This window comes from Lemur catta, chromosome 1 (assembly GCF_020740605.2).
Source record: "Lemur catta isolate mLemCat1 chromosome 1, mLemCat1.pri, whole genome shotgun sequence".
Lineage (NCBI taxonomy): Eukaryota > Metazoa > Chordata > Mammalia > Primates > Lemuridae > Lemur > Lemur catta.
Window position 1 is genome coordinate 230649175 of NC_059128.1, and position 549069 is coordinate 231198243.

General features: G+C 41.0%; 5 protein-coding genes, 1 long non-coding RNA gene, 2 other non-coding genes and 3 pseudogenes across 31 annotated transcripts; 4 read left to right on the forward strand and 7 right to left on the reverse strand.

Annotated features, from left to right (window-relative positions):
- Positions 1 to 5343: 5343 nt before the first annotated feature.
- Positions 5344 to 54729, forward strand: USF3 (upstream transcription factor family member 3). Of its 2 annotated transcripts, none has more exons than XM_045540256.1 (7): positions 5344 to 5608; positions 33189 to 33304; positions 34741 to 34805; positions 35968 to 35996; positions 38175 to 38257; positions 43539 to 43635; positions 46547 to 54729. In XM_045540256.1, exons 3-7 carry the CDS (start codon positions 34759 to 34761, stop codon positions 53011 to 53013), a joined length of 6723 nt encoding a protein of 2240 aa, XP_045396212.1. In that variant the 5' UTR covers positions 5344 to 5608; positions 33189 to 33304; positions 34741 to 34758; the 3' UTR covers positions 53014 to 54729. The 2 variants fall into 2 exon arrangements, with proteins under 2 accessions (XP_045396212.1, XP_045396211.1); XM_045540255.1 differs by having other exon boundaries at positions 5400 to 5608; positions 33189 to 33292.
- Positions 54730 to 59800: 5071 nt separating this feature from the next.
- LOC123631106 lies at positions 59801 to 59907 on the forward strand. Its single transcript, XR_006732981.1, has one exon. It is a non-coding gene; the product is annotated as a U6 spliceosomal RNA (small nuclear RNA).
- A 7401-nt stretch (positions 59908 to 67308) lies between these two features.
- On the reverse strand, positions 67309 to 68184 carry LOC123647679 (annotated as a pseudogene).
- Positions 67874 to 150728, reverse strand: SIDT1 (SID1 transmembrane family member 1). Of its 6 annotated transcripts, none has more exons than XM_045540257.1 (26): positions 150477 to 150728; positions 124305 to 124426; positions 123138 to 123308; positions 114766 to 114811; positions 111656 to 111757; positions 110951 to 111034; positions 109297 to 109384; positions 107762 to 107833; positions 106856 to 106949; positions 98439 to 98482; positions 90824 to 90895; positions 89336 to 89481; positions 88473 to 88546; positions 87581 to 87647; positions 86100 to 86173; positions 84999 to 85122; positions 84668 to 84785; positions 82108 to 82244; positions 81365 to 81473; positions 78904 to 78918; positions 77482 to 77558; positions 74805 to 74851; positions 72303 to 72408; positions 72095 to 72205; positions 70643 to 70756; positions 67874 to 68562 (listed from the first exon to the last, which is right to left on the reverse strand). In XM_045540257.1, exons 1-26 carry the CDS (start codon positions 150696 to 150698, stop codon positions 68500 to 68502), a joined length of 2499 nt encoding a protein of 832 aa, XP_045396213.1. In that variant the 5' UTR covers positions 150699 to 150728; the 3' UTR covers positions 67874 to 68499. The 6 variants fall into 6 exon arrangements, with proteins under 6 accessions (XP_045396213.1, XP_045396216.1, XP_045396217.1 ...); XM_045540260.1 differs by having other exon boundaries at positions 77482 to 77561; positions 150477 to 150698; XM_045540261.1 differs by lacking the exon at positions 110951 to 111034 and having other exon boundaries at positions 150477 to 150698.
- A 15284-nt stretch (positions 150729 to 166012) lies between these two features.
- On the forward strand, positions 166013 to 222672 carry SPICE1 (spindle and centriole associated protein 1). 7 transcript variants are annotated; one of them, XM_045540266.1, is made up of 18 exons: positions 166013 to 166118; positions 173596 to 173694; positions 176301 to 176348; positions 180993 to 181136; positions 184552 to 184654; positions 185484 to 185590; positions 188166 to 188281; positions 199793 to 199932; positions 200133 to 200270; positions 200632 to 200897; positions 202306 to 202437; positions 206471 to 206621; positions 207990 to 208214; positions 213462 to 213946; positions 216865 to 217045; positions 218688 to 218790; positions 219788 to 219875; positions 221436 to 222672. In XM_045540266.1, the coding sequence occupies exons 2-18, from the start codon at positions 173596 to 173598 to the stop codon at positions 221487 to 221489; spliced, it is 2580 nt and encodes an 859-aa protein (XP_045396222.1). In that variant the 5' UTR covers positions 166013 to 166118; the 3' UTR covers positions 221490 to 222672. The 7 variants fall into 7 exon arrangements, 6 of the variants coding, with proteins under 6 accessions (XP_045396222.1, XP_045396225.1, XP_045396223.1 ...); XM_045540267.1 differs by having other exon boundaries at positions 166061 to 166090; XM_045540265.1 differs by lacking the exon at positions 166013 to 166118 and adding an exon at positions 166151 to 166480.
- Positions 194940 to 196448, reverse strand: LOC123630536 (annotated as a pseudogene).
- A 3883-nt stretch (positions 222673 to 226555) lies between the features above and the next one.
- On the forward strand, positions 226556 to 321106 carry CFAP44 (cilia and flagella associated protein 44). Of its 5 annotated transcripts, none has more exons than XM_045540270.1 (35): positions 226556 to 226651; positions 232048 to 232152; positions 236779 to 236913; positions 237446 to 237599; positions 241543 to 241705; positions 245052 to 245154; positions 246019 to 246235; positions 248336 to 248450; positions 251657 to 251821; positions 253814 to 253969; positions 254279 to 254326; positions 254923 to 255022; positions 255565 to 255659; positions 265510 to 265719; positions 266352 to 266462; positions 273551 to 273709; positions 274765 to 275004; positions 278955 to 279100; positions 280033 to 280303; positions 282715 to 282770; positions 282937 to 283099; positions 284571 to 284701; positions 290807 to 291003; positions 292923 to 293097; positions 294639 to 294816; positions 297613 to 298113; positions 300372 to 300575; positions 301512 to 301707; positions 305748 to 305858; positions 307350 to 307480; positions 308552 to 308668; positions 309330 to 309531; positions 315574 to 315734; positions 316952 to 317086; positions 320187 to 321106. In XM_045540270.1, exons 2-35 carry the CDS (start codon positions 232053 to 232055, stop codon positions 320376 to 320378), a joined length of 5538 nt encoding a protein of 1845 aa, XP_045396226.1. In that variant the 5' UTR covers positions 226556 to 226651; positions 232048 to 232052; the 3' UTR covers positions 320379 to 321106. The 5 variants fall into 5 exon arrangements, with proteins under 5 accessions (XP_045396226.1, XP_045396227.1, XP_045396230.1 ...); XM_045540271.1 differs by having other exon boundaries at positions 309396 to 309531; XM_045540274.1 differs by lacking the exons at positions 226556 to 226651; positions 232048 to 232152; positions 236779 to 236913; positions 237446 to 237599 and adding exons at positions 238051 to 238110; positions 239404 to 239507 and having other exon boundaries at positions 241529 to 241705.
- Positions 321107 to 325235: 4129 nt separating this feature from the next.
- On the reverse strand, positions 325236 to 397369 carry BOC (BOC cell adhesion associated, oncogene regulated). Of its 8 annotated transcripts, none has more exons than XM_045540277.1 (20): positions 396863 to 397343; positions 392391 to 392475; positions 360587 to 360763; positions 359637 to 359915; positions 343180 to 343326; positions 341308 to 341451; positions 339563 to 339856; positions 338927 to 339199; positions 337545 to 337852; positions 333985 to 334147; positions 333473 to 333583; positions 332910 to 333116; positions 332372 to 332553; positions 331647 to 331752; positions 331193 to 331315; positions 328793 to 329014; positions 327920 to 328134; positions 327632 to 327708; positions 326950 to 327143; positions 325236 to 325990 (listed from the first exon to the last, which is right to left on the reverse strand). In XM_045540277.1, the coding sequence occupies exons 3-20, from the start codon at positions 360669 to 360671 to the stop codon at positions 325803 to 325805; spliced, it is 3318 nt and encodes a 1105-aa protein (XP_045396233.1). In that variant the 5' UTR covers positions 360672 to 360763; positions 392391 to 392475; positions 396863 to 397343; the 3' UTR covers positions 325236 to 325802. The 8 variants fall into 8 exon arrangements, with proteins under 8 accessions (XP_045396233.1, XP_045396237.1, XP_045396232.1 ...); XM_045540281.1 differs by having other exon boundaries at positions 333985 to 334144; positions 392387 to 392475; XM_045540276.1 differs by having other exon boundaries at positions 392387 to 392475.
- A 37467-nt stretch (positions 397370 to 434836) lies between these two features.
- On the reverse strand, positions 434837 to 434942 carry LOC123631181. Its single transcript, XR_006733048.1, has one exon. It is a non-coding gene; the product is annotated as a U6 spliceosomal RNA (small nuclear RNA).
- Positions 434943 to 472121: 37179 nt separating this feature from the next.
- Positions 472122 to 491524, reverse strand: LOC123642103. The gene is made up of 3 exons (XR_006736384.1): positions 491409 to 491524; positions 489740 to 489871; positions 472122 to 472146 (listed from the first exon to the last, which is right to left on the reverse strand). It is a non-coding gene; the product is annotated as an uncharacterized LOC123642103 (long non-coding RNA).
- A 55359-nt stretch (positions 491525 to 546883) lies between these two features.
- On the reverse strand, positions 546884 to 547574 carry LOC123642111 (annotated as a pseudogene).
- Between the last annotated feature and the right edge of the window lie 1495 nt (positions 547575 to 549069).

Here is a 549069-nt window from a genome sequence, read left to right on the forward strand (position 1 = left end):
GATGAACTTAATTGATTGATACATGTTGTGTGTGTTCTGACTCTACTCACCAGCCACTCTTCCATCTCTCTGTCTCCTCAAGCCTCCCTGAGACATAATAATATTGAAATTAGGATAAATAATAACCCTATGACAGCCTCTAAGTATTCAAGTGAAAGAGTCACGTACTTCTCATTTTAAATCAAAAGCTAGAAATGATTAAGTGTAGTGAAAAAGGCATGTCAAAAGCAAAAAGCTAGGTCTCTTGCAGTAAACAGTTAGCCAAGTTGTAAATGCAAAGTTCTAGAAGGAAATTGAAAGTGCTACTCCAACAAACATATGAATGATAAGAAAGAAAAATAGCCTTATTGCAGATATGGAGAAAGTTTTAGTGGTCTAGTTAGGAGATCAAACCAGCCACAACATTCCCTAAGCCAAAGCCTAATACAGAGCAAGGCACTCTCTTCAATTCTTTGAAGACTGAGAGAGGTGAGGAAGCTGCAGAAGTAAAGTTTGCAGCTAACGGGTTTGAGAAAAGCCATTTCCATAACATAAAAGCACAAGGTGAAGGAACAAGTGCTGATGTAGAAGCTGAGGCAAGTTATCCAGAAGATCTAACTAAGGTAATTGATGAAGGTAACTACACTAAACAACAGATTTTCCCTGTAGAGAAAACAGCCTTCTATTGGAAGATGCCATCTTAGGACTTTCATAGTTAGAGAGGATAAGTCAATACCTGGTTTCAAAGCTTCAAAAAACAGGCTGACTCCCTTGTTAGGGACTAATGTGACAGGTGACTTTAAGTTGAAGCCAATGCTCATTTACCATTCTGAAAAGGGCCCTTAAGAATTATGCTAAATCTACTTTACCTGTGTTGGATGACAACATCTGTTTACAGCATGGATTACTAAATATTTAAAGCCCACTTTTGAGACCTACTGCTCAAAAAAAAAATCCTTTCAAAATATTACTACTCATTTACAATGCATTTGGTCACCCAAGAGTTCTGATGAATATGTACAAGAGATTAATGTTGTTTCATGCCTACTACCACAACATCCCTTCTGCAGCCCATGGATCAAGGAGTAATTTCAACTCTTAAGTCTTATTATTTAAGAAATGCATTTTGTAAGGCCATGGCCACTATAGGTAATGATTCCTCTGATAGTTCTGGGCAAAGTCAATTGAAAACCTTTTGGAATGGATTTACCATTCTATATGCTATTAAGAATATTTGTGATTCATGGAGGAGGTCAAAATATCAATATTTGAAGAAGTTGATTTCAATCCTTATGTATGACTTTGAGGGGTTCAAGACTTCTGTGGAGGAAGTAACTGCAGATGTGGTGGATATAGCAAGAGAACTAGAATGAAAAGTGGAGCCTGAAAATGTGACTGAATTGATGCAATCTCATGATAAAACTTGAATGGAACAGGAGTTGCTTCTTATGCATGAGTCAAGAAAATGGTTTCTTGAGATAGAATCTATTTCTGGTGAAGATGCTGTAAACATTGTTGAAAAGATTTAGAATATTACATAAACTTAGTTGATAAACCAGTGGCAGAGTTTGAGAGGGTTGACTTCAATTTTAGAAGAAGTTCTACTGTGGGTAAAATGTTATTAAATAGCATCACATGCTGCAAAGAAATCTGTGAAAGGAAGAGTAAGTTGATGTGGCAGATTTCATTGTTGCCTTATTTTAAGAAATTGCAACAGCCACCCCAACCTCCAGCAACCACCACCCTGATTAGTCCACTGTGATCAGTCAGCAGCCATCAACATCCAGGCAAGAACCTCCACCAAGAAAAAGATTGAGACTGGCTGAAGCCTCAGATGATTGTCAGCATTTTTTTTTTTTTAGAGATGGTCTCTCCAACTCCTGAGCTCAAGCAATCCTCCCGCCTTGACCTCCCAGAGTGCTAGGATTACAGGCACATCACTCACCACACTGGCAGTCAGCATTTTTTAACGTTATTTTTAAACTAAATTTTTCATTGAGTTTAGACATAATGCTATTGTACACTTGCTACAGTATAGTGTAAACATACCTTTTATATGCACTTGGAAACCAAAAACAAATTCACTTTATTGCAGTGGTCTGAAAATCAATACACAATATTTCTAGGGTATGCCTGTATTTTTTTTTCCCATGACATTGTTAAGAAAATGAAAGCAAGCCACAGACTGGATCAAAGTATTTGCACAATATATATCTGAGAAAGGACTTTTATCCAGAACACATAAAGAACTTTTATAACTCAATAAGAACACAAGCATACTGATCTTGAAATGGGCTAATGATTTAACAATCACTTTACCGAAGAAGCTATGCACCTAGCCAAAAAAATTTACGAAAATACGCTCAACACCATTAGTAGAGAAATGGAAACTAAAATCGTAATGGGATGCCACTTTACACTCAATATGATGGTTAGAATTAAAAAGAGTGACAATATCGTGTTGGCAATGGTGTGGAATATCTGAAACCCGCAAATATTGCTATTGAGAATGTAGAAATAAATATTACAACCACTTTGGGAAACAGTAGGCAGTTTCTTCGGAAATTTGTTAGTAGATTTCAAGAGGTGACCATTCGCTTGTACTGCTTCTATTCAGAAAGCAAAAGAAAGACTTCTTAAAAAGAAAAGGCAAGCCCTTAACTCTTCGACTTGGGGCTGAGAGTTAAAAAGCAAGCCACATGAGTCTGACGAGCGGGTCCGAAAGAAATTCAGAGGCAAAGGCATGAGCGGGGCTGAAGGAAACAGGAAAAGGTGAAGGAGGCGGGCAAGGGCCATCCGGTGCGAACCTGGCCGCCCAGCTCTTTATGCACCCAGGGCAGCACGGGGCCTCTCTGGCTCTGCGCGCATCTGGGGGCCGGGGCGCAGGGCGAGCCCCCCGCGGGCTGGCAGCAGGGGGCGCGGGGAGGTCGGGGAGAAGAGGGGTGCGAGCACCGCCAGCGCTTGCACCACACCGGGTGCCGCTCGCAGGGGTCCCCGGGAAGGAGGCACACTTTGCGCAGCCCTCGCCTCCGGGAGCGGGGATGGGGTGGGTGGAGCTGAGCCCGGGGCCGCCCCCCGGAGCCGCCCCCGCAGCCCCGGCCCCCTCCCACAGTCACTCATCCTCAGCAGGAAAAAAAAAAAAAAAGAGGTCATGAAATGAAACAGGGGAAGCAAGCAAGCACTTGTAAATCATATAAGTAATCTTTTAGCGCCATAGAAGGGTCTCAAGAATGAGGGCGAAAATCAGATTTACTCTGTCCATGTGAAAAATGGACTTGGCCTGGAGGCACGTTGACCAGTTTCACTTGGCTATTATATAATATTTTTCTCACCAGTATAGGCACTACAAGTACATACCAGCTAGCCCGAAAATAGGCTGTTATTATGTGCCATCCTCTCATAGCCAGTGCAGTAAACCAATGTTGCATGAGTAAAGCCAATGAAAAGATCCCTGGTTGGGATTTGGGTTTCAGTTAGGAAATGAGGATTAAATTTAAAAGCTAATATTCTGACCTTTATCGAACAGAAATTGCTCTTAATTTCCACTTCTAAATCCTGCCAAAAAGGTCTTAATGTGTATTTCTAACGGTGGTCCTAAGAAACTCTTAATTTCTATTTTACAAATCAAGACTATTTTACTTTAGATTTTTTTTTTTTTTTTCTCAGAGACAGGGTCTCAATCTTGCTCAGATCTGGTCTTGAACTACTGAGCTCAAGTGATCCTTCAGCCTTGGCCTCCCAGAGTGCTAGGATTACAGGCGTGAGCCACCGCGCCTGGCCTTTAGAATTGAAGGTGGCTACGTTAAACAACAGATGTTAAATGTAGACGAAACAGCCTTTTATTGGAAGATGCCATCTAGGACAGACATTGCAGTTGTTTAGGAAATCATGCAGATCCTAGATATGATATTTGTAAACCAGAATATCTTATATACTGAATAGAATGGAAATTATTTTCTATGCCTGGACATGCTAATACTACACAATTTCATGATGGTGTTATTAGCATTACTATTATGGTTCTGAATTGTACGATCTTTCTTATCTGCAGGTTGGATTTGAATGTGCCAACTCCATTCAAAGGCTAATTAGAACTTCATGTGCCTACATAGATGAATTAAAGAAAATTTCCAGAGTGTTTATTAGTGCCAAAGTTTATAAGCAACATTAAAGACCTGTTTCATCATAGCTTTTCAAATTTCTGTACAAACATAAGATTCAGTTACTGTATACCTTTACCCTTTTTCTCAGTGTGAGGTCTGTTTCTGCATAGACGCTGAAGTAATTCCCATTATGCCATGACCTGTGTGCACCTTCTGGAAATTACCTGGTCTAGCACATAGATAGACATTTCCAAGTTTGGTTGTGGAAGGGCTTGGAAATCTTTCACCACCACTAGGTGGAGGACACCTGTGGTGGTGGTGAGGCGGTTATAAAATATGAAGGGAAAGTAGGAAAAGGGAACTATGATTACGGTTCCAGGGTTCCAAACCCCAAACCCATCTTGGAGTTAGGGAACACTCAGGTCACCATTCCAAGACCCACGCCCCTCCCCCTTCAGATGTAGGTCTCTAATAAGCCAAGCTTGAGGTTACAAATTCCATCCCCCAATGCCACACTCCCTTCTTCCATCTGCGAGGCCCCCGGGGCATTTCTAAACATGGCCTTCTCCAGCTTGCAGGAATCTGTGCGTTGCAAATAAAAGATGACAGGAGACTACAACCCATGAATTCGAGCAGCGACAGCTCAGCGACAACCTTCCAGTGAAAGGAAATTGGAGACGTCTAGATTCTCTCCTTTCTTCCCTACCTCTTACAGAGGCATCCTCCCACCTTCCTGCCCTCTAGGCTAAAATGAGCTCTCTAATCGTTCTGAAAACCTCCTGTGCCCTCATCCTCTTTAGTTTTTCCACTTCCAAACTCTCACTGAAAGACGTAGAGGCAGAACACAGAACAGGATACAAAGAAGTTTCTTAAAACACCTTCTTTTCTAGTTTCTCATGGCGTCCCCTTTAAGGAACCAGGCCCACCTCTTTCCCAGTCACCTACTGGCTTTCCTTCCTGCCTATCACTCTACCTTTAAGAATATTTCCTGTTCCTTCAACCCAACTTGCACACCTCCGCCCCCCGGCCCTCCTCATTGGGCCGCCAGAGGCCCGTTCACTCCTCGGTTTTCCCTCCACCTCCTCCTGCCATCCAGCCTGGCGCAACGGCGTTCCGGCTTCTGATTGGCTATTACAGCAGCCTCCCCGCGTCTGGATTGGTGAGTTCACTGACAGAGGCGGGCACGCGGCGCACCCAGGGTAGGCTGTCCGCGTGCCGAGCGGCGGCCGCGGGAGGGGCGGGGAGGGGCGGGGGGGAGGGGGGCTGGGAAAGTTGAGGCCGCGCTGCCGCCGGGTCTCCGGCCTTGAGGGCTTGGGCTCGCAGCGGCGGCGGTGGCCGCAAGAAGAGGCGGCGGGGGCGGGGGGAGAGGAGGGCCTGGGCCCGCGCTCCCCCAGCCCCGGAGGAGCAGGCGGCGGCCGCGGACGGAGAGATTCGCCCGGGCAGTCGGACGCCCCTGCCTTTGCTTGGGATCATGACCCAGGCGGGGGTCGCCGCCGCCACCGCGGCCGAGACCGCGCAGCCGGCGGGTGAGTGACTGCGGGAGGGGGCCGCTGACAGCCAGGGCGGGGGGCGGGGGCCGGGGCTGCGGGGGCGGCTCCGGGGGGCGGCCCCGGGCTCAGCTCCACCCACCCCATCCCCGCTCCCGGAGGCGAGGGCTGCGCAAAGTGTGCCTCCTTCCCGGGGACCCCTGCGAGCGGCACCCGGTGTGGTGCAAGCGCTGGCGGTGCTCGCACCCCTCTTCTCCCCGACCTCCCCGCGCCCCCTGCTGCCAGCCCGCGGGGGGCTCGCCCTGCGCCCCGGCCCCCAGATGCGCGCAGAGCCAGAGAGGCCCCGTGCTGCCCTGGGTGCATAAAGAGCTGGGCGGCCAGGTTCGCACCGGATGGCCCTTGCCCGCCTCCTTCACCTTTTCCTGTTTCCTTCAGCCCCGCTCATGCCTTTGCCTCTGAATTTCTTTCGGACCCGCTCGTCAGACTCATGTGGCTTGCTTTTTAACTCTCAGCCCCAAGTCGAAGAGTTAAGGGCTTGCCTTTTCTTTTTAAGAAGTCTTTCTTTTGCTTTCTGAATAGAAGCAGTACAAGCGAATGGTCACCTCTTGAAATCTGCTTTCATATTTCCTGAAGAAAGATAAGATTTCTGGGTTTTTGTTCACGTTTAACAGTTTGATTGTTGAATTCTCCGCTACACACTCTTCCAAACCTGTCCCCACTACCCTTACATTGAGATATGGTTCTTTGCGTTTAACTTTATCTGGAAATAAGAGACTCCATAAACCTAAGTGTGGAATTTCAACTTGTGTTCTCATGACATTTTTGCCATTAAATAGATATAGTCACTTAACACCACACAAAACAAGACAGTGACAGTTGTGGCTAACTTATCAGGTAAAGAAGACAGTTCCTTACTTATAAATGATGTACAGATTTCTTGAATAAACCCTAGGTGAGTAGCATATTCCCATATTAACTTTCTCTTAAAAACAAAACACAACAAAACAAAAACAAACCAAACACCAAATAGACTAAACTGCTTTTGAAGGATCAACAGGCTGTCATACTCTCCAATCACCTTGATGACTTTTCCTCCCACACAGGACGCTTGTTTAATGTGATACAGAGTTGCTGTGTGGGATACATGTACATGTATTGTTTGCCTTTATTTGTTAAATACTCTGAAAGTATTTGTTACAAAATAAGTAAAATACATTGTAATCATTGCACTTCTGAAACCAGGAGTAGTGTAATGTATCCAGGTACTACAAGAATTAACTTAATCTCACATTTTGCTCTAGTCTAAAAAGACTTTTGTGTACATGGATATTAGAGTCTCTCTGTATTTAATAGTTTTCTAAAATTTGGTCATGGATGCAGCCTGGGAGATTGTTAACAGCACTGCAATACAGGGTTGTAAGAGCAGCTTAGATTTGAAATAGTTATTTTCTAGGTTAGTTGTCTGTGGAACATCACGGAAGTGAAGTTCTAATGTTTCAGACTTTACAGTCAGTGTATGAGAAATTGATGGGTTATTTTCCTGTTTTTAGAGCTTAGCCTTGTCAACAAGGGAAAGGAAACACTGACAAAACTGAGATTGTTTAACTCAGATTAGAAGATAAGCTTCAGCAGGTAATCAGCTCAAATTTGTTTCTTATAAACAGGGTCTTAAATCAAGTTTGGGTCTTAACCATTTCTGTCATGATTTATCTTTCTATTCTCTAGTCCAGTGGTTCTCAATCTAGACTGTACGTTGGAATCACCTTGTGTGCCTTTAAATTTTGATGCCCAGGCCACTTCCTCCAGAGATTCTCTTACTTTTGATCTGGGGTAAAGCCATGGACATGTTTTTTAAAGATCTCCAGGTGATTTTATTCAGCAGCCAGGGCTGACAACTATGATGAGTCTAGATCTAGAACAATGTCCAAAAGCTAGGCTTGTTTTCCAGGCTTTTCTAAATCAGGCCTTCATTCATGTGTCCAACTTGCCCCCTCTGCTTCCCGGCATGAACCTTTGGGCCCTCTAATGTCCCACAAATACGCAGTTTAGATCCCTGCTTTTGTTAAAGATATTGGCCTTTCTCAGGATATGGACCCTCTCCATATGTTCCCCCTCCTCACCAATAATAGTTCTAATTATATTTTTATGAAGGTTTCCTGGGTAGCTTATTCTAGTTCTTAGTGATTGGCTCCCTTTGAAATTTTATACTACATATTGTTTAAAAGACTCCCTTTATCCTTATAGCCTGTGGCAGTTTAACTTCTTATGTATATGTGTTTCAAACTTAAGAACAAGGAGTATTTTATTTTTTGGCTCTTCTACCATGGTTTGCTTTAAGTTGGATTGGTTTGGCTTGCAACCGTCCTGACTCTGCTTGTATCAATAACCATAGTTTCAGGTTTGATTCCATCCCAGATGTTTCTGTCTTAGTAGCTTCCTCATACCTTAACTAGCATTGGATTCATGTATAGACATCAATTTTTTCCATATCTTTTCCTGTTTTCTTCAGTAGATTGATTATTTTCTCTTCTGGCCCCATAACAGCTTATATTTATTTCTATGTTGGCACTTACCACATTGCTATAAGTATGTGTTTATCTGCCTTTCCCACCATACCGCCAACCATGGCTTCCATGTTCACCAACTCCAAGGGGTACCATTCACATTATATTCTTAAATACCATTGCAACATGGCAGAAGTAGAAGCCCACCAACATAGGAACTGTGTTCTCTTTATCTTTGTATTCTTTAGACCTAACGTTACCTTTGTCATTACTAGGTACTTAATAATAAATGTTTGTTGAATGAGTAAATGACTGCCATGTTATATATTATACAAAGACAGTTATGTACATCTTGAGCAAAGGTTGATTGGCATTAAGTGGTTTTGCTATTAAATATTCTTATGTCCTGTACTCCTGTTATGGATTTGTTAAAGGTTAGTGGAACCTAATGATTGTAGTTGTGACAGACCCCTTAAATATGTAATCTTCCTTCTAATATGCACAGGCATATATACGTTAAGTCTTTTACTCTGAGCTATAAAGGTTTACCCTTGTTATCCATAAAATATTTGTGGAATTCTCGCCAAGAGGAAAGTTAACTGTCCGATTGAGTAATTTTTCTTTTTCTCATTAAAATTTCCATATGGGTATAATTGCACTACTTCAGAAGGCCAGATCTTTTAATTAGATCAGTAGGGCATGATAAGTTGCTCCTATTAATGTGTAATATTGTGTTTTTAATTCAGTTCTCTAAGTATTTATTGAGTACTTACCATGTACCCAGCACTGTTAGGTGCTCAAGAGAATACAGTTATAGTCAATGGTGGATTCAGCTGTGACAACTTTTTAGAATTTTTGGGAGGATTGGGAAACACCCATATGAAATAACTGATGGACTCAATGGCATCCTCATTAGATGCTAAATTAAACATAAGTACATAAAATCTATGATGTAATGATTTCCTAATACTAAAATATTAGGAAAGACCAGATATTCTTTCAACAGACATTTATTGCTACATTACTAAATACTAATTGTTGAGGATACAAATATGAGAGAGTGTGGTTTCTGCCACTTAGATGCTTATAGTCTAGTGGGAAAAACTAATAAGCATAGGGAGAGTATTTCATGTTAAGACACTGTGAGGTATTAGGTCAGGATGTTTGGGACTGTGAAGAAAGGTGTCTAGTCTAACCTCTAGGGGATCAGAGAAAGTTTTAAAGAGGATAATTAGGAATTTCCAGTTGGAAAGTTGATAAGGACATTTCATTCAGAGTAACAGGCACAAAACCATGGAAATGAGAGAGGGCATTCCTTGGTTAAGTAGCTGCAAGTAGCTTGATATCAGTAGAAAATGGGGTGTTAAAGAGCATGAACCTTGGAGTCATACAGTTACGATTCACCAACTTATTCCTGAGAGATCTGAGCCCTTGCAGAGCTTGCCTGTGTAGGGCAGCAGTAGTCTTCTGGTAACTTCACTGCTGGTCTTAGGGCAAACAGGTGCCCCAGGATTTACCCAATTTCCAGCTGTGCATTTTGTAATTGCTTTTTTGTCTGTTGCCTAGCTACATGAGAAGCCCCAGATAGCCTTATCTCCCAATTAATGAAGCCATTATTGGGTCTGCTGGTGAAAGCATTCTCACATTAGGTGTTATAATTCTTGTTTGTTTTGAGACAGAGTCTCACTCTATTGCCCGGGATAGAGTGCAGTGGTGTCATCATAGCTCACTACAACCTCAGACTTCTGGGTTCAAGTGATCGTACTGCCTCAGCCTCCTAAGAAGCTGGGACTACAGGCATGTGCCACCATGCCTGGCTAATTTTTCTATTTTCTGTAGAGACAAGGTATTGCTATGTTGCTCAGGCTGGCCTTGAATTCCTAACTCAAGCTATCCACCCACCTTGGCTTCCCAAAGTGCCAGGATTATAGGCATGAGGCACTGTGCCTGGCCTGTTATAATTTCTCAAGCAGCAGAAACCACAGTGAAGGGGAGAAGGAGAAGAAATTTGTGGTATTACCATGAGAGGTACCACTTCTACCTCTATGCCACTTACAGGACCACTTTCTCTTTGGTTATAAACAACAGAAATTGACTTTGGCTAACTTAAGCAAGAAATGGATACTGGGTAAGCTCTCAGAAGTGAAGGAAGAAGGAATAACAAAACCTTGAGAAGGCCAGGGAAACAGAAGCTCCCAGGATCACATGGATTCATGGGGCTAGCTCAGCCTCAGCCAGCTTTCCTCCTTATGTAGAGAGTCTTATTGGTCAATGCTTTGCCCACCCCAGAGGAGAGCCCATGTTTGATGGGCCCATCAGACCTTAGGAATGGGGCAGAGAAACTCTCCAAAGAGAGTTTATTGCCAAAAGGCCAAAACAACAGATATTTCCTACAAAGCTCATTGGATTTAACAGTATGGAAGTCTTTTGGTGAGCTTGGCATAAGCAATTTTAGGAATAAAAGTCAGATAACAGCTTGTTGATGAGTGAATGGGAAGTGAGGAAGAGGGGATAGTAAGTGTAAACCCCTTGTTCAAGAAGCCTTATGGTTAGGAGGAAGAAAGGATGGGAGCACCTAGAAGGAGTTGCAAGGTCAGGGAGAAAAATCATTTTAGCCTTTTAAATGGAAAAAATTGAATAAGGATATTTTTAATGGACAAACACTAATGGGAAAACAGAGATGAATAATAAATGAGAGAGAAAACATATTATGTAACAAATTTACTAAGCAACAGGAGTAATAGAGTCCAGGATATAGGTAGAGGGTTTAATTTTAGCTAGAAATATAAGGGAAGGTTTTATAGAGGAGGACAGACTTACATTGGACTTTAAAGTGTTGGTAGGATTTGGATAAGCAGAGCAAAGCAGAAAGGTCATTTCAGTAGGAAAATAGTGTGGATTTAGCAAACAGTGAACTAGCTGATAAGGAGCACAGAGAAGAAGCTGTCTGAGCCTGTCTGAACTGGAGAGGAGGGAAGAGCAGATGACATGATTAGCTCCATAATGCTGCTGCTTTGTGTGTTGTACTAGGTGAAAGTGGGCAGATGAGACTGGCCAATGAAGAAGGTAGAGTCATGAAGGCCAGGAAGGCCAGGACCCAGAGTTTGGATGGTGGGAAATTATACTGTGATTCTAGAGCAAGAGAGGAACATGATGATTATGGTGAACTGGAAAAATTGATGAGACATTTGGGTATAGAATCCTTTCAGTAGGAGAAAGGCTGGGAGTTTAAAAACAAACAAACAAACAAACAAAAAACTATTTAGAGCCAGACATGTGTAAAATGGGGCCTTGTCTAAGATGGCAGTAAGAAACAGGAAGAGATGAACATTGTAAAAAGGATTGATAGAATTTGGTGAGAAGATTTAAAGATTATTTTTGGGTTTAGAGCCAGGTTAACATTTTGGTGTCATTGATAAAAATTGAGAACTTGGAAGTAGATCTCTTAAGAGGCAAAGCAATTTAACACATTCCGAACAGACTTGTTAATTTTTTTTTTTTTTTTTTGAGACAGAGTCTCACTCTGTTGCCCGGGCTAGAGTGCCGTGGTGTCAGCATCGCTCACAGCAACCTCAAACTCCTGGGCTCAAGGGATCCTTCTGCCTCAGCCTCCCGAGTAGGTGGGACTACAGACGTGTGCCACCATGCCTGGCTAATTTTTTCTATATATTTTTAGTTGGCCTGCTAATTTCTTTCTATTTTTTTTAGTAGAGACAGGGTCTTCCTCTTGCTCAGGCCTGACCTCGAGTGATCCACCCACCTCAGCTTCCCAGAGTGCTGGGATTACAGGCGTGAGCTACCATACCGACCATTAATTTGTTTTGAAATGAAATGTTCTTTTTTTTTTTTTTTTTTGAGACCGAGTCTCAGTTTGTTGCCCTGGCTAGAGTGAGTGCCGTGGCATCAGCCTAGCTCACAGCAACCTCAAACTCCTGGGCTTAAGCGATCCTCCTGCCTCAGCCTCCCGAGTAGCTGGGACTACAGGCATGTGCCACCATGCCCGGCTAATTTTTTCTATATATATTTTAGTTGTCCAGATAATTTCTTTCTATTTTTAGTAGAGACGGGGTCTCGCTCTTGCTGGTCTCGAACTCCTGACCTCGAGCGATCCACCAGCCTGGGCCTCCCAGAGTGCTAGGATTACAGGCGTGAGCCACGGCGCCCGGCCTGAAATGAAATGTTCTGAAGAGACCTTTGCCCAACCAAAGATTTGTAGTGAGATCAGAGTTGAAAGTTAGCTTCATTATAAAAACATAATGGTTTTTATACAGAAACAGTTTGAAACTTTGTAGGAAGGAAGCAAACAGAAAAAAGAGAAGAGAGCGGTGAGCCTTGGAAGTCAAATGAGAAAGATAAGGATTCATGTTAGAGAAAGAGGATGTATAATTGGAGAAGAGGAAGGCAACCTAGGAGAGAGAATTTCAAGAAAAAGCGAGATCAGCAGCCTCAAATCCTGCCAAGAGGAGAATGATGACAGAGAAAAGACTGTTGATTTGGTGAAAAAGAGTCCCTGACCTCCAAGGAAGCAGTTTTGGTTGGAGCAATCAGAAGGTATACTGCCGTGGTATAGGAGGGATGGTTAGTGAAGGGGAAGTTTCACAGGAACAGGAGAGAGATGGAATGATAGGCTGAAAAGGCAGTAAATTCTTATTTAATATAAGGAAAATCCTGTGTTTTGAAAGGAGCGATGGTTAAGAGAGGAAATAAAGTGCTAAAAAGGAAAGAATCAAGTAGAGTCTCTCTTCACAGATCAAAGAGTTAGCTTTAGGAAGTCCTGGAGGGCTGAAAGGATAGAGGCACAGACTGGGGTCTGTTATGGTAAACTTAGGATCCAGCTAAGGAATTTGTACCAGATGACTTCCATTTTCTCAGTCAATTAGGGGGAAATGGAAGAAAGGCAACTTACATGCATTGAGCTCCTGCCATGTACCAGGCATTTTGCTAGATCTATGAAATATATTATCATGCAGACTCTTAGCAGTTCTCCAAGGGGTTGATGATACTTTCCTGATTATAAATGTGAGGATGGTGAGACTCTGAAGAGAACTTATTTCAAAACCAAATAGCTAGTACATGTCAGCTTTGAAATATGATCCTAAGTCTGACATCAAATACTACTTCCATCCACTGTATCATTTGTTGTTATGAGGTAAAGGATACATGGGGGCTTGATAGCATTTATATTAATGACAATAGTGGGTGTGCCTCAGAGTCATTTTAAGAGCTTTAAAAAATTTCTGTGCCCCACCTCAGTCATTCATTTTTTTCATTGAACAAATACTGATTACCCGCTATGTGCGTAGCATGGTTCTAGGCACTTGGAATACACCAGTCTCTGAAACACACTCAAATGCTTGCCCTCAAGGACACTGCATCCAAATCTACTGAACCAATCTCTTGAAGCAGATTCTGGTGATTCTGATGATTATTCGGGTTTCAGAACCATTGCTCTAGGAGTTACCACTGAGAAACGGACTAGGATTGCTGAGTTTGAATTCATAATGGGCCAGCTCTGCACAGATGGCACTCAGGGGCACTCAGCAGAGGGGAAATATTACTGGAGGGTGATCTTGCATCAAGGGACTAGCATAAGACCAAGGAGTTAAACTTTGGATTAGCTGACTCTAGAGTCACTTATATTACAAAGGAAGTTTATTAATGATCATAATAATATTTGACATTTGTATGGATTTAGCTATATTAGTTACAGAGGACCTTTGTTCATTTAGCAAACACTTGAGTAACACATTGTGTTAGGGGGCCCTTGGGATACAAGGACAAAATTGTCCCTGTCCTAAAGGAACTTAGACATATATGATATCAGTTGATCCCTAAAAAAACCCTGTGAGGGGGTGTGAGCTATTCTGGAACCACTTTCCATGGATATTTGGGTTGAACTGAATCAGTTAAAGTAATTATAGACATTGAGAGCCAGGTTTCTCACTGTCAGAGAAGGATATTACAAATAAGCAAGAGGGGAAGAGTATACTGAGCCTTGTGGTGCTGGATTAGAATCAAAGATATAGGTATAAGATCATGTCTTTGTAATATAAATACAGATACAGATATGAATATAGATATGTGCCTATACATGAGTTAGTAGACATACGTTTATATCTGTTTGCTAGCTCTGTCTGCTGAAAGGGCCTGGAAGCACTGACACACCTGTAGCAATGAGTACATGCAGCACCTAGATCTTGCTTTCTAAATTTCATTCACCAATAAAAAGAACAAAAGTTCCTTGGAGAAATAACTGATTCTAGGCGTAGGGCAGAGAAAACACAAGATGAGCCTGGAGTATCTTGTAGTGCCAGAAAGCAAGGAAGCACTGAAAAGGGGGGGCATGTGAAAAAGGCATTGCGGTCAGCCCTAAAGAGCACCCAACAGCCAAAGCTCAAACAATTTGAACAAATTAACTCTAGCATTGAATTGTGACCCAAAGAATAAAATAAATATCCGTGAGTCCATGCTGATATAAATAAATGATTGAATAAATAATCGAGGGAGAAGGGACAAATCTTCCTTTCAGAAGAATTCTAAAAATATATTTAAATCTCATATCCAAAAGGTAGAGATTAATTCTCCTCTCTTTGAATGTAGGCTAGGCTTGGTACTCACTTCCAAAGAACAGGATATGGAATGGGGAAAAGAGTAATATAACAATAATTACTTGAGTAGTATTAACAGGAAATCTGAGGAGGAAAATTGGTGGGGAGGAGTACTTCTCTTTACAACTGAAATCCTTCAATATGATTTGAGTAGTTTAAGCATGTTGTGTTTGTTTAATGGAAAAAAAAACTAGGTAAGTGACAAATAATAAGAAAATAGGGAAATAAGGATACATCCTACTTAGTGTTGAAAAGTTGGGAAGGGTGTTATGTACAGATCACAAACATTGAGTAATTTATGAAAAATGCAAAGCATATGGCTTCAGATTGATGGCAAAACCTTACTGTGTGGAAAAATCTGCAACCTAATACAGATTTAAAAGAAAAATACTAGTAAAGTGAGTTTTCCCAACACAATTCTGGAGAACCCCAGAGCTCAGAGACTTCGAAAGTCAGAGTGGGTTCAGGGTGGTCAAAAGATTATTAATTACCACACCTCAAAACAGCTGTAACAGGATGCACTAGAGTAGCTAATTACATTTAACCATAGGCTAGAACATAGCTACATAAATTGGGGATATTTCCAACATGAGCTTTAGAGACAGAGAGAAAATCAGGGTTATACCTTGGAGAACTTGTGGTTGTCACTGTGAATGTGGAGCTCCTTCCTTCAAACCCACCTGGCTGTTCACTGGTACTCACATGTGGTACTCTTCATAGCCAGAACTCCTAGGAGTGATTATCACATATGTTAAAACAGTGATTCTTAGTGGTAGATACACATTAAAGTCACCTTGGGAGCTTTTTTTTTTTTTTTTTTTTTTTTTTACAGTGTAGCCAGAGTTGACAACCACTATGCTGAGAAAACCAATGTTAGCCACCAATTTATTTAACCAAGAATCACTAAATAAGGAAAATCAACAGGATGAAAGAGGGACACCAAGCTGAACAGAGGAATCAATCTTTGAGAAAATAACTTGAATGTGTTAGACAAAGGGCCATATTTTTTGTTCAAAATATCCTCAAAGATTTGAGAGAATATCATTTCCACAAAATAACAGTGAGTTGTTATGAAAAAAGAAATGAGAAGAAGAAATTTTTTAGAAATTGAGAACATGTTTCTGAAATGAAATTTCAATACCAGGCAGAATAGCAACATGGATGTAATAGAAAACTAAATTAATGAGCTAGAAGATAGACCAAGGAAATCTTCTGAAATATGGTGCAAAAGCACAAAGATAAAAATGAGATATTGAGACATGGAATATAGATCTAGGAGAACAACTAATATTCTAGTACTAAGATTCTAGACAATTTCAATAAGTTCTTGGCAGAAGTGGATGGTGAGTGGTTGTTGGATAAGAAATGGAGTGTGTTAAAACTTGGAGGGGAGGAGACCATAAATACACTTTTTGATAGGAAAAATATTGAAATTTTAATATTAAGATATTTTAGTTGATTGATAAGCAACTCCTTTTCTCTGATGTCTTCTCCTTTGCTTTTCATTGTTTGTCAGTTTCGTACTCAGACTAGCTTCCCTCTTTGCAATATGCCTGCAAGTTCAGTATTTGGAATTATATACTTTCTGTTTAAATCAGGGAGAGAAATCACAGCTACTTGTACCTTCAAAAAAAAGTCCTGGCTTTGCTATAATTTAACCAACCTGAGACTAATCACTGTGGCTGGAGAAAAGTCATTTGCAAAGACCTGCCAAGAGCTGGTACTGAAAGGACAAAGGCTGGGTTGGTGAAGGGTACATACCAAAGTGAAAATTGGGAACTTTCATGAAATGGAGAGGAGAACATATCTAACACATGTCCACCGCAGTATGTTTCTTAAAATTGTTAAGGATGTTCACAAATAGAATAGAAATAAAAGGAAAAAAGATATTGAAGAAAATAAAGAGGAAATATTTATCAGACAAGTAAAAGTAAAAACGGGTGAGGAGGAGAGAGGGAACAGAATATGACCAAATATAACAACAGATATGACTGTAATAAATCCTCATTAAACAAAAAAAGGCTCTAAGATTGTAGAGAAATAAAACTCCAAATATGTGTTATTTCAGACAAATATAAAACAAACCAATGCAGAAAGGTTAAAAATAAAATACATGTATACACACTCGAAGCAAATGTTAAATAAAAGGCAATGCATGGTAATATCAGATGAAATTTAATTCCAGACAAATATCATTTAATTTCTAAAATAATTTAGTATAACTTTGTACTTAAGGAACTAATAATACACACTCATAGAACACTTAACAAAAATATATCATGTAAGATGGCTAAAGAAAATCTCAAATTCCAAAAAGTAGATAATTATTTCCAATTATAATGCAAAAAAACAGTTAACAGCAACAAGAAAATTAACAAAAGGAAACCAAAAAAGAAATATCACTACTTGGAAAGCTTTTAATTTCAACTCAGGTTGAAGAGGATATAAAAATTGAAATTACAAGGAAGAAAAAGTCACAGTAATAATAACAATCAAATCCCAGAAAAAGAAATATAAATGATTTATAATGTATAAAAGGGTATTCAGCCTCACTTGTCATCAAGGAGATTCAAATGAAGCAATAACAAGACACTTTTTTTTTTTTTTGGTTTTTGGAATGACAAAAATTTAAAAGATATTTTAATTTAATTTAATTTTTTAAGAGATGGAGTCTCTCTCTGTTATCTGGGCTGGAGTGCAGTGGCACTATCATAGCTTACTGTAGCCTCGAACTCCTGGGCTTAAGCAGTCCTCCTGCCTCAGCCTCCTAAGTGGCTGGGACTATAGGCACCAACCACCATGCCTGGCTTAAAAGACTTTTTCTTTTTCTATCTTTTCCTTTTCCTCTTCCCTTTCCCCTTCCCCTTCCCTTCAGACAAGATCTTGCTGTTTTGCCCAGGGTAGAGTACATGGTGTCATAGCTCACTGCAACCTCAAACTCCTTGGCTCAAGGAATCCTCCTGCCTCAGCCTCCCCAGTAGCTGGGACTACAGGCACACTCCACCACACCCAGCTAATTTTTTCTATTTTTGGTAGAGATGGGGTCTTGTTCTTGCTCAGGCTAGTCTCAAACTCCTGACCTCAAGCAGTCCTCCCACCTTGGCCTCCCAAAATGGTAGCATTGCAGGCATGAGCCACCACATCTAGCCTTAAAAGAGATTTATTATAGCATTTTTTAAAGCATTGTTTTCAATAGAAGAAAAAACAAGAGGGAATAAAGATATATTCATCAATGAGAACAGCTAAATAAATTAAGCTATAGTTCATCTATTCTATGTAATGCTATGGAGGCATTAGAAAGAATAAGGTAAATTGATATATTGATATGTACTTACCTGGAAAGATGTCCATAATATATTTCTTTTTTTTTTTCCTTTTTTTTTTTTATTTCAGCATATTGTGGGGGTATAAAAGTTTAGGTTACGTATATTGCCCTTGCCCCCCCAGACCCCCCCGCACCCCCCAGTCAGAGCTTCAAGCATGTCCTTTCCCTAGTGTCCATCCCCTAGACGGTGCACATCGCACTCATGTATGTATACACCCATCCCCTCACCCCCATCATAATATATTTCTATGTAAAAATAAAGCATGTTTCAAAGTGACATATATAACAATTTCATTTTTTTAATTTCATTTTTTTCAAACCACCTGCCTTTGAAATGATTTCATATTTATAATAAAATTCTGTGTATATGATAATATGTATGTATGGATAACCCTGTGGGAGGATCAGAAAAATTGATGCCAAATTGATTCTCAACTGGGAGAGAGTAGAATTGAATAGGTAGTAGTGGGTACTTTAATCCTTTTCCTCAAAAAAGGGGATGTTAGAGGTAACGTTTTTTGTTGTTCTGTACTTTAAAGTAATTTAAAATTTAACTTAAATTGCATACTATTTAGAAATCAATGACTATGGAAATATTGCATTAAAAAGTCTATGGGCTGTGGCCAAAATTATACCTTGAGAAAATATCATAGCCTTACATATTTTGGAATAGAAATATATGCATGTAACAAAAAATTAAACTCGTATATAGGAATATACAGTGAATCTTCCCTGTACCCTGTCCGCCATTTCCCTTCCTCAAAGGCAGTGCTTCCAGAGATAGTCTGTACATTTATTAACATAGACATATATATTTGCCCCATTCCCAAAGGGATTGGTATTATATACAATAGTTTGTAACTTTAAATAAAAAAAAAAATTGTATGTAATAGTATTAGTTTGCTAGGGCTACCGTAACAAAAATACCACAGACTGGGTGGCTTATTCAACAGAAATATATTTTCTTACAGTTCAGAGGCTAGCAGTCCAAGATCAAGGTTTTGGGGGGGTTGGTTTCTTATGAGGCCTCTCTGCTTGGCTTGCGGGCTTGGCTTCTAGCTGTATCCTTACATGGTTGTCTTTATCTATGTCTGAGTCATCTGTGTCCTGATTTCCTCTTATAAAGACACCAGTCATATTGGATTAGAGCCTACCCTAATGACCCCCTTTTAACTTAATTATCTCTTTAAATGCCATATCTCCAGATACAGTCACTTCTTGCTGTACTAGGGGTTAGGACTTCAACATATAAATTTTTGGGGGACACAGTGTAGCACATCCACACCTCTCTCTCTCTCTCTCCACACACACATACATACAAGTACATAATACAATGTATGAGTGGAGGTATTAAATTCAACCATCTGAAACTGCAGTTTCAAGAGACAGAAAAGGTTGAATATAGGCAATTTCAGATAGTTCAACACAATACCATGACATATAATCAGTCTCCTTTTGAAGAGCCTTTAGGGTGTTTTCTTTTGCTACTTCAAACAACTATTTCAATGAATATCCTTGAATAAATGTCTTTTTATACATATATGAATATGCCTGTAGGGTAAATTTCTAGGAGTCGCTGCATCAAAGAGGTGTGTGTTTCTGTGGACCAGATTTGGACCAGTCAAGGGAGCAGGTCTGGGCACCCTGCCACAGGCCTTCCTGACAGGGGCAAGGCTGCTTCAGCAGATAGATGGGAGCTGTAGGTGAGAGGCAGAAGTTGGGGGGTAGAGGGAGAGTATGAGATACTGGGTGGGAAGAGACATGATCCACTCAAGAGAACTGTATTGAGATATTCCCAATGGATTATTTTGTGACTAAAAAGGTCTAGAGGATTTTTATTATATAATTGTGATCAGCAAAATCATAGGATCTACCCTAAATTTTATCCAAGGAGAAGGAAAACTCTACAGAGAAGATTTGAATTGGCAGTGGAAAGTATTTTATACTATTTGAATTTTATGTGTTCTTTCAGTTACTAATGTGTACGTAGTAACATAGGACATAAGTAATTGCTTGGACATATGTAGGAAGATGTCTGGAATTGATACTACCAGACTGCTAAAAGTAGAGGGGCATTGGTACTTGATATACATCTTTGCTGTATAAAATTTTTACAAAGAGAAGGGGTTACTTTTCCAACTGATTTTTTTTTTTAAAGCTTTAAAGCATGAAGGTCTCTTTGAACTTAGTTATGATATAATTTCTGTGTCAGAGTGTTTGTACTTTGGTCAAGAACAAGACAAGGTCTAAAAAAAAAGTCAAGCTGTTTACAATGGTTATCCCTGAAGAGTAGGACTCTAGAGCAAAGAAGCCTTTTCATTTAACTTTATACATTTCTGTATTCTTCAAAAATAATTTTTTATGTAAACAGATTACTTGTGTAGTTTGAAAATAAAAGTTTAAAACTGTATCCAGCAAATTATGCCTTGGGTTATTTCTTTTTTTCAAGATGTAGTTTGGCTCAACTTCACAGTGAAAGCTCTAGTTGCAGGACTTCATTGTTTCACATTCTTATATGTGTCATAGTCTCTCAAGATTGACATTATGAACCTCTGCAACTGATAGTACCAAACATTATGGTCATGTGGTTGACAGAAAGGAGCCAAGAGACACTGTTGAAGGAGGTAAGATTTCTTTAATGGCACAGGAAATTAGAACTTCTTGTAGCAGTTACACAAAACAGAAGACAGCACAGCACACCCCACCCATAAATAGGTCCTGAAGTTCCCACTGACGTATAAAGCAGCTGCTGAAACCACATATACAGATGAAGGATTCTTCTGGGTGTGACAAGCACCCCTGTGCTGTTCCTGCACTATCGTACAGATATGTCCAAAGAGTTCAAGATTTAATGAGTTGAAGCAGGTAGACCAGTAATAGGACATTCCAGGTAGAAGATTTTTAACCTAAAAGATAACTGCAAATATTATAATAATAGCTCATATAGCAAAGTCCAGAGAGCAAAGATGCATAAAGCATTACATAAAATGATAGAAATTAGAGCATGTGTATCTGTGTGATATTATAAATGCTATAATCATGATTTTGAATATTTAATGAAATGGGGAAATGCTCATGCTAAGTAAAAAGCAGAGTACAAAAATTGTGTATGGTTCAACATTTGTGAAAAATCAGGTGTATATAGAAAAAAATCCAGAAGGAAATCCCTAAAAACCCACAGTGATTCTTCTGGATTCTTGTTGAGTGATGTGATTGAGAGCAGTTTTAATTTTTTTTTTATCTTGCTTTGCTTTGTTGGTATATGTTACTTTTACTACAAGGAAAAACTGTTAAAGCAAAGTGATCAAAATAAATAAAGCTCCTTTTGTTACAGAGTGTAAAATGAACTAGTAGTATAATGGCTGTGACCCAGACCAGGGATTTAGGCTTAGTTATATAATTTCAGTGGATCATATTCTAGGAGAAGTCATTTTGATTGGAGAGGACTGAGGGTTTACTGGAAATGTCAGATAAAGAAATAGAACACATTTATGGATATATCCATGTAGCCATTCCATAAAACATTTTATGTATAGTTGCTCTTCGATTTATGATGGGTTACATCCCAATAAACTCATCCTAAGTTGAAAATATTTTAAGTTTAAATACATTTAATATACCTAACTCACTGAACATCATAGCGTAGCCTAGTCTACCTTAAACATGCTCAAACCTTACATTAGCCTACAGTTGGCAAAATCATCTAACACAAAGCCAATTTTATAATAAAGCTGAAAATATTTTAAGTTTAAATACATTTAATATACCTAACTCACTGAACATCATAGCGTAGCCTAGTCTACCTTAAACATGCTCAAACCTTACATTAGCCTACAGTTGGCAAAATCATCTAACACAAAGCCAATTTTATAATAAAGTATTGAATATCTCATGTAATTTATTGAATACTGTATTGAAAGTGAAAACAGAGTGGTTGTATGGGTGCTCAGAGTATAGTTTCTACTGAATGTGTATCACTTTTGCACCACGGTAAAGTTGAAAGATCTTGTTGAACTATCATTAAGTCAGGGTCCTTCTATAATTGTAAAACATTTAGAAATGCATTAAACAACAGCAAAACAGAATTAAGTAAAGAGATTGAAAATATTGTCCTAAAACCATGAACAAATAAAGTTTAAGCAATGTACCATAAAATATTTTCAATTAAGAACTTCAATTCTAGGCCGGGCATGGTGGCTCACGCCTGTAATCCTAGCACTCTGGGAGGCCAAGGCTGGAGGATCCCTCAAGGTCAGGAGTTCAAGACCAGCCTGAGCAAGAGTGAGACCCGTCTCTACTAAAAAAAAAAAAAAAGAAAGAAAGAAAGAAATTAGCTGGACAACTAAAAATATATAGAAAAAATTAGCTGGGCATGGTGGCACATGCCTGTAATCTCAGCTATTTGGGAGGCTGAGGCAGAAGGATTGCTTGAGACCAGGACTTTGAGGTTGCTGTGAGCTAGGCTGACACCACAGCACTCTAGCCCAGGCAACAGAGAGAGACTGTCTCAAAAAAAAAAAAAAAACAACTTTAATTCTAACTTGAAAATTTTACGGTAAGAATTAGATTTTTATCTTTGTCATATCTAAAGACATAATGTAAATGAACCCTTTCCCACTAATTTGCTTCTTAGTAGGAGGAAGAAAAGGTTTGACACTGACCAGTTAGACTTAATTTTCTCCTAAATAAATGCTAGTACTTATTTTTGGTAACTTCATATTGTCTCCACATTGAGGGATGATTGGTAACTAAATAGAATTTTGGAATTATATACTGAAAGAAATCTGATATATAAACTGATAAAAAAAGATAAATGGGTGGAGAATTTCAAATTGTGCAAAGAGACTTTTATCAAAGTATTCCTTTTATTAAAAAAATAGTTGATTAAGAAATAAGTCACGTACCATAAAGTTCACCCAGTTAAAGTGTAATTCTTTGTCTTTTAGTGTATTTACAGAGTTGTGCAACCATTATCATAATCTGTCTTTAGAACATTTCATCATCCCCAAAAGAAATCTACACCCATTAGCAGTCATTCCCCATCCCCACCCCCCACCCCCAGCTTCTTGCAACCATTAGTCTACCTTTTATCCCTATAGATTTTCCTATTCTGGACACTTAATGTAAATGAGATCATACAATATATAGTCTTCTGTGACTGGCTTCTTTCCCGTTGCTTAATGTTTTTAAGGTTCATCCATGTTGTAGCATGTATCATTATTTCATCCCTTTTTCTTGCTGAATAATAGTTCACTGTGTGAATATATCACATTTTATTTATCCCTTCATCAATTTATATACATTTGGTTTGTTTCTACTTTTTGGTTGTTATAAATATTGCTACTGTAAACATTCAAGTACAAGTTTTTGTGTGAATATATGTTTTCAGTTCTTTGGATATATACCTGGGAGCATATGGGTCATATTGTAACCCTGTATTTAAATTTTGAGGAACTGCCAAACTGTTTTCCAAAGTAGCTGTGCCATTTTTCAGTCCCACAAGCAGTATTTGAGTGCTCTGATTTCTCTACATTCTCACCAGCACTTGTAATTGACTTTTTAAAAATTTTGGTCATCCTAGTGGGTATGAGGTCATATCTCACATGGTTGTTATTTACATTTTTCTAGTGGCTAATGATGTTGAACATCTTTTCTTGTGCTTGCTGGCCATTTGTATGACTTCTTTGGACTCATATAAATCCTTTGCCCGTTTAAGCATTCCTTTGTCTCTGCAACCATGGCAGCATCTGTTGTTTTTTGACTTTTTAATAATGGCCATTCTAACAAGGGTAAGGTGGTATTTCATTGTGGTTTTAATTGTATTTCCCTAATGATTAGCAATGTTGGGCATTTCTTCATATGTTCGTTGGCCGTCTATCTTCTTTTGAAAAACTTCTATTCATGTCTTTTGGCCACTTTTTAATGGAGTTGTTCATTTTTTTCTTGCTGATTTGTTTGAGTTCTTTTTAGATTCTGGTTATTAACCCTTTATTGGATGTATAGTTTGTGAATATTTTTTCTCATTCTGTAGATTCTCTGTTTACTCTGTTGATTATTTCCTTTGCTGTGCAGAAACTTTTTAATTTAAGTAAGTCCCATTTATTTATTTTTGTTGTTGTTGTGTTTGCCTTTGGGGTCTTAGTCATAAATTCTTTGCCTAGGCCAATGTCTACAAGAGATTTTCCTACATTTTCTTCTAGAATTTTTATGGTTTCATGCCTTACATTTAGGTCTTTTATCCATCTTGAATTAATTTTTGTATATGGTGAGAGATAGGAATTCTGCTTAATTCTTCTGCATGTGGCTGTCCAGTTTTTCTATAATAGTACCATGCTGTTTTGGTTACTGTAGCTTTGTAGTATAATATGAAGTCTGATCATGTGGTGCCTACAAATTTGTTCTTTTTGCTTAGGATTTCTTTAGCTATTTGGGTGTTTTTTGGTTCCAAATGAAGCTTAGGATTATTTTTCCTAGGTCTGTGAAATAAGATGTGGTGTTTTGACAGGAATCGCATTGACTTTGTAAATCACTTTGGGCAATATGGACATTTTAACAATGTTCATTCTGCCAATCTGTGAGCAAGGGATGTTTTTCCATTTGTTTGCGTCATCTGTGATTTCTTTCATCAGTGTTTTATAGTTCTCCTTGTAGAGATCTTTCGCCTCCTTGGTTGAGTATATTCCTAGGTATTTTATTTCTTTGTAGATGTTGTGAATGGTATTGAGTCCTTGATTTGACTCTCAGCTTGACTGTTATTAGTTTATAGAAATGCTACTGTTTGATGTACATTGATTTTGTAACCTGAGACTTTGCTGTATTTATTTAACAATTCTACGAGTCTTTTGGTGGAGTTTTTAGAATTTTCTAGGTACAAGATCATATCATCAGCAAACAGAGATAGTTTGATATCCTCTTTCCCAATGTAGATACCCTTTATTTCTTTCTGTTGCCTGATTGCTATGGCTGGGACTTCCAGTACTATGGCAAATAAAAGTGGTGACAGTGGACATCCTAGTCTTGTTCCAGTTCTTAGGGGGAATGCTTTCAACTTTTCCCCTTTCAATATGATGTTGGCTGTGGGTTTGTCATATATGGCTTTTGTTATTTTGAGGTATGTTCCTTCTATGCCTAGTTTGTTGAGAGTTTTTATCATGAAAGAGAGCTGGATTTTATGGAATGCTTTTTCTGCATTTGTTGAGATGATCATATCATCTTTGTTTTTGCTTCTATTTATGTGGTGAGTCACATTTATTGATTTGTGTATGTTAAACCATCCTTGCATCCCTGGGATGAAACCCACTTGATCATGGTGAGTTATCTTTTTGATGTGCTGTTGAATTTGGTTTGATAGTATTTTGTTGAGGATTTTTGCATCTATGTTTATAAGGGATGTTGGTCTATGGTTTTCTTTTTCTGTTGTGTCCTTTCGTGGCTTTGATATTAAGGTGATAACTGGCTTCATAGAATGAGTTAGGGAGGCTTCCCTTTTTCTTGATGTTATGGAATAATTTCTGTATGATAGGTACCAGTTCTTCTTTGTAGGTCTGGCAGGATTCAGAATCTGTCTGGTCTGCGGTGGTTTGTTTGTTTGGTTGTTGTTGTTTTTGGGATTTTTTTATTACTGCTTCAGCCTTGTTGCTCATTATTGGTCTGTTCAGGATTTCTATATCTTCCTGATTGAAACTTGGGAGGTTTTGTGTTTTCAGGAATTTATCCATTTCCTGTATGTTTTCTACTTTGTGAGAATAGAAGTTTTTGTAGTACTCATGGATGATATTTTGTATTTCGGTGGTATCAGTTGTAATGTCTCCTTTTTCATTTCTGATTGAGCTTATTGAAGTCCTTTCTCTTCTATTTCTGGTTAATTTGGCTAATGGTCTATCAATTTTGTTTATCTTTTCAAAGAACCAATTTTTTGTTTCATTGATCCTTTGTATTTTTTTGTTTGTTTGTTTTCATTTCATTTAGTCCTGCTCTAAATTTTGTTATTTCTTTTCTCCTGCTGGCTTTAGGTTTGGCTTGCTCTTTTTTTTCTAGTTCCTTAAAATGTGACATTAGGTTGTTAATTTGTGATCTTTGTGTCTTTTTGATGTAGGCATTTAAGGCTATAAATTTTCCCCTGAAGACAGCTTTTATTGTATCCTGCAGATTTCAATACCTTGTGTCTCCTCTGTCATTCAGTTTGAGGAATCTTTTAATTTCTATTTTCCTTTCCTTTCCTTTCCTTTCCTTTCCTTTCCTTTCCTTTCCTTTCCTTTCCTTTCCTTTCCTTTCCTTTCCTTTCCTTTCCTTCTTTCTTTCTTTCTTTCTTTTTTCTTTGTTTCTTTCTTTCTTTCTTTTCTCCTCCCTCCCTCCCTCCCTCCCTCCCTTCCTTCCTTCCTTCCTTCCTTCCTTCCTTCCTTCCTTCCTTCCTTCTTTCCGCCTTTCCTCTTTTCTTTCTCTTTCTTTGACTGGGTCTTCCTCTGTTGCCCAGGCTACAGTGCCGTGGCATCATGATAGCTTACTGCAACTTCAAACTCTTAAGCTCAAGCAATCCTCCTGCCTCACCCTCCCTAGTAGCTGGGACTACAGACATGTGCCACCATGCCTGGGTAATTTATTTATTTTATTTTATTTTCCTTCCTTCCTTCCTCCCTCCCTCCCTCCCTCCCTTCCTTCCTCTTTTCTTTTTTTCTTTCTTTCTCTCTTTTTTTCTTTCCTTCCTGCCTTCCGTTTCTTTCTTTCCTTCTTTCCTTCCTCTCTTCCTTTCTTTTCTTTTCTTTTCTTTTCTTTTCTTTTCTTTTCTTTTCTTTTCTTTTCTTTTCTTTTCTTTTCTTTTCTTTTCTTTTCTATCAACAGAATCTTGCTCTTGCTCAGGCTAGTCTTGAACTCCTGGGCTCAAGCAATCCTCCTGCCTCAGTCTCCCTAGTAGCTGGGACTACAGGCACACGCCACCATGCCTGGCTAATTTTTCTACTTTTTGGTGACAGGGTCTCGCTCTTGCTCAGGCTAGTCTCAAACTTCTGAGCTCAAGTGATCCTCCTGCCTTGGCCTCCCAGAGTGTTAGGATTACAGGTGTGAGCCACGGTACCCAGCCATGTTTTTAATAATTTTATGCAGGAAACAAAGTTTTGACTGTGGCCCGGCACATGAGATCAGGTATGGAATTTTCCATTTGTGGCATCATATTGGTGCTAAAAAAGTCTTGGATTTTGGAGCGTTTTCGATTTTGGATTTTCAGATTAGAGATACTCAACCTGTACCATCTATTACTATATATATATATATATATATATATATATATATATCCAGGACCATAAGATGTAAATTGAGAAAGAGGGAATATGATAGTTGGAGGAATAGTCTTGCTAAAATGTACAATACTATGTTTGTTCCCTTGGGAGAAGCACTGTGAAAAGCACTACAGCATAGTTAAGGACTTGGCTCTGGAGTCTGATAAAACTAAGTTAGAATCCTGTCTCTGCCATTATTAATTATGTGACTGTGGACAAATTACTTAATTATTTTAATACCACTTTATAAGTTAGTGAATATTAAATGAAACAATTGTATATGTCTATAAATAGTTATATAATGTTTGTAGTTATATAATTTTTTGTATTAATAAAATGAGTTTTAAAAAGTATATATCATTGGGTTGATTAAATCAGGAGATATCAAATATTTTGTGTTCATAGCATACTTTTTTGTTTTTTCCATTCATTATCTGTTAATGTTAATATATTTTTTATTAAAATACAATTCATGTGCCACAGTACTAACCCTTTTAAAGTGTACAATTCAGTGTTTTTTTAGCATATTCACAAAGTTATGCAACCATGTCCACCATCTAATTCAAGAGCACCATCCCCAAAATAAACCCCGTAGCCATTAGCAGTCACTCTCCATTCCCTCCTCCCACCCCTGGTAACCACTAATCTACCTCCTGTCCGTATAGATTTGCCTATTCTGGATATTTCATACAAATGGAATAATATAATATGTGACCTTCAGTTTCAGGCTTCTTTCACTTAGCATAATGTTTTCAAGGTTCATCTGTGCTGTAACATATATCAATACTTCATGTCTTTTTATTACTGGATAATATTCCATTGTATGAATATACCACGTTTTATTTCTCCATTCAGCATTTCATGGACATTTGGGTTGTTTTAACTCTTTGGCTATTGTGAATATTGCTACTACAAACATTTGTGTACAAGTTTTTGTGTGAACATACTCTCAGTTCTCTTGGGTATGTGCCTAGTAGTGGAATTGCTAGGTCATACAGTAACTCTGTGTATAACTGTTTGAGGAGCTGTGAAACTGTTTTCCATTTTCCATTCCTAAAAGCAGTGTATGAGATAATAGTTCATTTTTGAGTATATATTTTTAAAAGAAACTTCAAGGGATTAAGTGGCAGGGACCATGAGAAAGCCTTTTGAGATGCTAGTCATGTTCTATATCTTAATCTGAGTGATAGTTACATGGGTTGTATTCATATATAAAATTCATCAAGCTCAGTACTTGAGTTAGTGACTTATTGTATCTAAGTTGTATATCAATTAAAAAAAATCCTTACCTCATTGTCCTCTTTTTCATTTTACTATAGACCAGGGAGACTTTGTTTTGGACCAATGTTATGTTATGGATTGATATTTGGGAACCACTGATCTCAAGATAAAATCTGAACACATTCCTTAGGCATAGAAAATTCCTTCCTAGTCTGGTCCAAGTTCTCTTTCTACCCTCACCTCTTGCCTTTCTCCCTCCCTCCTATATTTCATACAGTCCTAGTGCAATCCTCACACTCACCAAGTTTCTTGGAATTTCATTGCTCTTGCAGTTGCTCTTCCTTCTACCTGATATCCTCCCATCTCTACATGGTAAAATCCTACTATTTTCTAAGACCTAGCTTTCTTTGAGTCCCACAGGAAACATGCTTGATTCTCTGTTCTCACATAGCATTTTATTAATAAATCTTTGAGGTAGCACTTAACCAATTTTTAAATTCACGTTTGAAAACTTTTTATTTTAAATAATTATAGACTCATAGGGAGTTACAAAAATAGCACGAATCTGCTTACTCTTCATCCAGCTTCCCCCAGTGGTGCTACCTTATATACAGTTGTAGGACAATGTGAAAACCTGGAAGTTGACATTCACTAATCAATTTCTGTTACTTATCTTTTTACTTATCTTTTCCTTTTCCTATGCTGTCCAATATGGTAGCTACTGGCCATGTGTAGCTATTTAAATTTAAACATAAATTACTTAAAATTATATACAATTAAAAATTTAGTTCCATGGTTTCACTAACCACTTTTCAAGCCACATTTCACTAGTGGTGACTATATTGAACGGTGCGGATATAGAATATTTCCATTATTGCATACAAAGTTATTTTGGATAGTTCTGATCTAGCCTGTGCTGTTGTTGAGGGCAGACATGCCTTATTCATCTTTATATCTATAATTCCTATGGATTAAGTGCTGAATGACTGAGTCTAGTGCTCTCTTCTTGTTTTACACATGAAGAAACATAGGCCCTGATAAATAAAATGATACCACTAGGTGTGGTGGCATGTCACTATAGTCCCAGCTATTCAGGGAGGTGAGGCGGGAGGATCGCTTGAGCCAGGAGTTCAAGACCAGCCTGGGCAACGTAGTGAGATCTTTGTTTCTAAATAAACAGATAAATACATACATACATACATAAAATGATATCTAGATATTGAGTAGCAAATCTAGAACTGGAACTCAGGTTTCCTAATTCCAAGGTCAGTGATCTTTCCATATGGGCCTTAATTTGTGAACTCCTCAGCTTGTGTAAGTTTCAGAGTAAGAAGTATTAAAATAATTTAATACTTCTCAAACTCTAGAGTGCATTAGAATCAACTGAGAAGCTTGTTAGAAGTGCATATTTCTGGACTCTCCTTCCCAAGATTCTGATTCATTAGGTCTGGGTGAGGCATAGGAATCTATATTTTAAACATGTGCTTAAAACTGTGTGGTAGTGGCATAAGGATAGATCAGAGTAGAGAGCAATGGAATAGACAGTCTAGAAATGGAACCACATTTATATCACACTTGATTTTCAACAAAGGTGCCAGAACAATCCATTGAGGAAATCTTTTTAACTAATGATATTGGAATAACTAAATATACATATTGGAAAAAAATGAATTTTGACCCCTACCTCTTGCCTTATGTAATATGGATCATTGACCTAAATGTAATAGTTAAAACTGTAAACCTTCTAGAGGTAATCATAAAACAATGTCTTGGAGATAGGTAAAGGTTTTTTGGATAGGACACACAAAAGAATAATTATAAAAGAAAAATTTGATAATTTATGCTTCATCAAGAACTTTTGCCCACCAACAGACACTACTAAGAAAATGAATAGGGCCGGGCGCGGTGGCTCACACCTGTAATCCTAGCACTCTGGGAGGCCGAGGCGGGTGGATCGCTTGAGGTCAGGAGTTCGAGACCAGCAAGAGCGAGACCCTGTCTCTACTAAAAATAGAAAGAAATTATCTGGACAACTAAAATATATAGAGAAAAAAATTAGCCAGGCATGGTGGCGCATGTCTGTAGTCCCAGCTACTTGGGAGGCTGAGGCAGTAGGATCGCTTGAGCCCAGGAGTTTGAGGTTGCTGTGAGCTAGGCTGATGCCACGGCACTCACTCTAGCCCTGGCAACAAAGCGGGACTCTGTCTTAAAAAAAAAAAAAAAGAAAGAAAGAAAATGAATAGGCAGGCCACATAATGAATAGGCAGGTTTTCACAATGTTTTGAAAACATTTACAAAATATATTTCAGATTACAGGTAAAGGACAGGTATCCAGAAAATACAAATAACTCAAAATACATAAAGACTTTCTATAAATCAATAATAAAAAGATAAACAGCCCAATTAAAAATTAGCAAAAGATATGAACAGACAAAAGAAGATCTACAAATGTGGCCTTAATATGCACATAAAAAAGTATCCAATATCATTAGTTATCCAGGAAATGTAAATTAAACTATGAGATGCAACTATATACCTACCAGAATGGCTAAAATTAATAGGCTGACAATACCACATGTCAGTGAGGATGTGGAGCAATCAGAATTCTCCTACATTGTGGGTCAGAGTGCCAAATGGTACTACCACTCTGGAAAAATTGAGATTAGCTTTTTTTTTGTTTCCCGAGACAGGATCTCATTTTGTTGCTGGGGCTAGAGTGCAGTGGTGTCACCATAACTCACTGCAACCTCCAACTTCTGGGCTTAAGTGATCCTCCTGCTTCAGCCTCCCGAGTAGCTGGGACCATAGGCACATGCCACCATGCCCAGCTAATTTTTTACTTTTTGTAGAGATAGGGGTCTCACTATTGCTCAGGCTGGTCTGGAACTCCTAGCTTCATGGGATCCTCCTGCCTCAGCCTCCCAAAGTGCTAGGATTACAGGTGTGAGCCGCTGGAGTCAGCCAGGATTAACATAGAGACATTTTTGTGGATATTATCTTTCATTTCTTTTTGGTGAAGACCAAGGTGTAGAATATCGGGGTATATAATATAATTAGCAATTCCACTCCTAGATATTTACCCAAGAGAAATGAAGGATGATATCCATAAAGGGACTTCTGCAAGAATGTTTATAGCAGCTTTATTTGTAATAGCCAAAACATGGAAACAGTCCAGGTGTCCATCAACAGAAAAATGGATAAACAAACTCTGTTATAAATTCATATGCAGTTACATATTTATACGCAGCAATAAAAAGGAACAAACTACCACATGAATTTCAAAACATTATGCTTGCGAAAGCTTGACACAAAATGATTTTCAATCAATACAATTAATACATTTATATAAAGTTTTATGGTGAAAAAAATTAGGGTACTGGTTGCCTCTGCAGTAGGGGAAGGGACTGACTAGGAAGAGTCATGAAAGAGCTTTTGATGATGTTCTGTTCCTTGGTGGGGGTCGGGTCACACAAGTGTGTGCATTTATCAAACTCACTGAATGTTATACTTAAGATATGTACAATTTATTATTTGTAAATTTTACCTCAAGGAGAAAAAAGTTTGAAAAGATGTGATTTTGATGCAGATGATCTGAGGACCACATTTTGAAAACCATTGAGTTTGACTAGTTTTAGAAATAATTCTTTCTTACCATAAAAACATAATTCATAGATTACTAATGTAATATTTTGGTGTTTTTTAAAACTCATGGCACTTTAAATATTTTAAAGGGTATATTTGTATTTAATTATGTAAATATTACATTAAAATGTCATTTCTTTATTAGTTGGTTAATTAATAAGTGGACAAGGATTTATGAAAATATAGTATAGTTCCTTATTCCAATACATTTTTTTTTGGAGACAGAGTCTTACTCTGTCGCCCCGGCTAGAGTGCAGTGGTGTCATCATAGCTCCATGGAACCTCAAACTCCTGGGTTCAAGCAATCCTTCTGCCTCAGCCTCCCAAGTAGCTGGAACTGCATCCTTTTGGTTAAATCTGGGATGAAGCCCTCAAATCTTCATTTTTTTAAGAGCAAATACAATGCACAGGTCTTACTGTCACTGCCTTAGTGGAAAGTTCCTGAGTAAGTTTTACTCATTCTTACAAGAGAGAAATGGGAGGTAGGAAATTGAAGGAAAGATAATTTTATTTTATTTACTTATTTTTTTATTTTTTTAAATTTCAGTAGATTTAGGGGGTACAAGTTGTTTTTTGATATATGGATGAATTGTATAGTGGTGAAGTTGGGGCTTTTAGTATACTTGTCACACAAACAGTGTACATTCTTCCCGATAAGTAATTTTTGATCCCTCACTTCCCTCCCATCGTTCTCCCTCCTAAGTCTCCAAAGTCTTTTAGACCAGGCATGACCAAAATTGAAGGAAAAATAATTTTAGAGTTGAGGACAGATGTAGGTGGACGACTTAGAGTAACCAATAGGCAATGAGGACCTAAGGAATGGTGAGCATGCAAAAGAGAAAGGGGGCAGGAGCATGGGTAACCAACTGGAAAGTGACTTTTGAGAGCAGCTGCATTTGTTTGTTTTCAAGAGGTGGGGAGAATTCAGGATCATCTTAGATGCCACTGAAAATCTGCCTATATGCCGTAGGTTGCCAGCCCTCATCCTATGTGCTACAAGTGGACATTGAGCGACTATAAACATTCATTGCTTTTTCTTTTGTGTAGTAAGAAGAAAACATAACCTATAGACCATCTTCTGGCAGAAGATGATAGATTTGGATCAGAAACGGGAGGTGTTGGAAGCCAGGAATCAAAAGTGAAGAAACTCTGTAAGCCCTTGGGTGAGAAAGGTGACAGGGATTAATTAATTAATTAATTAATTATGTATTTATGTATGTGTTTATGTATTTATTTAATGACATGTCCCACATCATCATTATATGAACATCTAACGTGAGTGCATTGCTTGTAGCCAATAGGTTCCTTCACAAATGGTAGTGAGAAAATGGAATAGGAATAAGCTGCTGGAAATGGGTCCCGATCACACATTTCTCCACAGGCTGCTTCAGTCAGTACTTTCTGTCATACCTCTGCCTGCATTCACTTCCGCTTATTTCCTAGGACACTTCCCTCTCCTTCCTGGGACTGAAGGTAACTTGAAATACCTCATAATATCCACAGCTAACATTTATTGAGTCCCTGTTACTGCTAGGCACCATGGTGTTGTGCTGTCCCTGCATAATTTCATTCCCTTCTCAAAATAACCCAATCTGTATTGTTAATATGATCCATGTTGTAGTGAGCCATCTGAGGTTCTGAGAGGTTATGTATCTTTCCTGAGGCCTGACAGCTAGGAAATGGCAGAACCAGACTTTAATGCTTTCTGACTTCAGATTCCATACGTGCCTTCTTTCTCTCTCAGAGAAAAAAATGGAAAACTACTCTTATGCTTCCTCCTCTATACCACAACAGGTATTCCAACTTGGTAGACCTCTTTTTGAAAGGTTGTGAATCCATGGGATTTAAAAGCATTAAAGTTTTCATTATGAAATTTTTGAATATCAGAGACAAGAAAGAAATCACCTATAATATTGCTGACCTTACATAACCATGATTAATATATTAATGTATTTGTTTTCAGGCTTCTTCCATATAATGTGTATATTTCCCAAAAGTACATATATTCTTTCATATCCTGATCTTTTAAATATAAATAGGATTTTAGTGCCCAGATTTTAATGATTCTCAAATGATAACGTGAGTTTTCTAGCAGTTTGAAGTTAATGAAAGCCCAATAAATGAATGCTCTTTTCCATGTATGGAATATTACATGTTTTGCACTTGTCACTTTTTTCCTCTGTGTTCAGAGAGTGGTGACTGTTGTTCTAATTGAACTTTTGTATAACACTACAGTATCATGGGCAAAGAACATACTTTCCCAACTCAAGTATGTTCTACCTGTCTTTCCAGGTCTTGTTCAAATTTATATCCTCTTTAAGCTTTTCTTGATTTCCAAGCCTGCAGTGATCTTTCTCTACTCCAATCTTCTCAAGGGCTTTCTGCTCACATTTGACATTCACCATGTTCTACATTTGCTAGTTATAATATTTTTGTCCTGTTTTCTTACACCTCTCTTTCTATCCCCAACACCTAATCCAGTGCTTTTTCAATGTCAATTTTTTTGCATTCTGGTATTCAAATCAAATTGCTATTGATCAACTTTTCCAAGATTCTAGAATAGCTACACTTTTTAGTGTGTCTTTCCATCTTTTTATAGGTTCCTATCACTGTAACCATGCCAGAAATGACAGAGAATGAGACTCCTACAAAAAAGCAGCACAGGTATGTATCCATAGTCCAAAATTAATATACTTTGGGCAAATAAGAAGCAGAATTAGTTCCTATTTTGCTAAGTAGGTAGTCCTTTGGGAACTTTTATGTGGATGCCTAGAAAATTATTACTTTTCAAAAATACATGTGGATAAATACTAATATAAATAGATTTACTGAAGGGGGTATATGGCTAAAATTTACCTCTCGTCCTCATTCTATTAGCAGTATGACAAGAAAGAATGACTATCAGTAGTTTAAATAGTATATTACCAAATCTATGCTAAATGTTTAGTTTCTAATGACATTTTAACTTGCATACAGTATTAGTTTTTGGATATCCTAAGTTCATTTAGGCTGTAGTCAGTTTGAGTAGACATTTCATGACATTACAATCCATTAATACCAATATGCATATCAGCACAATTTTAACTCCTGTTTTTTTGTATAACATAACCTCTCCTGAATTTCCAGCATTTTGGGTAATGTTTCTGCTTAGAATTGCGTGGTCAATGCTTTTACTAATATGAAAATCACTATCCTCTTTCCTTATCAAATAGCTATTAGAGAATGCTGATGTATTGGGCAATTATGCATAAAAGGGAAAATCAATGTTTTTAGTATATTGGCTTTCAAGAAAATTTAAGAGTTTATGCAATCTAAGGTACACAAATGTAAAAGACAGCTCAAATGTGAATTGTCAGTGCATGGGTGCTGTTGGCTGCCACATTTTCCTCCTTAGGGATTACAAAGCTACTTTCTACTGTTGCTTTTCTCTTGTACATACCCACACCCACTCCTGCCCAGGTGCCAGGACAAACATCAGAAGTCACCTACTTGGCACATCACTTTGCGAACTTACTAGCAGCTAAATTACATTTCCAAATAAAGTTTTCCATGATTGCTTTACTTCCTAACCTATGACTTCTGCGTATGGAAGAATAGAGAGTTGTAGTTACTTTCAGAAACTGTGGTTTCTAAATTTATATTGTGGTATCTGCTCTTAGGCTTTTATACCATAATATGTGTTAAGAAAATTTTTCTTTAGATGATTGCTTATTGATGCAACATATACAAATTCGTAAAATTTATTTTTATGATTCTAAAAATATAAAGTGGTGAGAATGCTTTCCCATTATTTCCATGTCACCTTTATCTATACTTTTTGTTTCAGAAAGAAAAACCGGGAGACACACAATGCAGGTAGAAACAACCATTTAAATTTTACTTGTTAGTATTTTTTAAATTCAAAATGAAATGATACTGCAGCTGATTATAGGTTTTTGTGTTATAAGTATAGAATCATTATTCATTATGCTTTAGGAAAATGTTCATTTATTGTTTTTGACAAAATATCCCCTGAAGTCTCTTGAAGATGGCTTGCTTGCTTTTCAACTTCTGATTTATAGCCTATTTAGATAATTTAAGAGATTTATATATTTCTGGAGCTAGTGTTTTAAGTGATTTCACCCATCAAATCCAGATATATTTATCCTAAATAGAATGAAGAGTATATGTCTTTGCAGAAATTCTAGAGGGGGCTGGCTGCATAGAGGTGTAGGTAAGAGATGAACAGCAGGCTGTAGATCTTAAATTGTGGAATTCTCGATTATAGGAAGAAATGTAGGAAATAAATACTTGATTTTATCTCCAATATTGAAATTATAAGCCAAAGCCAAATAAACATATATAGAAATAATATTGCATATGTTTGCAGTTTGACACATTGTTTAACACTTCATTTTCCATCAAGAAGTACATTCAGATCTAAAAAAAATTATTTTAGACATTAATTTCTATTACTCTATAAATGATATCTTCCTTTCCCTAAGGAAAGGGCACTTGGGAAAATTTTATCTATGGAAAGATGTGTTGAATGCTGGTGGGATATCGATGTTTCCCAGAATGAGGAGTTTATTGCCTTTGAAACCCCATTTATTACTAGGGGTAAAGAGCTGACGCTTTTTTTAAATCTCCACACATTAAAAAATCCACTCTTAGATAACACATACTGTTGTTAGAGAATTCAGAGGAAGGGTAAGCCAAAGTTTATTGCTTTGCTTTTTTTGGCTATATGAATTAAATCTAATCTTTTTTGGCCATATGAGCTAAATCTTTTTGATTAGAATCGCCTGTCACATGGTGCCATAGATATATCCTTACCATAACTCAATAAGAGAGAGTAGTTAGATGTCATTAAAAAGGTTGCCCTTACTGCTAGATCATGAAGTATATATTTTGCAAAACAAGTTCTACTCATGCTCTAATCTGAAAGATCATCTTTTTAGAAGCACTGGAATTGTTTGTTAAAAAGGAAGGTTTTAGAAAACTTTCTAACAGAAAGGAGACAAGACTAACATTTCTACTTACAATGTGTTACAGAAATTATTTATATAATCTCTTGTATTCTTTTGCCCCTTTCAAAGTTGTGGCACATAAAGCTGGAACATTTTGCAGTTGATTGAGAAGTTGTCGGTTTTCCAGTTTCTTAGATGGGAAAGATCCTGTGGGACCAAAGTGGAGATATCCCATAGAGAAAACCAAACCAATGCCTTTCTTGTATATTTTAAGTCATAACTAATAGCTGTTTCTATTCCAAAAAGACCCTCTGGTCATCCTAAAACTGTTTTAAGTTTCTTTAACCTGTCTAGGAAGGTCTCAGTTGTACATTTGCCATAAAGAGGCAGCTTTTTAATAGCTTGTTAGTAGGTTCTTTAAATCTGGTTCTCAGGCCAGGCACAGTGGCTCTCACCTGTAATCCTAGCACTCTGGGAAGCCGAGGCAGGAGGATCGCTTGAGCTCAGGAGTTCAAGACCAGCCTGAGCAAGAGCAAGACCCCGAGGTCTCTTCTAAAAATAGAAAAAATTAGCTGGGCATGGTGGTGTGCACCTGTAGTCCCAGCTACTTGGAAGGCTGAGGCAGGAGGATCACTTGAGGCCAGGAGTTTGAGGTTGCAGTGAGCTATGATCACATCACTGCACTCTAGCTGGCAACAGAGTGAGATTCTGTCTCAAAAAAAAAAAAAAAAAAGGTTATTAAAATCTCTAGTAATTACTTAAACTAAACTGTAATAGAATGATGGTCTAATAGTGATGGAATATTAGCAATTCCTGTTTGTTTATAATTTGAATTTAATTTTTATCAGTGATATTGTTTAAAATGCTAATAAATGTATTGCTTATGTCAATTTGTATAACACTAGACTTAAAATATGACATTTTTAGAAATCTTATTTACTTATTATAGTTATTTGTCTTTAGTAGATAATGTTTGATAAGCATTTTTTAGGGATTTCTTTACCTAAAATTTTTTACCCAGGGAGAATGGGGCACTTTGGCAGAGTAGTATAAGTTTTGATAAATGATTTTTCCCCCTATCTAGTGGAGAGGCATAGAAAGAAGAAAATCAATGCTGGGATAAACAGAATAGGAGAGCTGATCCCATGTTCTCCTGCCCTGAAGCAGGTAAGGAGTCCATTCATATTTTCATTCATTACTTGTGAACAAACACTTCCTAAGTTGTTTTGGTGCTTAGAATGATTTTTTTTTTTTGTTCCCTGCCACTTATGGTTTTTTTGAAGTTATTAATTGCCTCATTTTTCATTTGCTTTATTTTCTATATACCTGTTTTTAATTCTTCCCACATTTCCAACAATCTCTAGTACAGTTTCTACATGGTCAAATGTACCATATAATTTCTAGACTCTTAAATTGAGTTTTTTCTTCCATTACTAAATTAATCTGAGGATTATGTTTATATACATGCCACTCTATTTACCAGGCATTTCTTTTGTTTTTCTGCCAATGCATGTCCTTTACTCTCTTTAAATTCTTAACTAGAATCTTCCAAGGATATCTTCTTTATTTTATTCTCCATGCCCTATGAACCTCAACTATCACTTAAAATCTCATCTTCAGGTGTAACAGTTTTCTGTAATGAAGACACCTTTTAATTTTTTCCAATAAAAAAATTTTTTCCCAATAATGAGGATAAAGTATGCTCACTGAAAACAAAACAAAACAAAAAATTGAAACAATGTGGAAAGCATGACAAAGTTTAAAAAATAAATTTTTTAGTTATTTATAATTCCCAAGTTGCAACCACTATTACAGTGTTGTTACACATCTCTTCAGATATTGCTTTATGAATCTTTGTGTATATATATCCAGTGCTGTTTTATAACTTGCTGTCACTTTCACTCTGGTACACAGTGGACATTTGGTTGTAGATTCCTGTCCTCATATAAGCTCCTTTCATTTTAATTATTATATAATGTTCAAGTATAGTGGGATATCATAATTTGTAATAGTCTTTTTAAATAAATTTTTAATTAATATATGCAAAAATTAATGCCACACATAGCAAACAGCACTAAAAAGCTTAACAACAATTGTTAATTTCCTACCTGCTTCCCAACCCTAACACAGCTCCCCAGAGGCAACTATTCTGAACTGTTTCTTCTAGTTTTTACTGTTACATTTCTAAATAACATACTTATGTTGCTGTATCTTAATTTTTCCATTTTATTTTATATTTATTTATTTTTTTAGAGGCGGGGTCTCCCTCTGTCACCTAGGCTGGAGGAGTACAGTGGCATGATCATAGCTCACTGTAACCTTGAACTCCTGGGCTCAAGTGATCTACTGCAGCCTCTTGAGTAGCTAGGACTATAGGCATGCAGTATCACAACCGGCTAATTTTTATTATTTAAAAAAAATTTTTGGTAAAGACAGGGTCTTGCCATGTGGCTCAGGCTGGTCTCAAACTCCTGGCCTCAAGCGATTTTCCTGACTCAGCCTCCCGAAGTGCTGGGATTACAGGTGTGAGCCACCACGCCTGGCCAATTTTACCATTTTAGATATTATCTGTCAACTTCCTAGTATGCTTTTCCCGTGGCTTCCTCTTCTCTGATCCTCCCAATATAATTCTATCACAACTTTTGGTTAAAACTGGCATTCAGTTTTTATGTTATTAAGACCTTGTAAATACTGTTCATTTGTAACTTTTGGGTTTTTAGGGTAAATAATTGCCTCATAGTTTTTCATTTGCTTAATTTTCCATATGCTTATCTTTAATTCTTCCCACATTTTCAACATTCTCTTAGTACAGTTTTCTATGTGGTTAAATGTACCACATAATTTCCATTTTCCCTTTTTTTCCTTTGAGACTTTACTTCTGAAACCCTCTGTCCTCCTTTTCAATCTCAACCGGTTGGTCTCTTCCAACTCTTCTGTTTTTAATTTCAGCTCTCATATTTTTAGTTTCCAAGAGTCTTTTTTCTTATTCTCTTGTTTGTGACTTTTTATACCATATGTTTGTAGATAACAATCTTCTCATCTCTGAATGTTACTTAGGATTTTTTTCCTGAAGTTTTCTTTAATTTTCTGGTTTTGTTTCCCCTGATTTCCCTTTTTCACCTTTTGTTTTGATATTTTATCTTCCTTTTTTTTTTTTTTTTTTTTTTTGAGACAGAATCTCACTCTGTTGCCCGGGCTAGAGTGAGTGCCGTGGCATCAGCCTTGCTCACAGCAACCTCAAACTCCTGGGCTCCAGCGATCCTCCTGCCTCAGCCTCCCGAGTAGCTGGGACTACAGGCATGAGCCACCATGCCCGGCTAATTTTTTCTATACATATTTTTAGCTGTCCAAATCATTTCTTTCTATTTTTAGTAGAGACGGGGTCTCGCTCTTGCTTAGGCTGGTCTCGAACTCCTGAGCTCAAACGATCCGCCCACCTCAGCCTCCCATAGTGCTGGGATTACAGGCGTGAGCCACCGCGCCTGGCCCTTATCTTCCTTTTTGAAGACTTTTCTTAAATGTTTAGTGATATGTAGCTGTTTTTTCATACTTGAGAATGAGGCATTAAAAAGCTGATTGAATAGCCTTGTCATTTGGTGGCCCTAAGTGTTACATGATTAGATGGTGTGCTAGTTTTGTTGTGGAACTAAAAATTATCAGTATTTGTAGTTTCTTTCTTTTGTTGGACAAATATTAAAGTTTTTTTTTTTTCCCCCAGAGAGGAGTCCATCCGTCTCCTACCTGGGAGCGGGAATGGTGGGAAGAGGAGTATAAGCCTGGTTGCCGTTATTCTGGGGGCTGGGTGGGGGATAGGGGCTAGACAGTCTCATGCTTTAGTAGACAGAGTTTTACTCGACTCCCTGTTTTCACTTAGGAGCCTCATCTTGTCCACTTTTATGCCAAGTCTCCCTGATGTTGAAAGTCTCTGGTTCAAATTTCACAGAAAATAAATGTGTCTCCTGCAGTTGGGACAGGAAAGGACAGTCATCCAGCTGCATAGGGTGTGTGTATGTGTTGGGGAGTGTTTCTTTATTACTGTTTCATTAAGAGTCTTTCAACCAGTCCCCTCAATTGTAACCCTACCTCACCGCCCCTGCAGTAGTAGCTGGTGCTTCTCAGTGTTGAAGCTGCCTAGGATTTGGAAGGGCCACCTCAGCCTGCTTCTCGGCATTATCTCCCTTGGAAGGGACTTACACTTCAATTTCTTTTCACTCTTCCCTACAGAGTGGACTCAGACTTCCATAAATGTGTTTTTCAGTCTTTTAAAAATGTACTTTCTGTTTCCTTTACACAGTAGCACACTATGTCTTCTGATTTTTTTTTTTTCCACATCTCAGTGTGTTATGGTAGCTGCTCAGTAAATACTGGTGTTTGCCCAGTAAAATCTCATTTTCCTGCTCTTGGCTTTTGTTCCTCCAAGTTTCTCTGAAGAAAGAAAACCCTAACCATTTCACTTCCTCGATGTCCTAGAATGTGCGAAGGAAGTCAGTATTTGGCTCCCAGAAGCAGAGCAGCCTAAGATTCTCTTCCTATTTGTCCATGCTCTGCCCCATCTCCAGTAGAGGGGCGGGTGGCTGGGCATTATCAGCTTCTGCCTTTGTTCAAATTCTTGTTTTAGTAAAGGACAGTATTTTTTTCTCTTAAAAGTGAAGAGTTTCCTGGGATTATGTATTGGGTCTTTGTTGAGACTCAGTATAAGGAACCCAGAACTATAACTTGCCAAACAAGGAACTAAATCACAGTGAGTTCTACATGAAAAGAGCTATCTGTAAAGTACTGGAGATATTTAATAGTAAAGATGAGTAGAAATTAAATAGTCACTGCAATATTTTTAATAGCTGGAGAATAAAAACCAGAAATGACTATTAGATAGCTTCAATATTTATCAGTAATAGACTGGTAAATAAAATAAATACAGTCATTAGAAAGAATAAAATAGATATCTAAATGCTGTATGGAAGTGTTTCCAAGATATATTTTTAAATTTAAAAAATGCAACATATTGTTTATAATGTCCTATCTATTTTTTTAACAAGGTGTATATATATATATATATATATATATATGTATATATATATATATATATACACACACACACACATATACATATATATATATATATATGTACAGGCATATATTAGCATAAGGCATTTCTGGAAGGATATACAAGTAACTTTATGGTAGTTGCCTCTGGAACAGAGTCTGGAGAGCTAAAGCAAGAAGAATGGTACTTTTTGGTATATATCCCTTCATATAATTTACATTTTTTGCCATATGCATATTATTTTCAGTTTTAAAAATTACTGATTAGTACAATCATAAAATATAATCTTTTTGAAAAAGCTAAGGAATAGAATATACTGGGAGCATGATACCAAAACTTAATCAAGTAACATTTCTTTCTTGACTTATTATTTAGAAGAATTTGTAGTTGTGGTTAACAGAGTAAAGAATAACATTAAAATCCAAAATCTTTACATCGTCTTAAAGGCCCTCTCTGGCTTCTTCTACCATTCTTTGCCTATATACTTTGATTTAGCCCCACTCACGTCCTTTCTGTTCCTCAAACATGTCAGTCCCTGCCTGAGGGCCTTTGCTCTTCTCATCTTGCCACCTGGAGCCTCTTTCTTCAGATATCCATAGGGCATGCTTCCTTTTGTTTCTGAGTTTTTGCTTAAGGGCCTTTTTCACCTTCCATATAAAAACACATTGTAGCAGAGTGTCTAAGTTTAGGCTGCTATAATAGAAATACCATAAACTGGATGACTTAAACAACAGAAATTTACTTTTCACAGTTCTGGAGGCTTGGAAGTCTAAGATCAAGGCACCGGCCCTCAAATCCTAGTGAGGGCCTGCTTCCTGGTTATCTCCTCACATGTCGGAGAGAGAGATCATCCCTCTCTGTCTCTTCTTATAAGGGCGTGAATCCAATCATGAGTGCTCCACCGTCATGACCTAATTACCTCCTAAAGGACCTACCTCCAAATGCTATCACATTGGGGGTAAAGGTTTCAACTTATGAATTTTAGAGGGACACAAACATTCAGTCCACTGTACAGAGTAACCTTCACCATCACTCTAGCCTCCTCCTTACCCTGCTTTATTTTTCTTCATTCATGTGTGTGTGTGTGTAATCTTACCACCACCTAATTATTTTATGTGTGTGTGTGTGTGTGTGTGTGTGTGTGTGTATTCCTCAAGTGCAAAGACTTTGTCTGTTTTACTATTATATGTATCCCCAGTGTCTAGAACAGAGCCTGAAACATAGTAAATGCCCAATAAATATTTAACAAATGAAAAATGAACAGTAGAAGCTTTTGAATATGGTGTTTGTTTTAAATTTTGAAAAGATATATAACATATATATGATACAGACAGACATTTAAGTTTCTTCTGGCAAGTTCTTACCCTTCTGTGAAACTTTTAAATGGTTAATTTTTTTTGGCAGAGCAAGAATATGATCCTGGACCAAGCCTTTAAATATATAACAGAATTGAAAAGGCAAAATGATGAACTCCTGCTTAATGGAGGAAACAATGAACAAGGTAAAGATTTGAAGATTCTCACTTTTTGTTGTTTTTTTAAATGTTTAGGACTTTGAGTCACAGTGAAACTTATATTAAGATATAGAAGGCTTTTTTACCCCAAAACATTATTAAGACCCTGCATTTAAATGGTCCGGAAGAATAGTGTTGCAAATACATTCATTTTAGTTTAACTCTTTTCCTTCCTCTGTGAGCAACTCTAATCTTGTAGGCATCCATAATTTTGATTTTGTACTCTTCTGGGGAATTCATATTTGCCTAACTCATGATACTATTAATAATAATACTAAATCTTCTATATTTCAGTTTTATCCTGCAGCTAGGGGGAGTTCTGTTCAGTATAATTAAAAACAAGATTAGGATATGCCTGTGCCAAGATTTAGCTATGCATTAACTAAAAAGGCCAAAACATTCAGTTCACAATTGTTTATATTGCGTGTGATGTGTGCATCAAACTGCCTGATCATTTAATGATATTTGACTTTTAGATAGAGGTGACTTTTTTTATGCTGTCCAGTGAGTTCTGTTTTTCCACCAGTTTTGGAGAGAAGATTTCCTTATAGCAGCCGAAAAGAAAAACATCCCAGGCAAGTGTAAAGCTCAGGGTAGTAGGCCAGTTTGAATTGTCTTTTATTTATGGCTCTGACAAGAGCAGAGAGAGAATTTCCTGTGACAACTCAGTAGGCCACTTTAAAAGGAGGGGAAAAAAGGCAGAATTTGCTAAGGTAGGGAGAGTGCTGGGCTGTGTTTATTGTGATGGATGAGAAAGATGCCGGGAAACATATCCAGGAGGCCAGGATTCAGAATTCTCCTGTTTACTTTTAGTTAAATAGCCCCTCACCTAGGTCAGCTGTCTTTTATGGTCCAGGTCCTTTTTTGCAATGCTGTCAGATGGTTACATACGTAATACAAGTTTGGTAACCATTTTGCGGCACTCTGCAAAAGGGATGGATGGTAAGGCCAATAAGAGTAGATTTTTCTAAAGAAGGCTCCTTTGATTTCAAAGCACAGAGGCTGAGGCAATCAAGTTACCTTTGAGAAAGGGGAAACAATTGAAAAAATACATGTTGCATGGGGCTCATAAAAAACTGACCAGCCAGGTCAGGAGTTGGGGGTAGAACATGAGGCAGGTTAAATCTGGCTATTTATCATCTTAGCCGTGATCATCATTTCTGTGGTTCTTCTTCTGTGCATCTGCACTATCTGCTCTATCTTCTTTTTTCCTCCCAGCAGCTTTCTTCACATGCTCATTGTCCACATGCACAGTGTTCAAAGCAATGGCCCTGGCGTCAGGTCCACCTGGGCTTGAGTCTCAGCTTCCTTTACTCACTCAGTACTCTTTGGCCAGTTACTTAACCTCTTCAAGTCTCAGTTTCCCAATCTTATCCTTCCCTTTCCTTTCCCTTTCCTTTCTTTCCTTTTCTTTTCTTCTCACTCCATTGCCCAGGCTAGAGTGCTGTGGCATCAGCCTAACTCACAGCAACTTCAAACTCCTGGGCTCAAGTGATGCTCCTCCCTCAGTCTCCTGAGTAGCTCGGACTACAAGTGCACACCACCATGCCTGGCTAATTTTTTCGATTTTTAGTAGAGACCTGGGGGTCTTGCTCTTGTCAGGCTGGTCTCAAACTCCTGAGCTCAAGCGATCCTCGCACCTCGGCCTCCCAGAATGCTAGGATTACAGGCATGAGCCACTGTGCCTGGCTGAGTTTCCCAGTCTTAAAATGAGAATGATCATAGTGTATACCTGGCCAACTTTAGGAAAATTATGTAACTACTCTGAGCCCATCTCTCACATCTAAAAATGGTGATAATAATAGGTAGTTCCCATCTTAGGGTTCTTATGAGGATTAAAAGAGATAATACAAACAAAGCACTTAGATTAAAGCCTAGCACATAGTAAATGCTTGATAAATGGTAGTGTTATCATCATCGTTATTATTGTTGTTATTATTAAATGAGACAGTGAATGAAAAGTGTCAAGCAGTAAATGTGTAATAAATAAGAGCAGTGATCATTATTACTTGGTCCATAATGTCCGTGGAACACTGGCATCTTTCTTTTGCCTCTTAGTTCAAATATCTGAGAAAAATAACGTGTTAGTCTCAGCTTATCCTTGTTGGAAGGGAACTTTTTGTTTCAGGCTATCTCCTAGGGCTTTAGCGTTGAGGTTTGGTGGGGGATGGATTAGAATACTCACCACTATGCATGGCAGATGGGGACCTAAGAGGTCACAGAACACAATACCAGCAGCCCAGGCTGCCCCATTAGTAGGGCCTGTGGGTGAAACTGTCTCCCTTAGAAAGGAGTAGGGCTATGACAGACGCCTTAGCCGTTCAGTAGTGTACCCCCACTGTCCCTCCCACCGCAAATGCAGGTTCCATTGTAGATGCTTTCTTTGCTGCTCTACCACTTTGCTTCTTACATGTTCTTGTTCCGTTCGGTCTCCATAGTTTCAAAGGGTAATATAGAAACTGAAGCCATTTGTAAAAGAGACTATCTATTACAGCCACAGGTAATGTTAGCTGTTGCAGCATTTAAATGCTTTTCTACTGATATTCGGTGTTATTTTCCTAGCATGTTACCATGATATCAACATGTCTTTCCTTGCTTCAACTATGTAGCTGCCCTATTAGAAATTTTTCAATTAGGAATTTTGAAATTTCTATATTATGAGTAAATTTTCAGTTTTTGATCTTTAAAGGTTTACACTTTTAAAAGAAAGGGATAGGGGTTTGAGATACCATTCTAAAAAAGAAGAAAGAAGGTGTATTAGAAAAGAGCTGAAGATTCTCAGTTGAGGTATTCAGAATGCTAGAATTAGAATTCAGTAGTTTAGGGCACAGCTCTTTCCCAAGTTATTATAAATACTATCATTCACCAGTATTTTTAATTTTTACTTTTAATATTATAGCTGAAGAAATTAAAAAGCTACGGAAACAACTAGAAGAAATCCAAAAAGAAAATGGCCGATATATTGAATTACTGAAAGCAAATGACATATGCTTATATGATGACCCTACAATCCACTGGAAAGGAAATCTTAAAAACTCAAAGGTCTCTGTTGTTATTCCTAGTGACCAGGTTCAAAAAAATATCATTGTTTATTCCAATGGGAGTCAGCCTGGTGGAAACAGCCAGGGAACAGCTGTTCAGGGGATAACCTTTAATGTTGGTCATAATTTACAAAAGCAAACTGCCAATGTGGTGCCGGTACAGAGGACTTGCAATCTTGTGACTCCTGTGTCTATTTCTGGAGTTTACCCTCCTGAAAATAAGCCATGGCATCAGACCACGGTTTCTGCATTAGCTACCAACCAGCCTGTTCCTCTTTGTCTTCCTGCCACCATTTCTGCTCAAAATATTCTCGAGCTTTCCACCTCTGAAAGCGAATCGAGCGTGCTTGGTGCCACTGGTAGCTCACTGATTGCTGTTCCAGTGGGGCCTGAACCTCACCAACATCGTTCCTTGAACACATGTTTAGATGATCAAAATTCTTCTGAAAATAGGAATGGACAAGAGAGCCCCAAATTATTGAAGAAAACAGCCCCTTGTGCTACAAGCACTCCCCCCAGTTCCTCAGCAGCCGTTACTAAAGTGCACCATGGAAACAAGTCCTGCCTGAACGTACAGGACTTCAGAGGTGATTTTCAGAACACCTTTGTTGTTTCAGTTACCACCACAGTCTGCTCCCAGCCTCCTAGATCCGCAGGTGATTCTTCTCCAGTGAGCACTAGCAAGAGTGCAGGCTCGACAAGTACAACCACAGTGGTGGCACCATCTGCCCCTGGAGTAGGGAAGACCACCACTCTTGTAAGCACTCTTTCTGCAAACCCTTTGGACAATGGTTGGACTCTTTCTTGTTCTTTGCCTTCTTCAAGTGTTAGTGCTTCAGATTTGAAAAACATTAATAGCCTTACCCGAATTTCTTCAGCTGGAAACACACAGACAACGTGGACTACTTTGCAACTGGCAGGAAACACTATTCAGCCCTTAAGCCAGACACCATCTTCCACTGTGACTCCAGTATTAAATGAGTCTGGGACTAGCCCCACTACAAGCAACCACAATAGACATGTGGCTGCAGGCATTAACTTGAGTAATTCCTTTCCAGCAGATGGGCAGCCAGTTGAGCAAGTAGTTGTAACCTTGCCTTCATGTCCATCTCTACCTATGCAGCCACTAATTGCCCAGTCACAAGTTAAATCTCAGCCTCCAAAAAATATCCTTCCACTGAATTCAACAATGCAAGTGATTCATATGGCTCAACCAGTTGGCCCAGCTGTGAATGCAGGTCCAGCTAATCAAAACGTTATCATTCTTCAGCCGCCCAGCACCACCCCGTGCCCAACAGTGATGAGGGCAGAAGTTCCCAACCAAACAGTAGGTCAGCAGATAGTAATCATACAGGCAGCTAATCAGAATCCTTTGCCACTTCTCTCTGCTCCACCTGCTGGTTCTGTTCGACTGCCTGTCAATGGAGCCAATGCTATAATAGGGTCTAATAATTCAGTGCAAAATGTTTCAACCCCACAGACTTTTGGAGGAAAGCATCTTGTCCACATATTACCAAGACCTTCATCTTTATCACCATCTAATTCAACCCAAACCTTTTCTGTTACTATGTCAAACCAACAACAGCCTCAAACCATTTCTTTGAATGGGCAGCTCTTTGCTTTGCAGCCTGTGATGTCTTCATCAGGAACTACAAATCAAACCCCTATGCAAATTATTCAACCCACCACCAGCGAAGATCCAAATACCAACGTTGCCCTGAATACATTTGGTGCTTTGGCCAGCCTCAATCAAAGCATATCACAGATGGCTGGGCAAAGCTGTGTACAATTGTCGATTAACCAGCCTGCCAATCCTCCAACTACTGCAAATAGTCAGACCACCCCAGCTACCTGTGTTTCTTTAACAACTGTAGCACCTCTCATGACAACAGAGAATTCAGCCACACTACCCAGTACTTATAATCTAGTGACTGCTCCCTCAGTGAACACTGTTGCTTGTTTGCCACCTAACGTGAAGTCAAAAAGGTTGAATAAGAAGCCAGGGGCCAAGAAACACTTAGCAGCAAACAAGTCGGCCTGTCCCCCGAATCCAGTCAGAGATGTGAGCAAGTTGGACTGCCCCAGCACTGAGGGCTCAGCAGAGCCACCCTGTAGTGATGGACTGCTGGAAAGTCTGCCTGTTGTGTCACCATCTGTCCCTGCATCCCAGGCAAACAGTGTAAGTCTTTCTGCTTCACATTCGTTGGACATTCTCAATTCGGAATCAGTAATACCCGAGTCTGTGTCCAAATCTAAGTCATCAGAGGAGTCCAGCTCACCCTCCCAAGAATCTGTAACAAGTGAACATTTTGCAATGGTCCCAGCAAAATCCAAAGATTCTACCCCCAATTTGCAACGAGAGACATCTCAGGATAAACCACCAACTGGTTTAGCATTGTCAGATGCTGCCAAATCCTGCACTTCAGCCAATGCGTTGATTCCATCTCCAAATGATCCTCACATTTTGGTTTCTCAGGTTTCTGGTTTGTCATCTACCACAAGCACTACAAGTACTGACTGTGTTTCTGAGGTAGAAATCATTGCTGAACCTTGCAGAGTGGAGCAAGAGTCATCGGATACAATGCAAACCACTGGTCTCTTAAAGGGGCAAGGTTTAAATACATTGCTATCTGATCTTGCTAAAGAAAAAGACCCCCAGAAATCATCCCTTTCAGATCAGATGGATCATCCTGACTTTCCTTCAGAAAATTCTAAAATAGTTGACTCGAGTGTTAATTTACATCCCAAACAGGAACTGTTACTAATGAACAATGATGATAGAGACCCACCACAGCATCATTCCTGTCTGCCTGATCAGGAAGTTATTAATGGTTCTTTGCTCACCAGTAGGCAGGCTGACTCTCCCATGTCAACCAGCTCTGGCAGCAGTCGTAGTTTCTCAGTTGCATCCATGCTTCCTGAAACAACTAGAGAGGATGTGACCAGCAATGCAACAACTAATACGTGTGACAGCTGTACCTTTGCAGAGCAAACCGATATAGTAGCTCTTGCAGCAAGAGCTATTTTTGACCAGGAGAACCTTGAGAAGGGAAGAGTTGGCCTCCATGCTGATGTAAGAGAAGTTACTTCAAAGCCTTCTGAAACATCATCTTTAGAGGGAGACCCAGCTTTCAAATCACAGACACCTAAAGAGAATGGCACAGGACAGGCAGAGGCAACACCAAATGAATTCAATTCTCAGGATTCAATTGAAGCAACCGTGGATAGGCCCCTGGAGAAACCAAGTTGTTCTCTAGGAATTAAAACATCAAATGCCTCTTTACAGGCTTCACCGTCTCATCCACCAAGCATCACCAGTTTAAGTGTGAATAACCTTATTCATCAGAGCAGCATCAGCCATCCTTTGGTCAGCTGTGCAGGTTTAGCCCAAACTTCAGAGCAAACAACTGTTCCTGCAACGGTTAATCTGACTGTTTCATCTAGCTCTTATGGCAGTCAGCCCCCTGGACCATCTCTGATGACTGAATATTCCCAAGAACAGCTAAACACTATGACTAGTACCATACCAAATTCACAGATTCAAGAGCCACTCTTAAAGCCAAGTCATGAAAACCGTAAGGATTCTGCCAAGCGTGCTGTCCAAGATGACCTTTTACTGTCTTCAGCTAAACGTCAAAAGCATTGTCAGCCAGCCCCGCTCAGGCTTGAAAGTATGTCCCTGATGAGCAGAACTCCAGATAGCATTTCTGATCAAACTCAAATGATGGTTAGTCAGATTCCTCCCAACTCTTCAAACTCAGTTGTGCCTGTTAGCAACCCAGCACATGGAGATGGCCTTGCACGATTGTTTCCACCTGGTAACAACTTTGTGGCCCCTGCATTGAGGCAAACTGAAGTTCAGTGTAGTTCTCAGCCTTCAGTTGTTGAGCAGCAGCAAACCCAGGCAAGTCAACATCTACAGGCCCTGCAACAGCATGTTCCAGCTCAAGGGGTACCTCACCTTCATAGTAACCATCTGTACATAAAGCAGCAGCAGCAGCAGCAGCAACAGCAACAGCAAGCAGGGCAGTTAAGAGAGAGGCATCACTTATATCAACTGCAGCATCACGTACCTCATGCAGATAGCTCTGTCCACTCTCAGCCCCATAATGTCCACCAACAGAGGACTCTACAACAGGAAGTTCAGTTGCAGAAAAAGAGGAATCTCGTTCAGGGCAGTCAGGCCTCTCAGCTTTCCTTACAACCGAAGCACCATGGAACGGACCAGTCTCGACCCAAGAATGGTCAGCCACATCCCCACCACCAACAGATGCAGCAACAAATGCAGCAGCACTTTGGAAGTTCCCAGCCAGAGAAGAGCTGTGAAAACCCTTCGACTAGCCGGAACCACCATAACCATCCCCAGAACCATCTCAATCAAGATATTATGCACCAACAGCAGGATGTTGGAAGCAGACAGCAAGGCTCAGGAGTTTCTTCTGAACATGTATCTGGGCATAATCCAATGCAGAGGCTTTTGACATCAAGAGGCTTAGAGCAGCAAATGGTGTCCCAACCAAGTATTGTGACTAGACCTTCAGACATGACCTGTACTCCACATAGGCCGGAGAGAAATAGAGTTTCAAGTTACTCTGCTGAGGCACTCATTGGAAAGACATCTTCTAATTCAGAGCAGAGAATGGGTATATCAATTCAGGGTTCCAGAGTTCCAGATCAGCTTGAGATGAGAAGCTATCTTGATGTTCCTAGAAATAAGAGTTTGGCTATTCATAATATGCAGGGTCGTGTGGACCATACTGTAGCCTCAGATATCCGCCTTTCTGATTGTCAGACATTTAAACCAAGTGGAGCCAGTCAACAGCCCCAGAGTAATTTTGATGTACAATCTTCAAGAAATAATGAAATAGGTAACCCTGTATCCTCATTGAGGAGTATGCAGTCCCAGGCTTTTCGAATCAGTCAAAACACTGGCCCACCACCAATCGACCGTCAAAAGAGATTACCTTACCCACCAGTTCAGAGCATCCCAACAGGAAATGCTATTCCACCAAGGGACAGTGAAAATACATGTCACCAGAGTTTCATGCAGAGTCTGCTTGCCCCTCATCTTGGTGATCAGGTCATTGGGAGCCAGAGACCACTCTCAGAACATCAGAGGAATGCACAGTGTGGTCCATCCTCTGCAATTGAGTACAATTGTCCTCCAACTCATGAAAGTGTCCACATTAGAAGAGAGAGTGAGAGTCAGAACAGGGAAAGTTGTGACATGTCTTTAGGTGCAATTAACACCAGGAACAGCACCTTGAATATTCCCTTTTCAAGTTCCTCTTCCTCAGGAGATATTCAAGGTCGAAACACAAGTCCCAATGTTTCTGTACAGAAATCCAATCCCATGAGGATTACTGACAGTCATGGGACCAAGGGCCACATGAACCCTCCAGTCACAACTAACATGCATGGAGTTGCAAGGCCAGCTTTGCCACATCCGTCTGTGTCTCATGGAAATGCTGATCAAGGGCCTCCTGTACGCCAGGCTAATTCCTCAGTTCCCCAGAGATCAAGGCATCCCTTACAAGACAGTAGTGGTTCCAAAATTCGTCAGCCTGAAAGGAATCGTTCTGGAAACCAAAGACATAGTAATGTCTTTGATCCAAGTCTTCCCCATCTTCCTTTGTCTACCAGTGGCAGTATGATTCTTGGACGTCAACAACCTGCTGCAGAGAAGAGAGGAAGTATTGTTCGTTTCATGCCTGATAGCCCACAAGTACCTAATGATAATTCAGGTCCTGACCAGCATACGCTATCACAGAATTTTGGTTTTCCCTTTATTCCTGAGGGTGGCATGAATCCACCAATAAATGCTAATACTTCTTTCATTCCACAGGTTACTCAGCCTAGTGCCACTCGAGCGCCAGCCCTCATCCCAGTAGATCCCCAAAATACCCTGCCCTCTTTCTATCCCCCATACTCTCCTGCCCATCCTACACTGTCCAATGATATCTCGATCCCCTATTTTTCTAATCAAATGTTCTCAAATCCTAGCACAGAGAAGGTAAACAGTGGAAGTTTAAATAACCGATTTGGATCAATTTTGTCTCCTCCCAGACCTGTTGGCTTTGCCCAACCAAGTTTTCCTCTTCTTCCTGATATGCCACCAATGCACATGACTAACTCTCACTTATCCAATTTTAATATGACATCTTTGTTTCCAGAAATAGCTACAGCTCTTCCTGATGGTTCAGCAATGTCACCTTTGCTTACAATAGCAAACTCCTCTGCCTCTGACTCTTCTAAGCAGTCCTCAAACAGACCTGCCCACAACATAAGCCATATTTTGGGTCATGATTGTAGTTCAGCTGTTTAAATGCCAATAAACTAAATGTAAAGGTAACGGGTAAGATTACAAATGTATTTGTGTGTGCATGCACACATACATGTACATGAGCAAAGGGGATGTGTGTGTATGTGTCTTCATGTTTTGTTACCTTCTGAATGTAGGGAGGCTATGTCAGAGATGAAGCAAATATGGGATTGTCAAAAATAAGTTATCTTTCATTTTCAACTGCATGGCATGCTTTTTTATTTTCCAAGCACATTTGCATTTCCAAGTTTGATTTGTAATCTTATATTCCCTAAATACTAATCACCTGGAAGTTGGGGGAGATCATCTTGGCATGTGCTGGGTAGTAGGAAGGAGTCTAGATTTTAAACTTAATTGTTGATAAATCATAGAATAGATAGTTGAGATAGTTGAGTGGCCATCTAAACATATAGGCAACTTGATAAAACACAGTGGCTCATAACCAAATGCTGGCTAATGTCAACATCTAGAACAGTTTCTTACCCATGGCAGGTATTGAATTGATGTTGAATTGAAAGTCTGTAGTTAAAATCAAGCAGTTAACAGATAAATGAAATGTTTAATCAACCTTTATTCCCAAGGCTTGGTTTAGATTGAGGCTTCTTTCTTAATTATAACAATCCATAAATTATCTGAATTCCATGTCTTATTCTTTAAATTCTTTAATGTGCCAAGATCCTTTAAAGCAAAGGTCTTCCTTAGACAATGAGCCTTACAGAGAGAAAGCTAAAAGTACATAGATGTTCTCCATTTTGTACTTGCATTTGCATCAGGGCCGTAAGGATGAAAGCAGTTAGATTGTGGAATTTTGCATGAGTTCAGTTAGCGATTGGTGTTTCATCAGTTGAATTTTGATTTAATATTCTCTCTTCATTCTGCTTATTTGATCTTCAAATGAATTCTTTTGCATTCGTTTAAATATTAGGATCGATCAGTAAATAGTGTGTTTGGAATCTACATATTTGAGCCTTACTTTTAAAATATTTCTGAATAGAGAAATATTAACCTCTGTCACTATTTTAATTTACTGATGGTATTTATATTTTTAAATATGGCATTGTATATTGCATTGTTATTCGTTACAGAATTATAATGAGAAGATGAATTTGTTCATTATTTTTCTTGTTAGTAGATGTGAAATGGTGCTTCAAAAAATAGTCTTTATATATGTCCATGTGTGATTTGTGTGTGTGTGTGTGCACAGACAGATTTTTAGAATATAGACTCGCCCTTTAAAGATAGGCCTGCCATCTGAAAATGGAAAATTGACACCTGAGACTTGATAAAGTGTAGAGAAACTTCACGTAGGGAGGAGTTTTTAAAAGTCCCACTGAAGTTAAGAATAAATTTAAAAACGCATATATTCAATTTTCAACACTTTAAAAACCTAAGAAAATAACAATATACACTCATTTTCTTAAACCCATTAAGCCCATTACTTTTTGTTGTTATATTCTGCCAAAAAAACCAGGATGGTGTGGGAGAGATGCATATAAATTGTTCTGTCTACTCTATTAACAAAGTGAACACAAGGACCAGCATTTTTTTTTTTTTTCTTATCCTAAAAAAGCCTCCTAAGGCCTGGTCAGAGCAGTTAACTCCAGTGAATACCTCTTCTAAAGACTCAGCAAAAGGGTCAGTTGTGCCTCTTTAACTGTTCTTACCAAACTTTCCTGTCTTTTTCTGCTGCTAACTAAAGCAGCTTCCTGGAGGCAAAAAAAAAAAAAAAAAAAGTAAACAAGAAAAACTTGTATTTTCTTCCTTCAACATGGTCTTGGGGTAGAATAGGAGAGCCTCATGAATAAGTTACTTAAAAAAGACAACAGAGAAAACACGGTAGTCAAAACTTTTTATTGAGGAAATAGTGACATTTATGACTTGCTTTTTAATTCTCTTAACTGAATTTTAAGCTTTAATGTTCAAGTTTTTCTTTGTACTTGAAAAGTCTAATCTACCAATTTCAAGAGGGGCAGTTTTCTGTGTGTTTGGCATTCATGTTTTGTCCCTCTCTCTGCTCTCTCTCCCTCCTTCCCTCCCTCCCTTACCTTCCCTCCCCAGTGCCCACTCCCACCCCCACAGTGGCTGTTGAGTTCTGGAGGACTGGGGGCTCTAGATATAATTGGAATTAAGGTAACAGGCTAAGGAGAAGGTCAGTTTCAACATTGCAATACAAAGGCCTGAAAGCCTGCTACTTTCAGATATTTCTGTTGCGTTGACTATATTTTCCTGCTCAGCTGCATTCAGAGATAGCATTTCCATTTCTCAGAGCTTTCATTCCAACAATATAACATTTTGATCTTGATTGAGTCTCAGAAGGCTTATTTGATCATCTGAAGAAAGATGTGACCACCTGCAAATAATTGGGCCCCTGCTTATTTGTAGCTGTAATTATTTTACACAGGTCCATGTATATGTAAGAGTTCATTTCATATATGGGCTCAATTCTGAAAGTGTTCAGACTACAGTACTTATTTGATTTAAAAGCATGAGTATATGAGATTTACTAGCAGTATTAAGTATTTGATAATTAGATCTACATAATTTCTGGGAGGAAATTTGTTATATAATATCTGGTGGTATCTGGATATAATTTTGGTAAAGGAATGGCAGAAAACATAGTCAATTTTGGTTATAATGAATGTAAGGTTATTCTTGGCTTACTATATATGACTATAGAAAGTAAAACCAGTTCCACAAATAATTTTGTAACTTCTGGAAATACACAAAGTTATGTCTGAGTCATAAGTGAGAATCATTGATTGAATCATTTCTCTTTGTCTTTTTTAGCATTATTGATCACATGTAATCAGTTTTAGAAACTGGTTTATTCCTCTCAACATTAATGGTAACTTCTAATGAAGTGAAAAATTTCAGATCTCATGTATAAGCTTTTTTTTTTTGAGACCAGGTCTTACTTTGTCACCCAGGCTAGAGTGCAGAGAGGGGTCATGATAGCTCACTGCAACTTCAAACTCCTGGGCTCACTTGATCCTCCTGCCTCAGCCTCCCAAGTACCTAGGACTACAGACATAGCACACCTGGTTAATTTTTCTTATTTTTTGTAGTGACAGGGATCTCTCTATTGCCCAGACTGGTCTCAATTTTTCTTATTTTTTGTAGAGACAGGGGTCTCTCTATTGCCCAGACTGGTCTTGAAATCTTGGCTTCAAGCATCCTCCCGCCTTGGCCTCCCAAAGTGCTAGGAGTACTGGCATGGAGCCACCAAACCCGGTCTATGTATATGCTTTTAATGCGTCAATCATAGATGAAAGAAATCCAGTTTGGTGTCATTTATTTTTGGGTGTGGAAAATACAAGTTGTTTTGAGATGGCTTATATATTTTATACCACTTCAGTAAATTTGTTTTTGTTTTTATTGTAAGACCTCTTGGGGTACCAGAGATGGCACTTTTTTCTAAGTAAGTCGTGGGAATTCCACAGTGATCATGTTTCATAAAGTTTAACATATCAGAACTGTGAAGGAAAGGGAGGAATTGTTCTTTTGCAGCAATTTCCAGTCACATATCAGGGTTATGTTGAACTGCAACAAAGATCAAGTTTTAAAAATTTCATAAAATACAAAATTATTTAAGCATTTGAAAGATAATTCATTTGCCTTTTTCTTGCCTTCTAACATTAGCAATTTCATGGAGAGGCTAAAACTTATACTCCAGAAAATGTGGAAACACATTTTAATGGGAGTAAAATTTTAAAAATTTGAGTAAGAGTACAATATTATTAATATACATCTTCTTAGTTTTATCTTCCCTACATAGCTACTTAGGCTCTTATTATCTTCCCTCTCCTCCATTTCAAATAGCAGGGAGGAAGCCTGGTCATTTCCTTAGGATGATTACTCCTTTGCCTTGAAACGTTTATGGGGCCCACTGTCTCTTAGAACAGCGTGTGGTAGCGAATCCTACTCCCAAATCAGTGATTTCCGATTCCTGGCTTTGGGAACCACTATGCTGCCTATTCTCTTAAAGGGCAACAACAATTTCTCAGAAAAAAAAACAAGTTCAAAATTGATTTAAAATATTTCAGCGTGCCACATAGCTCTGTCTCTTGGTTTGGGGGACTTGCTTTTTCCCATGGAGGAATGAAGAAAGGGCAAAGGTGGTACCAAAATGAACCTACTTGGTTGTAACTCTATTATCTGCATAAATGCTGTCTTTGCCTGGAGGTAACGTGCCATGGCTGTGTACATCCAGAGGGCAACAGTAATAGCCAACAGGCAGATAGTCTAGTGTGAAGTTAATCTGTGAGGGATGATTTTATGACACCTATAAGCAAATGAAAGGCAGAAGTTAGTTTCTCCCCAAGATGCCTTTTTTGGCTGAATGTTGTCATTTTTCCTTCCCCAGAGTTTAACAGAAAAGGGTCCTTTTTTGGATTTAACTTTATTCTACTCTTCTGTGTATGTTTCTACTAGAGTGAAACCTAGAGAGTGTTTCCACTAGAGTCTGTGGGGGGACACAAAGTTTAGATTGAGATAGTTCAGATACGCTGGTGAGAAGTCCGAGGAGCTTGTTGGACACAGAGCTTCTACTTTTGTCCACATGCCTCTACTCTGGTACTGCACTTTATCTGAAACTGTGCCTCCGGTCCTTAGACCAGCTATTGGAACATATCACTCCGCCACTCCTCTGTTACAGCACAGGATCAGCTGAGATGGTACATGCTGTGTAATCAAACACCTCCTAGAAGACAAGTACAGCCGATGTTTCTCACTGTTGCCTTATCATTCTCCGAGCCATCTTTGATGCTGATCTTGTAAAAAAGAAAACACTTTACTAGTTAGTAGCAAAACTCCTTTTAAACTCAGAGCTTGTGTGTGGTAGTCAACATCCTTATTTCTAGATTTACACAAATTGTATCAACTGTAATCTTTGGCACATGTATGTGGTCAGATGCTTCATAAACATGAACCAACTTGGGTTGCAAATATTGGGCAGAATATCCAAATTGGTGTTATATAGGATGACTGCATAATCTGTCACTAGAGATTTCATGAAACATAGGAGGTAACTCTTCATTTGTAATTTAACACATTTTTAAAAAAAGATGATCTTTAATTTTTTTTTTTTTTTTTGCCTAATTGTGTGTACAGCTATACACCATACTATGCCATAGGCGCTTAAAGTTTGATCCATCCAAATCTCTTTTTCACTTTTCTGAGACTTCTCTGTCCTCCCACTCCTGAAGTCTTAAAATCATTTTTCACCTGTGAGGTCACTGAGGCACTGGACTTGACTATGGTGGTAACCTTTAAGGGGCGTTGAACTGTTGATCTTCCAAGAAGAAAGGGACCAGACAGTGTTGCTTAAGATGCTGCAGTTGTGTTACTGTGAAGAAAAGATTCACTTACACTTTCAGCAGGCCATATATATGTATATACACACATACATATATATTTTCACTTTGGCAAAAAAATGTTGAAAAATCTGAGAACATCATTACCTTCACAAATTATTTATGGATACACTGGGCGAGAAGCTTACTGTAGGGCAGTCACCAGAAAAAAACTAATTTTAGTGCTTTCAATAGTGTAAAATTTGTATCTATTACCATGGCAGCAGTGTCTGCTGTGCACTGTGTCCTATTACTGTAAATCATCTGGTTTATAATTCTAATGGAAGCTAATTTGTTTTGTAATGGAATCCAGAGCAGATATGTATAATATGATCAGGATTGTCCTACAGTTGTAAATAAGAATAGGTCCTGTTTATTTTGACATCTTTTTACAAATGCATTGTATTAGGGTGTGAATATTCTGAACCATGCTCTTGTTTAAAGTTTTGAAATTTTTATTGTTAAATGTAACATTTTAATGGTTGTAATAATTATTTGTATGGATATGAATATAGTATTTTATTTAAGAAAATAAACTTTGCATTTTTGCATTGTGAATTCTGTCTTTTCTGATCATTGCCACTTCAGACCTGCTATTAAATGACTTGCCTTGAATGCTGAAGTATTATATTCAAATAATCTTTAAATTTTGCCAACATGTCTGAAAATAATGCCATGACACATTTGGCGTAGGGATTGTGTCCCTGATCAATCAACCTCAACTCATAATTATGACCAGAACTGTATTGTTGGAACAAACTATGTATCTCTGTATTCATTATAAAAAGTAAAATTAGGATTTCAGATCAGACTAAATTTTCTTCATATAAAGTCATGCACTACTAAGGACGTTTTGGTCAACAATGGACTGCATAGCCACAATGGTGGTCCCATAAGATTATAATGGAGCTGAAAAATTCCTATTGCCTGGTGACCTAGCGTAACTGTTGTAATGTCCTAGCTCAACTCATTAGTGACATGTTCGTGGTGTAAACAAACCTACTGCACTGCCAGTTGTATAAAAGTATAGCACATGCAATTATGCACAGTACATAATACTTGATTATGTTACTGGTTTATATATTTACCAAACCATACTTTTTATCATTTTATTTTATTTTTATTATGCCCTTATTGATGAGATATCGTTATTTTAGAGTATATTCTTTCTACTTATGTAAAAGAAAGTTAACTGTAAAACAGGCTCAGGCAGGTCCTTCAGGAGAGAGATATTCCAGAGGAAGGCATGGTTGTCATAAGAGGGGACAGCTCCATGTGTATTGCTGTCCCTGAAGACCTTCCAGTGGGACAAGATGTGGAGGTGGAAGACAGTGATATTGATGATCCTACCCTGTGTAGGCCTAGGCTAATGTGTGTGTTTGTGTCTTAGTTTTTAACAAAATGGGTTAAAAAGTAAAAATAAAAATAAAAATTTTTTAGTGCTCACTTCGGCAGCACATATACTAAAATTGGAACGACACAGAGAAGATTGGCATGGCCACTGCGCAAGGATGACATGCAAATTCGTGAAGCGTTCTATATTTAAAAAAAAAATAAATAAAAATTTTTTAGATAGAAAAAAGCTTATAGAATAAGGATATAAAGAAAGAAAATATTTTTTGTACAGCTATACAATATGTGTTTTAAGCTGTGTTATTACATGAGTCGAAAAGTTTAAAAAATTAAATTTATAGAGTAAAATAGTTACTGTAGGCTAAAGTTAATTTATTATTGAAGAAAGACAATTTTTAAAATAAATTCAGTGTAGCCTAAGTGTACAGTGTTTGTAAAATCTACCTAGTGTACAGTAATGTCCTAGGCCTTCACATTCACTCACCACTCACTCACTGACTCACTCAGAGCAACTTCCAGTCCTGCAAACTCCATTCATGGTAAGTGCCCTATACAGGTGTACCATTTTTATATTTTATACCATACTTTTACCGTACCTTTTCTGTTTAGATATGTTTAAATACACAAATACTTGCTATCATGCTACATTTGCCTACAGTATTCAGTACAGTAACATGCTGTACCGGTTTATAGTCTATACCAGATAGCCTAGGTATGCAGTAGGATATACCATCTAGATTTGCATAAGTACACCCTATGATATTCTTACAATGACAAAATTGCCTAATGACCCATTTCTCAGACCATGTCCCAATTGTTAAACATGACTCTACTTCAAGTAAAACATATACTACAGCAGAGTAAATACAGAATCCCATGGGAGAATCCAGCTATTGTATATGTCAGACAGTAAATAGATTACAAAAATGTTAAATAATACTACTCTTCTCACAGTTTTTGTTTGTTTTGGAAAATATAGTTATTTTTCATAAAACGTTATTTGTGTTATGTAATGAGTTTATTATCTTTGAATGAATTCATAAATATTTGTAAATCTTTGATTTTTTTCTAATATGGTAAATACTGGCAGGTATAACCCACATAAACAAAAACTTTTTGGAGTCCTCAATAATTTTTAAGAGTGTAAATAGGTCCTGGGACCAAAAAATTTGAGAACTAGTATTTTAGAAGAAACCATAGGAAATATCTGACTATAACTATAAAAGAAAAAATTGTTAGATTGAGCTCCATTAAAATTAAGAATTTCTCTTCATCAAGTCACAGAGTGTCAAAGATTTTATATATCAAAAGGAAAAATACTCATGAGCCAATTTTTAAAATGGGCAAAGAACTTGAAAAAATCCTTCACACAAATGGCCAAGAAGTCTATGAAAAGTTGCTCAACATCATTAATAATCAGAGAAATGCAAAATAAAATACAATGAGATACCACTTCATTCTCACCTAGAGAGGCTAAACTTGAAAGAACTGACAAATGCCAAAGATGTGAAATAATTGGAACTTTCATACACTGCTGATGGGAGTGTAAATTGGTCCAACCACACAACTCAGCGATTCCATAGTACACTGAGTATATACCTTTGAAAAAAGATCACAAAAAGACACATATCAGATTGTTCATAGCAGCTTTCTTTACAGTAGACAAAAACTGGAAACAGCTCAAATGTCCACCAATAGGAGAAAAGATAAATAAAATGGCATATAGTTACAAAACAAAGCTACTTATAGACACGGATAAATCTCACAGACATCATATAATATTAAGTGAAGAAGCCGGACAAAAAGGAGTACATCCTGTGTGATTCCATTTACACAAAGTTCAAGACTAGGCAAAATTAATCAATGGTGAGAAAAGTCAGAATAGTGGTTATGTTGGGGGCAGGGATTGACTTGAAACAGGCATGAGAATGCCAGAAATGTTTTGCATCTTAATGGTGGTTACATTGGTGAATGTGCATGTGTGCACATACATATGTATATACATGTAAAACTTCAATTTATATACACTTAAGGTTAGTGTACATTTTATCCATTACCAAATATATTTTATACCTAAACAAAAATGTTAAGAAAAAATTATCTATGGAAGTTTGAACAGATGTTGGTTTTCTCTTGATAAATTCCCCTTGACTAAATAATATCCAAGAGTTATTTTACTATCATTCTTTAGAAAAAGAAAAGGCCATGGCACTATTTTGTATCTGGCTCATCTGTTATACAATGAGACTGAAATGCAGCCTCTGCTAGAATATACTCAGTTGGTCAATGTCAACGGCTCCTTGGCCCTTTTCTTCGTCCTGTGAGAAATGAAGGAGATGATGCTAATTTGCTTCTTAGATAAACTCAAAAGTCAGGAGGTTGGTTGACTAGTACCGGTGTGCCACTTAATTTTTCACATGATCAAGTAAGCTACAGAGTTTGGGGGAGGTATGAAAATCCAGCTTGTAGCAAAGTTTGTGCAGTGCAGGTCTGGTTGGTGGTGGTGTTTTCTGACATTGCCTAATCACATTCAGATCGTGGTTTGGAAGGAGGCTGCAGCCAAATTGTAGTGGTGGAGAACTTACTGTTTTGCAAAGTTTTCTGGGAATTCATGATTCAATTAGGTTAAATCCCATTTTTTTGAATGCTGCCATGGGGCGAATGTACAAATTCATGTTAAATATTTAAAAAGAAAAAAAAAAAAAGGCCAACAGCTGAGTACAGAAGATGAGAATTGGTTAGAATGTCAATGTTCCAAACCAAGTCATACTGCTTTTTTTTGGCTTATTTCTGGACAAATTTAGAAACATTCATCACTATTATCATTGTATCCCAAATGAAGAAATATGATTTTCCAGTTCTATGCAGCTAGTTCCTCTGCCTAAATTTGGCTGGGATGAAACTACTGCCTTATAGGAGGAGAGAGCTGGGCCCAGCGACCAAGAACGAAAAGACGGTTCAACTGTTGTGAGAATTGTGGATTCTGATCCATTGGGCCAGCACAGATGAGTGTTAGAGGCAGTGTTGGAGAACTTTTTGGCTCTTGACAACTTTTTGAGTCTCTGAATGCTTTTTAGAAAATAAAAAAACACACTACATTCCTGTGCTTTCTCTTCCTTTTAAATTTTGTTTTTGAACCAATAGGCTCCCAGTGGTAACCTGATACCTTACGCTGTCTGTATTTTGATCTAAAATGAATCTCCAGGTCTACGGCCCTTTGCCAAATGCAGTCATTGAATTTTGAAAAAGAACTTTGGTTCTTAGCTTTACAAGCTTAGAAACTGAAGCAACGCATATGAATGCAGCTGTTCCAGTTTAGAGAGCCAAGATGATACAAAGCCATGGTTTTATTGGATGGCTTTCCTAAAGCACAGTGGGTTTCACTGTTACTCAGAATTATATATCAGGCACATATCTTCTGAATTTCGAAAAACCTTTTCTTGTCAATATGTACAATAGTTATATAATTCTAGGCTGTGTGTTTTGCACATATAGATGCATCCCCACATAAAAGTTGAGCCTTCATTATAGCACAAACTGTTTATCCTTTCTGTGATCTTGTTACCTGTACTACTTATTTCTGGTCCAGGTTCACCTAGACTAGTGACTTCTCTAAGTTTCAGTTTCTCCATCTGGGAAACGGACATGATAGGAATGACTTCTTAGGGGGTCTTCAGTATTATTAATTAATTATTAATATTAATATTACTGTATAAGGTAATGTATACAAAACCCTTGGCAAAGTGCCTGATGATGGATGTTGGCTGTTTTAATGATCAGTTCCAACAACTTTAATGTTCTAGAGGTTGGAGATGGAAATTGAAGACATACGTTTCTAAGATCCCACCGAAAGGGTAGCCTGAGAACCTCGTCCCATACTTGGCTCGTAGCAGAGGGAGCTTGTTGTCACCTAGAAAGCATTAGAGGGATGGAGCTGTTTTTGTTCCCTCTCCAACCATCCCTCTCTCTAGATCTCTGTTCTCTGCTGGGATTAAAACTGGGACTTTCATTTTTCTTATGAAAAAAACTGAGGTGGTCAGTTAAAGCATCTCTTTTATTTTTCTGATTTCTCCACCTTTATCTGGAAAGGATAGTTATTCTTCTGCTCTGGGCACGACAGGCCAGGCTGTAAAAGTCCAACAGAATGTAAGCTTCTCTATTAATCTAAATAGAATATTCAAAATACTGCCTATAGAGGTAGTGGTAGTCTCTGTGCTCTCAGCTCAGTGGACCCCAGGGCTCTCTTTCTTTTTGCTTTCAGTACACCTGAAAACAAACAAACAGAACCAAACCCACAAACCCACCACATCAAAAGTTTGTCCCTCCTCCTTTGGTCCAGTCCTCCTTCCCCAACCATTTTTATAGAGTTCTCACTAAAATAACATCCTGTAGGCTCTATCATCTGTGCCACCAACCCTACTGCCCAACACTTTCTGTGAAGTTAAACACTTTTCTTTTCCTTCTAGCTTCCCCTTTAACTTCTATTACCCAGAGAAGCAACTATCTTTCCTCTATGTCCCAGTCCAATCTCATTTACCCTCTTGTTTAAAGCCGCCGTCCACATTTACAGTTTTTAGGGATAATTCAGGCTGGATTCTCATCTGTTCTCTTCCCCCTTAGGCTCTCAGGAAACACTGCTGCTTGAAGCTGACCTTAAGCTGAGTCTCCTTTTGGTCTTCCAGGTTTACAGTTATTATTCTTGCCTCATCTCAGTTTTCCTTTTCCTTAATGCTCCATCCACTTCGTTATTACATTGTTCTGGCACTTGAAAGTTAACTGGAAATTCTCAGATATGTTTGAAGCAATTGCTGCAAGCCTATTTCTTCAGAGAACTAGCACCCTTCTCTGACACCAGATGCCCAGCAGGGTCTCCCCAAATTATTTCTTTGTTTGGTTTTGCAATAGAACCGGGAACTGCAGATGGAGAAAGCGTCTCTCTCTGAGGAGGTCTCTTATAGAGACCTATGGAACCAAACATCCTTTCCAGGAATGTGGTGGTGAGAGATGCTAAGTTGTATCAGCAATTAGAGCTTTATGTCTGGGGATAAAAATTGCTCAGTTGTAATAGCTACTGGAGAGGAGAAACTCTAGGTTTTCTTTCCTTTGAGATTCCCAGGGCAGAGACAGCAGTAATGAGGTGAGACCCTATGCACGGCTAGGCTTTCCACTTGGTCCTAGCTTCGGTGCCATTTTTCCATCTGAGATGGAAGCAGCATATAAAGGGCCAGAGTTGGTGACATGCAGCAATCAAAGACATGGAGGGGCTGGGGAGAGAGGGCTGGATGGATCTCAGCGGTGTCCCTGAAGGTGAAGAGGCCTCCCCAGCCCTCAGGGCCTCCTGGAACTGAGGACAGGAGACAGGAGAGCCCATGGATGAGAACCCCCAGCAGCAGCAAACCTGTTCTTGCTCCTTGTGGGATTGAAGAGGTGTGAGCTGAGGATCCTGTCTGTGCTCACACTGCCCCTGGGCCCTACATGTCCTCACCTTGTCCCCCTTGTGTGGTGTCATGGAGCTGTGCCAGTTGAGGATCAGAGAGCTTCAGCAATTTACCCAAGGTCACACAGCAAGTAGGTGGACATATTTGGACTAAAGTCTGACTCCAGAATCTTTCTCAGCTTCTACTCTTCCTTCTATGAAGGATGTTTGTCTTTGTTCCTCCCTTTCCCCCAAGTTATAGACAGAGAAATTGTCACCCAGAATGAGAAATATTTGGGTATTACTTGATTTACCGACACGTATTTTGTGACCCCACAGAACATTCTGGCAAGTGCTTGGAGTTACAAAGGAAGCAGCTGCCACTTTCTTTGCCCCAAGGAGCTGGCTCGGTGATCTCCTTCAGTCATGGAAAGTCCCTTCCCCAGATAGACTCTGGTTTTCCACTGGCTTCTCCTGCTGCTAAAATAAAACCCAGCTAATCCCTCAGTGAACCATCCAGCATCAACAGGTGGAGTTGCCTCTCCAGCGTTTGTCAGAAGTGTGGAGAAGTCATTTTTTTATGTGCAGTTTTGCCCCTCTCGGCTGCCACGTCTCTGTCCTGCTCCAGCTAAACTGCTCTTGTCACTTCTGACCTTGCCCTGCCAGGAGCCTCTTCAGAGTGACTGCTTTTCTCCAGTTACCCTCCAGTTGAACTTGGCTTTCTGAGTTACCCTTCCTTTCTCCTTTAAAGGGTGATGTCCATGAACACAGGCAGGAGTCGGCAGGGACACGATGCACCGTTCAGCACAGGCATTGTCTTGCACAAGGCACCGTTTAGCTCTCTGTGACTCTCCTCGTTCCCCTCCACCCCAGCGCTCGTGTTAACCCCACGCTTGCAGCCGAGTGACTTTCTTATGTCCTCCAACCATGAGGTCGCTGCTGCAGAAAGAATTAGCAACACGTACATTTAGAATTGATATTTATAAGAGCAGCTTGGTCTCGGTTTTCAGTCCTGCCACAGAGAAAAAAGCTGACCACAATGTGGGACGTTGTAGCACAAGACAGACATGATCAGAAAACAGTCAAGAATACAAAACAATCCATCCTTTTCTGCCGGGCCCTCTCCTCATTTCCACTGACATTTCCCCAAACAAGCTACCAAAAAGGTAATGTATCTTTGCATTTACTCACTTCAGGCCATAGGGCTACTTGAATGGACTTAGTGGTTTACATTTCCTCAGTGGGTCTTTTTTGGATTAGAAACAATGAGTACGTTAAAATAAAAGAATTAGGTCAAATCAGCCATAGATAAAACAGGTTCAAAAATTTTTTAGGCCGGGTGCAGTGGCTCATGCCTGTAATCCTAGCACTCTGGGAGGCCGAGGCGGGTGGATAGCTCAAGGTCAGGAGTTCCAGACCAGCCTGAGCAAGAGTGAGACCCCGTCTCTACTAAAAAATAGAAAGAAATTATCTGGACAACTATAAATATATATATAGAAAAAAAATTAGCCGGGCGTGATGGCACATGCCTGTAGTCCCAGCTACTCGGGAGGCTGAGGCAGGAGGATCGCTTGAGCCCAGGAGTCTGAGGTTGCTGTGAGCTAGGCTGACGCCACGGCCCTCACTCTAGCCCGCGCAACAGAGCGAGACTCTGTCTCAAAAAAAAAAAAAAAATTTTTAGATATTAGATTAACACAACCATTTAATTGATGGCCTTCATATGGCCTATGGAAACCAACAATTTTTAAGGAGTAAAGAATAACAGAAGATCACACATAAAATTTGGGGGCATTTACAAAATCATCACTTTTTTTACGGAAAGCATCTTTGTGTTTTTAAAATCTGGAAAACTTGCTTTTCAAACTTCTAAAATGTGTTTTTGAATACTATGCAAATATTTTAGATAAAGAATCATATTTTTTTTCAAAAAAAAAAAATGATCCATTTCTCTAGTGAATGATCAGGAAAGCAGAGGCGAGAGGTGACTTCAATTTCACAAGCAAATATATAGGTACGCGCATGTTCGTATGTCTATTTTCCGATTACATCATACTCCAGGCAACAAGGGAGCCTGGTCACAGTGGGACTTCTCAGAGGCAGAGCTGCCAGGCTGTGTGTGAGTGGAACTGGGACACTGAGCTTTTCAACACCTTAAAAGGGGAGAGAATGGGAGTCAGAGGCCACCAGGAGACAACACTAAATTAGCTGTGCTCTTTGCAGTGAGAGGGGAAGAGGAAAATGTGTTCATCCTGAAGAGTTAATAATACTTCTGAGAACTTCAGGGAGACAGCGTGGAACCCTGACGTGCATCAAATGACAGACGAGGGGCTCTGTCGAGGAGGACCCTTCGGGCGGTGCCCCTGGTTGGAACACTTATTTCTTCCCCAAGGGTGATGTGGGCATAGCACTGGGCTGTGTGAATCGGAGGGACAACTGAGTGCTGCTCCCTTTGCTGAATCTGTCCTTACGGTGATGCCTGTCTGCCCGCTGGTGCTGTTACCAGTCTCTTGACGCTGTCGATCATTCACCTTGCTCCTCCTGCTGCTAGAAGAGTTTTGCCCGTTTCCCCTTCCACCTTGGAGCCGACCGGGAGTCTGTGGAGTAACAGGCCTTTCCAACAAGGGGCGGCCAGAGTGATGGGGTCCACACACAGCAGTGAGATGAAGACACCAAGGAATAAGTAAGCGCCCAGGCCTTGGTGCCAGTGACAAAGCCCAATCCTGAGTCCCTCCAGTGGTGTCAGGAACCTGGGGGAAACATCCCGAGTTCCTTCTGAGGAGGCGACTAGCTGGTGCTACCAGAACATCTATCGCAGTTGGGTGGGGCTTGGGTCCACCTCTCCACCATCCTCTGAGGAATCACATCCTCCTCCCAGGACCTTGGAGGAGTGGGCTGGTGCTTTGTGACGTCTAGAGCAGTGGGAGTCACAAAGGTGTGGAGGGAGCCAAGCCAAAATTTGTGGGTGGGGAATCCAAGCGGCTGGCCTTTCTAGGCAGGGTGGCAGCGGGAGGGGAGGGTGCAGCAGCATTTGCCATTGCTGGCCAGTGTCAGGTGAGGGTGGCAGGGGTCCCAAGGTAGCGAATCCACTTGGATGCAGCTTCTGTGCTTGTGTCACTCACAGAGCTGCAAACGGAAGGAAGGGGCAAGTGTTTGCTCCTCACTCGGGTTTGCCTCTGTCTGCAGCGTGTCTCCCCTGCTGCCTCCTTCTTGCAGGTTTAGGTCTCTCCCCTCCTTCCTGTGTGAAGGCGGGGTTGACCCCACAGAGGGTGGGTGAGAGTTTGGCAGTGGTTGCTTTGCTGGGGTCACTGTGTTTTTCTCGAAACAGCACCAGGATTGATGGCTCCCTCTCCCCCTGTATGTGTTGGAGGCTCAGAAGACAGGGATCTGGTCTCTCCGAACCACATCCAGGTCATCATCCAAAGTTAACAAAACCTGAAAAGAGAGGAACAGAGAGATGAAAGGATTATACAGTCACTGTCAAATGAACAAGTCCCTACTTTCTCTCTGAGACTCCCACAGACCGGAAATTGAATTTCCTTGCTCATTCTCATGTCTTCTGCAGCTCTCTGCAATGCCTTGCTCTTAATAGGCATTTATTATAATTGTACAGTTCATTTGTAAGTTAAATCAAATATTGCTCAGGGCTAATTATGTGCTATTCTAGATGCTGGATATATCTTGGAACGAAAAAGACGAAAATCCCAACTTGCAGCCAGGCATGGTGACTCACACCTGTAATCCTAGCATTGTGCGAGGCCAAGGTGGGAGGATTGCTTGAGCTCATGAGTTCGAGATCAGCCTGAGCGAGAGTGAGAGCAAAATCTCATCTCTAAAAAAAATAGAAAAATTAGCTGGGTGTGGTGGCACACACCTGTAGTCCCAGCTACTTGGGAGGCTGAGGCAGGAGGATCACTTGAGCCCAGGAGTTTGAGGCTGCAATGAGCTGTGATGATGCCATTGCACTCTATTCATGGTGACAAAGTGCGACTGTGTCTCAAAAAAAAAAAAAAAACAAAATAAAACCTCCCAACTCACAGTGGAGCTTAGATTCAAGAGAAGGCATTACACATAAAACAAATACATGAATGAAATAGAATTTGTTAGATAGTATTATGTGCTAAGGATAAAAACTAAACTAGGGCCAGGCGCGGTGGTTCATGCCTGTAATCCTAGCACTCTGGGAGGCCGAGGCAGGAGGATTGCTCAAGGTCAGGAGTTCCAGACCAGCCTGAGCAAGAGTGAGATCCCCATCTCTACTGAAAAAATAGAAAGTATCTGGACAACTAAAAATATATATAGAAAAAAATTAGCCGGGCATGGTGGCGCATGCCCGTAGTCCCAGCTACCTGAGAGGCTGAGGCAGGAAGATCACTTGAGCCCAGGAGTCTGAGGTTGCTGTGAGCTAGGCTGATGCCATGGCACTCTAGCCTGGGCAACAGAGCAAGACTCTGTCTCAAAAAAAAAAAAAAATTAAACTAGGAAGGAATATAGGAAGTATGGGATGTGGCGAGGTAAAAAATTTTGATAGGGTGGCCTGGGAAGTCATTACTTAGAAGGGGACATTTAGGTCAAGACCTAAAGGAAATGAAGCCTTGTTGCATAGAGCATTCCTATGTAAGGAATGTACCCTCCTCCCCACATGGAACCGTTAGCTCCACTTTTGTTGTCTCTGTCTCTAATGAAGGTGACTATCAAAAGTAAAAGCCATAAGGAATGTTTCTACAGATTGGCTAAACTTCCCAAACTGGCCACTGGGGGGTAGCCCTGCTCCACTCCTGAGGTTACATGGCAGGCCTGAGCCCGCGTAGAGTGGCCCGTGTCGGGAGCCCAGGAGTCAAGTAGGGTTGGTTGTTAATTGTCAGTTGAACGCCTGTACAGACATCACAGACTTTTAATTTGGAAAAGTCAAAATTACAATTAAAGGGTGCCAGGGGCTGTCATCCAGGGTTGACATAAACGCACATGGCTTCTGAAAAGGGGCTGTACAAAAAATAAAGGGAATACAAGAGAGATTTGGGGCAGACCGGTTGGAAGGCAACAGAGGCCCGGCTGCTGTCCTGAGCCGCTCCAGGAATCTTTGAAATATTTGTAAACTATTCAGGGAGACTGGAGGAGGAGGAGGAATGAGAGCATGGCATGAGAAGGAATAACCCAATGTTACGGGAATTTTAGTGAAGGCCAAAAGTGGTTCCTGGGGGAATTCTGGACATGTGGGTCTAATAATCAATTTAGTCCAAACGTGCTGTGCAACTTAGGGGAAATAATTTTGTCACTCTGTGTCTAAAAATACTGAAGAGTAAAAGAAAAAGAAAAAGAAAAAGAAAGAGCTACCCAAAGGATATAACATTTAAAAAAGAAATAAGATGGTCTAGACGTTGAATTACAATGAGGAGTTGGAAAGGGAAATTAGACAGGAATATGAAAGAGGATGTCAGGAGGAGAAGAAGAGAGAAAAATGAGAGAACAAGATGTAAAGGGAGGAGAAAGTAACAAAGAGACATGGTAAACTCACCAGGAACGAGAAAAACAGGGCAGTAGCAGAGAGGAAGTGCCAGATGTCATGGTCATCGAAGAAATCCAGCAGGACACATTCGCGGTTCTTCTCCCGGGATTCGGCTGGGGTTCCCTGGAGGAAGGTGAGGAGGACATCGGCAGGATTTCCAGAATTCAATTGTTTAGGGCATTGAACATCCCGAAAGCTACAACAACGCTGATAGATGGCTGGTTCAAAAAGTTAGCTTCCAAGAAAATATACGTCCACACAAAAACTTGCACACAAATGTTCACAGCAGCATCATTCATTATGGCCAAAGAGTGGAAACAACCCAAATGTCCATCAACTGATGAATGGATTGATAAAGTGTGGTATTACTATATCCACACATTGGAATATTGTTCAGCAATAGAGGGACATGAAGTACTGACACGTGCTACAACATAGTTGAACCTAGGAAACATTATGCTAAATGAAAAAAGCCAGACTCAAAGGCCACATATTGTGTGCTTCCATTTATATTAAATGTCCAGAATAGGCAAATCTATAGAGATAAAATGTAGATTAGTAGTTGAGTAGGGATAAAGGGTTAGGGAGAAATGAGGAGTGACTGCTAATGTGTAGGAGGTTTCTTTCTGGGGTGACAAAAGTGTTCTAAAATCTATTGTGGTGATTGTCATGATGAAGAACTAAGAATTCTTCCCCGTTGTGCCTCAGATATATTCCTATTAGCACTCGGTTTTGCTATCTATGAAATGAAATGAATGTAATAATACCCACACCTGGGTCTTTGTTGATAGATGGTGATTACGAGAAAGGCAGAGAAGATACACACTAATCAGGGATTTCGCACAAGTTAACCATCCACTGGGACCAGGGTCATAATACAACACGTAATGAAGATCAAATCTGCAACATATATAGGGCTCACAATTTTTTTTTTTTTTTTTTTAGGTAGAATCTCACCCAGGCTAGAGTGCAGTGACATCATCATAGCTCACTGCAACCTCCAACTCCTGGGCTCAAATGATCCTCCTGCCTCAGCTTCCTGAGTACCTGGGACAACAGGAGTGCACCACCATGTCTGGCTAATTTTTCTATTTTTTTTTTTTTATTTTTATTTTTTGTAGAGATGGGGTCTTGCTCTTGCTTAGGCTAGTCTGGACCTCCTGACCTCAAGCAATCCTCCCACCTGGGCCTCCCAAAGTGCTAGGATTACAGGCGTGAGCCATCGTGCCCAGCCTGGGCTTATAAATTTATGAAGTGCTACCCTGGGGGTGACAACCACATGCCAGTTATTATGGATTTATATGTGGCTATTCAAAACCATCCCTTTTAGAGAAAGCTTTCACTTTAGAGAAAGTAAAAAGGATAACAAGAAGAAAGGCACACATTAAGAGAGGGAAGTAGAAAGTTAAAAAAGGCAAGGCGGAGAAAGCTGCTTTTTGGACAAGAAAACTGTCCTCTTACCTCCCAGCTGCTGAGATTCTGGAAGAAAAAATACAGGGCAGCAGCCCACACCACAGCGGTGGCCACGATGCAGAAGAGCGGGACCGGGAGGACCTTCTCGGAGCTGCGAAGCTGTCGGGTGAGAAGCAGATGCTGCCAAGCTGGCCCCGCCACCTGCGGGAGGGTTGGGAGGGCCGAGGCACAGTGGGCTCCCCGCGCCCAGGCTTACCTTCATGATGATGTAAAAGGCCAGGTACAGCAGCAGGTTGCAGATGAAGATGCCCAGCATGTAGGAAGCAAAGTCCCTGGGGCGGTATATCAATCCGAAGAGGGCGCTGGGGACACAGGGGGAACGTTGGCAGCCGTGAAGGTGGATTTGTAACCTTGTTGGCTTTTTTACTCCCCTATCCCCATTTGCAGGAGGGAGAAGGATCATTAAACAAAACCACTTTAACATATAAGTAACTTTCAATTTATCACAAGAACATTCATGCCTAAAGACTATGGAAAATTCTCCTAAGTGAATGTACTGTAAACAATCATCTTTGCTCTGGTTGAAAAGGAGGGTTTTCCCCACATCCTTCAGTTTTTCATTATTCTAAGGAACACTGCAATGAATAAATGAATGCCTTTAGACATATTGGGCTTATTTTTTTCATTTACTATTAGTTCCTTATGATTACTAGAAGTAGAATTATGTCCATACTTGGCTTGATACATATTACCAAATTTTTGCTAGCTGTCCATAGTTTTAAAATTAATACTGAAGTTTATTTTCGTTGGGGTTTAACTTAATTTTGTTCCAATTTCTATTCAGTTGTAACAAACCCTTTATTACATAACTCTTCCTTATCTTCTTGTTTTGAAACTGTTTTTAACAAATATATTAATACATCCACACATGTATTAAGAAATATCTCTGTCTACCTCTATAGCTCATTGGGTCTCTGTCCTTTCCAGTCTGACTCACTGATTTATATTTCCAATTTGTAGTTTTGGATCAGTGCCTCACTGTTTTATTATTGTTTTATAATATGTTAGGTTATCTGGTTAGGCTAGCCTGTAATATCCCATATGGTAGTCACATGTAGCTATTTAAGTTTAAATTAATTAAAAATTTAAAAACCTGAAATTCTAGTTTCCCAGTCACACTAGCCACATTTCAAGTTCTCAATATCCATGTGATAATGGTTATTGCATTAGACAGTGGAGTGTGGAACATTTACATCATTCTGGAAAGTTCTATTGGTTAATGCTGGGCTAGTCACTATACCCCTCTGTCCTTCCTTCCTTCCATTGCTCTTCTTTTTCAGAGATCTTTGAAAATTTTGTCTAACAAGGCAAATAAATTTTAGAACGACATCCTACTAACTTAATTACAATTCTAATTTTAAATTTATATATTAACTTGAGAAAGGATGTCTTTGCCATAGTTAATCTTCCCACCCAGGGCCTGACATCTCTCTTCATTTGGTTTTCCTTTGTGTCTCCTAATAAGGTAATCAAGTTTTCTACAGAAAGATTCTGCACATCTCTCAAAATTTTTTTTTCTTTTTTTTTTTTCCACTGCCACAGCCCCAGATGTCTCAAAATTTATCCCTAAGTATTTTAAGTGTAAAGCTGTTATTAATGGACCTTCTTTTTGTTCATTTTGAACTCTAACCGACTTTGTTCTGTGCAATATAACAAATTTTCTCCTCTTAGATTCTGAAATCTTCAGTTTACCAAATACTCTTGTAGAACTTTCACTCAGATTCACCAATTATTAGCATTTTGCCACATTTGCTTTAGCTTTATCTCTCTCTCTCTCTACGCACACATGAATACATGTATACATACATCTCCGTATGTGTCTATATGGTATACACATATATATGGTATATACACATTTTTCTTCTTTAGGACCATCTCAATAACATTCATATTAAATCACTCCATGTCTTTATGGAGCAACTGAGAGGGAGGTGACGCTCTATGGGATAGACACAGTGTGTCATTGCACCTCCTTCATTCCTGTAGGCCCTGGTGTCCCCCAGAGCTGTCGAGGAGGAGAAAGGCCATTTGCCTTGTCTTATGAACAGATTGTGGGTTTGGTTTTGATCATGTGAGAGGCAGATACAAGCCAGGTGATTCAGAGCCCCTGGGGTCATAGTCATCGGTTTTCATTACCAAGAAGTTGGTCCCTTTTCTCCTGCCAGCGCCCTGAGTCACCAGACAGTGCATTCTGCTCCTGGAAGGTTAGTTGAGAGGGAAGGAAAAAACCAGGAAAAAGACTTGCTCTCTCTCACACACATACACATTTAGTAAGAAAGAAATCTCTACAGAATAGAATGCCTACTGGGTAACCTTTATGGATAGTTCTACAAAAGAGTTTAAAACCTTGCGTTTTTGGAACAATTGGTATAACACCTATCTATCTATCTATCTCCCTATCCATCCATCCTTCCATCTATCTGATTTATCCACATAGATTTAACAAGTTTTGATGTTTTGCTTGTTAAGCAAATGAACTCTATGCATCAGTTTTTTAAGAGAGGCTGCAATTGATACACAAGAGTGTCCTACTGCCTTCCTTGCAAGAAGAAAAATACCTTTTTTCAAGTCTCTAGTGCAAGCAGTCCTACCTTCTCCTTAATTTCAGATTTCTTCATAACAATGACAGTCAAGGAAAGCTGAACCATGGTGCTACAGACATTAACAAAGATAAATGTGTTTTTGTAAGTCTACTTACAAGGACCAGTTAACCAGATTCCCCACAATGAGCAACACCATTCTATCCTGGAAAAGAGGAAAGAAAACATCACGAGATGCTATACATACGACTTTTCTTTTAACCTACTGTGGTGAACGCATCAACTATGGGAAAACAATTGTCTTCGTGAAAAAACTTTTCTATGGTTCTAAGAGGGCCTTGGCTACGTCCTGACACTACTCCTCTACCAGGACTAAACAGCCAGGCTTCTGACTGCAGACAGACCTGACCCGTTCCCTGTGACAGAAAATGTGGTCAGCAAAGCAGGACTCTGGCTGTTTCTCCCTAGTGTCTAGTGGGCACCCGGACCCACTTCTCAGTGGGGAGGTTGGTGCTGAGTGCTCGTTACTCAGTAGTTAAAGGAATTCTGCCACTGGTGCTATGTAATCGAGGACTGTTTCTCTAGGTTGTCCTACTTGGTAGTCTGTATTGCAACTCTTAGGACTCAGCTGTAGGAAGTTAGTTTTGTACGCATTACTCGGGCTCCAAGGAGGTCCTGCAACTCTCTGTGTCTCTACAAAACACAGTCTTAACACAAAAGTTACTGGGTAGAAGAGAAAATAGAGAGGAAAAGACCATCTTAAATGACAATTATTCTGAAAGAGATTTATTTGCAATCTGTTCCTGTTCGTTTGCATAGTACTTAAAACTTTTAGGTGAGATTTGATCAGACTTTAATTCGCAAAGATACTCATTTACTATTTAAAAGCAGTGGTTCTTTGTCTTTGCAGGTGATCCATCCAATTTGGAGGAAATATTTTCTTTTAAAGAAACATTAATTCACCTATTAGAATGGCCAAAATCCAAAACACTGACAATACCAAATGCTGGCAAGGATGTGGAGCAATAGGAACTCTCATTTATTGCCCGTGGGAAGGCAAAATGATACAGCCACTGTGGAAGACAGTTTGGCAGTTTCTTATAAAATCAGCTATGTGTTTACCATACCATTTAGCACTAGCTCTCCTTAGTATTTGCCCAAATGAGTTGAAAATTTATATCCACACAAAAACCTGCACATGAATCTTATAGCAGCCTTATTCATATCGATAATTACCAAAAGTTGGGAACAACCAGGATGTACCTCAGTAGGTGAATGGGTAAACTGTGGCACATCCAGACAATAGAATATTATTCAGTGCTAAAAAGAAATGAGCTATCAAGCCATGGAAGGAACTCAAATGCATATTACTAAATGAAAGAAGCCAGTCTGTAAAGGCTACGTACTGTATGGTTCCAGTTACATGACATTTAGGAAAAGGCAAAACTGTGGAGACAACAAGATCAGTGGTTGCCAGGGGTTAGGAGGGAAGGAGGGATGAATACGCAGAGCGCACAGAGGATTTTTAGGGCAGTGATACTGTATGATACTATGATGGTGGGTACATATCATTAGATATTCCTCAAAACCCATAGCATGTACAACATCAAGAGTGAACCCTGATGTGCTGTACATTATGGATTGGGTGACAGTGACTTATCAGTGTAGGTTCATCAGGTGTAACCAATGCACCACTCTAGTGTAGAACGTCAATAGTGGGGGAGGCTGTGTGTTGGGGGGGGATGGGGCAGAGGCTATATGGGAAATCTCTGCACCTTCTGCTCAACTTTGCTAGAGAACCTAAAGCTGCTCTAAAATATAAAGTCTATTAAAAAAAAGAAGAAGAAGAAAGCCTGCATCAATTAATGTAAAAAAACAAACGGAAACATGACTCGTCCCTGCTGGTTCACAGAGAAAGCATGCCTAACTCAAAATACTCATACATCATAATGGGCTTTTTAATTCTCCCCTGAATAAAACCCTCCAGCCTCAGCTCCCTCAAGTTTTTAGTGCCTATAGTTCCTGCCCAACCTCTAGAGGGCTAAAAGATTCCCATATTCCTTTATGTAAAAATCCTTCTGATTATAAAGGCTCAGTAGTACTTACTAAATCCCTGTGTACCAGGCCATACTAATAATATCACTGGTTCTGACCAGGGCACTGTGCAAAGGCTGGGGCAGTGGGCTCAGAGGAGGTAAGTAGCCTTCCCAGGTAGCCAGGGAGCTAAGACAGAGCTGGGACCAGGGCCCTGATCTCTGGGCTCAGTGTAGAAGTGTATAATATACTGAAAACTATAAGGGCAAACTTGTAAAAGTATTTTTCAACCATCAAGCAATAACCACAGTTTTAAAAAATATTCTTGCTCATTGTAAAAGTCAAACGATACAGAGATGCATAATGCAGAAGTGTAAGCTCCTAATGAAAGTGACTGCAGTGACCATGTGTCCCAGTTCGCTGGGGATGATCCTGGCTTACTCCGGCTGTCTTGGTGTAATTTTTAATAGTGTGCCCTTTCATTTTCACAAGGGCACTTCTTTGGATGAGTATTTATGGGGATACTCTGTCTCGATCCTCCCCATAGCAATTATCACTATTTAACAGTTGGGTACATATATTTTCTTCTTTATATACCAGCAAATATTTCATTAACAGAAATGGCACCATCCTAGCTTGTGTTTTATGAAAAAGAGAGAGCAACATGCTTCTTCCCCTGCTAACTGGACCTCAGCCACCCTCAGCCATCTGGCCCTCTTGACTTCAGGAGCCTTGAGTGACTGCCCTAAGCCTGCCCCACCTGCAGTTTCCCTACCAAGGAACACAGGAGCACGCACATACCATGTACAGAGGCCGGCTACACTGCTGGACACAGTCCGTGTAGAACACCATAGCTGCCCGCCGGAAAATCCCCAAATCTGCTGATGACACAATCACGTGGTAAGAAGGCTTAGTAAGAAAAAACACAAATACTCTGAAGTGGCCCAAGCTTCTGGCCCAAGTGGGGCCAGGATGATGCCATCTTCACTTCATTAAAATGCATTAGAATGCTTTGCACCTAATAGGCAAGCGATAAATGTTTGCTTTAAAAAATGATATTGTCATGGAAGGGGTGCCATATCCATGCATCACACAGAAGGACAAGCAAGACGGATGCTCCCGATAAGCACTTGCAAGTAACGTGGGGGGTGGTTGGCCCTTATTCTGCCTCCTTCAGCTAAGCTTCCCTGTGTTTACTTTACTCTGATGGGGTTTCCTTTATAGCAGAGATGTTACAGGACCCCTCAAACCCACCTTAAAACATCTGCTCTCCCCAGAGGATGGGACATCTTATCATGTAAAGGTTCAAATCTATATATATATATATTTTTTTGAGACAGAGTCTCACTCTGTTGTCCTGGCTAGAGTGAGTGCCGTGGCGTCAGCCTAGCTCACAGCAACCTCAAACTCCTGGGCTTAAGCGATCCTACTGCCTCAGCCTCCCAAGTAGCTGGGACTACAGGCATGCGCCACCATGCCTGGCTAATTTTTTCTATATATATATATTTTTTAGTTGTCCAGATAATTTTTTTTTATTTCTATTTTTAGTAGAGAAGGGGTCTCACTCAGGCTGGGCTCAAACTCCTGACCTCGAGCGATCCACCCGCCTCGGCCTCCCAGAGGGCTAGGATTACAGGCGTGAGCCACCGCACCCGGCCCAAATCTGTATTTCTTAATGTGGTTTAAATTAGTAAGAATTGAACCAAGGAATCCTGGACTTTACCAAGCATGCTCAGAAAGCCCATCTGTACTAAAACAATAATCAAAGCAATAGAAGTTAAGATGGGGAGAAAAAGACAGGAAAGGTTTTTTAAAATGCAATTTTCAAAAGGACAGTATGAAACGCAATGAGTGTGCATGTTATAAGTTACATGAATGGTGTCAGGGTCAAAGGCGGGGCTGTCCCGTGAGCACATCACATGCAAGTCGGGGTCTGCCCAAGGCAAGCTTTTCAGAGAGTGTGGATCCCAGCTCTGTGAATGCTACTTCTTCTCAAGGTGACCCCTGCGGCTAGTTTAACCAGGAGGGAGAGGCCTGTCCCTCAGCAGCCCAGCAGGCTGGGTTGGAGTGCAGCCTCCCCCTCAGCCTCTCTCCGCTACCCCCTCCCACGGAGGCTTCCCGACCTGCAGAGGGGTGTTTAGGGAGCAGAGCTGGCAGGACAGCCAGGTGGGTCGCTTTGATAAGGAAACGATCTAGAACCCTGAGAAGGTGGCTGAACGTTACCTGGGTCAGACACATCTGAATCAATGGGAAGCAGAGAAGAAATGAGAAAAAAAAAAGATTTGTAACAAAGTAGCCAAAACAGGTAAACTACTGCTCATTTTATTTTTTCTCAAAATGGATGACTGTAATTTTGTTTTCTGATTAGTAAAGCAATGTTTTCTCATCAAAAAGAACACAGAATCTTTTCTGCCTGTCTCAAATATTCAGAAGTTTACTGCTTCTCAAAGAGGAGGCCAGATTACCATGCTGCCCCTTTCGCTGTCTACCCCAGCTACAACTTGGGAATAGTTCCTTTGTGAATAAATCCCCCTCAATCTTTGTGTGTGACATCTCTTCTCTGTTGGGACCCTGAACAAATTATCACACAGTCATAATATACTATGTTAAATTCCTCTTCTTTTAGAAGTTAAAGTAATTTAGTATTGCAAAATTGCATGAGGCAGAGGTGGCATAAATCTAGTAAAAGCTTCTTTCTGTATTTGTGGTCATTACCATTACATGTATCTGCATTCAAGTTTATTTTTCCAACTCTGAGAGAAACCAGAACAACAATGCTCCAAATTATTTTCTTTTTGAAAGTTTAGTTTGACTAACTAAACTTCACTCACCTTCTGTCTGGAGGAGGGGGCATGACCAGAGCAGCACACCAAATGTTCTACCCAATTGGCTAACGTAACCGGGGCATTTGGAGCTCCACTGGCTATGTTCATGCCAGAGGTAAATCTACTGACTGTGCCAAAAGGGAAAACTAGACTGCAAAAATGAACTCTTGTTTTATTCAGTCTTCTAGTCTTAAAGCTACTTGTTTATATAGAATTGCTCTTGGACCTGAGCAAGAGGGGTCCTATATTTTAGAGGGCTCTTATTCCCTCATGAAGGAGGAATCTGCAGGGCAAGGGGACTATTCTTTTGCCTTCTGGACCACATTCAGAATTCCTGGACTCCAGAATTTCCTTCCCAGATGGCTCTGAGCCTGCTCTCAGGCCCTGCATCCTCCTGCCCCCGAACCCCCGGTCTATCTTCCTGAGGGTGGATGGACCACTAGTGCGCACCTCTGGGGCAAGGAAAGTTGTGGCTATTTGTGGGGGATGTGGCTGGACGTTGGATGTTGGGCAAGGATGTCCATTTGCACAACTGTGAGACCTTTTAAAACACAGGACAGAACCAGATGTAGGAAAAAAAGGCAGGGGCTGGGACCAGCTCTCCTGCACAGCTATGTTCTGGAGTATTCTTTTGAGGGACCAAGAATTCTAAATTTGAACCTAGACCTTCTAGGTATATGAATGTATATTATATTTTCATTTTGTTAGTCTGTCTCCTTCCTTCCTTTTCTTTCTTCTTTTGTATATTTAATAGCTTTTTAGTCTGCTTTATAACTTTGAAATTCTTACACATATGGTATGCAGGATTTTATTTGCACTCTTGTTCTGGGCTCTGTAAATATTAGGGGTGGACCTATGTTTACATATAATAATTTGTCTTGAAATATACAAAAGAATATTTAAGTCTGACTTCCTGGGACTTAAAATGATTTGATAAATTTAAATGCTCTAAAACAACTTGAATTTGTTTCCGTGTATGATGAACTGACCAAGAGCAGGTCACGAGCTGATTTTTTTCTTTCTTTTGTTTTTTTGAGACAGGATCTCACTCTGTCACCTGGGCTACAGTGCAGTGACATCATCATAGCTCACTACAACCTCAAATTCCTGGGCTCAATCAATACTCCTGCCTCAGGCTCCCGAGTAGCTGAGACTACAGGTGCACACCACTACACCCAGCTAATATTTTCTATTTTTCAGTAGGGACAGTGTCTCACTCTTGTTCAGGTTGGTCTTGAACCCCCGGCCTCAAGTAATCCTCCCTCCTCAGCCTCTCAGAATGCTAGGATTACAGGTGTGAGCCACCGTGCTGAGCCCACAAGTTGATTTCTGTGGAACACTCAATGCCCCCTGGTAAGTTCACATCGTTAGAGGGAGTTCAGCAGGTGCCCTGCTCTTAAGATTGGCAAGTTGGCCTCAAAAAGTTTCAGCCCTAGAATCTGAAAATATATAATTCATTCTTGACAATCATTTAGGATGGTTAGAAAAATGTTCCTTTTAAGTGCTGCAAACATAAAAATGTTCCTCTAGGTGGAAGTAGTGTTATGATGATCATACCATTCTCCAAATGCACTTTCAAAGTGGTGGATTGTAAAGTGTTTGCAACTAGGAGCTGGAGGTAGGCCTCAGCTGGGAGGTGTGGCAAGCTTAGTTTCTCACCTGAAAATAGAACTTGTGATAATAGCCTTTTGCAATCCTGTAAGGGAGAGGAAGCTCCTGGAGAGAATATATGTAATTAAACAGCACAGGATTCAGAGCACACGACCAGTAACACTTTCATTTAGGATGAGTGAAGGCAAGATCTGGTTTTTCACAGTGTGGTAATCCATGTGTTTAGTATACGGTAACAGGTGACTCACCTATCTTGAAACGACCCATGTAGTAGATCTGCGTGCTGAGGGCCAGAGAGGCCAGAATGTGGATTGCAGAGAAGATGACCCAGAACCACACGTCATTTTTTCCAAACACCTGAGAGTAAAGATGGAAGTTACCTTAATCTGGTGTTTTCCCCAGAGAACTCACTAAAATCGTTCTCTCTCTTATGTAAGGATTCAAAAACTGAGCTGTGTGTGCATTCTGTTCTTTCCCCTTTCTCGGGCGGAACTCACAGGGATCCTACTGCACAGTGGGCAGGACAAAGAATGGGTAACTGGCCAAGTGGAAATGGAGAAGGGAAGAAATAGGGGAGGCAGCTGAACAACGGCAATAGGCCTACAGTTGGGGCTGACGCACTTCAAATAACTGAAAACAGCCCACACTAGTTGCCGTGCACATTTAGAAAGTGGTTTCTGTTCTTTCAAGTCAGTCTCTCCAATCAGGGTATATATCTCTGTTCCAATTTCCCATGAGTCAGGCCCCAGCTTTACATTAAAACTATTCAGGGGTACTTTTATGGGTGCCTAGTACATTATTAAAAACAACCAACACAATAACTAAGTAAAAGTGTGCCATGAATGGATCAATGATGAGAGTGTGTCACAAACGGAGGATTATGGTTAATCCAAACCTGTTCCACCTGAGCTCCAACAAACAAACAAACAACAGACCTCCCAAGGGGGCACTTTTTGAGCACCAGACTGAAGGCAGGGGGAGAGGGACGCACCACTCCGAGGACGGTGAGCATGATGACCACAGCGAAGGAGGCGTAGGCCGAGTAGGCGCTGGCATTGATGTCCGGGTGGCGGGTCTGGTAGAGCTTCAGCATGCAGAGGCCGGCGATCATATACATGAAGGAGGTGTCTGAGGACCCAGAGGAGGAGCCGAGACTGTCAGGACTCAGTAAGCAACAGACAGATGACACTTTCTAGATTTTTCTTCAGCCTCTGATTAGCCCTTCATTCTGTCTATGGACTATGGATTGCTGCTCTCAGGCTGTGTGGAGACCTCCAACATGTAGCCCCTCTACATACATTCTCCAGGCAGAACCCACACACTCCAGTTCCAAACACCCCCAAGGCTATTCCAAATTCACAGAAGGAAAGCATCTGAGTTAACAAGTAACTCCTATGTCACAGAAGAAAAGTATTTTGATATGATAAGGAATTGACTATCCTCACCTTCAGGGTTATTTGCATTTTAAACGCTGGTGTTCAACAATAACAAAAGAATCCCTAATGGTGATAGTTTAGGAAGTGTGACAATAAAATGAGTCCCAGGTGGGTGTAGGAGGTCATTCTCAGCATTCTGGAATATAACCACATTGATCTCTGCACGTACAGAGCTTTATAGCCTAGTGATAGAAAATAGCTAGAAATTAAATGTAGCTTAGCTGCATTAGAACTATGAAAATGCAAATTAAGACAACAATGCAGTGTCCCATATTACTCAACAATTTAAAAAAAATGTAAATGCTTGACAATAACAAATTGTTAGTGATTATGTGGGGAAATGGGAACTCTCATACAGCTAATGAGAGTGGGAATTAATGCTCTGGAGAGAAATTTGTCAATTTTTGGTAAAATGGAAGCTGCACAAACAAGGTGACTCAAAATTCTATGTCTTAGTATCACAGGAGCCTCTCTCACATGTGCACAGAGACATACACAAGGATGCTCGTTGTGGCATTGTCTGTAAAAAATAGCAAAATGTCGGCAACATCTAAACATTGTTCAATGGAAGAACCGATAAATGTGATCTGTTTTTATTATAGAATATGACAACCCTTAAAAATGAATGAACTACCTGTCCTTGATTCATTTTTTTTAAACCGCTGTTCTGGCTTCTCAATAGTGTCCTTGATTCAATATAGATAAACCTTGAAAACATATTGTGAATTGAAAAAAGAAGGTTGCAGAACACTTTGTGATTAATTAATATCAATTTGCTACAAATGTAACAAAATTATAAGAAGCAGCTGGAAGGATAAATACCAAATTAATCACAGTTGTTGTCTCTGGGGAGAGAGGGAGGACATTAAGCTTTGGAAGTGCTTCAAAACAGGACCTCAACTTTATCACAGTGTTTTCTTTCTTAAAAAGCAGATCTATGGCAAATACTGCAAAATGTTGACATTTGTTCATTCTGCATGGTGAATGATATTCTCTGTAGTTTTCTCTATGAAAAATGTTATCTAATTAAAAAGATCAAATGTGGCAGAGGAGTTCTGTGGTGCGCTCAGTTAACAGCCAGAAGCCAGAGCACAAACATAAAATGACCATTTTAAAAATCCTTATCCTTGAGCGGGGAGGTCATTGTTACTTGCCTACTACCTTCAGCTCTTCCCTTTTTTCCTTCTTAACAGCATCTCAGTGCTAACTCAGTATCTACCCCCTTTTCAATTCAGAAGTGCACCCAGCCCCAGCCCCTTTGCTTCAGGAAAGCTAATCCCACTCTTGGCTCCAGGGATGGGTCTGATTGGTCTGAAGGTAATCCCACCTGTTTTGCTGATTGGTGTAGCAATCCAGGCCCAAGCCAACCAGCACTTAGGGAATGATTCAAAAATAGACTCATGACTGTTTAAGCCACTGAGATGTGAGGGGATGTTATCTGGGAGTTTCTCAAAAAGAAGCTTCCTTGCTCTTAAATGAAGACTCCTGGGAAGCCAGCTTGCTGCCTCCTCAGGAATTGTGGGGGGAACTATTAATATAAAGCCAGGACTTTCTGTAGCTACGTTTGCTACCATGAGAGAAGATAGCCCGAGGAAAAAACTAACATACAGGCTGGGCACAAGCAAAGGAATCACAGAGAAATGGGGCCAGAGCCATGAGGTAGATCAACCACAAACTCTTTCTACCTCTGGACTTTCAGATGGTGAGATGATAAATGTCCTTACTATTCAATCCAATCTGAATTGGGTTTTCTATTACTTTCATCCCAAAGCAGTCTAACTGCTCAGTGAGGCCACGTTACACCAGGGGACCTTTCTAGAAGTCTGTTTGTGGATTCTATCTGACTTGTTGCCTAAAGCTTAGCCCATTGCCTGGTTTCAAATCTAGCCATGGGATCATCTTCCAGCATTGAGCATTTTGTAGTCTAAAAGGTGGTCAGAGAGAAAAAGTGGTACAACATGTGGAAACCAAGCTCTGTGGTGAGGTGCTCTCAGATCACTTCAGCTCACATAAAATGCCATTTAATTCTTGCAAGCATGACTTTGGCACTTTGGGGAGGGTCCCAGGATAAGACTCATAACTCAAACCTGTGTAGTAGATGTAAGTTCTAATTACCGAACTGGAAGTTGGAGTAATTGGGGCAGACGTGGTAACAAGCACTGAGCACTCCTTCCATCATCAATGCGATGCCCATAGCATAGAAGAGCCCAAAGTGTTTGGGAATCCCGTACTCCTGAAAAAAGGAGAAAGGTGGTCAATAGAAAGATACTAATTGGGGAATTATCCAGCATGTCACTAATCTGGAAGCCCATGCTTCTGGCCCCATATGGTTCATTGCACATAACATATTATCACACCATCAAGCCAGATGTCCCTCCCCTTTGCAGATCCTGTTTGGAACTACAATCCTTCCTAGTTCTCTCTTCTGATTTACCCACTTTCTCACCATGGCAAAGATGTCCTTGGCTTCCAGGGCTCTTCGATGGAGGATGTCCCGGCGCAAGACTATCAACAGGAAGAGGAAGCCCAGAAGCACGTGGCCAAGGTTACTGAGAATGTTGTTGAAGGCACTACAGGGACGAGTGAGAAGCCATGAGAGAAGCAAGGCAATCCCAGGGATTCAGAGAATGAATGAATGCATGAAGGAGCGAGTGAACTCAGCATTCAGTGTTTTCTACCACTAAATGGTTCCATAAGGCTTCAGGATCAGAAAATCATTAGAAATACTCTTTAACCTAACTCCTTCATTTTATGATGGTTACTTAGCCTGTGATAATTTATCTGTTTCCTCTCAGGGATGCCTGCTCAGCTTCCTACCACCTGCCCAATGCTCTCTTGTCCCAGTGGCACTGGCATGGCATGAATCTTGGGAAAGACAGCTGCTCCAAAGATAGGCGAGTGTTTCAGCTACACAGTGAGAGGGAATTCTCATAGGCGGACCCATGTTAAGTGTCAATATTCAGCTCTCTAATTGTGAATTTCAGGATAAGTGTCAGCCAATCACAGCTAGCAGCTTTATTTCAGGAAACTGAGGCTGGTTCAATTCTGGAACAGTAAGCCAGGCTCCCACCCAGTCAAATGCTCTTTCCACTTTACCAAGTTCTGGTGGTGGGCATGGTCTTGGGGGGGGTCCAGTCCTGACATCACTAGCAGCTGAGGGACCTTCAGCAAATCCTCATCTGTCCTCATCTATCCTGAGACAGACAGGGTAACAGCATCTCTCTCATGAGATTGTTTAATGGATTGAATGAGACAACAGGCTGCCAGCTCATGCCTGTGAACAAATGCCATCACAGCTGGGTCCCTGACATTTTCAGAAACATCACTACTCACTTCTCAGAAGCTTATCCTTAGGCATGTTTCTCGAGGCCCTCCTACGGGAATGAGAGAAGCATACCTGGACTCAACTTCTTGGTTTAATTCCTCTTTACCCTTGGCTGTGGTCATTTTCCACAGTTATTTTTAACATTTAAAAAAACTGAAATCACAACATTAGACAGAAAGGCATCTTTAAATGCCTCACGGGTAACCAGAGGACTGGGTTTACCTCAGGACGCCCAAGGGGTGTGCACAGAGGAAGTTGTAGTAACAGATGTCCTGGTTGCCAGTGACATTTACCACCTGTAAAATCAAGAGCGAGAAGAGGAAATGTGGTTTTTCTCAGTCCTCTGAGCCCCAGCCTGAAATCACAAAGATAGACAGGCCTCCTCCCAGGGATGCTCTGGTGGGGATTTTCAGGGCAACCAGTGCTCCTTCTCAGCAGGGATGCATCATTATCTGCCACCATGACACTACACAGGCACATTCCTTTTATTATTACCATCTTGTGTCCAGTGGAAATATTCTGTGTATCCCTTTACGCAGCCTCAAGGTGGAATTCAGCTAAGTGTGTTTCCTCTGTTGTCATGATAAAAGGACTCTGAAAGGATGCTAATACTGGGACCTGCCTTTTAGGACTGTCATGCTATGTCCCACTTTCTAGACTAATGCTGGGGGATATGGAGCTGTCCCATCCCCTGGGTGGAAACGATACCTCCGGCAGGTTTACATGAGGAGATGTATGTTCAGTTTTCCGTGTTTGTCACCATCTCTATCAAGAAACTTCCCAAACCACAGTACAGCTGTATCTTCTGACAGGAACCCAAAGTATGCAGAGGATATTTAGATTACAAACAGTGGTTCTCAAATCTTCTGAAGTCCTTGTCCTCATTACGTAATAAGTATGGACTTGACTAAATATTATTAGGCCACGAGCTCTCAAACTTGGCTGTACGTTAGACTCATCGAGGGTTTAAACAATACAGATGTGCCTGGTTCCACTCTCTGAGACTTTGCTCGAATTGGTGTGGGGTACGGCCTGGACACGGGGAGTTTTTAAAGTTCTCCAGGTGATTTTAATGCACAGCAAAGTCTGAGAGCCCCTGCATTAGAAACTCTTTCAGCCTGTGCTGTTCTAAATGGGCTTTCTCATGTGTAATAAATTCTAGAGAAGGTCACTTAAGTGTACCTGGACCCTAGGGTTTTATGAAGGAGCAGGGAGGATTGTCAAGCTGTTTTAGTATTTATTTTGTTTGTAATATTTTAGAATTTTTCATATTGTGTATGTTCTTTTTACTTTAATATTTTGTTATTTACCCTCAATGGGAAAGCACAGGCTCAATGAGACCAGGTTTCCTTGTTTTGGTCTGAAACTTTACTTCCTCTACTCATTACCTCATGATGACCAGAAAGCCCAGACCGGTAAATCACAAATGTAGTTGATAGATATTATGCCTGCATGAGTACAAGATTATAATTTCAGATTGGTAGACAAGACAATATAAGAGGTCCCAGATCCCTTTGTGAATGAAAAATTGGGAACTAGATTGAAAGGTCAGTTAAAGATGAAGCCATGGCAAAGTCCAACCGGAACCCAATTGGGAAATTAATTCTTGAGCTGATCCCAAGTTATGCTTTTCTCCGTAAGTCACAGTGAAGACTTTCCCTGCGGGATAAAAGCTGGGATTCTGAGGATGGGGCAGCACTTACTGTTTGGTAGGTGATGACCAGCTGGATCACAGGCAGTGCATAAAACACAGCGATGGTGATGATGTTCCTGTGCCGCAGAAAGAACCAGAGAGAGTTATTTCCAAAGTAACAATAGAATCTTTGCTCAATATTTTTAAAAGAATCCTTCCACCCCATAGGTCCATAATTAACTTGCAAAACTATTTAGAAGCTGATTATGTGGTTCCTGTTTCTCCAGTCTTCCTCTCCCCCTCTCTTGCATTTGGTCTACAATATCTTCTCTAAAGGGAAGGTAAAGAGGTAAAGAAAAACTCCTCTTGGCTACTATCAGTTCGGTTGCAGAGGAGTACGCTGACAATATCGACTGAAATGATGTATTTAAAAGTCAATGTTTGACACCCAAGAAATATTAGGGTTTTTTCCCCCCTTTCTCTTCACAAAACCATTTATAAAACAGTATAAATAATACCTGCTTCTGGTTTAACCAAATAATCAATGAGGGCCTATCTCTTTAGGTTGTTGTTAGATTAAGCATCAGTGTGTAAGTAATGGATCACACGAAGGGGAAGCAGTATCTCCTAGATACCTCAGTTCCAAACTGGTGGTCCCACTGTGAAATTCCATGTGGCCCCACTGTCCCTTGTTTGCCTCTAATATTTGTTACCAAGTAAAAGAATGGAAAGAGCTGTCACAAGAGGATAAAAGTCCTTGCAAGGCAGCTCAGCCCCTTGGCTGGGAGGGAGGCTGTATCCGTGTGTGACCACTGCAGGTCAATGTATCATCGGTTATCTATCATCACCTAAGCCTGTGCCTCATTAGGCCCTAGAGTTTTGTGACTAAGTGGTCGTTGTTCTTACAAAGAAAAGTTTACATTTACTTTAGGGAACCATGGTCTTGCTGCTCATCTACTTACCAAAAATAAATCTTATATTTTTTGCTGACAATTCTCCGGTCCTTCCTGGACAGATCTGACAGGTAAAGGAACATCTGAGATGTGAAATAAAAATAGAATGCAAAACTGTACTTGGCTTTTCATGTGTCAGATACAAAGAAGAGCTATACAAATTTCAATTTGAATTAAAATTATTAAAATATTCAAAGGATAAAATTATTAAAATATATTAAATTTGATTAAAAATCAAATTTATTTTATTAAAATTATACAAGACTTTTCTTCTAATTTTGCTTTTCCCATGATACCTTGACAAAAATCCTAGTATCTTCCTTGGAATAATAAGAATTGACTGATGTGGGCAATCTGTTGAGAATCTTGGGTACTTCTTATATCTCAAGAATTGATTTCCCAGCTTTCAAAGCCTGTCCACTGTGTGGTTCTTAAATTACACAGGGTGGAAACTGTGCAATTCACCTTCACATCTTCTGGGTACAACACAATATAATAAGATACGCCAGAAAGAAATGAACTTTACGACTGAAGGATGATATGTACAGAACCAGGGAGCTTTCCCGGGGACACTCCTCAAATCAATGTTTTCTTCCATCTGGTTGGATCCCTTTATCCCTTATTGTCCACAGTCAGCCACTTCAAACCTTGAGAGTGTCTTAATGCTCTCTTCTCTTTAATACTCTCACTTTCTTCCTCAAGAAAAAAGTGCTAATTCACAGAGTATTGCTTTTAGTCTGTAGTTATGTTTCATCTAAGCACTCTGGTAAATTTGACTTCCTCTAAAGGAAGAAAAATAAAGGCAACTGAGGCATTGCTGAAGTTTATTCACTGCCAAACTTTCTGCCCTCTCAAAGAGGATGGCCAGGTACCTTGGTCCGGATGATGTTTTTATCACTCTCGATGTCCGGCATGGTGTCGAAGTCACTCTCCTCCACGGAGCTGTCTGTGTCTGACTGGCATGGTGGCCCACCGTCGGAGGAGGACATCTGCCTTCCAGGACTGGAGCTTGACTCATCTGAAACAGAGGAAACTCATCTGCCTTCAAAAGCTAAGAAGAGTCCATGAAGCCCATTCTTGTTTGCAAAAATCACAGTGCAGACTCATTCCAGAAAATACTGTGTTGGTCCAAACTAACTCCTTACCCATGAGACATGTTCCTTCTCTCCATTCCTTCTCAATGGTTTTATTTTTCCTCTTCTTCTATTTTTATATTTAACTTGTCTATCTCCAGGGCTGAATACATATTAGAATATAAGGGCATCTGCTCTGTTAACTATTTGGTTGCAAAAATAACATTGTGCTTGTATTTCATCTTTCATATTTTAAAATACGGACATACATATATAAGCATACACATGCACATAGCTATGTATAGCATCTATCACATATATGTGTCAGCACGCACATATCCAGCAGCTATACATTTCTCATGGATAAAGTATTTGTACACAGAAATCCCCCACATGCCATATCTATGATTATATAATGAAAACAACATTCTTAGGAAGAAGAATCCTTCTGTTCCCGTGAATGTTTCCCAGAGCAGATGGGAATTTGTGCAGCTTGCTGAGCACATGAGCTGAGCTTACCTTCCGCTTTATTTCTTCTGTTCAGATGGTTTTAAAAAAATCCTGTTCTTACGGAACTAAAAATAAGTAGCCTGCACTGAGCCCACATGCTTCTCAAAGCTACAGAACAACAGGGCAGGAATACAAGATTCCCAGTCCCTCTACACTGACATTTTAAAGAGGACCATTCATAGGTCCGCAAGTGACATGGAAGCAGCAGGCAGCTCACTGCGCTCCTCTCCTAGCAAGACAGGTACAGGGATTCTGTTCCTTTCAGGCCACTGAAGGAACACTGGGGTTTGCCATGTGACTGGGTGGCAGAGAGCAGGTTCAATTATGAAGTTAGCCAGAATGAAGGGTTGTTAGCCTACAGCCATGTTCACCTGCAGCACTGCCTTAGTCTTCCGATCGCCCTTACTCCACTGAAACCTGAGAATGAAACAACTGGTCAATTGACGTCAGGCTCCCTGGGACATATCTCTCATGCCCTAGAACAGCTGGGTACAGAAAAAGTCCCCAAGGGGCCGTTTTATTAGATGACAGTTATTGTAGGGAATTCTGCTCAAGTGTGGCTAGCAGATCCAAGAAACAGAACAATAGAACTGGAGAAAGTTGGAGCTGGAAGGAAGCTTCCAGATCCTCCAACTAATTCATCTTACAAGTAAAAGACAATCTCATAGGATGACTGCCTGGCCGGTGCTCGCAGTTATTAGTGGCTGGGGGCCCTTTGTATGCTATTCTTTGGAGAATGAGGAAATACTTCCATGAAGGACTCATTGTGGGAAATACCTATTGTCCCATAATTGCTCCCTTCAGGTGTGCTGGCAGCAATGGGATGTGACACCACCATATTTCCTGAGCCTGTTAAAAAAAAGCAAAGAGGCAAACACTTTATGTTCAGTTCTAAAACAAAGCAACACAAATCTAAGTAGCTTGAATCATCAGTCCACAACAATTTAAATTTGATTTTCCTTTTATTCTAATACAGGGGATACCAAACTATGGTTCATACACCAAATCTAGCCTGCTATCTGCTTTTGTACAACCTTCGAACTAAGAATGCTTTTCAAATTTTTATTTTTTAGAGATGGGGGTCTTGGGATTTTGCCCAGGCTGGTCTTGAACTCCTGGGCTCAAGTGATCTTCCCACCTCGGGCTCCCCAGTAGCAGGGACTACAAGTGCCAACCACCAAGCCCAGCTGTTTTTAAAATTTTTAAATGGTTGGGGAAAAGAATAAAAACAAGAATACTATTTCGTGACAGGTGAAAATCATATGAAATTCAAATTTCAGTATTCATATATAGAGTTCTATTGAAACACAGCCACACTCATTTGAGTAAGTCTGTGGCTGCTTTTGTGCTGGGGCACAGTTGTGTAGTTGCAACAGCCTGCAGGGCCCAGGAAGCCTAACATATTTACTATTTGCCTCTTTATAAAAAAAAAAGTAGCTGATTCTTTCCTGACAGTATTACAGAATCACAAGAATAAAGGGTCTGGAATTACTATTAGGGAAGCCACAATTGCACAAAAACAACAGTGACAAAACTCCAATATCAAGCCACTGTAATTTGGAAGTTTATTTGTTATAGTATTTAGGCAGGAAGCCCAGATAGGAAGAAAGTTACTGTACTCACTGGAGCAATAAATTATGACAATATTAACTAAGGATGTGGAGGAAGATGGGTTATTTGGAAGGATATTTAGGAAGTAGAATGGATGTATCTGTTGCCAGCTGCTTGTTGGCATTGAGAGAAAAGTAGACTCTAAGAAAATATTCCTCAAGCTTTTCCAGTGAAGTACTCCTTGTAACAGAGAGAGTGAACTCATTGCTCTGAGAGTCTGGGGGTGTCTCTGGAGCCATCCCACCACAAACTTCAGAGAAAAATAACTCCCAGTCTTCTTACTGGTTATTAGGCAAGATGCTAAGCCATTGGGGTTATCCATTTCTAAGAATCAAGCCAAACTGAACAAAGGGAGCAGAAACCATACATTAGCAGGTGTCTAGGCAGTTTCTCTGACTCTGATTTAGTGCCACAACATTTCTAAAAGCCACACTCATCTACGCAAATACATTTCATTTCTTCACTGCCTTCTCAGCTTGGCTAAGGATCTGGGATATTGTCAGGCTGGTGGGAATTTTAATAAATTCTTCTTTCTGAGACATGAGATTGCCCATATCACATGACAGACAAAAAGACTGTGAGCTAACTGGTCAGTATCTTGTACTATTGCAGGGAAATATATTTTCAGTGAGGAAATACAACTGAGGGTATTCTAAAATGTCCTCACTGTAAATATACTTTTGTTTTTTCATTGAAAAAAGAGTTCATCGTAGTTTATGGTAAAGTTACAGTGCTTAACACAAGCAAAAGAACCAAAGCCTCCAAAAATTCCCAGGTTGTCATAGTCAACTCTCTTTCTCCAGCTCTCAAACTTCATTTCCATTGGAGGGCAGTAAAAATATTCAGTTTCGCAAGCCAACCTTGTAGACTTTATCATGCTTTTATATTCTTTGTATAGCCAGTAATTTCCTCCATGAAGAAAAATTAAATCCTAGGTTAAAAAATTTTAGCCAAATGATGAGAGACAAATATGATGGCCTTGTGGACTAATTTTCTTTCTCCTTTGGTAGCTTCGCCAAGAGTTGGCTCAGCTGGACAGCAAGGCTTTTGGCTTGCAGTGTCCTTGGGCTGTTCCTCAGTATGCAGACCTTGGCCTTCAGAATGCACACTTTGGTCCCCAGAAAGCATACTTCCCAGTATTGTTACTAGGCTTGGAGACCTTTTGATATATCCCTTATTATTTAGAGAAATTAGGTGTTCCCTGGGCCTTTCTTGGGCTAACCCACAAATATGTAATATGGCATAAACACCATTTATACTTTTCATCCAAATTTAAGGCAAAGAAACAGGTAACTGTCAGACTCTTAAGTATGTCCATCACCTTTCACAGTTACCTCTGACTTGCTATTGGAAGAGTACCTAAAATCTACTCTCTTAGCAAATCTTCAGTATAGAATACAATATTTTAAACTATAGTCCTCCTACTGTACACTAGATCTCTAGACTTACCCTATATAACTGCAAGTTTGCACCCTTTGACCTATACCTCCTCATTTGCTCCTCCCCCCCCATCCCTGGTTATCCACTGTTCTACTTTCTGTTTCTCTGTATTTGACTATTTTTTAGATTCCCCATATAAGTGAGATCATACAGTGCTTTTCTTTCTGTGTCTGATGTATTTCATTTAGCATGATGTCTTCCAAGTTCATCCATGGAGGACATGCTGTTGCAAATGGCTGTATTTCCTTTTTAAAGGCTGAGTAATATTCCATTGTGTATGTATGCCACAAACTTATCTTCTTAGTTGACATACAGAGACTTTCCTTCAAAATATGAATAACTGGTAGTAAATGTGTTACTTTCATGTAGTGCTTAAGAATATATGTCAAAAGAGACAAGGAGGTTGAAGCTCACTTGCATCTCCATTTTAATAAGCTCATATTTTTAAAAAGTAAGCACAACTTTTGATTTTTAGATTGGTTGCTTGCTCATGATTCCCTATTGGAGTAGAGTCATGCTGCATCTTCGTTCAGTTTAGTTCATTGTGGAGTCTCAGGTAACCCCTGTGTTGGTCTCATTCCTAGGTGATGTGGTAGTCTTTTACATTTTCCTCAGTATCTTTCACATTTTCTCTTTTTAAGCTTAAGTTCCTTATTTTCAACCATTAACCTATATGTCCTTTGTCTAAAATGCAATTTAGAAAATAATTAAACATGTAAATAGTAAATGATGAATGACACTAAAATCATAAAACCCAAAATTTTTGGCATTTTGGTGTTACTGGAAGCCCTCTGATACGGGAATTAGAAGTATGTGTAGGACAATGCTTGAATTCAATTGTGGCAGGAGGTTGTTGAAACGGTTTCTTGGGAGCCAATGTTTTGCATGTGTGTAATCAAAAGAAAAACAAAAAGAAAAACTAAAATCAAAGTGAGTGAACAAACAAAAACAATCACTTGTTTTGTTAGGTGACAACTCCATTGAAAGGATAAAACCAGCTGTGTAGGTCTGCTCAGACTTGAGGAATTGCTGACTTCTGTACTCTGCTCTGGCTCATAACTGAGCATGATCTCGTGTGGGTGTTTTTGCTGGCCCTGTTGACTTTGAGGCAACTCCAACGCCATGGGTTCTGTGATGAACAGGAGCACCAAGATTTTCATGTGCAATACCATTGCCAGCACCCAAAAATGTTTTAACTCTGTGGAATTTTATATGCAAAACTTAAATATGAGATTGGCCAACATGGGATAACAGTATTCTGTTAGTTATGCTTATGTCTCGGGCCTCTTTAAGAATGCAAAAACTAAAGCATTTCCTTCCAGATTTCAAGTATGGTCTCGGAAGGCAAGCCATATCTTTATTTAACTGTATAGTATTTGGAAAGCAGAATTAAACCCAAGCTATCAGTTTATAGGGCAGATCAAGATGTTCTGGCTGGGAATAGCAGACTTATAAGATTGTGAATGATCTCATCTTAATAAGGAAACTTGTTTTGGTGTGTTTTTCTCTGAGCATGAGCCCCTTGCCATCTGTCTACTTCACTAACATAGAACAGGATAGGCTTGCACACTCGCTTTTTGTGTTATACATGAGGAGAAAAATTTCATTTCATTCTGAGCATGCTTGGATCTTTCAGGGACTTCATATTTATAGTTGTTCTGGCCCCCTTATGTCTCTGAAGACTCAGGAGGTTGGAAGCTGAAGAGGGAGTCAGAAATGATGTGTATTGGCTGCCATGACATTTTATTTGGATGCCAGTTGGCTACCTACTCCAACTAGTCTCGTGCTTTGTTTCAAAAGTTGAGGAGAAAGTGAAGAAAATCATTCATCTTTGCAGAGAAATGTAAAAGTAAAATTCCTCTAGAAAAAAAAAAACTGGGCAAGAAAAATCAAAGAAATTTGGAAAAAGAAGAGTAGAAAGGCAGGAGCAGAATTGAGAGCCCTTGCCTCAAAGCCTGACAATGGCCTGTGTTCCCAGCATCCTCCAAACACAGCATACTCCTTGTCTTCTTCCCACTGGACCCTGCTCCTTGCTAAGAGGCTGATTCAGTCACAGCTCTCTCCAGGGAGGGATTGGGTTGGCCATTTGGTTCTTAGGTCTACAAACTTGTCAGGATTGTCAAGCTCTCTCATATGAGGAAGAAATCTCCTCTCATGCTGTGTCCCAGGTTCATGGTGGCAGCTCACGTGGTCCCAGAGGCCTGTGGGGGAGGCTTCATTAGAATTCCTTCCCCGTTGGTAGTGGAATTTCTGAAGAGGCTCTTTAACAATGGTGTGAAATGCAGGGTTTTCTGCTGATAGAGCAAGTGGAGGAAATGTTTTCAGAGCAGAGTCTTTCTTAGTACACTTCAGGTGATCACAGAGGCCCTGTCTTAAGGATTAAGTAATGATTGGAGGGTGCAGTGTCCAGTCATTCAATCCACAGTAAAAAATCTCTTCAAGGCCTCTGGAGCAGCTCTTTACCAGTACTATTTCCCTCTTACGCAGGCTCCAGGGTCTTAGCTCCTTCTTCATCCCATGAAGTGTAAAAAAAAATCCTTTTGCTTTTCAATATAATTGGAGCCAACATTGACATTTTTCAAACACAAATTAATTAAAGAACTGCAGGCATGTCAAAGAAAAAAATGCAGAGTAGCCTCCAGATTTCTGTAGTGCAGCCTTCCTATCCCTACCTGACTAGAACTGAACTGCAGCCAACTGGGCAACTTACGGGACCTGGTTCCGTGTCCTCCACCCCAGTCATACCTAATGTGAAAGTGTTAGGCCAAGTTCTTTAGATGTCTAGCTCCACAATGATGTGGGCAGACAACATGAGAAGTCCAGTGGGATCCCCTTCCCCTTTCAGAAGCTGCTTCTAGCATTTTCCCTGGACACAATTCCAGGGCATTTCCTGTAGCTCTGAGCTCCATTGACCTTCCTGTGCTGCACAGATACCCTGAACCTGGCCTTGGGAAGAAAAGACATTTCCGTGTCCTTGCTCCTCTCCCAAGGTTCCTCCCCTGGATGTCTCACGTTAGTGTTCAGATATGGTCCTCACTTGCCTTTGTCTCTTGCTCCTGGCTGATTTCTCAATGCTATGTTCAAAATGCTTAAAAAAGTCACTGACTGGTTCTTCCCTTGGGCAGAGCTTGTCTTCTGCTCTTATTTTAAGCATCCAGGTCTTGGCTCTCTAGTGGTCACCAATGGAGTTAGTGCCATCTTTCCCTGTGGCCTTTCTGCATTGCAAAATTTCCTTATTTTCCTCCTATTTCAAAGCCCTTTGTGTGAGCATTCCTATTCCCTACTTCCTATCTAAGCTGGCATTTTGTTCAGTTATCCTCACTTGTGCCTGGCAGCTGCTGTGTTGGTCAGTAGTTCTCAAGCAGAAGGAGGAGAGAGGACAGTCTTGCCAGACATTTGGTGATGTCTGGAGGCATTTATAGCTGTCACAAGGAAGGAGTGTACTACTGGAATCTAGTGGGTAGAGGTGAAGGATGCTATTAAACATCCTGTAATGTACAGAATAGCCCCCAACAGCAAAGAACTCTCTGGCTTGTAATGTCAATAATATTGAGTTTGAGAAACCCTGGTCTCAAAGAAAGAGGACCTCAGCCTAATTTTAAAAGTTTAAATTTGATGTGTAGGTAAATCTATTCCTTTTCAGTGACTAGTCTAACAATAAGTATATGATCCACTCTAGGCCAATGAAACATGAGGATAAGTTGTTGGGGGCTTTGGAAAAAGTGCTTCCCTCTGAAGTTGTCAGGTGAGAGTGTGAGCCTCAACTCAGCTCATCTCCAGCCGGGGAAGTAAACCGGAGCCAAGAGAATGGCAGGGAAATGGACCAGAGCCACTGGATCCAGTTGATCCTGAAGTCCACCCTTCTACTCAACTTCCAGGGATAGGAGCCTATTTACTGACTAAGCCTGTTTGAGATACATTTTATTGTTTTTGCTACTGTTGTTACTTGCAGCTACATGAATCTTAATGACACATCTTTACTGTTTTTGGTCGCTCACTTATTCCTGCTTGCCATCTGAAGGGTGTCTCTAGCTCTTAGCTAATTTTCAGAAGCTTTCTGACCCTGAACTATGATGTGGCTTAAGTCCCAGCTCTGTCTACTTATGGTTCAATGTTCAGGAGACCTTTCTGAACACGGAATTCCTTTAATTATTATTATAATAATAAAAAGACCTCACTCATACAATAAAATATAACAGGCCACCATTCACAGTGTACCTAGTGGGATCCAACCAATTGAATTTAGGCCTAAGTTCAACTAGGCCTATAGTAATAACAAAACCTGGGAGCACTGTAGGAAAACAGATGAGATCCAGAAAGAATACAAATTCTTTTAAGCATTTGATGACTAAAAGGGAAAGGAGCACTTAGCATTTTAAAGCCATGGGAGCAGGTGTTCTTTTACAGTCTTTTATATTGGCAGCTGAATGTTTATTAAAACAAAGTGCCTGGGTGGCTGGAAAAATAGACATGCTGACATTAACGAAGTTGAATGTAAAAAATAAAGCAAGCTCTCCAACAAAAGGAGAAATGTTCCTGCTGGAGGGGGGTAGGGAGTGAGTTTACATCTAAGATTCTGTGCACTCATTTCAGTGTGGAAAACATAAAACTAAACATCTGCTACATGTGACTTAAAAATCAAGTCCCACTTCATCATTCCTTTTCCAAATTCTCACTCTATGCCAAATAGCTTGTGAGCATTGATTAACTCATGCTGATTTAGACTTTTCGAAAATGAGGACATTTAAGTTTTTTAAGTTTTGTTAAAAAGATCAGGCAATTGAATTCCTTTGTTCAAATTCTCAGAGTGGAAGAAAGGAAATATTACAATGGCTGGAGATTTGATTACTCTGGATTCCCTAAAGTTATACTTTTTACTATACTTGCTAGTCTCAAATATTTTCATTTTCTAGATACTTAAATTAAAAAAAGACCCTATCTCAGTTTGGGTAAAGTAAATTCTGTATTAGAGTTGACATAATAAGTTCTTATTGTTCACAAATCAGCTTTGGGATAAGATCAGGATGAACAATTATGTCCTAGAAACAATTAAACTTTAAAAAAAGATGAATGGCTGGCAAATGATCTGTGGATAACTACACGGGACACTCCAAGTAAAGGTTTTTAGAGTGAGCTCCACATGGCGATAATTATCCGTTATAAAATGGGTTCTCACTAGCTCTGCTTTCCATAGAAAGACTGCAGATTAGACTACCCTGTGGCGTAGAAATCAAGCAAGTGTTTTTAAATTGCAAAAGGCAGAGAGACAAGAGCAGCACCAACTGGGATGTCACCATACTATTCGACATCATTTTGAATTGAAACCAGGGATTTGTCTTACCATAATTGGAACCAAAGCTTTCATCGATGGATTTTCTCTGAAACCTGCAAACAAGCACATATACATACTCCTAAGGCAGCGAAACCTCAGCATTTTACATTTATTTGTTCCCTATAGACTCTGTGGCAGATTTGTCTTCTAGTATCTCTTAAATTTTTGGGTGGGGAGAAATTGGAACCCTAACACATTGCTGCTGGTGGGAATGGAAAATGGTGCAGTCACTTTGGAAAACAGTTTGGCAGTTCCTCCAAAAGTTAAACATAGAGTTGCCATATGGCCCAGCAATTCCACTCCCAGGCATATGCATCACTCATTCATCCATCAGTTTTCAGATATAATTCACATGCCATAAAACTCACCCTTTAAAGTGCACAGATCAGTGAGTTTTAGTATGTTCACAAAGTTGTACAACTACCACCACCGCCTAATTCCAGAACATTTTCATCATTCCCAGAAGAAATCCCAAACCCATTAGCACTCACTCCCCACTCCCTCAGCCCCTGGCAACCACTAATCTACTTTCTGTCTCCATAAATTTGCCTATTCTGGACATTTCGTATAAATGGAATCATACTATATGTGAACTTTTGCCATATGTGAGCTTTTGTGTCTGACTTCTTTCACTTTGGATAATGTTTTTAAGGTTCATTTATGGTGTAGTGTGTATCAGTACTTCAGTCTTTTCATGGCTGAAAAATATTCCAACGAAATGTATATAGCACATTTCATTTATTTATTTGCACTTGATGGATATTTTGGCTGCTTTCACTTTTTTGGCTATCATGAATAATACTGCTGTGAACATTTGTAAAAGTTTTTGTGTGGAAATGTGTATTCAGATCTCCTGGGTTTATACTTAGGAGTAGAATTGCTGGGCATGGGGTAACTCTATGCTTAAGTTTTTTTTCCAAACTGTTTTTCACAGTGGCTACACAGCAAGAACTGATTTACATTCCCACCAGTAATGTATGAGGGTTTCAATTTCTCCATAGCCTTGCCAACTCTTGTTATTTTTCATTTAAAAATTTATTATAGCCATCCTAGTGAATGTGACATTTCATTGCAGTTTTGTTGTTGTTGTTGTTGTTTTGAGACAGTCTTGCTCCGTCACCCTGGGTAGAGTGCAGTGGTGACATTGGTCATTGTAGCTCATGCAACCTCCAACTCCTGGGCTCAAAATATCCTCCTGCCTCAGCCTTATGAGTAGCTGGGAGTATACGTGCATGCCACAATGCCTGGCTAATTTTTCTATTTTTACTAGAGACAGGGTCTTCTTCTTGCACAGGCTGGTCTCAAACTCCTGGCCTCAAGGGAGGCTACCAGCTCAGCCTCCCAAAGTGCTAGGATTACAGGCAGGAGCCATTGCACCTAGACTCATTGTAGTTTTGATTTGTGTTTCCTTAATGACTAATTATGTTGAACATCTTTTCATATGCCTATTGGTCATTTGTATGTCTTCTTTGGAGAAATATCTATTTATGTCCTTTGCTCATTTTTAAATGGGGTTGTCTTTTTATCATTGAATTGTAAGAATTCTTTATATAGTCTGGAAACTAGACTCTTACAAGATGTACAGTTTGCAAACATTTTCCTCCCATTTTGTGGGTTGTATTTTCACTTCCTTGATAGTGTTTTTCAAAACAAAAAAGTTGGCTGCACATGGTGGTTCATGACTGTAATCCTAGCACTTTGGGAGGCTGAGGCGGGAGGATCACTTGAGGCCAGCAGTTCAAGACCAGCCTAAACAACATAGCTAGACTCTGTCTCTACAAAAATTAGCCAGGCATGGTGGTACATGCCTGTACTCCCAGCTACTCAGGAGATCGAGGCAGGAAGATCATTTCAGCCCTGGAGTTGGAGGTTACACGGAGCTGTGAAGACACCACTGTACTCCAGTCGAGGCAACAGAGAAAGACTCTGTCTCAAAAACAAAACAAAACAACCCCCCCCAAAAAATCCCCACAAAAGTTTTCATTTTTATGAAGGTCAATTTATCGTTTTCTTTTGTTAGTTGTGCTTTTAGTGTCTAAAAAACTATTGCCTAATCCAAGATTATTAAGATTTATACACCTGTATTTTCTCCTAAGAGTTTTATTATAGTTTTGACTCTCATACTTATGTCTTTGATCCATTTTGAGTTAATTTTTGTACATGTTGTGTAGAAAGAAATATCATTCTTTTTCATGTGGATATCTATTTGTTTTAGCACCATTTGTTGAAAAAAATATCCTTTCTTCATTGAATTGTCTTGGTATCCTTGTTGAAAATTGACTGACCATAAACATAAAGGTTTCTTTCTGAACTCACAATTCTATTCTATTGATCTATATGTCTTTCTTATGTCAGCACCAGAGTCTTGATTTCTAATAAGTTTTCATATTAGAAAGTGTAAGTGCTCCAATGTTGTTCTTTTCTTTTCAAGATTGTTTTGGCTATTCTGGGACCCTTGCACTTCCATATGAATTTTAAAATCAGTTTGTCAATTTCTGTAAAAAAGCCAGCTGGGACTTTGATAGCAAGTGTGTTGAATCTGTAGATCAATTTAGGGAGTATTCCTGTGTATATTAGTTTCCTACTGCTGCTGTACCAAACTATCACAAATTTGGTGGCTTAACACAACACAAATTTATTATCTTACAGTTCTGGATGTCATAATACTAAAATGTGTCTTATGTGGCTAAAATCAAGGTGACCCAGGGCTGTATTCCTCCTGTACCCATTTCCTTGCCTTCTCAATCTTCTAGAGGTGTTTCTTGACTCATGGCCCCTTCCTCCATTTCCAAAGTACATCATTCCAACCTCTGCTTTGTCGTATCTCAGATCTCCTTCTCCCTTTGACCTTCTTGTCTCCCTCATAAGGATCCTTGTGATTACATTATTAGGTCCATGTGGATAATCCAAGATAATCTCCACAACTTTATCACACCTACAAGGTTCCTTTTGACATGTAAGGTAACATATTCACAGGTTCTGAAAATTAAGACATGGACATCTGTCTACTACACCATCTTAACAATATTAAATCTTCCAGTCCATGAGCACGGGATGTCTTTTTATTTATTTAGGTCTTCTTTAATTTCTTTCAATGGTATTTTGTAGTTTTCAATGTACCAATCTTACACGTAATTTGTTAAGTTTACTCCTAAGTATTTTATTATTTTTGATGCTTTTTTTTTTTTTTTTTTTAAGACAGAGTCTCACTCTGTTGCCCAGGCTAGAGTGCCGTGGAGTCAGCCTAGCTCACAGCAACCTCAAATTCCTGGGCTCAAGCGATCCTTCTGCCTTAGCCTCCCAAGTAGCTGAGACTACAGGCATGCGCCACCATGCCCGGCTAATTTTATATCTATATATTTTTAGATGTCCAGCTAATTTCTTTCTATTTTTTTAAGTAGAGACAGGGTCTCACTCACTCTTGCTCAGGCTGGAATTTTTTGATGCTTTTTAAAATGGAATTGTTTTCTTAATTTCATTTTTAATTGTTCATTGCTGGTGTATAGAAATACAACTGATTTTTGTATATTGATCTTGTATCTTAGTCTTATTGAACTCATAATTTCTTTTTGGAGTGATGAAAATATTCTGAATTAAGTAGTGGTGACTGTTGTGCAACTGTGTATACTAAAAATCACTGAATTGTATACTTCAAAGGGGTAACTTTTATGTTCTATAAATTGTATCTCAATAAAGCTGTTATAAACAAACCAGGTATATTATTTGGGAATACCTGTCAAAAATTAAAAGGGGAATTACCCTCTTCTCTCAGAATGAGGTTGGAGGGGTAGAGGAGCAAAGTTGGAGGCCAGACATGCTCATGTTTTGGTACATGCTCTTATTTACTTCCAGATAGGGTCCCTAGAAGTTGCATACCCTGATCCCAGTATTTTTGGTGGAAGAACTTCTCTTTATGTCTCTTTTGTTGCCAGCCACACCAAACTTATCCCTGCCTCAGGACCTTTGCTTGTTCTCTGCCTGGACCACTCTCTCTCTGCATCCTGAAGTGGCTGGCTCCTTGCCATTCAGGTCCTGGTTCTGAGAGGGCTTCCCTGCTGACCAAATCAAATCCAAAGTAGCTTCCCCAATCCAATCATTCTCTCACACACCACTGGGTTTATTTGCCTCTTGCCACTAGCTGGAATGATTTTCTTTGTTAAATGCTTACTTCCTTGTATGTTTCTCCCCTTTACAATGTAAGCTCTATCAGAGTGGGATCTAGACTGCTTTGTTCACTACTGTATCTTTAACCTCTAGGACACGACTGGCACATAGGAGATGGTAACTAAATATTTGTGGAATGACCAAAGCATATCATTAAGGAGAGTAGATAAAAGAAAAAACAAAAAAAGGAAAGAAAAGAAAAAAAAGAGAGCAGTTATGATTTGACTTGACCCTTCTAGCTGGCAAATGTGAAGTTTCTTTTTAAAAAATTTAGTGCTATTGACTGGCAAGCGATTATATGGACTCATAGAAGATGATGTGTTTGGATTACGTGTTTGTATTAATGGGTTTTACCCACATTTGCACTAGGTTTGGGAACTGATAAAAATTCTTCATTAGAAGAGTTAAATGATTTACAAAGCTAGGATGAGGCAGCCAGTATCCAGTGAATAAAGGGAACAATAGCAAATGAGAACTGTACTAAATTGATTGGAAAACGGCCGCACCTCATCTTGTATCTGGCACAATCAATCAACCAAAAGGTAGAGTCTGCATCTTCATCTCTTGAATCTAGACTGGCAGCAGGACTTATTTTGGCCAGTAGAATGAGGGAGAAGTGATACTGTGCTACTTTTGAACCTACATCTTAAGGGGGCCTTGCACCCTTCTGCAATCTCTCTTAGAGACAAATAAGTCCAGGCCAGCCTGCTGGAGGAGAGACCAAGTGCAGCTGAGGCCGGCCTAGGAGAGCCGGCTCCTAGCGGACTTGCCAGCAGATCACACCCTCTGACCACACCCAGATGGGATCTCTGAGCCCAGCCCAGATTAGCAGAACTACCCACCTGACCCATAAACTCATATAAACTTAAATATTTATTGCTGTATGCCACAGGAGTTTTTTGTGGCTTTTTGAAATGTAACATTATTGTGGCAGTGGATAACTGTACAAGAATCAAAGGCAAGGATGAGTACTTAGGACTGGACAGTTTGGACTCAATGTCTGGTAGGGTGGTTGAGAAGAACAAATAAGAGAACACATGCACCGTGCCTGGCCCAGAGCCTGCACGTTCACTGTAGGGGGCTTAATAAATACATGTTGAATGGACTGAGGCTGGGGGACAGGAAGGGAACAGTGTTTAAGTTCAGGCCAATACAGCACGAAGACATTTGGGATTCTCAGCTCCCTGAGGGTAGGGGCCATGTCTCTTATCAATGTTTTCCATCCTGATCTCATAGCATGTACTACAAATCCCATATGTATTAATAATAAGGTACAGGGGACTTGTCAAGTGAATGGCATTATGCTGAGAGAACTGGCTTCATGGGGTTTTGTAGAAAACTTTGTTATTTTGCTTTTTTAATGAAGAATGAGTTCTCCTATTAGCATTTTTTCAGTCTATTCCTCTATTTAGAATGCCAGATAGTTCTCAAGTCTCCAGATTTCTATTTCCAGTTTATCTATATTTGGAAAAAAAAATCTATGCTTGTGCATTCTACTGCAGCAAAATAATCTGCAAGTTAGAAGTTTCAATAGTCTTATAACACAACTTTCAAAAACTGTGCTTGCTTCAGTTGGCTAAGCAACAATTGTAGAGAGATTAATAACCAGCTATTAACTCATTTTTTTTGTCTGTTTACATGTTAATTATGCATAGTAGCTAACTAAAGAGGGGTAATCCTGTTTTCTAAAATCTAAAACATCAGGAGTAGAGACAGTCTTCCTATGAGAGGCAGAAGACAGGAACTTCTTTTCCATGACATTGGAACTCATCCGAGGCAAAATTGGAAGCATTTTGAATGCTTTTTCAATCAGATCCCTGCTAGCGTGCCAAGGGTCTTCCCTCACATACCCTGAGCACTCCAGACCTATCTTGATCAACCTCTTCAGACCTAAGGCTCGGGGTCCAGGCTGCCTGAGTTCAAATCCTAGCTCTTTCATTTCCTGGCTGTGAATTCTTGGTCAAATTACTTAATCTTTCTGTGCCTCAATTTCTTTAACTGTCACATAGTGATAATCATTGTATCCACTGTTGGGGGCATCCCAGAGGAGATAATCTACTTAGAGGGCTCAGTACACTGCCTGGCACACAGCAGGTGCTTGTTAAATATTAGTGACTATGACCTGATAAATTAATTGAGCTGCTAATCAGTTAATATAAATACTTTCCAGGTATAATATTTGCCTGTAGCCTGGGGTTTTTGTTTTTCACTTTTTATTTGAAACTAATTTCAAATTTACAGAGAACTTGCAGGAATAAGAATAGAACATTGAACATCCATATACCCTTTACTTAGATACACCTATTGTTAGCATATACCACATTTACTTTTATCATTCTCTCTCTCTTCATATATATAAATGTATATATAATATAGATACAATATATGTATCAAGATTTATAATATGCATTTTCTGGACCATTTGAAAATAAGTTGCATACATCATGGACTTTTATCTCTAGATATTTTGAAAGAATAAAGATATTCTCTTAAATAACCACAATACAGTTATCAAATTCCACAAATTTAACATTGATGTAATAGTCTTATCTATCAGTATTCCAATTTTGTCAATCAACCCAATAATGTCCTCTAGAAGTCTGTTTTCCTTTTAGTACTAGAGCCTGTCTCAGATCAAGTATTGTCTTTAGTTGTCACATCTCTTTAGTCTCTGTTAACCTGGAACATTTTCATAGCCTTTCTTTGTCTTTTATGACACATTTTAATAGAATGTTTATCATTTGGGTTTGCTTACTTTTTCCACATGATTAGATTCAAAATATGTACTTCTGGAATGCCACAGCAGTGACGATATGTCCTTGTCAGTGTGTCAATCTGGAGGCACACAATGTCCATTTTTCCCTTGGTGATATTAATTTTCATCACCCAGTCAATGTGTTCGATTTCTTCACAGTATATTTACTGTTTTTTTACTTACAACTATTAAGCAGTTTGTGAGGATACACTTTAAGGCCTTATAAACATCTTGATCATCATCAGATCTCTCCCCCGAGATTTAGCATCCACTGATGATTCTTAACCTGGTCCAGTCTTAAATATGATGATTGCAAAATGATGACTTTTTCCAACTCCAGCACTCCCCCTTCATATTTACCAGTCAGCCCTTGGCATTCCGCCATATGTAAGAGTCCTCCCTTCCACTGCCAGTATTTGCTAAGGGCTCCTTTCCCTTAGCAAAGGAACCTGTTTCAGTAAATTGGTTGGATTCATTGGGTGTATATCTGAGGTCTTTCCTTTCTTTATGAATACAGACTCACGAATTTCAATTTTTTCCAATGGTTTATAATTCATTATTCTTAATAATTTTGGTGCTCAAATTGTCCCAGATTTGGCCAGTAGTCATCTATCGCTTTCCAAAGCAGTATCTCATCTCAAAAGCTTCACAGAGGTCACAGAAGGGAGTTATTTTTGAGCCAGAGGTAGCCCTGCATCATTGAGACCCGTAGCTGTATCATTGGGGTAGCCATAAGGTCTTTCTACAGATGGAGTTAATCTTGCCTCACAGTCTCAAAGCCCTAATGTGGCTTTGTTTCTTTACATGTTCAAGACAAGAAAGAACATTTGTTTACTGTAAACCTCCTGCCATTCTTTTGTAGTTGTGAAACAGAGAGCACAACAAAGAATGGAATCCTCAAGGTTCAGCCCTGCTGTGAGAGAGGCAAGGAAGCCTGGTGCTCTTTTCATCAGGGGCTCTAAACTCCTGTGAAGGGAAATTTCCTTGCTCACATTGCAGCACAATTATCTCCCTTTTTTCCTCCCAAGGGACATGTACTGCAAAATTGTTGCTATAATAGCAGGAAAGCACCTGGTAAAGTGATATAAAAGCATATTACTCCTGCTATTTATTGTACCTCAAGATTTATTTTAGCCATTAAATTCTTTCTAAACCTCCATGTTAGGAAAAACTGATCATTACAATGAGTATTTTTTGGTCTAAAAAATATACAAGTTGCCCCTTTTTTTTTTTTGAGGTTTCATTGACTATGAAAATAACCAACACTCTACTGGCACTTACTGTGTGCATATTAATGTAAACACTGTAGTGATAGACTATTCTATAAGGTAAGTTATCTCGTTTTACAGAAGAGGAAACTGAAGCACAGAGAGTTAAGTGACTTGCCCAAATCACATACTGGCTGAGGTCGACTTGAAGCCAGTGACTATGGCTCTACAGCCTGTGCTCTAATCATCACACAGAGACAGGCAAAGGGGGTTAGCATCTCTGGAAACCTTTGACCTACCTCACACAATGAACAAACACAACGAGCAGACATCCCACGTAGAAGGACAGGAAGATGAAGACACTGAAGAGACTGGATTTCACATAAACGGATCCTGAGGGGAGAGAAACAACTTTGGTCAGGTTGTTATAGCCTCCAGGAGTTCCTGAGAAGCTCCTGGAGGGACAGCAGGGGTGCAAACTCCAGGCCTCAGTTTCCTGCCCAAAACCATATCTCAGGGGTGGGATTACATCCCCAGTGATAAACCTAACTACACTTCAGAGATAATTGAGTCTCCAGGCACAGGAAAAAACCAGGAAAGACAGACAACCTGATGTCTTGCTGCTGCTTCCTGCTAATTACTCCACAGCCACTTCTGTTATTAACTGACAACAATCACTTTTTTTTTCCTTTCTCTTTGTCCCCATAAAAACAGACAAGCCTCTTGGCCTTTGCATGGGGGCCTCCCTTCTCTTTTGAGTGCCTCAACACACAATTCCTCTCTCTTTTTCCCTTTATTTCCCTTTTCTTTTTCCCACTCTCACTCTCTCTCTATCCTTCTAAGAAGATAAAATAAATTTTATACTTTTATATCCTTATCTCTGTGTGAGAAATTTTTCTCCACCCATGCTGTGAGCACCTACTAAGTTTTCCACCCTAACGTTATCCACGAGTGGCTCCTTTTCAGTGGTGACTTCCCAGCAGAAGCTGGGAAGGACTGCCTGTCCACAATTTCACAATGGAGTTTCCTTTCTTTTTTGGAAGGGATTTAACACAATGCTCTGATTCTCTTTTCTATCCCTAAGGTAAATATACTTTTAGTTTTCTCATGATGATTTTCTCTGGAAGGATGATATTAGTATTAAACTATATGATAGATTTCCTGACACAGGAATCTCTCCATAGCTTTTTAGAGCTAACACTGACCTTTAATAGAAGGAACAATGGTCACTTTAAGGTTCTTTGCTCGTTGTAGATTCCAGGTCTGGTTCTCCTTTTCTGGTTAAGAAAGCAAACAAAAAAAGAACAAGTCACAGTAAATCAGATACTAGATTTTTGGCCTCTCTTTTGAACAGTTGTTAAAAAAAATTCCAGAATTAACTCTGGCTGCAGAATCTTATTTTAGCAAGCACTGGAGGAAAATCCAACCCCCTAAACCTTCAAACCACCTAATATCCCTTTTGGTTAAGACTCTCTCCATTTGGCCTTTGCTTGGGTGCACTTTGGTAGCTCTAGTTGATGCGTGTGAGATTGTAGCTCCCTTCTCCAGTGAAGAAGGTTTGACCCTGCCCTGACATCCACAGATAACTGAAGAAAACAGCTACAAAAATAGAAAGCTACCTCTTCTTTTGGTTTGCATTTTTCTAGACAGTGAGTTCTTTCCCCTTATATAGTCACCAAAGGGCTTGTAGTTTACAAGGAACATTGGACATTGGTAAAACTCTATGTAATTAAGAGATTAAAGAACATACTAGCCGAAATTTTACCTAAATATCAAGGGAACCATATTACACTCTACAGTAAACAGCCTCTGTGTTAGACACACATGGTTCATCAGTGGCTGGTGGTCTGTGTTTTCAATAAATAGCCTATTTCATTTCCAAGGTAGTTACTGAGTAGTTACCCATAACTGTATGAATTATCCCTAAGAGCTCACACAACCCCTTATCATTGGGATAAGTTTTGCACTTGGCTTTCTTACTATCTTACAAGGTACAATTTGGGCAACTGGAATGGAGAACTCTGAATTTTCCTTGACATCTTTGTGGAAATGATGACTACTGGTAAATCTAAGTGGCTCCATTACTGCTGAGCTACCAAACTGATCTTAGGAAATGAACCTTGATCCTCTGTGTAAGGTCATCACTTCACGATAGCAAATATTTGTTGTAACGGGTTAACTGAGTGAACTTACATGGCGTGAGGGAATACAAGACTCTGAAAAGATGAAAAGTACTGAATGATATTTTGTAGTGTCACTAATATCTTTAGATGTATTATTTTCTTCCTTTTGTTTTTTTCTCAAGTATCTCTCACACCACCTTGCCAAGTCACTGCTGAGGGACCCTTACTTAATGGGAACTAGAGATGAACTTTTGGCTTCCCTTTCATTCCCTTCCTTCAGGTCTTTCTTCCTTTCTTTTCTTCCTTCCTTCCGTCCCTCCCTTCTTCCCTCCCTTCTTTCTTTCCCTTCCCTTCCCTTCTCTTCCCCTCCCCTCCCCTCCCTTCCCTTCCCTTCCCTTCCCTTCCCCTCCCTTCCTTCCTCCCTCCCTCCCTCCCTCCCTCCCTTCCTTCCTTCCTTCCTTCCTTCCTTCCTTCCTTCCTTCCTTCCTTCCTTCCTTCCTTCCTTCCTTCTTTCCTTCCCTCCCTCCCTCCCTCCCTCCCTTCCTTCCTTCCTTCCTTGAAGACAAAGTCACCCTTAGGTTTTTCTAAATAGCTAAGTACTCCTCACAAGCTCTTACCCTGGATGAAGAAAGATCCTCCACAGGCATAATCTTCAGGCTTTATCACAAACACCACAAAGAACTGCTCTCCTGGAAAATCCTTCTTCTGCATAAGACATAACAACCTTATGATAGGCAGGTAAGAAAGATAGCAAGAAGAAGGGAGAAAGTCCCTGGGGGTAGGGGGCAGAAAGAAAGAGGAAACAGAAGAAAGTAAAGTTCAGCCCTGCCCTCTAACTCCTTAGAAAGGACTTTCACATACCCGTGATCTACTCCAGATTATCCATAATGAGATAATTGTCACATCCAAGAAATTAAAGGAAATAGATACACTGTTCTGATTTCAATCTGGTTTTGGCCATTTGAGTGCTTAAAACTGTAACAGACACCATATAAATAGTATGTCAACAATCTGTGTCTAATAGGTAATACTATATATTAAATTTTTATTTTAAAATCTAATGTAGCATGCATGAGGGATAAATAACTTTCTAAAAATCACTCAGTTTGTAGTTAAATAAATAATTTAGGTTAGGGAGGGAAAGGACTCAAGTCAGGAGATCTGAGTTATCATCCTGGCTTTGATTTTCTCTGAGGATGCTTCTCTGAGTCCCCGTTTCCTCATCTGTGATGAAGTGTGGTTGACAAGATGCTCTTTAAGGTCCATTATAGTTCTACAACTGTCTTTTCTCTTAATCAACCCCAGATTTCTGCTATCACTGAGAAAATGGTCCAAGATTGAAGCATGGGCCCAAAAGAGAAGTAACAATTTATTGCCAAACACATCCAAGGTAGACGCGTGCTAATATGCTTTGCTCTTCATTAATTTAGTGTCCTGGATTATGTAAAATCTGAAGTTCCCTACTATGGTTGTTTTACCATCCTTTTTAATTTGGAACCACATAATGCTGGAATGCTAAGGAAGAAATAAATTCTGAAAATAGGAGCAGATATTTGGGATATTAAATCTGAGGCCCTCAAAAATTAAAGCCTGACTGATAGAAATTTTTAGGTCTGCTGCCTAAATTATGATTAACCTTTCTTCAGTCTTCACTTGTTTTCAATAAACAGTATCACCTTATCCTAAAGAACAGGCCAAGTTGCAGGTACCTCAAGTAAGTATCACCCCAAAGGCAGGGACAGAATCCCTCTGCAAATATGCTGACATGATGTGTGCATATTTTTGCTAAAGAATGACCACTGAAATAATCATTTAATTACAAATACCAAAAGGATACATTGTTACAAAAATATGGTTCATATTCCTTTAAACCTGTCTATTCTGTCCAGAGTTGAGGTCTTCTTTTACTTACTGATACTGGTACAGATTAGAATTGCTTTAAATGGATATGATAAACTTCACCCTAAATTAGCAGTCCCAATGAGTAGATTGGAATCTCTGGCCCTACATCTTAGTCTGCCAGATGTATGTCCCATTGCACCATAGGGTCCCCAGAATCCCCAAGGGAAAGAGGGTACCTGGCAGAGTAGCATTGTCTACCATTACCTAGGCTTTGATTTCAGGCATAGTATAATAATATTAGTTTTTAAACCAATCAGAAAGGAAGGAGATCCAACGCACACAGTGGATGGCCATCCCTTTGGGATGCTGGCCTAGAGTATCAGTTGAGTATTGTCATTGACCATAATGACCACAGAAGTGATGTCTCACCTGTAGCGTGATGGCAGCTTTCTTGGTCATGGACTGATAGACACCATTAAATTCCACATTGTGGTCAAGATCATACACCGGGCACTGTAGCATGCATGAGGGATAAAAAAGAAAGCATCCCTGATGTCATATGATGTCATACCACACCTAGGTCCTGTCAGGGCCTTTCACCTGGATCACCATGAAAAGTTTTCCCCCAGAATAGTCATTAAATAGTCCTCCTAAAACTTGGTGCCTTCTCCTCTAAAGTAAGTCAGTTTATATTGAAGAGAATTATAAACTGATTGTCTTAAAGAGTATAACATTTTGCCCATTTTTTGTTCACCTCATGAGACAGAAAGGACCCGGTGTTACAATAAAAATTTAAAAACAAATGGTAGGTTTCTATTTTATTTTTCTTGTGGAACCCACAAGTTGGTCTTGTTTGTTTTTTGTCATGATCCTCCCTCCCTCCCTCCTTCCTTCTCTTCTTTGTTGATTTTGGGGAGAAGTCAACTATGCTTTATCTCTCTAAATCAATGTCTGCAAACATGGACTGCCCACTCAGTGTTCACAGAAACTGCTCTTAGTATTTGGCAGTTTGGGGGGAGATATGCAGTAAAAGGGCAACATGCTTCCCACCCCTCTTTTCCATTTGCTCTGGGATAATGTTAATATAATGTTCCATATTCCATGCTAGAAGGTTGACAGGTTCTCAGCACTCACCATGATATTCTGGACTGAGACAACAGAACATGGATAAGCCATTTCAGACACCACTTTAATGATAACTGAGTCCACGTCTTTGGGAAACTTGTATAGAAAATACTGAGAATAAGAAAAAGGAAGACATTTGTTAATATTTTCACATGAATAGGATTATTTCCTGTACTATTAGATGCAAAATTCATAGGTGAGCCTCAGTGAATCTCCACTAATTAACTCAGTCAGCCATTTACCTCAGACGTATTGCCTGACTGCTCTGTGCAGAGCCCTGTGCCAGACTAGGAATACAGCAGTGGATAAGACAAAGTAGCTGTTGCGTTCAATGTTGCCATTTCATTTTTCCATGGTATGACCATTTCTTTCTCAACCAAACTTTGCCACACTTCAATCCATTTCCTGCTTAAGAAACACCACCCCCACCCTTTTGAATTAGAGATATGCAGGATATAACATGAGATAAAATTTACTTCTGTGTGGTCATTGGGAAATATGAAGCTCCATGTTGAAAACCAGATAAGCCTGTTCTTCGAGAATTTTAACTGCTTTCTCATAGGCGAGAATTTGCATGTGATCAATCCTTCCCCTAGATCTTTTGCTGAAGAGTCTATTTGCTTGCTGGAATATACTGAGAAGATATTTAGATTCAAAGATCAAGCCCTCCATATAGTCCCTTGAAATATGTTCACAATTTTGGGCAGGCTGAAGTATCTTTTAAAGTATTTCTCAAATATCACCAGAATCAGGAAACATTTCTTTTTCTTTCTTTTTGTTTCTTTTCATTTCATTTCTTTTTTTTTTTTTGAACTCTGATCCCGTTCCTTCTAAGGAAACATTTCTAATCAAAAGAGGTTATACTGTTTACCTACTTTGATTATGAATCCACTGGAAAAATGTATGAACTCTAAATTGTAAACATGTTGCTAACGATGCAGAAAGGGGAATTCTGCCCAGTAGTTACAAATACGGTAGCTGGTTGAGAAGCTGTGTTAAGCTTATGATAAATATTTTGAGGAAACCAACCCAAACAAGCTTCATATCCTAAGACTTTAATAAACTTATCACTTTAAAAGAGAGGCAAAATATGTTACAACTTAATTTTGTTTTCCAACATCCTCTTTACTAACACTATTTCAAGAACTAGGGCAATAAAAATAGAATGTTTTCCAATAATCCAAAGCGTTCTAATGGGGAAAAAATCATCTCGTGATTAAGGAGCGTCATTAGTGAGGCTATTTGGAAATCTATTCATACCTCATAACAGATGGCAATACCCCCTAGAGCCCACTTCATTTTGGAGCTTGATTCAAATACATATAACACAGGGCTCTTCAGAAGATAAGTAGACTGGAATTCCCAAGAGGTGTTCTTGGTTCTCAGGGGAACCATATTTTGTAACTCAAGAGCATTATTATGATTACTATTAGCAATAATGAACATCATATATATTCCTATATATGATAGTAACTGGTTTTGTGCAACCAGTAAACACCTATTGGAGCTTTATCTACATGCCAAAGTATTATCAATCTTCTTTATCTCTAGGTTACCATAAACCCCAAATAAATATTTTGACCCCTGCCCTGACAATCAACTTTTAACAGAAAGAGGCAAATGACAAGTATCCAAAAGTATTGCTGGAATTTAGGCTAAAAATTACCATCCGGGGCCTGACTACCTGTCCAGTTTCTGCAACCTACTTCTGTCTACAGAAATAGTGGCAGAGACAGTGATTGACACAGGTTATCTGAGACTGTGCAGTCCTTTGGGTAAGTTTATAGAAACAAAAAACCTTTCCTGCAGTCAAAGAGGATATAAAATACAAGCCAAAAATGGGAACAGTTAGGAGTAAAGTGAGACTTTCATAGATATCAAGGAATTTGTTTTGTTTTACTAGTGTGTTTTAAGAATACTTTATTCCAGTTTGAGGTTTTTATGCAAATTATTAAGGTTTAATATTTATATTTTTTAAAAATAAAAAGAAGCCATAATACATAATTGTCACTGACTTTTCAGTCTACAAGCTCTTCTGTAATATAGCGAATACAACATTCAGTATATTATATTTTTATAGCTCTGTGCAGAACTATTAGACTGTACTTTTTCTGTAGTTGGAGTGAAAGTTATTCCCCTTCTTTTTCAGGTATCTCTCATTGCACCTTGTAACTAGTGCTTTCTAAATATTTCTTGAAATTAAATGGTTAATAAACATTGAGGGCAATAGATTGTGGGCCTGTGGGCCTCTCTTGCCACTGGGTGGCAGTATATATGTATTGTAGACACTTTCATTGAACGGGAAATAAAACTCAAAAAATGTGTGGGAGTTGGTTCATATAGGTTTGGGAGAAATGATTGTGTTGAATCTCTTCCCAACTGAATGTTCAACAAAATTACAGTGGCAGCTTGAAATCACCCACGGTGGAGGCATTTACACCACAGAAATGGGCAATCACTACAAATCAGGGCTTTCTTTCTGAGAACCAGTTGTTAAATATTTACCAGCACATCAGTGATTGTAATAAATTCACAAGTTAATATAATACGTTATGGGTAGAACTAATTTATTTCATCCATAACATTGTAAAAATTAAAATCAGTCTTATTTTTATTGCATTTCCAGGTCAGTTGTTATTTGTGAGTCTGTTTAGTGTCAGCCTTCCACTTCCTCTCCCCCTCCTTCCCAACTATAATCTCTCTCTCTATAGATCTGTAATGGCAGGGGTTGTGTCTCTTTCTTCTTTATCCTTGTGTCCCTAGCACCAAGTATGGTCTAATCAACTGCACAGGGAGTTGGTGGTCTCAACTCTCAGGAATGACCAAACTGGGGTCAGGGATTGGTACAAAGTAGACACATGATTTGCTCAATGAAGGCTGAACCAAGGAACACCTGAAAACAAATATCATGCCTCCCATTTTATACCAATTAAGGTGATAAGATTAAATGTTGTTGTATCCAAAATCCCAGTGACATGAATAACAAACCAGAATACAAATATATCTCAAGTTGTGAAAGATCAAGGGCAATAATACATGCCGATTCTACCTGTTACCATGGTTTCTTTGGGCAACATCAACAGGTAGACACTTGATAACTCTTGGAACCCTTCACTTACCTGAGGTTGAGAGGGGCTGGCAGTGAAGTGAAAGGCAACATTTGTCCTGAGAAATGTAAGTGGGAGAACGGAAAGGGGGAAAAGTGAGAGAAAAGTGTAAGTTAGCAAGCAAAAATTATTTATTTAAAAGAAAGCCATCTTAAACTAGACGTGAGCAGAGCCTTACCCTTTGTGAAGGGAGCTCTGGTCTTACCAAACTGCCAAATAAACTGCACAGGGACTTGATGGTCTCAACTCTCAAGAATGACCTAATTGGGGCCCAACATTGTTTTTATGTCTTTAAATATTCATGATGTCAGACCTATATAAATAAGTACTCTGTTTACGTTTATAGCCACTTTTGCCTTGGGACTCTCTTAAGAAATCAAGCACAGGGTTTAGGTGTCAGAAGTGGGCTGAAAGAAAGGGAAAACACAGGTTTGACGTCCTTTTGGATAATGTAGGTACCACTTCAAAATAATTTTGACAGATCCATACCAAAAGATCAATTTTTACAAAACATGGTGAATAGATAAGCACCATGGGACAGTCCTAGGGATAGGAGTATGCTCTTCCTGCCCCCAACCACCTCCTCAATTGCCTGCCATGCCAGCTGAAATTCTCAAAATTTTGTCTTCTTTCAGTTGGGCATTGCTTTCTAAGGCCCTCCTTTAAAATGTAAATACCACCAAAAGAATGGAATGACATTAGTTTCCCTCCAATTAGTAATTTACTGTGAATTATTTTATTAGATACTTTCATTTTTTTCTGTGAAAGACAGCAATAAGCCAGGCACGGGAGGAAAAGAGAGTGTGAGGAGTATGTAGGACGCATACATTTGTAGGGTAGAGTGCGGTCTGCAGTGAGCATCTGTTCAAAAGGTTTGAAAACAAAAAGACAATTTTGGTCTTCTCTGTAGTTTTGTAAGGGCTGCTTTCCAGCTCTTGCCTCATCGCTAGCTGTGACGATCACTCACACAGTCCACTGTATTCTCAGATCCCCGGGCTGCTGAGTCAGCACCCCTGGGGTGGGGGTGGGGGGTCATGCTCCCATCCTTCCAAGGCAGCCTGCATTTCTGGGCGTCTAAACCTGCACTTTTTCTGGGCTGCCCTCATCAGCTTCGTACCCTGGGGCTCTCTGAAGATTCTTTCTTTCCACTCCTAATTTTTCTCTTATAAAAATTAAATATTTTTTTAAATTAAAGATTTCTTTAGAAAGGGCATGTCAAAACATTTAAGCAAGAAGTATATAATTAGAGGTGCTATTTAGAAGTTATAAAATTTGAGCACTATTTTATAAAGGTAATGACACCACCATTTAGGCTGTCATCGGAACTGGGCTCGGAATTTAGCTTGCAACAATGGATTCGATTTTTACATAACCACTTTCCACAGAAATCGTTGTCAATGTTGAGGGTCGTTTCTGTGGAAGCACAGTTGAAAACTCCTGGCCTTAAGCCAAAGTCAGTGTCAAACCCAGTTGTGTTTCTGCTCCAAAGAGTCCACGGCCAGAGTTAGGACCTCTGGTGCCATGTGTGGGCTGAGTAGGGCCCTTTCAGCAGTCTGGAGAGTGTCACCTGCTGTTACCAGGACGACATGGGGCCTTCAGTTCTCTTTGTTGCCAGGCCAGAGGAATGAAGAGGACACTGATTTTCTTGGCTAGCAACGGACAGCATAAAGCATGACACTTCCAGAAACAACCTGTGTTCTTTGGCCAGATTTTAAATAATTTCCCGTTACCATTTGAATTTCAATCGTAATAGTGAATGTATGGATATTGATATGCACTTTCTGTTTTTTTTCTTGTTCTTTATATTTTATTTGCTATTACAATGCATGCAAACTTGGAAAGCATATTATTGTCTTGAAGACTATCACATAGCCCTCTCTTTCTCATGGAGTCACCAGTATGTGTGAAATAAACATTGTATCTGTTGCAAATGAAACATTCTGCTTCCTTTCACATGGGTCCTAACAATGGGGGGAAGGTTTATTTCATCAAGGGTAGTTAACCAACAGAGCAAAGCTAACTGAAACTCACACACCTTTAGTTTTAGAGAAAGAAGCATAAAAATTTCACTTTGTTTCAAAAATTAAACAGAGGAAACAAATATTTAATCAATAAACATAAGAGGCTAAAAACCAATTTTGTTTCCTTGTTTGGACTATTTTGAGGAAGGGGAGAAGGGAAAAAGAACAGATGGAGTCAAGTGTGTTGCAGGTGCAGATAAGTGAGACAGGGAGAAGAGGCAGAAAGGGGACTATGGCAGAGGCAGAAAGAGGGAGAAGAAATACAGACAGGAGAGGAATAAAACAAAAGAAGAAGGACAGAGGGATGGGAAGAAAGGGTAAGCGGGAAGAGAGGCAGGGACAAAAGTTCAGCAGTTTGCAGGTGAGTTCCAGAGACAACTGCGAGAGTCATGGCATCCTACTCATCCTGTATTAGTAAGCCCCTAGCATGGGGCGCAGTGGGCATTCAAAACCCCCACTTTGCTTCTTGAAGGAAATTACACCCTACTATTCACATGGACTATGGACTCCAGAATATCCTCCCCTGTTATCTCCTTACTGCCATCTGCTGTGAGCTCCCTTCACTACCCCAACTTTTTCACCAACACTCTTGTCATCTGCAACCCTCCACCCTGCATCTATCTGTTCTAAGCACAAACTCTGCACTCATGCACTAAATTCCTATCCTTGCTACCGTGCTCTGGGACTTCGCTTCTACAAACATCCAACTTTCCTATGAATTTAATCTGCCTTTCTACCCCTTCGTTTATAAATATACTTTAGTCTCAATCATTTTCAAAATAAATAACAAAATATCCCCAACAAAATACCTCCCTTATCCCTTTAATGTCATCCTATATCCTCTCTCTCCTTCACAAACCAGCTGCTTCTGAGAGTATTCTACTCTCATCTCTCATTCATTCTTTCCTCTACCCATTCAAAGAATTGGGATTCTTTCTCCATCATCCCCTTGAAATTGCCTTTGCTAGGAGAGTAATTGCCACCTCCTGTGTTAGTCTGTTCAGGCAGCTATAACAAAGTACCATAAGGCCGGGCGCGGTGGCTCACGCCTGTAATCCTAGCTCTGGGAGGCCGAGGCGGGTGGATCGCTCGAGGTCAGGAGTTCGAGACCAGCCTGAGCAAGAGTGAGACCCCGTCTCTACTAAAAATAGAAAGAAATTATCTGGCCAACTAAAAATATATATACAAAAAAATTAGCCGGGCATGGTGGTTCATGCCTGTAGTCCCAGCTACTCGGGAGGCTGAGGCAGTAGGATCGCTTAAGCCCATGAGTTTGAGGTTGCTGTGAGCTAGGCTGATGCCACGGCACTCACTCTAGCCCGGGTAACAAAGTGAGACTCTGTCTCAAAAAAAAAAAAAAAAAAAAACAAAGTACCATAGACTAGGTAGCTTATAAAAGACAGAACTTTATTTCTCACAATTATGGAGCCTGGGAAGTCCAAGACCAAAGTGCCTGCAGATTTGGTCTCTGGTGAGTTCCCACTTCCTTACAGATGGTGCCTTTTTGCTGCATCTCCACATGGTGGAAGAGGCGAAGGGTCTCTTTTAGGCTTCATTTATAAAGGCACTAATCCCATTCATGAGGGCTCCAGCCTCATGACCTAATCGTTTCCCCAAGGTCTCACCTCCTAGTACCATCAGCTTGGGGATTAGGATTTGAATATATGAATTTGGGGGAACACAAACATTCAGACCATAACTCCTTCCAATTGCTAAATGCAGTCACTTAACCCTCAACTATCTTTACTTTTCTGTGACATTTGACACTGATGACCACTCCCTCTGTCTTGAAACACTTTCTTCCCCTGACCTCTGTGACACCTGCTGCCCTGAGTTTCTCCTTCATGTCTGACTGTGTCTACTCAGCCTCTTTAATAGCTCCTGTTCCTTAGACCATTCTTTCAATGAGAATGTCACCCACCGTCTTGCTCTTGATCTCATTTTCTTTTGCCCATACATTCATGTATACGTATACTCAGCTGTGATAAATATGACAAAAATGCCAGTGAATCTTGAGTCTCTATGTCCAGCCCAGGGCCATCTCCTGAACAGTCACAGAACAGTGATCACCTGCTGGGCTTCTGCACTTGACCATCCCTCAAGTTCTTCAAACTCCTCATGATCAAAATGGGCTGTGCTGCCACTTTCTGATCCTGACACACAATGTCTCTTTGTCAGTAAACATCACCAGAATTCCAATGTCACTGTCCAGTCATCTTGGACTCCTCCCTCTCTGTCACCTTCCACAATGGATTGGCCACTAAGTCCTACTCATTCTATTAGTGTAAAAGGAACCTGGATGCTCCTGCTCCTATCTGAAGCACCATCTTTGCCCAGTATAGTATCAATAAGAAAAAAAAAGTAATGTAAATCTTTACTGTAATCTCCCTGCAAATACCAAAGGGTGATTACAGAGTATGACACATAGCAGACTGCACTAAAAGCCTCTTACTCATCCATTTCCTCTAAAAAGTTGACCACTTTTCACAGCATGGTGGTTGAGCTATCTCACTCACATACTCTCTCCTCTCAAAACAGGCTCAAAATCCCTACCTTGAAGGATAGAGGAGGGTGGAAGCCTGCAAGTATTCATGTAGGACTGTAGTTTTATACTGCCATATATATTTGTTGAATTTGTGAATTATCCTGTGTGCATGATATGCCTCCTTCTCTCCCTCACAACTTTGTTGCTGCCATATATGTTCAAGTTTTAACCATTTTTTATTCTTCTCTATTCAAATAACTTTTCATTTGCCTATTTGCCTCTACTCTTTCCTTTGTCCAAATTCATCTTCCACACTGCCACTAAAGTCATCTCTATAAATCAGATCTTTTCATGCTATTCTGCTGTTTAAATCCTTTACTGCTCCCATAACCTGTAAGGTGAAGTTCCAATGCCCTAGTCCAGCATCTAAATCTTAAAGATCAAGGTAGGGTACTGCCTGTTTCTCCAAGCCCTGCCTTCTGTAGCTCTGCCTCAGGCACCCAGAAACCCTGAAGGGTTTCTACTTCCTAAGTGTACTGACTGGCTACATCCAACACTTCGCCAGACATCTGTACTTCAAACTCAGCGTGTCCAAAAGTGAACTTAGCATCTTTTCCTTCCCTCCTCAGCCTTCTTGTTTTCATTTACTGGCACCACTATCTACAAGCTAAACTGTCATTCTTGACTCTTCCATTTCCCTTTCCCCTCATATCCAATCAAGTTTTATCAATTTCACCTCCTAAATTCACCAGTCCACCTTCTCATTATTTATCTTGACCACTGCATCAGCCTTCTAACTTCTCTGCATCCAGTCCTGTCCCCTTCAAATCCATTCTTCACACAAGTGTCACAATATAGACAACTGACTAAATTTCTTAACATCGCTTCTAAGCTCCTCTCACCCTAGGGTCATATGCCTGCCAGCTTCTACAGCCTCCTTCTGTTTCCTGCTTGCAACTTCACATTCCAGGACTCTGAACACCCAGGCACTGGAGTTTGGGGATAGGAGTCCTGGCAAAGATGCAGGGGTGTGTGGAGGGGTGTGGCGGATAGGTAGATGGCAGGGAGCAATGCTTTGAGGCAGAGTTGTTTTATTTTTAAAGATGGATTTAAATAAATACATGCTTTATGGAATTGAAAAACATATTCAGGGAAACATACAAATTGGCAGGACAGTTTCAACAGAAAGTAGAAATAGCATGTTATGGTGGGAAGAGCTCAGAACTGGGAGTCAGAAGTAGAATTTTGTCTTAATTTTTCCCTTTCCTAGCTGGGCGAGTTTGAACAAGTCACTCATCCTATCTGGGCATGGTTTGCTTATCTGTAAAAATGAGGTGGGTGGATTAGATTCCCAAAGGTCCTTCAATTCTTAAAATTTATGAGTTTAGCAGAAAAATTCCCGAAACATGCTCTATCTACGTTCTAGTCTGCCACTCAGAAATGTACAATAGAAGCTGCAACGTTAGAAATTTTGAGTTAATTCTTCAGTGTTTCTCACAATACCTGGAGCCCACTTCTTACCACAGCCCTCAGCTCTCCCCTTGCCCTCTGCATCCTCTGGATTTCTGGGTCGTCAGGGAGGAAGAGACACATACATCTCAGCTACTAACTCTTCTCAGGTTTATCTTGGTCTTACAAAAGCCCTAGTAACGGTGTGCATTTTGAAATGCTCTCAATGTCTGGTTGCTGAGGCTAAGTTATATTTTAAGAGGTAAAAGCAGCAATGTGAGAGAATAGATTTGCAGTGCCACCAGCATGCAAATCATTCATTAACACTTGCACAGAGTTGTGACCTTATGACTTCAGTTTCACAGAATTCAGTTCTCCAAAGGGTCAAATTAAGCAGCCCTACAATTCAAGTGCATCATCGCCAGCTGTTGCTGATGGGTCAAAGACACAGAGACCAATCGGTAAAGACCAGTTTTCTCTGAAGTTCAAACTGCACTCTGTTCAAGTGCTATCATGTGCTGTCACTCCCATCAAATGTATATGCATGAATTCCCACAATGTTAGATATTACACATAGATTTTTAAATTATTAAATTAAACTTAAGCACCGTATTTAGAAATTGCTTTAGGGTAGCTGTTCTCAGCTCTGGCTGTGCATTAGAATCACCTGGGGGAAATTTTAAAAAATATACCAGTGCCCAAAACTACCCGCTAGAGACTCTCATTTAATTGATCTGGGTGGATCTTATCCACTAGAAATCTTTTTCTGCTTACTTTTGTGGGGAATAGAGTTTTCTTTGCTCTTGAAATTATCACATCATTTTTTTAACACCAGAATTAATGGAAGGACTTGGAAAAACTGCTGTGCCTACTTCTCCATCCTTCTGATCAATTCATTCGTCCCTCTGTCCGTCTGTCTCTGTGGGTACAATGGTATGTCAAAGGATGTAGAGAAGACCAAGGTAAATATTTGATTCCTGTTAGCAACTCCACTGGCTACAGACCTCTTTATAAACTGCCTTAGAAAATTTAAAGAGAACTTTACAATAGAGCAGAACATTCTGATCAGCAATATAAGCTGTAAAAATGTGGCATATACTAAATAGTTTTAAATTTTCTTTTTTTTAAATTAACTTTTTAATTAAAATATAACAAACACATAGAAAAGTATACAGTTACAAGTGTATATCTGAATAAGTTATCACCAGGTAAACATAACCATGTACTTCTTCTTTCCTCCTGAAAGGTACACTATCCTGACTTCTAACATCACAAAATAGTTTTGTCTGTTTTTAAACTTTATATAAATGGAATCAAACAGCATGTATTTCTTCTGTCTGACTTCTTTTGCTCAACATTGTGAAATTTATCCATGTTGTTAGGTATAGCAATAGTTTGTTTATTTTTATTGTTGTACAGTATTCCATTGAATGAATCCCACAATTATATATCTAAGAGTTGGATATATAACTAGTACTGGAACTACACTGTCAGGCCTTTCAAATTATAGCAATTTGGTAGTTGTAGTGGAATCTCATTTTGGTTTTAATTTATATTTCTTATAGCTAAAGAGTGGGCTTTTTTTTTTTCTTTTTTTTGAGACACAGTCTCACTCTGTCACCCAGGCTAGAGTGCAGTGGCGTCAGCCTAGCTCACAGCAACCTCAATCTCCTGGGCTCAAACCATCCTTCTGCCTCAGCCTCCCAAGTAGCTGGGACTACAGGTGTGTGCCACCACATTTGGCTAATTTTTTCTATTTTTGGTAGAGATGGGGTCTAGTGCTTGCTTAGGCTGGTCTTAGACTCCTGACCTCAAGTGATCCTCCTGCCTCGGCCTCCCAGAGTGCTAGGATTACAGGTGTGAGCCACCGCGCCCAGCCAAGGCTGTGTTTTTTGACCATTTGGGCAGCTTGTTTGGTGGAACATCCAAGTCTCATGCCCCTATTTTTTCAGTGGGCTTGCCTGTTTATTTTTAGAAAAACAGGAACAAAAGGAACACTAGTCACTCCAAAGAAGGACAAAGTCACATTCCTAACCTGGAAAGAGAAAACTGAAATAGTAATAAGTTTAGGAAAAATAGCTTAAAGTCTTCTTTAAAACAAAAACAAAATTTCCTCTAGGAGTGTGGTGCTGGTTAGTTACAAAAGTACCCAGTCACCAGTAATTCTTGCCCGGACTACAGACTGGACAGGCCCCTCCCACAAATAGATCCCCCAAACAGATTCTTACGAGGTCAACTGCTCTTACCCTCTGCACCAGTCCCCTACCACCTTCCTATTGCATAGACAGCTATGGGCAGGAGAGTACAGAAGGTGCTAAAATAATGTGCTAAGTGGATAATTTACTTCTAGAACGCCAATCTGTAAGGATGGATACCGAACCGAAGCTCAGAGATGTAAATACAGAAAGGCCACCACGAGTCCTGCTTACCGGAGCTGGAAGTGCTTGAGCTTGGTAACCAGCAGCGTGTACTGGGCACCCAGTGGTGCCATGGATGCTACATCTACAAAGATCAGTTTCTCCAGGGGTCCTGTTTCATTGGTTGCTTCTGAGGGACATAAGGTGCGGCTCACTTCCTGGTAGTTATAGCTCCTCTGGTATCTGTGGCAGCCAATGGAGGGAAAGATCAGCAAGAACAAGAAAGACTCAACGAATGAGCAGGGAAGCTTAGCTCCAAATTTGTTTTCAAGTCCTTCTGTTTTAAATTTCAGACTGGACCTCTTGATGGAACTATTGTTGTCAGCATTGAGTTGTGCGATGTGGTCACAGGGACACGAGGACTGTTCTGTGCTGACTGTTCACTTAAGCAGTGTCTATATTACACTAAGCCATCCTCCTAATTCAGTGAGGAAAAAATATCAGATTTTGAAAGGTAACTGTCCTGATAAAACAACCAGCTGATTCCATTTTTCCATTCTTCAAACTTTCGCTAAAATAGAGGGTAAAGAAAGCCCCTGAGTTCCAGTCAAAGCTTTCAGAGTCGTTATTTCAATCCTCAAATTCCCTAACCCTTAAAAATGATGTAACCCCATACTATGTGCCTATTTTGTTTGCCTTCTGGGTTTTTCTCATTGGTGCTATAGTGCCTTATACAGTTCTTCCCTGAGAAAGTAAAAACTTCGTGGGGGCAGGGACTTTGTTGTTTTTCCACTGCTGTATCTCCAGCACCTACTACTTAGTAGTGCTCAATAAATATTTTGAATGAAGAGTGCACATATGGTGGACATTTCAAGGAATGAGGGAGGTCTTACTCATTTACGTTGACTGCTGGGCCTAGCCCAGTGGATGACCCATTATCCAATCAAGAGCTACCAGATCATTATGGTAGAATTTAAAAATGGTAAAAGTTCTTCTAAGTGTTGCAAATTTAGGTAGAGTGCCTATCTGAAATTCAAGAGGATGGAAATCAAACAGAGCTGAACAGGTCAGGGCATGCACCATGACCTTTGTTTGCATTTTGCATGCTGTATGCATAATATCTCAACATTTCAAATGTCTGTTTTCTCCTTTCATTAGAAAAAAGACCAGTTAAGTTCTAGGACATTGAAGAAAACCAAATGCAGTGAAGTCATCTGGGGGAAAAAAAAATCCACTTACAGTCCTTGGAAGAGCAGAGGGACCTGCCAGGACAGCACCTCTTTCTGCTGACGAACCACAACAAGGACTGGGTAGTTGAGATTCTCAGAGGAACTGTTCACATACACCCTCACAGCAGTCACCTGCACGGCAGGGCAGAGAGAGGTAATGCAAACTGCACGCAACCCCCCAACACACCACAGCTGCCATCTGAGGCTCAGAAAAACTTTAATTTCTGACATTTGCTTCTCACGATAGGTCATCCAAATGCCCCAGTTATTCTTCCTCAACCAGAGCGAGTCTCACCTTGATGGCACATTAAAATTGCACGGGGAGAGTAAAAAAACCTGATGCCTGGGTCCAACCTGCCAAACTTCTGATTCAATTGGTCTTGGATGAGGCCAAATTAGGGTGTCCTCAAATAGCAGCCTGAGGAGTTTGAACTGTGCAGTCAACACAAGATTTTGAGAATAAACCCAGAATAGAAAAAAAAGATACTGATATGCTTTTCTCCTTATTTGAATATAAATCCTAAAGATACAAATATCCAAAAAACAAAACAATCCCTCCTACCCTCCCCCCCACCAAAAAAAAAAAAAAAAACACCCGCAAGACCCTGCGTTGCTGAAAACCTTTAATTTTGGGTTGGTAAATCACTCTGTGTTTCAAACAAAAGTGTTATGACCACATTTCATTAACGGATAGCAGATGGCCTCATGTGCCCACCAACGACAAACCATAACGCTGTCCCAGCAACAGATATCACAGAGTATTTCTCTCTTTGTCCTGCTCCAAGGCATAAATCAATCTCTGACATAAAACACATTTTTTAGCTCAGCAGCTCCCTGGCTCCTTCTAAATACACTTGTCAACCCAAGAATTCAACCCAATCATGGCTGTTTTAAAGACAGGAAAATGAAGTGTGGCCCTCAATTTAGATGGTTGTAGTGGTTTCCTTCAATTTTCGTAATGCCATAGGCAACACAGAAGAGAACAAAATAGAAGAAAGGGTAAAAAAGAAAAAGCAAAAATTGACCTTCCACATGAGATTTTGTTTTTTTAATGCCCAGTGTTCTCTTGAAAACTCTTTTATTAGGGGAAAGAAAATGAGAGACTAAAACCCTATGTAGTTAAACCCTGATAATCTATCACACATTCAAAATAGAAATTGAGAGGACGCAGAACAGTGTGGGTGTCATATATTGTCATTTTGTTCTCTTATATCATTCTCCCTGATCAAGCCACTGCTTCACTTTTTCAATGTTAAAACAGTCCAAGAGGAATTTATTAATTTGATAGGAAGTGCTTGCTCAGGGAGTGTTTTCTTGTGCCTACACTCTCCATGTTTCCATGGAAATTATGCTCTAGCTGGTAATTGCCAAAACCATATCTCTAGGGCAGACTTTCTTTCCTAAACTGGGATGTTCCACAGGCACCTCAAACTCAATGTATCTAAAATGGAATCCATCGCTCCTTTTGCCCCTAACTTTAATTTCTTCTGAATTCCCTCACTTGTTGCATGGCCCCACCATGCAGCCATTCATCCCAGCCTGAAACCTGATCCTTCCTTCTTCCTTCTTTAGCTCCCTCCATCAATAGTTCTACTGCTTCTATCTCTAATACTGTCCACACTCAGGCCTCCCCTGTGCCCCCAGTGGCACTGTCATGGTCAGTCCTTCGCCACTGTGTCCTTCCTTGACAGCTCCCTTGCTGGTCTTCCTACCCCCAGGCTGCACTCCCTAGGATGCCATTTCTTCTGTCATTCCCCTGCTGAGAAGGCCTTCTGTGGCTCTGAAGAATTTTCAAGTTTTCCCCAAAATAACAAGAATCCTATAATGAATATTTATGTGCTTATCCAGCTTTAATAATTATTAACACATGTATTTTATTTCATTTATACCTCCTATTTCCTCCATACTTCCCCACTGGATTATTTTAAAGTACACACCAAAGATCATATATCATTTAATCCGTAAACAGTTAAATCTATACCGCTAAAACATAAAGCCTATTCTTTTTAACATAAATATATACCATTATCTCATTTAGTAAAATCAATAATTCTTTAAAATTATCTAATATCCACATGGTGTTGGAATTTTTTCAGTTGTTACAAACATTGCTTTCTTTTCAGTTTTTTAAAAAAATTGGGTAAAAATAAGATCCACACATTGTATTTGGCTCATATGTCTTTTGAGTCTCTTTTCATCTAAAGGGTGCCCGTCCCTCCTTTTGGGGGGCATTTGTTTGTTAAATAAAGCAGTTCACAAAACAGCAGTACAAATCTGTAGAAGGATCACATTCTGGATTTTGCTGATTGCACCTACAGTGTCATTTAGTCCAGCTTAAATCTACAGCAGTCAGAACTAAGGTGAAACCTAAGGAAAGCTGTGAAATAGGCAAGCTTCATCTTTAGCTTGTCTGCTTCCCTCTTTTCACCTAGCATGCAACCTCCTCTGCCCTTCTTAGTGCCAGAGGGGACTTTCCTCAATTTTTTTTTTTCAAACTTTGATCTAAGGCAATGATTCTCAAATTTCACTGTGCTTCTTAGCAAATCAAATCCCTCAAGTCAACCTCTAACATTTCTGATTCAGCAGATCAGAAATAGAGCTTAAAAATGTGCATTTTTCACAAGCATGCTGGGGGATTCTGACGTACATGGTTTGGGGCCTACACTTTGGGAAGGACTGTTCTAAAGAAATGATCCAAGGGATGACCCCATCTGTCAGGAACCTGCCAACTGCCCGTTATTATGAGATGCACATCTGTGGGATCGCCAATGTTAGAGTACGTCTGGAAGCTGGTGGCTTTTGGGGGCTGAAACTGGGCTGGCAGAACAGATGTGTCACTGCCATGTTGATCTCACTGTCCTGTTCAGCTCCACACTCTCATTTTGTTCATGGTCTGGTTCTTGTAATCCACTTACTTTTTTGTTATTTGATAACGAGCTTACGAGTCATAATAAGAACAAACTCAGAGATACTGGCATAATAAATTGCAAAAAAATATATTAGTGTAGGAGATAGAAGTCACTGGGCAGTTTTGCAAGATGAACAGATAATGTATTACCCCCAGGAAAGGATGAAAAGCCCTGTTCAAAATTTGCTTTGGCTTTCCTGAGGCTAATGTGCAGCTGAGAAAATTGGATTACATTTGCAGCAGTGAAGTAAGTAAGCTGTGTAACGGCAAAACTAAATGGAGGACAGGGTATTGACCATACTTAATGGGCCCTGACACCTTGTAACAGACCATTCTTAACAGCTAAGAGTCTTCCTCCTGTTGCTTCTTCCTGTTGACATGACAACAAGAGCACTTCCATTACATAGATCTTGCTTTCTGCCTATGTTTACTACAAGCAGGAAATTGAATTGTAGCTCAGAGAGAATTTAAGTACTTCCGTCTCTAATATTATATAGATCACAATTACGAAAGGTACTAAAGCTTAGAAACTCCCTTTTTAATCTTACAGAACATGTCAGTAGCGAAAAGTTCCAAATTATAACTAATATATTCCTGTTGCATAAAAAGGATGAAAAGAGCTTAATTCAAAATCTAGTTTATTTTTACTAAAATAATGAGAATGTAGCTCTATTACTGGGAACATCAGATTAAGAATCAGAGATTATTGGTTTCCATTATTGCACATACCATTGTTTGCCTGTATGATCTTGAAAACCTGATTCCACTTGTAAAGAACCTACAATGGTATTTGCTGATGGTCCCTTTTTCAAATGTGTAACTGTCTAAGTAACTCTGTTGCATTCACTGGGTGTATATCTGCAGGTGTTTAGGTCCTTTGGTTCTCCCTTCCTCCCTCCCTTCCTTCTCTTCCCTTTTTCCTTCCTTCCTTCCTTCCTTCCTTCCTTCCTTCCTTCCTTCCTTCCTTCCTTCCTTCCTTCCTTCCTTTTTTCCTTCCCTTCCTCCCTCCCATGCTCCTGCCATCATTCATCAAACATTCACTGAGGGTTTATTTACCCTAAGTCAGGAGCTATGGGAGATGCTGGGGATACACTAAAGGCCACCAATAACATCACAATATGGTGGGTATTATAGTAGCACTATGAGCAGGTGCTATGTGCACACAGAGGACAGTGACTAACCCTGTGAGGAAGTCAGGAGAGCAACACAGAGGCTGATCAGCCACTTCCTAAGGTAATGAAGTTGGGCTCTTCCACACAGGTCCTGCCACTGCCTACTTGATGCATAAGACCTTGACTCACAGTGTTAGAAAACCTTACATCTAGGAAGGTGCTCAGGGAGATCATCTAGCCTGACCCTCCCATTTACTTCTCTCATGAGAAGCCCAAGACATAGAGGTAATGTGACTTCCCCATGGATACTCAGCTATGGAAGAATCATGATTAGAAGCCAAGTCTGCACACAGGGCTTGGGCAGAATATGTTGTCATCACTATTTTGAATGCTTGGCTCCACCAAACACAAGTTCAAGATCTTTTCCTATTATTCCACCATGAAATCAAGAAGCTATATAAACACCATAAATGAAGGAAAGAGACAAGCCACAGACTAGGAGATATAATTTGTATATATGTAACAGACTAAATATCAGTATCTTGAATATATAAAGAACTCTTAAAACTCATAAGAAAAAAACAACCAATGGAAAAATAGGTTAAGGATATAAACAGCAACTAAAGAGGGGAAGAATGACCACAGAACATATGAAAAAGTACTCATAAATTTATACTCATCAGAAAGGTACAGCCTCAAAAGCATGACAACATCATGTTTGCAAGGATGTAGAGAAGTAGGTACTCTTGCATTTGCTAATGAACAATTGCATATTGCTATTGTTATTTGGTATAACCACTTCAGAGAGCAAGTTGGCAATATCTACTATTGAAGTAGTTGAAGATCAGCTCACGTTACATTTCAACATTTCCACTACTAAGTTTATACACATAAAAAACCTCTTACATATGCACAAGCAATCATGAACAAGAATGTTCATTGCAAGGATAAACATTGGTTGCAATAATAAAATTTGGAAACAGCCTAAATGTCAACAAAAATCAGCTAAGTAACAGAAGCATAAATAAATAAATTGTATTCATGCAGTGAAATGCTATACAGTGGCTAGAAGTGAATGACCTGGAATATGGATCAGCGTGGCTACGTTTCACGAAGATAAATTGAGAGCAAGAACAGATGGCTAAAGGATACATACGGTTCCATTTATGTAAACTTTGTAAACAAAGCAATGCTGTATTTTTAAACATATGCATCTTTAGTAAAATATGCATACATGGAAATGATAAACACCAAATTTAAGATAATGGATTTCAAGAACTTTGAAGGATCTGAGACTTTACCCCACTTACCACAGTGTCATCATATTTGGTGAAGACACGAGTGTCCTGGGTTGGAAACAAAGAACTTTATCACTCTTGTCATGGCAAGCAGCACTAGCATCACTTCCCCTTGCCCCCGAGTACCATGAAGGTGACGCAAATGGGCCCAGATGGCTGCCTACACTCGTGCAGTGGGCTGCGCTGCAGGACAGGAACCCTGAGCCTCCACAACCTAAGGCTTTTAAAATGGGCAGAAAGCCCACCTGCCTTCTGCTCCAGAGGGAGATGTTGACTATTTTCTGAGGCTGTTTGCTACGCAAATACCCTTGACATGATAATATAGGAAAAATTTCATTCAGTGCCTTCTTCTAAGATGTGCAGAAATCAAGAGACCTATGAAAGACTGTCTTCCCAGTGACGTTTGAGGATGGAGGAAGAAGATCAAGGTGAGGGGAAAACAGGACACTTGAATTAATTGTCTTTTTATTTCCTAAGCTGAGTCTTGTGTACAGAGATGCTTGTTACATTATTTTCTGTACTGGTTTAAACATATAAGTGTTCCATAATAATAATAATAAAGAAGCCATGATGTGCTGGCCTTTGTGTTTGCCTACTTCTGAGCAACAACCCTCACTTTATTCAGGGTCCTTGTCCCCAAAATACACCCTCCTTTGACCTTCTGGCTCATTTGTCATGGTCTCTACTTACTCCAGTGTTTGACCTGCTTATGCTAACTTTGTGGATTAGAGGCCCCCCACATGCAAATGGAAACTGTGTTTCAGGATGTGGCTGTTAGCTGCCTCCATTTGTCCCAGCCTGCTGCAGAACTTTGCATGGTCTTTGGCCTCATTAATGTGGTTCATTTCTGCATTGCTCTACCCAGAAAAGAAATATGGTCAGGGGACCCAGGTACTACGTTGACCAGTAACGTGGTAGCCTTGGTTCTGTGTTATCAGATTAGTTTTCTAGGATGCTGTGACAAAGTACCACAAACTGGATGGCTTAAAACAACAAAAATTTATTCTTCCACAGTTCGGGAGGCTGGAAGTCTGAAAGCAAGGTGGCAGCAGGGCCATGGTCCCTCTGAGACTCTGGGTGGAATCCTTCTTTGCCTATACCTTGCTACTGGTGGTGGCTGGCAATTCTTAACATTCCTTGGCTCGCAGCTGCATCACTCCCTTTTCTGCCTCTGTAGTCACCTGGCCTTTTCCCTGTGTGTCTCTGTCTTCACAGGCTGCTGTCCTCTATGTGCGTGTCTGTGTCCAATTTCCTTTTTCTTAAAAGGATTTAAGTCCTATTGAATTGGGGCCCGCTCTAATGTCCTCCTCTTAACTTAATCACACATGCAACGATCATGCTTCCAAATAAGGTCACATTCATAGGTTCCGGGGTTAGGACCTCAATATATATTTTTGGGACAGCAATTCAACCTAGGTTTGTAAGATTTTTAAGTAATAAATCGTTCTCCAAAACTCTATCTTTTGCTGTCATTTTATTTTTAGCTTGTATTAATACTTACTTGCAGTTAAAGCAAATTGAAATGGAGGCCAGGCCGGAAGAATCCCTGAGCAGACAAAGCCAGTTAGGCCTCATAAATGCCCTTAATCTTTCTTGATTTGCAAACATAAGCAAAACTTAACTTGAGCTGTTTCTTGCAAATGCCTACATTAAAGAAAAATGAAACTTAAGGCCAACCGACCAGAAGCCACATACCAACTTATATAACTAGAGACTTTCCAGCAGGATAGACCAAGTAAGGCAATTGGGTAACTGTAATCATTGATTTTTTTTTTTTTGGCTTTATTTCTATTTTTACCCTATCAAAGCCTTCCTCTTGTGTTCCCTTAGCTGAGCCCCCCAAACCACTTCTGGTTTGGAGCTGCCCAATTGATGAATTGCTCTTTGCTAAAATAAACTCTTAAAAAAAAAAAATCTTATTGTGCCTCAGTTTATCTTATAACATTGCCAAGACCTTCACTGGGCTTGTGCGTCACAGCTGGGCTGAGTGAAGGCAGGACTTTGGGGACAGTCCATTATGTGACTTGTCATATGAAAACAGCTGCACCTGAGCAAAGCAGCCTCGCAGCCCTGAGTCTTTTTCTTATTAGAGGCTAGCAAGTCCTATTCGATGAAGCATTTTATCCCACGGTTTTCATGACTACTGCAAGGAGTCGAGCTGCTTCAATCATAGCTTGTACTTTTTAAAAAGATAAGCATTAAAATGATTCCTATAGTTATTGATGTGACTGTTTAAAATTCTCTTAGCCTTGATTCAGTCTTGAGAAACTATCTTCTGTACACTTACGCCATAATAAAGAAAGATATGTAGACCTGGATTTTATTTCTAGCACTAACATCTACTAGCTGGGTGGCCTTGGACAAATCACTTAATTCTCTGGGGCTCAGTTTCCTCAATTGTAGAATGGAAACAGTAACACTCAGACTATCCATCTCCCTGGGCAGCTTCGTCAGTCAAATGGTAGGTGCTGTGGAATGGTGTTTTGCGATCTCACAGAGCACCAGGCAGTGCAGAAGGCAGAGCTATGTCCACTCCCGTCTATTCATCAATCAATCAGTTATAGTGTGGAGGCACACTTACAAGTCCAATCACGCCTGGCAAAGGAAAAAGTTACATCCATCTCACGTAGTATATTAATTTCCGTTCAACAGCTTGGCTTTCAGCTAGCCTGGAACAGCTCGTTCATCTCATTGAAAAGAGCAGTTTACCCCTTGGGAGCTATTTATTCGCTATACTTTTAGGTTCTCAGCATTTTGTATGCAGAGCACTTTTCTAGGAAGCGTGCTTTACAGACCTCATCTCACCAATTTCTTTATGCCAACAATAATCTAGACATAAATACATTTGTGTAAGCCATCATCTTTTGGTTTATGATACAAATTTTATATTAAAATTTTCAGTTCCAATAAAAACATGGGAAAAAGTTGAAGAGTATAATCATTGGCAGGCCAGGAATACAGAATGACACACAGTCAGACTCTGGCTACTTTAGGATGAACTTTGTTCATCTGATAAATATTTAACTCCCTATCCTGTGCCAGGCATTGTTCTGGACACAGGAGATGTATTAGTCAGCAGTGGGCACACAGTCACTCTCCTATTTGAGATCAGAGGTTTGCCTATGGGATGCCTATTAAACAAGCTATTAAATTAACGGTACAGCTCCTGTGGGAGTGCACGGCATAGACTTTGGGGGAATAGTTTCCAAAAGGATGAGTAAGAACTAACCTGAAAAATGCAGGGAGGGCAGAGAAAGAGAAATGTCCAAAGGGAATAGTGTAGTAGACATAGGGAAGGGGGAGAGGAGAGAGAGAGTGAGAAGTGTGCTTGAAGAATTAAGGGAAAATCAGTTTGGCTGGAGCATGAGTTGTGTGAAGAGCCATTGTAGTGCTGAAGAGTGCTGTAAGTCATGTTAGGGAGGGTGGGACTTTATTCTAAGGGCAACAGAAAGCCTTTGGAAGGTTATAGCTGCCACTACCCCACTGACGCAGTCATCCCTGGAAACCCCATGTTGCCTCTATTGCTGCTGGGCAACTGCTTCCTTGTATCATTGGTTCCCAAGTCAAAGTCTGGGGAAGGCAGACCCGATTGGCAGTTCCCAGGCCACGTGCCAGGCCTGAGCTTGCAGGGAGGGGTGGGGGGGGAGGGGAGGGGGCATGAGAGAGCCAGTGCTTGGTGTTCAGCTCTGTAGTGGAAGGGGCTCTACCTCCAGCTGAGACTCGTGCAATGGGAGTTCCCCAAACACATAGGAATGCGGTTCAGATGTTGGGCGGTCAAAACATGGCTAAGCTCCGCTACATCTGGGACCCTCCTTACATGCAATAAATACCAAGACCATCCTACAGAACAACTGTTCCCTAGAACACATTTTAGGAAATACCATCCTGGATATTTTTCATGGGAACTGGTGTCAAAACAGATATGTCCTGAAGGCTCTAACCTATTGTGGGCTGCCTTTGCCACTCACTCCAAGAGCTAAACACCTTCTGTCTCTCCAGGGTTTCTCACAGGTTTTGCATCAGTTTCTCAGTCCCTCTGACCTCCCTCCTGCTGTAGGCATCCTTAGGCTTGGTTCCTAGGAGACAGCCAGCACCTCGTGTTGATTCAGCAGCCTCATAGCTCCCTGGTGTGCTCATCTCCTGTGCATGGTTCCTTTTCTCCTACCTTTCCTGCCTCTTTCTCACTGTCTCTTGCTACGTCTCCTTCTCCTGTGAGGGGACTGAAGAGGGAAAAATAATTACTGTGTGGTTTGAGGGAGAGCTCAAGGATCCACTCCCTGGATTTTATTTATATGTTGACTGATTGCACCGCAGGCAAGTTTCTTCTAGAGCTATTCTGAGGCCTACTTAATTAATGCCCTGAAGATGGAAAAGCTATAGAAAATTATTGTTATGATTACAAGAGTTATGATCTGATGTTTATCAGCTATTTATTTCTGTAATAGAATTTATTGTCAGACTGGTGTCATTTATAACATTAAATAAGCATTTGTCAGGATATAAATAATACCTAAAGGAAACTGCTTTCTAAACAAGACAAAACCAATCATCTGCAAACAGTTTCCTCTTCAAAATCTTTGAAGACAATTTCTTTTTTTTTTTTATAATTTTTTATATTTTTTATTTTGGAGACAAAGTCTCACTCTGTTGCCTGGGCTAGAGTGCTGTGGCATCACCCTAGCTCACAGCAACCTCAAACTCCTGGACTCAAGCGATCCTCCTGCCTCAGCCTCCCGAGTAGCTGGGACTACAGGCATGCGCCACCATGCCCGGCTAATTTTTTCTATGTATTTTTAGTTGTTCTTTCTATTTTTAGTAGAGACGGGGTCTCGCTCTTGCTCAGGCTGGTCTCAGAACTCCTGACCTCGAGCGATCCTCCCCCCTCGGCCTCCCAGAGTGCTAGGATTACAGGCGTGAGCCACCGCACCCGGCCCCAAGATGATTTCTTGAGACAAGCAGAAGCGGCTTCAAGGAGGGCCATGTTTAAGAGAGAAAACCGTGACCTCGTGGTTCAATGGTAGCACGTCTGACTCCAAGAGAGAAAGCCATTTCTAATTGTGGAGTAAACATTGTGGCAGAGATGATATATGTAATACTACTTGAATTCACTCTGATGCTCAGATGAGATACTCCTGCTTGAATGGGCAGAGACAGAGGGCTGCAGCACCCCAGCTGTCTTCCCCACACATCTTGATCCCTGCCTATGTCTGGGTCCACATACCTGTTTTCAACAAATGCCACAGCTTGAGAGTCCTCCATGAGGACATTTTGGGGGGTGGATTTTGGAGCTACTCAGCATCCAAAACCCTTTCATATTTTGGAGGAACTTCCCCACCGCAGCCCACTGTGTGAGTTTGTGGGAGGCAAGTTTGCCTGCGGCTGTCAAAGGGGCCAGATACTTGACCCCTACTTGGATAGCAGGATACATCCAGTTGGTACTTTCAATCATGAGTAAATAACACAAAGATGCAGGAAGAGTTTGGAATTCACTGGCAATGGTGGCATGAATGGGGTGCCTAGCAGCAGGACCCAAGGGTGACCACATCTAACGGCAGTGGAGGTGGTGGTGCCAGGGTGAGGACCTCGACCAGACTGTTCCTGCTGTGTGACTGTGGCTATAATGTCCTGTAGCTTAGCCTCCCTGGGTCCCCAAATGTTGCCTGAGCCTGATAACTCAGGTGTGTGAGCTACTCAATACCCTTCTAATCTCCTTGTCTTTCTCCTTATGTGCCAATTTTTATCCCTTTCTTCCCCAGGCCAACATTGTCTCTGTCCCAGAAAGCTATAACTCTTCCTCCCTGGTGAAGGCGGTGTGGAGAGAGAGAGAGAAGACAAATACAGATTTTTTTTTCTTTTTAGCATGTAGGGGAGAGGGCTAAAATAAAACTGTGGGCATTCACATGTTACCTTTTTGGCCTATAACATATGCTCCCAGTTAGGAGGTTAATTAAGATAGTTGTGAGTCACTTTGTTCACAAAGGGCAGTTAAATCTAGAGGGACAGAAATAGTCAGTTAGTCCTGTTTGTCACGGTTTATCTTCACGGCTGCTTAGTGGAGACCCAGAAATACCAGTTCTTGGAAATAATACTGCCCCGAAGTTAACAGATGGGATAACTGTTCAGGTCTCTAGGCTATGCTGTGCCTGGCACAAAGAAGGAACCCCGCATTGATGAAAATAAAACACACACACACACACACAAAGAAGATTGGCCCTCTGGGATCCACAGGGAGTCACAGTAAGATCTTCAGTGGTAGGAAGCTGTGGCTCTTTGAAACGTTGAAGAAAATCTGACAACTTCACAGTTTGACTTATAGTGTCAATCCTGCTTGCCTGGGTTACACAGACAAATGGGTGCCTGGACAATTCACGGGGGAGAAACAATAACAAAAAAGACTCTTGTTTCAATTTTCAGTAATTGTAAGGCAGTCAGACATAAGGCCCTTAAATTGCATGATCAAAAGACAGGACTGTGGCCGGGCGTGGTGGCTCACGCCTGTAATCTTAGCCCTCTGGGAGGCCGAGGTGGGTGGATCGCTTGAGGTCAGGAGTTCGAGACCAGCCTGAGTGAGACCCCCGTCTCTACTAAAAATAGAAATAAAAATTATCTGGACAACTAAAAATATATATAGAAAAAATTAGCCGGGCATGGTGGCACATGCCTGTAGTCCCAGCTACTCGGGAGGCTGAGGCAGTAGGATTGCCCAGGAGTTTGAGGTTGCTGTGAGCTAGGCTGACACCATGGCACTCACTCTAGCCCGGGCAACAAAGTGAGACTCTGTCTCAAAAAAAAAAAAACAAAAAACAAAAAGACAGGACTGTGAAAGTATGACTATAATATCTTAGAATTGTTTTTATTGTTGTTGATATGCATAACAGCAGCGCTATTGTAGGATTGAGAGTGATTTAGCAGAAATGTTCTGAGGAAATATCCTCTGGAACCTGAATTACATTCCTGGCTGTGCTTCAATTTTTTTTGGTCACCCTTTGGTGAGCATGTGCTTCAAATTAGTTACATGATTTTGGACAAGTAATTTGCATCGCTGGCTCTCAGTCTTCTGTTCTGTTAAGTGAGAAGAGATTAGGTGATTTAAAAGAGCCTTTGAGCTCTTAAGTTTAAAGTATAATTACCCCTTTCTTATGGCTCCAAAGGATATTTTATACATTTCTTTTAGTGATGGAAAAAGGAGCTAAGCAGACTTGACAAAGATAACCTTGTTGACTTGAGTAAAGGAAATGATGGTGTTGATGGTTTCCTTTGCTGTGCAGAAGGTTTTAGTTTGATACAATCCCATTTGTCTATTTTTCTGTTGTTGCCTGTGCTTTTGAGGTCTTCTCCATAAAATATTTGCCCAGACCAACATCTTGAAATGTTTCCTCTAGGATTTGTTCTCATAGGTTCATAGTTTGGGGTCTTACATTTAAGTCTTTAATCCATTTTGAGTTGATTTTTTTTTTTTTTTTGAGACAGAGTCTTACTCTGTTGCCCTGGCTAGAGTACCGTGGCGTCGGCCTAGCTCACAGCAACCTCAGACTCCTGGGCTCAAGTAATCCTTCTGCCTCAACCTCCCGAGTAGCTGGGACTGCAGGCATGTACCACCGTGCCCGGCTAATTTTTTTCTCTATATTTTTAGTTGTCCATGTAATTTCTTTCCATTTTTAGTAGAGATGGGGGTCTTGCTCTTGCTCAGGCTGGTCTCGAACTCCTGACCTCGAGCGATCCACCCGCCTCAGCCTCCCAGAGTGTTAGGATTACAGGCGTGAGCCAACACGCTCGGCCTTGAGTTGATTTTTGCATATGGTTAGAGATAGGAGTTTAGTGTCATTCTTCTGCATACGGAGATCCAGTTTTCCTAGCACCATTTCAAATATGTGGATTATTTCTGGGTTCTCTATTCTATAGAACATTATCATTTAACATGAAAACCACTGATTCTTTTGTATAAACAATTAATATTTTAATACACATTCTTAGAGACTTACTATATATGAAAGCCAAAGGATTTTAGACTTAGGACTTAATAGAATACAATGCTGACTTCAGTTTTTAAGTAAAATACAGGTCTTCAGCCTTTTTTTTTTTTTTTTTGTGCTAGCCTACTAATGTATTTAAAACTAAGAAAACCACAAGGTCTCCATTTTCAAAATATCCAAGAAAAGAAAAAAAAGGCAATGATTATATAAGTGTGTGTGTGTGTGTGTGTGTGTGTGTGTGTGTTTAGTGAAATAGAAAAGACTGATTGTATCATCTGTCAGGTCCATGAAATGTTCAATATTTTCCTTTGCAAATAAGCAGAAAGGATGGCGAGGCCCCAATTCAAATAGCTCATTAGATGTACCTTGGAATCATTAATGCACCATTTCTGTGTGTTGATGTGGGACTTCTGCTAGCTTCAGAACTAAACAATGTAGGAAGGCCTGGTGAACATATCTGGGGTGCTGCATGGCAACGTGGTTACATCAACACTGTGTGGTTATTTTTGTTTCAGAAGAAGAAAGAAATGCCGACATCTTTCAGCAAGAAAGAGGTTTCAAGATATCACAAGTATGTTCAAGTCTCTTGGTCTTTTAGATTCAAGTCCACAGTGAGAAATGGTATAGATTACAGCAGTCCCCAACCTTTTTGGCACCAGGACTGCTTTCATGGAAGACAATTTTTCCCACGGACAGTCTGGGGATGGGGGGTGGCAGCAGTGGAGCTCTGTAGCTCAGTCCCTAACAGGTCACTGACCGGTACCAGTGCAGTTATAGAAGATACTTCAAGTATTAATATCAAGTTGAAATCAAGCAGGAAAGGAAGAAAGGCTGAAAATCTCTTACACATTGTATCCGATGCCTAAAATATCCTCTTAGAATGGACTATCACAGCAGCAAAAAAATAAAACAAAACGACAACCAAAAAGCCAAACCCAACATGATAGCAAGCTTATTGACATGACACTCAGCAGGAATACCAGCAAGGGGAAAAAAAGAAAAACAGGAATTGGAATACTAGTTCAGCACACGTGGCAGGAGTGAAGAGAAAAAAAACAAAACAAAGCAAAACAAAACAAAATCGCTCCCAAGCAGTGAGGAGCCCCACAGGAAACTTTTAAAAGGAAGAAGAAAAAAAAGAGTAGCTTTTAAGAAACAGTAAAGTTTTCATTTTCTTGCTTTTAAAGAGTTAGAAATGCTTTTTTTTTTTTTTTTGGCCAGAAGTTTATCCTACTTGTCTATAGTTAAGAAAAAAAATTATAATCTGACACATGGCAGTAAAGTGTCAGAACACCAAATCTTAATGATTGAATAAGATACAAAATGCAATTCACTGATCTTATTATCAGTGGGGAAAATGAAGATCAGGGAGGGAATAGGATCTGCTGAAGGTCCACAGGTAGTTAAGGGATAAAAACACACATCTCCTTGGACCCCACTCCATGCTCTACCCTAATACTGCTCTGCCTCTTAGTTGTTTGTTGTCCTTGCCTAGGTAAAAGTAAAACTTGTTTATTGTAAAATATTTAGAAAATACATACAAGTACTGAAAAGAGCATTAAAATCTCCTGCAAGCTCATTACGCAGGATATAATTCAAAGTTTAACATATTTCAGAAACCAGTAATGAAAACTTGTATTACAAAAATATGGCTGGGTGAGGTGGCTCACACCTGTAATCCAAGCACTTTGGGAGGCTGAGGATTGCTTGAGCCCAGGAGTTTGAGGTTGCAGTGAGCTATGATGATGCCACTGTACTCTAGCCTGGGTGACAGAGTGAGACTCTGTCTCAGAAAAAAAAAAAGAAAAAGAAAAAGAAAAAGAAAGAAAGAAATTCTGAGAACTCAATAGTCCATGACTTGAAATGGAGAAAATTGTGGACACAAGTCAGACACTCAGGAATTCTTGCCTATCACTGATATAATTTCACTATTGTGGCTTTCAGTTTCTCATGAAAAAAAATTATGTGCTCAGCTCTTTAACTGCAAATTCAAAACTGAGAACTTCTGTACTTATTAAATGGTCTAGAGGAAGATCTGCTTGGGATCCACCAGATAATATAGATGATGGGACCCAAGAGATGACCTGGATGATGACTGAAAATATCATCTGCCTTTGTGATTCCTTAAAAGCCATGAAAATAGTATTATTTTGCTAGTGATGGGGAGGGGAGAGAAGAAACCTACTTTCTGTGTTAGTGTGAGAGAGATAGTCTTAACATGCCCAGTATATACAGGTAATACGACTGATTTTAAGGGGGAAAAAATCCCATAATACTTAGAATGGTAGGTTATTTATAATGATATTTTAACATAAATAAAAACAATGAGTAATTGGATCCAGTAGGAATCTATGAGTCCATACTGATACCAATAAAATCAATCAATCAGTGAGAGAGAAGAAAAGCTCTTTCTTACAGTTGAATGTCAACTGATAAATGTAGAAGGAACAGTGAATTAGGAAACCACTAATTGGAAACCCTCATTGTAATATCTGATTCGGGCAAGACTAATTAATGGATGCTGAAACTAGTTGTTGGAAGTTTGATGAGGCACAGGATATTTACATAGTCTCAAGGTATTGCTTCACAAATTATTTTTTAATTATCAAAGGAAAATAGAAACTTTACAGCGGAGAAACTTGTGAGAAGCTATTTCAATCAAGCAACCAATGTCAACCACACTAGTAACAGGAAAACCCAATATCATGTGCCTCTGATATCATGCACTCAGGATACAATGTCCATCCCGTGGCATTCTGCCAAAAATGTATACCCTGAGTATAATTGTGAGAAAACGTAAGACAAATCTGAATTGAGGGACAATCCATAAAATAAGTGGCTGTACTCTTCAAAAATGTTGAAGTCCTGAAAGACAAAGAAAGAATGAGGAAATGTTCCGGATTACGGAACTAAAGATTCATGACAGTTAAAAGCAATATGCATTATTGAGTCGTATCCCGGACCAGAAGGAAAAAAATCACCTTTTTTAAATTTTGGCTTTAGAAGACATTATTGGGAAATTGGTGAAATTTGAATAAGGTCTATTGATTAGATAGTAGCATTATAATAATGTTAATTTTGTGATTTTGGTAATTGTTTGATGGCTATGTAAGAAAATGCACTTATTTATGGGAAATATACACTGAAATATTTAGAGACAAAGGAGCAGCATGTCTGTAACTTACAATCAAGTGTTCCAGGAAGAAGTATTCTGCTTTAAAGGAGAGAGAATGCTAAAGCAAATTTGACAAAATATTAACAATTGAGAAATACGAGAGAAGGGCATACTGGAGTTCTTTATAGCGTTCTCACTTTTCTGTAAGTTTCAAGTTATTTCAAAATTTAAATTTACAGAGAAAAAGCAATAGGTAGAGGAGTCTAGGAAGAAGGTATCAATAGCAGCATGGATTTTGAATCTCTCTTGATGTCCCCTGTGAAAATAGAGTAACTGGGATAGAGAACCAAAATTTGAAAAATAATATCTGCAAAAAAAAAAAAATCCTAAGTGCTAAGGTATCCCTACAAACCCTAAAACATGAGTGGGTGTGAAAAAAATTATCAATAGCTTCAACACCTGTACAGTGTTAGCAACTGGGAGGTGTAGCAGAGGAAAGGCATGGAGCTCTGTGGATCTGAGAATCAGAGAACCCCAACATTCTTCAAAAGGTACTCACTGAGAAGACTGGAGGGCCAATCTGAAAACAGCAGCTGAACCTGAAGAGGGCTTTTTTGGCTCCAATTTTTGGGTAATGTAAGGATACTTCAGGAAGTACAGAACATTCTGGAACAGTATGGGCCTCATGAATTCTCAAAATTAACTAATGAATACTCCCATCCTAGACAAAACCCTGCCAGAGAAAAAGCTGTGGGAGTTGAATTCAAATCAAGCAGGTTGGAGAATATATGGGCAAAAAGAAAAGTCTCCATAAAATGGGGGAGGTAAGCCGTGGAAGCAGATCTCGGAAAGAAAATCATATTTTTCTTTTTTTCTTTTTTCTTTTGTTGAGACAGAGTCTTGCTCTGTTGCCTGGGCTAGAGTGCTGTGGCATCAGTCTAGCTCACAGCAACCTCAAACTCCTGGGCTCAAGTGATCCTTCTGCCTCAGCCTCCTGAGTAGCTGGGACTACAGGCACGAGCCACCATGCCCGCTAATTTTTTCTATATATTTTTAGTTGTCCAGCTAATTTCTTTCTATTTTTAGTAGAGACGGGGTCTCACTCTTGCTCAAGCTGGTCTTGAACTCCTGACCTTGAGTGATCCTCTGGCCTCGGCCTCCCAGAGTGCTAGGATTACAGGCATGAGTCACCGCGCCTGGCTGAAAATCATATTTTGATCACTTCCAAAACACAGCAGAAGGAAGCTAGGAAATATATCTAGATCTTTGTTTCCTTTCTAAAAGTAAGGATACTCAGCAATGTAAACATGAGTGGTAGACAATAATTGCAATTAAATCCCATAAAAAGTCATTGAAAGTAAAAGAGAATAAGAAACAGAAAACATCATTTCAAATAGTGAACATATGCCGGAAAGGCATGACTATAAAACAGATGAAAACTATAGCCTAGTTTTTAAAAATGAGTTAAAAAATTATGAAAAATTTTAAAACTGTGAAAGAAGAATGTAAGTCAGAACTTTAAAAATTCAGAAATGAGATGATTGAGAAAATAAAAGTTTAAAAAAGGAAGTGGCAGAACTCTGAAAAAATTAGAAATCTAAAAATTGTTTCACAAATAAATATTAAATTTGAAGGAGCACAAGAATATAATAAATACCTCAGTATTTTCTTAAGGAAAATAGAAGGTGAAATGGAGGAAAAAGCTTTAAATTCAGGCAGGAAATAAAGAAAGTGATAAAAGTAATTCTGGAAAAATGATAGTTACAGAAAACAACAAAGAAGGGCCAATATAAGCGTAAAGGGAATGCCAGAAGAAGATAATTAAGCATTGGAACAGACTAATCCTAAAAACTCCAATTTAAGAAAATGTTTCTGAATTAAAAAAAAAAAATGATTGAAGCTATGTAGTGAAAAGTTACACCACATATGTGGGAAAATTGACCTATAAGATATAGTCTGGTAAAACTGTTGGATTTTAAAGAAAAAGGGGAAAAATTCCTTCAGGAATCCAGGAAGAAAAATAAAATTGCTTATAAGGGAAAGAAAATCATTTTGTCATCACTTTTGCTAGAATACAAAGGAGCAACATATTTAAAGCTCAAGGAAAAAAAATATGAGCCAAGGATTTTATATCCAGCCAAACAGTCCTGCAAGTACAAAGGCTGCAGACAAACTGTTATGAACATGAAAGAACTCTGGGAATACTGTTCCCATGATTTCTTCCTGAATTATTCCCTAGAGAATAAGATTTAGACAACCAAAATGACTGGAGGACATTAACATAAAAACTAGATCTTTAAATATATACGTGCCTATAGAACCAAGACTAAAAGTTTGTTATAAGGAAGATAATATAGCTTATAATGACTATATCCTGTAATAATGCAGATACAACTAACCAAAAATGGAGGGTGAATGGAGAGAATATATGGTAGAATAAGTTTCTTTCTTCCTTCCTTCCTTCTTTCCTTTCCTTTCTTTTCCTTTCCTTTTCTTTTTAGAGACAGGGTCTCACTCTGTCACTCAGCCTGGAATGCAGTGGTGCAATCATAGCTTACTGTAACCTCGAACTCCTAAGCTCAAGATATACTCCTATCTCAGTCTCCTGAGTAGCTAGAACTACAGGCACACGTGATCATACTTGGTTATTTAAAAAAAAAATTTTTGTAGAGGCACAGTCTCACTAATGCCCAGGATCATTAATTTCTTTATAGGTATTAACTAGGTATTTAGAACTGGGATTTGAAGAAAGAGAGGGAGAGAAAGATATCAGCTAATTTCAATATTGTAAATCATTGAGAAATAATAGACAATAGGCAAAAATAGAGGAGACTAAGGGCATTATATAAGTGTATTAGTAAAAAGGAAACCACTAGAACAAAGACAAAACTGGCTTAAAAATAACTATTTTCTTTTATAGGCCATTACTTATAGAGAAATGGAAGGAAGGGGATGCAAAGGACAAGGATAGAAGCTAGGATTCTTTGAATATATCATATTTTGCAGATTTTTGTTTTTAATTTTCAAATAAAATTAAGAAGCAATCTCTAAAAGTCAGAATCAAAATGAAACAATGAACCTAACAAACTGATAGCATAACTGCACTAAAAGGAACTACGCTACATTAGTTTAGAGAACATCAGTTTGACTCAGTGGCCATGATGAAATATAATCTAAGGTTTAAAAAACTGCAAAAATAAATTTTAAACTGTTTCCAATAATCTTATTGTTGGTGGTAATGATAATATCAAAAATGTATGTATACTATGGGATAAAGATAATGAGTAACTGCACTAGTTTGATGTCCCCCCTCCCACCACCTCATGTTGAAATTGGATCTCTAGTATTAGAGGTGGGGCCTAATGGGGGATGTTTAGGTCATGGGGGTGGATCCCTCATGAATGGCTTGGTGCTGTCCTCATGGTAATAAATTCTTGCTCCATTAGTTCCAGTGACAGCCCACTGTTAAAAGAGTCCAGCACCTCCTCCTACTGCTCTCTTGCTTCCTCTTGCACCATGTGTTCTCTGCACATATTGGCTCGTTTCCCTTTCACCATGAGTGGAAGTATTCTGAGGCTTTCACCAGGTGCCTAATCTTCCAGCCAGAATTGTGAGCCAAATAAACCTTTTTCCTTTATATTAATAAATCATCCAGCCTTTATAGCAACACATATGGTCTAAGATAGTAACTAAATTGATCTAGTTGAGAATGAGGATTTTTGGCATGAGAGATAGGAGATATAGATAATATCAATGAGGTTATGTAAAAACACTACATTTCTGAAGTTGAAATGGAAGTAATAGTATAAACTTATGATATAACGTATTCCTTAGTGCATTCCACTGAAAAGGCTTAGAAAAAATTTACCAATCCATTCTTAATAAGGGTCTCTAGTTCCCAAGCTATGAGCTCTAAAAAGATCAAAGGAACCTGACCTTACTGCAGAAGGCCAATTGTAGAATGGGGATAGAAATAACTTTTCATGTAAGAAAGCAAGGAAGCTGTCAGAGAGCATTTGGGTTTTACCAGGAGAATTCAAGAGCCAACTTGAATTGGCCTTCAATGGCTGAAGATGGAAAATTTGAACTTAAATAAGAATAAAAGCTGCAATTAATTAAAATATATCAAATATATTTAAACCCATAAGCTCATGATTATGCTAAATAAGAGCTCATTAATCATCATTATAGGATGCTAGAAGACCAACTCATCATTCTGAAAATTGGTAAATAAAGGATAAAGAATGAAATATTTACTCCATGTTTTTTTTGTTTTGTTTTGTTTTGGAGCAAAAAAGGTTACTTCATGTTTCTTCACAAACAGCAGCTTACAGTAACCAATAAGCAGATGAAGAGAAGTTTCTCATTACCGAAGTATTCCAGTATATAAAATGGAAGATAAATGATAGAATTAAAATATCATTATCTTACTGCTCCTAATGAATTCATGGAACTAGACAATGATGATCAATGGTGGCTATCATCAAAAAAAGAGACAAGCAAACATTATGTGCCTCTGGGGGGAAATATACAATACCACCTCTGATGTAGTCTTGCCAAAAAAGAAATCAGATATATTTTTCCATACCTGAAATGTCTTTACCTTTCTTTCTGCCTATCAAAATTCTGCTTATCTATTATGACCTTTTCAAGTCTCATTTCCTCAAACAAAGCTACATGTGGTATATACGACTTCTTTTAGGTCTTGTAGTACTTGGAGCAGTGCTATACAATAAAAGTAAAATGTGAGCCACGTATGTGTTTGAAAATTTTCTAATGTCTATATTTAAACAGTAAAAAGAAATAGGTAAAGTTAATTTTGTGAATACAGTGTATTTAATCTAATATATCAAAAAATTATCAAACACAATAAAAATATTAAGGATGCATTTTATATTTTTTTATATGGTATGTATTCTACACTTAACAGCACATCTCAATTCAGTCTAGTCACATTTCAAGTGCCCAATAGCCACATATGGATAGTGGCTACCATACTGGACAGCACAGACTTAGAGAATCCGTTTTACAATTTAGCACCTGATTATCAGGTCTGGGCAGGCAGGAGACAGGTCTTGCATAATATTGGACCCATAATTGGAGTAATGTCAGCCTGTAAATACCCTTATAACATACTGATGCCCTGTTTTCAGAGTCTCAGAGAAAATGTGGGAGATGACTGCTATGGGCTGAATGTCCATGTATTCCACCAAAATTCACATGTTGAAACAATCCCCATATGATGGTCTTTGGAAATAGGGCCTCTGGGAGGTAATGAGGTAATAAGGGTGAAGCCCTCATGGTGGGATTGGTGCCCTTATAAGGAGAGACACAAGAGATCATGCTTCTCTCTTTATTTTCTCAGCCATGCGAGGATACGGCGAGAAGGCAGCTGTCTACAAGCTGGAAGCTTGGGACATGGGATTTGCTGATGTTGATCTGTTTTATCAGCCCAGATGGACTGCGACAGTGACCAATCATCCACATAATGTGCTAATGAGATGATTTGTTCCTCCAACAAGCACTAGTCCAGTTCAGCACGAGGCCGTGGGAGGACAGCAGAGAAGGCTTGTTGGCCTCACTACCTATAGACCAAGCATCCTTTATATGAGACGGAGAAAATGGAGACCATCGTATCAAAGTTTTTAATTCTTTTAGGTAGCTAGTTATGTATATAGCTAGAACTTACCACGGTGAGTCCACATGTGGTATTTCATTGTTCATGAGGGCTGCGTAGGCTTTTTGAATCTGGATCCAAGAGACTGGTATAACTGGTTCTAGATATTAATAAAGCCAAGAATTGTTCTTTGGGCTTAGAAATGTATAATATATGTCATTAAAAGGTAAATATCTCAGTTAATATACAAAATAAAAGAACCATTTCCAGGGAAACATTTCAAATTCAAAATTCTATGGCAAACAATAAATTCTGCTACTGGAAGCCTCAGAGAAGACAGACAGTTGCACAGGGGTTGATTTTTATTAAAGAGGTTCTTATCACCATCTAACTCAAATAGAAATATCTGATTGTGGCTGCCACCTGTCTCTACAAGGGTATTCTCATTTCCCAGTAAACCTGTTTGTGCCCTCTGTCCCAGTCAAACATATCCCTGGCAACTTTCCTGACGAGGTGATTTCCTTCCAGTTTGGTTGAGCCTGGTGGTTACAGAACACCCTGTTTGCACAGTGTAATCCTACTCCCCTCAAGGGAAGTCTCCAGACACTTCGCCTCCAGAGAAATGAAATAAACAATGATCTTGCCTAATCTGTACCTTCAATCATTCTTTTTTTTTTTTTACTTTTTAAAAAAATTATTATTTCAGCATACTGTGGGGATACAAAAGTTTAGGTTACGTATATTAGCCTTGGCCCCTTGCCCCTGAGTCAGAGCTCCAAAAATATCCATCCCCTAGACAGTGCACATCATACTCATTATGTATGTACACACCATCCCCTCCCCCACCCACATCTGCCAGACACCCGATCAATGTTATTCCTAAATGTGCTCTTAGGTGATGATCAGTGAAACCAATTTTCAATCATTATTTTCATTATTCTTCTTTAAACCAGTCACTCCATTCTCTCAGTCACTTTTTTTTTTAAAAGGCAACTTCATATTTACATTACCTATGCCTGGAAGGCATGTGAGACTTTTCCTGGTGCTGAGTTCAGCCAATTAACATGACATGAGCTTGGCTAACTCCTTCTGTGGGACAGCATTGGTTTGGAAGATGCAATGGCTGACAGGAAAGATTAGGAGGAACATCTACCACAATAGCTTCCTCCCTTCACCAAAGCCTAAACTTAGAATAGACTTTGTCCTTCAATGCACAGGAAAAATAATGGCGAACAACAATGGCTTGAAGAATAAAGAAAAAAAATTGAATCTCAAAAACTAGAATTTTTTTTCCCTAAACCAAATTCTTTCTTGCACTGAAGAGGAGTGTTGGGCAACGACCCTGCAGGGTGGGGAGACCTACCTGACTATGACTTTATTCAGGTTAGAGGAAAAACAGCAATGCCCAAACTTCTGCTCTGGAGATTGTGGATCTGGGATCATAGATCTTTATTTGGTAGAGCCCCTTAGTGAGTTTGGGGTTGGGGATAGAGGCAAAAATTGCACAACATGGGAGAGTGACAAAAATTTGAGGGTGGAGGCAAACATTTGGGGTGTGAGTGAGGAGATGGCCAAGAAGATGGTGACAAGCCAGGGTCTGAAAGAGAGTGCCACTACCTTGAAATCCCTCCTGGTAGGGAGTAGCTGCTGGTAAGTTGCTGGGACAGTGTTGCCTAGGTTTCTGACTTAATCTATCACTTATCCTGTGTTGTGCTGTAATTCCCTTAAGTTATTCCAGACTCTCAGTAAAATTCTGCTACATCCAACAGCTTTGTGTTTATAGAAGACGGAGCTGCTAGTATCCATCATGGGTTAAAAAGAACTAAGAAGAGAGTATCCATTGATAGAAACTGAAAGTAATGATTTGGACAGACAGATCAGGAAAATGTCATCTCTGGAGAAATCAACAGGTCTGGCTGGTAAGAGAGGAGGATGATTTCCCATAGTAAGTGGGTTGAGGGTTCCACTGTCTTATTTACATGTTAAAGATTGGTCCCTGAAAGCTGTAAGATTTGAGGTCATCTGGTTTATATTTTACTGAATACTGGCATTAAAATAATTGAAATCCTTGTTATCTGCCAGGCTCATGGCTCCCAATTTTGTATTTCTCAGAGTAGTAACATTTTAATGAAAATTCTAAGAATTGCTTGGGTTGTCAACTTTTTATTGTATTATGTAAAGATATTTTTAAAGTATTTGTTTCATAAAATAAAGGGCATTTCAACATACATATAGTCCAAATAGAAATGGAATAGAACAATTTTTAAAATTTTTGTTTTTGTGAAAAACAAAATTTGTTTTATGAAAAAATTTACTTTTACCTGAAATTATCTCACATTTTTCAACTTATTGAATTGAAAATGAAAACAATATATGTTTCATTTTATTTAGCTTCAGCTTAAAGATTCTTTAACCCTTTCTTCACTTACTCATTCATTTTTGGAAGAACATTTATAAACCTCTTGTGTATGCCACACCCTGTGCTAGGTACTAGGCTACAGAAATGAACATGACTGTGCCTCTGCTCTCAATAGCTCAAGATTTGCTAGGAAATTCAAGCAGGTGATCTCAACTGCAAAACTTATACAATACTAAGAGAAGAAAGGCAAAGGCAATATTTTAAAAGCAGACAATCTATCTCTAAGCAGAACTGTAAGAAATACCAAAGCTTGGTATCAGGATTTACTTGGCAGATGTAATTTGAGTTTCCTTACCTATGATTTAGGGGGAAGCTGACACCCAGAGACCATGGGGTTTTCAGACTTTTTTTTTCTGTTCCCAGCTAACCATAGGGCTAGGAACGTACCTCATGTGTAATATGTCAGGCAGCTGGTGGGTATCCCACACTGGCTAGGAAGAGGTCAGGTTTCTGGGGTTTGGGAAACAAAAACTGCCCCCTCCTGCTACCACGGAATGGCTTTCACACAGCCATTCTGCTCACTACTGGACACAGAGGACGCACAGCCTGAAGGTTACTGGAGGATGGAGCAGGATGAGGGCTGTGCTGCCATGGTTACAGCACCATAGGATTTGGTGCCAGACTAGAGATGGGGCACTTGGGGCCCTTCTTCACTACACACAGCTGGAGGATGTCTGAGAGTCCCCATAGTCACAGTGATCCCTCCTGTTCAATATCAGCCTCCCTCACTAACTGAAGCAATGAGGTTTTTCGAGTTCTGATTCTGGGTGATAATCAGAGAGGTAGGTATATCATGGTATTCCGATCATCTAATTCTGGAATCCCTGAGGGAGGGGGGCATGCTGGCACAGTAATGGATACATAAACACATCCATATGGGAACAAGATCCAGAGGCAGGTACAATGGGGAGTTCTCCCACCCTCACCCCGTGCTCTAGAGGTACCATATCAGAGAAGAAAAGTGAACTATATGCATTTTCTTACAGTATATAATCAGAGTATATATGTCAAAGGGATAGTTATCGTAACAGTCATCTTTCCCCCTCTTGTCTCACCTCAACTCTTGCCAGAAATGTGTCTAGAACTTTCGCACAACTATTCACCCTTATTTAAACTCAAAACCTGGATAGATACAGCTGATGGCTGCAGTTCCTATGTCTTTGACCAGGTCTTTTGGTGTCTCTGAAGCACAACGTGTGACAATGGTACAGAAACGCGGGAAATGACTGTTGAATGCACATAGGTTCTGCAGCTTCCGTGCATTCTCGCACAATTTCCATTTTAGACTCCGACCACCTCTCCCTCCCCATGTGCCATGAAATACAAGGGGCTGGCTAAATCATCCAAATGAAATGAGGTTCCTTCTCTGCAGGGGATTAGTAACAGAGGTGCGGTCTCCCCCTCCACGCCTCATCCCAATCTCCAGAAATAGAGACTTTCCTATAGAAAGGCCCAGCAGGGAGCCAGGACCCGCAGACAGTGCAGGGAACTAGTGTCCCTGCAATGCCCAGAAATGCCAGCGACCAGGCCAGGAGAGACGCCAGGTGAGGCGGAGTTGTCCCAGAGGCTGGTTGCGGCAGGTCGGGCGGCAGGGCGGTGATTGCTTGGGGGGGCGGGGGGGACAGGGTCTCCCAGTTCCTGAGGTCTCCCCAGGTCGATCCCCAGGGGAACCCAAAGCAGCGACCGGGCTCTGAAATCCGGCAAGTTTTAGGAGTCTAGCGAAGGGAGCGAGTGTCTTACCTGGCCGGGCTGGCTGGTGTAGTTGAAGGAGTAGATGTTCTCGGTGCTGAGGCTCACCACCCCGCTGTAGACGTGATCAAAATCGGCGCCCCTGGCAGGGTCGCCCGGGTCGCGGCGCGGCGACGGGGACTGCACCGGTGGCTTAGCCGGTCGCCCGGGCACCGCCGCCCGCAGGAGCCAAGGCAGCGCGCAGAGCAGCGCGAGCCGCGGGCAGCCGCGCATGGTGGGCGCCGCGCCCGGGCCCCAGGCAGAGCCACCTTGCGGAGCGGGCGAGCGCGGAGCGGGTCCTCCCGCAGCCGGGCGGCCGGGCGGGCGGCGGCTTCAGCGCAGCGCGGGCGGTGCCTGCAGCCCAGCGGGGGAGAGCGGGCGGCGCGCTGGCGAAGGGCCGGTCAAATATTGATGCCGCCTCCCGGGGTCTCCACTGCGGGTCACGGGGGGAGAGCAGGGCAGGCAGGAGACGTGGGGGTGGGGAGCTGCTGCGTTTTCCTCCGGCTTCTATGGCCCCTCTTTTTCATCCCGAGAATCCCCCACTCACCCAGCCAGAATTTCGACCAACCTCTTCCCCTCAAGCTCGACAACGGCAGTAACAGAAAAGGCACTGGAGACGTTAAAAAGAAAGATCCACCAGTCGCGAAGCGTCAGCCTGAGCAGACATCGAGAAAGAAATTCGGTCCGTTTCCAATAAACGTGCACCCTGGCTGCAGGCGAAGAAATAGGAAGCCCAGGAACCCGTCCACCAGGAGGGTGCACGAGTTCGCTTTCCCAGGCTGCTACCTGCAAAGAGCTCTTGCCGCTCTGAATGAATGATGACTGTTCTCTGTTCTCCCTTCTCTAGTAGAACCCCTCCTCAGACACCTGTTTCATTTCCTTATTACCTCCTGTTCTCCAAGGAGAGCCTCACGTCATCACTTTCTCTCTCCCTCGCCATATGTGTATGTGTGTAAATATGGACAGTAAAAAAAAAGAAAAAAGGAAAAAGAAAAGAAAGACATGGCAAAGAGAACAATTTTCAGCACCCCCTCAAGTCTGGTCCCGGAAGTTGTCAAAGAGGACTCAGAATAACTAGATTTACGCAAAGGCGTTTCTTTCCATCCCAGTCTCTTGCCTACTTTATCTCTGTAATGACTTCTTCCAGATTCTGCGAAAATCCTGAGGATTCTAAATTGTTTTTAAAAACACAGAAACCATAGTACAGTACATCATAAAAAGGAAGTACTGGTCTGGCAAAAATTAGGAGATTAGATTTAAATGGCTAAGGAGGCCGGTAAGGAGTAGGGTGAGCAAAGGATCCAGCAGAAGTCCTTTGAGAACATTAAACAATCACAATTTAGGTGTCAAAGAAGACTCACTGTTTTATTTTAGCTTCAAGTTATTTGCATGCTAGAAAATATATAATTGTGACTTGAAAGAACATTAAAAAAGAAACCACAAAGAAGAAAAAGATCTTGTTCAAAGATTTAAGATTTCAGATTAAAATTCTAGCACTTACCATTTGAAAGAAGGGTTTGTTTTTGTCTTTAGCTCATCAAATTCCCCCAATTCAATAAAACATCAAAAATGAGTGCAACACATTTAGTGTAAAGTTTTCTAACTGTGAAATCAGAAACGATGCTGATGGAGGATTGAGTTAGATAACTCCATATTAGGACAATTTTCACTTTTAACAAATGTGTGGGAACATGGGCAAAAATACTAATTCAAAAAAGAGTCTGGGGGTAAAACTTAAAACAGAGCTCACTGTTTTTGAGAAACATAATGTAATAATTTCATCCAGAATTTGAATGACTTTAAATTGCTGTATTGAAAATGTCTATGCTTCATTTCAAAGTTTAACAAAATTTCATAAACTTGAAATTTATGAAGGTCTTTGAGGTTAGCTGATGTGGCCAGTTCCTGGACTCTCTAGATATATAGGATCATGTAGTTCTACTTAAACACCATAAGAGATGAGGAACTGGCTTTCTTTTGGGGGAAAGTGTCTCATTATTAGAAAGATATTTCACATTATTAGTTGAAATGTGCCTCTTTTCCACTCGTACTAGTTCTGCCCTCTGGAGACCTAAGAATAAACCTAATCCTTCTTCCACATGATAGCCCTGTAGGTATTTGACCGTTGCTTCAATGTTTCATCCCAACTTTAAGCAATTAAGTTAGAAGCAATTAGAACAGATCCTTTATCATAATATAAAACCTACAATATTTATTTCAAAGCCACTGTAGGTGCTATCTATACCAGACAATTTGAGTTATATATTACAAATCACTCTTTACTATTATCTAATCCTGATTCTAACACAAATTTATTGAGTGACCTTAAATAATTAATCTCTAAGGATCACAAGATTGTTGTAAGGATAAAAAGGGGAAGAATGCATTTGAAAGTATGTTAAAAAGTTTAAAGTGTTGTAGGAGCAAATATTGTTAGTGTACGACTGCTAGTTTAGTTGCTAAAAAATAAAATATGATCCTTGAGGCAAGTCTTTTTAAATATCTACAATGCCAAGACTCTACTGTGTGGGACCGAACATACAAAAGGGCAATGGCCAGACCATAAATGGCGATGGAACTCTGACCCACAACTTCTTCAGCAATCAGCCAAACTACAACCTTAGCAGCAACCAGTCCAGAAGTCAAACCACATGCTCTGCAGCAAATGGTCCAGAACTGTTAGGACTTGGTTAATGAATCAGTTTCCCCAATTTTTGCCCCTGCTTCCAACTCAGGATCAATCAGAGGAAGCCAAATATGGTTCCCAGAACATAAAATGCCCTGCATATGGTTGACTTGCCTCCAGCTTCCCCATACCAAGATCCAATCAGAGTATACTTGAAAGGTTCCCCTTATTTCACTATAAAATCTTCTCACTCTCCTGTCTGCATTTGAGTCTCTGTCAAACACAAGTGATGGTGGCTAACTTCTTTGCTATAGCAAGTTCTGAATAAATAGCCTCTGTTTTCACTTGAGCGATCTTAATTTACTTCCCTAGTTTTCCTGAAGGTTTACAGAGTTACTGTCTGCACTGCCTGTCACCATGGACTCCAGTTCTCTACCAGGTGCTGTACACACTGAGGCCCCTGGTGCCTGGCTGCATGTAGCTTGTGGAGTTTACACTGACATGTTAGGCCAGCACTGGATCTGAACTCTGCTCTCTCTGCTTTTGAGTTCTTTGGCTATGTAGTCCACTTTGGTACCTGGGTTTTGTTAGCAGTCCCACTTGTTTGGCATCTTTTGTGGAGTCAGGCTGTTCCTTTTCATATCTGTTTGTTTTATTTTCTGCTTTTTTTTTTGTATGTGTGTGTTGGGCTACCTAGAAGTGTTGCCACATAGTAGAACACAGCCATAGGCACTTGCCTGGCATTCATTCAGTCAAACTTTGCTGTGGGTCACCAATACAATTAGATAAGATTATTCTCCCATCTAGATTTTTGTCCTGAGAGTTTGGTTTTGATCCTGAGAGGTGTTCTACCTGCCTGAGGGGGCATGTTGTCAGGTCTGCATTTAGAGGCAGCTAACCATCAAGTTGGGAACTCAAGGTGCAAAGTACACAAGCTTCACTTTCAACTGACTATTGCCAGCTCTTATGAGGTTGATTAAGTCTGATTTTTTCTAGTCCTCCAGGAAAAACTCCTTGTTCTTATATGTACATGCATTACAATCCTAATTCTTGTGCCTATCTCTCTAAATGGCATAACTTCACCACAGATGATTTGGGTCTTCAGTAGCCACATGTTGGGGAACACTGGACTTGAACAAAATTGTTTATCTGAAAGACACCTTAGAAAAGAAAGGAAATATGATTTCTCAGACCCAATGGGTAACATTTTTGACTGGTATGCAGAGCCCTCCAAATTAAATTCTGATTCAGAAATTGCTTTAGTAAAAGATTGTTTGATTAAAGCTAATGAGAAATTTGACAAACTTAAACAGCAAAGTAGACTCATTTCCATAGTAAATCCTACTCCTTCTTGCTTTCCTGTTGCCTCTCTATATCCAATTCTCCTTATTCTCCTTTATCCTTCTGATCTCTCTCCTTATGCACCTCCTTCCTTGTCTTCCCCTTGTCCAGACCTCCTACCTTTTCCCAATAACTCTCCTAAAACCTAAAATGTAAAATGCCATTTGCTTCTAAGGATCCATCCCTCCATGACCCAGGTATGCAGGCAACTGTAGAGTTTAAACCTTGGACCCAAAATGAATTAAAAGCTTTCCCTATAATTAAAGCTTTCCCTAAACTCCCAAAGAACAGCAAATATTCATAGGAGAATTTGGAATTTTTTCAGGTGCATATGATCCAGGAATGCCTGACCTATATTAACTTGTACATACGTTGGTTGGAATCTCAGATGCCAAATGTTGGATGGCGAAAGCTGATTGAACTGATCCAGAAAGGGACCTACAGGATTCTTCTTTCCATAATAAAACTAAGGGTTATAAAAACCCTAACCCAAACACAAAAACCAGAATAGTAGGTCAAAGTTTCAGAAAGGATATATACCTGAAACATTTCCAATAAAGTTGATTGGTACCATAATTTAATCATACAAACAGGAACAAACAAGATTTAATTATGGGAGATTTTGGGATAGACTAGAAAATTCCTCTGCAAACATTAATCTTTCTATGTTAAACTCTGCCATCTTTGCTCAACTTCTTCCTTGGACCAAACATAGTATATGAGTAATAGGTATTTCAAATAACCCACAGATTTTCCCATATCTCTCAGTCCTTAACTATAACCCTTGGACCCTTTACTGGAAAACATTTCTTTCTGCTCTGTGATACCACTCCTACAAATTTAATAGGGCGAGATATGCTTTGCAAGTGGAATTGTATTTCTTTTTCTTTCTTTCTTTTTTTTTTTTTGAGACACTGTCACTTAGTCATGCTGGCTAGAGTGCAGTGGAGTCATCATAGCTCACTGCAACCTCAAACTCCTAGGCTAAGTGACCCACCCGTCTCAGCCTCTCCCGAGTAGCTGGGGCTACAGGTGTGTACCACCACGTCAGACTAATTTTTCTATTTTTTGTAGAGACAGGGTCTTGCTCTTACACAGGCTGGTGTCAAACTCCTGGCCTCAAGCAATCCTTCTGCCCTGGCCTCCTAGAGTGTTAGGATTATAGGCGTGAGCCACCACACCCGGCTGTGATTGTATTATGAAATACATACTAGAGAGACTATTTCTAGAGGTTTCAGAGGATTCTATTCACAATTGCGTTGTATCTGCTCTCTATATACCTTTGTCTTCTCCCTCATTCTTGATATATACTTACCAGATAAAGATCTTGACCCTACACCTGACAGTCTGGGTTGAAATTTCTACTGACATAGGAGAAATAATTGCAGCAGAATCCATTAACATTCAGATAGATCGTACTGAATTGTTACCTAACTTCCTTAATATTTCTTAAATTCAGAAGCAAAGGAAGGCCTTAACCTTATAGTTGAGGACCATATATCCAAAGGTCTTTTCGTAACCTGCACTAGTGCTTGTAACATTCCTTCCCTGCCAGTAAAGAAACCAAATGGACAAGGACATTGATTTGTTTATGGTATCAGGGACACAAATAAAATTATTATCCCTCACTTTCTGTTAGTACCCAGCCCAGGTACTATTCTGTCATCAACTCCTCCTCAAACTACTTGCTTCATTGTGGAGGATTATTGCTCTGCCTATTTCAATGTTTCCCCACACCAGGACACTCTTCTTGCCGTTATCTGAAAGGACAACCCTATACAGGGACAGTTAGGCCCCAGGGGTTCGCTGAAACGCGTTCCTATTTTCCTAGGCCCTAATCAAGAACTAAGAGTTCCAAATTTCTCTTGTGATTCAGTTCTGATATAGTACATAGATGATCTCCTATCTTGTTTAGAGAACCCTATAAAAAGAATTCCATTTACTTGCTCTCAGCCTTAGCAGAAAAGAGAAATAAAGTTTTTAAAAAGATAAATGACAATTTTGCCAAAGCATAATCCATGTTAGTGCATGCCCTATTTAAGAAGGGGAAAAAAATAATTTTCTCCTGGCAGGCTAAAGACTATCCTGATAGGATGGCCTTGCTAACAAGAAAAATTATTAACCCACAGCCTCTCTATGATGGCTAAGATCAACCATCTGAGCTCTCTTGCTAGCAGGCAACCCGTGGGGTTCCGTTTTCACAACATCTGAAAAGAGCTGAGCAGACAGAAAGGAAATGTAAATCTTTCTCTTTTACATTCACCAGACCTAAAACTGCTTTTGAGGGTTTGCTTTTACAGCTTTGAAGCGTTCAGTTCCTACCCAAAACCATATCTCAAGGGTGAAATTGCCAATATGAGCGCATCTCCAGTGATAAGCCTGTCTCCAAGTGAAAGGCAGCCGCTTCTGTTATCAGCCTGCCTCTAAGAAAAAGAGAAGTGGATGCAGCAGTTTCACAGCTGTACCCTGCTAATTACTCCACAGCCTCTTCTGTTATCTACTGACAACAATCACTGTTGTTTTTCTTTCTCTTTGTCCCCATAAAAATGGCAAGCTGCTTAGCCTGGGCACAGGCACCTCCTTTCTCTTTGTGGGTGACACGCCATGCCATCTCCCCTCTCTCTTTTTTTTTTTCCCCCTTGTTCCCCTCTCTGTCTCTCACTCTCTCTCTCTCTTCTTCTAAGAAAATAAAATAAACTTTTTTTTTTTACTTTTATATGTCCTAATCTCTGTGTGAGAAATCTTTCTTCACCTGCAGCATGAACACCTAGTGAGGATTCCACTCTTACACTAACTTATCCTAGACCCTCACAGAACTACAACTGAAATGATTTTTATGTCAAATGGGATATTTTTGAGAATGAGTGCTGAATTTTTCCAGGACTGCGACACTTGTTTATCAAATGGCTAAGTCCTCAGCAACAGCTCCTCTCTTCTGGAGCCCAAGTATTGAACAAGCCTTTTATAATCTGACAAAGGCTCTTCAACAGTCTCCTTCCCTAGGCATCCTTAACTAAAACTTTTGTCTCTTTGTGAGTGAGTGTTCTGGGAAAATCTCAGGGTTTTAACTCAACTTCCTAGGAACTATCAAAAACCCATCACTTGAGCCTAATCCTCAATCCAGTTGCAACGGCCTTGCCTTAAGGCAATATGGCCACTGCAAAACTTGGCAATGCTTGTGCTGAGTTAGTTCTAGGATCCCTGCTTTACCTCATGGTCCTCATGCAGTACTGACTTTACCACTGATCGAGGGGGACACGCAACACTTTTCAGTCAGCCAATTAACCTCATATCAATTTTTGTTGCTCTTTCTCTCATATCATTATTCACTGCTGCAATACCCTGAATCCTGCCACTCTCCTCACCTTACCAGAAGAAGGGGAACCTCACAAATGTCTTACCTTAGTTAGGGAACTTTCTATATCTTGCTCAGATTTATTAGCAACTCTCATCAAAAATTCTGATCTTATGTTATTTGTTGATGGGTCATACCCCAGATAATCCTTGGCACGCTTAAGATAGCCATTTGGTGGTACCAGGATATTTAAATGAATATTACCTGAATTTTTCCATGAAACTACTCATCATGATAAAGACAAATTGGTGGGGAAATCAATATTGATGGGGAAACTTTAAAAAGACTGCTGAGATTGGTTTTGGGTCATGTATTACTTGTAAACAGCATAATACTGGAAAAACTATAAAGGCATGGCCAAGAATCAAAGCCTCAAAGACCCTTTGAACACCTTCAGATGGGATTTGTCTATTTTCAGGGTGGGTTAAATGATTTCCTTGCTGAAAATCTCCAGCCCTTATAGTCAGTCTCTAAAAAGCTGCAAGACTGTGTGTTTCCAACCTGGGGTATACAAACATTTATATCAACTGAGGCATGCAATTTACAGGAACCATTGCTAAAGAACATTGTAAGGTGTTACCTGTTCTCAAAAACTATGCTGTCCTTACCACCACAAACCTCTGTAAAGGTTGAAAGAACCAATGGTATTCTTAAATTAAAATTAGTAAAACTTTCCAAAATCCTTGAGCTCCCTTGGAGAAAGGTACTCCCACTAGCTGTTATGGCCATATAATACATTACGTTGGGGACACATTGATTATTCTCTTATGAACTATTAACTGGAAGGCCCATACATTTAGCAATTTGCCCCTTATTCTTCCCTGCTGCATGCAGATGCAGTAAAATATTGCAGGGGACTCATGTACGATACCCAGTCACCAACAAGTTAAGGCCACCTTCCCACAACATCTTAAACTGTCTCTTTATGATCATCAATCAGGAAATTTCATCTATTGAAAGAGACGCTGGATGAAAAAAAAAACTGCCCTTGAACTTCATTTGAAGGGACCTTATCATATATTGTTCACAACAAATATAGCAGTGAAACCCCAGCAAGCAAGTCTTTGGCTTCATGTTTTACAACTAAGGAAACAATACCAAATTCCACACTATTGGAAGGCTGCTCCCATAGGAGACCTCAAACTGAGAATTCTGAGAAATCCTCAACAAAGCAGCCTATCTCTGGAAATAGACACTTGACCCAAGATTTTTGGAACAAGCAGATGACCTCTTAATGAACAGCTTCTACCTAAGACATTGGACCAAGACTCCTATCTAATTCCTGTTTTGTTTTTGACCTGCTTATTGATAATCATGCTTCTCATTTACTATAGACCACTGGTTATTGTCTACCTACAGTGGCCCCTTTTCTCTTTTTTCCCTGTCTTTGTTGTTGTATCAGAACATATCCATTCTAACACAATTCTTAGATTATTACAAACAGTAGCCACTGCCATCAATCTTATTGACTGTTGGACATGCCGTCCATCACTGGACCCCCATGATAAAAGTCTGCAGGTGATTCCAGTTACATCAAATGAGACCACAGGGACTTATAGCCAATGGAAGTTTCACTTTAAATGACTTTACAGACATTAACCTGTGACTTTGCTAGTTTCTGTTATTCTAGCAAAAGAACTAATTATTAAAATCGATTCATCAGATCCCAAGTATTAATAATTCTTTTCTTTATATACATTTTTGAGACAGAGTCTCACTCTGTTGCTTGGGCTAGAGTGCCATGGCGTCAGCCTAGTTCACAGCAACCTCAAACTCCTGGGCTCAAGCAATCCTTCTGCCTCAGCCTCCCGAGTAGCTGGGATTACAGGCATGCGCCACCATGCCCAGCTAATGTTTTCTATATATATTTTTAGTTGTCCATGTAACTTATTTCTATTTTTAGTAGAGAAGGGGTCTCGCTCTTGCTCAGGCTGGTCTTGAACTCCTGACCTCAAGCGATCCTCCTGCCTCGGCCTCCCAGAGTGCTAGGATTACAGGTGTGAGCCACTGCGCCCGGCCAATAATTCTAAATTTGAATTCAACAACCTTTGAAGGTTGATGGGCCAAATATTTGTCAGCTAGAAAAGACTAATAGACATCCAAATATGTAACCCAGTTAACATAAGGCCTTGGTTCTGACTTCATGTCTTGAATATCTTTTATCTTGAACCTCCGTGTGCCCCTACAGGTTACTACTCCCTTTGCAGCCAGGACACATGGTCCTTTTTGCCTCAGACTAATACTTCATGTGGTTTAGTAATAGTATTCTAAGACTTGTCTGCATACTCTAATTCTATAAACCACCAAGTATGGAAATTCTGACTCAAACGCAAGCTCCAAAAGGAGGCCATCCTTGATTATTCAAGTAATCTACCTGAGGGAATTGCTGACTCATTGTTATATATGAACAATCAGAGCAGTCTTCTCAACGGTGGGAATCATACAAATAGAAAAGACTGTAAGAAACTTATCATTAACTCTGGCAGAAGTTATTAATGATACTACCTCAGCCCTGGAGGGAATACAGATCAGTCTCAATTCATTGGCATGAGCTGTGACTGATAATTTCATTGCTCTTGATTTCTTGTTTGCTAGTCATGGCAGTGTCTGTGCCATTGCTAATACTTCTTGCTGTTCTTGGATCAATGAAATAGACAAGGTACAATAGGCTATGCAGCATCTTAATGAAATAGCTAATTGGCTTTCTAAGTTGATCCTCATGCTCTTTGGGACTTATTCTCTTGGCCTGGGTTGGGCAATTGAAATTCCTCATTCTGAAGCATCTTACAGGGACTATTAATTACTATTATTTATGTCATAGTCATCATGACATTGGTTCATTGCATTCTATCTAAAATCTTAAATGTGTTAGTTCAGCTACTCTCTCATCAGACTATCATGATGGTGATACAAAAAAAAGGTCAAGAAGATCTTGCAATAAAATTGACTATGGAGATAACTGGAGAATCCCAAGTGGTGAAGATGTGGATATCTAGCCTTCCCTGAATTGGTATTCAGAGGATGATGGCCAGACCATATATGACAGTAGAACTTGACCAACAACCTCTGCAACAATCAGCCCCAAATGGTCAAGTATTGGTCATGACTGTCAGCTTCCCTATATTTTTTGCCTCAGAACAACCAACCAGAGATTCATATGACTTACATCCCAGTTTAGATGTCTTTACTTTTGAAAATCAGAAAATATAAAAGGTATGATTCTTCTCATAGTGGTACTCAAGATGAATCTTCCCGATATAATAAAAATTGTGTAAAACTATGCACACACATACATACACATACATATAAATGAAGAGCACTTAAATGAGAATAAATAGAGGCCATTCATTCAGAGCTTGATATCAAGGGATTCTTCCACCATCACTTGCATTTGGCAGAGATTCAAAGACAGGAAGGGGAGTGGGAAAGGCTTATAGTGAAATAAAGGGAAGCCTTCAGAAATGCTCTGATTAGGGGAATGGGAAGCTAGAGGTGGACTAAGTAGCAGCAGGACATCTTATGCTTTGGGGGAGCATATTTGGATCATATCTGAAGCAACCAGAGAAAGCCAAATAAATAACTTTTTTTTTTGAGCCAGAGTCTAGCTCTGTTTCCCAGGCTGGAATGCAGTGGCATCATCATAGCTCACTACAACGTCAAACTCCTGGGCTCAAGCAATCTTTCTGCCTTAGCCTCCTGAGTAGCTTGGACTACAGGTGCATGCCACCATGCCTGCCTCATATTTCTATTTTTTGTAGAGACAGGGTTTTGCTATGTTGCCCAGCCTGGTCTTAAACTCCTGGCCTCAAGCAATCCTCCCACATTGGCCTCCCAAAGTGCTAGGATTACAGGCATGAACCACTGTGCCTGCCCTTTTCTTAAGGTATAAATGACATAAAATAAACTTCACATATGTAAATGATACAATTTAATAAATTTTCACACACACACACAAAATCATCTGTGTTATACACATACACACACTTCTGAAACTATAATCATAATCAAGATAATGAATATCCATCACCCTTCAAAGTTTCCTTCCTCCTTTACATGTATCTCTTATCCCTCTCTGCTTCCTCTTCATTCTCAAGCAACCACTCATCTGCTGTCACTCTAATTTTCATTTTATAGAGTTTTATATAAATGTAGTCACAGTATGTACTCTTTTTTTGTTTGGTTTCTTTAACTCAGCATAATTATTTTGAGATTCATCCATATTGCTGTGTGTATCAATAATTTATTAGTTTTTGTTAATACTGAATAGTGTTACGTTGTATAGATATACAAGAACGTATTTTTCCAATCATGTGCTGAAGGATATTTGTGTTCTTTCCAGTGTGTGGCTGTTTTGTGAAAGGGCTGTATGTGCAAAACAATCCCCAAACACAGAAGAAGCTGAGAAACCAAAGAATGAGGCAGACAAATCCAGTTTGTTGGTAAAAGGCTATTTATCGGGGAACTTACAGATAGAAGTGTGGTCTTGGGCAGCAGCAAGACAGGTAGATCTCCGTGCTGATATCCCCCAGACACAAGGTTTGCATACTATAAAGGGTATACCTGCTCCAGAAGGGCAATTAAAGTTGGCCCTTCCAGGAAAAGACAAGAATGCTATGCACATCATAGCCTGTTATTTGTGTGATAACATCAAGGTTGTTTTGTCCTAAGAGCAGGATTTACCAGTTAAGTATATGCTCTTAGATAAGGAACAGCAGATAAAGTAGAAATCTCAGAGGCATTCTTGGAACTGGCTCAGAAGTCAACATGGCAATTAGCATCCATGATGGAGTTATTTTAGCCTGCATATTGCCTGTCACAAATAAAGCTGCCATACATGTTCATGCATAAGTCTTTGTAAGACCCTATATTTCCTTTCCTCTTTAGTAAAGACATAGAAGTGGAATGACTGGATCATATAGCAGTGCATTTAGCTTTGTAAAAAACTGTCAAACTGTTTTCCACAGTTGTGAACAATTTTACATTCCTACCAGCAGTGAGAACTCTAGTTCCCCCTCATCCTCAATGACCCTTGGTATGGTCAGTCTTTTAATTTTTAGCCATGCTATAGGAGTATACTGGTATCTCACTGTAGTGTTAAGTTGTATTTCTCTAATGAACAATGATACTGAGTACATTTTCTCATGCTTATTTGACATCTACATATCTTCTTTAGTGGGGTGTCTGTTTAAATCTTTTGCCCAGTTTTAAAAAATTGCTTGTTTCCTTATTGAGTTATGAGAGGTTTTTAAAATATATTTTTTGATGTAAGCCCTTTATCAGTATATACTTTGCAAAGATTTTCTCTGTGGCTTGTTTGGTCTCTTAATAGGTGATTTGAAAAGAAGTTTTAAATTTTTATTAAATCCAATTATCATTGGGTAGATTGCGCTTTTGGCATCATGTGCAAGAAATCTGCCTAATCCACAGATTTTCTCCAGTGTTTTCTTCTAGGAGTTTATGATTTCAGATTTCACATTTAGGTCAATGACACATTGTTAGTTAGTTTTTTGTATATAGTGTGGGATATAGCTCCATTATTTTGCATATGGATTCCAATTATTCCTGCAGTATTTATTGAAAAGACTATCCTTTCTTCATCACATTATTTTTGAAACTTTGTGAAAAATCAGCTGTCCATATATGTGTGAATTTATTTCTGGACTGCATTCTGTTTCACTGATATTTGTCTATTTTTATACTAATACCATGGTATTTTGATTAGTGTAGCTTTATAAGTAGTCTTGGAATCAGGTAGCTTTGGTAATACAATTTTGTTCTTTTTCAGAGTTGTTTTGGTGATTCTAGGTCCTTTGAATATCCATATGAATTTCAGAATTAGCTCATCAATTTCTACAAAAAGTCTTTTGGGATTTTGATTGGGATTACTTGAATATATAGATAAGTTTGGGATAAGTGACATGGAACAATATGGAGTCTTACAACCCATGAATAAGGTATGTCTCTCTGTAAATTTAGGTCTTTTAAATTTTCCCTCAGTAATATTTCATAGTTTTCAGTGTACAGGGCTTTCATATCTTTTGTCATATTTATACCTAAATATTTATTCTTTTGTATATCATGTAAAATGCATTCAAAATTTTATATTTCTGACAGTCCATTTTTTTTTTTGTTTTTGTTTTGAGACAGAGTCTCATTCTGTTGCCCATGGTAGAGTACCGTGGCGTCAGCCTAGCTCACAGCAACCTCCAACTCCTGGGCTCAAGCAATCCTCCTGCCTCAGCCTCCCAAGTAGCTGGGACTACAGGCATGCGCCACCATGCCCGGCTAATTTTTCTATATATTTTTAACTGTCCATATAATTTCTTTCTACTTTTAGTAGAGATGGGATCTCGCTCTTGCTCAGGCTAGTTTTGAACTCCTGAGCTCAAACAATCCTCCCGCCTCGGCCTCCCAGAGTGCTAGGATTATAGGCGTTAGCCACCGTGCCCGGCCAGTTCATTGTTAATATGTGGAATTATACACAATATTTGTATATTGCTCTTGTATCCTGCAACTTTGCTAAATTCCCTTACTAGTTCTAATGGCATCTTTCTTTCTTTTCAAATTCTTTCTTTCAAATTCTTTCTACGTAGACATTCATGTCATCTTGGAATAAAGACAATTTTTATTTTTCCTATGTCATTGGAATGCCTTTTGTTTGTTTTCCCTGCCTGGTGGCATTGACTAGAGCCTCCAGTACAATGTTGCATAAATGTGGTGGACATCCTTTTCTTTTCCTGATCTAAGGAGGAAATCATCCAGTCTTTCACCATTATGTATGATGTTAGATGTAGGTCTTTTGTAGATGTACTAATCAGTTTGAGAAACTTCCTTGCTATTTCTGGTTAACTAAGAGTGATTATTAAGAATAGATACTGGATTTTGTCAAATGCTTTTTCTGGATCTATTGAGATGTTTTTATAGATACATACATACACATGCGTATGTACATATATATATGCAGTGAGGGTCTGCTGGTGAATAAATTCTATCCATTTCTCTATGTGTAGAAACATCTTTATTTCACTTTCACTTTTAAAACACATTTTTGCCAGATATAGAATTCTAGGTTGACTTTTTTTCCAATACATTTAAACTATTATTCTGTCTTCTTGCTTGCTTTGTTTCTAATGAGAAATTGATGTTATTCTTGTCTTTGTTCCTTTGTACATAACATGTCTTTTTTCTTTGGCTACTTTTAAGACTTTTTATCACTGGTTCTGAGCAATTTGATTATGATGTACCTCAATATAGTTTGCTTCACGTTTCTTGTGCTCAGGTTTCTTTGAAATTCTGAAGGTAGATCTGTGGGTAATGATGCTGATAGAAAGATTGAAGTAGTGATGGGAGCTTATGGAAGTTCTCTTTTGATTAATTCGATGTTATCAATGAAGTAGGAAGCAAGATCATTGGCTGAGACTGAGGATGGAGAAGAGATTTTTGGTATGAGAGAAGGCATAAAACTGACATCTAGAAGGGTAGAAGAATCAATGGAACAGGGACCTGTTACAGGATGTTCAAACATCTTTTAGGGCCCACTTAACATTAGTGATCATGAATTTAAAGTTGGCATGTTTTTTTTTGTAAATTCCTTAATGTGGTCTACACAGCTCTGCCTGTCCTGGCTCCAGACTACTAGGACAGCCTCCCCTCACGATATGCTCCCACTGTTCTCTCAACTCCAGACGTACTAGACTTCTTCCTGTTTTTTGCATTTGCTATATGTCTTTGCACATGCAGCTCCCTCTGCAGGAATTCTCTTCCCTTCTCCAATGGCCTACTCATCCTTGCATATGAGCTTTTCTGGGTAATTGAAATATTCCTATAATAATAAACTTAGTATCTAGTTAGTGTGCTTCATTCTTAGCACTTGTGACAGCTTTAATTTTGCATTTGTGTCATCGATAGCTGTCTGCTTCTTTGTGGTAAGTTTCCTGAGGGCAAGGACCTTGTGCCCATTGAACCTATCATAGTCTCCGGCACATTTGTAGGTGGTAATAAACATTTTTGAATAAATGAACAGAGATGAAAGCAAATAAGTGTGATATGTAAAGCCTGGTGCGGGGAGCAACATCTTTCTTTCAGAGAATTCTCGAGACGCTCGCTAATGCCGCACGCTCGTCCTCCGATGGGTTGCCCCAAACTGCCTTGCCAAGCTTTGGGAGGCGCCTGCGCACTGGGCTCACCGGATATACGCAAGGGCGTGGGGCGGGGTTTTGGTAACCCAGGCAACAGCCCGGAAGCGGCCGGCTGCGTTAGCCTGTGGCTCGCTCCGCGGTTCCAGAACTTGAAGTTTTAGTCGCGGTGAGGGCGGCAGTCGGGAAACGGCAAGGCAGGTTGAGATGGTGGAGCGGAGGCCTGCAGCCCGCAGCCCCAAAGAGCCTTGGGCACCGGGCTACCTATGGGGCGGGGAGAACGGTGGTGGCGTCTCTATTTCTGTTCCCTGGGAATCCAGGCGCCTGGGTCGGGAAGTCCTTACTAGAGAAAGCGCAGCCGGCCCTGTGTTTTGAGAGTGTATGTGCGTGTCAGGCTGCGCGTCTGGCCATGCGTGTGTCTAGCGCGCTCCAAGAGCACCCTGAGTGTGCGCGTGCGCACCGCGTTCGGGCCCTTTTGCACAGAACTAGACATTGAGGGTACTCGGTTGTAGCTTTCAAGCGGTTTACCGTCCAGCAGGAGAGAGACAAACTATCCAGGGTACGTTGGGACCGGGTCATTGAAATTGATGGATGGATATCAGGGGTTTCTCAGAAGAGGCCGGCTGAATGTGTTTTGAGGAGTCCCTGAGGTTAACTCGCTAGAGGAGGGAGTGAAAGTCTGCAGGTGTTCCAGGCAGAGGGAGGAGTGGTCGTAACTACACGTGAAGGCGAGAGCTTGCTTTTAGGATGTGTGGGAGATGTGAGAGCAGAAAAGACTAGAAAGGAAGGTCAGCCGGGCATCAAATGTGGGAGAGGATCTGAATGTCAAGCTAAGTTGGATTCCTCTCTACAGTGGGGAGCCATTCAAATTTTTAGAGGAAGTAAGTAAAGGGTTGAGACTTACACTCTGTCCATATATCTGGGTAAGACTGATTGAAGGGACACTGGAAAAAGTTCTGTTTCCCTTTTACTGGTTTTCCACACTAGTCAGTGGATTTGCTAAACCTGATCATAACTCTCCCTGCTTAAAATTCTTCAGTGGTTTTATATGGTCTTTAGGATGGTGTTCAAATTGCTGTGACCCACAAGACCATTATCTGCCCTCTACCTTTCTGTCCTCTTTAGCCTCTTACCCTTTCAAATCTTTGTTAATCAAACTGAACTTCTGAAACTCTTTGTGGGTGCATTTTTCCTTGCCTGGAATGTTCTTTCCCCCATTTCTAATTTTTATTCCTACTTTAGCTCTCAGCTTAAACATTTTTGGGGATTAGGAAGAGGAGGTGGCCTTTTCTTACTGTGTAGAGTAAGTTAAATACTTCCATGGCACATGGAATTTACTTCCCACGTTGCCCTTTTGTTGTAATTAGTTGTTTAGTTGTGATCCTCTGAAAAACTAAATTCTGCGAGGGCATAGACTATTATTCTACTTTCTTGCTATATGTGGTGCCTGGCTCTTGGCAGATACTTTCAAAATATTTGTGGAATTAATAGATGGATGATGAAGTGAATGAGTGAATGGGAGACCAAGTAGGAGAAATAATGAGAGCCTGAACAAAAATATTTTTAGTAGAGATGAAGAAGAGTGGACAGATGGGAGAGGTTTTTAGGGAAAAATTTTTAAAATTAATAGAGTGATATCTGATTGACTAAGAGACAAAAAGGAACATAGGATGATGCTAAGGTTTTAAGTTGAATCCAACTAGAAGGATGGTAATTCTGTAAGTTCAGCTTAATTCAGTAGACATTTACTGAGTCAGCCAGTTATAGTAATATATCAAGAACTAGTGATTTGGGGGGTATGGATGATAAGCTGTATTTTGATACACTGTTTTGAGATATTTGGGAGCTATATACAGTAGGCAGTTAGAAATGAGCAGTTGGTGTTTGGAGGAAAGGTGTGAATCATTGATTTGGGACTGATTTTCACAGTGTGTTTTGTGTGTCCAGTACGTTCATAACTTTGCTAAAGGGAGTATGGGAGATCACTGAGGATGTGACTTGCCCCTTGGTGACCTAGAAAGTAGTTTCATGAGAGCTGGCACCATATTAGACTTGTTCACTGTTGTATCTCCAATGCCTAGCCAGTGCCTGGTATGTGGTAGGTGCCCCTGAACAATTACTGGCTGAAAGGAGAGGATATCTGATAGAAAGGTAAGAGGACTGGGATAGAACTGGGTGGAGGTCCTTGATTAAGTTATATGTGAGAAGGGAGCTCCCTTCACAGCTAATACAGCCTGTGAAGAAACAGAGAAAAGAATAGAAAAATCAGGATATTTTCTCATTTCTGATTGGCCAGTTTATTAGTTTCCTATGGAACAAATTACCACAAATTTAGTGGTTTAAAACAATTTCACATTTACTCTCTCACAGTGTCTGTGGGTTATGAGTTTGGACATGTCTTAACTAAGTTCTCTGCTTAGGATCTCCCAAAGCTGTAATCAAGTTATTGGCCAGGCTGCATTCTCATCTAGAGGCTTGACTTGGTAAAAATCCACTTTCAGGTACACTCAGGTTGTTGGCAGAATTTATTTCCTTGCTGCTGTATGACTGAGCCTCACCCAGCATCCCCCCCACACCGCTGCCACCATAGCCTCTTACTGAAGGCTGACCTCAGGTCCTAGAGGCTGCCTGCAGTTCCTTGAGTTCCTTGCCACTGGCCTTTTCCACAGGCAGTTACAACCTGGCAGTTTGCCTCTTCAAGGCTGGAGAGCATCTTTTGCTACAGTCTTTTAAGGCAGTCCTGTGTAACACAACGTAGTCACAAGAATGACAGATCTTCTCACATTTGCCTCATGCAGGGGTGGGAGACCTGCGGCCTTCTGATTTCAAGAATGTTCTTTTTTAAGTACCAAAGGAGGCAAGAAAAGCTTCATCTTTCTCTGCTGCACCCCTTTTAATAAAAGGATTTATTCTGCAAAATTTGGATTCAGTCAAAAGGCTGCCATCAAGGATCCAGAAAGCCACAGGTTGCCCCAAGTGGCCCCAAGGCCACAGGTTCCCCACCCCTACGAATTGAAGTGAAAAAATGGCAACAGATGCACATCGTCACTTCACCACTGTTTTGTCAGGTGAATGGGGTTTCATTGAATGTAACATTTTCTTATGTTAAAATTGGTAACTTCATAGTCACATAAATAATACTCAGGCATTTGATCAGGTATTTATATTAATTTCTGTATCTCTTGGCTTAAAGAAAAGCTTTTCTGATTGGATATATTATGTTTATTATCAGAAATCACCATTGGTGTACAAATAGCTTTGATAAAAAATACTACTTTTTCTAAATTTTTGATATTGTTATATTGAGGATCTCACCTTTGAAAGAAAACAAGTATATGGGTCTTTTGACAGTTGTTTTTCACTACTCATATTCATGACTGGTCTTTCAGAATTGAGTCTGGTGGAATTTTAGTCTCTGAATAAGTATAATATATATATATATATTTTTTTGAGACAGAGTCTCACTCTGTTGCCCAGGCTAGAATGCTGTGGCGTCAGCCTAGCTCACAGCAACCTCAAACTCCTGGGCTTAAGCAATCCTTCTGCCTCAGCCTCCCGAGTAGCTTGGGACTACAGGCATGTGCCACCATGCCCAGCTAATTTTTTCTCTATATATTTTTAGTTGTCCATATAATTTCTTTCTATTTTTAGTAGAGATGGGGTCTCGCTCTTGCTCAGGCTGGTCTTGAACTCCTGAGCTCAAACGATCCACCTGCCTTGGCCTCCCAGAGTGCTAGGATTACAAGCGTGAGCCACCACGCCTGGCCGTGTATAATATTTTAAATGTTGTAACTTGAAATATATTTTCTCCCTTATTTCTAAGAGTAACATAGGTTCATTGTAGAAAGTTTAGAAAATATAGAACCAAACAGAGGTAATCTAATTCTAGCAAAGTTTTCTAGCATGTGCTTTACAGTCATTCAGACCTGTTTTCAAATGTCAGCTCTCTGCTCTGCCCCTTATTTGTGTGACTTTGAGCAATATGCTTACTCTCTAACCCTCATTTTTCTTATTTGGGGACGAGGTTAATAGTTGTCGCTGACACCATTATCCTCAACACTTAAATAGAACTTTGTGTATGCTAGGCAGGGTTCTAAGTGCTTACATATTTAATTAGTTCCATTTTACAGTTGTGGCAAAGGTGGGATGTGAACCCAGGCAGTCTGATTCCAGGCTGTACTCTTAACCACTATGCTATTTTGTCTCTCAAGATAGTGCATGCCTCGTAGGGTTGTGGATCAGATGTGAAGCTCTTTGCCAAAATAAGTGCTTTTAAATATTCTTCTTAATATAATTTTAATGGATATGTAATCTTAATATAATTTTAATGGATATACAATCATATAGATTTACTGACATTTTATGATTCCCCTTTGTTTCTGCAGAGTAATTTGGAGATCTAAGTGGTTTAAAGATCAAAGTGGGCCAGGCGCAGTGGCTCACACCTGTAATCCTAGCACTCTGGGAGGCTGAGGCGGGAGGATCGCTCGAGGTCAGGAGTTCGAGACCAGCCTGAGCAAGAGCGAGACCCTGTCTCTACTAAAAACAGAAAGAAATTAGCTGGACAACTAAAAATATATATAGAAAAAATTAGCCGGGCATGGTGGCGCATGCCTGTAATCTCAGCTACTCGGGAGGCTGAGGCAGAAGGATTGCTTGAGCCCAGGAGTTAGAGGTTGCCATGAGCTAGGCTGACGCCACGGCACTCTAGCCCGGGCAAGACAGTGAGACTCTGTCTCAAAAAAAAAAAAAAAGATCAGAGTGGTTAAAATACATTAGATTCCTTTCTTTGAACAACTATTATATTTTTTCATATCTTTTTTTATAATAGCTTTATTGAGATAAAGTTCATATATCATAAAATTTACCCTTTAAAGTATACAATTCAGAGGTTTTTAATATATTCACATAGTCATGCAACTATCATCATTCTCTAATTCTACAACATTTCATCACCCAAAAAGAAACACTATACCCATTGGCAGTAGTCATTCTCCATTCCCTGCTCCCTCTAGATGCTGACAACCACTAATCTCCTTTATGTCTCTATGGATTTGCATATTCTGGATGTATCATATAACTGATATCTTACAGTATGTAGCCTTCCGTGCTTAGAACCTTTTCAAGGTCTATCCATGTTGTAGCATATATCAGTACATCATTTCTTATTGTTGCCAAGTAATATTCCATTGTGTGGATATACCACATTTTATTTATACATTCATCAGTTGGTGAACATTTGGGATATTTCTTCTTTTTGTCTATTAAAAATGCTGTTGTGAACATTTTTATAAAAGTTTTTATGTAGACATATGTTTTCAGTTCTCTTGTATATATACATGGGAGGAATAGCTGCTCAGTTATGCGATAACTCTGTGTTTTACTTTTTGAGGAATTGTCAAACTGTTTTCTAAAGTGCCTACACCATTTTACATTCCCATCAGTAATATATGAGGATTGCAGTTTCTCCACATTCTTGTCAATGCTTGTTGTTCATCTTTTTGATTATAGACATATTAATGGGTGTGAAGTAGTATCTCATTGTGGTTTTTATTGGCATCTTCCTAAATTTGAGTATCTTCTCATGTGCTTATTGGCTGTCTATAGTATCTTTTTTGGAGAAATGTCTATTCAAGTCCTATGCCCGAGTTTTTAAATTTTTTTTTATCATTGAGTTGCAAGAATTCTTTATATAGTCTGGATATAAGTCCTTTATCAGAGATATGATTTGCAGATATTTTCTTCCATTTTATTGGTTGTCTTTTCACTTTCTTGATTGTGCCTTTGAAGCACAAAAATTTTTAATTTTGATGAAACCTAATTTAGTTTTTCTCTGTTTGCTTGTGCTTTTGGTGCCATACCTAAGATACCATTGCTTAATCCAAGGTTCACAAATATTTACTCTTATGTTTTCTTCTAAGAGTTTTATAGTTTTAGCTTTTACATTTAAATCTGTGATTCATTTACTGCCTTAACCTCCTAAGTAGCTAGGACCATAGGCATGTGCCTCCATGCTTGGCTAATTTTTGTGTGTGTGCGTTGTGTGGAGATGGGGTCTTGTTATGTTGCTTAGGCTGGTCTCAAACTCCTGGCCTCCAAGCGATCCTCCCACCTTGGCCTCTCAAAGTGCTGGGATTATAAGCATGAGCCACCGCACTTAGCCTTATGATTCATTTAAAATTAATTTTTGTATATGGTATGAGGTAGGGGTCCAGCTTCATTCTTTTTCACACGAATATCCAGTTGTCCAAGTACCATCTGCTGAAAAGACTATTCTTTTCCCATTGAATTGTCTTAGCACCCTCTTTGAAATTAAACTGACCATAAATGTAAGGGTTTGTTTTGTACTCAATTCTATTCTATTCTGTATTTTAAAATGGTATTTATGACTCTGCTACTTATTGTGTGACCTTCACAGTTGCTTAATTCTTTGTCCCTTTGTTTTCTCATTTGTAAATGAGTAATGCATAGTTAAGTACCTCATAGGATTATTGTGAGGATTAAAGAAGATAATGTGTAAAGAGTTTAGAACAGTACCTGGCTTAAAGCACTCAGTATGTATTAGCTGGTGACATCATTATCACTGCTACTACTGCATCATCATCATCATCATAACCACCATAAAATTAAATGTTATTCCCTAACTTGTATGTGACTTATTCTCTTTTGCTGAATTGTAAACTCTGAAATTAGATACCATGTTTAAAGAGTGAATGTGCTGGATAAGAGAGAGTACAGAGGAACAACCAAGATTGAGGGCAAACTCTTGGGAAACACTTGCATTTAGGTATTTTTATTACAGTAGATAATTTTTTTAAACAAAGTACTTAAGGAAAATACTAGAGTCTTTGTTTTAGGCTAATTGGGAGTTAGGGGGTCAGTTGGAAAGTTCTGTAATTATTTAGGTAGGTAAAAGGATTCCACAATAGGAGTCAAATACATGTGTTGCTTTTTAAAAGTCATGTACATGTATTATAAAATCCTAGTGTTTGGGAACTATGGGTCTTTTTTCTAATTTTTTATATTATGTTTAATCCAGTATCCTTAGCATTGCTCTTTTAAGAGTGCCAAGCTAATGTTGGCAATTTACAAATTCAGGTTTAAAATCCTTAATTAGTTCCATTTACTATTATGTGAAGGATATATTAGACGTGGTATCATACCTCATTTGTTCTCCAAAGTTTAGCTACCTTTATTTTAAGGTAAGCACATATGTATCTGGTAGTGATTTTGAGTGTTAGAGTGCTTAAAAAAGAACTCCAGCTCTCTTTTGCCCTCTCTTCCCTTCACGTTGAATTCATATTGTTAGCATGTGACTGGCATTTTTTCTACTAATTGTGAATTTGTATAAGTGATGACAAAACTTATAACTGCTGTCCTAATTCTCTGCTGTAGGCCATAATTTCTGCATTCCTAGCTTTCTTTATTAGTCAAATATATATAAGTTATTGACCTGATACTTCTTTTATTATAGTTATCCGTACCAACTTTCTATTAGTTGTAAAATGAGAGAACCAAGTATTGTGATAGCCTTCCTTAATCATGCTTAAATTTTTCTTCTGATGTTTTTAGATTCATTTTGTTTTTCCTGGATGTCTTCTTTTCCCCTCTGGTCATGCTTAATTATTTACTTTTTCTCATATATTAAAAATTTGATGTGATTATTACTCGTAGATGTCATTTGTCAGAGTGCACCGTTACGGTCCCCGGGGAGGCGGAAGAAAAACACTGAAAGTAAAGAAGAAGAAAACTGCAGTGAAGCAAGAATGGGATGTAAGTCTAGGTGGGATAGTAAGCAATATAGCATTCCTCTGGAGCCAACAGACACGGTGATATGGCCCTAGTCACTCAGGACGGTGTTCTCAATGGGGCTCAGCTTGTCATAGGGTGGAATGGGTTTCTGGGCGTGTTATATCCTAGGTCTTGGAGGGAAGAGCAGAATCCTTTGGGGAGGTTTTTTAGAATACATATATCTAGGCTGTAACCTCCATCTCCTTTGAAGAATTAGAATCTTAAAGGGGTGGGGAACATATTTTAAAAAGTCTCCTCTCCTCTGCTTTGATTGAGAACTCACTGCATTAGGCAACTCTAGCTCACCTATGTCACTGAAGTTTGTGAATTCTTTTGGTACCTTTTTTAGATTTGTCCACAGCAACCAGTGGTACCATAACCGTATGAGTGGCATTTTTGGATGAAAAAACAGATGATCCTTGCTGTCTTATCCCTTAAATTATTTGTTGCTTACCTCCAGGGCTTGGTCAGTTTCAGTCCAAAGGTTCTCTTAAGATATGAGACAAGTCTCAAGTATCTGGGATGTATGATCTCTAGCTCCTAACCTGAATAACACCTGGTATTACCAAGGAAATTTATATTTTCTACAGCCTGATACTTTGGTTTGGACCATGAGATTTTAAATGCCTTTATTTTCTATTGTGGAGAGTAACTAGTCAGGGACTAGTTTGAATCTCAGGGATTCCTTTGGACTTGGAACCTTCTGGTTTGCAGCTGACCACCTTAGCCAGGAATTCTGCACAAACTGACAGCTTTTGGAAGTGGAGCACGGGTACGTCTCTGTGTTTAGATTGTTTTGTTGTCATCTGATTGGCTATAAAATAAAGTTGTGACTCTAAGGTAATGAAACTGATTAAAAGGGGGAAAAAAGTACATGTAATATAAGTGTTGTCCCCTTCAGAGTGGTTACTTTGGGAAGTTCAGTACAGTTGACTCTTGAATAACATGAGTTTGAATTGTGCAGATCCACTTATATGCAGAATTTTTTCAGTAAATACAGTCAGTCCTTGGTATTTGTGGGTTTTGCCTCCACAGCCAAAGGTGGATTGCAAATACAGTATTTTGGGGATGCAAAACCTACATACACAGAGGGTTGACTGCAGGACTTGAGTATGCATGGATTTTGCTATATGCTGGGGTCTTGGAACCAATCCCTTGTAGATACTGTGGGATGACTATATTTATTCCTGTATGCTGCTATTGTTCAAAACTTAATCAAAACCCATTATTTGAAATTACATTAAAAACCTTCCTTGCTTTCCATTTTATCTCCAGTGCTGGAAAAATTTTGTTTTTTGAAGGTAGACTGAACATAGAAAATAGTCATAAGTCATTTGGAGTGAATGGCAAATGAGGGAGAAGAGATCAAACTGATTAATATTGTTTTGATAAAAATAAATGAGACATTTTCTAAAATGGCTTATAAATTAGATTTAAAGGCAATTTCAAAAGAAAATAGTTTTAAGCACAGTAGTATTGATGAATATTATATTTTCTTCCATGAGAATTAATTCTAAGCACATCCTTGCTCATTTGTATGCCTGAATTTTTCTGTGATTATTAAAAACAATTCTCATGATCCTATAGTTTTACCGTGTACCTTTCTTTTTTTTTTTCTCTTAGAGACAGGGTCTTGCCATGTTGCCCAGGCTGGCCTCAAACTTTTGGGTTCAAGGAATCCTCCTGCCTCAGCCTCTTGAGTAGCTGGACTAGTGCCACTGTGCCCAGCTTATGCCTTGTACCTTTCTAGATCGATGTAAAAGGAATAGTAGTTTTTGTATAGAAAAGCCTTGAGCTATATAATAAATAGAAATCATGGCCAAAAAGTTCAGTCTGTGAATACATCGGAAGTTATTTTGACTTAGTTCTCTTTATATTTCCCGTCACTTAGAAGTAAAACTCTTAACTTGTTTTATTTTCTCCCTTACTGAATCTGCGTAGCAAAATGGCTGAAGTCATTTTGGAAAGGGCTAAGTTGTGGGCTGCTACTTAAAGCTAGGTAGGCTGTATACCACACAATTCCAAGGGCTGTTAGTTACATGGACTCAGATATTAGTGGTACCTTCTGGAATTGTGCAGTGTGGTAACCCTGTCATGTTAGTTTACTTTCTTTTTATTTGACTATTTTTACATTTTATGAAATTATGCATTGCCCTCAAACTTCATCTCTCATTGTATTAATTAATAGTAGGTTCTGTGCTTAAGGTGTTTGTGGATACAAATTGAACCTCTCTATGGTGATCACACTTTGTTTTAGGAATCTTTAGAGTTGCCTCATGGAATCCTGGGATTCCATGGAATACTCATTTTGAATAATTCCTACTCTCTTTTATTCATTGTTTTATATAATGTATGACTGCTTGGTAAATTCAGTGCTTATTTTCTGTAAGACACCTAAAAATAGTCTTTTATGTTCTATAAAACACCTGAAAGTAATCTGTGTTAATATTTAAATTGAGAATACCGATTCCTAGAAAGGAAAAATTTTTGGTCCCAGAATTTTGAAACCATTTCAGCCATTAAAATCTAGTAGAGCTAATGTTTTATAAGAAAACTTTTTTTTAAAAAAAGGTCGTCTTTTTTTGCAGAGTACTGTGAATGATCTGACAGTTCATCGGGCAACTCCTGAAGATCTGGTAAGTTTAATATCAAAAATCAAGTCATTTATTCAGAGTATTCAGTAATCAAATCTCTCTAGTCTAATATTACCCTGTGTACATCTTTTCTTTTTAAATCTATAGACATCTTCAGCATTATTTGTTACTACTTCCCTATACAAACGTATTGGTCTAGTCAATGTAGTAGTTTATCCCTTGAACATTGCCACATGTATTTCCACATTTGTGCCCCAATTTGTGCTATTTTCCTTACTTGGAACAATTTCCCTACCTTCTTCTCTCCCTGTCCAAGTCTTATTGTACTTCCTTATCCTGGTTCAAATTCTACTTTTTAGAAAGCTTCCACTATAGATTTTATAAAAAAGGTGGCTTTATTGAGATATAGTTCATATGCCATCACATTTACCCTTTTAAAGTACGCTGTTCATTGGCTTTTAGTGTACTCAGAGTTGTGTAACCATCATCACTATCAACTTTTAGAACATTTTCATTACTCCGTAATGTAACCCTGTATCTGTTAATAGTCCCTCTCTATGCCTGCCTCCTCCCAGTTTGTGACAATGACTAATCTACTTTATGTCTTTATGGATTTGCCTGTCTTAGACATTTCATATGAATGGAATACAACATTAAGCCTTTTGTGTCTAGCTTCTTTTCTCTTATCATAATGTTTTCAAAGTCCGTCCGTGTTATAGTATGTATGTATCAGTACTTTATTCCTTATTATTGCTGAATAATATTCCATTATATGGATATACCATATTTTATTTATTCAGTTGCCAGTTGATGGACATTTGGGTTGTTTTCACTTTTTTTTTTTTTTTTTTTTGAGACAGAGTCTCACTCTGTTGCCCTGGCTAGAGTGAGTGCCATGGCATCAGCCTAGCTCACAGCAACCTCAAACTCCTGGGCTTAAGCGATCCTACTGCCTCAGCCACCTGAGTAGCTGGGACTAGAGACATGTGCCACCATGCCCGGCTAATTTTTTATATATATATATTTTAGTTGGCCAGATAATTTATTTTTATTTTTAGTAGAGACAGGGTCTCGCTCTTGCTCAGGCTGGTCGCGAACTCCTGACCTCGAGCGATCCACCCGCCTCGGCCTCCCAGAGGGCTAGGATTACAGGCGTTTTCACTTTTTGACTATTATGAATACTGCTGCTGTGAACATTCATGTACAAGTTTTTATATAAACATATGTTGTCACTTCTTTTGTGTGTATATCTAGGAGAATTGCTGGGTCATATGGTATCTCTATATATGATTTTCTGAATAATTGCCAAACTGTTTTCCTGAGTGACTGCACCATTTACCACAAGAATGAGGCTTCCAATGTCTCTACATCATTGTTACTGTTACTTTTTAAATTTTAGTTCTGCTAGAGGGTATAAATTGCTATTTCATTGTGGTTTTCATTTACATTTCCCTAATGACAAATGATGTCAAGCATATCTGCATGTGCTTATTGGTCATTTGTAGTATCTTTGGAGAAATGTCTGTTCAAATCCCTTAATTGTTTTTATTCTTTTTAGTTTTTAATTTTTTTTTTAGTTTTACAAAGATTTATTTATTTTTATTATTTCAAAATATTATGGGGGTGCAAATGTTTTTGGTTATATGGATCACTTTTGTTATGCTCGGGTTAGGATTATAAGTGTGCCTATCACCGAGATAGTGTTCATTGTACCCAATAGGTAGGTTTTTGCCCATCCCTCCTCACCCTTCCCCCTGCTTGATTTTCACTGAGTTTTACTTCCCTCTGTGCACATGTGTGCTCATTGGTTTGTTCCAATTTAACAATGAGTACATGTATGTTTGTTTTTCCATTCTTTAGATACTTCACTTAGGATAATGGTCTCTAGTTCCATCCAAATTGTGGCAAAAGGCCTTAATTTATCCTTCTTCATAGCTGAGTAGTATTCCATAGTAAACATATACCACATTTTGTTAATCCACTCATGAATTGATGGACACTTGGGTTGATTCCACATCTTTGCAATTGTGAATTGTTCTGCAATAAACATTGAAGTGCAGGTGTCTTTTTGATAAAATGACTTCTTTTCCTTTGGGTAAATACCCAGTAGTGGGATTGCTGGATCAAATGGTGGGTCTAGTTTTAGTTCTTTGAGGAATCTCCTTACTGTTTTCCATAGAGGTTTTACTAATTTGCAGTCCCATCATCAGTGTAGAAGCATTCGTTTCTCTCTGCATCCATGCCTATGCTTCGTTTGGAACCAGAAAAGAGCCCAAATTGCCAAAACAACCTTATGCAAAAGAACAAATCTGGAGGCATCACTTTACCAGACTTTAAGCTATACTACAAAGCTGTAGTAACCATAACAACATGATACTGGCACAAAAATAGAGACATAGACCAATGGAACAGAACAGAGAACCCAGATATAAAACCATCCACATACAGCCAGCTGATTCTTTGACAAAGCAGACAACAATACACACTGGGGTAAAGAAGCCCTATTTAATAAATGGTGCTGGGAGAATTGGAGAGCCACATGCAGAAGACTGAAACAGGATCCATATCTCTCACCACTCACAAAAATTAATTCAAGATGGGTAAAAGACTTAAATGTAAGGCATGAAACCATAAGAATGCTAGAAGAAAATGTTGGACAAACTCTTCTAGATATCAGCTGAGGCAAAGAATTTATGAAGAAATCCCCGGTGGCAATCACAGCAACAACAAAAATAAATAAATGGCATTTGATTAAATTAAAAAGCTTCTGCGCAGCTAAGGAAATAATCAACAGAGCAAATAGACAACCTACAGATGTGAGAAAATATTTGCAAGCTATATATCCGATAAAGGGCTAATAACCAGAATCTACAAAGAACTCAAGCAAATCAGTAAGAAAAAAGCAACCCGTTAAAAAGTGGCAAAAGACATGAACAAAAGCTTTTCAAAAGATAGGCAGATGGCCAATAAACATATGAGAAAACGCTTAATGGCACTAATCATCAGGGAAATGCAAATTAAAACCAAAATGAGATATCACTTTACCCCAGTTAGAGTGGCTTTTATTCAAAAGCTGTTAGTCATTTTTAAATTGAGTTATTTGTATTTCTATTATTGAATTAAAAGAATTCTGTATAAATTCTGAATATAAGCTTTTTATCAGGTATGATTTGCAAATTTTTCTCCTATTTTCTTAGTTTCCTTTTCACTTTCTTGGTGGTGTCCTTTAAGCATGAAAGTTTTTAATTTCGATGAAGTCTAACTTATTTATTTTTCCTTTTGTCACTTGAATTTTTAGTGTCATATCTAAGAAACTATTTTCTAACACAGAGTTCACAAAGAGTTACTTTTGTGTTTTCTTCCAAGATAGTGCATAACATTTATCTTTATATGGATATGCCCAATCTCCCTGGGCAGATTGTTAATGCTGTTGAGAAATGGGGACTGTATCTTATACGTGTTGTGTACTGAGAAGTCTTAGTTCTGGTAGGTGCTCATTAAATATTTATTGAGACTAATAATGACCTCCTACTGACTTAACATTTTTTTAATGAAAAATTTCAAACTCAAATGAAGGTAGAGACAAATATATAAAGAACTCACATGTACTGTTTACCAGATATAATAGTTATTAAAATTTTATCGTAGTTGCTTTATTTATCATACTCTTTTCTTCAGTCACTGAAATATTTTAAAGCAAATTCGAAAGAACACATCATTTTGTATCTATATATTCAATTTGCATTTAAAAAATTATAGACTTTTTTTTAACATAATCATAGTGACATTATTACACCCAATAAAAGTAAAAATAATTTTTTGGTATTACTTAATACCCAGCCCATATTCTAATTTTCCCAATTATCTCAAAAATGTCATCTTTGTTTGTTTTTTGAGTCAGTATCTTTACATAATATTTGGTTATTAGTCTCTTAATGGACTGATTTCTTATTTACATGGTGAAAACTCAGTAGTACATTTTATTAGGTAATATATGTTTATATTCATAGATCTGAATACTAATGTACTGGTAGAACCAAATACCTGCTTTTATTCCTTAACCACCTCGGTATATTCCTCCCCTCTAATTCTTGAGGCCTGTGCCTCATATCTTTTCTTGTGCTTCAGGAACTCCACTTCCCTGGATTTCTGTATCTTCAGTGACCCACTTTCACATGAAGCCATTGAAGGCCTATAAAAACACTGCATTATTTATTCTTGGTAGTGATGTGGTTATCACGAAATGAGAGTGTCTTTGCCAAAGATGACTCAGTGTGTTTTGTACCTTGTACATTGTGTCCGGTCAGTGTGTGTTTATGTGTGTATATATATGTTTAAAAAATGCTGGTTTTGACCTGCCAACCCCCGTTGATTTTACTACTCGTTAAATGAGTCCCATCCTGTGATATGAAAAACACCGTAGTCTTATACACACGAAGTAGAAATTAATGTTATTTTCAGTATGTCTTTTAGCTAGGTCTACTAGTTCTAGTTACTTTTTTTTTTAAAGATCATTTTTGAAAATTTAGAGGACTGTGAAAATTTTGGCTGTGAACATATATAAAATGTATATGTTGGATCAGAAAAAATTAAAAAATGATGAACTAGACTAGGTGGTCCCACCATCTGAATAGGCAACTTCTTTGTTTCTGAAACATTTCTTTATATTTTTTTCTTTCTCTACAGATACGCCGTCATGAAATACACAAATCGAAGAATAGAGCATTAGCACACTGGGAACTCCAAGAAAAAGCTCTGAAGAGAAAATGGAGGAAGCAGAAACCAGAAACTTTGAATCTTGAGAAAAGAAGATTGTCTATCATGAAGGAGGTAATGCTAAACTGCATAATCTTTAGAGTTAGAAAGAGAAAGAGATAAATAGGATTCTCTTTTTTTCCCCAAATTAGATTCACATCGGAGAGACTCTAGTAATTATTGCATCCTTATACAGTGATCTACATATGGACTTTGAAAATAAATTAGAGTCTAGTTTGGTTGTTTAAATTCCTGCTCCACAACTTATTACCTATGTGACCTAACCAAATTTTTTAACTTCTCAGCCTGAATTTTCTCATATTTAAAATGGAATAATATTATTTGCTTGATTGCATTGTTATGAGATTTCAATGATATAATACTTGTGAAGTGATTAGCACAGTCCATGGCATATAATTAGTGTTTTATATATAGAATCTACTCTAATTATTAATATTTTTCTCACTTTGTAATAGCAGTGCTATTAGATTACTTTGCAAAAGAAAAAAATGTGTGCTTGCCCAACTGGGTAGTAAGCCCCTTGTTTTTGGATTAACCTTTTGCCAGATATTATAGGATGTTTAGATAAGTAATCAGATTATGTAGGGATAAACAATATGGGAAATAAGAGGAAATTACAGCAGTTATTTTGCTGTGTTTGAGTTGAAATCATCGTATAGGAATGTACTTTGTATGTAGCATTGTTCATCATTGAGGTTGAAGCTTATGGCACTTGGCTATCTGGGTGACCTTTCATGGCAGCTTTGAATCATACTCTGTCTTTTGAGGAATTCATTAGGCTTCTTAGTGAAACAAAACCTCAATATTATACATCATCAGGAAGAATGGTATCTCCCAAATAAATTTTTACAAGAGCTTGAGAAAAGAACAGTGGATTGTTTGAGAAAGAATGCTTCTTTACAGTCATGTACATTTAAATATTGTACATTAATTCTCAGTGAAAGGCCTAAAAACATAAGTCTGACCAGGAAAAAAGGCAGCCCCCTTGTGGTGCAGTGCCAGACTCCTACCTTGCCACTGTAAATAATGTAATGAATATCCTTGAATATATTTTTGGGTACATGTATAAGTATATTTATAGGACAAATTCTTAGAAGTAGAATTGCTGAGTCAAAGGAGATGTGCATCTTTTATTTTAATATTGCTAAATATGTAATGTCTGTTTAAGAGATGCGATGGGACCAAAGGAAGAAGCGTTTCTAGGCATATCCACATAGGCTAAATCATTATGTATTAAAGCTACCAGGACCCATGCCCATGGAGCTGGGCTCCTAGATTAATATAAATTAAGAGAAAGTTCTTTGGCCAGTGTAATCTTAGATTTCATTTGCTGTGTGATGCACCCATGGTTTGGGAATGAAGCACATTAGAGTTCAAATCCAATTCATAGAGAGGGAGCCTTTCATAAAGATTTTTATAGGCTGGTCCAATGGTAGTGGGTTATCAGAACTTAACATTAGTGTCACTAAAGTTGGTATTCAACCCCCCACTGCTAAATTTGACTGGCTTTAAAAAAAAAAAAAGATTTTTATAATTTCCCCAAGTCTCTTTGTAATTTCCCAATTCCATCTGGTTTCTCTTACCATGGAACAAGAGGGCTAGGTTGAGGAGTGTCTGATAATGTTTTCTTATAGGGACCTTGACTGATCCTTCAAAAGTTCAAAATATGCACCACCACTTTTTAAGTTTGTGCTCTGCAAACCCATTTGGGGAAGTAATATATACAGTTGGACTTGCAGAGATCAGTTTATCTATCAAGAGGATGGGCTTTATGAGAGGAGTGATAAATCTAGAAAGAAGAAAGGAAACCCAATGCACTGATCTTTGGCCCCTCAAACCATCTGCCCAAAGAGCAGAGACTAGCTAATGGTGACAGGAGAATGGCTTTACTTGAGAACTTATTATAATTAACTTCAGGTTTCAGTATGATTAGTAAGATTATTCCTCCACAGTCAGCATCTGTCAGTTCTATCTCATTATTTTGTTAGAGGGTCAGTGCTATTTTTTTAAATACTAAACTCTTAACATTTCCAGTAGGCTTTGTGTAATTTTTCTAGTGATAGATTATAGAGATTCATTCACTGATTGATAAGCTCTTAATTGCATGTACTTGCAAGATGGCTAAGCAGGGATAGAAATTTGGTTTAGGGGATAATGTAAACTGTAACAACATTCTTAAACATCTCTAGAGTGCTATACTGGTTTTCAGTGTGGCCATATCCTTGTAACAGCTCAGTAGGTTTGGAAGATGGTTGTATCTCCATTTATATATTAGGAAACTAAGTTTAAATGGATTGGATTTTGCTTAGCATCACTTGACTGGGCCTAAAACCCCAGTCTTCTGGCTCCAAATGTACCCCAACCTTATACTATTCCAAAGCTTACTTTTTGTAGAAGGAACAAATTCAGGACTTTATTCTCACCAACCGAGCCTGCCAACCTGTTTGGCCATAGCAGGGGAAGAAGGGGAAAAATTAGGAATGTGAATCTTGTTATTTTTCTCTTTGTGTCCTAAAATAATAACTGAGGTCACGTTATATACTTGTTTACATGATGTAGAAAAATTCTGGCAAGAGTATTTGTTGCTAGATGTTTTATGGATTTGAGTGTTGGAAACTGTACAGCTTCCAATTTTGAGACTCTTTCAACTTAAGAATGTCATCTGGTAGTGGTAGATACAGTTATCTTGCTTTTACTCTATGCTGTGGCCTTGCTTATAATTATGAAAGTTCCTAAGTTGAAAGTATATAATCAGAGGTACTACGATAATGGTATTTTTTGAGTTCCTACCTCTCCAGGATAAAAAAAAATGACTTGTTTATAAACACAGAGGCGTAATATTTTTTTTTTAATCCTACAACTCAGATCTTACATCCTAAAACTCATATATCATACATCATGTTTTTTAAGTTGTGGATCATGACCCATTAGTGGATTATGAAATCACTTTAGTGATTGAAACACCTCTGAGTTTATGGCTCAAAGATTTGTATCTTTAAGCTGTACTTTTCAAACTGTGGATCCTAATTTGTTGATGAATTGTGAAATCAAGTTAGTGAGTTGCAACCATCATTTAAAAAATAGAATAGAAATTAAAAAGAAAATATCATAGTGGTTCTCATGTAAGTTTAAGTAAAACTTTTATTTTGTTTTATATATATATAAAAATATACAAAACATATATATATACACACACACACATTATATATATTTGTATTCATGTGAATGTACCCGGTCACGATTTGATGTTATTTCTTTGGATTGCAGCCAAGCATTTGAAAGCCACTAATTATTGTAATAGCCCCATCTACTGGTACTTACAGATATTGCCACTGAAGGATTTTAGAAAGGTAGTGAGTGGCCTATGGTTATTTTTATGCTCCATGCCTTTGAATGGTCTGTTCCTTTGTGATTTGAAAAGTAAATATATTTTTCTGAATATTAATATTTTTCATTAACATGTATCCAGATTCTTTCTGATCAATACCAGATGCAGGATGTGTTGGAGAAATCTGATCATTTGATGGCTGCAGCAAAAGATTTGTTTGTTGATTTTCCTCGTAGACGCACAGGTCAAGTATTCAATTCAAACAAGAGCTTCTTTTCCTTATTAACTATAGCCCGCAAGTGACTATTTGTAGGGATTTAAAGTTCTTTCTTAGGCATCATGTTACTTATATTACAGATATGCTAGCGTGAATTTACAAGAGTTGCTAGGGTTAGTCATTATAATTTGTTTGCTTTCATTAAGAATATTAACTACTTGTATTACAAATTATTCAGCTAAAGAAAGATACATTGTTATTATCTACTAAAATATTTTATGTTGTAATGTACTGGATTTTGTAATTTTTAAATGTGACTTAATTTTTAGCTTATTATTAATAATATTAAATTACCATATAATTATGGTACTTGTGTTTACCATAATTTGAGTAAAGTTTAATTTGTAACCTAAAGCAACGTCAGTCTCTTTCTACAAGGTACTTTGCCTCTTGTCAGATACATAGCATTATTCATTTTAATGTGTATATAATCCATTGTTTATCTTAATCTTTCAAAATCAGATCACTAGTATTTAGGACAAGGCTTGAATTCTGGCTTGGCCATTTATTAGTGTGACTCTGGGCTAGTTGCTTAATGTCTGTGAGTTTCAGTTTGCCAATCTATAAAATAATAATAGTGCCCACCTCATAGGGTTTTGTGAGGGTAAAATGACTTGTTATATGTAAAGGCATTTAAAACAATACGTGACATATAGGAAGCACTGGATAAGTGTGAGCTGCTATTGTTACTATTATTTGAGATTTTCACATGATGCAAACCTATGGCAGTGTAGAGCTTGTGATGTCAATTTAATTAAATGATACAAAATCATCATGACTTATTTTTCTTTTGCAGGGTTTCCAAATATAACAATGGCTCCTGATTCCTCACAGGGTCCCATCATGGTAAATCAAGATCCTATCACCCAGGCTATTCTTAATGAATCTGTCATCGAACCTCAGGTAGTGTGCTCTACTCACAGCTATAATGTTCATACTGAAATGAAGTTTTAGTCTATGTAGGCATTGTGATAAACATTTTAAAAAATTAAATATTAACTGTTCTTACTCAAACATATTTCACTTTTTGTGAGTAACGTCCTAAACAAGACTGGATTAATATAGCTAAAATTTATTGAGTGCTTACCTAGGAAGTGTAGGTGGTGTCATTATTCCTGTTTGGCAGATGAAGAAACTGAGGCTCAGAAAAATGAAGTGACTTGTCCAAGATCACATAGTCTGCATCAAAGATGGGATTCAAATCTAGGCTGTGTGGCTTCACAAGATTGCCACAAGTTATCATTATGGAAATAGCAGAGAGTCTTTCCACTTGGAGTCAGGTGGATCTGGGCTCATATTCTGCTACTTGCTGGTTGTTTGATCTTGAGTTGATTTCTTAAGATATCTGAGTGGGCACAGAATGTTTTTGTTAAATGGGAATAGAATTATACCTGATATGGTTGTGGCGTGGATCAACTAAGACAGGTTGTGTAAAGTGTTTAGCATAATCAATCTTCACTACATATTAGTCCCTTTTAATGTATTCGTATGTGTAAAAGGTAGCTGCCCAGGAAACTTGGAATTTATCGACTAGTTAACATGGGAAAATCATGTTACAGTTATAAAACATTAACATTATTGCTGTAGTGTGTTCTTTTACTTTTATAACTTTAATTTAAATAAATCATATAGTGTAGTGCCCTGTTTATTTGGCAGTCATACTTTAAACACTTCCTATCATTTGGAACCTGGAAACAATTGTACAATGTATCCTAGCAGTGTGGAATAAAGCAGTCAGATTTTATTCTGTTGAACAGAGGAGTCCATCCTCACACCTGAGCTTATTCATTGAATACAGTAGTAGAATTTCAGATTAATGTTACTGTTATAACTAATTTTCTGAGCTGGTTTAATTTATTTCTTAATTTACTGCTGATAGTAGATTAAAAACAGTGAGATAAGCTTCTCAGAGTAAGTCAGAAATAGCAATGAGAAATGGCAGTGAGGGAAGAGAGAGGAGACACCTTAATAGATAAGCAGAGGACCACTCTACATCAGAAAAGAAATTGATATATTGCCATAGGTAGTCTTGAGTTACCAAGAAAAAATGAAATCGCAGCTGTATTACTTAAGTCCTCTGGAGCCTAGTTGCTTCATCTGTAATAGGAATGAGTGAGACTAAATTTACTTATTTACCATATAATATATCAGGCCTTGCACTAGATGCTGGGCTACATGGATGAATAAGGCATGTCTCTGTCATTGGGTTGAGGACATGGCAAGAGCTGAGACAAGCAGGAGCTAGATCATGAAGGACTGAGGAACCACAAAGTAAGAGTAGAGCCGCTAAAGAATTTAAAGAAGAGTGGAATCATGATGAGATCAACTATGGTGTAGAAGATCGACTGGGGAGGGATAAGACTGGAGAGAGGGTGTGGTTAGAAGACTTAGGTGGGGATCTTAGTGAGAAGTGGTGAGGGCCTTACCCAAAGCAGTGCCAGTAGGGAAGGAAATAAAGAAGAACAGGGATAGATATGAGAGGGATTAAAATAAAGTAGAGTTTGGGTGGCTGATTAGATATGACAATGAGAAAGAAGGATAACTCCTAGTTTGCTGGCTGGAGTATTTGAGTAGATGGTGACACTGTTCATGGTCTTAGGTAATATTGGCAGGAACAAGATTTCTGGAAGAATGACGGGAGTGACTTAGGAAGATGTTCCATTTTGGACATGTTGAGTAGGGATATCTTTTAGGCAACTGAATATGTCTAGGGCTCAAGAGATCTGGGTGGAGATGGAGATTTTGAAATTAACAGCTACTTTGGAATGACATAAAATCATTCAGAAAGTGGATCAGATGAGAGGAGAAAAGGTTCAAAGGGAGTATATTGAATCACATCAGATCTAAAGGAAGGGTAGAAAAATGAGAACCAATAAAGGAGATTGGGAAAGAATAGCCAGAAGAATAGAAGAAAATCTAAGAAAATATAGTATTATGGAAGTTAAGGGCAGAGTGTATCAAGAAGATTTTAAAGGAAAGAAATGAGTGGTCATTAAAGTCTAATAAGTCAAAAAAGTAAAGAAAGGTAAAGACAGAAATCTCTGTTTGATTTAGGAATAAGTGTGTTGTTGCTGACCATACAGAGAGAGCAGTTAAGAGTGGAGTGGTAGGGCAGAAGCAAAGTTGCAGGTAGATGGGGAATGAAAGGTTGGGAACAACTCATTCAAGAAGTTTGGTGGTGAAGGGGAGAGAGGAGATAGGTAATAGCTCAAGGTGAGTGCCAGGGTAAGATAGGAGAAATTTGCTCCTGTTTAAATGTTGATGAACTGAAGCCAGTACAGAGAGAGGTTGAAGATACAGGAGAGAAAAAGGACAATTGATGCAGTAGAAAGATGTGAGAGGGTTTGGGTTCTAGAACACACGTAGAAGGATTAGCTTCAGAAAGAGGGACCGCTCTTCTGTTACCAGAAAAAGAAAGAAAGCATGAATGTGTATATAATCAACTTGTGTTGTTATTTTTATTGTTGTGTTGAGATAGGCTCTTAATGAAGTAGATGACGAAGGAGAAGAAGGAACAGTTAATAGCCAATCAGGAGAAAGCGAGAATGAGTTGGATAACTCTCTAAACTCTGAGCCTAACATGAATACAGACAGGTGTGTATCTATGGCATAAGTGTTTATAACTCTTACCTTTTTCCAAGGCCATTTCAAATGTTTGTTTATCATATCATCTTTTTTATTAATTGGGGCTTTATTTAAAATTTTTTTTAATTTGGATTTGATTTCAAAAAGGTTCTAAGAGTAGTATAAAAAGTTCCTATGTACTCTTCATCCAGACTCACCAATCGTTAACACTTCACACGTTTTATTATTTTCTCTTTTTCTGAATATTTATACACATACACATATGCACACACACACGCACATGTACACACACACACACATTTTTAAAGAACTGTTTGGGAGTAAGCCGTAATACATTGTGTTCCTTTATCCCTAAATACTTCGCTGAGTATTTCCTAAGAACAAGAGTATTCATTTACACAATCACAGTACAGTGATCACAATCAGGAAGTTACATTGATTAAATATTACTATTTAATCCGTAGGCCTTAATTAGATTTCTCCAATTTTCCCAATAATATTTTTTATGTTTATTTTATTTTATGATTAAAGAATCAATCGTGATCACTTATTGCATTTAGTTTTCATGTCTTTCATTTTTAAAAGATCTGGAAACTTTTAAAAGCAAATCTTAGTGTTTCTTTGTTTTTCATGACATTTTTATAGTTTTGATGAAGTACAGTGCAGGTATTTTATAGAATTCCCTCTAAGTTTGCTTTCTCTGACATTTTTTCCTTATTAGACTCAGGTTATACATTTTGGACAGGAATACCTCTGAAATGATGCTAAGTCCTCAGTGCATTATATCAAGAGGCAGTGATGTCATTGCTTCCATTATTGGTGCTGTTAACTTTCATCTGTTGGTTAAAGTGATGTCTGCCAGGTTCCTTCTATGGATTATAATCTTATAGTTTCTTTTGTAATATATATGTTGATGTTCATTTGTCACACAGTTGGCCAATGGGAGCTTCTTCAAGTCATTCCTATGTCTTTTTGACATTTCCTCTTTTTTTTTTACATTTAATTTCTTGCATAGTATGGTTCTTATTACATCCTTCCCTTTCCTTGGAATCAGCCATTTCTTTAAGAAGCCTTGGTTTATTTTAGGTTTATTTTATTGAGGATAGGTGTTTAGAAACCAAACATGTTTAAGGCTCTGAATTTTTCTATGATCGCTACTTTAAATGTATACCATACTGATATGTAGTGTTTTCTTTAGAAATGAGATAATTTCAGTTAATATTTCCACTTTTACCTAAGAGTTTTCTAGTAGCTAGTAGGTTTTTTGAAAACTTTCCAGAGCTTCTTTGTTATTTCTAGTTTTATTACATTACATTCAGAGTGTGATTTGTAATATTTCTACTTGTGGAACTTACTGTTTTCTTTGTGACCTAATATATGATCAAATTTTTGTGAATGTTGCATGTGTGTGCTTAAAAAGGTATATACTCTGTTAACAAGATAAAGTTTTAAATGTATATCCATAGGTCTACCTCATTGATTATGTTGTTTACTCCTGCTGTATCCTTATTTATTTTTGCCACTATCTTATACTGAGAGTGGGGTATTAAAGTCTCCTACTATTAGTGTGTTTCTATTTCTCTTTGCATTTTTTGTTTAAGTATATTTAATTCATTTTAGAGTTAAATACCTCTTTTCTTATACATGTATGTCCATAAGTGTTATATCTTTGTTGTGATATATAACTTTTAGCATTATAAAGTATCCTTTGTCATATTTAATGCCTTTGGCTTCAGTTCTACTTTGTCTGATATCAGGAATGAAACCTCTCCTTTCTTCTTATTTTCAATTTATCTTTGATTTTTATATTTAGCCTTTTGGAATTAGTTTGTGTTAGGCATGTCTCTTGTATTCAAGGCAGAGTTGGGTCTCACATTGTTAGCCAATTTGAAAATATTCTTCTTTTAATTGGCAAAGTAAACTTGTAACATTTACTGATGTGGTTGTTGTGTTTGATGTTAACTCTGTCATATTTTATAGTACTGTTAATTGTACTATATTACTGTTTTCCTGTTCTGTGTGATATGTTTTCTCTGTTCTTTTGGTATTTAGGAAGTTTGTAATTTTGTCCTGGTGGTTACCTTTTTATGTACCTTTTATAGAGCCTTTAGTCTGTTTTCTTATTTAACCTTTCACTGTCAGGTGTGTCAGTTTTAAATATTTTTTTTAATTCCACCTTTTGCCTGTATAACAAGTGAGTTATTCTATGTTGCCATTCTTTCCATTCTTTTCTCTCCATCCTTCTCATTTTTTAGTTGCGTTTTTTGCTTTGACCAGAACATTAAAGATTTACATACTAAGCTTTCATGTGTATCCCATTTTTGTTTTTGTCTTAGAGCTGCAGTTAAATATATTAATTGCTCATCATCATTCCTTTTATGATTTTTTTACTTATTTAGTTGGATCTCTTGGTTAGATAAAGCTCATGCTGTAGGGCTTATGAATATAGCATATCCTGAATTCTTTAAAAGTTTTTCTATAGCTTTTATACTTGAAGGAAAGCTTGGTTAGATATAAAATCTTTGGTTCATGCTTTCTTTGGTTGATTTTCCGTGCTACTCCACTTTTGGTGTGCCTTGTTATGTTGCTTTGGAGAGCTCTGGTGCTAGAATAATTTTCTTACCCTTATAAGTGATTTGGTTTTATCTAGTGACTCGATTTCCTTTATCTTTAAAATTTATTTCTTTTATCTTTAAATTTAAGTATTGCTAAGATATGTCTTAGAGTTTACTTTTCCAGAACAATTTTTCCTTTCCCAATAGTTAGGATATAAATTTGATTCTTTGTTTTTCTCTCTAACCCTTTTTATTCTTCTTAATCTTATTTTTATTCTTTTTGTTGTTTTACTATAATTCTTCAGTGTTCCTTATTAAATTTTTATTTAACAATTCTCCACTGGACACCTTATAATTTAATCTTTATTTCTGAGGTTTTTTTGTTGTTTTGTTTTGTTTTTTTCTTTTTTGGAGACTGAGTCTCGCTCTATTGTCTGGGCTAGAGTACAGTGGTGTCTTCATAGCTCACTACAACCTCAAACTCCCGGACTCAAGTGATTCTCTTGCCTCAGCCTCTCAAGTAGCTTGGGACTACAGACACATGCCACCACGCCTGGCTAATTTAAAAAAAATTTTTTTTCATAAAGACAGGGTCTCGTTATGTTGTCCAGGCTAGTCTTGAACTCCTGGCCTCAAGCAATCATCCCACCTCAGCCTCCCAAAGTGGGATTACAAGCATGAGCTACCTTTCCTGGCTGATAGTTTTTTTCTTTTTTTTTTTAAACTTCTTTCCTGAATTCAGTTCATTCTTGTTTTGTTTCTTCTTGGTGTTTGGCCATTTTTGTTCTTAATTTTGGAATTTCTGCTTCAAGATTTATATACAAACATCTCCAAATGCTTGTTCAACTATATTTAATTCCATTTGGAATACTGAGTTTTAGTTTTCTTCTGCCCTTCCCTTTTTATGGTGTGTTGAGAGAGGAATTTTCAATAGCCAAATACTTCAATTAAAAATTTCTGTTTTGTTATTTTGTCTTTGTATGATTATAGACTGTTTTGGTCTGTACATTTTTAGACAGGGTTGAGAGTTTGGGGTGGCTTATAAGATTCCTAGGATTTTTGTTTTTTTTTTTTTTGAGACAGAGTCTCACTCTGTTGCCTGGGCTAGAGTGAGTGCCGTGGGGTCAGCCTAGCTCACAGCAACCTCAAACTCCTGGGCTCAAGCGATCCTTCTGCCTCAGCCTCCCAAGTAGCTGGGACTACAGGTACATGCCACCATGCCCAGCTAATTTTTTCTATATATCTTTTTAGTTGTCCAGATAATTTCTTTCCATTGTTTTTTTTGTTGTTGTTGTTTTATTTTGTTTTTTAGCAGAGACGGGGTCTCGCTCTTGCTCAGTCGGGTCTCGAACTCCTGAGCTCAAATGATCCTCCCGCCTCAGCCTCCCAGAGTGCTAGGATTATAGGCATAAGCCACTGTGCCCGGCTGAGATTCCTAATTCAAGAGCATGCTCTTTTGTCAGTTATATTGAAGCACAGTTTATATATTTACAAAAAAAGTATTGTGAGTGAAAGTTAATTTATCCTCTAATATTATAGTTCTCTTTTGCCTTGAAAGACTCTTGCCTTTTTTCCCCTTTACCACTCAGTCTCCAAAGTATTTCTCCCCAAGAAATGATGCCTTTCCTAGACTACCACCTTGGATTCTACATACTTTAAGGTTCCTTTTTCGTAGTGTTAGGTTCTCCCAGTGTTTTTGTTTTTGTTTTTTTGGTTTTTTTTTTTTGGTGGTTATTATTTTTTAAGTATTTGCACCCTTAGAGTGGACTTTTTCTTTCTGGGGGTGATTTTTGTCACCATTAGGCTCTCAGCTTTCCTCTTGTCTGTGTAGTCATTTTGAATTGCCCCAACTCTCTGTAAAGACTTCTGGCAGGAGCTCAGGAAATATCTTTGCTGGAATTTGGTATTTATTTTTCTACTTACAGGTAATTTGAAGTTAGTAATAGTCTGTCTTCCGGTAATGTAGAAGGTGTGGCCTATGTGCTGTTTTATTGGCTCTTCTTATTACACTGTATAGTGTTTTGGAGGCCATGGAGAGTGTTTCAAATTTTGTGATCGCCATTTTCTTAGTGATACTTGGAATTATGTATCGTCTGTTAAGTACTTTTTCAGAATCAAAATAGAAGTGGTCTAATACAGAATTGCTTTTATTTGTTACATTTGTATCAAATTATGTTTTTTATTTGCTTGGTTAAAGTTAGTTTTATTTTGTTAGCTGTATGAACAGGTAGTTTGCAACTTTTGAATACCTTATGTCTCAAAATGTTACTTGTTAACTATTTGTCATGCTGTGTTGGAAGATGCATTAGGCTTGGAATCATGTGACTCCACCTTTGGATATTTACAAGGTAGATATCCTGTGGGTCTTTATTTCCTCAGTTGTAAAATATGACTGGTAGAACATACGATTTCTAAGGTGCCTTCTGGTTTGAAAATTTCTATGAATATATGCTTCTGTGAGCACTAAATAGATTTCTTATAGAGATAATACTGTACATTATAAATAAGTTTCTAATCCAATCCTCAAAAGCCTCTACGAGGTCATTGATTTTTCTGGGGATCAGTGCATTCAGAGGAAGGAGCAGTGATTGCAAGTGTTTTCCTCACTTTTTCCTTTGCCACTGTCTTACTCACTCTGTAGACCTTTGTTGAGTGAAAAAGCAAAGGTAGAATTTGGGAAGAAAAGGCGATGCTAGAGGCATCTATGGCAAAAAGGGAGGAAGTCCCAAGTGACAGCAACTGGATGACAAAATTTCTCTTTCCAGTAGGTTTGGGCAGCTCCTTTTGGGTGGGGTTTGTATGTGGGGATATAAATTAGAGATGTTGATATTCCTTAGTTCTCTACGAAATAATGTCCTTAGAATACTATTTCAATGAATGCTGTCATAAAATAGAATTGGTGCTGAGTGGTCATCAATGAAAATGAAAGGAGCTTGGATTTGAATCAATGCCCATAGTAAATTAAATGAATAAAATGAAATGAGTTCATTTCAGTAAATAAAATGAGTAGTCTGAAATGAATTCCAGATCTAAGGAAATTTATTGTTTTTGGATGGAGATAAATACTTTAATTACTTCCCCCACCCCTGTATTTCAAGAATAATATGCAGAAAATATTTTGAGCTTTTAAACTGGAAGTTGCCAAATAAATTTAAGGTGGTGTATTAGTTTCTGGGTTGCTGTAGCAAATTACCACAAGTTTGGTGGCTTACACAACAGAAATTGATTCTTTCCGTGTTCTGGAGGCCAGAAATCCAAAATCAGTTTCACTAGGCCTACATCAAGGTATCAGGAGGGCTACACTACTCCAGAAGAGAATCTGCTCTAGAAGAGAATCTGCTCCTTGCCTCTTCCAGCTTCTGATATCTGTTGGCTTTCCTTGGCTTATGGCTGCATCACTGTAATCTCTGACTCTGCTTTTACATCTTCTCCTCTGTGTGTGTGTCAGACTCTCTCTCTTCCTGTCTCTTATAAGAAGATAGATAATTGTATTTAGGGCTGCTAAAGATAATCTCAAGATTCTTAATTATATCTACAAAGATCCCCCTTTTTTGCCATATAATGTAATATTTACAGGTTCTAGGCATTAGGGCATGGGAATATCTTCAAGGGCTGTTATTTAGCCTATGGTTCTCCTAGCAGCCTTCAAAGATTCCCATTCCCAATTCTCAGCATCAGTTCAATAAAAATAAATAAATAAATAAAATTGAAGAAAATCTTATGTAAGTATCATCAGCTCAAAAGTTCCAGATCTCATCATCTAAATGAGGTACGGGGTATAAGATTCTGAATATGATCCATCCTGGTGGAAAATTCTTTTCTATCTCTGGTCCTGTGAAACTAAGAAACAAGTTATCTGCTTTCAAAATACAGTGATGGGACAGGTATAGAATAACAATTATAGATGTTCTCATTTTGTTTTTTATGTTTTTATTTTATTTTTTTCTGAGTGGCGTACATTGTATCAGAAACCTTAAACACTCTTCAGACAAAGCATAATGTCTTTAGTCAAGACTCTTGTGTGGCTTATACAGAAAACTGAAGCTTTTTGGATTAGGGGCAAGAAGAGGGACAGTACAGGGGATGAATACTTAGTTTGCCAGAAAGACCCCTCATGATGAATGCTTTTCAGCTAGCTTATATCAGCTTTGCCCATAGTGTTTTCAGGGGGTCTACCATGTAGAAGGCCTGTTCTGGGAGATGGTCATATTCACCTGCCAAGATCTGCTGGAATCCTTTGGTGATCTCCTTCGTGGGTACCAGCTTCTGCATATGACCTGTGAAGACCTCAGCAACCTGGAATGGCTGAGACAAGAAATACTGTATTTTTCCATGCTTGGGACACAGTCAGTTTGTCTTTCTCAGAAAGTTCATCCATACTCAGCATAGCAGTGATGTCCTGGAGGGATTTGTGGTCCCGCGGGATCTTTTGCATCCTACTGGCAACATCATAATGCTCATTGTCAACAATGTTGGGATCCATAACGTGAGAGGTGGAGTCTAGAGGATCCACAGCTGGATAGATGCCCAGCTCAGATATCATGTGGGACAGCACAGTGGTAGCATCCAAATGGGCAAAGGTAGTGGCAGGGCAGTCAGGTTATCAGCAGGCACACAGAGAGCCTGTGCACAGGTGAGAGATCCCTTCTTGGTGATGGTGATTCTTTTCCGCATGTCAGTGGCCAGAGTAGGCTGATAGTCTACAGCAGAAGGGATTCTGCCCAATAAAGCTGACACCATTGAGCCAGCCTGGGTGAAGCAAAAGATGTTATCAGTAAACAACAGTACATCTTGACCTTCTTGGTCTCTGAAGTATGTAGTCACTGTCAGTCCAGTTGGAGCTATGCAGATACAAGCACCAGGCAGTTCGTTCATTTGACTGTACGCCAGTGCTACCCTGGGTGTAGAATCTTTGATATCACCAGACTCAGTCATTTCATTGTATAAATCATGTGCTCTCACACGTCCTCTCACTAACACCAGCAAACAAAGAGTAACCACCATGGGCTCTGGCAACATTGTTAGCTGCCTGATCATTCCAGTCTTGCCAACTCCAGTGCTACCAAGGAGCCCAATTTTGCAACCCTTGTCATGGGGAGCTAGTAACCCCATGACACTCTTGATACCATTCATCAGAATTTCCTGCTCAACACTCATTTCCATGAATTCAGGACCCTCAATATGAATGGGAGCAAATTGTTTGGTTTTGATGGGAACTTTTTCATCAATAGGTTCTGTAGTGACATTCAGGATTCTGCCCAAAGTCTTGGGACCAACAGGAATTTTGATTGGTGCACTAGAATCCAGGATATTGTGGCCTCTAACTCAGCCTTCTGTAGCATTCATAGCAATGGTCCTTACTGTGCTGTCACCCGGAATGCTAGGCCACCTCGAAAACCAGCTTGGTCTCTTGCCTTGCACTTCCAGGGCATTTAGGACGGGTGGTAGTGCCTCATCAAACTGGATATCCACCACTGCACCAATGACTGCTGCGATGCACCCAGTGGTAGCACCTGCCTTTGGCGAAGGTGATGTTTGCACCACATGGTCGTTGAAGGGCTGAGTCCTCGAGAGGCCCCAGAGGCCGAGGCAGTGGCCACACGACCCACAAGACTCAACATGGCAGAGTCTGATGTTCCCCATTTTAAAACGAAAAAATTAAGGAAGAAAGGAGTCACCAGTACTAAGCAACTTTGAAATTCAGCAGTGCAAATACCATTAAGGTTCAAGGCCTGGGAATAGTCCTCTGTGGCTTGAGTCTTCACCCTCTGGGTCTGTGGCTCTGCCCTCTGTGCCTGTGGCTATGCCACTTGTCTCTGTGCCTGTGGATCTGGCCCCTACAAGAGCTACATCTGCAGCTGCGGCTTTGGTGTCATTCTTTCTTTTTATTGATGGATAGCCTGTGTTCGCAGCTGAGTAGTTTTATCAGACTATGTCCTGTGTATAGAATTTTGGGAGTCTGGCACCCTTCTTTCATTTTCTCCTGCCTCTGTCCCTTTCAGTCCAAGCTGGCATACTTCTGCTGGTATAGCATTCTCAGAAGATCTTGTGGGTCTCTTGTGTATGTCATGGGAAGGAATTCTTTCCATTAGACAAGAGGTCCTCCACAGATCTTTCCTGGATAGTCTCTTCTTTGTTTCTGGCTTTTTCTGAGATCATTGAGAGGATCCACAAATCACATGCGTTATCTCTTTAGAACTAGCAAAAGGTTGCCTAGCCATACTCTTGCCTTCTTTCCAGGGAAAGCTTTCCTAAAAGTGACTCTACTAATTTGAGTATCTTTTGCAATCTGGAAAGACTGAAAATTTTTCAAATCATCAGGTCCTATTTCCTTTTTGCTTAACAGTTTTTCCCTCAATTTATCTCTTTCCTCTTGCGCTTTACACTAAGCCTTGAGAAGCAGGCTGCACCTTCAGCACGTTGCTTTGAAATCTTCTCAGTTAAGTATCTAAAGTCATCACTTACAGAGTTCTTTTTTTTTTTTTTTGTTTAGAATAAATTTATTTAGTGATCTGATAAACTTAGCAAAAAACAAAACAAAACTACCTGGTCTTTTTATAATGTGTGTCCTTGTTGGGACAGTAATATTACGTTCATTACCACACTTCACAAAACTTATGAAGAGTCTCACAGAAATATACAGGAAGCACAGTAAAATCAAATTACACTTTGGAAAAACTGAAAAGTTCTTCTTTTCCACACAAGTCAACTAAGTTTTCTGCCACCTTATAACAAGGATTGACTCTCCTCCAATTTCTAATAACATGTTTTATTTCTTTCTGCAGCCTTGCCAGAAGTTTCTTTAATACTTACATTTCTACCAAAATCTTATTTGTGATAATATACGTATTTTCTAAGACAATATAGGCTTTCTCCACGCCTCACTTCCTTCTGAGCCCTCATTAGAAGAGTCTTTAACACTTGCATTTCGGCCAACGATCTGTTTAAGGCAATCTTTTGTTTTTTCTATCATTCACCTAAAAATTCTTTCAGCCTTTACCCATCACACAATTCTAAAGCTGCCTCCACATTTTTAGGCATTTATTGTACTAGTACCACATATTCAGGTACCAAAATCATAGTTTTCTGGGGATGCTGTAACAAATTAACACAAACTTGATGGCTGAAAACAACAGAAATTTATTCTCTCACAATTCTGGAGGTTAGAATCTGAAATCAGTTTCACTAGGCTGAAATCAAGGTGTTGGTAGGGCCATATTCCCTCTGGAGGTTCCAGGGGAGAATCTATTCCTTGCCTTTTCTACCCTCTGGTGCCTGTCATCATTCCTTGGCTTGTGGCTACATCACTCCAATCTGTGTCTCCATCTTCATGCCACCTCACTATCTGTGTCAAATCTCCCTCTGCCTCCCTTTTAGACGGATAGACATGATTTGTATTTAGGGCCCACTGGAAAATCCAGGATCACCTGCTTAACTTAATCACACCTGCAAAGTCCCTTTTTAGTCAGATAAGGTAGCATTTATAGGTTCTAGGGATTAGGTTGTGGGTATCTTTCGGGGAGCTATTTTTCAGTCTACCATAGATGACAGTATATTTTTATTGTTATTATTTCACAAGACCTGACTCATGAAAGTATACATTAGAGACAGAAATGTGAGTTTCAGACTGATTGGGTTTATTTGTCCAACTTATACAGAAACCTCATTACAACACTATTCTTGGGGTTTTTCCGGAAGCTTGGATTTAGAGCTAATGCTATCTTACAAAGGGGTCTTTTTGATGCTTTGGTAACTAGTCCCCTTTGAATGGTCTATGTCATAGAACTTTTGCTAAATAAACTTTTTAGCAACTAGGATTGTAATATGCTGTCCATAGGTTGCCTGAAAGCAACTCCTTTAGGCTGAAGTTTGTGGCCACTAAATAAGATTCATCCTTCCTCTTTTTCTTTTTTAAAACAGCTGTATTGATTTATGGTTTATTCACCATATAGTTTGCTCATTTAAAATGCAATACTTAGTGGTTTTTAGTATATTCAGAGTCATATAGTCATACAGTCATCACTCTTCAGTACAGAGTCATACAGTCATCACTATGATCAATTTTAGAATATTTTTATCACCCCAAAAAGAAACCCCATACTCCTTAGCTGTCAAGCCTCATTTCCTCCCAAATTCTTCCGCCTTAGGCAACTGCTAATCTATTTTCTGTCTCTATAGATTTGCCTATTCTGGACATTTCATATGTACATAGATCATGCAGTGTGCTGTATTTTGTGTCCGATGTCTTTCACTTAGTATAATGTTTTTAAGATTCATCCATGTTGTGGCATACTGATAATATATTTCATACCTTTTTAAGGCTGAATAATATTTCACCGTATAGCTACAACACATTTCACTTATCTGTTCATGAGCTGTGGATATTTGGATTGTTTCTACTTTTTGGCCCTCTCCCTGTTTTAAATCTCAATCCAAGTGAGATATAGACAGCTGAAGATTAAAATATCAGCTTTAATCATGATAAAGATGTTTATGGCATAAGGCTTAGCTCTGTAACCTAAGGGTTTGCAAATACTAACCCCCTAAACTGCAGGTCTTCTTTATAACCCATTAAGTTTACTTTAGTGATGAGCAGAGACTGCTCTGTGGACAGGCTCCTTCATAGGAGAGTGAAACCAAAAGGGGCTGAGCCATATCTGCTTAATTATACTACTCTAGAGAAACGGAGGATGGAGCCATACCACAAAACTGCAGAAAGGGCAAATGCTTCTACATTAGGGGCCAAGGTAGGTAGGAGACTGGGAGGCAGATGGAATGATTCTTTGTAACGCTAAAATGATAGGCATTTTTGCTATCTACCTATCTTGTCAGTTAAAGCGAAAAGTATTTTTTCTTTGATGACAAATTATTAAAAGTTCCTTCAAATCAAACATGTAAGCAGTTGGACAGTTTAAATGATAGTACCTATTAATTCTAAAATAGCTTATTGTCCCATAATTTATAGGTTTCTCCATGAACTAAAGGAAGAGAATTCTGAGTTAATTAGTCAACTGTGGACTGATATTCAGCAGAAAATGGCGACACAGTCACAAACAACCCCTGTAGGAACTCCATCATCTGTTCTTTCATCAGGGGAACAAAGAGGTTTGTTCTCCCTTTGCATTATTTTTAGAAGGCTGCTTTGTTAGGTTCTTTCTTGAACACAGTAATTTTTAAAAGAATGTTATTTGAGTTTTAACTGCCTTAGCCTAATTGGCTAAAATACTAATGGCTCTATCAACTGAAATACTTTTTTAAAAAGGTTTATTTACTTGAGATACTTTTGGAAATATTGTTCCTTTTAGCTGCTCTGAATGCTACCAATGCTGTCAAGAGAATCCAAACCAGGCTGCAACCTGAAGAATCTACTGAGACTGTAGACTCAAGTTATGCTGTGGGACAAGTGCTAAACTCAAGGAAGCAAAAACAGCTATTGAATAAAGGTTCAGTCCCTTAATTTACAAAGCTAAATTATTAAACATGTAACTTGATACAGCTATCTTAATCTCTTAGTAAATGTTTTTTTCTTTAATCTTATCCAGTTGGATCCAGTTAAGTAAGAGTTTGTTGGATGGTAACTAAGAAATGCCTGTTTTCATACATAACTCTGGAAAGATGGTTCTAGTGCATTCATTATAGATAGTGTAAATCTGGTTTAAATGGTATAGATTTTAATGACAAAAATGGTGATAACTTCTATAAAAATTTCTAATAAATTGTGAACAACAGTCAAAAAGTTTTTCTAGTAGGTTCTAGTTTTCATTTTTCCTGGTCTTGAAATAGAATAATTTCTGTCCTTAACAGTGAAAAGAAAACCAGATTTGCGTGCTCCTTCCAAGCAGAAGAAAAGCATGTTATCAGGTAACACAGCCTCTGCAGACTTACCGAGTAGCAATAACTGCAACTTGGATGTCCTCAAACACATGATACATGAAGTGGAACACGAAATGGAAGAATATGAGCGGTGGACAGGACGCGAAGTTAAAAGACTGCAGAATAGTCAGGGTCTTACAGGCTTCACCTTGTCGCTGGTGAGCTCCCTCTGCCGCCTCGTTCGGTACCTTAAAGAGGTAAGAGCATGAGGTGATTAGAGTCTTCTCTTCAGGCAGAAATGGGAGGGAGGGGTTCCTTTCCACTTAATTTATCGCAACCTCCAAATAAAGTACAAATTTGAATAGCTTTGCTTAACATACCTCCATTTTAGATTATCTGCATTAAAGTTTTAAATTCTTAATATCCTTCTGCCATTAGTTGATACATGCTCAGATAAGTGATTTTGATTTTTATATCAGCTTTAGCAAATTTTAATTAGTAAGGTAAATCTATAAAGATTATGTATTGCACTAATATTTAGTGTGGCTGTTTTAAATACAACTATTAACTGTGTCCTTATTCTATTGCTTTTCTCTGCTTCCTACTCCCATGTTAGTTTAGTTTGGAGAGTGGCATTGCCTATAATCTGTAGACTTGATAGGTGGAAAATTCTTCATGTTCTCTGTATGTCTAGTAACTTAGGTATGGCTTTATTGTCTAAGTGGGAGGTGTTTTACTGTTGTGAAAATAATTTATAAAACAAGCAAGAATTGTTTCTTTAATTTGTTTGCAAAAAATAGTTCATCCTCAGAATGCTGTAGTATTAGAGTTAGCTATTCATTTCATCTTTTAAAAAATCTGGTTAAACTGTTATTTATTATATATTTAAATCTGTTAAATATGACAAAAATGTTTAAGGAAACTTTATTATTTAAAAGAATAGATTCACCACCCTAATGCAGATATTTCAGTTTCTCTGGAGCTATCTCTCTAAAATTGCTTTTAAATGAAAGATTAATTGTATTATCAAACCTAGTAAAGTCTTAACATTCTTTCACCCTTAACTCACGAATCTTCAGAAGTGTAGTTTTGGCTTTCAGAAAGCCTTATAGGGTTAGAAACATGTAGCTTTTTAGTTAATCATTTGCTTTATAAAGCCTAAACCATTTGAACCTGTGGTAATTTATTTTTAGTTATATTTTAACAAGTTTCATTTTTGAATCAGAAATATAGTCATATGGTATGAAATTCTAAGATATAGGGTATACAATGAAAAATCTAACTCTCATCCCTAACTTCTAGCTGACTTGTTTGCTTCCTTGTACCCAACTATTATTACCGGGTACAAGTGTATCCTTGTAGAGATGATCTATGTATATTCAAACAATATGTATATGTATATCCCGCTACTTTCTTTTACAAAAATTGTAGTTATTTAATTCTAGATACCATTTTTTTCATTGTATTCTATTTAAAGAAGGGAAGAACATAAAGTAGTAGCACATTTTATTTAATGATAAACCTTTAAATAAAAATTCTTAATTTCATTACTGTCACATAATATAGGCTTCTTTATAAATATCTTCTTTGATGGCTTTCAATAGAAACTTTTAGTTTTCAACATGTGGTACTATTGGTGGAAGTTTATTTGATATTTTTTTGTAGAGTGAGCTCCAGCTACGTAAAGAAGTAGAAACAAGGCAGCAACTGGAACAAGTATTAGGTGATCATCGAGAGCTCATTGATGCTCTGACAGCTGAAATTCTTCTTCTTAGAGAAGAAAATACCACTACACAGGTACTCAAGTGAGATCCCAGATTTTTCTGTATTTGGTAGTATAAAACTTCTGTAAACATGTACGGGATTCTCTTGTAGTTGCCTCTGCTTTAGCTGTGTTGATGTGATTACTTGTTAACCTCATTATTATCATCAGTGGTAACAGTTATTGAATATTTATTATCTTGGAGGTACTATAGTAGAAGCTTGGACTACAAATAGCATATAGACTAAGTCTACTGTCTTTAAGAAACTTATTTAGTGGGGAGGACAGAATCTACATTTAATTGATAACTACCAATAGTACAGTAGTTAATCCAAAATGTGAAATGAATGTTATGATAGCCCCTTTTACTTTCAAACCATAGAACATAGCCTTTGAAGAGCCCTTTTGTAGTTATATCAGATCCCATTTACAGTTGTTTACATGTAAACATATTTGTTAGGTGAGTCTTCTTTGCCACTTGACTAATTGTTCCTTTTCTTTTTTTTGAAGACTTACACAGTTCTCTTTCTAGAAAACCTATTGTTTCCATGCTGCATTAAGCATTCTTCCTTTGTGTACTTCTGATACTGTCTGGATATTGCTATTACTGCATTTACCAAATTATGTTATAATTATGTGTGTACTTGTCACTGAAACTGTGTGGTGCTTGAGTGTGTACAGTCTATTTTATTCATCTTTTTATTTGCATGTAGTAATTACTATTACTTTTATTGATACCAGAAGAGACTAGAAGAACAATAATTAGAAGGTAAATTGTGTTTATGTCAATAGACATCATATGTAAGATGTGTAATTTTTAAAAATTGATAATATAATTCACATACCATGAAGTCCACCCTTTAAAGTAATAATTCAATGTTTTTAGTATATTCAGAGTTGTGTACCAGCACCACTATCTAAATCCAGAACACTTCCCTCACCCCAAAAAGCAACCCCTACCCATTAGAAGTCACTCTGTATTCTCCCCCTCCCCAGCCCTTAGGAATCACTAATCTACTTTCTGTCTCTGTGAATTTGCCTGGTATAGACATTTCATAGAAATAGAATTGTGCAATATGTGGTCTTTTGTGTCTGGCTTCTTTCATTTTGCATAATTTTTTTCAGTTTCATCTATGCTGTAGCATGTATCAGTACTTCATTCCCTTGTGTTGCCTAATAATATTCTATCGTATGGACATACTATATTTTATTAATCCATTCATCAGTTAATGAACATTTGATTATTTCCACTTTTTGCCTATGGTGAATAATGCTGCTATGAACATTCATGTGCATGTTTTTGTATGAACAAATGTTTCAATTCTTCTGAGATGTGCTGTTTTAGAATGTACTAATTTATTCAACAAATCTTTATTGAACACTTATTGAGGGCCTTCCACTGTTCTAGGTGCAGGAAATACAGTAGTGAACAAAACACAGAAATCCTTGCCCTCATGGAGCTTATAATTCTAAATAAATCATTTTAAAAAAGAAAAGTTTATGGTAAGTTAGATGGTGATATATACTTTGAAGAAAACTAAAGCAAGTAGAAGGCAAAGGAAGTGCCTAGGATGAGGTGGGATGCAATTATAAATGGAATGGCCCATGACTGTCTGAGGAAGTGACATTTGAGCAAAGACCTGGAAGAGGTGAGGGAGTGAGCATGCAGGTAGCTGAGAGAAGAGCAGTCTGGGCAGAGAAAAGGCAAATGCAAAGGTCTTAAGGTGGAAGCATGGCTGGTGGGCTCATCCAGGAGACCAATGTGGTGGGAGTGGAGTATGGGGAACAGAGAGCAGAAGGAGGCAGGATCAGATAAACTAGATCACATAGGGCTTTGCATGCTAGTTAAGGACTTGGGTTTTTATGCTGAGTGAGGTGGGAAACCACTGAAGAAAATAGATGTGATCTGACTTGGGTTTTAAGAGGATCACTTTGGGCTACTATGTTGAGACTAGGTTAGAGATTGCTGCCTTTTCTCAAGTCTCAGTGCCCTTAGTGTCTCATGATACCCCTAGGCCACAAGAAATACTTACCAGTTCCATTTATTAAGTAAAGTACAAACAACTGTGTTCTAACAACTGAGTAGTTGTTTGAGAAAAGGTAATACTTTATTGTAAATAACCACAATTATTTACTAATGGGATGTGTATACCTTTTGAACACTGTACATCTTCTCAAGCTTGGAATCATGCTGGACATTGTCATTATTTCCTGTTCCACGTTCATTTTCATCCAGAACTTGTTTTTTTTAGCATAGCATAGCTGAAAACTCAGCCACAAGAAGATTTGACATTAGCAAAAGGAACATAATGCAGTCTAATGTTGAAACTGTGAACTGCCTTGAGCTAATAGTTCACCAGTGTCTGATAGATGTTGAGCATCTCTGTTTCCCTTGAAAATTTAAAATGTCTTCTGGTGCCCCTGTGAGTTCGCTATGGTACCCTGAGGCATATAGTTTGGAAACCTCAGCATATAGTTTGGGAACAGTTTAGGACTCTTAGAGTAGGTAGCCAGACACAAAAGCAGAGTAATATATGTAGGAGTTACTGGAATAATTCAGGTTATATATGTCAGCTTGGTCTAGGGTGGAAGTGGGAGAGGGTATGAAATAAAAGTGATCAAATTCTAAATATATTTTGAAGGCTGACCAATGGAGTCTGCTAATGGGTTGGATGTGAGGTGGAGGAGAGAATATTAGAGAAGAGTCAAGAGTGATTCCAACTTTGATTCCAAAGTTTTGGACTGAATAATTAAAAGGATGAAGTTGCTATTATGAGATGGTGAAGACTTCAGGAGGAGTTGGTTTTACATATCTTAAGATTGAGAAGTCTGTTTGAGTTCTAGATGGAGATGTTGAGTAGGCTACTGGATATATGAGTAAAATTTTGGAAAAATTTGGGCTGGTGGTATAAAAATGTTTAGTGAACTTCATTTAGCAGTATTGTTAGTAATATTTTTGATCTGGCCACACCTGATTTTTATCAGATGTCTATATATCTCTAAACATACTCTCTTACTCTCTCTCTCTCTCTCTCTCTCTCTCTCAGATAATAGTTTGTCACAAGCTGTCGTCCTTGGCTTCTTTTACTTTTCCAGGTTCTCAGCAATTTACAAAACTCTCCTTTTCTTCCTTCTACCTGCCATCTTCTCTGCTTCTAAGAACCACTTGTATAACACTAATACATCACTTAAGAAAGTGTGTATTATGTGGTTGTAATCAAACCTGATGCTTTCAGATGACCTACTTACATCTTCAGTGTGGAAAAGATTAGGAACAAAACAAATTCACCTAAACTTCTGGGCATTCTAGTTGATTTTGAAGTGTAAGAATGGAATTCCAAACAACACATTCAGCTATTTGACAGAAAGCAAATCTATGGCTATGGTATTTTGTGAATGATCTTTTAAATAAAAGAAAACTTTGTGTAACATTAAAACATATATATATATATATGTATACACACACAGTATATGAGATATATACTTATATACATAGACAAATATGAGAATATGTATACATATATAAAATAGTGCTATCTCTCTCTCATACATGTGCATAAAATACAAAGTTGTAATCATATTGCATACAGAATTTTGTGCTTTTCTTTTTTCTCTTGACATTATCTCACATGTATTACCATAAATCTTTATAGTATTCATGTTTATCAGCTTAAATGCCTAAGTAATATTCTATTGAGTTTCCTCCTCTCCATGTATCTGTGTCTCTCTGGATAACTTGAGAGTTACTTGAAATCATCAATATGAAGATGTTTTGTAAATCAAAAACCCTATAAAAAAAGGTTAATTCTTATTGTTATAGGAGAGTATTTATTAATTACTATTCTATGATTTACTTAACCATTTCTTTACCATGGGATCTTTAGAATATTTATAAATAGCATTGTTTTAGAATTTGAATGAAAGTCTCAAATTCCTGGAGTATTTAAAATAATATTACACACACACACACACACACACACACACACATGCTTTGTATGGTTTACTTTTTAGGTGATGGTTTGATGTTTGATATGCTAACAATATTATTTCACTTCTTTTCCTCTCTAGGCGAGACTTCAGCAGTACATGGTCACAACAGATGAGCAACTTATATCACTCACATACGCCATTAAGAACTGTCCTGTGATAAATAATAGCAGACAGGAAAGTCAGGCATCAGAAAGGGGAGCCACAGGTAGAAGAATTATGGAAAGTCCAGGTGAGTATGGTTTTATTATTCCAGACTCATTAAACTACTTAATGGCCTTAGAGTAACAAACCAACCAACCAAACCCTAAACCCCTGAGCACAGATGGAGTAGGCTCTTTATGCATACACAGTATTATAACTACTGCAGTTGCACTACTTTTCCAGCTAATATTGGATGCCTGCTCTATGCCAATGACCTTTTAAGTCTAACATGTATTATCTCATTTAATCCTTATCATAGTTCCATGAGAAAGATATTGTTATCCCCATGATTGTTATCCTCAGAGGAAACTGAGGCTTAGAGAGGGTTGATAATTTAGCAAAGTCACACAGGTAAAAAGTAGCAGAACTGGACATCTAGACCAATGAGACTTTAGTGCTAGTGCTTTTAATCATAGCACACCAGATTCAGAAGAGATGGCTTTGGAAAGAAAAAAAAAAAATACTAGGTTTTAGAAATTTACAACTTTTGTTCATATGTGATAATGTTTTGAAATTCTTTCCATACCCTGTGTGCCATCATGTACTATCAGCTGAATAAGGACATGTAGGCTTTTTCATGTTTTTTACTTTTAAGTAAGAGTTTGATGAGTATCTGTGTGGAAAGTGTTTTATATATTTAGAATGGTTTTCTGAGGATGGATTCTAAGAAGTAGCTGACCAAAATTTAACTTGCATGAGGTAAACTTGGTGACTAAGGGTGGGTCTCTGTCTTCTGGTAGAGTCTTGCTATTAATATCTCTGTCAAGGAATATGTCAGTGCTTTACTATTATCTGAGTTAAGCTTCACTACCATGAAAGCTTTTACTTATAGGTGAGAAGGGCTGGGCGTGAGTGTATTGTAAGGTTATTGTTAATTCTTACTATTGCCTGTGGAAAGAATCAGAAAGATTCACCTACATAAGGTGAAACCAGTTTGGCATCTTCTTGAGACTTAGCTCTTATAATCCTTTTAAAATAATATGGAATGTGACTATACTCTGATAATGCACAGCCTGTGAAATTACCTTGTTTTGTCATGAGCCTTGTATATGGAGGTCAGTGTATTACTATGCCCTGTTTTTGCCATTTTGTTACTTGTCATGATCATTAGAAAGCTATCGACAACAAATAATGAAAAATTCTAGAGTACCAGGTAAGATTTTTTAGGAGTCCCTAAGTGGCTTTGCTTTTACAGCTTTGAGGCCCTTAGTGCCATTTTCAAAAGTAGCAACGTCTTCCCAGTTGCTGGCAAAGGAAGATATAACCTAGAAAGTGAAGGCTTTATGGGCCATGTAGATTTTGCACTATACTGAAATATGTTTAAGAATAAATACCCAAAATGTGCCCATAGTTCCTTTTTGTTCGTTAAATACTAAAATCCTCTCATCTTCTTCAGAAGGTCCAGTTGTAAATGCTAATGTCTCCGTGCCATTGATGTTCAGAGGGGAGGAAGTGGTTGAATTCCCACAGGAAGAGCTGCCTGTTAAACTGTCTCAGGTGCCAAACCCCACAGATAGCATGAATCTGGCCAACAGTTTCCCAGCACATATTTTTGAGCCAGCTGTATTGTTAACACCACCCAGGCAGAAGAGCAACTCAGAATTCTCTCCTCTGCAGGATGGTAAGCAGGCTTCTTCTAAAGTTACGTGGAAGTTGTTTTTCATTCTTCATTTATGTAATGTAGCGTACTTACTGTTAACCTGAAAAACAGAATTCAAAAAGACACTGATTACTGCCCATAGCCTTTAAGCTGAAGGAGGAATTTTCAGGGTGGTTTATATTACTCGTGTTATACCTATAGTGAATTGTGACATTGAATTAATTTCATTGTATAATATATCTGTTCCACTAAACATTGTAAATGTTAAATTCAGATCAAAGAATCACAGTCCTTAGTGTTAAGATGCAGACTGAGGGGAATTCCCTTTGTCCCTGTGGTACAGGGGCATATGAAGGAGTTAGAAACAAGAGATTATACTCCAGAGAATAATGAAAGTCAGACCAAGGAAAGGGAAGAACTGTGACTTTAAGGATTTTGTAAGTCACATCATATTAACCTCTTTCTCATTAAAAGTTTTCAGGTCAATCAGTTGAGGAATTTTATAAAGAAAGTTGATGGACAATTAAAAATAGCTTTAGAGTTACTTTTGCAGCCACATGTAGAGTTTTGAATAAAAATGTTAAAAATGTATTATTAATCCTTAGCTCAAAGTTTCTTAACTTGGGGTTCATGAAAGGTCTTCAGAAGTTCCATGGACTGCTTCATTGTTGGGAAAATCACGTTTATTTGTCATATGTGCATTTTCTTCTAGAGCTGTTGCTTTTATTTCATTTTTAAAAGAGTTCTTCACTCAAAAAAAGTTAAGACTCATTGCCTTACACTCTTCTCCAAAGTGTTTTGAAAAGTATTATTCAACCTTGATTTGCCTGAATTTTTATGTCTTTGAAAAGACTTTTATATTCTTATATAGAGGAACAGAAAAATAAATTTTATTGTCATTGGGACATACGAATTTTGTCAGATTTTTCTGTACTTTGATGTATGTTTCCAATAGAGGACATGAAGAGCAATAGGGGTTAAAGAAAATGACAAATCCTTGCTGTTAAAGAATTTGTTTTGGTATTTATAATGTGAATGTAGCATCTGTCAGATCAGTGTGGTGCAGTGGTGACAGCGCCAGGCTGAGAGTTAGAAGTGCTGGCGTCTTGGCCCATCTCTCAGTGACTAGCTGTGAGGCAAGAGGCTCAGATACTTAACTTTTCTGGACCTCAGTTTTTCTATTTCTAAAACGAGAGGATTTTTCTTTATTTTTAATGTTCCTTCCAGCTCTGTAATTCTGTGATTCAGTGTTTCCTCTTCAGGGGGCTGGAGAGTGTTACTAACTCTGGCTAGATTAAGGAAATATAATTTCAATTCTGAATTCACGAGGGTGGCATCAGTCCAAGATTGGACAGGGAAATGCTGGGCAGATGTCATCACAGAAGTATTTTTTGTGTAAGGTTATGGTGGCCCTTGTGCAAGGTTGTGGTTTTTACAGTCTTTTGTGATAGTTGTTATCAGGCATATATACACGAGGACTCTTCCTTCATGGTCTTCTCAGGCTCCACTTACCAAAGTTTGACAAAAGTGACTCCATTTTGATTCTGACAACTTTTGCAACACCCACAGGGTCTCCTCCTCCTCCCCTACCTCTAGGCCTATCCCCAAGGCAATCATTTTTATCCCAATTTAATTTTGCTTATCTGGTAGTTGTCTTTGTAATCAACATAAAATATTTTTGCATCTCTTTTCTTTGAGATATTAACTTTGCACAATAATTATAGATTCTGTCCCTTAGAAAGAAGAGGGTATAATTCACATCAACAACTACCTCCTTTCTCTAATTTGGGCTAATTATATTTTTATTTTTAATTTTTCTATTGCTCATCTTTATAACTTTAAATACTTTCTAGTTATTCTTCATTAACTTTAGTCAGTATCTGTTGATTTCCACTGTGTGAGAGTATGAGCTCCTCTTGACTTCCTTCTGTGTCTCCTGTTTTCTACCTCCCACCTTCAGTCAGCTATACCTTTTCTTTCACATTATTAAATTTGATTGCGTTAACATTCTTCCATTGCCAAGGTTATGTTTCTGTGTTTTATGTATATGGATACTGAAAAGTAAAAACAAATAAATAAGTATTACATTTTCTTTCTGAGTTCATTGTTACTGCCAATCCTTGTGCCAACAAAGGAGAAAGTTCTTATTATGAAGATCAAGATGAATTCTTATTTCATCAGTTGCTTAGAATCTTTTAGTTTGCTCTGTGGTTATATTGTGACTTTCTTGTTCAGTTTTTGCTTTGCCTGGACTTTGAAATTGCTTTTACCCTTTTGCTGACAAAAGAATAATGTACTTTCACCATATCTTCAAGTCTTTTAGTCATACTTCCTATAGTGTGGAATCTGCTTTCATCCAAGGACACCTTCCCAAAGCCCTTCAAACCTGCTGCAGCCGTGACTGCTCCCTGGGCCTTCCGCATAGCTCTGATGCTGGAACTTGGTATCATCACACTCTTGGGTTGGATCAGCTGTTTCCTGAATTGCATTTCTTCCTCTTTTTTGGTTTTCTTTCTCAATTTTCTGACAGAAATAATCAGAAAGAGTGCGTACAGGGTAAACTTTGAGTTCTTGAAAATCTGGAAGTGTTTTTAGTTTTCCCTTGTACTTGATTGATAATGTGGTTAAAGAGTTCTAGGCCAATAGTCCTTTTTCCTGATAAGTTAAAGATACTGTTCCATTGATTTCTAGTATCCAGCGTTCTGTTGAGATAGCCAATATCATATCTAACTTTTATTTCTTTGTATTTTTTCTCTGTGAAAGCTTTTACGATCCCTTTATTTTAATGTTGAAATTGTACAAGGTGTATCTAAATATGTTTTTTTCCCTTCTTGCACAGTGAGGCACCAGTTAGACCTTTCAGTCTGAGGACATGTGGCTTTCTTGAGTTTTGGGAAATTATATGTTGACCTTCAGGAGTATTTTCTCATGTATTTAGCCTTATAGCTTCCTTCTTAATATTCTGGAAGATTTTTTTCACTTTATACTCAAGCCTCTCTTTTGGATTTTTAAAAATTCCATCAATTATGTTTTTAATTTCTAAGCAAGAGCTCTTTCTTGTTGTCTGATTGTCCCTTTTTCATTGATACTTATTAAATGAATGCAATATCTTCCAGAAACTCTCTTCTGAGGATACCAGTTAGAATTTTGTTACATTCTCTTCTGTACCTGAATTTTCTTTCCTTCTTGGTCAGTTTACCTGTCTTGCCTTTTTTTCTTTTGTGCTGCTGGTTTTCCTCATATGTTTCATGATCCTGTATTGTCCATTTATATTTAAGAATAAATAAGTTGAATATTACAGGTAGCTGGTTTAAGTTTTCTCTTCTGTGTTTTAGATCGGTCTAGGTCTGTTTTCTCAATAGGCTTTCCCTTACATAGTTGCTTTGTGTACATAGACATGATATTTTAACTATAGGCTTCCTTTTAGAGTGTGCAAGTCAGATCCAGCCATTCAATTGGGGCTGCCACATTTGCTCTCCACATCCCTAATTTTTGCTTAGAAGGATGGGTCAGGGACAGCTTAACTGGCATAACTATATAGTAGACAAACTTTCAAGCAATTCCCCAGGTTTCAGTCCTGCTTCTCACTTTCTTCCTCTATACCTATAAGCCAGCTTTGTGGCTGCAGCCTTTTCAGGTTCCCCCGAAAGACTAGATTTCACTTGTTTCCTTGTATTAATAATATATACATATTCTGGACGATGGCTTCATTCTTTCACATTCTTCCCATCTACTCTCAGCCTTCCAGAAATTTGTTGGAATATTTTATTTGCAAATGATCCTATTCCCAGACCATTCTGTTTACTGATTATGGATTTATTTACTCTTATACTTCCTTGCTGTCAATGACAGAAGGTGAAATAAATGTGTGCTCAGTCTGTAATTTTCAACTGGAAGCATTCCTCCTCTCATCACTCCCAGTTAGGTCATTCTACCTAAACCACTCTTGCAGATGGCTCCAGTGGCCTCCATGTTACTAAATCCAGTGTACACTTTTTTGTCTAACCACTTTTTTTCTATTTCATTGATACCACATTAGTGTAAATATTTTTGCAGCTGCTCCATTTCAGTCTGCTTAGCTGTTTTCCCCTTCTTTTACTTGATCCTAAATGTTGAGTTCCTTGTGTCTTGGTTATGGTTTCTTTTCTCACTCTGTCTTTCTCTCTAGATAATCTGACTCATTCTCATGGCTTCCAATACCTTTTACATGCCAGTGACTTTTAGTTTTATATCTTAGCCCAGATGTCTCTGTCAAGTTTTCAACCCATGTATCCATCTGCTTAGATGGATACATGGATGAATCATAAGGCATTTTAAACTTAGCATGTTTGAAACTGAATTCTTGATAACTTTCCTTCCCTGAAGTCTGTCCTTGTTTTCAACATCTCAGTAAGTGGCATCACCATCCACTCAGGGTACATGCCATCTTGCTCTGTGTGTTTCCCTCACTCCCCTCTTCCAGTTCATCACTCTTAGCTCTATTGCCAAAATATTTCTCAAATTTATTTACTTCTATCTCTAATGCCAACATACCTTAATCAAAGCCAGCGTTGTCTTTTTTTCTAGACTACCACAGTTTCTTCCTGGACTTCCTAATTTCATTTCTCCTACCTCCACAGCATCTAAGAAATGTAACTTGAATCATTGCCACACTTTGTCTAGGTTTCCATTGCTCTTAGATTAAATTGTAAAATTCCTAACTTAGTCTAAAAGGCTCTGCCAGAAATGGCCACTGCACATGTCTCTAATCACATATTTTTCTAATTCTCTCCTCATTGCTATGCTACAGTTAGACTGGCATCTTTTCTTTGCTTTTTCCTGTTTTTGAGCCTTCACATATGTTGTTCTCTCTGACTGTAATGTCCTTTGCTCTAGTTTCTGCTACACATGTAGTCTTTTTAAAATTTTACTTCCTCACAGAGGCCTTTCCTGGCCATCCTCAGTTTAAATTAGGTATCAACATTCTCCTCCTCATCCCTCCAAGATTCCCAGGTATGAGTTAATATGTGTGTTAAAATGTGAACTTGGCAGATGTTTTTTTCACAAGGATACCAATAAATGCTTTAAGGAATATAAAAAGTCTCTATACTTGATTGTTAGGGGTGGCACTGGTGGTATATTCCCTGCTGAAAATCATTTAGGCATTCAGAAGCCAAACCCTTCTATTGAAATACTTCTCTGACTACCATGAAGGGCTAATGAGATGATTATAGTGCCAATCTATGGGAAAATAATACATGTTTATTACTTTTTAATTCTAATCTACAGTATTGAGGAGGACTGTTCAACCTCGTCCTGCTCCACGAATTCCTCCAACTGTGGAAATAATTGAGAAGGAACAAAATTGGGAAAAGAAGACCTTACCTATTGATACAGACATTCAGAGTTCAAGTGAAGAGAGTCGTCTTTTCACTCAGAGGTGGAGGGTCTCTCACATGGGAGAAGATTTGGAGAACAAAACTCAGGCTCCTGTTGTTAACCTCTCACAGCCCCTCTGCAATTCCCATTCCAGCGCTCAGCAATTGAGAAACCCTGCGTTCTCAGAAGAGCCTCCAGTACTGGGAGATGGGCAACAGCTTAGAACAAATGAGGCATTAATACAAAGAAAGGACATAATGGCACGAATTGCTGAGTTGACACTGCAGAATTCAGCTATCAAGGCACATCTGAATAATATTATTGGGCTTGGGGGAGAGCAAGGGGATGGCCTCCGGGAGCCGAACAAACAGGAAAGCGCGAGTGACATGACTGCTGTGAGTACCATTTCAGGACTGGCTAGAGACATATAGTAATTTAAGGTAGGGTTTAAGCCTGGGCATCATAAGAGACTTTTCAGAAGTGATTCTAAATAGCTTTGAGGCTGCCACTAGATGGTTTATGCTTTGGCCTGTTCTTATCACACAATAGGTATAAGTTATTTATCAGTTTATATTGCACACACAATAAAAGAAGACAACATAAAAAATACATAAATGAGGAAAATAGGACAAAATGTGTAGGAAAGCTGAGATTAACCTAGGAATTAAGTTTTAAGTATAAGATGTAGAATTAATAACACTTAAAAGTTTGCCACACAACTACATTTTAATTGAAAGTATTTTTACTTTTAAAGTGGCTCATAAAAGAATATTGGCCCTCAACTCATAAGAAGTTGATTTTTTAGGACACAGACTGTGTTTTCCCAAAGAAATGATGTTTTAAAGGATTATTAAAGTCAGACTGTTACTGTTTGTATGAATTATCTGGAGATCTTGCTAAAATGTGTTTTCTGATTGAGTAGGTCTGGGGTAGGACCTATACATTTCTAATAAATTCCCAAATGATGCCAGTGCTATTGGTCTGAGGGCCGCACTTTGAGCAGCAAAGCTCTGCATTATATAGTGTCGGAGTTTTGTAAGTTAAGTAGACTTTGTGGGCTACCCTGGTAACTTAAACCTTCATTTCATTATTTGTGGGAGAGATAAGGAATTCTAAGTTCCAGCTGAGGAATGTTTATAACACACCTCCTCATGCTCATCTCAGTGATGGGAGATACTTCTTTTTCGCCTTCTTGAGCCAAGGTAGCTCCTGTCAGGGTTCTGATAAGGGACAGTACAGTGTTTTAGCAGTGGGAAGCTGCTGGGAAGCTTCACCGTGGATTAGGGGCTCCTGAGGCATCTGAATCCTTAAGGGCTTTAACAGCAGTGGATTGAGAGCTTCGGTGAGAAAGGTTAGGGTGAGTTGGGAGTAAGGGCCATCCCTGCAAGCTCTGGCTCATGAGGAATAAGGACAATATGGGTATTGAAACACAGAAGTAGTAGTCAGAAGGGATTGGCAGAAGAGGATCCAGAAAGGAGTATTGCTGTACCAGCATTGGTACAGGTGTTTGTAAGTAAATACAAACTGCCTCAATTTTGAGTCATTGGGAGGCATTTAAATGTTTGCAGTTTTTTTTTAGAGTTGTTAATATTTTGCTTTATTATACCATCTTTTTTCTCAAGATTTTGATAAGTTATAGATACAATGTCTCTTTACCCCTTACCCAAAAAGAAAAATAATGATCTTCATAACTACAGTACAATTATCAAAACAAAAAATTTAACATTGATACAATATTATTTAATTTACAGACCTTGTTCCAATTTCATTACTTCCTCAGTAATGTACAGGATCACACATTACATACAGTTTTCATGTCTCTTTATCTCCTTTAATCTGGAATTGTTCCTCTACTTTCCTTTATCTTTCATGACACTGACATTTTTTGAAGAGTATAGTGCTTCTTTTCTGTAGAGTATCCTTCAGTTCGATTTGTCTGCAGCTCATGTGATTAAATTTGGATTAGACAATGTTGTCAGGATTACTACGTGTGATATATGCTTGTCTGTGCATCACATCAGGAAGCACATGATACCAGTTTTCTTATTGGTAATAAGGTGGTATTCTTTTTGGTTGACTATGAAGTTATAATTTTTCTTTTTAAATTAATAAGTACTTTTAAATATTTTAAAACTATGTAAATATCCTATTCTTTATCAAACCTTCAACTTTCACTTACTAGTTTTGGTATTTTATCATATATGTTGAGGTTTTTTTTTTCATTAACAGACTTTAGTTTTAGAGCAGCTTTAGGTTTACAGAAAAATTGAGGAGAAACTAGAAAGAGTTCCCATAAACTCACTTTCCCTACTCCCCCACCTCCTCACGAGGCATACACTTTCTCCTATGGTTAACATCTTGTGTTGGTTAAATGTTTGCAGTTTTGAAGATTATTTGAAACAGGCAACTCTTGGTTTTAAAAAGACAGCAGAGTTAAGTGTTTTGCTTCCCTTCTGTTATATATAGATCAAACTAGAAAGGACAATCTAATATGGTTGTCCTTACCACATTCTTTTGTTTTAATTGGAAATACAAAATAATCTTTAATTCATAGTTTTGCTTTTTTTTTTTTTTACTAATAGGCATAACCTATAAATGAGTAATTTCTACTAGCGGTTGTTTTTTCCCCAAAGGGACATATTTAACTAAATGAAATAATTAGGAATGACATAAGTACCTTTCCTTTGGGAATTTTCACATTAAACTTGTATTCCTTGGGTGGCTATTTTGTGCTCTACCTCTCATATTCCTTTCCAGTCAACACGTATTGTTGAATCAGATATCTTAGGCCAAAAGTGGCCTGGGGAGGCTGCCACATGATGAGAAGAAGTAACAACGTTCCCAGAATCCTTGCCAAATAACTCATGGTGCATGTTTGAAGATTATAATTACAGAAGCATCTGTTTCAAATATAGCAGATCCTCTCTTGTAATCTGTCAAATACCTGATGTGTCACCAATAGGTATGTGGCATTTACTTAGAGACCAGATCACTAGGAGTAGTCCTTTTGCTTGTGTGATCTTTGTGCAGCTTAGCAACGCTAAGAGATACAGGAAAGCTTTGTCCCATAGACTGTGTGCTTAGACAGAGGGACTAGACGACTTATGTAGCACCAATAGGAGAAGGATTGGTATCCTTTTACTTGAGCCCTAATTTTTCAGTTAAATGATTTGTAAATTTTATTGCTTGTAAATTCTGTTCACATTTGTATATAGCAAGGGCTATGAATACAAACTTGCTGTCACTTGGTAGAAAAGTCAAAATTATATGGAGTATTTTTCTTTATTGAATTTTTACCCCTTTCCCCCCAAAGACTTTTCCAGTAGCACAATCTCTACCGCCAAGTAGCATGGAGGAACGGATTGCAGAATTGAACCGGCAGAGTATGGAGGCTCGTGGAAAACTACTGCAGTTGATAGAGCAGCAGAAACTTGTTGGTTTGAATCTTTCTCCACCAGTGTCACCTATTCAGTCACCTCTCAGAGCATGGACTGGTTGGTCACAAATTCATGATTTAAAAGCTAGAAATATGAAGATTTTCACTTTCTCAATTTTGCAAGTTCATATGGAGCTGAAAGAACTCTCAGAGCATGTATTTCAGTGCCTTCCATTTTTCACAGAAAGAAATAGGCCTAAGTCACAGAATAAGTGACAGAAATTAGAACAGAAGGCAGGTCTTCTGATTCTTTCTGTCCCACAGTGCCTAGTCAATCTTTGGTGTCTGAATTCCTGAGTTGCCCTGCCTCTAAATGGGATTCCTTACAGTATATAACATTCACTTAGGACATATGCTGCAGCCGATTGTAAAATATAGCATCAGAATGATGATTACGAATTTCATCAGGAGCAATTTATGTTATTCTGTTAAAACTATTAAAACATTTTCATTTGTTAATTAAACTTTCTATCCATTTGTTACATTTAGGAATGTGAAACGCTAGAGGGGATTCTATTTTTTTATTTTTTATTTTTTGTAGAGACAGGGTCTCACTATGTTGCCCATGCTAGTCTTGAATTCCTGGCTTCAAGCAATCCTCCTGCGTCAGCCTCCCAAAGTGCTGGGATTATAGGTGTGAGCTTCTATGCCTGACAAGGGGTTCTAAATAATAGAATAGTAACTGAAAAATTAGTTGCCATGGTATTCACATTCAAAAAGGTACTGATGAAACAAAGTATATATCAAGTTGCTTTTTAGCCAGAAATTGAATTAAGACACTCAGGGCTGATATACCTATTTCATAAATAAGTAAACTGAGGCACAAAGAGGTTAAGTGATTTATCTGAAGTTCCAAAGCAAATTGTGGATTTGCAATAGTGTTCTTTCCCTTCCATTGGTTATATCACTAAGGTATTCTTTTTATAAGTGAAATTCTTGGTTTCACAGGAAGCTCTGTGGGCTATAATGATAAAAATAAAAATAACCCATATGTCATCAAAAACCTCTTGTTTTCTAGGGTTACTGAGGAATATTTTATCAAACTAAATAGGGTTCTATTATCTGATAAAGCCTGGAAATTACTATTTTTAAGGAGTGATTCACAGGAGCCTCTGTGAAACTACCTAAGATGGACATAAAATCTTTCATTAGTAAATACTTAGTAAATATATTTTGATTAATTACCTAATTCTGAACTATGGAAAATATACATAATTATACTGGCTATTGGCCATATGGAGCTCTTCAGCCAGCTTTCCCCCCCTGCTTTAATGTCTTCAGTAACAGTCATGGTGTAATAGATTTAAATGATTTAAAGTTTTAATGACTTCAGAAATTTTTTTCTCCTTTTTTTTTCTTTTTTTGGAAAACCTTAGCTGTTTTTGACGAAGTTCTCAAGTTCTTAAGGGCTAGCTCTTAATTTCTGTTTTTTACTTCCAGATCTGACATGATCCCACTTGTCTGAAGATTCTGGCTCTCTATGAACTGGCATGCCACTGAATTCACACTAGTAACTACAGTTTCTTGTCTCACAGTTCATTTTTAAAAAAAATCTTTCAAATGTATCTGTGGGCTATAATGATAAAAATACAGAAAGAACCCCTAAATTTGTAATGTGCGATTTGTAGTAAGATAGGAGTCAAGTGAAATTTTTATTTTTATTTCATTGAAAGGTAATGAAAGTAATGTTTATATTTTAGAAGAAGGAAAGAGGACAATCGAGGTATCTATTCCAGCAGCAGAAGCACCAGAGAGCTCAAAATGTAGTACTGTCTCTCCTGTGAGTGGGATAAATACAAGAAGGTAAGGTTACGGTGTGACTATTTAGTTAAAAAAAAAAAAATCAAAAATGTGGTATATATTTTTTTCTCTTTGTGAAAAAAGGAAGTGCATAATGTCTGACTTAGGTTCAGACAGACTCATCAAGAGAAAATAAAGTAATTGGAGAAGAGAATTTGAGGGGAAAAAGAAGAGTGAGGAATAAGCTCTAACTAAGTAGAAAAGTATGGGTTAGCTACTAAAAACAAAAATAGAATAACACATATGTAGAATATTTATGAATTACAAAATTTGGAGGTAATATATGACAGGGAAAGTGAATTGACCAGAAGTATTTTCCTCCTTTATAATAAGTGAAACTGAAGCTTATATAGCTAATTGGATGATTTGCCCAGATGAGTCACATGGTTGGTAAGCGGTGGCACTGTGGACATGCCTGGCCCTTCGCTCTCCAGTCTGCATTCTTACTGTTGTACTGTGCTGCTCCAGGTCTTGTTATTATTCTACTACCTTGTCCTTCTTCCCCACTCCTGCACATCCGTTTTTCCCTTTATTGGTAAAAATTTACCTGTAGGATATTGTAATGGTGAATACATGTCATTATACATTTGTCAAAGTCCGTAGAATGTATAACACAAAGAGTGAACCCTAACATGAACCATGGACTTCAGTTAATTACAATAATATATCAGTATTAGGGCTTCAGTTTGCCATACTAATGCAAAGTGTTAATAATAGGGGAAACTATGTGTGGAGGTGGGGGTGAGGAGGAATATGGGAACTCCGTACTTTCCATTTTGTAAACCTAAAACTGCTCTAAAAATAAATTCTATTAATTAAAAACTAACTTCTAGGTTAGTGAAAATATGTTACAAATAATTTACCTCATTTAGACCTAAGTTAGCCATTCATTTTGAAAGCTCTTGTCTATCAGTATTGAGAATTATCAGTTGTTTGCATAATTTTCAAAGGTTAATAATGATAGCTCATTCTCTCATTTTCTTTTATTTCTCATAAATAGATCTTCAGGGGCTACTAGCAATCCTTATTCTCCATTAAATGCCACTTCAGGAAGTGGGCGATTCACACCTCTTAATCCAAGAGCAAAGGTACATGATAAAATGTAATTGTGAAATGTGTATAGGAGTCAGGATGGCAGGGGTGGAAGGTGACTGATTTGGTGATTTTCATTCTTAGTTATTATTCCTGTTACCCTAAAGATGATATAAAGTTCTTTTTATTTTGGTTAGTTTTTTTTTTTTTTTTTTTTTTGAGATAGAGTCTCGCTCTGTTGCCCAGGCTGGAATGCACTGGCGCAATCAGAGCTCACTGTGACTTTGAACTCCTGGGCTCAAGTAATCCTCCTGCCTCAACCTCCCAAGTAGCTGGGACTACAGGCATGCGCCACCATGCCTAGCTAATTTTTTTAAAGAATTTTTGTAGAGATAGGCTCTCACTATGTTGCCCAGGCTGGTCTCAAACTCCTGGCCTCAAGGCATTCTCCTGCCTTGGCCTCCCAAAGCGCTGGGATTACTGGCATGAGCCACCATACCTGGCCGATATAAAATTCTTAAAAAAAAGCACTAATTCACCTTCATTAGAAAATATAAGACATATACCTCTTTTGTTCTGTGGTAACTAAGGAATAAGGTAAAATTCGATAGGATATTCAACAGTCCTTAAAGACTCTGCATCAGGCAGAGCTTCCCAAATACTGCGGCAAGACACACAGGTGTGCCTCGTATGGGTTGTAGGTGTACTGAGATAGTGGTTCCCTCAGTCCTTGCTGTGACTGGGTGGGTTCTGGGATAGCCAGAGCCCTAGGCCATTCACTTTCCTTGTCACTTTATCCTAGGGTGCCATACCGAGCGTGCCTCTGGTTAGACAGATTATGGCACAAAGGGTAGATAAATATCTTACTTGTTCTCCATGTGTTTTGATATGTGTAAAAGCTAAGCATTTCACAGTGTATCCAAAATTTTTGCAGAAAGCATTTTTCTGTGTTGTTCATGTAGCAAAATATTGTTCCTTTTAGTATTTGGTCATAATAAATTATGAGGATATCTTTAAAATTATAAAAATTATTTGCAGACTTGAGCCAACAACTATCTGATATGGGGAGAATCTTTGCTATTCTTTTTTAGTATATGTGCCACTGAAGCAAGCACTCTTTGCTGTTCGTATTACTAACTTCAGTAATTAGACCAAAGACTGGGTGCCTATATAGCCCAAATTAATTGATAGGTGTAGATATCGCAATTGCCTTAGCACTAGAAGAATTGTCCTCTGCTTCTTATATTCTAAAAGAGTTTTAAAGTAAGCTATTTTATATAATTTACCCTTAGTTCCTGGAATTTAGTAAAATTTTTAAGATCAAATAACTTTATTGTTTTTAAAAGTTGTACCTTTGATTTGTATAAAACACTGGATATATCCTTTTTAAAAAAAATTAAGACTCTTAAGTCAACAAGGGAATCTGTTGGTCAGGTAATCGGTTATTTGCTAATGTCTGTGAGAGCATAAACGTTGGTGGAAGCAATTTAATTTCCAGTATTGTTTAGTGGCAAAGGATGACTGTTGTATGTACTTGGTCTAAATGATCTGTAAATCTTGAGTGGTCTCATGTTTCTGATTATCTTATAAATTCTTTCTGTATCTTTGTTCAACAGATTGAGAAACAAAACGAAGAAGGCTGGTTTGCTCTTTCTACTCATGTGTCATAAGTGAAGTTGAGTTTTACGGAGTTTGTTCTCAGTGATTTATTCTTGGCCTTCCCTTTCCCTTTCCCTGCTCCTTTCAAGTTTTTACATCCTTCTTTCAAACAAAACCTCCAGAATCCTGCAGATTTTAATACTCATAGAACAGAGAAAAAAAGCAATTCTTTTAATTTTTGAGCTTTTCAAATATGTTTTCAACAGCCAACCAACCTACAACTCTTTGTGAATAAAATTTTGACTGTAGAGAAATTAAAGTTTTATATTCTAATGATTTCTTAAGTGTTTTAGGGTTTTTTCTTGAGTAATACCTTTTTACTTTTACCATCTTTATTCAGTTTTTTTTGATCTAGTATATCTTAAATATTGATCCATTTCAGTTTTTTTCTCGAACTAATTTGCTTTGCATATAACTTACAATAAAATGCTTCTGTGTGATTAGAGTCTGGCTTTCAGAAAAATGTAACACCTACTTTTGGTTTCTTTTTTGATGAGAAGTCCCTGCTGTCCATCACTTTTTCCATCAAGTAGAATATATAGCCTTAAAAAATAAGCCTGGGGATGTTTGTTTATATTTGCTTGAGCAGGTAAGAGTGGTTGTATATCTTATAAAATTCTCATGTAGTTTTTAAATGTGAAAATGTCATGAATACTAGTAATGTACATCAAATAAATAATGATCATAGAGCTCAAATGTCTAAATGCAGCAATATTGATTTAGTGGCATATTTACTATTTCAAACAATTAAATAGAAAAAGTTGCTGTCAGTTTTGCCAGCCCTGAATTTAAGGAGATCATTCAGGATAGATTTTTCTTCAAAGCACCTGTTTAGTTTTCAGAGGTTGCTTTCTATTTTAAACTTGTTTTTTGAATGATCTCTGCCCTTTGGTTCCATGATGGGAATTCTCAAGCTGAGTGAGGTGGGAGTGGGATGGGACAGAACATTAAAACTGCTTGGGGAACTTTGCCTCTGCAGTTGTAAATCACTGTTCTAGAAAGTGTCTTGTGTGACTTTCACTTGGGACTTTTAATTTTTGTTGTGGCAAAAATAAAATTATTTTCTTTTATTACTGATTTTATTTATGTGAATTCATCTGTATTCATTTGCATTATCACAATTTCTTTCATCTGTATTGCACTCTTGAAAGTTGGTATTGAATAAATGCTATCCTTATCTAGGATATAAGCCATTTTAGTGTTATTCCTTATATTATTGAAATGTCAAGTTTTCTGCTCGGTTTGTGAATACATTCTTTTGGTGTGCATTTTCCTTATTGTTCTCCAACTGGTTGGCTCTTTATCATTTTCCCCTATACTTCTTTAAATCTTAAAAGCCATAATTCTCAACTTGGGGAGCAGTAAAAAATACCAAATGACTACCTGGGGGCTGAGCCCTGGGCATGGTATTTTAAAAAGCTGCTCAGGGTGATTCAAGTGTGCAGCCAGGGCTGAGAACTATTGCAAAAGAGTTTTATCGCTGGCTCCCTGGCGACCTGTGGGACTGACATTTAAGTATCCATGCTGTTAATGTGAGTTTTAGCTGATAAAATATAAAACACACTTATAACTTTGTCTCAAGCAGTACAGAAGCAGTCCATGTAACCAAAACATTTGTACCCCCATAACTTTGTGAAATAAAAAAAATAAAATAAATATTTTGAGTTGACAACAACAAAAAAATACAAAAGTAGATTGAAAAAACCCCAAGAATAATAGATGAGGAAAAAAGAGCCTTTTCTTTCTTAGGCCCTCTGAAGTAGTGCTTCTCAATTTTGGCTGCCATTAGAGTCATCTGGGGAGCTTTTAAAATTCCCAGTGCCCAAGGTATCACACCAGACCAATTAAATTAGAATCTTTTGAGGCAGGACACAAACATCAGCATTTTTAAAAGTCTCCTCAGATGATTCCAGTGTGCAGCCAAGCTTGGGAGACATTATAAAGATATTTATCACTCCAAATCATAAATTGGTGCACATTTGATTTTAAGTAACAGTTAAACTACGTTCAGGCCTATTTATTAGCCTTCAGACCCATCTGTATGAATGGGTCTCATAGTATGGACCCTGACCAGCAGCATCAGCATAACCTATGGTACTTGTCAGAAATGAAAATTCTTGGGGCCTGTCCTAGACCTATTGAATCAGAAATTCTGGTGTCTGCTTTAATAAGCCATTCAGGTGATTCCTATGCATACTATTGATTTATAGCATTACACATGGGTGAACTCTACTATATTTGACTGTTATGTACTACATTTGTATTTACTTTTAACAACTCAAACTGAGATTACTTGTGTTTAGATTTAAATATTTAGATATTATATGACTTCTCCAGTATGCCTCAGAAAGCTGCTAACAACTTGTTAAACTTGAAATTTACAGTTTCCCAAATTACAGCTTGGGAGAGAAATTAAATTGATAATTAAATCCACAGTTATGATACAATTTTTAATCATTCCTATGCCATATAACAAAATCATTTGGGTTAGCAGAATTTAATAATAATTTGACTGTTTACTAAGTGCCAGGCACTGTTCTAGCCACTTTATGTGCTTCATGACACTTTAAGAGGTAAGTACTATTATCCTAATTTTACAGATGAAAAAACTGAGATACAACAAGATACGTACTTTCTTAAGTCAAACACTAGGGAGTGGTAGCACTAGAATGGGAACATAGGCAGTATTTCTCCAAAGCTTATGCTATGCTGCCTCTTGATGCAGAGTAAATATATTTTACGGTGTGTATAGTATGGAGGCAGCGTAATAATAATAGCTGTGCCTTATCGAGCCATTATTGTGGCAGGCACTGTGCTAAACTGCAAAGTCTCCATTATCTCATTTAAAGCAGCCCTATGAATTAGAGGTGTTTAAATGCTTCCTCCTCCTCTAGTACCTTTACAGATGAGGAAACTGAGCCCTAGAGGTGAAGTAAGTTGCCCAATGTCAGAGTACTTATAAGAGGAAGCTCTTTCTTGTAATTATTGGACTTCTCCTAATTTATCAGAACCAACTAATGTTGCACAGTTTTGGTTAAGTGTGCAAGTATTGCAGCCAGGAAGCTTGCATTCAAATGCCATCTCTGCCACTGGGGCTGTGTATCTTGGGCAAATTAATGTCATCTTTCCCGTTGAAAGTCACAGATAATATATTTTCCTTAGCGGCTTGTGAGGATTAAGTGAGGTAAATATATGTAAATGTGCTGAGAACAGGGCCTGATTCACAATAAGCATTCTAATGATGACTGCCAAATTTTTGTGTACAAATAAGTAAAATATTTCCTGTGTGTTTGCATTTTTTAGACATTGTATAGTGAATTTATTGTTTTTTTTTCAGATTAACCATTAGACAGTGATTTAAATTTAGAGGTATTTCACCTGAAAAGATGGTTGGAGGTTGAGAGAAAACATATTGAGCATATGATTTGAAAATGTAACTAACATGCTGTTTAAAAATAAGTTTACTCTGTTTTCTAACTTTTCAGACACCAGACATATCATTTAATAATTAATAGTGAGGATAATGGTCTATTTTTTTTTTAGCCCTGGAGAATACTGTACTAATAAGGACTTTTCAATATTGCCAACAAATGCATGGTATAAAGGTTTTGAAAAACTTATATAACATGGAAACTAATAAATTGTATTACAGTTACTTTTTCTTATCAGTTTTATTGAGAAATAGTTTATATACAATAAACTACATCCATTTAAAGAGAACAATTTATTGGCTTTTGTATATCCTCATGAAACTACCATTAAGACACACCATTTCTGTCCTTTCCAAAAGATTTCTTGTGTCTCTTTGCAGTGCATCCCTCCCTTTGCCCAAGCCCAAGGCAACCATTAATCTGCTTTTTGTCACTATAGGTTTGTTTGCATTTTATTTAAATGGAATTACACACTATGTACTATTTTGTGTCTGGCTTCTTTCACTCACCATAATTGAAATTTTTGTGTGTATTAGTTTCTTCCTTTTTACCTCTGAGTAATATTCCAGTGTGGACATTTATCCATTAACTTGTCAATGGTCATTTGTCTTATTTTCAATTTCTGGCTGTTGTGAATAAAGCTGCAATGAATATGTACAAGTCTTTATGTGGACATAGGTTTTTATTTTCTTCAGTAAGTACTTTGGATATGGAATAGCTTGGTATATATTTAACATTTAAAGAGATTGCCAAATGATTTTCCAAAGTGTTTGTGCCATTTTACATTCTCAACAACAGTGTATAAGAGTTCCAGTTGCTCCATATCCTTCCACATTTGGTGTTGGCATCTTTAATTTTACCCATTCTGGTGGATGTGCAGCGATGTGTATTGTGGTTGGTATCTCCCTAATGACTACTGTTAAGCATCTTTCCATGCGCTTGTTGGCATATATCTGATTTGGTGAAGTATTCAAATCATTTGCCTATTTAAAAAATTGGTTTTTTTCTCATTGAATTATAAGCATTCTTTATATATTTTGGATAGAAAGTCCTTTGTCACATTATTGCAATGTTATAGCCCTCTTGAAACTATTTTTTAACCAATAACGTTAGCTTGTGCACTTAAAATCAGTATGAGCACTGTACTACAGAGAAGTTGAAGAACTGCTAAACCTAGACATGTCAAGCTAGTCCTATGCTTTGTGTGCGCCCAGCATCCTGCAACCAAGGAGCCCTCAACATAAAACTTTATTTACTCTTAAAAGCCAACAGAAATACTATAGCTTGACAAACAACAAAAGACCCGCGATGTATCTTTGCTGTTGATGCTGCAGGCCAACTGCCTATCCTCCCCTAGGACTCCTCTTAAAGTCCAAGTTAAATCACCCACACAGGACCGCTGCGATCAGGGCCGCTTGAGCCATTGTGGAATATCGCGCATGTATCTTCGAAAGTATTCAAAAGTCATTTAATGATCGACATGACATCCTGTAGGGGATGATAAACTGGCCTAATGCTTGGCTTTTCTGTTTGACTCCGATTGTGTCACGAGGCGGAACAGCTCCGACCAGGACTGCGGCTCCGACTGGGTTTCCTCCCGAGATCCGGGCGCCGGCTGCGCATGCGCCTCACGGCCCCCGCCGGCGGGGAGGCGGCGTGGCGGTGCCGTGGTAACCGCGGTAAACGGAGGCGTTGAGGCCCAAGCTGTGAGTAGGAGGGAGCGGCGGCGGTCTGTGCCTTGGGTAAGTTTGGACCCCAGCAGCCGGGAGTTCCTACAACCTCCCCCTTCGATCCGTTAGCAGTGAGCTCTCTTAGACTGACCCAGTGTTCTCCAGGCTTTGCTGAAACACGTTGCTTCGCCCTCCGAACATTTGCAGGGACTAGCGCTCGCAGGCACGGGGTAGGCGCTGTGTGGGCGCAGTTCCTCCCGCAGGGCGCTCGCACTCTGGCCCGGCAGAAGGCAGCCGGGCGGCGCGGGGGCGACTTGTACCCGACTAAGCCAGAAGCAGCAGCGAATCCGGTGGGAAAGTGCCCAAGCTCTGGGCACAAGCAAGACACCCTGCCCCACACAGCTGTGTGGCACTTGGCAGGTTCACCCCTCTGCACTTCGGTTTCCTCATCTCCAAAAAGGAAGGTGAACATGCTTACCTCATGGAGTTCGTGTTAAATAGGATAATGCAGGTACAGTGCTTACTTAGCACATGCGTAGCACAAGGTAGGTGCACAGTAAATATTTGTTGAATGAATAGGCAAAGACATAGTAGCATACAAATGTGCTACTCAGTGTGTCCACTCAATCGTGAGTTGTCTGGGGGCCCTACTGACTAAAACTTTTGAGAGCTGAAGGGGCTGAGGAGGAACTAGGGAGGGAGAGCGACAAGAGCTGAGCTGCAGTGAGTTACAGACCATGTGAGGAAGGACCTGGCCGTGCACCAAGGACTCTGAGTTATTTGATGGCCATGAGGAACCATTAAAGGTTTTAAACAAGAAGAATGGCATGTTAAAAGCTGTGTTTAGAAATGACTTAGTAATAGGACTTGGAAGTCATTTCATGATAGGTAAGAGGGTAGGTTCAAAGAGTAACTGCTCTGCTTCCTCATCTGTAAAATAATAATAGTACCTATCTCATACAGTCGTTTTGAGAAATACATGAGATAATGTGAAGTGTGCTTGGCACATATTAAATATTTTTTAAAAACAAGCTATTATTCTTTCCATAGTTGCCTTTCACATTGCAAAGTAAAACCTGAGAGTCTGTCAGGCAGAGGGAAGGGGGGAAGAGGGGATGGGTATATACACACTTAATGGGTGCGGTGCGCACCGTCTCGACTTGAGTGGGGCAAAGGCAGTGTATGTAGCCTAAACATTTGTACCCCCTAATATGATGAAATAAAAAAAATTAAAAAAAAAAAACTGAGAGTCTATTCTTACTTTGAATCTTAACATGATCAGCTCTGGCACACTGCTGGCATTGAGTGTGTGAGCTTGTGAGAGTGAGGACCAGACCCTGGACTCTGGCGAATGAATCAGAGTAATGTCTCCTTGGAGAGCACTCTGTCTGGCTTCCAGCCAGCCGCCTTCTAGTAACTTACTCCTCTGTATCAATGTGTACTGTTATTTTCTTTTTTTCTTTACTCTTCCTTAGGATTCATTCTGTCAACCTAAATAACAAATAGAGAAAGGCTTTCTAGAAGAAAATGATGTTTACTCAGGAGTAGGGCATTGCAATGGGAATATGCATGCCATGGTAAACTGTGTGCATATTCAGGGAGGTAAAGGAAGGCAAAGGCTTTTAAAGGAAAAATGAGGAGGATTGCATAATTGTTTTGAGATAATTATCCCTGGCTACAAAGATCAGCAACATGGGTGATACCTGTCCAAGGTTGGACAGGCAGTTCTGGGCAGTTCTACTCCCTGTAGAAGTATTTTTTTGTTTAAGGTTGTGATGCCCTTTGTACAAGATTGTGTTTTTTGCAGAGTCTTTTGGCATAGTTTTGTTATCAGGCATACAAGCATGAGAACCCTCTCTTCATAACCTTCCTCTTCTCTATTTGTCACGGCTCTTTTTTAACACCAGTGACTCCATTCTGATTCTGATAACTTTCGCGACTCAAAACTGGACAGTTTTAATGAGTTGGTTAAAAGAATTGGCTATAGGCTGGACCAAAAAGCCTGAATCTAATGAAAGGAGATTTGTGATAGTTCTGCAAATAGACTCTCAAACCTAGCTAGTTGGGTTGTTAAGATAGGACATGATTTAGAACATACAGATAAGGTTAAGTCATTCTAGTTGGTTACAGATTGATTGTGATGAGTTGGTATATGATAAACCTGTCTGCCCCTGTCTAAGATAATGCAATCTTAGACTGTCTTAAAGAAACAAAGTGAATGTCCCTAACAGGTGAAGTGATAGTTCCTCTCTTCTAGAAAGTATCCAGATCCTACAAAGAAGGTATGAAATTGGATGGGATATGTGATGCAATTGGGAATATGAATAAATTGGGAATTTACTTCTCGAGCTATCAGGGTGGTGAAAAAAGTTGGAAACATGTCATTGAGCAATAATTGAAAGAGTTGGGATCCTTTCACTGGGAAAAGAGAACTGGGGAGAAATGAGAGCCAACTATAGTTATTTGAATGGATGTAAGTTTGTTCTGAAGGCCAGATGGATCCAAGTTGCAAGGAGGCGGATTTCAGATTAATATAAAATGTACTAAGAACTAGAGGTGAGCATTAACAGAATGTGCTCACCCTCTCATGTGAAATATTTAAATTGAAGTTGATTGACCATCTCTTGAAGTGTTCCTTCATTTGTTCATTTTTTCAGGAATATATCAATACATTCATCTCTTCACCCATTTTACATATTGAATGCCTATACCTACCATTCTTAGAACTTTACTGTATTGAATCACCACTGACATCTCAGACCAACCTTATGCCACGAGGTACTGAATTTTACAGATGGGAATACTGGCACACAGAGGTTAAATACTTGGTTAACACCTCACAGCCAAGAGGAGGATTAACCAAGATTTAAACCCACTCAGACTGACTCTGTAGCCAATGCTCTTATCCCTAAAACACACTAGACGCTTTTCTAACAGTGCTGGGCTAGGTATTGTGGATGTATTAATATGACCTGTGTGGGGTGGGAGGTTTGGCTAGATAAGACCTCTTTCAACACTGAAGATTACATGATCATATTTATTGAGTCCCATGTGTATAAAAGAGAATATCTAGTAATAGTGAGAACAACTACCATTTCTGAGTGCCTGCTAGATGTTTTATATCAACTCTTGGTTCTTAACCCTGGTTCTTATGCCTGGTTGCACAAAAGAATCACCTGGAAAGTGAGGCCCTATTAATGGTATGCTTTTAAAAGTTTTCCAAGTGATTCTAAAGTGCAATCAGAGAACTATGGATCTTAAAAGGTACCATTTAATATTTATATCAACTCTACCAGACCGCTTTATCTCCCCCACTTTACATATAAAAGGGCTAAGAGGTCAAGAAACTTGTTTCTTGGCCAAGCTGGAATGTGAACCTACATCTCTCTGGCTCCAAAGTCTCCCCAGGTTACAATACAATTTCTTGATCCCTTTGTTCTAAAAAACAAAAACAAACAAACAACTCCTTATTCCATCTCACCAATTATACTGCTAATTTCCAGAAGACCAGGAGCCTCTCCTACCTGAGCTGCTTAACTAGTTTTTATAGGTTCTTCAGTCACCTTTTATGACCTAGAAGAGCTAAGAACAGACCTCAGTATTTATTGTCCAATATTGTTATTTCAGAACATTGGACAAATGCCTTGGGTTCTAGTATTTTCTCAAATGCTGTACACAACCTGATGTTAATTGAGTTTGTGATATTGAAGTTTATTGCACGGTAATATTAGCCATTTGAGGAATATATATGTTTATGATAGCATAGAATAAAGTGTAGTGCTTTTATCTTGACACCTATCTACCTTTTGTTGTAGTTCAACTCCTTAGTTACCAGAAGGTGTTTTGTTTTTTTTTTATCCACCCTATGATTATCTTATGAACAAATTCATTAGGTCTTATGGGCTCTTTTTATTTGAATCTATATTCAGTTAACATTTGGTTATAATATGTTAAAAATAAATGTATTTAGAAAAAAGAAGATTTATTTATTTATTTATTTTGAGACAGAGTCTTGCTCTGTTGCCTGGGCTAGAGTGCCGTGGCATCAGCCTAGCTCACAGCAACCTCAAACTCCTGGGCTTAAGCAATCCTTCTGCCTCAGCCTCCTGAGTAGCTGGGACTACAAGCATGTGCCACCATGCCTGGCTAATTTTTCCTATATATATTTTTAGTTGTCCAAATCATTTCTTTCTATTTTTAGTAGAGATGGGGGGGTCACACTCTTGCTCAGGCTGGTCTCGAACTCCTGACCTCGAGCAATCCTCCTGCGTCGGCCTCCCGGAGTGCTAGGATTACAGGCATGAGCCACCGCGCCCGGCCCAGAAAAAAGAAGATTAAAAGGTAGAAAGTTATCTCATGAAGTTTATGATTGATGGGAAGCAGGAAAGAAAACTAGGAGATTCAAATCTTTGAGAAGAACTTGACCTGTCATTCTTAGTTTTAAAGGGGGCCAAGAAATGCCAAGAAATGTAGTGGTCTCTGGAAGCTTAAAACTACTCTTCGATGACAGACAGCAAGAAAACAGGGACCACAGTCCCAGAACCACATGGAACTGAATTTTGCCAGCAGCCTGAATCAGCCCAGAAATTACTTCTTCCTCTCCTTACCCACTTTTGGTGCTTCCCATTGCTTCCCTGGTGAATCTCAGCATTCTCTCCTGGATAATCTATTCGAAGTGTGAGAATCTGCTTACTCTTCTGGTTCCTCTCCATGGAGGAGGCACACACTACCTGTCTGGTTGGCCATCTTGATCCTATCTCCACTGGCCAACTCTTAATCATCATCGTGTCTCAAATACGTCTTCTTTAACTCCCAAACATGGTTTAGGCTTCTTGCTATACATGCCCACAGTATCCTATTTTTACTTTTGGTAGCATTCATTATAATTACTTCTTTAATATTTATCTTTCTAAACAAGTTCCATAAAGTTAGGGGCCATATTTCTCTTGTTCAGTATTGTAATTTAGTGCCCTAACATTAGACTTGATACTTCTGTGTGACTTGTGCAGATATGAAAAAAAACTTAGGCTTGCTATTATACATATTATGTGTGCTCAACCAATATTTTAAAATTAAAATTGATTAATAACACCAAGGTAATTTGATAATGCGAAGAGGAAGAAGGAGGGATGGACCAAGTGAAAGATGGCAGGTTAGTTTTAGTGGTGGAGCCTCTGGGGAAAAGACAGACTTGGATGGTGTGTTTCACTGTGCACCTCTGGAAAACCAGAGTGCATCACAGTGACAAGCTTGCCTGGAGAAATGGAATCTGTGATGATAATTTGCCGTTTTTCAGAGGTCTCTGATGGTGGGTACACCCTTCTGCTGGTGAGTCATCTTGGATCCTCTGCAAACAGGATTATCAACGCGCATGGTGTTTGGCACTTGTGGAATTTGTTAGGGGGAAAATCTATTCATTTCTATTTTATAGCATCATACCTTTCTCTATCTCAAATTTTCACTTACAGAGGAAATGAAGGAACCAGATGATCAGGATACTGATGGGGAGAAATCAGATAGATCAAAGAGTGGTACGAGGCAGTCTCAGAGGTCTTCTAAATATGAATTAAGATGTAAGTAAAGTCAATAATATATATACTTTTTAATTATTGAATTTAGGTAAATATTTAAACTATTGATCAGTTTTTAAAGTAGACTAAAAAGAGCAGAGTCTTGTAAAATATATCTCTCATACTCTCTTTTCTCAGAAAACTTCAGGAAAATAGGCTCTACAAAAATGATGGAGTTAGCTAAGAAAAAAGATTGCAAGGGGTCCAGGAAATAGGAGATTCAAGATAGGAGAAAAGTAAAGGGAATGCCCAGGATGACACCTGGGTGGCCATCCAGAAGACAACTCGGGAAGGAAAGTTTTAACCTCCAAGAAAGGTTAAAGTGTTAAATGACAGATTGTCTGACAGGTGCATGTGGAAAATTGAATTGAGTGGAATTTTATAGAACTATGACAAGATTTGAGAAGATTCTTCCACAGATTCCAGAAAGTGAAAAAAATGAAAATAAGTGAGGCAATTATTAATTTTAGGAAAAGAATGTTCAAGAAGGAAATAAAATAGTACACTCTTAACTTAGAAATGAACGTATTAAACCCTCTACTAAAATGAGTAAATAAGGCCTTTACTACAGGTATGTTGTGCTCTAATTATATTGGGAGGGTTGGTTGTCTCTATTGCAAGTGATAATCAAGATTTAAAATTCTCATCACCTGGTAATAAACTATCTAAAAGTGATTAATCGAGAGAGAGCAGTGTATCCATATTATTTCGAAATACGGAGGTAAATATCAGAAGATAAATATTAAAAGCTAAAAGTGACTGCTTCTGGAGAGATGGAGAAAGTTGTTGAGCAGGGAACAGCCAGGTCGTTTTAAAATAAATTTTTAGCACCACTTGACTTTTTAAAATTATGCACATGTACTTCTTCAACAAAAATAAAAATAAAATACTCTTTTAAAAAGTAAAAAAAAATAGATAAAATAATCTTTAATGAGTCAACATCTGAGTTATAGAGCAGAAATGGTTTACTTGGTTAACTCCCTTATAAAACTGAAGTTCCGTAATAGCAGAGTCGGTGCTGGAATCATTTATCTCTAGCTCCTGGCACACAGAGAATACTGTCACCTCTGTGTTGATAATAACCAATCTGTACATCTGGTCTAGGTTTCTCCTGTGAGGTCTACTAAGCCCTTACTGGACTTTTCTGATACAATGCAATGGAGAGAGAGCTGAACTTTGGTTTTGAGTCCTGAATCTACTACTTGGAGAGGTGTGATCTTGGAGAAGTGACCTTTCTGAGCCTCAATTTTCTCACACATTAAAACAATAATTGTGACTCACTTGGGAATTAAATTTGATAACATATGTGGAACCATTGCATAGACTGCAACAGAAGAGAAAGTGAGGAATTTTGTAACTAGGATTTTTAAAGGATGGCTGGCTCTTTCTGACTGGGCATCGTGGTGTTAGGTATCTTAGTAGAATCTTGACTTTTTCAGGATCTGATTTTAAATATAATTTCAGAAATTTAATTTTGGCTGTTTACCTAGAGGAGATCAGGTCCTGGGAAAATCAATTCATAAACACAATTGGCATTAAATTCTTTTAATCTATCTCAGACATGTCTTGTAAACCCACAATTTCTCCACATTATCTTCTCTTGCAACATGGATTTCTTTTTTTTTTTTTTTTTTTTTTGAGACAGAGTGTCACTTTGTTGCCCGGGCTAGAGTGAGTGCCGTGGCGTCAGCCTCGCTCACAGCAACCTCAAACTCCTGGGCTTAAGCAATCCTACTGCCTCAGCCTCCCGAGTAGCTGGGACTACAGGCATGTGCCACCATGCCCGGCTAATTTTTTCTATATATATTTTTAGTTGTCCAGATAGTTTATTTCTATTTTTAGTAGAGACGGGGTCTCGCTCAGGCTGGTCTCGAACTCCTGACCTCGAGCGATCCACCCGCCTCGGCCTCCCAGAGGGCTAGGATTACAGGCGTGAGCCACCGCGCCCGGCCTAACATGGATTTCTACTTAAGTCCTCCTGTCCAGGTCTCCCTCCACACTGCCACTAAAGTTACCTTTCCAAAATGTATGAATATACCACTTTCCTTAAAAACTTTATTTTGTTCCTCCCTTGTTTTTTTTTTTTTTTTTCTCCATTTCCACTTTTCTGCATTCTCTACATTTCTGACACAGAGTTGTCCATTTTTTGGTTTCCAGTCCTTGGCAGTGTGTTCCTGGATGCCACTCTCAACTTTCCAATGGATTTAATGAGAATGACCCTTTGTCTAGCACTGCCTCAGGACCTTCCTTTCTTATGTCAGCCCCTTTTAGGGGCAGGTCTCCTCAAGTGTGGCCTTGCCTTGTGCTCAGCTCATAACTAGTTCACACATCATAGGTCTTAGGATCCCAAATGATAAGAATTAATTTGCTGGCATCCTGAACATCCCTTACCTTGGTGCTGTGTGAAGGGATCTCTGTCCTGGTTCAGCCACATACCTGATGGCTGTACCCCTCTCCCCCCTCCGAGACCTTGCTTTTCTCTCAGACTTCTAAAATGTCTGAGCAACTTCTTATCCTTAGGATTCTCATGCAGAATGAATAAAATTCCTGGTTTTCCACTCAAGCAGAGAAGTTATGATGGACTCTTCCCCATATACTTAAGAAGGGGTTTTGCTATACCCAAGTCCTATTAAGAAATTTAGGCCAAGTGTATCAGCCAAACCACCCACATTTCTCACAAAGGTGAAGGATTATCAGTTACTAAGACATTGATTTCTCTGATTCTTATCAAAGGACTAAATTATTGCTAGTATTATATAATAAGTTAGGAAGAATTTTGGTCTCTCCTATTTTCAACAATATTTTGAGTAGAATTGGTATTATTTCTTCCTTAAATGTTTGGTAGAATTTACCAGCAAAGCTATCTGGGCCTGGAATTTTCTTAATGGGAAAATTTTAACTATGAATTCAATTTCTTTAATAATAGAGTGTTGTCTATTTCTTCTTTTCTAAGTTTTGTAAGTTTGCATCTTTCATGGAATTTGTACATTTCTTCTTAATTGTCAGATTTGTTGGCATAACTCTGTAGGATCTGTTTTCATTCCTGATACTGAAGATTTATATTGTTGCTCTTTTATTTCTTGATTGGTCTAACTAAGAGTTTATCAATATTGTTGATCTTTTCAAAGAATAAGATTTTGGCTTTGCTAATTTTCTCTGTTGTTTGTTGGGTTTTTATCTCATTGAGTGTTGCTCTTATTTTTGTTATTTCTATTATTTATTGTTTTTTATTATTTATTTCCTTCTACTTATTTTGGGTGTTCTTTGGATTTCTTTTTCTAGTTTCCTGAGGTGAAACTTTAGGTCATTGATTTTTTTGTCTGTTCTTCTTTTCATGTATATATGTATATATAAAACTATAAATTTCCCTCTAAGCACTACCTTAGCTGCAGCCCACAACTTTTGACATGTTGTATTTTAATTATGATTTAATTTGAAATATTTTCTAATTTTCTTTGTTGATTTCTCCTTGACCCATACATTATTTTTTATTATGTTGTTTAATTTCCAAATATTTGGAGGTTTTCTCCAAGTGTCTTATTGTTTTTGACTTCTAATTTACTTCTGTTGTGATCAGAGAACATGCACATTCTATATAATTTAAATCATTTTAAATTCACTGAAACTCGTCTTATGTTCCAGCAAGTGATCTGTCTTATTAAATGACTCAGATGTGCTTGAATGTGTATTCTGTATTGGTAGGTGTAGTGTTTTGTAAATATCAGATTAGCGTAGTTGATGGTGGTGTTCAGATCATCTATATCTTTATCATGTCTTTATATAAGAAAGAGCTAAGGTATTATTGGAGAGTAGTTCCCCAGGGCCCTATTATGTGTTTTGCCCGTTTAGGTACCTAGGATTACTTTCTCTCCATCCAAATACATGAATCCCAAGGAACGCTGTCCTGTTGTTCAGCTAATTGGTTTGGCCCAGCTTTTCTGTTTCAATCATATTAATCTTGGGCCTTTTTCCTAATCTTTTAGTCTCGTCTCATATCTACTAGGTATTAATAGCTCTGGTACCTAATAATACACTTGCCATTTTTTTCCTTATTCTTTTGAAAGACCTAACTTTCACCTGTTCAACATTGTGTAACTTAACCATACCCATGTTTGGACTTGATTTGTATGTTGGCCTCCACCTGAGGCCATTCTATTCCCATTCCAATTCTCTTTCCTGCCTACATTGTCCTGGAGCTCATATTCTAATTTATTCTTGGGATATCACTTCTAAGGGAAATAATCGTACTCAGAGAAGGTTATTCTTCAATAAGCGTTATTTGTCTGTAACATAACTGGTCCTCTATAAAAGTTGGTAAAATCAAATTGAATTGAAATTATGACAGTGGCATAGTAATCTCTCTCTTCTTTTATCTTTTTCTTCCCTGTAAGTAAGCAGTGATGGGAAATAGATGGGGAATGAACTGAAATGGAGATGAACTGACAGAAAATAATTTTTCATTTTGTAAAGTTATGAGACCAAATAAAATGATTCTTCTAGAAATTTTTGAGTATGTATTAAAATTGACCAAATTTAACAATAAGCAAATTGAAATTTTTAGCTACTCTGAGAATAACAAAATGCTTAATTCAAAATTTAGGAATTATTAAAACAAATTATTTTTAATAGCTCCTATGAAAGACGATACCACAGATGAAACATTTACTGAAGAAGATTCATATTTAGAGGAAGAAGACACAGATTTGGAAGGTTTGGAAGGAAGTTCAATTTCATTTCAATATGATGATTTGGAAATTACTAGATGTAAGTATTATTAGTTCTCTGTCAGTAATTGCCACTGTTTTAAAGATCAATAGCCCAGATAAATTGAATGGTTTTAAATCCACAGAAAGAGAAATTTGCAGGATGTGGATATGAGGGAATGATAAAAGGAAAAGTATTGCACGTATTTTGGCAGGGTAGTTTAGCAGCCCTGGAGTTATATATTCTATTTCTGAGAACCATGTATAGAACTCTCAGACTCAGTCTTCTGGGTTTTGAGAGGGCCTGAGGAGTGCTCTAGCCCAGATTAGTGAGAGTTCTCCAGCTCTCCCTTGCAACTGAGTGGGAGTTGCTCTTTGAGACTGTTACAGCCATGAACAGATCTCAGCATCCCCCCTGACAGGCATGTTGGTCCTTCCTCCCATGCTCATTGGTAGGTGGCATCCTACATTCAGGCCAGTAGGGGTACTTACTGCTGGAGTATTGCAGACTATGTACTTTTCTCCTGTTTTTGGGAAATACAATTTTGGATTCACCAGATACTCTTCTTAGTTAAAATATTTTAATTTCTTAGTATCTCAGGAAACCCCTGCCCCAGCTGCAGAAGAAGCAGAAGAGGAAGTTAAGAAGAAAATATCAGAGAGCTTCTACTATGATTATATGGAGCTTGCTTCAATGCCTTTTGTGACTCCAGATTCGAACATACCACTGGATCTTCTCACACTCGTGTATCCACTCTAGCTAAATATGTATAATTTGGGTATTCTGGTTTCTTAGGTAAGGGGTTGGCAAACTACAATCCATGGGCCGAATCTGCCCTCCGACCTGTTTTTGTAGATAGAGTTATACTGCAGCACAGGCGCATTCGTCTGTTTACATTTTATCTATTGCTGCCATCACGCTACAAGGGCAGAGTTAAGTAGTGACAGAGACCATCTGGCCTACAAGGCCTGCAATATTTACTACCTGTCCTTTGCAGAAAAAGTTTGCCACCCCGTCTTGGGTAATTCTAAGAAGCTTGGCCCTTAGAGAATTTGAGATAGAAATGTATGATCTTAATTTAAACTAAGCTTTTGTTTGATGCCAAATAACAATAAAGAGAAATGATATTTTCTGGCTGTCCTTTGCACAGGTGGAAAAGGCTGCAGTTCATGAGACACGAAGTGAAGGAGACCAGAAGGCCTCTTATTCCCATTCACCACCTCTGCCAGCTCGGCCTTCATTGCCAGTGCCTGTCAGGTTAAATCATTGATTTCCCTTCTTGAAGCACTGATCTGACCATTGTCAGGCATGAGTACTTTCACATTATATATTAGATGAGTTATCAGAGAAGTGATCCTGGGGAAGTAGGGTACAAAATAGTATATTTTAATGGGTCTGGAGAATAAGAGTCTATGAAGATATGTAAAATTGGGGATGACTGACAAGGGGATTTAGTGTTTGTTGTCACTTTATGATGTTGGCTTTGTGAAGCGGGTAGAATATGGTTTCCTTTGAGGTCCTTAGCTAGCAATTTCTTGCCTTTAGACAGGTAATGGTTATCACCACATGGCCTAAACCCCCAGCTGGCCTCTCATAAAAGGTGTGTTTACAGAGATAGGGTGGTACACTCCCTGACTCAGTTTTGCTTTTTACATAAAAATAGAACATGTTGTTAAATCCCAAGTGTAACTCAACTAGTCCACCTGGAATCATCTTGTAACCTGGAATTTTCTCTCTTCAGGGCTTTTTTTGGGGAGGGTCTTTGGACAAGTTTCTGATGAAAGTAATGCTATTTGCTTTCTTTTAGTCTGTTTTTTTCCCAGTGGGGTGGAGGTGGTATATCAGAGTCACCTGGAAGCTTTTCCTGAAGTACACAATGCTCTGATACCTTCCTGGACCCACTGTGCTATTTCTGTGTGGAGACAGGCTTGGGCATATGTACTCTGATAAAGCTTCCCAGATGGGTTTGCACCTGCTGCCTTCTCTCAGCCCTCGCACTGGGAACCCCCTGCTCCAGGATAGGAGGGTCTTTATTAGAGACACATGCCTAGACTCTAAACAGCTCAGTCAAAAGGACCTCAACTTTTATTCCAATGTATGAATATTCTCTGCTCATTCTGAACTAGTGGCTATATAAGCTATGTAGGCTTTTCTTGAACACTTTCAACACCATGGAAATCATGAAGTAGCTTATCCTATTTTTGGAGAGTTTGCATTATTAGAGAGCTCTTTGAGGCCTTGAATCAAAATCTGCCTTCTCTGGGATGGTCCCCATTGGACTTAGTTCTACTCTCTGGAGATGGAATGAATATAATCTTTATATGTTGTAAGAAATTCTAAGTGGTCAGTTGTCATGTATCCCCTAAGTACTCTTTTAATTAACCTTTTAGTAATTATATTGATTCTATTTCAGTTTTAAAATTTGTATCTTCTAAATCAATTTATTTTAGCAGGAAATGTACGACTTATGAAATATCACCTAAACTATGGCATAACTTATAAGAGACATTAAATAGAACTTAACACAGTGTTTAAATAATTTTAAAATAGACACCCCAGATGCGCATGAACAAACATTGAAGGCCCTGAGCCTCTGGCAGGAAGTTAAGAAGAGGTAAGGCAGAAGGGTGAGACAAGACAAAAGAGAGTTGAAGGTACATCAAAATACATTTTCGAAACTGTGCTAATTGCCACTGTCCTTTGGGGCTGGAAAGAAAGGATTGGATTCTATTACATTATTAATTAATTAATTAATTAAACAAACATGTATTGAATACCTAATAGGCTCAAGACACCGTGTGGTAGGCATTGTGGGAAATAAAGATGGCAAGAAGCAGTCTCTGCCCTCAAGTGGGTTGTAATTTAGACAGCGAGGATTTGAGAAGTTACAATCTCAGGAATTCTGGGTTTGAAAGGGCCTTTGATCAGAGCAGCAGCATGTCAGAGGGAGTTTTCCCCTGAAATTCGAGATGATGACATGAGAGAAATAAGAATATCTCTGATTCCTAATTTCCATCCAAGTTAGTGAAGAGATGGTAACCCATTTCTACTCTCATAGTTACTGACACACTTTTAGCCTTCTAAAGTATTATATCCACACCTGGGAAGAGATAAAGAAAGGAAAGAAGCAAGAAGGAAAGGTGAAAGCACTGCTTTGAAGAAAAGGAAAAAGAGGCTAGGCAAAGCTTCCTGCCCCATGCAGGCTCTGTGACAATAAGGAGATCTTTATCTAGAACCAACACTTTATTTGTACTGTGGCTAAGGAGGCCCCAGGTATTCTCCTTGAGGCCTGAATAGCTTAATTTAGATCTTTGGATCACATATTCATGCACATTTCTATATAAGATTCAATTTTTGGCATCTCTGTCTTTATTAAATTTATAAAATTCCTTTTTCTTGAACAGATCAAATACCCTGAAATGCTTTCTATCTCTCTTTCAATTTAACTATTAGGTAATGAGATAGGCTAGGTATAGTTGGTGATAATTTGTTTATATTTCACAATTCAAATGGCATTAATTTAAATATTCTTTTTTACATTCTACATTTTCTTCTTGTTAAGAGTTTCACATAATTTCTTTCTCTGAAAATTTTTACTTACAAGTAAGTGGAGTCCTCTAAAATCAGAACTTGCTTTTTAAACAAGGGCTCAGGAAATAAAAAGTTCTTCAGTGATACTTCACCTTTGGAGTTCAGCAGCAAATTCTTGTAAGCAAAAAAATCTGTCTGCCTAAGCTACACTATATATTTCTTCTGCCAACTCTAATTTTTTTCATAGAATGATCTCATTCCACTTATTTATTACTTTTATAACTTATGTATATTAATTTGAACTTGACTATACTAATAATGTACATTTAAAAGCTGTTTATATAACTTAGACTTTTTTTACCTCTATTTTGAATTAGTGCAGTTTTACTCTAACACACGCACACACACACACACACACACACACACTTGCCTACACATGCATATGTATATTAACAAACTCAGAAAAGAAATGTTAGTCTATTAACTACATGTATATTTATATACTATATGTTATATAGTATATATACTATATATAGTTCTATATTATATATTGCTTAATTGCTTTTCATAATTTATATGAATTAAATTTCAATTATATTTATGTGAGTTTATTATAGTAGTTATGTTACTAAATGGTATTTTAACATTTCACAAACATGTCAGAATTTTAAACATCTTGTCTTTTCATGTCAAGGAAGAGGCCTATATAATATTTTTACTATGGTCAGTCAACACACTTAACAGGCATCGTGATTCCAAAGATGATGAAGATATGAACTTTCTCCCACATTGTACAATGTGATTTTAGTTTCAGTGGGAGAGAGGAAAATGAAATTATTTAGGTGACAACTGTACTCTTTATGATACCCAAATAGAAGGCTTAACCTTATTTATTACTACAGGAACAATGTGCTTTCAGGATTTCTCTAGTAAAATTAAAATATTAACTAAATCAGAGTATGAGGATTTTAACCTAGTTTAAAAACAAAATTGTTAGTGATACACAGAAAATTTTTGAATTTCATGGTAAAATTCAACTACTTCAACCTCAAATCTTTAAAAGTATGGATTTTAAAAATGTATTTGTTTTGTCACTTTTCCAATCCCTAGGATGGTTAGTTTTTTTTTCACTTGTTTTCCTTAGCAACTTTCCCTCAGGCATTCTTTTGGCTATGACTGCAGAAAGCGGGCCAACCTACAACTTATGGACAGCAATATTGCACTGTACATAGCTGGGAACCAACTGATCCTTCTGAATTTGAAAACCAAGGAACAGATCTACCTGCAAAGTAGCAGTGGTGAAGGAATTGGTGTCATTGGGGTACGTCTTCAGGAAAAAATAAGCTATCATTTGGATTGTTCTGCGGACCAGCCAACGGTGGTTGTTAGGTGCCAACACCATGCTTAGTATTGCGGGGTCACATAAGATGCACAGCCATCTTTATTCTAAGGCACTTTCAATTCAGATATTACAACTGCTACATTTACTGGCATTACCTCCATGTAATATTGTAATGTTATTATCCCATTTCGAAGATAAGGAAGCTGGGGCTTCTAGAGATCAAGAGACTTCCCCACCATAACCATGCAGGTTTTTTCAGAGATTAGAAGTAGAGGTGAGTGAGATTCTTGATCTGAGGACTGAAACAGGCACATGGCAATGGGAAGGGAGAAGGGAGAACAATATGAGACCCACAGACAGGATGTAGGGAGAGGTTGACTATGGAAACAGTGAGATGTATGGAGTGAAAGATAGTGTCATGTTCATTTCTTTCTTGATCATCTGTCTCTATAGATGTGTACATGATAAAAGTACCTGTCTACAAAGAGTTTGTTATAAGACTAATTAATAAGTTCAGCAAGAATGTATTATATAATACTGTGTGTCCAACACTACATAGAGCATACAGTGGGGGATTTAAATGAAGATTTTATGACCTCTATGAATTCAAAGAGTTTAAAATCCATCTAAAGAGACAAGTCCTATATTTAAAAAAATAAAAACAAAAAACTAGACACACAAGTACACGATAGTGTGGCAATAGCTGTGTGTAGAAATGCATGGGCCAAATGCCAGGTCGTGCGTTTTGTGGAGGGAATGCAGTCAGGGGCCACGAGGTATCAGGAACTCTGAAGGCCACACCATCAGCAGAGGACTAAGGGACATCAAATTGTCACATATTTAGCGATAATTTTGTGGCCAATGATAGTTTTAAAATTTCTATTTTGCTATGAAATAATTTGGGTTGAGGACAGTAGTCAGAGGTGTCATATGGTCAAGAATGCTAGTCCTCATCCACCTGGATGTTGAGCAGTTTTATGTCCACAAGGGCTTTTCTCCCTGTGAGCTGGAGCTATTGGTGCCTAGAGTGACAGAGGTCCTTCCTCCACTGTCCACATCACCTCGTCTTTTCTGAAATTGTTATCCAGTTGAGGATGAGAAATACTTTTGCAAGGCTATGAGAAACCTGTGAGAAATGTTTCAGGCCTATAAATTATCTTCCAGAAAAGATATGGTGACTCTCTATGTTGAGTATAAAGCAAATAACTTACTAATTTCAGGTCTCCACTAAAAGTAAAACACCCAAACTCAGTCCCACAGCAGCCTCCAATGTGAGAGAGCAGAAGCTTTTTTACTTACTGTAAATAAGACCTAGAAAGGTAAAAGATTTTCCTGAATCTCCGTTCAAACTTCTGTGATCACATATCCTACACCAGTGGTCCCCAACCTTTTTGGCACCAGGGACTGGTTTCATGGAAGACAATTTTTCTACTGACTGGGCACCTGGGGGTGGGAGGCGGAAGGGAGGGTGCTGGTTTGGGGACGATTCAAGCACATTATATTTGTTGTGCAGTCAAACCTCTCTGCTAATGATAATCCTTCTTTGTGTCTGCTCCCCAGTGCTGGCATCACTGCCTTAGTCCCCCTCAGATCACCAGGCATTAGATTCTCATAAGGAGCGCACAACCTAGATCCCTCGCATGCACAGTTTACAGTAGGGTTTGTGCTCCTATGAGAATCTAATGCCGCAGCTGATCGGACAGGAGGCAGAGCTCAGGCGGTGATGTGAGCGATGGGGAGTGGCTGTAAATACAGATGAAGCTTTGCTTGCTTGCCTGTTGCTTGTCTCCTGCTGTGTGGCCTGGTTCCTAATAGGCCACCGACCAGTACAGTCTGCGGCCTGGGGGTTGGGGACTGTAGTGCTACACAATATTTCTTTGTAAATGAGGATCGAGACAGATACAGTCTTAATCCAGTTCCCCTTACCTCCCTGAGATCTACTGTTTGTTAGTTCCATTTGCTTCTTGGCTCCAATACATGGCTTGAATCCTCTTTCTCATACCACACTGCAGCCTGTGTGACTGCCGACAAGTTACCTAATCTCTCTGTGCCTGTTAACTCATAAATAAGATGAGAATAACAATGTTATCCAAGCTCACAAAGCTGATGTGAAATTTAAAGGAATTAATGCATAGAAAACTTAGATCAGTGTCTGGCACATAGTAAACACTCAATAAATGTTAGCTGTTTCAGGGTTACATCACCTTGCTGAGCGTCCATTCTGTAACCACAGCCTATTTCAAGTTGAAGTGACAGGGATTTATTTGAATGGAAGGATAAGAGGCAGCTTGCCAGTAGGAAGTCAGCCTATCCTAGGTCTTTTGGCCCCAAGAGTGGAAGGAAGAAAAAGAGCTACATTATCTTGAGTACCAGGATTTACAATTTATATCTGAGAACCAAAATCCTTTTCCTTAGGTATATAACCAGGAGTTGCACAATAGTATCTGAAAATAGAATTTTATGAGTACAATATGTGTTTTAAATAGCTTATTTTTATAAGAGCCTGTTTTTATTTTTAATTTTTGGCTAGCCATTATCTCTCCCTGCACATTTGGCTTACCAGGGAACAAAAATAACAGAAACAAACATAAGATTCTATTCAACTTATGTGGCTGTCATTTGAAATGCTGACACTAATAGTTTATTTGGAGCATATTTACTATATTTTCCTTTGTGTCTGGCTTGGAAATGTTATATCTTTCTCACTTCTAGTAAGTTTACATTCATTTGTGGTAAGTTTGTCCAGGGTGAAATTTTTTTAATTGGGATGTAACCTACTCTGGAAACATGGATTCCATACATTCCATGAATTTTCCTGTACAAAATTTAGATTGATTTATATGCGGGGTAAATAATTCATCTCACTTAGTGTTTCTCAAAGCAAGGTCCCAGACCAATAGCATCAACATCACCTTGGAACTTGTTAGAAATGCAAATGCAAATTCTCAAGTCTGGCCTGACCTATTAAATCAGAAATTCTGGGGGTAGGGCTTGCAATCTGTTTTAATAAGCCCTTCAGGAGATTCAGATGCACATTAAAGATTGAGAACCATTATTCTGGCTCTTCTAATGGCAATTTAAAAAATTGTAGAATTAGAAATGACTGTCCTTAATAAAAATAAAACTTAAAATGAGTATTCTTCTAGTTTTCAGTTTAAATCATATCCCTGATCACATTTTTATCAGATGCTCAGTTTTGAGTTTTCTATTGGAGTAGATCCCAATAAACAAAATGTGAAATAATGGATACTAAATACTGCATTGGTAGGGTTATTTATATTAAAGTCTTTCTTTTAATATTTTAGTGAGATTTTATTTTTTATAGGTTCATCCATATAAAACTCACTTCACAGTAGCTGAAAAAGGAAGTTTTCCAGATATTATCATCTATGAATATCCTTCTCTGAGGCCCTACAGAATCCTTCGAGGTGAGTCCAGCAGAATCTTTAAGATATTCCATGTTCAAGGTTACCACATTCTGAAGAAGATACAGCGTTATTAAATCAGTCAGAATTCTCCACAGAAACAGAAATAGCAGAAGATAGAAAAGAAATTTATTTAACATAATTGGCTTGTGCAATTGTTGGGGCTGGCAAGTCTGAACTCTGTAGGTCAGGCTGGCAGGCTAGAAGCTCTTGAGAAGGAGTTGGGGCTGTAGTCTTCAGGCAGAATTTCTTCCCTTTCAGGGAAACCTCAGTTTTACTTTTAAGGCTTTTCAACTGATTGGATGAGGCCCACCTAGATCATCAAAGATAATCTCCTTTACTTAAAGTCAACTGATTGTAGATGTTAACCACGTCCACAAGATACTTTCATAGCCAACATCTAGATTAGTGTTTAATTGAATAACTGGATACTATAGTCTAGCCAAATTGACAAATAAAATGAACCATCACAATTATCTTACAATTCTGTTTTTCATGTAATTAATTTCAGTAGTCAATTTTTATTCTTAGAGTTTTTCAGTGGTGGATTTTAAATTGTAGATTGATTTCTCTCTGCTATCTAATATGCTTTTGTATTTCTCCCCAACTTCATAAAATGGAATGTTCTCAAAGTGGTTTTCTCATGTAAAATGTGATTTTAAGACTTCTTCACCCTCCCCCTTCATATTATGTAATTCATTCTAAAAACCAAGGGTGATGAGTGATTTTGAAATTGTTTCTGTAGGGAATTCGTACATTAATACATATCACCAACAGCTGTCTCCCTCTCTGTTTTGTTTTTATAACACATTTCTGAAAATGAAATAAATGTGCCCTTATTTATTAGACCCCCATTCATCCTTCCAGATGGGACTGAGAAGGCATATGCTTACGTGGACTTCAACAACAACGGTACCTTGCTGGCCTCTGTTGGTAGTAACCCGGATTACACACTGACCATCTGGAACTGGAAAGAAGAGCAACCCATACTGAGGACAAAAGCTTTTTCGCAGGAAGTTTTTAAGGTTACTTTCAACCCTGAAGACGAAGAACAGCTTACTACATCGGGATCAGGCCACATCAAGTAGGTCGGGTGACCAACAGAGGTGCCCATGGATATCGTAAGACTATTTTCTAAGACCTTCTAAGAGCTGCAGACATTTTTGCCATTGTTGTTAACATTGGGATCATTTAAAAACGTGTTATTTTTAAAACTAACTAGCAGTGTACCTTTTCTAATTCGATACGTGGGATTTTATTTCCAAAGATAGCATAGATAAAAGAAAAGCTTTTAAATATAGCCTGCTGCCTTCTCATAGGTTTTACTTCCTAAGAGTTTGTATAGTATCTTAATAACTAACATTGGTGTGGTGTTTCCAAATTCATACTGAGCTTTCACTTCCACTATTAAATTTCTTATTTGTGGCAACTCAATCTTCATCTGTAAAACAAGAATTGTCACAGTGTCATTCGTGACAAGAAAGACTCAGTACTAAATGGTGGCAGAGACTACTCTTGATCTCAGGTCTCACTCCAAATTCCATGCTCTTTTCATGCTGTACCCTGTTCTGTTTCAAGGATGGAGTGATTTTGTCCTTCTCTAGCTTTACTCCACCTTGTCTCTTGCATTTGTTTAGCAACTGTCCACCATTACCACCCCAGAGCTGCCCATAACTTGATTCCCAGTGTCTCCGTTTTTTTTTTCTTTTCTTTTTTGAGACAGAATCTCGCTCTGTCACCGAGGCTGGAGGGCAGTGGTATGATCATAGCTCACTGCAGCGTCAAACTCCTGAGCTCAAGTGATCCTTCTGCCTCAGCCTCCTGAGTAAGCTAGGACTACAGGGACATGCTACCAGACCTGGCTAATTTCTAAGTTTTTTTTTTTTTAGAGATAGGGTCTTGCTATGTTTCCCAGGCTGATCTCCAACTCCTGGCCTCGAGCAATCCTCCTGCTTCAGCCTCCCAAAGCAGTGGGATTACTGATATGAGCCACCGTGCCTGGCCCCCAGTGTTTCTTTAAGAGAAAGACATTTTTATCTATCCTAAATTATTCTGGTCTTTTTACATCTGGTCTTTTTATTATTCATTCAATTTACATCTGGTCTTTTTATTATTCATTCATTAGTAATGCAGAATAATTGAGCAGATTTTTAATTGTAATTTGGAAGGAATTCTCAAGTAACCCTCTGCTAGCTAGAGGCTAAAAATTTCCAATTCCTTACATTTTCCTATCATTTAGTAACATGTTTATGTTCTCTTCACTGTATTGTTGGGGAAAGACAGACATTGAACAATTAATTTAACATGTGAATTGCTATAAAGAAACCCAGAGTATATGGAAACATACCATCAGAGGACCTACCATATCTTTGGAGAAGGATTTTGGTTGTCTAGGCTTTTGGCTTCATATTATTGGTTTGTTGATACCGTCTATTATCTATTTTCTATATAATTGGATAAGTCAAATTCTTTTTCTGTGTGGTCTGTCTTCATCATTCTGATTGGTCATTTGTTTAGACTATTAATAAGAAAGTTAATAATAACTAATATTTATGGATTGCTTTTATGTGCTAGGTACTTTTCTAAGAGTTTTTCAATTTTATGAGGTAGGTGTTACTAACATTTTCATTTTATACCTGAGAATGAAGGCACAGTGTGATCAAGAAAATCACTCAGAGTGACATAGTAGTAAATTAGAATTTTGGGGGGAAACATTTATATTCTCTAAAACAATACTGTCTAATAGAACTTTCTGCCAGGTTGGAAATGTTCTGTGCTGTTCAGTACAATAGCCAGTAGCCACATTTAGTTACTGAGCACTTGAAGTTGGCTGGTCTGATTGAAACACTGAATTTTAAAGTTTATTTAATATTAATTAATTCAAATCTAAATTCAAATAGTCCCATATGGCTGGTGGCTACTGCATCAGACAGCACAGCTCTTAAATATAAGCTCCATGAAGGCAGAGAATTTTATTTTTTTGTCCATTTTGCTCATTGCTGTATTAATATTGCCTAGAACTTTGCCTGACAGATAGTAGATACTTAGTGCATGCTAGTCAGATGAACAAATGAATGAAATAACATATGTGACTATGAAATACGTAAATGTTTGGGTCGTACTAAAATAAAAATAAGTAAAACTTGTCTGAGGTCCATTTGGTCTCTTTCTTGTTCATTTTCAGGTTCTGGGAAATGGCTTTTACATTCACTGGTCTCAAGCTGCAGGGATCACTAGGACGATTTGGCAAAACAGCCACTACTGATATAGAGGGCTACATGGAGCTCCCGGATGGGAAGGTGACTACAGCCGCTGTTCTACAGTAATAAAATTGTGTTTTTAAATATGTGTATGAAAACATATTACATTCTAAAAAGCTCTGCTGATTTCAATAATAACAGATATTATAATTGTAAATGTAATGAACATTTAATTTTACTTCTTCAGGTTATCAATTGTAATTAAAATATTTCCCTGAAATTGTCATAATCTGTATGTACATACTATTTTCTGTTTTCTTTTTACTAAATATTATAAATACTATTTTATTAAATATTATACACATATATAAAGTATGTGAGAATTTTTATATATTACACAGTGACATACTTGTCACTCTTAATTATGTCATAGAGTTGTAACTTTTGTATTAATACTACTTATTTTTCCCCTATTTTTTCTTTGCCATGATGCTCCATGATGCTTCTTGGGTCAAAGGTTACATACAGTCTTTTAATTTTTGTTTTTATTGTCAGATTATTATTCAGGTATTTTGAACCACTTTACAGTGGCATCTACAACACTGCAGCTTTAATCTGTTAGCTTATTCTTTAATATTGCTAGTTTATTTCTTCTCTTCCTCTTGTAAAATTTATAGGCATACTGCCTGAAATGATAGTTAATTTTAATCAGTTGTCCATTGGTATGTTATTTGGTTTCCTCTTAAGGTGAGTTATATAGTATTATTTATGAGCATCTCAGTTAAAAGTAAATGCCCGCATACAAATGTTACTCTCACTTTAAGGAACCAAATGATCTAATCATCTACCTGATGAAATTCCTCAATTCAAACACACGGTGTAAAGGAGGAAATAAAAAGCCTTGGATGATGGCAAAACTATGTATCCAAAGCTGTAAGACGATCTTAAAGCATTCCAGTTTCAAACTCTGAATATTATAAGAATTAAGCTAAGATAAATATCAATACAATGTTTGTTGAAAACATAACATGAGATATATCTTTAAAAGGTTCAGTAGAGTTTGCATAGATGTAGAGGAGAAAGAAGCAATTTCAAATTATAGAGCTACAAAAGGAAATGTTTAGAATTAGGAATAAATTTTAGATTTTTAGAAGGCAGATTGGAACAAAACATTTATGTTGGCAAAGAGTGGAAGATTTAGGTTGAGAAATATGATAGGGTCCTAGTATACAAGGAGTATAACAGCCAGGAAGAACTATTGTATATTGAAAGACTAGAATTGCAAATCAAAGAAGTAATAGATAAGTTTGGCCAAAAATGCCAGGTGGATGAGAGAAAGGGATATCTGGAGTCAGGGAGATGAGCCAGAAAGGAAGACGTTGCTATCATCTAAAAAGAGATGATGAGGCCTAGATGTCTCAGGACAAATGGAAAAGGAAAGCTAAATATGAGTGACATTTCAGAGAGGAATATCATGTAGGTTTTGGTCACTGTTGGTAGCTTTAGCCATTGGACAGCAGAAAATAAGTCTACATAAAGACTCTACCACAAGTGGGCTGAGGCCTAATAACAGGTAATAATAGGTAAAATAGATAGGGTAGGTAAAAATAGATAGATGCGTGAGGTAGAAAGATGGGGTAAAGTTATCAGTTACTCTAGTTGAGAGGGAAATGGGAATGCAGAACCCTAGAGCAGGCCAGCAGGCAAAAATAGATCAGAGTGTCCCAAAATGCATTTTATGGAACATTAGTCTGCACAGAAATTCCAAGAAAATAAGACTTTCCTAGTCAAATTCCTTTATATCTAGAAATTCCTCATGGTGATTCCCACCAAATATTCCTAATAAAAGTTTCCAAGGGTCCTAGGGGAAACAAACTTGTTTGATTTTGTTATCCTAGCATCTACCTTCTGAGGTAGTATAGTCAAGAACAGGAATTTTTTTGGGGGGGGGCTGGGCACAGTGGCTCATGCCTGTAATCCTAGCACTCTGAGTAGCCAAGGTGGGAGGATCGCTTGAGGTCAGGAGTTCAAGAACAGCCTGAGCACTGAGCAAGAATGAGACCCCCTCTTTACTAAAAAATATAAAAAAAATTAGCCGGACAAGTAAAAATAGAAAAAATTATCTGAGGGTGGTGGCGCATGCCTGTAGTCCCAGGTACTAGGTAGGCTGAGGCAGGAGGATCACTTGAACCCAGGAGTCTGAGGTTGCCGTCAGGTAGGCTGATGCCACGGCACTCTAGCCCGGGCAACAGAGTGAGACTCTGTCTCAAAAAAAAAAGAAAAAAAAAAATGAAAAGAATAGGAGTTTTTGAACCACGGTGCCCATATTAGAATCCTGACTCCTCTGGGCAATTCTGGGCAAATTATTTAACTGTTTTGTGCTTCAGTTTTCTCCTCTATAATATGGGAATAATGATAGTCAAGATTACCATTGGTCCATATGGTTCCTTTGCAGGAATGAGAAAAAGCTATTTCTTCTGGGAAAATAAAGTATTCAACATGCACAACTGTACATGGTATCCCTCATAAATGTGCTTAGTCGATATGGTTTTTGGCATTAAATATATATGTAACTATACATATATGTAAAGTGTTCAAGCAGTGCTTGGCACAGAGTCAATGCTGAATGAGTATTATGTATTATGTGACACTTGTTAAACATCCTAGGAACTAATGTTTGGTGGTATGTACTCTGGGAAATTTTGGATTAAACAGATTAATTTGAGGTGGCTCCAGATGACTGTCCTTGTTTGAAATTGGATATTGTTATGCTATAATCTGCTCAACTGAGTACTAGTCTCACAATTTATCTGTCATTTTTAAAATTTGACAGTATTATACTTAAAAAGTAGAATCTCATCTGTCAAGAACTTTAAGCATGTCTCTAATTTTTGACCCATTAATTCCTCTTTTGATTTATGACCTTAGGAGATACACAAAGAAATCTGTTTTATATATATATATATATATATATACACACACATACACACATATATATATATTATATATATATATATATATACACACACACATGAAGAACTACCAGCAACACACAACCTAATCATAATGATGTAAAACTGTACATAATGCAAGAAAAAATACATCAAAATGTGATTAGTGGTTGTGTCTGGGATAGTAGGTTTTTATTTCTATATTTTCTTATTTTTGCATATTCAGTTTTTTTATTTTCATGACCAATAAAGATAGTCTTTAAAAAATAAATTTCACCTACTATTTGAGGCATGAATATATACATATTTCTGTTTTAATATGCATGCCTTTCTTTCCATACACCTACCTGCCAGGTGCTCTCAGGATCGGAATGGGGCAACATGCTGCTCTGGGAAGGTAGTCTCATCAAAGTGGAGCTCTGTCGAGCTGGGAACAAGTCTTGTCACCATGGTCCCATCAACCAGATAATGCTGGATGAGGGTGAAGTTATTACTGTTGGGTCAGATGGATGTGTTAGGGTAAGTTTTCTTGATACTTGGATAGTAGCTCCTAAAGTCTTAAGACTTGCAAATTACCCAAGGGATTTTATCTGGTATTTATTTTTCATTAAGGTCATTTTATGAAGGAGATCAGTGATTATTTACTCCTAAGACCAATTTGTTTAAAATAGTTCTTCTTTTATCATAAATACTTGCATTCTTGTCAAAATTAATTTACTACATCTTAGCACTGAAACTTTCTGAGGGCACCTCTTGTTATTTTTATTCTGTTGTTGAAATAATAGCTTCAGAAAATAAAAACCCATATTAGTACAAGATTAACAGTGGACCCACATGTCTTTCCAAAATGCTTGGTATGAATGGGTCATTTTCTAGCAACAAAAGTGCTGAACATTTGTCATTTATTTTTCCTGAGGTTACCAATTAGAAATACACGCAGAGGTGAGCTGACGGGGTTTGCTTATGGATGCTGCCGTCTCATTGCGTCTTACGCTGGGGAACTCACCTGGTTTCCCTTGTGGATGCTCTCCTGCCCAAAGCCTTGGCTGAGCTGGAACACTTCCCGTGTCTAAGTCCCCTTGGTTGCTGTTCCGTCACACTTCTCCCACCCACCCTGCCTGGCACCTTGTGTGACTGTGTATTCTGCTGTTGCAGCCTGACTTGTAGTCTTGTGATTTGCCCTGTAGTCCCTAACTGTTTCTACTGGGGCCTTTCATAAGAAAGTGATGGTGTTCCCTTGACATTCTATAAGAAGTGTTATCAGGAATAAGATAGTATTTTTTAATAGTCTGATCACTCTGTCGATGCCTATTGAGCTTACTGTGTCTAATGTATTGTTTAAGTTGTATCTCCCACAGTGGGTCCTCTTACCATTGGCTTTTTGAACCCAAGTGTAGGTTTTTACACTTATAATATTAAATTTAATCTTTAGTTTGATTTCTTGGATTGCTCTGAGATCTTTTATGTCATTTATTTTGTTATATATTATATTCACTATTCCTCCAAGATGTATGTCACCCCAAAATATCCCAATACCAAGTGGGAGAAAACTTCAAGAGAAAAGAAGTTAAATATTTCAGAGAGGATCCCTTCATGGACACCACTAATTTCTAAGCTTGCTTCCCTTTTCACAGTGCACCCTCATCTCTTTAGTCCTTTACATTGTAAGTTTCTACCTCTCACCCTTTAGGAAAAACCTACCCCCTACTTCTAGGGGTTGGTCTGATCCTAGGATCTGGCCCTCTCCCCGCTACCAGGTGAACCCATGGGACAACAACAGTCTCCTGGGAGTTACTTTCCCAAAGTCTGAGTTATTCAGTCTCTCTAGGATAATACGGCAGGGTGTGCCAACAGAACTATCCAGGGTGGCTTCGGCACTTCACAGGGCAAGTCCTTCTGAGTGTCTCAGTGAGGTGAAACTGAGTTCCCTCATTCTTCCTGTAGCGTTCTGGACTCCTCTCCCAAGGAACAACAATCTTCCTGAGTTAGTAACGTACAAATTGATATTAAGTACAAGAAACATTTTCTAATGGAGACATTATCTGCATTTATTACTTTCTGCTTATCATGAAGATAGTGCTTGAATCATTAATCAAAAATGTATATTTCCCCTTTCCAGGGGCCTACTGGTGTATAGAAAACAAGGCTCCTTCTACTGTCTTGCTGAACAACTGCATCGTTTACTCCACATGGCCACCTTGTATGAAGAAAAACCTAATAGAAATCTTGAAATAAAGTTTATTTTGGGCAAATTAAAATTCTTATGCAAGGCTATACTTTCTCACTAATCGCTATAAATACAAAGGAAACTATAATAATTTATTATGCCCTGGTTCAGAGTAAAAAATTCCGAGGGTTGAGATTATACTCTGTTCTAATTATACCTACTCATTGTTAATTTTAGTGAAACAAGAAGAAATGACTTTAAAAAAAATCAGGGCCTTTTCTGGCTTAGAAAATAAATATTCAGAAACTTCTGATTGATTAAAGTATTTTCCTATATTTTACAAGATATGGGATTTCGAGACAATAGACACTGCTGATGTTATAGATGAGACTGGATTGTTACAGATCGAGCCTATTAATGAACTTCAAGTAGGCAAGAATGTCAACCTCTTCTCTATGGAAAAAATGAATGAAACTGGAAGTAACTTTTGGTTGGCTCAGGTATGTTACATTCTTTTCTCTTATTTCCTTAAAGTTACCTGGACATAAAATTAAAATAGTAGTATAATTGATTTTCTGGGCTGAAAGTCCATTTGACTACAAGTATTATGAAATGGCTTTGCTTACTGTATGGTTGTCTTCTAAAGTATATAGAAGTTGCTTTTATTAAATTTTAATCACACTCTAAAATAGATGTAAGCTTTTGATACTGCTTATCCCTACTTTAATAAATCATAGGAAGAATATTTTTTTAATTTGATGAAAGTTCAAAATGATAGAACAAAATACTATTAGGTTTTTATTTTTTAGGATGCCAATGGAGCCATATGGAAGCTTGACCTTAGTTTTTCAAATATTGTAAGTTACCTGTTATTCTTATTTTTTCTTTACTTTTATAGTAAAAACCTTTTTTGTTCTTTAAAGGCTACTTTATCTTTCTTCATGTTTGATCATTGTTCCTGTCAAAAAAGGGCATTGCTCAACATATGCTAATCCTGAGAGTTCATTCTCTTGTTATAATTTTACATTAAAAAAGGTGTATCTCATAGTAAAACTTACAAGATAAGTGGCAATGACAATGCCTAACATGATACAGTGCTTTACAGTTTTCATAAATATATGGAATTTTCATTTATATTATCTCACGTGATCCTCACTGCTACCCTGTTTAGTAGGCAGGCAGCTGTCATCATCTTGTTTTACCGATGAAGAAATGGAAACTGGGATTTGAGGTGACTTGAGCAGAGTCACATAGCCATTAAGTTCAAAGCCAGGACTCCATGGTTCTTCTAACCCAAATCCATATTCTCTTCTAACCTTTTATGCTTTTTCATATTTTTATTCAAATAAAATTGCACATGTGTTATAGGGTTCTACTTGCATTTTTAAAAACTTGACCTTAATTCTCTGTTACCCTGTCTTTGAGATGTAGTAAGCTGTCTGTCTGTTCTCAGACCCAGGATCCAGAATGCCTCTTCTCCTTCCATTCTGGAGCTATCCAAGATTTAGCTGTTTCTCCTATCACTTATCTCATGGCCACAACTGCCTTGGACTGTAAGTAGGAGCTCAATGAAAATATATCTGCCCTTGTTTTGTTTTCAGTATGATTTTTATGTGTATTTAAAAACATTTGAGGATTTTTCCAAACAAGAAACCTCTTGAATGCAAGTGAGGTGAGTTGTTTTAGAGTGTAGAGGCACAAAATGCAGCAGCCATGGTTATTGTGAGAGATTAAAATAAGAACACAATCTGTAAGTTGTTCTTGAAAATACTGTTCATTTTTCAAGTGTCATTTGTGCTTTTCCTATTCTTTCAATCTCCTTTCTTCCTTAATTTCTGACAAATCTATATGGACTATGCAAGGTGAAATTGATCCACCAGTTAATCATCAGTTCTCTTCTTTATTGTGAATGTTTACAAATTATCTGTTTAAGGTTATATGTGGAAATTTTTGACTAAAGGGTATTGAATTATTAACCGATTTAGTTACTTATGAAATTTCTTATTATAATACTCAATATGTAAAAAGTAAGCCAAGATTATTTTAAAAAATATTATGTATATAATTTTTTTCTTTTAAAACTATCTTTCTATAGGCTCTGTTCGAATTTATGATTTTGCTGGCAAAACTCCTTTGGCTCAGATGAAATTCAAACAAGGAGGTACTGCCCTTGCTTGGGTACCCCAAATGGTATGTTTGTTGTTTTAATGAACTTCTGAAGAATCTATTGGTAAATATGGTATAGCAACACTATTTCTCAGATATTATATATATTTTCTGACTTGGAATTTTAGGGAAGAATAAAAATTCTAAGTTAGTTTATTTTGCTGAGAACATGATAGAAATCATAGCATGACCATTGTTATGGGCTTAGTTCTGATTTTAATGAAAATTCTATTTTATGCTGCCTGCAGATTAGAAGTAGTTCCATGTTGCAAAGTAATTACCCAACATAAGTTTATATATTATATCTATCCTCCATCTATCTGACTCCAATTTCATTCATCCTATTAATATTTCCAGAGTGCCTACAATGTGCCAGGCCTTGCTCTAGATTCTGGGAATATAGCAGTGAACAAAAAGAGGAATATGATTGCCCTCATGGGCCTTACATTTTAGTGGGAGGGAGGCAGAGACAGGCAGTAAACAAATAAATATGTGTTATGTTAGGTAATGGTAAGAGCTATAGAAAAAAATTAGGTGGAGATAGGAAGTTGCTCTAGTTGTCCATTGCTGTGTGATAAACTATCCTAAAATGTAGTGGCATAAAACAGCAATCATTTTATTTTTATTTTATTTTTTTATTTCAGCATATTACAGGGGTACAAATGTTTAGGTTACATATATTGCCTTTGCCCCACCTGAGTCAGAGCTTCAAGCATGTCCATCCCCCACATGGTGCGCACTGCACCCATTAGGTGTATATATACCCATCCCCTCCTCCCACCTCCCATCTGCCCGACACCCAATGAATGTTACTACTATTATGTGCACATAAGTGTTGATAATTTCATAACAATTTGATGGTGAGCACATGTGGTGCTTGTTTTTCCATTCTTGTGGTATCTCAATTAGTAGAATGGGTTCCAGCTTTATCTAGGATAATACAAGAGGTGCTAGATCACCATTGTTTGTTTTTTGTTGCTGAGTAGAACTCCATGGTATACATATACCACATTTATTAATCCACTCATGTATTGATGGGCACTTGGGTTGTTTCCACATCTTGCAATTGTGAATTGTGCTGCTATAAACATTCTAGTGCAGATGTCTTTTTTATAGAATGTCTTTTTTTTCCTTAGGGTAGATACCCAGTATGAGATTACTGGATCAAATGGTAGTTCTATTTGTAGCTCTTTGAGGTATCTCCATATTACTTTCCACAGAGGTTGTACTAGTTTGCAGTCCCACCAGCAGTGTATGAATGTTCCTATCTCTCCGCATCCAAGCCAACATTTATTGTTTTGGGATTTTTTGATAAAGGCCATTCTCACTGGAGTTAAGTGATACCTCATTGTGGTTTTCATTTGCATTTCTCCAATGATTAGAGATGTTGAGCATTTTTTCATGTTTCTTGGCCATTAGTCTATCTTCCTTTGAAAAGTTTCTGTTCATGTCCTTTGCCCACTTTTTGATAGGGTTATTTGATTCTTTTCTTGCTGATTTTCCTGAGTTCTATATAGATTCTAGTTATCAGCCCTTTATTGGATGTGTAGCATATGAATATTTTCTCCCATTTTGTAGGTTGTCTGTTTGCTCTTGTGATAGTTTCCTTGGCTGTGCAGAAGGTTTTTAATTTGATCAGGTCCCATTTATTTATTTTTATTGTTGCTGTGATTGCCTTTGGGGCCCTCTTCATAAATCCCTTGCCTAGACCAATGTCTATAAGAGTTTTTCCAACATTTTCTTCTAGAATTCTTATAGTTTCATGTCTTAGGTTTAAGACACCTGTTAGCCACCATGAGTTGATTTTTGTAAGAGGTGAAAATGTAGATCCTGTTTGAGTCTTCTACATGTGGCTATCCAATTTTCCCAGCACTATTTATTGAATAAGGATTCTTTCCCCCAGCGTATGTTTTTGTCTGCTTTGTCAAGGATTAGATGGCTATATGAGGATGGTTTTATGTCTGGGTTCTCAGTTCTGTTCCACTGGTCTATGTCTCTCTTCTTGTGCCAGTATCATGCTGTTTTAGTTACTATGGCCTTGTAGTATAGCTTGAAGTCTGGTAAATTGATGCCTCCCCATTTGTTCTTTTTGCTTAAGATTGATTTTGCTATATGGGGTCTTCTCTGGTTCCATACAAAGCATAGAATTAGTTTTTATAGATCTGCAAAAAATGATGTTGGTATTTTAATAAGGATTACATTGAATCTGTAGATCACTTTGAGTGGTATGGACATTTTAACAATGTTGATTCTGCCGACCCATGAGCATGGTATGGTTTTCCACCTGTTTACATCCTCTGCTATTTTCTTCCTCAGTGTTTTGTAGTCCTCCCTGTAGAGATCTTTTAACTCCTTAGTTAAATATATTCCTAGGTATTTTATTTTCTTTGTTGCTATTGTGAAGGGTATTGAGTCTTTGATTTGGTTCTCAGTTTGACTATTGTTGGTGTATAGGAATGGTATTGATTTCTGTACATTGATTTTGTAACCCCAGACTTTGCTGAATTTGTTTATCAATTCTAGTAGTCTCATGGCAGAATCTGTGGGGTTTGCTGATTCATATCATCAGCAAAGAGTGATAGTTTGACCTCTTCTGCCCCCATTTGGATGCCCTTGATTTCCTTCCCTTGTCTGATTGCTCTGGGTAGGACCTCCAGCACTATGTTGAATAGAAGTGATGAGAGAGGGCGACCTTGTCTGGTTCCAGTTCTAAGTGGAAATGTTTTCAATTTTTCCCTGTTCAGTATGATGTTGGCTGTGGGTTTGTCATACATGGCTTGTATTGTCTTTAGGTAAGTCCTCTCTAAGCCTATTTTGTTAAGTGTTCTTATCATAAAAGGTTGCTGAATTTTATTGAATACTTTTTCTCTGCCTATTAACAGGATAATATGATCTTTGTTTTTGCTTCTATTTATGTGGTGACTTACATTTGTAGATTTGTATATGTTGAACCATCCCTGCATCTCTGGGATGAAGCCCACTTGGTCATGATGGATTATTTTTTTGATAAGCACCTGAATTGGTTTGCTAGGATTTTGTTGAGAATTTTTGCATCTATATTCATAAGGGATATTGGTCTGTAGTTTTCTTTTTTTTGTTGCATCCTTTCCTGGTTTTGGTATCAGGGTGATGTTGGCTTCATAAAACCTGTTGCGGAGGATTCCTTACTTCTTGATGTTGTGGAATACTTTCTGCAGGATAGGCAGTTCTTTGTAGGTCTAGTAAAATTTGGGTGTGAAACTATCTGGCCTGGGACTTTTCTTTTTAGGAAGGTTTTTTTATTGCTGCTTCAATTTTGGTACTTGATATTGGTCTGCTCAGGCATTCTATTTCTTCCTGATTGAGCCTAGGGAGGCTGTGTGTTTCTAAGAATTTGTCCATTTCCTCAACATTTTCAGGTTTATGTGCATAGAGGTTTTTATAGTATTTGTAAATGATATTTTGTATTTCTATAGTATCAGTTGTAATTTCTCCTTTTTCATTCCTGATGGAGCTTATTAGAATCCTTTCTTTTCTGCTTCTCATTAATCTAGCAAGAGGCGTGTTAATTTTGTTTATTTTTTCAAAGAACCAACTTTTGTTTTATTAATCTTCTGTATAGTTTTTTTATTATTGATTTCATTTAGTTCCACTATGATCTTTGTTATTTCTTTTCTTCTGCTGGGATTGGGGTTGGTTTGCTCATCCTTTTCCGGTTCTTTGAGATGATTCATTAGATTGTTGATTTGTGATCTTTCTGTCTTTTGGATGTAAGCATTTATGGATATAAATTTTCATCTCAGGAGTGCTTTAGCTATATTCCATAGATTTTGATAACTTGTGTCTCCTTTATCATTTAGTTGAAAGAATCTTTTGATTTCCATCTTAATTTCCTCCTTAATGTAATAATCATTCAGCAGAAAGTTGTTTAGTTTCCATGACTTTGTGTAGAGATGAGAGTTTCTGTCGGAGTTGATTTCTAATTTTATTCCACTGTGATCTGAGAAGATGGATGGGATAATATCTATTTTTTAAAATTTGTTGAGACACACTTTGTAACCTAGGATATAGTCAATCTTAGAGAATGTCCCATAAGCTGATGAGAAAAATGTATATTCAGTGGTTTTGGGGTAGAATGTTCTATAAATGTCAGTCAGGCCCATTTGTTCTACAGTTGTGTTTAAGTCCATTGTTTCTTTGTTTATTTTCTGTTTGGAGGATCTGTCCTGTTCTGTCAGATGGGTGTTGAAATCCCTGGCAATAACGGTGCTGCTGTTTATCATTTTGTTTAGATCACATAGGATTTGCTTTATGAATCTGGGTGCACCAGATTAGGTGCATAAATAGAATTGTTATGTCTTCTTGTTGAACTGTTCCCTTCACCATTATGTAGTGACCATCTTTGTCTTTCATTACTTTTGTTGCTTTGAAGACTAAGTTATCTGAAATCAGAGCTGCTACACCAGCTTTCTTTTGGCTTTTGTTTGTATGAAATATTGTTTTCCCTCCCTTACCTTGAGTTGAATGCATCCTTATGGGTTAGATGTGTTTCATAAAAACAGAAGGTACTTGGCTTGTGTATATTTATCCCTTCAGCCAGTATATATCTCTTTAGTGAGCAGTTCAAGCCACATTTATTGAAAGAATTGGTAAGTGGGGCAGATTTCTGTTCATCCTGTTGAGCTGAACTTTGTTGCTTTGTTTTCTCTTTTGAGCCATTGTGGTATCTAGCCTTTGACCTTTAGCTTTTGGATGATTTTACATTGGTGAGTGTTTATTGTGCTAATCCGTGTGTAACACTGTTCTGAGTACTTCCTGGAGGACAGGTCTTGTCTTGATGAATTCCCTCAGTCTTTGCTTGTCTGAGAAGGACTTTATTTCTCCTTCATGTAAGAAACTCAGTTTTGTAGGATACAAGATTCTAGGCTGGGCATTATTCTATTTGAGAAGAGTGAGAATGGGGCCCCAGTCTCTTCTGGCTTGTAAGGTTTCAGTTGACAAGTGTGCAATTAGTCTGATGCGTTTTCCTTTGTAGTTTACCTGCTTCTTTTGCCTTGCAGCTCATAGGAGGGCCTCTTTCATGTTTATTTTGGCCAATCTGAAAACTATGTGACATGGTCCCTTTCTGTTTGCAATGAATTTCCCAGGAGTCCTTTGAGCCTCTTGTACCTGGATATCTAGATTTTTAGCAAGGCCTGGGAAATTTTCCTCCACTATATCCCCAAATAGTTTATTGAACCCTTGTTTATTTTCTTCTTCACCCTCAGGGATGCCTATGATTCTCGTGTTAGGCCTCTTCACATAATCCAACATTTTTTGTAGGCTTTGCTCTTTTCTCTTATTTCTATGCCCTATCTCTGTGACTGACTTATTTAATTGAAAGGTGTTATCTTCAATCCCTGAGATTCTTTCTTCATTTGATCTACTCCATTCTCGAGGCTTTCCACTGTGTTTTGTAATTCCTTGAATAAATTCTTCACTTCCAGAAGTGCTGTTTGATTTTTCTTTAATATTTCAATTTCTTTAGTCGATTTTTCTTCCAACTCCTGAATTTTGTGTGTGTGTGTGGTTTCTTTGTGTTGGGTATCCATTTTTTCTTGCATATCATTGAGTTTTCTTACAACCCATGTTCAAAATTCTTCTTCTGTCATTTTAGTGTTCTCAGTTTGGTTTATATCCATTGCTAGAGAGCTGGTGTTCCCCTTTGCTTTCAGTTTGATTCTTCATACTTCCAGAGTTCTTTCACTGATTCCTTCCTATCTGGAGTAGCTGTTGCTTCTTACCTTTAAATTTTTGTTTAGATAATGACATGCCCAGTTTAGTCTCTGAGCCAGTAGGTCATGTTTGTGGGTGAGATTCGACCACACCCTGTGTGATGAGTCAGTAAGTGCAGTAACTGTGTGTGCAAATTGATCTCCCTGTCAGTAGGTGGTGCTTGCTGGGAGGAACAAGCTTCAGTGTTGTTTTTTGGGTCCTGTAACCAGCTCTCCTTCCTTTGGAGAGGCACTCTAGTGACTCAGGTGGCCCTGGGACTTCCAGTGTGTCCTTATTTTCCAACTGGGGATAGGAGGAGGTGGGGGAGTGAGGCTGGGCAGGGCTGGGTTGAGTGAGCCTGCCCTCAAGCTCCACAAATGCTATTAGCATGGGTCAAAGGTCTGTTCTCTGCTTCTGGGCAAAACTACTAAAAACTACTAAAAAGTCTGCATATGAGGGTGGGGCTGTCTGAGACATACAGTCTGGAGCAGGCCTCGGTCCTGTCCACCCTCCCTTGTTCTGCGGTTTCTCCCAGGCCTGTGACAGCAGGCAGGACCTCAAGTCAGCAGATCTCCCCTGATTGTGATAAAAGCCGGGAGGTTCCCTGCCCAGAATCACAGCCTGAGCTAGGAGTATGGCCCTCCCATGGGAGGAGGATTATCCTTCAAGGATGCTGCAGCTAGCAGCCACTCTGATCTGTCCCTGAAGGCACACATATCTCAGTAGACTAGTTCACAAGTATCCCTTCTGTGCCCCCAGGCAATGCGATCAAGACCTGGGTGTACGGGATCCGGTCTGCAGGCCAGTCCCCTGGGTCCCGGAGATCAGTCCCTGACCCTACCAGGGAGAAGAGTGCTGGTCTTCAGTGACTCACGGGGTGCCCAAGCTGAATCCATGTCTCTCTGTCTCGGGGTTTGCCCCGCTCTGCTGGAGTCACCAGGCAAGCAGCACCTGGGAGGGCTGGAAGGTAGGGAGTACACAGTCCAAGTACCCATCAGTCCGCTGCAGGGTCCCAAAAGGGAAGGTCCCGTTCCCTGCAGATGCCTCTCTCTCAGCAGCTCTGGGTAGGGGAGGGGAAGGGGAGAATGAAGCAATATGACACTTGCTGATCGGCTTGGGTGTGTGGGGCAGGAGGTGTCCCCAGGGAGCTGGGAGCCTGGTGCCCTGTCTGCAAGAGGCTCATTGCTCACTGGTGGCAGCAGTCTCTGGGCTGGTGTTAGCAGCTCTCTGCAGCAGCTCAGGAGCCCACCAGCAGTCCGAGATGCAAGGGAGGGGAAATTTAACTGCTCCACCTAACCTTGTCACTGGTCTCCAAGCCTCTCAGGGTTTAGACCCTGCCGATGCCTTTCTCCTTCCAGTTCCGCTCCACAGCTTCATCCTGTGGAGTCTCCTGTAGTTTCAGGCACCCTTCCTTCCAACCCGTATGCAATCTATGTTTGTCTGCCTGTTTGTTTTTTTCACTTTAATCAAAAATCTATCTTTCGTGCAGAGACACTCTGGCTGGCAGTTTTTCTTGTCTGCCATCTTCAATCATTTTATTTTGTTCACATACTCTTTGGATTGGGAATTCAGGTGACAGTAGGATGGACTGTCTCTGCTTCAGAGTATCTGAGGTCTCAGCTGGGAAGACTTGAATGGTTGGGGCCTGGAATATCCATAGGCTTGTTGATCACAAGGCTAGCACCTGGATTGGATGACTTGAAGTCTAGGCTAAGCTAGGACTGTCAACAGGAGTGTTTACCTAATGGCCTCTCCATGTGGCTTGGGCTTCAACACAGCATGGCAGCCTCAGGACTCACACACTTCTTACCTGGTGGCTCAGGGCTCCAAGATCTAGTGTTCCAACAAGCAAGGCAGAGGCTGATGGCCTTTCATGGCCTACCCTCAGAAGACAGAATATCACTTCTGCCATACTCAATTGGGTGAAGCAGTCGCACAGTCACAAGCCCCACCCAGATTGCAGAGGGAAGGTATTAAACTTCATCTCACCACAGGAGGCATATCAAAGAATTTGAAACCAGGTTTTTAAAATGCCATGGGAGTATTTTGGGGAGTGTGTAATCTTTACTGTTTTGAGTTGAAATCAAAGAGAAAATATTCCAGGCCAAAATCAGATGTAGATATAACTGGAATAAAGGGAAATTTCATGATGGCATCAAGACCAGAAGGAGAACTTAGGCCAGGGAAAAAAGCCAGCCCCATGTTGAGGCTAGAATAAGTAGAAATGATGGAGCATTTGAACAGGTAGACCTGGCTCACTCTTTATCCTTATCTATTTACACTCTTAACTGAAGTCATTAAAATATAGTGTATGTAATTGAATCATTTATTCAGATGGTTTTGTGATGTTAATGGAATGTTTCCTTTTCAAGCCTGTGTCTAAGTAATGATCATATGGATATTATGCTAAAGTTGAAATGTCCCTTCTCCATACTTCCTTGCCTTTCCAGAAGACTCTATGTTAGTCTTTATGACTCAGCTCAGGTCAAACATCGTCCCCACATAGCCTTCTGTGAACTCACCTGCAAGTAGAGTTAAGTTCCCCTTTCTTTGTGATTTTTCCCGAGGGCTGTATATGTATCTCGTATGACACTTATCAGGGCATATTAAGATTATTTGCTTTATTGCCTATCTTTGTCACTAGACTGTATGTTTTTCATGGTGACAACCATACCTTGTTCTTCTTTGCACCTCCAGTACCTCCGTAGTTACTGGTACATTTAGACACTTAGTAAATATTTGTTGAATAAACAACATTCACCTAGAGTTGAATGGAGTACAGTTTTCTTATTTCCAAGATTCTCTTAACTGCCTGGCCTCAGGGATGATCACTCTGCTCTGAAGGATGCCCAAGCTCGTGCCCTTCTCCTGAATGCCTTCCAAGACAGTAGTCAGTACATTCAAGCATTACTACATTTGTATCTCCAGCCTAGACTTCTCCACTAAGCTGTAGACTATATGTCATCTCCATTTTGAGATCTCAAGGGGACTTCAAACTCAACCTAACTCTCTAAATCAACAGTAGCAACAACAAACTACACACACCTGACTCTCTTCCAGTGTTTTCTGTCTCAGTAAATGCCATTATGAGTCATCCTTGATACCTCCCTCTGCCTCATCCCTCATATCCAGTTGTCATCAAAGAGGGCCATTATACCTCTCCCTAAAATATGTCCATATCCATCATCTCCACTGCATTACCTCAGACCAAGTGACCACAATAGTTCTCCTAAAGTGTGGCAGCCATCTCTTAAAAGAGCTTCCAGAAGGTCTCTCTGCATCCTATCTAGACCATCTCAGATCTGTTTTCCCTACTGCAGCTAGGATAACATTTTTGAAATAGAAAATCTGACCATGTCAACCCTAGCCCCTGCAACGCCCAACTAAAAACGCTTTGATGGTTTCCCACTTCTCTTGGGATACAGAATATCCTTAATGTGCCCTGTAAACCATTTTATGATCTAGTGCTTGCCTCTTTTCCTTTCCAGCCTCTTCTTTTGCCCCCTCACACTAGTCTTCTCTAGTTAGACTATAACTTTGTCTTAAGATATGTTCTTTCCTGCCACAGGACCTTTGCATAAGCCATATCCTCTCCCAGGAGTGCTTGTTCTATCTTCCTATGCTAGGGAATTCCTGAGCATCCTTTGTATATCAGCTCCCCCATCTCTTCTTTAGGGAAGCCCTCAGTCTCAGCCAACTTTCTATGTTATATGCTCTCAGAGAATGTGTTTCTTTCCTTTAGTATTTATTTCAGTTCATAATTTTACACTCATTTGTGTGTTGATTAAAGTCTGTCACTTCCAGTAGACCACAAACTCTGTGAAACCAAGCACTGAGTCTGTTTATGTTCACCACTGAGTTGCTGGTGATAGGTGCCTAGTAGAGGATAGGCAGATACTCTGCTAGTGTTTGCTCATTGAGTGTTTGGATTGCATTGTTTACTCTTCTTGTGGTCATTAGTGATAAAAAAAAGACAACTCTCCTAGAATAGATAGAGGTTACAAGAAAGTGGCATAAAGAATTGCCAACAGGCAGCCAATGTTAAATTACCCTAAGTCTAACTAAAATATGGTTATCTGTTATATAGTAAAACTTTCTTAATCAATTAATTTCAGGTCTTTTACATTTAATTTTTTCCAAGGTAAGCTACAATGGAGCACAAATTAGTGTAGGATTTGAAGATGGAGTTGTTCGAATTCTTGAAATTTATGACCCAAAAGGGCTCACGATTTTTGCAGGACGGAAGAAAATTTTGGATGCGGATCTTCGCTTGAAACATGTTTTCAAACCCCATACTGCTTCTGTCACTGCTTTAGCTTATGAACATGATGGGGAAATTCTAGCCACAGGGGTAAGCAGTAGATTTCCTTTCTTTTCCTCTTGAAATTTCATAATTAACCTTGTCTTATAAATCTGCCTACGCCTTACTAACTGAAATGCATTTTCTAAGAATATATTTATATTTTGTTTTCTTTGTATTCATATTCTTTCAGTGTGGTCTGTGTATAATATTTAAAAATATTCTTACAGATTGAGTTCTAATGCTTATTATAAATGAATAGAGAATTTTCACAGGGGATCATGCTAGATGTATTATTTATAATTAGTATTTTACTGAGCATGGTTAAGTTCTTATGTAGAACTGCCATAAATGAGAATAACTGTGTAAATTCTTTATGCATTAATAGGTGAGCATATGCATGGTAGAATTTTTGTGAATTAATATTATATACAAGTATCGTGATCACATTTTCAGAACTGCATAATGGAACACATGGTTTGTCAAATGTTCTCATGGAAAATTAAGCAAAAATTTGAAATAAGAATTCTCCCAGGATAACCTGAGGTATATGACCATTGTAGATATAAGTATACAGTGGATATACGGAATGCTATTAAATGCTTTTTTTTGTGATCTGTGGACTAGATTTCACAATAACATACTTTTGGGGTGTGTGTGTGTGTGTGTATCTTTTTTCTTAGAGTAAGGATCACACTGTATTCTTCTTTGAAGTGGAAAGGAACTATAAGCCAATTGGTTATATTAATACTCCTGGACCCGTTCGCCAGTTAACGTGGTCTGGAATCTCTCATGTAAGTCATTATTAATTGTCTTCATGCTTAAATCTCAATTACTATGTAGTGAAGTAATCTAGTAGATGGACACTAGCAGGTGGAATTATCAGCCCCACTCCTGGGCCCTGCAGTAGGGGCCAGGGATGCAGCAACAGAAAGCTCAGCTGGCTGGTACTTGGCTTGGTTAGTTGAGCATCACTTAGGAGCCCCACACTCTCCTCACCACCTCCTTTCTCTTCCATGCTTTAATTGGTTGGCAATGATCACCTCTCAAAATGCAGGTTTATATATCAGGGTTTGCTTCAACCATGGTAATTTTTGGCCAGAAACACAGCGTGTCAAAATGCTTTGACCTGAATCAGTCAGTCTCTCTGAGAGTCAGAAGCTCAATACCAAGGTCTGAGAGAACCTTTCCTCATCTTTATCTCTACTTCTCCTCTGCCCCCAGTCCACCTCTATTTTCTCTCCTAATCTTTCATTGCTTCTTTCCTAATGATTAATAATTCAGTATTATTAATTTCACTTGATATCTCTAATTTTACTAACTGTGAGCACAGGATAATTCAGTCACATGAATACTGATTAACTGTCTAAACCAAGGTGCCAGGGTCATAATTCTGATGACCTGCATGGACGTGCCATCAGTATGATTGAGGTAACATTTGTATTCTCCTTTAAGCTCTTCTAAAGAAAGGGCTATAAAAATATATTAATATTGCCTAGAAAAAAATGCTTTTTAAAATTAATCAACAAATACTCATTGTCTTCAAAGCCACTGTGGTGGATTCAATAAACAGTACAAAACAGTTTCTGTTCTCAAGGAGAAAAAAATACGTAGATTAAAAAAGTTAAATAACTCTTATGACTGAACAATAAAAAGTTTCACAAGGGAGTTGGTGACTAAAATATCAGTGGTACAGACAATATATATTGTGAATTTAGAGCAGGGAATTATCAAGAAAGGAAGAAGTTAAAATAAGTTATTATTTTGTATTATTGTACCCTAATTTTGAAGAATTGGTAGGATGTAGGCAGGTGGACAGGAGGTAGGTGCAGGTGGCTAGGTGAAGGGAATGATAGCTGCAAAAGAAGCTCTGTGAGAAAGCATGAATGTTCACGTCACAAAATATAATATTATATGCATCCTTCAGTCATTTCCCTACACACAAAGTCAAAAAACAAACCAGCATTTGCCAAGGGTTAGGAATGGTGGGTGAGAGGGGAGTTAGTGTGACTACAAAAGAGGTAGCTTGAAGGAGATCTTTGTGGCAATGAGGTAGTTTCTTAATCTCCATTGCCATTATGGTTACAAGAATCTACACATGTGAAAAAATGGTATAGTACTATGCACACAGTCTATACTCATGTCAACTTCCTGGTTTCAGTATAGTCACATAAGATGTAACCAATGGTAGAGACGGGGTGAAGGGCATGTGATACCTCTCTGTGCTACCTTTTCAACTTCCTGTCAATCTATAATTATTTCAAAATAAGTTTAAAAAATTAAAGGTAGGTATCTTAATTCATATATGTGCTGTAAAGGAATACGTGAGGCTAGGTAATTTATAAAGAAAAGAGATTTATTTGGCTCATAGTTCTGCAGGCTGTAAAGCAGCATGGCACCAGCATCTGTATCTGCCTAGGGCTTCAGGCTGCTTTCACTTATGGGAGAAAGTAAAGTCGAGCTGGCAGGTACAGAGATCACATGGTGAGAGAGGAAGCAAGAGAGAGTGGGGAAAGGTACAAGGCTCTTTTTAACAACCAGCTCTTGCCGACACTTATAGAGTGAGCACTCACCCCTGCATCCCTGCTAGAGGGCATTAATCTTTTCATGAGGGATCCTCCTCTTTGACTCACATGCCTGTCATTAGGCCCCACCTATCCCACATTGGGGATAAAATTTCGACATGAGATTTGGAGGGGACAAACATCTAAACTATAGCAGTGGCATACAAGACCAAAAAACCCAGCATAATTTAAAAGTCATTTCAGGCAATACTGCCTGTTACACTTGTATTTCTAATATTTTTTGAGAATTATTACTAATGTAAAAGTGAATTACTCTATATAACTCTGTGATATGCCACAGACCTCAACTGTCCAAATAGCAATAAGTCCTAGCCCGTACCTGCTCACTTATCAGACCTTATATCTGTCTGAAAGCATTAAGCTTTTGCCTTTGGTTCTGGGGTATTTCCAATACGAGTGTGTACCATGGGCACACAACCATTCTGCCGCCGTGGTCACTACCACGTTCACTTTGGGAGCAGTGTAGAGAAGGTACAAGGGAGTCAGATCACAGGCAGATGGATCTATTGGGCAGTTGCATTCCAGGTAAGATATGACCAGAGTATGAAAGAGTGTGCAGAGAAGAGATATTTAGAGGACAGCATTGACAGAACTTAGTGATTTTTTGATTTTCTGGGGATAATTTTGAGGTGTCTGAATGGGTTTCATTACAGTTTCTCTATGATGTGTTCTTTCTCCTGCATTCTCCCTGTCACCAGAACCAGAATTTTGAGAATTATTCTAGTATTTTCCCTACCTCTAACCACCTTATCCTTCAATGGTTCACCAGGCCCTATTGATTATGCGTCTTAAATGTCTCTTGAATCTGCTTCCTCAGTATCCTCTTTGTTCCTCATGTTTCATGCATTATGCTTTTGAACTTGATCTTCACTGCCTAAAATGGCAAAACACAAAGAAGAAAGCAAGAGATGAAAAGACAGACAAAAGACCTACAAGGAAATAATGAACAAAATGGCAATAGCAAATCCTTCCCTATCAATAATGACTTTAAATGTAAATGGATTAAACTCTCTAATCTAAAGACACAGAGAGGCTGAATGAATAAAAAAACAAGACCCAACTTGGTTGAGACTGAGGAGATGGAAAAAGATATTTCATGCAAATGGTAACCAAACATGAGCAGGGGTGGCTATATTTATATAAGACAAAATAGACTTTAAGTAAAGAACTGTGATAAAATATAAAGAATGACATTATATAATGATAAAAGAATCAAGCCACCATTAAGATACAATTATAAATACATATTTACCCATTAGAGCACCTAAATATATAAAGCAAACCTTGAGAGAAGTGAAGGGAAAAATAGTAATACAGGAATAGTAGGAGACTTCAACACCTCACTTTCAATAATGGATAAAACATATAGGCAGAAGACCAGTAAAGAAACGGACGGCTTGAACAACACTACAGACCAATGGACCTAACAGATGTATTCAGAACAGTCCACCAACAGCAGCAGAGTATACATTCTTCTCAAGTGGAATGTTCTACAGGATAGATCGCATGTTAATGTTCTTACCACAATAAAATAAAATCTTAAAAAAAGAAATAAAACCATAAAACTAAAATAAAAATCCTGTTCCTCTGAAGCCCTTGTCATTCAGCTAGCTATATCACCTTTTCTCTTTATATTGTCATCTTCTGACCACCTGGTGGACTGGTTGATCCCTTTCTTTATTAAAATTTTGATAATTGGTTATCTTTGTCTTCATTCAAAGAGCAACAGTTATTCTGAATGATGCTAACACCACATGGATAATTAATCAAATGGCATCAGGCTCTGAACTTCTTGACTCCCTCATCTCCCCTGATCTTTACAGCTCACCCACACATTTTCACAGCCACTCACCGGACAAATGTTACTGTGTTTACATTTGCTACAACTGCCATAACAAAATACCACAGTGAGTGATTTAAACAACAGAAATTTGTTTTTTCACAATCTGGGGGCTAGAAGCCCAAGATCAAGGTGTTGGCAGGGTTAGTTTCTTTTGCGACCTCTCTGCTTATCTTGAGATAGCTGTTTCTCACTGTGTCCTCACATGGTCATTCGTATGTGTGTGTTGTCTGTGTCGTAATCTCTTTTTATAAGGACACCAGTCACATTGGATTAAGGGCCTCCCCAAACAACTCCATTTTAACTTAATTATCTCTTTAAAGGCCCTTTCCCCAAATGCGGTCACATTCTGAAGTACTGGGGGTTGGAACTTTGACATGACTGGGGTGGGGTCATAATTCAGCCCATCAAAAACTTATAAGAACTCAAGCTTAAAAGTCAGCTATTCAAGTAACCTGTCCTCTGACTTCAACCTTTCTCCCTTCCTGACTATTCCTTTGGCTATTCCATGTCCAGTAGTTCTGTGATGGCACAGAGACCTCTATTTCCTTCACCATTTGCTTTCTCTAACCCTTTAGTTTGCTGTTTTCTTAACTTCCTTCCATATCCACTTTAAATTTTATGATTCTTCATTTCAGTAATGCTATGGATTGAATGTTTATGCCCCTGCTCCTCCAGTTAATATGTTGAAGCCTAAATCCCCAATGTGAGGGGGTATTTGGAGGTGAGGAATTTGGAGGTGGGGCCTTTGAGAGGTAATTAGGTCATGATGGTAGAGCCCTTATGAATGGGATTAGTGCTTTTATAAGGGGATGAAGAGATCAGAGCTTGTTCTCTCTGCCATGTGAGAAGGCACCAAGAAGACCAACATCTACAAACCAGGAAGTGTGTCCTGACCAACACTGGATCTGCCAGTGCCTTGATCTGGGACTTCCCAACCTCCAGAACTGTGAGAAATGAATTTCTGTTATTTAAGTCAACCAGTTTATGATATTCTGTTATAGCAGCCTGAACTGACTAGGACAAACAAGGATCAATAGCATTCTTCCAGTGTCCTGATCTCCCTTGTCTCTCTCTTTTCATCATATACATCTAGCAAAAATCCATCCCTGAATACCCCCAACTAATTTATATTTGTCTACAATGATCAGCCAAGGACTGCTGGAGATAGTTATATGTCAAAGAAGATTAGCTCCTCCATAATTTAGTGATTAAAATGGCCTCGACACAATCTGTGAGATGCTTCAAAAATCCTATCACATTACCCTCACTGACTCCCTCCTTCACACACAATGACCATTTTAAAACTTCTCCTCTCCTCAAAGCTTCAAGCCCCCCACTCCCACTCTCACTCTCAGCATCACATAAATCACTGAAGATCTAGAAGCCCTCAGGCAGGAGCTCCTTCACTTCCCACTACCAAACAGAAAATCCCGTTTATCTCTGTATGCTCCTGCTCCTCCTCCCTCTTTTACAATAGAGAAGCTGTCTCCTTTCCTGTTTACGGCCAGTTCTGCCTCTTGTCCTTTTGTTTCTACTCCCTCCCACTTTGTTCAATATGTCACATTATTTCTTTTTGTTGTCACATAAAATTAACCTCACCTGTTTACTGGATTGTTTCCTTCAGTATTTAAATATGTTTTTGTTGGCCGGGCATGGTGGCTCACGCCTGTAATCCTAGCCCTCTGGGAGGCTGAGGCGGGTGGATCACTTGAGGTCAGGAGTTCGAGACCAGCCTGAGCGAGACTCCGTCTCTACTAAAAAATAGAAATAAATTATGTGGACAACTAAAAATATATATAGAGAAAAAATTAGCCGGGCATGGTGGCGCATGTCTGTAGTCCCAGCTACTCGGGAGGCTGAGGCAGTAGGATTGCTTAAGCCCAGGAGTTTGAGGTTGCTGTGAGCTAGGTTGACGCCACGGCACTCACTCTGGCCCGGGCAACAAAGTGAGACTCTGTCTCAAAAAAAAAAAAAAAAATGTTTTTGTCTCTTCCACTTACAAAGGATAAATTCCTTGATCTTAGATCAGCCTCTAGCTATTGCCCCATCTCTGTTAGAAGCTGACTTTCTCAAGAGCACTGACTATTCCCACAGACTCCATGTCCTTGCATATCACTCTCTCCTTTATGTGCTCTTGCCTGCATTTTAGTCTCATTTTTCTACCAAATCAGCTCTTCTAAAAGCACCAATGATGTCTATTTAGTATTTAGATCTTATCTTTCTTGACCTCTTAGCATCATTTGACCCTGTTGACGTTTCCTTACTTGAAATACCATCTCCCTTTGACTTTTCTGATACTATGCTTTGCTGGTTCTCTCTCCCACGTCTGTCTTGTCAGTCCTCCTCAGTCTCCTTCACCCAGCCATTGAGTGTTAAGTTTTCCTAAGGCTCTCCGAATCTCATTTCTTATTCTGTTCTCTTGCCCTAGGTGATGCCGTCCAAGCCCACAATTCTCTTATAAGCCCAAATGTGCCACAGGACCTTTGCACATGGTGTTTACTTAATATAGTATGCTCCTTCATACCCTCCTCTAATTCATCATATAATTATAATTTATTCATCCTTCACCTTGAATCTCAGATACCACCTTCTCAAAAGCATTGCACAACCTACTTGTTCTTGTGGCACCTCTCCAGCACTTTGCCACTTATAATTTATATGTATTTATGTGATTTGTTAAATGACAGGCTCTCCCATTGGAGGCAAGCTCCATAATGGCAGAGACTGTACCTGGTTTTCTTATTATCATTTTATCCCTAGCACTTAACAAAATGCTGGTTACATAGTAGGCACATAACAAATAATTGTAGAATGAAATCACTAAAATATAAACATTTCAAATAATGTGTCTGTGAAATATCAAGATGGGGATTTCCTATTCATGGTTAACTACTTGATTTTGGAACCAAGAGTGACGTCTGGGCTGGAAAGATTAATTTGGAGTCTAATTGCATGTGAGTGGTAATGAAGGCTGTAAGATTTCCCAGGGAATGCTTGCTTATAGAGAGAAAAAAGAAGGAAGAGGAAAAAAACCTTAGGAACATTCACATTTAACAAACTCAGACAGATAGAGAATGACCTATGAAAGGAGGCTGAGACTGACTATGCCATCCAAATACTGCAGATTTTTCTTGGCAGTCCTAATTTTAGTATTCAGCCTTTTAGGCTAACAGATTTCACAACCACATATTTGGCTCAGAAAATATGTTATGGCATCTATAAAGGAACCAAATCTAATTTTAACAATTACCTTATTAATTAGTAATTATATTATAATAATAATTAGTACTAAGCTTGACTTACTACCAATAGCTGCAGTGAGGAATTAAGTATCTTTTAAACATGGTTAATATACATAGTAATAATATTTTTTCTGGTTTATAATCTTTTTGAGCTATGCTTCTAAAAATTTGCCTAAATGTAAGTGATATGTTTGATCTTTCTTGTTTTTTAGCCTGAAAGCACTTTACTTATTATCTGTGAGAATGGCTATATTCTTGAAGCTCCACTTCCCACTATAAAGGAAGAGGATGATGACAAAGTAGTCTCCTATGAAATCAAAGACATGTGCATAAAATGTTTCCATTTCTCAAGTATCAAATCTAACATTCTGGTATGGAATATTCTTGAAGCATTATCTTCTAGTATTTTTCTTTTTTTAGAATATAAAATATCCTGTGTCAAATGCTGGGGAATACAAGGAAGAATAAAACATAGACCTTAAGGAGTTTATAATCTGGTAGGAAAGCAGCTAACTGTTAGAAAGCAATAGTGAATGGATACTGAAATTAAAGTGCAAAATAAGGAATTTTAGGGGCATGCAGAGGAAAGGCCAGATGACTGATGGAGGGGTGGGAGGAGGCCAAAGATGGCTGCATGGAAGTTACATTTAGGACTTAAAGAACAGGAGGAATTTTGAGAGGGTGAAAATGGGGAGGATGGCAACAAAGGCTGGGAGAACATCCTGAGGGAAGGCAGGGTTGTGAGAGTTTCAGTGTTTTCAGGAAATGAAGATTGAACTGGTGAAACAGAGGGATGCAATTTGTGGAGGGGCGTAGCTAGAGTATGTGACCAGGGCATGGGCCCCCTTAAATGCCAGCCAAGACATTTCAGTTTAGACCATTGGGATCCATTGGCAGTTTTGGAGGAGGGGATTGATGTGATGAGATCATATAAATTAGAGAGAGAATTCTGAGGTGTAAACAGAATGAAGAGGCGAAAGATGGGCAGCATGAGTATCAGTGTCAGGGGCTTTTGAAGCAGACGGTTGATACATGGTGGGGCCTAAATCACAATGTTACTAAAGTTGGAAAAAACTTTACTCATGGACTATTTCAATCCACCTAACTCCTGGGTTGACAGTGATAGGCTCTGAGAGAAACTGTATTATTTATCTTCTCTATTTAGGAAACAGTGACCAAATAATTTCTATAAAACAAGCATCGATGGGGGTAAAACCAAAATGACAGTCATTCTGATGATTTGCAAGTTTTGATGATAACATATGTCCTCACAGTAATAATTATTTCCAAATGTTATTATTTGTTACATCAGAGCTGTGAGTTTTCTAGAACTCTATTTTCCTTCGACTTTCTTTGTCATCCTCAATAGTGTAAAGGAATGAATGTTACGGTTGTTTTTATATCTACTTAATGTCTCTTTTAAAAGAGATTAATAGAAATTGAAAAGAGAGAGCAACAAAAGAAGTTAAAGGAGAAGGAAAGGGAGGAAAGGAGGAGGAAGGCAGCAGAAGAGATGGGAGAAGACGGAGAAAAAGAATTCCAGGAGGAGGAGGCGGCAGCGGAGGAAGAGGAGGAGGAGCCATTGCCGGCAATCTTTATTCCACCAACCCCCTCTCCCATCCTCTGTGGGTTTTACTCTGAGCCAGGGAAGTTCTGGGTTTCTTTGGTAAGTAATAATGCAATCATTTTACCTCAGCCCTATTCCAATATAGTTTATAGTCATCATTTGTCTCCACATTTTTTCTAACCCTGATGTTAAGACTTTATTTATTAACTATTATTGATGCTGTGAATTTTGATGAATGGATGTGAATTACAGTTGTTTTTATGTTATCTTAACATCTCTTCTATATGTCTACTTGTGCTATTATTATTTTGACAATCATAAATGTTCCAGCCAGGTCAATGGGGAGAAGGATCAAGTGTAGAAGGGCAAAAGGTGAAGGGGTTTTCCAGCTGAGATTGTTTTTTAATTTTGAAAATAATAGCTTTTGTGACAGTGTTATCCAGTAGACTTTTGCTTACATCTCAATCTGCAACTGTGCTGTGTGGCCATATGGAAGTCTAGGAAGGTAAGTGTTCTTAGATGATCTCATTGCCACCCTGAACCTGAAGGAAGAAGGGAAAATGGAAATTAGAAATACAAGTACCAGGGACGTCACAATGTTGTATGAATACATCATTCAGTTATATACTTTCTGCTCTTATCATGAAACATTTTATCAATCTATTGCAAAGCAAGGTTTCCTTTGTTATAAATTTGTCACAATTTTCAGTTCCATCCACAAAAAACCCCACAATTTCTCATAGATGTATATGTGGAAGATCATTACTAATGCATAACTGGTCCCAGGTTTTTGGCGAGGCCAGGACAATGACTAACCAAGGACTGTTGCTGTAAGGAGTGATGAGGGTTGACTCTTCCCCTCTTCAACTTTTCCTAGAAATGTATCTTTTAGCAACTTCTAAGGAGGCAAGCAGAAAGAAGGATGGAATACAGTGTTGGAGGCACCGTAGGACTCCATTTATTAGTTCCTGTACCCTTTCTATTTGTCTTCTGTGTTTTATGAAACAATTATTAATGACAACTATTGTGTGGAGTTCAAGGGATGAAGGGTTAAATAAGACATGGTTTCTGCCTTCAGGAAGTTTTCTAATAAGGGAAGGAGGCACAGAAACAATTAACTGTAATGCAATGGAATAGATTTTCAGTGTCCTGGAAACAGATGCAAAAATTATTCATTGTTTAACAAGTATATTTAGTGCTTGCATTTAGGTTTGCCAAATAAATATTATAAGGGACATATTTACACTAAAAAATTATTTTTGGTTTATCTGAAATTTAAATTTAGCTGAGTATCCTGTGTATGTATTTGCTAAATATGATAACCTGCTTATTCTGTACCAGGTACTATCCTAAGTAATTTACTTAACCAATGTACAAAATAAGTGCTATTATTATTGCATTTTACATATGAAGAAACCAAGGCATGTAGATGTTATGTAACTTATCCAAGGTCATGTAACTAATGAGAGGTGAAACCAGGATCTGGACTCAGGCAGTCTGGGTCCAAAGTCTGTGCTCTTAACCATTCAGCTACACCAGTGAACAAGATTAAAGCATAGCTCACAGAGGTAGTGATGCCAACCCTGCTTGATCCAAAGGTTTGCCAACTCCATGCCTGCAACCAAACAGATGCTGTAGAAAAACCAGTCTTATTTTGAAGTCATGACTGCTGTTCTCAAATCAGCACTCATACTACAGGCCAACTCTACTGCCCAGCCATATCCACTTTCCAAATTACTGCTTCAATTCTTTCTTCTTCACTCAAATATTTTGTTCCTTCCCTTACTCTGCAATCATAACCTCCTCTCACATTTCACAGAGAAGATAAAAGCAATCAGATAGAATTTTCTTTTCTTGTCTCAATTAGATCTAACACCCTACAGGGATCTATATATATTTTGTCTGCTTTGCCTATTGTTATAATTGGTGAATGGCTCCTTGCAACTTTCCAAGGACGCTGTTCCTGATGGTTTCTTGATCCCATCCCTCCTTACTTTCTAAAAAACTTTACTTTTGAGATAAACCACTTGGTTTCCTGTATCTTCTCTTTTTTATTCATTTCTTATCATGACCATATACATGTTCCAGTACTTATCTAGATTTTCTTTCCTTCACCTCCACTGCTCCTTTATAGAAAACTTCTTGAAAGAGTCATCTGTAGGCTGGTTTCACTTCTTCTCCTTCTATTTGGTCTTCAACCCATTCCAGTTAGGCTTCTCTCTCCATCACTTCACTTCGCCAGTGATTTCTGTACTGACAAGCTCAGTGGTCACTTCTCTGTCCATTGACCTTTCAGAAGCATCTGATAGAGCTGGCCTTCCATTCTTCTCAATATTCTTCCTTCTCTTGGCTTTCAAGACATCACATTCTCCTGGCTACTCCTTTTCAGCCTCTATTGCTGGCTTCTCATTTGTAGAATAAGCTTTGAAGTTTGAAGTACTCTAGAGTGTGGTCTTGGACCCCCTCCTTCTTGTTAAGGTAACTTTACTCAGTCTCATGGCTTTAAATATCATTTATCTGCCAATGAATTTCAGATATTTATATCTGGTCCTGACTTCTCCCCTCGACTTTAGACTTGCATATACAACTGACAACTCTACTTGGCACCTCAAAATTAACATGTCCAAAACATAACTTTTAAATCATACTTGCCCCATGCAAACCTGCTCCATCTCTATCTTAGTAAATGAGACCATCATCCTTCTAGTTACTAGGCTAAAACCTCAAGAGTTATTAAGGATTCTTCTATTTCCTTTACCTTTTGATACCCTTATATTGAAAGTATGTCTCTTGTAAACAGCAAATGTTTAGACTTTTTTTTATACTATAGGGTGATCTTTGTCTTTTTATAAAGTGTTAATACTATGTCCATTTGCATTTAATGTAATTACTAATATATTTTCATTTAAATCTACCATTTTACTAATGATTTCTATTTGTTAACACCAATACTATATTCCTTTATTCTCCTTTTTTACCTGCTATTTTGGTAGCTTTCCAATGCCTTCAACATATTTAAAAAAATTTTTTTTCTGTTCTATTTGTCCTCAGTGGGACAGTTTGGCTGAAACACTCTAGCCTGTCATTGTCAAAAGTAAAAATTTAGTAATTTGATTTTCAGAGGTCATCATATTGATATCTTCTCTTTCTTATTTATTCATGTATTGATTATAAAGATGTTCTGGTTCTTAATTTATTTCCTGTAATAAGGGATCTCTGGTCTATATATAGAGAGAAAGCAAATTAGAGTTGGAGCAATATAGCTCTTCCAGATTATCACTTGTCTTCTCACTACATGGACAAATTTTTCTTAAATAGCCCTTTGTGGAAAATTAACAGTGTTTAAAGTGATCCTAGATTGAAAGCTAGCTGTAAAAACAATGACCTACAAAAACCTATTATTAAATACTGTTTATTCAGAATAATACCTGAAGAAATAAAATGGAATTCAGTAGGTAGAAGTGATAGCTCTCTTTTATTGACTTTTAAGTGGAAACAAATCACCATAAGGTTTTTTTTTTTTTTTTTTTGAGACAGAGTCTCGCTCTGTTGCCCGGGCTAGAGTGCCGTGGCATCAAGCTCACAGCAACCTCAAACTCCTGGGCTTAAGCAACCCTTCTGCCTCAGCCTCCCGAGTAGCTGGGACTACAGGCATGGGCCACAATGCCTGGCTAATTTTCTCTATATATTTTTAGTTGGCCAGATAATTTCTTTCTATTTTTAGTAGAGATGGGGTCTTGCTCTTGCTCAGGCTGGCCTCGAACTCCTGAGCTCAAACGATCCACCCGCCTCGGCCTCCCAAGTGCTAGGATTACAGGTGTGAGCCACCGTGCCTGGCCACCATAAGGTTTTTATTAGTATAATTATATAGTTGCATATAAATGGACAAGGGAGATACTTTATGAAAAGAATAAACCTATTTCTAATCATAGAAATAGGTGGTTTAAAACATTTATTTTCTGTTTTAAAATTTGAAGTAATAAAATCTTCATGCATTCATATGTGTTATGTTTAAGTCCCACCTTTTATGTTATTTACCTCTTTTCCAGGGTGGTTATGATTCTGGTTTTCTATATCACTGTGAATTCCCCCCTTATGACAAGAGTAGCAATTTCAAAGAACAGAAAGATGAACCTTTTGATTTCCATTTTCTTGAGGATACAGAGAATAATCCTGTCCAAACTATCACTTTCAGGTGAGCAGAGTTTCAAAAAGCTCTAAAAAACTATATTTCATTAACATCTATGTTTTTGTCCTTCATGGATATTGTCCATTTTTAAAGATCCATCCAAATGAAGGGGTACTCAAACAATGTTTGGTTAAATAAATCAAATGAATACATAGAATCAAAGCTAATCCTGAAATGATATTTCAATTCCCCATCAGATATTCTGTCAGAATTTCTGTTTATCATACAGTTAAATTGTATGTATTTACGTTCTCTTAGTTAGGAGGATGCTACTACTGGTCAGATAATAAAGAGGGTTACAATGAAAGGTTCTTTCTGGGGAAATCACATATTTAATCATTAGCCCTTTAATAATTGAGAACTGGGTGTCTATGCCAATTATGCTTCTGAAGACCAAATGTAATAGCTCCAAATTTCAAATTGGCTTTTTTCTTTATCCTTTTGTATTCGTTTGCTAGGGTTGCCACAGCAAAATACCACAGACTGGGTGGCTTAAACAATAGAAATTTGTTTTCTCCCAGTTCTGGAGGCTAGAGCTCCAACATCAAGTTAGCAGGTTTGGTTTCTCTTGAGGCCTCTCTCCTTGACTTACAGCTATCTGCCTTCTTGCTGTGTCCTCCTATGGTCTTTCCTCTGTGCTATGACATCCTCTTGTCCCCCTCCGTGTCTTAATCTCCTCTTGTGATAAGGATACCAGTCAGACTGGATTAGGACCCATGCTAATGTTCTCGTTTTAACTTGACCTCTTTAAAGGCCCTATCTCAAAATATAATTACATTCTGAGGAGTTAGGGTGTCAACATATGAATTTTGGGGTATACAGTTCAGTCCATAACAACATTGTTATTAAAGATTTAGTCATTTGTCCATTAATTTAAAATTAAACAATATTTTCAGATTAATAGGAAGAACAATTTACTTTCCTTTTTTGTTTTGTAGCGTTAACCAAACTATGATGTTTTGTGGAATGAGAAATGGAGCAATTCGAGTCTATCTCTTAAGTGAGAATGATCCTTCACTGACCACTTTGGAGGACTACTGGCACTTCAATGTGCATGACAATAATTATGGATGTATTAAAAGCATCGCTACTAGCTTTGATGACCGTTTCTTGATGACTGCTGGAACAGATAGTAATATCTTTGTTTTCAATATTTTTTCTGAATATATGTTAAGGAAAGACATGAAGGCCAAAGTGCCATCTTCCAGGGTATGTAAACTAACTCAACAGTTAATTAACAATAGCAAATTTTATTTTAAAATAGTGATGATAAAATTGTTTATATTCTTTAAAAATTGAAAACTATTTAGACACATTCACCTTGTACTCCAATCTTCCTGCCAGTACTATAATTTTGACTTTCTGATTCTTCTATATCAAATATTAAAGATGTTAAATTCTCATTATTATTAAAGGTGTGGAATTCCCCAGATTAAAAAAGCATGTGTCAATGTTTGTAGGTCAATCTCTTTCTTAATCAAAGTTTCTTTTTTTCTCAAAGTACACAATTTTTTTCAGATATATATTTTGCTTTTCATTTATTCATTTATTCATTTTGTAAGGGGCATGTATAGCCTGTACAACATAAAATGTACTCTTGAAAGGGGTTGTAAAAATATTATTGTCCTTAGTTTTAGAAAATGACAATGTGAGTCATGATCAAAGGATTCAGTATAAATTATTCTACTCTTAGGCAGAATAGATTATTGGCTTCATGATGAAGCTTGAGGGTTCAGATCCCCAAATTATATCCTCTTGTCCTGTCATAGAACCTGAATTTTCTATTATCAAAGTGGTTCCTTTGGATAAAGTCAATATTTAATAACCATTAGAATTGCTCTTAAAGACTAAGGAATTGTATTAGAAAGATTATAGTTAAAATTCCTAGACCATACTGGCTTCCCATTTAACAGGTAGCCTACTTCAAAAGAACACACAAAGAATATAGAGAAGATATGAGCAGGTAAATTTTCATTTCTCTTAATAGCAGCAAAATTGGGAGTTTGGGCTACTCTTTAGAGAGGGTCCAGCTCAGAAAGAGGAATTACAGAAGGGACAGTATATGAGCAAGGAGAATATCTTTCTGCCTAGTTCCAGCCCTCTCTATAGAAACCTGTATTGGATAGAAAAAAATTTATTCCACATTTGAATGTATCTTTTTATTTATGGCTGCAATCAATATTTTTTAAATCACTGAAATAAACTCTGCTTTTAAGAAGGCAAAATTAGAAGTTTTTAAAAACCCACAAAAAACCAAGCTCTGCGTAGGTTTAAGGTTCTTACTGTACTTTAAAATCAGCTGGGGAGCCCTTAGAAGTGCAGATGCCTGAGCCTCACCAAGAACAATTAAATTGGAAGTTCTGAAGGTGAGGCCCAGGCATCAGTACTTTACAGAATATCCTTCTTGATTCTGATGTGCAGCCAGGATTAAGACCCATTTGCCTTTATTTTGGAACTGTTGGAAGCACCTTTGTTTAACTCAACTTTATTGCAAACAGCTGTGGCCAGGAGACAATTGGCTGAGTATCAGTATCAAACCTTGGAAATCATACTGATATTAGAGAACCAAGGGACTTAGCTCTGGCCAATAGAAGAATAAAAAATAAATAAAATTCAATAAGTTTATGTCCTAAGTGATTAACAGTAACTGTAATTTATTAGCTATCACTGTCTCTTACATTGGTCATGTTCTATGACTTCACTTTTATTGAAGTCATAAACATTGACTTCCACAAATATATGTGTTTATATTTCATATATATGAGGACTGTAATAAAACAACTTGCTCAAAAGAGTCTTTATTTCTTTACAAAGAATACAGCAAAATGGAGACCTATCTGTTATGAAAGAGGACAGAGAATAAACAAGTTTAGTTTTACTTGTGAACTGATTAGTTAGCAAACTAAGATTCTTTGTTTTGTTCACTGGGTTATAATTCCTCTTCCTTAAAATCACAGGTTAAGACATTATACAGCACAGCGCCTGAATAATCAAAGTACTTTTAAGTGATTTACTTCTTAGTTTCCCTTAATTTAAAGTTATTTCCTTCTTAAACGGAGATTTCTGATTTCATATTTATCTCTTTCAAGGAAGGGAATTATATTGTTCTTTGCATTTTCCATTTTATGTCTTCTTTTGATAAGGTCATATAAAATGCTTACTTTAAGTTAACAAATACGTATATTTTAAAATCTTCCTAGGACACACTGAGGTATTTTGGGGAAGTACGCATATAATAAAGGGATGTGATAAAAACAGCATTTTGAAATAAATGATCTAGAACTTTTTTTGTGAATTCTCTGTTAGTAACACATGAATATTAGTAATTCACATTTTGGAGGAGAATTACAGTGATTTTAACATTTTGCAAACATATAATTAGGTTTCAAGACTTTTCCTACCTACCCCTTTAAAGGAGACAAAAATAAGTTTAGTCAACTGTAATTTTTCCCTAGTTTGTTTTTTGTGAAACTACTTTTTAGACCTACAGTTGATAGAAACTGTCAGGAAAAAAACAAAACAAAACAAAACAAAACCTCTTCAATTTACTTCTTCCTGCATATTTTAAGAGAAATATTATGCAGTTTTAAAGGGTTAATCTTTTATTTCTCTTCTTATAGTTTGGAATGGACGCAGAGCCAATTCCAAAAGATATTGAAGATCCCAAAGCCTACAGGTATGGGGATTTTTGATAAAAAAATCAAAGCCTGAGTTTTTGCAAAACCAGCCAACCTTGTGCAGAAGTTGACCAAGCCAAATGAATTTCCAAGTTACCAAATAGTAATTTTCTCTTACCTTGTTTCTGATCATAACCTGTTATTGTTTTAAATTTCTGTTTTCAGTATTGAGAATGCCAGGAGAAAAAGAGAACATGACAAGTTAATGAAAGAAGTGGAAGAAATAAAGGCTGGGAAGAGAGAACAACTCAAAGCTTTGAGGAATGAATTTAGGAAACTATTAGAAATGAATAAAGAATTACCACAGCATATGCAGTTTAAACGGACAGTAAGCCTAAAATAATTTTAATTTTAACATATGCTATTCATGAATCAAGACTAATATTTTGCCAGCAAGTAAAAACACTTAAAATCATCTTTATACTTCCCTTTATCTGGCCAGTCAGTGTGTTTGTAGCAACTAAACTACCGTAGAACTTGACACACCACATGGGTTGGCAGCACATGAGCCTCTTTACATAACACAAAGTTTTGTGTTGCACTTAGATACCTCTCACTTTTTTTGGTAACAAGATAAGATATGGATATAAGTTTCAATCTAGTTATCGACTCATTGTATCTAGCCAAAATATCTGTTGGGTAGATACTTGTATAATTTGATTCTCTGTGGTTCCATTTGGGTAATTCATCAGATCTATTGAAAAGATAGTACCTGGTTGATCTACAAAGTTTTTAAAAGATGACTTAGTATAGTTGTAGTTAGGGGGACAATCACAAAATTGTTTAAGCCAATTTTGTATTTATTTATTTTTTTTTTGTGGGACTTATTGCAAAGCCTCATGTACCTACTAGTAATTGGTTTTTTCATTTTGTACTGTTTACCAAATGGAATTACTGTTAAGAGTCTAATGAAGTTAAAACCTAGAATTTATCATTGTGAATATACCTGTGGATTACTTAGTCCTGCAATTCTAGAAGCACTATGCCAATTTCATATGAAAAATGCTTTGGTGAAATCATAATGTTTAACTCATAGTGGTTGAAAGACCAATTCATAATAGTTGAAAGATCTTTATGCTATTTTACTAAGAAAAATGTGGATACTTCCAGAGTATGGGTGATATAACTTAAGATAAAGAATGACTGAGGTAAGTACTGTGGTTAAGCACTTTGCACACATCATTACTTAAATATTAATAAAACAAACACCTCTGGAATGAATAATTACTATTCATGATCTAGTGTAAATGCAGGCTCTGATATTTTTCCAGGGATGAAGGTAAGAAACATGAGGCCCCTAAGTATCCTTATGGAAGAAAGTGGACCCCTTGGTGGCAGACACTCAACAAGAACTTGGTGATGTAAAGAAGACACCAAGGACGGCCGTCTTTCCTGGGTGGGGTCATAGCGGAGGGGATGTTCAGCTAATGACCAACTTGGCATAAACTTACCCTGTAATGAACTAGTTATGTAACAGTAGTGTCTTTGGGATGGTGAGAGTATTTTTTAAAAACTTTGTACACTCTCCAAATGTTGATAACATTCATTATTTTTATTGTGGGGAAAAATCTTTAAATGTGTAACTTTATTTGAATTATTATTAATTTCTGAGAACTTTTCTTCATATATTGTGAAGGTAAGGTCAAAAGTATGCTATTTTTCCTCTGTGATAGAGTTTATGATATTTGGGAGTTACACAGTATGAATTTGAGGACAAAACTTAGAAATCTGTATCTGTGTATGAAATGGAGGATTGATAAAGTACCCATTTTGATAAAAGCAAATCTAATTATCTGCAGGATTTTGATCTAGATTCCAAAATTCGTGCTGAGATTGACAGAAAAACAGCTTACAAACTTCAACAAGTGAGAAAGGAATTAGCTTGGGAAAAAGAGAAACATGAACTTGGCCTAAAGAAGCTACAGAATAGGTAGGATCCATATTTCCCATAATTTAAGATGTTTGAGAGCACACATTTGAATAAAGTAGTTTATAGTAGTGTCAACAAAGTGGCCAGATAGGAGGTCTCCTGAAGTACCCACTGACTTGAAATCTCAAGGAATCATCTTGTTGCTACTACAGATGTCTTCCTAAGATTTCTGCTCACTCCTTTCTAGTTTAAATGTGGGAAATTTGTTTAAAACTTAGATTTTAAAAATTATAAAATACATATTTATGTTCTGTTTTTGACAAATTATTTATATCAAATTAATATATGAGCACATATGTATTAAGACATCAAAAATCAAATAGAACCAAAGAACTTTTTTGTTTGATCCCTTTCATGCATTAATTCAACTGCCCAGAGGAAATTACTTTTTTTCCCTTTTATTGAGATATCATTTACATACAATAAAGTACATAAATCTTAACTGAACAGCTTGAAAATGTTTTACAGATACACATATGCATGGCTCAGATTAAGATATAGAACATTTGTAGCACTCCAGACAGTTTCCTCATGGCCCCCTCCCAGTAAATACCTACTCTCCAAAGTTGAATCTTTATTGCCATTAGTTAGTTTTGTCTGTGATCTTATTATAAATAGAATGTTATGGCATGAACTCTTTTCTATATAGCTTCTTTTGCTTGTACCATGTCTAAGATTAGCAGTGTTGTTGCATGTAGCAGTAGTTCATTCTTTTTCATTGCTTTGTAATACTCCATTAAATGATGATAAAATTTATTCATTCTACTATTGATAAATATTTGAGTTGTTTTTACTTTTTGGATACTATGAATAGTGCTACTACAGACATTCTTGTGCATGTGTTTTGGTAGATATAAGCACTTATTTCTGTTGGTTATATACTTACATGGGGAACTGTCGGGCTATAGGTTATATGCATGTTTAGTTTCATTAGACACTGCCAGTTTTCCAAAATGTTTCAATCAATTTACATTCTGACCATCAAAGTATGAGAATTCCAGTTGATCCCCATTGGTATTAGTTTCATAGGGCTGCTGTAGCAAAGTACCACAAATTGGTTGGCTTAAAAAAAATCACAGTTTTTTATTGTCTTACAGTTCTGGAGGCTGGAAGTCCAAAACCAAAGTGTCGGGCAAGTCAGTTCTTTCTGAGCTAGGAGGGAGAATCTGTTCCATGCCTTTCTCTGAGTTTTTGGTGGTTTGCCAGCAGTCTTTAGTTCTTGGCTTATAAAGGCTTCACTCCAAATCCTCTGCTTTCACTTGGCATACTCCCTGTTTCTTCACATAGTTTTTTCTGTGCATGTCCATCTCTGTGTCCAAATTTCCCCTTTTTATCAGGATACCAGTTATGCTCTATTAAGGCCCACTATAGTAATCTCATTTTAACTTGATTACCTCTGTCAAGACCCTCTTTTCAGGTAACGTCACATTCGGAGGTAATGGGGGTTAGGACCTCAACATATCTTTTTGGGGGGACACAATTAAATCCATAACACTTACGTTTGTCATCACTTGAGACTGTCAGCCCAATTTCAGCTGTTCTCTAGTGGTATCTCAGTATGGTTTAAATTGACATTGCTCTGATAAGTGATGATTTTCAGGCCCTTTTTATATATTTACTAGTCATTTGTCTATTGTCTATTGTTAGATATTGATTCAAGTCTTTTGTTCATTTTAAAAATTGGGATGTAAGAGTTATATATTCTATTAATAGATATGAGCCTTTGGTTATTTTCATAAATATATGAATGACTATATATATGACATGTGCCTATATATGCACATATATGTGTGTGTGCATATGTAAAATATCTTGCTCTAGCCTGTGGCTTTACTCTCTTAATGAAGTCTTTTGTTCAACAGAAGTTTTTAATTTTAATGAAGTTCAATTTATTAGTCTTTTTAAAAAAATATTAATGCTTTTGTGTTGTACTTAAAGAATTTTTGCATATTCCTAATTCATGGACTAAATCTCTTTTCTTCTAGAAACTCTATGGTTTTTCCATTACCCATTTTGAATAATTTTTATGGGTCATGTGAGATCAAGTGTCACTTGTTTCTATATGGGATCAAGTGTGATTTGTTTCTATATTGATATCCAATTGACTTGGTATTATTTGTTGAAAAGGATATCCTTTCCTCACTAGATTGTAGTGATGCTTTTGTCATAAGTCAGGTAGCCGTACATGTGTGAGTCTGTTTCTGAACTCTTTACTCTATTTCATTGGCCTATCGTTCTGCCAGTATCACCCTATCTTAATAAAGTATTGACATCTAATATTATATATCCTTCAGCTTTGTTCTTCATTTCCAGTATTCGTTGGGTTCTTTGCATAGAATCAACTTGACAATTTTCACAAAAAGCCTGCTAAAATTTTGATTAGAATTACATTGAACCTATAGATTTATTTAGGAATAAAAGACATTATAACAATAAATATCGAGTCTTTCAATTAATAAACATATATCTTGAAAAGAATCACTTTTAATATTTTTCTGGTGGTTATGACCATTTATTTAAATATTATATGTATTTATTATTAGTCTTTATATGCATTTATTGACTTCCTAGTGTGGTAGGTGAGGATTTTCCTCACCTTAATGTGCTCATGCTTTCCTCTAGCATCTTTAACATATACAATATATTACATTATTATTGCTTTAATGTCTTCACTAGTTATATCATCTGTGTCGTTTCTGGGTCTATTTCTATTGACTGATTTAAATCTATTCATTTTGGGTCACATTTTTCTACTTTTTTGCCTGCCTGCCTGGTAAAGTTTGATTGGATTCCAGATGTGAATTTGACATCATGGGTACTTGGTATTTCTATATACTCTTAAATATTCTTGAGCTCTGTTCTGGGACTCAGTTAAGTTACTTGGAAATAGTTTAATTTTTTTTTGTATAATTTGACTTCTTTTTTTATTCTATTTCAGAATATTATGGGGGTACAAACATTTTGGTTACAAGTTATGACTTTGCCAAACCCAAACCATGATTTGAGGTGTGGCCCTTTCCCCACTACTGCGTCCATTAGTTGTGAGTTTACCCACCCCCAACCCCCCAACCCCCAAAGAATATTACTACTGTGTGAGCACCTTAGTGTTGATCAGTTGGTGCCAATTTGATGGCGAGTACACGTGGAGCCTATTCTTCCATCCTTGTGATACCTCACTTTCGAGGATGGGCTCAAGCTGTATCCAGGAAAATATAAGAGATGCTAGATCACCGTAGTTTTATATAATTGAGTAATATTCCATTGTATACATATACCAAATTTTAATAATCCACTCATGAATTGACGGGCACTTGGGTTGTTTCCACATCCTTGCAATAGGCAATTGTGCCGCCATAAACATTCAGGTGCAGATGTCTTTATTATAGAATGTCTTTTGCTCTTTTGGGTAGATGCCTAATAGTGCTATTGCTGGATTGAATGGTATTTCTATTTTTAGCTCTTTGAGGTATCTCCAAATTCTTTTCCACAGAGGTTGCACTAATTTTCAGTCCTAGCAGCAGTGTAAGAGTGTTCCTATATCTCCACATCCTTGCTAACATTTGTTGCTTTGGGATTTTTTGATAAAGGCCAATCTACTGGGGTTAGGTGATATCTTATTGTGGTTTTGATTTGCATTTCCCTAATGATTAGAGATGTTGAGCATTTTTTTATATGTTTGCTGGCCATTATTCTGTCTTCTTTTGAAAAGTTTCTGTTCGTGTCTTTTGCCCATTTATTGATAGGGTTGTTTGATTTTTTCTTGTTGACTTTTTTGAGTTCTAGGTAGATTCTTGTTACCAGTGCTTTATCGGATATGTAGAGAGCAAATATTTTCTCTCATTCTGTAGGCTGTAGGCTGTCTATTTGCTCTAATGATAGTCTCCTTGGCTGTGCAAATGCTTTTTAATTTGATCAGGTCCCATTTATTTATTTTTGTTGCTGCTGTGATTGCTTTGGGGGTCTTCTTCATAAATTCTTTGCCTAGGCCAATGTCTGAAAGAGTCTTCCCTACATTTTCTTCTAGGATTCTTAAGGTTTCATGCCTTAGGTTTAAGTCTGTTATCCATCATGAATTGATTTTTGTTAGAGATGAGGGGTGGGGATCCAGTTTCAATCTTCTGTATGTAGTTATCCAGTTTTCCCAGCACCATTTATTGAAAAGAGATTCTTTTTCCCAGTGTATATTTTTTTCTGCTTTGTCAAAGGTTAGATGACAGTATGTGGATGGTTTCATCTCTGGATTCTCAGTCCTGTTCTAAAGGTCTATGTCTCTGTTCTTGTGCCAGTACCATGCTGTTTTAATTACTATAGCCTTATAGTACAGCTTAAAGTTGATAGACTGGTATCTCCCAGTTTGTTCTTTTTACTTAAGATTGCTTTGGCTATACAAGGTCTTCTCTGGTTCTATACAAAGTGTAGAATTATTTTTTTCTAGATCTGTAAAGAATGATGATGGTACTTTTATGGGATTGCATTAATTCTGTAGATCACTTTAGGTAGTATGGACATTTTAACAATGTTGATTCTGCCAATCCATGAACAAGGTAGATTTTTCCATCTGTTTACATCTTCTACAATTTCTTTTCTTAATGTTTCGTAGTTGTCCCTGTATATGTCTCTCACCTCTTTCATTAAATATATTCCTAGATATTTAATTTTCTTTGAGTATATTGTAAAAGGTATCGCATTTTTGATTTGAATTTCAGCTTGACTGTTATTGGCGTATATGAATGCCTCTGATTTGTGTGTATTGATTTTGTACCCTGAGACTTTACTGAATACATTTATCAATTCCAGGAGTCTCTTGGTTGAATCCTTGGGGTTTTCTAGATAGAATATCATATCATCAGCAAAGAATGAGTGTTTGATCTCTTTTGCCCCATTTATACACCCTTAATCTCCCCTCTTGTCTAATTGTTCTAGCAAGGACTTCCAGCACTATGTTGAATAGAAGTGGAGATAGTGGGCAAACTTGTCTGGTTCTAGTTCTATGTGGGAATGGTTTCAATTTTTCCCCATTCAGTATGATATTGGCTATGGGTTTACCATATATGGCCTTCATAATTTTAAGGTATGTCCCATATATGCCTGAAATAGTTTAATTTTTTAAGGCTTACTTTTCATCCTTGTTAGGTGAGATCAGGGCAGCCTTTAGTCTAGGGCTAATTTTTCGCCACTACTAACAAAACACTCTTCTGAGTATTCCCCACTATGTTCCATGTATTATCTGGTTTGGGGGGAACACAACCTATTTCAGCATGTGTGGGATCTGAGAATTATTCTGCCTGTTCCTTTCTGGTGGTTCTTTTCCCAGCCTCAAGTAGACTCTTCATGCATGCATGAGCTGATCAGTACTTACCTGAAGCCTGGAAGGGAGTCTTCTGCAGATCTTCAGAGCTCTCTCTCTCTCTTTCTTTCTTTCTCTCTGTGCAGCTATCTCCTCTCTGCTACTCCTTCTATGAATTATAGCACTTGTTACCTGGTATTAAATCCCTGAATAGTTGAATTCCTGGATAATACTTGAATATTTGAATTTTTGAATTATAACTATATTGCTATAAGAAATTAAAGTGGCTAAGAAATTCCTCTCAGGAATAACCGTCAACATAGTAGCCTATGTTTGGCTTTAATTAATATTTATAATATATTTATATATTTGTTTATAAAATTTATATATTGATATTATTTATATATCTATATAGCAATAATTATATATATACTATATACCTATCATATATAATCCTATTATATATAATAGGTAGGGAGGTAGGTTACATTTCCTCAAGGTTTGATATGATTTATTTATCATTAAACTGCAGTCTGCCTGCAGATTTTTCATTTTTTTATATATTAGCAAAATAGTGGAATTATACTGATTAATAAGGAGTTTAGTATTTTCATTAGAAGGAATTCCTACTTGCTCTTTAATCAAATCTAATCTAACTTTCATCACATCCTGTTGGTATATGCATGGTTAAATTTTGAGACTAGTATAATATAATGGTATTATTGATAAGAATAGTATATTATAGTTTTATTTTATCACTTAATCATGCAGAATGATCAAAAGGGAGACTATTTCAAATACTCCTTTTATTTTTTCAGATTCCGTGATCCATTGGAAAGTGATGCTGTTGTAGTTCATGCCATACAAAGTGACCACAAGATATCCTCCTATAGGCTGGCACAGCCCTCTAGGTACTCCAAATTCAAAAGACCAAGTCAAACAGAGAGAAGACCAAGCAAACTGGAGAGGTTTGAAAAAGAGGGAGCTGGAAGAAAGGATAGCCAGAAAGAAACAGGTAGCCTAAATCGGTGGTCCCCAACCCCAGGCTTCGGACTGGTACCTGTCTGTAGTCTGTTAGGCACCGGGCTGCAGAGCTCTGCACGCCCCCTACCTTCCTTAGGAGTGGGGGTGGGGGTGGGGTCCGCACAGCAGGAGATGAGTGGCAGAGGGAGAGAGTAAAGCTTCATCTGTATTTGTAGCCACTCCCCATCGCTGGCATCACTGCCTAAGCTCTGCCTCCAACCTGCCCCCGTACCATGTCTGTGGAAAAAAATTGTCTTTCATGAAACCAATCCCTGGTGCCAAAAAAGTTGGGGACCACTGGCCTAAATGACAAGAAGTCTTTTACATCCTTATTTATTAAGACTTCAAAACTAAAGTAGTCTTTTTGAGGGCAGAACCTTTGAATCTTGTTCAGTGGGTTGAACTCAGTCTCTTGTCCCATTCCTCCCATGATGGTCTCTTTGGAATCAATAATCAGGAGAGGTGGGGGTATGTGGTATGGCTGAGAATGAGAGGACACATATCTCCAGCAAATGCCCCATGCCCACTTGCCTCTTTAATGGAGGTTGCTAAAGAAAACCACCCTGGTCATGTGACTGAGAGTGGGTGAGAGTACTGGATGCTGCTGTTTTCTCACTTCCCACATCCAGCTGTTCTTAAATCTAGGACAATCCTAGATTAAAGAATAATTGTTCATTTCTAGACACTGTTTCTTTTCAGATTCCTGGGCCTCACCATAGAGTGTGGGGCTAAAACACTGCATTTCAAATTATTTTCCAAGAACATATGCTTTAAACAGAATGAAGAGCTGAGAATAGGGCTGTGAAAATAGTACCTCTAATCCCTGCAACCTGTTTCTTGTGGCTGCCCACAAGGTAACTGCAGATGAGTAGGGGGAGGAGAAGATTCTGGGAACGGTTTGGAGAGCGCAGTAAAGAATTAATAAAGGGTGCTGCAGCCTGGCCAGATCTAGGCTGTTGCCCAGGGATATAGCACTGACATTAATGCTGCTTCTTCCTCTTCATTGAAAAATCTTTAATGTCTCCTTTCTGCTTCTGAATTCTGGAACCATTATCCTGGTATTTAATCCTTCCACAATCTATCCTGATTCTATGTTTGCAACAGTGCCTTCTCATACTATTCCACTTGCCTGTTTAGTTACTGACCTGCTTGCTGCTCCCTAATTATGCCTGAATACTTCCTAACTCCACACCCAGGCTCCTGCTAGAGTGACCTCTTCACTCTTCTCCTCTCTAAATTCTACCAGTTTGGGGGGATCTAGCTCGAATTATACTTATGTTATAAAGCCTTCCCATGACCACCCAGGCCACCTGAAACTCTTCTTTTTCCATACTGCCGCATATTTGAAATATCAAATGGTGACATAATGATATAACTCTCTCATATTATTTAATTTTTTCATGTCTATCTAAGGTATATCTTTATGTAGCTTGAACACAAATAATTTCCCAGTGGACTTGTTAATTGATAAAGCCAATAATTTTGAATCATAGATTTGATTGTGCGTTTCTGAGCAGTTTTTTAATTGGCTGCAGAGCACTTCAAATTGCATGCATCAAACAGGACTCACTTGCTTCTTCCCTGTTTCCCCACCATCATATCACAAACACTGCTTCCCAGCTTCCCAATATTGGTTAGTGGTCCATAATTATTTACCTTGCTCTTTAATTATTTAATATATGTCCTATCTTGCCACCTTTTGAATAAGGGTTTTGGATCTAGATATTTTTTATTTTGGCAGTCCACAGTACTTATTATGGCGTTGAAGTCATAGTAGTTGCTCAATAAATATTTTGGTTTACAAATTCAGTATATTCTTTGGATTTTTTTAATGTGGTAGGTTAAAAATAATATTTGAGAGTTTTATTTTTATATATCAAAAAGACTGAAAAATGTTGATTCTCTGTACAGGTGGGAGTGTTAGCATACAAGAAGAATCAATAATAGAAAAAGGGAAGAAATTTCGGCCTAAAACCTTAAGTGAAATTATGGTGGGTAATCAAATCGCGAAAACAAGGAAACTTATATTAAAAGCTGAAAAGGCCCAACTTAAGATTCAACAGCGAAAAAAAGAATGGGAGGAACTGTGAGTTTTATTTTTTTACCTAACGTCTTATCTTTTTAATATGTGAGACCCAAAATATACCTTAAAGAAATCTTTCTATTTATTGACATTGGTATTATTTAAATTAAAAAGTAAAAGAACTAGAAACAGAGATGGAGATATTAAAGACAAGTCAACTGGATCTTTCAACGTGGCAATACTTTGGTGGAACTTATATGATCCTTAGAGTTTCAGGTCCAGAAATTCCATTTTGCTAATATTCTGTATAGTCAGAATGCTTTTTAAGCATTAAGAAATTTTTTGCTTTTCTAACATCATAAATATATTCTCCTGTATGTTCTTCTAACATCTTATAGTTTTGACTTCACCTTTATCTCTAACCATCTGAGGTAAATTTCTTTTTCAAAGAAATTTTAAAAATCTGATATTAGTTTCATTTAACAAGCATGTATTTTCATTTGTTTACTTGCCACCTATATACCTTTGGGGATATCTCTTCCTGTCTTTTGCTACTGTTTGAATACGATTGTTTGCTTTTTTACTGTTGAGATTTGAAAGTTCTTTATATACTCTAGATTCTAGTCCTGTGTCATATATATATATATGTGTATATATACACATATATATATATATACTTTGCAAATATTTTCTCCTAGTCTGTAGCTTGTCTTTTCATTCTCTTAACAGAGCATTTCATAGAGCAAAAGTTTAAAATTTTGTTGATGTCCAATTTATAAATTTTTTCTTTTATGAATCTTGGTTTTGGTGTCAAGTCTAAGAACTCTGCATAGCCCTAAATCCTAAAGATTTTCCCCTATTTTTCTTAAAAGTTTTATAGTTTTTCATTTTATATTTAAGTCTGTGATCCACTTGGAATTAATTTTTTATAAGCTGTGAGACTTAAGTTGTGGTTTGTTTTTGTGTGTGTGTGTGTGTGTGTATGTCCAATTGCTCTAGCACTTTTGTTGAAAAGGTATTTCAACAAAAGTGCTAGAGCAATTGGACATACACAAAATTGCTTTTTCACCTTTGTCAAAAATCACTTGTGTGGATCTATTTCTGGGTTCACTTTCTGTTCCATTGATCTATGTATCAGTCCTTTGTCCAATACTACATTGTTTTGATTCCTATAGCTTTAAAATAGGTCTCGAGATTGGATAGATTGATTCATCTCATTTTATTCTTTTTCAAGATTATTTTAGACATAGAAACATTTAAATTCTTAGTCATTATAAAAACACCCAATTTCTAAGGCTTAAAGTTATATTAAGGTAATAAATAATAATGTGCATTACTTAGAAGTGAACCAAAGTGATTCAGATTATCTCAGTATAATCTACTGATTGGTTTTTATTAATTTGACTATATGTTATTTTGCTTGGGATGCTTTGAAAATATTCATTAACTTCTAAAAAGTGCATGGGCTCTATAGACAAAAGTGACACCACTGACTCAGAATTATACTTTTGCTTCATGATTGAATTTGAATGTGTACCTATATTAAAGTAGAAAAATTAGAGTTTATTGTTATATTTGTTGTGGGTTGTCTATTTTTCTGATAGATACAAAAGTAAACCTGATGATGACTTTGAAGATCCCAAAGATCTTCAAGCCATCAAAGAAGCCCAGCTGTACATGGGAGATTTCAATCTGAAGACAGCACCAGACTACAGGATACCTGAGCACATGAGAATAAATGCTGCCAAGAAGGAAGAGGAACTAGGATACCTAGACACTCTGGTACTTACCCAGATTTCATGACAATGAGAAGGCACCTTGGGTTTTGAATTGAATTCTGCTAAAACCACCCATTTCCCTATCTGGTCAATAAATATATATGACCACAGCAATTTAGAACTGGAAAAGACTTTCATGATTATCTAACATGCCCTCTTTTTACAAATGAGGAAACTGAGGACCAGAGAGGACAAGAGATTTGTCTATGATTAGTTAGCTAGTGTCGTAGAACCAGCTTTCACGTTAATTATATGGCTCAATACCAGTTTCATGGGTGAAAGTATTATATTTTGTGAACTTTGAACCTCTGAAATTCAAACAAATCTTTATTGGGTTTAGATTTTGGCTGCCATGGACCACTAAGGGACTTAGGAAAAAAGGCCATGTTTAGCCTTTCTTTGCAGGACTTCCAGACTTTTTTAGGTAACTCAATACTAATCAATTAATATATTGCTTTTTGACTTTCTCTGCATTTCTCCAAACTGCTAGCAATCATCCTGATTTCTGATTTCCATTTTCTTATTAAAAAGTTCTTCTTTGTACCATATTAATTCCTTAATCACCATTTGAACTGACAAGTGACTTTTTACACTTAAAGGTTTAGAAGGCACCTAAGCTACCATGTTTTGGAGATTTTGATACTTGGCCATCTAATACGGTTGTGCAGGTTGCACATTTCAAGGCAAGACATTGCAGAGGGTGCCAATCATATCAAAGATATAGTATATTTGCATATTTTATTATTTTCTGACAAATGGAAATGAAATGTCCTAGGGGAAGGGTGTCTTTTTCTGTTCACCAAAGATATACATGCCAGCAGCACAAGGATCCTGACATGGCAATGCATAGCCACAAATAAATTTTCATAGCTCGTAACTCTACCTTACTGGTCAAAACGGACATTTTGGACATGGTATTAGTGACATTTGGATTATTTTTCTAACTGTTCATCTAAGGTAGTTCTTGTTTGTCCATCATGTTCCATCTGTCATCATAGAGAAATGTTCTTATCACGATTTATTAGTCGTCCATCCTGAAATTTTATAGTCTAGTTGGGCAGGTGTGATGTCTTTAAGTTAATTGAGTTATACTGAAATCTACTTTATTAAAATGACAGCATAAAATAATGTAGAATATCTTATTCTACAGTCAGAAAACCAGAGTTCCATTTTCATCTTTGTCACTTAAGCTATATGAACTTTGCTAAGTCAGGTAAATCTCCCTAAGCCTTTTACCTCATCTGTAAAAGGAGTATCAATACCAGTTAACAACAATAAAACATGTCTAGTCTACCTTACAGGGTTAATGTAATGGTTAAAATCAATAAACAGTTATTATTGTCATGGTCAAATTCAAAATCATTGAAAAGTATTAAGCAGGGTTTTTTAATTTTTTTGTTTGTTTGTTTTTGTTTTATTTTTATTTTTGAGACAGGGTTTTGCTCTGTCACCTGGGCTGGAGTGCAGGTGCGTCATCATAGCTCACTGCAACCTCAAACTCCTGACCTCAGGCAATCCTCCTACCTCAGCCTCCCCAGTCGCTGGGACTACAGGCACATGCCATGACGTCTGGCTAATTTTTCTATTTTTAGTAGAGATAGAGTCTCACTCTTGCTCAGGCTGGTCTCGAACACCTGAGCTCAAGTTATCCTCCTGCCATAGCTTCCCAGAGTGCTAGGATTACAGGTGTGAGCCACCTTTGCCTGGCTTTAAGTGTTTTAAAAATAGTTTATTATCTATCCTTTTCCCCCAGTGTGTTATTTGAAAAAGTAGCAAGAAAAAATTGGTATGGAAAGAGGCTCCTCAAAGAGGTAGGCCTTACTGACAGAGTGATTTGGCTTTGTTCCTGTAGACCTAATCCTCATCCTCCGGGTACTTTTCAAGTGGTTCCCTAGTCACCCAAAGTGCTGCCTTTAGTGTTTAAACCTCAGTGCTTTAAAGCCTTATTTTCAAGTATGCAAAACATCTCATCTTGTTATGGTATTTTTGCTTCATGGGCAGTAAATATATAGGTTAAGTTTTGTAAGACTGCTTGAAGAAGTGCCTTTAGATCTTTTATTTTTTTAACTATATATTTATGCAAAGTAACTCCTAATGGCCTTTAGACCATCTAGTAGCCTAATTGCACACAGAGGGTAGGGTTGCACGTGCTCTTAGGCTCTGGTAATGGCATTTAGAAAACAGACCACGGAGAGAGCTGGTAATAAAAGAGCAATGGGCATTTATAGCCCCTGTGGCTGGAGGCAGAGACATGGCTTGGCTTAGCTAAATGGAGAAGGAACCAAGGAAAGATCCTGGAATCTCTTGGTGTGACACAAGGAATAACATGTGGCCTAAGTACAGCATGAAAATAGGCCAACCTGTAGTTTGGCCCTAGGTGGGCAGCCGTACATGAGTCTAAGGGATTCGAGGTTCCAGCAGGGAAAGGCAGTTAGTGGCTGTACCTTCTCTCCCTGGGGAGAGTGTCCCGCTGAACACAAGGCTGCAGGAAGGACTTCCATGGGGTAGTGAAGGGGCACAGAGGACCTCAGCCATACGAGCCAGCTAAAGGGAGCAAATTGTGAAACACAAAGGGATACCAGAGGTCACCTCAGGCTGTCCTACCATGTTGGAGGAGCTAAGTGAAAAAAACCCTAAAACCTAGAGAAAAGGGTAACTTGGTGGTGAACGGGGTTTATCAGACACATTCTTATCTTGAATTTTTGCTAAGCCTATGAGTCAAGGGACAAGAACAAATCATATTTCAAACTGTGCTTTGTAAGAAGGTTGTCTTTTGTTTCCTTCCTCTTCTTTTTCTCAGGCCCATGGAAAGAAACGTCACATGAATAAGTGCATCCTCTCTCTTCGAGACCTTAAAGTGGCTGTCATCGAGGAAATTCAGTGCCTGGTACAAGAACTGAAGAGCATTCAGTCAACTCTTCACAGATCCAAGCACATCCCCATTCCCCAAATCCCTCAGATATATCCGGACGAAGTTCCAGAGAAGAGATTTCAGTATAATGAGGAAACTCTCCTAAATTTTAAGCAAGAGCAGATGAAAAAGGAGGATGAAAAGCCCCCCCAAGTAGAACAGTCAGGATCTGGAGGCTCAGGTGGAGGATTTCTCAGACTTTCTTCTGAAAAGGATGGGGATTTGACGACACGAGACTCATTATCTAGATCATCAAAGCCATCAGGATTCAGTCTGGATATTCCAAAGTTTCTGGAATTTGAAAAAGCAGAGCCAACTGATGTGGAGCTGGAGATTATGAAGAGGGATGAGATTAAACACGTGTACATGCAACAGTATTTGGTCAACAGGGTAAGGGGTGAAGCTGTTCCTATTTGAAGCTAAAGGAAAGGAGAGCAGGGGAACAATTAGTCCTCCCCACCCTTCACCTTATGAAAATCATTGTGCCCTGCCCAGAACCCTGGAGCTTTTTAACTTTTTCTTTTTGGAAAGCTGACTAGGAGTGAAGGGCAGATCCATGTTTCATTTAGTTGGCATCTAACTGAAGTCAGGGAGAAGGGGAAGTGGAGGAGCTGCTTTTGGGTGGTGGACAGAACATAATTAGAAATCTTCCAGAGAATCGGGGCACTCTACTTGTCACAGCACCCTCTTCCTCTAATGCCTAATTTGCTCCATTAGTGGCATGTTTACGGTGATTACTGGGTTTGAAATTGTTCTGGAACTGGAATGGCAACTGTTTTTATTTCTAGGAAAATCAGGACCAGACTTAGGTCCAGTTGCACAGGCTGTGCTCTGAATATGAAAGGAAGAGGACCTTTCTTGGATAGAGAGCTCCCTGTTGCCAGCCACATGGGATCTCCTTCCTCCATGTGTCTTTCCAGCCCCATCCCGTGATGCCCCCCCATAGCTTCCCAGCCTTATTCTTCACCATTATCTCAACTTTTTCTAGCCTGCTTTCTCACTGTTCCTGCCTCTCCCCACTCCCCCTTTCCCTCCCATACCATTCTGAGTTTCTTATCTGTGCTTTTTCGTTTGCTATTTTCTTATACCTGTGATGACTTCCTTCCAGAGTTGAGTCATCCATCATTCAAAGCTTCGCCCAGTTCCAAACCCTCTCCAGCACCTTCTGCCCACATTACATACTCTCTCCTTATTTCTAAACTCCAGTTGCCCCTGTAATCAGCACCTCACATTTTACACTAATTTTTCTTGATGTTTCATGTGTGTTTTGTCTTGAAATTAGATTGCACCATTCTTGAGTCTAAGGCCACATATACTTCCCCTGATTCCCCCACATTGTCTAGGCCTAGGATAATGCCACACATAATAGATAGTCAGTCAAAAGTTTCCATTGGTTTAATTGTAACTAACTTATTTATTTTATTAATTTAAAAATATGTATTGGAGATTATATGATAGGTGGGTAGTAGGAATACAATACTCAAAAAAGACACATTCTCTATCCTCGCAAATAGCTCTATCTCGCAATTGGAGCGAGAAAAAATAAATGTAACCCTTACAAACTTGGAGACCTATATGGTCCAGCTTAAGAATGGTGTTGCAGTGAAGAAAATATAGTCCTAACTCTGAAGAAATTTAGGAATAATTCACGTTTGTTGAACAAGCATTAAGGAGGAACCCACACATGGTCTATAGCCATTAATTTTTTTCTTCTCTCTTCACTCTCTCTCTCTTTTTTAGTCAAATTCCCTAGTAATTTCACTGCCCCAACCACACAGAGCTCTTCCTCTTCCTTAGCCCCTAGTCTGGGCTCTCACTCACTGTAGGCTTTTGATAGTGGAGGCCCCCTCTCACGACAACCTAATGAAAAACATAGAATGGGTCGACTCTTCCTATTGTACTGGTTTCCTTGGGAGAATCAGTCCTTGATGTTCTCTCTTGACCTATTCATCTCTTTTGGGATGAGGTAGGGGAGAGCTGTGCCAAAATCAGGTAAAACTGAGGACTTAAAATATTAGAACCACAGTGGAATAAGGTCTGGACCAGGACTTGAGATACTTAGGTTCTTAGCCCACCTCTGTAACAAATCGGCTTTGATTTCAGGAAAATCACTTTTGGCCTTTATTTCTTCATCTGTAAAATAAGAAGATTGAATAGGTTTTTTTTTGTGGCTCCACGATTATATTTATGTATTTAAAAATATTTACCATTCAGTAGGTTTAAAAATTTTCAAAATAAGAAGTTGGGGGAAATATTTATTTGTGCTTATTATATAAAAGTCAATGTAGAGATACCATGAAGAATAAAGAGAAGACAGGTATAGACACTAGCCGCTCAGAAAGCTATGCAGGCTGTACAGCACAGCAAGGAGGGCATTCTTGGTTGATGGCTTCATCAGTGGTGAAGAAATAGCTGGAAAGACTGTAGTTACAGAAATCCTACCACTTAATAAATTAATTTATACAAATTTAATGCAATTGATGAATTAATTTATGTGAATATACATACACACACGTAATTCCTCATCCATAATAGGGGCATACTGAAAAAATGCTTTTAAACAAATTAGTGCTGTTAGATAGTTTTAAAATGCATTTACCTATTCTACTTAACTTCTAATATATCCTCAAATCTCTTTTCCACCTCAGATCAAAGAACTGATTGTCACTTTTGATGCAGAACTCCGTGTCCTGAGACATCAGAAGCTGAAACTAGATATTCAGATAAAATTATCTGATCTGCACCACGTCACGTTATTTCAAGAAATGCTTCTCCTCAAGAATTTTGAAAAACAGGAGAACATACTTCAAGAGCGTGTTAATTCCTCAGACAAAGAGGAACAGTTCATGCAAGTATGAGCGGGCAGGAGAATCATGGCTGGCAGCTCCCTTAGTTATGGAGGGAACTTGATTCTTTTCTTACTTTTTTTTCCTTCTTAACTTAATTTTCCCACTTGTTCTAGCTCCCATCTTTTTCTTGTCTTCTCTTCCCTCCTCGTTTTTCCTGTTATTCCTACTTACTCTCCATCTTTAGTATCTGTGGTTAGAGGTAAATAACAGATATTTTAGTGAATTTGATCTGACAGTTTATAAGATAGAAGAATAAAATGTTCAAAAGTGAGCCTTGTATTTAGTTTATTGATGGATTTCAAAAGTCTATATTTTTTGCCCCAGCTATCATATGAAATAGAGTTTTGATTATATGTTATCCTTATGAACATAACTGGAAAAGAAGTTGTGAGTTTCTTAAGTATGATAGCTAGTTTCAGTGTAATATATGATTGAATATCACAGGAAACAAAGTTTGTTATATCCATATATTAAATTTAAAGATATAAATTATACTTATTTTTGTTTTAAAAGAAGAAAGATTGTATTAAGTAGATATCATATACTGAATAATGAGTTTTGGGGTATATCAGCTTCACTAGAAATGATGTGCCTTTTGGTTTTAGTTATCATATATAAATACAAAAATGTTTTTGAGACTACGCATGCAAAAATATTGGCTGACATCCACATGTCAATATATTTCTTTAATTTAGATTTTTTGAGGGAGCTTAGCATTAAAAAACTGATCTGATTCTGAACTTAACTGACTTTTACAAAAGAATTATAAAATTTTAACAAATAAATGATGGCTCTGCAAACATCAGTAAATGTAAACTTCTATTAAGAAGCCTTTAAAAAATGTTTGTGGACTGTAACCTTGCATCGTAAAGTTGCTCTCTGAACCTGGTTTATCAGAAGTATTCTATTTGTCTTTCGTTCTTGTTTTTATTCATTTAGTGGAAAATAAATGAAACTCTTAAAGAGATGGAAGAGAAAAAGAATGAAATCAGTAAGCTCCAGGACCAAGAAAAGGCACTATATGCTGGTTTTCAAGCAGCGATTGGAGAAAACAATAAATTTGCTAACTTCCTCATGAAGGTCCTAAAGAAGAAGATTAAGCGGGTAAAGAAAAAGGAGGTTGAAGGAGATGCCGGTTTGTATTCCTTTCTTACATGTCATCCTGTTTTCTCTCATTAACATGAAATAGAGAAGCAACTAAGGGACCTATTAGATACCCTATTGTTTTGATTCCAACATAGACAATATGGAGGCACTGTGGCTGTTGAAGAGGAGAGGATATAAGCCTTTAGGTCTTTAAACATCTGGAATCTGTGTGTGTATGTGTATGTGCAGTGTATCTGGTATGAGTTGGTATGGGTAGTTTAATTTAATAAGCACATCTTTTGTGTGTTTATTTGCCATCTGTATATCTTCTTTAGTGAAGTGTCTTTTCTTGTCTTTTGTCCATGTTTGAATAGGATTGTTTGTTTTTTACTGTTGAGTTTTGAGAGTTCATTATATATTCTAGATATTAGTCCTGTGTTGGGATATGTGGTTTGCAAATATTTTTTTCTTGGTGTGTAGTTTGCCTTTTCATTTGCCGTAGCACCATTTGTTGAAAAGGTTGTCTCTCTCCCATTGAATTGCTTTGGATCTTTGTCAAAATCATTTAGGCATATTTGTGTGGATCTATTTCTAGTTTGCCTATTCTGTTCCACTGATCTTTGTGTCTATGCCTCCACCAATATACTGCAGTCTTGGTTACTGTAGCTACATATTGAGTCCTGAAATCAGGTAGACTAATTCCTCCCACTTTATTCTTCTTTTTAAGAATTGTTTGAGCTATTTTATCTTTCTGTATTTGAAAATAATCTTATTTATATCTGCAGAAAATCTTGTTGGAAATTTGATAGTGATTGTGTTAAACCTTTGTATCAATTTGGAGAGAACTGTCACATTTACTACATTGGGTTTTCCCATGCGTGACACAGTATGTCTGTTTATTTAGATCTTTGATATCTTTAATCAGCATTCTATAGTTTTCAACATACAATTCATATGCATGTTTTGTTAGATTTATACCTATTTCTCTTTAGTGATTTTAAGTGATATTGTATTTTTAATCTCAGTGTCCTCATGCTCATCACCATTAATTGATTTTTATATGTTTATCTCATATCCCATGACCTTGATTACTAGTTCTAGGAGTTTTGGGTAGATTCCTTGGGAATTTCTGTGTAGATGATAATTTTATCTACAAATGTGAGCAATTTTATTTATTTATTTCTGATCTTTATGCTTATTTCCCTTTTCTTGCCTTCCCGCATGGCTAGAACATTCAGTACTACATTGAAATAGAGTGGTGAGAGCTGACGTCCTTGCCTTGCTCACAGTCTTAGGGGGAAAGCATTCAGTCTTTCTCTGTTAAGTATAATGCTACCTGTAGGTGTTTCATAGATACTCTTTATCAAGTTGAGGAAATTCCCCTCTTCCTCTTTTTCATAAATTTTTATCATGAATGAGTGTTGAATTTTGTCAGATGCTTTTCTACATCAATTGATGATCATGTGATTTTTTTAAAAGCCTGTTAATATGGTAGATTACATTGGCTGATTACTGAACCAGACTTGCATTTCTGAAATAAATCTTTCTTGGTATAGTATAAAATTCTTTTTATATATTGCTAAATTCTATTTGCCAATATTTTGTTAAGAAATTTTGTAGCTGTATTTATGAAGATCATTGGTCTATAGTTTTTTTTTTTTGTTTGTTTTTGTTTTTTGTACTGCCTTTGTCTGGTTTTAATATCAGGGTAATACTAGCTTCTTCATATGAATTAGAAAGTCATCTTTCCTCTTTGATTTTCTGGAAGATCCTGTGTAGAATTGGTGGTAATTCTTCTTTAAACATTTAGTAGAATTTTTCAGTGAAATTGTTTGCACCTGAAGATTTCTTTTGAGGGAGTTTTTAAATTACAGTTTCAATTTTCTTAGTAGTTACAGGGCTATTCAAATGATCTACTTCATTGAATGAGTCATGATAGTTTGTGGGGTTTTTCTGAAGAATTGGTTTATTTTGTCTAAGTTGCCAAATTTATATATGTAAAGTTGTTCATAGTATTTATTTCCTTGTTATCTTTTTAATGTTTACAGGGTCTGTAGTAATATCACCTGTTGCATTCTTGATATTGGTAACTTGTGTCTTCACTTTTTTTTGTAGTCTTGCTAAAGGTTTGCCAATTCAATTGATCTTTTCAAGAACAAACAGCTCTTTGTATAAGCGATTTTCTTTATTGTTTTTCTCCTTTCAATTTTATTGATTTCTGCTCTTTATGATTACATTCCTTCTGCTTGCTTTTGGTTTATTTTGCACTTCTGTTTTTGGGATTTGAGGTGGGAGCTTAGATTACTGATTTGAGACTTTTCTTCTTTTCTAATTTAGTGCTTTAGCTGCATACCATACATTTTGATAGTTGAATTTTTATTTTCTTTCAAGTCAATATAGTTTTTAAAATTTTTTTATTTCAAAATATTGATTAAGGGGATACAAGTGTTTTTGTTACATCGATATCTCTTACAATGCTTAAGTAAGGGCTTTTGATGTGATCACCACAATAATGTTCACTGTACCCAATAAGTAAGTTTTTATCCCACACCCACCCTCCCACCCTCCTCCTTCATGGTTTCTCATGTCCTTTATATCACTTTATGCCCATGTGTACTCATCTATTAGGTCCAACTTATTAGTGAGAACATATGGTGTTTGGTTTTCCATTCCCGAGATACTTCACGTAGGATAATGATCTCCAGTTCCATCCAAGTTACTTCAAAAGACATTATTTCATTCTTTTTTCTGGCTGAGTAGTACTCCACGGTATGTATGTATGTGTGTGTGTGTGCGTATACATACATATACACACACACACACACACACACACACACACCACATTTTCTTTATCCATTCATGAATTGAAGAGCACTTAGGTTGATTCCATATCTTTGCAATTGTGAATTGTGCTGTGATAAACATTTGAGTGCAGGTGTCTTTTTGATAAAATGACTTCATTTCCTTTGAATAGATACCCAGCAGTAGGATTGCTGGGTTGAATGGTAAGTCTACATTTATTTCTTTGAGGAATCTACATACTGTTTTCCACAGAGGTTGTTCTTATTTGCAGTCCCACCAACGAAAGCTTGCCCAAACCCTCAAAAACAGATGTGTTTTAGTATTCATAAATTTTTATATTTTGTAAAGATCTTATATATGATACTGTAAAAAATCATTTATGACACTTTTTAAAGAATAAGGCAGAGTTACTCAGGGCCGCTATGACAATGGGGTTTTGTAGTGAGGAAGAGAGATTGGGTTCAACTCTGAATAAAACAAGGACAAGTGAAGATTTATAGCCAAGGAGCACAGTGGGGATCAGTGGAGAGAAAATTACTAAGGAGTAGGATAACTCTTTGCTAGACTGTCCTAACTGGACTTTCACTGAAGACAGGCCAGGTTGATAAAATATCAAGTGTAGGGGGATGAGGAATTTGATTACATATCAAGCAAGTGTTGGGGGGAATTTTTGCTAAACTGACTCAGCAGGATTCTTGCTACAATTGGACTAAGTGGGCTAAGGACAGAGCCTAAGGTCAGGAACTAGCAGAAAGAGGCCTCAGAGAAGACTGACTCCAGTTTGCTTAAAGGAGAGAGTCTTTGTCAACATAACACCCCCTGCAAAGTCTGGTACAAGAACCCAAAATCAAATACCTCATACTTCTGCAATGAAACGTGAATATTCACACTAAGTAGGTTAAATAAAGACTGTAAAGATCATTACTTCAGTTCATATAACTTAGGAAGATCTTTTCTGATTTTAGAGCCTTCTGTGATTTAGGAATTGTGGGCTTATTTCACCTGTGTGTGTTTCAGGTGGGTTATGACACAAGCAGCTTGGCAACTTGCTCTCAGCCCCATCTGACTTGATGCAGTGATAATCTGCACAACTTCCTGCAGACATTTGAGTTTGTGTTCTCTGTGTCCTTAACCATCTTAAGCTCTTCTAAAAATATTGAGTAATTTCCTGCTTTTTCTCTTTGTTATTTTTCTAGTGACTGACTCACTGAGAAATAGTTTACTTTAAAAATCTGGTATTTAGTTTAATAAAGGAACGTCTCTGCTAACAGTGTCCTCTCTCTTTAGATGAAGATGAGGAGAGTGAGGAATCAAGTGAAGAAGAATCCAGCCTGGAGAGTGATGAGGATGAGTCTGGATCTGAAGATGACGTTTTTGATGATTCTATCTGCCCAACAAGTAAGTTGGATAAAACAGTGTGTTCTCTGTGAACTATGGGGATGGATTGACAAGACTGAGAAAGCCCTTTTTTGTTTCTCAAATCTCTGATAATAAAATTTAAGGAAAGTGTGGTTTAAAATGTAGGAAGTATAGTCTAATGAATAGGTTTTTTAAAGTATAAGGGTATTTATTCATTCATTCAACAATATGGAACTTCTACCATATGCCAGGCACTTATCTGGTGTTAGGGACACATCAAAGAAATATAAAACAAACTCCCCCACCCTAGTGGAGCTTACATTCTAGTGGAGGAAGACAATAAATATGATAAGTAAATTAAACAGAATCTTAGAAGGTGATACATGCTATGGGAAAAGAAGTAAAGGGAGTTTAGGAGTGAGGGTGGGGAGGAGAGGTTGCTACTTTAAATAGCATGGCCAAGGAAAATGTTAATACTTTTGGGGGCTCTCTGGATAATTTGTTATCTGTTCCCTTTGGCAGCCGTTTATGAGTGACAAATTAAATAATCTGCAGACAATCAACAGTTGACTCAGTTATTATAAATTATGTAGCAAGTTTCATTTCATAGAGAAACACCAGATAGTAATTTATATATATTTTTATAATTTTTTGACAAACTCATTCAAATTTTTGTATTCCCAATCTGTTTTGTAAGGGCAATTTGTACCGGTTTCCTGGAAATGGTTGGTGATTTATATTCACTATTTTCACCTAGTCTGGAGCAGCCAGACCAACTCTCATAGTCTCAATAGATGAATGGTTGAGTAGAGAAAAAACAAATTTTTCTGGCCAGTAGTTTGTTTTTCTAGACATTTCAAATAAAGTTTTAGTTAAAGTTTAGTTTCAAATAAAGTTTAAATCTTGTTTTACTTTTGAAAAAAACAATCGTCTTAAAATCATAATATTTTTGAGAGAAATAGAGCATAAAAACTTTAAAATACAATCTGTTATTTTACAGCAGGATGAAATGGCTTGAACAATGACTCACAGCTAGTATAGTGGTAGAAGTAGGCTAGAACTAAGCTTCCTACAGTCCATTTTCGTATTCTATTCTTACATTCTCTGTCTATCACTTGGTGGATACATGTGGCTCTTAGGGTAACATAGTGGAAATAATAGAGAGATGATGCACTTGAATTCTATTCTGTCGTGTACCTGTTAGGGTCTTCACCATAAAATGGAAAGAATAGTTCCTACCTTGCAGGGTCTATGAGCCTTGAGTGAGCACATAAAGGGCCTCACACAAAGCCTGGCTCAGAGCGTTGCTCAGAATGTCAATGTTAGTATCATTGTTGTTAATACGACCATAGTTATTAATACTATTATTAATTTCCACGTGGAACAATGGGGCCATATGTGTGGCAAAAGCTTGCTAGAGTGGTTCCACAAATAGACACTACTGATTCTGAAGCTCCAAAGTTCATACTTCTAGCACTACCACATTCCAAAACAAACAGGGCTGCTTTTTAATTTTAATTCTCTTTTCAGATTGTGATGTCGGTCTTTTTGAAATGGCCCTTCAACTACGAGAGAAAAGGCTGGACATTGAGGAGGCCTTAGTTGAAGAAAAGAAAATTGTTGATAACCTCAAAAAGGAATACGATACATTGTCCAAAAAAGTATGGTGGTCTGCGTACTGACTTATCCTCTCTCAAAATGCTACACATCCGCCTAGCTATCATATTGCCAATGACAGTGTTAGGATTTCTCCTCAGAAAAGAAACATTTCAAATGTCACAGCCAGTTTTTTTCTCCTTAAGCACAGTTGTGGTGGGGCCATTGCTCTTTTGATGATTAGACTATTTATCTCAGTCATTGGTCTCCAAACTTTTTTGATGACATTATTCTATAAGTAAAAAAGAAATAAAAGCCCCTCCCCTACAATAAATGTATATATATTTATAAATAGTATTCATGAACTATTTTACTAATATATTTTGTACTTTATGAAACACAAAACCAGAAATTAAAAAAGAATGAGATAAAAGTAAATAGAAATACAAACTCCGATGTTTCATCCTGCACCCCACAAATCCTTTTGTAGGTCCTCTGGGTGCATGCATCCCATGTTGGAGACCGCTAAGCTGAGCTGCTGGTATAATATTGAGAGATTTCTGCCTTACATTCTCATTTTCCCTCTTAGGTACTCCTATCTAGAGCAACATTACTTGACTTGATTAATATTCAGAAATATTCTTGATAGATTTTTTTTCTCCTCTTGCAAATAGAAAATGATTTGGAAAACTTTCAGGTTTTCTAGGAGATGAAGGATGTGCTTTAGAAATACTGTAATTAGTGGTTTCATTGCTTTAAAGGGCTTTTTTTCTTTAATTTATTGCGATCATTATGACCAAACAAGATTCCCTCCATTCTGACAAAGACATTCCACACTGAGGGCCGCTTTTCATGCAGAAAATAAAAGGAAGATGAAGATGTGTTTTCTGAGCTCTTATTCACCAAAGCTTTACAACTCTGGGGACATAGAAACAATTGAAAAAGTGGTGTGGATCATAACTTGACAGAAAAAAATACGCATTTCCTGGGTTGCAAACTGGGACTGTGCACTTAATCACAGCCCAGCAAAGGAAGTCCTGCTTATGCTTTACTTCCTCCCAACATGTCGTCATTTACCACCTTAGGTATATGCTCATTGAATCTTGTTACCATTTCACACACGGGGCTTTCTGCAGGTAAAAATCGTGGCGACTAATCTGAATGCAGCCGAGGAAGCCCTGGAGGCCTATCAGCGAGAGAAGCAGCAGCGGCTGAATGAACTGCTGGTTGTGATACCGCTCAAGCTCCACCAGGTGATGCCTCTGGAGGGGTCGCCCCACCCTGTCTGAGCGGAAAAGTCATCACACCCAGGCTTTTCCAGAGAAAGATCCATGGGTCACTAGTGGGGAGAATCATGGTCCTTTGCTGAGAATTCTACTTGTAGAATGATGCCCAAACTTTTCTTACCCACTGTCAGATTGGTATAAAAGAGTAACATCAAAACATGCATACCTCTCTGTGGCCCATTGTCACTTTGAAAGTCCAGTCATGTCAGGTCAGGAGAAATGAGGAGCTGTGACTTAAGAATGGAATGGCCTGGAGGTTGAAGCCTTGGGTATCACATACGTGTCCCCCACTTTCACACCATCTTTAAAAAGACAGGAACTAATGATGCAAGAATGATCTTCACTTAATCTCTACTTATTATGGAGGGAGGTAAACACAACAGGAAAATATTTTCTCTTTTTCCCCACTCTCTGTTCATTTCCACTCTCGACTTGACTTGCAACTTACATTAAGTTGCAGGAATACATAACAGTGAGAGAAAAGGCTCATTGTATCTTCTTTTGTCAGGTTAAGAGAAGAAGCTGTGCTTTTTAAAAAGAAAAATCCTCTTATGCTCTCTATTACCTTACATTTAGTTTGTTTCTTTGTCAGTTTTGTCTTTGATTTTGATTGGTTTTGTTTTTGCAGATAGAGTATGTGGTACTTGGAGAAATACCTAGTGATCTTTCTGGTACATTGGTCTTCTCTAACCAGTCCTTGGGACGGCTGCAAGAACGAATCGTACAGCTCCACGAGGAGAATTCCAAGCAACAAAAACTTAACAAAGAATGGCGGGAGAGACGTAAACGGCTTGCTCAAGAAAAGAGGGAGATGACAAAAACTATAAATAGTGAGTATCTCAGCCCATGGCCTAGCTAGTAATATTTATTGGTAAGAGCGGGAATATTTATTGGTATCAAGCGACAGTTTCCAGCTGTGAAAACAGTCATCAGATCACCTTTGCATTTTACTACTTACCATTTCTCCTGATACCAGGAAAAGATCATTCTCCTATGTTAAAAGGAGAACTCCTTTATCACAGAATCTGCTTCTCTTTGTGTGTGATTAAGATGTAGAATAATATCACCCATGTACCCACTACCCATCTTAAGAAATAAAACATCGAATATATAACTGAAGCCCCTTCTCTTTCTAATACTATTCTGCTGCGCCTTCCCCAGGGGTACCCACCAGGTATGTACGCGTGCATATGTGTGTATCCACGCACAATACATAGAACTACCTTGCATATTTTTAACTACGATGATATTTATACCATTTTATGGTTAAGTTATTAAACCATTTTTTGAGTTCTCCATATTGCTACAGAGAATTTATTCATTCTAATTGTAATATTCCATTGTATGATATAAAAGAGTTTACTTCTTCAGTCTCCTGTTTATGGATATTTCTAATTTTTTGTTATTACACACGATGTTACAGCAAACCTTCTTGGAAACATCTACTCGTGCCCATGTGTGAGCAGATGACTCCCTGGTACTGGGATCTGTGGGATATAAGGGGATTTGTGCACTTTCAGCTCTCCTGGGTATTGCCAAGTTGCCCCCCAAAGTTATTGAACCAATTTATCCTCCCCCAGAAATGTGTGAGAATTGCCCAGGTGCCATGTTATCAGGAATTCTTGATATTATCAGACTTTAATATTTTTGCCAGTCTGGTGGATGTTAAGCTATATTTCACTGTGGTTTTTATTCACGTTTCCTTGATTGCTGGGAGGTTGAACATCTTTACATACATTTATTTGCCATTTATTTGTTTCCTTTTCTGTAACTTGCTTGTCATATCCTTTGCCCATTTTTCATTTCTATTTTTTATTTGTTTTCTTATTGATTTTTAGGGAGTTTTAAATATATTCTTTTTGTTCATTAAATGCACTTCAAATCTTCTAGTTTGTGGTTTGCCTTTTTACTTTTTCTAGTGTATCTTTTTGGAATACAGATGTTTTAAATCTTAATATAGTAAATTTTATCCATCTATTTATTTATGGTTTGTGCATTGTATGTGTGTGTGTGTGTGTGTGTGTGTGTGTGTCATGTTTAAGAAATCCCTTCCTATTTTGAGGCCATAAAGATTTTTTTGATCCAACAATTCCATTGCTGGTATCATATGCAAAGGAAATGAAGTTAGTAAGCAGTATGTGGAAGAGACATCTTCACTCGCATGTTCGTTGCAATATTATTCACAATCACCAAGATAACGAAGTGTCCATAAACAGATGAATGAATAGAGAAAATGTGATATATATACACAATGAAATACTATTCAGCCTTTAAAAAGAAGGAAATCCTGTCACATGGAACAACATGGACGAACCTGGAGGACATTATGTTAAGTGAAATAAGTGAGGGAGGCACAGAAAGACAAATATGGCATGATCTCATTTATACGTGGAGTGTAAAAAAGTTGAATTCATAGAAACAGAGAGTACAGTGGTGGTTACCAGGGTCTTTGGTGGCAGGGGAGGGTGGGTGGTTGGGAAGATACTGGTCAAAGGATACAAAATTTTAGTTAGTCAGAAGGAATATGCCCAAGAGATCTATTGTACAGCGTGGTGACTATAGTTAATAACAATGTATTATATTCTTAAAAATCGCTGAGAGGAGATTTTAAGTGTTTTCACAGAACAAAAAATATAAGGATGTGAGGTGATGCATGTTACTTAGCTCAATTTAGCCATTCCACAGCATATACATATTTCAAAACAACATGTGTACTACAAATATGTACAAATTTTGTCAATTTAAAACATATTTTTCTATAGTAGTGTTCTTAACATTTGTGTTTTTAATTCTCCTGGAATTGAGGTATGTAAGATGTATAGTGCAAAGATAATTATCTTTTAAAATAATTTTTATAATATTTGATAAATGGAACATATGTATAAGTAATGGAATATTACAACAAAATGAATCTTGTGAACCTACCACCTAACTTACTGATGATGATATTACCAATACCGTAGTGTCTACCTGTGTGCATTCTCTCTATCCCATTCTCTGTCTGCCCACATCCAGAGATGGTCACTATTCCCAATTTTGTATTTAGCATTCCTTTTCTTTAAAAAAAAATAGTTTTAACACATTTATATGTATTCCTAAATAATATATTGCTTTAGAGCTTTATAAAAATACCATATGTAGCCTTTTGAAACATACTTTTTCAGTTAATATTATATTTCTAAGATCAGATGTGCTATTGCATGTAGCTGTATTTTCATTTTTGTAAAATACAGTATCATGTGATTATACTAAAATTTATTCATTCTTCTCCTGACAGTGGGCATTTAGACTGTTTCAGGTTGTTTTTGCTTTGATAATTTGGCTGTGAAAGTTCTTGTAAGTACAACAGCTGGGTTGTAGGGCATATAAATGTCTAACTTTAAAAGATAATGCCAACTTGTATCCCAGAAGTTTACAATCCAATCAATAGTACATAAGAGTTCCCTTTGAGCTACATACATCATTGAAAATATATAATCTTATTAGGCTTCAAAGTCTTGCCAAATCAGAAGGTATAAAGTGATAACTCATGTTCTTAATTTGCATTTTCTTAACCACTAATGAGAGTAAGCACTTTTTGTATGTTTTGAGCCTTTAATGTTTCCTATTTTATAAATTGCTTGTTCATGTATTTTGTTCATTTTTCTATTGATTTGTTTGCCTTTTAAAAATTGATATGTAGGGGCCAGGCAAGGTGGCTCACGCCTGTAATCCTAGCCCCCTGAGAAGCCGAGGCGGGAGGATCACTCGAGGTCAGGAGTTCGAGACCAGCCTGAGCAAGACCCCGTCTCTACTAAAAATAGAAATAAATTATCTGGACAACTAAAAATATATATAGAAAAAATTAGCCGGGCATGGTGGCGCATGCCTGTAGTCCCAGCTACTCGGGAGGCTGAGGCAGTAGGATCGCTTAAGTCCAGGAGTCTGAGGTTGCTGTGAGCTAGGCTGACGCCACGGCACTCACTCTAGCCCAGGCAACAAAGTGAGACTTTGTCTCAAAAAAAAAAAAAAAAAAAAAAATTGATACGTAGGAATTTATTTTTTTGATATTAACCTTTGTTGGTTATGTGTTTTCCAAATATCTTCTCCTGTTTTAGTGTTTTCACTTTTATAGTAGCTTTGATGAACAATACTGCCTGATTTTAATTTATCGATATTTTATTGTAGGCTTAATTTTTTTTTGAGACAGGGTCTTGGTCTGTTAACACTGGGCTGGAATGCACTGGTGTCATAATAGCTCACTGCAACTTCAAACTCCTGGGCTAAAGAGATCCTCCTGCCTCAGCCTCCCCAGTAGCTGGGACTACAGGCATGCACCACCATGCCCGGCTAATTTTTCTATTTTTTGTAGAAACAGGGTCTTGCTCTTCCTCAGGCTGGTCTTGAATTCCCGGTCTCCAGTGATTTTCCCACTTTGGCCTCCCAAAGTGCTAGTATTACAGGCATGAGCCAACATGCCCAGTGCCTAGGCTTAATAATTTTTAAATTTATTTTTTAAGTTGTGGTAAAATATATAAAATATACTTACCATTTTAACAATTTGTAAGTAGACAGTTCATTGGCATCAAATACATTCACATTGTTGTGTAACCATCACCATATCCATGTTCAAAGCTTTTTTTCATCTTCCCAAACTGAACTCCATACCCATTAAACAATAACTTCCCATTTCCCTCAACCCCTAACTCCTGGAAACACCATTCCACTTTCTGTCTCTCCGAATTTCACTACTCTAAGTACCTCATATAAGTAGAATAAAGATTCTTTATCTTTTTGTGACTGGCTTATTTTACTTAACAGAATGTCTTCCAGGTTCATCTATGTTGTAGCATGTGTCAGAATTTTCTTCATTTTTAAGGCTGAATAATATTCCTTTATGCGTATATGTCGCATGTTGTTTATCCACTCATTTGTCAATGGGCACTTGGATTGCTTCCACCTTTTGGCTATTGTGAATAGTGCTGCTATGAACCTGGGTGTACAAATATCTGTAAGTTTCTCTGCTTCCAATAGTTTTGGAAATATACCCAGAAGTGGGCTTGCTGGACTACATGGCTTAGAAGTGATGGGTAACACTGCAGTTAGTTTGCTGTTGCCTTTCTCCATTCCTAGACCCCACAGGGAAGATGAGGAGAGCTTAGAACGTGGGGGTGGGAAGGGGTAGGTTCTTTCCATTCCAGGGAGGGCAGAGCTTATGGCTAGGGGGAAGGTGGGTGGTGAGTGTTCCAGAGCCTTTATGTCCCCAGTGGGTGCTAGCTAGTCTAATCAGCTTGGGAGAAGGACATTAGGCTGGCTTCACAAGGGGAATGGCAAGGACCAGAGAACATGTCCTAGTATATGAGGCTGCCGTGGGAGAGGGCACCCCCTTATTTGGGGCTACTTGAGGGGAATCGAGGTTCTTACTGAGAGGGGCCTCTTACTGAGGGGCCTGCTCTTATTGAGCAGGCAGCCACAGGGTGGCACACATGCAAATAATTAGTCCATCACTGCATTTGCATCACTGATTACTATGGCCACCACATCATGCTAGTCCACGGGGCACTCCTCACATAGGAGAGAAAGTGAATGGTCCCTGCCTGGATCATGCAAAGTGGCAGCCAGCCATGCCAATTATGCTATTATACTTCATTATAACAATTTGCCTGAATACACATTTCTGCACTATAATTGCCAGCCTGACAACATAGTGAAAACCCATCTCTACAAAAAATAGAAAAATTAGCCCAGCATGGTGACACACGCCTGTAGTCCCAGCTGCTCAGGAGGCTGTGGCAGGAGGATCTCTGGAGCCCCAGGAGTTTGAAGTTGCAGTGAGCTATGATGATGCCACTGCATTCCAGTCCAGGGAATAGAGCAAGACCCTTTCTCAAAAAAAAAAAAAAAAAAAAAAAAAAAGGATTGTACTATCTTGTTACATTTTAGGGCCTTCAAACTCCATTTAGGGGACAGGGGGACAGTCTGGTGACTGAGAAAGTCTTGTTACAAGACTATATTTTCTTGGAGAGCTCAAGCCCCACAAGAGGAATTTTCTCCTAGTGTTCTGGTGTTTTCACATTGGAGAAAGGCAATAAACAAAAGTAAAAGATATTGCATGTTATTAATATATGGAGGTAATTGATAAGAAGAAAAACTTAAGGTGGACTGAGAAAGAGAGCGCTGAGGTCCACAGGAGGCAGGGGAAGGTGACATACCTGTTGAGATGGGGTTCTCCAGCCTCAGCGTCAGGAAATGAGTCTCCCTCGTCTCACAGCTTTCAGAAGTGGGCTGGGAGGAGTGAGCCATGTGGCTCTCTGGGGGAGAGCAGTCCAGACAGAGGGGGCTGAGATGGGGGTGACCCTGGCATGTTTGAGAAGCAGAGAGGGGCCAGTTGGTCTGCAGTGGAGCATGTGAGCAGGAGAGGCACAGGCGGGAGAGGAGGCAGGACAGATACAAGGACCAACAGGCCATGCAGGGCCTCGGGCACCACTGTAAGGACTTTATTTTTACTTGGAGTAAGCCAGAGACTTCTATTAAGTGTCTGCTCTGTTCCTAACACTAGATGCTCTAAAGCTCAATAATTTTAAAAAATTGAAAAGTTCATAATCCAGTTGGAGCCCGCTAACAGTCTGACGAGGGGCAGATCCGAGCATGTAAGCCAGCTGGGAAAAATAAGTCAGTTTTACACAGGATTTTGAAGATGAAAAGACAGTGCTGAAATGGGCATTTTAAATGAGGAAAGCGTCAGGCAAAAAGTCACAGAGGAAAAATCGACTGGCAACGTAAAACCTTTTACTATCTTGCAAACGCTGTTCCCTAGAATTTTATTGTTATAGGTTGTTCATTTAATAATGGGAGCCATGGCACAGCTGGAGACAGTGACTGTCTTCTTTTAGAAATGGAAGAAACGGTCCGTCAACTAATGATCAGCAAGTTTGGCCGAGTGATAGACCTAGAAGCCCTTCAGACGCTTTCTGTTAATACAACACTTGAAGAACTGAAGATCAGAAAACTTCAAAAGGAGCTCTTGAATGCAAAGGAAATGAAGATGTGGGAGGTGAGGAGGAGAAGGGCAGGTGATCTGCTTTGATCGAATCGAATCGGGGTGGAAGGAAGAAGTCCTGGTGAGCTGTAAGTGGTTCCTGGGAAGCAGCTGTGCGGCTGGAGCCGGGTCTGTGAGTTCTGTGTGGCTCCCCGGGGTCTGAGGCCTGTCTCGGCTTCCTTACCGTTCACTTAGTTGGAGGAACTTGTCTGTCTTGGAGTGAAAGCACCAGCATCGGGTTTAGGAGTTCAGGTTGCATATAAATATGATGCAAAATGGATGAAAGATTATAGAGAGACCCACTTTGAGGCCTACATTAATCTATAAATTCTCTGAGAGTGTTAAAAATGGAATGCTATCTTCTGAGGATTCTAATTATATTAGAATTAGCTTTTGCATGCTGTTCCATTTTGGAAATTACAAATCATCTCTAAGTAATACATTTTATAACCGTGCATACACTGTTTGGCTGGTAGGGCCTTAGAACCTGTGTCCCTGAGCCATAAGATGAGAGTGCTCTGGTTCCAGCCTGATTCAGAGATGGAAGCTTTTACAAAGATTTAATAAGCCCACAAATCATTATGACCTCTCCGATTTCCTGTCTTATCCCATCAGCAGATGGGGTAGGAGCAGAGGTTCCTAAGTGCTATCTTGTCCAATGGCCCAGTCTCATCTTTGCTAATCCAAGATTTACCACTGTACTTTGAAGAAGCAAATTATTTAAGTGTTCATCTTAATGGAACTGGTCCCTGTAAGAGGACTATTGGAGATAATCTGTGCAATCTAAAATAATTTGTTGCAGCAAAAAGAGGACAAAAGAAAGGCATTCTAAAGATGTATGGCCATTCAAGCCATCTACCTTAAGGATCCTGGGCCAACACTGGGGAAAGAGCAATATATGAAAGTTTGCCACTTAAATCATCATCCTTCCTTTTACGTAATGAGTATGTAAAAGTCTGCACATTAGTTTCATTCCTCACCCATAGAGCAATCTGTGTCTATCTTATTTCTACCCACAAATATCCTTGAGCTTACTTACATTCTTCTTATCTTTAATCAAAGCAGACCCAGTGCAGTTGTTCCTGGCTGCGTCTTCCTATTGGCTTCTGATGACATTTCGATCTGTGCATATTGCTCCATTTGCCTGGTGATTTTGACACAATCTGGACACTCATTTTCTGTATCTCCTCGCTTATTCACTTAATCTATTTTGCATCTTCCTTCCCTGGTAGGAAAAGATTGCACGAGTACGATGGGAACTAATGATGAAGACAAAAGAACACACCAAAAAGCTTCATCAGATGAATGATTTATGTATTGAAAAGAAGAAACTTGATTCTCGGTTGAATACACTACAGAACCAGCAGGTGTGTTCCTTTTCTTCAGACCCTTTTTCAGAATTGAGAAAGTTCCGTAGGGGTGGCTATTCATAAGAATGGCAAGTGCTGACATTTAAACAAACCTTGACCTTGGACCACTTCCAAGCCATCTGGGTCCCTGAGGACCCTGAGTTGGTATCAGCCACATTACAGTGGGCCTGAAGCACTAGCTTTATTGAATGCCTTTGGGTACCATGAACTTATGTAAGTACAGTCTTTAGCAGTGGTCCCCAACCTTTTTGGCACCAGGGACCATTTTCATGGAAGACAAGTTTTCCACAGACTGGGGTGGAGGTTGGGGTGGGAGGAATGGTTTCAGGAAGATTCAAGTGCATTACATTTATTGTACACTTTATTTCTCTTGTTATTTATTGTAATATATAATGAAATAATTATACAATTCACCATAGGTTGGGGAACCCTGATCTATAGGGTTTGCCTTGCTTCTAAAGAGGGATGTTATTTAGGTATAAATAATGATGCCAGTATACTCCCTGAGTTTGGTGTCTAACATCCATTTCCAATCTGTTTATTTCATTTGACCTGAAGTGGGCATCTTGAACTGTGGGATCTACATGGTACCTTATTTAAATGCTTGTTACTTTTTGTGGGTTTCAACTTGCTGTTATATAAATATTAGTGAGCCTAACATAGTACTTAATACATAGTACATGGTGAATGCTATTTATTAATAAGTGTTCACCTGACTCAAGCCTTGCCTTTTAAGGAACCTAAAACCTATATGACATAGTCTAAACTATATGTCACATGCTTACAATATTATTTGCAAAAATGCCAGTAGTTTCTCTTGGACTTCTTTGCTTTATATTTTCTTTAAGCACCCTGGAAACTCTAAGCCAGGTGTTCTCAGAGAATGGTCCCCTGAAGAACAGAATCAGCATCACCTGGGAACTTGTTGGAAATGGAAATTCCTGGGCCCCACCCCAGATCTCCTGCATCAGATACTCTCCGGGAAGGGCCCAGCGATCTGCATTAATAAGCCTTCCCGGTGATTCTGATGAATGCTAGACTTTAAGAATTCCCTGGCCTAAGCAAAAGTCCCAAAGTTAGAAAGAATACTGTTTATTCTGTGAGGAGTGAATAAGAGGATTTGGGAGGTTTATAACTAGAAGTTAAATATGAAAGGAAGGCAAAAATTTAAATATCGAGGGCCTCTTATCCATTGGAGAATTTTTGAGTGGAGAATAAAGAAAATCTTCACAGACTAAGCAGTCAGCAAACATTTGTTGACTTGATGTGTTTTGATCAGTCCAGATGCATTAGTGAGGAAAGAGCTCAGAGGTGGGTGATTAGTTGAATGGGAAAGGAAATTACTAGTATATGTTTCTTTATATAGTGTATCTTTACGTAGCATATCCTTACATGTATAGTTTCCTTACATGGGATATCTCATTTAATCCCCAAAACACTACTTTCCAAAGCTCAGAGAAGTTACGTAACTTGCTGAAGCGCTCAGAGCTAACGCATAGTGAAATTAGTTTTTAAACCCAGGTCTGTCTGCCTCCAAAGCTGACTCCATTGCTTCTTACAAACATCAAGGTGTGAACTGGGATGTAGTTGGTAAAAACAAAAAAGCAAGTGTCAAAAGATATTTCAAAGTAAGAACAGCCAAAATTTGATTGAATATGGTGAGGAGAATGAGGGGAAACTTAAGGTGATTTCAAAGTGACCAACTGGAATGACGTGGCATGAGCTCGTATATCAGGCATGCTTTAGCTACAAGTAACCAAAGCCCCACTGAGAGTAGCTTAAAGAAATAGGAGTCCTTTTCCTCACTTGACAGAAATCTGGAGGGAGATGACTACAGGTTTTAGCATATGGGCCCCTGATGTCAGGGCCGGTACCTGCGATTCTCAGTGTAGACTTTAAAGTCTCAAGACAGCTACTCCAGCTCTTTGTTTCATACCATGCGCAAGCCTCTTCTGTCCTTCTTATTAAGAGTGCAAAAGTTTTCTGATTACATCCACTTAGCCACCCTAGCTGGAAGAGAAAATGGGTAGGACTAGTGTTTAGTTTTCACAACCTCTAAAATAAAGGTGAGCAGGGGAGAAGAGGCAGAAGGGTATTGAGTAACCCTTACTTACTACGAAGGTCTGCCATAGTAAATAGGGGTAATGGAAAAATCATGGACTTTTGGCTGCAGGCAACTTTTTCCAACCCTGCTTCCAGCCCTTAATAATACAGTGACTTGGGCCAGTCCGTGAATTTGGGTCTAGCTTCCTTATCTGTAAAACTGGATTAACAACACTGAGTTAGTTCAGAGTTGTGAGGATCAGATGAGAGAGCGTATGTAAAGCACCTTGCACCAAGTAGGCACTAGGTCAATGTCATGTCTCTCCTTTAACAGATGTGTTCCTGTACTCACACCTTACTGAGCATCTCCTTCTGTAACAAGCACTAGGGGAGGTACTGGGTGCACTGGTGAGACTCAGTTACATGGGGTGCTGTCTCAAAAAGGCACAAGATCTAGCAGGAATGATAGATATCGAACAAGCATCTAGGTCAAACCATATGAAATTGCTATTTTTTTTTAAAGCTAAATGGTCAAATATTCAATTTTATAATTACAATAATGTATACTTATGATAGATGTTTGGATAGAACAGAGAAGAGGAAATTCTAACCTAGTCCATTGGTCAACCTAGTGCATGGCTCCTTGAAAGTGATATCGGAAGCATGAATGAGCAGGAGTTGGTTGGACAGGGAGAGAGAAATCAGATGAGGAGACAGATTTCTTTCTAGGCACCAGAATATGGGCTGCATAGAAAAAGGAAGATATACCTTATCTTTTATGATTCCAGAGATGAGCCCTCTAGGTAAGGCATGACTGAGAGCTAGCTTATAGCACTGCTCTTCCAAAGGGATTTGCATTTGAAGAGTTGTTCATTAGTACAGAGGCACATTTTAATGGTGGGGTTCTAGTGGAGGAATTGAAGGCTCCTTAGATTAAGGAGCAGTTGCTGTTTATTTAAACTGATTGTTAGGCTGGCACTACTAACAGATACACAGTATAAGAAGAGGGAAAATTTCACATCCCAAATGATGCTTAAACATTTTCTTTCAACAGGGCAATGCCTTCCAGGGCCTTCGGAAAGCAGATATCTTGGCAAAGGAGAAGGTCACTGAATTGATCCAAGTGCAGACAGAAAAGATTTCAGCCTTAAAGGAGGAGATTGCTCTTCTGCGTAAGAAAGGTGGCTTTATCCTCCCACCCATTCGGTCCTCACAAGAGAATGAGATGGAGCCCACGGAACTTTGAGTTTGCTGTTTTTTTTCAAACCCATCCAAGATTTCCGATAGAATTCAGAGAAGTTCTGTTTCCTTGTCACCTGCAACAATCCTATTTTTTTACGGTGAACTTACCCTAAAAGTCTAAAAACACATCCAGTCATGTGGTTTTAATAATTTCTCTCCAATTTAGTTATCTTAGAACTGAATGAAGCACTCAACATCTAATTATTATAGAACTGAACCATTTTAGATGTTTAGGACCTACTACATATTATAAATTGAATATGAAGTCTTACAAAGCTGTATCTCACAATTGCAAGAAAGCATCTGTAATATATTTTGTTTTAGGAAATTTTCATTTTCAGGTATTCTGAATTTTTAGCCATTGGCAAGAAAAACTATCATTCAAAACTCCATGAGAAAACTTCCTTTTCTTGATACTTGCATCCTTAGAATATAAACATTGATGTTATTTAGTATGCCCTAAGAGAAATGCATAAAAGACAAATTATTTTGCCAACAATATTATAGAATAAGAAATGCAAATTCAAATTTTGCCATAGTTGACTTCATAAAGCAGTTATTTGAAGGGCTCAGGATTCAGAAAATGTAGACAGACTTGGCAGAGCGGTTTGCTTTTGGTTGGGAGAAAGGAAAATAACCAGCTTCCTGAATCACCCATGGTTTTTGTAGACTTCTGAGTGGAGACTTCAGTTCTGAGTGGAGCAGAGGAGTATCATTGGCAAAATGGTCAATGAGGAGGCTTTTCTCTGAAGATTTTTGCAACTCCATCAGAATTCTAACTATTCTAAGTATAGTTTCTCATGTCTGTGCCATTTTTTTTTTTCCAGATTTTACTTGGGTCATTTCCTGGTTTTGCTACAGATCAGGAAGTAATGAAATAGATTTACATCCCTCTGAGAGATTATCTCTAACAAACACTTTTGATTTTGCATAACATTTTAAACTAATTTAAGACTATCCTTTTGGTTTGGGGGTAAGTGATCATTGAAATTCATGACTGCAAACATTGAACAATCGGACTGACATTTGGAGTCCTGTTAGTAACATAGCATAGTGCTTTAGATTCAGAGCTCTATGAGTCTGTATTAATGAGCTACTCAACTGAGGCTGTCCCAAGATAGGTTAGTCACTGAGAAAGAAAGGTGATGAAGGCAATATTACATAACTATAAAAAACAACTCAGCAATACCAAGTCTTCCTAACCTGTGATTAGCCTGCTAACCTGTACCCCCAAATTATCGACAGGACTTGCTTTCTTTGCATGTTAGAATATTCTTAGAGGTGGCCACTTGGTCTATTGTCTCTCTAAGATTCTTTTATACCCCTATTTAAGAGGTCAGAATAGCTTACTGTTTGTACCTGTCACCATTAATTTCTGAGGCGATTGCTTCTCTACTGGAGAGCACCCTTTTATCACTTTCTTTGCTGTGTATCCTAAACTGTGTGTGCCTTTGAAGTATTTTTAAAAATGTGTTTTAGTCATAGCTTTGAGTGTCTTATTTATTGCCATGTAAAAATTTACCCTAAAATTTAGCTTGAAACAACAAATTTATCTCACCCCACATGTTTTCTCAAACCCTATCAAACCCCAGGGATTCTGAGCATCAGGAATCTGGGAGCAGCTTAGCTGGGTGTCTCTGGCTCAGAGTCTCTCATGGAGTTCCAGTCATGCTGGGAACTGGGGCTGCCACCATCTGAAGCTTGGCTGGAGCTGGAGGAGCTACTTCCAAACCCATGCACTTGGTGTCTGGCAGGGGGCTTCAGTTGCTCACCATGTGGGCCTCCCCATGGGGCTGCCCACATGACTCTCCCAGATGGAATGATCCAAGAGTGAAGGGAAGAGCATGAGAGAATGACCCAGATAGAAGCCACAGGCTTTTATAACCTACTCTCAGAAGTGACACTGCATCACTACTGCCAACCTGCTGTGATGTGGGAGGGGACCAAATAGAGTGTGAATAGGCTCACTGGGCACCATGGTGGGGCTGGCTACACATGAATAACTGTCTGGGTAGAGTGATTGTCTCCAAGAAAGATCTTAAGGAGATACTATCTATCCCCTTGGTACTTGTGAGGACCAAGAGAAGTTACCTAATCTTCCTTTGATTAATTTATTGTCTGACAAATGAAGAATCTATAACAACTCTGAGGCTCCTTCCCATCTGAAGATCTGTGATTCTATAATAAATGCAGTAAAAATGAATTTAGTCCACAGAAGAGCCATGTCAAGGATTTCATTTGTATTTCAACATAGAGTAAAACTAATCAGGATTATTATTTTTCCCCAAATTGAACTACAGTATATCACTAGTTAATTCTATAATATTTTGGGCTTCATTCAGTATGTTTGGGATTTGACAAGATAATTAACACTCAATTATTTTATTTTTGACTGGAAAAGGTATATTGATAGCTTTAGTTTCATTTCTACTTGGTTCCAGACTTAGTCTAGACTTAAGACTGAGTCTTTGGGAAGTTTAGCTTCAAACAAAAAACCATGATTCACAATTGCACAGATGTGGAAACAACCCAAGTGCCCATCAATACATGAGTGGATTAATGAAATGTGGTATATGTATACCATGGAGTACTATTCAGCTATAAAAAACAATGATGATATAGCACCTCTTATATTTTCAGGATAGAGCTGGAACCCATTCTACTAAGTGAAGTATCCCAAGAATGGAAAAATAAGCACCACATGTACTCACCATCAAATTGTACTAACTGATCAACACTAATGTGCGCATATGAAAGTAACATTCACTGGGATCGGGCAGGTGGGAGGGGGGAGGGAGGATGGGGAAATACACACCTAATGGGTGTGGTGCCCATGGTCTGTAGCTCTAACTTGGGCAGTGCAAATGAAATATATGTCTCCTAAATGTTTGTACCTCCTTAAAAATTTTGAAATAATAATAATAATAATAATAATAAAAAAGACCACAAGAGTGCAGCCTGTGCAGGAGGTGGCTGGGAAAGCCATCCTGCTCAGTCACACTGCTGTCTGCCTCCTCCTGTGCTCTCAGAGGAGTAACCTCACCTCTGAGGTGGGGCCAAAAAATCAGCCCATGCTGAGTTACTTGTGGATCAACTGTTAACATACTTTGGCTATTTTGAACTCTTGTCCATAGTATCATGGCCTGATCAATCTCAGCATTGGAAGAAAAAGAAATTGTAGAGTCCAGTCCCTCTGTCACAACTTCAAAGAAGTTACTTGTTTCTCCAGAGTCAGCCTGTCCTGTCAGGGCCACCCTGGGAGCGGCCCGTGAGCCTCAGCTCAGCTCTGCACCCCGCCCCTCAGCTCCCCACGACCAGGTCTTACTCTTCCGATAGCAAGCCTTTGCTGACTAAATAAAAGCTTTAAAAAGGCACTGTGATAATAATTAACCTGAACCTAAAGAAATACAAAATAAAATGAAATTGACTATCTGAGCTGTTTCATTTTCTGGGCTGAAATTTAAAAGCCTGTTGTCCTAAGCTTTTCCTTCTTTCTTGCAATCGGCTAAGGTAAATATACACATTTATCTAATTTAACATGCCTCAAAAGTGCTTTTTCTTCCCTGGGACTTTTTTTGTGGGGGGAGCTAAAGCCATTCAGTGTTGTTGTGAATCCCATGCTGTGCAGAAAGCAGATGTTTTACATATCACTTCAATAAAAAATTTACCAAACTTCACTTTGGCAACTACCTTAGATCATCAAGAAGAAAACACAAAGGAGATTTTTAAAAAGCCAGTGGGCTAGAAGGTCAGTTACAGAGTTGAGAGCTCCTGGATTAGCAAAGCCAAGATTGAGAGCAGTGGCCCTGCCCGCTCCAGAAGTGACTTCTGTGCGCTCAATGCCAGGTTGTGTCTGAAATCACAACATCTTATTTCTTCTCTTCCCTGCTCTGCTTTAATTTTTAAAATTCTACTTTTCATTTTTGAAATCACATTACAGTTCCATGAGAGTTCTCACAGCCGTTTGATGGGAAAAGAATACAAGTCTAAGGAAGAACAGGTGCTGTGTTCCTTCTGGCCAGCAGGGGGTGCAGTTGTCCCAAACAGTTAAGAGTCTGACTCGGTTCCTTCGCCTTCTCTAGGATCGTGTTTATCAAAATCTTTGTGATTAGAAGCCAGGGTCTGGCATGACTTAAAGAGATTAAGTGTCTCAAGTGGCATTTCATCTGTAACCCAACATTGCTGAAATCTAGAAAATACATTCCCACCTGGGACCACCGCCCTCCCCCCAAAAAAACTCAGTTAAAGTGTGTTAAGTTTCTCATTGCAAGCTTCAGTCTCTGTCTAGTTCCAGTTCTGCAGATTAAAAAAGTTAGTTCAATTTAAAAAAGAATGTATGGTTGATCCTTTGGTTGGACAACAGTAAGTAAATGTTGGTTTTAAACTGGTGAGTCAACTACTCCAGCAATGTTGGTGTATCTTTGGAAAGAAAGGAAGTGAATTTATCACGCACAATATGTTCACGTGTAGGTAGCATAGCACTCAACTAAATGGTATTTTGGAGAAAATATTTGGTCTTCAACACACGCACCTATATGAAAAGGTTAGTTTCATTCCTTCAGTATGGCCAAGGCTTCACCGCAGGTCTGGTTAGTAAGCGACCTGGAAGGGACTCTGCCCTTCCTTGCCTGTTGTATAGTGTCTCCCTTTTGGACTAAATAGTACATTGTGCATTAATCAAAACATAACTGGCATTCATGTTTAAAAAAAAAAAAAGGAGAAACATCTGCTACCTCTTCCAGATCTCATCTCTTGATGGATCTGAAAATGTCACAAGCAGGTGGGTATTTTCTTCAAATGCTCAAAGACCGAACTCTAACATCCAAAGAAAATGCTGACTCATATATGACTAAGTTGAAGGTTACAGGGAAGACTAAACATTTATTTAGAAGTTACAGTGTTTGTTTTTACAGAGATATGCTGCCACAGATTATTGATTCTGGAAGGTTTGTTAATGCTTATAGTGCTGTACACATCTTAGTCTGTTCTCATGGGCATCTTAGGAAAACACTTCCCGTGGCCCCAGCTCCAGCCGCCTTCATGGGTTCCCCAGGCTGTGAGAGCATGGCCCTCCCTCTGCCTCGTGGTCATCGTGAACCGTGAGCCGGATTCTTGCCCATCGGCTTCTGCGTGGGCCTCCTGCAGCCTCCCGCGGTTGCAGAGGTTCTGAGTGAGGAGTCCGTGTTCTGGCCAGTCTGTGTTCCTCGTTCCTGCTCCACTCCTGTTTATGTTGTGGCTTCTTTGTTTTCCCTCTTGTACCTCAACGGGGAGGATTCCTTATGTCTCTCCAGAATTATAAAAACACATATACATATATTTACAAGTGCATAAATATATAAATATGGCTATAATAGAAAAATAAATACCAATTTTCTCTGTCTCTTTAAAAAAAAACAATATATAGTCTTTCTGCGATATTCGCTTCTGCCTAGACTGTGGGAGGTGGTGTTTCAAAGGACACATGTACTGGTGGGCTGGGAGAGAGCTGCATCCCAGGTTCCTGTCTTACGTAGGCCCCCGGGGGGTGCTGGGGACACCAGTCTCCTCTACCCACTTGGCAGGAGTCAGAACTGTCCACCTCTTCAACTGGTACAAGGCTCAAGCAGCACGGGGTCCCTGCGGGGGAGAAAGAGGAGGAAACATTAAAATCTAGACTGACTGAGGCATCAGCACTGGGTCTTCTCTATCCCTGGTGGGAACTGGTTACACTGTCCCTGAAGGGCGTTTATGTTCCCTCCAAGGTCTCTCCCCGACATGGGAGACTCAAGCACTTAGCCTGCACCCCAGCTGCCTGTGAAGTCAGCAGAGCCCATGAAATGTAGGGGGAAACCCTGCTTTCGAGGTTCCGGCTGCTGGTCCACCCTTCGGTGTGGCTGCTGGTTATAATCATCCCATGCACAAGGCATTCACCCCAGATTGGCAGGGTCCAGTTTTAACGATGCTGGGTCTGGCTCTAGGTCTTTTAGAGTTTAATCTCCCAGAGACAGGGCCCAGCATCCGCATGTGAATGAATGGACATGCACACCAGAGAGGCTAATAAATATCAGCCAGTCCTCTGAGCTGGCCTGTGCCCTCACCAAGCACCCACTGGCTTCCAAGGCACAGACGGAGACAGTGGGATGAGGGTGGCATGAGTGGCCCCGAGCCTCTTGGAGAAAAAGTTCTGTGGAAGCACAAAGACTTATGATGCTGTCTGTAAGAACCTGGCTCCTTAAAATGACTGATGCAAACTTATTCCTTAATTAAGAGACAAGCCCTAACAAAGCAAGGTATTTTGGAGTGATTAGAGAATGCCTTTTTGTGTGATGAGATGCAAAAGGAATTTGTAAATGGTCTTGAAATGCAGAGACCAAAGGGATTCTTCTTCTGAAATGGAGATGTGTCCTTATTCTCAGCCTTTGAGGACCACAGCTTGTCATGTTAGAGTAGGACCCACCTCGGGTCACCCCGTAGACCGACTGGGCCTTCCGCGGTGAAGCAGAGTGGTCGGCCACCCTCCACGCCCCGTCATCTCTCTCTCCTCCAAATCGCTCCTGGGTGGTGGATGCCCACCTCATGTCATCCCCGGCACTGACCTGAGTGAAAAGGGGGGCCCCATGTCGCTTCCAGTCCAGGACACTCAGGGACACTCCTCATGCCTGACTGGCCCGTGGCAGCCGGCTGCTCCTGGAGGTGGCAGCAGTCTTGGCGGGGCTGGAGCAGCTGGTGAGTTGAGTCATCAGGCAGCGTGTATAAGAAAGAGCCCTCGTCCGGGCTAGACTTGGGACTCCTGCATGGCACAAGACCAGACCGGGAGTGAGGTGGGGCAGAGGGGGCCTGGCCCCCCACACCTCTGCTGGCTGCCTCCCTGTCTGAGGGCAGAAGGGCTCAGAGGGGCCTCGGAGCATAAAGTGCACTACACCATTGTTTCCACTGATAATTCTAGTCCATTCCACGCTACTCCACGTGGGAGGATGTGAGTGAAGCCAGATGTCCAGGGGCCTGCGGGCAAAGTCAGTTGTATGTGGGTGTTTCTGGCCTGCCTAGGGAGGGGGGTTCTGAGGAGCCAAGCCATGGCCCCAAGCAAGGACATCATAATTGCAACAAAACGACTACCCGTTAGGGAACGGCCCACAGGGCCGGGCTGTCAGACCGGCCTCCCTGAGCGCAGCACCACTCCTCGGCTCGCGGGGACTGCCTGGGGTCCGAGGAGCTGAAGAGAAAGTGGGGCTCTGGGGCTTGGGAGCAAAAGGCAGGGGTGGGGAGGGGCCTGGTTACCTGATGACCTGGTGACTCTGGGGGTTGTATCCATTGCCAAGAATATTCTGCCTCAGCAGGCTGTTGGTGTCACTCTGCTGCTCAAAAGGAAGAGGAACGAAAAGGTCATGTCAGGGAGTCCAGGTAACTTCCAGTGTTCGCCGATCAACAGGATGTCTTGTTCTTGACCCAAGAAAGCCCGGACCAACAGCCCAGGACGAGAGGCAAGAAGAGGACGCCCCAAGGGGCCGCCAGCCACTCCCCACTAGGTGTCCCCGCCTGCTGCCCGCACACCCAGGAGCACGCTACCTGCTCAAGCTCCCCGGGGCAGTGCTGCTGGGGCCTCGCGCCTGGGCAGCCCCTAGTCACAGGGACCCCACCGCTGCAGGCCCGGCCACTGACGCCACTGAGGTAGGGCTGTCCGCTGGCCCGGTGGCCCTGGAGTCCTCCCAATGGCACCATAGTGTACTGGCAGGAGGAGGGTGGGAGGACGCTTCGAGGAAAGCCCAGGTCTGTTGTGTGTTCTGCAAGGACAGAGGACAGAGGCAGGCATCGGCCAGGGCGACCGGGGGCAGCTGGGAAAGCCCCACCTGGACATCAGGAACCGCCTGACCACACCGGCCAAAGGACGCAGGCAGGGCGCTGACCTGCCCAAGGAAGGAGAACGTTCCCTCTCAGAATCTCCTTCTTGTCACCCACTTCGTCCTAACATCCGGACTCTTCCGCAGTGAGGCGAAGGGTGGGGAGACACAGCAGCCAGGGTTTGGGGGAAGGAGGTGCAATATTTGGCAAACGAGGCAAATTGGCCAGGTATGTTGCCATGTGAAGCCAGAAATTGGTGACTAAAAGCCAGATTAGCCCAGGATGAGGGGGACAGCTGAGGGCAGCCAACTGACGAACATGAGTCAGAGAAGCAGCTTCAGACACTAGAGGACGATGGAGCCAGGCAAGCACCAAGCTGCAGAGCAGCGGAGAGGACAGTTAACCTCCTCTTGTTTCTGCTCTCCTCACTGAGGTCTGTGAGCCGGGAGGCAGCGGCCCAGACGCTGGGTGCTCTTCAGGGCACCCCGGGGCTTCAGCTGCCACGGACCCTGCCCTGGGCTGGAGCCCCCTGGGTGGGCTGGAGACGCCTCTCTCCTCCCGGCCTCCTCCCCCTGCTGTGGAGCAGGGTCACTCACTCACTTTGCTTAGCCCAGGCCCTCCACAAGCAGAAGGGGATGAAGGTGACGATGATGAGGACGATCGAGCCCAGGACGACACCGACAATCAGGTAGGGCAGGTCGCTGGAGCGTGCTACCATGGCGCCAGCACCCACCGGCCGCTCCATGGTTTCAGGAGGGGGTGGCTGCGGCGGGGGCAGAGTTGGGGGCGGGAGACGACCGGGCTGACCAGAGGACTTCCGAGCTGTAATTGTGGACAAAACTCACTTCAGCATCTGTTTCTTTGACATTTCCTTCACAACAAATAGGAAAAAAAAAAATACCCCAGTTCCATGGGTGTAGGAAACAAGGTCAAACTCAGGAGACAGGGCCTCCAAATCCCTTGTTCGAATGGTGGCCATACTCAGCATGACATTGGCATCTAACGTGAAATGTGGTACTACATTGTATTTCACAACACGACCTGAGACGTTTGTGAGACAAGCACAAGAGTCCAACTGGGTCCTTTGGGCAGAAGTGGTGTAGTGTTTTCTGAAAAAATAACTGGTGAACTTTGGGAAGAAAATAGTTAAAATGCACGAAACCGGCAAAAGGACTGGCAATGGAAGAATTGACCCCAAAATTTGCTACTTCTGGGTGGGTTGAGACAGGTGAAGTCCTAGGTATTAGCTTGGGTCACAGAGCAGGGAGACAGGCGTTCTGGGGCCCACTAGGACAAACAGCAGCCGTGAGACGCCAGTTCACAGGTGAAGGGTCAAGGCTGTCCACGCCTCACCTGGGCTTCGCTGTCACGGGGCGTGGCTGGCACCGCTGACTCTCAGCCATCTTCTCCCCTGTCTGACTTCCTCACTGCCTCTCTGCTGCTGCTTGTTACACTTCTCCTTCCCTGCTCTCTGCCTCTTCAGATGCCGGGAGACCTTCCTGCCGCCTCTGGGCCTATACCCTCTGTGTGTGACCTCACCTAGTCCCCGACTTCCCCCTCTGTCCTAAAGACCCCCAAGTCAGTCTCCCCACGGGCCCCTCCCCTGCGGCAGGAGACCTGCTGCTTCTCGGACACTTCGTCTCAATGTCGCCAAAGACTCAGAGATTCCGTAAGTCTCCAGGTGGTCTGACCTTGTTCCTTTCTCATGAAACCTGCTTCTCCGCTTGCCTTCCCCACTCAGTAAGTGGCACTGTCACCTGTGGGGTACTTCCAGCCAGAAACTGCAGCCTACTTTTAACTCCTTCCACTCTCCCCCAGCCCCAGCGAGCAGTCCTGGTCCTGCCCGCCCCTCCTCAGAACAGAGACCCACGCCCAGCCCTTCTCTTTCCTGTAACTTCAGGGCCCAGCTCTCTCCCCTCAGCGTGTTCCTCACACCCTGGCCAGGGGCCACCTCCACACACAAATCCAGCAGGGACCCTCCTGCACCTCACAGCCTGGCGTGGCCAGTGCCCACCACCGGACACGGAGTCTCTGGCCTCTTCCCTGAGCACTGCCTCCCCCTCCTTCCCAGTGCCGGGCACTCCAACCATCTGGACAGCCTGTCCCCCAGCCCACTCCCTCCTCATTCTAGCCTGAGGTCAGTGCTCCCAAAGGGCCAGTGCAGTGGCTTTCTGAGGCCTCTGTCCTTTTCCCTGGTGCAGCTCTGTGCAGGCTGCTGCAGGGCTGGGGCCGGGCACCTATCTGCCCCTTCACTGCACGTGGCAGCATAGGCCGGCAAGTGCACACCGCAGGTGCTCGCTAAGTATCTGCTGAGTGACCGAAAGCAATGGGAGGCGGGAGAGAGAAGGCTGTTGCCCAGTGACAGGAGATGTGTTGTTTCTATTCCCACTACTTTGTGATCTTCTGATTATGTTCTTTGCGATATAGCTGCTTATCTCACTTTCAGTATCTGTAAAGTGGAGATAATGATATCTATCGCCCTGACCGACATGCAAATTAACAAGTTATTACGTGAACACGTTTAACATGTTTCAGTGCAGAGGAAGGGCCAGGGCCTGTAGTGAGACAAACCTGGTCCAAGGCGTGCTCCACCACTAACTGGCATGACCTTGGCCAAGGTATACAGTTTCCCGACGTTCAGTTCCCTCCCCATCTCATGGGGTTGTAGTTACACAAACCGACCAACATAAGCACCAAATGCTACTTCGGGAATAAAGTAACTGTAGAAAGTTCCCAAGCTAAGAATGGGATCTATCCTGTGAGTTCACAGATGAATTAATTCCCAAGTTCCTTGAAGTCACCATGATGGCAACCCACTCAGGCTTAGAATGAGGCACGGACAAATGAACAGAAGAGTGAAAAAATGATAAAGTCTGGAGATGCTTGGAAAATAAGAAGTCCTCCTAGCAAAGAGATACCCAGCATGGCACAGGGAACAGTGACTGGCCCCTAGTTTGCTGGGAACAGCAAGAAGGGCGAGAAGAGCCCAAAGAGAATCACCTTTGGTCTCACAGATCATTACGTTGCTGAACTCGCTCTCCCCTCCTTCGTTGAAGCACTGCATCTTAATGTCATAGGAGGTCTCTGGCTGCAGGTGGCTGATGGAGTGCCAGTACCTGTCCCCTGGGGGAGAGAGAGAGTCTGTGTGGTGACATGTATGTCGTTTGCCTGGCCCCGATCTCACAGTCAGTCTCAGATAGGGCTGTGTGTAGGGGACAGTGCCACAGGCTGGCACAGGGTGAAGAATCCTCGAGGAGCTGTTCCTTGTTGTCCCACCACCATGGGAAGGCAGTGTGTGCACTAGTGAAGTGGCAGCCCTGAGGGTGTTAGGGAGGAGTCAGGGCACGGACGCTTTGTGTCACACCAGGCCCGTGTTTTACGCTTTACCAGGTCTCACCAATGCCCAGACCCCGAGCGGATGGAGGAAACCACATCACACAGGGGCATTTCTCACCTTCCACCATGTCCTTCTTGTAGTCATTATCATTGTCACTGTCTGTGGGTCGGTAGTAGATATAAAAGCCATGGATTGGGGTGTTGTTGTTACTTGCTGGGATATACTGCAAGTAAGGAGAAGAGACAGGTTGACAACGGAGCAGAGAAATCGTTGAAGCAAGACCACCGAGGTATGGAAATTCACCCCATCTAGGGTTTGACCTTCACTGGGGGCCCATGACAAATATTTCTGATGCTACCCTGAGGTTCTCTGAAGAATGCTGTAAAGATTACTCATATTTTCTTTAGCCCAGAGGTCCCCAGGCCTTTGGAAAGAAGGAACAAATTGCCGTTTCTCCGAAGACTTAAATCCCCTCTGAACCCTCCTGGGCATGTGAGGATTAGTATCTCTGGCTAAAAAGGGACCCTGAACGACTATGCTGGGATTCCCTGTGGTGCCAGGGGAAGGGCAGAAGGAGGGTGGGACATAACCTGAAAATGAGAACCAGCCTGGAGGTCCACCAGGGTAAGGCCCCCAACAGCAGCTCCGGCTCACTCAGAGCCTCTCAAGTGCCGCCAGTCGGGCTTCCAGGTCCACCGAGCAGGGGAGCCCAACCCCCAGCACATGGGTGGGGGCATGTTGGGGAGGCGTCTTAGAAGAAGAGTCCAGGCAGGGAGGGCAGCCAGCTGCCAGCATAAGCCTTGGCCCGTCTTCCCGATGCGTCCGAGGCTAGACCCGCTTACCATCCACTTGAGCATGATGGTGGTCTCGTTGACGGCGTCCGTGAAGGTGATGTAAGGGCCTGCCACAGGCCTCTCGTACACGCGGCCGCTGTAGCCTGACACCACGTAGGGCCGGGAGGGGGCGCTGGGCTCGCTCTCCCCCAGCATGTTCAGAGCCCGCACTCGGAACTTGTAAGAGGTGCCTGGTGAGAGGGGCACCCACTAAATCAGGAGGTGGGAAACGCCTTCTGGTTGCCCCTGGCCCCATCAAGGCCCAAGGCCCGAAGGACCTTCCAGGTAGCCCTTCCCCAAAGCAAGTCCTCAGCGGACTCACAAGAACTCCTGTGCTCACCAGAGAGCAGCCCACGGGAAACGGCTCTGGGCCCTGTCGTGGGAGAGGGAGCAGGAAGGGAGTGTGGGACTGAGATAAGCACAAGTGACATCGCGTCCACGTGCGCATGGAGGTCTGAGCCAGAGAAGGGCCCCTGTGGCTCGCCCTCCTCCTGCAGGTGGTCAGGGGCGGCTGGGGGATCAGGAAGGAGCATGGCCGGGCCCCTACCTTTCTCCAGGCCTGTGATCTCCACGGACAGCCGCGAGGGGGGGATGGCGCTGGTGGCCAGGATCCAGTCTCCCACTTTCTTGAGCTTCTTGTACTCCACCCGGAAGGACTGGATCGGGAACCCACCATTCCCTCGGGGAATCCAGGTCACGTAGACTGAAGTCTCAGAGGCCATGGAGATAGTGGGCCTGTCCGGAGCTTCCGGGGCTGGGGAAGACCACACAGGTTGAGGAGAGGAGCAGGAGGGACGCTGCATTCCGACTGGCCACAGCTGCCCCAACAGGGCCTGCTCCTCCCCAGCCCTCACCCGCAGGTGTGGGGGTCAGACCTGCCCCTGCTCCCTGGCTGCACCAGGGCAGCACCCCCGGCGTCACACTCCAGGCTTTTGTTTGAAAAGCTCCAACCTATAAGTCCTTGTTGTGGTTAACTGGGGAGATGCCAAGAGAATGCCATAAGGACTCCTGGACCCTCCGAGCCATGACCCCGTTCAGCTGCAGCGGGGGCCTTCGGGAGCAGCTCAGTCCTGATGGGCATCCCCCCGACCGGCTGCTACTGGGGCTTACGGGACAGGCGGCCGTGGTCCGGCTGGCTGCTGCTCTGGGGACTGGCCCCAGGGTCATCTCTCTGGATCTGCTGCTCCTTGCTGGCCACGATCTCGGGTTTGGGCCGCCGTCCTGGGTGGAAATGGGTGGAGATCAGCAAGGATGGGAGCGCGCATTAGGTCTCCCTCCCCAGAGTGAGACCCTGCAGAGGGGTGTGACAACGTGATATAAATAATAACCCAGGGTGCTGGAAGAGTGCTCTGATTCCCAGCGCTGCCTGACCCTGTCGTGGTCCTGCTGCTGGACTCTGTCTGAGAGGGACAAAGGGATGCCCCAGTGGCCAGCTGGTGACTCTCCTGATGAGAGATGGGACCTCACCTGGCACACACACCACAGGGAGGCAGTAGTGGGAAGGAAAAATAAAGTTCAAGGTGAGTAGCTGGGGCAAGGAGAGCAGGGATTCCCCCTTGGGCCTGGTGGGACTTGCTTGGGCCCACGGAAACCCCAAGCTAGGGCCGATGTTTGACTCTCACCAGTTCGGAAGGTGACCATGGCGGTCTGGCCCTCGCCCGCGCAGTTGTACGCTGCCATCTCCACTTCGTACAGGCTCCCGGGGTCGAGTCTGGTGAGGGCCAGGCGGTGCTGGTTGGCCGGAATGCCGGAGATGGTCCAATCATCAGAGGAGTTGGTGACCTGCTGGAGAAGGTAGCTGGTGTAAGGACCAGCACCTCAGCCTAGAGCTGCAGGTGGGGTATGGTGTGCAAGGAAAGCAGGACTGAGCCCAAGAGGGCCAGAGGAGGGCAAGGACAATGGGCCAGGCAGGGGAGGCTGGCCCTCCTGGCTATGGGACACCCCCTCACTGGGACAGTCAAGTCAGGCTTCCAGATGCCTCAGGTAATGATGCCATCCAAGCGCCCTTGGTGGGGAAGGTCAGGAGGCCTGACTTATGCTGCTGAGAACTTCTCCAAAGACCTCCTCCCCCTTGTATTTCCAAAAACCTCCCTGTTTTACTTCCTTCCTCTTTGCTGTATTTAAACCAAACACAGTTCCTTCGGTTGATATTTTAATGAGAGACAATGACGAGTAAGATAATAAAAGCCGCGGAACCAGTAGAAACAGCAACACTCGCTGAGAGCTTACTACGCGCTGGCACGGAACTAAGCACTTTATATGCACGACCTAATTTTTCCTCACAGCAGCCCAAGAGATCGGTGTTAATGTTGTTTCCTTTTCACAAAGGAGGAGATTAAGGCTTAGAGAAATGAGCAACTTGCTCAAGGCCACACTGCTAGTGAGCGCAGAGACTGTGACTCGACTCCAAAGAGCATGATCGTAATCGTCCCCTCTCCTAGGAAGAGATGGGGGCCACAGGGCCTGGGTCCCAGTCCCGCTTGTGCAACTCTGAGCAACTCCCTTAACTCTGACCCCCAAGCTTTGCATTTCTAAAATGAGACAAATAAAATCTCCCAGGTTATTCTGAAGAGTCACGAGATGACTCATATAAGGTGCCTCGGCCTGAGCCTGGCGCACAGCGGGTTCCCTTTCTTGGACCCTCCCCACATGCTCCTCTCAGTGAGGTTTCTGTCACTTCGATCCTCTTTTTCTCTGTTCCTGCCCTCAGTCCTTGCTTAGAACTTCAACACTGGGGATGATCAGTAAATATTATGGGTTACTCTTTCATGCCTTCCGCTTCTTAGCTGTTTAAACCTCAAGAAAAAAATTAGGGAGCTCTGGGCTCCCCAACAGGTGATGCTGAGAGGCTGCTGCTTCTCATCCACCCCACCTTTCAGGACAGGAGTCAGCTGCCAGCCCTGCACGTCTCCGAGAGCCTGCTGGAACCTGGTGCTGTGGTTTGATGAAGGAAGAAAACAGCTGGTAGGAAAAGCTCTTATCCCAAGCAGAATATTCCAAAGTAGAACAAAACCTACCATTCAAGGCACAGGGATGGTCTGGGCTCATTAATGTCAGGCTTCCAGGACTTGTTCCAAGGGGAGAAATTTTTACAAACTGAGAATCCCCAGTGGTGCTGGAAACCCAAACACAGTAGCCCAGGGTCTGCAGATGCACCAGGAAATGAATCTCGCTTTGTGCATGTGAAAAAGTGAAAATTAGCTGAATGATTCCCAATCCCCAGCAAGAGAAGGGGGATGGAAAAACACAACCCAAAGGCTGACTTTGGATTTCAAAATTCTTTCTTGGGTGACGGTCTTTAAGACACGTTAGTTCCGCAAGAGAGGAACTGCTTTCAAGCCAGAACTTCTGCCTTGGCAACGCCTGCGTGGCAGCTCCAAGAGCCCCACGGGCCGGAGCCCGAGGGAAGCCAGACCCAGCAGGTGCCCCGCGCCCCTGCACCCCTGCCCTCCTAGCGCTGGCCTCACACTTCCACTGGGCTCAGAAATGAAAATAAGAAACAGAAGGGTAATTAGTCACTGTCACACACACTGAGAGGGTGAATGCAGCCTCAGCCTGGCATTTCCGGATCACCGCGGCATGGCCTTTGCCAGCCTGCCTCTTGTGTGAGGCTGTTTCGTGGCCACCTATTGGCCTGAAAAATATTATGCTTGCTATCATGCTGGTTTTTGTCTCCTGGGAAACATGGGCGTTTGGCCTGCCCGGATCTTTGTCTACAACTCTGAGATGGAGGTGTCCAGTTACACGGGGAAATAAGGATCAGGATCAGCCCTGCCCTGTAACAGGAGCTGAACAATGCCGAGTTTGTTACAAACTCATTCGCCTCCTTCGCTGGCGGCCTATGAAGAGGCCAGCAGGCGGAGGGTTAATGAGCAACTGCCCCCCACTCCATGTCCCCACCTGCGAGGCTGCAGAGGGGGCAGCATGGGATTGCTCTGCCTCAGGTATCTCTCTCTCTGATGGCCACAGGGTCCCTGTGGACTTGCCCTGACCCAAGGTCTTCTAGGAGAGCAAGTAAGGGACAAGAAAAAACAGAATGAGTTAGGGGTGGGGGGTCCAAGGCAGGGAAATGGCTTCTGCACAGCCAAAGCTTTCCACTGGGCAGGGTTGGCTCTGTTTTCTTGTTTGTTTCGGGAGGGGGAAAAAGTGAATAAATACTTTTAGTTCCACATGCATATATTTTCCATATTTTCTACCAAGTGCATGTAGTATTTTTATAAGCAAAATGATATAAATGCATAATGAAACTCAGCATTTATAATATGCTATTACTTATCAAATAACATTTAAAAATCCATTTAAGAACAATAATTTTCTACTGTTTAATGGCCTTAGAAGGAAAACAGCATATACTTGGGGGGAACAGAAATGTTTCAAGGACATTTTCTTACAGATTTCATGCCCTCTTCCCTGCGGGGTCACAGTAGGCAAGAGCACAGCCTTGGGGGACAGGGGCAGCTGGAGGCCCTGTCCTGCCTCACAGGGCAGCATCAGGACCACGGGCCTGGCTCAGCCCTGTCCTGCATCCCGGCAGAGCCTGAGACTCCCTCCCCGACAGCTCCTAAAGCCGTCACCTGGACAGACTTGCTTCTGTCAAGGAGAAATAGCTGAGGTCTGAAAAACATGATGTGCTTTGAGCTCGAATACCTGCTTGTCAAGCCCAAGCCATGATAAATTCTGAGAACTGAGGGGGTATTTTATAGCCCACAGAGAAAACAGTTGTTCACAAATATTTGTTTTCCTGGCTTTAGAGGTAGCTTACCGTGCCAGAGTTCCTACAGGTATGTACCTAGCAGAGCTAGCTTACTTTGGTTAAAAAACAAAATGAAACAACATCAACAACTAAGGACAGAGGAAAGGGGAGGAGGGTGATGGTTAGCAAGGTGGCTGTTCACCGTCTCCTCTGGGACGCGGAGCCAGTTTGAGTGTCTGGGAAACGAGTGCACAGAGTTCGGACCTGGGGGCACACACGGCTGTCCCCTGGGCCTTCCAGGGCCCCACGTGCCCGTCTCGCATCAGCCCCCCGGGAGGCAGGGGAGACGTGCCCTGGAGGACAGAGGCACGCCCAGCCGTGGGGTTACTGCTGCAGGCTTAACGCCCAGGAGGCGGAGCGACCCGCTCGGGTCGGTGCAAGGAGGCTGTGTGGGGAGAGGGTGGCACGTCGCCAGGGCCATGGCTGTACCTTGCGGTGTTTCACCACGTAGTAGAGGATCGGCGCCCAGCTACTGCCCTCATGTCGAGGCCGCCACACCAGCTCGTACGAGTCTGTCTTGGAGGTCCGGGGTGAGCTGAGGATGATGGGGGCCTCGGCAGGTGCCACCTGCCCCTTCTCTTCTGGGCACTGCGGGGAGGCAGGCTGCACCGACGTCGGGGGCCCGGCGAGCCCCGGTTGGCCCCTCAGCACCTGGTCGGCGCGGCCGGGTCTGGGGGCTGGCACAGGAGGTGTGGCAGTGGCCAGCCGGGCATCCTGCCAGGGCCTCAGCGTTGTACCTGGGGGACCCACAGGAAAGAGAAGGGAAGGGAGAGGCTGTGAGTCCCCTGCAGAGCCGCTGCCCCCAAGGAGGACACAGAAGGAAGACAGAGAGAGGACCCGAGCCAACCACCCGCCCGAGCACGGGGCGGCTCTGCGAGTACAGCCAGGCTCTGTGGGGAAACGGCCGCGAGCCCCGGCCCCGCCAGAGGGGAAGGCAGCCCGGCCTGTGCCCGGCCCCTTGCTGTGGCTGGGGACATCTCTGCAACCTGCTGTTTCCTGAGTCCGCATGAGGCAGGTCTTCAGTGAACTATCCCAATTTGATCCTGAGACAGGGGGACCCGACACCTGCCTCCTCAGTCTAGGCCAACGATGGGGCACGTCCCTTCAGGTGGGATCTTAACACCATGGCGCCAGGGGGCCTCTTCCTACCCCGCTGAGGTGACCTGAAACTCGAGGCGTGAGACCAACTGGGAATGCCCTCTGAAAATCTGAGGGGCCAGCGGGGACAACGCTTCCTTCAGGAAGCTTCCACAGACTCCACCAACATGAGTCTCTCCTCTGCCTGACCTCCTCCACCACAGGACATGGACGCCTGATCATGCTGACTCAACACGTTATTACTCATCACATTTTTCTCAAATTGCTTCCTTGGCAAGCTTCATGCCCTTCCTAGGAAAGTTCTCGAGGGGAGGATCTTTGTCATGCCGTTGTGCAGCCCGCATTACCCAGCCCAGTGCCGAGCACACAGCCACTGCTCAGTCGGTTCAGGCATCAATTAGGATGAAGCAAGCCGAGAAGGACACTTGCTTTTCTTTGCTCTAGGGCAATGGTTGTCAAACTGGGTTCTGTGGAACCCAAGGAATCACTGGATTCGGCAAACAAATAAACAATTTTTTTTAAATATAATTAAATGAGTCATTTTCATGAGTGAAAATTTACACTTCTGATTTATTAATGTTAGTGTAAATTCGAACTCACAACTAAAAGCTGCTTTTATCTTTCACATAACTGGGGTTTTAAGCTGGATTTCTTTGGAGAAAAGGATTCTGGGAATGTGCAGCTGGAATCTCAGGCCTCTGGGCCGCACTCACCGGGCCTGGCAGTCCTCAGCTGGACCACGGCATGCGCGCTCCCGACCTCATTCTCGGCCATGCACTGGTAGACGCCTTCGTCCTCGGGCCCCACGCTGACCACGCGCAGGGCCCTGCGGGACAGCCGGAGGCGCTGGCTGGAGGTGAGGGGCACAGCGTTCCTCAGCCACAGCACGGAGGGCGGGGGGTTCCCACGCACCTCACAGGTGAGCTTGGCGCTCTGGCCCCACGGGATGACCAGCTGGGACAGCTCCATGGTGACCTCGGGGGGTTCTGCCGGGAAACCAGAGCAGGGTGAGAAGGGCTGTGTCTTCCACCCCAGGGCCAGACGGGCAGGAGCGGTCGCGGGCAGGAGGGGCTCCCTCCTTCCCCTTGGCTGTTGCTTTTTCCTACTGGGCACGGGGAGAGGGAAGGACAGGTCCCCCATCTCCACCATCAGAGTCACAACGGGAAAGGGACGAAAGAGGACTCCAGGACCACATGCCTTAGCCCCCAGGATCCGAGGAGCTCTGACTCTCATTCACTGGCGTGTGGCCTTTCACAGGACTAACCCTCCCTGAGCCTGGGGTACAGCTTCTAGAAAGGCCATGCAGAGCAGAGGGAAGGCCAAGGCAAAGGCTCACAGCAGACGCTCACCGAACACCTGGACGTTGTAGAGGATGACCGCTGCCCCGGGTTCCCCGACCCCGTTGTCGGCCATGCAGCGGTAGGTCCCTGAGTCCTCCTCGCTGGTGGTGTCGATGAGGAGGTTGCTCAGCAGGAAGCGCGTCTTGTTGTAGCCGGTGACACTGGACCCGTCCTTGGCCCACGTGACCCGTGGGGGTGGGATCCCGCTGGCCACACATTCCAGGATGAGACTCTGGCCTTTGGTGACAATGATGGTCTGGGCCTCGGGGGGGTAGATGATGCGGGCAGCCTCTGCGGTGGAGCCTGGGGGGCGAGGGGCAAGGGTAGACAGTGTGTGGACCAGGACATCCTGCCAGGAGGCTGTCCCAGGGGCTGTGATTTGGGATCAAACAGCCCTTCGGCGGCTTAGGACCTATGCAAAGTAGGGCAAGTTCCTTCATCCCCCTGGGCCTTGGCTTCCCTATCAAAAACAAGGGCTCATGAGCAAGAAATGAAATACCAGAGCAGCAGCAGCAGCAGCAGCAGGACACCTGGGCTTAAGGTTAACTGTGTGTGTGGGCAAAGAGAAGGAAGAGGGTGCGCAGAAGGAAACAATTTAAATGGTGCAGGGGATCTTTCGGGCTTGCACTAAGTGCCCTGCGAGGCGGAGGGTGAGATGGGAGACAAGGACCTGCTGTGCCCCGACACACCCCGTGGGTCTCAGTCCCGAGCGTCTCTTGCAGTGAGCGTCTCACAGCGAGCATCTCGCTGAGCTGAACAGAACCCATTGTTTAAAGACAGTCATTTCCCATATTGCGAGGTCCCCGGATGCAAACAGACTGTTCTTCATTGCTCGGCTGGGGGAGCCACGATCTTTTTTCTGGAGACAAACTGCATAGAACTTATTGAAAGGCACGTTACTCTCCAATGTGCTGCCCTCCTCAGCGACCTTGAAGGAGTAGGTGGATATGTGAGATTTTGCTTTATGTGCCAACTAGGGGCATACCCAGATTTTCTAAAACATGAAACTTACTACAGTTTGAGAGGCTGAAAAAAGAATACAAAATGACAGATACAACATTAGGCCCTTGTGAGGCCTTTCTTGGTGTGCAAGGAGAGTCCACTGGAGTTTAGCTTCATCAGCTCCACGTCCACCCATCTCTGGTGCCGACTCTAAGGCCTAACTCCATGTGAGATGTCACCCACCAAACAGGCAGGCGCCCTGTCATGTGCTCAGCAACGTAGCTGTTGCCTTCAATTCATGGGGGAGCGTGTGGGCTTCCGTGGACGCCCCCCCGAAGGAGGTGCTGGGCCACTGCAGCAGTGCGGACAGTGCAGGCCGGTGGCCTCAGGCAGGGTGGAACGGCAGGCCGGGAGGCCCCCCGTGTGGGCATCTGATCTATGCACGTGCTGTGTCCACGGCTGAGCTCGAGACTGAGGCCCACGGCCCTGCCCAGGACGCATATCTGGACTGAGCCCAATCACAAAGTGATGCAGTAAAGGAAACCTCTCTCTCCACAGGAGGAGGAAGGGGATGTCCCCACAGTGCTCGGATGTGACAGCAGGCATAGCTACCCCCTGAGCCAGGCCGAGGGCCGTGTGCTGTGAGAGGCTGGCTCTGGGGCTACCCAGGGGGAAAGACCCCCAGTGGAGTCCTGGGTGTCCCATGACCCATGGCCCAGGCCACCCACTCCAAGAACACAGAATTGGAGCATGGACTGTGGTACCCCCAAGAGTCCACCTCCCTTCCCAGCCGAAAGTGGCCCAGCCCTTACGGCGCACGCGCAGCCTGTCGCTGGAGCCAGAAGTTTTCACTTCCTGGGTCACTGGGTTGTAGGCCGCACACTTGTACATGCCCTCATCCTCCTGGCTGGCGTTGACAATCTGGAGGTTCCCCGATGGCATGATAAGGTAGTTATCTGTGGAAAGGGCAGGGCCAAGGGAACAGGGGGTGAGTTTGAGTCCAGAATGCTGTACTCTGCAGCTCCGACAGAGGTGAGTGGTATGAGGGCAGAGGGCAGGCAGGACCCAGGTTCCAACAAGCCCAGACCTACAATGCTATTCTCCCCATAAAACCTCGCACCAGATGGGCCAGAAGTGCCAGGGAGAGAAAGTAACTAACCAGCTAATGAACTGGCTGACCAACTGACTGCCCCGAGTTAGTGCACAGGTCTGTGGGAGAGCATTCTGTACTTTCAGGGGAGCTGGGGGAGGGTGGAAAGAAAGCAGGATTTGGAGTCAGGTAGACCTGGGCTCAAGCTCTGGATCTGCCTCATACTAACTGTGCCATCTTGGGCAAGTTAATTAACCTCTCTGATCATGTTTCTTCATTTGTAAAAAAGCATAATGTAGGCCTCCTCAGAGCAATTGTAAGGATCGAGGGGCCCATGCTGCACACAGGAGATGAGATGATCATTCCTGCAATCCTCCAGAAGTAGGGAATGGACTGAGTTGCCGCCTGATTGAATTGCTGCTACTTGGAGAGGAGTATTCTAACCTCCGACCACTTGAATGCCACTGAAACCCCTGTCAGGCTCTGTCTGCTCCTGGTCTGGGGTGCCATGTGGTGGGGCCCCAGGGGTGTGTTCAGGTTCCTTAGACAGGAAACAGATTCAAGCTTCTGGACACCCCAGTGACCAGGGTAGCATTTGGCTTCCTGGCAGGCACAGCATTGGCCGTCAGCTCTGAGCTTCATTCTGGCTGCCCCTCCTGGGAGTGGTGGTGTCACCAAGTCTGGTGCCTGCTGCTGCCAGGCCACCAGGGGTGAGCTGCTTAGGCAAGTACCCGGTGGGCCGGGAGAAGCCCTTGACCGTCGTGGATGAGCAGGCCTCCCCTAGGGGCTGCTGCCAGGCTTCTGCTGGGGACAGTTGTTATTTCTGAGTGGTTGGATTAGGGTTTCATCCTTTTGAACAAGTTTTCTGTATTTTCTTAGTTTTCTATAATAAACATATACTCCTTTCATAGCCAGAAAGAGTTAATAAAAACATCTTAACATCTATAGAACAGTTCAAAAGGTAGATATTTTTACCTGTGGGGTCAGGTCAAGTAGGGTCTACTTGGCCTTGAGTGCAGGGTCAGCTGTAGGAAGCAGCTGCCTTCTAGTTGAAGGACATCCCCCTTCCCCTGTGACACCCTGTGGACCAAAGCTTGGCCCCCCTGGACCAGCTGTTGTGCCCACTATGGCCTGAGCAGGCAGCTATGATAGCCAAGGTAACTGCATTTACCAGGCAGACAGGCAGAGGGAAAAAACTAAGTTCCACTAAAAAGATTGCTCTGCTGTGTGGGAACAGCTCCACCTCCTACCAGGGAACCCCAAAGCTCGGGCTGGCAGCCTTTCTGTGTGTGTTTGCCCACGGGGGGCTCTTGCAGGGAGCATCCGGAGCCCTGATCCAATGGTGGCAGCTCAGTAACATCTCCCAGGGCCTCCCTCAAAGGATGAAGACACTTCTCATGGTGGGGCAGAGGACCTCCATAATGGAACTTACCTCCTTTAGGATCCTACAGGGCTAAATATCAAGAAAGAAGACAGCTGGCCAGCACGAGCACAGGGCTGCTGGCGTGTTTAGGGTCTTGGGAGGCAGCAGCTGACCCAGCGTAGCCAGGCAGTTGGAGGAGGCCAACGCTGCTCCTGGCCTGGGCTCACTCACCTCTGGAGGCCTCCAGCCACTCTTGTTTGACGCTGTACCGGACCTGGGCTTTTGGGTGGCTCTCGGGCAGGTGGCAGGCAATGACTGCTGTGTTCCCCTCATCTACTTCGATCACGTGCTGCACATCTAACTTGAAGTCCTGGAGATCTGTGGAGAGAAGAGAAGGTGCTGGTTGGGCCCCGATGCAGGAAAGCAACAACAGTGTGCCATTTTTGGGCAGGCCTGTGCCTCAGTGTCGTCAGCTCCAGTAAGCAGCTGCAGAACCTCACACACTGCGGGTGTCAGGGATACGTCCCTCCTCCAGCCTCCTGCTATCTGTAGGAGTTTGTGAGAATGGAATGCATGGCCCTCATCATTGATGGGTGTTCAACTTGGTGTCTATATAAGCTGGGGGTGGGGGCAGGGGCTGGGGGAGAGTGTAGAGAATGCCATCGGGCGGCGCCTTGGACACAGACCAGCCTCTTCTGTTACACTGAGGCGTTGAGGTGAGCTGGCCCTGCTCATCCGCCCTGGAAGTGGGCCGTGGTCAAGGCACCAATGTCTCAGCACAGCTGTCAGAGGCCCAGCAATGGAGACTGAAGGAAACTGAAAAAATAACGCTGATGTCTTTTCCCCAATTCAGTCAAGAAGAGCCTTCCCAGGTTATTCTCAGACACCCAGAATGACAGGTGACAGACCCGGGATTCTGTCCAATTGCCTGCCACAGTTACAACCAGAAGGCCGATTCCTGTGACCCAGGAGCTACACCTACGCCAGGGAGGATCCTGCCTTGGGGCTGCGGGTGGGGCTCTGTGGATGCCCTAAGGGTTTTCTAAGGCAAAGAGGAAGCTCCCAGGACAACAGGCGGCACCCAGTGTGGCCCGATGGCCGTGGAAGGTGGGTCTCCAGCAGCCTCACAGCCATCTCTCTGACCTGGCTCGGTGGGGTCTAAACGGGGAGAGGGTGGAGGTCCATCGAACAAGAGCAGGATGTTTCTCAAACAATGCAAACGCTCAAACGACAAATCCCTCTTTGTATGAGCCAAATCATGTTGCAGAACAAAACAGGGGTCATTTGTACAACAAAACTGCATTCCAAACTGGAAATTTGGTTTTCAGGACTGCAGCTGAATTAAGAGAAGAAATAACATTAATGGAGAGTAAGACAGATGAAAACATTTTACCCAAACACTCTCTTCATAAAAGTCCCTCGCTCTGGGGCACCCTCTCTGAACGCTGACGACCACGGGGAATTCTGCTTGGCTCCTGAGAACTGACAGCCTCAGGGCTTACTGTGATTTCCCTGCAAGACCTCACCTGCCCGTGTTGTTGTTTCCACTGGAGACCGAGAAAGGGCGAGAATCAGGTTTCTCACAGAACACAAGAGATAATTACCAAAAACAAACTACTGTCACCATAGGAGAGCCCAGCGATCAAGGTACTCAACAAGGTCAGGAGGTTTCCCACTTAATGGAACTTTCCAGAAGCTCTCAGTCAAGCCAGCCCAGGGCAGGAAAGCCCTATTGTTTCTATGAAAGGATCGTTGTTGCTTTGATTACAATATTACACTGTGAACTCTTTAGGGAAGGAACCGAGTCTTGTTCACCTGTGTGTTCTCTGAACCTAACCCAGGCCTGGCCCAAGCAGACATTCAGTAGATGTTGAATGAATGAATGAATATCCTGGAAGCCAAGCCTGACAGGTTAGGTGCAAGATACTCATTCATGTTGCCTGTGAACTGAAATTCATGGTTGAGTTGGTCTACACTGTGAGCTCGAAGGACCTAGCACAACACATGTTCTATGAACATTTTATTATCTAAGTGTGGCCAGTAGAAGCTATTTTGAAAATAGAATGGTTTTTTTGAGAGGTTACTTCCGAGGTCATAGGAAAGAGGTGAATTAGGTCTAATAAACGTGGAGTAAGAAACACACACTATTCACAGAGTGGTGTGGCAAAAACCATGACAGACTGCCTGGTTCACGTCTATTGCTCCATTTTACTTTCCAGGCTGCAAGAGCAATGCCTGTGGGTCAAGGTGAGATTTTTCTTGGATTCCTTCCTTTGAGTGGGTGTAGGGGCTCCTGGGCTTTTAAACACTTATTTCACCATTTTTTAATTTTGTAGATGTGATATCTGACCTTAACTAAATTAAAAATTCCCGATGGGAAACTTATTAATTTTTCACTCCCCACCCTAACCCCAAGCCCTACTGCACAGTACTTAGAATATAGCAAATGCTCTCTAAATCCCTGCTAAATAAATAAAGTTTGGAAGGCGGAGCCCAAGGCCAGCTTCATAGGGTGCGCAACCTGCCCCTGCACTTGGAAGGGGCCAACACTTGGTTTAATGCTCAGTTGTCCACATCTTAAAATGCTTAATTATGTTTGAACAAGGGACCCTCCATCATCATTGTGCAGTGGGCCCCACAAATTATGTAGCCCAGTCCTGGCTGAGCCTCTCAGCCAAGACAGCTAATGAGTTTTCTCAGAGAGGAGGAAGGTTTGGACTATGGGAAAGGGATTGCCTGAGCTCAGCTAAGTATTGGTAACTTTGTTTTTTGAAAGCAATTCACTTAAAAAATGCAAAGGCCTTAATCCTCCTTCAGGCCAGTGCACCCTGTACCTGCCAAGTCAGGAGGCTCCCCATAAAGAGGGCTGTGAGTGATTGTGAGCTTAGGGGCATCTGGAAAATTCCTCAGGCACTGTGAAGCGCTCTCTTCCACGGTCTAATAAATCCGAAACTACTCCACCAAGAGTTTCTTCCCTCCCCTTTTCTTTACCTCATTCCAAGGAAATTTGCCTCAAGCCAAGAATATACTTAAACCTAGTAGATTATTTTGCAAGAAAGATGTGAGCAACTGAAAGGAGTTTGGCACCAGAACGCCATCTCCATGTTAATCGCCCCGGGTGCCTACCCACTGTAAAGTCCAGGGCTTATGCAGGCAAGGAGCATGCACTCCTCCGTGCACCCACCTCACCAACCCAACGCTAGAAAATACCGTGTCCCCCTTAGATCCCTCTTGGCTCCTGCCGCGCCCTCTGACAACTGCTCTGTTGGGGACAGAAGGCTGTGCAGTGGGGGAGCATGAAGCCGGCACCGGTCAGCCATGTGGCCAGACAGCCCCTCTGTTCTGATGCCAACATGTGCACAACAGCCCGTGCAGGCAGGACCGAGGGCACCCCAGCTGGACGTCCAGCTCCCCACCAGGGCCGACTGGCAGGCGAGCCTTCCTGGCTTCAAAACAAATAAGCAGCAGTTTGGTCCTTGGCCCTGTCCCCTCCCTGTGCCTCCTAAACTTAAGCCTTAGCTGTTGCTTCACCAGACAAACACTCCCAATTTTGCCGCTCCAGTAAAACTTCAGTTTCACTAAGGATCAAAGGCAGAGTAATGAAGTGATGAATGATCTGAAGACCAGAGGACCCCCTTCTCCTAGTGTTTTGGGGCAGGAAGGGGGCCAGGGAGGGGTGGGGGCTTCGTGATCAATACCAGCCTAATCGGCCATCAGACGGGCAGATGAAGAGAGGAGCTCTCGCTGGCGCATGTGAAGGAAACCAGCCTGTTCCCAGGCCCCTTTGTCCCATGCTGGCCAGGTTCCTGGTAAGGCCCTGGGCTGCTCGGTCTGCCTCACTGGGTGGAAGAAGGGGTGGCCCTTCCATTACAAATGGGGTTAGCAGGCCTGCCCTGCAGAAAGGTGGATCAGGTTTCATGGGGAAATGGTTTGACAGGACACCTGCCCTTGCCTGTCGGCTAGTGTGTTTGAGAAATCCATTAGGGGAATGTTTGTGCAGCTTTAATCCTCTTACCTTCCCTCACACCCCTTTTTTGCATCCTCTCTGTGCATTCTTCCAGCTACTTCATTAACTTGTCCACATTAACCAAATGCCAGTAAGCCCACTCTGTTGTTTCTCAGCTCTCGACAGGTCACAAGTCCTGCTCCTTGGGGCCATCCTTGGGTTTACTGACCTTCTTGACTTGTCACAGAACTTTGTGCTTTCTGAGAAAGCCCATCTTTTAGGCTCCACACAGAACCCTGCCCGGTTTCTCCCTTCTCGGAGCTCAGTTTCCAAAGGGAATATCTATATTCTGACACATGACTTCTGCAGGACGCCTAGATGCGCAGGTTACAGGGATTCATTCAAACAAATCATGTGATGTACTCTGTGCTTCCTCTTCCTGTTCAAAGGGCACAGCAGGCATACACTCTTTTGGCCATGGGAAAAATAGAAAGCAAATAGAAAGCAAAGAAAAGGCTTTCAGAGGCACACGGGTGTGGCTGCCATCACCAGGATCACACGTGAAACCACAAATTGACGAATTTTATCTTGAGTCCCTCTTGAACTTCTCATTACCTCCTACCTAGTTTTCATCCTCCCTTTATTAATAAAAGGCTCAATAGAACTATAAATTAAATTACAATATTTGGAGTATGTTCATGCATTCTCATAACAAACTGTCAAATCGTAATTGTAGTCTTATCCCCCAATTTTCGTCTACTTTATGTATCCAGTTACAGGGAGTGCTGGGTCTTAGCTAAATGCCCCCAGTGTAATTCATAAACCTAACAGTCACTTTCAGGGGGTTTCCTCATTTGATCCTTTTCCAAGTCCTCTCTTAGGCTGCAAATCAAAGTTCAATTCTGTTTAAGTAAGAAGTCAAGTAAGACGTTGTCTTTGGCTAGATGCTGCGTGGAGTTACCAAAATCATAGCCATGAGCTCGGCTGAACACCTACACAAATCATAGCCTTCTATGCAGGTGTGTCTCACGTACAGTCCCACCTTCCTGCCTATTCCCAGGGATCACGAGACAAGCCTGTGCTCCTCTGCGGAGGTTTGGACGGGATCTGCCAGATTATGGGGCACCTCATGGGGCTCTGGGCAATGCTGCTGGGTTGGCGTAGCAGCCTCAGGGCCATCAGCAAGTTTCTGGGCTGCCTGATGGTTCTACTCCCCAACTCTCATGGCCTTTAAGCCTCCACTTGTCCCCGTGGCAACCTGCTGCACCTGTGGCTAATGCTACAATGCACAGAGAGATTCTGCCCTAACGGAGCACTAGCCAGTGGCATGCTCAGTCCCCTTCTGAGAGATGGCCAAGGTGCAGGGTAAGTACAGCTACTAAGAGCCTTCTCTGGCCAAGCCTCTGGCTCAGGGCTACATAGACTTATTTGTGGAGTCTTAGAAGATAAAGCGTCCTTGGCACTGCCCCACTGTGTGGCCTCTGGCAATGTGGGGGCTCTCCTGTGCCCCAAACTGCTTCACTGATGAGCCACGAATCACACTATTCTTGACCCCCAAGTCTCCCAAGGAACCATGACTTGGCATGACCCCAGGGTTACTCCTCCAAAATAAAATGCTCTGCAAGTGAAAAACCACAGCAGTCATCTGCTGAGGATGTGGAGCGACTGCAGACACAGAGTGGAGGCCGGAGCCTGATGGTGCTCTTGTGAGGTCAGAGAGCCTGGCGCCTGCTGAGTGGCTGGGGTTTACTGTGCCTGGGCAGCATCTCAGAAGCTATGCATTGGGGGCAGTGACTAAGCCTTTTAGCCGTCTGTAGCCCTGGCACATGACCACGGTAGCCCACAAAGCTGGGCAAAAGCAGCATGTGCTGTAGTCGGCATTCGGTACAATACCATCCCTCCAGGCATCATTCATTTAGCCAGCCAGGTGCTGCAGAATGTCTGTCATGCCAAGCATGGCAGAAAATACAAAGAAGAAAAGACATAGCTCCTAGCCACAGGCAGCTTTTAATCTAACAGACAAGGCAGGGCACAATAATTCACAAGTGTGATGTCCTCCAGCACACTCATCACCTCCACCAGCACTGCAGCCTAAGCCAGCCACTGCCACGTACAGAAAAACTTAGCAAGGGGGTCAGCAGAGTGAGTACTGCTCCTCCCTTTGCAGGCCGGGAGAGTGGATAAACATGTTTGGTCTTTTCGGGATTTTTTCCTGCCCATCCAATTGCACAAATAATTTTGGCTCCCGAGCTCTCCCCTGACAGCCACAGAAACATGACATAAAATTTCTCAAACATACTTTCTGATGAAAGCAAGGCATGCTCTCTTTTATTTAAATAAAAGAGTTTCCATGGGGAGGGATGAAAAAAAAACTTTTGCAGATGTGAAACACATTAATTGCTAAATCTTGTCTCTTTCTTTTCCTTCCAGTTGAGGTGGGGTTTGCATCCAGATTTGAGCAGTGGGAGAAAGCTGAGAATGGAGGAGAGAAGAAAGAGACTCGGGGAGGGGGGCAGAAAATCAAAGTGAAGACAGGAGGGAGAAGGCTGAGGGTGGGCAGCGGGGGAGAGCGGCATAAAGGGAGGAGTGGGAGAGGAAGAAGGAGAGGGAAGAAAAAGAACCCATTTTGCAATGTCATTAAATGATTTGCAATGAATTGGCCTAAGGCTTCAGGAATTTCTTGGCTTGAACCAATTAAAAATATTAAAAAAAAAAGACATAAGAGAATAAGAAATGTGATTAATCCTCAAAGACAAATCAAAGATGGGAGCCACGTCTGCACGGGGTCTGGCAGCCAGATGAACACAGAAGATGTCTGTAGACCATCTCGTGCATCTGACTTCAGTGCTGCTGTGAGGTAGGGCTGTTAGCAGGACCGGGGAGTTTCTTTTGGACCAGATGAAGGAATGAAATGGTTTGAAAAAAGTACACTGAAGAAAGAGAGAAGGAAAAAAAGATTTACTTGCCAGCAACCCACATCACACATATTTCTCTGATCAACCAAATATAAACTACAAACTTAGCAATGGGAAAATTAATGTGAATCCCGGTGGTCTGGACTCATCAGAGCCAGAGCTGGATGCTGGCACAGGCTTCGGCAGGGCTGGCGGCCGGCACAGGAAGAGAGAGGAGAGAAAATGGAAGCCCAGGAGCTCAGAGGGAGAACGGAGATGAGTGCTTTGAACTCCAGCTGGGAGGGGGACGGGGCACTGTCTTAAGGCCAGTGGGGTCCACAGTGGTCCCTGCTTTTTCTCCATACACCTGGGAACTGCACACTCCCATCAGCAGCGGGGCTACGATCCCACCCACCCACCATCGCCGACACGGCCCCGTGCGGGGTCTGTCAGGACAGGGGCCACCTTCACTGGCATCTCCCTTGGAGGTTCCTCCTAACATCTCCATTTCTCTTAAGTACTGTTTTATGCTCTGACATCCATCAATTTTTGTAAACCCTTCTTGAATCTATTTGTATCTTCAACCTGTTCGTATCCTGAGTTTCTGCTTTGTCCTTTCTTACGGACTTCCTGAAAACTTTGAATAGATCAGATTTTGGTGAAGACATCTTGAAATCTTCATTTACCTTCTGCATGCCCTTTTTGTTCTTCTAGACTCCAAACACTTTTTATTGGGGAGTCTTCCTCTTTCAGGAAAGACATTCATGGAAGGCCTGCTGTGTGCCAGGCCCTGTGTAAAGGACACAGAGGTGCATAATAACAGTTCCTACCCTCCAGGTGAAGAGGCCCTGGCAGGAGAGGGTTACAGAGGTGACCCTGGCATGCTAAGGAAGCTGGGAAGAGGGGACCCTACTCTAGACTTGGGAAGTGGAGGGGGTCAAGGAGAGATTTCTGGAGAAGATACTCGAGTCTTGAAAAGTGACAAGAAATTAGTAGCCCAAGGAGGGTGGGACCCCAGCCCAAGGAAGGGGATGGAAGCCACTCCCAAAGCGAGGGGAAACGCGAGACGGAAAGTGGGCCTGAGATAGGCTGTGAGTGTCCTGCTGTTAAGCACAATTCTCCCTATAGACAAAAAAAAGCTGTTTCTACCTCAGCAAGTTTTTTTCTTCTGCTTACATTTTTCTCACTATTAAGTGATTTGTCCTTTAATTTAGACGTAAACACTTTGTCCATTTGCAAGACAGACGCACTGTCCTCTGGGTCTCAGGATTATTACCAGATTCCAAAAATGGTTGAAAGTCTGAAAACAAGGTCAAAGTAGAAATTGCTAAGCTTTTCCACACACAAAAAACAGGCAGCCAAGGGACATGTTTGCCCTCTTGGTTTTCTCTTTTTTATTTTAAAGAAACCATCTTGCAACATGTTCCTTACAGGAGTCCAGCGATTTCAAGCAAGCTAATCAATCCTTCCCTCATCTTCTGGTGCATGAGGCTCCTCAAAGTCTGTTCTGGCTCACGGAATCCAACACACTATGTGGCACTCCCCTTTCCTCTTAGCTCAGAAAAGTGGACCTAGGATTTTATTTAAGCATGTGGCTGTGAGTGCAGAGAATGAATTGAGGAGAGGGGGGCATGTTTAGAGTCCTTAAGTGTTTCCTGGTTGGAAGATGCACTGTGGACTTAGGTTAGTTTGGTAAGTAGTCACCCCTGCTAAATACAGCTTTGGAACCCTGGCTGACAGGGGCCCAGGTGCGCTGAGCAGAGCTTACACCACAGGGTGTCTGGGTGCTTGCACCAGGGCTAATAGGATTAGTGCTGCCGATGCCATTTGAAGATTTCACCACACCAGGGGAAATTCTTGTGAGGTGTGAATTTCTGCCTGCACCCCATAGAAAACAGAAAGGGTTAATACAACTTTTGCCTCAAGCTATAAGGTATTCCTTATTCATTTCCTATTAAGATATTCAAGTGGCTTCAGCATCTTTTGGGTCTAAGCTGTCTTTCAATAATGTTCTTGCCCAACTGGCAAAGTAAAACACACATAACGTATGCATAAAACAACTGGATTTCAAGCTCAAGCTACTTCTCTTTTTCTAACTACATCCCTCCATGTGGAGCTGTCTGCGTCTGCCTGTCTCTCCCAGCAAAGACAGACTCACACTCAGCCCCAGGTTGTAGCTTCGGACCTCCTTCCCCTCCTGGGGCAGCTCAGGAAGCCACCTGTGTTTGCTTCCCACCCCCCCACCTCCAACTCTTCTTGCTGCCACTCCATCCTAAACCAAAAGGCTTGCACAGGCTTCCCCGATCCCCAAGCCAACACACAAATGTTTTTCCCATTTGGAGCGAATGGTTCCTTCTTGTTTTGTCAGGGAGTCCCTGGCTGGGGGAACCAGACTCAGGGGGAAGGAGGTGGTGCTGGAGAAAACACTCAAAGGTTTCCTTTCTTAGAAAATGTACACACTCAGAGGGAAAAGAGATGAGAAACAGTGAGAAATGGGGGGATCCAGGAATAGGATGGAGTGGCAAGAAAAAGACGATCAGCTGGTGGCTAGATTAAGAATTCAGTGGAACTCACCACGGAAATATCTCACTATGGAAATGCAACTCACAGTGGAAGCATCTGCACCACCCCAGGGGCTGCACTGGGCCTAGGTACGAGGATGCAATGCTGACAGCTTAATTCAGTTGTTAGAGGTCTGAGAAAGGTATGTGAGGACTCAAAAAATTAAAGATAAAGGTCACCTCATACATATTCTTCAAGGTGCAACTCCTGAGTCTTCCTGAATCCCCTGAAATTGAAATGCATCATTGCCGGCCCTGGAGCTCCCAGTAAAATCTGCCTGCATCTATCAGGCAACTCTCGGGGCTGACTTGCTTTACGGCTAATGTGTGCAAAGTCCACTTTCTGCATTAGACTGAGGGGTCCTCAGCGGCCAGGAGCAGGTCTTACTGTGCTGTTAGAAATGCTAAACACTTCCCAATTCTCAGGACACCAACCTCCAAAACATCCAAATATAGAAGTCAGCACTGAAGAACAGAGGCTCTGCTACTTTTCAAGTGGGACGATGAACATTGTCTTGTCTTATACAGTGGAAGTCTTTAGGAATAGAACACATTGTTAAATAGTAAGATACTGAAGATGAAACTAAATGAAAGAAGCTAGGTTTATATAAGAAAACATATTCTGGGAAGAATACTCTAGTGATAGAAATGAAAGATAAACCTTAAAAAAAAAAAAGAAATGAAAGATAAATTCTTTTTATTGATTGATTGAGTTCTTCCTTGCTTGTTTTTTCTCTTTTCATCCTCTTCAGCCCTCCATTCTACACAGGATTTGAGGTAGCTCATAAAAATATATACTACAAAACATAAGCTTTTAAAGTAAAAAATCAAGATACAGATTATATATGTATATATACATATATGTAAATTAAAATTTTAAAAATCAAAACTGGGGAAAATTAGAATTAACAAAGATCTTCAAGAAATTGTCAAAATTAAGCTATAATTTTGGCTGAGATGCCTGTGACCAAAGCAATTCTTAACACTATGCCCGTGCCAAGGCGAGGGGGCTTCGTGAAACTGTGAAACTGTGAAACGGTGAAAGCATCTCCGAGAGGGGCGGGGGCGACAGTCTCTGCGTCTGTATCTTCCAGTGGTGCAGCTCCACCCACAGCTGAGATCTAAAACATCCAGGGACCTGAATGGAGCTCATGGCTCCATTAAAGGTTAAGGAATAACCACTGCACTGGCAATGTGCAAACATCTCAGTCTAAAGGAGCCATTAATGATTTCAGGAGCTAGACTTAAGGAGAAATCTAATTCTTCACATTGTCTTTAAAGAGACATGTTCCTAAACCACCCCAGGCAGATGATGCACTTGAGGTGGACCATGGCGGATTGTGGTGGTTACTTTTACATGCTAACTTCGCTAGACAATGGTGAGCAGTTGTTTGATCAAACACTAGTCTAGATGTTGCTGGCAGGGCATGTTTTATATATGATTAATATTTATAATCAGTAGACTTTTGAGTAAAACAGATTATCCACCATAATGGGGGTGGGCCTCGTTCAACCAGTTGAAGGCATTAAGAGCAAAGACAGGTTTCCCAGAGAAGGACAACGCAGAAAATCTGTCTAGGTTTCCTGCCTTTGGACTTAAGACTGCAACATCAACTCGTACCTGAATCTTCAGCCTATGTGAGGCAACTCCTTAAATCTCTCTCTGTATAACATATAATTATATATATATCATCAATACATAATTAAATACATTATACATATTATTGGTTCTGCTTCTCTGGAGAGCCCTGACTAACACAGGGATAAAGAAAACTAGAAATGTTTTAAGAAAGACGTGTCTACCGAGGTCCTTAATGGTCTATTCTAGTTCAAGGGCAGAATCTAGATGACCTTAATGAAGTGCCTGACGGGAATGAGAGGTGAGGGGAACTGAGCAAACAGAGACGTGGCTTCTGTGTGTAGAGTTTGCCGTGCTGAGGGCCAGGCTCAGCCCATCCTGCCAGTGCAGGCCAGTGCTGTCTGCATGGAGGAGTGGGCAGCCGTGAGCCCAGAGAAGCACAGACGGGCAGCTCTGTGGGCTATGCTGACAACGCACAGTGACACCATGGCTGCTCTTGAAGGCGGCTGGAGTTGGGACTCTGGGCTGGAGAATACACGTATATAGGGAGCTAAGAAACTTACAGGAAATGGGTTCATCCCCTCTTTATAGCAAGCCTGTCCTCTCTTGGCTCTGGGTACGATTGGAAGCTCTGCCACCCCCTGGACTTTCTTCCTAAGGGTTGTTCCCGGAATGGCGTTGGCAGCACAGGGCTGGACATAGGCTCCAGGGCTTCCTGCGAGGAGATGCCCCACTAATGTTTGCTGACCAAATGGGTGAAGGAATAAAGCCTGGAATTTCCAAAATGCTTCCAAGATTGTACAATCACATATTCTCTCGCTTGATCCTCAAAAAAATCCCATGAGACTGGTGATATAATTATTATTGTGCTCATTTCACAGATGTGGCAATCTAGAGATTAAGTGACTTGCCCAAAGTCCTGTAACTCTTAAGTGGCAGAGCTAAGACTTAAACCCAGGATTAAAAAAATTTTTTTTTAGTTTTTTGTTTTTTTCATTAGGCCAGTTTGGCTCTTTGTTTTATTCATGGGTTAAATTGATTATAGTAACAAAGGGCCCCTGGTCACCTTCGGACCTTTCCTCAAAGTCACAGAGTCATGGGGATGGCTGCCCAAGGGGACCTCTTCCTCTCCTGGCAGCCGCCACTCCTGCTCATCTCTGATGCCAGAGAGAGGACCACTCAGGAGGATACGCCTGGTCTTAGTGCTCAGAGGCCGTAAGGATTGCGGAGGATCTGTCCAAAATTATACCAGCAGCAACTTAACGCTTCACATTAGCTTGAAGACTAAAATCCCCCGGTATAGAAATCTAGGCAACCGCCCAGTTACCACCTATTTTATTTCCAACTACGACTGAGACCTAGGGATGACAGAATTGGGGAAATTAAAGAATAGGAAAAAAGGTAAAAATAAAAGATTACGTGGGAGTGTATTTGAACGGAAGATGACTGGAGGGAAGGGATGGAGAACAGCCTCTGTGCTGCACGCCGGCTCTGAAGAAGCCGTTGTGACTACTCGCTACGCTGTGCTGAGAACAGTTCTGAGGCAGAATCGGGGTCCAGTGAGGAGGAGGATGGTATCCACTGGCAGTGTCTGCTGTTGGTTCAGGAGCAGAGTGTGGGCATTTGAGCCATGTAGGGTGGTTGGCCGCCTGGTGTAAAGCTTGCAAAAAGAAAGGGAAAGGAGAGTGCAAGGAAGGAGATCAAAGTCAAAAGCATTTGAAAAAGCAAGAATCAGGCAAGGTGATCTGAAGTGAGGCACTAGCAGAAAGAGAGACTTATCAAAAATAAAGTTTAGGTTAAAAAGGAAGGAAAACATTCCCCACAAGGAGAGTGAGATGGGCACCTCCACAGAGCGTGAGGGCGGGGACTGTGCACACGGCCAGGACAACCCGGATGGGGGTGGCGGGAGGGGGAATGTACAGACGAGACTTGTCGGGTGGCTCTTGACCTCCAGCTCCCCTTTACCTGGAAACCAGGAGCTGATGGCACCAGGCGGGGCAAAGTCCCAGGGGACCCCCCCAGCCCCCAACGCTGGAGTAAAAGAGGCTAGACCAGGAAAGTTCTTCTGCTAAAGGCCTCCTTCCACCTGAGTCCTTGAGTCAGGCCCTAGGCCCCACAGCCTAAAGCTCGGAGTGATCTCTAGGAGTTAGAAACAGGCGACGGCATCTTGCCAGCGAGGCCAAATAGCAACGGCTTTGTGTGGGGATGAACACAGGAAAGCATGGAGAAGAGGCCAGAGAAAAAGGAAGCCTTAAATGCCGAGCGTGTGGGGTGTGCAGGGTGTGCGTGCATGCGCGCTGGCAGGCCGTGCCCAGCCTTCCCTCTGAATGCAGACCCTGCCTGGGTAATCCCATCTACCGCTCGGCCTCCCTCCTACATCAGCCAACCAGCAAAACACAGTCCCCATTCTGCTCAGGAATGTGCTTTCAGAAACTTAATCTAACGGCTGCGTCCGGGCCAAATCCCCCAGTGGCATGAACCCAAAGACAGCACCCGGTTCTCTTGCCTCCCACTCCCCCGCTGCCTTCCCGCCACCCGGTCTTTGCCTCCTCCAAGCTTGGGAGGCTGCAGTTCCACTCCGGCAACTCCCCCTTCTCCGTGGCGCGCCCCGGTGCCCGCTCTCTCCATTTCCAGCGCTCTCCTTCCTTCTCGTCAGGCCCAAACATTTCACTTCTGATTCATGTCTAAGTGACAAGCCAGCAGCTCTTGGCTTTCAAACAAGTCTAGCTCGGCTTCTGCACAAGCCCCTTCTTCTCTCACTGTGCCCTGTTGGGTTGCAACCAAACACTTCCCTTTGTCCTCTCTGCCAACTGCAGATCCCTTCAAGCACCACAGAAAGAAGCAGCCAGGAATATTTTAAAAATAAAGGCTATAAATTGTTTCTCCTCACACAGATACACCTTGAAGCAGAATGAGGGCTCCAAGATAAATCTTCCGCTCTCCAACTCTCCCTTCTCCAAACAATAAAAGGTTCAGCCTGGCTCCTAATTAGGCCAAATGAGCGGTTATGGAATTTCTTGAGTCTCCACAGACGCGTGTGCCCATTTGCAGATGAAATCTGCCCCCTGGGTGAGCAGCAGTACCCTCTAAGGGCATGAATGTTGCTAAAAGGCATACCTCATTTTTAATAGTGAAAAAATGGAAGCGCCCTAATTGCCCAACAATAGGAAAAGGGTTCAGTACCTGATGGTGAAAGGTGATGTTCTAGGGCCATTAGTAATTGGGATCATAATCATTGGTGGGGACTGGGAGGAAGGATTAACGAGGAAGGGGCATGAGGCAACGTGCTGGAGGGATGTGTACACAGGTGCACACATATGAAAAAGAACACATCAGTTGTTCAGTTAGTATTGGTGCACTTTGTGTACTTTATATATTTCATACTCAATAAAAAGTAAAGTACGCTCATATGACCAATGGAAAATGCTTGTCATACAATGTCAAGGGGGAAAAATAAGAATAGAAACTGTATGTTCAGTTTCTATAATGACATCATTACAACAACATAAAACTATGGGTATGGATAAAGACTGGAAGGGATTACTCCAAAAGATAATGGTGGTTGTAGAAAGATGGTGGGCTCAGGGGGTACATTTTCTATATGTTCTAAACTTTCTATAATGCAATTATAATTATAATTTTAAAATATTAAAGTGGAGGCAGGAAGTGCAGCTCTGACCTCAGCCCTTCTTGATGTGACGAGATGACTGTTCCCACCCTCCACCCTCCTCACCCAACCTCCCAGCGACCTCCCTACACACGGGCACAGCTGCAGGGGAGCGCCCAGTTGGCTGCCCAGGACCCAGCTCCCTTGCTGCCCAGCACCCAGGCTCCATGGGGGCTCCTTCTGCCACAGAGGAGGGTGGCTCCCTGTGTGTGGCTCCAAGATGCAGCCCAGAGTCAGCCTGGCCCCTCTGGGAGGCAGCTGAGGACACACTGCGCCTTCCCCCTGCGGAAATGGCAGGGCTGCTTGACTGTTTCCCAAGAAAGCAGGAATACAGCCGGCAGCCTCCACTCCACTCTCCGATGAAGTGAAGCTTCTCCAGAGATCTGGGGACCCGAGGGCAGGGAGGGGCTTTTCTCCCTTGCTTTTCTACTTCCCCATGTCTCCTTCCGCTCCTCCCAGGACTCACGCCTCACTCATCCCAGGCCCCCAGCTGGCTTGGATAGAGGGGCATTTCAGAAGTTTGCTGCCTTAGGTATATGATCCGTGGTACAGGAACACCAACCTCCTGTAACCACGTCAGCCCTGAGAGTGATGACGATGGTGACGTGGAAGCCCAAAGCAGGGCCTTCAGGGATAAGGGGCACTGCTAAGTCATGACGGAACAGGCCCTGGAAATCTTCTCAAAGTTTAAAGGCAAATTCCATGAAAGTCTCAACAAGTTTCCTTATTTTTGTACACTTCAGGCTCTAGAAAAGGGGCCAAGTTGGAGGCAGTTCTTTAAATTTTCTGGCTACAGGCTCAGTATATAAGAATGGGCATTGGGGCTGCCTTCAGTCAAGTCTCAGGTTCCCGTATGTATCATGGGTGGAAAATCAGAGGTTGTACATATCGTGCCTGGGACACAGAACACACAAGTGGCTGTCACACACAGAGGTGGCGTGTCTGTTGCCCATGTGCATCTGGCCGAAGAATACAATGGGGCTTAGTCGGGGAGACCAGGGTGGCGACTAGGAACACCTGTCCTGGACAAGGCTCCTCTTCTAGCAGTGACTGTGTCGTGTCATGTGGCCCCTGCTTTGCTCTGTTGGGTCCTTACGAGATCCACTACTTAGGTAATTTTGTAAAAACTGTGCTTCACTTTTACAAGCATAAAAGAAATAAGAGCAGTCACGGGGACAATCTGGCAGGAAGTGTATGAAAATGGAATTCACCAGAATTATTAAGTTGGGAGGGACCCTAGAAGCCATTTGGCTCTTGGTTTCCATACGTTGGCCTGAGCACCTACGTTATTTGTAATGTAATCATCAGAGAAAGTAGAGATCAGGGATAACACTGATTCCATATCACAAGTAGAATGTCTACAGATGTGATGACTTTAATAAACTATCTGAGGGCAGTAACATAAATAAAAGAATGGCAAAACTGAAAAAGAAAGGAAATGGTAGTATAAAGTCTTGGCATTCTCTTTGACCGAACTGTCACCTGATCTCTTCCTTACTTCTTTTCTCTTTGTCCCTTTGTCTCACAATTTCCTTTTCATCACATTCTAGTATTTGTATTCCAGGTATCTGGAGTACGCTTGCTCCTCACGGAGACAGGAAGCCAAATCTGGGATGGGCAGGCTGTGTTCAGACTGTAAACTGCCCCGGCTGAAGCTCTGACTGTAACCACCTAAGAGAATGGAGCAAGGAGCCTGGGGAGGCGACTGGGCAGCGGGCACACCGCACCTGAAGCCACAGGGTGACTGAGAAGAAGGGCACGGCAGGCCCAGCACTGGGGCCACGTCGAGAGCACTGACCGGTTTCCCTCTCTGCAGACAACTCCAGACACAGCCCCTGCTAGAGAGAGGCTTCCCAGGGCCACAGGTGCCCCCCCAACTGGGGACCACTGCGCAGCTACTGTTCTCTGATATGAAATTTCAGCAGTTAAGGCCCCTTTTATGGCGAGACTAATGATGGCGGTGTGAACCGTGGGTTGGGAGGGGGTCGGGAGAGGAGAGGAAGGGCTGCCCGGGGGCAGAGACGCGAAGGTGCACACTCACTGGCTAGCGTCACAGGGGCGGGCACGCTGGCCACGGCCCCCGCGGGCATCCGGGCCACACACTGGTAGCGTCCCACGGTGTGGTTGCTGAGGGCAGTGATGACGAGGGTTCCGTGGGTGATGAGGACGCCCAGAGCATCATCCGAGCCATTCAGTTCCCTCCCGTTCAGGCGCCAGGTTACGTTCATCCACGGAGGCTCCACCACACAGCCCAGGATCACGGTTCCTCCGAGCTTCTGGACAGTGGACGCGGGCTGCACGGTGACCTGAGGGACCTCGTCTGGAGGAAGAACGGGGATGCAGCAATGAAATGCCACCCCCATAAACCAACATCGCCCTTTCAGGAGCATCGCGGTCTTTCAGAGTTGGGCACCAGAGAAGCTGGTCTTTCTCTGAGTAACTACCGCCTCGCCCATGTCCCCGCCTGTCCCTGTCCGCAGACACACGTGGAGCAGCAGTGTGTTGTAAAGAGCAGAGATCAGGCGTCGGAGTTGGGCACACCTGGGTCTGATCCCACTGCCTCTGCGGCTGAGCCATGTGACTCCAGCCTTGTAAAGCCTCAGTTTCCTCATCTGAAAAAGAGGTTAATAATGTAATACTTGTCTCAGCGTTTTTGCGAGGCTTACAAACAAAGCATGTAAGTCGCCTGCCATGACCTCATACAGTAAGTGCACAATAAAAGGCAGCTATTGTTATTACTTTTTCTCCTCCTCCAGAATATCTTTGAAATGAGTAAAACAGAAAAATATAACCGATATAATGTTGTTGTGATCACTTCTCATCTGGTATTCTTATGTCCCTGAAGGCCAGTGGGAACGAAGTATTCCCTGCATCCAGGAAGAGGAAGGCCTTTTTACAGAGCTATGCCGGAGTGCTCAACGCTTCCACTGACGTCAGGGGCAAAGTGTTCTTCCCCGAGGGGCAGCTGAGAAAGGGAAGGAAGGAACTCACTCAAGCCAGCAACGCAGCCTGCGGTGGCTAAGAGGAGGCAAGCCAGGGTGACCCCGGGTGTCCCTCCTCTCTGCGTCCTCATCATCCCACGCAGCACGGTGTGTCACAGAGGGTCCAAAGCCAACGTCCCATAAGCCGCTGGGGTCACTCAGAGAGATACTGCAGTCCCCTGTGACTCTGTTGTGAGAGAGAAAAGGAGAGAAGTGACCATGGTGAGGATGTCTGGGATGTCCCTGTCATAGCCACAGGGCCCAGCTTTGTCCCTCACTCCCCGCCGGCAACATTCAAAGTGGAGACCTGGTCGTGCTGCTGGAAGACCAAAGAACACTGGCATGCTGTTTCTCATCTAAAAGAAGCTTCTCCTAAGTTGCCCCCCGGAGCTCCTTGCCTTGAGCTAGAAGGCGATTCTGCGAGGGTAAGAATGCAGAGCCCTGCCCAGGGGACCGACAGCACCAAGGACAGGGGAGCACAGGACATAGAGAGGCTGAGACCTACAGCCACGTCCAGGGCACAGGGCAGTGTTATTCTTCCCATTACAGGAGGCCAGATGTCCCCAGCCACGTGGCATGCCATGCGGCCAGTGCAGATGACCGCGGGACTTGCTGCTGTGCGTGTAACCCACACAGAATGCTCCTTGCGGAGGATGCTACTCATCAGTGAATCCTGACGTCTCAGTGACTCATGAAAGCTCTCCTGCTTTGATTTTCCTTGGCCCTGCTCTACACCTGTATCCCTGCGAACTCCCTTTTATTCCTGGAATCAACCTACTCTCCTCAGCCTGTCTGCAACCCCAACCGCCCCAACCACACACACAGCCAGAAGTCCCACATCCGCCAAGGCCCCCCACTTTCTCGGGGCACACAGCCTTGTTTCAGCTTCGCTTGCTGCCTTCCACTTCTCTCTGCCCCTGGTGCTGGAATTCTAGACTTTTCCTTCTCTACAAAACCTGTGCTCTTGACAACTGCCAAGTTGCATCTCCACCCAGAACAACATTCCTCTGGGGCTTCAGACCATGCTGTCCTTCCAGCTGCCGGATGACACATCTCAGCTATCACCCATTCTCTTACCCTGAGCCTAGAACAAAAGCTTCTCCCCTTCCACAGCATTATTCCTTTTGCCTCCCTTAAGCTGTGGTCCTTAAAAGATTCATCAAAATCACATAGGCAAGCGTGTATTCTAACACACACACACACACACATACACACACACACACACACACTTTAGGCATAGCCAAAACCAAGATTTTGCTTCTGTGCGTTTCACTGACGGGTTTACAAAACCTTAGCAAACAAGGAAGGTGTATCAACACCCTTGTGAGGCAGGGTGGCATTGGAATGAGTTTAGGTAACATTTAAGACAACCCTTCAATGATCTGGACAGCAGACCATGCACATATGGCAATATTAACAGTATATTTCCAGGAGTGTGACATACATTCAAAATATTAGTTCTTCTAGACCAATTTATCTAACCAGAGACTCTTTTGAACATTTATAGTCACCACTGAAAAATCAGGGAAGTAGTTAAGCTTCTCAGCTGAGAGATGTCTTGTGTTCTGGCTGCCTGCAGAGTTTGTTGTAAGAGACAGTCTTGGACCTTTCAACCCCCCATACTCCTGACATAGGGGACTCTTGCTCTGTTCTAGGAAGTGCGTGGCATTTTCCTAAACCTTTCCCTTCCCCTAGGCCCTGTGGCCCTCTGGCTTTCTGCCTGGCAGCGGAGGGAGGGAAGAGGCCCACATCTGCTCTGCCCAACAAGCACCCCTCCAAATCAGATCTAGGATGCCAGTCCCCACACGGATGTTCAGGATGTTTCCAAGAAAGAGTTCTTGCCCCTTGATTTTTATTTCCTCTCTTTGCTTCATGACTTTGACATCCGAGGACATATAAGACTCTTCGACTGCTCTGGGAAAGGACGAGGGAACATTTTCTAAAAGGTGTTTGAAAGACAATTTTTAAAGAGACTTTTCAAAAGTTCTTTCCTGGCAAGTTAAAATAATTTCCTGTTGGTATAGACAGAGCTTTTGCTCTTTTTCAAACAATCCAGTGAATCAAAGGGCCACAGTATTACTAAAGTGCAATTCGTGGAAGCTGCAAAGGATGTGAATACCGCTGGGAAAGGCAGTGGGGGGGGGGGTGCCTGCCACCACTCCAGGTACCTGCTAAGCTCTTTGCACAAGGTGTCTCCTTCAGTGTTCATGTCAACCCTGCAGAGTGGGGACTAATATCCTCATTTTACAGGTGAGGCAACTGAGTTCCGGAGATTAAGTAACTTGCCCAAGGTCATGCATCTGTAGGCTTAGATTGAAATCCAGGTTGGGCTGATTCCAAAGCTCTGTGCGTTTAACCACAATAGTCGCCTTTTCCCATTTTTTTCCTATCAGGGATCTGTACCCAGTGGGTGTTTAACAAACAGCGTTGGAATAAGGGTGATATAGAATAGTGAGGAATTCTAACAGTGATTTCTAGAGGAAAAATTTGTACCAAAGATCAAGCTTTTAGTGTCCTCCCAATTTTCCAGATACTTGCTTTAATTCTCTAATTGCCTTTTCCCCAGTGAGATAATGTACTTATTTAGGACACTGTATGAGTTCCCAGTTACGGGATTTTAGGGAACTCGCTTGTTAATGGCACGCCCCAGTTTCCCCAGCTCCTTAAGGAGACTGATAGCAAGTGCTCCCTCCGTGGCTCAAGGAAGGTGCCTCAGGCAGGCAGGAAGGCAAGACAAGGAAGGAAGGAAGAAAGGGAGGGAGGGAGATAGAAAATGAATACAAAGTAATACAGGGCAAAAAGAGAACAAGCAGACAAAGAGGGATGGCAGGGCTGTTTCTTATAAGCATAGGGTGGCTGCAGAGGTGTTTGGGTTGTAAAATCGGCAAAGGTTTTACTGAGGAAACTCAGCCCAGACCCCCTCCTGCTTAACAAGGACCAGCCAAACAATTTCTGTTATTTCTGCACCCTCGGTAATTTATAAGGTTCAAAATGGAAACAGATCCCACTGCTGCTGCCAGCCACCAGCCAGCCTTTAAAAGCAACAGAGGAAAAGAATGTATTTGGGGAGTGAGAGGGCGTGAGAAGATGCAGGTATCCAAACAAGGAGAGAGGAGTTAACCCGTTAATCCCCACCACAGAGTTGTAAGCAAGTACCAGTTTAATGACCCCAAAACAGGATGTGTGGGGTCCATTCATGTAAAAGCAGAACTGTAACCAAAAAACAGTGAGTGCATGGGGGCTGTCACTGGAGGTATGAGGCATCTTAATTTAGCAGCTGGGGAAACTGAGTCATGTTTTGGACCAAGTTACCTAGTAAGTTTGGTCTAGAAAGATAATTCCAAAGATTTAAGTATCTGAGAACTTTGTTTTAATGTTAAGGAAGAAAAGGCAAAAAAGGCTTAAGTTGGAGAACCTAACTGCAGTGTAACTTTGTCCCATTGTGAAATGAACCAGGTACAATTGCAAGGTTGGGTGAAGGCAACAGTAAGGCCTGTTATTTTTCTTGGCAATGCAAATTATGTCCAGATCCTTCTTATTTTCTTACACATTTTCTCAGAAAAAGAGGAGAAATCAAGAAGAAAAAAAAAAACCAAATGCAGAGAGAAGGAAAATGAATTTTTTCTATGAATTCCTCACTGAGGCCATTTTAAAGGGTTATTTGGACAAGAAAAAGGAGAGACAATGTGTCTCAGTAGTTTAGCTGCTGACATACATGGTCCCCACTGAAATAATCTCCAAACAGATGTTTTTGGAACTTTCCAAAAACAACAACAACAAAACACACTTCTGGGGTTAAGACCAATCATGAGAAAATGTAGCCTCAGAGTATTTATTTTTCGAGAAAATTACAAACAACTGAGAGTCAATCATCGTCAGGAGGAGGCCAGCTCCACCTCATCCCAAGAGGGCTGGCTGACTAACTGACCAAGAGTGAGACAAAGCCACACAGCGTCTCACCCCCGGGACCACGCCACACCAGCTGTCTCAGAAAGGGAAGCCTCTATGACCCAAAACACAAAACATGCCCTTTGGCTGTCCCAAGACCAATAACAAAGGTGAGCTGAATAGGAGAGAGTGTGATCCAGCAGACACCATAAAGAGACTTTCTTAAAAACACTCCTCTAGTGGCAAGAGTGAGATGTGACCAAGTCTTTTGTTCCAATGGCTGACAGGGGCCAGCTACATGGAAAAAAAAAAAATTCCTGCTCTAGTTACATATTTTTTGTATGTTCCCAATTTTGAAGAGTAAGATTCACCTTTCCCAACTGTCTTTGAAGGCAGAGAAAAGCTTTGCTCCTAGAGGGTGATGTCAAGTATTTGGGGTGCAAGCGTTAGCAGCCCCTGTCTCAAAAAAAGAGGGTGGTACTCCTGCACACAAGAGTGGCAGTGGGGGAAATATTGGGGAAATGAATATGTGAGTTTAGACAGATTTAGGAGAAAGAATTAAGAAAAGCTATCAAAACATCATGCTGTATTCCTTTAAATATATACAAAAAACAGAGGTCATTTTCACTTAAAAAATTGTACTTTACCCACAGATCTAATTAAAAGGAAACATTTTAAATCAGGAGGGACCTTAGAGAAAATAAAATAATAGCTTAGAATGATGCCTAATGTTTTAAGTGTTATAAATCATATGTTTCAAGGCTGAGTGAGTCTGAGGGATTTGCAGAAGGTCTCCCAGCTAATTAAGAAGGGAGAGTTAAGGCTACAAGTCAGGTCTTCTCACTCCTAGTCAGGTGCTTTTTTCACTATCCCAGCACGAACTCCCAGCAATTTGTTTCTGGAGCCATATTAACCAACTGCTTAGAAATGGTTTTAGAACTAAATTTAGAATGTTTCTGAATTTACTTCATTATGCATCAAATAATGTTACCGGGATCATTATCTGTAACAGTAATTTTCTGTGTGATCATTTTTTCCTTTCATCATCTACATCCTAATCTATAACAATCTCTGGCTGGTCATCGCACAAACCCATTCAACAGAATTTTCTGCAATAATGGAAATGTTCCATATTTGCGCTGTCCAAAACACTAGGTAGCCACTAGCCCCTTGTGACTGTTAAATACTTGAAATGTGGCTAATGGGACCAAGGAACTGAATTTTTAATTTTCTTTAATTTTAATGTAAATGTCCATAAAGGGGTAGTGGCTACCACACTGGACAGCACATCTGGAACGTCTACCCAGACCACTGACGTCATGGGGAGAGTAACAATGGTTTGATGTCCTTAAGTAAGAGCCATGCTCTAGCCAGCCTCTAAACACATTTCCACTTTATTTCTTATCCAAATTTTGTGTATGATTCTGTTAACAAACTGTACTGTGATTTTAAAATTATTAATATTATTGGAAAAATATGAGTGTGCTCTACCACATATAAGACAGCATACAAGGCACTATGAGCACTAGAAGATGGATTCAGTCCTTGGGAGCTTCGAGCAAAATTGGGTACGTAAGCCCCCTGGTACCGAGCAAGCACCCATAAGCGCCTCTTCATTTCCCAGACTCCTCAGCCGTGAGCTTAGGAGCACCTGACTAGTGCTGGCCAATGAAGTGTAAAAGAACTGTCTTATGTCACACTGCTGGGCCACGGACGTTAAGAGCTGCAGAGCCTTTATCTCTTCCTCTCCAGGCTGATGACCACATCACATGGTGCAGACAGCTCAGCCATGAGATGGAAGCAAGCAGCTCAACGTGAGGTGAAATAAGCCCTTGTTGCACAAAACTACTGAAATTTTGGGCTTAGTCTCCTGTGACAACTTTAGCATTCTTTACTCTAATGCCTTCACCCATCTTCAGTGGAGTCACAAACGAGAAGCAGCAAATCAGAACAAAGGGAGGTCTACAGAAAAGTTTTTCCCTATATAAGGTTTAAAACTGTACCTCTTGGGGTATGTGTATGCCAGGAGGACGAGGCCACTGTAGGAAGAGACAGACCGGGTGGGAAAGCGAGTCTCGTGTTTGCAGGGTGGTGCATCAAGTAATCAGGCTGTCATGGGAGGCTTATCTGGAACAGTGATCTCCAAACTTTTCTGAGCCTATTCCCTCATAAGTAAAAAATATTCTGAGCAAGCACCCCTAATACATGGATATTTTCTTATGAATAAATTAAATGCATGCACTGCAAAACTACAATTTTAAAAAGAGTTGGTAAAAGTGCAGCTATTTTTTAATGGCTCCTTAATCATGACTGTTTTATATCATTAGCTACTACACCTTAAGGCAGAATGCCTATTTAGGATTAGGATCATTGCTAATGATATGGATATAATCTCTTTCAAATAGTCTGCTTGAATGTTAATTATTTTGTTGACTTCTCATCAGATGTGATTCCATTATCATTGATTTTACTTCTTAATGTGGCTTGAAAAGGGTCGGCTCTGCTGTGTTCTTCCTGTTTGCATGTACTTGGGTTATCAGCATTCTCTTCAACCCTGTTTCTTTGCAGCAATTTCTTTAAGCCACTTGTCCTTTTGTGAGAGTTAATTTAGTTAAACTAAATAATATAATCTGTAAATCCACTTAACGGAGAGCAGGAAAACTGGGGAGTGAATGAAGGAGAGAGTGAGGTCCCCACTGCCAAGCTGTCTACACATGGAGATGCCTTGGATACTGTTGTGACACGTGAAACCTAATATACTGAATAAAGGCACAACCGCCAACCCCTACATTAAAGATTAGCAAAGCTGAATTGCTGAATTCCTTTTTTGATCGACATAAACATTAAGGGAATCTCTACTGTTTTCTTCCAGTGCTCCAACAGAATTGCAAATTTTCCCCTTGGGAACTGCATCACACTTTGGAGATTAGACTAGAAGAATGAAAAGAGAACAGGTAGAACATTGAGATAGGGTCCTGCCGTGGAAGTCCAGGGCAAAAGAGTCTGAAATGAAAACCACAGACAGAGCGGAGTTAGTGATGACTGCTGAGCAAGGGAATAACCAAAGTGGCCTTTTGGGGTGATTAGCAAAACCTGGATTCCTCTCACTGAACTCAAAATGTGTAACAAGCTGCCAACCAAAAGAGCCTCCTTCATTCAGGCAGGTGGGACATCCTCACCATCAAGACCAGCGGGCAGGGAAGGAGCCCGAACACAGCATCTTCCCTCTGGGGAGAACCCCCACCCCACCCCACCCCAGAGAAGCCACCTCCGCCACGTGAGTCCGTGAGTCCGGGAGACTTCTTATCTCTTGATTTACCCACTGAACTTTTACCCACATCTAATCCTCTTCTACCTCCAGTACTGGAGGAAAAAGTTATTGGGGAGTTTCGGGGAGTTTCATTTCTTTGTCATACAAACCCTTTCCCAAAAATGACCTCATTTCTTTAAAGAGATTTAAAAAAAATCTACAAATCTACCCATGGGGGCAGGGACTTTATTGCTAAACTAGAAAAAGAGAGAAAAGGAAAACCACTTCCTTTCTTCTACACTCCCTTCTCAATTCCCCCACCCCTATTCCATATAAATTCAATTTGACAACCCTGCTAATTGGATAAACGCAGCTCCTACACTCCTAGAAGGCCATTCCCTTTTCTTTTTTTTTGTTTTTGGAGGGCTCAAAACAGGGTGATTGTGCTGTTCTTTAACACGAATTCCATCTGCTTTATTTCTCTCTCCATTCAGAGCTCCTCCTGAATATTTATGAGCCTTCCCTCCTCGCCTCTCCCCTTTCTACCCCACCCCCGCCCTCCTTCCCCCCTCAACCTCTCTCTCCCCACCCTGCCTCCAGCCTCCTCTCCCCTCTCTCACAGCCAGGACAAAAACCTTCCAAATGGCCCCCCCTCCTTGCTTTAGATAAACACAGGCAGTGTCAAGTGTGAGGAGTAGGGGGGCTGAGGAGGGGGCCCAACTGCCAGTCAAGCCCCTGGCCCTCAATGCGGCCCAGGGGCCTACCCTAATCTGCTGCATGCTTGCCATATGGGGGCTGTGTTGCCCTGGGAGACACTAACAGGCAGAACGGAGCTTAATAGAGTCCATATTCATTGTAATGCAGTGAGATAGCTCAAGGCACCACTGCCCCTTCGGGTCCAGTTCCATTCTTCTGTTTCCCACTTTCTTTCTGTTTTTCCTCCCTTTCTCTTTCTTTCTTTCAAAAGGACCTGGTCCCCAGAGAGCTCTAATCTGGAGAGGCCAGGCTGGTGGAAAGGCCGGACTTCGGGGTTAGGAGTGAAGACGAGATGGTGGTGTTGGGGGAGCTGCTGGCCATGGGGCGGGAAGAAGTGAGAAGCAGGAACTGGGGAGAGCAGAGGGGGAGAGGGTGCAGTGTCCACAAGGGCAAGGAGCACGTGGTGCTGTGCGTGCACATGTGCACAGGCTTCGGGATGTGCACACGTGAGCGAGCGTGTGGGTGGATGGGCACGGCTTCGGGAAGAGCACTCACCCGGCAGAAACTTTGGGGCAGAAACTTTCTTATTTATTCAGTCACCTACGCCTGGGTACTTCTACACCCTCTCCCTTGAATCCCCACCCTACCCCCATTTCAATCCCAGCCAATTTAAGGTCATTAAAGCCAATGACACCCACTGCCCCAGGGTGTCAGGCCTGTGGCCAATTCCCAGCTTTCCAGTTGCCTTGAAAAGTCACAGGTGTGGCACTGGGATAAAACCTCTTTGGAGATAAATCCAGGCAGGGGCAGAAGACCCACCAGCCTGCCAGGTTTGGCCCCCTTCCTCTCCAGCTGGTCTGGCGCTGAGGAGGAGGTGACAGTTGTGGTCTGCCACAGCCAAGCTTAGAGCACGGGGGGCCCCTCTGCATTGAGGGTGTGGGCTGTCAGCAGGCTGGGCCTTGTCACAGGCATATCTGCCCAAGTGAGACTTGAGGCTTCCCCAGGTCAGGGGCCACCTTTCCCCAGAGCCCAAAAGAGAAGCGGGTGGGGCAGAGAACAGGAAGGGACTAAAGTACATTTCTCTCAACTTTGCAGAAAAAATAAAATTCATAATTAAGATATGGTATAATTCTCAAAAAATAAATAATTTTTTAAGATGTAAAACATAAAGCTATTTGTTCTGTCAGTGTAAAAAAAAATCACAAATTTAAATTGTGATAGAAAATAAAAGCAGAGAAAAACTACAATAACTTTCATACAGTCCCCTATAGTTGAAACTTTAATCCTACGGTATCCCCTCCCCGCACACAGGAGGCGCTCAATAAATGGATTCTGCATGAATGAACATATGCTCCTAGAGTTTTACTACTGCTGACAAAAAACTTGAAGCTCTTTACCTGACAACCACAGTCAGGGTCGGGGTGGGTGAGTGGCTTCCACTGTAGGTGCAGCAATACCCTGCCTCAGTGGTGCGAGCATCTCACCAGGGTCTTTTGTTGTCCCCTCCTCCAGTACCAAAGTCAGGTAGGCTAAGTCAGATAAAAACTGCTAAAACCAAGGCAGATACCGGTGCTTACTGTTGACTGTTTTTTGCCTTCTAACCTCAATATATTCTACATTCCTAGCTCTTACCCCCAACTGAGAAGCATCATAAATATGTGGTTTCTTAGCTCAACACAAAGCCCTATATCCTAACAATCCTACAGGGAATGGTACACTGGATATTTCAAGAGCCGGGCACAATTTCAATTCTTGGCTCTAAAACCTAAAGAACATTTGGTTATCTGAAATGCTGTCCAGAAGCCAGCCTCAGCTCCTTGGTCCTCAGTCTCCACTCCCTGATGACACTGGAATCTTAGAGAGAAGCCAGAGTAGGTGAAGACACATGACTGAGCAGGGTCTTACAGGACTTTGGGAGCACTCAGCCTCCCTGCAGGAGAAGCCTCCCTCCGTCCAACTTATTCTTTGTCTATAGTCCTACTCCAGGCTATTTTGACCCAGCATAATGTATGTGCTACAGAGGAAAGCTCCACAAAGGAGAGTGGGGATACCTGAAACTCCATGCAGGCCAGTTTTGGAGCACTCTGGGAGCACCACAGAGCAGCCACGCTCTTCCCAGCCTTCTCTGTGATGAGCATGTTAGTCAGTAATCTTCTACTCCAGAAGGCTCTGGGCACCAGGTTCTGAACCTGGTGATAAGTGCATGCCAACCATACGGACTGTGAGCATACAGGGGGTGGGCAGAAGTATCCCTAACAAGTCCATGCAGGAATAGAGGTATATTCTGTATAAGATGCGGCAGGAGCTGGAATGGCCAACTCATAAGGAAAGCAGGGGCAGTTACTCTAGTCTAGAGTAAATCCTTGCCTCTTACAACACTACTCGTAAGAGGACACCCATTAATGACCTGCTTGTACAAACGTACTCAAACTCATCTATTCTTCCCCTGTCTTCCCTAAAGCCATGAAAAAATTCACCACCCACTCAGCTGCCCAAGCTTGGGCTCATTCTGTCTCCTGCCTCTCCCTGATTTTCCACTCCATTTTCCACTCCAATGTTTGATCAGTTGTACGGACTCTAACTCTGGTGTGACCAGTGTTGTCCAATAGAAATATAATTCTAGCCACATGTGTAATCTTATATTTTCTTGTAGCCATGCTAAAAACTAGATGAAGGTAATTTGAATAATATCTTTTAACATGATATATCCAAAATGATCATTTCAACATATAATCAAGATAAAACTTATGAATGATATTTTTGTTTTACACCAAGTCTTCTAAATCTAGTGTGTATTTTACATTTACTGCACATCCCAATTCAGACTAGCCACATTTCAGGTGCTCAGGAGCCACATGGGTTAGTGGCAAATGTACCGGAGAGCACAGGTCTAGAGCCCTTCAGCTGGCTTTCTGGCTCTGTCTCCTCCCCATCTTATCAGCCTCCACAAATGGCAAGCCCCACATTGCCATTTGCCTTCTTTCTAGAACGTCAAGCTCAACCAAACAGTAAAAGGTGATAAACGAGCAGCTACCATTCATTGAGCAAGAGCCTCCTACAGGCCATAATCATAATCATCCAATTTGACATTCTCACAGTGGACCTATAAGGTAGGTATATGACCAACCCATTTTATAGATGAGGAAACTGAAGTTCAGAGTGATTAAATAGCTTATCCAAGATCCCACAGATGGTAAATCTCAGAGTCAGGATTTGAACCAAGTCTGCCTGAGCCTAAAACCCTTGATTCTTTTCACTCTATCACGCTGCTTTATGTAAATTCTAGTTGATGAACTAGTTGATGAACTATTATGCAACTATTAATAGTTGATGAACTATTATGCAACTATTAAAAGTGAAAATTATAAAGATTAAATAGCAACATGAAAATAAATGTTTAAAGGATGAAAAAAATATATAGATCCCATTTTGTGAAAAGCAAGTGAGCATTTGGGTGAAGCCTGGAAGGGAACATAAAAAAAAAACAGTTGATTTGAAAATGCAGAGGAATTATGACTGATTTTTTTCCCCCTCTTGGACTTCAGTTTAAAAACAAAAAAGGAAATCAGTGAATAGACCCACCTTTGATAGCTCCCCAACTGAGTGTGATTAAATAAAATTCAAACGCCATCATAAAACCTTCCAGGTTCTTTATAACTGAGCTCCAATCAACCTTTCCCATGTCTTCCTCCCACAATCCCTGATATCTGGGCAAGCTGCATTTTCACACTCTCTGTTCCTTCCACGTGACCCACCTTCCCCCTCTCCCTTCATTCCACCAATGGAACTCCTAATCATCTTTCATGTCTTATCTCAAATGTCACCTCTTTATGAAAGCTCTGTGGCTGCTCCTCATTCTTCTAGTACTTTGCAAACCTAACATAACGTTTCAACAATGATTGATGGGTTTTGTTCATGTGTCTGTCCGTAATATGCCTCTCATCTCTTCCTCCTGCCCCCAGACTACAAACTCACTGAAGGAAAGGATGTGTCAAATTTACCTTGGTAACCCTAGCATCTAGAAAAGCCTTGGCGCCTCACAGGGGCTTATTCAGTGTTTGCTGAATTGAAGGGTTTGGTTGAATTAGAAATCTGGGACTGAGAAGGAATGTTAACCTGACCCATGAACATGTAGGAGAGACACACAGAGAAAGACACACTGTTATCAGTGGTGGAACCAAGGGTATGTTTCTGGAAGAAAATAACTGTAACTGTGATCTTTATTTTTCAAAACCAAAAGATCCCCAGATCAGTGTGGGCAGTCCCTGAGGGGAGCCAAAATGTTGATGAGGTCCTAAACTATTTAAGGACAGAAGGCTGCGCCCTGCAGATGCTCCTGTGCCTTGAGGTTCCATTCAAGAAGGTTTTTTTCCTTGTCATTTCTTTTCCCAAAACAAATACCTAAATAAGCTTGCAGCTCCAGGCTTCCTGCAGCCACCAGGCTACAGGAGAATTTAATCTATGCCACCATCACCATGGCCCAGACTTGAGGCCTGGTAGAAGGAGGCAGGCAAAGAGGGAAGGAGGAGGGAGAAGTAAGAAAGCTGTGGCATGAGAAAGAGGGCAGGTTCAGGCCTGCAGAGATCAAGAAAGAGCATGGGAAGGGAAGAAGGGATGAGAGCAGAGATGTGGGAGAGGCAACTGGATACACTGAGCTCCTACAGTGTGCCAAGCCCAGTGCTGGGTGCTTTGCATCCATGATCACTTCTAATCTTCACCACCAACGGAGTGTTACTGCCCCCATTTTGATATGTTATCAGAACCCTTCTTACTTTGTCACATAGAGACTTTAAGGCTCATCTCAAATTTTCGTTATAGACAAAGCTTCTCCACCAAGTGACAGTGTTGGAACTCAGCAGGATCAGGCACTACAGAACCATAAGTCTTATGTTTGGTTATGAGCTCTGCTATTTCTACCCTTGATTAAGGTAATCTTGGATGAGTTACTTAATCTCTTTGAGCCTTAGCTTACTCTTTGTGAAAATAAGGATGATAATACCTACTTTGATGAGCTGTTAAAAAAGGGTTAATGAGATAATGTGCAAAAGCCACCTCACACATTACTGGCACACAGCAACCATGCAGTCATTCTGGGGGGCAGGGGTCATGGAACTTTTCTACTGACAGTCGGTCACTGGAGGTCTAATTTCACGCAGTGGCATTGCCACCTGGTGGGCTTGTAGATTAATATCCTTTAAGACCTAAAGACATGTAGCATTTTAACAACTCTAGACACATGATATCATCTGCTTGTACTTTCCCATACAAAATTAAGTAATGGACTGACTGATATTGCTACCCACACACATGCATCAGAAGTTCAAAATGCATTCTTGCTGGTTGCAGTGGCTCACACCTGTAATGCTAGCAATTTGGGAGGCTGAGGCAGGAGGATCACTTGAGCCCAGGAGTTCAACACCAGCCTGAGCAAGAGCAAGACCCCGTCTGTATTAAAAATAGAAAAAAGCTAGTCGGGAGTGGTGGTGCGCCCCTGTAGACCCAGCTACTGGGGAAGCTGAGGAGTAGGATTGCTTGAGCCCAGGAGTTTGAATTGAGGCTACAGTGCGCTATGATGGCACCACCACACTGTAGCCTGGGCGATAGAGTGAGACCCTGTCTCAAAAAAAAAAAATTCTTTTTTGGAAAAAAACCCAATACATTCTATATAATATTTCACAGACCCTCACAACAGCCCTGTGGGATAAGGGCTCCATGGAGAGTGCTCTAGTGTTCCCAACTCTGTGGCCAGAGGTAGTTCCTAATGTCTCAGTCTCCACCCAGCACCAGTCAGCATTTACTATCACTTAAGTTAATAACCTCTCCCCGCCCCCTTATGCCCTCTCTGCACTCTCTTGATGATGATAATGACAATAATAATCATAATTTCTCTGTAGTGCCTCTACTTGTTCAGAGAGAAAGGGAAAAATATCTTCATCAGACAGCAGGTCATTTGGGACAATAAGTTACAGAGAAGTGTTTACAGAAAGGCAAACATTCCCCTGTAATCCCTCCCTGACCCCCACTCCCAGGCCCAGAAAGGAGCTCACCTCTGACCTCATTCAGTGAGTGCACAAAGCCGCAGCAAAACCACCTGCTCTTTTTCTACCTATCTGTTTCTAATTACAACCTACGACAATGAACTAAAATGCTAATATAGTGGCTGGAGAGCAAATAGGAACATCTACTTCCCAACCTTCTAGTGCCCAGAGTTATCAAAACAACCGATGTCAAAGGAATTATTTAGAGCCTGGGTAGGCAGTACAAAAAAAAAATATATATATATATATATATATATATATATATATATATATAAACAAACTAGCTTCGGGACCTGAAGGGCACTTAAGGCAGATCTTAAAAGCTTAAAGTCCTACCTTTTAGGATGAAGGAAAAACGATCCCATCTGACTAGCGATCTGTGTGTGAACACAAACTTTACCATCATGACCAGGCTCAGAGGAAGGCTGATTCCACCTCACAGCACCTACTGAAAGCAACGGAGCCCTGAGAAGGGTAGGGTGTATTATCCCAGGAAATACTCCAGGGAGCAAGCCAAGGCTCAGCCTGCAACACATGCAGAACCACAGAAAAAGCATTTCCCCCAAACCATCCACAGAAATAACAGGATTTGGCTCAGAAGGAGAGTAGGAAAAACAAGGGCATTCTGCCTAGTGTTCATGCTGAGAAGAGCAGATAGAATAGCTGGCAACCCCGAAGTCGCTCCTGATGTGAGGTACAGGTCCCTGGGGTGGGCAGCAGACAGAATTCAGGGTAATTCAGCACACCCACGCTGAGCACCCTCTAGTGCCATGCACTATACAAAGGGTTGAGAGTATTTAGAGAAAAATGAGGCACAATCCCCAGTTCACAAAGAGCTTAGGACCTAGTCCACATTCAGCTTTGACAACATCTTTCCATTATACCAAAAGTAAAAAGCAGCATGGTCCCATAAAAAGATGAGTCACAAGATAAACTGTGCGTTTTACTAAGTTGCAGGCAAGGAACCAGAACCACCAGCAAAGGCATAAAGGGAATGATAAAAGAAATGTGTATACAAGAGGTTGACTGGGGTTAGTAGAAAAAAAAAAATCATTAAAAAAGGTTAAAAAAAAAAAAGAAATGTATGTACATGTCCCTACAAACGTCCACTCTCAGGCCCTGCTCAGTACATTGGACAGTCAGTTCTCCAGTGTGAGTTTCACAACTCCAAAAAGAATGCTCCTTTCTATAATCCATGTTCATTCCTCACATAGTCTGGAAGATTCACAGAAGTTTGTCGGTTTGGGCAGGAAAAAGCCTGAGAGCTAACAGAAGTCCATATGTCAGGATCTCTTAAGCCTCAGCTATATCACCTACATTGTCATTCTCACACTGCCCTGTAACTTGTTTGTTTATAAGTCTCCCTCCTTGACCCACAGTAGGAACTCAGTGAGTGCCTGCTAAGCTGTGAAGACCTCCGACCTCCAAGGTCTTTTCCAGGTCTAACCAAGGTCCACGGGGTTTCGATCTGATGAACGTGTCCATACCTGGGCCGGAGGCTCTGGCTGCAAAGTGGAGCTTGAGCAGGGGAAGCTGACATTGGAGTATCTGAGAGGCCCGTTCCTATCTCCCTCAGGGATTTGGGTTGGGAGCCTACAGTGGTTCTTTTTCTGTGGAGAACGCAGGCAGGACACAGGTCTTCTCAAGCACGGGGTGGGTGGGGTGAGCTTGCAAAGGAGCAGGTGGAGAAGGAGAATGTAAAGAGAAGTAGGTGCCTGAGGAAGCTCGCTTCCATGCCACAGGCAGGTCTCCAGTCCCCATGCTATGTCTGGCAGCCCAACAGTCAGCAGCCAACAGAGCCCACTAATTATTTAGGGTCATTAATTATTTAGGGTCCACCTGATTGCTAGACCAAAGGCTGAGGAATGGCAATGATTTTACTCACAAGGGCATCTTTAGCATCTACCACAGGTCTAGTCACTCAGCAAACACCTGTGGAATGAATGAATAATGAATGACCTGAGACACAAAGGTGAAAGATCACAGCAGACAGGAGAAAGAACCGCAGTCATATAGACAAGGAGGGAGCTGCCTTCTTAGTAGGAGAAGCCGGGCATTTAGCAAGCTTTGGGGGTTGAAAGACTTACTTTGATTCCCTCTATTAGGCAACATAATTACCGCCAATTCCAATTAAGCTGTCACTGGCAGTCACTCTCCATGCCCCTTCCCCATAATGATGAAGCAACGAACGTCTATACCCTCAACATGACTCAAACTCAGGTCTCGGGTGCTATGACCCGGACTGAATGAAGATCAGGCTGCTGGGTCTTGTCCTGCCTGATTTGGGCTGATTTGAGCAGATGCCAGGCAAAACCAGCCCCAACCTCTGAGACACACACACACACACACACACACACACACACACACACACACACAAACACACTTATCAACCCTTAACATGCTCATGCATGTTCACAGGAAATCTGAAGCATTCAAATGAAAAGCTAAGCCTTGGGGTAAAATAGCTGAAATGCTGAAGTCAGGGCCAAGATGGGAGACGAGAAGTTACCGCTTTCAGTTCACATCTGACTGCACTGTAACACAGTGTCTGTCCTAGACCTTTCTGCAAGCAAGAAACCTTTACCCTAAACTTTAAGAGGAACTAGTTTGGTACAGGACAACGAAATCTACCTCACACGAGGATGCTGAAGGAAAAACATTATATTAGTAAAGCATCTTTAATAACACTGGAACAAATGTCAATAAATGATAGCAACTTAGAAAAGTTTAATAACTCCTTTTAGGGTTACTTTTAGAAATATTTTCATTAGTCTGATTCTTGCTGCAGATTCATTCCCCAGTATTTCAACAACAGAAGTTTAAGAAAAGGCAGTATCTCAAGGGCTGGACACTCCCACCCAGGCTCTCCAGCACTCCGCCCTCGACATGCACACTCTCCACCTCTAAGACAGACAGACAGACAGGCAGATACACACCCTCACACACAGCCTCACACAGCAAACAAATCCAGCTCCAGCTGCTAAGTACGCTTTAGAATCATGACAGTTTACTTTCTTTCCCATCTGACCTCATACAAACCCACTTTCTTCACCGTCTCCCTGACCCCCAAATATACACATTCAGTCCCCCACCTCACTCCCACAATCTTTGCTTTCTTGGTTACAAAGCTCTTTTAAGCCACCTGAAACTTAAATACTCATTTGGAAATCTGAAGCATGCTCCAGTTGGTTTGCCAGTCAGTCCCTGCCTTCTGCTGGAAGCCCCCCACCCCATGCCCTGCCAGCTCTCCCTAACTTGTGAAGCCCAGTGGCCTTGGTGCAAGGCTGGCACATGCAGAGAAAACAAACACATGGAGTCTTGCCAGCTGGATCAGGCACCACTGTTTACAGCAGGAGCAAAGTGTGGGGAATTGGAGAGGCATGATGAAGGGAAGGAGCAGAGGGGGTGGGGATAACTCTAGCCTCCTGCTCCTGGGCTCCACCAGCTGCAAAGAGGATCCCCCTGCCGAGGTTCTGCTATTCCCAGGTGCAGGGCAGGACGGCCATCCATCATGGGTGTGACTAATACCATCACTATGCTGCAGGCAAATAGTGAAAGTCCTTGAGGGCAGAGAGCCTGCTACCTTGCGCATTAGTGTATCCCCAGCATCAGTCACAATGCTTGGCACACAGTAGGAGCACAATAAGTATGTGTTGATTAAATGAATAGATAAACTGTTTTCCTGCCTATCCTACAAGATTATAGTTGGGGGAGGGGTGTTAGTGGCAGAGGGGAGACTAGTGAGGAATGTTCAAAAAACTTACCAGATGTTAAAATATGCCATCAAAAACAATTTAGAAAAATGCTATGTTAAGAAAAGCTAATCAGGCTTCTTTACTGCAGGCCTTTTCAGAGCCTTTAATATGCTATTACGCATCATGAATCACCAAGAGGGGGACAGAGTATGCCTTAAATTCTGTAACCACAGGCTTGGACTTATGAGACCACAAGCATGGATTTACTTGAAAAAACTACCCTTTTTTCTTAGAATATCCAAAGTAGGTATGTAGCATCACTTTTGTAATTAAAAAGGCAAATTTGGAAGGGAAAAAAAAGCTATTCCAGAATATTATCATGTCATCACTGACATTTTATCTTCCCACAGGCCTGGGGGCCTCATTTCCCAACAACCTCTTGAACCATAAAATGTTCTTTGCCCCATTATCACATTTAAAGAGTTTGCTGAGTCTAATCTCCATCAACTCCTTTGGTTTGTTAAGAACATTTCCTCTAATTCCAGCTGCTTTCACATAATATTGACAAATATTTTGGAAAAATGAACACACATTTAATATTTTGCTAATAATCTTTTTGTTTTTTAGAGACCAGGTCTAGCTATATTGCCCAGGGCTCAAGGGATCCTCCCACCTCAGCCTTCTGAGTCGCTGTGACTACAGACACATACCACCACGCCTGCTGGCATTTTGTTAACAGTATTTACAGATCTGAAATTACTTTGTTTAGTAAATTGTATAAAATATACCATCTAGTACTTAGTTTGCTAAAAGTGTCATGTTGAGCATGTTGATATTTAAAGATTGCCTTTTTCCTAAATTACCAATTCCCTACTGATTTGTAAATGCAGTTAAAAGTCACTGGGATTTACTGAATGCAGTACACCGGGTTTTGTTGAAGTATGAGATTGAGGCACATATTTAGAATGAATAGAAGCCATTGATCTTAACATAAAATGAAGAAAAATATTTGACCATTTGTTTAATTAACACGTGCAAGACAATAAGCTAATGGACATGCATTATCTTGTCTAACCTCTAAACAGCTCTTGTATTCTCATCCCAATTTTACAGCAAGTGAGACTCAGAGAGATTAAGCAACTTGCTCATCAAGCAAAGGATTCAAAGCCGAGGTTGTCTGCCTGCCTTGCCTGCTGGTCTTGGTGTCCTTGGTAGTTTTAAGCACATGTACAACAATGTTTTCAAAAAAGGAACCAAGAGAGGCAAGAAAAATATTAATAGTAAGCCTGAGTTGGAGTCATTCATGTTTCAAGATATATTGGTTTGGCAGATTTCCACAACACACTCTGCATCTGAATGCCTGAAGATACATTGTACCTGCCCTTCTGAAAGTTCCCCACACCCACCCAGGTCAGCCCAGCGTGTCTGAGTACCTAAATACAGTCCAGAGATACGCAGCAGCGCTTTGAGTCTGGGATCCAAATTATATGCACCAGCATGTACTGAGACACAATAAAATTCTTCCCATTTCTTGATCTGGCCTCTCTCATCTTCCTTCTGTTCTTTCATAACATGAAATCTAAAGCTCCCAATTCTGGCTGCACAGGAGAATCACCTGGGGACACTTGGGAACACAACAGCGTCTGGATAGCACCTCAAGCAAATTAAGTTAGAACCTCTGGAGGTGGGCCTCGGCATCAGTATTTGCAAAACTCTTTCCTGGAAATTGTAAAGTGCAGCCAGGGTTGAGAACCACTATGCAGGTATCTCTGCCACGGTTTGGAGGGAAATTTTGGTAAAAAAAAAATGTCTGCAAGAAAGAAATGTCCTGGTTACACTGATTGGGTTTAAGAGTTTTGCATAAAGATGTTCCTTATTATACTATTTTAAAGAAATTCTTGTGATTTTTAAAGCTAAAATAAATATTTCTCATCCCACAAATTGAGTATCAACACATTTTAAGGAAGAAAGCATTTTTCCCAAAAGCCTTCTCTTAGATTTCCTCAGATATTTTCTGGATTTTCAGATTCCTAGCTTTTTTCCCACAGAAATAAAGACCCCAGAGGAGGCTGCCATTGCAACTAGTGCCTATTTTGGGGGCCAAGACAGCCTCCACAGTAGCAAAGGTGGCACTCAGACAGGTCCCTGAGCCCTAGTCACTGCTGCCACCTGGGGCTAGGACCACTTACTTCTGGGGGCAGGGATGAGGTGCCACCAAGGAAGATGTTAGCAGGGTAGGGATGTTTCTCAAGTATGTGCCAATTTGCGCACTTGCACATCAAAGCCTGAGCAGCCATCGGTGATTCCTTTCACAAAGCCAGCGCAGTGCCCATGGCTCCCAGACCACTAAGGGGAACAGGTATTGGCTATCCAGGAGTCCCACAGCACCAGATCAGACCGGAGGGCTTGGCTTCACTGAAACCCGCTGTTTCACAGCCCAAAGGGTTAACAGCACAGCCTTTAGCTCTGATTCTCCTACTAGGGGAGGGGACAATCCCCCACGCCCACCTCGGAGCCCCAGCCCCGCCCCCGCCCGGCCCGCCCACTCCAGGAATGAAGCTGCCTGCTGCCCAACATACACCCAGACTGGTTTCATCTCCTTCCAAATCCATGTTGTGTCTTAACTTCTGCCAAGAATAAAAATTAACACACACACACATACATCATGCATGCATGTATGGGATATGGGAGGGGAGGATCAGGCTGGAAGTTTAAACTGAAAAAAGGAGGAGGGGGTGGCTGCCTGCTCAAAGTCAGCGCCTGGAACTTGCCCAGGATCGGCCTGTGTGGGGCTTGACACGTCCTGCCTGAGGCTTCTGCCCGCTACACCCCGGGGTCAGATCTGGGGGAAGCGTCTGAAGTGTCTCTCCTCCTGTACCCCAATGCCCTATTTCATACCCTTTTACCGCCCACCCCGCCCAGGCCTGCCCCTTAGGGGCCCAGAGCGGCTGAACTGCAGAGCGCTCCAGAGGCCGGAAGAGGACTCCATTCCCTCCACGCTTGGAACAGCCCCGTTCCTTGCCTGCTCTCCCCTGCCAACTCCAAAATGAATAAAACAGTACTTAAAATGGCATGTGGGCCCTAGCGGTGCAGGCAGCTTGCAGACTGCTTGTGGCCACCCAGAAAAACGGGTCTGGAGATGGAGTTCCCGTTCTCAGAATCCTGCCCCACCTCACCCAGGGCCTGAGACTGGGGCTCCAGTCTCTCCTGTTCCTCCGGCTACTAACTGCCTCCTTCTCGGCAAAATCAGAAGTGCTGCTCTCTAAAGTGATTGCAGCTAACCCCTGGCCTGTGAGGCTCTGTCCTTCCCACCTCAGCATCCCCCAGGGTTCAGATAACGGCCCCTCACTCACCTCTGTGCACCGTCATCTGCTCCTTCCCCCTACGACGATGAGCAAAGCACTCACATTACTCACACCTGTCCAGAAGGAAACCCACTGTCTCATGAAATCACTGGCCTCCCAAGTCAATAAACACTTATCGAACACTCACTAAATATTAGGCCCTGAGAATCCAAAGATAAAGTTCAAGTTCAACATCTGGTAAGAGAGACACATAGAAACATCTCAGAGCACCAGGGCACAACTGCAAATCAAACCCCAGTGCCCACAGCAGATGTGCCTTCCTTCCTGCTCCACTGTGGGGAGGCAGTGGGAAGGCTGGATCACGCACATCTTTGGGAAACAGTAGGCTTGTAGCAACTATCTTTGTCTTATCCCGTACGCACAGCTTAGTAAAAACAAAGTAATATTTGAAAAAAAAAAAAAAAAACCTCACTTTTGTCTGTCTTATAATTGTTGAATATGGGTGGTGGGTACATGGGGTTCATGATATGATTCTTTCTCTTTCTATGTATCTTTCAGTTTTAAATTAACAAAAGGTAAGACTTTTTTTTTTCAACAGGAAATTTTTTTTTCAACTAGGTAAGATTCTCTCAAGTCTTCCCAATCCTGCAGCAACTTCCAGGAATCCCCAACCACCTAACCACCCAATGTCCTCTCAATTAAGGCAAGCAGGCCCTGCCAGGCAGGTTTCAGTGAGTGTCCAGGCTCTGATGAAGGAGGGGGTGTACCTCTTTTTTGACCCTTGAAGGCTCCCCAGTGTTGGGCAAAGAGGCAGCCAACCCCTGAGAAGGAGCGTGGTCCCACCAGAGGAGACCCGAGGAGACCATCTCCCTGGCTCTCTGGACTCTAGACCCAGAGCCAGTTGGTTGTCCCCCACCTTTCTATGGCTTCCCTATCCAGAAAAGGTCCTCCCCAGGACCCCGAGCACATCTCACCAATGACAAGTCCCAGCTCTGGCTGGCTCTTCCCTGACTACAGAACCAACCAAGTACAGAGGCCACGAAGTCCAGGTGAAAGACCATCAAGGAAACTGGCTTGGACTTCTGAACGTATCACTTTTCCCTGGGCCTCCACTTTCTACCTATAAAATTCTCAAACATATCATAATTGCTAAAACTCTTTCAATAGCCAAATTCTCCGAGAATATGGGCTCTATAAATCAGCAGCTCACCTCGGCCAAACTGATAATAATGAGGAGGATGGTGACCATCTAAGCATCTAGCCTGAGCCAAGCACTCTTCTAAGGAGTAGTGTGGATAATGCAATTCAAGGCAGGATGACCTCCTGTTTTGGTGTGGGAAATATTTAGAAGATGGGATATAGGTGCTTTAAGGGAAGTAGGCACAGTGCTCAGTAAATACCTGTTAAATACAGTTCTGGGACTGAAAGGCCATGCTGATGATGACAAATGTCTTCAGACCCCTGAGAGAGGCACGAATGAGCTGCTCTCAGGAAAGGCTATTTCTGAATACCTGGACAAGCACGAAACCTCAAGAGACTGAGGAGAGGCAGCTGCCTGGGCACCCTGAGCTTTAGTGAGTGGCATTCTTCATACAGGGAGACAGGTCAGAACCCCCCACCCCTAAGCAGTGATACACGTCTTATCTTGGCTGAGATGCACCCAAACAAGGTCTCATGACCTTTCTCCCAGCCAGACCAAAGGCATTAACACTAGCATTTTGGTTAATTTCCCGTGTGGGGAAAATTAGTTCTGCCTGCCTGAGACTCCATCTGCATTGGATGTGCAGTTCCTCTCTACTTCCCGACTTTCAAGGTATATAGAACCTGGTTATTAAGGAGCCTCCCTGTTCCACTGCCTTGAGGGGTGGCTTTTTCTGGACAGGGAGGTGGTGTAGTGGTAGATAAAACTGGGAGCCCACTCCGTTTCTACAGATTGCTCTGGAGAGAAAACACCAGAGAAGACCGAGAACACACTGGCGATTTCCTCCCACCAACACTCGCTGAAGCTCCCCCACGTGGCGCTCTGGACCTCCCACTCTAACAGGATCCCGCACCATTGGAGGTTCTGGGATGGTCCCACTGTACAGAATGCCATTCCTTGTGCTGCAGGTGATTTTTTAAAAAGCATCACAAGATATTTATAAATCAGTCTTTCTGAGATTTTTCTTCCCCACATGAGAAAAATAAAAATGTTTTGTCGGATCATGTATTTGTCTTTTGGTTCAGAGTGTGTGATCCCTGCTCATGGATACGCACTACTGGCATGTGCCAATGGAAGTTGGTCTGGGATTCTTTCTCAAGATTCTCACTGTACCTCCTGTGGGGAAAGACCATGGAGAGGGTGATTTAGGAGTGGGGGTTGGATTTGGTAGGGAACATGGGTCCCACACTTACCCAGTTCAGTAGTTCTTTATCCTCTGCCTCCCAAGGTAAACTGAGGCAAGGGCCAAGGCTTCAGGATGGGCTAATGGTCAGTAATCACTGGAATAGCCTCCCAGACTCTGGAGTTAGACGCAGGAAGACAGGAGGCTCCACCCTGAAGCCATAATTAACGACAAAAGCAAGAAGGACAGCTTGCCTGTAGAGTACAATTCTCTGAAGACTTAAAAGAGACTTAAATACTCCAGTCTTGGAGACAAACATGGGACAGTTATTATTGTTCTGCACTTACACAGGGTAGACAGAGCCACTGAATGGCAGCCCAGAGCTCTCAGTGAGTCACTGGTCAGGCTACAGACTGGAGGGTGGGCCAGGTGAGAAAAGAAAACCAAAGCAGGAGATGGTACAGATTCGGATCTTCACCATGGAACTCAGTCAAAAAGCTGACTTTCCAAAGTGTCCAGCGAGTCTTATTCCTCCTTTGTACTGAACTCTGAAATACCTGGCTGGTGTCTTTCAGTGTGAGAAGGTACCAGCCAGCCTCAGCTCTCTGCTTATTCCAAACAGGAAGCAACGGAAGCCGGGGTCTGAATTTAAGTCCCTGTTCCCCAGGGTTGCAACCCTCTCTACCTAGTATACCCCCTTTCCTCAGCCCCTGGAACTTTTCAGCCTTGTTCAGACAATCCGAGTGACCCTCCACTCACATGCACTTTCCTTTCCCCTAAATGTGGTCCAGAGCGGGAATGGGGCTGTTGGAGCTTCCTCCTGCTCCTGTTATAAAACCCACCATCAACACCTGTCCCACCTGTCCCCAGAGAGCCTCGTTGTTTAGAGTGACTGTGAATGCCCTGAATGCTGAGGGTGCTGTCCTCTAACTCCCAAAGAATCCTAGTTTTTGAGGCTGACTCAAGAACGAAGTACCTCTTGGCAGCGACAATGTCCTCAATCTCTTTGCACCTCATTGGTCTTCCTCCTAATAACCACAAAACAGGCCCCAGTGCTCAATCACTCCCAGGGCTCAACAGACATCGGGCAGGACTGAACGCAGTGACTTCAGAGGCTGAGAGACCTGCGGCCACCGCCACCGGATGTGGATGTGGGCGTGCAGGAGGGCTGCCCACCCAGGGGACCTCACTTCCCCACCGCTTGTCCGCAGCTCCAAAGCAAGTAAAACAAACTACCGAGGAGGAAGGCAAACAGCCCCATGTGCTCCTCCTGTCTTTCTATTTAGGAAGGGAACGGGAGGGTCTGCACAGCTGATTCTTCCAGATGTGGAACCCAAACACAGGCAGCTCCTGACAGCTTACCAGCCTGGGTTAAACTCCAGTAGCACCAGGGCCAGGGACGTTCAGGGGAAGATGAGAAAGGGATCACACTGCAGATCTGAGGGGCTCTGCTTGGGGTCGGGGAGCAGTCTCAGCACACAGCTTTGGGCTCCTCCTTCTCCAGCCCCTTCCTCCCCAGCTAGATGTGAGTATGGGGCACAGAGGGCGAGAAAACCATGTTTAAGTTGAAGGAGGCTGCCAAGTGAAAGAAGCTGATCTGAAAAGGCTACAAACTGTGTTATTCCAACTACATGACATTCTGGAAGAGGCAAAACTAGAGAGACAATAAATCCATCAGTGGTTGTCAGGGGCTGGGGCAAGGAAGGGAGAGAGGAATAGGTGGATTTTAGGCAGTGAAAGTAGTATTCTGTATGCTCCTGTAATGGTGGATATATGTCATCATGTATTTTGCTGAAACCCAGGAAGTGTACAATGCAAAGTGTGAACCCTAATGTAAACTATGGACTTTAGTTGGTAATAATGTGTCAGTACTGGCTCATCAATTGTAACAAATGTACTGCACCAACAAAAGATGTTAATAGTAGGGGAAATTGGTGGGGGTTAAGTAATAGGGGCAAACTGGTATGGCAACTCTGTATCTTTCATTTAATTTTCTCTGTAAACCTAAAACTGCGGGGGGGGGGGGGGGGGAAGGTACTACTAATTAAAAACAATACAAAACAAAACTGGAATAGGAGGCTTGGACTATTCTCCCAGCTCCCCAAGGTGCTTAGCTATTGGGTTTGGGGATCTGGTTGTATAATTACTCAGGTATATTTTTCCACCATTGCTGTTTGCACAAGACCTCCTGGGATCTTTATCCCTATTTTTTCTTCCTCAGCTTCTAAATCTAGAACCAAGTCAGAAATGACTGAGATGCAATTTGAAGTCAGATATCTCCCCTCTGGGTGGACATCCAAACGTGCTGTTCCTCACTTCCATGGCTTGTCAGCTCTCCATCTCGGTCACCTGTGTGCCTGGCCCTACCAGGCCCTCCTGTGTGTGTGAAGCTGAACTATTCTCAAATTTATTCCATGTCCTGGGCTTGTGGTTCCACAGCAGATTTGACAGAACTCTAATTCCACTCAGGCAGCTAAAGGAGGAGAGTGGCGAAGCGGATGGCCCAGGCACAGTTAGGAAATCCTAGATGAACGACCAGGCTTTCAACTGTTGGTGGGAATAGACAGAGAGCCAGGCCGAGCACAGTGCTGGCCATAAAGCAGACATTCAACAGATCCCCCTCAGCCGAGTGACGAGGAAGGTCCTCCCTTCCTCTATCCCCCCAAGAGATGGAACAACCGGCACACCCGCGGACATTCTTGCAGTCAGTCACCTTGAGGAAAAGAGAAGGAACTGGGCTCTTTCTGCAGCAGCCTTGCCCACTGCTTCCTGGCTTTTCTGAAACAGACACTGTAACATTAGACTACCCCAGAATGCATTTTCTTATATAAATCCACATGAAATTTTTTCATTTTGTTTGAAACTCTCAGCACGTCCCATTTGAGATTCAGGAGAGTCCTGCAGACTAGCAAAAACAAACAAACAAACAAACAAATATTTGAGCACCACTTACCTACCAGATTCTACTCTACCAGATGCTACTGGGAAAACAGTGAGGAACAAAGCAAAGTCCGTAATCTCATGGATCTTTGGTTCTAGTGGGAAGCAGGCAATAAGCAAATGAACAAATAAATGGGAGGTGATAATGTTAAGGAAAAATGAATTAGGTTGAGGGGAGAGAGAACGAGGGTGGGAGTGCTATTTAATAAAGGGTGGCCAGGGCAAGGTGGCCATGAGGCAGGGCCTGGATGAAACGAGGGAGGGTGCTGTGCAGGTGCTGGGGGAGGGGCCTTCCGGGCAGCAGGCAGGGAAGGTGCAAAGCCCCTGAGGAGGGAGGCTGCTCAGCTCGTTTGTCTAAGGAGCAACGAGGAGGCTGATGCAGCTGTGTGTTTGGCAAGGGGGGCAGGTGAGGTGAGAGAGGGAAGAGGTGGAGTTGAGGGCACTGCAAAGTGTTTAGATATTTTCTCTGAATGAAACAGGAAGCTACAGAGAGTTATGAACAGATAAGTGATCTCCACTGGCTTCAGTTTCAAAAGCGTGACATTGACTTTTCTGTGAAGCACAGACCATGGGGTGGAGGGTGGAAAGGTCAGGGAAGGGCTAAAGCAAGGAGAACACTTGGGGAGCTATTGCAATATCCAGGTCAGAAATGTTATAGAAAACAAGGGTGGTGAGAAGTTGCAGGATTCTGGGAACATTTTAAAGGTAAGGGCAACATTATTTGCCAGTGTAAAGTGGAGTGTGAAAGCAAGGACAGAGTCAAGGCTGAATCCAAGATTTCTGGCATAACTGCTTGAATGGGAAAGCTGAGTTGGGGAAGAAGCAGAGGGGAAGCTGGGAGAGGGGATTATCTACCCAAGGCCTGGTACTGAATGGTGCACCCGGGCCTTGCCCACTGCGAGCTCCTCCTCCTCCCATCCTCTCATTTCTTTCTTGCCGTAGACCTTGAGCCACTGGAGGCTCCTTCAGCAGGACCTTGCACCACTCATCCTTCCAGCTTCCCAACCCCACCAGTAACCTTCCTTTCACTCTGTTCCTCCTTCCTTTCCCAACATCAACAGCTACCTTCTCCTGACTGCTCTCAATGCATTTCATGCGCTTTACCTTGCCTCCTCTTTGCAATAACTTAAGAACCTGGGGTCTCAGAGTTTAGGCGACTTGCCCAGGCTCACACACCAGGCAACTGGCAAAGCCAGGACTAAAACCAGGTTCCAAAGCCTTCTCTCAACCAGGATGCTGCTCAGTCTCAAACCTGGAAGTGACTCCAGAAACACGGCTCCCTCCTTCAACAATCATCTTTCCCCAGCACTTCACCCTTCTTCTAATGAGATTTGTTCCAGACTTCTGTCCTCTCAGATGGGATCCCCCAGAAACTCCCCAGACTCTTCTGTTTCTGCGCCTCTCAAGGAAGAATGTTAGTCAGAATTCTTTGGCGGTGAGTTCTTTTCCTTCCTCAATACCTGCAGGTTCTTGAAACCCCTCACTGCTTTGTCCAACAGGAAGGCAAAGGTACCTTGGCTGGAGGGATCCAGGAGGGTTTTTGACAATATGACCAAAGTGCTTCCAACCTAGGCTCCTGCCCTTAGAAAACGGAAACACAACCACAGAAGCAGATGCATCCCATATGCCCAGATTCTCAACTGTGGCAAGTTCCCTAAATTTCTCATCTCCAAACTCATCTTGGGTGAGCACAGATGCCAAAGGCCTTGGGCTTTTGAGGTGAGAAGAAACATTTTCAATCAAAAGTGTTCCTCTTTTGGAGGAAGACTTCTCACATTTCACTGCATCCTCGTGGTGTTCTGAGAAGGCTGCTTGTGAGATGGGAATAAAGGCACAGAGAGTTTCCATGACTTCCTCTCCATTTCCCAAGTAGCTGATCACATAATTATATCTTAAACTGAGGTGTCCTGTGTGCCCTCAAACCCAGAACACCTTGGCTTAAGGCTTTCCATGTTTGTTAAAGAAAAACAAGGAACAAAGGTAACCACATGTCGTCTGCAGCCAAATCTCTACCACCCTCCTAAGCCAGTAGGGAGAGGTCTGCTTAACTCTTCTGCAGGTAACTGCCTGTCGAATTCTTTCTGCTGGCTGCCCTATGAGTATTTGCCTGGAAGGTAGCATCTTCTGTCAGTTACCTGTCTGTCAAAGCTGCTACTTCCTTCCCCAGGGTATTTTTCTATACAAGCTGCCACTTCTCCTGACCAGTAAAAGTATCTCCTGGGCCAAACATCTTCTCCCCCTCACTCTACCAAGAACACGAAGGGCCTGCTTGATCAGACTTGCAGAGATCCTAGGAGCAAATGGATTCATCTGGCAGCTATAGTGGAAGCAGAGACTCAGGACAGCTAATTCAGACAACATCCCACGGAGGGAGGGGAAAGTTGAAACATGTTCTGTGATGAAACCCATGATGGAGGTGGCTTTCACCACTGCCTGCAAAGTCTGACACTGGCTGAGCCACAAAGCCTCTGGCTGCAAAGTCTGACACTAGCTGAGCCTCAAAGCCTCTGTCTGCAAAGTCTGACCCTAGCTGAGTCACAAAGCCTGTCTTCCCTCATGCTGCTGCTGCTGAGCTATTCAAGACCTTCTAGTTGTAGCCCCAGTTTTAAATTTGAGTCTCTTAAGGAAGTCTCATAAAGGGCCCCGCCTGCCCCTTACAGTTTGTTAGCTGCAAATGAAACAGTTCTCCCAAAGCTCTGCTTTGGAAGAAAGCTCGCCTGGGTATTTTTTTTCCCTGCAAAACTCGAGTTTTAGAGTCAGCAGACCTGAAATGAAATCTTGGCTCTGCCACTTACCAGCTGTGAGACCAGAACAAGTCACTACAATTATTTAAGCTTCAGCTCTCTTATCTGTAGACTGGGATAACTACGCCTATCTTCACAAGATTGCTGGGGGACTGCAGGGACAATGCTTATAGTGCTGAGCACGGGCCCTGGCACACAGTTGGTGCTCACACATGGCAGCTATCATCCCCATCGCTGGAAGGATGGCAGAGGCAGGCACTGCTGCCTCTCTGGCACTGAGAGTAGCCCAACTCGCCCTGAGCTCCAGGTCCATGGCTGGTCCCTGGCCTAAGCCATGGGGTGAGAGGCTGCACCAGGAGTTTTGCTTCTCCCCTGACAAGTGAAAATAATAATTCTTCCCTCACATGATGAAGGGCAACCTGCTGCTCATGTGCACTAGCCCTCTTGGGAGGGAGACTCGCCACATAAACACAAGTCTTCATTTGTAAAATCAGGGGAACAAAAATTAACTCCATCACAACACCACTTTCAGGCAACTTGTTTAATTCTTTTCACCCACACTCAAGACCTGTATGGTGTGTCAGAGACAAGGGGATTGGTTGCCCATGTGAAACCCACCTATAGAAAGCCACCTTGTTGTTCCTCTTTGGGGAGGAGAGCTGAGCTCCCCCACCCCCCTTCTCCCATTGTCAAAGACCACCCAGTGAAACTTGCTGGCAAGCTGCCACAGTCCAGACAGGCAAAGCCAGGCCTAACTCCCCAGCTACCATCTCTGCAACAGAAGCCTATAGAATGAAAAGCACCTGACTGTGAGGCCTTCACAGATGGCAGACCACCAAAAATCTCAGCGAAGGGCTGCAGGTGATTATTTCAGAGGTCTATACACTGGACGATCTAACTCTTGGCTATAATACAGCAGATTCTTATATAATTTGTTCACTACAAAACATCCATTTATAATGACAGAGGTAAACAGTTGTGAATTTCCATGACTTTATGTGGTCTCAGTTGCAAAAGAGGCCACTGTGCTGACTGCATTATTAAATCTCTCTCTTGGGCACAGCTGTGTAAGAAGGAGGAGCTGCCCTAGCACCACTGTGGGATGATAGTCATGAGACAGAAAACAGACAGTCAAGTGGGGAAGACGATTTGTGAAATAATTAAGAGCAGCCTCCACTTTCACAGAAAACTAATAAACCCAGAACCCCCCAATTTTCCTCTCCAATTAACCATGACCCATACCTAATAAACCTGCTGGGATTGTATGTAATGTTAGGTAAGTTCAGACTAGTAAAGGCACTTGGCTGGGACTAACCTGGAAAAATCCTGGCAGAGCCAGGGAAGGTGGGTGAGGGCTCTTTTCCAGAGTCCAATTCCAGGCCAGTCTGGGAGGGGGGCTCCAAGACCAGCTAGTTCCCCATGTCCCTTCCCCTTACCTGTAGCTCCCATCCTTTGTGATATTTATCTTTCAGCAGCCAAGGAAGTTTCTGGGCAACTGGAGAGCCCAGCAACTGTTAGATCCCTAAGATAAATATCCCCTCACTTGGTACTCTGGGAATGATTTTAGAGCCAAGCAAGCCTACTGCAGAAAGTTGAACCAATGGCAAATGGAATTGAAAGGTAAAAAGCTGAATTCAGGCACGTGTTTCTACCCAGACATTTTTCCTTTTCCCCCTGAAAACTATTCAGTAATTGGTTTTAGAAACTTGTCTAAGACCCAGATTTCTGAGATTCTTTCATTCAATGCAGAGATACCAGATTTCAACCTTTTTTTAAATTAACAAAAAAAAAAAAAACCTACTCTGAACTTGAAATCTTATGTCTCCAGCATACTCAGGCCTATCATTCACTAAGGAAAAATGAGTTTTCAGGGAGAAAATACTGAACAGCACACACAGGCAGAGCTAATGCCAGTCCCATCTTTGTCTTTAAGACTCAGCCTGAGACTTTGACTCCCCCCCCTTAAGGAGTCTTTTTTAATCGCCCCACCCCCAGTGCTTCAACAGGAGAGTTCGCATGGCACTGCCTTTCCCTCCCCATCAGTAACAGGGTCTGGACGTGGGCTCTGGTATTGATCCCTGCCAGCCCACGCCATGGTGCCAGGCACACAGCAAGTACTCAATCAAAGCCTGTTGAAAGGATGAAGGCTCCAACCAACACATACTTCATCACCCTCATCTTGTCCAACACTGTCCAAACTCATTTTGGAGAAGCATAAACATGTCTTTGCCATACTTTCCACAGCTCAGCTCCTTTTCGGTTATTTTTCTTCAACTCTACTTACCCTGCCCATATTATGCACTTTCCTGTTACCAACCAGGAAAAGTAGTTGAGACTCTCCCCAACGTTTTCTCTGGCAACTGAATGAAGTTGACTGTATATTACTGGCTATGGTCCTTCTGCTATGATTTCCTCTTACTGCCCAATAATCCCGTCCCAAACTTCAAAGGCCTTCTTTGAAGAGAAGGCCAGATTCATCATTAGGAAAAGAGAAATTATTTCCTAACTTTATTTCAGAAGATGGGAAGAAGTGCAATCCCTCTGGTTTTTGTGAGATAAACACTCCTTGGTACATCAGACCACAAGGCATTCGCTGTGATACCAATGACAGAGACATAAACAGAAGGCTTTCCTCACCCCAACCTAAGCAGGACTTTTCCACAGCAAGCTTAGACTCCAAATCCCACAGTACATGGTTTGTATCTGACATGTCTGACAAAGTTTTCTTCGGGGCAAGGGGGGTTCACATAGCTACCACAGGCTTTGACTGAGTTGAACTAGAACTGACCTGAAGTTAGTCCAGATTCCACCAAAGTTGGACTCTTTCAATACATAAGAATGAAAAATACTATCTTCAAGGGGTAACAAAAAACATGAAAAAATGACTGACCCAATGGGCTAGAGATATTAGACTAAGCAGAAAACCTCACCTACTTCTACTCTTTCGCTGCTACCCTCAGCCGGTGTGAACGCTGACGAGACTTCATGGGTCATGGGTTCCAGGAAGCTTGTTCCGGGACTGAGGAAAAAGAGAATCATCTCATCTTTCGAACAACAACATAAACAAACAGTTCTAAAGTATTTGCTTTTTACATGGTGCAGTGCTATAAACCACAGTTTTTCCTTATTAATCCGTTTCATAAATAAGAAAACAGAGGAAGAGCAAGTTTTCTAAGATCATAGGTCTCCTTAAATGTCCAGTTTCCTGGCTTCTTCCTAGAGCTGAAATGAACAATGGCTTGAGAACAATGATTACATTGTACAAAGCCATTATCTTTGTGTCCAAGCAGTCCACTTTCATCAATATTCACCAAATATTTCTTAAGAATACATTATAAGCAGGCCTCATACAAAACAAGGTGGGCTTACAGGGAAGGGGTTTGGGGTGATAAGACAGAGAGTGAGGAATGACCTCAGCAAAAATCAAGGGTTAGCTACTAGATAGGTCGGGCTGGAGCAGAAGGCTCCTACTAAAGCAATAGTGTCATGAGGTAGGACAGAGCTACATAGGAAAGTGTTAAACAATTTGGGTTTTCAATCTAGGCAGTTTTTAAACTGGGTGGTGACTTAATTACAAGACTGCTGGAGAATGCGTGGGGTGGTGACAGGTAGGAGGTGGGGGGGGCAGCCCTGTGTCAGTTACACTTGTCAAGGGTATCAACAAGCAGTAATGAAAAAGATGTGGAATAATAAAAGGAAGGGCAGGAGAGACTGGGCAAGCTTGGGGAAGGAGTCTGTCTCTAGCGGTGGAGATGCAGGAATAGATTAGTTCAGTGGTCTGAGGCAGTGTGAATGGAGTTCATAGGCAGAGCTAGGGCTCCAACCCAAGTTTCCTAATCCTAAAGGCAGTGCCACTTGAGATGCATCCTGCAAACCTTCCTTCCTGCATTCTACCTCCCTTTCTCTATCCATTGCCAGCCCTGAGGGCTCCAAGAAGGCAAAAACCATCTTTAGGAAAGCATTTCATAAACATGGATCTCTAGATTAAAAACAAACACACTCTCCCACCCACCCCCAACCCCAAATATTTGATTCGACCTCATAAATTATGAGAATATTACATGTTAAGCCTTCATGTGGGAGCACACTTAGGATTTGGGTCTTTCCTATCAACAGCAAAGTGATTGGATATACCTGTTTTCTATGAGTCTGTGGTCAAAAATGTAGAGATACTTCAGGGCTCTCTGATGACAAAAGAGTTTATATTTTTATGACAACTATGTATCACACTCCTTATCATGAGTTGGCTGAACAATTAACAGCTAAGCAGGGTCCTCTCTGTTTTTGTCCCCACACCCTCCCTCCCCAGTTGTGGTCAAAGAACTAACTCTCCTGAGTTCTATCAACCTCCTCTCCCAAGTAAAGCTAATGGCCTATAGCACAGGCACTTTTTCCCAAGTGAATGTCTCTTGCAATGTTGTTCTTCTGAGGTATCTTGAAAAAAGATAAGAGACAGTGTCTGAAGTTTCAAAAAGTATATAAAAAGTATGTATGTGCATGGATGAACAAAAACAAGTCATGTTATGGTATGGGATTGTGGATGATTTTTAAAATATTTGCTTAATTAGTAATAGATGCTTATGCAATAAATAAAAATTTGGGAGGAACCACCCTTTGACTAAGAAAACTTACTCTCTTGGGACAAGGAGGCTCTCAGTCTGGTGTCTGATGCGCTATAAATGTTTACTGAATTAAAGTATGGAGATGACAAGAAGTTACATATGTTAGAGTAAATAGATTTTTCCAAATGGAACATATTACTTTCTTTCCTCCCTCTCCCCAATTTCCATTCCCTTCTCCTCTCCCATGTTTTCCCAGATAGCAAGGGGGCTCAGAGGAAAGAAAGTAAACTCCAAATGTATAGTATCTTCTGGTGCCAAGTTCATACTTTCTTATTCAGAGGCCACATAGTACCAGATAGCAATTATCTGATGTACCCAGGTCTTCTGTTGTAGTTTGAAAGACACACAGAGAGAAACCCTAATTCATTAACCATACCAGTGACTTGCTGAAATTTGAACCCAGACCCCCTAAGGCCCATGGAACACTAACCTCATCAGGTTCACTTCTTGCCCTCCCCTCTTAAACCCTGGGGATCCATAGGGAAGTCAACTGAATTATTTCATGAGTAAAATCTCCTATTCATTCTTAAGCCATGAGTTGCTGAAGAGAGCTGGGATTCTCAAATACCTAAAAAAGCACTTCAAAGAAAGGAAAATCTAGGGACTCGTTTGGAGAATGGAAAGGAACATAAATCACACTCCTTATCATGAGTTGGCTGACCAATTAACAGCTAAACAGGGTCCTCTCTGTTTTTTCCCCACACCCTCCCTCCCCAGTTGTGGTCAAAGAACCAACCATCCTGACTTCTATCAACCTCCTCTCCCAGGTAAAGCTAACAGCCTATAGCTCAGGCACTCTCTCCCAAGTGAATGTCTCCTGCAATGTTGCTCTTCTGAGCTCTTCTGAGGTAGCTTGAAAGAGGATAAAGAGACAGTGTCTGAGGTCTCAATCCTCTGACTTCATAGGTGTAGACAGCCTTTTGCCTCCTTAAGGGCCAAATTCTGAGTAATAAATCTATACGGGGGCGGGCAGTGTCAGCAAGGTGGCACAATGAGGCAACTCTTCTTTCATTTTTACCTCTTTGCATAAACTCACTTCAAAAACTCATCTAGCAGGAAAATCATAACTCCGCTGCTATTTCCACCCAGCCTCTGTCCCACTGACCCCATGGTGCTTCAAGATTACCACGGGAACCTTCTGGGTTTCAATTATGAGACCATTAAAAAGTGCCAATTATAAGACCTCAGAAATGTTCCTGGGAAACCTGTTATACACCTCAAAATGGCCAACCTCTTGCCTCAGATTTACTTTAAGCAAAGTTCAGAACACAGGTCACCCAGATGTATGGGCATCCCAGCCCCCAGCCCAGTCCAAAGACCATGTTTTAATATTTTCCATGCTGCCCTTGAGAAAATGGAGATTGATTTATTTATTGGCTGTAACCAAAGGGATGAAAAAAACATCTCAGAGCTGGGCTGCCAGTTTAGGACCCTGTTGTGGAATAAATCAGAAATGTTTGCACATTCAAGGATTTTTAAAATGACATTCATCAAATGGTCGATGTTTGCAAAGTTCTGGGCAACAAAGACCTAGGTGACAAACGAGTGCTGGGTGCAGGGCACTTGGAGGTGGCACAAGGGCCTGAAACCAAAGTATACTCTACACTGAGGCCACTCAGGAGGTAACTATGGGTCAAAAACTTATGCCAACCCATCTGAACTGTACGAGAAGGGATGAGGGGAGCAGAGTACACCCCACCACACCCAAAAAATGCCTGTTTAGGATTGCTGGCGTGTGGTTTGGGTATTCTTAGCTCTACTGCCACATCTCTGGTGGAACACAACTCTGCTTCAAGTAACTGCACCACTGCCACCCCCATCCCCAAAACAAAACTAAACTAAACAAATCCCCAAGGCTCCACAAACTCCTCCAGCTCTGCCTGCTTCCCACCTCCACAAATCCTCCCATCACCTGGCAAAGCAAACTAACCCTGAGCACCCTGAAAGTCAAGCAGGCAGTTCAAAACCCAGCAGAGAATTCTTCCCGGCTTCCTTGCCGTCCCCACAGCCCCTTCCCACTTGTTCCAGAGATTCATTCCCCCACCTTCTGATAGTTACACAAACAAAAATCCACGAGAGCACAACCCCAGGAGGACACGGCGGGCGCGAAAACACACGCGCACACACACACACACGCACACACACACACACACACACGCACACACGCTCCCCTCCCACCGCCCTGGCCACACAGGCACCTCCGGACCCTCAGCTTCGCCTCGCCCCTTGTCCCCTCCATCTAGGGATGCTTTTCTGAGGCTGTTTAGCTCGATCCCTGATTTCAGTGCTTTCCTTTTAAAAACACCACTACGATAAACCCTCGCCCCCGAGGGCCAGATGGGTGCTGAGTGGTTCTGCTTATCTGCCGGCACCCATGCGGGCTTCTCCCGCGGCCCGGCGCGAGGAGCCAGGGCGCCGGTGTCAACCTTCGGGGGAAGTTTGGAAGTCTGTCCGGGCCCTTCTTCCACCCGAGAAACTTCCGGGAACCGCGGAGACGAAACCACCAGGACCCGGCCAGACTTCACGGGCAGGGGACGGGACGCGGCGCCCCCGCCCCCGGCCCGGCTGCGGCTCGCAGGCGGCAGCGGCCCCGGAGCCCCAGCTGCCCGCCTCGCCCCGACTCCCGCGTGCGGGGCGCTCGGACCCCGCTCCGCCGCCGGCGCGTCCCCGGCAGCCACTCGCCGCCGCCGCCTGGCCTGCGGCCGCCCCCCCGCCCCCTCCGCTCCCCAAACCAACCAACAAACTTTTTATGAAAAGAAAACAAACTTCAGCGACGTGACTCACCTCTGGTGCAGCCGGCGCCCGGGAAGGGCGAGCCGCGGCTCGGGGGCCAGCGCGATGGGCGCGGAGAGAGCCACCCAGCACCGCGCCGCTCGGACACACAACACGCACGGGGACCCCGCGACGCACAGCCCGGGAGCGCGGCCGCGGCGGGGGCAACAAAGGCGCCCGGGACGGAGGAGCTGCCGGCCGCGGACGGGGGCGCGTGTGCGTGTGTGCCGTGTGTCGGGGTCTGTGTGTGCGGGCGTGTGCGCGCGGCGGCTGACACCCGCGGCCGGGCTCAGGGTCCCCGCGGCAGGAAGCGGGCGCCGCGGCGGCGGCGGCAGCAGGAGGACAAGGCAGGGGACGCCGCGCCCAGCGCACCCGGTCCCTCCATATGGAAGAAGCTTTTTTGGATGACTGAGCTCGCAAACAATTCCTTCTTTTGCTTCTCCTGCCTAGGAGCCTCCCATTACCGCGCGAGGAGGAGGAGGGGGCAGCAGAGGAGGCGGGGAAGAGGGGGAGGAGCAAAACGGAGCAAAGAAAAAGTCTTGCAAAGGAAGCTGGAAAAAAAAAACAGTCCCCCAAACTTTAGGGCAGTTTCTCCCCAAACGCCCACTTTCTGCCGCGCCTCACACCCGCGCTCTCCTCCGACTTCTTTCTCTTTCCCGCACCAAAAGCACTGTCCTCTGCCTTTCTTTCGGACCAGGGGCTCCCTTGAACCCCCATTTTCTCCTTAACTTCACCTCAGACCTTTCCTCTGGCATGTACTATGCTTCCCTCCTTTCGCCCAGTGTCTTCTTCCAAGCCTTTTTCTGACACCCACCTCTCAACTGTCTTCTGCAAACTATTGGATAAATCATTAAAAACAAACTTATTAAATGTGCCATTCCTCACCCCCCAAATAGGGGGGCAGCAGCAGTCGGGAACATGATAAGGAAACTGGTCTCCGGGAAGCCTCAAGGCCGCCTGCCCCATCCCCTCGGTCGGTTGGGCAGGGTTTGCCGCGTCCTCCGTCCTCCGTTGACAGCGCCCTGACCTCCATTCATCATCCCAGGATGTAGCAGCAAGGAAAAGGGAGGGAGAGCAGGGGCTGCAGGGGTCGGGGGACGGCGTGTGTGTGTGTGTGTGTGTGTGTGTGTGTGTGTGTGTCAGTGTCAGCAAACCTTCAGAGCAGTGGTTCTCAAACTTCAGCTGTCTCACCAGAGCTCCCTGGAAGGCCTGTGAAATCCTATTTCTGGGCCCCACCTCCAGAGTTTCTGACTTAGTGAGCGGGCCTGAGAATTTGCTTTACTGGTAAGTCCCCAGGTGATGCTGATGGTGCTGGCCCAGGGCCACCATTTTTGAAAATCGCTTTCCCAAAGCACTGAGAAGTCAAACACATGATGAGTTGGTGGAATTTGGGTCTCCTTATTCTTTAGGGGTGAAATGTATATTGTAAAGGACCATCCATTCCACACCTTTACTGTAGCTAAGAAAACCAAGACCCAGAAAGGCTAAGCCACTTGTTTAAAGTGGACTGGGAGTTTGTGCCCAGGAGTGAGCACTCTGCTGGGAGTCAGTCGGGCCCAGCAGCAGTAGGGCGAATGGGGGTGCTGCCTTCCCTCTGTGGCAGGGTCGCTGCACAGGGAGTCAGGAAGCCACTGTGACTCTGAGAAAGTCACTTAACCTTTCTGGGCCTTAATTTTGATTTCTATTGTTTGTTTCTCATCAGTATAAATACATGCTTTGCACCAAGTATATGATTCTAATTGAATCTGAACCAAAAGACATTTGAAAGGTAAACATAAATGTATCTTATTCCATATTTTTGCACTATTTTTTTCTCCTGCATTTGGTAGTTTAGGCAGGAGCCAGTTTCTTTGTTGATTTATCTTGCACTTTTAGTTCTCTGTGCCTGGATCCTTGGGCATGTCCCCAAATGGATCAAATCATGTGGCCAAATGGATCCAGAGGACAATCCATTTTCAATAAGAAGGAGAAAAAGGCTCTGAACTCCCTCTTTAATTACCCACCTGCATTCTCCTGTCCTCTCCAATCTATTCCTTCCCACTTTCCTTCTCTTTTAATCTCTACCAATCCCCCAAACATTCTCAAAGACCTATTTTTCTTTCTAATCAACGACCATGTTAGCTTCCACCTTCTTATTGTCCTTTTGAGGCACAAGTCAGGGATATGAGGCCTGGGTACAGTCCACCCTGGGTACAGGACTCTTTATTCCCCAAGGGAATGGGTCAGCCAGCTTTCCACTGCAGTGAAAACACCACTTCTACCCAGAGCCCCAGGCAGGGTATCCAGCTTTCTAGTTTTCAAAGATGATTTCAAGTAGCACTCTCACTGGTGATGGTGGGATTCCAATGAGAACAAGACACATGAAGTTCTAGGATTGATTCTTCTATATTCCTGTATACTATTTATTGTTCAACATCTCAAAGATGTCTCCTACACCTTCACATCATCTTTCTCCCAGGACTCTCTATTACCTCCACTCTGGTCTTTGGGTCCACACAGTCCTGGGCTCTGAGTCAAAGCATCAGAATATAACAGAAGATAAGGAATATAGCAGTCATTACCAACACTATGTAGCCAAAAGAAAGACTCATGGTCTTGTACCTTCTTCCACCACCGGATGCTCACCTTTCCTGTAGTTTAGGCAGAATGCTGATCACAGTTTAGCAGAAAGGACTTAATTCTGCCCGAAGCATCAAGCACATTGGTGGCACCTCAGGCATGTTTATTGTTTTTGTTATTAATGTGATTGTGTTTATTGCTATTACTGTAAGAACAATGTATCTCTGAACTCTCAGTTGCACTCCCCTTTGCCTGGAAGGTGTTTTTTGCCTAATTCTACCCTCCCCTTTCCATTAGTTTCTGCACTAACCCACCCCTCTCCAGCACCCCCAGCACTCCAGCACCCCCAGCCATCTGACGACAGTTAGATGCAGTTTGGCCCTAGTAAGGTGCTTTTTACTACTCTCTATTCTGCTAAAGCTGAGTTACCTCTGACATCTTGCTTTCTTGGGAACTTTATGGGCCTTTACCAACAAGAAAGCATTTAGTATGGAAGTGATCATCACAGTAATTTATTATGTTGGATGGAAGTGAGGGGGGAGTAAGCAGGAACTGTAGGTCTATATAAGTCACTATGTTGCTGAGCTGCACAAAATAAACTGAAAGGAGTTTAGCAAGTGACATGAAAAGATGTCATTCCCTCCTCAGTGTGCTATAGACACTCCACCTATATCATATAAACAAGGATCTCCTTGGTTGTGAGGGATATCTGGAGAGGACTGTGCTGAGAAAATTACTAAGATGTAGACAAAGAGAAATAGGGACTTGATGGATTTTCCCTCTTTTAATATAAATCTGTTTTCCTGATTGTAAAATATGTGCATTGAATAAAATTTAGAACATACAGAAAAACACAAAAAAGTGGAAAATCACCTTAAACTTACTACCCAGGGATAACACTATTAACATAATGGAGTGCTTTTCCCAGGCATTTTTCTTTCTTGTTTTTGTTTCTCATCAATACAAATACATAGTTTCTCTACACAAGCGTATGATTCTAATTAAATCAGAATTGGAAGATGTTTAAAGGGCAACTTAAACTGGGTGTGTTTATTCAATATTTTGTATAATTTTTTATGCATTTGGTAATTCAGGTAGGAGCCAGCTTTTTCATTGATTTATCTGGTACTTTCATATTCTGCAAATTTGGGTTCATTGTACATATAGGTTGTTATCCTACTTTTTAAGTTTAACATTCTAATGAGATTATTTTTCCCCTGTCATTGAATCTTCTCTAAAGTTTGACTTTAACAGCTGTGTACTCATCCATTAATGAGAGAAATTGTTATTTTTTCAACCATTCTTCTATTGTCATATATTTAGATTGTTTCCATTTTTATTATTATCCTGCATTGCAGTTGATTAAACATCTTGTCATAAATCTTTACTTATGATTCTGATTATTTCCTAAGGGTGAATTCCTTTGAGTGAGAGTTTGGGATCTATGGATAGGATGCAACATTTTAAAGATGTTTGGCTGGTATGGCAAAATTGTCCTTTATTGGTTCCAATGTACATTTCCATCTCTGGTATTATTTTAATTTAAAGCAACAATGAGATCATCAAGCATAAGGCTCCAAGTGGAAACCTGACTGAATTATCTAGTTTGGGTGATTGCACTGACCAGATAAAGAAAACAGCTGTCAAATATTCACTGTAGTGGAGACAACACTCCAATGGGAGGAGTTGAACAATAATTGCTTACTATATGAACTCAATTATATTTAAGATTTTATTTAACTTTCCCAACAAACCTCTGAGAAATAAACTAATGTTTATAGAACACCTTCCTCTCCAGCCTCTGTGCTGGATTCTGTGTGTACATTCCATCTTGAATCCCCACAACAATCCTTTGCTGTAGGTTCAATTATCTGCATTTTACAGATAAGGAAAATTGGGTAACTTGCCTAAGATCCCCAACAACTAAGTGGTGGTACACATTCTAAAACCCAAGTTTTTTCCACTGCAACACATTACTTCTCCACAACTGTTTCATGAGTTACAGGCTACTTCTTAGTGTAAGAAAGGTATGTTTAGAAGATGCCTGAATTTTGTCGAGTCATTAATCTTTTATGGGCTCTCCAAGGAGTGTTTATTTTTTTTTCACAGGGGCATCCAAGTACATTCCAACAGCTAAGGTAACTTACTAATTGTAACTAATATATGAGTGCAAGGACTGTATACTGTAAGAGAATGTATCTCTGATACATGAGTTAAGATTAAAAATGAGATACCAAAATTCACAGTTTTAACAGTAATTAGTAAATTGATCTATATACATTCCTATTCAAGTTGATATTTGGATAAAGACATTTTATCTTGATAAGAGGTACTAGAAATAAAATATTCATGAACCCAAATTTCTGGTTTAAAATTTTGGCTCTTGAATGTATAATGTTTTTCTTTATTAAGGCAATATTTCAATACATTTTCAAAATAAGTGCATAACTTAATCCATTAATTTATAATTAGGAAAATCAGCCCTCATTTGCTCTTTAGTGGGCCGTTAACTAGTTATCTGAATTGGCTTACCTCTCCACGCTTGATATCACAAGGGCTGCCAGAGAAGAAATGTGCCCAGTTGCTCTAAAATATTTGTTGACTGAATGAAGAATGATGAATGAAAGTATAAGATTGACCTATGCAACAATTAGTAAACAGTGCAAAACAGCATATAATTAAACCCTAAATTGCATGGTTCAGGCAGAATTACAGGTGAGCCTGGTACAATGCCATCTATTCCTCATAAATTTGAACTGGCTGGGACTGACTTCTCTAGCCCCGGGCTGCCAACTCAGGCATTCCTACTGCCATGAGTTCTGTTGGCTCTAAGGGATTAGTCTCCGGATCCCCACAAGGCTGCCTATGAACAAATGTACTCTAGGGGGGAGGATGACATTAAAAGAAAGAAAGAAGGAAGGAAGGAAGGAAGGAAGGAAGGAAGGAAGGAAGGAAGGAAGGAAGGAAGGAAGGAAGGAAGGAGGGAGGGAAGGAAGGAAGGAAGGAAGGAAAGAAAGATTGTGGAATCAAGACAAATCTGGGTTTTGAATACAGTCTTAAATAAGCTGTGTGAACTTGGACAAATTACTTACCTTGCTGAACCCTAGTTTCTTCATCTGTTTGCATTAGAAAGAATATATATGAAGTGTTTCTCTTAGTATGTGACTCTAAGTGGGTCATCTGGTATATCCGCTGTTTATGGCTAGCACTTCTGATAGATCACTTCCATGCTATTCTTGTTGTTAATATGTATTTTAATATAACCTTGGTAGGCACTCGATAAATGGCAGTTATATATTTGTAAAAGTTTGAGTCAGAGATAAAGCTGGGATAGAAAAATGAAAAATAGGATAGTCCAAGGCCATTTCTCTGACCCGTCCTGTCTACTTGATTTTGCACATTCCTGAAGACCCAGACAAATAGAATCTGTCTGTTGACTCTCTGTCTCTTGAACTCTGCCTGAGTTCTACTTGAGACCACTTTGCCAAGATATCGGATTCTCTAAAGCAAGTACAGCCCCAGTGGATCCCACGTGAACCCCCACCTTCCTCAACTCCCTCGGTCTGTTCTCCCCCTGCCCCCCACCCCCACCCCCTCACGTGTTAGGCTGAGAAACTTGGATTCTGGAGCTGCCCAGACTCCAGCTGTTTGATATTGTGCAGCAGCGGCAGCCAAGAGGGCAGGGGCAAGAGATTCCAGATGAAAGCAGAAACTCAAAGAGAACCGGACCTCAGAGCTTTGATACCAAACTCAGTGGGTAACAGCTGCCGTTAAATTTGTTCAGTCAGCCATTTAAAAGGGAAGAAGTTTCTCACACATCCCATAAGGGTTTTTAGCGACGGGATGCTTCTGTGGAGGGGAATCAATGTTTGAGGGAATCAACGTTCTGGGGAATGAGCTAGGCAGTCTGATACTAAAGCTGCCGTTGCAAGCTTAGAGACAGGTAGCGTGCTGCCTTGTTTTTCTCCAAGTATGTTATTTTCTTTCTCATTCATAATGTACCCGGGATCCACTGAGACTTTTGGCCACAGCAACAGAAAACCCACCATGCCCCACTGTACTCCACCCTACCCCACTTCTTCAGTCCTGCGCTCACAAGCAGCATTCAGCAAGGAGACCCGAGCTCTGCCACTCTCTTGGTCACAGAGGGAAGGCTGCCTGGCCTCCCTGGACAGTGGTGGGAAGGTCTCTGTGGACCTGTAGGCAGAACCAGAGGAAGGAAGGAGAGTGGAGAGGAAGACAGATGCTGGGCTGGTAGTGGTGTAGGAGCCTCCTTGCCACCTCTCCCACTGAGATTCAGGAACCAGTTTCATTTTCTGTGCTTTCTATTAGTTGGATTCACGAATTAGGAAATGGAATTGTTTGGGGCTTGGTGGGCCCAATTTCAGAAGTGCCTTGTATATGAACCTTTGCTTGGAATAAGGAAGGATTGAGAAAATTAATCCCATAGTCCACTGATTCCTAATTCTTAAAAAAAAAAAAATCCATAAACCTTGTCCTTATTAAGCCAGGATTGATGAAGATGGGATCAGTCATGTCTCTGCTCTTCTTCGATGGCTCCCCAGTTCCTTTGATATAGAGGTAAGTGCTCCCTGGTTTGGTCCAGCTTAGCTCTCCAGGCTGGCGGCCCTGGGGCCCACCCACGTGTATCTTGTGCTCCAACATCTCCTTGCCCTTCCTCACAGCACCACATCTTCTCATGCTTCCCAGCCTGCCCACTTTCTGTCCCTCTGACATAACCCTTTCTCCTCTTCTCTACTCATCTAACTCCTACTTACTTTTTGAGACTGTCCTTTGACCTCACCTTCTCTAGGAAGACTCACCTGAGCCTCCCCTCCCTAATTCCAGTTGTCTTCCCGTGAAATGCTCTTATTGCCTTTATCTGGCATCTTTCATGAGCATTGTAATTATAATTGTGGATCTGTCTTCTCTTCTCGCTGCAATATCCTCAAGCACAGGGCATCTTTTTACCCCCATGTTTAACGTGATATCTGGCACGTAGTTGATGTCCAATGCATAAATATAGCAAACGGATGAACAGATGAAGAATTAATAAAATCAATTATCCCTGACATAGCAGTTGATGTGGCTATATGTGATCTGAAATGCTGAAAGGATACCAATAATTGATACTGGACCTGAGGTGGAATCATAGTTTTAAAACCAAAAACCAGGCCCTTGTCTAAAGTAGGTGAAGACCAGCTTGTCTTAGGTATAAAGTTGTATGACTACTACATAGTGTTTTATACTTAGATGCTAATGGTGGGTTTGAAATGATAGCCTATGACTGACTTTTAGCTGTGTGTTTTGTTTTTTATTTGTTTTTGATGACTATAGAGTAACAGGAGTTGTAAGAAATAGTGCAGAGAGATCTTGTTTACCCCTCGTCCACTTCCTCCCTAACTATACCACAACACCTAACCTAACTATAGTACAATAACTTAACCAATTGACATTGATAAAATTATCAACCCTATTCGTATTTTGCCAGTTTTACATGCATACTGATTTGTGATTAGTTGTATGTTTTATAATGATTTGTGGACCCAAAGCAGTCTCCAGATTCAGTGCAATCCCTACCAAAAATCCCAATGGCATTTTTTACAGAAATAAAACAAGCCATCCTAAAAATCATATGGAATCTCAAGACAACCAAAATAATTAAAAGAAACTTGAAAAAAAAAACAAAGTCAGAAAGCTCATAATCCCTGATTTCAAAACACACTACAAAGTAGTAGTAGTTAAGGGAGTGTTGTACTGTCATAAAGGTAGATATATAGATATACAGATCAATGTAACAGAATAGACATTGAGTGAATCCTTGTATATATGGCCAAAACATTTTTGACAAGGGTGCCAAGACTACACTATGAGGAAAAGACAGTCTCTTCAACAAATGGGGATGGGGAAACTGGATCCTTACCTTACACGATTACAAAATTAATTCAAAATGATTGAAGACCTAAAAGTTAGACCTAAAACTATTAAATTCCTAGAAGTAAACATAGAGGTAAAGCTATAGGAAATTGGATTTAGCAATGATTTCTTGATTATGACACCAAAAAGGCAGGCAACAAAATTTAAAAATAGACAAATGGGACCATATCAAACTTAAAAACTTCTGCACATCAAAGGAAACAATCAAAAGAGTTAAAAGGAACCTACAGAATCGTAGAAAATAATTGCAAGTCATGTATGTGATAAGAGGGTAACATGAAGATTATATAAGAAACTTCAGCTCAACAATAAAGAGCAAATAACCTGATTTAAAAATGGACAAAGGATTTGAATAGGCATTTATCCAACGAAGATGCTTATGTGTGTGTGTGTGTGTATAAATAGTCAATAAGCACATGAAAAGATGCTCAACATCACTAATGATTAGGGAAATGCAAATCAAAACCACAGCGTTATATTACCCCATACCCAATAAGATGGTCATTCTCAACAAAACAAAATAAAACTCAAAATAAGTGTTGATTAGAATGTGGAGAAATTGTAACCCTTCCACACTGTTCATGGGAATGTAAAATGGTGCATCCATTATGGAAAACAGTAAGGAGGTTCCTTAAAAAAATCAAAAATAGAATTACCATATGATCCAGCAATCTCACCTCTGGGTATATATCTAAAAGAATTGAAATGAGGATCTTGAAGAGATATGTGCATGCACTTGTTCATTGTAGCACTATTCATAATGGCTAAGAGGTGAAAGCAACCTACATGTCCATGGACAGATGAATGGATAAAGAAAATGTGATACATCCATATGAAAAATAGAATATTATGCAGCCTTTAAAAAGAAGGAAATCATGTCACATGCTACAATATGGATGAATCTTGAGGACATTATGCTAAGCAAAATAAATGAGTCACAAAAGGACAAATACCATATGATCCCACTCAAATGAAGTATCTTAAGTAGTCAAAACCATAGAAACAGAAAGTAGAAAGGTGGTTACTAAAGGACTGGGGGAGGGGAAGGAAGAATTAGTGTTTAGTGGGTTTAGAGTTTTGCTGTTGCAAGATGAAAAAGTTTCAGAGATCTATTGCACAACAGTATGAATATATGTAACATTACTGGACCATACACTTAAAAATGGTTAAGATGGCAAACTTAATGTGTTTATTACCACAATAAAAGAAAGGCTTTGTGACTCACTGTGTAGAAGGTGGATCCCATCCCCTGAATGTCTGGCCGCAATCAGTAAGAGTCAGGACCATGCCCAGCTGGCCCAGTAAAAGAAGGGCTTGAGTCTCTCCCAGAAAGCTTACAGCAATAGAATTCATCCCTGACCTGGTCTCTGCTTTGCACCCTCTGAAATCCCACAGTGGAGTGAATGTCCTATTCCTCTTTTGACACGACAAGAAAGGACTCAATTTCCTGAAGGACACATGATGAGTTAGAACAATTCTACCCACCCTTTCTTGTCATTGGCCAACACACTCAAGGGGCCTACATAATTTGCAGGGTGCAAAATAAAAATTCTGGATCCCAGTTGGGGGTACGGAAGTCAATCTTCCTTTTTCACAACCCAAAGAGAGAGGTGACTCCCATGGAATTATAACCTCTGCACTGGGCTAGACATCCTTGCCCAGTTGCTGGCTGAATATGCTATGGACCTGCCAGCCCAGGGTGGGAACAAGCGCTGCCTTGCCCTTCTTTGAGGTGAGTGGGGTGCATACCTTACCCCGACCCTCTCCATGCTTACACCCAGTCCCCCACTAGAGGCAGAGAGTGACTGAGGTTGTAGAGCAGGGGTGGGAAGACGGAGGTCAGGGTAGGCCAGGGCACCAGTGGGCCAGAGAGTGGGCAGTTGAGAACCTGCCCCAGGGAGGACAGAGGCAGTGGAAGACAGGACCACATGTGGGCTGAGGCTCTAAGCCTCCAGTGCATGTTCTGTTGTTCCGTAGAACTTCGCTTACAAAACGCAAATTCAAAGATAAAATCATTAAAAATGTTAAGATGGCAGCCGCAGAGAGTAATACCAAGCACAGGGCCCTTCTGAGTGCAAAGCTCTGTGCAACTGCTCAAATCTACCTGAGATTGTAAACTTCTGTGCTCCTTCGGGCTGGGATCCTCTCTTTTTCTCTCCAGGGGGTCTATAAATGATGGGAGGGAGCCGTGAAACTTTCTTATATTTGATCCCTTTTCAATGAGTGTGTAATATTAGAAAAGGCCCACTTATTTGGAAGAAAAATAATCTGCTTCTCCCTCTATGTCTGATGTTTTCTAAAAAAATTAGTCTTAAATCAAACTGCCTTAGTAACAGCATGACTACCTGGCTGTCTGAGAGAGAAATTTGGGAATCATCCTTGACACCTCCTTTTTCTCCCTTCTTCACAATCAGTGGTCACTACCTCCTACAGTGCCACATCCTAGGTCTTTCCAGAATCCTTTACCTGCACTCAGTCCTTTCTGCAGTTGTCCTAGTCCAAACCTTCATTATCTCTTGCAGGGAGTATTACAAAAGCCTCTTGATTAATCTCCCTACCTTCCATCTGCCCCTGTCACTGGTCCATTTTCCACATTCCTGTTGGAGGCATCTTTAGAAATGGCAAAATTGATCATGTCATATCTCTCTCCCTGAAATTATTCATTGACATCATTGACCACTTTTTGGATGAAATCAAACTCCTTAGCAAAGCACAGTAAAACTTTCCCACTGGTCCCTAGCAAGTACTGCCCCAATGTGGTCTCCAACCATTCCCTACCCTCACCCTGTTCCCTCCCTCACCATACAGAATTTCTTCAGAATGTTCCAGGATCATTCATGTCTCTAGGCCTTTGTGTATGTGGTGTCCTTGCTTGGAACATCTTTACTGCCTTCATCACCCAATTCCTATTTGTCCTACAAACCTTGGCTTGTTAGTTCCTCTGGCCGTTCTTGCCCACTGCACCTTCCCAGCAGGGGATAAGAGCCTATTATCCCAGGACCCCTATCACTTGGTGCTGATCCTTATCAGAGCACTCATGGCACTGTTCTATAGTTAAGTTTTTCAGGCCGTCACATTTCTCAGTTAGAGGGGATGCCATTCACTTGTGGTCTATCTTTAATTTTTCCCACCTGACGTAAAACCCACAACAGCAGGTCCTGGGCCTTAATTACCACTGTAGTCCCAATGCCAAGGACAACTTCTGGAATAAGGTAGGCAATGGGTAGATGTTTGCTACAGAAAGGTAGGAAAGGAGAGAGGAAGTGAGAAAGAACTGACCAGCTGCCAGCCTTTAATATGTCTTTCTTTCCTAGCCCTGGTCCACACATCCTCCCTCATCAGCTGTTTGATGTCTTAAGAGTCAACATAGACTGACAGCACAGCCAATCTAGTTGATTGTGCAGCACTGTTGCTTAGGTGATGGAAAATGATGATTTGGCCAAATTCAAGTGGTAGTTTTACACAGACACAGTTTGACTCCTAACTTGAGAACTCTTCATGTGAAGCACAGAGATACTGACACTTTTCTCCCCCAAGAATAACCAATTTATAAAGTTAGTATAAAGCACTTTGAAAAATAAACAGAAATGTCTAAAGATATGCAACAAGGAAAAAAAAAACTCCAGTTTTATGGACATAGAAAAACAATTTAAGATTGCATAACATGCATCATCAAAATCCATAGAACTGAATTGCACAGAGAGAATTTACTGTATATAAATTTTTAAAAATAAACCAGAATGAGAGGACTCCAAATGGAATATAAACTATAACAATTAATCCTAATGGTGTTACAAATAAATAATATAATCACAATGCAGTGAGTGAGAGAAAAGAATTTATCCAAATTCCTTTGGAAAACAGTGTTTTGACTGAATACTGGGAGGCTAATCGAGCACTGTACACAAATACTGTACTCTCATTAGTAAATTTATTTCTCACAGAGGTGTGGATTAGCAATTCTGAAACTACTTTGTGTGTGCACCAGGGTTGAGCAAATAATTAAATACATAATTGATAATGAAAGCCAGGCTTCTCACTATCAGAGAAAAAAGTTACAAATAGGGAAAGGTGAAGTCTAGAATGAACTCTGGTGTGGGATTAGAGTCAGAGGAATCAGTATGAATTCATGGCTTTAAAAGTATAAATGCAGAAGCCTGTAATCCTAGCACTCTGGGAGGCCAAGGCGGAAGGATCGCTTGAGGTCAGGAGTTCGAGACCAGCCTGAGCAAGAGTGAGACCCTGTCTCTACTAGAAAATAGAAAGAAATTATCTGGACAACTAAAAATCTATAAAAAAAATTAGCCGGGCATGATGGCGCATGCCTGTAGTCCCAGCTACTCAGCAGGCTGCGGCAGAAGGACGGCTTGAGCCCAGGAGTTTGAGGTTGCTGTGAGCTAAGTTGATGCCACGGCACTCTAGCCTGGGCAACACAGTGAGACTCTGTCTCCAAAAAAAAAAAAAAAAAAGTATATATGCAGAAAAAGATACGGAAATAAATGTAGATGTGTGTATGCATCTGGTATGATACTAGTATTCATAAACATATTTCCTAGTTCTGTCTTCTGAGAGAACCTAAAAGCAAGGACACCCCAGTAGCAGTGAGCACACTCAGCACCCAAACCTTGGTTTCTACATACTGTTCTCCAATAAAAAGAGTTAGGAATTCTTGGAAAAGTATTTGAGTTCAGGGGTAGGGCAGGAAAAATACACAATGAGCCAGGAGTATCTAGTGTTACCACAAAAGTAAGGAAATACTCAAAAAAGGATGGGAAAAGGTGTTGTAAGGGCAAAGGAGCCAACCTGTAGCCAAAGATGGAGCAACAACAAAATAAATAGCAATTGTGTTACATTATGGCCCATAGAACACAAAAAATATTCACCAATCCATACTGATATAAGTCAACAATTGAATAAATAAATAGATAAGATAGAAGGTGCATCTCTCCCTTACAGAAGAATTTCAAATAACAAAAGTAGAAGGAGTTAGGGAAGTAGAAAATATTTATTAGAATACCACAGCAATAATTTTTGGGGCCAAGATCCACTGATGGATGTTAAAATTAGTAGGTGAAAGTTTGAGGACAGATATTTGCGTAGGCTTAAAATATCACCCCTAAGATATTTATTAATCACAACAGTAAAACAAAATAGCTTCACTGTGAAGAAACCCAACAGATACCACCTTAACCAAGGGATAACCACCTTAACATCACTGACACATACTGACATTATGTACCCTTAGTATGACACACCAAGAAGGGCATATCACGTCTGTGGTATTCTTGCCTTAAAATGGAAAACATCAGACAAACCAAAATTGAGGGGCATTCTGCCAAATAGCTGACCAGTACTCCTCAAAAGTGTCAAGATCAAGAAAAGGAACAGTCACAGATTGACAAGACCAAGGAGATATGATGACTGAATACAATGTGGAATCCTGGATTGAATCCTAGACCAGACAGAAGACATTAGTGCAAAAACTGGTAAAATCTAAATAAAGTCCATAGTTTAGTTAATAGTATTGTAATGATGTCAATTTCTTAGGTTTGATTATTGGACTTGATGATCATAGGGGAACTGACTGGGTGAAGGATATACGGGAAGTCACTGTAATATATTTGCAACTTTTCTGTAAGTCTAAAATTACTTAAAATACAAAGTTGAATAAATGAGTGGGGACCATGAAGGTAAAAGAGGAGAAGGGGACAAGAAAGAAGCTGGGCAAAGGCATGTTTGACATTCTTTGAGCGAGGACAAAATGCACTGTGGGAACAGAAGAGAGGTCAGAATGGCTCAACATAGCGGGGGGCTGGAAAATGTTAAAAATATAAAATCAAATAATAAAGCAGAGCAGAAAAATTACCACTTCTCATTTTTCAATCTCTCCCTTTTGAAAACTGGAGGCCCACTGGAGAGCCATGGGCTAGCACTGGCCCTCACAAATATTAAAGCCTAATCCGGAGCTATGAACATCACTTCCAGGACTTGCTCTGGGTGTTTAGAAAGAGTGAGTGAGTGCTCGAGCAGGGCCAAGGTCGGGGGGCACGTGAGGAGCCTGGGGGCCTGTATCTCGAAGGCCCCACAGACACCCTAAACAGGGAAGTCAAGTCCCAGAGTTGCCTCAGGGAGCATGGAAATGACACAGGGGATTAGGTTTTGTGGTCTGAATATTGAATGGCATCTATTCCCACGGCGAAGGTGTCCGTGCCACTGGGCCTGAAAGGATCAAGCTGTTGAGCCACAGCACGTCCTTCCCTGTGCAGAGTTCACATTGTCCTGCCACGTCTGTCTCTGAGATGATGACCAACCCCCTTCTGGCTGCCACACTATTTCTTAGACACATTAAGACATCCATTCAGATAATCATATCTTATAAGATTGGGAGCCATTCTACTTCTAAGGGGACTTGGAATATATCTTATTGTCTATGGTTTAATTCTCTTGGCAATCTTATTTCCAGGTTTTTGAGAGATACTTTGAGTAGAAAGTATTGGATTAGCAGCCCCAATGAGTGATGTTCTGAGCATCACTAACTATACAATCTAGTCGACCATCAATTTGGACACAGTGCCCTTGAGCCTACCACCTCTTTCTTTCTGTCAAGCACATTTGTTGTTTTTTTGTTTTTGAGACAGAGTCTCATTCTGTTCCCTAGGCTAGAGTGCCGTGGCGTCAGCCTAGCTCACAGCAACCTCAAACTCCTGGGCTCAAGTGATCCTCCTGCCTCAGCCTCCCGAGTAGCTGGGACTACAGGCATGTGCCACCATGCCTGGGTAATTTTTCTATATATATTTTTAGCTGTCCATATTAGTAGAGACGGGGTCTTGCTCTTGCTCAGGCTTATCTCGAACTCCTGAGCTCGAACAATCCGCCCACCTCGGCCTCCCAGAGTGCTCGGATTACAGGAATAAGCCACCATGTCCGGCATGTCAAGGGCATTTGAAATGAACAAAATGTTGAGGGAACTAGCTGTAAGGCTGAGCTATCGCATGCTACAGAGATGTGAAGGTGATATCTGACATACTCTCTTTCCCGTTGATTGCAAGGGTTCCTCGCAATTTAGTATTAATAATTATGGATCTTGGGTTCAAAAGACCCGAGATTGGCTTCTAGTGCCGCAGTCTCCAACTGTGTGGCTTTAAATAAGTCACGAAGCTTACAGTTTGTTTTCTCATCTGTAAAATGAGGCTAATGATAACATCTAGCTCACAAGATTGTTTTGAGAATCATAGGAGATGTTACGTGAGAAAGTGCTTTTTAAAGAGTGAAACACATTATGAATGTTAATTTTAATTTCACTGTCCCAACATAATGAAACACATAGCAATTTTTTAACGTAAAAAACAAAAAACCCCACAAGGCCAAGTTTTTAGAAACAAATAATTTCAGGAAAACAATCGCTTTTTTTTTAAAAAAAACCTAAAACATATTTTCCAGCACTTGGCTATGTAGTCAGATGTTTGACGCAGAGGTTCTTTTCTATAGCTTCCTTAGCAGTGTGTGAGCCCGGTCTGGCTGCCAGGCCCATAAAAACAGAAGGCTGTTGATCATTAGTCTGTGTAAAACATAGCACTTGGGCATCTCACTTGGAACTCGCTTTTTAACTTGTTTCAAGAGGTGGCGCTTAGAACTGAAGAGAGTATTGTGTGCCTGAATGAGTGCACCAAAACACCAGGCCAGACTGGGTTGTGGGCACCCACTTATGTGTGCAACTGCCTTTTTACCTAATTAATCCTCTCCTTGCAAGCCTGAACGCGGCCTGTGAACTTCGCATTCCACTGGTAACTGGAACTCCGGATCCTACAAAACCTGGAGGCTTTAGTGAAATGTTATTTGTTCAGAGCCCTTGAAGCAATGATATCTAATGGAGCAGAAGAAAGAGAAAATGCCCCAAGCTTTAGTAAGAACAGTTGATTTCCATCACAGATCTGGCCCTGTCTGTCCCCTGCTTAGAAACCTTGGAGGGCTCCCTCCTGGACAGACTCCAAACTTTTCTCAACCAACCCTGGGCTTGTTTTTTCCACACGCTCATGCTATTAACTCCCCATGCCCCTCCCCGTCTCTGAGCTTGTGTTTCCCAAAGTGTGGTTTGCAGACCACCTGTAACAAAATAAACTGACAGTGCTTGTTTAAAATGCAGATGGCCTTGCTGGACCTCAGGGATACTGAATCAGGACTTCTTGGTGCAGAGATCTCAGGAATCTGTATGCCAAAACCAGCTTCCCCAGGAATTCTTGGGACACACTGATCTAGCCACATTCAACAAACTCTCTGTTCCTTGAATTCAGCATGCATTTTATGCCTGTGTCCCTCTGCCTCACTCTTCTTTTTCCTCTCCACAAACTTTCTAAACTTCCTTTATTAAGCACCTTCTGTATGCCTGATGCAGGCCGTCCGTTAAGTCTTGAAGGCCCAGCTCTTATTTATGGATTCTCGGATATCCTTCTTGACCTTCTTAATGCGACATTAACTGAGCACCTACTAAGCATACTAAGCATCAGATATGACATGCAGAGAGGACAAGGACATGGACTAGATTCAGTCTTTGTCCGCAAGATGCTCACTCGGGGCAACAGAGACCTCATGCATCTGTGCCTCTACTCATTTGAGAGACTAATCTCAGAACCACAGTGCTGGAAGAGCTTGATGTGTCACCCATCCAGAGGGGGAGGTTCTTCGTGAGACTCAGATGCAAATGCACCTTTATAACTGGAGTCCATTGGGTGCCAAGCCAGCAGTCCTTTTCTTTCCAAAATGCCTTTCACTGAGGGAATACCAAAGTGCTTTTCTAATAGGTTTAATTTGGGTATGAGATTTATAGAGGGCAAAATCGAAGATCTGATGTATTAAGTATCCTTCTCTAGATCTTAGAGTAAGCTTGTGGCAGAGCTGAGTACATGAGAACTTGTCCAGCGTATCATAGCATGGGACCTGCACATAACAGGCCCTCAATAAATGTGTGCAAGAATGAATCAATCAATAAGTGATCAATTTGCTTTACAAACATACAATAAAGCTCTTCTGATAGAGCTAACCTGAAAGGAGTCTCTCTGCGCTGGTGTTGAATGCCCTTCACATTCTGGGACTTTGGCTTTACACTTTTGTGGTCTTTTTTTTTTTTTTGGTCACTTTTTTTGCTTTCCATTTTAGATTTTTTAGCTTTAATTTGTCCAAACTGTATTTTTCCCTACTTTTGCAAATTTGTTTGTTTTTTCTTCCTGGGTCTGTCACTTGGTACTTTTAAAGTTTCTTTTTCTCTTCTCACCTTATTCTCTGGCTCTTCCCACCACCCCCCCTCCTCCCTGCCCCCTCCCTCCCTGTGGCCCACATCCTGAGCATGAATACAGGCAGGATTAATCCAGCAGGGAACACAATGTCTGTGAGCCACGACAGATGCACTAAAGCGTGCAGTGGTGACAAAAGGCAGCTCTGATGGGCTCTGTCAGGAACCCTCAGAAACACTGAGGGGAAACATTTGCTAACCCTCTCCTGCCTCCAGGCCCCCCCAGGCCCCATAATAGGATCATACCCAGAAAAGCCTAAGGAGAAAAGTGGTGAAACTAGAAAGTCTCCTTCCCTCCTGGCGTCTCATGCAAGAGACCTTCCCCCAGAGCCAAAATTCTCTGGCTCTTTACCTGAAAGACCCTGAGTTAAAACTGTGACTGGCCACAAACTTTGATTTAAGCCCTAGATTGCTGAAGGAATGCTGTAAGGCATCTTGGGAGAGAAGATTGCATAACCTACTTCTGGCTTACAAAGAGAAAGATGAGCAGAAAGAAAAAAAGATCCCTCTAGTGTTATGTCTAATCCAATATCCAGGATGTGTGTGCATGTGTGGCATGTGTGTGCAAAGACATGCAAAAATACATGTGCATTTAGCTTCTATTTCCCCTCCAAATACATTCAATTAAAAAATAGTTGCCTAACTCAGAGTCTGTGGGTATGTAGGACAAGAAATGGTATTTGGTTTATTATCTAGTGAATTTGGTCTACTAAATACCACAAATTTGTACCCGGATTGACCTAACTAACCAAATAATGATTGCTATGCCCTTCATAGAAGAGATATGAAGATCAGATGATTCCCAATATTAATTCACGTTTACATTTTTTTTGGGTCCCACTGTATTAACTCTACTCCCTAGGCCCATCCCCACGCTGAATGCCTCCAAATGAAGTCACTATTTGGCTGTTTGAACAGTGGTCACCTCCCATGTTTTGCTGGGCTACAGTCTTGTCATTTAAACATAGCCGCCACTGGTGTTGTCTGTCTCTGTCCCTCTCTCTTTCTCTCCTTGACTTCTGGTTTTCCCAGCTCCACTATCTGGAAAAGCAGATAATGTAGCCGGGCTCATGGCTGAGTGTTGGGGTCTTCAGTGATAAAAAGAGACTAAGTTTCTAAACAGCCTCAGTTCAATGCTCACCACTTCCTGAGAGCCTGAATTGCAGGCCTTTCCCGTTGGTACTTTAGCATAAATTAGTTTATCAGATTTAGCTGGTTGATTCTAAGGTGATAAGATGCAGAGCTTTAAAGTTTCCCTAGGGAAAAACAAGGTAGCAATAACATCCATTCACCAAGTAAGTTCTGAATGCTTGCTGCGCCAAACACTAACTGCAGTGGGCAGAGGTCCGCATGGCAACCTTAGAAGGAGCTACCTCTTCAAAAGACAGAAAAGCAAATTGAAATATTTCTCTTGAATAAAGAATTCCTGAATTCCTATTTTGTGCCAGCCACTGTGTGTGGTGGTCGTGGAGACACGGGGTGAATAAAGCAGGTCTCTGCCCTTAGGAAACTCACAGGGCCACAGTGACAGATGCTGTGAGAGAGGCTCAGCCAGTGTTTTGGGAGAGCCGGAGTTTGGGAGGCTCTGGGATCGGCATGGGGAGGGGGTGAAAAAAGTCAATGAAGTCTTCCAGAAGGAGGTAGCACTTTAGCTGTGGTGCAAATGAAGGAAATGAAGAATAAGACTCCAAGTGGTGGAGTTGGGAGGTGGGGACATTCTAGGAGAAGGAGCATCTGATACACGACATAGAGACAGGACTGCTGAGGGGCAGAGTATTGAGAACGCCGAATGCCAGGCAAATTTTAGTTTCTTTTGCAGTCATTGAGATACATCTAAGGTTTTTAAGGGGAAATTGACATGATTTATGTCTTATGGAGGATGGTAAAGGCATCCAGCTAGAGTGATTTGTTAGGAAGTTATTATAATAACCTAAGTGAGAGGTAGTGGGAATCAGAACTCATTAGTGGAAGTAGGAAGGAAAAGAAGAGGTGAATAAGGGAGAGATGAATTTCTAATTGATGTCTTGTAGGTAGTAGTAAAGTAATAATTGGGGCTTTAGAGAGTAATCACATTAAGACAAAACTTCTGGTTTAAGATGGTCAATTGAATATACACATTTATGTCTTCCCTCCCAGAAATTTATTAGATGATACTAAAGAAATAATAAAAAGTTATCAATCCTTTTTAACCAAGATGGAAAGGGGGCCCCCAGAGCTCAAGAGATTTCAACATATTTACGGAAGACTAAAAGTGGATGAAGAACAGTCACTATGGAAGCAGAGTGGAGGAGACAGAGCTGAGAATACTCACAGAGATGGCTGCAGCCAAGGAGGATCCTGCAGAGCCCTGCCCAGAGACGCTCCAGACCTCAGGAGAGAGGCCAGAGCCTGAATATAGGGAGAATAATGAAACATCTATACGTACAGCTGCAACATTCATACATACCCGCTGTGTCTAAAATGCCAGGCAGTCAAGTATGTACGTACTCATGGGAAGAAAGGAGGAATCTTCTCCAGAGAAACAGAGTGAAGGGTACCAGGATATGCCACCCCCAAATAGGCCTCTTTGGCATATGGGTTATTTTGAGCTAAAGGCAATTGATAAACAGCAGATGCAGAAAAAGCATGTTACCTCCCCCTAACTGCCTAAAAATAGAGTTTATAAATTTCCTCTTTGGTAAAGGAAATTTCTGTTTGTAAAGATGTCTTTGTACCAGGAAGAGAGTTACTCCTGGAGACAACACTTACCACCTGAGAGACTCTTATCTGTATAATAAGACATCATTTTTTTTTTAAGACAGGGTTTTGCTCTCTTGCCCAGGCTGGGGTGCAATGGTGTGATCGTTGCTCAATATAACCTCAAACTCCTGGCCTCAAGTGATCCTCCTGACTCTGCCTCCCAAGTAGCTGGGACTATAGGTATGTACCACCACACCCAGCTTATTTTTCATTTTTATTTTTTTGTAAAGATGGGGTATCACTATATTGCCCAGGCTAGTGTTGAATTCATCACTTATTTACCATAAATTTCCTCCCCTCATGTTCCTTTGACTTGCCTACCTCCCACGCAGAAGCCCAATACCCCGTTTCTTTTGTTTAGCCTAACATAGTTTATAATCCTCAATCATCTAGCTGCCTCTTCAAGCTATATATTTTTCTTTCTGAACTTTCCTGCTTACATACATAATTAAAATATTTTTTTCTCTTGTTAATTTGTCTTTTATCAGTTTGATTCAAAGGCCCCAGCCACTAAACATAGAAGGGTATAGGGAAAAGAATTTTTCCTTTCCCACAAGAGCAAATTATTTGGATACAACTAAGGCAGCTATTGTGGAATTGGCACCTCCCGGATTTGGGGATCTCAGAACATAATGACCTGTTTACCATCCACTTATCCCTGGAGTAGACATTCCCAGCTCTACCAGTGCACAGGGAGCTCACAATCAGGCTAGCTGTTGCCTAATATTGAAATATGAATGAGGAACCAAAGATCTTAAGTCTACGATATGAAAAAGAAACACTAAGATAAGCTACTATGAAAAGATTAGAAGTAGGAGGGAATTTAGAGAAGCAAAATAGAACTGTATAAAGAAACAAGCCTTGTTTTATGGATGCCATATTTTCTCACATCTCTTTGAGGATATAATTTGAATTGGTTTAAGCAAAATAAGAACAGTATGCTATTTTAAAAACACTTAAAACTTTGGCTGCCTGAAAAAATACAACAGTAAATTTCTCTTCTGAGTTGGAAAGTAAAATGGAGGAAGTCTCCCAAAAAGTAGATTTTTAAAAGACAGAAACATATAAAAGATGAAAGAAAAGATAAGAAACAGGAAATATCACACAAGTGTTCTAACATCTGATTAATATAAATTTCTGGATAAGAAAACTGAGGAAAGAAAATAAGATTATAAGAGAAATAAAACAGACTTTCACAGAACTTAAGGGCACAAGTTCTCATATTTAAAGGTACCATCAAGTACCTAGAATGATGAATAAAAAAGGTGCTCACCTAGAAACTTATTTGTGAAATTTTAGAAAACCAAGGTGAAATAGAAAATCCTAACAGATTTTAAGAAACAAAAACTAAACACAAAACTGAGACTCAGACTAGTATCAGATCTTTCAACAGGAATAATAGAATATGGAGACAATGGAGAAATGCCTTCAGATTAACGAGAAAAATGATTTTCAACCTATTCTCTACCTTGTCAAACTATCCATAAAGTATGAGGACTGACTAAAGACATTTTCAGATGCAAGAAATTAAAAAGTTTACCTCTTCTCTGCTTTTTCTGTAAGATGTCATCTGCGTATATACAGAAAGAGATGAGTGGGAGAGAAGAGAGAAGAGGGGAGATGAAAAGGGAGAGGGAGAGAGAGAAAAACATATGGTATTCAGAAAACAGTGGATGCAAACCAGATCAGTGAAGTTCCAGCACCATATCTGTGCAGCAAGTCAAAAAGCAGCCAGCCCATATTACAGCAGAAGGCTCTAGAATTAACATCTTCCAGGAAAAAAAAGTGGGTGGTATCAAAAGAAGGAATGATGTAATAAATAGGTCTTGTTAAATGCAGCTCTAGCAAAGGCAAATTTTAAAAGAGGAGGATCCATCAGGGGAATCACTATCTATGGCAGCTCTAGGTTTATGAAAGGTATTTCTTAAATAATAAGACTTGAAAGTCCAAATGACTTCTTGATTCATGGGCTCCAGAATGGATGCCGTCTTAGCAGGCATGAAGACAACATTTGTCCCTTTGTACATATCCATTAGAGTTCTCGAGTGAACTGGTGCATTGTCAAAGAGCTGTAATATTTTGAAAGAAATCTTTCTTTCTGAGCGGTTCTTGACAGTGGCTTAAAATGTTCAGTAAACCATGCTGTAAACAGATGTGCTGTCATCCAGGCTTTGTTGTTCCATTAATAGAGCACAGGCAGGGTAGACTTAGCATAATTCTTAAGAGTCCTAGGATTTTCAGAGTGGTAAATGAGCATTGGCTTCTATTAATACTTGAAGTCACCAGCTGCATTAGCCCCTAACAAGAGAGTCAGCTTGTCTTTTGAAGCTTTGAAGCCAGGCGTTAACTTATCCTCTCTAGCTATGAAAGTCCTAGATGGCACCTTCTTCCAATAGAAGGCTGTTTCATCTCCACTGATGATCTGTTGTTTAGTGTAGCCACCTTCATCAATTATCTTAGCTAGGTCTTCTGGGAACTTGCTGCAGCTTCTACATCAGCACTTTCTGCTTCACCTTGCACTTTTTTTTTTTTTTTTATGTTATGGAGAAAATGTCTTTTCTTCACGAACCAACTTCTGCTTGCTTCCAACTTTCCTTCTGCAGCTTCCTCAACTCTCTCAGCCTTCACAGAATTGAAGAGAGTTAGAGTCTTGCTCTGGATTAGGCTTTGGCTTATGGGAATGTTGTGGCTGGTTTGATCTATCCAGACAACTAGAATTTTCTCCGTATCAGCAATAAGGCTGTTTTACTTTCTTATCATTCATGTGTTCTCTGAAGTAGCACTTTTAATTTTTTTCAAGGACTTTTCCTTTGCATTTACAACTTGACTAACTGGTGCAAGAGGCCTAGTTTTTGGCCTATCTCAGCTTTTGATATGCCTTCCTCACTAAGCTTAATTGTTTCTAGCTTTTGATTTAAAGTGAGAAACATGTGACTCTTCCTCTCACTTGAACACTTAGAGGCTATTATAGGGTTACAAATTAGCCTAATTTCAGTATTGTCGTGTCTCAGGGAGGCCCAAGGAGAGGGAGAGGGATGGAGGAATGACTGGTCGGTAGAGCAGAACACACAGCATTCATAGATTAAGTTTGCTGTCTTATATGGTCACAGTGTGTGGTGCCCCAAAACAATAGCAGCCTGAAAGATTACTGATCAGTATATATAGTACGGTTATTATTGTCAGATATAGTCATAATCAGAAAGTTTGAAATATGGTAAGAATTACCAAAATATGACACAGAGTGAGCACAGGCTGTTGGAAAAATGGGCTGATAGAACTGCCTGATGCAGGGTTGCCACAAACTTTCGGTTTGTGCAAAACACTGTATCTGTGAAGTGCAATAAAGTGAAGTGCAACAAAATGAGGGCTGCCTGTATATTGTAACAGAGGCAAAAGCATTACCAGAGCCCTGAGGTGAATTGTAAATGAATATTCCCGTCATTTCTCATGAATGAACACTATTTTTGATCCTCTTTACTCATTGGGATGAAAAGAATGCATCTGCCAGATCAATGGCCAGGTATCACGTGCTTGCAGCCACGGTAATCTGTTCTAGGAAAGATCCCATGCCTGTCACAGCCGTGCTACTTGTCCTTGCCGTAGTCTACAGTCATTCTTTAGGATTCGTTCATGTGCAGATGGAGCCAGAGTGGTGAATTAAATGGGGATATGGTGGGGCTACCACTTCTACCTCTTTTAGGTCTTCAATGAGGAAAATTATCTCTGCTATTCTCCCTCCCAGGATATGATATTATTTTTAATTTCTCATCTTAGCCCAGCATTGCAGGTGGTTGGAGGAAGTTTCAGAAGTTTCCATTTAGCCTTCCTCACTATGATAACTACTCAACAGGCCAAGGACCCCATAAAGGGTTTACTCCAACTGCAAGCACATCATTTCTAATTATTCACTTGGGGACTGCGGAAATGACCTCTGGGTGTATTCACTGACTCAGGGGGCCCACTGTGAGCCAGACCTTAGTCAGGACTCCATTTATTTCTTGGTTTCTGTAGTCCCCAGTTCTAACAGTGATGCTTCGAGGTCTCAATGTCTCCTCAGATCCTATGTTCAATACTCCTCAAAATACCTGAGTATTTCCGCTTTCTGCAGTGTATGGTCACTGGAGTAAATGGCTGTAGGTCCCTTTGGGGAATAATGAGGACAATGATCACAGTCCATACTTGCTATGGTGTTGCATCTCATGATTCAGTGGGTTCTAGCTCTGAAAATCAACTCATGTCTGGGACCTGAGCAAGAGATTATGACTTTTGATTGGGGTGACTGCTCTCAGCCTCCTTCTCCTCCATTCTTGACTTTTTTTTAATTGTTGATGTTAAGCAACATCCTCATCCTTGCTGGCTGCCTGTCTACTTTGGCCCTCGGGATGTCATGCTCTATTAGCCATTTCCACAGCCCCCGTGGGTCAAGCCCCCTTGCCTGCTCTCCAGTCTTCCTGGTAATCGCAGCCTCCTGCTTTCTGGTGATTAAGTGCCACCACCTGGCTCTACGACTTCAGGGCCCACTATTCAGCATGTCATTAACAAGCCCAGCTCTGTGACTGCCTCACCTGCCATCAGCCCTGTCTGCTGAGGATCTTCTCAGCGATGCTGGTGTTCCCAGCACATTGTGGATGGCCTTGCTGAGTGCTGGGTCCTCTGCGCCCTGCCGAGGACCATCCTCTGGTGAGTGCGTGGCCTCACATAACATACCCATCCCTATAAGCCCGCTTTCCTCAGCCTCTCCATTCCCTGCTCTGCTTGGGCACTTCTGCTCCACTCAGCACTGGCCACCACCTTCTCCCAGCCTCTACGAGCCACTCTAACTGCAAGTTTTCTCCATTCTGTGGAATCCGTGCCAAGGTGTTAAGTCCCATATCGTACGAAAGTGTCCCATAGTCAATGAAATCTTGCTAATCCAGTTTTATATTGTAATCCCCTTAATCAAGCACCCTCAAAAAATCCAATCATAGGGATATACCTTGGCTCTTGGTGGGACATGCTAGTTAATTCTTGCAGCTCCTTTGAAATATAATCTCATTCCTCCTTTATCAAACGCTGCACCTCCCTAGCCTGGTTATGCTGGGCTTTAACCTAGTAATTGGCCTGTCAGTCAGGAGAGAGGACTGGGGGAAGTTCTGGAGACAGCGTGCCCCTGGGGAGGGGATCTCTGCAGCACCTTTCAGCACAGGGGTAATGCTGCCTTTTTAATAAGAAGGGGTGAGCCACCTTTGCAAAATCTGAAAGTTTAAGGGGGTGGTGGTTTTAGAATCAGCATCTTCAGAGACATCTCTCCTGATGATCCCATCCCATGTTTCAGGGTCCTAGGACTTTCCAGCCAGGGCCCCGACTGCCTTGGCTAAACGCCCAAATGTCTCTGGAGCTCTGCAACCTTAACTCTCAGATTCTTTTGTTCATTGCTCTTTTAGCTGCATTTTTGTAAGCTACCAAAGTGGCCTTTGGCTCTCACATTTAGTCTTCCACTGCTTATCAGTGGCCCTCCGTTTCTCATGATCCTCTTGCTGGGAGTCAATACATCTTAGCTGTAACCAGAGACCCCACTGCCGTTATAGACACTGTTTCACCATAGTTTTTCAAATGCCTGACTCATGGCACCTTCCATGACGTCTCCCTCCATGGAGGCATTTTCCCAGGTCACCACTAGTGAAGCCTTTAATGATTGGCTCACCACGGTGTGCCCGAGAGCATCTGCGCTTCACACGTCACTCAGGCGGTGTCCTCTTTGCCCACTGGTCATTTAGGCATCAATCCTAGAACCCCGTTTTATTGCCCCTATCCTCAGACCAGTCCTGGCACTACTCTGTTAGTTCAGGTCCTCCAAGGAGCAGGTACCAAGACAGCATAAGTGCAAGAGACTTACTGGGGAACATCTGTGAGGGGAAATAGGGAGGGGGCAGAAGAGCTTGGGAGGCTGGGTCTCCTCTGGAGACCATGGTGAATGTCTGCAAGGGAAGGAAGGTGGGAGAGAAAAATGTTAAGTGAGATACAGTCTAGCAAGATTTCAGCAAAGCCCATGAACAGTTCTCAAGCCAAAGTTGTCCTTCCAAGGAGTCCCGCATCTCCTAAGAATGGGAGACCTGCCTTAGTATTTGTGACATCCTTGCCTCTGTGTGTGGGGATGGATTTCAGAGCACAGCACATGGGTACCTTGGTCAACCACTTGGAGACCTGAGAGTATTCATGGCAGCCATAGCTGGTCCCTTTTGCATTTTTTGGAATTTCTTTTTAACCACGTGAATATTTTATTTAAAAAGCAAAAAAAAAAAAAACCTGATATAAGTATAGTATCAGAAACATGGAGATAACTACCAGAAAAAAATATTAAAAACAGTTACTTTTGTAAAGTCAAGTCTAGGTTTGAGAATGATAAGAGATGTGACTGTTGCTTTTTATCATCACCCTTTGGTATTACTATTTTTTTTAATCCATGTGCATTTAATATTTCAATAATTTTTTATTATTAAGAAAAAGAGACAGAAAACTAAGTCAGGAAAATTAGTAGGAGTGGGGAAATAATAAGTTTAATTGTGAAAATAAGTTAACATTTATTGAATACCTTATCACTAACGATCAAAGCATTTTTAAGAGAAATATCATCTCCATTTGGCATATAATGAAACTGAGACTTAGGATTAAGTCTTAGATTAAAGAATGTGCTAAAGACTGCACAGCTAGTAAGCGGCAGAGTCGGGATTTGAACCCAGGTCTAAGTCTGTGCTCTTTTCACAGCAAGTGGCGAGAGGCATCTGACCAATGAGGGCCGTGTCGGGGTAAGCCACTTCCTGACCCCTAGCCCGTCAGCCAGCCTAAACAGGGCCTTGGCTCGAGGGAATTGCCAAGTGGCAGAAGGGGCCAGTGTTAGTCATTGTTTAATTATATTATACGTATTTAGCCTTTTAAATCTTTTCTGAGAAATCATTTCTTTCCACTCCCATAATTATCCTTGACTATCTTCTTGTAAAAAAAGTATGTGGAAGAAGATGCCTGTGGCTGAGAGCTGGGGCCTGCCTGGGGCAGGACTGGAAGCTGGATAAAGTCAGCAGCCCGTTTTCTTGGGAGGAGGACAGAGCACGAGCTCCGCAGCCCCATGGAGACGCCCTGCCCGGGGACCAGCCCAGAGGGCAAGCTGGCAGCTGCCTCTGTTTATCCTCTGGCCTGAGAAGGATTCTTTGCCGACAAGTGTTATCTTTCTTGATAAACATATCAATTTTCTGTCTCAGCTCAGTGGAAAGGATCCTGGATTTGTGAAACAAGCGCTAATAATATTTTCTGTTTCTATGGTGCTTTCTCCTGGGTTGGCTTAGACAGTAGAGGAGAAAGTCAGAGGGAACCAGTGTCCACAAAACTGCAGTCTTTGGCCTCAGGATGAGTGAGATATGAGTGAGACGCGCTGTTCCACTGCTGTGGAAGGGCAGGTGACTGTCACAGATGCCAGGCTTATGCCCCACGAAGCACTGCTAAGGGAGTATGAGGAGTGAGCGTCCTGGGTAAATGGACAGGTAGGTGCTAGAGAGAGAGCGCCGGGTTTAGCTCAGCTCCGCTACTTACTGCTGCCGGATCCCGGACACCTCTGAGTTGTAGTATCTACCTATTAGAATAGAATAATAATCATATAAAATAGAATAGAATTATAATCAGTAATAGAATCATAGGATTCTTGTGAGGAGTAAATAATAAAAAGCAAATTAAGTACTTACCAGAGTGCCTGGTAAGCACTTAATACATGTTAGCTATTGCTATTTTAAGACACCTCCTGGCCGGGCGCGGTGGCTCACGCCTGTAATCCTAGCTCTGGGAGGCCGAGGCGGGTGGATCGCTCGAGGTCAGGAGTTCGAGACCAGCCTGAGCAAGAGTGAGACCCCGTCTCTACTAAAATAGAAAGAAATTATCTGGCCAACTAAAAATATATATACAAAAAAATTAGCCGGGCATGGTGGCGCATGCCTGTAGTCCCAGCTACTCGGGAGGCTGAGGCAGTAGGTTCGCTTAAGCCCAGGAGTCTGAGGTTGCTGTGAGCTAGGCTGACGCCACGGCACTCACTCTAGCCCGGGCAACAAAGTGAGACTCTGTCTCAAAAAAAAAAAAAAAAAAAAAAAAAAAAAAAAGACACCTCCTATGGTACTTCAGAGAAGGAACTCACGTTTATAGGACTTTTAACATTGAAAAGTTTGAATCTGTGTGCTGTTAGATCCATCAATCTTTTCCTTTACATCTTTTTTTCTTGTCTTTTATGCTTCTCCTCCCCTATGATATAAGTATACACCTATGTATTCTTAGATATTTTTTTCTGTGGTTTACCTTTTTTACATTTGCCTTCTCAGTCCATCTGGAATGTAGAGCAGGTCCACAAATAGCATCCTTTAGTTCAATGTTGTTCCAGCATAATGTTGATGAGAAAAAAATGGATTCTTAACTGGGGCCAATGTCTGTGTGGAGTGTGCACGTTCTTCCCATATCTGTGTGGGTTTCCTCCCACATCCCAGAGATGCGCACGTTAGGTTCACTGGCATGTCTGAATGGTCCCTGTCTGAGTGCGTGTGGGTGTGTGTGTGAGTGCGCCCTGGGACGGGATGGCTCCTGTCCAGGGCTGGTCCCACCTTGCACCCTGAGCTGCTGGGATAGGCTCAGGCCACCCGTACTCCAACTGGAATAAGTGGGTTGGGAAATGAATGAATGAATACAAATTATTGGAAAATAAAAATTAATAAAGTATATGATAATCATACAAGTGCACAACAATGAGCAATGCGGTAGGAAAGTGCTCAGTGAGCCCACCGTATTTGTTATTGTTTCTGAATTTCGTGGTGATTGGAGGTGCTTCTTACAATTATTGCTTTGGAAACATTTATGTCTTGATTTAACCCAGCACCACTACCACTGCCTCACTCACTGACTCACCATCAATTGGGTAAATAATTTTCTTACTTGTTTTTATTAATATTTCTTAAATGTAATATACAGCTCACATTTATTTCAATGTTTAATGTTAGAAGTGTTTGGGGTCTTTATTTAGAACTTTGGTGATATTTTTGTGACCAGAAATATGCCATAGAAACTTAACTCTTATTTACATCAATTACTCTATGGTAAAACTGATTTCATTATACATCATTTCACTTAAAGTCTCAGTTTCTAAGAACTAATTGAAGACATTAAGTGAGGACTTATTGTATTTCAGTATATGTTATGAGGTAAGGAGATAATTAAAAATTTTTCCCAAATAAACACGTTTCCCAAAGCTATGTACTGATGTGAGATAATGCTTTTATATTGATTCTTATGTATGTTTGGGTGTACATATTTTAAAGTAACTTCTATTCCTAAATTATTTTTCAATAATTTGAAATTAATTGTTTTCCACATTAAGGATTTCTGTTTCCTATTTTATATTTAAAATCCTGCTCAAATCATCACTTCTTCTAGAATGGACTCCACTTACTGCTGGTAAAAGAGTAATATAGGCCAACCTTCTGGAGAGCAATTTGGTTTGACAATGCTTATTCATCAAATAGTAGTACCACTCCTCACAATTTTTCCTGAAGGAAAATTAAAAATTCAGAAAAATACATATACATATGTGTGTGTATTTTTATGTATTAAGTATAAAGCTGTGCTGCTATTGCTTGTAAAAGAAAAAATTGGAAATTATTTTTGAAGGGCATTATTATGCAAATTATATTGCATTTATAGAATGAAATACTATACAGTCATTAAAACTATTTTGAAAAAATTAATCACAGGAAATGCATTTTTATGTTAGGTAAAAATACAGGGTACAAAATTTTCTATGTAATATTATCTTGATTATGTTTTTCATTTTCTTGAATAAACTCTTTCCATCCTCAAGGACTTTGTATATTCTGGCTCATCTCCCTAGAAAGAAGTTGCACCTGTTCTTGGTAAACCTGGGTCTTTTTCATTGTTCAAGTCTTGGCTTAAAGCATCATTTTGGAGAAAGTTTTCCCAACCATCCTATTAAAAGTGGATCCAGACCCCCTCCCCCACTAGTCTCAATAGTTAATCACCTAATTATCCTTTGGGTGAATTCTCCCTCTCCATTTGGAAGGTGTTGATCTGAGCTTCTGTAACAGAATACTTGAGATTGGGTAATCTATAAAAAACAGAAATTTATTTCTCACAGTTCTGAACATGGGGAGGTCCAAGATCAAAGCAGAGTTGGTGTCTGGTGAGGGCTGCTCTCTCTGCTTCCAAGGTGGCACCGTGAACACTGCATTTTCCAGAGGGGAGGAAGGCTGTTCCTCGAGTGGCAGAAGAGCTTGAGAGAGAACCCACTCCCCAAAGCCCTTGTTATTGTGGCGTTAATCCAGATCTAAGCACCTCCCATTACGCCCTACTACCCAACACTGTAGCACTGGAGATTAAGTTTCAGGATGAGTTTTGGAGGGGACAAAAACATTCAAACTATAGCAGAAAGTTTGCTTCTAGAGGTGTAGGACCATATTTTTTCTATTTTCTCTCCAAAGTGCCCATTCCTGTGATCTGAATGCACGGAATATGTAATGAGTATCACTGACTATGTTAACTTAATCACCTTTAAACTTCCTAAAGATTTTAAATTACCTGATAACATTCTTAAAATAAGCATCTCAGTGTATAGACATTGTTACCAGGACAAACTGTGCAAACAATTAAGTTGCTAATGTTAAAAGCTTATGGCAGATGTAATATATTACCAGAGTGTGAGTCAACAACCAGAGGTCCCTCCTCCACCTGATTCCTCTAAATTCACTTCAGAAAGTGGAAGAGGGTCTGGAGAGAGCAGAGTCAGGCTGGGAATCAGAGCAAAATGCAGCTTCTCTTCTAGGCTGCTCGGACCCTGGATAATTGGACACAGGTGCCTAGGAGAGGGGACCCAGAGCTTTCAAGGTGTAACCAAGCCTACTTTGCGATTATAAATAGCCATGTGTCCTTCACTTGTTAGAGTTCTCTGGGCTTCAAATCTGACAGGAAATCTCCTGTTCTTTCCTTCAAAGGAAATACCTCTCATCCCCCTGCTGTTTCCTACGCCCCATTTCCCATGGCCTTTGTTCTTGGATCTGCTGAGGGGGACTGCTCCAACCCCTTTCCCAGCCTCAGAATGGATCAGATGAATCTCCAGACATGAAACTCAGCATCAAGAATTCTCAAAGTGGAGCTCCAAAATGGATAGAGTGATGGAGTCCAGGCCTTCTGCACAGATGGAGTTTCTCCATGGCAGTTCTGGTGTATCACAAGATCATGGCCATGATCATGGTCAACCCCCAGCACACTTTGCAGTGATTCTGAAGCTCCTAGCGCAATACCTGGCTTACTGTAGTACACCAAATCACATCAAGGACTCCTATCACAGAAACATTTGACATTCACAAGTTAAACACTTGCAGTTTTGACAATTCTTTTTTTTTTTTTTTTTTTTAAGAGACCAGGTCTTACTCTGTTGCCCAGGTTGGAGTGCAGTGGAGCAATTGTAGCTCACTGCAACCTGAACTCCTGGGCTCAAGTGATCATCCCATCCCAGCCTCCCAAGTAGCTGGGACTACAGGCATGCACCAGTGCACCATCATGCCCAGCTAATTTTTTTTATTTTTTGCAGAGATGGGGTCTCAGTATGTTGCCCAGGCTGGACTCCAACTCCTAGCCTCAAGCTATCTTCCTGCCTCAGCCTCCCAAAGTGCTGGGATTACAGGCATGAGCTGCCATAACCAGCCTACTTTGACAATTCTTGACCAACCTTCAAGACCCATGAAATGTCAACTTTTCATTTTCTTAAGGCCCAAAGTTGAATTTTCTGTTTGTGCAGCTAATGGTAAGGACTAGTGACTGAGCTGAATCAACTGTTCAGCATCCTGATTTCAAAACAACTTTGTGTTCACATGGGAAGAAGCTCTCTTTAGGGAACAGAAGGGATTCCTTAATGTTTTCACTTATACCCTACTGTAATTTTGAGGGGAAATTATTTGCTGTAGAGATATGTACAAAACTGGAGATCCATGAGGGACAAATCCTTCTTGATTTTCATGGTTCTGTTGCAGTCCTTGCTTTCTAATTCTTCCCTTTTTAAGATAAAGCAAAACAAATTCTATGTTTTCATCAGACAGGGTTTATTTAGTGTCTTCAGACTATCAGAGGGTCAATATTGAGGCTTAGGAGAGTGTCCTCTTCATAGACTTTAGCCACAGAGATAGGAAAAACTGTGACATGCCCTCACACTGTGTCCACAGGGTCGCCGTTTCTCACCCGAAGGAAGGGAGCTCCTGCGGCAGCCCGCACAGGGGTCAGCTGGAGGCAGTGCAGGGCCGGTCTCCAAGGACCCTGCCCCCTTCCTCTCTTCACACGCCCACGTGGGGTGGTCAGTGCAGGGCCACCTCCCCTGTAGAGAGTTAATTGGAAATGTTACACTTCAAGAGGAAAAACAAGAGTAATGGAAAAGGCATCCGCGTGTGACCAAAGCCTTAACTGAAAACAGCCTTTCTCTTCGCCCAGTCTGGGAAACCAGGGAGGAGAAGCAGCCAGAGAGAGCAAGGGCAGATGCTCCTCCAGGGATGGGCTGACGCAGGGCGGGCAGGGGGTGGGGGTGGAGGTGCCTGTGTGTGTGTGTGCACGTAGAGGGGAGGCCTGTGTGAGGGACTGCGGGGCTTGTGGGGAGCTGGGGTTGGGAGGGAGGCTTGGTGAGAGGACGGGGGCTGAAGCAAGGCTGTGGGGGCAATTGAGTAGAGGAAGGAGAGTTGCAAGACTCTCCCTTTCCATTTTCTTCTGGTGTTGGATTAGGGTGAGTGATGAAGGTAAGATTTCTTTGGAGGGCAAATAGGGTTTTATCTAGTAACTTGCAAGGAAACTGGGGCTTTTGATTAATTAATAACTTAAGTAATTCAACAAATATATTCAGTACTGCTCTGATTGTATCTCCTATTCTCCTTTCCGAACTCATTCCTATCCAGATCTACCCACCCCTTCCGACTCCCCTCCCCATGCTTCTGTTGGCTGCTCTTCTGTTAACCCCTGCCGCACTTGCCTTATTTTTATAAATAAACATTTTTCCTCAAACTCCACTTACCAGGACTCTAAGCCCAAATATCAGAAATGGTTTGAGGTGTCTCTGGGCCCAGTCTATTGTTTTCAAACACACTGATTAATTCCATAAACTTTTACTGAGCCCATTCTGGCCCAGTAATGATGCTAAGCGCTAGAAATAAAGAAAGACATAGTTACTTTCCTCTAGACTAGTAAGAGACAAATAAACAGGTAATTAGGACACAAGGTGATAACGGGAATCATGAAATCCCAGAAGAGCACCTGACCCCATCTTGAAGAGTGGGGAAAGCTTCTTGGAGAGGATATTTGAACAGATTCTTGAATGATGAGTGGGAGTTTCAGGCTAAGAAGAGGAAGAGGGAAACTTGGAGACAGAGACCTAGTTTACATCCCTTTGCTGCTTCTTCCAAACTGGAGGATCTTCAATTTGGTCATGTATGTAATGTCTGCAGGAACACCCACACCATCGGGCAGTTACGAAGGTTATAAAATAACATAAACTACAAGTGCTACATGTAGCGAGCCTTTTGTTTTCTCAATCCCAGTGACCCTCTTCTTCTTCAGCACCCACCTGGGGACCACACTGCAAACCTCTCAGCACTCAGATGCTCAACCTCTAGGATCCCAAGTTAGGAAAGTCCTCTCTGTGTCAGGCTTTCACCTCCCCACCTCTCTCCCACTCATGCCAATGCTGAACTGGCTGTGGACCCCTTTGTGAACTTCAGTCCCTTGATCTCCCCATCCCCTTCTCATTCTCTCTGTCCCTGTGACCTTATTTGCCTTCCTCCCCATGTGGGTCCTCAGGGTCAGCCAGCAAGTGGTTCTCTCTGGCCTTTTCCACCCCTTTGCCTCTTAATTTCCGCTGTGTGTCCCCTAACCCATGCTCAACTGCGCCGTCTTCTCCAGATTCCTGCTGTCAGCGTCTGAGCATGCTGGAGAAAGCTCAGACCGGACAGTTCCATTAAATTTGGATGCTTTCCAGTTGCTACTGGGCCCTTGCTACTTCTTAGTCAATCTTTTTATTTATCTCTGTTGAGATACATCAATATATTTAAAGGGCCTAGCACTTAGCTTGAAGCATAGTAGGAGCCCAACTTGTTCAATTCCCTTTCCTCGTCCCCTGACTTGTCACTTACCAGGAGTGCCTAGTCCAAACCTTTTTCATTCTTCTCACATTTCTCATTTCCTTCAGCTCTAAGCTTTTGCCATTTAGTGCAAACTTGTTCTACTTTTCTAATGCTCAGCTTACATGTAGTGATTAAGAGCACATGGCCTCAATCAGCTAGCTGGGTCTAGTCATGTCTCTCAGCTTCAGTTTCCTCTTCTGCAAAAATGAAAATTGTAAAAGCAGTGATAAAAAGTACTCATGCCATAGGGCTGTTGAGAGGATTAAATGAGATAATATGTGTTAAGTGCTCAGTTTAGGATCTTTTACATGGTACAGTCAATAAATGTTCGTTGCTGTGAAGGTGATGATGATTTTGATGCACTTGAAAGTCTTTTTCATCTTCCCTGTCTCAGAGAAATAGAGTTTTCCCTCCTTGCCAAGAACAAACCTGTGCTCCACATCCTATCCTCTCTAGACCTTAAAAGACTTTCTTCTACAGTGAACTTCAGTCTCTTCCTTTCCATTGGCCTCTACTTCTGAATCTATAAACATGTCCAACTTCCCCATCCTTAGAAAAACAACAAATTAAAAACCATGTCTCAGCTCTACTATCGCCTCTAACTTTCTGTATCTTTTCCCCAACCCACTGTCAGATTATCCAAATGGTATTTATATTTACAGTATATTTTCCACCACCACTTCCCACACTCACCCTTAATCCCTTGAGATCTGGCTTCTACCCTCAGCAATCAACAAAGCCACAAAAGTTTTCTTAAAGATCACTGACCTTTACTCAACCTTTATCCTCCTCAAATGGTCGCTGCAGCATCCTTTGATGCGGACTTTAAGAAACTCTCCTCTTTTGGCATGCCTGACTGTGTTCTCTCTCGACTGCACTCCTTCCCCTGGGACCACCCATTTCTATTTCCTTCTCTGGCTCCTCTTCCTCTCCTACATACTACAATGTACATGTTTCTGCGAATCTGACCTCAGTCCTCTTTTTTTCTTGCTCTGTATGGACAAACTTTAACAGTCACCTCCCTGGTGATACTATTCAAATCTCCATCTCATTGACACAACAACTTTGAACAACAATTCGTCGTTATCTGGGAGTTGAACATTTGGTTTTGTACGACCCAGCAATTCCACTCTTAGGAATATGCTCAAGGGAAACTCGCACATATATGTCCCAGGAGACACGTGAAAAAATGTTCACAGCTCACTGTGCAGAATAGAAAAAAACTGGAAGCAACTCGTACGACCAATGACATGAGACAAATAAACTGAGCACATTCATGCAGTGGAATATTGTACGGTAGTGAAAATTAGTGATACTCGGCTACACATGGATGAATCTCAGTGACATAATGTTGAGTGACAAAAGCATGTTCTAGTAAACATTATGATATAACCTCCCCATAAAGTTTAAAAACAAGCAAAATGAATCAATTTACTTTTTAGAGACAAATATATACATAATAAAACATAAAACAGTGTAAAAAATTATAGATGCAGAAGTCAGAGTCACAGTTCCTCTGAGGCGAAGGGAAGGGCTATGTATGAGTGCTGCGTGGATGTGGGTTATTGGTGATGGTTAGTACTTGTGCTGTAGGTTTGAGGTGCTCAACATATCATTAAAGATAAAATAAAATAAGGTCCTGCATGGATCATTGATGAAGAAAATCTAGTTCTAACCTCTCCCTAAACTCCATTTCTGTTTTTCTAACTGCCTCCTGGCATCCTCACTTGAATATTTCGCGTGCGCTTGACTCTCAAAATGTAAAAGACTGACTTTACGCTCATCTTCAGATTTGCTCAGTCTCCTTAATCCCAAATTTTTATAAATAACCTTCACCACCTCCAAGGTGATTTGTCCTGTGCCTAGATGTCTATTAATAAAAGACTTCATTTCCCCTAGATTGAGCTTCTTGCCAAGTTTTACTTTAATTCTCCCCCAAAATATGCATCTAGGGAGAGGCAAAGGCAGAATTCTGACCCACATTGTTTGTTGCCACAGTCTATACGTTTAGTCACCTCTATACAGGTGATACGGGATCAGAGTGGCCCCTGGGCAATGGCTTCCGGCATTGAGCCTTAAAGGACCATCTGCCCTTCCCTGCAGGGAAGCCAAAGCACTAATCTGCTCTTTCCACAGCCTCTGCTTTCTGTTGAGCTCTTGCTTCTCCAAATGCAGGCTGCTGAGCACCCATCCCCACCCCCTGAAGTCCTGCCCGGTGTTCTGGCTTCAGCAAAATTTGCCAGGCCTGCTGGACAGCTCTTAAGGCCACCCTGTAGGGAGAAGGGCTATACTAGGCTCAGTGTTGGGGGAATAAACAGCTCTTGTGAGCAGCTGGGATCAAGGTGGATCCAGCCAGATGGAATCCCTGGCTTTTTCTTTTCTTGGGCACTGCCAGGCAGCAATCTCAAAGAGCAACCATACAGTACAGCCTCAGTCGGTTCTTACAGGAGGAACGGGGAGGACAGGCTGGGGCTAGGAGGGAGAAACGAGGCCTCAAGCACAAAATGTGTTTCAATGCGTCAACAGCCCCTTCTTTGCCTGGAGAAGTGGTTATTCCTAATAAGGACACAGCAGTTCCTGTTTACAGTTGCTCCAAACATCCCTCACACCACAACTCATTGCAAAATACATGCCAAGGCCCAGCAGCCTTTTCTGTTTAAAACTCCTCTAACTTTACAGCTGGTTAGGTCCACAACCTTGCTGGCTTCTGGTCTCTCTTCCCGTGTAGAATAGGTGCATTTTCTCCACACCTCTTAGACTAGGTTCTCTGATAGATGGAAAGCGTCTTGCAAGCAGGAGTGCCCTCTTTTCCTTCTTTCCTGTCTACCACCCCCCCTCCCCTTTGCAGGCTTAAGCACATAAGCAATGAACACCTGTGGACCAACTGGCAAGATCATTAGCATTTATTCAGATGTCAGGTCACCAAAGACAGAAATTCTTCAAAATGCAAAGTGGACAATTCCTAAGATTGTCTCTAAAGTGGAATTATGCAATTCAAATCCAAGTGTTTCATGTGCTCTGAGAGATGTTTCCTGGCTGGTTCTGTCATGCATTAGGAGGGAGAGTCATCATAGAAGAGGAGAGATTTCAGGATATAGAAGGGAGAAAAAAAAGGTTTTCTTTCTCTAGCAGTTTGGGGAAAACCTTTTTTTTTTTTTCTTTTTTTCTGAAACACTCAACAAGCCTTTTTAGAGGACTTACCATTATGAAATTGCACTATTTCTAGGACTGTTATCTTCTTGAGGTTTTTAATTAATTAGTTAATTAATTTTTTCTTTTTATACTTTATTTTAAAATATGGAACGCTTCACGAATTTGCATGTCATCCTTGCACAGGGCCACGCTAATTTTCTCCGTATCACTCCAGTTTTAGTATGTGTGCTGCCAAAGCGAGCACTTCTTGAGTTTTTTAAAGAACTGGATTCTTGACTACTACTTTCTTTTCCTCCCTCCTGTTCTTACGTCCTTTTACCTCCTTCATCAAAGGGACTAAGCTCCTACCCTGCAGACTGGGTAGCACTTTTGATGGCACTGAAGGGATAGGAAGCTGTTACAGTACTCCCTCTGATAGCAGCTCGGGCTCTGGAGTCAGCCAGCCCTAGTGATGCCGGCTCTGCCGATAATTAGCTGGGACCTTGGGCAAGCGGTGAAATTTCTAATCTCCAGCGTAAAGATACCTCATAGACTGAGGATTAAATGAAATAATGTATGGAGAACGCTTAGCATAGTTAGCGTCATAATGATCAATAGACAATGGCTATTTTTTATTAATATCACTCACGGCCTTATCTAACCAGAACTCATCTAAGAACCTCATCCATCTGGAACTTAGCCAAAAACTATAATAGAAAGTAAGTCAAAAGAAAAAAGGTCTCTGAGCAGCTAAAATTAGTGTCTGTGGGCTAAAACAAAAATCCTTTATCACAGACATAATCCTGACTTGGGGCCTGTTTATTATTGTGTATAGAACTGTATCAAACTCACAGCAGACAAGGGGCAGCAAATTAACTAGAGTGGCACCTTCTGTTCATGCATTAAAGTTGAGAGCTGCATTCTGACGATTAGTAACCAGAACTGTAAGGATGTTTAGAATAGGGCAATTTATTGAATGTCCATTGGGCGATGAATACCCTGTTGAGGATTCTGGCATATTGTGTATGTTTAATCCCTGTTACGACAAAGGTAGACTCAGAATTTAAGAATGTGTTATAGAGTTTAAGAAATGTCTCACAAAGCTAGGAAAGGGATTTGACCTCAGAGTCTGCCTGAATTTAAAGTCTCCACGTTTCTGCCCCTGCACACTCTCTCCCTTAGAGCTTTATAGATATTCCCTCCTGCCTTCCTTCCTGCCTGCCTTTCTTTCTTCCTTGCTTTTTCCCTTTATTTCTTCTTCTATTCATGTACTTGATAACTGAAACAGAGAGTTTCTTTTTAACGTTTTATTTTGAATAATTTTAGTTTCAAAAGAAGCTGCAAAAATAGTTCCAACTTATCCCTCCCCAGCTTCCCTAAGGACATCATCTTGCCTAAGTAGAGTTTATTATCAAAGCAAGGAAATGAACATCAGTACAATGCCATAAACTAGATGACGGACCTTATTTGGATTTCACCAGTTTTTGCATGCACTCATTTCTCATGGAACTTTAGTTCAGTACTTTTCTTATTATAGCAGAGTTTGTAACTGGCAGTCCTCAGTGAAATTAAGCTCACATTTAAGAAGTGAGAAAAGTACATATTTTGGTGAAAGATTTTATTCAAAATTGTTGAAATAAAGTTTTGGCACGGAAAGAGGTAAATCCTTTGCTTTCTGGAAGATTTAGTTCTTCAAAACAATGACTATTCCAAAGCATTCTAGATGGCCAAAAGTGGTAGTCTATGATTTCTCTTCAGAACATGATGGATTGGCCAAGTCTTCAGTGATATGAAAATCTTATTAAAAAAATCTAGTCCATGCTCAATGTGTCCATGTTTAACTGTGGGGAGGTTCCCCCCCACATGGATTTTCAGTTTCCAAAACGCATCAGGATGCCATATTATACAACGTGGGTGGAATATTTGTAAGTTTGGCTATCTTCTCAATTCATTCCATGTGTGCCACAGAATTTAAGTGCTGGAGTCAGGCATTTCTGAATACAATTTTCCACATGTAGATTCCCCGCTACCCACTGAAGCACACACGTCTGATCCAGTTTATTGGGGTGTGAGATTATACTTTTTTTTTTTTCATTTTGAAAATATTTACAGTGATCAGAAGTGAAGCAGAGCAATGTGCTTGTTCTGAGTTAGGCCACCTCGGGCCAGCGAGCCAGCTGCCTCTGCTGGTCTCTCACTGGTACACCCGTCCAGAATGTGGCCTCCTCACAAAATGCTCTCACACTCATTTTATTCTCCTCTTCTTTTTGTTGCTGGTGTATGAACTTTCTAGGCAGCCATTTTTTTCCTCCCAAAATGTATTAAGAAAGGCTTCCCTCTTGCCATCTTGCAGGGATGTCCCACCAGACTTAGTAGGTAGTTTCCAAACTGACCCTGGTATATTCATACCCAAGTGCTTTTTGCCTTTTGTGCTCCCCATTTTTGCTGGTCTCACTACCATCCTCTGGGGTATGGAGACATGAAACTTGAATGGCATCCTTAGTGTTACCTTTTCTTTTGCCCCCCTCCTCTGCTCAGGGCTGAGCACTATCTACTCCATCTCTTTCTCATCTCTCCTTCTGTCTTGTCATTTCCATCCACTAGGACTCCCTTGAATCTAGGACAGGCAGAAAGGAAGCTGGGCCTTCTTCTTTGCCGGATTGAACTCTCTGAGGATGGGGACTGAAATAGTATCCGCCATTGCAGTCCTGAGATGATGGCTACGCCATGCTTGACAGATGACAGGCCTTGGATCTGAGTATCATTCCTGGGGGACTTACTGCTCAAGCGGGGCTCTGCTCCTTTCAGGCTGAGCTCCAAGGTGGCGGAGGAGGGGGGACAAAGGGGAGGGGGGCCAGGATGCCAGGGGAGCATGAGCTTCCTGATGCCTCTGCTTCATACCACTTGCTTAGGCCGCTGCTCCCTGCCCTGTAGCTGTTGTCTGTTCTCTTACCCAAACTTCCATCTCCCTACTTTGGAACAGGTGAGCCTGGGACTAGGAAGTCATGGGTCCAGATCTCCTGTTACCTGTATCAGTAACATACAGTCACTCCTCATTGAACAACGATGCACTGAACTTCTTCTTTGCATTAGGCAGACTGCAGTTTTCTTCCATAAGAATCTCTTGCATTCTCTGTTGCTCACTAACTTTGGCCTCACTGTGTTTATGTAGGCCATTTATATATAAATATTATGTGTGTGTACGTGTGTGTGTGCAAATCAGCATTACTTTGAAACTCACCCCACTCATTTCACAATTTCATCTATGTGCGAATCAGAACTCAGAGACCAAAGTGGTGGCTCTTGGTTATCATGGGCAATTTCAGACAGGGTCTTAACAGACAACATGGGACATCCCACATTCCTGGCCTCATGCCTCACCTTGAGATCAATCAGATCATTGCAAATCTATTCCATAGAATTACGTGTTTGAGCTGCATTCTGGTAGATTTTCTTTGCCAGGTACTTCTTTTGAACTTCAAAAGTTGTCTCTAACACCCTGGGATTATGTCTTATCTGCTTAAGAAGACAATGTGGCCACAGTCAGGCATTTTGCAGGAATATACACTGAACATGCATCTACGGTATTTGTAAAATATGCTTGGGAGTCTGCAGACAGATTAAGCTTTGTCACTATTGGGTATTAAAGGGTCACAGATTCAAATCAAGTGCAGTGGCCCGCCTGCAAGCCTGGAAATTCCATCTGTGACTCACTGAAGAGAGAGGGGTGTAAGTATGGGCTGTGGTGGTACTGAACCCCTCAAGCCCTGCAAAATTAGAATTCTAGGAAGGCCCTCAAATCTTTGTGATAAAGGCAATGTGTTTCTGGAAAAACACAACTTCCTGGTTTTTTTTTTTTTTGAAAGCAAGGTTTTTAAACTTCCAAATTATGCTCATAAAGTTTCTTAGACATCAAACAGGTCTTGCATAAGAATATTTCTGATGATTTAAGGGTAAGTAAATAAAAAGCATATGAATTAAATGTCCCTTAAAAATATGCATGTGTTTTAAGACTATGGGGGGAAAGTGCTTAACAAAAGCATTTTGCACTTCACACAGCCCTGAATGTTTGAAAGATAGTTGGGGCATTTGATGAATTCTAAATAAGACCAGTTTCTCCTATCTTTGACGGAATGGCTTTAGCCAGTTTTCTGTATTTCCAAGAGAAATGGTCTGCCTAATTCTGGGGAACAACAGCCCCCACCCTTGCAAGGAAAGCCCGGCAATGTAGCCATCGTTTTCAGTTGAGAAAACAGGAGTGAGCTAATGGCCACAGCCTGCAGTTAACCCTCTGGAGTGGCCTGATTTATGACTGCTTTGGGAGCCTCACAATATTACATCTCTTGCTTTCATACACACATAATGTCTCAGCCTTCCCACCCCACAATATGTTAGGTGGTATTAAAGGTTTTCTACTGGGGCATGTAAAACCCTGGCTCTTGTCCAAGCCAAAATTCATCCAGCCCTTGAGCATCATAATTGAGGTCTAAAGAGAACTTGGCATCATCCTAGAGTCTCTCAATCAATCAACTAACATTAAATGCCTGCTAGAGCGAGCCCTTACTAAGATGGAGAGCGGGAAGGGAGGAGGAAAAAGGGCATTAAAAAAAAGTTCAGAAACTCAGAAGACAAAGTCCCACTTTCAAGCAGCTAATGATCTAAGTGAGGGGCTATAATACATGGGACATGATTAAATGCCACCAGGAACGGTATGGATAAGGAATGCTGGACTAGGAAATCTCTCTGAAAGAGGAGGAATTTTTGATGGGCCTCAGGGACTGAGCTGGTTCATTCACTTGTGAAAACTCACCTGTGGAATGATTCTTGAACACTTACTACATGCTGTACACTGGGCTGGTACTGAGGATATAGAGGAGAACCAGACAGATTTGGTCCCTGCCCTTGGGCAGCTTGCATTTGAGTTGGGAAGATAGGTATCCTCCAATAGCTATCATTATATCCTTAATTGTAATTGTGAGTGCTCAGAAGGGGAAAAATAGGGTCTTGGGAGAAGCCTCTAGCAGGATACTTAACCAAAGTTATGAGTTGAATTGTCCTAGATCTTTAGTTAGTGTGGTCCACTGATCAGTTTGATACAAGTGCAGAATCTCAGGCCCCTTCCCAGTCTTAGTAAACCAGAATCTGCATTTTTAACTCAATTTCAGGCGATCCTTAGGCACATTAAATTTCTAGAAACAGTGCCAAAGTAACAATATGCTACAATCGAGCGGGCAAGGGACTCCTGGGTCACGCAAGTGTTAGGCTATCTGGATTAAATGGAACAGACACCCCTTTTCCTGGATGATATTTATACATCTGAATCGAACGTGGAGGACCCTCTATCTCTTGAATAGATGCCAAAGGATAGCCAAGGTAAATGAACATCCCTCTCAACTTTGCATTGTCGATTTGTATCTTATTTTCAATTCTCTGTCTACTGGGTCAGGATCCTCTCATGCTCCAAAGTAGGAGATCTATTCTGTTTGGCATCAATATTTCCCCGTACTTCCCTCCTTCCACTCTCAGTGGCGGCTAATGCTTTCCAGATGAGGTGCGAGCAGCTGCTAATTGTACCCGGATCAGTCTTGATTTGTGTTTCAGTCAGCAAGGCACCTCACTAATGGGTCTGAAACTTGGCAGCGGGCCTGGGACCAGTGTCAAAGGAAACAGATCCAAAAGGCACACGGAAAAAGGCCAGGAGACAGGGAGTCGATAGAGAAAGGTTTGGAGGCCGAAAGGAGGGGGAGGGAATCAAAGGGACAGGAGAGAGCTAAGAGCCTTTTTCGGAAAAGCAGTAGAGAAACAGACCTGGGAGCGCAGGGCTGTGGAGGAGAGGGGAGGAGGAAACGCAGGAATAAGGGTGGAGGCGGAGGGGAAAGCAGCAATCGCATCTGCATCTCTGAGAGGAGGCAAAGGAGAAGGCAAGATACTCAGACTGTATTTTGTGATGTGATTCCGAACACTGATAAAGTCTGTGGCTGCTCACAGAGAAACCATACGTGGAGCTGTCAGATGGAGCAGCCGTTCCCATCTGCAGGCAGAAATCTGACGCCTCTCTCCCTTTCCCTCTGGGCCCTGGCTCTCCAAGGCCTTGGCAGGGAGCACTGAACTCGCACAGCAGCCAGAGTACAGGCTCAAATTCTAAGCCTGACAGCGCTGTGGGGCTCAGACACACCTTGGCTTTATGAGCTGAGGCCTGAGGCAGGGCCTCTCCCGGCCGAGCTGCTGGAGCCAGCTTTCCTGAAATCGAGCTGGAAAGAGGCCTTGTTAGGGGAAGCTGAGAAGGAGGCCTAAGGCCTTTCTGAATTGGCCACATTCACTGCATTTATTAAAAAATAAAATCACCTCTATAAGAAGGAGGAAATCCACTTGCCAATATGAATTCCAAATTGTTTGAGTCGGGGAGAACCCACATATACATGCAAATTTGTGCAGGGAAGCAGAGAGTGAAAGAAATAGGGAATAGGTTAGCGTTTCCCGTGGACAAGCTAAGCATTGCTTAGAAACAAATAAACAAGGTTGTGTTTTGGAGGGAAAAATGAATACTTCAAAAAAAAATCATGTTCAAACAAAACCTTGTACATAAATGTTCAAAGTAGCATTATTCATAATAGCCAAAAGATGGAAAAAACCCAGATGTCTGTCAACTGATGGATGGATAAACAAAATGTGCCGTATCCACATAGTAGAACACTATTCAGCCATAAAAAGGAAAGAAGTTCTGATACATGCAACAACACAGATGACTCTTGAGAACATTATTTTAAGTGAGAGAAGCCAGACACAAAATGCCACATATTGTATGATTTCATTTATAACAGCGGTCCCCAACCTTTTGGCATCAGGGATCGGTTTCATGGGAGACAAATTTTCCATTGGAGGGGGGTGGCTGCAGCAGAGGAGCTCTGCCTCCTGGTCCCTAACCGATACTGGTCCATGGCCCTGGGATTGGGGACCACAATTTATATGATATATCCAGAAATAGCAAATCTGTGGTGACAGAACATGGTTTAGCTGTTGCTGCGGCTGGCGGGTGGGCAGAACGGGGAGTGATTGCTTAATGGGCATGGGGTTTCCCTTTGGAGTGTTGAAAAAGTTCTACAATAGATAGTGGTGATGAGTGCACCACATTGTGAATATACTTAATGCTACTGCATTATACTCTTTCAAATGGTAAATTGTATGTTATGTGTATTCTACCACAATAAGGAAGGAGAAGCATTGAAATAATCTTCATTGTGAATATCTGGAAAAAAAATTTGGTCTCTCATAAACTTGTTTTATGGTTAGATCCTGCTTCTGTTTTGACTCATATTCAGAGTGTTGTGACCTTATGATATTTGTTTTAATATGACCCTGAAGGGGAAGGAGAACAAAGAGTTATGAAGAATAAGAGGAAAAGGGTGATGGACATAAAAGGAAAAGAGAAAGAAAGTCAGCCATCTCTAGGGCAGGAAATGAGAGAGCAGGGATGGCCTGCGTGAGAAAGGTGGCCAGGGTGAAGAGGGCAGCAACGCTTCTGTGATGCTTTGCCTAGGGGTGAAAGAAACCTCAGACACAAAACGAGAGACACAGAGAATAAGGCAAGTCTTGGAGCGGAGCCAAACAGCACAGAAAAGAAACCAGGATAAACTAAAATAGATCCTTCATGCAAAACAAAACAACACAAAAACAAGTGTAAACTTCGATTTTTTGTCTCATTCCTGCTTTTATTTCCTGTGACTTGAGTTCTTAAATCTATGAACCGTCACAGATCTGGGGCCTGGGGTCTGTGGGTGGGAGTTGGATACTTCCTCTCCATAAGGGGGACCTCCTTGACTAGGGCCATTATCCACCAATGGCTGGTCTCACTGCCCAGGTGTCCTCGTCCTGGGACGTGACTAAGTAGAGGCCAGATGAGCCCCAGTCAGGGATCAGCAGGAAGAACTGTGCATGCGCGGGCAATTGGGAAAGATCACTTCTGAAATCTCTTCCAGTTCTGAGTTCCTGTGTGTAAATGATTCTAAGCCATGTGCAAGTGCCTGAAAAGGAGGGGGAGGGTCAGTCAGTGGGCCAGGAGATCAGTGGGTGAATGTTTACCCCACACACGTGCTCTGTTGCAAAGGGGATTTGTTGGAAGGACATACAAGGCCCTTTCTTGTAGAAAGTGGTTTGATGAGAAGACTGAGGTTGAAAGTAACTTTCTGACATGACGTCCAGTTGGCTGAAATGTAAGTATATCTAAAAATGTCTTTTAAATTCGAAAGTACACATTAAAAAGATGAAAATAGAAATCATGGATAATCCTACCACTTTGGTGGGTATATTGATGAATATTTACCTGTACTTAGAACACACACACACATACACACACAGGATCGTATGAACATGCTGTTTCATTTGAACATCTTTCTAGGTCATTAAATAGTCTTTGACAATACTATAACCTTTGGGGGTGTGTGTGTTCAAGAACTTTATGATAAAAACAAAACAAAACCCCCTACATTTTCTAAGGCTTTCAAGAAGACCTATGAAAGAAATCAGCTTCTGAAGTCTGAGTTCCTTCTGTGTGCATGTCTGGTAATGCATTTGAATCTTTGAGAACTGCAAAGTTTTCTAAACCGAACCTGTAAATGCATTAAGACAAATCTCATTTTTAGCTATACAGGGATGTGGGTGACGTCTCACTTCCTATGTAAGGAAGAAGCTTGTGAAGAAGGCTTGCTGGTACTTTGTCCTGGGGGAAGAAAATGGGCATAGCAGGTGTCCTTTTAGGCTTTCTTAAGCAGAAGCCTGGTCTATGAGAGGTTGAGAGAAAGAATTCAGGGACAGGGAAATGGAAGCAGTTTCCCCACATATTCAGGCAACAGCCACTTACTGGTACATAGGATGCAACTCAAGTAGGGAGCCAACGCGGGCCCCACCCACAAAGACCACAAATGTAACTACAAGCATTGAGATGAGGACAGCTTTTCTCAAATGGCCTGAGAGTTGCTGCCTTTGTTTATGTCTTTCACCCAGAACTGCACAACTGGTTGTTGAGAGGGCACAACTGTTTTCCCTGGGGTCTGGGGGCACAGTCTGTTCACAGGCTAAGAGGTAAGTACCACATGGCAAATCACAATTACAAGATGGTACAGTGGCTTCCAGGCCCTCCAACAACCTGATGAGTACGTGACCTTCCAGTGGCTCCTCATTACTCTCAGAATAAATCCCTAAATCCTTACCATGGTCTGCAAGGCCCTGTGAGACCTGCACCATGATCCCGCTCCCCCAACTTCCATGACCTTATCTCCCACGATCACACCCTCACTCACTCACTTCCAGCCACATGGGTCTCCTTGTGGCGCCTCACACACCCAGCACACTCCTGCTTCTGGCTTTACTGTCCCGTTGCCTGAGACGTCCTTCCCTTCAGTGTTTGCATGTCTCACTCCCTCACTTCATTCCCACTCTGCTCAAATATCACATCATTGCCACCAAGTCATTTTCAGACCAAATAGCATCTTTCCTCCATGGCTTAACTGTCTACCCCTTCCCTGGCTTAATTAGCACTTACAGCCACTGTTATATATATCTTGTTTAATATCTTATTATAAATGTAATAGATCTTATCATCTGTCTCCCACACTAGAATACAGACACCCTGAGAGCAGGGGCTTTGCTTTGTTCACTGCTATGTCCCTGGCACCTTCACCAGCCTCTGGCATAGGGTTCAGCGAAGGGTGGTTAAGTGAGTGAGTGCCCAGTCTTTCCTTTCCTGCCGGCTGATTACCTTCAGCTCTCATTCTACGACTTACAGCCATTTCTCTTACGGCTCTTGGTCTCTTCTTGTGCTCAAGCCTCAGGTCACCACCATAGTTTCAGGTAGAAAATGTCTTTAAACCATCTGAATCCTAACTCCGGGGATATCAAAGGGATCTACCTATACAATCCTCCTGGATATAATTTCTTCTCCATTCAGACACAGCCTCCAGCTCAGCTCTCCTGAGTCTTTTGATGCAAATGAATCCCCTCTTCTCTCTACCCAAATCAGAAATAGGTGGGGCCCTCTTAACACCAGCGAGATGAGCCAAACTAATTTTGGCCTCTGTGGCTTCCCGTCACTCTCTTCTTCTGGACCCCAAGCTACTCCACCGTTTATCTCTCTACGGCTCAAGTCCTGAGAAGACCTGATGATTGAGGCTAATAGCTTTAAAGTGACCCAATGCTAGTAGAGCTTCTGGGCCACTCCTCTCAGCTGAGAACCTTGTATAGGCAGGACATTGGCTCAAGATGCCCCCCCTAAATGAGAAAATTGAAGGACAAATTCTTAAAGCCTGAGTGGTGTTCCTTGGAAGAAAGCCGAGATGCTCTAGAGCAAAGTTTGGGTTCATTAAGTGGCCAGCTTTTCTGCTCTTCTGATGTTGGAAGGACGTTGAACCTAGGGGCTGTTGTTTCTGAAGACTTGGAAGCTGACATCTTGGGAATTGCCCTTCCTGACTGGTGGAATCTTTTCAGTCCTGTAGGATGGCAGCTTTTCCTACTGCACGTTCTTTTCTAAGATACTGACTTCATCTGAAGAAAGGATCTGGGCCCCATGAGGCTGGGAGGCTGAGGCTGGGGAAGAGGGGAGGGCGGGAGCAGCGGGATGACTCTAACTTGTTATGATTGCCTCCTTACACATATGTCTAAGTTTGGCTCACTCTTAAGGCCTGCACAGTCAGGGAGTATAGCTGTTGACTGATTGACCCTCTCTCCCTTTCCACTGCAGTGTACTGAGGGAATGTTTTGTTGTTGTTGTTGTTGTTTTTAGTTATAATGAGTTTTGCTATACCTCCCATGCCAGAATCATTACCTATGAGGACAAACAGTAACAATGACGTTATGTAGACAGGCAGCACCTAGATGTCCAGCAGAAGATACAATGCTATGACATGCAGAAGTGAAAAAATTCAAATGTTCATGCACATGTCATCAAAGGATTTTAGCATTCTCACTTCATACACACCTCACCTATAGCACTTTGGGCATGTTCATTTCCCTACTGCAGAAAAAAAGATGGGGTGGATGGCAGAATAAGTCCAAGTGCTCTTGCCTGGCAACACAACCAGGAGTGGAGAGGATATGAATTCAGATTCTTACTGCTATGCACCCTCCCACCTACCATTGGCATTGATTCTTGATCATTCTCTAATTTGTACCAGTCATAAAAGGAAAAATATGTTGATTGACATTCAATATGATGATTAAGAAGATAATAAAGAACTCTTCTATCAGAAGCTCTTTCTAAGTATGAAACAAAACCTAGAAGTCAAAAGTAAATAAATGACTTAATTTGACTACATATAAACTAAGCATCTCTGCAAGTTACCATCCTTGGTAAGTACAGAGAAAAACACATGAACACTGGAGAAAAAAGTGCATCTTCTATCACAAAGAGTTAAATTTTCCTAATAAATAAAGAACTTGGAAAAGTCAATTTAAAAAACCCTAACCACTCAAAAGAAGACAGAGTAAAGAATATTAATAGACATTTAACAGAAAAGAATATACTAATAGCTATTAAATGTGTAAAAGATGAAGAGCCTTATCTACAATAAAGGAAACTAATTTAAAATACATTGACAGACCATTTTTCACCTATCAAATTGACAAAGTCCATAAAGTTTGAAAAACTGTTGGGGAAGGTTTACGGAAATAGGCACTCCCTCCCATACACTGTAAGTGGGCTTGTAAAGTAGTATATATTATGAAAATTTAGCAAAATGCATTATAATCACAAATGCTTATACTATTTTGACTACCTTCTAGAAATTTGTACTAAAATATTCTCATTGGCTAAATGATGCATGGATGAAGCTATTCATTGCAGCATTATTTTAAATAATAAAAGGTTGGGGCTGGGTGCAGTGGCTCACACCAGTAATCTAGCACTTTGGGGGGCCAAGGTGGGAAGATTGCTTGAGGCTAGGAGTTCAAGACTAGCCTGAGCAAGAGCAAGGCCCTGTCTCTACACAAGCTATTCAGGAGGCTGAGGCAGGAGGATTGCCTGAGCCCAGGAGTTTGAGGTTGCAGTGAGCTATGATGACGCCACTGCATTCTAGCCTGTGTGACAGAGTGAGACCCTGTCTCCAAAAAAAAGGCTGACAACAACTTAAATGTCCATTAATGGGGTTAAATTATGATACATTTATATAAGGGAACATTTTTCAGCTTAAAAATGAATGAGAATGCTTTTTTAATGTATTGATGTAGAAAGATTTCTAAGATATATTAAGTGAAAAAAACAAGGTACAAAATAATGTGTTAAGTACACCATCTTTTTTGCAGGACAAAGTGGAGAAAGAGTAGTATGTATTTACTTGCATATGAAATAGCTCTGCAAGGATACACAAAAAAACCTGGCAATGTTGGCTGTCCTGAGCAAAAGAACTGGGTGGCTGAAAGACAGAGATGTGCAGGAGATATATTACATATGTCCTTTCAAACTTTCTAAATTTTGGACCAAGTGAATGTATTACTTCAAAAAAAAATTTAAGTAACTTATTTTTGTCTTTACGAAATACCAGCTAATCCAATCATCAGCTTCAAAGATTAAAATCTCAGATAAAAATCTCAGCAAATGCAGCAAATAACCTTTAAAAATGTTTTTATTCTTAATTCATGGTTGAATAAGAGAGAGGGAGAGGTGGGGTGTGAGAATGTGGGAGCATTAGCTATCACCCAGGAGACTAGAAAGGGATGATGGGGAGCGAGGCAGAGGGAAAGGACAGACACAGGGTGAGCCAGTCACAGAAAATTAGGGAGACAGGTGGAGACAACAGTTGCTGAAGTAGATGCTACCACTGGGTTAAAATGCTGCTACTGCACTTTGGCATTCACCTCAGGGCGTGCTTCAGACCAAACTGTCCTTTGTTAGTACTGCTCTTTGAGACTGAGTTTATTTTTCCATGGACTTCTTGGGGTTTCTCTTGTGTATAAGGAATTGACAAAGGTTTGAGAAATTTACTTAGGAAACATGGAGGTCCTCTGACCCCACCAGAGAAAATAAACAAATGTAAAGTGGTACTTACAGGGGGATAAAATAACTGTGACTTCAAGATTTGGCAGAATGAATCAATAACATGAGTTGTGAATATTCAGTGTGTTAATGGGATTTGCTCACATATGTACATGTATGATAAGGTGAGAATACACTAAGGAGATAAATTCCATATCATTTACCCCAGTGTACTTGTGTCCTTGTTAATATTGATAATGACTTTGGTCCCATAACGCTTTAAATAAACCTCCACTTTAAATAAACCTCCACTTTAAAACATAACAACTCCTCTCTCATGTACTTGATTGTAAACTTTTTGTAAACTTTTTTTTGATACCTTCCTTATCTTTCTTTGCATTGCCAAACCTAGCACAGTGCCTGGCACGTTATAGGTGATCAAGGTTTAATTTAACTGAACTCAGACTGCCATCAATTAGGGGTTATGTTAGACTGCACGCACCAGAAACCCAACCAACCGTGGCGTAACCAAGCTACGCATCACGTAATAACAAGCGGAGGTCGGCAGCAGCCCAGAGTTAGGGCAGCGTTTGCAGGGACTAGGCTGCTGTATTTCTGCCTGCCAGACTGGTATGCAGCCGTCTCGCTCTCAGATGGCGGCCGTCCTGCCCGCGCTGCAGTCCATAAGGCAAGTGCGGCAAAGGGCCAAGCCGAGTGGCTTTCTAATCCCCGACTCAACTAGTTCCGCTCATCTCTCATTGGCCAGAAGTTGATCACGCGGCCTCACCTACAGCGCAATGGCGTCTGGGAGGCCGAGCGTTGTAACCGGGTGTGCTGCGGCCCCAAACACACACGCGTTTCCGACTCTGAAACTTATCTCTTATTCGCCATATTTCTCCTGTCTTTTAGATTGGCAGTAGTGACATTCCATTCACTTGCAAATCCCAGCGGGTCCAATTTGACTATAGACCATCAGAAGCCATGCATTATTTTACTCTACTCTACCCCCATCTACCCACACCCACCCCATCCCCCACCCAGTGATGTTCCTGGCATAGTCTAAGATTCTAACTAAAGTAATACAAGTACGAGGGCCAGTACATTCCCTATACTTCATATGCCGTCTTTGGGGTTGAGGATTGGAATATTCCCTAGGGTCAGAATTGGATGCAAATTCTTTCTCACTCTGTTGCTTTTCTGCAATTCTAGCCCCCTCCCCCCAGTGCAGCTGTCCTCTGTGGATTGTATCATGGGATTGTCTCCATCAGAGGATTTCTTACAAACATCTGGCGGCAGAGCCTGGCCTGTTCCAATCCTCTGAGTCCTCGCAGACCACAGGCGTTCTCCTGGATAGTCAAGTGATCTTTCCCCTGAGTCTGTGGAGGAAATTTGTACTGGTCTCCTGTGCTTCTCTCAGAACAGGAGAAGGTTGTTTATTCCACATAATTAATGGACAGGGAAACTGGGCCCAATTTATTTTACTCATAGGAATGCAAGTCTGTTCTTTCAAGACAAGAATGTGTGTCTTTGCCTCACCCAAGCAGACTCACAGTTTCCCACAAAGGGTAGATACACTTGGGCCAAAGATGAGGGGAAGGAGCAATTCTCAAAAAAATCTAAAAAAGAGATTCAACACAAGTTTAAAGAATTCGTGTTTCTGTTTTGGTCAGATCATCTTAAGCACTTTGTGTGATCATTTAAAAGTATTATTGAAAGGTATCTAATGAGGATTTTCGTATTAGAGCTTTGTGCTACAGACTGGATTTCTGTGGCCTTTCAGAATTTTCTAACTCTTCAGGAAGTCAGTGTCCTTTAATTTATCTTGATCCAAGAATATTGGATTTTACTGGCACATCTGAAGCCATATAGAGAATGGTACATTTCAAACGCCTGCTGCCTGCTGTATACAGAGCAGAGTGCTAGGGACAGTGATACATTACAAAGGCCATGGTTCCGAGACCCTGTCAAACTGCATTTGCAAAACTCTTTGCAGATGGATTTTTATGAATTCTTTAGAGTAGATCAGCAAAACTGCATTCTTCTTAGCAGAGGCCATCAATCAATTAATTAATCAATTCCACACCCCATAATGGTCATGTGTCTGTGGTAAAAGCAGATAGTAGAATGTGAAAAGCATGGGTTTTAGACTCACTCCTGTGTCTGAATTCCAGCTCTGCTATTTAATACTAGGGATTAAATACTAGGCCTCTCTTTGCCTCTGTTTCTTCATTAGTAACCCTGTCTTGCAGGATTGTTACTGAATGTAAAAGCTCTCGACTCATGGCAAGGTGCTTCATAGATGGCAGTTATAATTAACATAAAAAGTATTTTCCAGTGTTTAACTTCCTCTGAAACCTGGTAAACTCAAATTGAGACAGGCATTGGTCTCAGTACTACCTCCGATGACATGAATACTGTTGTCAATAACTTAATGTGGGACCTTTCCTGCTCTCTCATTTCCCATTTACTCTACCTGGAATGTCATCGTTTCTGGGAAACTTCCCCTGCTCCCCAAGATTGGGTTAGGTACTCAGCACTCCCATTGCCCTCTAGGTTCACCCCTATGGCAGCCCTTACCAGTGTGAATGAAAAATACTATGCATGAGCTGATTATAGCTATATATTTTATATGTATGTATGTGTGTGTGTATATATATATATATATATATAAGAAAAGGGCATAAAGTGATACACAAACTTGTATTGAGAATTCTCTTGTGACATATATAATGGATTTTTAAAACTCAGTAGCCACTCTCCTCTGTTATACTACAAAGTCTGATTTTCTTGCAAAATACAGTTTCCACTTCTACCTCCTCCTTTTCCAGTTCTTTACACTAGTAAATTAAAAGGACACTATTCTTTTCTTTAGGTGCTGCACCCAGGCCTGCTCCATCAATGCAGATTACCATGAACTCCAGAGCTGCAGGGTTAGAAAAGAGCTAGAGATCAACCAAGCCACACTTTCATTTTATAGAGGCAGGAATTGATGTCCATAAAGAAGGATCTTGCCCAAGGTCTCCTTGCTGGTTAGTGGCAAGTATAGTATAAAACATAAATCTCAGTCTTTTCCACTACCTAACACAGTCACTGGTACATAGTAGGAATTCAGGAATATTTGTTGAATAAATGACTGACTTTCATAATAGAGGACAGATATGCCAGAATCCCTTGGAATGCCTCCATCCTGGGAGTCTTGCCTCTGGGTACCCAGTTGAGAGTCAACATTTGAGTATAAATGATTTGGACTCACAGAGCGGAACTGAAACACAAAATAAAGCAAAAACCAAAACCAAAAACCAAAAAACAAACAAAAAACAAGGAAAGGAAACCTAAAGCCAGGGTCTGTCCTGGTAGAAGGCTGTTGTTTGACCTAAAATACTTAGAACAGTCCTAATTTTCCTGGGTGTGCCTGCTGTTCTGCAGATCTAGGTCTTGGGCCAATTAAAAGCTATGGGTTTATTTTGGTTTATTTTAGGCAGCCTGCTGTGGCATCTTCCTGTTGTGGTTGAGGACATTGTGTAGATGGGCAAACATTTGGACTCCTATTTGAATGAGAGCTCATTATTTTATTTCAAAAGGAAACAGACTGGTATAGGAGGTCCATGGGGAGTCCTAGTAGGAGAAGGTGATATCTGTCTTGCTACAGAACTTGGGTAATGTGAAGAAAACCAACATGGAAAAAGTGTCTGGTTCCTCGTGTTGTTTTGGAGACAGTCCAGGCCAGGGGGATGGATCTACCTTCTGGTTTGTGGAGAGATCATGGGCAAGTCATTCTGGTCTCAGTTTCTTTTAGGGTAAATTACAGTCTTGACTAAGAGATTCAGAGGAAGTAACAAATATGAAAGACTTTTGAAAAAGATAATGCGCTCCAAAAACTTGTGGTGGTGAAAGGCTGGGATTGAATTCAGCATAGGTAATTATTTTTTAAAAAGCAGTTGATATGACATCATTTCTTTTTAAATGATGGCAAATAAGAGACAGTGAGCAGAGGAGGCCATGCTTCTAAGGAGGGAAGGAAATGACTGAATGAGGGGTTTTATATCATGGAACAGTGGTGAAAAGTCTCAGGTCACAGTTTCCTCTTGTCCACTCATCTGCCTCCCAGCTGCTACTAAACACTCGACAGTAGTAGACTTTGGCCACAGTTTTTCCTTCCTTTTCAGGGTCCTTTCCCTATCAGGCCATTGTTCATCACAGGACCCTGGCAAATAGCTGTGGTTGAATAGAAAATACAACAGTCTTAGAATTGAGGGCTTAAGTGTGGGCCTGAGTTCCTCCACACATGGGCTGCGTGGCCTGGAGACATTTTTAAAGCCTTTCTCATCCCAGGTTACCTCATCTGTAGCAAAGGAAGAGCAACCTACTATCCAGGTAGTGACCAAATGAAATAATGTTTGTGAAAACCCTTTACAAACTGTAAATTGCATTATAAATGACTATTGTTCTATCTTAGCTTCTTTTTTTTCTCAGTTTCTTCTTTTGTAAAACAGAGACAGTAACACTTACCTCACCAGGCTATTTTGGCCCTTTGCACACGACTGAGTCTCACACCACAGCTCACCCTAGATCCATAGTCTCCCATCACTCTACCACATAAAGGGATATTTATTTCCAGCCTGACATTCTTTCTATTTTGTTGTTAGATTTCACCCTCAGAGAGCTTGCAATTTGCTTGGCAAGCTAAGACCCTCCCAGGATTTACCAGGCGCTGTAGGAAGCTGGGACCCACATTTGATGCGCTGTAGGAAGCTGGGACCCACATTTGACGACAAAAGGCCCTTGGTCCTCTCCTCCAAGGGGACTGAGGCCTTTTCCCTGCTCCAGACACTCCCACTGTGCTGATAAGAGGGAGACCCAGGAAGAGGTGAAAAGGCAGAGTGAACTGTGACAGCCTGAAGAACATTAAAAAGGGCCTTGCAGATGGTGCCACCAAACGCCTAAGGACACGGAGTGAGAGGAGGGCCTGTCCCCTGAGCCGGCCGTCTCCTGTCTTCCCTCAGAACGGATAGCCGCTTTCATTCACGTCCACATGCGTCTATTCTCTGCCTCTTGAGTGGGTCTGAAACTGGAAACATCTGCGCTAGTTTCGTTTGGGTGTGATTTATAAGGACTCCCTGCGGTCCCCTCTCCTTCTCCTCCTCTTCTCCTTTGGGGCTTAGGGGTTTGGGGTTTTTTTTTTGTTTTTAAACAGGCTTGTGTTTCTTGAGACTGGGTCACCTTGATTTATGATGCCCTGGCCTCATTAACAAAAGACTCTGGGACAGGTCATTTATTTTCTGAGTGGTGATTTCCTGTCTTGCCCCAGCCCGGCTCAGCAGGGGCTGAGTGCAGCACAGACTTACATGAGCTGCACTGTCACCATGGGAGAACCGAGTGGAGCAAGGAAGGTTCAGAGGGCAGAAAACGTCTCTTAAAAGCTTTCCTCCTTACTCTAAAGATTGCCTTCAGAGTCCCTTATGATAGTTCTTTCTTTTTCTCCTTCCCCAGCAAACGGGACAAAGTTTAGCAAGTAAGCTGCAGGGCTGGCTTCTTAAAGGAACAAACACTGGCCTTTCTTCTCCATTGCATATTTGAATTATCTGACATTTATGTGCAAAAAAAGAAGAAAGGATACTAGAGGGCACCCAAGCTGAGCATGAATTAGATGAATTAAACAATCAGTATTTTTTGTCAGGCCCTTATTAAAATAATACATTCATATTTGGGCACTAAAACCTGAGTTGTTAATTTTTAGAGAGACCAGAAGGCAACAATAAGATTATTCAAGATTTTCAGATAGGATCTTGGGAGGAATATTAAAGAAATTGACATGACTTAACCTGAAGTTCAGAGGCTGAAGAATGATTTATTAACTGTTTTCAGGTCTTGGGAAGGTAGTTAGTTGTATACAGGGATGATGGTGACCAGCTGTTTTCTGACTGTACTATGGATAGAATAAAAGGAACTGGAATTAAATTGTAGTAAAATGACAGAGTAAGTAGTCATAAAATGAGCATCCGTGGCTAAGTCTACTGAGAAAAGTGTGATATATCTGTAAGGCTGTAAGGTTGTTAGCCCCATTTTCTAGGTTAATAAATGGAGGTTCAGAGAGGTTAAGAAACTTATCCAATGTCACCCATCAAGGAAGTGACAGAACTGTCAGATTTCAGTCTGAAATGTCAGTTCTTGGTGAGCTCATGGCTGAAGAGTGACCAGACGCACCAAAGTAAGGCAAGCACAAAAATGAGGTTTAGTGAGGAGAAAAAGATAGGATTATAGGGCAAGAGCAAGATATAGGTTTACACGGTGAGATACATACGCCATGGATGACGACCGGACCCATTGTCGCAGCAAAGGGAGAGCAAAAGGAAGGTGAAAAGGGGTAGGTTATGGTCTCAGTCATGTTTTATAGCACCAGATTGGGACCTCCCTGTGGCTCAGATGTCACCATGGAACCACTTTGATTGGACAGTTGGGAGTTGCATGACCTGCGTCTTAACTGCACATGTGAGTTGTTCTAGTTCAATTTCTGGACTCTGTGGTACCTATGCCGCTTGGCCCTGGGGCTAGAGAGTCCCCTGCATTCTTTTGCAGCTGGCGCACTGAGTTATGATTGGCAGATTCATAGGGTATTCCCTCCTTCCCCAGGTATGGCAGTTGCCTGGGAGAGGATTAGGGAGGGGCAGGAGCAAGATGGGGGCGTGTGGCCCACCCTTGTCCTTCATCCCAGGTGGGGCACTTGCACCAAGGCAGCAGCACCCACTTTCATCCCTAGCAGACCTGGAATCCCTCACTATCTGCCTAACAGAACCAGTTCCAGTTGACACTACAGTGTATGATAAGGCTGACTTATAGGGCAAAGAAATTATCAAAAAATTACAGAAAAAAAACATCTTACGAAGTGCTATTAGTCTAGATTGGTTGACGTGCAGGGCAGGAATTCAGTTCTGTGGACTTACGGTCTTGGGATTCTGCGCTATACTCGCCTCTGTGCTGGGAGGGCAGTACTCTCCATTCACCCTCAGCCCAGGACGCAGGTGGAGCAGGCGGACCCAGCACCACAGTTCCCGGAACCTGTTTGAAGACTTTGGGCTCTGTTCTGACCATCTCTGCTACTCGTCATGGGCTACACTCCCAGGTAAAGGCTCTGGTCTCAGGAAGGCCATGGAGTTGATGGGTGTGGACAGCTAAGCCTTAGGAAAGTCACCCCTAGTGCTCAGTGCACGTTCTCGAGAAGGTTCATCCCCTGATGGGAAGGCCAGTTAAGGAGCTTTCAGAGTTTGTTCCACTGTGAGGATTGGCATTTACCCAGAGCCACCAAAGTGGCTAGACTTCTTCTGGGGAATGTGCAGAGGTAAGAGGAGCAAATGCCAGCTGGATTATTACCCAGGCTCCTGGCTCAGTTTGGGAATAGCCATGACATGACAAAGGAGCAAGACTATAAGAAACCAGACCTGATGTATTGACTGGGAAGGATGGCCACCATTTACTGCATACTTACCCGGCCTGGTACTGTTTAGAGTGCTCATTCAGTCTTTGCAACAACCCTAGAAGTCAGTACTATTATTATCCACATTTACAGATGTAATCATGGTTCTAATTTTGGGAGTTTACATTCACTTTTTCTGTGCCTCTTTCTTTATCTTAAAATAGTCTGGAAGAGGGAAGAACAAGAAGCAGACATCTGTATACTCCCCAATTCAGGCCTTGGGTATTCAGACGTTAGCTCTTCTCTAATTGCCCAGTTAATTGCTTGGAAGGTGTAGGAGGCCTGTGGCGAGGAGGGCAGGTTTTTCAACAGTAAATCCTACCGGGAAAGGCCAGAAAAGAACACCAGCATCTGCGATGTGCAGACCTTGAGCTAAATGTTTCCCATTAGTTGCCTCATTTTCATCCTCTTAAAGTCCTTTGAGGCAGGTGTTATCAGCACAGTTTTACAAATGAGGAAGGTTATGCAACTTGCCTGAGGTCAGGTTCCCTGTGAACAAAGGGCCTGGGATCTGAACCCAAGAATATTGCCCTCCAAAGCTGTGCCCAAGCCACTCTCCACCATCCAGTCCTGAGCACAAGACAACCTTGACAGAGGACTGGATAGGCTTAGCCAGGAACGCTGTCAAGAGCAGGTAGATGAGCTGACCCTGGCCGCAGCCTCTAGCTCAGGCTGAGCTCAACCCTTCTGCCTTCGGTGTGTGAAGCAGCAAACTGGACAAACAAGAAGCCGTCATCTCTGCCAGAGACCTGGGGCATGACAGGATGGTTAATGCAAAGCTTGGCAAGCCTTCCCTTCTTACTTTTGGCCTCCTCCCAGGAGGGAATCCAGAGGCAGGAAAATGAGAAAGGGAGAGGAAAAATAATAAGAGATAAGTGAGAAGAGAGAATATTAATAGGGCTTGGAACATCTAATGGAAACCAGCTGCCTGATTGGGGGTGGGGGTCTCTGGTTTTGCCTGCCGGGGATTAGGCCTTCTCTTGTACATACCTGTGTGTGGAGGGGTGTCCAGGCAGAGAGGGAGCGACTGAGAAAGAGAGGGAGAGAGACAGCAGAGAGCCAGCCCAGAGGCTGGCGGGAGGGCTGTGCTTACAGTACACTGGGCACCAGAGAGCTGATATCCCCTCCTGGCCTCGCTCCACCCCCACCTCCTGCCTTCATTTTAAACTGGAGCTGATTCAAACCTGCTGCTTTTGGAAAGAGGCCATCAGCGCAGGCTCCAACGGAAAGATGATACGCGAGGGGATATGAGTGAGAGAGTGGGGCAATCAGAAAGAATGAGAAAATGAGAGGAGGGAATGGAAAAGGTGAATAAACAGGGGATGATGAGGGAGGGAGAGAGATTGAAAGATTAAAATGTTGGCCCGAGTGGGGAGCTTGGAAAGAAGGGAGTGACTGGAAGTTGAGAGTTGGAGCAAATTCAGAGCTGATCCTTCTGGGCCCTGTTCTCTCTCCCACGGATTCAGACGGTTCCAATAAAGATGTGTCTGTTTGAGATTTTCCAGGTCCCTTTGCCATAAATCTGTATTTCTTTCTTTTTCAAGGTCTTCTGAACCAAAAGCTTCATCCAAGAATTGTGTAAAGAACACTTAAAGGTAGGAGGAGGCATCATAAATGGGAAAAGTGTGATAATTTAGGGCTGGAATCTGGGGCACACATTGACAAAGACAGCAGCCAAAAGCAAGGCACTTTCCAGAGGCCAATTTGTCTTGAGGCCGAAGTCCTGTGTGTTGGACTTCAGCTTTTATTTCTAGCTCTCACTTAGGTTCTTGGGTGACTTGGAGAGGATATGTCTGTGAACCATGGAGTCAAGTCCTGCGGGTGTTTAGTTGACATGAATTCAATGACATGTTAGGCAAAAAAAAAGAAAAAGAGAGAGAGAGGAGAGAGAGAGAGCATGCACACGAGGGAGAGAGCCATTTAAATAGTGAGGATGATCTGCCCATCTTTCAACTCAATGAGCAGTAGTGTTAGGTGAGCTGAGTTGAAAGATGTGAATCTACTTTTCCCTTGGTCCCTTTTGGTCTTGATTCCCAGATGTATCTCATAATATGAGTGAATTTGTGTTTAAAGAAACAATAAAAACTTGCCTTTTTATTTTTTATTTTATTTTATTTTATTTTAGCTTTTTTCTAAATTTCAGCATATTGTGGGGGTACAAAAGTTTAGGTTACGTATATTGCCCTTGCTCCCCATCCCCCTGAGTCAGAGCTTCAAACGTGTCCATCCCCTAGACAGTGCACATCGCACTCATTATATATGTATAAAACTTGCTTTTTAAAAACGTGGTCCTTTACATAAAAGTTCACTACTTTATCTCCTACCCAACTGAAGGAAGATATCCATTAAATTTTGTTGCTTTTGTTGAAAGATGGTGTAGAAGAAGAAAAATAATTGTTTCTTTAACGTTCATACATTCTTAGTTGGAATAGACTCCTATAACAAAAGACAAATTAACAAGAGAAAAACAAAAGTTTATTAACGTCTATATTTCAGGTATACATGGCAGACACCCAGGGAATGAGTAGTTTTCAAAGAGATGGCTTTGAATTTCAGCTTATATAGCATTAACAGAGTTTTTAATGTTCTACAATTAGGTCCTGGAGAAAGTCGATTGCCTTTAAGACCAACAAGTACCTCTTTTCAGAAAACTCATCCCCTGGGAAACTCCAGGGATACTCAGATCTGGGTGTGAAGTGATTTATTTATTTATTTATTTTCGGAGACAGAGTCTCACTCTTTCATCAGGGCTAGAGTGCAGTGACATCATCATAACTCACTGCAACCTCAAACTCCTGGGCTCAAGTGATTCTCCTGGCCGGGCCTCCCAGAGTGCTAGGACTACAGGTGTGAGCCACCGCACCCGGCCTAGAGGTGATTTATTTTTAAGAACCCACTACTACTTTCACTGGATGAATGGCCCATCATAGAGACGGGGAAAACACGAGAAGTGGCAGATTTGGGGAAAAGAGATAAGTACAATTTTGGTCCAGTGACTGAACCAGCTATAATTTATTTAATCTTGCTTTTCTCCAGAAAAATTTTCTCCACCTGACCTGAAAATTTCATACAAGGTTTAGCCACATTCTTTCCAGGTAAACCTTATCTATAGTTTCCCTAATCTACTAGCCTCAACTGTGGAATGGTCACTCCTGTCTGGAGACTCACAAACATGATGATAGAGTTGGAATGGTGCATGGAGGCTGCAGGTCATGAGAGGTTGCTGTACATAGTATTCGGTTTCCCCGATAAATCCATTCAGTCTGATTCTTCCACACATTGGCTCTCAACAGACTCTTTCATACTCCTTCTTTTCCCTGCATAGTCCCTCAAACTTGAAATTCCTTTGCTTTCTCTTTGTGTAACTGAGTCCCATTCATTCTTTAAGACTCAGGTTTATTTCCTCTTCCTCTGTGAAGCCTTCCCTGACCGCAGTTCACCATAATCCCCCTCCACCAGCCCATCCCTACCCGCTTCTAGTGCCCGGCCTGTTTCCTTCCTAGGTTTCTGCACTGCCCTGTGCTCTTCATTAGGTTTGTGGGTATTTACGAGCTGGCCTCTGACAGAGAACTTGTGGAGTCATGTTGGAATCATGTTGGACATGGAAGGGGTAAATTTGGGGGTGGGGTGACTGGACTCACATGAGAATGGACAACTGATACACTCTTTCCTCATGGAAGGATATTTAGCCCAGAGAGAGTCCTTCTTTTCCTCCCCCCTTCTTTCCCCCAGAGAAGGGGATGAGGAGACCCAGGCTTGAACCTGAGGAGACCAGACTGGTCTAGACTGGGAGGACTGGACTAAGCTGCAATGAGCTGTTTGCAGTTTATAAACAAGTCCTGACATCCCAGTTTGGCTGTTGGCAAACAATGTCTTCAGCCCAGAGAAAGTTCTCAGAGATGCACCAAGGCCTCAGGCTAAAGTGCCGAGTGGGCAAAACTCTCCACCACCCCTCCTCCCCTCCCGGGGTTCCCAGCACCCGGACACCTCCACCCCTCACACTGCCAACTTTGGGCCTTCCTTCCCTGGTGCCTCACTGGGCCTGGTCTTCATAATGAGCCCAGATGGTAAAGGTAGCCTTTCCTCCCTGTCACCAGTACTGATCCCTGAAAACCAATAAGACGTGGGTAATCAATTGGCTTTATCTATCTGTCAGGTATTCTGGACTAAAATTTCCATTAAACTGATATGATTTGATAAGGGAAATATTGGGGTAAGGGCTCTGTCTATCTCTATCAGCTTCCCTCCCCTCCCCCCAAACTAGATTTGAATAAAATACCCGGATCACAGATTCTGTGACTTAGCACATGGCTTTTCTCCCAGACCTCCTTTGTACCTCCCCCTTGCAGCCAGCTGAAGAGTCATCCTTGTGGGAAATACTGAGAGTTGGCACAGAGACTGTTGGAAGCCACAGATGGTCCCAGAACAGATCATCTCCCGAATATCTTGTTAGTACAAGTTCCCTGGGGACTGTCTGGAACCTTCAAAAGGGACCTTTGCTGTCAAATTTCATACCCAGTGCAGAATAACCTTCTACAATGTTCTCAGGACTGGCTGCTGACAGTCTTGAATAAAGTAGTCCTCTGAGGGGAAGTGTGGTTCTATCCAAGGCAGCCTGTTCCCTTGTCTGTGCATGTTGGGGAATCTCTTTTTATATAAGACAGAAGTTCAGTTTCGGTTTTACCTTTTAAAGGATGTGGAATGCATCTTCCCCATGACAACTCTTCAAATCAGTAAAAGGCAGTTGTGGTTCTCACTGCCCCGTCCCTCCCTCTCTATCCCCCACTCCCCCGTGCACACACACATGCACACGCACACACACTGCTCTAGGTGAGACGTGACATTCCCTCAATGCTTCTCTTCCAACCCTGCTTCAAGACCTTACTACCCTTGATTCCCTTCTCTGGACATTTGACTTTGTTAATATCATTTTAAAAGTTTGACACTCCGAATTGGCCATGTTACATTTCCATAAATGTGCTAGAGTTGGGACTCTTACCTCCCTTGATTTAATTTGAGTTAACAAGTACTTATTGAGTATCTATTAATAATATGTGTCAGGCCCATAAATTACCAAGGAATCTGTCCTTAAGGAATTCTTTTTATCCACTGGATAGCAGTAGTTCTACTGAGATTGTTAGCAATTAAAAACCCAGGTCTTTGCTACAAGAACCTTCATCACATGAAGTTTCTCTACCCTGTATTATACAAATATAACTCACATTCACCTATGGGTTTTTTTCCCTTTTGTTGTTAGGCAAGGATTCTTTCCTTTTCAATGATATGCTTCTCTGGGGTCAGGTAAGAGCTGGGGAGTAGTTCTACCTTTGTTCATTCACTTGATGGATGTATTAGTGAGGACAGGCTGAACTGCTGCCACAAATACACTCCGAATGTATAATGGCCCAGATACAATAGAAATTTATTTCTCATATAATCATTCAAGGCAGGTGCTCCTGGCAGGAGTGCAGCTCTCTTTCACAAGGTGGTTAAGGGGTCCAGGCTTCTAAGACCCTGTGGCTCTGCCAACCCTTGGGGCCACATTATTCAACCCACAGAAGGCGTGTGGAAAAACACAGAAGAATTTTTATGGGCCAGACCTGTTAAGGGTGTACAGCATTTCCACTCACATCTTTGGAAAGAATTTAGTTACATGGCTCCACTTAACCACAAGGAAGACTGGGGAATGTAGTCTAGTTGGATGCCCAGGAAAAAGAGGAGAAAGGGTTTTAGTAGATAACTTGAAGACTGCCACAATGACATAATTTTATGTCTACTTTTTATCAGTATTATTCATAGCCCAAGTTTAATTTCTATAACATTTCTGTAATTTCTTGGCTACATTGTTGAATGACCCCAGTAGTAAAGGACAGGTGAGTGTGTGGTTAGGCTCAGGGCGAGGACTTAGAGGTGAGTGAGCAGCAGATCCAAGAGGCAGCCCCACGGCAGCGGGAGTTTAGAAAACTGGCGGGAACTGATGGATCAGGGGGCTGGAGGTGACTAGGAAGGGGCAGCCAGAGACCCTGCATTGAGGTTGATCTGATGAATAGTGAAAGGGACAGACAGACGACTGAGACAGGAAGAAACAGGAGTATCATTCATTTGGCTTTGGACAGAAATTTTATAACACCTGTATGGCTGCATGGCCGAGGATACTATACATCTAACACTGTATTTGTTCCAGGAAGTTTCCGAACAGTGAAGATAATAGGTAGCTTCTCCAGCCACGTGTTTAAATTTCATCAATCAGTGAAAAGCTACTTATTCAGCTTCCATTTGCATACCTGGGTCTATGTTTTGCACTCTGCTGAATACAAGTCCTATTCTTAAAGAACTTACAATCCAAGTAGTCAAATATGACAAGTCCATGAAAAAACTCGATAACATAGGAGAAAAATGAGTGCAAAATATATAATGCCAACTCTCCAGGTTAAAGAAATTCGAAAGGAAAGTTCATTACTGAAGGCCAAGATAGTCAAGGAAGTCTCCAGAGATGAGGTATGAATGAAAAAATTTAGATAGCAAGGGGGACAAAGAAAGGTGTACCAGGCCTGGTGAGAAAGGCCAGAGTGAAGAATGAGAGTACCTGGACACACGGAGAGTAATGGGGGCAACACGCTATGGAGGCAGGCATTGGCCCTGACCATGGAGAATTTTGAAAACCAGGTAGAGGCATTTAGACTTGGTGTGGGAAGGAGCAGAGAAGACAAAAGTCCTCTCCTTTATCTTTACAGTGATGTTTGGCAAGTTAAAAAATCTACTTGAAAGTACCTAACCCTTAACCTGACAGATACTTAGTAACCATTTTCCCCAAAAGAGAGAGTAATATATTGGCAGTGGTGTGCAGAAAATACTTTATTCATACATTCTTCAAGCATTTACTGTATGTCTCCTATATGCCACATCCTGTGCTAGACAAAAGGATGCAAAAATAACAAAGTCGTGGCATTTACTTGGGATTAGGCCAGCACAGGCTGGATCTGCCCATTTATTGGTGACCAAGAGGTGCACAGTTCCCTTGCCTATGCTGTGTCTCCACCTTGCCCCCTGTCAGGTAATGCTGTCTGTTCTCCCAAGATCTGACCTCAGCCATCACCTCCTATATTTATCTAGAGACCAGAGCTTCTGTCCATTTCCTCATACTCATTAGGGCAGATTAATCTCCCAGTGCTGGGTTGCTAGCCTCTTTGGAGCACCACTTTTTAAAAACAAACAAAAAATATAACATTTCACAGTCTCCTAATATGTCTGGGAGGAACATCAGAGATAAATCACATAAAAGTGTTTCAAAAACTGAGGAGGCCATACAAATGCTGTAGATAATTACTATGATTGTTACCACCAAAGATGGTTGGTCCTCTGCCCTTAGCGCATGGCCTCTCAGGCTGGGTTCTCATGATGATGTGTGCAAAAGGCCCTGACTTTGGATTCCTTTGCTTATTGACTGTGCACAAGAGGCCAAGTTTGGCAGTCACAAGGGGCTATTTTCAGACACGTTTACCTGGTTTAGCTGTTAGCTAGTTTGTTTATAGGCAGGGTGGTCTGCACACAGGGATGGGAGTCAAGCTCTCTGAATCCAGCCCCTGCTCAGCTTCTAGCCCCTTGGCCTTGGATAACCTGCTTAGCGTTCTCTGTGTTGGTTGGGTCTTAACTATCACCTCAGAGTCATGCTGATTTGTCTAAGAGATGTTTGAAGAGGATGAACTGATTATTACCTCTAAGCAGATTTTAAAATACTGAGATAAAGACTTCTGTTTTCCTGTCTGACAGGTAAAGGACTTAGAAGTCAGCAGTCCATCCTAAAACAAGTAAAAAACCAAGCACAGAGAGTAGAACAGTGGTTACCAGGCCCAGGGATCTGGAGGAAATGGGGAGAAGTAGGTCAAAGTATACAAATTTGTAGTTATGTAAGGTTAATAAGTCTAGAGATCTAATGTATAGCATGAGAAGTATAATTAATAATATTGTATTGTACACTAAAAATTTGCTAAGAGAGCAGATTTTAGGTGCTTTTACCACACACACACACACACACACACACACACACACACACACACAGTGATGCATGGGTTAATTTGTTTGACTGCAGTAATCATTTCACTATGTATATGTATATGAAAATATCATGTTGTACACTTTAAATATATACAATGAAAAAAGGCCAAACAAACTAAAAAATCAGCAACTCTTAGATCTGTCAGAGAAGTGAGTCCCAGGGCAATCACTGTCCCCCAAATTGCAAAGACAGGTAAGTGAACGCAGAGAATTACAACTTACCAGAGCAGAACCCCACCTCTGTGGGAACAGTGTGGGGACAGGAAAAGCCGAACTGTAACTGATGAATTGCTGGAGGCTCAGGGTGGACAAGTCTGAGAGTTAAAAACTGCAGTGGGATCCTAGTTATGGGGGAGGTGGTGATCATACTTTTGTCTTTTGTGAATTTTACCTCCAGGAGCTCCACCAGTTTCTCACAATGAAGATCAGAGAAAAATCCGCTTGTGCTTTTGGCAGGGTAGATACAAGTCATTGTTCACTTGTCCAAACCCATAAAATATACACCACCAAGAGTGAACTCTAATGCAAATTATGGACTTTGGGTGATAATGGAGTGTCAATGTGGGTTCATCGATTTCAAAAATTGTACCACCCTGCTGAGGGCTGTTGATAGTGGGGGAGGTTGTGCATGTATAGGGGTAAGGTGTATGAGAGAACTCTTTGTACTCTCTGCTCAATTTTGCTGTGAACCTAAGCCTTCTCTAAAAAATAGTTTATTTTTAAAAATACTGACATAAGTGCTTATAGAGGATCAAGTAAACTTTTTTTGCCTATTTTGTCTTTCAGTTATGTTTTATTCTTTCCAACTGTAAAGTTTATAATCAGTGAAATAATGTTCTTTTTTTCCCCTTTGGAAGGCATGTCTTTGGTGAGATGTGTGCTTCATGTATGTGCATAGAGGAATTCTGAGCTGCAGTTCTCTCATTACCTTCCTCTCTTCTGACCCTGGCCATTCCTACCAGAGTTTGGGAACTATCCAAATTCCAAATATTATTTAATAAGTTCAGGCTAAGTATTGACCTGATTTTTTATTTGAAGGTATCAAACTGTATATCTAGTGCTCTTCTCCATGGCAACTGGGCTGTGGAGGGAAGAAGCGGAAGCGTGGAGGGAAGGGATGGGTGCACTTGCAAGGCCATGTTAGACTGGGGAGGCCCACATCTGGACACCTCTGCAGCGCAGCACCAGGCCCTCCTCCACTGCAGAGCCCCCCAAGCCTGCTGCACCCGCCCTCCAGCTCTGTTTGATGAACTGCAGTGAATATTGGTAAACAAAGTAAAACAAAAACAAAAATCCATTGGTTGACAGTAGAACATGGGCAGTTAAATGACAAACTGGTGCTTGAGAGGAGAATGGTCTGGATCTTGTCTCAGTTAGGGCCCTGGGGTGCCCTCATTTTCTTACTGGCCCTTTAGAGTTAGGCAAGAGAATTACCCTTGCTGGAGGAAGTAGAAGTTGCTCCACTTTTATAAATGGCCAGGCAAGTCCTAGCTAGGTATCTCTGGATCAGGTAACAGGGAGTCTAGGTTTACTTTTCTTTTGCTGGAAAATCTATTACCCATTTCAATTCTTTGATTCATGTAAGTCATGCAATCCTGTAAGGAAAAGGATGTGTTCTGCTCTGCTGGCTGGCTTTTAGCTAGCTTATTTGAGATTTTTAGAGGATGCCAATGTTGTGATAGGTGTAAGCAGCTCTGTTTTTTTTTTTTAGGGTTGTGGGGATTTAAAGCATTTTAGGGGTAACTTATGGACCCTGTTAGCACTTGCAATATCTGATACATAATTCCTCAGCAATTTGCCATGAATTTGCACCTATTAAGTCATAAGAAAGATTTAAAAATTAATATAGAGGGCCCCTGATAATATGAAAACTAACTGAAATTTACAAAGACGTTGTATTAGTGTGTGCTAAGGCTATCATAACAGTGCGTCACAAATTGAGTGGCTTAAATAGCAGAAATGTATTGTCTCATAGTTCTGGAGGCTAGAAGTCTGAGATCAAGGTGTCTGTTGGCAGGGCCACGCTCCCTCTGCAGGTGCTGGAAAATGACTTCTAGCTTCAGGTATTTCCTTGGCTAGTGATGGCGTAACTCCAAACTTCACATGACATTCTTTTTGTGTGCCTATGTCTAAATTTCCCCTTTTTATAAGGACTGTCATATTGGATTAGAATCCCACCTTCTAGTACCTCATCTTAACTAATTACATTTGCAATAACTCTATTACCAAATAAGTCACATTCTGAGGTAGTGGGGATTAGAACTTCGATGTATGAATATTTAGGGAATGCAATTCAACAGATAACAGAAGTCAAAGATGAGAAGAAAATATTTCAAATTAGATCACAAATCAAACCCAACTATAGGTCATATAGGACACCTACCAAAAACAAATTCAGAACAGCCAAGAATAAAAATGTGGGCAGAGTAATACCACCAAATACAATGAGCCACAATCTTAGTATCAAAAAATAAAAGCCTAAGGAAGTCAAAGAATCATACCTTATAATGTTTTAACAGTATAATTTTTAAAAAGTTAGAAGACCAGCTAGCACAATCATAAAAGCAAAAGCCATGGAAGATATGGTGAAAAAGAGACAGGAAGACTTTAGTAGCAGGGAATTTTAATTCAGTTCCCTCACTCCATGACAGATTAAGTGGAAATAAACAAACAAAAAGCTTGATATAGAAACTAAATGACATAATTAATGAGGTAGATCTGATTGCTACGTATCAAACTCTGTACTAGACACTGTAACATCTCTTCACGCCCTGTGGGGCATTCACAACAACTGACTGTGTGTTAAACCAAAGAAAAACAAGAAATTCCAAAATGTAGAAATAGTGCAGAAAATATTCTCTGTTTATGATACAATCAAGAGACATCCTAATAATAAAACAAGATAACAAGACAAACAAAATGTTGTAAGACCTAGAAAATAAAGAGAAAATAAAACTCTTTTTAAAGCAACTCTTGGGTCATAGAGAAAATCAAAATGAAAATATCAGAATATTCAGAAAATAATAAAATACATAAAATAGGAAAATAAAAAATTGTGAAGAGAGAGAATAACTGCAAATACAGAAGGAATTAAGAGAAACATAGAGATTACTTTTCTCAAAAATTTGCAAACAAATTTGAAATCCTAGGAAATATATAATTTTGTAAAAATAAAATTCCTTAAAATGTCTCCAGAGGATAATAAATAACTATACAAATTCTTATTTTAAAAAAGAAGAGTTTTTAAAGAAATAGTACCCTCCAAACAGCCAAACAACAGTGACAAATCACCAGGACCAGTTGAATTTACAGGGAATTCTACTATTTCATTAGGGAACAGATCATTTCAATGCTCTTAAAATTCTTCCAGAGAATAGAAAAAAAGGAAAATCTCTAAGATAACACTGATACCAAAACCCAACACACAGAAACATACTATAGGCCAATCTCATCTGTTAATATCAACACACAAATCCTAAAGAAAATATTAGCAAGCAGAATGCAGCATTAAAGTAAAAGACTAATCACTATCACCAAGTGTGATATCCATTAGGAAAACATTAATACATGATTTCATAATAGGAAGATTTTAACCTAATTTATCAATAGATCTAAGGAGAAAAATCATATAACTATTGTAATAGATGCTAAAAAGCATTTGTTAATTTTCAACAAATAACACAAATTTTTAAAAACTCAGTGAAAAGCCAATGTTATGTTTAAACACTAGAAACATTCCTTTTCATTCTGAAAGAAGAGAAAGATGTCAACAATTATCACTATTAATTTACATTGTTCTGGTTCTGGGTAATACGTTTCACAAAATAAAGAAATTAGAGGTTCTATCAGTCTTCTCAGGCTGCCATAACAAAATACCATAGACTGGGAGCCTTAAACAGTAGGAATTTATTTTCTCAAGTTCTAGAGTCCTAGATCAAGGTCTGGCAGAATTGATTTGCGGCAAGTGCTCTCTTCCTGGCTTGCAGATGGTCGCCTTCTTACTGTGTTCTCACATGGCAAAGAGAGATAGAGAGACAGACAGACAGTGAAAGAGAGAGACAGAGAGAACACTCTGGTGTCTCTTCTTATAAGGACGCTAATCCTACTGGATGAGGGCCCCACCCTTATAACCTCATTTAACTTTAATTACTTCCTGAGAGATCTCATCTCCAAATACAGCTACACTGGAGGTTAGGGCTTCAATATATAAATTTTGGAGGCTAAAAACATTTAGTCTGTAACAGAGATATACAAAATAGAAAGAAAAAGATAAATTATCATTTTGTTGAGTCATGATATGATTGTATACCTGGAAAAAAGTGACTATTACAAAGAATATGAGAATATGGTAAGGTAGTGAGATACAAACTGACCACAGAAATCAAAGATTTCACATACATAACAGCAACCACTTAAAAGAGAAGAAAAGATCTCATTTGCAATAGCATTAATAATAATAAAAACACCAAGGGATAAACTTAAGAAGAATCTGTGAGCTGTATATGAAGAAAATATCCAATTGTTACTGAGGATAGAAATGAACCTTTAGCAAATGAAAGGCATTCATAAAGAGACTCAGCAGGGAAAAGAGATCTATTCTTCCTAAGTTAATCAAGACATTTAATTCAATTCCAATAAAAATTCTTACATGATATTTTTTAGGACTTAAGCTGATTCTTAAGTTTATATGGAAGGAAAAGTAAGAATAGCTAGAAGAGTTCTGGAAAGTAGATCAAGAGAGTGCAGGGAGACAGGTATTCTTTTGTATCTCTGGGGCTACAACTCCTAGAAGGACAGTTTTGCAATATTCATTAAACTTACAAATGTACATATCCTTTGATTCAGCTATTCTACTTCTAGGAAATTATCCTTCAGATATTTTTCCATATGTGCAAAGTGACATATGAACAAGTTTATACATGGCGGAATTATTTGTAATATCATACAAGTGGGAACATCCTACTGCCTATCTGTAGCAGTCTGATTAAATAAAGTATGGACTATTGATAGAATGTAATATTTTGTGCCTATGAAAAAAGAAAGTTCTTCCTGAATTGATATGGAATGATTGCCAAGCTATATAGCTAAAAGAAAAAAAAAGCAAGGTGTTTTTGTGTAAAGTATGCTATCATTTGTCATTTGTGTAAAAACAAAGAAAAATAAAGAACATCTCTGTAAATACACAGACACATATATATATACACACACGTGAACATATATTTAACTGCTTGTGTATTCATAATGACTATCTCTGAAAGTATTCATCAGAAACTAGAAGCATTAGTTGCCACTGGCTGGAAGAAACGATAGGGGAGAAAATTCTTACTCTTTTATGGCTTTTGAATTTTGAATCACATGAACATGTGTACTTATTTAAAAATAAGTTAAATAATTGAAAAGTAATTTATGTCCGGTTTTTAGAAGTATGGAATTGAACCAGCCTTTAAATTTAAGATCATGAAATACAGCAACAAATAGTTTTTATTTTTCTAAATTATGTATTCTAAATTGCTCCTCAGTTATAAGAGCGAGCGATTGTGGGAAATGAAAAGAGTGATGAACCACAAAGAGAGGAGCCGTGGGAGATGAGACCAGGAGTTAGACAGGAGCCCATGAATCTATGCAGAAGGAGAGAGAACCAGAGAATCAGAGAAAGTTGTTGGAACAGGAGGGAGTACCGGCACTCTGTAAGTTCTAGGGTGAGAACAATCAGGTAAAATGTTTTGTAACACTGATATCTACTTGGGACATGAACTTCAGAGCAAATTATCCTGTTACTCTGGTCTTTGAAATTATTATGTGAAAATAAAAAAGTTTATTTTTTCCATTGAAATCTAAGGGTTTTCTCATGTGTGAAAGGAATCAACAAAGGTTTGGGAAAGTCATTTAGGAACTTAGCGTCCCTTTGACATTCAAACGTGGTTGAATTGCTTCATCTTTGTTCACATGAGAGTTTGAGCTCCACTCATTAAATAATGCCAAGAGGTTACATTTAGAGTTTCGGTTTTTAATACATTCTTGGAATGTTGGCCATCCAGAGAGCATTATTTCAAATGGCTGGAGAAAATTACCCAATTTTTTTGACTCAAAGAGTTTGCTTAAATTTTAAAAAGACCTAATTCTGTGGGATTATGGTGGTGAATTTATCCTTTTACATATTAAACAAGTTGAGAACAACAACAAAAAAAAAGAGGTTACATTTAAAAACAGCATTTACTTCGTCTTTTTAAGCCTCCCTTGACCACGAATAAATCTAATTTATGGGACTATAAATAATTTTGTTATTGATTCTTATTTTTCAACTAAAAACATCAACTGCTAGAGGAGCCACCCTTAGAAAATTTAACATAATAGCAGCTCAGTTAAAAAAAAAAAAACCTTGTATTTCTGGCTACAGTATTTTGGTTTGAATAATTCTATCTTATAGGATGCTAGTGTAGGGCAGAGTGAAGTGAAGCGGGGACCCAATCAAGTTTTGAAGGTTCACATCTCTGGCTTATGAAAGTTTAATGTTTGGGGAGACACATTACCTCTATTGCCACCTGCTGGTAAAATTAAGTCTCATTTAATTCAGTTAGTGGCTCTTCCACCCCTGATTAAACAAACTTTGGAACATGGAGATTGATTCGGAAGAGGTCACTAGTTTACAGACATAGTGGCTGATGTGACAGGACTGATCACACAGAGCTGTGTCCTGCAGCACGTAGGACGGCGAAAGACACAGCCTGCACTGACGTGTGCACTTAGACAGTGTTTCCTCTGGCAGCGCCTCCTGCCTTGCCAATTCTTGAAGTTTGTCTACTCTCATGTCCATCTAAATATGAGATTTTTTTTCCACCTAAGGAGACCAGTTTTAAAAACACTGACTGCTTTTGAGTGTCAATTTTTAAACATTTGAATCAAAGGCTTTCAGCCCTCCAAATGAACATAGACCACACACACACACACACACACACACACACACTCACACACACGCCTGCTGCACTTTGGTTCTGGGGTTGAAGTCAGCACTGACGAACAGAGACTCTTTCATTTTTTCTGCATGTAGCCTTTCTCTTGCTTCTCCCATTCACATACTTTAGTCTTCTGCTTTTACAAAACCTACACTTCATACTCACTACCTACACACTTAGCTGCAACACAAACACTTATACATGCACAGTATGGCTAATGCAGGCATCAGATAATTTTCTGGCAGCCTTTATGTTTGTAGTAGCATACAACCCTCCCTTTATCTGGAATCTTAAGGAAGAAAAATATGATCATTTCCTTCCTATGGTACCACCTCATGACACTAACTAGTCAAAATGTTCCCTGAAAACACTGTAAGATTCTGAAGCAGCTTCTGTTTACTCATTTACCTATCGAAGGGCATTTGGGCGGTTTCACGTTTTTGGTGATTATGACTAGAGCTCTGTAAACATGCATGTACAGGTTTTTGTGTGAATATAAGTTTTCATTTCTCTAGGATAAATGCCCAAGGGTTGGGATTATTGGGTCATATGGTTTGTGTATATTTAACTTTTTAAGGAACTGCCAAACCATTGTCCAGAGTGGCTTTACCATTTTGGATTTACACCTGCAATGCATGAGATTTCCAGTTGCTCTGCATCCTTGTCTGCACTTGGTATTGTTGGTATTTTTTATTTTAGCCATTATAATAAGTGTGTAGTGGTAACTCATCATGGTTTTAATTATTATTTCCCTAATGACTAATGTTACTGAATAACTTTTTATATACTTTCCATGCAGCTACCCTCTTTGGTTAAGTGCCTATTTAATTACTTTACTTTTTTTTTTTTTTTACATTGGATTGTTTTCTGTATATGTCTTTTGGTGATATAGTTTTTGAATCATCAAACAAAGGTGTAAACATTTAGGGTCTTTTAGTGTAAGGCTATGTAATTCTATTCATTTCCTTGTGTTTTATATATGCAATACACAGAAGTCTACTAATTAAACTTTTGCATTACCCAGAATTGTGGGCATTTTGAATAACTGGATGCTCTTTAAGGAGGCCCAGAGGGAAAGCTAGTGAGCAGCCTAGATCCAACTCTAGGAAGAGCCATTTGCCTTGGTGAATTTTCCAGGGTTTAGTCTGAAACTTTGACGGTTCAAAAGCGTGACTTGGCTAGTGTCCCAGAAGCTGATCCCACCTGAGAACACTTATTCATGCTAGCAAAGCTCTCGAGAGACCAAAGTGCAAGGCCAGGGTGGGAGCTAACACACTAAGGGAGCCTCTGGTGACTTCTTCTCCATAGACCCATATAATATTCATAAGGTTCCTTGGTGAGGTTAGAGTTGGAGTAGGGGGACTTAGCCATATCAATGATTATGAAGAAATTTTCACTGGGCCTTGATGAGAAAAAAATAAATATAATTTATCTTTTCTTAATTGATTCAACTTAAAGGGCTATCTTTTATTCTGAGATTATGACCTTCCTACAACTTTGACAAATTCTATATGCATTTATTTCCGTAGTGTATATTGATGGCTTGCTGGCTTGGAAGCCATTCTGAAAGTGAAGAGTCATTTTATGCTATCATTTCAGTCTTATCTCCTGGATTCCTGAGACTTTGGGAGCTACCTCCCTTCCGCCTCGCCATCTATGTATGCGTTGGTCAACTGAACTCAGCTTTCAAGGCCCCATACAATCTGACTGCTAGCTTCCAATTTCATTTCAATCCTCCTTACCATGTGAGTCCTCTCCAAGTAAACCAGTCTGCTTGCAACTCCCAGTGCTGCCTCTTTTCTTGCCTCGGGATAGTTGCTCTATGATTCACAGCACTCCTCTTTCCTTGTTCCACCTATCTTCTTTGATGTCTTCTGAGCCAGACGTGATCACATACCCCTCTGGATGCCTACAGCACTTGTCTTTAGTACCACTCCTAAAGCATTTGTCTCACAACATCTTTCACTGCGAGTGACTTGTGTATGCTTTTGTGGATGATCAGATAGTGCCCACGTTGGATGGTAAACTTCTGAAGGGGGAGGAACAAAGGCCAGTCTTTTAGAAATCTTATCATGTCTCACAGCAAATAGCACAATGCTTCTCATAGCAGGTACTCTATAAAGATTTGTCAAAGGAATGAATGAAGAAACAAATGTATGAGAAATGGTATATTTAAATTCTGGCAACGGAATTCCTATTTTCATCTGTGGTTGTCTATGTATTTTGGTACTTGAACACCCTCCTATACATACATCCTATATAAATATACAGATCGAGGGCCCCCCGCCCCAGGGCCATCTCCTCAGATGTGTGAGTCTGTGAGCGTGGCTTGCACATCAGCATGCCCAGGCAGAAGGAAAAACAAGCAGGCACTCCCAACTGGGGAAGTCATTTGCAGCTCCTCCCATTATTACTGGCTGAATCTCCTTATTTAAAACAAACAGAGAGCTGGAAGCAGCAACTCAAGTGGCTGGCTATTAGCAAGTTCAGTTGTCAAAACACAGACCTGGTCTTTAAGCATATAAAACAGCAAACCCTAAACCTCCACTTCTGACCTTTCGCATCTCTGTAGCTGGAGGCTCCCAGCTCTCCCTTTAGGACTCTTTGGGGCCATGTGTTCTGATCACATGGAGACTATTTTTAGATTTCACCGGCTGAGAGCATTTTCATTAATCTCAAAGGGTTTTTCTTGTCTTTCCTTTTTTTCCTATCCCACAGGGCAGGGACTCCCCACAAAGGCAATCCAGCTACCATTGTCCGCCTAGCCTATGGCTAGTCAAAGAAGTTTCTGAAGGCTACAGGGAAGGCAGACCTGAAATCTAGAGCCCAGAGACAAGAGGGCTACTGTAGAGCCAGCCAAAATGACCAAAAGAGGAAACTGGAACATGATCCAGGCCACATTAGGGCGATGTGGGTCATTTCCTGTTTCTGATGTCCACTGAATGGTCCTGTAATCTGGGCTGCTCAAGTGCTGGCCTGTCCAAGCACAGGCCAGAGGAGGAAAGTGTAGTTAAACATCCTTTAATCTGTGATGCTTGTGAATCATCACTGTGGTCATCAAAACGGACCGGACATCAATCCTCAATGCGCTGCAGATGGAAAAGGACTGGAAAACGGAAAGGAATTTATGGCAACCACAGGCCGCAGCCTGGCACTGTTTTGTTTGAGTTTTAAAAATAAATTAGATCTATCGGCTTATTTGTTGTCTTTTACCTCTTGCTTTAAAAAGTAGAGTACATTAAAATACTGGTTGCATAAATATTCTGGCTATTTGTTTACATAGTACCTGCTTTACAGGATTGAATAAAACTGCACTAGAAAATTGTGTTGTCTAATCTTGACTATATAATGAAAAAAAAAGAGGGAAAAAAGACTTGAAGGAGCTGTACTAAAATTGACAGTGGTTGGCTCTGGATGGTAAAGTCATAGATAATTTTTCCTGTTACTGTATACTTCACTTTCAAAATTTTCTATAATGAGCATTTATTACTCTGGAAAAATGCTTATCAAAAAATTTTTTTAATAAGACTATATTGTTCAGTGCAGAAAGGTTTGTTTTCAACCTAATTTATCTTTCAGAGGCCTTGCCATTTTCCAAGGTCATTTATGCAACATTGAGTAAGTTGCTTAGCCCTTTGAATTTTAAGTTTCCTCCTCAGTAAAATGGGGAAAATGAGTACTTTCCTCCGTCAAAGAGCTGTGTGAAAATTAAATGAGACAACATAAGCAAATCACCTAGCCCCAAGCCTGAGGGCTCCCAGGTACTCAATAGTAGGTCATCACAAACTGTGAAGTAACATCTCTCGCTGCTTACAGGGGAAACGTCTGTAGGAGCCTGTTTGTTTCCAGTCTTGCAAGCGGAGTGACTGCAGTTTTGCTTCCTGCCACTGTCACAGTCTGCCCACTGCACAACTTCTTGCTTTTCTTCAGCTATGCCTGAGAACTTCTTGACCCAAATTTCAGAAGATTAATGAAGTCCTAAGGGCAATTATATGAGTGTAAATAACAGAATATTGTGGTAAAACAGACACATGTGCTTTGGATTTGGAAAACCCAGAGTTTAAATTTTACTAATTACTAACCGTGTGATCTTGGGCAAGTGACTTAAATTTTTGGAGTCTTGATTTCCTCATGTTTGAAAATTCTAACTAACATCCACTGAGCCCTTATTACATGTCAAGCACTGGGCTAAGCGTTTTAAATACATTATCTCATTTAATCAGCATGGCCCTACTCTAAGACACGTAATTATTGTCCCCATTTCGAGGATGAGGAAGAGGTCAAGTAAGCTGCCTGACGTCACACAGCTGTATGTTAGTAGAGTTTGGGTTTAAACTCAGTCTGACACCGGAGCTTATGCTCTTCAGCACTCGGCCCATTAGAGGAATTTCATACATAGTGCCCCAAAGGTCGAATGTTGGGAAATGTGTTCCAGCTGTAGCATACAGTTGATGTCTCATGTGAACATTACTTGGGGTCATCTCTCTCCTGAACTCCTTTTCTTAACACTTACTAGAGCACTTCAAGGAAAGGCAACAATTTTTAAAAATCCTTTAGTTTGTTACACAATGTGTTTTAGAGATTGTGCTCATATTTGCTTATTATTCCAATCCTAACAGTACCAATGATTAGTTACCACTTATTGAATACTTGTTAGTTACCAGGTACTAGGCTAAAGGATTTGCATGTTTTATAATTAAGCTTTATTAGTCTCATTTTGCAGTTGAGGAAACTGAGACACAGACAAGTCAAGAAACTTGCGAAGTTCACATGGGCGTAAATGGTGCAACCAGAATGCAAACCCAAACCTGTCTGGTTTTAAAGTCTCTGCACTTAATCTTCTCATTACACTAGCTCCCCACCCTCCTCACCTTCATTTTTTTTGTTTAACTATGTGGCTGGAGAATGGCATGAAGAGGTCACCCTGGGTTCAGATTATTCCGGAGAGCTGTCTGGTAATTATGCTTTTCCTACTTTCCTTTGAGGCTGGGGAGGCAGGATTCACTGTGGTGAGGCTGAGATCACACAGTGACCTAGCATCTTAGGACTTAGATTGGCCTCTGTCCAATCTACTATACACCATGACAGTGGATGCTAGTGTTGTTTGCCAAATATTAATAGTTTGTTTTCCTCACTTCTGGGCATACAGTAGATTGAACTTCTTGGATTCCTGTTGTTGAGTAGAGTCTTGTAACTAGTTATGGCCTTTGAATTTTGTGTGGCAGTGACATGTAACACTTGCAGGCTGGAACCTGAAGCCTATTTGAGACTTTCTAGAGCTTTCTTTTCTCTTAGGCACAATAATCAGCAACACTCAGGATAGTGGCTGCTCCATCAGCCTGGGTCTTCGAGTGACTGCAACAAGCAAAGATCCCTGCTTACTTGTGATGAATACGTGGCTTCAGTGAGAAATAAACCTTGGGTTTAAGCCACTAAGATTTTGGAGTCATTTGTTACTACAGCATAACCTAGTCTATGCTGACAGATATAACCATGTAGCACATTATGATCATACAAAGCAGTGCCTGAAGGTCAGTGTGCTAGTTGCCAACATACTCTGCACTTGACCAGCACCAGTGTGTGGAAGGGGAGAAAGAAAGTGGGGAAAGGAGAGGGAGAGACAAAGACAGAGACAGAGAATGACTTTCAGCTCTGGCAGAACCTTTAGAAGCTGTCTGTTACTATGAAGAAACATCAGGGAACCATGAGGGTTGAGACTGTGTCTTGCTCAGTGTTTCCAGTGCTCAGTAATGTGACTAACACTTACCCAATGTTATTGAGTTCATTGTATGTCAGATTATCAGTTCATGAACAATACAATCTTTAGAGACACCTGTTCTTGGATCATTTCACTTGGTTTTGGAATTTAATTTGGCCAAAATCAGAACAGCTTTTCTGGTTAGCTTTTTAAACCTCACTAGTTGAATTCCTTTGCTTTTTTTCACTGACTAGTTCAAGGTTCCTAGACCTGGGGTCCCAGGATACTGGGATACATACATTCTTTACAAAATTAACACAATCCTTAAGCTTTAAAATGGAGTGGTGAAGCACATTCATATTCAAATAAGAGCTTTCACTCTTTAACTTAAAAATAAACAAATAAATACCTTAGTCCAAACCAGAGCTGAATCTGAAGACCCACGTTCCTTTTATGGAGTGCAGAGTGCTGCTCGTGGGCGAGGGTGGGTGGAGGTGACTCACCCATAGAGCAGTGGCTACAGTCCTCAGGCAGGACATGCTGCCAGACTCCACAGACAAGGAGAGAAGAGTAGGAGAGGAAGGAAAAGGAGCAAAAGGGACCAGTACTCCCAGTGCACAGAAACAGCCTTGTGCTTGCAGGAAGGACTGCAAGGTTTAATGTCTCTTCAGTTAATTCCAAATGTCTCTTCTCCTTCTTGCCAGTCATTATCCTATAATTTATTCCAGGAACCACTTGCCAGCAAACCAGTGTTCCCACCTTCACTAGACTGTGAGTTCCTGGGGTGCAAGCATGTTGTCTTGTTCATCTCTTGTCCATCTATCCCATACTCTGTGCCTGGCATGGTGAAAGCTACCAATAGACATTTGCTGAGCAAGTGATACTTTAGGAGCTGGGACTATCCTGAAAGTGGCAACTAACAGAATGACCCCAAGAGGGGAGTCATTAAACTTCTGTCCCTGCCTTCCTAAAGGTACGGGCTGCTGACTTTTCAGTTCATACCCAAGTTCATTTACAGCTGCTTTCATCTCTTATTTGATTCCTTTGCTGTTCAAAAAGTTGCTGTTCATGGATTTGGATAATGATCATCCCAATTGCTTAAGTGCAATGTGAGGAAAATGTTTAAAGCTGGCTTCACTGAAGGGGTGAAGGCTAATGCCTAATTCAGAGGAGGGAGAATACTTGGAAAGCACAGTTAAGTGTCAATCTCTGCCACCCAGGAGCTGTGACTTCTGAAGGGGTTGCTTCTACCAACAGATCATAGGATTAGAAGACACTGCAGGGCCTAGAGGCCACAGTGAGGTATGTTCTAAGGTTTGGAAATTCAGTTTGCCCTAAGACTTAAACTAGTAAAATCTACACACAATTGATGTGATTAGCCATCTGTAAAAGTAATCCAAAAAATCATTCCTAGCTGTGTGAGCCAAGGGCTTGGGAAAACCCAGGAAACCAATCAAGATGAACTGGGAGAAATCTCAGGAACACAGGAAGGACAGTATTCAGAATCCAACCAATTGTATGCATGCTGTCTGGAGAATGCTTCTGAACAGAACTGTCTGTGGAGGGGAGTGGGTAGGAGGAAACAATCAGCTATAAGAATAAATGTTAAGGGGGCTTGCAGGGGCAAACACTGGTTAACCCACCAAAGCACTGTAACAGCTCTGGACAGGTCTTCTTGGCCTTTGACTTGGTGAGAGGGCTCAAAGCCTCTGACTTCTGAAGCTTAGCTTACTCCCTTCATTCTATAGGAATGTGCTGAACAGGCCAAAGTGGATGACCAGTACTCACATCAGGGTGTGTGTGTGTGTGTGTGTGTGTGAGAGAGAGAGAGAGAGAGAGAGAGAGATCTGGAGGCATAGAGGACAATTCTTCCCTTATCTCCCTGGGCTTGGAGTTTCCGTCAGCACCTAAGGCACTGGGGTTGCTGCTCTAATGACATCAGTTGAGTCAGGATTTGGAGCCTGAAAGGACAGTGATGAGTCTTTGAGGCCAAGGCCACCAGTGGACCTTCTCAGCATCCTTCTGTGTCATAGGCTGAGCTGCCCATTTTCAGGTGCAACAGAAGACACTCTTAAAGGCAGTGGCCATTCCTTTGCTTCCTAGCCGCATTATGCTTTTCTCCAATGCTCTCAAACTTTTTTGACTGTGAGGAAAGTCCCATGGCTCACTTACTCAACTTCTACTATATAAAGAACACCCTGCCCTCCAAGACTTGTTTCATTTCTTTCAAGGCTCACAAGGGGGACCGTGATAGCCCATGGTGAGCCTTAGACCGCTCTGTGAGTATCACCATCCCAGCCACTGGCCAACTTCTACTGGAGTTTTACAGCAGGAGGACACTTTCTTCGCAGTCTATTCAACTCTGCAAGCATGCACACTGTACCCATGGTGTGCTGGTTGTACAAAACACCTCCAGTCCCTTCGGATGAAAGATGCCACCAAAGCAGGAAATGCCTGTAGCGATGTGGAGAGGTCAACTCTAGGGGGCCAAGGTCTGCAGAGGCCATGTTTTCACCAGGAAAGAGGGGACCTGTGGTGATGGAGGGGCCAGGAGGCTTCTGGATAATTTACATTCACACCACAGAGATTGGGAGGAGAACTGTTGGGAAGTAACAGGGCCTACCAGAAGGGCTTTCCCCACAAAAAGCTTTAAAATGGTTTTACAGCTGCAGCAACTTCCTTTGCTGTGCTCACAGCCTAGCCAAGAGCTGGGCTCCCTGTGTGACGGTCAAGAGGAAGGGTCTGCAGGAGCCAGACTCGACTCACAGCAGACTCTCCCAGGGGAGTTTGCAAGGAGTGCTGCATGAAGGCTCTTCTGTCCCCGAAGCTCTGCGTTGTAGGCAAGATGCCTGAAGTTACCCAGTATCAGGAAGTCACACCTGGCCTGGAAAGTACTGAGAAGGGAGAAGTGGGTTTTGCCCCAAATCAATGGTGCTGCTCAGGGGCAGCGCCAAAGGTCAGGGGTCAGGAGCACCCAGATGGGGAGACAAGGACCAGCTGATTCATGAGTGAGAACAAATTGCAAGTGGGGAGAGGAATGCAGAAAAAAAAGGAAAATAGCTGAACTTAAGCAAAAGAAACGCCTTCTCTGTGGTTTTGCCTACAATCAGTTGTGGCCACCGGTATCGTATTTTAAAAGAAGAAACTGTGTCCGTCATCTACTGGTCATGGCAACTCAACAGTAACTTTTAAGTCTACATCTCTTGCCCATTTGGGGAGGAGAAATAACTGAACACAACTGTATTCTTTGTTTGAGAGACTCTTCATTTTTATACTAGACTTAGCCAAAAATACTTACCCTAAAGCTATTTAGTAAATGACTTAGTTGAAGACCTCACAAAAGAGAGCCGACAGCTCCAGCTCCTTTGTTAAAACAATGCCCATTAGCTGAAATGCTACCAACACACACTCATGGACGCGAACGTTCTCAGACTTGCCTTCAGAAAGATGCAATTTGTGATTGCACAGGGCAGCAGAAGGTCACATGATGAAAAACATGGGAGTACAAAACAAAACAAAAACAAGTAATTATTTAATTTTGTGAGTCAGCCTAATAATAGTATAATCTCCCAGATACTTTCGGCATCTGACAAAGACACAGAATGTGGCATTTAGGTTAGCATAGAGAGGAGTCGCATCATGCCCCTCTTTCCAGCAAAGCTCCTGGTGGTTGTGTGGCATCCTAACCGCCCGTCCCGCTTCTGGCACTTCCCTGTGGAACAGTGATGACAGTGTGCTCGTTCCCACCACCATTCAGGGACAGTGATCTTGTCATTGATATAACTGACCCAGGTGATTACAGTGGCATATTGTAGACATCATAAATAGCAATAAGAAACACATCCTCAGTTTCCCCACTTACAAAGTGGGGCTGTGTATAATCTCAACCTACTTCACTAGAAGGATGTTGGAATATATTACATATAAAACAATCTGTGTAGCAACATTCTGTGGAAAGGCAGGGTACAAAGTATTGCAACTGCTATACTATATTAAGAAACAAGCAACTCCAGGACCCTATAAAGTTTTATGCAGAAGCCCATGCAAGAGTCTCATTTTGAATCTCATCAATGAACTCCTTGGTTATTAAGTGTAAAGAGGGTCTTAGTTGAAAAAAGATTAGACTACTGTATAAGCATTTCTAAAGCATGTCTTGAAAGGTAATGTTAAAATGAGGCTCTTGTTCAATTGTATCAGCTACAGCCCAACTCCTCAGGTGCTTTGTCTTTGCGTCTTTGTCCTCCCCTTTCTTTTGGGAACCCGTAACCCTCTAAGTCTGTGTGTGTGTGTGTGTGTGTGTGTGTGTGTGTGTACACGCGTGCCCCAGGCCCACCCGCCTCGTCTGCTGGGGACCTGGTGGGTTCAGGTCTTAGGAAGAACACAGAAGCTGCGCCTGCATCACCAAGCAAGGCTTTGATTTCCTTTGTTCCTGCTGCTGGAGCCTCCTTGGGTGATTAAGTCTGAGGCTTCTCCCAGGTTTTGTTGGCCGGTGAATGGAGCCTCTTCAGTGCTCACTGGAGTGCGGTATCATTGATACTTCCTCCGCACGCCCCTCCCTCCCCCAGCTGACTGATGGATTAATCCTGCTGTGTACTTGTATGCCTCACAGGCAGAAACGCAAGCTGGGGTAGGAAAAGAGGGCTAGGTTTGGATGGAGACCTTCCTCCTACAGTCTGTACTCCTCCTTTTGCCTAATTGGGCTTAACTGAGGCCCAGGGCAGAGCAGTTAAGGGCCTGACCCTAATCTCTCAGCAGGTTAGCGTGAGCCTGGACTTCTCTGGACTTTGTCTTCTGCTCTGCCCACCACAGGCCCTTCTCAGAGGCGTTGGAGAGGGATACCCTGGTGAACAAAACAACGTCCTTGCCCTAATCAGGGTTATATTTTAGTGAGAGGAAACAGTCAAAAGAATAAATATATATGTCAGGAAGTGGGAAATGCTATAAAAGGTTGTGCTGCTCCTGCTGCCATAGAGCAGCAACACCGGATCTAGACCAGAACAATAGCACTGTGTCTACACGTCTTTCACGTTCTTACAGCAAAGTGAAGGGCCTGGTGACTGAAATTTCTTAGGGAAAATGAAGAGGGTCTGGAGTTCTTCCTAATCTGAGTCTTGTTTGCTCATGCTGGTTTTGCCTGTCATTTTTATTCATGTTTTCCCACCATATCCCCCAATCTCACACACACGCCCCACACACTTGAGTCTGTGTATTATCTGTCCCCGGCATAGGAGGAGACTCTGGCTTCTGACAGTTTTCCTCTTTAGACACAACCGTTTATAGCATTTATCACTTCCTGACATCATATATATTTACTGTCTGACTGTTCCCTCTCACTAAAATATAACCTTCATTAGGGTAGGGACGTTGTTTTGTTTGCCAAGGTATCCTTCTCCAATGCCTATAACTGGATTCTACGTCAACATAAGCACTCAAAAATATATGGGGCCAGTCATGGTGGCTCACACCTGTAATTCTAGCACTCTGGGAGGCTGAGATGAGAGGATCACTTGAGGCCATGAATTTGAGACCAGCCTGAGCAACAGCAAGACCCCTGTCTGTACAAAAAATAGAAAAATTAGCCGGGCATGGTGGTGTACATCTGTAGTCCCAGCTACTCAGGAGGTAGAGGCAGGAGGATCCCTGGAGCCCAGGAGTTTGAGGTTGCAGTGAGCTATGATGACGCCACTGTACTCTAGCCCTAGTGACAGAGCGAGACTCGGTCTCAAAAAAATGTGGATGAATGCATGAATAAATGAAAACTACCTTCTCATGCACTGGCACTGAAGAGGAAAAATAGAGTGTACCCGTGGCTAGATGGAGAGGGAAAGGACTTACACCTTCTTGGCTCTCAGCCCTCCTGGGTCCCCTTCCCTTCCCCTCTCCCCGCTAGAACTCCATTCACTGCCTTCCTTTCCTTCTCAAAACAATCTGGTCCCTCATCTTCACAACAGACCATAAATAGCTGATAGCCATTTTAAAGTAACACCTTCCAGAGGGTAATTTAGATAAACTCTAAGCTTTAAGCCTCAAGGATGAGTCCCTAATGGTGTTGGCCAACAGATGGGAGATGGGGAGGAGATAATGGACCTTTGTGGAGCTCATTATAATCCAGTGTGTTTGTGCCTTGGAGAGCTACTGCCCATGGAAGTGGAATTCCTGAGAACCAGAGAGTGGCCGAATCTCACCAGCAAATAGACAGTACCGGAAAGGATATGAGAAAAAAGAAGTCACCCTTATGTTGACATTCTCAGTGTAAATTAGCAAAGCTTTTAAAATGCTATTTGGCAACACATAGTGAGAGCCAAAAAAATATTTAAGTCATTTGTTCCAGACATCTTACTTCTGTGAATTTATTTGAAGAAAATAATCAAGAATAAGAGTAAAGCTTTTTGCACAAAAAGTATGTTGTAATGTTATTTCTAGCAGTGAAAATCTGGGAAAAAACCAAATGATAAATAATAAAGAGAAAAAAACCCACAATGTAAATTACACAGCAATGACAGATCTAAGTTACATTGCATCTGAGCTGCTTATTAGCCATGAGAAGTTGGGTAAATTACTTAATCACTCCAGGCTTTAGTTTCCTTTTCAGTAAAATTCTGTTTTCTTTAATAATAGCACCTACTTTACGAAGCTACGAAGCTGCCAGAATTAAATGAGATCATTGCAGATAAAGTAATTAGCACAGTGCCAGGCACACACGTATCACTTATTATTATTTCAAAAAATGGCATTACACCTTTGTGGAATGAATTAGGGGACTGAAACATCCAAATCTCCCAACATTCTAGTTAAGTGACTATTACAGGAACTATATTGAGGTCCAAGGCTGCATTTTAAGTGTTCACCTTCCGATCAGTATGGCTTTGGGATGTGATTCCAGACAGGCAGGACTTGAAAGCACCTTTGCCCAGGGGTTGCCTCACATTTTCACCAATTAACAACAACAAAAAACTTTGGCTTTGAAGAACAGGGTGGATAATCCCTTTCCTTCAAATGCTTTGCCTGCGTACATTCTGTGGCAGGAGAATTGTGGGCCGAATGGGAAAGGAAAGAGGCAGAAGAGGTCCAATGAATGAGATGGTTTCTTCTCTGGCTTTTCAGCTATTTCTGAACTTGTTTTTGACCATGGAGCCCCTCACAAAGCTTTTACCCACCCCCTTTTCCCCTCCTCTCAACTACAGTTCAATTCTCTGGGCCATAAAAGATCAAATCTGATGCTATTGCCCAGTGGTGCAGGTCTGGAACCCCTCGACGAGCAGGGGATGCCTAATTGGGGAAACTCTGAGAGCCATCATTAACAGGCACTCTGGTCTTGGGCCTTGAAAAATATAATAACAAGTGCATTGGGTCAATTTGCACAGCTTTATCCTTTTTCCCACTCCCTCCTTCCCCTTTGTATACCTAGTGCAGATTAGACTCCGAATCTGGGAATTTCTCTTTTTAATTGTTCGTGGGATGGTAATTTGATTATCCTGGCTCCTTGTCTATTTGTTTTATTGTTGAGGGTGTGTGTGTGTGTGTGTGTGTGTGTGTATTGGTTGATATGTTCGCAGTGAAGTTCCTAGGGCAGCCCTCTGGTGCTTGTGAATTTACGCCCTTGGACAAGTAGAGGTATACAACTGTTGGGTATAGCTTGTGTGTCTTGAGCTTTAAGTATCTGCTCACATTTGTATATTTGAGTATTTGGACATATTTGTAGCAACTTCTGTGTTAGCCAAAAAGAACAGCCTGCCAAGAGAAGCGTATGTTTCCTACTTAAGGGTTTCTAGAATGATATAACTCCCCAAATGAATGAAAGAGGAGGCTATGCTATGCCAGGATTGCAGGTACACACCATACACTTTCTGGATTATTTAAGAAAACAGGCAGGGCTGCATTATGATTTTCATGGGTACTTGGCCTTCATGCGCCCCTTCCTCCATAAAAAAGTATTAAAAGTTACCCTTTACGAATCCATTGGTATACTTGTATTCATTTTTTTCTTTTGATTTAATGATAAATTAAAGCATGTGTGTGTGCCCTTAAGAGGATTGTGGGTTCCTGGCCCCGTGACTATGGTGCCTGGTGGACGTTGGCCTGGAGCTGGGACATGGCTGGGGTGGGCGGCTGTGGTGAAGGGGGCCCAAGATCCTTCCCACAAAAGCTCCTCTGCAGCAGCCTTCCATTGCCAACATCTGCGAGATTAGGGATTTCCCATATAAAACCTATGGCTGACATTTCTTGTTCACCAGCAGGAAGTAAGTACATTGTGGTTAGGGGCATGGCTCTTGCAGGCATTCAGACTTAGAGGTGAATTCCAGCTCTGCCCCTTACTAGCTATGTGGCCTTGGGCAATCACTTAACCACTCTGAGCCTCAGTTTCCTCATCTATAGCATGGGGAAAATAATATCTACTACATAGTGTGAGAATTTAAGGAGGTGATGGATGTAAAATGCCTTAGCCCAGTGCCTGGCACTTTGAGTAAGCATGCACTAAATAACTGGTCATAATATGTTTCTCATTTCTGTTTTAGGGCTTTGTTACAACATGAATTTAGTCACTTGGTTCAAAAAGTGCAATTAAATCTTAGGGTAGAGAGATATCCGGGGAGTAAAAATCAGATAGTCCTATCAGAAAAATTCGCTTGATGCTGTGAGCCATATCGACTCGCTCTTTGCAACCCTGCATGCTGGTTCTCAACCTTTTCTAGCTGAACTTTCTGCCCACCCATCAGCTCCAATGTGCCGTGTTCTCACGATCACGCAAGACACCTAGGATAGAGGCTCCGATCTTTCCTGGAACCCACCTGGCTCACTGTCAAGTTTTCATCCTTCAGACTCTTCTATCCTCTACTCCTTCTCACTCTCACGTTAAGGTTTTTCATTATAGTTCATCCCCCTCTCCAAAGCTAAGTTTCTTTTTCTCTCAACATTTCATTTTTCTAGTTTGTCTTCGTATCTCTCCACATATCCTAAAAATAATAGATATCTTTTTTCCTCTTTCCTTACCTTATGCCAGGTGCTGCACATGCAATGTCTCATTTAATCTTCTAAATAACACTGTAGGGTGGTTACAATAACCTTCATTTTTACAGATAAGGAAACTGAACATCCGAGCAGTTAAGCAACTTCCCCAAAATCAGGCTGATAGGATTTGAATCTATATCTTTCTGGTGCCAGAGACTTAGCATGCTCTTCCATTAATTAGGTCCATAATCTCTTATCTACCATTTGGAAATCTAAAAGACTGCTCTAAAAAATCACAAAATGTTTTCCCAAAAAAACTCTTTTGATAAAAAAAAAAAACAACAAAAAAATGTGGCCTAAACAGATGTGAGGCTCGTTATAATGTGCATTTATGTCAGTGTGATCAATAAGTTAGCTTCCTAGTGTACTGCCTTTTTTTGCTATAATGTACTATTAAAGTTTAGAAAAGAAGCAGTGAACCGCCCCCCTACCAGCTGAGCCATGCAGGGCCCCTTGTGTCCCAGCAGTGACCGTGCAGTGTTAGTGAAAACAAGCATGTTGGAACTCTGAACCCCTACCTTGCAGCTCAGCCAAAGCGATATTCCATGTGGGCTGATACTGGATTTCCCATCCAGGCTCCAGCAGGGCTGATGCGAACTCACTAAGTGGCTCTTCCCAATAAGCAAAGTTGGGCCATGGCAGAGTGAAATACATCTCCCAACTTGGCTATTGAGGGGAGAAGATTGAATCCTGCTGCTGACAAAGGGGCCCATTGGGACAGTTCTTGCAGAAGGCAAGAGTAAAATAGCCAGCTGAGTGTCCTTTGTTTAGGATACCAAAATGTTTGAATTACATGAGACAGCACATACGTGAGCATCTAATTGTAGCCACTCATCAGTTGCAATTCCTACCCTGCCCTTTAAAACAGTGGGACAGACAGAGGTACACTGGGTGTTCAGATTAGAACCCTGTGGGCTCAGGGGAAAGAGAGAGAGAGAGAGAGAGAGAGAGAGACATGAGAGACACCATCTCTATGGACTAGCTCCTAGGACCTGAGGAATCTATCCCTGGAATTTCCCTCCATGGCTAGTGGTGCTCTTCATCTCTTTCTTCCTGAATAGAGGGATTTGAAACTTGGCCAAAAATACAGCCTCTCTAGGTCTCTGAGACTTGGACACCTAACAAAAAGGTGACATGGGAATGGGCTGATAGGGCTGAATGTGGAGATTTCAGGTGGAGAACCAACTGCCAAACTGTCATCTGTGAGGCTCCAGAAGGGCTCATCTTCCTTCGGGAACTGTCAGAAGTGAATCCCCGTGAGGCTGGTGTGCACAAACATGCACTAATGGTCCTTTCAGACTGCTGGTTGGAAGCCAGGAGAGTCTGCAGAACCTCATCCATCGGGGAGAGAAAAGTGACCATGTAGCCATAAATCTCTCAAAGCAATTTCCAACTTCATATCTCAGCTCTCCATCCTGTTTCAAAAAATGACTGAGGATAGATCTTTGGCTTCTCCTTGCTTGGGTGATGTCATTTCCGATCAGGCTTTGCGTTAGGGAACTGATGTGATCCATCCCTCACAGAAGAGGAGAAGTAACACTTCCCAGACTGGAACAAAGCCTAATCTAGCATGCCCTTGGGCTTTGCAAAAGTACACTAAGTACCTTTTCTTTTACTTCTGGACATTGGGTCAGTTGAGGGTGGGGGGGGCAGTTGGGAGAGGAGGCACATATGAAAGGAGGTGGCATTGAGCGTGGGTGCTTGGTTATTCATTAGCTTCTCCTGTCACTTAGCCGAAAAGGCACAATAAAAGCCTTTCCTTTCTGACATCTTGAAGCCCACAGAGGCACTTGGATGGCAACAGAACAACTGCTCTTGATGAACTAAAGAGTATCTAGAGCTGGAGAATTATAGATTTGGAAAGAGCCCTGGATATCCTCAAATGCTACCCTTCTAAAGAAGGAGTAAGAACACATGCCCAGAGAGGCCAAGTCAATTCTTAACTGACTGAAGAAATGGCAGATAGGGATGAGGGAGAGTAACCATGCAAATTAAAGGGCTTTGCATGAATCAAAGATGAAACCACACAGTTCATCTCCATGGTCACAGAGGCCTCTTGGTGTAGACCAGGCTCTGGTACCACTAGCTACATCTGCTTCTCCTTGATAAAAGGGAAGAGATGCATTCACACAAAGTTCTCTTTCTTATATGTATAATGAGGAAGCTGGATAATGCTAAGTGATGGCAGGGATGTGGACACATAGGACCCTCATGTGCTGGTGGTAGAAGCATAGATGGTATAACCATTCTGGAGAGCAATCTGGTGCTACCTAGTCAAATTAATATTTACAGCCCTTTTGACCCACCAATTTCACCTCTAGATATACTATCCCTGTGGAGTGCTTACCATGTTCTGTAGGGGATAGGACAAAGATGCTTATTCCAGCACTGTTTGTGGTAGCAAGGAGTTGAAGCCACCCTGACAAGCTTGGGAAGTGGATTAAGTACAGTGGAGGCTCACCCCAGAGGGCTACTGGCAATTAGAAGCAACAGATACAGGACAGCATGCATGGCCTTAAACTGGTACTCCAGGGGGAAGAAAAGTAAGAAATAAGGATAAGATATACGCCATATTTCAGCAAGTCTAAATATCATCTATTGTACTAGGCACTACCATTTTATATACCAGTAAGAAAGAAATAAACTCTGCCAATTAAACTATGACATACCATTTATTGTAAGACGAATCCTGATTTCAGAGATTAAAATGTGAAAAAATATTATCTTAGAATTTGTTTATGTAAATAAAAACACATGTGCACAGAGCAATGTATTTCACAAGAATGCACATTGCAAATACACATTAAACACATTGCCTATGTGGTGGGGGGGACGGGGCATGAAATGGGAATGGCATGCAGTGGTCACCAAGCTTTTTGGCACCAGGGACTGGTTTCATGGAAGACAATTTTTCCACGGCTGGGGGATGGTTTCGGAATGATTCATGTGCATTATGTTTATTGTGTACTTTATGTCTATTATTGTAACATTGTAATATATAATGAAATAATTATATAACTCACCGTAATGCAGAATCTAATGCCGCCACTGATCTGACAGGAGGCGGAGCTCAGACGGTGATGCGAGTGACGGGGCGTGGCTATAAATTCTTGTGCCTGCCCACCTCTCCCCTCCTGCTGTGCAGCCCGGTTCCTAACAGGCCATGGGCCAGCACTCCTCCGTGGCCTGGGTCTCAGGGACCGCAGGCATATAAGGATAAGGGAGAATAGCCATACAGGTTAAGGAGCTTTGCATGAACCAAAGATGATAAAGGGTTAACCAAGAGCAACTGAGGATGGAAAAGTGAGAAGGCTGTGTAATAATAACACTGCCTCCACAGGTTTGTGCCGAGAATTAGCCAACATAACCCAGGCACAACCCACAGTATGAAGCAGTGTTCACAAGTTGTTTCTATTCTTTCTTCATCTTTGTATCTGAAGTTGTGCCCAGAATGAGAGTTAAAGAGAAAGCCTCACTGTTCCGACCATGGTTTACTTCCATAAAATATGAGTAAACTTGAGTTTGCTTCACGTTCAGGTGCCACTACACTGTTAATAAATGTGGAGAACTACAAGCAGTCTTTTGGTTTTCTGTCGCCATAAGTCTATTTGATTATTTGTTTACAGAAAGTTTTAAAAGCACAATGAGAGAGATGATGATGGCAATGATAGTGATGAATAAAAACCAGTGTTTTGGGAATGCTAAATTTATAGAAGTTCTTTGGATAGTTTCACAATTTCTCTGGAGGAGCAATAAAAAATCAACCCAATAAGCAAATAATATACAAGCAAAGACTTGGCTGGGGGCCACCAGGAATAGGTTAACCTCCTGGGAAGAAGCTCACACATCTCTGAATGAATAATGTGTTCACCCTGAAAACATGAAGCGTTTTCTTAAAGGAGCATCAGAGAAAGAGAGCTACCTTGCCTACGGTGCCCTGGGAAGGAAGCATGAGGATAAATGGGGTGCAATGAAAAGTATTCAAATTATGATTCTCAAAAATGTCTTCCCTTGAGATTCTGAGAAGTGTAAATCCTCCCAGGAAATCAAGGAGACCATGAATGAATGTGCTGAAGAACTCTCCCCATCCCAAAATGAATAAAGGCTCGTAGGCTTGAGAGAAAACACCAATCTTGGTTTTTAAAAGTCAGACAATGGCAAAGTAAACACTTTGATAAAAGTGGACAAAGTGAGCCACGCTGCAAGCTTTGTGCCCCCAGAGACAGCTCTGTGACAATGCTGGCCACTGTGAGCAGGGCTGCCGAACTTGGTGTCACTTCTTCCTAGCAAAGAGCACTTTTCTGGATTTTCTGCACTAATGGAGATTTAATAATAATGAGTTGCCGCCCACAGTGTCTAGAAACCCAGTATGTACCATTAAGAGGTATAAGATAGACGGAATGCGTGTTGGGTGTAGCCTCTGCCCCTTTACAAGGCGACAGAGATTGGGGAACGAAGCTCTGGATGCTCCAATTTCTGGGTGTCTTCTTTCTTTCCCTTCCCTTCCCTTTCCCTTACATTTCAGCTGAAGGGCTGTTTCCCACTATGTAAGGACTCTCTGGGGCCTCTCTGAGCCCATGACTTTTATAATTTAATATTTGGAGCACAGTGGAAAAAATCTGTCTGTCCACCTTCCATCTTTACAAAGTGTCATTGGAAATGACCAAGGAAAAGCTGTTTTTTTTTTTTTTTTTTAATTTCTAGACCAAAGACATTTGGGGGAAATTAAACAACTAGGATTTAAATCCAAATAATGACTATGTTTTCAGTTCTGAAGGTTTTGTATTGTTTTCCCCTAGCTATGAGGGCAGTGATAGCTGGTCCTGAGTGGGCAGTCCAGCCAGTGGGCAACTCTGCTCTTCAGGGAACAGGGTCTGCCGACAGGAGGGGTGCATCCGGGTAACTTATGACTTACCCATTTGCTCTCAGTTTTCCAGACTCAGAGAATCTTAAAGTTGACAAGGGCCTCATAGATTAAGTGGTCGGTGATTCCCAACTGGAGGTGCTTGAACACACGTAGGGGATTTTCTCCAACAACTTTAAAAGCCTAAAAGGAATCATATATTTAACTTTTAACAAACTCCCCAACTGATGATGCTGCCAAGTAATTCAGTTGATGGCACTGCTAGCTCATGGGAATTTGAGGCCCTGGTTGGCTGATGATGACATCTTTGCAAAAATACAGGAATGGAGGCCCTAGTGGTGACAAAGCTGGGAACCTAAGATCTCAATTATACCTGACTTTGTAGGTTTGGTAACCAAGATTCTCAGTGAGTTGTGACAAGCTCTGTAGAATGTTTGGCTGGGCTTTGCAGAAGCTCCTAGAGCAATAAACTAACTTTCTGCCTTTCAGTTCAAATAAGTCCCTGAATTCATGAAGATTTTAAATTATTTTAGGTTCAAGATTAAGTTTGAATAGGTAGCATTTTACTTTTTCACAGCTTTATGCTGCTCAGAATAGGATGCTGGAGAAGGGGTATGAAACATAACATAGCCTGCTTTTCCCAATTTTTCTTGGAGGCTCAGTATTTGGCCCAAACCTTAGACTGGGATGCAGACATGTCTCCTCTTCATTTTATAGGAATAGAGCAGACACCTCTCAAACCTATGATCCTATTTGTCTAAACAGTCTCTTACTGGTATATCAAATGGCGCTAGAGATTCAGAAGTTTCCTTTGGCAGTGTTAAACAAGCAACTGAAGTAAGCTCCACACAAAATCCTTTGGGAATTGTGCCGTGTTAACCACACAATCTCACAAACCTGAAGTGCCCATAGAAAACAATAATTTTCAATATTCAGACGTTGTCCATGTGTTTATAGGTATGCATGGGGAAGCAGGTTCTGACTGAACAGGGAAGTCAAAAGAACAAGAGAACTTATTGCTAGATTTTGTTCTTCCTCTTTATCCCATCTGGAAAGCCATTTCCGTTCATTTAAATGCCCTTGACTGTAAGGAGAGACAAGGTGTTTCATAAAGGCATCACCAGGTTAATAGACGTTGCAATCAGGTAATAGATTTCCTGGAATTCCTGAGGTGGCTGGAGCCATGTATGTGAAAGATGTTCCCTATGCAGCTCGGCAGGTCACACAGCTCCCAGAGACATGCTGAAGAAGAAACTGAGCCCCTCTTAGTTAGCCACCTCATTTCTACGAGATCTAACCATTCTCGGTCTCACTAAGATTTCCAGAACACTAGAAAGCCCAAGGAAAGTTAGAGAAAACTTTTAAAGGTAATTACTCTGCTCTGAGAAGGAGCAAAGGGATGAGAGGGGATCTAGTGTTAAGAGTACAAGTGGAAGAGAGGTGCTAGTCATGACTGTTAGCTTCTTCGCAGCTATAGCTTTTTGATTTATTTTATTGAGATATAATTCACACAGCACCAAATCAGCCATTTTAAAGTGTGCAATTCAGTCAGCTTTAATACATTTACAAGGTTGTGCAACCACCACCACTAATTCCAGAACATTTCATCCCCCCAGAAAGAAACCATTAGCAGCCTCGTTGGCTCGTCTGTAGGCCTCCCTCAAGTACACCACATTATTCAGCAGTTTGTTCATTCAACAAACATTTATTGTGCACTTACCAAGCTCCAGGCAGAGAATAATTTACCTCCAGCCTTTGCAGCAGAGGCACGCACAACACAAAGGGTGGAGGAGCAGAGTCTTTTTTAGGGTTACTGTAAAGCCTGCAGGTGTGAGTTGTGGGAGGTGGGGGTGGGTCATGTGTCAGTGAGTGTTGTGAGGGAGGAAGTGAGAGTGACAGGATGTATAGAGTGAGGTTGTATGTTCTTCAGGAAGGTTTGCTCTGCTGCTTAGATTCCTTTTTAAAAGTTCATGGATTTGCAGGAGTTGTTACCTCCCCAGAGGAGGTGTTTGCCAGCAAACCAAGCCTTGTGCATTTTTAGACTCCTACGCCTCTCCTCCACATTTCCTGCCCGGTGTCCAGCTGCAGAACGTCTTTCCATCTTTGACAATTTCCATATTCATTTCTTTCACTTAGTTTTCTTTTGTGTATCTTTTCCCATCATTTCTCCCCGTGAATCTCGTTTGCTTTAATCACCTCTTTTTTCTTCTTTCATTTTTCCTCCTTTTTACCATTCTTACCCCTCACATTCAAGATACCTAGCAGGCTTGGGGGAAAGCGATTAAATCAGTTGTTCAATATCATAAGCTAGGGAATGGTGGAAAGTCACCCAAAGCCATCTCTGTTTGACTGCAGAGGTTCAGTTGTGACTTTATGATGCCTTACTTAGTTTCTGGGCTTCTATCTTTCCTCCAGCCCTCCTCCCACTGAAGCTGCTCCCCGGCTCTTCCTGACGTGAACTCTGCAGCGGGGCTGGCTTCTCTCCAGCTTTAGCGGGCTGGGGAATCTCTGGCATGGGCTCAGCTCCGAGTTCTATGGAGCATTGTAACTGCTGGTGCTAGGGCAATAAAATCTTAACGGTCTCCAGAAAAGGCAGCTGTAAATTCTTCTGAAGTTCCACGTTGGGTGTAAGGGTTCACGCCTCTCTGCCCCCTCCTCCCCCTCCCCTCCCGCTCCCCCTCCCCCCCACCTCCTCCTCCACCCCCACCTCCATTAACTGCCCTGATTTCATGAAAGGGGCCCTGCATTACAACGAGGCGCAGAAATCCCAGCAGCCTCCAGCTGCAGCCAGGGTTGTGTTTTGTCTAAGAAATGTTCTTTAAAAAAACAAAAAACAAAAATTTTGGAATGAACTTTGTACAGGATCATGGACAGAAAGCTTATGCTTTGGGGGGGGGGGGGAAGATGAAGAGGCAGAGGAAAATGGCCAAGGAGGACAACAGAAGGGAACCAAAGAATAACCCTGAACACGTAAGGATGTCCAGAAGCAAACTGGGAAAACGACACCCAGGGGGTTGTGGGATTTTTGCCTCTTTCAATTATTTTCACATCGTTACCTGGGTCCTGACGAGCCAGCTGTGGTCTCTCTGAAAAAGTCATTTGGCTTTCTGGAGCTGAGCTGGGAAACAAATATCAGCAGAGGTCTGAGAGGGAATGAAAGCTCATTTCTTCCTTCAGGAAGCAAGAGAACAGGTCTCAGGATGCCTGGGGGGTGGGGGGTGGGGGGTGACTGCAGAGTAACAGAGGGACCCCTTGTACGGTCTCCTTTTGGCCCCAGCAATACTTGACTCACTCACATCTAGACAAAGTGTGAAAGTGAAGCAGGAACTTGGGAATTGACCACTGGGACAGACATGGAGGGAACCGTGTCACCCAAGTCCTGGTCATCAGGGCGTTGCTTTGACTTCTTGCCCCAAGGAATGTCCCAAAGCCTGAGCCTGAGAGGCTGAATGTAGGTGTGTGTCAAGCACTGGTGAGACCCAGTGGGCCTAGAGCTTTGATAAACAAAACAGAAGGGTTTCATGTGTCCTGTGTGGTAAAACCCAAGATGTGTGTGTCTAAATCCTGTGGCCCTCTGAATTTCTAAACCCCTGTGCATTTCACAGGAAATTAAATGTGTTTGTCAGATTCCTTTACCCTTACCTCACTGAAAGGTTAGGTTGGAGTTGGCTTATATACCAGAAACTGCTAGGATTTGTTTCTTTAATTAACTTCTAATGCCTGTCTGATCAAAATTGAAGTACCGGCAGGGCCAGCAGCAACTAGGCCTATCCTTTCCCAGCCAGCTGGATGAAGTCATGCTTGCTGCAGAAGTGTGTGTGTGTGTGTGTGTGTGTGTGTGTGTGTCTGTGTGTCTGTGTGCGCACGTGCACGCCTATATGTATTTGCATGCAAAGGAGAGAGAGTGGACTCCAACTATTTGCTGAACCCCAAATCTCAAATTTGAGTCAAATGTTTAAAAACACAGTGTGAATTACTTTATTCTCTTTCTTACTTCAGATGTCATTTTGGAGTGGAGGTAGTGTGTGAATTTTTAAATTTTCTTCTGTCTTTTTAAAAGGCCTCCTTGAGGGCAGGAATTGTGTCTTATGCATTTCTCTCCTCTCAGAGCCAAGCAGAGTGCCTGGCACCCAGTAGATGCTCAATAATTGTTTGTTAAAGGTGACAGGTACAGGACACACTATCCCCAAACATGGAACCTTGGAAACTGAGAAAACCACAGAAGCAAGAAGGCCATTCTCTGACCTTTCTGCATGAGACCTAGCCATAAAAGAATTCTCTGACCCATCTCCCCTGAAAGTAGGTCATAAGACCCTCATGTGACAGATGTCCTGTCCTATACCTGGCAGAAAGGAATGAAGACACACAGACGCCAAGAAGAATCAGGACCAACAGGCCTTTCTAAGTTCCCCCAATTTGTTACCATTAGATCATACCCCTTTTCGTCCAATCATACTTCTGCAAGACTATCTACTCTTTATCAAACCTAAGCATAAAAATACAGTTTTCTCTGATTCTTTGGGTATTTATGGAAAATTTTAGTTAAATCAATTTGTTAGGCTTTTCTCTTGTTAATCTTTTGTTATAGAGCTGTCAGCCGTGAACCTTGCAGTGGGTGAGGAAAAGATACTGCTTTTTCTCCCCTGCAAAGGGAAGTAGAACCTTTAACCCAGCACTTTAGCTCCCCCCTTCAGCTCCCACCGTGCCTCTTTTAGTCCCTGGTAGATTTGAATATAACGTTTCTCTTGGAATCTCCAAACTTCTCTTTCTTTCCTCTTTTTTATTGATACCGTTAAAAGAATTATCTTTACATAGATGACTTCCAGATTCTTTTGTACCCACCCCTGCAGACTGCCTGCCTCCCATCTCCCCCTTCTGGCCCTGCAGGAATCCTTACTGAGGGAGAAGGGAAGAAGGGAAGGGCTAACCAGATACCCTATTGGCATCCCAAAGAAATACAGCTGAGATGGCTCTTCTACGCCCTTTCCCCGACAGGGCTTCCCTCTCTGTGAAAAGTCTAGGGAAGGAGACTTAGACTTTTCTGCTCTCATCTGGTGACACAGTGGGACAGTGCAGTCTGCTGAAGTCCCAGGGCAAAATGGGGTTGGAGGTACCTCTGGGCCTTGGAATCTTGGGAGGGGCTAGAGGTATCGGGGAGAGAAGGTTTCCTGAGGTCTGGAGATCTTTGAGATGCTGTCTGTTGCAGGACTTTGCAAACAGTGCTCTCGTACATGGCGTTATGGTTACTGGTGAGATTTCCATCCTTTGGTTGAGCACTCCAGGTGGCAGTCCTTCCAAATTTCCTTTCTTTTAATCCCAAACTCACAATAGGGTGAGGCATCTTTGTCTGAGTTTCCTATATGGAGAACTAAGTCCAAACTCTTTCTTTACCACCAACTGCTTGACTCTAAGGAGAGTCATATTGCTTTCCAAGGCTCCAGCCTCCAACTCTTAGCCTGCCCCAGTAGCTCTCTCACTTTAGTGTGGTTCAGAGTCGCCTGGAGGGCTTGTAAAAACCCAGGGTGCTGGGTTCCACCCCCAGCATTTTTGTTCAGCAGGTCTGAGTCGGGGGCCCAAGGTTTTGCGTTTCTAACCGGTTCCCAGGTAATGCTGATGCTACTGGGGACCAAATCAGACCCAGAGGCTCACCGAGCACCACTCACCCGTGGTTTCCATCAATCAGAGGAAGAGCCACCATTCATGTGGCTTGCTTTCTGCCTAGCTTTTTATATGCTTTGTCTCATTTAATCCTTACAACAACCCTATGAGGTATCTGCTGTTAGTATTACCATTTTAAAGAGGAGGAAACTGAAGCAGAGAGAGGCTATGTATCCTGTCCAACATATGTGATGAAGCTAGGCGGTATGGATTCTGAAGCTTGTGTATTTAATCACCCTGACATACTGGCTTAATGGTCTAGTCTAAGAACATTTCTCTTTTTTTCCCATGGACTTCTCAGATTATCTACCTTAGAAACCCTGGGCTTTGTGAACAAGATGCCCTTTCATTCTGGACTGCCCCCCTCCCCAAATTTCTCTTTGCTGCTGGCTAAGTACAGCAAGAGAAAACACACATTTAATCTCCATTAAGACCTTCAGACTTTCTTGGAGAGGAAGTCTAGTCTGACTTGGGAAAGAAGACTGAAGTACTGAAAATTTTAAAGAAAAGCAGTTTTATTGCCTTCAGTTACATATGGTAGTCCAAATGAATGACTAATGGAGCATTTCCAAGAATTCCTCTTGGCCTTTTAAAATAAATAAATATGGCTCATTTGCATACAAGCAACTGTATTAAAAATCAGGGGCTGATTATTTAAGTGCTGGTTAAATTAAAAACGCAGAAGAACTTTACAGCTGATTTTTTAGAGGCTCAATATGGATTGAGAACCCATGTTTTGGAACACACAGACTTTGGGATCATCCCATCAAAATAGATTGCTTTCATTTTGCTTCTAGATTCAGGTTTTGGTCTCTCAGGAGAGCTCTCGGGCAGAAACCACAAACATGCAACTGCTATGTCAAGACAAAATGTGATGCATACCAGGCAGGCTAGGATTTGATTTTAAATAAAGACAGTACAGACATCTTGATGCTTTGCCTCAGCAGGGGTTCCCACACTTACTGGGAGTTTGTGTAAATTATAGATTTTTCCAGAGATTTTACTCCAGTGTGTCTGGAGGGGGCCAGGGAATCTGCAACATATACAGTCTCAAATTTTATTTTGTTCTTTTTGTTGTTGTTGTTACCAATATGTTTTGTTTTGCTTTGTTTTTCTAATGTAATTCTAATGTGGGACACTTTGAGAAACACTGCCAGGTTGTGGGGAAGGAATGGGGACAGGGAAGGGGAGGGTGGGTTTTTAGAGTTGCCCACCATGGTCCTCAGACCCTTCAGTGGCTCCAGCCCTTGCTGCACGTTGGACTCATTTGTAGCTCTATTAAAAAGCACCAATTCCCCAGGCTTTACTCAATACCAATTAAGGCAGAATGTTAGGAGTGGACCTGAACATCAGCATTAAAAAATAAACAGAAAAACAAAACAAACAAACTCCCTGGGTGATTCCCATGTGTTAAAAACCAGTTAAGATAGTCTGATTTGGAGCAACACAATTAGCAGTGTATTTAGCTGAGGGGAAAAGCAGAAAAGCAGAGGTAAAGACATGTTGAACCTCTGGGTGGGTGGGTGTGTCTTTTCCAAATTGGAATGAACTGTGGATGGAAGACCCTAACTTGGGAAACAGGTGCTGCCCAGCTAGGACAGCCTCAGGCAGCCCTTTCTACGCCTTGATTCATTCTCTCCCTGCCCCGTGATGCAGGGCCACAGCCCAGGGCCATCTCTTTGGCCATTGGCCTAAGGTACCTAGGGCAGGCGCCTTGAACTCACTTTCCCTGGGCGGTTCGCCCTCTGTCCTGGGCTGCTCTCTGGCTGCTAAAATCTGGCAGCTGCACAAACCCCTGCATCCCAGCGGTTTCTGAATGATATCCCTTCAGCTTTAGCCCAGGGGCTCTGGCTTTTCTGTTTGTTTTCTTTTTTCTTTCTTATTTAAGAAGCTCAAGAGAACTTAAAAGCAGACCCTTGAAAGTTAAGCATTTCTAATCACATAAAGGTGTCTCTGCAGGGCCTGGGCTGAAGTGGGTTTGTTTGGGGGCTTTCATCTTTCGGTGTATCCCCTTCCTCCTTCAAACAGTCTTTCTGGGCTCTTACCCACCCAGCTTCTCACTAGACGCCCACCCCCCGTCAACTCCATATTTGGGGCCCAGAGGGTAAAGGAGAAGAGGGGGTGGCCAGCAGGCCGGAGGGGGAAGGGAGGAAGCAGTCGGCCCCCATGCTGGGCCCAGGGAGACTTTGTGAGAAAGCCCCTCTCCATCTGCAGCCCAGCCCGGTGGGAGTCAATTAATTCTGAATAACCTAAACCGACAGAGGTATTTGCATTCACAACCTGACTGATGACCGTATAAAATTGATTTATGAATTAAAGTGCTTCCCCTCCCTTTATCCCGATTCAGTCTGTAATTGATTATACGTGCTGCAGCGAAATTAAATAAAAGAAAATTAAAAAGAAAAGAAAAAGGAAAGTGGAAAAAAAAAAGGAGAGGCCCTTGCTCGGCGGTCTGGCATTCTCAGGGCTCCCCAGGATTAGCCATTCTATTCATCACTTATCATTTTTTATTTAAAAAGTTACTTCCCCCTTTGTCTCCACTCCCCGCCCCCCCCCCAGTCTCCTCTCAGGCTTCCTCCCACTTTCTGAAGCTTTGGGGTGTCACAAGTTCCCCAATAGAGTGAGAAGTGAGGACAGGCAGGGCATCTTCCAGGCAGCACTGTGCCCACAAAAATTTGAGGAGTAAGCAAAGGTGTCTTTTATCTCTGCCTCCCCCTACTGCATTGGTCTTTCATTTTGTCTCTTTTCTCAACTGCTCTGCCCTCTACATGCATGCAATAAAAATTGCCTTGCAGGAAATTCTCTCATAAATATATTCTCAGCAAGAAATACATTAATGATAAACTTTTTAATGGCACATTCCTCTTAGCAGAAATTTACCAATGAATAAAGTGTTTAGATAAAGGAATAAATCACAAATTGTAAAATCTCAAGTTCCTTCTCCTTAGGCCAGGAAAGCTTTCTTAGAAGGAGGAGGGTCTTAAGTAGAGGAGAAGGGGAGCTGAATTCAAACCACCTATGGAGCATGAAAAGATGCTTTGGAACCAGTTGGACCAAGGTTCTAAAAATTACTGGCTGTGTGTCCTTGTGCAAGTCACTTAACCTCTCTTGCTTTCACTGACTATTTAAGATAGAGATAACTGACTAATCTGAGGTAATGTATATACATCCCTTTCAAGTGTGGCTCAGCAAACATAGCAGGCGCTTTGCAAACATTAGAATTAGAGCCTGCTTCCTTGTTTATTCTGCCTGTGAGACATGGCAGTAATGACTCAAGAGTTTTCTGGTCACAGGGTGATCAATGGCTTTCTCCCAACTCAAGCCCAGTGCTGCTATTTGAGTAACAAATGGAAAACTGTTTTTCACTGCCAAGCAGACTTCTTTACCTTTGTATCCTCGGAGAGCCTGGTACACAAAATACATCATAATTAAACTGTCTCACCCAATTCATCCTCACTGCTTCTTCATCTTTTCTCATTTCCCTTCTGCTTCAGGACGGCCAAGATTTTATCCCTAGTTCCTATTACTTCTTTTCCTGCCTCACTTACTGTTTTTAAAAGCCAGATTCCTTCTCTATCCCTTTTACTGTCTCTGACAGGTACAGGGTTGACTCCTTTCCTCTGAAGTCCTAGTGTGCAGTTTTATGGGTAATCCCATATTTTTTTTTTTTTTTTTTTTTGAGACAGAGTCTTGCTCTCTTGCCCGGGCTAGAGTGAGTGCCGTGGCGTCAGCCTAGCTCACAGCAACCTCAAACTCCTGGGCTTAAGTGATCCTTCTGCCTTAGCCTCCCAAATAGCTGGGACTACAGGCATGAGCCACCATGCCCGGCTAATTTTTTTCTATATATATTTTTAGTTGGCCAGATAATTTCTTTCTATTTTTTTAGTAGAGACGAGGTCTCGCTCTTGCTCAGGCTGGTCTCGAACTCCTGACCTCAAGCAATCCACCCGCCTCGGCCTCCCAGAGTGCTAGGATTACAGGCATGAACCACCGCGCCCGGCCAGGGGTAATCCCATATTAAGTGGGGTTGACCACATTTCACAGAAAGTTCCACAAAGTAGGGAGCAGTTGCTTGGGCCTGGCTGGAAGAAGTATACCGTGTTGACATGTGGCATGATGCTCCCAGCCTCAGTGAGGAACTCTTCCGAGGACGATCCCAGATCAGGTGTATGAAGGGTGAACTCCCAAAGAATTGCCACAAGAACACTGAAAACTGGACCCTCTTCAGGGAATGTTCAAGACATGAGTTATGTAATGGGAAAATTTTCAGTAGATGTTGAGGCAGCTCTAAGTGAGGGGCTAACCAGGAGAGGAGGCTTTTAAGTGGTTTGGAATCTCCATTGTCATCATCTCAAGACAGCCAAACTGCCATCTCCTCAAGATGGGGTCAGCCATCTTGATGCTTCACAAATCTTAGCCTACTCCTAACTGATCCTTGCAATTCTCTATTGAAATGCAATAAGGGGAGAAAATGCATAAGTTTTTTCCAGTTCTTTACTGCTTGGGATCATTGGGGTGACTGGAAAGCCCAAGAACAGGCTGTGAGAGGATCCAGGTTCTGGAATACTGAGGTACTGAGTACTGGGGTATTGAGTACTGAGTACAGAAGCACCATCGAGTATGTAGGAAGGAAGTCCCCAAGAGTGAAGCCTGAGGAAACAAACCACTTCTGTAATTTTGCTAGTGGAAGGCCTCACATTCATAAGGAAAAAAAATACATTTTAAGTGTATGTAGAAGTCAAGGGGACGGCAAATTAACACAGAGAAGGAACCAGTAGAAGAATTCTAAAGTGAATAGTTCTTACAACTTTTCTTTTCAAGTGGAACAAAGAACTTGTTGAATACTTCCCTAAGGCTGAGCAGGGTTTAAAAACACACAGGTAGAAATGTATTAAGGGTGGGGTGTTAAGTATAGTATCTAGCTAGCTGGGTGTTATGAACTGAATGTTTGTGTTCCCCCAAATTCGTATGTTGAAATCCTAACTCCTAATGTGATGGTATTAGGAGGTGGGTTCTTTGGAAGGTGATTAGGTCATGAGGGTAGAGCCCTCATTTTGGGACTGGTACTTTATAAGAAGAAATACAAGAGAGAAATTCTCTCTCTTGGCTTTGTGAGGATACAACCAGAAGATGGCCATCTGCAAACCAGGAAGTGAGGCTTTGCCAGACACCAAATCTGCTGGCACCTTGATCTTGGACTTCCAGACTCCAGAATTGTGAAAAATAAATGTTTGTTGTTTAAGCCATCAAGTCCACGGTGTTCTGTTAAAGCAGCTCAAACTGACTAAGACACTGGGACTTGGCTTCAAAAGACAAAAGCTGTCTGTAGCATGTGGCTGGAAATGGCAGAAGTCCAAGTTCCATGGGCCAGAGGTCTTAGTGGGACTGGCCCCTCTGGGTCAGCTGAGAGTATCTCTCCACAGTGGTGGTGTCCTGGAGTTCCTCATCTTGCCCTGGTCTGGGATTGGCCATTAGGCAATTTGGAAATAACTATGACCTTAACCTCTGCCATGTTAAGCTTACAGGAGAACCAAGAGCAGTTGTAAGGAAACAGTTACCAGAGCCTAGGAGCAAGCCAGTCAACAAGCCAGAGGGAAAGTGCGGGGGCATAGATTCTGAGAAGCTTATATCTGTTGCTTAACTTCAAAATGAGAAAGTCCTGCAGCGCAAGTGCCAGAACTTGGAAGCAACCAAGAGATCGCTCAATAGGTCAATGGATAAACAAACTGTGGTTCATCCATACAATAGAATATTATATGGTGATAAAAGGTAATGAGTTAGCAAGCCATGAAAAGACATGGAGGAAGCTTAAATGCATATTGCTAAGTGAGAGAAGCCAATCTGAAGATGCTACATACTATACAACTGTGTGACCTTCCAACTATATGACATTCTGGAAAAGGCAAAATTATGAAGACAGTAAAAAGATCAGTGACTGCCAGAGATTCAAGGGGAGGGAGAAATGAATTGGTGGATCTCAGGCAATATTTGAAGTAATGAAGCTATTATTTAATACTATAATGGTAGGTGCATTTTATTATACATTTGTCAAAATCCACAGAATGTATAATACAAAGAGTGAACCCTAATCCAAACTACGGACTTTAGTTAATAATAATGTATCAATATTGGCTCATGTATTATAACAAGTACACCACACTAATATAAGAAGTTAATATGAATAACAAGAGAAACTGTGGAGGGAAGGAGGTCAGGGAATGGGGAGAAAGAGGGAGTATATGAGAACTCTATACTTCTTGTTCAATTTTTCTTTAAACCTAAAACTACTCTAAAAATAAGGCCTATTCATTTAAGAAAAGGGGAAAAGATCCTTCTGCCTTAGCCTCCTGAGTAGCTGGGACTATGGGTATGTGCCACCATATCTGGCCAATTGTTTTTTTTAAGAGATGGGGTCTAGATACGTTGCTCAGGCTGGTCTCAAACTCCTGGGCTCAAGCAATCCTCCCACCTCGGCCTCCCAAAGTGCTGAGATTACAGGTATAAGCCACCACACCCAGCCTCAGAAAAAAAGATTTCTTTCATCATTGTTGACTGTTTGTTGGAAAGATCCTACATAAGTGCCAATTTATTTTATCAGTCTTAATGAGAGGATAGAAATGATTTCTGAAGATACAAAAGCAGCTTGCCAATACAAGTTTACCTCGTTTTATTGTGCTTCACTTTATTGCACTTCACAGATACTATGTTTTTTACAAATTGAAGGTTTGTGGCAACCCTATGTTGAGCAAATCTATTGGTGTCATTTTTCTAAGATCATGGGCTCACTTTGCGCCTCTGTGTCACATTTTGGTAATTTTCACAAAATTTCAAACTTTTTCATGATTATTATGCCTGTTATGGTGATCTGTGATCAGTGATCTTTCATGCTACTATTGTAATTGTTTTGAGATGCTACAAACTGTGCCCACATAAGATGGCCAACTTAACTGATAAATGTGTATTCTAACTGCTCCAGTGATGGCCATTCCCCCATCTCTTTCCCTCCCCTCAGGCTTCCCTGAGACACAACAATATTGAAATTAGACCAATTAATAACCCCACAACGGCCTCTAAGTCTTCAAGTGAGAGGAAGAGTCACATGTTTCTCACTTTAAATCAAAAGCTAGAAATAATTAACCTTAGTGAGGAACACATGCCAAAAGGCAAGATAGGCTGAAAGATAGGCTTTTTGTGCCAAACAGTTTGCCAAGTTGTAAATGCAAAGGAAAAGTTCTGGAAGGAAATTAAAAGTGCTACTCCAGTGAACACACAAATGATAAGAAAGCAAAACAACTTTATTGCTGAAGTGGAGAAAGTTTTAGACTGGATAGAAGATAAAACCAGCCACAATAACCCCTTAAAGCCAAAATCTAGGCCCTAACTCTTTTCAATTATATGAAGGCTAAGAGAGATGAGGAAGCTGCAGGAGGAAAGTTGGCAGCTAGCAGAGATTGGCCCATGAGGTTCAAGGGAAGAAGCTGTCTCCATAACATAAAAGTGCAAGGCGAAACATCAAGTGCTGATGTAGAAGCTGCAGCATGTTATCCAGAAGATCTAGCTAAGATAATTGATGAAGGTGGCTACACTAAACAATGGATTTTCAGTGGATATGAAACAGTCTTCTATCAAAAGAAGATGCCATCTGGGACTTTCATAGCTAGAGAGGAGAAGTCAATGCCTGGCTTCAGAGCTTCAAAAGACAAACTGACTCTCCTGTTAGAGGCTAAAGAATCTGGTGACTTTAAGTGGAAGCCAATGCTCACTTACCATTCTGAAAATCCTAGGGCCCTTAAGAATTATGCTAAATCTACCCTGCCTGTGCTCTATAAATGGAACAACAAAGCCTGGACAGTAGCACATCTGTTCACAGCATGGTTTACTGAATATTCGAAGCTCACTATTGAGACTTACTGGTCAGAAAAAAATATTCTTTCAAAATATTGCTGCTTACTCACAATTCACCTGGTCACCCAAGAGCTCTGATGGATATGTACAAGGTGATTAATGTTGTTTTCATGTTTGCTAACACAACTTCCATTCTGAAGCCCATGGATCAAGGAGTCATTTGGACTTTCAAGTCTTATTATTTAAGAAATACATTCTGCAGGCTGGGCGTGGTGGCTTATGCCTATAGTCTCAGCACTTTGGGAGGCCGAGGTGGGAGGATTGCTTGAGCCCAGGAGTTTGATACAATCTGAGCAATATATCTAGACCTATCTCTAAAAAGAAAAAAAAAATTAGGCAGGTATGGTGGCACATACCTATACTCCCAGCTACTTGAGAGGCTGAGGCAGAAGGATCGATTGAGCCCAGGAGTTTGAGATTGCAGTGAGCTATGATGATGCCATTGCACTCTAGCCCAGGCAACAGAAAAAGACCTTGTCAAAAAAAAAAAAAAAAAGAAAAAAAAAAAAGAAATACCTTTCATAAAGCTATAGCTACCACAGATAGTGATTCCTCCAATGGATCTCAGCAAAGTAAATTAAAAAACTTCTGGAAAGGATTCACCATTCTATATGCCATTAAGAACATTTGTGATTCATGGCAAGAGGTCAAAATATCAACATTAACAGGAGTTTAGAAGAAGTTGATCTCAACTCTCATGAATGACTTTGAAGGGCTCAAGACTTCAGTAGAGGAAGTAACTTCAGATAAGGTAGAAATAGCAAGAGAGCTAGAATTAGAAATGGAGCCTGAAGATGTGATTGAACTGCTGCAATCTTTTGATAAAACTTGAATGAATGAGGAGTTGCTTCTTATGGGTGAACAAAGTGTTGTTTTGAGAAGGAATCTACTCCTGGTGAAGATGCTGTAAACATTGTCAAATGACAGCAAAGGATCTAGAACATTGCATAAACTTAGCTGACAAAGCAGCAGCAGGGTTTGAGAGGATTGACTCCAATTTTGAAAGTTCTGCTGTGGGTAAAATGCCTTCCAATAGCACCTACATGCTGCCTGAAATCTTTTGCTCATGCTACAGAGAAATCTTTTGTGAAAAGAAGAGTCAATCAGTGGCAAACTTCATTGTTATTTTAAGAAATCACCACAGGCACCTGGACCTTCAGCAACCACTGCTCTGATCAGTCAGCAGCTGTCAGCTTGAGTCAAGATCCTCCACCAGCAAAATATTATGACTTGCCGAAGGCTCAGATGATCGCTAGCATTTTTTTTTTTAGCAATAAAGTATTTTTAAATTAAGGTATGTACATTGTCTTTTTAGACGCAATGCTATTGCACACAATAGACTACAGTGTAGTATAAACATAACTTTTATATGCACTGGGAAACCAAAAAATTCGTGTGATTGGATTTATTGTGATACTCACTTTACTACAGTGGTCTGGAACTGGACCTGCAGTATTTCTGAGGTATGCCTGTACATGGAAAAAGACATAGTGTGAAATGGTAACACTGTTGGGCTCCATCCCAAGCTCAGGACAGTCCCCATGGACTGCTCTTGCAAGCAGAAATTCATCTTCTTTAAGCAATGACTCCTTCAGAGCCTTCAGGGACAAAGAGGAGGAAAGGCCAAAGCTCATACCTATGGTATGTGGGGCAATCTGCAGAGAACAGATGAAGAGTTATAGACTCCACAAAAATGAGGTCCTGGAATCAGTTTTCTCATAGTAGCCCAATCAAACATTCCTGGGAAGTCACCCAGCCACTATTGATGCCTTTCTTCGAGCATCTTCACCTCTGGAGCCCCAGGGGTATACTTTCCATTTTCAGTGCAGACGTTTCTCCTGGACTCTTTGCTACAAACGCGACACACAATGGCTCTTATTTGGTTTAGAGGAAACTCAGTCTTACTTCTGGGATGTAGCCTTAGCCTCTTCCAAAATTCTAGATGATTTTCTTCATATGGTCTCACTGCCACAGAGGGAGCTAAACCTGATTCCACCTCTTCTCTGCTGCTGCCTGGGCTTCTGACCTAAGATTATCTTTCTATATGCCAGCATCTGGCCAAGTCCAGACCAACTTTTCTCCTATTCCTGCTGTAATATTATATTTTGTTTACTTGGCCCAGTTTCCCAATCAATTCAGTGCTCTTGTACTTAGCAATCATACTGCAGGGAAATATGGCATTTATATACAGTGCTTTCCCTAATTCAGCTCAACAAATTTGTCTAACTTACAGAACAAGGCTCTGCAGAATCTGCAAAGAAAAACAATAACCCTTTTCTATGGAACTTGGGTCTGAAGCTAAGATATGCATAAGGCAAATGAATAGAGAACAATTCCAAGCCAAGATAACAAACAAGGGCTTGGCAGTGAAAAAGGAATAGATACCTGTGGGAAAGACTAATGGTGAAGACTTGGGGGAAAAACTCATGGGGAAAATAGATTCCTGTTTGAGTCTCAGTGACAAAACATGGTAAAATAATAGAACAAACCCAGGAAAAAATCAACAACATAAGGAAAAAGTAAAGTGATAGCAGAAAATTTCACCAACCCCATTTATTTCAATTCAGTTATTCAATATACTTTTCCCATTTTATTCAATCATGAATTTTTCAAGGTGATTTTAGAATACCTCCTATATTATCCTCTCCTTCTTCATTTATTTTGCCTTAACTTCTGGTGGTCTTGGAACACGAAATTAACAGAATAAAAATAAAAAACAGGAAGACTGAAAGTAAAGTTGCCAAACATAACTAAGGGAGCCTCAAATGAGAAGTCATAGTGTTCAGGACAGACTGGAAAGAGAGGTTCAGGGGAAATAAAGGAAGAAGAAAAACCATGCTGAGTATGCTTTGAAAGACAAGTCACTTTCAATTCTGTGAATGAGCAGACATCAGAAAACCTGTTGGTTGGCCATAACCTCTAAAGGTTAGGAAACAAACATGTACTCAGAACACTGTTTATGTCATTAATAGTCTCTCTTTGGATAAGGAGGATAATAATACCTCAAAGAGTATTGTGGTAGTTAGATAATTAATATATTTAAAGCATTTAAAACAGTGCTTGGCACATATTAAGTACTATGAAGATAGACTTTTATGATTCATATATAATAAACACACACAAAAGGTTAAGAAAGCAAACGAAAACCCAGTCACTCTTAACATTTGGTTGGTGTATTATTTTTAAGTAACCACATATTTTCTCTTTCCAAAATAAATGATATCTAGGATGGGAATGAGACAGGTTAAATGAATGTTAGTCTGAGTTTAATAACAAATCTATGTTTTTGTTCAGATGAAGAAATAAACCTTAATAATTGCATCAAAATGACCTTTGATTGCCTGATATTCAAAACAGGCAAATGTTCAGTCTATTCAAAATTACCACCTTTTTTTTTCTGATTTAAGGATGGCTTAAGGGGATAAACCAAACTCATTAGAAAGAAGAGGGGCTGGACCCACTAGAAGAACCCTCTTCCAGCCTTTGAGCCAATGTTCCAAACCTGCCTGAAGAGCAAATTGACCAGTCCCTTGAATTTCCCTGGAAATGTGGCTCCCGGTCCTTGTGCCACACCAAGGCTTCCTGCTTGATTTGGGAGGGATGCCCTTGCCATGGAATGACCCCTGCCGGTCTAGCCACACAATGGTGGATGCAGGGAGAGAGAAGGCTTCCCTGCTGGTGCTCCTCCAAGGTTGTGCATTCATGGAGCAAAAGAAGAGCTGGCTGCAGAGGAACATTCCAGCAACTGCCATATTTGCTTCTATAAAACTGCTAAGTGGAGACAAACTATCTCAGCTGCCTGAATAATGGCTCTTCTCACTCCTTCCAGCTTTCAACATCCACGAGTCCAACAGTTTGTGCTGCTGAGGACAGCCCTATGGACTTCAGTTTCTCATGGTTACCTTGGAACGAAGGGGAGCCTTCACATCACATTTCAATCCTCACTTTTCCTTTGAAAAGACACATTTCAGTTCTCCAAAATTATTTTTCTCCGAGTCCAGGAAGTTTGTTTATCTGATTTCCTAGACATATTCCCCAGGGGTTCAGAGGCACATCTTCCATAAAACAATGCTGGATAACACAGCAGCGACTCGGAGAGCAAAGAGTCCTAAAGAGTCCTTACCCCTGCATGGGAGAAATTCATCTCTGCAAAAGATGATGAAAGATTTGAGTTGAAGTGCAATTTTAGAGAAAAGTAGGCTTGTAAGAAAAATGAGCAGAAAATTTATCCTTAATATCATAAAGCCAAAATTAATTCTGAAAGTTTTTGTGGGCATGAGACATTGAATATTTATGCAAATATTATTTTTGAAATGAAGAATAAATGTAGAAAGGCAAGGCCAATGATGAAAGAAATAAAAGTCAGGGCCATAAGTTTATAGCTATCTTATAAATACGTCTGATTTTGAAAAACAACTTGGAATTCTTTAAAATTATTGCAAATTTTACAGCTTCATGTGACAATCATAGCAGAGGTAACTTCTTTTATTTTTATTCTGAGTATCTTTACTCTTAAAGACTACATTCTCTACAGGTATGAATTTTTAAAATATAAAAATTCTTTGGAAGGTAATTGACTCTGAGTGTGTGGTGAGTCATTCTTCAAGGTGTGATAACAGCATATCTTTTCCCAATTTTCTTTTTCACATAAATGGTTTTAGTGTATAAATATCGTCATTCATAGAAGGAAAAAAAGTCCCCTTTTATTAAGAAAATGAGACTGCTCAATACATAAAATCCATCATAACATTAAAATTTGATTTCAACTCAGGATGAAGTTGTAAGAAGTTGGCTACTTTTGATTCTGAAGGGGGCTTTTGTAGTACTTTTCTGAACCCCTGGAATAAAGAGGGTTGATTTGCGATGGAATCTCCAGAGCCTGCAGTCATATATTACAATATGTTGTAAATCCAGAGGGTACAATATAGATTTCACAGGGGGCCCTGGGGTTAATTGAAATTCCATCTGCTTCTTCTGTGTGGCAGGCATAGTATCCTGGGATATTAGCTCAGGATAGGATATAAGATTTATAATTCTTTCCTTTTAGGCTAGGGTAGAAGTTTGCCTAAATCTGCTCCTCCCTAGGTCTACCTCCCCTACCTTCAAGTAAAGACGAAGGAAGTTTAAAAGACAGCCTCTATTTTCTCCACAGCGGCCCCCAGGCGGCCCCCCTTCCTCCCGGTGCATGCCGGGTAGTGCGCGTATTCTTAGCCTCCCAATGGCCCCCATTGCTGTCAATTAGTTACGGAATGCTCCAGGGATTCATGCCTGACAGCTCGGGCAAAGGCAGGAGAAATGGGCTCAGTAGGGAGCGAGGGGCCTGATTCTTTTTTGTCCTCAAGAAATACCTTTCTCAGCAAGGCTTTTAATGGCCTTCCCTTCTTTCTTCCCCGCTGCCCCGGCGCCCCCCGCGATCCCAGCACACACTATCCACGCACACACTCATATATTCATACACTGACGGGTTTGTGTGAGTAACGCACGGGACTGTGAGAACTCCCCGAGCAGGGGGCTCTGCGGTGTCCTTGTAACCTCTGAACATAACAGAGCTTTAAAATTCCAGCTCTATCTTTGCTAGAATCTGATTCCTAACTCCCTCTCTTCAGGAGGTTTCTGGTTACTAAGAGCCTCCTTTGCCTCTGGCTTATTGGTACATTTTCCTTCTGCTGCTCTCCTCCCTCCAAAGAAGAAACACCCTCTCTTTGATCACAGACCCTGGGTGGGGAGCTCACTGCACTGGTGCTGGCCAGGGCCTTGGGCAGTGAATTGTGGTTGGCCGTCCCCTACCCTTCCCATGTCCTTCTGACGTCTTTCTCTGCCTCCTGCCTGTCTCTTTTCTACTTCCCAACATTTCCCTGCTCTTCCTCCTCCTATTCATGCCTAGATCATTCTGTTTACTCAAGAGACTTGAGGCCAGGGGTTTTGTTTTATTCATCTTTTTTTCTCTCTCTCTCCCCTTCCTGATTCACCCCAAATATTTATCATAACAGGACCTGCCTCGTGACCTTTCCACTTGCTGTCCCCATTGCCTGGAGCACCTGTCCTAGATATTTGAATAGCTGCCTCTGTGTCATCATTTATATCTGAGCCCAAGGGCCACCAATACCAAGAGTTCTTCCCTGACTTCTCAAGTGAAAGGAGTCACAACTCATACCCATTTATTCTTTCCTGATACTCTATTTTATTCTCTTCAGAGCCCAACTCATTATCAGAAATAGAATTATTTATCTCTATGTCTACATGCTTTTTTGACTGTTTCTCCTATTAGAATGAGTCTTCATGAGGACAAATGACTTTGTTTTGTTCACCAAAGTACCTACACTCCATAGAATAGCACCTGGCGTAAGAAGGAGCTCAATAATATTTGTTGAAAATAAATGAATAAATACAAAATATTAATGCCATTGGCTGTTCTCAGAATTACGAGGAACCTAGTATCACACCAAAACAGGTTTGCCTGTTTCTGCTCTGCTGTCTTTGCTCTTTTATGTGAGTGCCAGGCTTTTCTTGCAATCCCCCAAAAAGATACACTTAGAAAAAGCCTGATAGGAAAATAACAGATTCTAATAGAAAATAAAAAATGCAGTGCTTAAAGTAATTATATTTCTCCAGATGGGTTTGAGAAAGATGACTGAGTAAAGACAATAAAAAATGACACAGTAGAAAAAAAAAGAAAACACCATCTGGAGCAATGAATGCCTGTGTTATATGTACTTCCAGTTCCTTCCTTCCCTGGAGCCTGGCCTAGTGCAGGGTGTGGAGAGGAGTCACCCCAGGACAGTAGCAGGGGAACACTCCCAACCTATCTCATCCAGGCATCTGTAGGTAGGCAAGGGAGAGGCCCAGGAAGAGGGCAATTTGCTGGAAACAGTGAGGGCTAGAGGGTGCAATGTGAATCTTGGAGGGATTTTCTGAGCACAAAGGCAAGGCTGTAGGCATATATTTCAGGGCTCCTGCAGTATGGAGCATTATTGGGAGTACACTGCCTGCAAACTGCAGCTACTTTATATTGTCAGTCCACCAGCAGCCACATACTGCTTTAAGATTCCTACAGAATCATCAGGCTTCATATTAATGCCATCTGGGATGAATTTCCAATGCTGCCTTGTTACCAAATCTGCCTTACTTCAGTGCTTTTCAACCTTTCATGTGCATGTGAATTACCTTGCAAAATTGTTAAAATGCTGACTCTGAGGAGGGTCCTGATGGTGCATTTCTAACAAGCTCCGAGGTGATGCTGTTGTTGCTGATCTACCTGCACAGAGTAGCAAGACATCACTTCACTATCTTGGCCAGAAATGCAGACAGCTTTGGAAAGATGGATTGACTCTAACCTGAATTAAAGAAGCACAGATTCCATTAATAAATATTTGGGTTTCACATATAAGGAAAAAAGATATATTTATATCTATGATTCTTGAATCTTTCCTTTTTGGTAAACGAGTGTAGGAGGTGCTTGGAAATATAAATTAATTCATGACCTAGATACACTAAAGCTGTTCGTATTGTGTAAATTTCTATTTTTTCCCATTCCACATACTTCTTAAATCAGATCCTATTACAAAGTTTCTTTCTCTTTCTTTCTTTCTTCCTTTCTTTCTTTCTCTCTTTTCTTTCTTTTTTTCTCCTCCTCCTCCTCCCCCTGCCCCTCCCTCCTCTTCTTCTTCTTCTTCTCCTTCTTCTTTGAGTTACTTAAGCATGAAGAAAGAAACTAGCCATTGTATGATAGATGAGGTTACTTGGAAGAGAATACAACTTGTTGTCTACCTTGCTTTTCCTTTTCTGATCTGCCAAAGAAAAGGCAAAATGTAATGAGTTGAGGTACACACAGTTTTATAGTGCTATGGTTTGAATGTTTATGCTCTCCAAGACTCATGGTAAAATTAAATTGCCACTGTAACAATATTAAGAGGTGGGATCTTTAAGAGGTGATTAGGCCACAAGAGCTCTGCCCTCACAGGTAGGATTAATGCTGTTATAAAGTGATCAGTTGGTCCTCTTCTCTCTTTGCCTTCTACCATGTGATGTCTTCTGCCATGTTATGATGCAACAAGAAGGCCCTCTCAATACGCCCACAACTTGATACTGGATTTCCCACCCTGCAGAACTGTGAGCCAAATAAATATATGTTCATTACAAATTACCCAGTCTGTGGTATTCTATTATAGCAGCACAAATGGACTAAGACACATAAGTAGCCAATAAACAAGATTTTGTCTGGAAAAAAGAACAACAAAATATCCATACCTGCATATAGTTAATCCTGCCTAAGGTGTTTGCTCTCTGAAACACACAGGCTTGGGAAGCAATTCACAGAGGTAGCTTGTATTTATAAATTTACAGAAACTCAGAAGAGAAGAGATAACATTTACTAAGTCTGAGCTAGACGCCAGTGGGGGTCTAGCAAAGATCTAGTTGGAAAGATAACAGAAGAAAAATTAAGCAATAATTTAACATGCAAAATGTAATTTACATAATTTCATAAAATGCAGGGAGTTTATGGGAAGACGAGATTAACTTAGATGGAGATGGTGAAGGAGTTTTGTGAAAGGTAGCATTTGAGCTGGATTTGAAGGAAGGTTAGCCCAAAAGATAAGGGAATATGAGGGAAGAATGTACCAGGTGGGTGGAAGGACGAGAACATAAAGTGTTTGGGAACTTATGAGCAGAATAGTTTCTCTGGATTCATTTTTTTGTTTAAGGCAAATATGATAGAGGAAGAAATGCTGGGAACAACAAAGTTGGGATTAGATTAAGAAAGGTCTTAAATATTCGGCTAAGAAGTTTAGATTTGATTCTGTAAATAATGGAGAACTACTGGATGTCTTGAGTTGAAGAGTACATTCTAACAAAAGTATTTTAACTTATTAATTTCAATAGTCCATGTATGGGAGATAAAGGCCAGAATTAGGGTAGTGGCAGTGGGAAATGAATAGATGGGATAGAGAGTGGCTATAAAGGAATCACAGATTTTCATGATCAATGGATTGTTCTAATTAATGATTGGGTAGAGACCTGGAGCCCTGGAGCAAGTAGAAAAAAATGAACAGTCAGGAGGGTGAGAAACATAATAAAAAAAGAAAAAAAAAAAAAGAAAAAGAAAAAGAAAAAAAAATGAACAGTTTTTGGGAGGAAATAAATTCAATTTGAGATATCTTAAGTTTTAAACAATAGTAGGGCAGACAAGTGGAAAACTCCAATAGACAACTGGAAGCATGACCCAGCTTAGAGGTGGTCATACCTGAAGCTATGGGAGTGAAAGGCATCTCTAAGGACATACATGCAGAGACTGAATCTTGGGAAGTCCTGGATGGAGAAATAGTAGTACCAGAAGAAACAGAGGCACACAGAATATTAAAGAAGCAAAAGCAAGAAGGAGTGTCAGGACCAGGGAGTGGCCCACAGCATCAAAGGCTGCAGAGAAACTACTGCTTCTTGAAGGATATGGGAGTCTTTTCCAGGGTGAACAATACAAAATGGAGGGTGGAAACCAGATGACAAGAGCTTAAGGAGCAAGCAAGTCATAACAAAGTTAGAACTTATGGATTTCTCTTTAGGAAAAAGATAAAATCATATGGAAACTGGAGGTAAAGCAGAAGCATGGAGAATGTCCAGACCAACCATAGCATTAGAAAATTGGCAAAAGGTGAATAAAAAGTATTGCTAAACAGCAGTTGATATGAGCAAGAATTTGTCAAGGCAGCGCAAACACAGACCTACAGACAGCAGACAGTGGGCATGACTCAGGTGTGGACCCAACACAACAGAGTGGGGAAAACAAAGTGGGGGTGTTGATGAAGGCAGCACTGAAGTGGCTGTCCAGTGAGTCCACATGCGTTAACACATGTCAACTGGGAGAATCCAGACACTAACAGAGGATGATTAAGGATGGTGACCAAGAACAGCTGAGAAACTATTTCCACCCTGAGCATTCCAATTTAAAAGGCACTTACTGCCAGTCAACCAAACGACAATAACTTACAGAGCATCCTGTCAGCACTGGGAGTGAGCATGTCACGATAAAGAAATACAAGGCAGGGTTCCTGCCCTCTGAGGGGCGTTAGTGTAGTCAAGGAGGGGAGATAAGCCCATCTGAACCCTGTGAGAGCAACCACTTCATGTGTTAGAAATACCACTTTAACACTGTCAAGAGCTGGTTGGAGCAAAGCCAGTTAAGAGCAGCCACGGTGACAGAACAGAAGTTGTCCCCTCTCCTGCCTTCTTTATATCCTTCCCAATCCTCACAGCCAAACCACTCAGCTGCACCTTCAAGAGATTGGAAATGGAGCCAAGGAAAGAGTAACTGTGAGGGAGACCTGAAATCTACACCCATCTCCCTGCTCAGAAAAATATGAAAGCAATACTCATCTTCCTTCTATGCCTGGTATGGGGTGCTTCGCTCAGCAGAGCAAACTGCATGAGGAGAAAGAGACAAGATTTGTGAGAGGTGAAAAGTAGTTTGGAGTCCTTGATGAGAAGGCAACAGCCATGAGCCACCCCATAGCTTGTTGATATTGGGTACATAAGCAACCCTCGGGAGCCTTCCTATGGCTATGGGGCAGTCTGCTTCTGGATTTCTCCCTCACTCTTAACTCCATTCCTGGGGTCTTCCCCAGGTCAGCACATGCTGTTCAGATCATTCAAGCCTGAGGAGGAATTCTGGCTCTGCCCCGTAACAGGTGTGTGACCTTGAGCAAGTTGCTTGAGACAACTGAGTCTCATTTCCCCCTCTAGTGGAGTAATAACCCTTGCAGGAAAAGTGCCTGGCACTACTAAGCCACTGCTTGGTGTTATTGTCATTTTCAGTTACTCTTACTTTCCCCTTACCTTTACTTCTTGGTAATGGAAATCATTATTTCTTCCTTCTCTTTTCTTTCATCCAGCCACAATGTTTGGTAGCAGAGATGGATTTGGCCCAAGTAATCAACCATTTGCCCAGCACGGGACCAGTGACTGTTATTTGATTAATTCCTCTCTGATCCAACTGAAGGAAAACACCTTACTTAGTTCTGAGACTTTCAAATGGAGGTGTACATCAAGATCAATCTCTCTCTCTCTCTCTCTCACACACACACACACACACTCATACACACATACACTCTGAGCCCCATTCACAGCTACTGAATCAGAATCTTGGGGTGGTGAGGCCTGGAATCTGTTTTTAAAAGCTTCCAACCCTGGTTAAGAATGCTACACCTATTCAAACTTCAGGCACCCCATGAGAACGCATAACAATATTGTTTGAATAGACTAATTATTTTCTGTCAAGCTGAGTAAGTTCAGAGGCTGTGGCTGCTTCAATCACAGACTTAGGAACAAATTGAAAAGGATTTGTCCAATTGTGGACTTACCATTTCAGAGAAGTCCATCACCAAAAAATTTTTTGTTTGTACTTTTTTATACACTAAAACAGTCTAAAGTTCAAACTCGGGCTTATTCTAATCTTTTATTTTTGCTTTTTGCGGGGTCGGGGGGCGGTGCAAATCGCCATCACTCCATCACGGGTCTCCGCTTTACCTGTCGTCATATGACTCACGTCTTTCTAAAAAGAGTCAAGAATCTCCTTCCCCTTCTACCTCCCTTGAGCTTCTGAGGCATCTGCAAGGAGGGAGGAGGGTGAACAACGGAGAAGGGATGAGGGGCTGCGTGTGCGGACGGGGAGAGGCACTGAGTGGTGGCGGGAGCGAATGTCCCATGACTACGAGTCTGGCAGGCGGGTGCAAAGTCCCGCAAATCCGCGCCGAGGAAGTAACGTCTCAGGCGTTTCGCATGTCTGGCTCACTGTCCCACACTTGTAGGGGGTTGTGTGCGTGTGTGCGTGTGTGTGTGTGTGTGTGTGTGTGTGTGTGTGTCAGGGGTGGGACGGTTGTATACTTAGAGTTGAAAATAAAAAAGCTCCCTCTATTGACTGCTGAAAGGCTGAGATAAAGAGAACCACATGGGACTCATTGTGAGCAATGAGAGCGCAGGAGCCGGCCTCGGCTTTCCCATTATCCTGCCATTCCCCTCCTTGCCCCGACCCCTCCCACCTCAAAATGTCCCCCAGCCCCCACCCCCTCCCCTTTCCCTCGCATAACCCAAAGACCCCCTATTCAAGCTCTCGCTACCGAGGCCCCCTCAACCGAGCCCAAGACCTCCATTCAGAGTCACTGGTTTGGCTAAAATTCCTCATTCACCCCTTACCCACCTCCTTCCCATCAGCTGAGCCTCAGTTCAGACCTCACAAAACAAAGCCAAACCGGCCCGTATAATTGATGGTGACTGCGGAGGACGCCCCCACCCCCTGCCCCGGGGCTGCTCCCCGCACCGCGCCCCGCCCGCCCCCGGGACCCGCGCGCGCTGTGATTATTGTGCCCCTATCATATTTAGCCCCTTTCAGAGCCGATCTGCACTTTTGTCAGAGGCCACCGACGCATCTTTTGACGTTTTAGCCTTTCTGTCTGCTGGGGGGCCAGGACGGTGGTGGCCGCAGCGGCGGCTCCTGCGGCCCAGACGGAGCCAGGAAGAAGAGAACAAAACCCCGAACAAGGGGGACCAGAGAGGAAAGAGAACAACATTGTAACTTGTTTGTGACCCAATGGGAAGGCGGCAAGGGGAGGAGGGTGCTAATGAGTTTGATGACAGTTGTGTTTAAGAGAATTTCATTTCTCAGTGAGGATGCAAGGAGGCTAACTTTCTTATTACGTCTTGGCTAAACTTCATTGTCAAATGTTCGCTAAATCTTAGGAAAATGAGGAAGGGGGAGAGTGAGAAGGAGTGAAACCCAGAGAGACTCAGAGAGAAATAGCAACAAAGAGAGAAAAGAAAAAAAAAACATGCGACCTTAGTTTTTGGTGTTTTTAATGAAACACATCATTGAAAGGAGCCAACAGATTTGGCAAAGGTCTCTTGTGCCTTTTTTTTAAATACAAAGCTTAGGAAATGTCAATAGAAACCCCAATCTTTAATAATTAGTAAATTTCTCAGCTCCTTTTATATTCATTTCCATTAAGAATCTTGTGGTCATGGGATAGAAGCAACGTCTAGAAGTGTTGTTCCAACTAATGACTGCAGAGAGTGTTGAAATATCAATGGAGATGAACTTAAGGAAAACACAGCTAATTAATTTTTACTTGACCTCCCAGAGAGTGACATTTTTATCCCAATTGTACAGATGAGGAAAGGAAGTTGGACAGCACAGTGATTTGCACGAGGTCCAAGGTAGAGCAAGGGATCAAGAACATCTGCCTGCCGGGCCCAGAGCCAGCCCCTAGAGAAACCACAGCCTTCATCTTTCACTATTATATTTCTAGGAAAGAATGTATTTACACTGATGAGAAAATCTGAAAGATAAAATTCCAACATACTCCTTTAGGAGACAAGCGTGTGTACGGAGAACATTAAGGGAAGAGATTAGTCTGTGGGATTAGTCATCTCCTTACTTGGTTTTCTTCCCTTATAAGACAAAAAGAAGAATCTTATTAAAAGGCTATGTAGAGGGAGACGATCCAAGTCTTCTCTGATCATGTTCTTTTACTTTTCTAAATAGTATGTTGTATTCATAAAAACTTTGTCCTTCCAATTGCTCAAAGCATATACAAACATTAATTAAGCTTCAGGAGGGCGGTAGGTGGCATTTATTATTACCATCATCTTTCAGATGGAGAAACAAGTTTAGAGAAATTAAATCTGCAAGGTTACTCAGCACGATAGAATCCATCATTCCTAGGCTGAAATCCACCAATCTTTCTGTTAGATCAATGTTATCCAACACATCCTTCAAAAAATTTCCAACAACTTGTTTTTACCCTTATGCCCAACATTTCCCTTTGTCTCCTTCTTGTGCAAACTTAAAAAGGCATACATTATACCTTTTATAATTTGTCCTGCAATATGAAATCTAAGATTACCACAGGTTTTACTTTGGAATAAGCCATCCGACCTTTACTTCCTTCTCCCATCATACAATTTCTATTCATACTAGGCTTGACTCACTTATATTCAGGGGCGGAAGCAAGATTCCTGCCCCAATTTCCCTTTCTTAGGATTACAGGTAACCCAGCTGGTATTAGCAAAATATATATATATATACACATATATATGTATGTGTGTGTATGTATATATAGCTCCACGGTATTTGTATGGGACTTTATAGTTTATAAAAAGGGTTCATGTAGCCTTTCAGTTGAACTTCACTACAGACCTAAGAGGTAAACACAAGGAAATCAAGTCAGGCTTAAAGAGGTAAAAGGGGCTGGGGAAGGGAGACCCATGTCTTCTAGGCCTTCAGTGCAGAATGTGTTAGTGCTGGAGAGAGTGGCTAGAGAATGAATTTTCTCTGTTTATACTGTTGAAGTTAATACTGGCAATATAGCCTCTGAAAATAATCAGCCTCAAAGAAAATTTGTTGGTTTGACAGAGTAGAATATTTCTCAAGCCTTGCTAAGAAATCTAGAATCACTACTCAAAATTCAGAAAGACTGCAGTGAATGTAAGATAAACTGTAATGTAATTTTGATGCAGGGACCTGAGATTTGGGTGACATTGAAATGCTCTGCTACTATGTGGGCGTAAATTATTCAGGTAACCTGTACCTGTTTTGAAACAAGAAGTATCACCCATTTTAAGAAAAGAATGTGTATTCTGTAGATGTTAGGTGAAGTGTTCTGATACATTAATAAGGCCAAGGTGGTTAATAGTGCTGTTCAAATCATCTATGTCTTTTACTAATTTTTTTGTATATTTCTATCAAATCATCTATGTCTTTTACTAATTTTTTTGTATAGTTCTATCACATGCTGAGAAAAGAGTGTTAAAATCTCCAACTGTGACCATGGACTTACCTCTCTCTCCCTTTAATTCTTTCCATTTTAGCTTTGTGTGCTTTGAAACTCTGTTCTTAGATGCATACTCACTTATTATTTATATCTTGATTATGATAAGTTGACTCTTTTATTATTATGAAATGTCCCACTTTATCTCTGGAAATACTCTTTGTCTTGAAGTGCATTTTATCTGATATTAATACAGCCTGTCTCAAGTGTATTTTATCTGATATTAATATAGCTAGTCTGCCTCTCTTATGCTTACTGCTTGCATGGTTTATCGTTTTTACCAAGTTACTTTTAACCTTTATCATTTACTCTGAATCAATACATCTAAATTCCCATTTATATAACAGCTTTTTGTGAACTTTATTAGTTTGAGTAAGATACTGAGAGTATGGTCATATCTGGATGAATCAATAAGAGGAAATCTCTGAGCCTGAAAAGTCAAAATCAGGTGCAGATGGCCCAGAGGACAGACGTGGCTGGCTCTTTGGGGCCATGTTGAAACCTCATCATCTGGGCTCTCCATTTTTCTCTTCTCTTCTTTAGACTTTCTCTAAATCTTCTCACACTTCCAGTTGTCATCTTTTTCTCTTCTCCAGAAACTAAACACTGGATCATGACCTTGTTACCTTTGTCCATGATAATTAAAGTTTTCTTCACTTGGACATCCCTGCCTCTCACATTTCCAACCAAAAGGGCCAAGCAGGAAATCTCATTGAGTTCTTTCTCTTCCTGGGACTTTCTCCTCAATGCTTCTTTTGTTTCCTTTTTAACCCCTTGGTTAGGTAAACTTTCTTGTATGCCTCTTAAAATAGCTCAGATTTTTCATGTTCCTTTCTCCTCCTTTAAATCCCTCCATAAAACTCACTTCTTTCTCTCTGTCTCCCAGTTTTTTCCTCCTTTCCAGCACATCAACTCAACTAGATGTCTCACTGTTTATTCAGTGCTTTGTTTATGTCTAAATCAGATAGTCAACGCCTTGAGCCTGGGGTTTCGTTTTCAGAGTTCCATGCTTTGCAAAATGCCATCTGCACTTACCACACTTCATAAATAATAAATAATCCGACCAAAGAATCAGTAAACTGATGCCAGATCACTGATTAGCATGAGTACCCGACACATCGAAAGAGTTGCTGCTACTGCTGACACAAAACCTTTTTCTCCAAGAAAAACAGAGCAGTGAAAAAGAACCTTGGAAAAGATACTTGGTCATGATTCAATTTGGACGAGGTAGAGGACAAACTGACTGTAGAGAGGAAGGCTCCCAGGACTTCTTTTCATCCTCTATCTTTTAAAGGAGTGTCCATGAGGACTGAGAACTCTCTCTAGATCTTATTGTCCCTCTGTACTCAGCCCCTGGCACTGTGCCTGACATGCAGTAGGCATATCATAGGCATATTTCTTAAATTGTTCCTCTGAACATAAAGGATTAGGGGAACACTTAGCTCATCCCAGCACCGAGCTTTGGAACTATTCTTTGAGATATAGCCTCATTCTTGACTAACTTGTAGATGTATTGAATTGCCACAGGGTCTGGCTTAGCACATCAAACCACATTTGATATTCATAATTTGATGTTCAAAACAGAATTATGGAGGCTCTGGTTAAGAAGGCAGATGGCTATATATATATAGCATATGTATTTTAATTATATATCAGAATTTTCATTTGCCATATATATAGCAAGTGAAAAAATACGAAACATATATGAAAATGCAAAATATATATAATTTTGAAAAGCTCAAATGAAAGTGTTTGATCGTGAAAGAGGTATGTCCTCAGGTGCGTAGAATACTCACATTATAGAAGTCTTTTATTGAGGGTCCCAGTGGGTGGGCCTGAAATGTCACTTTACTGTCATTATATAGCCTTGCTATGTACCTAGGCATATATACCTTTCTGGCTATGGAGTCGGGGTTCTCCAGCTACTAAGATGTAATGTTCAGGTGCTCTGGGCACTGATCTCAACAGTCACATCCAACAAGGTTGAGAATGAATATTCATCCATTCATTCAGCCCACATTTCCTGAGCTCCTTCTATGAACCAGCTCTCTCATGAGTAAGATGTGGTGCCAGCCCTTTAAGAAGACTACAGCAGGGCCCTCAAATCCTGCATAACTTGGAAGATTCTTATGAGGTAGCTTTACTTTGGGATGGGAGGTAAGTTTGTGGATAATAAAAACATGACACTGATAGTCTAGTATCAATGTCTGTATCTTCTCCATTCCAAATATAGAAGACTCTCCTCTCATCCAGAACAGCCACTAGCTGGATTTACAGACAAAAACCTTGAGGGCAGAAACAACGCAGAAGGAAGAGAGAAGACTGATAGAGTAGGGAGATGTGGGGGAGAGGAGGCAGAGACAAAGTGGGGTATGCACATGGGGCGGGGTCAGTCCAGTATGAACCTTGTGGAACCGGGTCCATCCCATGGGGCCCAGTTTTACTGGTTATTTGTGCTCATCTTTTTGGCCTGGATGGAGTCTTGCTGCAGCAGGCAATGATTAGATAGACAGGTAAGATTTAGATGGAAAAACAATGGTCAATTAAGACAGTTTCAAGCCCCTGGAGAGCTGAGTTATAAGCCTCCTGTTAGAAGGAAAGGGTAGGAAGATGGTTTACAATACAGTCAACCCTCCATGTCCATGGGTTCTGCCTCCATGGATTCAACCAACTATGAGTTGAAAACATTTAAAAAAATAAAATATTATAAAAAGTAACAATATAATAAAAATAATACAAATAAAAAACACAGTATAATAACTATGTATATAGCATTCACATTGTATTAGATATTATAAGTAATCTAGAGATGATTTAAAGTATATGAAAGGATATGCATAGGATATATGAAAATCCTACACCGTTTTATATAGATGTGAACATCTGTAGATTTTGTCATCTGTAGGGGTCCTGGAACCAATCCCCTGAAGATACCTAGGAACGACTGTATACATTTTAGGCTGCCTAAAGAGGGCTTTCTCAAGAGAACTCAGCCATCTCATCATTTAAGGGGCTCTGGATCTGTGAACTGGCTCAAGTCTAGGAACTGGTTGAGGGGCCACAAGTCTCTATTTTGGTGATTCAAGTCAGACTTCTGTTGAGCAAACCTAGGACTTTTCTGCTTTTACAAATCAAGTAAAACTTTAGTAGACTGTCCATCTCTTCAGTGCCAGGGACACCAAGATTCATTACCCAACACCAGTGATCTCTGAGGTTCAAACCATTTTTTTTATTGCTTTGGCCCCATTGCCCGTTACAGTAAGCATAACCGCCTTGGTTTGGGTGACTGAACCTACCACTTGGCTGGTCCTTGCCACCCCTGGATCCAATCATTACCATTAAATTCAAGGGGACCAGTTAAATAGCAACACAGAAAAGATCAAGGATTCTGGACCTCCCTCATGAAACTATTTCTTACAGACTTGGTAAAAGGAGTGTCCTCTGGACTCTCTTGGGAGACACAGACCAAGAACCATCTTACTTCATTATATAGCAGAAGTGCTTTATATGTACTTTCCTTTTCACTTCACAGAATATTAAAAAGATGTACCCTCAAGCATTGAAATTTAATACAATTAATATTTTTACTGCTTCATCAAGGCTATTCTTAAGTGAAACTTGCATTTTCTTTTTTACCGTGAGTGCATGGCAATGAAGATTATAGCAACCACCTGAACACTTTGGTGATGCTGCCTTGAGTCTTGCTAACACAGTAGTAGCTTTACCATTATTACTTTTGCGTCATCAGTGGACCTATCAACACAGTAAAAAATGGTAAATAACATTTTAGGATTATTATTAAAATAGTTTCAACCTTATGGACTCTGTGAAAGGGTATTGGGACCCTAGGGCTCAGTGGACTACATTTTAAGAACTGCTGCTCTATGATGTATCAAGAAAGTTCTTGCATCAAAGCTCTACAATTTTCTTCCCACCCACACCTACATGCCAAGGAATGTCAAAGATTGCCAGCAAACCTCCAGAAGCAAGGTGAGCAGCATGCAACAAACTCACTCTCACAGCTCTCAGAAGGAAACAACCCTATCCATGCTTTCTAACCTCCAGAACTGTGAACCAATAAATTTCTATTGTCTAAGTTAAAAAAAAAAAAAAAAAGAAAGTTCTTGCATTTTATTTAGGGTAGGCCCCCTTTGCATCCAGCTTTCAATGAACCAGTCACTGTTAGAGCCATTCCCAGCCACTCTCAGAGGCTTGAGCTGGTACTCTTACGCCAGAATCTCTGTCTAGTATGCTCATGTCAATGGATTAGGCCACGTCCAATATTATATTTCTTCCACCCTGACCCATTGCCCTTCAGGATGCATTTGCATACCTTCCTTCAGGTTTCTGTCAATAAAAATGGGCAAAACTGTGCAATTCTTTTTGTACATATTGCACCTTTTTATGGGTCTTCATCTCTGTCCATTAAGCTTGGGGCCTGCTGGGACTTGAGTCTGGTCGTAGGTCTAGAAGCAAAGAGAATGTGTAAGTGTAGGTCTTGAAAAAGACCTACAAGTTGCCCTGCGAGGAAGCTACCTCAGGGCTGGTCATTATCAACTCTTCAGGTGAAGAGAGACTGATCTCCCCAGATAGCAGAGGAGGAGATTCTCCTTCAGCAGCATTCAGCATCTAGCAGCATTTAAGTGTTTAAGGTCCTCAACTTTGTCAGGATTTGTCCATAGGTCCACACTAAAATGTAAGCTGTAAATTTGAAGACCTGAGCTCATCATTTTCCTTCTCTCAAGTTCTCCAGCCTACTAAGAAGCAATCAACTAACTCCATTATACTGATTTTCACTGAAATGTTCTATGGCGACAGCTGCTTTGTCAAGAAGAAGCCTTGATTCCTCCTGGAGATTGATTACCTGGGTTTGTAGAAAGTAAATGATAACGTAAGTGAGTTTTGCCTCATCATGCCATGGACTACCAGTATCCCCTTTACCGCCAGAAATGGGGTAATTAATGCATTTAAATCTGGTAAGGTCGGAGTAACAATTCCAGAAACCCAAAGGTAATTCAGAGAACCTATCCTTAAGACTCTGCTTCCCTGAAACCACTTATGGTACCAATTTCTGTATTAGTTGGGGTGTGGTCAGAGTAGCAGAGTGATGAATGGTACAGAGTTAAGGATTTTAACAGGAATTAGACCTTGAATAGTCATGGAAGCTCATTAGGCAGTCTATTTAAGGCTATTTCTTCTGTATCTGATGTTGGGCCCAAAGTCACCAGGGCCAATAGTCAGGAAAAAAAGAATAGCTATAAGCTGGGGGAGAGAAAACATTTGTTAATTGCTCACTATTATGTGTCCTCTGTTCTTCTGGACACCACAGTGATGTTCTTTGTCTGTCTGGTCACCACTGGCCTTGCTGGGGTTCATGGCTAAAGTCAGCAGCTGGCATAATTCTTACTCAGGCTCCACCGGGGACAGCAACCATCCTGGCACTCTTGCCTCAACCATGGACCCCTCTGGAATTGAACTAAGACCTTATGTATTTGGCCTTGATCCAGGTGGTCCCCTCTGCTGAGCGTCACCTAAGCTTGGCAGACACTCTTTGGCAAGTCTCCAGATAGATTCGAGTTCTACATGCCACGGGCAACTGAAAGTAGCTTAGGAAAGCTAAATTAATGCACCTTTCTCTGCTTAACTACACTGTATCACTAGGTTCATATTAAAGTAACATACCCCTTGTTGATCTAAGAGCAGCCTAGGAGGCTGTATCCTTCCAGAGCCCTAAATGAGAAACCAGAATAAAGATTCCTCTCCTCGGAATTCAGTTGTGTGATTTGGGTACTTCTAAAGCACTCCTGTCATTTTAGCTCATGGTCTGTGTATGTATGTGCATGAGAGAGAGAGTGAGAGACAGACAGACAGACAGACAGGGGGTGGGGGATGAGTGATCTGGAGACAGTGCACTGTTCACTTGGATCTGTGAGAAAAAAAAAAAAAACCCTGGCTGTAGCATTTACTGATTTCTGCAGTGTAAATTTCTACCATGGCTGATTTAAAGCTACTAATGATTTAAAAATTTGCTCAGAAAATTTCTGAATATTTAAAAAGAGACCTTGCTAGCCAGTATAAGCTGACTCCAGCATTCTGCTGCCTGGATCCTTCCTTTATCTACTTTTGTTTTCCTCTCATTTATTCATTTGTCTCTTCTCAGAACTCCTTACCCAGAAAGAGTGGACTTTCTTTTCTAGCCAATATACCACATCCTTCTATTATGGAGTGGGAAGCCTCTCAGCTTAGCGGACCATATAATTTATCAGCCAACTCAAGACTTTTTTAAGAGTGGAAGGGAAGACTCTCAATTAGTCATCAGGACAGCAAAAGTAAACCAGGACTGGAAAACTGGAATGCATGGTTTTCCTACTCATGACCTAGTCTTCATAATCAGAAATTGTATCTTCTGTAAAATATCAAAAATGCTCTATGATCTGAGTTCCCCATGCTTACTTCTCAAAGAAATTTAGGAAATCTTCCTCATCCAAAGCCTGGTTTCTCAGGCTGTTTTCTTGTTAAATTGGCCTCCAATGTGGAAGGCTATAAGGAAACATCCATCTGTTTAATATTTTCATAACTTCCTCTGTCAATGAATAGAAATTTCCTTACAGGGCACTGAACGGCAAGTTCTGCCCTTGAAGTCAGACTGGGATACAAATTCAGGTCTGCTATCAAATAGTATGTGATCATGAGCAAGTTTCTTAATCTCTTGGAGTCTTAATTTCCTAGTCAGTGAATTGAGTGATAGGGAGACCTGAATGTTAATGATGTTACAAACTCTTCCCGTTCACTCAATACTATCCTGATTTTAAAACTAAAATTTTACACCCTAGGAACCCTCTCAGTACTGGGCAAACTGGGATGATTCATCACCCTCCAGCCCAGCAGAGTAGTTATGAAGCTCACATACCATGTACTAGTCTATCACATCCAGATGGAGCTGCTGCCCTCAGGGTAGGGTGAGTGAGTGGTCTGAGCATAATGCTGTCATGTTTTCAGTTTTGCTTTGCTGTGGGTCTCTACAATTCCACTTTATTGCCAACTATGTCACCATCTGCTTGTTGGACATATCTAGGGATGATGAGCTGGTCCTTTAAGTCATCTCAGTAATACAATGAATTATTAGGCACAAAGTAAGAATTTTGAAAAAAATTTAATTTCGATAGATTTAGAGGCTACAAGTGTTCTTTTGTTACATGGATGAATTGTGTAATGCTGAAGTCAGGGCTTTTAGTGTACCCACCACCAGCATAGTGTACGTTGTACCCAACAGGTAGATTTTTATCCTTCCCCCCTTTTTAGTTTGCAATGTCCATTACACCAACTTATGATCATATATACCCCTTGCTTAGTTCCCACTTATAAATGAGAATGTGTGGTATTTATTTTTCCATTCCTGAGATACTTCACTTAGGATAGTGGTCTACAATTCCATCCAAGTTGCTGCAAATGACATTATTTCATTCCTTTTTATGGCTGAATAGTAATTCATGGTATATGTATACACCACATTTTTTTTATCCACTCACAAGTTCATGGGCATTTATGCTGCTTCCATGTCTTTGCAATTGTGAATTATGCTGCAATAAACATTCAGGTGCAGGTGTCTTTTATATAAAATGACTTCTTTTCCTGTGGGTAGATACTCAGTAGTGAGTGGGGTTGCCGGATCGAATGGTAGGTCTACTTTTAGTTCTTTGAGTAATCTCCAAGCTGTTTTCCAAAGAGGTTGATTCCACCTTACCCCTGTCAGAATGGCCATTATTAAAAAGTCAAAAAACAATATATGTTGGCACAGATATAGTGAAAATGGAATGCTTATACACTGTTAGTGGGAATGTAAACTAGTACAAACTCTATGGAAAACAGAATTTTGAAAATTGATCTGAGATCATTCTTTTCCCCCAAGGTGAGCCCCCCAAATGACTCTTTAAAGGAAACCTCTGTATTCCTAAAGTCCGTGTTGCCAAAGGTGAACTTAATTCTCCTCCGTTGCTTCTGTTGGAATGACCACTGCAATCAGAGAGGCAGAGGAAGAGCCAAGTTATACATTCCATTCAGCCCTCTGAGGACCAGCATGGAGCTGTTCTCTCACAAAGGCTTTATTTAGTCTGGCTTAAAAAGAACCTCTCCTCTGAAACTATATTGTGAGTGTAGTGCTGATAGCAGGGGGTGGACTGCAAGTGCAGAACTAACTCGTCTATTCCTTGAGAAGGTGCAGCTGGTGCAGCCACAGCACAAGTCTCTCTCCCCAGTCTGAAAGGTGCAACCCTGACAGGTGGGAAGCAGCTCCAGAGGGGCCAGCGTAGTCTCAGGGACTCATTCCAACTCGGACACCTCTGCCTCAGCTGCCCCATTATGCCAGGCAAGCAAATGACTCTCACAGAACCCAGGCTTGGGATGACATCAACATTTTTCCATCTGGAAGGAATTGGAATCGCCAGCTCATACTTGGTAGTCCCCTCAGGAGTAAAGGTTATGATTTAAGAAATTATGACTTGGAACTCAATTTAGTATAAATGACACTTCTTTGTAATTATGCTGGATGATACGTACACAGCGTCTTCATTATCAGCAACACATTCCTTTTCTAAGTGGGCAGGCCCTTAGGAGTTAGAATTGGAGAACCTGATTCTTTCGGAAACAATACATAGTTAATGTCTGGCTGGGAGGGGGCATTTATCGCTTTCAATTCTTCCTTTAATTCCACTTGTAAACCATAATGGAGGTAAGAGCAGCAAGAGCCAGGATTAGGAACCAGCACCGTACCTGGAACCCCACAGGGAAAACAGGTAAAGCCAGGTTTCTGGCCCTGGCTGTGTCACTTCACTAGCTATAGAACTTTGGTGTCATTTTACCTGTTTGGCTCTATTTCCACAACCATATTTAAGGGACTTGGGTTGAACAATCTTCAAGGCCCTTCCATCTGCAAGAGCCACTGAATCCTACGCTTCAGCGTCATTTCTACTTCTCCCTCCTTTCCTGTCCGTGCTCCTCTCCGCCTCACCTTAGAAATCAGGTAGGCTGATGGGATGGCCCTGGCTGGGGATGAGGTGGGGGTGGTGGTTCAGGTCGGCTAGGAAAAAACACAGGTGTTTCTTTCCTCCCCTTTCTTCAAGTCCTGCTTTCAACAGGGGCATGCCCGTGACACCACGTGGCTTTGCCCTCTCCTAGGGACTGGCTTCAAAACAGTCACTTTGTCCTTCCTTGTGTCATTCCTCATGGTCCTTCTTCCTCTAAGTCTGTCTATCATCTCCAGCCTTGTGGGAGTGTCTCCGTATGTTTACGGCCGTTGTGTGCTGGTAAACTGGCTCTCTGAAAACAAAGTCCCATTTGTCCATTTTCATGGTTTAAATAGGCCTTCTGTGGCCAATTTCAAGCTAACAATGGTTTAATAACCTGCTCAAGAATTTCCTGAATATTTAGCAATATGCTCTGATGGGCCAGTGTGAGCCGATTCCAGCACACCACACACAGTCACAGATTGTAACTAAGAACCAGACTTTTTACTTCTTTCGTCAGTCCGTGGTGTCAAGACAATGCAGTGCACACAGTAGGAATACAGGTGAAGCCCTTGATTGACTGAGCTTTCCATGCCTTGATTAGTACAACCTCCCTGACCTTCATAATCTTTCTTACAGAAAAGAATTGTAATAATTTTCCTTTTTTTTTTTTTTTTTTTTCAGACTGAGTCTGGCTCTGTCACCTGGGCTAGAGTGCTGTGGCATCATCATGGCTCACAAGAACCACAAACTCCTGGGCTCAAGTGATTTTCCTGCCTCAGCCTCCCGAGTAGCTGGGATTACAGGTGCACGCCACCATGCCCAGCTAATTTTTCTATTTTTAGTAGAGACAGGGTCTCACTCTTGCTCAGGCTGGTCTTGAACTCCTGACCTCAAGCGATCCTCTCGCCTTGGCCTCCCAGAGGGCTAGGATTACAGGAGTGAACCACCCTACCTGGCCAAGTAATTGTAAAAATTTTCCAGCCTGGTGTTGGCCGCAAGCCCTAATTTGTTCTATTTATTGTGGTATTATTTTCAGGTTACAAATTGGTCTGGCTTGTTTTTATTTCTGTTCCTTTCTTCTCCTGATACTTTGATTTTTAGTGCACAAACACACACCCATGGAAACAAAGTAACCTCTACGCTTCCCTGTTTCTAACTTAGAAAAGAGAAGGTGCTCTCAGAGATAAATTTCAAGCAGTGCAAACCCTACCTCACACTGGAGATTTTTTGTGCTTCATGTCAGCCTGTGATTTACTCAAGGATTCCTTCTCGAAAGGCCATATATGGTGATCTCTAGGAACTGATCATTAGGTTGGAGGGAGATTTTAGAGACCAACCTGCTGTTAGTAGCAAATAAGAGATTGACTATATATCTTGTGGACATTTTTCAAAGCTTTCATAAATTAAACAGCCTCCATCTGTTGGGCTCTTTCTCCTTTTAGTTCTTCTCCTGTTTAACTTTTGCCCTGACTTTTTTGTGCAAGTTTGCTTTGCAGGGCTGTGCCAGTTGTGGCTCTGGGACAGAGTGTTCCCTTTCCAGGCAGAGATGTTTCATCTGGAGCCAGCCTTGACTTTTCTTTCTGCTATAATGTAAGCATGAAAATATGAAAATGAACAGCACTATTTGTTTTTATGACTTTCTCCAGCAACATAGGGAGCCAGGAAAGGCAATAACAATTCGATCATTTACCCTCCTTTCCTATTAACTTGATTTTAATTTCTCTTCCAGAATAAATATTTCACAAATTTCTTCATTAGTGTGGAGCTGGAGGAAATGCAATAACTTTGGCTCAGGTGGGTTAATATGGCTCTACTTTGGCAGTTCTGCTTTGTGCAATTTAGTGTTGGGTTTATGATTCCTACCAGGCCATATGGCAAAGACTGAACAAAGAAGACAATGAGGTTGCTGAGTGGGGGTCCAAGGTTGAGATAGCCAAAAACAGACATCATAGGTCAAGGCTGAGGCACTTGGAGAGATGAGCTTAAGGCAAAACTCTGCATCCACCAGTGATACTCCTTCCCAGGAGCTTAATCCATGTGGGAAGGTGGTATATGGCAGCACAGAAGATTGCTCTTGTTGGGGGAAAGTATATACCGGAATCTTTAGTAGTGATGAGTCATGATGTCAGGAAAGACTCTATATAAATTTGATTCATTTCTTTCTTTCTCTCTCTATACATATACACACAAACACATAAGAACAAATAAAAAGTATATGTATACTTCTTTATGAATATATTCATAAATATACTTTATAAGTACACATATACTCATATATGCATACATACACATCCATCTCTTTCTCTTTAAAAGGTTAATAATTGATAATTGGAAATCTGGGTAAAGGAAATGCTTTTCTTGCAATTTTTCTGTTCATTTAAAACAATTTCAAAAAATAAAACTAGAAAAATTCCTGAGTCCAGAACAACTGAAATGAAATTTTGGTCTGGGTATCTGTATTTCTAAAAGTTTCAAGGTGGTTCAAAGGCATGGCCAGAGTTGAGAGCCACAATTCTAAACCATCTGTGTACTTCTCAGCCAGAACCCTAACTGCCTACTTAGCACAAGGGATGCAGATTTCCGAGACATGAGAAGTGCCTTCAAGGCCCAGACCCAGAGCAGAGCCCACAGGTCATGCAGACTTCGGACTGTTCTGAACATGGCAATTCCTCTGGAGCGGGAGGTGAGATAAAGACAGGTAGAAGCTTGGAGCATTGATAGCCTCAACCGATTTGCCTGTGTCCTCCTAACAGCAAACATATATGGCATTTGGCCCACCTGGGGTAGAATCAGGGGTGGGGTGGGAAGAGGTCCTGGGCACTCCAACCTGTTCCTCACTGGATGCCAACTAGTGGTCAGTAACCGAATCGGATGAAGCAGGTGGGGTTCTATTGCTCCAAGCAGTGGAAGCCAACCCTGGCTAACTTAAATAACGAAGGAATGTATTGGCGCCGGGGTACCAGGGAGCTCATAGAAAGGACAAACAGCTGCAGAAATCAGCTCAGAGGCAGGGCAGGGACCTGGCAGCTCAGGACATCCAGGCAGCAGAAGCCTCCCTGTCTGGTGGTCACTGGAGGAATAAACACATCCCACTAATTTTTCCTTTGCATCCTTGCTTTGCTCTACTTAAGATCGAAAGGTCTGAGAAAGGAGTATAATTGGCTGCTCGTAAATCATAGGCCCACCTCTTGGCTTCAGGACTTAGCATCTTTATTTACAGTCCCACGAAGATGGTACAGAATGGGAAGAGTATCCATCCCCGAAGGAAAGGGAAGGGAGGTGAAGGCTGGGCACCACCCACCCCCCCATCCTCTGATAGATTTACTAGAATTAGCCTAAATCCACAGAGCCAGAGCACAATAGTCTAAGAAATGGAATGGTGACTTCTAATATTTTCTCCACCTTTGCTTGTTGTCATTGGTATCAAACACATGCAAGACATCATGGACCCATTCTACCTCTCAGAGCCCCTGAAATACCCCTCTTCAGTTGTAATGTTAGAATGAGAAATCTATGATGCTAGAGTATTCATTCGTTTATACTAATACCTTAAGGATCCTTCAAAGTCACAAGTAGCTTTCATTCACACAGCAAGTATTAATATTTACTGAATACCTGCTATGTGCTAGGTCTTGTGCAGGTACTTGAACACATCAGTGAATAAAACAGATAAAATTCCTTGCCTTTGTGGTGCTTCTACATTACGTGGTAACTACATGTGTCTGTCCCATCTTGCTAAAGTGAAAATGGAAACAGTTCATACTGTTCCTACAGGCAAAGGCTTTCCACAAATCTAGAAAAGCTGTTTTAAACCATAACCAAATTTCCCTGGTGATCTGAATGTGCCACGCCCCTCTCCTTTGGGCTGTGGTGAACACATGTGGTTTCAAAACAACCAAACACGTCTCAGCCTGGCTCTCCATTGAGCACAGCTGCCTGCTCAGGTGTGTCTGAGGCTGGAAATCTGTGTTTTCTGGGTTGGAAATCAGAGCACTATGTGCTCGTTATTGTAACTTCCAAACATGTGGGCGTGGAAGAGTGAGCACAAACTCTTACAAATTCTTGGTTACCTGTCTTAACAACCTGAGAGTGGCTCTCAGAGGCCCTCCTGAAGGTGTTTAATGTGGTATCAATTTAGTAGATGTGGATTATCTATGCCTCGGGCCCAGTGCTCCCTCCATCTGGGTCAGCTTTGGCAGGAGCCCCAGCCTTGGCCTTGAGCCTGACCTTGTCCTGGCTGCCCTGGGAATGACCACCCCCGACCCTGGCTGAGCTGGCCTCTCCCAGCATAAGACATGTGAGCTGGGGAGGTTTGGGCAGGAGAGAGAGGTGTTTGATGAGACACTCAGCTAAAGGGTTGTTTTACCACAGAGTAGACATTGTGGTTTTGCCGGAATCACATTCAGGTTTATGTGCATTTGGTTTTATGAAAAATTCAGGGCCATTTGCCCAGGAGTGAAATGAGTTGACCCAGCTCAGCCACAAACAATATTTTGGCTAGAGATAAGCTCCTGCAGTGAGGGGGAAAACTCCTTTCTGTAACCGTAAAGGCTCTGGAGGGGACACGGTGGTAAGGGAGGAGGCAGGCTGAGGCACTGGGTTCTATTAATGCTCTGACACTAATGAGCTATGTGACCAAAGGTGGCCAGTTCTCCTCTCTGTGCCTCAATTTCCACATCTCCAAGATGGGTGGGGGTGGAACGGATGACTTCTCAAAGCCCTTGTAGCTCTGACATTCCGTGAATACATGCAGAACTGTCTGCATACTTTGTGGGGCACAGTGCAAAATGGAAATGAGGGACCCTTGTTAAAAAATTATTAGGAATTTCAAGACAGCAACAGCAGAACATGAAACCAAGCAGCAGGCCCTTCTAAACGTGGGGCCCTGCACACTTTCATCAAGGCCTGTGGAGTTGGCCTTGATCCAGCACGTCCCCATTACTGCTCCTTGCCAAGTGCACTGGTGCAGCAGCTGCACGATAGAGTGGAAGGCTGCAGCTGTGCAGTTAGAAAGACTTGGGCCCGGGTACCAGTGTGTAATCTTGGGTTACTCATTTATTTGCTCCTTGCCTTAGTTTCCCCATGTGTAAAACAGGTATAAGCACACCCACCTAGCAAGGAGGTTGTGAAAAATTAAGATACACACACAGAACACATAGTAGGGGGTCAGTAAACAGCATCACCAGCCTTGCAAGGTAGCACATATTCACATTAAACTGAATTCCATCTGAAACCGGATTTCATGGAGACGTGGCTTTTCAAGACAAGGTTATGCTAGAGAGATAGCCAGATTCAAAACAGACTTTCTTTTTTCCAAAAAAAGTCACGAGGGGCTTTTTACAGTAACTCCATCTGTGGCTCTCTGCTTTCTGGACCACACACCCTACGATTTACGAAGTCATTCCGTTCCCAACTGAAAATTATCTCTTGGGCCTGGTACTTCTTTCACTCTGTTCCCCATCTTCCCACTCTTTTCTCCTGCTGTTCATGACTGCCGAGGGGATTCTGAGCAGACCATTTGGCATTTCACATTCATTTCATGGCCAGTGTTCTCATTTGCTTTTCTCTCACATGTACCCACATGTGCAGTTTTTCTCTGATCTTGTGTGGCCAGAGAAGAGGACCAGCCTCTCCTTGGGACTCTCTCTGCTCTAGTTAATGACACTATAAGCAGAAGTCTGCTTCCTACAGTGGGAGAAACATTACTATTTATTCATATGTTCATCCCTTCACTCACTCACTACTGCCTGAGAACCTAATATGTGCTATGGTATTGCCAGAATTCATTTAATCAGAGATGAATTATGATCTTTGAGAAGCTCAAGAATTAGTAGGAGAGACAAATAAGTGAACAGAAAATGTCAAATATAGCAAGGTAAATATTTTTATAAGGATTGTGGAGATGGAGGAGAGAGAATGACTCCCACAAGTTCAGCTTCCACCTGGGTGAGTCAGAGAAGGGAATATTTGAGCTGGATGTTGAAGGGTGAGTAGGAGTTTTCCAGAAAAAGATATGTCCATCTGAAAGGAATCCTGGGACCTATCTGCTGCTTCGCCATCCTTTAAATCATTGTCTTGTCAATTCCCTGAAACATTTGTCTCAGAATCATTTGCACGGAATTCCAGCTTCACAAACTCTGTGGGCCTTGGCGTGCAATCTACCCTCTTGCTCAAGCAGAGTGAGATTATCTGGAGCTGAGGTCTCTTCACTCTCCTCTTTACCTCAGTTATGTGAGTCTTCACTCCTAACTCTTTCTTCCCTTCCCTTTCAGAGGAAGGGAGGTTTTACTCCTTCCAAAGGCAGCCCTTCCTCAGGAAGCCCAATCCTATTCCAGTCTCAGCAAGACTTCACTTATTAAATTTTCTCTCTCTTAGCTTCAAAATCTTCTACTTTCCAGCTCCTTTCCCTTCATCAACAAACAATTCTAGTCTGCCCAACCTAAAAACAAACAAAACCTTTTTATGCCCTGCTGTCCCCTGGAGCTATTGTGTTACTGGATCTTGCCTTCCCTCTCTCTCTGCCATTCTCACCGCTCCTTCCCTCCGCACCTTGCAACACTTTGGCTTCCAGCCCCTCCTCCCCACTGAGCCTCATCTCCCAAAAGTCAGCGGACCTGCAGATCAACCAGCCGGCTGGCCCATCTCCAGGCCTCCTTCTCACCAACTTCTGCTTCATTTACATCCTCAAAATGTTTATATTCCTGAAACATTGCTCCCTCCTGGCTCCCACAGCCTGTGCTCCCAGCTCCACCTTCCTCCTGCCTGCTCCCCTCCAGCCTCTCTTTTCGCTTGTCACAGACCCACCCCTCAGTCATCCCGTTTTGTCCCTTGGCCTCAGCTATGTGACTGACCCCCAAACCCTGTCTCCAGGTCCCCCAGCTTCGCTGAGCCTCACTGTCACCTTTCCAACTGTCTCTCTGACAGTTATTGAGGTAGCTCACTGGCATCTCAAATGTCGAGCTAATTTCCTTCTCCCCCAACCTTTTATGTTTTGGTGAGTGATATTGCCTCCATCCCAGCACCCAGACTCAGGATCTAAATGATATTATTTATTCATTAAATAAAATATTTAAGGAATACTAATATTCATCCCCCCTCTCCCTTGCTGCATTTCCTGTTGGGTACCAAATCCTGTATTGTGTCACCCTGAAATAGTTCCTGCCATCTTTGTTGTTATAAAAGCAACAGTTTCACCTCACTCCTGGGCTATTGTGGGTGCCGATGGTGCATCTTCATTCTTACCCAACTCAGATAAATTTATCTATCTAAAGTTTCACCCTGATGGTGTCAAAACCCCTTCCTTTTCTGTATTTACCCACCTTTGTCTCTGGATATTCACTGAGTGTTTTGAAGACAATCTCTGATTTTTCTATTCAATACAACAAATTCTTATTCAGTACCTAGTATGTGCAAGTCACGCTACGAGGAGCTGCAGAAGTAAAAAGAGGAAGACAGTCTTTGCCTTCAAGGAGTAGAATCCAACATTAAGAGAAGACCGTTGGAGACAAGACAGAGAATGTGGAGAGCTGCAAAAGGAGAGATCAAAGCCAGGATGCTTTCAGAAGGAAGAGATCGCAGCATGTGTGTTGTGTATGTGTAGTGTGTGCTCTGTGAATGTGTTCTCTGTGTGTGTGTGTGTCTAGGTTGTGAAAAATACAGGTGGTATTTGAGGAGGATTTTGACAGGGAGAAATACAACTAGAACTTTGCAGATGAAGAAAACAATTTCTACAATGGTGTAGAGATGGGAAAATACCCTGTGTGTTTGGAAAAATATTGAATAATCCAGATTTGCTGGAGCATAGAGGTCTAGTGAGATCTAGTCTAACTTAATCTAGATGATGAGTACTAAAATCCACCTATTCCTTTAGGAAGTACAATAAATGATACAGCTTAGGACTTTGGCTTATGCGTCAATAAAAACATTTACTTGAGAGCTGTATATATTTGTCAGGTCTCTCTCTCTCTCACACACACACACACACACACGTGGATGCAGGAGACTGTGCTAGGTAGTGTGTTACACAGATCTTGCTCTTGAGAAACTTACAGCCTCTTGGGAGAGGGAGGGAAGGATGAATAAATAATTGCAATTTCATACGATCAACACTATTAGTCTAAGTAAAGCTGTGTGCAGTGCCTATGGCAGTCTGGAGGAGGGAAAGGAAATTAAGTTGGCGTGGATTATAAGGAAAGCTATATAGACTAGCATTTGATTTAGGCCTTAAAGCGTAAGTAAGAGTTTGTCCGTGGAAAGGGGAAAAGAAGGCTGTTTCGGGTGAAGGGAACAGGAAGGTGAGTGTGTTGGGGCAGGGGGCAGGGGTTGGCTAAGGGTTGGGGAAATGTGTTCATAGAAGTTGTCTCATGGGCCAGAGCAGTGATTCCCAATAGTGGTGATATTGCCCCCTGTGGTTCTTGGTGGGGGCGATTTTGCCTCCCAGTGGACATTTGGCAATGTCTCCAGACATTTTTTGATTGTCATGACCTTAGAGGGGCCAGGGGTAGAGGCCAGATATGCTGCTAAAGGTCCTTCAGTGCACAGGACAACTCCCTACAACAAAGATTTATCCCATTCGAAATGTCAATAGCGCCAAGGCTCAGAACCCCCCGGGGCTGGTAGTCCTAGAAAGAAGCGGCAGGAGATGAGGTGGGGAAGATAGATTGGTGTTAATTTGTAAAAGTCTTTTAATTGCATATAATATAATGAAGGTTTCTAGAAAGTTAAAAATGTTGTTTTCATTAATTTAATTGGTCTCATTTGATTCCACAGTACTCTTTTATAGTATAATTCCATAAAAGTGATCATGCTCGCAAGTGAAAAAAGAACATTTTCTTTACAAAATCCTATAATTTAAGCTTTGAGGTCATTTAAATAGAGATTTTCTAATGGAAAAGTGTCTGTTCGTATCCCCACCCTGGTTACTAGCTAGATTCCTCTGTGCCCAGCCACCCCACCCATCCCCGCCCAAGGCACCAGGGTTCTTCCCTGAGTTTTCTGGCTAAGTTGACACATAGAGCACAGGCTAAGCTCAGGGTGAAGGTGGACCTTGTCCCTTTGAGACTGTGACCAGGAACTGATCACTTGTTCAGAGTCACAACTAGGTGTAGGTTCTCAGGAACCTATACTGTGGTTGAGGACTAATACTGGGTGTTCATGAATAGAAGTCTGGGGATCACTTTTTTGAAGCCATGTTTGTGTTGGAAAAGCTGAGTTCATATCATCATCACTTAATGTGGCCTTTTTTTCCCCACACTCTCCTATTATAAACCCCTGCCTCACCCCCAGAATTGGGTGTTAGATCTACTCTATGATTAAGAGGTTGATAATTGGCCAGAAGTTACTTATGAAACACAGGTTTAAGCCTATTGTCAATCTTCTAAGCAAAAGTGTCTGCCCAGGAATTATTTCCCAGTGTAAACGGGAGACAGGAGGTTACAGGGCACACCCTTCATCCGGATCAAAGAAGACTGGTCACTAAAGGCTGTATACTAGTAGTTCTCAAAACTTTGAGCTCAGGGAACCTTTTCAAATACTGGAATTTTTATGGCACACTTAAAGGGATTAGATGGGATTCACTGTTATCATTATACTACACTGGCATTCATTCATTAAAGTAAAAAGTATACAACCTATGTGCCCAGAGAGAGAGAGAGACCACAATTTAAAAAGTCAGACAGTCCTCCCATTCTTCTGCTCAGAAAGTGTATGCCCCATAGTAGAGCTGCCAGATAAAATACAGGATGCCCAGTTCATTTTGAATTTCAGATACATAATGAATATTTTTGGTATAAATTTATCCCATGCTAAATTTGTTTATCTGAAATTCAAATTTAACCGAACACCTTGTATTTTGATTTGCCAAATGCAGCAACACTATTCCAGAGGGCGTATGAGCCGGGACTCTTCCATCTGTCCAGTCAGTATCTGTGCCCAGGCGCTTCTCTGGGGTGAGCGTCTTGCCCCTCTAGACGTGATCGCATTAAAGATGCATACAGCTGCGGCCCGACCAAGCCCACTGCTTCAGCCAATGTTGGGCTGAAGAAATCATAATCTGTTTTAATGCTAGAGGGAGAAAAAGATTGTCTAAAATGGATTTACTCGGAGACAGTAGGCTGGTCTCTGATGTGGTACATTTCTTAAGTATTTTCTTCATTTGACAAACATTAATCGAGCATCTTAAATGTTAGCCACTTAGGATAGAACAAGAAACGAAACACTCCTGTTCTCATGGGGCCTACATGCTCATGGGAGGGGCATTCAATGCTTTTTGCTATCCTTAATTTTTATCCCAAAGTTGACCGGAGTTAGCTGTGACTCCATCACGTCTTTACTACCTAGGATCACACTGTAGCACCTTGTCACTGTTTGAATACATCTGCCTTCTGCCTTGATCGCTTTTTCTCATATACTCCTGAGGCAAAATTCTCGCTATGCCAGCATCGCCCACAGCAGATTTTATGAGAACAGGCGGTAATAAATCCTGGTGCAAAGGCGAAAGCTTTTGGGAACGTGACTCTCCTGCCCGGGAGCGCGTTGCTTCCTGGCGCGAGCGCATCTGCGAGTGCACAGGCGATGCGCACGGGATGGGCCTCCTGGAAATGCCGGCTGCACGGAGACCATTTTTCCTGGCCATTTTCGTCCTCAAAGCAAGCACTTGGAAGAGTTCAGTAACAACTTGTTGGGCAGAGAAGCCGGCCCCTGCGGAGCTTGGTTCAGCAGCAGACCCCGTGGCCTGGCTCCGTCCCTGGGCCGGGGCTGGGCTGCGACGCTCGGCCGAGCCGGGCGGGAGGAGGCGCCGGAGCCTTCTCAGAGACGCGCCAGACGGGCGCAGCCTCGCGAGGATCGTGCTGATCCCTGCCCAGCTCTCCGGAGGTAACTGGCAAGAGAGAAGAAAGCAAAACAAGCCACCAAATCCCTATACACCTTCTACATTTGCCTTGGAAATCTTGCCTCATGGCTGTCAAAGACTGGAAATAATGATTTCATTTTCTCCAAGTCCAATTCTTGGGTATTTAGTCTTTAATGTAAAGAAAATACATCCAATTACCTGATGATCGACTCTTTTTTTTTTTTTTTTTAAAGTCTAGCTAATCCCAGGATCCGATGACTGTGCTCCTTGAAAATTTACTGAGGTTTTGCCGCTCCTGTCCAAACCAGGCCTTCAGGGGCGCAGCCTTGAAATCATGTGCATCTACTTTGCCTGTGAGACGTTGCTTTGGTTGTCTGAAAATCCTCTGCCAGCGATCTGTCTCCCTTCTGTCTGAGGTTGTGCAGCTGGGCTTCCAGCGCAGGGATGGGCGGTGGACAGGCTCCCCTGCGTGGCTGCGAACCGAGGCCGGTGCGACCGATTTGGAGAGGCCGCTTGCTGCCCTCTGGAGGAAAGGACGAGTATTGCACAAGCTGTAACAGCTTTCATTTCCTAAGCAAACGCTGTTAAACTGTCCGCAGAAACATCCACGGAGAATAATTACACTTAAAGCTATTGTTACACTAAAATGTGAACCTGAATGAATGGAGTTTGAACGGTTGCTCTATGCGATTCTGATTTCTCAGCAATGGGAGCTTTAATTCCACCCCCTTTTTATCGGTCTGCTAGTAACTCGTTTCTCATTTCTCTCTCCCAAACTTTTCCTTGTTTTCAATAGTTATTTAGTGTATCTTAAGGTAATGATAAGATTCTTGTAAAGCTATCTGTCAACATTTCCTAAAATTGAAAATCAGCATTTGACCTAGGAAAATTGTAATTCTTAATACGCTCCAGATCTTAAACTAGGATATATACCTACGTATTCAAATCAAATTCCAAACCAAAATTCACTTCAGGAATTTAAATGAAACGTGTTGGTCTTATACCTTCTGAGAGTCCCTCAATGCAAATGTGAGGCTGTCTTCTTAAGACTTTCGCATACAAATTACATTTCAAAAGAGAGTATGCTTATTTTTTAAAAAAGACCTAAATATGACAAAATTCTCAAAAAGTACATCCAAATAGAAGCATGCATTTTTAGTAAAAATTTACTATGGGATACTTTCTACAATCAAGGACAATTTGAGGAGACTAGTGTATGGGATACTGATACATTATGTCTCAGCATATAACTGACATTTTGAATGTGTTCTAGTGACTTCTAGAGCTATCATGCTTTTTGAATTAAGAAATCCTCAATGCCAGGCTAGGATTTGTTCATACTGGAAGGCTTTTTTATTTATGAGTTAATTAATTCATTCAATATTTATTCAACAACTATTGACTGAACACCTATACTCCAGGACTACAGAAAATATTCATCACCTGCATGAGCTTAAATGTCTCAAGAACGAGGCAGACCACAGCAGTTTCATGAGAGAGGCAGAGGCAAAGTGAGATGGGAGTTCAGACGTGAAAGAGATTAGTTCCAGCTTTGGATGTAGGTGAAACAAAGGGTATCTGAACTAGGAATTAAAGGATGATTAGGATTTGGATGTAAAATCATTCTACATGGCAGAAATTTGAAAATTTCTTCCTAAGGAATAATTTTTCTCAGGAAAATAAATTATAGATAGCTACTAAGTGCCAGGTAAGTGTCCTTTTCTTATTCATTCCAAGATCAAGGTTCCAGAAGATTCAGTGTCTGGAGAGGGCCCATTTCCTGGTTCATCGATGGTGCCTTCTCCCTGTGGCGTCACAAGCTAGAAGGAGCATAGGCGCTCCCTTGGGTCTATTTTATAAGGGCACTAATGCCATTCATGAGAGCTCCTGCCCTCACCATCTAATCGTCTCCCCAAAGGCCCCACCTCCTAATATCACCTTGGGGGCTAAAATTTCAACATATGAATTTTGGGGAGCACAACATTCAGACCATAGCATTTGATAAATATTTATTGTGCACCTATTGTATATATGCCAGATACTCTGCTAGGTACTGGAACATGACAATTAGTAAACACACATAGTCCTTTTTCTTAAAAAGCTATAGGCAGCAAATTAAACAATAGAATAAAAACTCTTAATGTATAATAAGAAAAGCAGTTCCCCACAAAGATCAATAACTGGCCTCTGGTGTAAGGCAGTCTGGTTTCAAATCTGGGCTCCATTGACTACTTGCCATGTGACTTTGGGCCGGTTAGTTAACCTCTTGGCACTTAGTTTGTGATAGATATATGTTCCTAGCTCATCTGCTGGCCCATGCAGGTGTACCCTGTCTGCAGTGGCTCTCCTCCAGGCTGTGATTCCTTCTTGTGGTTTTGCCATCCCCGAGGGCCCATCCTCTTTGCTGAAGGGGAAAGAGAGAGTGTAGAAGAGGCACAGTTGCTTCTTAAGAGCTCTGGCCTGGAAGTGGCATCCACGGTCTAGAACACAGTCATTTGGCCACACCGAACTCAAGAGAGGCTGGGAAAAGTAGCCCAGCTGTGCACCCAGGAATAAGAGGAGAACATGGATCTGTGGAACAGCCAGCAATATTTGACACAAGCTCTGTAAGCTTTGCAAGTCATGTTAAGAAGTTCAGGTTTTGTCGTGGAATTAGTAAGCCATTGAAAGAAAAGGAGCAAAATGATCATATTTTTCATTTTAGGAGTCATTCTATCAGCAGTAAAAAGAATGGTTTAAATGATTGATTGGATAACTGGGTGGAGAGCAATGTTATTCCGTGGGATTTGGGAAGAGGTGCAAGTTTTCAGGGAGGAGGCTAAGAGGTGAGTTCGATCCGGGACATGCTGAATATGAGGTGTTTCAGGATCACCAGATATACAGACATACACTCTAGTTGCCTACGCTGAAGTCTAAAGCTCAGGAAAGAAATCTGAACTAGGGATATAGATTTGTGAGTTTTCAATTTATAGATGGAACCTTGGGATTTGAAGAGAATACTAGTAGTCAAGGAATGGGCAGAGGAAGAGGAACTGGCAGAGGACACCGAGCAGGAGCACCCCGAGAGAGAAGGGAAAGTGGCAGGATGTGATGTCACAGATGCCAGGAGGAAGAGATTATTTCAAGGAGGCAATGGTCAACAATATCAAAGCAAGGCCACTAAATTTTATTTAAAAAAGAGGTTGTGGGTGAATGTGCTGGTTATTCTGTTTATGTACTGTTCTCCCTGCTTCTACATGCTCCTGAAGGCTGAGCCCTGTGGACATAATCACTTGGGCCCCTTGTCCTCCAGTTTTCAGCTGGGTTTGGCCAATGGGGGGCAATCGCAGGTCAGAAGGCAGAAGAGAGAGCAGAATATTGCCCGTTTCCTCCCTGCTGTGGTGTCTCCTCTAGGGCAGTAAGCCATTCCTCCATGACTTCAGTCCCCATGTGGCCTCCTCTTCTCCCTGGTTTACATTCTCACTGTTCTGGTTCCGCCCTGTCTCTTCAGCCCTAGAAGTGATGGTGGCTTCCCGCTGTTGCTGCTCTCTGAGCACCTCACGATCCCCTACTGGTTGCCTTCATCCCACCTATATCTCTGTAAGTAGCTTCTTCCCTTGAACCACCTGGGATGGTGGATTCTGAGTCTTGCTGGCACTCTGACTGATATTGTATTAATAATTTTAGTAGAAAGTTAGAAACTGCAATAGGTTGAAGAGTGAGTACATGGTAAAAGAGTTAGGCTTTTAAGGAGTTTGGCTGTGGAATTAATCTCTCTCCCCCTCCTTCCTGAAAGGGGAGGAGAAAAGGAAGGAGAGAGAGATAGGACAACTAGTAGAGAAACCCTGAAGTGGAAGGTGGAGTTTGTTTTTTCCAAGGTGGAAGAGAGTTGTTTATGTTTAAATGCCTATAGAAAAGGGCCTATAGAGAAGGGCATATTGTTGGTGTAAAAAAGTAGGGGATTCAGGCTTTTATCAAAAATTCCCTAAACAATAAATGTTGGTGTGGATGTGGAGAGGTAGGAGCACTCATACACTGCTGGTGGGACTGCAAATCAGTATAATCTCTATGGAAAGTAGTACGGAAATACCTCAAAATAGAACTACCGTTTGATCCAGCAATCCCACTACTGGGTATTTACCCAAAGGAAAAAAAGACATTATATAAAAAAGACATCTGCACTAGAATGTTTATAGCAGCACAATTCACAATTGCAAAGATGTGGAAACAACCCAGGTGCCCATCAATCCATGAGTGGATTAATAAAATGTGGCATATGTATTCCATGGAGTACTATTCAGCCATAAAAAAACGGTAAACTAATACCTCTTGTATTATCCTGGATGGAGCTAAAGCCCATTTAGAAAGCCAATTTTCAGAAAGATCAACTTACAATAAGACAGATTAATAAGAGAAAGAGATTACAAATTTATTGACTGTGCACGTGCAGAGAATCATAGAGTGATTACCCAATACCCCAATGGGGTCCAGAAGTTTATATACTCTCATTTTAGAGAGGAAGGGGAGATGAAGCATATAAGTAATTCTGCTGAGGGGCAATAAATAATTACTAGGGAGAATGAATAGATACTTGGGAGAATGAATGGATGGGGGATACAGATTGACTTGTAAATGATTCTCTTTGGAAATTAACCTGAGAGACAGATATTATTTTAAAAATGAGTTGGGCCAGGTCTGGTGGTATTCTTGATTTTCTTTCCTGCAACAGGTATTCAGAGAACAGGGAGGGGACAGAAAGACAATTTTTGTTCTTGATGGGTCTGTCTGGTCTTTATGCAGAAAGAGGGAAAGCCCCTTCCAACGCCTATTGATCTCTGAGAGCTTTTAATTCAAAATACTCTTTATACCAAGGAGTCTATTTTAGGTTAACATTCCCTGATCTCCTTCAATGTTATTCTAGGGTCTTTACTCAAGTCTCCTTGGACACAGGAAGGCAAGCTGCTCCAAGACTTGCAGCTTTTCCTGAGTCCAACTAAATGGTCCCTATTCCAAGGCTTAGAGTCCTTCTTCTTACCAATCAGTGCTCTGACTTTCACATATGAGACTTGTGAGTCTATGAATTTAATTTAGGTTGTCCTTCTGTAACCCACAAAATTGAATTTTGGGTCAAGGTCAGCCCAGAAGCTATAAGAAATAAGTGATTCTTTGAGAGCCACCATAGATGCTCTCTGAGGCTCTGTGACTTGAGCTGAGAATTAAATACTTGAGCTTGTCATTTTCTGTAGATGCCCCAGTGCACTCAGAAGCATCATTGCTACTGTCATAGTTGTGTGGTCTCCAATGGGCTTCAGAAGGTGCTTCCTCAAGTCAGCCTCAGGTGACTGAGTGCGATGCCCAGCCTACCGTTTCCCCTTGACAAAGAGATCACTGCTGTGCTCAAAGCCAAGGACATGGCCAAACCAACTACAGAAACCCATTTTGAGGGGCTGTTTCCTGGGACCACTTCTAATTCCAAATAGCATATCAGTCAGAGTCCATTAGTAAAACAGAACAATACAGTACTACCTATTTCGCCAGAGAGAATTTAAGGAACATAAGGAGCTGGTTAAATAGATGTTTAAGAACTGGGCTGCAAAAACACAACACAGAGGTAACACTGAGATAATTGCTGAAAGCAGTTACAACCCTTGGAGCTGGGAAAACAAGGCTAAGAATTTGGGGTTATCAGAATTTAGACATTCAGAGGAAGGGATCTGCAGAATTGGGACCTAGATCCCTCAGGAGAGAACACAATCTAGGTGCCTCTGGTACCTCTGAGGGTAACTCTGGGACTGCGTCAGAAAGAGTCAGGAACTGGAATCAAGAGCCATTACCCGGGATGAAAAGCTGACGCTCGGCAACTGTCAGGGGCAAGCCGGCTGAGAGCACCTTCTCTCCTCCTCCGACCCTCAACCGCCCTCTAGCGGCCCATAGTGGTATAACTACCAGTTGGCACAGATGCAGTTGGCAGTCCCAGTTCCAGCGTCCTGAGCAAACGTAGAAGCATGGGATTGGGGCTGCAAGGCCATGGGTGAATGGGCCAAAAGGTATACTTCTCTAAATATGTTGCACACGTACATGCGTTTACACATACATCTTAAGACTGTTGTACACATTTGGCATTAAAGGTAATTTTTTTTCGTCACAATAGCAACACTTTTTTTTTTCTTAAAGAGAGAAAACACATAAACTCATAGAAGAAAAATAATCCATATTACTGGTGGAGAAAATTATCACTGTTAATAGCTTAGTTTAGATCCTTCCAGACGTTTTCCACAATGTTTGGATGTGTATTTTTTTCAGGGAATCACATTGTACACACAGTTTTCTGAACTGCTTTAAAAAATTGCTTTAATGCGTCACCAAAAATTGCTCACACCAATACATATTTATTTACAGCACTGGGTTTCAAACTGTTTCTAGGAAATGTCTTGGGCAGGAGGACTAAATGAGAGGGCCCTGAATTCCACTATACACCTTTAACCACTGAAATTCCACTTTTATATGTTTAACATATTTGGTTTCTGTGTAAGATTTTATGTGGGAAAAAAAATGCCCCTACCAAAATATTAGAAAACAACCGATTCATTGTGAAGATACAATATTATTTTCCATTTTCATGATTATAACAACAAAAGATAACTTTGTATCTAAATTCTTGTGCAAAGCCTTAGTAACACCAGACACCATGATTTTTTACTCCTTGTTTATTTAATAGAACCTAAAAGTTATTTTAATTTATATTTCCTGGATTACTAATGATATGGACAAGGTTTTATATATTTAATGGTCATTTGTGTCTTTGACAGTCTAGAAATTTTTACAGCATGGCCCTAAAACTGTACATAACCTGTGCTTCTTCCATATCCTCCAGTTCAAGGAAGCTCGGATTTCAATAATCTCTGCTTATCCAGAGCACCATCTCCCTGCCCTCCACTCTTGGTAATGATCTCAAATCCTCCTCCTCTGAAAACACAGCAGCTCTCTTTCTTGGGCTCCCTCATCTTTTCATCACTCCACCCAAACATATCTATATCCATAACTATCTTTATTTTTCTTCCTGGCTTAGAGAATAAAGGCTTTTTGGTCTTTAATTGAATCTCTTTGCTTAAGCACCTGATTCCATCCCTGCTTGTCTCCTCTGGTACCTGGTATGGTGCCTGGCAAACAGCTGATGCTCAGAAACTTTGTTCAATGAGTAACGGGTCTTGCTCCATCCGTGCTCTCCCTTTTACCTTTTTAGTATGTCTAGCTTCTCTCACTCTTTTGGCTCTGTCAACAAAAAAATCACAAGATCCATAAGTTCAGAGAGGAGAACTTTATTTCTTATAAAGCGTAGTGGCCTGAAGGCTGGTCGTCCTGACAGACTGGGAAGCATAGCCTCTGGCAGAGACCTAAAGATAGGCACCTGGAAGGAATAGAGATGAAAGACAGAAATTTATGCTAAATGGGTTGGCCAAGTATACATATTCAACAGGTTACAGGAGGAGCTATGAATATGCACAAAGGGCAGATATGCATATGCATAGTAAGCAGACATGCATATTGCATATGTCCCATGTTCACTTTGAGGTGTATTACAATTAGGCCCTATATGTCAAAAGGTAAAGCAGGGACACAAAGGCACTTAGTGCCTCTGTAAACTGGCCAGAACCAGTCCATAATTGGTGATCTCCTATCAGGAGAGTTACTGAAATCAGTCTCTACTCCAGTCAAAGCTGTAGTTATGGCTGTGGAATGGGGGGGGAGGTCAGTTAGCGTTTAGCGGTGGGTGAACTGCATTTGTTTTAATATTGCTTATCTTGAGGCCAGTGCTTATTTAGCAGCTAGAGAAAAAGAAAAAAAAACTTGCAGCAGTTAGGAAATAGTTTATTCTTTAAGTATAGAAGGTGCATGACTTGCCTGGGATAGCCTTAAATCTTGTTTATTTTTGGTATCTTATTGGCACAAAGAGTGTGTTCTGTTCCATTAGTCTTATGATCTTTATTTCAACAGCTCCTTCCCCTTAGCCAATATGTGGTCAAGTCAGCTCCCATCTGTGGTGGTTGGTGTTTGGTATCAGCTTGGTTAGGCTACCAAACTGTTATTCAACCAGACATTAACCTAGGTGTTGCTGTGAAGGTGTTCTGTAGACATTATTAACATCTACAATCAGTTGACGTTACGTAAAGGTAATGTGGATGAGCCTGATCCAGTCAGTTGAAAGCCTTTGAGAACAGAACTTAGGTTTCCTTGAAGACATAAAGGAAAAGGAAGAAACTCTACCTGTGGATTGTAGCTTCAGCTCCTGCCTGAGAGTTTCCAGTCTGCCTTATGGATTTTGGACTTTTTAAACTAATGTCAATAGTTCCCATTATATATCCTACTGGTTCTGTTTAACTGGTGGAATCCTTACTGGTACACTATCCTTAAAATCAGCACAAAACAAAACAATACTCTTCTTGATCCTGCTTCTCTCTGTAACCATGTAAACTCTGTCTTCCCTTCTCATCTAAGCTTATAAAAGCATTATCCTATATTCACTGTTTCTACCTCATCCCTTTGCAATCACCTTTGAGCTATAGTCCCATTTATTCAACTGGTGAATTGGACATTTTCTTGCGGACAGCCCATGGGCAATCTCAAACTCAGTATATCAAAGTTATCTCATTATCCTTGCCACCTGTTTATATCAGTTCTTCTTCTGAATGCCATATTTCAAACTCAGCAAAAATCTGGATGTCATTCTAGACATACAGATATCTAAATTCAGGTTGAGTACCCCTGATCTGAAAATCTGAAATCTGAAATGCTCCAAATCTGAAATTTGAGTTCCTACATGATGCCACAAGTTACCCCTGAACACATTATTTTTTCACTATATTAATGGCATATCATATTTTTTACTGTTAAGTACTATGTGTGAATAAATAAAAGAAAATGATTTCTTTTTCTCCCAACAAGAAGCCATAACTTTATTAATGATAGTACAAATTTCAAATCAAGCTGCAGTTACTCTTTTGAAACACTAAAAAAAGTCCTAGTTTTCAGATGGGAATATTGTTAATTCCACAATAGCATTTACAATATCATTACTGTTGTTCTTCAGGGCTCAGAATGCCTTTGCCCTCTAAACATTTGCTTGTGACATGACCAATTCTATGTCTTTAAGTTCCACACCTGTTTCATCAACCTCTTCCTCTTCACTCTCCTCTTGTACAGTTGGAGTCTGTGTGTTTTCTTGAATGTTTGAAACAGCTTCACCTTGAATTTTGAATTTCTCAGAAGCTGCTAGCTGTGCCTGCTAGACAAATCCTTAATCTTGGTTCCCAAAAACTATGTAGGTATCTGAAGCTGGGCTCTGGTAGACATCTGGTTTTGTGATGACAGAGGATATTCTTAGATTTCCGGATAGTGACTCTAGTAACCCCTGTAACCTGTTGAAGACCCAGTTTGGACAGAGCCTTCCATGCCTTCTTTTCACTCAGACTCTGTTTTGCTTTACTGACTGGTTCTTCATCCATTCCAGCTGCTACTGCCAGCTGTGCTTGTTGTGTGGTTGTTTGTGTGGAATCCTGCTGCTTGAGCTCTGGTACTGATTCATCACTGTCAGATTCTGTTCCAGACCTGGTCTCAGCCTGAGGCTGTGGCAACTGCTGCTCTGTAGCAAGGATGGTTTTGGTGGCTTCACTGGGCATTTTGTGCAAGGAACATGGAATCAAGATGGCAGCAGCAAGAAAATGATTTCCTATCAGCAGCATAATTTCAGAGTCAGGAATAATGGTGATGCTAAACAACCACAGACTGTCCACATGGGTGGCTGAGATAGTGACACTTTTGATTTCTGATGGTTCAATGTACACAAACTTTGTTTCATGCACAAAATTATGAAAAATATTATATAGAATTAGCTTCAGCCTATGTGCTTAAGTTATACATGAAATATAAATGAATTTTGTGTTTAGACTTGGGTCCTGTACCCAAGATATTTCAAGCATACATGCAAATATTCCAGAATCAAAAAATCAGGAATGCAAAACACTTCTGGTCTCAAGTATTTTGGATAAGGGGTACTCAATCTGTAGTAGACATCAGATAAGTCATACTTTTTATCTCCAGTGCTTGAAGGTTTAGACTTTCATCATTTCTGGCCTCAACTTCTGTAATAGACTCCCATCTTGTCTCCTTACCTCCAACCTATTCACCCTCAAACCTATTTTCCAAATGCTCTTCCTCTGATGCAAGGTGACCAAAATTGCCCTGCCTAAGGCTGAGCTGCTCCTTTATCAACTACGGCAAGGGCACCTCAAGCCAGACTACCATCATAAGGACCTTTTAAGAAACATAGATTATAGCCCTACTCAGAACTAATGAATAAGAATTTCCAAAGTGGGACCTGAAAATCTCTACTTTTAAAAGCTATCCAGGTAATTCTGATAATCAATCAGGTGTGGGAACCACCAATCTTCAGGTAAAAATCCAAATTCTTCCCATGATCTGACATCAATATTCACAAGCTTCATCTCTCAGCACACATTACTGACCCATGGCAGGCAATTTCTTCATATTCATGCTGTTTAACACCTCTCTGTCAAGAATATCCTTCTTCTCTTAACTGCCTAGGAAGTTCCTATTCATCTTTCGAGACTTTATTCAAGCATTATCCAACCTCTTATTCAGCCAGTAAATATCTACTGAGGTTCTACTAGATGCCAGGCTCTGAACTAAGCATTGAGATAGAAATACCAGTTAGCTGTATCAGTAGTATAGCATCTAGTAGGTTTACAGGCTATTAGAGGAAGAGACATACAAATACACAAATAAGTATAATACAGTGAGGTAAATTCTATGGGAGAGGCTGTGGTAGGCTGAACAATGCCCCCCAAAGATGTTCACATCCTAATTTCCAGAATCCGTGAATATTTTACCTTACATTGAGAGGGATTTTGTAGATATGATTAAGTTAACCATTTGAGATGGAGTGATTATCCTGATTATCTTGGTGGGCCCAATGTAATCACAAGGGTGTTCTGAAGAGGGAGGGAGGCAGGAGGGTGAGAGAGAGAAAGGTGGGGTGAGATTGAAAGGTGCTATGCTACTGACTTCAAAGGTGAAGGATGGGGACATGAGGCAAGGAACGAGGCAGCCTCAAGAAGCCAGAAAAAGAAAATGCATTATTCCCTAGAACCTCCA

Coding starts and splice junctions, on each gene's coding strand:
- USF3 (XM_045540256.1), top strand. CDS start 34,759: ATGCCAGAAATGACAGAGAATGAGACTCCTACAAAAAAGCAGCACAG. Junction 35,997..38,174: donor CCGGGAGACACACAATGCAG/GTAGAAACAACC, acceptor CCCCCTATCTAG/TGGAGAGGCATAGAAAGAAG. Junction 38,258..43,538: donor GTTCTCCTGCCCTGAAGCAG/GTAAGGAGTCCA, acceptor TTTTTTTGGCAG/AGCAAGAATATGATCCTGGA.
- SIDT1 (XM_045540260.1), bottom strand. CDS start 150,698: ATGCGCGGCTGCCCGCGGCTCGCGCTGCTCTGCGCGCTGCCTTGGCTC. Junction 123,309..124,304: donor CCTCTGCTCTTCCAAGGACT/GTAAGTGGATTT, acceptor TGGCTGCCACAG/ATACCAGAGGAGCTATAACT. Junction 84,786..84,998: donor CCAAGGACATCTTTGCCATG/GTGAGAAAGTGG, acceptor TCCTTTTTTCAG/GAGTACGGGATTCCCAAACA.
- SPICE1 (XM_045540264.1), top strand. CDS start 168,957: ATGCACATCGTCACTTCACCACTGTTTTGTCAG. Junction 181,137..184,551: donor GATTGTCTATCATGAAGGAG/GTAATGCTAAAC, acceptor ACATGTATCCAG/ATTCTTTCTGATCAATACCA. Junction 206,622..207,989: donor AAGAATTATGGAAAGTCCAG/GTGAGTATGGTT, acceptor CATCTTCTTCAG/AAGGTCCAGTTGTAAATGCT.
- CFAP44 (XM_045540270.1), top strand. CDS start 232,053: ATGAAGGAACCAGATGATCAGGATACTGATGGGGAGAAATCAGATAGA. Junction 236,914..237,445: donor TGATTTGGAAATTACTAGAT/GTAAGTATTATT, acceptor TTAATTTCTTAG/TATCTCAGGAAACCCCTGCC. Junction 255,023..255,564: donor GGCCACAACTGCCTTGGACT/GTAAGTAGGAGC, acceptor ATCTTTCTATAG/GCTCTGTTCGAATTTATGAT.
- BOC (XM_045540280.1), bottom strand. CDS start 360,671: ATGATGAGGACGCAGAGAGGAGGGACACCCGGGGTCACCCTGGCTTGC. Junction 339,200..339,562: donor CTACAACGTCCAGGTGTTCG/GTGAGCGTCTGC, acceptor GTTTCCCGGCAG/AACCCCCCGAGGTCACCATG. Junction 332,554..332,909: donor GATCACAGGCCTGGAGAAAG/GTAGGGGCCCGG, acceptor CCCTCTCACCAG/GCACCTCTTACAAGTTCCGA.